Source organism: Cupressus sempervirens, chromosome 7 (genome assembly GCF_028749045.1).
Source record: "Cupressus sempervirens isolate cs-2001-9-10 chromosome 7, ASM2874904v1, whole genome shotgun sequence".
Taxonomy (NCBI): Eukaryota; Viridiplantae; Streptophyta; class Pinopsida; order Cupressales; family Cupressaceae; genus Cupressus; species Cupressus sempervirens.
The window spans coordinates 571,703,178-572,279,893 of NC_143124.1; the positions used below are offsets into that span (position 1 = coordinate 571,703,178).

The 576,716-nt window shown below is 35.3% G+C and overlaps 4 protein-coding genes across 7 annotated transcripts; 2 read left to right on the forward strand and 2 right to left on the reverse strand.

Annotated features, from left to right (window-relative positions):
- Window positions 1-13,148: 13,148 nt before the first annotated feature.
- On the reverse strand, window positions 13,149-14,105 carry LOC149548036 (uncharacterized). The gene is made up of 3 exons (XM_089792057.1): window positions 13,878-14,105; window positions 13,642-13,766; window positions 13,149-13,547 (listed from the first exon to the last, which is right to left on the reverse strand). Exons 1-3 carry the CDS (start codon window positions 14,097-14,099, stop codon window positions 13,259-13,261), a joined length of 636 nt encoding a protein of 211 aa, XP_089648183.1. The 5' UTR covers window positions 14,100-14,105; the 3' UTR covers window positions 13,149-13,258.
- A 40,620-nt stretch (window positions 14,106-54,725) lies between these two features.
- Window positions 54,726-339,635, forward strand: LOC149548037 (uncharacterized). 4 transcript variants are annotated; one of them, XM_089792058.1, is made up of 12 exons: window positions 54,726-55,245; window positions 55,331-55,459; window positions 78,867-79,061; window positions 102,836-102,883; window positions 102,965-103,093; window positions 148,174-148,301; window positions 210,811-210,921; window positions 238,641-238,749; window positions 286,473-286,591; window positions 286,836-286,989; window positions 339,000-339,138; window positions 339,239-339,635. In XM_089792058.1, the coding sequence occupies exons 1-12, from the start codon at window positions 55,138-55,140 to the stop codon at window positions 339,307-339,309; spliced, it is 1,440 nt and encodes a 479-aa protein (XP_089648184.1). In that variant the 5' UTR covers window positions 54,726-55,137; the 3' UTR covers window positions 339,310-339,635. The 4 variants fall into 4 exon arrangements, with proteins under 4 accessions (XP_089648184.1, XP_089648185.1, XP_089648187.1 ...); XM_089792059.1 differs by having other exon boundaries at window positions 54,810-55,245; window positions 78,867-79,037; XM_089792060.1 differs by lacking the exon at window positions 148,174-148,301 and adding an exon at window positions 119,243-119,289 and having other exon boundaries at window positions 54,821-55,245.
- Window positions 144,905-146,029, forward strand: LOC149548038 (uncharacterized). The gene is made up of 2 exons (XM_089792062.1): window positions 144,905-145,144; window positions 145,241-146,029. Exons 1-2 carry the CDS (start codon window positions 144,994-144,996, stop codon window positions 145,852-145,854), a joined length of 765 nt encoding a protein of 254 aa, XP_089648188.1. The 5' UTR covers window positions 144,905-144,993; the 3' UTR covers window positions 145,855-146,029.
- On the reverse strand, window positions 258,578-265,613 carry LOC149548039 (uncharacterized). The gene is made up of 8 exons (XM_089793652.1): window positions 264,958-265,613; window positions 264,625-264,819; window positions 264,300-264,451; window positions 263,761-264,161; window positions 263,331-263,606; window positions 262,654-262,774; window positions 259,830-260,028; window positions 258,578-258,773 (listed from the first exon to the last, which is right to left on the reverse strand). Exons 1-8 carry the CDS (start codon window positions 265,611-265,613, stop codon window positions 258,578-258,580), a joined length of 2,196 nt encoding a protein of 731 aa, XP_089649778.1.
- Window positions 339,636-576,716: the final 237,081 nt, after the last annotated feature.

Genomic DNA, 576,716 nt, shown 5'->3' on the forward strand with positions numbered 1-576,716 from the left:
CTCTTATAATCCCCTCTAAAGTCACCCTAAAATTAAAGTTCTAATTTAATCTAATTAAAGCCTCCATAAGACAATACTATGCAACTGAACTAAACTTAAACATTTCTAATTGGTTTAATTAAAGTTGGGTTTATTTTCCCAATATCTCAATTTGACTTGCCACTATACATATAACATCACAAGCGCTAAGTGACACTTATAAAATATACTTTACACTATGAGTGACAAATCAACTTTCACAAAAATAAATCTAGTCTAAAATACTCATTCACATTATATTCACAAAGTAAAATATTAAACAACAAGGCTAAGATCTCTTCATTAGATCTAGCTTTGGCATCCTCAATTGATACAAAGGTATACTCTTGGTTCTCCATTTTTACCATGGTTATTTCATACACACTTAAAACTCACATCAACAGTCCAAGATAAATAAATCATGTACATATTTATTTATTTACATACATACATATATATATTGTAATACCCCTAAATTGGCACATTGGTATTCTGAACCAATTTTGGTGCCTCAATCTTACAACATCCATTTGTTGATCAAACTTAAGTCCTATTGTACTAGACATTTCTAATTTTGATCATCTCTACTTGACCTAAGTGTCGAATGCAGAAAATCACTAATCTGCATGAATCACATACTTTATTTGATTCCTAACTATTGATTGAAGTTAGCTAGATTAATTCCTAATTTAATTAATTTAATTATAAGTCCTAAGTACTTTAATTAAATTAAATCCACCCTCTTTAGCTAATACACATTTTTTTAAAGGAATTAAAATATATTGATTTAATTAAATATGCATATCATAAGTGTTGAAACTAATTATTTAATTAATTAGAATATTCTATTATAATGTCATGCTTGAATGGATCAATATTCTTTCCTAATTCATCTCATATGAAAAAGGAATTAAATATATTGATTAAATAAAACATGCTCATCATAATTGTAGAAACTAATTATTTAATTAATTAGAAAATACTTATGAGCACATATTTGAATGGATCAATGTTATCTCCTATTTCATCTCATTCAACTGCATCAAAAATAGAGGACTTGATATCACATTCAATCTGGACCATACACTCAGTTTAATCTTGACCATTGATCAGGTCCAAGATTCTATAAAAAGAGACCCTAGCCTCTCATTTGAGAGGATGCACATGAAGAGTATCAAATCATTGTTGGATTAATCACTCAAGTGCTTTGCATTCGAATCTCTTTTTCTTTATATGCTCATCATTTAGACTAAAATGCATTCAATTATCTTAACTTATTATTCATTATTCTTAGATTAATTTGAAATTCATTTAGATTAATTTATAATCTTTACATTCAAAAACATCAAAAACATAGATTAGATTGCATTTGCATTCATTCAAATTCTTTGTACTTGTTTGGTCTAGTTTTTGAACTCTCAATTCTAAGAGCGAATAGTAAAATCCCATCTAGTTAGAAGACACCATATCACCTTGTGTAGACATACCAAATGAATAATCTCGTATTTATTTTAAGATGTTACTAACAAATAATGATCATGTTGAAGTGTGTGTGGAATTAGAGGCCCATATTTAACACTCACATTTATGGTACCCATTGTGGGGTAGAAAAATCAATTTTTTGGCCTCATTTTATTTATTTTTTGACATTCTGCATTATTTTGTCCATACAAAACAATAAATCCTTGCATGACAGGCAGCTTTCTTGTGCAAGAAAACTAAAATTTCATGCCAATTTTGTACTTCCTCACTCAGTAACTCATATGCTCGCGTGGTGAAAGTACTTTCTTGCATGACACAAAGAGAATCCTCGCATAGCAAGCTAAAAAGTCTTGCACAAGACTTGACATCAAAATAGGGAAAAATTTGAATTTTTAAGTTTGATTCTTTGGTCTAACCCCTGTTTCTGAAGCATCTGTCTTATGTTTTATGATTCTTGAAGTAGCTTGATAGTGGTTTGCAAGAGGATTTCCAAAGACACCTTGAAATAAATATACAAATAGTAATAATGGTTTGATTGCACGATGTTTTGTTAAAGATCCACTTGTCAAAGAACAAATTCAAACCTACTCAAACAATTTGCCTATTTTCATGCTTTTTCATTCACGTAGTTCAATAGGTCTTGTGAATTTCATAAAGCTCTGACAAAGGAATAGGGGAGTATGATCTTTGCTACTTGAAAGTGATGCTCAAGAGTAAAATAAAAAACCTAGGCACCTTTGGGAGATGGTACTTGAGGGAGGAAAGAAAGGTAGTGAGTCTTCCAAGGAAAGCTTTTTATGAAGAGATGATGCTCTTTTCCTTTTAGGAAAATCAAAATCTTGGAGAAAGACAAGTTAGGATTGATAAGATAGCTTCATGATACAAATGTTATGCATGTTTGGGTAAGGTGATGAAGTAGAGGAGTATGATCTTTTCTATTTGGGAAAACTAGAAAGTTGGACCCTTGAATCCAAGCTACGATCCGAGTCAACCTTTAGAGGGCCTACCAGAGTGATCCAACCTTCGAGAATGACCCAAGTGAGTACGCACCTAATGCCAGTGATTCAAACTCACTATAATAAAGAAGATTTGTAGAGAAAAAGACTCTAGAGCCATGTTAATTTTTTCTTCTTGATTTTGATATCACACATCAAGAAGAGGTTATCTATTGCATTGGGTGGCACCGCCCCCAGTCTTTCTAGTCAAGTGTGTGCACTTTCAGGTGTCAGTGTGGGTTGTTGGCCTTAACCTCATTTATGAGGCCACCATGGATTAATATGAGTGGAAGCCTATTAAAAAAAAAATTATTCAGTTGCTACTTGGTTCACCTTTGAAAGTGGGCATAATCTTTGTGCAAGGAGGGGGAAGAATCTCTCCTATAGATCCTCACTGTAGGTATGTACCTAGATGCTAGAAGGTGGTATATGCCCTTGACCCCTGCCACAAGGGTGCTCATTGAGTGTATATGTTATTGAGTCCTTGGAATACACCCAAAACATGGGTGCCCTCAAGTGGGGTGACACGGTTGTGTGAGATGAACGCATGCACATAAGTTGTGAGACAAAGATTTTGCTATCTCTACCATTTCTAGTTATAGTGATAAAAGAGTGTCTTTTTCAAGTCTACAAATTGTCCAAACTATCCAAACAAAAAGGTCAAGACTACCTTGTCCCTCTGAGTTACTTTGTCCTAGGTTGGATTGTTCATGACTACTATTTGTATCCCTTGTCTAAAAATCAACTGTCTACTTGCAATCCAAAATGATGTCCAAATTTGAAAATGGTGTCGACATCTATCTAAAAACTACAAAAACTATTGATACTCGATCCAAAAACTATCAAAACTTACCACTTGAAATATCTTCAAGTTTAGTCAAAGCCTGTTAGCCTATCCTTTAGTCACCTACACTTTTGCAAAATTTTGCGCAAGTAAAGACATATAGGTCTATCAATCTGTGTTTCATCATGCAGTACACTATACTTCCTTGCATGAGAGTTTGAATTTCCTTGCACAAGAATTTACCAAAACACTGTCAACTAGTCTCAAATTGGTCAAACTATCAATCTGTCATTTCCTCGCATAGTTCAACACAAAACTTTGTGCAAGAAAATGCTAGGAAAATTATTGTTTGGTTTCCTTAGATGGTCCTATATGCTTCCTTGTTTGGTTCTTCCAGAATCCTTGTACAAGGTTTGGTCATTAAACTAGCAAAATTTGTTCAAAATTGGTTTGTCAGAGGTGTTTCCTCGCTTGGTTTACAATAGTTTCTCACATCAAAGTCATTTCCTTACACAAGTGTGTCAAGAATCATCCAAAAATAGTGAGCTATTCTAAGATCCCTCATCAAAACTCGATTTAAATCTAGTTTTTGTCTAAAAATATTAAGTCATTCCTCTATCTACAACAGTCTAAAACTCAGACATCTTGCTTAGTTTATCACTTGTGATCTACACATGAACTAGTCTCATTACTTTGTTGTCCTATTTGCTCTCTTGTGTTTGTCATATCTTGTGTCACGATAGTCAAAAATCTCAGTTGTTCTAGCTACTTCTTTTACTATCCTACCTAGTTATACAATATGCTTACTAATCTTACTTTGAGATAATGTTCTAGTGTGATCTTTATTCGAACTTTTTCATAAGTCATTGTCTATGACTATTGCAACTAGGAGTGAAAACATGTTTCCTCCCCATAGGCTAAGATGAGGTAAAGATAGAGGTAGAAATTGTGGTAGAGGTCATTCCCAAGTTTACATACAGTCTGAGTATAGTGAAGGGTCCTCACTATCTCTTTCACCAATGGTCCACCTAGTACTCGAAGAGTCTTTTCCATAAACTTGAAACAAGTAAGGAATCCATTGTTCCAAGAACATCTAGACATTGAAAAGACACCTATGACTCTAAACAAAATAGTTAACCTTCTATTTGAAACACCTATACAACCTTAAAAAATTGAAAACTTCTATACCCTTAGTGGTGCAAGCTTACCTTAAGAACAAGAATGCAAGGAGGATAAGATATCTTATATGAGATATGTAAATCCATTTCAGTCATTTTTAATGTATTTGAGTCCATTTTGTCAAGGTGAACATGCTCGACAAGCCATTTGTAATATGTAATCAAAATTGTGCAAGGAGGTTTTAATGTGGTCAATAAGGTCAAAATGCGTTTGTAAACTCAAGGGAGGGTAAAATTATTGTAAATGGTGGTCAATATTCCATTATGACATGTTTGTAAGGTTGGCACAAAATTTTGAGATCAAAATGTAAAATTTTCTTAAAAGTTACAACTTTAAAACTTTGCAAGAAATGCAAAAAAGGGTTAAAAGCATGTAATATGTTAGTTCAAAAGTTGCTTGGGAGGTTGTAAACTACCAAAAACCACTATTAAAGCATTGTAATGATTGTTAAAAATCATTAATGAGAAGAAGGAGAAGAAGGAAACATTTTGAATCTATTTTGGAAATTTTCTATATTGTTGTTTTGATTGGTTTTTTAGTTTTTGTGTTATTTCTAGGACTTGTACAGCCATGTACAGCCTAGAATCCATGTATAAGCTATATATTTGGATATAAAGATAAATAATATTCCTTCTCTTTTTTGTTTGGAGTAATTCCATGATGTTTTGAAGAAGTTATGAGCATTTTGGTAAAAGTGGTTATTTGCAGATTTGAGAATCCTTGGAAATAGTCACATTGCAGGGTTTGGTATGGACAAATTTGGAATAATCAGGACCTCTAAATAGATTCATTGGAAATCTATGTGAATCATATTTCATTCCCATTCTTTTTTAGTTGTTTTCATTGATATTTTTGGAAGTTATACATCTTTTAGTGAAAACTGGTTTTTAAATACCTTCAATGGAGTTGCAGGAAATGATTTGTGCTCACTTAATGATTTATGCATTGAAAAAATTAATGAATTACATATTTAGAAACTATATTCATAGAGGGTTACTATGAAATTTTATTGGAGTTATTTGGATTTGTCTTGAGAAAGATATTGGATTCCCTAGGTAGGGTTACAAGTTTTGTTTCTAGTTTATGACAATGAAAATGTGTCTTGTTACAGAGACCATAACTTGTAATTAGTTTATTGTATTGGTCTTAGATTTAGATATGATATTTTAATACTAGTTTTCAACTAGCCATCCAAAGGGTGTGGAAAGAAACTTTCAGGAACAAAAGTTATGAATAATATACTTTCAAAATAGAAGTTAGACCATGTGAATGGTGAAGTATTGATTTACTTGGGTTGAAATATATTTTATTTTACCTCATGAGATGCCTATAATTTTATATAATGGAATTATTTAATGGATGTTAAAGGGATCAACATGTATCCAATTTATTGGTTGGTTACTATGATGCTCTACATCAGATTGGTGTAAAATGTCTGTAGTGCCTGCCCCTAAGTCGCATTTCAGTCTTCATTGCCAAACTCTTTTAGGCCAATTTTATACTTGATGTTTAGTAGCATTACTTTCAGATTATTAGATGTTGTTTTACACTCAATTTATCATATGATGAGATGACTTGGTACTCTATATTTCATGCATGTATGATGATTATTCAATGTTTTCAATTATCAATGATGATTAGTTATATGGTTTATTATCACATGTGCTTTCTTATGGATACTTACCCCATACTGCATGTGTATGGTGTGCGTGTTTGTTTTCTTTATGTATGGTGTTTCTGATGTGGTTAAGGAAGGGAGTCGTAGTCACCTGCTAGTCGGGATCTACACGATGCACCACTTCCTGCCATTGTCTATTTAGCTTAGAATATTGTGTCTGTACATGCGTGAATTTTATGCAGGTTGCAGGTACCGGGTATCGACTTCCCTGAATTGCCAGGATGAGCATACCCTATCGCATTATCTCAATGGTAAGAGAGGGGAGATAAACTCTTAAGTCCAAATCCTAAACCCTTTAGCCAATTGTCCTAATTGATAATTAGGAAAAGTATCTGAGTTAAGTACCCTCCGAATGCATCAAATGATGTTATTTCGTGATTATAACCCTTTTTGTTTGATTTAGTATGTGTTCTTCTATGATGGGTTTTCATATGTTGCTTTATGAGTCCTTGATGTATTTTCTATTAATTAAGTTTAATTAAAAGGATTCATTAATGATTTAATTTAATAGAAAATTATTATGATATTTTAATATTTAATTATATTTAATTAATTGAGAAATTAATTAAATAAAAAGTATTAAATTTGGAAATAAAAGTTTTAAGTATAATTTTAGAATGTGATAATATTTATTTAATTTAATAATAATATATATTTAGAGTTCATTTTTAAATAAATGCTAAATATTATTATTAATTGAATTAATAAATATTTTATCAATTAAAGTTTCTTAAATAAATTAAAAGTGGAAAAAGATATTAAATTATTAAAGGTTTATAGATCGCATGATCTAAGCATGAGTTTAAATATAAAAGAAATTAATTAAAACGATTAATTAATGATTTAATTTAATAGAAGATTATTATGACATTTTAATATTTAATTATTATTTTTATTTAAATTGAGAAATTAATTAAATGAAAGGAATTAAATTTGGAGATAAAAGCTTTAAGTCTAAATTTAGAACGTGATAATATTTAGTTAATTTAATAATAATATATTTAGAGTTCATTTTTAAATAAATGCTAAATATTATTATTATTTGAGTTAATAAATATTTTTATCAATTTAGTTTCTAAAATAATTTAAAAAGTGAAAATATAATTATTTAATAAAAGATTCTAGTTCGCATGACTTATGCATAAGATTAAATAAAAGAAATTTATTAAAAGATAAAAAAAAAAATAAGTGAAAATAATAATGTTACTTTAATTTCATAAAGTGCGCATGAGATTAAAAGTAATAAAGATTAAAAAATAGAAGTCAAGTGGAATATTAAATAAAGTTATTTAATAATTCAACTTAATGTGCATGAAAGATGAATGCAAAATAAAAGAAAGGATAATAAAGGTTAATTTGGAGTTAACTGAGTGGTGCAAAGAGTCTTCTCGGGTAAACGCACAATTAGTGCCCCAATTTGAGGAGAAATTGCTTATCACAACTTTGGAGGTTCATTTTTGAGGGAGACGTATTTTGGACTGGGAATTTAGGGGGAGACAAAGAATTTTGGAGAGACAACTTTTAGAAGCGAATTTCAGAGGAGCGGATTCTCGGAGTTTTCATTTTAGCATCAGAATCAGGTAGGGTCTTGTGCTTTGATCACTGGTTAAATTATGCAATTTGAGATTCCTGTTTTCTTCGTGAGTGTTTTAAAGAAAAATCAAGTCTCTGGGTTCCATTGCATGAATCTCTTGTTCTTTGGTTCTGTATCTACGTTAGGGTGTTGTTAAATTATGAATAGTAGAAAAATAAATTTACTTAGGAACCCTCATCTTCTAGCTTAAAGAAGACACGATTGGATTGGGAAGGGTTCAAATTTTTTTTATAGCCGGAGTAGTACTGGGATGGGTGACCTCCCAGGAAGTCCCGGTGTTGCACCCTTCTTTTAACGCAATTTTAAATTGATAATTTGGATAGTTGGCGATAGTTTCTCTATCAGAGTAATGTGGAGATCAAATTTTAAAAAAAAAAAAATAATAATAATAATAATAATAATAATAATAAACTTTAAACTTTAAAAAAAAATAATAATAAATAAATTTTTGGGAGGGGGTGGGAATACCCACACCCCCCCCCCCCCCGTATCACTCCGGCAGCTCTGCCGTCCCTGCCGCAGAGTACTGCGGCAGCGGCAGTACAGAGTACTGCCGGCGGCCGCAGTCCTCTGTGGCAGGCCGCAGGCGGCCTTTATGTATAAGCCGGCGGGCTTTAAAAAATTACGCAATTTTTTTTTTATATATTCGATTTTTAATTAAATTAATGTTATTCAAAAAGTTTTTTATTAATATTTAATTTTATTAATAAATTTTAATATGTTTTTTTTTAATTTAATAATGTTTTAATAATAATCTTTATTAATATTTAATAATTAAATATTAATGCATTCAATATAGTTTTTTTTTATGTAAGTATTAATTTATTAATTAATTTTTGGATAAATATTAATAAATTAGTAATTAATGTAGATATTAAAATAAGTAATTAAGAACAGTAATTATTGATTAAATTAATTGAAATTAGTTTAATTAAATTTAATTAATAATGAAAATTGTTAATAGAACTGTAGATTTATATAGGATTGATTTTTAGTTAAATTGAAATTTCTTATTTAAAATAATAGGTCATCATTTCAATAATTAAATAAATAAGTTTCTTCTAATTATATTGATTAATTGACTTAGAATCAAAAGTAAAGTAATTGTACAATTTTATTCGAATATCTATATGGGTTATATTTATATGTTAATTATGAGACAAATGGGTTAACGAGTAGGTCAAACTGTGAACTTATTTTCGTGAAAACATACATTAAACTAGAAACAAAAATATTACACTTAACCTGATTACATACGTTCAAATCAATCTAGCAGTGAGAATATGAACTATATTGTTTTGTTATATTGTCTATGTTTTGAGGTTTTGGGGTTTGTTCTAGTATTGACCAGTTTAGGTTGTTACCAGAGGCTCGGTGATTGTGAATGTGATGTTATGATTTGTTCTCGATCTTTTCAAACCAACCAAGGTAATGTGATAGTATGCTCTATGATGGATGTATTTACTGTTTGTTATTGCTTTCCAGTTTCCTTGTGTGAAGCTGAGGTGTATGTATTTGAGATACTTGACTTAACCATTTTTGAGTCTCGATCAGTTATACTTGGTTTGCTTTTCGGTCGCTTGAGAGGACTGAAGTGTTTGTTATGTTCTTGATGATGTCATGTTTTGACTTGACCATTTTGGAGTCTTCGATCAGTATTGTAATTTACTATTGGGTTACTTTCTGGTTGCTCATTGGAGAACCATTGGATTTTGTGATTTATCATTGATGCCTTCAATTGCTGATAGAGAACTGTCGTGATCATATGATTATTATTGGATGCTTATCTGTTGCTCATGAAGAACTGATGTAATTTTGTGGCTTATCTTTTATGATGTTTTTCAGTTGCTTGTATAGGACTGAGGTGATTTTATTATGATTCTTGATTTGTGATTTCATGAGCCTAGGGTAGGTTATCTATGTGTAGAGTCGGGAAGTGGCTTGCAATGGGGATCAGGGCCTTAAGAGGCTGCCTGGAGTAACCCATTGTAAGTTGTTTTAATAAGTGAAAACATTTACACTAAATAAGGGAAAATGAACCTAATAAGATAATTGTATGTTCTCTCCCATGCCTTGAGTGCTAGTATAGACTAGGATGGGGTAGAGAGAACGCTTGGTTACGACCTTGCATTCCATAGTATGCCTCGTTAATACGAGAGGATACTAATGGCCGCAGGGATCAGTAGGGACCCGGGATTCCTAAGGGATTGCTCGGGTAACTTCTACGTGACTTTTGCGATGACACTTTCCCGTTTGCATATTAGGTTTCCTACATGTCTTGTGGTACCTCTGGGTTTTAGATGTCGATCTTTATAGGAACCCTTGAGTTAGCATACTTATAGGATTTCCTAGACTTAGAGAGTATTTATGATTATAGGTTTGTTATCCTATTTGGGACTTGAGACTATCTCCTCAGCGCGGTGGGAGTGGACCATTTAGGTTCCACGCGGTCGGGTGGTAGTGCTTTTTACTCTTACCATTGAGATCCGTTCCATGGTCACCGTGGCTGGAGTGTTCATGATTGGCATTTACCTTCACTATGTTCTTGGATTATTATGATGGATGGTTAGATTTTATGATAGATGTTTTATCATTATGGATGTATGGATGTATCAAGTATGGTGAATAGTATTGTATATATCTTTACTGTACTTTGTATCATGGATTCGTGGATGTTGATGCATTTCTATTTTTACATATGTATATTCTTTTAAGCCTTTCATACCCTGTGACTTGTACAGTGGATGACTGAGCATTCCGAATTAATTTGCCAAGAGGCATTCGGAACAAATGTATATTATGGACATGGGACTTTCTGATTATTCTTTCATATGTATGTGATAGTTGTTAGACTTAGATTTAATTAAATTTAAACGTGACTCAACGTCTTGGGATCTTTAAGAAATGTAACTTACAATGTATGTTGTCAATGATTACATGTTATTGCTTCCACTACTATGTGTTTGATGTGTACGTTATACTTCTTGTTTTAAAATAAAAAAAAAATGTTTAGCAAACTTAGTAAAACTTTAGGTTAATTCTTTTGGATCCCTTGGCGGGGCGTTACAATGTCATGATTCTTTGTTGAAGCCTTTGAGTTGACCCTAATTCCTTGATGGAGTACCATATTTTTGTGAATCCCTTGAGTTGAATTAATGTTCCTTAAAGTTGTACCAAAGGGTTCTGCATCACCTAGAATGGCATATCAAGATCAAGAAATAAGAGAAAATAATAGGAGACAATATAAAGAAGACTCCCAAAGAAATGAAAGGATGAAGAATCCTTAAACCTATACAAATGATTATGGAGATACTAAAGAGATACCCCTAGAAGACATAGAGAAATGTCATAGTGATAAAAACTTCTAGAAAATGATGGAAATGTTACTCCATGATGAGAAAGAGAAATATTTCCTCAAACTTTCTCAAGAAGGAGCAAAACTACCTCATGTAATGTCCCACTAATAGGGTGAGCTAGGGACAAGTAATACCTGCAAAATAAATGTTAGAATCACAATAATAATAAAACTAAGTAGATTATTTTACCCTCTAAGCTAAGCCCAATCTTAAGGATGTCTCCAGATCGGGCTTCATTACTCATAGCTACTTCATCGTCATCCCGAGAGCACACCCCTTAAGATTCTTTTTGGACAGGCATCCTCTATCCAAGGCCAATGACATATACATATGTTTGACAACATCAAAATATTCTAGCAACATGGAGAATTCTTAGCTATGGTGGTCGGTTCAAGGTGTTAATACCCTGCTACCCCCATGCTTCAAATCTTATAATTCTCCTAATAGATCAATACATTATTAAATAATTTCCACTATTTTTCCATACAAAGAATTTCTTACCACTAATATATTATATACATAGAATTATTTATATTTTAATAGTGGAAATGCTTATAAAATATAATTGATTTCATTCAATAACAATAACCTTATAACATGCTAGAAATGCCTAGCATCTTAATAAACTCAACTAAATCTTAATTTGAATATATGTATATGATCTCTTTTATAAATCTTAATTAATTAATAACATTACTATTACTACATACTAGTAATAGTACTATTTCCACACACTAAATATAATTAAATGTTCTTTATATTATAATTATAACTAAACAATAATTCATATAACTAAAAGTTATTAGCATTAATGTTAATCCTAACCAAACATATGATATACATACTTACCTAATTCAATATTGGTATTGATGGAAATTTAGCGTGCCATCAACTCACCTTTGTGGGGTGAGGGACCCATGTCTTTTAATTGCCTCTCTATGCATTATGGCTGGTATGTTGCTCACATAAAAGTTTGATATCGTGAATGTTCTTTTAAACATAAACCATTCGTATACTATCCTTCTAAACTTGTCAATCTCGCAACCCTTGCCTATGATGTGGTTCGTACCTCCTTTCCTTCTTTGCCAAGTGTATCTTCCTAATGATGTGGATGGATGTGATTATGTATTTTCCCTGCATCTGTCCTCTTCATACCTCTGTGCCGAATGTAGAGTCATGTGGTGGGTACAACTCATAGGTGACATGGATATGTGCATAGGTGGCAAGGGTTATGTGTTCATTCCCATACAATGTATTATTAATGTATCAAGACACGTGACATGGTCCATTGACTTTATAGCTTAGTTGCCGATTCGTGACACGAATCCGATTCGGGCACGTGAATCGGATCCGTGGATTTGGGATTTTTTTTTTTCCCAATTATGATTCATGGAGGATTCGTGCATATATATATATATATATATATATATATATATATATATATATATACTAAAAAAAAGAGAAATATACATAATTCTAAAACTAAATCATTTCATAGTATGAATCTAGTATACTTGATCAATGACATTGATAATTAATCTATTTTCACGATTATAAAGAAAATCAACACATTCACATTGAATTACTGAAAGTGAAAGCTTGTAACATTCAAAATATAGATCATTAAACTTAAAGTTTATAACATGATTTACTCATAAAAGAGTCAAGAGTCAACACTAAAGTTTTTTATTTAATCATCAAATGGATTTTCAAGAAAATCCGCATCAGAGGGGTACTGGTGAGCTGCAAGTGCTGCATCTGTATTAGTAGAGGAACCCAAACCACTAGTAGTAGAGGGGATTGTTAACTCATAATCCTCCTCCTCATCATCCACATCAATCAAAGTGGATCTAGCAAGATCTCGGATGGTCATATCTAAATCAGGAGTCTCGGGTGCTACATCCCAAAGCTTTTCGGGCCCCTTCTTGTACTTAGGATCCTTCCGTGACAACAAGCGCAAATTGTTGTGAATGAACACAAGGTCTTCTGATTTTTTTGGAGCCAACCGGTTGCATTTGATTGAGTGGATAAAGGAGTAAGTACTCCAATTTCGCTCAGCGGCAGAAGAGCTGGCAACCTAAAGAGAAATTAAAAATTATCAATACAACAATCAAGATAAATAAATTAAATAATAAATTCAAGGAATTGAGAATGTTAACCTTAAGCTTAATTTTACAAACTTACTTGGGATAGGACCTTTATGGCAAGAGGTTGGAGGTACGTGAAGGCTTGCCCATGAAGGTACCACCATTTGATGGCACCCATCCTGCTTTGGTCTGCTATGGCAATAGGGTCGAAATCCTCACCTGAGTTGAAAGCAGCAAATTCACTCCTCACAATTGCCCCAATCTCTGGATCTTGGAATATCTTAGCTAGTGCCCTATTATACCCATCTGCAACCTCTGCATCTCTAAATGGTGGCACTCTACCTGGAAGGCGAAGTACATCTGCACTATAGTACCTGGGGATAACAAAAGACAATTGAACACTATCAAATATCAATAGCACAAACATTGGATAAAATAAGCACAAACATTTGATAAGAACTACAGTACCTCGGGGATAGAGCATATGCAAGGAGGTGCAAAGGTGTGGTCATCTTGTTCCATCGATGATGAACAATTTTTTCCACCTTCTTGTAAAGGGTGTCCTCAGGATCATTCTCCCTCCTCTGTATGACCTAAGATATGAAATATGAATAATAATTATAATTAGTGAATATGTCAATTTAAACTTTAGAATCTAGATATCTCTCAAATAAAAAATTGTTGTAAAAGAGCGTAAAACTTACCATTTTAATTTTTTCCAGCATACTATCCATGGAATCATAAATATCCCCAAGGCATGGCTCATCACTATCTGCGAAGCGAAGCATTGCCATTATTGGATCGGTGATTTCCAACACATAACTCACAAGACCCCACCAATCCTCATCTAGTATCATTCTTCTCACATTTAAAGCCCTTGCTGTATTGGAATTCTTCCAAATGCCCCATTGGGGGCTAATGACCATATGCTTCAATGCTTCTTTTACCTTCACAAGTCGTCTCAAGACGATTGTGTGAGAGGCAAAGCGGGTTTCAACAACCTAAGAACATGTTAAACTCAAGTTAGTAAAACATTTAAAAATTAAAACATGTTAATGTAAACAACAACAAAAATTAATAATTGTGGAATCCAATAATATTCAATTATATATTAAATATAAAAATTTACCTTCAATAACTCCAAGTCCGAGAAACTCCTAAAAATTGCTTGTGACATGTGGTGATTTGTCACAAACATTTGAATCTCTTCAGCTTCCTCATATATCATTTTCACCCAATCTATTTCGGTGCCAATTGCTTTCATCACTAAATTGAGAGAGTGGACGGTGCATGGTGTCCAAAAGATATGATCATATCTAGACTCTACAATTATCCCTGCAGCCCTGCAAACTTTTGCATTGTCCGTGACCACTTGAACAACATTATCAGGACCCACTGACTCTATGGCATCAATGAGAATGCGTGAAATAAATTTTGCATCTTTCACTTGCCCTTCACAATCAACTGCCTTCAAGAACATTGCCCCCTTAGGGCATACAACAATAACATTGATCAATGGACGGTTTCTACAATCTTTCCAACCATCCGAAATAATAGACACACCCGATTGAACCCAAAAATCTCTTATTGGTTGAAGTTGAGCCTCTACATTTTTCCTCTCATCATGTAATATGGTAGTGCGCAACTTCTCATAACCAGGCGGTTTGTAACCATGGGGTGCATCATTTATTGCTTCCACCATCTCCCTAAAATAAGGTGATCTAGCAAAATTAAATGAAACACCATTTGCAATTAAACAACGTCCAATTTTGTGATCAGCAATGTCTCTCTTTTCAATTTGGAATGCCCTATCTAGTGGGCCTCTCTTGCGGGTGAGTGGAGATGGGTCTTCATCTTCATCATTTGTAGTTGGCATAGGCAAAAAAGGATGTGTTCTTGTGTTTGTTTGATCAAATGATGGTGTTGGTATATTTTTTTTTTGGGAAGCACCACGTTTTGCTTTTGCAACTGCTATATCAGCATCATCTTGCTCTTTTGCTAATGCTGCTATTTGTGCAGCTGGTAATCCCTTCTTATCACTACCTTGACACATGTGAATTCCTTCACCCGCAGGGCCCAAAAAATGTAGTTTCACTCGGGAATAGGAGCTTCTATGTTGTATGTTGCAAAAATTACATTTCCATATGTATGCCCCACCCCCAGGACATTGTGCAACTCTTGTTGTGTGTCTCCATAAAGGAGACCCCTTATCAATTTTGAAGCTTGGTGATGCAGCCCCACCCCCACCCACTGAGCCTTGACTACTCATTGTTCTATTCTTGCAATCTAGAAAAAGTGAAAGAAAACCATATTTCACACTTGCACAAAAACTTGAAAATTTGGAAAACTAAAAATAAATCAATAATCTATGAAAGAATTCAAGAATATGGTTGAAATGCATACCTTAAACACTTCTTGCAAGGTATTTGAAGCTCCACAACCGATCTCCTTCGAATCCAAGCGCTTCACTTCAAACTAGCAAGTATGAGAGAGCAAAATGAGAGAGCAAAATAGAGAGCAAAATAGAGAGCAAATGAACTTGTATTGTGATTTAGAGGGTCGTTTTTAGGGTTTAGGGCCTTTAGGGCAAAAAAAAAACATTAAAAAATGATAATGGGCCCACGTTTTTGCATTCTCCTCCTTCATTGCCGCGGATTCACGCGGATCCGTGCGTGGATCCTCGAGGATCCAGGCAGGATTCGTTATCCTTCCTGTGGATCCGTAAGGATCCGCGGGCCGCGGATCCTTACGGATCCACAGGCAGGATTACGAATCCTGCCCGGATCCTCACGGATCCATACGTGGATCCGGATCCGAATCGGACCCGAGCCCGGATCCGGCCTTTTCCAGGCGAATCCGGTAACTAAGCTTTATAGTCTTCACACATTACTGTCCAAAGTACTTCAACGGTATTCCCATGGTCTTATATATGTGGTCACCTTTAATTGATAACAAGTTCATCGTTCATATGTATCGCCCATAGTGTTTTTTGTTATTATATAGTTCTTTAACACCTCTCAGTTAGTGTATTGATTAATAAAGTAAACATTAAATACTTGCCCCTTGGGATGTCAAGTGGAAGTGTATTCCACTATACTAGAACATATTGTTGGGTCAGATGAATTTGATTTGTTCTTCTTAATATATTCCCTTATTTTATCTCTTCACTTATTTTTTCCTTCAGATACTAACCAATTGTATTTTTTTTTAAATGTGGTTTATTGTATAAGATTTTCCCTTTCAAAGGATTTCATTCATGTCGCCTTTATGAGTCTACATGGAGTATATTTCGTAGGATGCAGGTTCATAGTATTAGACCATTTTTTGTGCCTTACTTATAGTATGAGATACTTGTTTGATTAGTCACGTCGTATGATAGGATGTATCATTAGTTGGGGTTATTTGGTATAGTTATTAATTATTTATTTTTGTTTTGTTTCATATATTAAGAGTTCATATATATAGGTGAATATCAAGAGTAGTACAAGATATTATAGTAGTGTATACAAAATAGATTTTTTTTTACTAATTTCTTGTAAGAAATTTTATTATTAGTTGTAAAATTAATTTATAATATAATGTCTTTAATATGATATATTATAAAATTTATTATTGAATAAACATTTAATTTAATTATTAAATATAAGATTTTATCTTCAGAGGGGGATATTACAGTCCTACCTTCTCAAAATTCCTTGTCCTCAAGCAATTCCAAATTTTATTAAATACATCAAGATCTTAGTTTTGTTCAAGTTCCAAGTTTGAATTTGAGGATATAATTGAGAGTTTAAGATTTAATATTTTGATTGATTCAATAGAATGAGGGAATATATGATGGGTCCCATTTTAAAATTTTGTGGTGTTGAGTTTCTTCAAATATAATTGGACTGATTATCTACAGATGAAGGTATGAATTATCATAATAAATAGTTTCAATGCACTAGTTATTGAATTCTTCCAATGTCCTTTTGTCTCTTTGTGGCAAGGTGCTAGATACTCATCTATGAATAGGCTCCCGCAAGGTATTGGGACTGCATGTTTGTACCCATCTTGGACTATTTCCTCAAGGCTTTCAAAACCATGTCTTCACCCATCTTGGAAATTTTTCCTTAGGGCATTGGAACCCATGTCCTTACCTATCTTGAAATGTACCTAACTCGTGTGGATTTACTCTGCTTCTCCCTTCTTGATAATAAAATACTTCATGAACTCATATAATTCATTTATGTAATTATGTCTCCAGACTAAATTATCACTTGTATTCAATAGTTTTATCTTCTATTGATTAAAATGCTTATGATCATTTTTACCCTATAGGATGGCAAGATCATGCTCTGATACTATTGTAATGTCTCCACTAATAGGGTTAGTTAGGGACAAGTAATAGACAAGTAATACCTGTAAAATAAATGTTAGAATCACAATAATAATAAAACTAACTATATTATTCTACCCTCTAAGTTAACCCCAATCTTAAGGATGTCTCCAAATCGGGCTTCATAACTCATAGCTACTTCTTCATCATCCCAGGAGCGCACCCCTTAAAATTCTTCTTGGATGGGCATCCTCTATCCAAGGCCAATGACATATGCATATGTTTGACAACATAAGAATATTATGAGAACACGGAGAATTCTTAGCCATGGTGGTCGGTTCAAGATGTTAATAACCTACTACCCCCAAGCTTAGAGTCTTATAATTCTCCTAATAAATTAATACATTGTTATTTAATTTCCACTGTTTTTTGATAAAAAGAATTTATTACCACTAATATATCTATATACATAGAATTATTTATATTTTAATAGTGAAAATGCTTATAAAATATAATTGATTTCATTCAATAACCATAACCTTATAACATCCTAGAAATGCCTAGCATCTTAATAAACTCAACTAAATCTCAATTTGAATATATGTATATGATCTCTTTTATAAATCTTAATTATGTTTCTTAAGACTTCTCACGTTATTGAACACATAACTAAAATAATAACATTACTATTACTACATACTAATAATACTACCATTTCCACACACTAAATATAATTAAATGTTCTTTATATTCTAATTATAACTAAACAATAATTCACATAACTAAAAATTCTTAGCATTACTATTAATCCTAACTAAACATATGATATACATACTTACCTTATTCAATATTGGTATTGATGGAAATTTAGCATACCACCAACTCACCTTTGTGGGGTTAGGGACCAATGTCTTTTAATTGTCTCTCTATGCATTATGGCTAGTATGTCGCTCACGTAAAATTTTGATATTGTGAATATTCTTTTAAACATAACAATTCGTATACTATCCTTCTAAACTTGTCAATATCGCGAGCCTTGCCTATGATGTGGTTTGTACCTCCTTTCCTTCTTTTCGAAGTGTATCTTCCCAATGACGTGGATGTGCTTATGTATGTTCCCTGCATCTATCCTCTTCGTACCTCTATGCAGAATGCAGAATGCAGAGTCACATGGTGGGTATAGTTCATACGTGACGTGGATTTGTGCGTAGGTGGTAAGGGATATGTGTCGATTCCCATACAATGTATTAGTAATGTATCAAGACATGTAACATGGTCCATTGACTTTATAGTCTTCACACGTTACTGTCCAAAGTACTTTAGCAGTATTCCCATAGTCTTATATATGTGGTCGCCTTTAATCGATAACAAGTTCATCATTCATATGTATTAGCAATAGTATTTTTTTTTAGTCCCTGCCTTATATAAGGCAGGGAATTAATGTTCCCACTGGACCCTTAGCATTAATTCATACACAAGAAATGAAATTTGAAAGCTAAAGTTTCATTGCAATTATTATTAAATTAAATTATGTGAGACAAATTTTTAATTTTTGATTGGTCAGAAGCCAATTTCCTAGGGATATATTGTTTTTTATAACTGAAAAAATTAGAAAAAAAGGGAAACGATCTAGAACCTGTGACAAGTGTTCTATGTTGGGAAGGAGAAGTAGAAATGGATGTTGTAGATTTATAAATGTTGTTTTCTTTATCAATTTTAATACTTTTTTTAACACCTGGCATACAAAAAAAGCAAGTCTACTTTGGATCTTTCCTACAATTTCTAGGACAAAGACTATTAAACTTTTTTTTCATTGCACCAAACAAATAATTAGTCACATTTATCATTTTATCATTAAGTCATAAATAAATTAAATTATTATTTATCTTATTAGAGACTATTAAACTAAAATCATATCATTCAATTTTAAAAAATTAATTGGAAAAATAATAATAACTATTTGTTAGATAAATATATGTTTAAAAAATAGTAGTAAAAATTCACTTTTCAAATTTTTTTTAAAAATATTTATATCTTTATATTTTTTCATTTTAAATATTTTTTCAAATCTATACCAATTGCCTTCTATCTTTCAAATCTATTTCTAAATCTACATTTTTTTCAAACTAAAAACTTAAATTAAAAATAATAATAATGATATTCTTTTATTTCTTTGTTATTAACTAAATAGTTTTTTTTTTAAATACCAATAAAAAGTTCGCTCTTTAAATTTAAATAATTAAAAAATGAAATCAACATTCATATCTTTAAAATCTTGTCATGTTTTTAATATTTTTTGAAATATAACTAGATATGCATATACTACAAACACTATGCCATAGTTGATATGGGACTACTTCAAGAAGCGTACATACCCTACCCCTAATGGAATTTGAACTTGTGACCTCTCTTTCAAGAGTACAAGTTCTCCATCACTACAACCCTGACATCAAAGTAGTCCTGATAAAGAAAGAACATGTTTTATCTTCTATAAAATGAAGCTCATATTATGTAATAATTATATTCTTTTATTTCTTTGTTATTAAATTATTATTATTTTTTCAACATTCATATCTTTAGAATCTTGTCATGTTTTTAATATTTTTCAAAATATAACTAAATATGCATATGCTACAAACACCATGCCATAGTTGACATGGGACTTCGAGAGGTGCACATACCCTACCCCCAATGGGATTTGAACTTGTGACCTCTCTTTCAAGAGTACAAGTTCTCCATCACTAGGTCAACTCATGTTGTATAGAAAATGACCCTAACATCAAAAATAGTATTGATAAACAAATTGAACATATGTTATCACCTATAAAATTAAATCCATATTATTTTCCCACAAAAGGCAGGGACTCTAGCTCCTCTAGAGCTCTTGTATAGTTCTTTAACACCCCTCAGTTAGTGTAATGACTAATAAAGTAAAAATTAAATACTTGCCCTTGGGACATCAAGGGGAAGTGTATTCCAGTATACTTGAACGTATTGTTGGGTTAGATCAATCTGATTTGTTCTTCTTAATATATTCCCTTATTATATCTCTTCATTTATCGTTTCCTTTAGAGACTGACCAATTGTATTGAAAAAAAATGGGGTTTACTATATAAGATTTTCCCTTTCAAAGGATTTCATTCATGTTGCCTTTATGAGTCTACATGGAGTTTATTTTGTAGGATGCAGGTGCATAGTATTAGACCATTTTTCGTGCCTTACTTATTGTATGAGATACTTGTTTGAATAGTTGTGTCGTATGATAGGATGTATCATTAGTTGGGGTTATTTAGTATAGTTATTTATTATTTCATATATTAAGAGTTCATATATATAGGTGAATATCAAGAGTAGTACAAGATATTATAGTAGCGTATACAAAATAGATTGTTTTTGTACTAATTTCTTGTAAGAAAATTTATTATTAGTTGTAATATTAATTTATAATATAATATCTTTAATCTGATATATATTATAAAATTTATTATTCAATAAATATTTAATTTAATTATTAAATATAAGATTTTATCGTCAAAGGGGGATATTACACCTCAACACTTCAATGTTGATACAATTGTCACACAAGAAGAGGAAACTAGAACCTCCAAGTTACAAAAATAACTCTAAGCCATGGAGGAGCAATTGGCCCAAATATTAAAAGACAAAGATAAATTGACTAAACAATACACGTTAGACATTATTTGTCCATTTTCTTTTGACAAGGATTTGTACATGCCTCCTTTTCCTAGAGGAGGTGAGTTACCCAAATATGACAAATACTTAGGAACATCTAATCCCCAAGATCATTTGAGGGATTTTGGTGCTTTGTCTATGGAATTCATGTACAATCAAACATATCTTATGCATTTGTTCCCACATAGTCTAGGCGATCAAGCCATGGAATGGTTTTCAAGATTACCTACTGAAGTTAAAATATTTGATGAGATTGCTAATATGTTCATTCAGCAGTACTCAGATAATATCCAACATCCAAGCAACACGTGAGATTTGTGTAACCTTAAAAAGGAATTAGAGATCCTTTCTAACATTTCTCTAAAGATGGTGACAATTGTATGCCAAATACCCACATAAAATCCCCAAAATTGAAAAACTTGATATCTTCATGGATAATCGTTTACCTGATTTTGGGTACAAAATACAACTTCAACGTCCACATACCTTTGAGGACATGATTACACAAGCTATCTAAATAGAAGAGTTCATGGTAAAGAAAAGAGAATTAACCCTTCAAAAGGACATCAAGCAAGGATCTACCTCTCGCAAAGAGAAATCCAAGTCTGTTGATAAAAATTGAGAGATGATACATGATGGAGTGGTGGATAAAATCACTCCTAGACCTTCTAAGGAAGCTTTTAATCTCACAAATAACATCAATGCATCTAAAACCACTGAAAAATCTACTTCGGATAACAAGACATTTGGAAACAAAGAAAAGAACTCATTGTGGGTTACTCAACCTAAACATGAATATACACCCCTAGGTTAACCTCTAGATGTGGTCTATAAAAAATTTCTTTAAAATTAGATTATTACTCCACTTGATAATTCTCATCCTTATGATCTACAACCACAACGCACATGGTGGAATGAGAATGCATTTTATGAATACCATTAGAACAAGGGTCATAAAATAAACAATTGCATAAATATACGTCATAAGGTTCAAGACTTCATTGATGATGGTGAAATAGTTGTGGGTGGACATAAAAAGAATTTAGATCACAAAGCTTTTAAGGAACCATTTCCACATTATGACAAGGGAGAAATCTCTAAATGGAAAAATAATAACAAGGCCAACTATACATATACCAATGATGATAACGTAATCAACATGGTTGAACCTTTGGATTTTGGATATTGTGATGAACCTTTAGAATTTGAACATTGTTATGTCATCACAATAAAAGGAAAACATGACAATATGAAATATAAGACTCCATTTGTCTTAAGAGGTGCTACATCTCTTACATCTGATCACAAACAGTCACAATCTTGTGCTAATATTGTTACACATTCTCGTGCCAAGATAGTACTCAAAGGCTTTGTGCCTTCTACTCCTGAGGTAGATCAACATAAAGACAAACCTATTGCTATTCCATCTGCCAAAAATACAAAAATCTCAACATCCTCCACAGTTGCAAACTATAGTACTCTTGAACAATTGCAATGAATGAATGCTCAAATAACAATATTTGAACAGCTCAAAATCTCACCTGCTCATAGGCAGATTCTTGAGAAAGCCCTTAATGAGGCAAGCCTACCTCAAGATATTGATCTTGATAGGTTTCAATCTATGGTAGGTCACTTGATCTCACCTCATTACTTTTCCTTTTTTGAAGAGGGTGATAATTCATTAAGTCATCCTCATAATCAACCATTGCATATTGAAGTCATGCTACATCAAAATCATTTTTGTCGTGTGCTTATAGACAATGGAGCTAATCTAAATATTTGTTCTACTACTTTACTCAAATAATTAGGTTATGCTGAAGAGTTTATTGATCCTTGTTAGAAACTAACCATCAAATCATATGATGAAGTAGAACACAAATCCTTAAGTCTTGTTGTGTTGCCTCTTTGAGTTGGTCCTATAGAAAGAGATGTTACTTGTCAAATCCTTGATATTCCTTTAGCATATAATATACTATTAGGGAGATCATGGAGTCATGAAATGCAAGCAATACCTTCAACATACCATCAATGTGTCAAGTTTCCATTCCAAGGATCAAAAGTTACTATACTTGCTAATACCAATTGCACATATAAAAAGCTCAAGTCAACTAATAGTTTTGTTCCTAATAATAGAGAGTTTATAGACAATCATGTAAACAAACTCAAAGAATTGGAGAATACTCTCAAGTTAACAAAAAAAAAAGGATGAATATCACATTGAACCATTTTTCTCTTTGACATCTCTTCCTAAATCTGCCTATCATTATGGGAGATCATCTGAAGAAAAGAGACCTTTTGTGGTATCACCAAAGACTAAATTCAATGGTTCCTTTGTAAAAGCCACTATACCTCTAGAAGACAAAGATGAAAACAAAGTCATCATTGCATGGTTATACAAAGAAGAAGTCCCAGTTGATCTCACAGACCAATCTCATGAGATAACTCCTAAAAAGTATGGACTAGGTCTTAAATTGATAAAATGCCTTGGCTACTAAGGTGATGGTCCTATTGGATGTAATAACAATGGGTTGATTGATCCAATCAAGGCAACATCTAGAAGGCCTTGTGACACAACATGCTTAGGCTTCAAGAAAGTCCCCTTTTATCTAGGGATTTTAAATTTCTACCAGGATCTAATAGTTCATCTGAACATGAGTCACAAACTGAGTCTGATAATCAATCAGAAAACTTTGATGATGAGGGTACTTTTCTTTATCCTATTCTGCTAGACCTTGCTACGTTCTTTGCAGAACTAGATGACTTTGTACCACACATTAGTATTGTTGATGTTGACAATGATTCCTCTTAAAATACTACTGATACTCCCCAAATCCAATAGTAATAGGGTGAGTCTAGTCATACTATAGTTGTTGAATGACTCTGTAAAATTCAAGATGATAATGAAAGTGGAGAATGGGTTCCCATAACTGTTGCAAAATTCTACAGCCTGCCTTCATGTAGCATAGACTCTCAAGAATATGAAATTGATTCTCTATCAAAGGAAACTTCAAACAAGGACATAGATCAAGTTTATACATATGAAAATTATCTCAAAATAGGAGAGAAATCTAGGGTTTGATTGGATGAGTCTCATCCTTCTAATATCGATAGGTCTTTGATTAATGTTGTTAGAACTCAAAGAAATTTGAAGATACCTTTGGAAGAAATTGCTTTAGGTCTTGAATTACGTGTACATGCATTTGATGACTATATTGTGAATGCCATTAACACTGACACTTCCCTTTTGCTCCCTTATCCTGAGTTAATAGACTGGAACTCTAATACTGCATCTAGTGAAGTCCCAATGCTCTAGAATGACTATTCTCTTGCCTACTATCTATACGTTGTTGAACTAGTAATGTCTTCCACCAGTGAACAAAGTGTTAATAAGACTAAAGAAGACCATCAAATATCTTAGTCATACATTTTTTTTTTTTAAAGAATATAGACATTTTGATGGTGAAAACCACATTATGGCAGTATCAGAACCAAAAATAGTAAAAACAAAAGATGTATCCAAAGGTGAAAACCTCTCTAAGGCATCTACGAATGAGATATTTGATGTTCTTCCAAGTCACTTTTAGGAGAGATCATTAGTGTTGATGAAACCGACACAAACTATCAACCTGGGAACTGAGGAACACCTTCATATAATACACCTTGCACAGTCTTTATCTGAAGAAGAAAAAGAGGAATTTGTTACTTTCTTTTGAGAAAAGAAAATTAATTTTGCATAGACTTACTTAGATATACTAGACTTAGATCTTGACATCATAATGCATCATTTTTCTATTACATTGGGGGTGAAACATGTCAAACAAAAACTAAGGAAAATGCATCCTCATGTGGCACTACTTGTAAAAGTTGAACTAGAAAAGCTCTTGAAAGATGGTTTCATCTGTGCTATTGATTATGTTGAATGGATCTCAAACATCATTCTAGTCTCAAGGAATGACAAGTCTATAAGAGTTTGTACTAATTTTCAAGATTTGAGCAAAGCATGTCCCAAGGATGACTTTCGACTACCCAACATTGATATGATAGTGGACATGACAATGGGATATGAAATATACTCACTCATGGATGATTTTTCTGGTTATAATGAAATTAAAATTACACTAGAAGACCAGGAGAAAATTACTTTCACTTGGACACAGGGTACTTTTTGCTGGAATGTAATGCCATTCGGTTTGAAAATTACTAGTGCCACATATCAATGAGCAGTTACAACAATCTTCCATGACATGATGCATAAAACCATGGATGATTATGTTGATCATACCTTGGTCAAAAGTATGCAACAAAAAGCTCATCTTCAAGATTTGGAATGTATCCTAGATCATATGGAGAATTTTAGTCTCAGGTTAAATCCTAAGAGATGTTCTTTTGTTGTTACATCAAGGAAGTTGGTTACATTGTGTCTACAAAAAGAATCAAGGTAGACCTACAAAAGGTTCAAGCTACAATGGAAATGCCTCCACCTTGTAACATTAGTCAATGAGGGGCCTACAAGGAAGACTTCAATCTATTCACTAATTCATATCTTAGTTAGTTGATAAGTCACAACCTTTTACTAAGACTTTGCATAAAGGTGTAAAATATGATTGGAATAAGGATTATGACCAAAGCTTAGTGTAGATTAAATAATATCTTGCTAATCCACCAATACTAATGCCTCCTATTTATGGAAAGCCTCTCATTTTATACATCTCTACAATAGACTCATCTTTAGGTATCTTGCTAGCTCAAGAGAACAACAACAACAAGGAACAAGCTATTTATTATCTCAGTCATACATTGATCTCCTATGAGATGAACTACAACATTATTGAGAAACTTGCTTGGCAGTTATTTTTGCTTCCCAAAAGTTGAGACGCTACATGCTTGTTCATATTACATGATTGAATACAAAGATTGGTCCATTGAAGTATCTCCTTAGTAATGCTACTCCAATAGGAAGGCTAGCTAAATGGGTCATGATCCTGAGTGAGTTTGACATTGAATATGTCAAAATAAAAGCTATAAAAGGATAGGCAATTGTTGATCAACTAGTAGATGTACCAATGCAAAGTCTTCTACCAATGAACATTGAATTCCCTAATGAATCTATTTTATTGCTAACACATCAAACATGGGTGATGTTCTTTGATGGCTCCTTCACACAACTAGGATCTAGTGCTAGACTTTTTTTTATAACACCACATAAATATTCTTTACTTAAGGCATACAAGATTATTTTTCCTTATATAAATAATATTGTAAAATATGAAGCCTTAATCAATGGCTTGAAAATGATAGCATTGGAAGTTTGGTGCGACTGTGATTGAAGGAGAATGGCGAGTGTTTCCTGACTTGCTAGGGCATGCGTGCCCTAGCCTGATCTGTGTCCATTCTTGGTCCCTGAGGTGTGTTTGTCTTCTATTTTGGGGGCCCTTGTTGTAGGTTGGGTGCACGCTACTCCATTGAGTGCTTGTCTTCTTTTTCTCATGGGTGAACGCTGGTAGCTTTTTTGGCCATAGTCGCATCTTTGGTGGGGGTCGATGGTGATGTGGGGTCGAGGGTCTTCTACCCCATCTTTCCCTCTTCTACTTGCCAAATTGAGGTTTGGGGTGAATGTGGGATCTTGGTGTCACCTCTCCCCTACCTTTTGGTGGAGATTTGGAGATGGGTGAGCTAGCTTCGGTAGTGCATGTCAGTAGTAAGGCTCTAAATGGTAAACCCCAATCAGGGGAAGGAGAATCCTCCTCAAATGGGAAGTTTCAATTACAAAAAATTAATGGATGTTTGCAAAAATTTGAGGTCCGAACAATCTTGGTTATTCAACCTAAATAGGTTTCAAAGTATGTCGAGTACTGGAGCAATCATGCTCTTATTTACAAATTTTTGAGCCTTCGCCTTTCATTGCCTATGTTGGATTCTTGGGCCTACCAGTTGTGGAACCTAGAAGGAGATATGGAGATTTTGTTAGCCACTAATAATTATTTTATAGTTATCTTCTCAAGCATTTTGGAGAGGAATAAGGTTTTTGAAAGCAACCCTTATTTCTTTAATTAGGTGGGGCTCTTCATCAAGCCTTGGCACATGCGCTTTACCTCTATTGAGGAAATCCCTTCTCGAGCTTTGGTGTGGGTTTGCTTGTTGGGACTTCCTTTGGAATTTTGGAGGGAACATTTCTCCACTCAATCTCAATGCTTTTGGGAAAACCTGTGGGATTGACTTCACAGACTCAAGATCATAAGGTAATCTCTTTTGCTCGTATTTGTGTAGAAGTTGATTTAAATAATCCATTTCCAGATTCTATGGAGATTTGTATTGGCTGAATTTCCTAGATTCAGTAGTTGGATTACAAGACCTTACCATTTAGATGCAAAATCTGCCATGAATATGGGCATCTACTTCACAGATGTCCCAAGTATAAGAACCCCCTCTTTGATGCTCAGGACCCCCTAGGGAGGACAAGGGAAAGGCTACAGTATCTAATGGACCTATTGACACTGAGGGATTTACTCAGGTCAAATCTCGTAATAAGGGCAAAGATAAGAAGAGAACCTGGATGGATAGGTAGACTGATGGCACCTTTAACAGGTTTGATGCTCTTGGAGACATGGTCTAAGAGGAAGGTATCCTAATTGAGTTCTCTTCTGAGGCCAAAAGTTAGCATCAGACTCAAGTAGGGGATATGCAAAGAGAGGATCAAATTCTATCTATAGGGGACCTATAGGTCGGGCAGTTAGATATTGACTTGCCCCCTCTTGCTCAAGATATCGGGGATATTTGTGGATCACAGGGTTCGAAAGACCCAATTTTGGTGGCTCTGGACCCCCTTATGCCTAAGGGGACCTTTGATTAAGAAAAGAGTAATAAGACTCCTATTGTTTTAGGCATACAATAGAAACCCTTCAAAAAGGGACCTTTAGATAAACCATCAAAAAGTGGTAGGAAGACTGATCAGGAGAAAGTGAAGATAATGGGTGAAAATTTGGTTGAGTTTGGGTCTATGAAACCCATTGATTCTCATTTCTCCCACCCCCATAAATGATTGTGTTGTCATGGAATGTAAGGGGGTTGAACAACATCCCCAAACAAAAGGTTGTTCATAGTTTAATTGAGTCTCAGTCTCCTAATATGGTCTTTATTTAGGAAACCAAACTTTCATTGGATGGATTGGCTAATTGTGTTGTGTATATCTAGCCCCAGGGCTCTTGGCATGGGGTGGGTGCCCTGAATTGTTCAGGAGGGGTGGCTTGCTTCTGGGACCCAAGGAAAGTCTCCCCCATATGGTGGATCTCCAGTTGATCCTCCATGTCTTTGATTGTCACTAGCTTTGAGAATGGAGAAAGGTGCTTTTTATCCAATATTTATGTTCCTACGAACTTTAAATCCTAGTTATGGGCTCATATTAGATTCATCCGGTCTCTGGACCCTTTTCTACCATGGATTATGGTGGGAGATTTTAATGTACAGTTACTAGCTTGGAGGAAAAAAGAAGTGGGCTAGCTAGGTTGGACCCATCTTCAACTCTGCTTAGAGATATGATTGGCTCATTGTTTCTCATTGATGTGAAGCCAACCAATGGTGTTTTTACATGGAATAATCGGAGATGTGATGGTGAGGCTATCTTGGAAAGGCTTGACAGATTTTTGGTGTCCTACTATTGGATGGCCAATAGGTGGATTACTAGTTCTGAAATTCTTGACTGGAGGGGATCGGACCACTAGCCCATTAACCTTTCCATCACTTCATACAGAGTCACCAAGAATCCCTCTTTTAAATTCCAGTTGATGTGGCTCAAAGACTTGTCTTTATCTGATCTTATGGTGGATCGATGGTATGAGGGGATGCCTGACCATGGTATGGCCATGTATACTTTCAATAAGAGGCTTCAACATGTGAAGTAGAAGCTTAAGAGATGGAATAAACAGTGTTTCAGGTATCTATAAGTTCAGAAGACTGCTGCTCAAACCAAGCTAGATAATATCACCAGCCAGATTTGTGATCATGGGTTGAACTCTGAGCTGAGTAAAATTGAGTCCTCAGCTCTTAAGGATCTAGAAGAATGGGAGCTTCAGCAGGAGATTTTTTGGAAGCATAAATCTCATATTGATTGGCTTCAGGAGGGGGATAGGAACACTACTTTTTTCCACAACTCTATTAAGGCACAAAGGCATGGGAACTCTCTATCCTCTCTTTTCTTAACTAATGGAACCCAGATCTTTTCTTGTGAAGATATTTCTAGGGAAGCAATCATTTACTTCTTTGACCTCTTTTCTAGGGAAGATCCTATTGCTGGGCCTGAGGAACGGGACATCCTAGATTGTATCCCTCACCTAGTCTCTGTAGAGATGAATGGTGCCCTCGTAAGCCCTATCTTGCTTCCAGAATTGGAGAAAGTTGTGTTTAATATGAAGAAAGGTAAGGCCCTTGGTCTAGATAGGTTTCTAGTTGAGTTTTTCCAAGAATTCTAGGAGATAATAAATTATGATCTCCTAGATGTGGTCCAAGAATCATATAGGAAAAAACAGATGCTGAAGTCTTTGAATTCTACGTTCTTGGCTCTCATACCTAATAAAGAAGGGGCTAATTGGTTGGATCAATTTAGGCCTATAATTTTATGTAATTCTGTCTACAAGATCATCACCAAATTGATTGTTGAGAGGCTCAAGCCACTTCTTGGTTCTTTGATCTCTATTGAATAGGGTGGCTTTGTTGATGGAAGACAATTTTTGGATGGGGTTGTGATAGCAATGGAGACAGTCCATTCTATGGCTACTTCTAAGGAGAAAGCTATGTTCATTAAATTGGATATGGCCAAAGCTTATGATCAGGTGAGTTGGCATTTCTTACAAAAAATTCTTTTGACTTTTGGATTTGCTGAGGAGTGGGTCGATTGGGTTCTTAGTTGTGTGACCTCAACCTCTTTCTCAGTTCTTATTAATGGAGAACCTTGATATTTGTTTGGGGCCTCTCGGGGACTTCAGTAAGTAGACCCTCTATCTCCCTACTTGTTCATTATAATGGTGGAGGGTCTTGGCAGGTTTTTGAAAGCTCAGGTGCAACAGGGTCTAATCCAAGGTTGGAGCTAGAAAAATGACCTTTCTCTGTATTCTCATCTTTAGTTTGTGGATGATACCGTACTGATGGGCATGGCTAGAATTAGTGAGGCAGTGAATATCAAGAAATCTCTGGATACCTATTTGAATGCCTCAGGTTAGAGAATTAATGATGATAAGTCTTCTATTTATTTCCATAACACTCCTCAACTTATTCAGAATAGGATTGCTAGAATTCTTAGATTCTAAATTGGTTCCCTTCCTCTGATGTACCTTGGGGTCACTTTGTTCTTGGGTGCTCAGCGAAGGGACTACTGGTAGGGGATTTTGGATAAATTCAAGAGTAGGGTTAGTCACTGGACTTATAGATGGTTATCTTCTACTAGGAGAGTGGTTCTGCTGAAGACTATGGTGCAGTCTCTCCCCATTTACAGGTGTTGTGTCCAGGTTCCCCCCTCTAATTTTGTGAGGGACTTTGATGTTTTATCCCAGAAATTCCTTTGGTTTGGTAGTCTTTTGTCCTCAAAATGGAGCTTGGTAAACTGGGAGTCTGTGTGTAGGCTAAAATAGGCAGGTGGTCTTGGGCTTTGCTCGATGGCTCTTGTTGCTACAACCTTGGCTGCCAAGTTGTACTGACGATGGTGTAACAATCAAGATCATGATTGGGTCAAGACTCTTTCCCATACGTAATTTCCTAGTGCAGATTTCTCTGAGGTGCCATGACTTCCTTTGGCAGGTAAAGGCTCGTGTATTTGGGATACACTTAAGAAGGGAGCCCAACTAGTTAGGGAGGGTCTCTTTTGGATTTGTAACAGAGGCTCAGATACTCTATTGTGGCAGGACTCTTGGGATGGCTATCCTCCCATTCTTTTACTAATGCAAGTTGGCTTAAGGTGGAGCATTTTAAGACCACCAAATGCCTAGGTCAAGTTGAGGTGACTTGCTGGAAGGATTCTCAGGAGTGGCCGGTTGGTAGCTCTAATGAGGACCATGCCCTTCTCTCTAGAGTTTTGGAGAATAGGTTATGTAGCTCTCTCAAGGGGAGGGACAACTTGGCTTGGATTCCTAGTCCAAAAGGTAAATTTACAGTGGCTCAAGGCTATGCTACTCTTGACAGGAACTTACACGGTCTAGTTGAAGTGCACTAGTGGAAGAAGGTTTGGAGCAGCTTTTCGTGGCCCAAATGTAACTTTTTCTTATGGTTGTTGGCTCATAAGAAATGCCTCACTTGGGAGAATCTTCGCAAACAAGGTTTTCAGGGACCTTCAGTTTGCTTTCTTTGTGTGCACAATGAGGAGTGTGCTTTTCACTTGTTTTTTCTCTACCCTTTTTTGAGAGAGATATGGCATAAATGGTGGGAGGCTTGGTGATGCAAGAGCATCTTGCAAAACTTTATTATTTAAAAGAGAGAGAGAGAGAGAGAGAGAGAGAGAGAGAGAGAGAGAGAGAGAGAGAGAGAGAGAGAGAGAGAGAGAGAGAGAGAAATTGTGGAGGAGAGAGAAAGTGATGAAAATAGAAAAATAAGAAAAATAGTTGTCATTCCATTAATCGAGGTGTGTAGGTGGAATTCTAGAAGATTTTGGATAAATCATGTATTTAATATTTGTTGGGTGCTTAGTTGTATTTGGGTGGGAATTTAATATTTATTTAAAGGTAGTTGTATTTACCTTTTATCCCACATTGGTTGTGTTTGTAATGTCTTGGGTTAGAAGTTCCTATTTAAGCAAGGCTTATTATCATTTGTAATCAAGCTCGAAAATAGAAGCTCTTCGAATGTAATCTCTTGTAAGAAAGCTTGACAAGTAGAAGTTTGAGAAGTAGAAGCTCTTAGTGAGGAATCTCTCTTATATTGTAAGAATTTGGAGTCCTTTCATTTGGAGAATATTGTAATGAATTTCAAGTATTAATGGAAACCTTATGAAGCATTTTGTCATCTCTTGTCTCCATCTTGTTGTGATCTTGGTTGTGAGTTTGTAAGGGTGGTGTTGGCCCTTCATCACTTGGTGTCATGGTTGTATCTTCATTCTCTAGAACCTCTCGTTGGAAAGGAATCGTTGAATTTTTTGTGATTCCAAATTAGGAAGCTTCCAACTATGGAAGAAGATTCTTAATAGGCTACAGGAGACGATTTATGCAAAGTGTGATATGTCTATTACTATAGATCCTGGGGATCAAGCTATTGTGAGGAATCTGAACCTAGGATATAACAGTCAAGGATGCACTCCTGGAAAAAGACCTAGCAATGTTAAGTAGCGGGTTTTTCGGGATGAGAGGTGGTCTCCTCCCCCAACTGGGTTCTTGAAGATCAATACAGATGGGTCTTCTCAGGGGAACCCTAGTCATGCTACTATTGGGGCTATTGGTAGAGGTAATGATGGTGATGCAATTTTTATCCTCTCTATTTACAAAGGTCAACATTCTAATAATCTAATGGAGGCCCTGGTTATTAAGGTTACTATTGAGTGTGATTGTTCTTTAGGGTGGTGGAAGATCATCTGTGAGTCTGACTCTTAGATTGTTGTGGATATGTTGAATAACCAAGGGTTGGAGGATGTTAGTTGGAAACTTGCCTCTTTGGCCAGACAAATTCTTAGCCTCTATAGTTCCTTGGACTCTATCTCCTTTCATCATATCCCTCGCGAATGGAATAGAGTGGAAGACTGTCTAGCAAAGTGGGCTTTAGAGAATGTGGATAGATGGGATATTAACAGTAGGGATGAGTTACCTTTTGAGTATTGTGAGATCATTGATCAGTTGTTATTGGAGGACATGAGTATATAGTGTGATTTTGGGCCTTTGGCCTTTGCTCTGTAACTTGGATTTGATTGAATAAATTTTTACCCTTCTTTTTTCAAAAAAAATCAATGGCATGAAAATTGCAATTGAATGGAGGGTAGATGAATTGAATATTTTTGGTGACTCGTAGTTAGTAATCAATCAAGTCAATGATGTTTATTAGGAAAAAGGATAAGAAGTTGACACCTTACAAAAGAATGGTTGATGATTTGAAAAATTACTTTCCACATGTCACTTTTCAACAAATTCCTCAGGAAAATAACAAGGCAACTGATGCAATGGTCACTCTCGCTTCCATGCTATAAATGCTAGAAAATGACTTTTGACACAAGTTCCTAATGGAGACATTATCCTACCTTGCTTATGATTCACCTGAATCCTAAATGATCTATTCCTTAACAGGGCATGAATCCTCTTGCTACCATCATATCTATTCTTACCTATGAGACCATATTGTTCTAGACAATCTAATCTGGAACAAAAAAATGTCACCTAATCCGCAATGCTTCACGGTATGTCATCATAGCTAATGACTTATTTAAGAGAGGTCTTGATAGTACACTCCTTAGGTGTCTAGAACCTAATGAGTTGAAATGTGCATTAATAGATGTACACGAAGGTATTTGTGGATCCCACTCAAATAGCTTGACACTAGCTCATAAACTTAATAGAGCTAGTTACTATTGCCAGATATAGAGAGAGAGGCGATTAAATACATAAAGTCCTGCAAATAGTGCCAACTCCATGGAAATATGATTCATGCTCTAGCCAAGGAGCTAATTCTTTTCATCACACTTTGGCCATATCAACAATGGGCCTTTGATCTAGTGGGTCAGATTCATCCATCTTCTTCGAATGGACACAAGTTCATTATCACAGCTACACACTACTTCACAAAATGGGTAGAAGTAGTTCCTCTTTTTTAGGCTAATGGAAGAAATGTAGCTCTATCCATTCTCTAATACATTATATGCAGGTATGGTGTACCATCCTCCATCATTACTTACAATGGGGGATAGCTTAAAAATAAGGATATTAAGGAATTGTGTTCAAAATTTAACATCACACAACATTGGTCTTTCATCTATTATCCCCAAGGTAATGGACAAGTGGAAGCATCCAATAAGGCTATTCTTAACATCTTGCATCACACAATCAACAAATTTGGAAGGGAGTGGCACCTTTAGATCAATCTAGCTTTATGGGCTTATAGAACAAGTATCAAAACTCATACGGGATCAACACCCTTTGCTTTGGTATATGGAGTGGACGTTGTGCTTCCTATTGAGGTTGAGATTCCTACTTTGTGAATCTCTTTAAAAGGCCTCATTACTGATAATGATTACATAATATCTCGGCTACAAGAGCTAGAACTACTAGATGAATGTCAACAAGTAGTGTTTGATTATCTGCGAGCTTATCAAATGTGAATGTCTAAAAGCTACAATAAGAAATTCAAACCATGTGACTTCCAAGTGGGTGACCTCATCCTAAGGGAAAACCCTAAGAATCAACCACAATAGATATAGAAAAGGAAGTCTGAACCTAATTGGCTTGGTCCATACATAGTCATTGTAGCGTTTGGATCCAATGCTTATCAACTTTCAACAATGAAGGGAATTGCTTAAAGAGTCAATCAACACCCTTCATCTAAAATGGTTCTACAACTGACATGTTTTTAAAGCTCTTTGTACATACTTAAATGTCTTGAAAATATTTATTATCTTGGTGAAAACCTAGCAATAGGTTCCTTGGCAATACAAAAAATAAAATGAAAATTTGAATTATACAAAAAAAAATTGAAAAAATAAGAAAAAGTGTCATTGATGAAAACTTGGAAAATAGGCATCGTGGTAGAAAAATAGAATCTCTTCCAAAAAGATGAAAACCTAGTAAATAGGTGCTTCTTGTTCCCAATGCTACATCCTGTAGTGTATCTTTTAGCTCCTATATAGTTTCTTTCTTGCTTTAGTTTTTTGCTTTCTCTCATGCATGCACTCTCAGTTACTTTTGAGACATTACTCAAAAATTACATGGATTGAAGTTGGTCATAGTATCAGGGGAAACACCCTATGGTCTCTCAGAACATCTTTTAAGTGTTTGTCACTAGTTGTTCTAGCTATTTTTGTCTAATATTGATTACTTTACTATTGAGATTCCTCTCAGAGAAAATCTTGTCAGCATCAGTCACTAGTTGTTCTAGTTGTGTCTATCTATTGTCACTTAGTCTCCTACTGAGATTCTTTTCAATGAAGATGTCTCTTTGACATTAGTCACTAGTTTTCCTAATCGAGTCTATCTATTGTCATCCTCCTACTAAAGATATTTCTTACACACATGTTATGAACATCAACACTTAACAACAATCCACTGAACTAAAACTGAAATAGACATATTGACATTGTTTGATCTATGTTGAGTTTTTTTTTGTCTTTTTTTCTTTTTCTTTATCATTCCCCTTTAAGAAACTCAAAGATGTCTATTTTGACTAGAGAAGCAAGGACTAGGGTCATGATCTTTTCTTTTTACTTGATGGTTTAGTTCCAATGATCTAAAGCAAACATATAAAAGGGGTCCACTATAAGAGCCTCTATCTCGTGTTGGATGGCCATGTGTACCTTGACCCATTTTATATGAACACTTTAGTGAGGTTGGTTCTTCTCCTTGACTATTTGAGTGAATTCTCTATGTTATAGTAAACTACTGATACTCATCCTGATAAGTGAATGTATGGGTCACTACGAGTATACTTAGCACACTTCTATCTCTAGTTACAAATGCAAGGGTAGTTGTGGATAGAATATTTACTGATTACTTACCATGAGAAGGATCTCTCTTGTGTCTAGTGTGTTTTCACACAAGAAACATTCTGGTCATCCTAGCGTTTATGTGTTGATGCTTATGTTCACTTGTTACATTAAAAGGGATAGATGTTCTAGTCATTCTAGCTTCTTGTTCCTTAATGCTTACATCTAATCCTGAAGAAACTAAGACACATATCATATTCATATTCTCATGATAGGAATGTCAGTGTGAATTGTTTGACATTCATGGGTTTAACTAAATGCTCTGTGATAATAACTATCTTATGGGTTTAGTAACCAGTCCTAGGGATTGCATCTAGCATAGGGTTGTATTTCATACTCAAATTACATTTAGGGCATAACTTTGGTCAATTATTTACTTGTATCTTTCTACTTGAGAGGTCACTAATCTCTTCAATGTATCACATTTCATTTTGACCGCACAAGCATTTGATTCCTTGTTTGATCTTTCTGAATTTGATGAAGCACCTATCCTGAGCAACAAATGAGAATCCTGCATGAGATGTTAGTACATATACATTTTACATTACCATATCATTCATCTACATATTATCATGTCATGTCATAAGCATACATCGTTCATCACATTTGCATAATAAACATCTATCTCATCTACGCTACATATCCATATATCATATCAATTTTTATTAATCATAATCATAAAAGGTACACATCTAATGTAAGAACAATCGTAAGAGAAAAAGTACGATACATGCCATGGTACTAAAAAAGAGCTCATATATATATATATATATATATATATATATATATATATATATATATATCCAATAGAGTCAGAATGTACATCAATACAAAAATGAGTGCTACTCGAGCACTATCAATCTAAAAAATGATACAAACTGATGTTGACACATCATACAGTAAATGATCAGAAGTAATATAGAAGAGGGTAGAGTAACTAAATCCTTTTCCTTCATCCCTAGGTGGAGGAGGAGGTGCATTTTCTCTAGTTGAAGGGTGTGCACCCTGTGATGATATGGGATACTCTATAAATTGAGGCACCTGCTCTGCTACCTCCATGACTACTCCAACATATGTCGCATAATAATATGCCACTCTCATTATCTATACACAGGCCTCATCCCACTACTTCTCTAGCTACTATTGAAGCTCGTGGATCTCTTAATCTTGCTCTACTAAGTGTGTGTCCCGAACAACTAGCTAGATCTATAGCTCTTCCAGTTGTTGTTGCATTATCCTAACTTGGTCCCTAGATCTCATAAGGGTGTCCTGGGTCTATGCCATGATATCTCTACTTTGTAGCTCAAGAGCACACTGATCATGAATCTCCTCATTGCTCACACCCTACTTTTCCTACTATGGAGGTTTCCCTCCACCCTTTGTCTCTGAGCATCACCTCCGATTGAACCCAAGGTTCTCATTTCTCCTCAAGATATCTTATACTTGGACCCACTACCACTAGCACCTAGATCCAATCTCATCTGTCGAGGTAGGGTAGGAACCTATCTAGTCCACTATCATAGTCCTTATTGTTGTGCCTACTGTGGTGCTTACACTAGCTAGACTGGTACTGTCATCCCTACTAGATCCATAAATCGACGGAATGGATGACACACAAAATGCTCTCTATACTCGGGAGTCACCCCTCCATTTGTTACTTCTAGCATGTAGTCCTAACGGGTCAGTGTGATACTACATACATCAATCATAGATCTACCTAGATCTAGTCTCATTGATCACCTCTTCTTCACGTCCTCGATGAAGCAGGCGTATGCAAAGTACTCTTGTGAAATGTCATGTGGATGGTTGTACTGGCTCTACACACATGTCAATGGAAATTGCTCAATAAAATGGATCAAGCGACCAATTGATGTCCAAGAGGTAAACATATAACTGAGATGCACTTGAGAATCATCCCATGCCTCTATCTCTCACCATGGTCGCCACACAACTAGTACCAAATCATCTAACTGAGCTCCCCACTACTTAGTCTTACCCAACATAGTCTAGGTCATCTATCCTTGATATTTGCAAGTATAGGGCTTGAGAGGTCGTCTCTCATCCTCACAAATCAATCTCATAATGGGTAGGTGCTACCATGCCCATATCTGCATAACATAAACTCCTGCGACCATACTCTTTGTCTCTCTATAGATGATCTTGTGCATCTCATGGAACATATGGGCCAGCATGCACTGAATCCACCCAAAATGTGTTGGCTAATCCAACATCCTCTGTAGCATACGTCCCCATCTGCACTCTAGCCCATGCTGACATCTATCAGGCATCAAGTAACATCCAAGGAAAGCTCTAAGCACCACTTCTAATATGTGGGTTAGACCGTATACCTGCACTAGCTCCTGCCACTAGATAGCTCTGCCCATGATAATATCATCTTGAAATATGGCCCTTAGTGCCAATTCCCCAGTCATGGTTATGTATCATAGTCTATCTGTGGCCCATGCATCTAGCTTTCTAATCAATGCCTCGATGGCTAGATAGTATGATTTGAACCCAACATCTAGAAAGTCAACCTGCAAACAACATAACCATGTTCACTATCTAACATGAGTATAAACATGGTTTCAATAATACTACAACATAAACATCTTGAAAATATGATTTGATGACCAATGATGACTCAAAAAGGATGACAAATAACTAATTTTCAATGTAAATAACCCAAAACAACTCAGAATCTCGTGCGAGCCTTCACATCTTCGTGTAAGATCTTTCACTCTCTCGTGCATGACCCATATCCTCGCACAAGGAAAATCTAAAACCCATGCAAAAAAACCCTCATGCGTGAGACAAGAACACTCCATAGCACAAAATGAACCAATTTTAGGGTCTCTCGCACAAGAGATGGGTATCTCCCACACATGCGCAGTGCAAAATGGGGGGGAGTCAAAGTTCTTGATTCCTCCTTGAGGCATGGAGATGCATATGTGCACATCTTCATGAGGCCTTTTTGAAGGTGTATTTTTGCATTTGTAGTATTTTCTTATGTAGGAAGGTGCACTCATACACACCTTATGGAGGTGTACATCTGTGCACCTTCATTAGCTTTAGGCTTTGAACTTTTTGTTTTTAGGTTTTGTATTTGTCTTTTAATGCACGGAGGTGTGTACATGTGCACCTTCATTAGGGGCTAATTGTGTTTTTTATGTGTTGTGTAGTAAGAGCATAAGTTAGTGGAGGACTGCACCATTGATAGGTGTGGAGGTGGGCACTTGGAAGTTGGTAAATGTAAAGTTTGAAGAGGAGAGGGGGTTGGGATCTTATATAGACCCAGGACCTAGTGCACACCCCCGATGGTGTCCACCTTCACAGGCGCACACCCTCTAGGGTTGCGCACATGCACAAGTGCATATGTGTTCATCCCTAGAGTGGGGGTATAGTGTGCACATGTGCATGTGCACAACTATGCTAGTGTGCACTTAAAGCACATGGGAATACAAATAACCTCATTTTTCTCTAGTCTTTGATTGTTAATACCTCCCCTGTTAGGCACTGGGGTTAATTCCAGACCCATAGGAGGTCCAAATTGACCAGGACTCCAGACTAGGAGCCTGGTAGAGAAAAATTTCGTTGGGGGGTCCCCATTTTTTCATAGAAATGGGGCATGTGTCGTGAGACCACAACATTAATAAGTTTGAATTTATACAAAATATTATTAGGGACTTTCTTCAGTTTGATGGGAAAGGAACAAGTAAGACTCATGCTATTAAGTGGGATTGGTGCCCTAAGAGTAAAGACAATGGAAAACTTGGGCTAAAGGATCTCAGAACTTGGGGCATTTCATTGCAGGAAATAAAATGGATTGCTAAAGTAGTATAGGGCAATGAACCATGGAAAATTCTTATAAGGAAAAACTTAAGCAGTAGACATCCTTATGGAGTTAAATTTTGGATTAATATGGACTTATTAGATTTCCTAGTACTGGAAGGTAGAACAATGGTAGGGGACTCTAATGTGTTCAGATCATTGTGGAAAAGTTGGGCAAGGGTGAGACCCCTGCTTGGCTCCATGTAAAGAGTGGAAGTGGGTAATATTTGGTGTGGTAAAAGCTCAATTAAATAGAATTTTAAGAGTAAATCTAAACCCATTGCCCTTGTGCAGAGATTCTCTGTAGAAATGGGCTAAGTCTGGTATAAGGAGTTTCAATGATATTCTTTTCAATGGAAATCTAGTTGATTGGATGGAGTTGAAGAGTAGATTATGTCTTCCTAAGTCCCAAAAAAAGACCTACTATGTTATTAAAAGTGCTCTTGAGGGCTCAAGTGTCAGACTAGAATGTTTCTCTCTTGATACTTGTTTATTTCAGCTTTGTTAGCTAGACTCTACTCATTTGTACCTAGTCAAAACATAATATGTGTATTCCATCCTATCTTCTAGTGTTACCATTCTTGATCACTTGAACTCTTTTTGGAACGTTTCCCTTGCACATGCTAAGTGGAAGAAGATCCTTATACATCTGTGGGCTAGGCCTATTGAACCCAATGTTAAATATTTTCAATGGAGAATTTTGATCCACAAACTACCTTTTAAAAAACATGGAGTGGATGTCAATATTTGTTATGTTTGCAATCAACTAGAATATGTCCTTCATGTTTTCTTTCATTGTTCATTTGCCCAGGGTATCTAGAACCTCTTTGGGTTCCAACAAAGAGGTTCCAACTTAACAGTAATGTTTCCATAGATAACATTATTTTTGACAAAATAAGTAATAGCAACAAATGTGTTAATGTATTCTTGTCTATTTTCACTTCTATTGTGCCCTATTCTCTATGGAATTTTAGGAATAATAACATTTTTTAAGGTAAAGTTAGATTCTTTACCGAGTCACTAAGGAGACTCATATTTGTTGATATTGCTCTGTAAGTTACAACTATCTTCAAGCTCAAGAAAGACTAGTTCGACTAGTTATTGTGGGAGGGAAAAGGTATGCTGGACATGAAAGACTTGTTCTATGAAAATACAATGTTCAAAATTGAATATGGTATTTGTTAGTTTGATGTCTTTTTTAAAAAATAATTTTGTATCAATAATTATGACTTTTTACAACAAAACTTTATATTTATATTAATAATAACTGGTTCAAAAATGACTCCTAAAGAAAAGAACCAGAAAAGAAACACTTTGGCCATTGCCCGGTACAAAAAGGATGCAAAAGAAGAAAGATTGCATCTAGAGAGAGTATCTATCAACATTAATAATTCTTGTCATTGTGAACCCCAAATCTAGAACATTGTGATTAAAAAAGAGCTCAAAGTCCATATGAAGACAATAACTTTTTAATTATTATTGTTGATATAGAATAATATTTTCCCTAGAGTTTTGTTCATATTGGCATAACTCAATACAAAGCATTATTATTTGATTATAATAAAATTAAATTTTATTATGAATAAATAATTATAAGGAAACATCAACTTCTTCAAAACTTAGAACTCTTTATGATAAATGTTGGTCAAGTTACTTGTGAAGTATCTTTACATAAGTTGACAAAAACAAATAGAAAGTACTGTTATTTTATAGAAAATTATATTTCATTATGAAAAAATGATTTTAAAGGAAACATCAACAACTTCAAAACTTAAAATTCTTTATGATAAATGTTGTTTATATTATTTCTAAAGTATCTTTACATAAAATGAGCAACCTCAACATAAATTATCAATAATAATCTATGCTTACATTACTATTTTAATGGAAATAAATAATAGTTAAAACATTTTTAAGATGAAGAATATTACCCTAATCTGCTAATATAATTAATGGGTTTTTAGACACCCAATCCATCTAAAATTACTTGCTAAATCACATTCATACATCATTTAATATAAATTCTTTATGAAAAAATCATCCATGACAAATGGTTTGTACTGTATTATGTTTGAGTCTACCATTGAAACAATAACCCCTTCTTCTACCTATACTCTATGCTCGTCGAGGATTCTCGTGTATCTTTTTGCATATGTCTATAGGTTGTAAACCATTCAAGGATCTTGATATCAAAAGTCGAAGGAATCTATGCAAAACAAGTGTCAATTATAAAATATTTGTAGTGACTATTACATGTAATTAAATTATTACAATGTACTTATATGGAGATAATTTGTTCAGGGTTTATTTATTCAAATCTTGAGATAAAAAATTGATTGTAAACTGCATGTATGCCTTATTTCATCAACCAACATGTTTCACATTTACTAAGAGTCACTCCACAGTTTAGGTGTGCGACCACGTTGAATGTAATCCTAATAAGCTAGTTGTACATTAGGAAAGGCTTTATGTAGGGGCCAATTCATCTTCAACATCATCATCTACACACTACCAGAAAATTGTATGGAAAAGGGGATTGAATTGTTTGAAGATATGTGAAAATTTGGTAGTGGAAATTTTGGTTTTTTCAGGTGGATGAAGTACCATTTGTATCCTAATCCCCTAAATTGTCAATCAAAATGATTTACAGTCTACTTGTTTGGCAAGATGTTGTATAAAATGTTGAGAAAATAGATCGCAAGCAACAACTAGCATTGTCTGCATCGGTCTACCTGCACTCTAAGCGCAGGAATGAATTTGCACATTACATTATTTTTGCCATGTAATAATCATGACCTACCCAAGGAAAATATTTTTCTTTCTATAGGGGCTCTAGGAAGGATTGAAGCCCTTTAAAAGAGTGATTATTTATAGCTTTGAGAATAGTACTATCTTAATGAATACACAAGGTAATAATCAGTAATGGGTGAGATTACAAGTGAATATGAAGCACTTGTTGTGGGAGCAAGAATAATGGGCAATTGCATTGCCTATGGAATTGCCAAGAGAGGCAAGTATATTCTTCTTCTAGAACAATATGATTCTCTACACCATACTTGCCTTCTTTGGGATTTTCTACACCATAGAGTGTCTTCGCATGGGGAATCTGAGACTATCAGTAACAGGGTTGAAGAGAAATGACCCATTTATGGTTTCTGTGTTTTTAGGCCCTCAATTTTGATGAGTCTTTTGGCACATTTTGTTTCTCCACAGCCAGATTACTCTCTCCAATATTGCTCTCTCTATAAACATAACCTTAGCCCTATAAATGATATTTATATATACAAGGGTGATGCAACATTTTGCAGTGCTAAATTCAGGAATGAGAAGATTGTTAGAGATGAGCGAATGGATAAATGTGATGTAGTGGTGAGGAAAAAAGAATTGGTTTCAACTAACTACTGGCATCACTAGGCCACAACTAAAGCCAATCAAAATAGTTATATTAGGGATATATGCTTCATAAATGGGATGGGTTTAAGGATTGCTAGAATGGTTGATCTAGGGAGATCAATAAATACTACTAATTTTGCACAAGGAGAAAACAGGTCATAATTCTCTAAAATCTGAGGGTTGCAATTTAAAGGGTTGTGCATAGGCACAACACGAAAATCGCTATGTTGCATCGATCATGACTTATTTTTGGTTTTCTTAGTCTTGTTTAAAGGCACTACGGTAAGGGCACATGCCTACAGTTGCAATTTACAATATACATGTTCTATTTCTTAGTGGCCAAAAAGTTTATTATTTTTCAGGCGAAAATCATTACATGACATCTAAAATGCTTGGAATATATAATACAAATTTGGTAAGTCTACAAATTTATCAGAGATTTTTAAAAAAATATTTGCAAAGTTCAAACATTTTTTTTACTATAATTAACTCATGTTGCAGGTAGTTTACCTTTTAACTAACATGATGTTTTGGACATGATAGAGAAAATCAAAAGAGAAATGTCTCTGATGAGAGTAGTGAGGCATCCTAGCTATTTGAAGTTATGACAAGCAAAACCAAATAGCTAAGGCCTTGTTTGGTTGCTGGAACTAGACAAGGATTGACATGCCCAATCACTGAAAAATTTTAATCTGTTGTTTGGGTGTCCAAAATCAGAATTGGGATTTGGAGAAATGTGGATTTGGTATTTGCATTTGATCCCCAAAACAAGATTCCATCTCCCTCAAAATGCTGGTTATTTGGAATCCATGTTTTAAATCCCATTTTTCCAAAAGTGAAATTTAATTTTGGTTTGTCTCAAGGCAACATGTTAATCATTATGAAAACTTGATTAATTTTCCACCAACTTTCCTCAATGCCATGGATTTCTCCTCTACAGTTTGTAATAGTTTTGAAGGGTACATCAAAATACCAAAGTTTAGAGCCTCACATGGTAGAAAATAATGCTCAATTGCCAAAAAACCCCGTTATGTTCGCCAAAAGGATGTGGTTAACTCAATATTGGAAGAACTCGACCTTCGAAGATCCCTCAAAATATTTAATAGCAATGCAAGGCATTTAGGATTTTACCACAACTATGTGACATTCAATGTTATTATGAACAAAATTGGTTGTGGGAAAAAATTCAAAGCGGTAAAAAAATTTCTACAACAAATGTCAATCAACCACTGCACGGTCTATGATAACCTTCTTCTCAATTTAATGAATCTTTATTGCATGGTTGCAATGCTAGAAAAAATCAATTGAAACACTCTATAGGATGAAGGATTTCAACCGCAAACCCTCGATGAAGGCTTTAGGTACCCTATTTAATTTGTTTGTTAAACGGGGGCATCTAGATTTGGCTGAGGAAGTCTTTGTGGATATGAAAAATATGAGGTTTGTTCCCAATGCTAGATTTGCTTTTATTTTCACTTTCTCCTCTGAGATATTCTTGTTTGTGTTTCGATCAACTGACCTACTCCTTGGCAAATGCCAGATTTCTGTTTGAACCAAACAAGTCTAGAATAACAAATTTGAAATATCAAATATTTTTGGGTTTGAACCAAACAATCCCAAACTAACTTCTAAAAGTTGTAATATGAATTTCATGTTCCAGAACTCCAAATTCATGTTTCCAAATTCTAATTCCTAAATCATATTTCAACAACCTTTTAACGAGCATGATGTTTTGGACATGGCACAGAAAATCAAAAGAGAATTGTCTTTGATGAGATTGGTGAGGCATCCCAGCTATTCGAAGTCATGACAAGCAAAACCAAATAGCTAAAGGAGGATGTGAAGGATTAGTGCAGTGGACTTTTGTGATAGTAAGGGAGTTTATTACAAAGATTTAAAACAAAAAATTTGTTTGTAATGACAACTACAATCTTAAAGTCTCTGGACAGAATGCTAAATTATGAGAAAAGGTTGTCAATGCCAACAAACAAACATTGTAATAGTTCGCTCCAAAGCTTCTAGAAATTTATGAAGCTCATTGTAATATTTGGCTAATTTTTGTTACTAAAATTGAATTTTCTCCTTACCATTTTTCCTGAGAGCCAATAACATAAAAGATAATTAGATTTTTAAGAATGTTTATATATATATTCATAAAATATAGATTAAACTTAAATGTTTCAAAAATAATTTGATATGATTGGTGGTTGGCAAAATTAATTGATTATATGGGAACTAATAAAAAAGGAAAATAATCAACTCTCTTAAAATACATAATAATAAATATAATAATAATAATAATAATAACAAATAATATTATAAACCAAATTCAATGAAAGAAATTTTGGTAGCCTTGAGGCATTCCAAATAAAGAACAAAAGTTTATCCCTTCAACATTGGGTGACTAAACAGTAGGAATTCAAGTTGATCTGGAGGCATGTAAAATCTCAGTCGAATTCCTTAAAAAGAGAGCATTTTTCTTAAAATGGGGGAAAGATTGGCATGTACTCCCTAAAATCCAAAAGTGGATAAATGATCATTGGGGGGAGAATATTGCTATTAAAACTCTATCAAAGTATGCCTTCTTCCTCATAAATACACAACACTATAGAGAAATCCCAGATTTTGGATAGAGACCCATATTTAATGGATGGAGTGGGTTTTTAATTATAAAAGACTGGATCCCTAATTTTGATCTAACCAAAGCAAAGGATGATGAAGTTCTGATCTGGATCTGTCTCTATAACCTGGCACATGTATACTCGAATGAAAATTCATTCCAAGCGATTGGTAATAAAATAAGAAAATTCATTAAGTTGATGAAGTCATTACAAAGGAGGATTACAGTATGTACCTGCACTTTTGTATTCTATGGTCACCCTATCTAGGTCTGTCCAAGTCCATTAAAATTTATTCCCCAGAAGGAATTTGGACACAAGAATTTAGGTAGAGGAATTAATAACTTAGAGTAAGTAGTGTAAGGTTTGGAGTCACAAGGATAACAAATGTATCTCAATGACCAAAAGAAAAGGGAAACACTTTTTTTTTTTTGGAGGAGCAACTCCTTGCAGAACTACAAAGAGATGAGGAGAGGATAGAAGTAAACCTTCCTTATATGTAGGTGCATTTTAAGGAGGGTTAGATGGTTTTGCAGGAGAGTCCTACAATTGAACAAAATAATGGATTGGATAGCCCCACAGAAAAATCTCCCTTGAAAATAACCTAGCTAGAATTAGAGGTCCTAGGTCATAACCATGGACCAAAACTACAATCAATCATTGTTTGTAACATTTTGATGCATGAATCAAAACCTCAAGTAGACCTTCAATCAGCTATGGATGAGGAGGTTAGTGCAAACAAGGAAGAAAATCCTTTTTTGACTCCATTTCACAAAACGACATCATTGGAAGAGGCATAAGATTATGGTGAGGAGGTGTGCAAAGAAGAAGACTATCTAGGATTATCAAAAGAAATAGGTATAGCAAAAGTTTGAATGATATCTCAAATGGAGGCTAAGACTACCAAAACCAAGAAAGGTAATCAGAAGCCGAAAGTTGGGAGGAAATCTTATCAAAGATTATTAGAAGATGCAAGTGATATGAAAGGGCAAACATAACTTAGATCTAGGAGGGACATGGTCTCTCCTAGGAAGCCATGAAGTTCTTTACATGGAATGTTAGGGGTTGCAATGCCCTTGACAAAAGATGTCTGATCAAAAAAGGCTTTGATTAGGCAGACATAGACATTATATGTTTCTAAGAAACAAAATTGAATGTAGAAAATACAACAAGCATCGTAAGTGTTCGTCAAGTTTGATCTATTTTTTTGTTGATTCAACTAAGGCTTCCTTAGGGCCTAGGGATAATATGGAACCCTAGAACAATCTCAATGAGCCAAATATCTAATGCACAATCATGGAAAGCAATGAAGTTTCCATCCAATACTATTAATTTTTTGGATTTCTCATCAACTTATATGGTCCTACTTTGATTGAGCTGAAAAACAAGCTTTGGGAGGAGGTCTCAACATTTATTAAAGGGTATCAGGAGGAAGCCATTATTGTGGTAGGTGATTTCAATGCAACTTTTTCTATTATAGAGAAACGTGGTGGCAGGGGTTTGGTGAGTCAAGTTCAAAGAGACTTTCAGGAATTTGTTCTAAATAATGGATTATGGGAAGTGGAAGCTAAGGCGGGTTGTTTTACCTAGACAAACCATAGAAAAGGTTTCACAAACATAGCAGAAAAATTAGATTATTTTTTCCTAATTGAAGCTTGGGAGTCTCATAAGCTTCTTTTTGAAGCTAACATATTGGGGATCTCTGGATCTAATCATTATCTAGTCTCAATGATTGTGCATAATGATAATATCCCAACTAGTTGTCCTTTCATTTAAACTAATGTTGTTCAGAGAACCTGGCTTCATGGAGTCGGTAGCCTCAAAGTGGCAAAATGCGTCAATCGATGAAGGTAACTATGCCTTCAAATTCTTTGAAATTTTGAAATTTATTAAGATGAATCTAAAAGATTGGAACAAGTCCCACTTTGGTGACATATTTAAAGAAAAAAGGGTGGTGGAAGGATTCCTAGCAGCACTTAATAATAAAATTATGGAAGAAGGTATGGACTTGGTGGACTTTGAGACAGAAAAGGATTTTTTGGCTCATTATGGTGAGATAACCCAAAGAGAAGAAATCTATTGGAAGTAGAAAACGAGGGAATTATGGCTTTGGGAAGGGGACAGGAACACAAAGTATTTTCATTCTTCAGTAAAATCAAGGCGAAACATTAATCAAATTCTCTCCACAACATGATCAAATGGATCTACAAAAAACATTATGAAGGATTTGATGAGAACAAATCCACAGATCCAATAGAACACTTGCATGCAAGAACATATTACAGAGAAGAAAAGACAACAAAAGGCAAGGGTTTGGCTCTAAAAATATGGAAGAATATATTATTAGACTGAAAGAATGAATTGAAATTTACAATTGATTAATCCTTATAAAAGGAGATCATAACAACTAAAAGGGAAACCCTAAGAGGTAAATGACTTTTAATAATTAATATTTAATTATTAAATGGGAATACATGTGCATATAGGGAGATCTTAAGGAGTAAAGGTAATTTAATAAAACTAATCCTTTACTCTAACACCCCCACCCCTCCTTAAGATGAGAAACAATGCAGCTATAAACAATGCATAAAAAAGAAAGCAAACTACAAGGCTGAAAGCAAACTTGGGTCCCGATGACAAGGCTCGATGAGGTACCCAATCAAAACCAAATCTCTATGAAACAAAGAAATAGAGAAAACCTAGTGGGAAAAAACCCTACTCCAAAAAGAGATAGAAAGAAAAATTACAAATGATATGTCTTAAGAGACTCTCCCAAAACCATAATTACAATGAAACCCCCCATAGTAGAGGATTGAGACTCCATAGCCCCCCCAAAGTGATAGAACTCCTGTGTCAATGAATAGACCAATGTGGCTCCAATTTGAAAGAAACAAAGGCATTGGACAAGGAGGATGAAACCCCTGAATGTAAGGTGAAGCTAGAAGTCCTAGCTGATGCTCAAAGGAGAATGCATGAGAATCCTAAAATAGAATCTCCAATGGAGGTGGGGCAATAGGTGTGTTGAATCTGTCATCAAAGATGAGATGTATGTCCTCTAATATATCATCAACAACTGCACTAGGTGGCTTGATAGCTAAAGTTCCAATGTTAGGCAATGTTGAAGAGTAATCATGTGCAATAGATCAAATCTAAATAGGAGGTGGAGGTGTAGAAGTCACATCATTGGTCTTAGCAACAACACATAAGTTCAAGTGACTTGACTTCATGTTGGTATTCTTTCATGAAGGAGAATGAGTCTCTAATAGTGGAGATGGTGGACCAAAATAAGAGAAAGAGTATAAACGTGAAGAATGATCAACAGTTCCTATAGCAACAATATTGCTTGTCTCACTATCTCTGATGTGCTTTGAATCTTGTGCAAACTCAACTATTTTCCCTGTCCCACTATGTGTAATTTGATAAATAGAGAGAAGGTTAGAGGACAAAGATGGAACACATAGTACATCATGAAATGTACCATCATCAATGTCAATAGAACCTTTACCACATACAATCATAACAATGTTGTTCTCTATCAAAATGTGTGAAGTAGGAGAAGCCTCAAAAGAAGAAAACAAATCCCGAGAAGATGCCATATGGTGTAAAGCACCTGAATCCAGTAACCATCTAGAAGAATGTGGAGTAGTAGTTGCACACAATGCATGACCCTTTCTTATGTCTTTACCATCTAACTGAAATGACGATGAAGAAGAAGATTTGTGAGAAGTAGAAGGAATCTCAATGCTACTCTTCTAAACAAGAGATGTCAAATTTGAAACCTGTTTGGCATATCCATCTAACTTCTTCTCATAGCAACATGACTCATCATGATTGAGCTTATTACAATAAGTACACTTTGGTCTATCTGGATTTGATTTATCCCCCTTGGGAGGAGATGAGATTGATGAGATGTGAGGGATAGAATCAATCTAAGACTCTATATGATGTGACATATGTTTCTTCTCCTTCTTTCTAGAAGATGTCTCAGCTACCAATACATAAGTCTGTGAGCCTATGAGAGAATCCAACTGAGAGAGCTTAGATTGCCATAGAGTCAAACAATCACAAAAACCTCAAAGGATGGCATGGTAAATCTAGTACCCAAAGCATCCATGGTGGAATGGAAGGTAGAAGCAAAAATTTGAAAGTTTCCATGAAGCTTAGAAAGAATTAGGTAAATGCACTTAGTGTCAGTCTTGATCTTCCCACAACCCTGCAATAAAGATATGTTGTTTGAACTTCATCAAGGAGTCCTCAATGGAAGGAAAATAATCTAGTACAAGAGAGGTAAGCTTTGCCTTGATCTGAAGTGCCCTGAACTCATTAATTGTACCAAACAAGCCATTAAAATTGTTCCACATAGCTAGAGGGGTATTGCACTCATTAAGATGAAACAATAAATTGTCAGATACCTGTAAAGAAATCAACCCCATTGCCTCATCCATCTTGTTCCTGTGTTGCATAACCTCAAAAGGCCTCTATAAAACTGGCTAAACTGCATCTAAAAAAGACCACGACCCTTTTGACTGGAGAAGTCATGTCATCAAGGACTACCATGTGTGATAGTTATGAGGGGTCAGAAGTTCTAGACAAGAAGAGGTCTCGACCATTGTTTTAGAAGGTGTTTTTATTTTGAATAGTTCTGATTTATTGATGTAAATGACATAAATAATAATATAAAACACCCCCCACAATGCAAAAAATTGAACCCCAAATCCCAAAAGAATGTGTATACAAGCAAAGAGAAAAAAGATTCAGTTTGAGAATCATGTGTACTTTCAAAAAATAATGATTAAAATAACAAAGAATCTAGAAAGTTCTTAAGAAGAGGTTTTTGACACTTATTTCAGATTGGAAAATGGAGCTAAAATGAGCGAGTTATGCCCCCCAAAATGTAGAAAGAATTACTGGACTTTGACTAAAAAAATAGGTATTGAACTAGAAAAAAACTCCAAAAAATACCTTCACCATCATGTTTGTCTTGGAATAAGATTTCTAATGATATCTCATTTGCCCAAAAACACCTATGTATGCTCAAGTTAGAGCCAAAAAACCACTAGGTACCCTGAATTTGTAAAAATAATAATTTGGGGCTTAAGCTTAAGCCCTTAGGCCCCCCACGTGACTACAAGAGGGCTGACGAAATGGGAGTGGCGCTTGGGCGGTGCAATACGTAGCGACAGAGCGGAGCAAGATCAGAGCTTTGATAGAGTGGTGACATGCAAGAGGAAGGCTAGCAAAGCGTGACTGAGGAGCGTTGCCATTGGCAGCACTGAGGTGGTTTTTTTACACAAGATGTGTAAAAAAATAAATTCAAGCGATTTTTTGCAAATTCACATCTTGGTTTGCATGCCAAGGATTATATGACCCTTGTAGGCAATTTTTTTTGCCTCTGAATGTAGTGTTGGCCAAAACAGGTGTATTTTATATGGAAATAGAGGTTTTGACACCCTCTGAATCCAACCGTGAGGTTTGTTTGGCCTCAAAGTGCTCTAAATTTAGAAACCGCCTATTTTCACAAAAAAAAAACTTAAAAACTGCCATATCTGTTCTGTCAAACCCTTGTTCCCATTTTTCTCCAAATAAGAACAAGCTACAATAGATCTGGCTCTGATACCATGAAGGATTTGATGAGAACAAATCTACAAATCCAGTAGAACGCCCACATGGAAGAATCTGTCATAGAGAAGAAAAAGACAAGAGGAGGCAAGGGCTTGGCTTTGAAAATATGGAAGAATATATTATTAGATTGAAAGAATGAATTGAAATTTTCAATTGATCAATCCTTATAGAAGGAGATCGGTATACATAAAAGGGAAACCCTAAGAGGTAAATGATATTTAATTATTAAATGGGAATGCATGTGCATAAAGGGAAATCTTAAGAAGGGAGTGAAGGTAATTTAATAAAATTAATCCCTTACTCTAACACATTCCTAAAGATATCAACAAAGAAGCAATCTCCTTCTTTTCCTCTTTGTGGAGCTTAGAGTCAGAGGATAGGCATCAAGCCCAAGATAATTTACTTTCTATCATCCCAAGCATAGTGACAACAAAAGATAATTTAGAACTAATGAAGCCTGTTTGAATAAAGGAACTAAAAGCTGCTATTTTTGGCTTGGGTGGGATAGATCGCTAGGTGTAGACAATTTTCATGCTATATTTTATCAAAAATTATGGGACGCAATAAAGAATGAACTCTTGGCAGTCGTGGAAGAATCAAGGAGGAAGGAATTTATCCATAAATATTTTAACAACACCATTGTTGCCTTAATTCCTAAGAAGAAAAATCCTAGCTCTTTTGAAGAATTTTGCCTAATATCTCTATGCCATAATGCGTATAAAATTATCTCAAAAGTAGCATCCAATATGTTGAAGACAATATTGGTGAAGCCGATTTCCCTTGAGCAGATTTGTTTTTTTCCAAACCAAAGCATAGATGATGGAATAATAATAGCTCACAAAGCTATTCACACAACTCAAGCACGCAAGGAAAGGAATATGATGCTCAAATTGGACACTCGTAAGGCCTATGACTAGGTTGATATAAACTTCTTAATTTCAGTGCTTAAGAAATTTGGTTTTAGTAAGGATTGGGTGAGATGGTTTGGGGGGATGATTTCCTCCTATTGTGCTTCAATTTTGGTTAATGGAAGCCCTCAGGGGTTTTATGAAACAATGTGAGGTGTTCAACAAGGGGATCCCATCTCCCCTTCTTTAGTTAATTTTTTAGCTAAAGCCTTAGGGAGGTCAATATCAAAATTCTAAACAAATGGTCAGTGTAAAGGAATCAAAGTATCAAGATCCTTGGAGGTAGAATGCCACTCTCAGTTTGCAAATGATACCCTCTTTTTTGGAAAAGCAACAATGGCGGAATCAAGTATTATGAAAAGAGTATTGCATGACTATAATCAAGCTTCAGGGTAGGCAGTGAATTCGAATAAACATGAGATATATTTCTACAATAGTGAAATTGAATCGCAAAAAATGATTGCGGACTAAGTTGGAGTTAAAATTGGGAAACTCCCAGCCAAATTCCTTGGTATGCTATTGTTTGGTGGTGCTTCAAAAAGTGGATTTTGGAAGGAGTTGGAGGAAGCCTATAATTCTAGAATAGCAGGTTGGAAAGGGCAGTTACTAACTCTTTCCGATCATCTCCTCCTATTAAGGTCTGTGATTTCTGCTCTTCCTATATATTCGATGTCTTGTTTCAAGCTCCCAAAGAAAGTAATTCGGTTGATTCAACAAAGTATGCATAAGTTCTTGTGCAATGGGAGCCAAGATCAAAATAAGTTCCCGCTTATGGCGTAGGAATAGATTGCAAGCCTAAGGGGTAGGGGGTGCAAGTCTTAGGAATTGCAATCTCCTCAATATTACTCTCGGGGCAAAACTTGTGTGGTAGTTGTACACATCGCCAACCAAAGATGTGTTAGGATTTTGAAATCCAAGTACTGGGACAACATGGAGAACGAAAGAATCTTAGCCATTGCCAACCCTCCTATGGATCAACCATATGGAACTTCTTGATTGAATCCAAAGATCTGATAAGTAGCCACTTAACCTGGCAAGTAGGTAATGGTGCCAAATCCAACTTTTGGCTTGACTCTTGGGAAGGGCATAAAGCTTTGATCGAAGACCAAAATCCTCCTAGTCTAATTGAGGCAACGACCAGACAATGGGACCTAAAGCTGCGTGATTTCATCAATCAAGACTGTAAATTCTTGAAAGAATCTTTAAAGAAAGAAGCCTTATTGGCTTAGTGGATCATGATTCTCTTATTTGGTGTGGTTCAAAGCCTTGGAAATATTCGGTTAAGGTGGGATATACTCTGCTAGAAAATAATCATGATCAATTGGATTGCGAATCAAAGTTGTGTTGGAACAAGGATTGCCTTCCTAAAGCCAGGGCCTTTACTTGGCTCGCTGGCAATGCCCACATGTTATCTGGTGACCGGCTCAAAAGGATTGGGTTTGTTGATCTGTTTCATTGTGCTCTCTGTGACCATGAAGAAGAGTCCTTAAATCACTCATTTATGGAGTGTGAGTTTGCGAAGGAGGTCTGAGATTTTGTCAGGTTAAGGCTGGGTTGGCAAGGGCCTATACCGAATAATTTAACAAATTGGTTGAAGGCATGGCCTATCGGGTCAAGAAGTCATGCTTGGCTTCAATCTGGACTACCATTCCCTCTACAACCTTGTGGGAACTTTGGAAAGAATGAAACATACACATCTTCAAATGAAAATTTGAGAACTTAGTTCGGTTCAAATCCAGATTGGAGGAATCCATTTCAGAAGTTGTATCAAATGTAAGTTCTTGCATAAATTAGTCTAAAATTCCTTTTATTGAGCCTAATGTAGCAATTTAGAGAGCATGACCTTTGATCAAATTTAGGCCTGTTAATGGGCTTGTGAGGGATAGCTCTCAAATCACCCATGCTTGCACAATGTGGTCTCCGCCAGAACCAGGATGGATAAAAATCAAATTTGATGGGGAGTCAAAAGGAAATCCTAAGGCTTTTGGCATTAGGGCTGTTGCTCGAGATGATCAAGGAAATATATTTGCACTTTGTGCAAATTGAATCTATAACAACACAAACAATCAAGCAAAATGCTTGGCCGCACTAGAAGTTGTTTTGATGGGGGTAAAGCTTGGTGTAAGGAAACTTCATCTAGAAGGGGATTCATTGATTGTGATAAATGGAATTGCTTAAGGCTCTCTAGAGTCATGGTACCTTGACAAACATATTATGCAGATCCAGTGTATTCTAGAAGAACTTGAAGAACTAAAGGTGACTCACATTCTTAGAGATGGAAACACAATTGTTGATAAGCTCTCGAATGTGAGCATTGGGGGTTCTCTTGAGGAAAATTTTGAAATACAAGAAGACTTCTCTCTACTCCAAGGATCAGACTCGGAGGTTTGTTTGAAACTCTAATATATATCTTATGCATTACCTATCAAAAAAATATTATAAACCAAATTCAAATAATAATATTTAAAAATATGACTTATCAACTTGCTACATTAAGAAATGAAATCTTTCCCCCGCCTTTTACACACAGATTTTGCACAATAAAATAAACAAAAATGACGCAAAGAATATGCACTAATAAAAAAGCATGGCGGTCGCAAATGTCGAAAAAGCGCGAGTATTGTGTTTAATTGCCGAAGGCTGTAAAATTGACAATGCAATGGCGTTTCTCCACTCGCGCAGTAACCTCCAAACATTTTACATAGCTGCTACATAATTTTGCCTCATGAAAGGAATGAATGGACGCGCTTGTCATCCTACGATTGATTGAGATAATGGGGTAAAATTGGGGAATAAATCTTGGGCAAAGTTGGAAGCGTCTTCAAGGACACATAACTACAAATATAATCTGCAAATTGAGTATCAATAAATCCATGTCTCTCCAGGACCAGGAGCAACAGCAGAGCACTTCACGGCATTCTGCTCAAAGTAGTAATGACAAAGCCGGAGGATTTACAGGAAACTTTGACTAGCAAGTTTAAACCATGGCAACGGACGGTGCATTTTTGGGCGCGAGCACTGAACGTGTACACGGGCTACAAGGTGGAGCGCAGTATTGGTATTAGTAGCAGCAGCATCAAACATTATATTTCTTTGATTGGGTTTTAAATTTGGGTTTGGCTGACAGGTTTGTCAGCTTCGGGTGAAATTCGTTCCAGACAGGGATATTCAAGAGAGGATATGGGAGGAACAGCATGAAATTGCAGCCACCAAGATTTATGCTCTTTGCGCAGACCTTGGCGGCTTTTTTCTCAAGGTGTGCGATACCCGACTTTGTTGCTTGTTTTTGATGGAGAAGAACACCCAGGCGGAGAAATGAAATTGTGCATTTACTTAGATGTCTGATTTTAATCACGACGATTAAAACTTTGTGGCTTGTTAAGCAGCCGTTTCCATTTTGGGCGGATGATACTTAGCTTTTCTCAGGCTTGGCTTAGCATTTTGACTCTGGGGCATTTCTTTAAGTTTTAGAATGCTCTGCACGTTAAGTGACATAATATTTCCAAAGCTTATGATAGTGATTGAGAGTGTTTCTGAATGTACCGGTGTGGTAATTTTTAGCAATAATGTTCTCGATGATATTTCGTAATTCAAAAACAGATATTCAATAGTTACATCGGAAACACTCAGTTTGTATACTGGTTACCTGGTAACATATAGAGCACTTCATAAAAAGGTTTAGGTTTAGTAAGCATAACCAGCCGTCCACTCCTTAATTGGCAACAATATTTTATTAGAAGTTGTAATAATTTAGCACCCTTCTTAATATCTAATTTGTATGTATTGTTAGTTGAAAAAAGTTCAGTCTGTTACTATACAATTTTTTCTGACACAATGAATTTGTGATCTATCCACTCAAGTTTATCCCAATTGGAAGTGAAATTCATCATTATTTCATGGATTGGCAACTCTATCTTTCATCAGGTGTCACTGAACCTTAATGCGTTTGAATTGCTTATAGTTATGGATAACAAGGTTCTTCACCATCTTTAAAACCCTCTATTTATTGTTGTGGATTCCGTGGAAGAGATACCTGTTGGAAGTAGATGCTGTTCTGAGATGGGGGGGTGAATCAAAACAGGAAGATATTTTAAACTTTAAACCTTTTAACCAGAATTGAAAAGCATGTATAACATTCATCCACAATTAAATGATCACAAAGAATGGAATGCAAGATATCCGAGCAAATGAATACAACTCAGAAAAGAGAGACACGAGTTTTGTTCTGAGTGGGAAACCCTCAAAAGCCCTTCGGTTTCATCAAGGTAGAAAAACCACTCTGTTGGAACTTGTAATTTTATTGAGTTTCAACTCTTCTTTACGTCTGCAGCTACAACTGCTCAGGGCTACAACCCTTTCTTCTCCTTATCAATGTTTATTCAACAAATTGAATACACACATAACGGTATCTTTTAAAATTACACGCACCTATACATGTAAACAATCTAAATGATCTTTTCTTTCAATGCCTTAAAGTATTCTTCACATACACAACAGTACGCTGTGTGTTTTTCAATGTATTCTTTTATATACCTTCATACTGTTTTATACATGAGGACACTACAAAAAATCGTTTACACTTAACAATATGGTTTTGACAGTTCTGAGAACTGTTTTTCAAAAGAAACCTCTCATTAGGAATTAAATGGCAAGTGAACAATCTGTCTGAAGTAAACCAATTCACAACTGTCAAACAAATCCATCCTCTATAAATTTGACTTAAGTCCTTATGAAGACCTGCAAGTACGTTCCTCCTCTCAAGAGAGTAGTTTTCTGTTAAAGAAAACCTTTGGAAACACAATTTCTCATAGTTTGCCGATGAATGCCTCAACCAAAAATTTGTTACACAAAACTTTAACTTTAACTGATTCTTCCTTTTAAAATCATCTTAAAAAACAATAAAATATACACAACAGTATTCAAAATAAATCCATAACCGTTAACAGAGAAACTGTTATAAAACTCCTTAACAATGAATTTCAAACCCTTGAAGTCCACTAAGCTGTTACGATAACAGATGAATGTTTCTCAAAGACTCTTCCTTGCTTGAAGATAGATGAAAGAAAGCATACAGTGAATATCTTCCATTTAGTATGAGGAAAACAAACAAATGTTCTTCTCTGTAGAACTTTCCTCATACTTCATATTTTTGAGTAGATAGAATAAATCAGATTTTGAGATGAACTTTCCAAACCTGAGAAAGCATACCTGATCATCCTATTTCATACAATGAAAAAGAACTTATACTCTTTAACTATACCCTTGTATTATTCTGAAAAATGAGGCCATGAGATTTTACGGCTTTTTTCCTTCAAGCTTTTGAAAGTCCTCCATTTAAAGTCCAGATATCGCAACATACAAAGGAAATAAGGGTTGTGTATTAGTATCACAACAAAAAATATTAAATATCTTTAAAATACCTTAACCATGGGGTCCAAAAAATGCTATCAAATGGATCGGCAGATCATGCTTTCCAACATGCTAAAAACCCAGAATGAGATATTGCAAGAACATCTGTCTTTGAAACTCAGAAAGACTCTCATGGCGGAAGCCTTAGGGCTTGAAAGAAATGAAGAACAATTTCGATAGGTTTCCTGGCTTTTGTTTTAATCCCTCCACCATATTACAAAAAGCTTTAGATCCGGCCATACAAAACTGACAAGTGTCACTGTTGTTTTGTGCTGTCCCCATTTTACATAGCCAGTATGAAAGTGGAACAAAATATATTCAAGACATTTAATAATGAAAACATTACTAGGTACCAAAGACTTTTCAAAACCATTATATTGCCACCTTTCAAATATTTGCATCAAGGACAAAACATTGTCAACAAACTCCCCCATTTGTCCTTGAGGCAAAATTTTGTTCAACTTCATACATCATAGATTGTATAAATGCAAATGAATCACAGTCATATATACAAATAAGTATATACATACAAGAAGATATATACATATTTGCCTATATAAAAACCATTCATGCACACCTAAAATTTATGTGATATATAAAGCAGAACAAAAATTATGCCATGAAGATCAGTCAAAACTGTATACTTGTACCTATCACAACCCTGTCATGTTGATCACTGTCAAAACTGTATACCTGTACCTGTCACAACCCTGTCATGCTGATCACTGTCAAAACTGTATACCTGTACGTCTTGTACTCACAAACTGATCAAACTGTGCAATTCAAACTGATCAAGCTATCTCACTGCGGAACAAACTTCTCCCCCAATTTTGCATCAAGGACTCACATAAAAGTACCGTTAAATACAAGATGCACTGTCAATACTGCTTTTATACAGTATAGAGGTCTTTGTATAGGAGCAGAAACCTATAACAGACTCCCCCAGTTTGAAAGAATTATTGCAAGAGAGATTGAGAGATAACTCCCAACTGTGCTCGGAATTGTTCAAACTGTCACGAGGCAAAGGTTTGGTAAAAATATTCACAACTTGCCATTGAGTAGGAACATATACAAACTGAAATTCATTATCAATGACTTTATATCGAAGAAAGTGAAGTTTCACAGCAACATGTTTAGTTCTAGAATGTAGGACTGGATTCTTGCTCAGCTGTATAGCACTCATATTATCACACAAAATTGTAATTGGTTTTGGAACTTGAATGCCTAAATCAGACAGTTGATAATCCATTCAGATTAGCTGTGTACCACATGCTGTAGCAGCAACAAACTTAGATTCACATGTAGATAGAGTAACACATTCATGTTTTTTACTATGCCATGCTACTAACCAATCACCTATAAAGAATGCAATACCACTAGTGCTCTTTTTATCCTCAGATTCACCCTAATTTGCATCTGTATAACCAAGTAGAGTAAAATCATCAGTATGTGGATACCACAGGTCAAAATCAAGAGTACCTTGAATATATTTAAATGTTTGATTAACTGCATTAAGGTGAGATTGTTTTGGAGCAGATTGAAATCTAGAGACCATACACACTGCTTGCATTATACCAGGTTTAGAAGCTGTGAGATATGGCAAACTGCCAATCACGGATCTGTATGATGTTTGATTGACTGAAGGTGAGTCATCTTGTTTAACCAGTTTGCAACTAGTTTCCATTGGTGTGCTGACTGGTTTGCAATCAGTCATTTTAAATTTCTTCAACATTTCCTTAGCATATTTTGTTTGAGACAAGAATAAACCATGTTCAAGCTGTGATACTTACAGTCCAAGGAAGAAGGTAAGTTCACTCAAAAGTGACATTTCAAATTCAGATTCTATAATAAAAGAGAACCGTTTTGACAAATTATCATTTGTGGATCCAAATATGATACATCCACATAAAGTTCCACTGCTAAAATATCATCATTGAAAACTTCAGTATATAAAGTGCTGTCTGCACTACCACGAGTGAAACAATTTGCAGTAAGATGTTTATACAGCCTGGAATACTAATATAGTGCCTTTTTAAAACGATACACATAATCTGGTTTATCAGAAGATTCAAAACCTTCTGGCTGTTCCATATAGACTTCCTCTTCAAGATAGCCATTCAAGAATGTTCTTTTGACATCCATTTGATAAACAGTAAACTTTTATAACTAGCATACGCAAAAAAGATTCTATTAGATTCCATTCTTGCAACTGGTGCAAAAGTTTTACAGAAATCAATACCTTCTTGTTGAGCATAACCCTTACATACAAATCTAGCTTTGTTCCTTACAACCTTGCCATTTTCATTCAATTTATTTCAAAACACCCATTTTCCACCTATGACATTCTTGTCATCAGGTTTGGGAACAAGTTCCCACGTTTTATTTTTCTCAAACTGATTAATTTCATCTTGCATACCATTCAACCAGCAAGAATCTGTAAGTGCTTCAGTTTCGATTTTTGGTTCAAAATCTGATATTAAGCAGAAATGCTCTGCAATATGAGCATGTTCATCATTTTTGGCTTTTCTTCTAGTCAAGATTCCTCCCTTTTTGTCTCCAATGAGTTGAGACTCAGGATGCCTTTTTGCAAGGATTCTGGAAGGAGTTTTAGTCATTTTCATATCAGTATTAGTTACTTTAGGAGTAGAACAATTTGAATTAGGTGTTTCTGAATCAACATCATCTAATTTTTGATTATTAAATATATTTTCTATCGGATTTTTTGAATCAACATCATCTAATTTTTGATTATCAGAGATTGAGACTGAGATCCATTTCATCTTTAGATGCCGCATCTATCATGAGATTAGAGGTAGGTTCCACTACTTATTCAGAGATTGCAGATCTTTTTCGGCCTTCTTTCATTACCCCGTCCAGCGCTGCTTATTCCTCTACCTCCGCGAGACTTCGTAGTTCGGTGACCATACTTACAACTCATGTTTCCTCAGAGTCAGGCCTTGGATCAGCTCATCACTGCCTTCTTTCCGCCCATGTCACCCTCCAGTGGCATAAAGCTGCCGCTAGATACACTTGCCTCGGGACATACCAAATCTGTTAGACCTCGTTGCAGATTCATCAAGCAGCGACATCCTACCCCCAGTGCTACCCGGAGTCGGGCTCGGATCCTTGGTCTTATCCTTTGGTGATGGATTTCTTTGTGCTGAGAAAGGATATTCAGTCCTTCTCTCGTTTGATGGTTCTTGTTTCCTTTCTTTTCTTTGTTGCTCGCTCTTTCTTAGACACCGTTTGGTGCTTCCGCTGGGTTTCTCTTCTTCCCTAATGTATCTTTCAGTCCCATGGACCCTTTGTTTGTTTGTCTTTTGTCAAACATTAATATCATTACCTTATCTTATCTATTCTTTGAAAAGAAACTTCTTCAATATCCTTTTCGTCATTGCTGATTAACATGGAGCTTTCATCAAAAACCACATTTATAGCTTCTATGATTTTATTCAGCCTTTTATTATAGCATTTGAAAGCTTTATTATGTGTAGAGTATCCTAGAAGGATACCTTCATTAGATCTTGAATTAAAGCTTTCTAAAGAATCATTATCCTTTTTAATAAAACATTTACTGCCAAAATTTTTAAAGTTCTTGACATTTGCTGTTTTACCATTCCATAATTCGTAAGGAGTATAAGCAGTCCTTACTCTTATTTGAGCCCTGTTTAAAATATATACAGTTGTATGAACAACTTCTTTCCAAAATTTATCAGGTAATTTTGCTTCATTCAACATTGTTCTAGCCATATCTGTAATAGTTCTATTTTTCCTTTCCACAATATCATTTTGTTGTGGTGTACGAGCAGTTGAATACTGCCTTTTGATACCACGTTTTTCACAATACTCAGTCAATAATTCTTGGGAGGTGAATTCTCCACCTCTATTTGACCTTAAGCATTTTAACTTTAGATCAGTTTCCCTTTCCACTATTATTCTAAATATTTTAAAGCGTTCAAAGGCTTCAGATTTGTGTTTCAAAAAAGCTACTCAAACCATTCTTGAATAATCATTTACAAATAGCATGAAGTGTTTTTCACCATTCAAGGATGGAATATTAGTTGGACCACATAGATCTTTATGCACAAGCTGTAGTGGTCTATTTGATAAGTATTCTTTGGTTTTGAGAGATGTTCTTGTTTGTTTTTCTTTTACACATTCTTCACAAACATTAACGGTATTACTGATTAGAGGTAATCCTCTAACTTTATTGTTCTTGCTGATCCTAGCAAGATTGTCAAAATTTAGATGTCCCAATCTTTTATGCCAAAACTAGTTTTCTTCAACTTGACTCATAAGACAAGTATTAATTAATGATTATTCTTGAACTGTAGAGTCAATCATATTATAAAGATTTCCTCCTATTCTCAAACCACTAGCAACGACTTTATTCTTTTCATTTTTGATCGATTATCCTTTAGCATAAAAAGAAATTGAATATCCATTGTCACAAATTTGACTTACACTTAGAAGATTATGTTTCAAACCTTCTACAAAATATACATCATGAATAGGTGTATCTTTGTTTAGAATTATTGAGCCACAACTTGTGATATATGTACTTGAATTATCACCAAATCAAACAAACCCTCCATTAAAGTCTTCTAGGGTTTTAAACTTGTTTTTACAACCAGTCATATCATGTGAGCAACTGCTGTCCAAAACTCAAGTTGCCGGTTTATGAGCAAATAAGGTTGTTTCAACAATTAGAGACTTTTCGATATTCTTGACAATAGGTTTCCATACCTGTCTAGACTTTAAATTCTATTTGCATTGATTAGCAAAGTGCCCATAATGAAAACACTTAAAACATCTGATTATTTTCTTAAGCCCATAATCTTTTCTGCCCATTTTACACTGATATGCCTTATGACCAAAAAAATTACAATTGAAACATAACCTTTAAAGGGTGTTTTAAAGACTTTACCTTTTCAACTGCTTTTACACTTGAATCAGATTGTTCAAGTTGCTTTTGTAATAAAACCAGTTCTTTTTCTTTTTCATCAAGTAATAATCTTTGATTTTGAATAAGCTGATTTGCTTTTTCTAGTTCAGCCTGCAATTTTATCTTCTGTTTCATGGCTTGAGATTAATTTCTTTAATCTCTTTAGTTCTTGTAAAGAGTGAAGAAGTTCTTCTTTAAGATCAACTTCTTCATCAGAATCAGATGAAGATTCTGATTTAGGAACATTTATTATTTCGGCCGTTAACAATCTTTCTCCTTCCTCATCTGGATCACTTGATTATTCATTCTAGTCTTCTTTTGACATGAGACTCTTCTTTTTAAAATTCTTGAATCTTTTATTTTGATTCCAAGGTTTCTTTTTGAAAAACTTTTAAGTTTTCTCATCATTATCATCTTGATCAGCATAGGGACACTTTGCAGCAAAATTTCCCAATTGACCACAACTGAAGCATTTTGGTTTTCCTTGATATTTCTTTTTCATTTTTCTAACCAATAAAGCTTCTAAAGCATCTGTTAAATCTGAATCACTCTCTTCTAATTTCTCAGCCTTAAAGGCTGTCTCTTTTGATGTAGAACCAACTTGATTGCTGATTCTAATTTTGTAGGCAGTTAAGGTTCCTTGCAACTGATGTAGAGTCATTTTAGAGAAGTTTTTCTTTTCTTCCAAGGTAGAGATTTTTGATTCAAATTTAGGTAAATTAGACCTTATCATTTTTGAAACTATGTCACGTTCTTCAACCTGTTCTCTTAAACCTCTTCTTGCATTAACTACCTCATCAATTCTCAAGAAATAGGCTGCTATGTTTTCATCGTCACTCATTTTTAGGTTATCAAACTGTGTTTTTAGAGTCAACAATTTTGACCCTTTGACCTTCTCATCTCCTTGATGGATAGTCTCTAATTTAAGCCAAATGTCATTCGCATACTAACAGTATACTACTTTAGTAAATACATCTTTAGTAAGACCACATGGAAGAGCATATATAGCCTTTTTATCTAGTTCATATGTGAGCTTATCATTTGGATGAGTGGGTATTGTTTTTGGAACAATATATTTGGAAATAACTACGTCCCACATTTTGACATCCAAATTGGGTATGAAGGCTTCCATCATAACCTTCCAAAAAACATAATCATTACCATCAAATAATGGAGCCCAGTTAAGAGAGGCACCTTTAGCTTGTGTCATTTGTGTTTCCAAATGTTTGGAAAAATTCTTATAGGCAGACCTAGGAAGGGACCCTAGCTCTTATACCACTTGTTGGAAGTAGATGTTGTTTTGAGGGGGGGTGAATCAGAACAGGAAGATTTTTTAAACTTTATATATCCTTTAAACCAGAATTGAAAAGCATATATAACATTCATCCACTATTAAATGATCACAAAGAATGGAATGCAAGATATAAAAGTAAATGAATACAACTCACAAAAGAGAGACACAAGTTTTGTGCTGAGTGGGAAGCCCTCAAAAGCCTTTCGGTTTCGTCATAGGGAGAAAAACCACTCCGTTGGAACCTATAATTTTATTGAGTTTCAACTCTTCTTTACATCTGCAGCTTTAATAGCTTATGGCTACAACCCTTTCTTCTCCTTATCAATGTTTATTCATCAAACTGAATACACATATAACTATATGTTGTACAATACACACACCTATACATGTAAACAATCTAAATGATCTTTTCTTTCAATGCCATCAAGTATTCTTCACATACACAACTGTGTGTTTTTCAATGCATTCATTTACACCTTCATACTGTTTTATACACGAGGATACTACAAAAAATTGTTTACACTTACAATATGGTTTTGACAGTTCTGAGAACTGTTTTTCAAAAGAAACCTCTCATTAGGTTTGTAATGGCAAGTAAACAATATGTCTGAAGTAAACCAATTATCAGCTGTCAAACAAATCCATCCTCTATAAGGGAGACTTATGTCCTTGTAAAGACCAGCAAGTACATTCTTCCTCTTAGGAGAGTAGTTTTCTGTTAAAGAAAACCTTCTAGAAACACAATTTCTCATAGTTTGCCGATGAATGCCTCAACCAAAAACTTGTTACACAAAACTTTAACTTTAACTGATTCTTCCTTTTAAAATCATCTTAAAAAACAATAAAATATACACAACAGTATTCAAAATAAATCCATAACCGTTAATGGAGAAACTGTTTTAAAACTCCTTAACCATGAATTTCAAACCCTTGAAGTTCACTAAGATGTTACGATAACAGATATGAATGTTTCTCAAAGACACTTCCTTGCTTGAAGATAGATGAAAGAAAGCATACAGTGAATAACTTCCAGTTAGCATGAGGAAAATAAACAAATGTTCTTCTTTGTAAAACTTTCTTCATACTTGATCTTTTTGAGTAGATAGAATAAATCAGAAAGCATACCTGATCATCCTGTTTCATACAATGAAAAAGAACTTTTACTCTTTAATAATACCCTTGCATTATTCTGAAAAATGAGGTCATGAGATTTTATGGCTTTTTTCTTTCAAGCTTTTGAAAGTCCTCCATTTAAACTCCAGATATCGCAACATACAAAGGAAATAAGGGTTGTGTATTAGCATCACCACAAAAATATTGCGTTAACCCAAAATCTGTTTCTGCAAGTAACATAAAAATATCTTTAAAATAACTTAACCATGGGGTCCAAAAAATGGTATCAAATGGATCAGCAGATCATGCTTTCCAACAGACTAAAAACCCATAATGAGATATTGCAAGTACATCTGTCATTGAAACTCAGAAAGACTCTCATGGCAGCAGCCTTAGGGCTTGAAAGAAATGAAGAACAATTTCGATTGGTTTCTTGGCTTTTGTTTTAATCCCTCAACCATATTACACAAAGCTTTAGATCCGGCCATACAAAACTGACAAGTGGTACTGTTGGTACGGTGCATCAAATGTGCTGTCCCCGTTTTACATAGCCAGTATGAAAGTGGAACAAAATATAGTCAAGACATTTAATAATGAAAATATTGATGAGTCGTTTCACGTGAATATTACAAGGTACCAAAGACTTTTCAAAACCATTACATTGCCACCTTTCAAAGATTTGCATCAAGGACAAAATATTGTCAACAATACCCCCAAGATTTATGAATTCGAATTGATATACAAATGTCTCCTTCTGCTTCTGCTGCCTTAGTGGAAGAAATGGTCACTGTCATTTGTTTCTTACTTGCCTTGGAACTTTCCCTTCTGCTCATGTTGAAACCATACCTTGTTCTCGACTTTCAATTAGCATGGGAGCTCTTGAGCCCATGTTGAAACCATAACTTGTCAACTTTCAACCCATACGAGATCTTGCCAAATCAGCATCCCAGTTGTGAGAATATTTTAGAACTGGTTAGTTATGTGTAAGATAAATGAGATTCCTTATGAATTGTGTAGAGAGATTTGTTTATTTTTTTGGAGTGTCATATCTGTTGAGGTCTCATGTTTGTTACAATTGTTTTGCAATTTGTCATCCTAAATTTTTCACTCAATGCCTTGATATATTTGTTTGAGAAAGAATAACACAATCTCTCATCTTCCCTACCCATAGATCAAGGCAGATGCAGTGGAAACAACACAAGGGACAGCAACACTTCAGCCTTACAATGGAAACACATTGAGGGATCCAAAAGCGTTGGATCATAAACAAGTTTAAAATAAAAAACACTCTTTCATATGATATTATGTTAAGTTGGGGTTGCACCTATCAAGGCAATTGCTATGGTTCGCCTCATTAGCTATCTAAAAAGAACTGAAAAAATGTGTGAAGGTAGATGGCCCAAAGTGGTCTTTAATGATATTTTGCGTGGTCTTTAATGATATTTTGCGCAAACGTCAAAAGACACGGATGCAACAAAACATCAAGTGGATGAGCGAATGGAATATTCGTTTCAGCATGTGTCCAGCAAACAATAAAGAAATAAAGAGCTTTGTTATAGAGAAATTCTATAAGAGAAATCGGGGAAACGGACTTGGAAAGAAAAAAAACCTATCAGCAAGTTCAACCCCAAATGTGATCAGCTCCAAAAGGCATACATTGGGGCCAACAGTTCTTGGAGAGGTAAAAGTCTTATTGTACAACTCAGAATCAATTCTCATCAACTGCGATGTTTAAATGGGCGATGGAAGAGGCCAAAAGAGTTTGCACGCTTTTAGAAACTGAGCAATACTTTGTGTTAGAATGTGAGGCATACAAGGATATCAGGTTCAAATTTGCAGATATTATATATGACAGCTCTTGGCACAACTTATTCAGCGAGGAGAACATTGAGAGGTTAGGTGGGCTCATCATCAACCTGCACACAGAAAAGAACAGAATTGTTAAAGTTGGTTTAGTTGGAAGACTGCACCATAGGCTATGTTTAGCCTCATGAATGTTAAAAATCATCTATCTATTTATCTTTGTTTGATGTAGATCACAAGAATCTTAACACCTCAAGAATCTTGTCAACACAATGGAGGTACACCGGATCTTTGTTTGATGTAGATCACAAGAATCTTAACACCTCAAGAGTCTTGTCAAGACAACACAATGAAGGAGGTACTTCAACTAATCGTTGATAGCATAGTTTTTAGATTCGGACTCATAGAGTACTCGGCAAGCCCAAAATTTTAAACTCCGCAAAAATTTGGGGAAAATTCGCCAACTTAGAAAGAAAAAAGTTCAAATTTCTTAAAGAAACTTTTTTTTTTTGTAAAATTCAATAACAAAATGTATTAAATTAAAAATTAATGTCTTGAAAGAGAAAATGCATGGTTTTATAGCAAAAAATAGTATGTGAAAAATATTTCAACCATTGTTTTACCTGCTTTGACATTTCTACCTGATGGAACCTTAAAATTTGCAGAATTTTAAATTTCTACATACAATACTAAAGGAGAATCTTTATGTATGTATGTGTAAATGCAAACTCATCACAAGTTGTGTAAATCTTGAAGAGCTAGCTGTTCATGTTCAAAACCTACAGGGAGCATGGTAGAAGATTGTTGTTCATATTGCTGTGGAATAAATCAAAGTCATCTCTTAAGTGCCCACTGTTTTATGGAGGTATGCAGATCCATACAGAATTAAGAAATTTGCAGATTTACACTTGTCTGGTACATTAGAAGCAAGAAATCCATTCCACTCAAAGTTGCTTGGGTGTTAGACATATTTGAAGGCTGAAGCCAATCTATCACCGGAAGAAAAAAGTTTGTTGTTGCTGTCTGAAGAATCATGCTTGCATTTTAATATAGAGGGAACAGTGACAGTAAAATGCATTGTAATTTGCTATTACGTGTAAAAAATATTTCCTATTTGCAAAGATATTGGATATGGGAAGATACAGAAGTCCAACCTGGAGACAATTACCAAGTGGTTGTGCGGAATATTTGAACCATAGCATATTCTCAGGATTTCTCTGTATATTAATATCTATGATCAGAGACCTAAATATCTCAAAAGTTCACGCATATAAAAGACGTCTGCAACAAACTTACGGTGATAATATATCCTCCTCCATATGATGACAAGTGCACTTGCGTGAGTAAAACAACAGTAATGAACACATATGCTTATGCAATGATTATTTGTATCCAGCTTGATACGTTTTGGAAGGACCTAACAATATAAAAGGAAAAGGCATTGTTGAAAAAAGATACTAGATAGGGCAATTATGCCATCAAGTGCATGTTACAGTTCACACACATGAGAATTTATGGAGTTTCATCTTGAAGAGACTGAGATGAAGATTGTCCAATAGCAAATAATGTACTGTCAGAGATTAGCAAATAATGTACTGTCAGAGATCATATACCTGGTACCGTATAGAGTTTTTACAACACTAAATGTCATTATTCCTGAGAAATTTGGAGGTTGAACTTCATGATAATGGAGAAGCTGTGAATTATGTGAAGCCCGATATGATATCAATACCAGATGTTAATCATGCAGGAACAACTATTGACATCCTATATGGACAGAAACTTTTCAAAGTTTGGAATATTATTTTCATGGTGATGTGATTTCAATAGTGCCTTCCATACACATGCGATACCTTCTGCACCCAATTTTCTTCGGAAGTTGCAAGTGCTAGAATTGCAGACTATACGACCAAAGGGAGAATCACACATATAACACAAGAAGCCAAAGTGATTAAGCGGCAGATTAATCTCCAGCTATAGTTTATCGAGATACCATAAATATTTAAAAGGGCTTGGGGTGCAATTATAAAGGGGTCCGATGCATTTTACAATATAATGAAGGTTAATAATCTTACAAATTAAAATTTGGTTATGTGCTTGCAATTTCAAAATAAATCTGAAGAGGTTGATTAAGTTTTTCCAAATAAAATGACTTTTCACTTGAAAAGTCACGTCTCCCTTATATCTAAAATATAAATAAGGGGTATGCTATTTGTAAAAGACAGATTCAAAAACACTCAGATTCATATTCAGGAGAAAGTATTTTATATTTATTATTGTATGGAGGGATAAGGAGCAACATTATGACTTTGTAATATAAATTCTATTATTTTATTTTTTATAATAAAATAAAATGTCTTTTGTTTATTAATAAAGGCATGGAGATTTAAACTGCAGATTAATCGTCCTTTGTAATTATTTTTGAAATTCTATATACAATTTAAATGTTAGATAAGTGGACATGGTCATTTAGCATTTAAATTCGATCATCATAGATAGTGTGAAATATTTAATTGTTTTTGCATCTGTGTCTAGTTTGTCTCCCTACCAGAGGAGTTAAAGTTCAATCTGGACTAATTTAAGATTGCATATATATTTGATTTGTTGCATCTTGATTATTTAATTGTTGACAGTTCAAGTGCTTAAGAACATTATAAAGTTGTACGTGAAAATTCATTGAAGTTGACTTTATTGGCCGGATGAGTAGAGGCACTGGTCGTTTTATTATTGAAATTAGAAAATCTATAACTTGCTTCCTACAAGCATCAAATCACTTATTTACAAATATCATACAATTCAAAACTAAATATTCAATCCTATTTTGATTGAGTTCAAGGACCTTGCTAGTTGAAGAACTCTAGAAGTTTAAATTCGCTATAGAAAAGCCTTGAACCAGATAGTCAGCATTTGAGGGGAAGGTTCACCCGCTTGGGTGTAGCGGAGCCTAAAGTATAGGGGAATCAAGAAGTAGTCCCGTTTGTTGGCCAGAACTGATTGCGGAATCCTATCGGAGAAGTAGCAGGCTCTTGGTTTTCCAATTTGCGGTTTTGGGAACCAACATATTAGCGACTCTATTGGGGAACTATACATTAGATATTTTGGAAGTTTACCTACTTTGATTTATAGAAGATTTTGAGAACTCTTACTCACCCCATCTGAGTCCACCAACAGATTGGTGACTCTACGAGGGAGAGTTGCTCGCAACAAGAGTTGTGCAGTTACCCAGAGTTTCAGATTTTGCAGACCAGAATCAAAAAGTTGTTGTATTAGTTTGATTGGAAGTGTACTTTGCTGGAAGTAAGACCTTGGAAGATCAATACATTCCTCGAAAGAGGTGGCGACTCTATTCAATAAAATTTCAGTTGGTAACTCTGCTGAGGGAGAAGACCTAGAAGGAAGTGATTTGATCGTGTACTATGGAGAATATGTACTATGATTAGGAAGCAGATCTATGTTACACCATGGTGGAAGTAGACATACACCCCTTAGATGCATTTTTTAATTTGAAAAGATATGAAGGTGAGACATCGACACACTTATTTATAAGGATGGTGGATATATTTTGGGAAGTACCTTCAGACATCATGCCTTCACACAAGGAATTGATAAGGAAGTTTCGTGAATTGGGAATCTCACTAGATGACTCGGATTTGAAGCTTCTCTTTCAAATAATGGATGAAAGTTCAAGTTATATATTTCCTTTGGATTCATTTTGGAACTTAGAAAAGAAAGAAAATGAATCTGCAACACAATTCTTTATAAGGATGTTTAACGCCTATCAAGAAATACCTTCAGAATATAGACCTCATCATCTGATCTTCTCCATAGGATGCAAAAATTAAGCCTCTTATATGATCATTAGTTTCTTATCTTTCTCAAACTTATGGATAATGAACTAGTTGCAGAGGAAAATGAATGCGAGATTGAAGTAACAAATGAGTCAAGTGAAGTTTCAGATTTAAATGGAGATGAAAATTTTGAAGATTCTGAAGGAGAATCAGCCCATGATGATACTTATATGCCTATAGATGACAGTGAATTTAAAAATGAGGAAGAGGATTCTCTTAGTGTGGAAGAGATTTCAGCCTTGTTAGATATGGAGTATCAAAAACATGTTGAAAGAAATGGTCCAAATTTTTTCTCAATTCACCATGGTGAGCAAGGTGATGGATCAATGCATTCTCAAGAGGTATTGGAATGAGGTAGTAATTCACAGGAATCATATAGTGAGGATGAAGTAGAACTGCATACAGTATATGAACATGGGGAAGTTTCAGGTGATTATGAAGATATTAGCCTTGTTGATGAAACATCTGATGATCCAGATGAAAGTTCCCATGAAGATATGCCTAAATCCTCTATGTACCTAAATCCCTTGTTTGATGATGAAGCAGATGAAGAATTGTTTGAGTTCACTATGTTCTCAAATCCATTGTTTGAAGAAGACTTCCAATGCAATCAAATCCATCAGCAAAATGATGAAGATAACAGGCTCAATTTTGAAGTTGATAAAACTTAGTTGTGCATTCAAAAGATGAGATATCTTTTAGGTCATCCCATGAGCAGCAATTGTATCAAACGTGAAGATGAAATAAAATTAGCCAAGCATGATAAGGAAGATAGAGTGAAGAATAGTTGTAAAAATTTTCCATGTTTCCTAGCTGATCAAAAAGAAGTTCCTAAATTTGAGTTATTTTCAAAACTTGTTTATAAGGAGAAACAATTTCTTGAGCATGGTGATGGGGCAGATTGTGTAGAGAAGGGCATTCTAGAAGATGTTTGTGCAATTGATCAAATACATGACTATGGGGGTCTTCTATTCAGCAAAGACTACATTGCACCTCATGGTCTCTCAAAGGCATGTAAGATGGATACCAAAGACTTCATTAATGAAATGGAGCCAATGACCATTCTTCATGAGGATGGTGCAGCTACTACAAGTTTGATGTTTGGGCAGCAAACTGAAATGATAAAAGCAAAGCATATCATAATTAGAAGAAAGAAGGTATTACATGATCAGAATCAGGTGTTTGCTAGAGGAAAGAAGCAATGTTCTTTTTTTTTTATTTTTAAGGGGGGGGGGGGTGACGGCCTGGGGCCACATAATTTCACCTTGCATTATGCTAAGCATGAATGCTCGGTCTGCTCTTCCAGAGATAGTTGGAATCTCATTTATGCCTGCAAGGAGCATACATCCCTAGATTGAGCCACTAATGGAACCTGAAAATTTGCAGAATTTTAAATTTCTAGATACAATACAAAAGGAGAATCTTAATGTATGTATGTGTAAATGCAAACTCATCACAAGTTGTGTAAATCTTGAAGAGGAAGTTGTTCATGTTCAAAACCTACAAGGAGCATGTTAGAAAATTGTTGTTCATATTGCTGTGGCATAAATCAAAATCATCTCTTAAATAGCCATTGTTTTATGGAGGTCTGCAGACCCATACAGAATTAAGAAATTTGCAGATTTACACTTGTCTGGTACATCAGAAGCAAGAAATCCATTCCAATCAAAGTTGCTTGGGTGTTAGACATATTTGAAGGCTGAAGCCAATCTATCACTGGAAGAAAAAAGTTTGTTGTTGTTGTCTGAAGAATCATGCTTGCATTTTAATATAGAGGGAACAATGACAGTAAAATGCATTATAATTTGTTATTACATGTAAAAAATATATCCTATTTGCAAAGATATTGGATATGGGAAGATATAGAAGTCCAACCTAGAGACAATTACCAAGTGGTTGTGTGGAAGATTTGAACCATAGCATATACTTAGGATTTCTCTGTATAGTAAAATCTATGATCAGAGACCTAAATATCTCAAAGTTGATGTAGATAAAAGACGTCTGCAACAAACTTACAGTGATAATATATCATCCTCCATCATATGATGACAAGTGCACTTGTGTGAGTAAAACAACAATAATCAACACATATGTTTATGCAATGATTATTAGTATCCAACTTGATACGTTTTGGAAGGACCTGACAATATAAAAGGAAAAGGCATTGTTGAAAAAAGATACTAGATAGGGCAATTATGCTATTAAGTGCGTGTTACAGTTCACACATATGAGAATTTATTGAGTTTCATCTTGAAGAGATTGAGATGAAGATTATCCAATAGCAAATAACATACTGTCAGAGATTATATACCCGATACCCTATAGAGTTTTTACAACATTGGATGTCATTATTCCCAAGAAATTTGGAGGTTAAACTTCATGATAATGGAGAAGCCGTGAATTATGTGAAGCCCGATATTGATATCAATACCAGATGTTAATCATGCAGGAACAACTATCGACATCTTGTATGGACAAAAACTTTTCAAAGTCTGGAACATTATTTTCATGGTGATGTGATTTCAATAGTGGCTTCCATACACATGCGATGCCTTCTGCACCCAATTTTCTTTGGAAGTTGCAAGTGCTAGAATTGCAGACTATACCACCAAAGGGAGAATCACACATATAACACAAGAAGCCAAAGTGATTAAGCGGTGGATTAATGTCCAGCTATAGTTTGTCAAGATACCATAACTTTTTAAAAGGGTTCGGGGTGCAATTATAAAGGGGTCTGATGCATTTTACAATATAATGAAGGTTAATAATCTTACAAATTAAAATTTGGTTATGTGTCGGCAATTTCAAAATAAATCTAAAGATGTGTGATTAAGTGTTTCCAAATAAAATGACTTTTCACTTGAAAAGTCACGTCTCCCTTATATCTAAAATATAAATAAGGGTTATGCTATTTGTAAAAGACAGATTCAAAAACATTCAGATTCATATTCAAGAGAAAGTATTTTATATTTATTATTGTGTGGAGGGATAAGGAGCAACATTATGACTTAGTAATATAAATTTTATTATTTTATTTTTTATAATAAAATAAAATGTCTTTTGTTTATTATTAAAGGCATGGAGATCTAAACTGCAGATGAATTGTCCTTTGTAATTATTTTTTGGAATTCTGTATACAATTTAAATGTCAGATAAGTGGACATGGTCATTTAGCATTTAAATTCAATCATCACAGATAGTGTGAAATACTTAATTGTTTCCGCATTTGTGTCCAGTTTGTCTCCCTACTAGAGGAGTTAAAGTTCAATCTGGACTAATTTAAGATTGCATATATATTTGATCTGTTGCATCTTGATTATTTAATTGTTGACAGTTCAAGTGCTTAAGAACATTATAATGTTGTACGTGAAAATTCACTGAACTTGACTCTATTGCTCGGATGAGCAGAGGCACTGGTCTTTTTATTATTGAAGTTAGAAAATCTATAACTTCCTTCCTACAAGCATCAAATCACTTTTTTATAAGTACTATACAATTCAAACATTCAATATTCAATCCTATTTTGATTGAGTTCAAGGACCTTGTGATATTGCTATCAGGATCTAATTGTGTGATTTTGAGTCAAATTCATTGACCCGTGTTTCATGAGTAGTGATTCAACATGAATCCATCTCTCATGGGAATAAATGGAACACTTAGCACTCATTGGATCTAGGTGATGCTCACAGGGGTGAAGCACCGGGACTTCCCAAGAGGTCAACCATCCCAGTACTACTCTAGCCTGAGCGTGCTTAACTACAGAGTTTCCTCCATGGTTAAACCCAAAGCTTGCAACCCCATTTGCAAAACCTTCACCAAGTGTTGTGTTCTTGGGGACATTAGGAGTCATCATTTCTCTAAAAGGGTTACCATACTATAAACATTTGTAGGAATCAGATGGAGTAATCTTATGTACTTCGCATGTTTCAACATTTCATGGTTATAATTAAGAAAGAACACAAAGAAGATGTTATTGCAACCATGAAGACTATTATGGTTATGTCATTGAGAGTGATGCTTTTTTCTTACCCCTTCCCTTTTATAACATTAGGAATCTGAAAGCTAAACTCATAAAATGCTAAATTTCACTTAATGAGAGTTTAAAGCAAATCGATAGTATGAGTCAATTTAATATTATAAAGTGGGTTAAAGGTGACAAAGAAGGGAAAATACGAAAGGGAAGGAGAATGAAATTGAAGGGTCACCGTTTTTGAGCATAAAGAAGGAAGAGAGTTCGTTTTGGGCATGCTTGATTTATGATTCAAATTTCAGTCTCTCTTTGAGAGCTGTTTGGAAGCTTCATCTTTCATCTAGCATGAGGACGAAAACCCGCATGCCATTAGACAATGGATGTAACCTCATTGTCCGTGAAGACATCACATCAAGTGTCTCATGTGTGCTTACAAGTGCTCTCTCAGTTTTCCAATCCGACTGCAAATCTGTATTTAAGATTGATTTTTGATAACTGGTTATTGTATTGCTGATATATGATGCAATTATGTGATTTGAGATATTTTAATGAACATTTACTGGTTCATTGCTGGTTATTTCTACTGGTTTATTTGCAAAAGATATATGTTTATATTCTGAAAATTATTTGTGAGTAAATTTGGGATAACATCCTTTCGGGATATTACAGTGGCATCAGAGCATCAAACCTTCCTTCCTATTGGGTATAGTCAAGGGTTCGATCTGAACATAGTTGTAGATAACATCTTGTTATCTCTGGAATAAATAATTGAAGATTTAAGCTCCAATATTTTCGTTGAAAACCTTGAGATTGGTAAATCCTTCAGGAGTCTTGTATTGGATTAATTTGTGCTGCAATAATTATTGGGATGACTACAACTAGGAAATATTAAATTTATAAAATCTGGGTGAGTTAAACCATTCTCCAAGTGGTAGGAAGACATTGCCAGAGGTCCTTTATGTGGAAATATTACAACAGTGGCTAGCCCATCTCAATAGCTTGCGACTTGGTCGATCATGAACACCAGATATTTGTAGCAGCAAAGAAATTAGTATGGAATAGGAATGAAAGAGGCAGATCTTAATGTAATATCTGCAGCAGAAAGTATGGTTGCTATGATTTGAGCTACGATGTGAATTTTTGCCAAAGCTTCATGTTTCTAGTGTTCTTGTCTTGGGTGGATGAAGACGCGGTTCAAATATGTTAATGTTTTCTAGCTTTAGTTAGAGAAACCTATGAATAATTATATATGAGATATAATGTGCTCATTATATATAAGGTTATTTTATATGTATATATATGTTATTATATTAATTATGTGATTAATGAATAGACATGTCCCTTCGAGGGACATGTCTGTCTCTTCATAACCTTATTCCCAATTAAATGTGAGAGATATTGCTGCATTTGAAATATACAGAGAAATCACAAGCAATATTATTTCATTTGCAGCAATCTCTGATTTTAACATGGTATCAGAGCACGTTATAATCTTGGAAGAGTAATACTAATTTTCATACAAGAATCGAAATTGATGGAGTTACCTATATTTGATCGTGGAATAATATACTTGCTAAGGGATGCATATTTTGTTTGTGGCAGTACTCTACCTGAAATGGAATTAAATCTTCAACGCCCAAATAGAACCTTCTGAAAACACCAGATCAAATACAAATGATAAGGAGTGACAGTGATCATCTACAAACAAGTTTTACAAGGGTTATATGATCGTTGGAGTATTGTGAGAAGTAATTGATGATAATATCTTGATTACATTCTCATTACAATCTCAGGGTCTGTAATGTTATCGGGGCATTACTTACAGATCGCCGAACACAACTTAATGTGAAATTAGTATCATATAAATATGAATGACTGTGAAAGGCTCAATGGTCTTACATAGTGTTATGATAAGGTACCTCAAAATGTAACTGTTTCTCAGGAAAAACAACTTACTTGGCAAGGTCAGGTTTACTTGTTGAAACCACAACAACATGAAGAAAAGATCATTGTCGCTATCAATCAATATCATTGTTTATTGTGTACCAAAAGGAGCTTTTATGGTTAAATTGTTGGTACATTTGCATGCTTGAATTACATCGATCTTAAATGGGAAGAACAATTTTTAATGCTGAAAGCTATAGCCAATTAGATTAAAGCAAGGATCTCAAAAATTGCGATGTTATTGCCAGATGTGCCAGATCAATGCCAAGGGAAGAATGACTTCAAATGTTACTGTATCTCATAGGGCCATCAATCCAAATTTGTTGGTGCTTCCAATGGGTCGGAGCTTGCGAAGTGTGGTAGTTGGAGTTTCTAGCGAGTCGGTGCTCATAAACAAAGAGGCTGGAGCCTCTGGTAGGTTGTAGCCTACAAAATATTGTAAAAGAACAATTTATATAAGAAAACATTTATTTGCTGTGGTTTTCTCCCATATTAAGAAAACATTTATTTGCTGTGGTTTTCTCCCATATTAAGTTTCCACATAAATTATTGTGTATTTATGTTCATGTGCATAATTGTTCATTTCAAAGCTAATTGTTTGGATTGAAGTTTTAAATTGACAAATTTCTTATTATACTGATTCACCCCCCTTCTTAGTATAATTGTGTGCTCTTCATACCAGCCCCATGCAAGGTTCATTTCATCAGATGAAGGTCAGATCTGGTTGTTTCAGTGTTATTATTCTTATAACTACTTTTCTTGTTTTGGTATTGCTAGTTGATTTGGTTAACTTGTGAACTTGTATTCAAGAACAAATTTGTATATTGAAATCAAAATCAAATAACAAACAGTGAAAGATAAACCTCTATACAAATCAGAATCTCCTTAAACATTTCAGTTTATTATTTGTCGAGGGTTGCATACAAATTGTTTTACAGAATTACCTCAGAGGTGAAGGGAAAAAAATTGTAGTGGCAAACTGGGGTAGGACATTAAAAAGAATAATTGAGAATGCATTTACAAATTTGTTTCTGTGACCTGTTAAGAAGCTTAGCATTTTTTCGTCCATCCCTGAAAGGTTTTTCACAAAATTCCAATGGTACATATGATGTCACTTATTTTGAAGCTGGTGTCTGTGTGTATGAAATGTAGTGTAGTACAGTTGGGGAAACTGAGTGACAACTGCGAATACAAGGCTGAAAACGATTGTGCTATTTATGGTGTTCGTGGGTATCTGAACGATGACATATAGTGTCTTTTTGACAACTTGATACTGCCCTTTGAATTCCACTCTTAGAATTTCTGCATTTCATATTTGAACTTTGATTTGTCTGTAGTCTGTAAGGTATCTATCATGGGTGAGACTCCACTGTGTTTTCCACTTCTGGATATTCTCTACCAATTTCTTTTGATTATGTGTTAGTGAAGTAGTATCACTTTGAGAGCTCTTGTTTCATTCATGAATTGACAGGAAAGTATGATTGATATTGTGATATAATCAAAGAGAAGCGATTTCCACAATCCATTATAATCATCAGTATAATTTTACTTCATTCCTCATGCTTTATTTTGCTCATCCTGATGATGAATCACAGAGTGTGATTCGAGATGCCAATCAAATTTTTTTCAACACAACTGAATCTGGAAAAAATATACTGATGATTGTGATGTGATTTTTAATGCATTGTGATTTCATGTGTCAGTATTTAAAATTGTCAGTATAACTCAGATGCCTGTCTTGTTTTACTCCTACATCTCATGACTTTAGCTAGACTTCATTTGCTTTCAAGCAAATCCACTACCTGCCATTTTCAACATACATTTCTAGATACCTACTTGATTTAATATAATGTGGTATGGTGTTTGGTGGCAAGATATTTTTTCCTTTGACCTATCTTATCTACTGTAATGATTTCATTACTGTAGAAGATTTTGGAATATGGTGTTTTGTTTTCCGTGACTTTTATTTATTTGGCTACACAATTCTCGTGTAAAAACCAGATTGCTTTGGGCAATTTTTTTGGTTGAATTTAAGCTTATTGCTAGAAGGATATTGGTTGGTCCGGCTGTTTTTCCTATGACTCATCCTACTTTTGTGTAGTGTTAGATTCTTTTTATAAACATATTCCGTTGTTCCAAAGCACCTTTACTCTAAATCACTTATTGTGTTAATCATGAATAGAAATTTCATATGCCTCATTACTTCACTTGAGTTAAGTGCTATTTTCACAAGTTTATAATATATTTGCATGCATTTTATCTGAGTTATTGCATTTTGATTAATGATAATGTCTGAAATAGTATATTATTGTTTACCAACAACCTGTCTTAATTCAGGCTGCTCAAATCCTTGGCAAACCAGATCTTGCCCCAGATGCATGGGTTAAAAAATTGGTTACACTTTGTGATAATGCACCCCCTACTCCTTTTGAGGCTATGCAACGTGTATTGGAGAAGGAACTTGGAAAGAAACCTAACGAAGTGTTTGAAATGTTTGAGACAATTCCTGTAGGTTCTGCATCGGTTGCCCAGGTTTGACATTGTTTTATGTGAATGAAATTATGCAAAATGCTTAAATGATTCTATGTATTCATCAGAAAATTCGTTATTTAATATATATTTTTTCTTATGTTCAAGTATTTTGTATAGTTTGTAATAAAAAAAATCTGATTCTTATGAGTAGGTGGTTCAAGTTTGGGTTGGAGAACCTGAACTCAGTTTGCGAGTATAGAAGAAATATGAAATGGGGTTTGGGTTCGGTAGTTGTTAATGTGTGTGTGTGTGTATATATATATATATATATTGAAGAGCACACAATTATACTGGGAGATGGGGGGGGGGTGAAATAATACAATAATGAATGTGCCAATTTTAAAACTTTAACACAATTTACACGATTATAATGAATGTGAACAATTATGCACATGAACACAATAACACAAGATTTACGTGGAAACCCAATGCGGGAGAAAAAAATGGCAAATAAATGCTTTCTTATATAAAGCGTTTTTTTACAAATTGGTTTGTAGGCTTCAACCTACTAAAGGCTACGACCTCTATGTTTATGAGCACTGACTCATTGGAAGCTCAGACTCCCACACTTCGTAGGCTCTGACCTACAGGAAGCTCCAATTCCCTCTATTATGTTCGTGAGCACCAACCCACTGCACACAAATTGTTCTTCCATCTTGATGATGTTGCTAACTCAATTGATGATTGACAATTAAACCATTCTTTATTTTTATATCTCCTCTACTATATATCTGCATAAATTTATTTGAACTCTTCAACTTCCTAAAGCTTGTCTTCAATAGCATATACTATTTATTTTGTTCACGTAGATATTTATATACACATATATCAGATTTTTAATCTGATTATATATTTAAATTCTCTCACTTATTCTTCATTTCATATCTATATTTTTCTCACTCTTTACACTCACTCTTTTACACTCACTCTTTTATTCTTGTATCTGCACAAAACACTTTCTTCTCTTTTCAAATATGTTGTTATGTTCTCTCTTTTTACTTATGTTATTTTTCTCATTCTACATAATATATATATATATATATATATATATATATATATATATATATATATATATATATATATATATATATATATATATATATATATATATATTTTAATCTCATTATATATTTGCTTTTTAATTCTCTCACTTATTCTTCATTTCATATCTATATTTTTCTCACTCTTTTACACTCGCTCGTTTATTCTTGTATCTGCACAATACTCTTTCTTCTCTTTTCAAATATGTTGTTATGTTCTCCCTATTTACTTACATTATTTTCTCGTTGTACACAATCTTTTTTTTTTTAATAATTCATTCTATACTTGTATCTTATGGACGGTAGGGTGTGACATTTCAAAATCAAATACACGTGACCACTCAAAACTAATTACACTTTTCCTTAATCACACCATTTTATAAACAAAGTTTATTTCAGATTATTATAACCTTGTCTTATAGTGTTTCTAAGTCCACGATATGACATGAATCGGTTTGGACTTTTTGATGCCACGGCATAAGGTGACTTGGTACAAATTTACTTGCTTCCTTACAACATTTACTCTAGTTCAATCTGAGTTGTCGATAAAATGATATCCCTTGAATATTATCGCTGTCAACAATACGCTTGTCTGAAGCCACGCCTCTTGTAAAATATATTGGGCCCCAACTTGCTATGAATTTCTGAAGTCTCCATACCAAAACTTTATGCACACAGAAGACTTGCTTAATATTCATTGTTTATCTTTATCGGCACCATGTCCTGAGTTTGCTCCATCATACCTTTGATGGTTCCATCTACCATGCCTATGGTCATAGGATCTCTCTTTTTATAGTCAGAACACTTTTAATGAAGTCACTGACTTTCATTTGAATATTTGCCATATCTTGCTGACTCTTGCTTGTGGCTTCGATCTTATGACGTTTTTGGCATTGTGTAGATTCAAGGCATCACATCTTGTATCATCACTGTATAAGGATCCCATGCAATTCATCTTTTGTCAACGTATTTAAATTTGTTCTTTCTTCGACTGTGGATACTTTAGAGTTAAACTTCATAGTCAACGATCTTAAAATCTTTTCTACTACAAGATTTTCTTTTACTTCCTCACCAAGAGCTTGCATAGAGTTAACAACATCATCTACTAGATCAAGAAAATAAGCTATACTTTCATCTTCCTTCATGGTGCAACTTTCAAATATTTTCCGATGCGTTTGTAGTTTGGATTTCTTTACATTAACAGGTCCTCCATAAACATTTTTCAATTTATCCCAAATATCCTTGGCCAATTTATAGTGTATAACTTTGAGAATATTGATTCGGAAAGATTGCATAAAATTGTATGTTTTGCTTTGGCATTATTTCACATTTTCTCTTTCCGATTGTATCCATTGGTGGGTTTTGTGGCGGTGTATAATCATCAACAACTGATTGCCAAACATCGAAACTAATAGCCGCTAGATAAGTTTCCATTTTTATACTCCAGAAGGCAGAGTTCGTCCCATCAAACATTTGTGTTTTATTTTGAAAGATTTCGCCTGTTGTGCTCTTCTAGATCTACCTTCAAGTGGTTAGGCTTTATTAAAGGAACCGCCTCTGATACCAATTGAAGAGCACACAATTATACTTGGGGGGGGGGGGCTGAATCAGTATAATAATGAATTTGCCAATTTAAAACTTTTATCCAAACAATTAACTTCAAATGTTGAAATGAATAATTATCCACATGCACACAATAACAAAAGATTTACATGGGAATCCAATGTAGGAGAAAACCACGACAAATAAATGCTTTCTTATATAAATTGTTCTTTTACAAATTGGTTTGTAGGCTCCAACCTACTAGAGGCTATGACCTCTATGTTTATGAACACCGACTCACTGGAAGCTCTGACTCCCACACTTCGCAGGCTTCGACCTACAGGAAGCTCCAAATCTCTTTGTTATCTTCGTGAGCACCGACCCACTACACACAAACTGTTCTTCCACCTTGATGATGTTGCTATTTCAACCGGTGATGGATGATTAAACCATTCTTTATTTTTATACTCCTCTACTATATATCTGTATAAATTTATTTGAACTCTTCAAATTCCTGAAGCTCGTCTTCAATAACATATACTATGTATTTTCTTCACATGGATATTTATACACACATATATCAAATTTTTAATTTGATTATATATTTGATCTCTCTATGATGTCATCTTGAGGGTAGACAACATGCATAGTTTATTTGAAGGGGATAAGATAAAGCAGACTGCTGGTTTTTTGGTTAAGATACATACCAAAAGATTAGAAATGGAAAGGATTTTGGAAATTATCTAGTGTGGTTGTTCTTTGGTCCCTTAGACTGCTTTGGTCTGGTGGACGTCATTAAAAAGCATTCATTCATTCATTCACCTTCTCCCTCGAGCAGTGTGTATTGTGTGCATGGCATGATATATGATCGGTAATAGCATCCTGGTGCAAGTAAGTTGCACCATAGCCGGTGCCCTATTGTCTGAAGCCACGCCTCTTGTAAAATATATTAGGCCCTCACCTTTTATGAATATCTGAAGTCTCCATACAAAAACTTTATGCCCACAGAAGACTCGCTTAAGATTCATTGTTTATCTTTATCGGCACCATGCCTTGAGTCTGCTCCATCCTACCTTTGATGGTTCCGTCCACCATGCCTATGGTCATAGGATCTTTTTATAGTCAGATTACTTTTAATGATGTCACTGACTTTCATTTGAATATTTGCCGTATTTTGCCATATATTTCCGAGTCTTGCTTGTGGCTTTGATCTTATTATGTTTTTGGCATTGTTTACATTTAGGGCATTGCGTTTGTATAATCATCACTGACTTCCATTGCCCGAATTTAAGTTGCTCCGAGTACACAAACTCTTAACATGGTCATATTTACATATGTTTTCATTCCCCTACGATAGTATTATCAGCTTCACTATTTATGGAAATGTTCTTTATACATGAAGAATATATATCATATGTTTTGACTCTTTGATGGCAACCCTTTTTAATTCCAACTCAATATCTCATGGTGACATGGCAGATATCTATCAAAACTTGCCTTAGTTGATTTGCCTTTGAATATAACATGGCGTCGTTTATCGGGCTTTCTATGCAGCAATATATCCAAGTATCGGTTCTTTTTACTTTCGCTAGAGTACTCTTAATTCTATGCTATGCTGAGAAATATTTGTATCTGATGTGAGTATTGTATTCCATATGATAAACTGTAAGCATTGACTGTAAGCATCATCAATGTCAAAGGTATGAAGAAGTCATCATTGAAGTCAAATTAAGGAGTAGATTAATATTATAGTGATAGACGACATTAACATCACTATATTCAAAGGTGTGACACTTAACATGGAAGAGACTATTCACCATAAACATTGAAAGTACTGTCATGAACATATCACAGAGAAGTGATGATTTTGAGCTATTTAAATAATGTGTAATACTGATGTGATTACTACCCAATTGATAAATCATTCAATGAAGAGTTTGTACAAGGTAATGAGATTGAGGAAGTTAGAGTCTCTCAGTCTCAAGAACTGTTAGAAGCAGAACGCGATGGTCCAGTGGTTTTTGAAATATTGAAATATTAATATATGGACAGACGGCATGTAATTGAATTCATCATCCATATGATGTGCAGCAGCAAGACAGAGCAGTATATACAAGAAATATAGAACAGTGTTTTCAGAGAAAGATGTCATCAAAGAATACGGAAAGCAATACATAGATCCAGTATCATCAAATGGGCAGAAGTGGATATCACTATATAATCACAAGTCTTTATAGTAGCCATCGATACTATACCAATACTCACAAGAGTCAACGTAGAATTTGAAGATCTTATGGAAGACATCTATATGTAGAGGAACAAATAAAGCAGCAGATAGACCAAATGAAGAAATAAAAGAAACGAAATAACGAATGATGAATTGAATATTTAGTATGAAGAATCAAACATGTTTGAACCTATTATGAAAGCAGTGGCAAGAGATAAGCTTCACTGTATTCAATATAGAAACATTGAAAGTAAAACTTGGCATGATATATTCAGAAGCAATATACTTAGCATAATAGAGGCATGATAATATGAATGAAACCAAACCGCAGACCATGGAGATTTAAGGCAATAACACATGTTGTCAATAAAGTTATCAACTAACGGTAATGAATGAAGCCCGATATATTTCGGAGAAGGCCCTAAGAAATGAGTTTTTTATATATTTGCATAAAAGATCAGACAGAAGTGCTAAAGAATAGTACCCGCCAGTGAACCTATGCTAAGAAATGATTACACATTGATAATAATGGACATCTTCAGGCAATTGCAGATATACATGGGCAATAATAATAGTTGCATCTGAAAATGCGATGATAGTAATTTATTCAATAGAAAAAGAATTTATCAAGACAAAAAATATCATCTGCAATTGGTCTTTGAAAAACTGTGATAAACGATTGGAGCGAGAATGAAGATTATAGTCAGCGATCACATATACGAGCAAAGTATTATATGATGATTACAGAGGCACCGTGGAAATTTAATGAGCAGGTCAGTGATAACAAAGACCTGAGTCAGCACATAAGGAAGATGGCGATTATTTCAGGAGGCATGGAATAAACGAGTGTCGGATTTAAATATCCATGATGGAAGCAAACATCTCAATTTCAAATAAAAAGGAGAAGCATTTAAGTGTGCCGCTGAGTATGCGGTGGGCGAATACATGAAAGTCTTCGATTTATAAAAGGAACAAAATGATCCCCGCTGAGTACATTGAGTTGATTAAAGAAGTCTATGCAAAGAAGATTTTTAACCGATATTTACCAATTGTTTTTTAGTTTTGAATAGGTGGCATTTATAGTAAAAGAGATACAACTCTTAATGTTGAATAGTCATATCTCTTATCAAATCAAATATAAATAAGGTGTGACATAGAGAAATAAGATAAAGTGAGAAGTGAAGGAGCAGTTTAGAAGATATGAGAAGTCAGTGGTAAAATAGAAGAGTGGAAGTGTAAAGGGAGAAGTTGAAGAGTGTGTAAAAAGGGTGAAATAAAGGAGCAAATAAGAAATGAATTAAAGAAATATATATAAAAACAGATTTATATATATGTCAGAAATAAAAGAAAAGGTATGTGGAGTTAGAAGAATAAGAAGAAAATATATTAGATCATTAAAGAAAAACAAAGGGGATTGCAGCTCATTCTTAAGGAAGATATCTTCAGATAAGATTGTATATTTAAAGTATATACATATAAATCAGATCTATTGAAGATGACTTGTGAAATAAAAGTATCCATCACTAGTTGAAGACAAGCAACATAGTGTCAAGGTGGAAGAACAATTTGTGTGCGGTGGGTTGGTGCTCTTGAAGACAAGCAGTGGGGAGTTGGTGCTTCCAATAGGTCAGAGCCTACGAAGTGTGGGAGTTGGAGCTTCTAGTGAGTCGGTGCTCATAAAACAATGAAGTCAGAGCCTCAAGTAGGTTGGAGCCTACAAATCTATTGTAAAAGAACAAGTTTATATAAAAACATTTATTTTTCCTGGTTTTTTCTCGCATTGGATTTCCACGTAAATCTTTGTGTCATTGTGTTCATGTGCATAATTGTTCATTTCAACATTTGAAGTTAATTGTTTGGGTATAAGTTTTAAATTGACAAAATTTGTTGTTATATTGATTCACCCCCCCTCTCAGTATAATTGTGTGCTCTTTAGTATCGCTGTTTCTCATCTTTCTATAATTGCCGCCTATGTTTTGGGGATTGAATTTACAACCATAGTTGCATATATCTTCTTCAATAAAAACATGGCCTCATCCTAATCAGATACTATTTCTGCTTTGCATATCCATGTTTTGTGACGTGGGCACACGTATCACCAGTGAACTCAATATATGTATCGCAGCTTTTTGTCTTATGTGTTGCATATGCTGACTGGAACTTCTGAAGGATTGCTGCAGCCATAACTAATTTATTTCTTTAATTGATGGGCTATTCGTTTAATAATTTTGTATGAGTTCCGTTGTTGCTTGTCTTCTTGTGGTCAACATTGTCACATCTGTAGCATGTAACTGCTTTATACATCACTGTCTTTGCTGGATGAATGTTTATGTCATCCATATCTTGTTTTGCTATTTTCAGTGCACTCCATGTGTGACTTCTGATTCGAGTAGTAATATTAATTAGCTGTTTGATTAATTTTATTAGATCTGTCTTTCCTGCTGCCTCTAATGAATAGTCATTGTTTTAACATACATTTATTTGATTCCAAAAACATCTCACTGTCTTCACTAAAGTCAACTGCTGAAGCAATCATTTTGAACCTGCTGTTATACTTTTTGTTGCAAAAAGGATGAATACTATGTGTATATATGGTTGACTATGTTTGCCCCTATACTATATTCATTGCATACTTTTTGGGATGTAACGTTGTATATCTATTGCTCCATCCATGTTACTATCCAATGTTTATACTTAGCCAATGTAGTAAGTGGTATGGTGATAGCTTCATATTTGCCTTACAGTTTAGACTTTTTCACGTCATATCTGATGATTCTTATAGTTCTGTTCATCCTTTGACATCAATGACAATATGTCCATCAATCTCCCCTTTGTCATTGATGGCAATATTTCCTGATTTCTTTTGACTCTCATCCTTTCTTTGTCTCTCCCCCTTTGACATCAATGGCAAAGGGCAAGTATCAAAACAAGGCATTAGTTGCTCTCCTTGTGAAGGTTCACTTGTACCCCCCCTTAAGAACGATTCATCAATGGTTTTTCATGTTCTAGCGCTACCATCACTGCATCTTCCTCTTGAAGGCTCCTCCTGTGAACTTTGACATCAAAACAATCTGCCTTTTGAACTCCTTAATGTAATCTTCAATACGACAACTTATCTTTATCATCTCTTTTACTTCTCTAAGGGGCTAATGCGTAATCTCATATGTATCTCCCCTTGAGTTCATGCATCACCTCTCAATTTAAGAGGTGTATGAATTGCAAGTTGCACTTGCACTAGTTTCTCCTTCCTTTTGAGTTATCTTCCTTCTCCAAACTTTTATAGTTCTTCCATTGTGATCATCTTTGTCATCCTGTTTCTTGATATCTTTTTGAGTTTCTCCACCATCAAGTCTACAATGTTTTTCTATGTGTCCATAGTTATTGCACTTATAACATAAAATAGAATATGGATTATAATTTATGCTTCTCCATCCATGAGAATATCGCATCTGATTTATGCTTTCTCTCGCTTTGTGACCAAAGTAGTTGCATGAGTAACAATATCCATAGAAGCTAGGTGTATATCCTTGCTTTCTAAAATTCTCTTTAAATTCAATTCCTTTAAATTTTGTGAATGGATATGTTGTATTACTTCCTTGTTTGACAAAGCCTTTAAATGTATGATCTTGATTGCTCGACTTTCCTTAATAACCTACTCCGTCTTGTATATTAGATAGAATTTCAGAGCTCTTTTCAAATTTAAGATTATTATTGAATTTGGTATTGCTTTTGTCTAGGTCCATTCTCAGCTTTTCAATTTCTTGTCTTAGTTTGCCACACTCCTCTTCATCGTTCTCAACTTCTTTGGATTCTTCTAGTTGAGTCTTTAATTCTTTGATTTGCATCTTGTATTTAGTGACTCTCTCTTTCAATTTTGTATTATGTTTGTATGCATAATGTAACTCTTCCATGACATCAACATCTTCTTCATCGCTAGATGACTCATCAACTTCTTCATCTTCACAACTTGCCTCATCAACAACTTCGTCCTCGCTGCATGCCTCATTAATATCTCCTTCTTATTGCTTGCTAGTCATGGCCAAAATAGTATCTCATCTTCTGTATCATCACTTTGGTATTCATCATTGCTCTCTTCAAATGAGCTACTTTCTTTCTTCGAGTATAGATTCTTTTTGTGTTTGTGAAACTTATTTTTCTTATGATTGTTCTTAGTTTGCTTTTTATCTTTTTTCTTTGAATATTTTTCTTCTTCGCCATTACTAGAGTCACTGCTGTTTAGAGGGCATTTTGATGCATAATGTCCTGGTCTTCTACAAGTGAAACATATGAAATTTTGTTTGTTCTTTCCATTCCAATTTTTCAACTTTCTTTTGAAGTGAGCATCTGATTCACTACTTGAGCTTTCACTTGGAAATTTCTTTTTCTTTTTACCCCTTTTAGACACCTTGAATGCTATTTTCTTCTTTGATTCATTTCCTCCAAGTCGCATTTCATAAGCAGTAAGGATCCCATGCAATTCATCTTTTGTCAACGTATTTAAATTTGTTCTTTCTTCGATTGTGTGGATACTTCAGAGTTAAACTTCATAGGCAACAATCTTAAAATCTTTTCTACTACAAGATTTTCTTTTACTTCCTCACCAAGAGCTTGTATATAGTTAACAACATCATCTACTCGATCAAGAAAAGAAGCCATACTTTCATCTTCCTTCATGTTGAAACTTTCAAATATTTTCCGATGCATTTGTAGTTTGGATTTCTTTACTTTATCAGATCCTCCATAAACATTTTTCAATTTATCCCAAATATCCTTGGCCGATTTATAGTGCATAACTTTTGAGAATATTGATTCGGAAAGATTGCATAAAATTGCATGTTTTGCTTTGGCATTATTTCACATTTTCTCTTTCTGACTGTATCCATTGGTGGGTTTTATGGTGGTGTATAACCATCTACAACTGATTGCCAGACATCGAAACTAATAGTTGTCAGATAAGTTTCCATTTTTATACTCTAGAAGGCATAGTTCGTCCCATCAAACATTTGCGTTTTATTTTGAAAGAGTTCACCCATTGTGCTCTTCTAGATCTACCTTCAAGTGGTTAGGCTTTATAAAAGGAACTGCCTCTGATACCAATTGAAGAGCACACAATTGTACTGGGTGGGGGGTGAATTAGTATAATAATGAATTTGCCAATTTAAAACTTTTATCTAAACAATTAACTTCAAATGTTGAAATGAACAATTATGCACATGCACACACAATAACAAAAGATTTACATGGAAATCCAACGCGGGGGAAAACCACGACAAATAAATGCTTTCTTATATAAATTGTTCTTTTACAAATTGGTTTGTAGGCTCCAACTTACTAGAGGCTACGACCTCTATGTTTATGAGCACCGACTCACTTGAAGCTCCGACTCCCACACTTCGCAGGCTTCGACCTACAGGAAGCTCCAAATCTCTTTGTTATCTTCGTGAGCACCGACCCACTACACACAATTCTTCCACCTTGATGATGTTGCTATTTCAACCGATGATGGATGATTAAGCCATTCTTTATTTTTATATCTCCTCTACTATATATCTGTATAAATTTATTTGAACTCTTCAAATTCCTGAAGCTTGTCTTCAATAACATATACCATGTATTTTCTTCACATAGATATTTATATACACATATATCAGATTTTCAATCTGATTATATGTTCGATCTCTCTATGATGTCATCTTGAGGGCAGACAAAATGCTTAGTTTATTTGAAGGGGATAAGATAAAGCAAACTGCTGGTTTTTTGGTTAAGATACATACCAAAAGATTAGAAATGGAAAGGAATTCGAAAATTATCTAGTGTGGTTGTTCTTTGGTCCCTTAGACTGGTTTGGTCTCGTGGACGTCATTAAAAAGCATTCATTCATTCATTCACCTTTTCCCTCGAGCAGTGTGTATTGTATGCACGGCATGATATATGATCAGGCATAGCATCCTGGTACAAGTAAGTTGCTGCCCTATTGTCTGAAGCCACGCCTCTTGTAAAATATATCAGGCCCTCACCTTTTATGAATTTCTGAAGTCTCCATACCAAAACTTTACACACAGAAGACTCGTTTAATATTCATTGTTTATCTTTATCGGCACCATGCCTTGAGTTTGCTCCATCATACCTCTGATGGTTCTGTTCACCATGCCTATGGTCATAGGGTCCTTTTATAGTTAGAATAATTTTAATGAACTTGTATTTGAATGTTTGCTGTATTTCTCTAACTCTTGCTCGTGGCTTTGATCTTATGATGTTTTTAGCACTGTTTACATTCAGGGCATCACGTTTGTATAATCATCATTGACTTCCATCGCCCGAATTGAAAATGCTCTAAGCACACAAATTCTTAACATGGTCATATTTACATATTTTTTCATTCCCCTGCGATAGTATTTTCAGCTTCACCATTTACGGAAATGTTCTTTATACATGACGATTATATATCATATGTTTTGATTCTCTGACGACAACCCTTTTTAATTCCAACTCAATATCTCATGGTGACATGGCAGATATCTATCAAAACTTGCCTTAGTTGAATTGTCTTTGAATATAACATGGCGTCGTTTATCAGGCTGTCTATGCAGCAAGATATCCAAGTATCGGTTCTTTTTACTTTCGCAAGAGTACTCTTAATTCTATGCTATGCTGAGAAATATTTTTATCGCTGTTTCTCTTCTTTCTGTAATTGCCACCTATGTTTTGGGGATTGAATTTACAACTATAGTCACATATATCTTCTTCAATAAAAACACAACATCATCTTAATCAGATTCTATTTCCACTCTGCATATCCATGTTTTGTGACGTGGGCACACATATCACCAGTGGACTCAATATAAATATCGCAGCTTTTTGTATTTCATATGCTGACTGGAATGTCTGAAGGATTGCTGAACCCATAACTAATTTCTTTCCTTAATCAATAGGCTATTTGTTTAATAAGTCTGCATGAGTCCCGTCGTTGCTTGTCTTCTTGCATTCAACATTGTCACATCGTTTGCATGTAAAAGCTTTGCACATCACCGTCTTTGCTGGAAAAATGTTTATGTCATCCATATCTTCTATTGCTATTTTCAGTGCACTCCATGTGACTTCTGATTCGAGTAGTAATATTAATTAGCTCTTTAATTAATATTATTATATCTGTCTTTCCTGCTGCCTCTAATGAATAGTCATTGTTTTAGCATACATGTATTAGATTCCAAAAACATCTTACTTTTTACACTGAAGTCAACTGCTGAAGCAATCATTGTCAACCTCCTATTATACTTTTTGTTGCAGAAAGGATGAATACTGTGTGTATATATGGTTGACTTTGTTTGCTTCTATATTATATTCATTGTTCTATGTTGTTGCATACTTTTTGGGATGTAACATTGTATATCTATTTCGACATTCATTATTTCCAATTGCTCCATTCATGTTACTGTCCAATGTAGTAAGTGGTATAGTGATAGCTTCATATTTGCCTTACGGTATGGTTTCCTGGTCGAGCAAAAAACAAACATCAGTTGCATTAAGTTCCACTGAAGCAGAATACATTGCATCTTCCTTGGGTGCTAGAGAGGTGGTATGGCTACGGAAGTTGTTAGCAGATTTGTTCAAGAGACCCTTGAAGCCCACTGTGATTCATTGTGACAATCAAAGTTGCATCAAGCTTTCAACAAATCCGGTTTTCCACAATCGCTGAAAACATATTGAAATTCCTTACCACTACATTCGAGATATGGTGAATCGAGGAATCATTCAACTGGAGTACATCTGTACTAATGAGCAAACAGCTTGTATCTTTACCAAGCCTCTTGCTAAAGTGAAGTCGAAATACTTTAGAGAAAAACTTGGTATGATTGATTTGTAATATTGAATATTGAATTAAAATTTTAAATTCATGTGAGTTTATGCTTCTATTGTTGTTTAGTCGCATTCTATATGTAATGAAAGGGGACGATCTTTCATGGACATATTTATTCAGAAGGTAATTATTTGCAATGTGACAACCTTGCAAATGATAGGCCTGTTATCATGGACATCTCTAGACATTGCTTCAAGCAATTAGAGATCATAGATAACGAACTCATGTTATTATCATGGACATCTTTAGGCATTGCTTCGAGCAATTAGAGATCATGAGTAACAAATTTTATGTTATTACTATGGACATCTCTAGATATTGCTTCGGGCAATTAGAGATCATAGTTAACATATTTACTCTAGATATTGTTTCGGACAATTAGATATTATAACATATGTTATGATAGTGTTCATAGCTTAGTTATTTTTTATCTAACTACTCACTGATTTAGAGTGTTAATATTAGATAAAGTAATTAGATATTCTATTTTGAAATCTAAGGTATATTACTTCTCCATTGCTAAGAGGGAGTGTTGATGTATAACGTCTGTAGAAGTAATTTGTCATATGCAAATTGTGTCATACTTATCTGAAAGTTTTCTCTGTGGTTCTCTCTCTCTCTCTCTCTCACATACACACACACATATATGAGAGTGAGTTATCTATGTTTTCATGAACATGCGATTAAATCCATTGACGGCAGAATATGAAAAGACTGACTACCATATTTTATTGTCGGCGACAGTAGTATATATATACATCACCGACTACATGTATTAAGTGTTGATTGTTTAATTGGTAACAAGTCATTAGTTGTGCCCCGTAGAGGCATGACTCGCCACGTAGAGTCATGAATCTATGGGTCATGACTCATAACCATTACTCAAATATATATACGTATTGTAGATCGATGGGGAAGACATCAATCCAAGGCATCTCTATCCCAGCGATCTGCACTGCAATAATTATTAAGTATTGTTCAGTACTTCTCTCTGTCATCATAGTTCCTAGGATCATTAACCAGTATACATTTCATTTGGATCTGCACATACACAAAGAAGATTCAGCAGATCAGCAATTCAAAGATAATCATTATTTAAAGGACTACTTCTGCACCACTGTGGAACAAGTAAGAGCACCTATTGTTATCATATTTATTGTAGTAGTTTTATCTATCAGAGTTTCATAAAACTAACACAAATATCCTACATATAATAATCACTATACCTTAGCAGTGATTACGAAGAACTCAGCTTCAAACCCTTACACTTCAACAAGGGTACATAAATCAATACCCTTAGATAATCTCACCAAATCAACAACAGAAAATTAGATAATTGGATGATTCATTTGCTTTATAAAACCACCTTTTATAATCCACTTGGCTTCATCAACACAACATTAATTAGAAGCTTTCATTAGATTCTTTTAATAAATAACTTCTAGCACATGGCTTCATAAAGATGCTTTTCACTTAAGAGGCATCAACTTTTAAATCTAATATTTCCTTGCACTTTTATATTTAATACTTGACATAGGCTTATAAATAATTAAATGAATGACCCCTTCCAATGATAACTCAACCCTCAACTTAAGTGAAATTGTAAAGTTAATTAATAACTTTATAATAAGCCATATAATGATTTAATAATAATGGCCACTAAAATCATAATAATTCCCAAAATACTTAACTTTAAGTATGTTGTGTGAAACAAGAGTTAGACCTATTATTTCCCCATGTGACCAAATGCACTTTCCTAGAACAAAGCAAGTCCCTTTGAATCATCACCCGACTTGCCATAAATAGTAGGTGCATGAAACTAAGCCCAAAGGAAGTCCAATTCGAGTCAAACAAAGACCCAACTATAACATACTGAATTGCATAGAAGACAAAAACCTCCCATAGCAAAGCCTCTGCCTCAAAGGACCCTCTATCCACAATAATTAGTCTATGAGGATCACAATAATCAAAGTAATGAGATTTAGAATCGGATTGGAATAGGCAAGGCCGAATCGAATCGTGAAACGACCATGAATTTGAATTGAATCAGCTATGAATCGGCAAATTAAAAAGATCCCTTTAAATTTAGAGATTTTAACAATTTAAAACTTATTTCATGCACCTTTTATTGAAAATAACTTAAACAAACTATAACATCATCAAATAGAAGTTAACATACATAAACATGGAACATAAATGATAAAACATCACATATTTAACTATGTACACGTAAAATGTAAATTGTAGGCTGTAGCTGAAGTAAATAGAAATCATATGATCATAATGATTCAAATCATAGAATGTATGTAAGATGAAGATCCATAAGACATCAAATCATAAATGTATGCAAGAATCTAAGATGAAGATCCATGAAACGTATGTCTATCAATATCTGTAAACAAAATGAAAAAACAAGGCTCCAACTCAAGCCTCATTATCATCTTCAAGCTCGGTCGCAGCCTCAGCCCCATACTCTGAGTATCCAGTCTGCCTTCTGTAAAGGCGTCTAAGGTAGGTTGTAGCAGACTGCTGAGCCATAGCCCCCACATGTTAGATAGGCTAATGAAAAACATCACTATGACTTTTGTTTGTGAGTGTGCGTGTGTGCCTACTAGTGCCTGAACATGTTCTAGCTGCCTCCTCTGCCATGGCCACAGCCTCAATCTCTCTATCCACCTGGTCAACTCACTCATGGTCTCCCTCAGTGAAAGAGGAAAGGCCAAAAAATAAATAAAAGAAATGTGTTTTAATTAAAAAATGAGTTCATTTTTTGCCTTGCCGCGTTGCCGATTCAGTCAATTTTTTGCATGAATCACATGAATCGGCGATTCATGGCAAAAAATTGGCCGAGTCGATACATGACTCCAAAAAAATCGTCATTCCTGAGGTGATTTTGGCGATTGTTGGAACTATGACAATAATAGGCTAATCTTTCAAGCTCTGATGTTGGCAAAAATGGGGACATTACATCCCTTTTGCATTAATAAGTGTGAGTGGATGGAACCATTGAACTCATGGGCAAAGAAGAATTTCAGTCAATCATGTAAAATTAATACCCATAACATGCATTTATTTTCACATCATTGTTGATTTAAACCCAAAACACTGTATACCTAGTGTCAGTTTATGGAGTCTAGTAGTGTTGCTAAGATGGTGGATAATATCAGGTGATGGCACAAAGTGACCACAATATACTTCAATCATTCATTGTTTCGGTCATTGCTGGAGAAGGTAGAAGAGCTGTTTGGATTCAAGCAGAGTATTCCAATTCTTATTTGTTGCAATCGTTTTACTGTTTTGACAAATCCTTGGTGTTTTGAGTGTAAATTCTACTAAAATTCTCAATGTTTGTCCCAGACAAACCGGCCTGCCCAGGAGCAGAGCCCGGCCGGACTGGACTAAGACTGGTACTTGTTGTGAACTGTACTGGTACTTGGGCCTAGAATTTTATGATGAACTACCCCCTAGATGGTGTTCTTGAATTCTGATTTTCTATGCCAACTCTGATTTCTGTGTTTCAATTTCAATTTTAACCAGTGTATGTGTAGTTCTGATTTTTTTTTCGGTTTTATGGGTTTTCAAAAATTTCTTGTGGTTTTTTGAGAAATGATATGCACTGCCAGAAAGTAGGAAACCGAAACGCAAACAGATAACATGGAAGGAAAAAATGTGAACAGCTAACTTGAAAGGTAAATGCTGAATGTAGTCACAGATCTGCTTTTTTAAAATTATTTTTTGCAAAGTTACACATAGTTGTACAAGGGGAACATGAACTGCTGCAGCAAATAACAGAAAACTGTACTGATCTTTTGAAATTTTACCAAATTGACCCCTTCCCCAAGTCTGCAAATTCAACCTCCAACTGAATTTTGAGACACAATTGTCTTGTACGACTGGAAATATGTTGCTACAGGCTGAATACGGCTGGGAATATGTAGCTAGAAACCACTGAAGATTTCTGATCTGTGTTTGCTGATTGGAAAACCACTGGTTTTCTGACCAGATCTGCTGAAACTCACTGAACAACTTGATTATTCCTATTACCTATTTCGTCCATATTGGGTGCTAAAATGAGTGTTTCCCTACGCTGTACGGTTGGACATATGATGTAAGAATTTGACTTTCAAAGCCCTTTAATTCTGATAGTAATCTACCGATATAATGCTGCCTCAACACAATCAGTTCAAATGAATTTCTTCTCCCAAATTTTATCTATGATGAATTCTGTAAAAGCACCCTTCTGTTGTATCTCACACCTGCAGGCAATCATCTCTTTGAGAGATTTCATTCTCAGAAAGCGTAGATCTGCTGAAAACCCCTCTCAAGGCTCTCACACAAATGATAAGTTTGTTTTTGAATCTGAATGCCCTAAGAATGGTTCCTTTCTTTTGTTCCCCTCCTTGAGCCAATTCGAATGGCTTCTAGGGTTTTCACTCCTTTTCAAACATTTATAAAATAATATTTTATTTCATTAATTTCCCTTCCTAGGGATCAAACCATGAAGAGGATCGTTTTATATTACTAAAAATTGGTCATCCAATAAGTTCACTTAATTAATCACCTTGGGAGTTGTGCACGAAACCCCCTTTGTTATACACTATTATCATTTTATAACGTAAATATAATAAACACTTTATTTATTATTTTATTAAGACAAACATAGGAAATAATTAAAATTATTACTGAATTATTTGTAGCTCGCTCATCTGGACCCCGATCTGAAATTTGTTTGATGGCTATCCACTGATGCTGTCTAACCACTGCGAGCTAACTGACAGTCTTCCCCTAAAATATAGGAACTCTCCTTAAAAAAAGGTCATGTGCTTGAAGTGTCTAGGCTGATTTCAGAGGTCTCCTGGTGTATCCCTTCCAATTTCCATTCTATCCCTAAAATTAAGGATTCCTCCTAAATTCTAGGAGACTACCCAAAACTGGTCAAACTGGCCCTCAGAGACCTGATATGTCTCCATAAGCTCTTGACTAGGTCCCCTACACTGTCTGCTGACCTGTGGGAATCAAATAATAGAATAATCCTGCTAGAAACAATAAAACTAAGGAAGGCACAAAATTTGAGACATTACAGTTCGCCCTCCCCAAAGATTGCTTGTCCTCAGACAATGCCAGTACAACTACCTATCAACAAGCTGATTCAAACTGACATTTAGATTGATCTTAGGGTCCCATATCATTCCCTGGAAGAAACCACCACGCAAACGCTGCACCACTCAGATAATAATTGAAGTATTATTGTGCCAAACCAACTTATCTCCATATCTAGTATATCTCACCTCATTCTGAAGCAATCATCCATGAAGAAAGACCAACATAGGGATGTGATGAACTCTCGTGTGCCAATAAGTCAATGACTCAACACATAAAGTCTCCAAATACTGTTGTTATGACCTCGGTTAACAAAACAGAAGGTACCAAAGTTGTCCTATCAATGCAAACCACAAAAATCCACCTCATACCTGTATAGCCTAAATACTCTGACCCTTACTTTATCCAAAACTGTTCTTCGATGCACAACAAGCTTTTGCTGCATCACTTTGCCAATTCTATCAACAAAACTCCACCCAACCTTGAACTGCACCATATGATCCTGACTGAATACTGCCATAGGTACAAAATTGATAACTTTGTGATACTGGTATGATAGTTACTGGCACCCAATAATCTGCAATTCATGCTGTATAGCCTAAGCCTGGCATTTGACTCAAACCAAAGTAGTGCTAATAGCATGTTGGGATGTGAAGATATGATGGGTGGTAAAGTGGAGTCACTGCCAACATTGTAAGTAGCTCAAGATAAGCTACAATATTATCATCCAGTGACCTTTGCAACCTACTAGGTACATCAAGTGAAAACAACACTATTCCAACATGTCTATCACGCTGGAATACAATACTCACAAACTACCTGCTTCTCTAGGAGATGTAGTGCTGCTCATGGATAAATAAAGTCCTTTGTACAATCTGACAAAGAATAAACATCATGCCTGACAATGATAGTGTCCTCATAAGTATACATCAACCGACTCCTGAATTCCTGTGGCCAATAGCCTCAATGACCCAAAACATCCATGCACCAAGGAGTATGTAGGTGATCGATTCCTCAATATCAAGCCAGAAGTCACAATCTGTCAGTAGCTGCTCCAATGGAGTCTCTAAGATTTAGCATGAATGTTTGGTATTGCAATGCTCAAAGTTGCCTCGGAAGTGGCCGGAAAAAATGTTCACAAAGTCTAAAACTGTGAACTTTCACTGCTTGGACTAAGAACTTGCCAACTTTCCAATATAAGGGCAAACCATGAAATGATATGACTGATCTGCAACCAATCAGTGAACTCAAAACCAAACGTTTGGGCCTTCTCTTGCCATAGAACACTATCAAATGTACCAATTTGATCAATGCTCCAGTCCTTATTAAAGAACTCGCCCAAATACACCTATAGATGAAACTGATTAAATAAATAGTGGCTGGTAAGAAGGTGAGGAGCACCTGCAAGTCTGAAAATTTCATCCTCATATCCCCAAGGGGCACCCCTATGACTCTGAACCACCACTATTGCTTCTCGTTGTGAATCTCCAAAATGGACATCAAACCCAAATTGATGCCCAAGTACCAATACACCACTTTAAAAAGCCACATTCCCAAGTGCCATAAATGCCTATTGCATTTCGGGTCTACCTGTTCATCTGCATATATCACTTCTAGTGGCCTCTCTGGTGAGTAATAAATCTTCTCATGATGTGAAGTAGGATCACCCGCATGTTGACAATCACATTCCAATCCATGGCCTGTGTCATCTAGCAAAGCTAATAATATATTATTGTTTCCATGTGCAATGCTAGAACTTAAGTGATATTCTACTCCCCATCCCATGAAATGGGTTGTCATATGGCTCCTCAACCTCCATCTCAAATAACAAATTATAGAAGGATTCCCAGCATTGAATTTGTCCATTGCTGTCCGAACTATGTTGTACGCCCTCATCATGAGTTCCAGTGTTGTGCTGTGGATCTAAGTTATCAAAGTTGCCATCCTTAGGCTTGTGGTCAGCTGCAACTGAAGATACATCCGGGTACACTCTCACGAATAGAAACAACTCTTTCTATGCTAACCCTTATGCATGTTACATGTGCATAAGTGAGCTCAACATTGTCAATAACTCCATAAGAAACATCAAGGAATTCATCAACGGCGGATGCATGCATGCCATCGTAATTAGCATCAACATTATCAAGCTACTCACATACTTTTTCAGGATCTCATAGTTTAAAAAATATGCGATATATCACTAAATCACAAGATATTGCTGGCAACACTGTCGGCCGATATAATCGCCAAATAAATCGCCGACGATATTTTGGAAAAATCGTACCGCATTTGGGATGAAAAAATTATGGTTTTTACGATTTTTGGGTCAAAAAACCATTGATTAAGTCAACTTGAAAAACAATATAGTTTTCTTAAAAATGTTCGGTGTTTTTTCATTTTCCTGCGGGTTGCAACAGCTAACAAAAGGGCTGCGATGGCTCCCGAGGAAAGGTGCGATTACTGAGGACTATTAAGGCACATAGATTTAGACTATTGAGAAAACGTAGAAGCACAGATTCAAACACATGAACTATTTTGATGATATGCCTGAAAGATGCTATCACATGGAGTGTTGATTGTAGGATACACACATAATAGTTTTGCTCTTCAATAGGTTAAAGATAACATTTTTGGAAATTTGATGTAAATTTGTCAAGTATGCCAAATTTCATCCCTAATGAATGACTTAAAAAGTCAACGCATATATTGAAAAAATCGTACCTCATTTGGAATGAAAAAATCATGGTTTTTATGATTTTTGGTTCAAAAAACCGCTGATTAAGTCAACTTGAAAAACAATATATTTTTCTTAGAAATATTTAGAGTTTTTTCATTTTCTTGCGGGTTGCAATGGCTAACAAAAGGGCTGCGATGGCTCTTGAGGAAAGGTGCGATTACTGAGGACTATTAAGGCACGCAGATTTAGGGTATTGAGAAAACGTAGAAGCACAGATTCAAACACATGAACTATTTTGATGATATGCCTCAAAGATGCTATCACATGGAGTGCTGATTGTAGGATACACACATAATAGTTTTGCTCTTCAACAGGTTAAAGAAAACATTTTTGGAAATTTGATGTAAATTTGTCAAGTATGCCAAATTTCATCCCCAGTGAATGACTTAAAAAGTCAACGCATAGTAGTCAAATCTCCTCAAATACACATCACTATTATGTTTCTGTATTCACATCAACATCTTCATATATAATTTTATAGAGCTATAAGTTGTAAATTTATATAAGTTATGAATTAATGATAGTGAGTTTATAGATAAGCTTATAATATACAAATTTTAATTTATTTGAACTGATTTTGTAAATTTATAATACAGATTTATAATACTATATCTTAATACTAAGTAGTATAATATTGTATATTAGTAAATTCATTATAGAGAGTTATAAATTAGTATAAATTAATAACTGTATATCTAATAAATTATAATATTGTATATTTATTCTTAATGCTAACATGCATATACTTTCTTTATTAACAGCATTTATAAGTTTATAGTGTTTATAAATTATGAATTCATTATATAGAACAAACATATTTATTTATAGTCATCATAATTATTTATTAATATATATCTATAAAAATTATATATTTTCAAATGTTCTATAAAAGTGCTGATTTAATGCCTAGTTTTTGGCGATTCTGAATTTTTCAAAGATTTTGAGCTAGCCGAGATATTGCCGAGACTGAGTTTTTCAACTATATGCTTTTTCTATACTCTTTCCAAGCCAATAGATCAAAAGCTATCATATAATACTCCCTCTCCGCAAATTCAGTCTTGTAGTGGTTTATGGAACTATTGAAAGGTAATTCAGATTCTTTATTGTTTGGTGAAGTGTGTCATATTCCTCAAAAATGCTAGAATTTCTTCCTCGTCTTCTGCTCGTATGAACCCATTATTAAATTCTGAGCTTTTTTACTGAAAGCACAGGATGGTAGGAATATCCATGCTCTGATGCCACTGTGATGAACTACCACCTAGATGGTGTTCTCCAATTCTGATTTTCTATGCCAATTTTGATTTCTACTCTGACTTTGACCAGTGTAGGTGTAGCTCTGATATTGTTTTTGGTTTTATGGCTTTTTCAAAATTTTTTGTGGTTTTTAGAGATGCAAAAATTATAACAGCTAACTTGGAAGGAAAAATGCAAATAACTAACTTGAAAACTAAAAGCTGAATCTAATCACAAATCTGATGTTTCAAATAATTTTGCAAAGTTACACATAGCTGTACCAGGGGAATATGAACCACTGAAGCATAACAGAAAACTGTATGGATTTTTTGAAATAATACCAAACTGACGCCTTCCCCAAATCTGCAAATTTGTCCTCCAGAAAATTCGTCCTCCAAATAATCTAAAAAATGGGATATTACAAAAATGTAGGCTGTGCAGACACAGACAAAAAATGCAAAAATAAATCATGTCAGTATGCAGGTTTAAAAATGCTTAGACATCACTCTGCAAAAACCAAAGGCTCTGGTCGTCACATGAGCCAAAACAAACACAGGTGCAAACTGTGCACGTCTGGGATTGGAGCAAATACCGTCTGCAAAAAACACCCGAAACCCTCAGAGAAAAATGGCACTGGCAGAAGAAAATAGATGCAAGCCTGCATTGGAGAAACACGATTTTATGAAAAGAACCTTGAGATTTACTGCCAACAACTACTGATGAAACACACAAAAAGAAACTTGCTATTTTCAGAAAATAGGATTATTTTAAAATCCAAGAATTTTCTTACTCAATAAAACCTTTAAAATTGCTGAAATAGGCCCTCCCCAAATCCTGAGCCCTCCCATGAGAGACCCAGACCCAGACCCAGACCCGCTTTGATACCCTGTTACAAAATTTTATTATTTGATAATTGAGCTATTACAAATGGAGATGCAGTCTCCTTGTAAATAGAAACAAACTGAGTGCGAAATAAAAACTTTGTAAAAGACTAATTAAGAAAATAGAAATTACCTACTAAACTAACTAATAAATTAAATATGCCTAAATGACCATTAATATAACATGAAATACTTTATTAGAAATCATGCATTGTTCATCTATTTAAACATTTTCTGTTGATGCAGATCTGTTGATCTCTATTTTAGCTGGTCGAGTGTTGCATGCATTTTCTGTTTAAATATCTATGTTTCAACCAAATACCGGTTTCTCTTCTAGCCAGTAGGATGTTGAATTGTATTTTCATGGTTGATACTGATAGTCTACCCTCCTTTATTTGAAATTATTTCTGTAGGGCTCGACCATTGGTAGTCTAGTGCTAGCATCAGGGACATAATATATAACTTTGTTGATATTCAATCGATTCAAAACCCCTTACAAAATCTTGTATGGTGTGCATACTTGTAAGTTCTATTTATTGTTTTAGTTTAGGTTTATTTAGGTCTCAGAGAGCTTCCCCATGTAACTTGAAGAATGAATATGCCATATGTATTGTTCTATTTGTGTTGTCACGAAAATGACAAATTAAACACTGAGCAGTTTGCAGCTTACTCTCAGTTTTGGTTGTGTTTGACAAGAGTCCACCCCAAAAGAAAACAGAATAGGAGCTCAGAATTCAAATTCCCAGAAAAATCAATTTTTATATTGTATATATTTAAAAAATTGCTTAGTTTTGCAGAGGTTATTTCACTAAGTCTGAAGTAAGAAACAACTTTGCAGAGTTTCTATCGAGTACAAGTTTTAACAATAAATTCTGTAGCAGATTATTTGTACATAACAACCATTGCATTCCCCAGTCCTCACGGATCATTTTCCAACATTCTTCTTCTGCCTTTTCTTTTATTATTTTTTCTACCCATGTAATCTGTGAAATGAATACATAAAGAAATCAAATAATAATCAATTTGAGTTATTTGAATTTCGAACCATCAAAGCACAAAAGCTATCAGTAATTATCACTTGTATGTAATTCATTTAATGATAGTTTCATCTTTTTTAGAGCATGTAATGAAGTTTGTGTTGTTAACTCATAACCAGGTTCACAGAGCAAGAATTAAGGGTGAAAAAAATGATATTGCTGTAAAGGTATGCAACAAAATATTGTAAGATTGATATTTGCTGCAAACCTTGCATTTTTTCTTATCTGGATTTTATGCATATAAACAGGTTCAACATCCTGGAGTACAGGAACTCATGATGATAGATATCCAGAACTTGAAAAGTTTTGCAGCTTACTTACAAAAAACAGAGCTCAAATTTGATCTTGTATCTGTTGTTCAGGAAATAGAAAAGCAGGTATTCTAAACAAAATGAGTGTATACTTAGTTAATCTGTTGTGGTATAAACATCATTTTGAATGTTTGTTGAAATTTTTCTCAAGTTTGCATGTTCATTTCCTCTTGGTTTTGTTATTTAAAAGTCCACTCTTTTCACATTCTTAAAAAACTGCACATTGTAAGTTGCTCTATCTTTTATGGCTTTAGCATCTCAAGACATTCTGATCTTGGAATAAAAGGGGGTAAAAACTTTATTGAAAATCAGAAAGCACTAATACAAAGAGATCAAGGACCTAAGGTCCCGAGTAAAAACAAACAAATAGACCCAAACAGAGGAAAGACAACCAAAACCATCATTTATCACCATTCTCCACCCTATCCTCATCAAGAATGCTCCTTAAGTCTAAACAGAGCTCTTGAGGAACCAACTCCCATTCCTCAATTCTCCATCCATCAGCATGCTCGGAAGCCCATTTCGCCAAGCAATCAGCCGCCCTATTCCACTCCCTTGGAATATGTGCAAAAATCACCATGTCCATCAAAGAACTAATATGCAAAATTTGTTGCACAATCCTAGCCAATTGCCAATTAACATCAGTCACTTTCTGTTCGTTAAGCAAGTTGATCAAAACCTGGGAGTTAGACTCACAAACTAATTTTCTCCATCCTAAAGCAAGAGCTTTCTCAAGAGCACAGAGAATAGCCAAACCCTCCACCAGGTTAATGGTCTAAATCCCATCATAAATTGAAAATATAAAAATCACTGATCCCATAGCATCTCTACCAATCCCGCCAATACCAGCTGGGCCCGGATTACCCCTTGAAGAGCCATCAATATTGATCTTCAAGATCCCCTGGGGGGGCAGCTGCCATCTACCAACCCTGTCAATTTTTGGCTTCTCACAACGTCGTCTCTTAGCCCTGGTTAAAACCAAAGAATATCCCAAAGTCCCCAATCTCTCTACCAACTTTGTATCTCGTTTCCCCAAAGGAAAGTCCACTTCACACTTAGCCTCCACTGTCTCATGAATCATGCCCAATAACCTCTGCCAAATTTGTTGTACCAACCTCTACTCTCCACGAAAAATCCTTCAATTGCGCTCCAGCCAAATCTGCCATAATAAGAAGATAGGCCCCACAAACCACACCTCCTGCAGAAAAGTAGCCATAGAAGGGGGTCGTCCCATCCTCTGCCAAAACTCAGTCAAGGAGGAAGCATGGACACAAGGAACTGCCCAAACTCCCCACCAGAAATGCCAAAGTTGCAGAGCAAAGGAGCAACGAATAAACAAATGAGAAGAGTCCTCCTCATTAGCCCCACACATGACACAAATAGACGGGCCGTGGAACCCTCTCTTCTGAATATTATCCCAAGTCAAACACTTATTCCAAGCCAACATCCAGATAAAATAGTTGCATTTTGGCCAAAATAGCTTGTTCCAGACCTTCTTCCACCACTGCACTTCAGGTACATCCATCTTATGAGACACCAATCTGCTATATCCAGAGGTAACCGTGTAGATCCCCTTAGAATTGGGAGACCAAGCAAGATCATTAGCCTCCCGGAGAGAACAACATCTTCTACTGGAGAGGATATTTTGCAGCATCACACACTCCTCCTGTAAATCAGCAACTGGCCATTCATCTGGGGGCTTCCATTTAGCCATTTCCATCTGCCCACAAGGGAAAAAAGACTTAAAATCACTCACCTGAGACCACCCAGCATCCCGAAACTGCTGACAAAGAAACTATAGGTTGGGGAACTGAGAAATAACTGGGGGATAGCCATCCCAAGAGTCGGACCAGAATTGGGCCTCCGCCCCATTGTTGCAAATCCAGAATAGTCCATCCTTAATAGGCTTGGCCTCTTTCTTTAAAGTATCCCAAATCACAAAACCCTTCCCTCCAAGTGGGTACCTGGAAATCTCAAGAGGAGGAATCCCCGGAAGATACATTTGAGAAAGAACCATTGCCTAGCTCTTATCTTGCTCATTACACCATCGCCAGTAAAGTTTAGCAGCCAACGCCTCTCCTGTCAAAGTCGACTGCCTCAAACCAAGTCCCTCGTAATGTTTCGGACTGCACACCACTTCCCATCTAACCAAACTCCATTTGGAGGCCTCCAAGCAGCCCGCCCATAAAAATTGACGCATCACAGAATCTAGGTCCTTAAGAAAGCCCATAGGAGCATGCATCTGTATATGGGCAAAGCTTGCACAACTGACTTAATCAACTAGACACAACCAGCAAAGGATAACCAGTGGTGGGTTCAATGATTAACTTTCACCCGAAATTTGTCCAAGATAACTTGCCAAGACTCCCTGGTGAGCCTACTCACCGAGATGGGGATGCCAAGATACTTCAATGGAAGATTCCCAATTTGAAACCTCAAATGTGGGCAATCCTCTGTTGAATAGAACCCGGAGTATTGAAGAAGTAGATGGAAGATTTTCCCTCATTAATCTGCTGACCTGAAGCAGCCAGGTACAGATCCAAGACCCTACGAAGATTAGATGCCTCCCTCATTGTAGCCAACCCCATCAAAGCAATATCATCCACAAATTGCAAGTGAGTTTGCGGGGGTAAAGCTCCTCCCCACCTCCAGCCTTGAATAAAACTAGACTCCACATTCTGCTTAATCCATCTAGCCGGGCCCTCTGCCAAAAGAATAAACAAATAAGGGGAGAGAGTGTCTCCCTGACGAAGCCCCCTTGAAGCCCCAAAAAGCTCAGAATGGCTCCCATTAATAAGCACCAAGAAAGAGACTGAAGTAACACAACTCCAAACCCATTGAATCCAATCTAAAGCAAAGCCAAAAGCACTAAGAGCCTGCCGCAGGAAGGACCACCTTACTCTGTCATATGCCTTCACCATATCCAATTTGATAAACATTGCTTTTTCTTTTGATTTGGCCATAGAGTGGATTACCTTAGTTGCAATAACAATCCCATCCAGAATTTGTCTACCAGCAACAAAGTCACTTTGCTCCTCGGAGATTATATCAGCCAGCCCCTTCTTTAACCTATTTGCAATAAGTTTGGAAATAATTTTGTAGATAACATTACATAAAGAGATGGGTCGGAACTGACTCAACCTATCAGCCCCCTCCTTCTTGGGAATAAGAGCAAGGAAAGTAGCATTTAGAGCCCTTAACATCTGCTTATTATGTTGAGACTCATGAACCACGGCCAAGAGATCAAATTTGATGATATCCCAGAACTCTTGAAAAAACTCTATAGGGAAGCCATCCGGCCCTGGTGCCTTACCTCTCTTCATGTTAAAAACAACCCCTTCAAGCTCCTCGAGCGAGATATCCCTCATGAGCTGCTGATTCATATCTTCGGTCACAAGAGAGGGGATGAATGAAAGAACTTGTGCTTCCTCAGGAGACCCCCCTTGTGAGTCCTCTCTAAAGAGGGATTCAAAGTACTGGACTGCCTCCCTAAACATTTCAGGAGAGGAAGAAAGAAGCTCTCCCCTATCATTCACCAATCCCGAGATAGAGTTACCATGTCTCCTGGCTTTCACAGAGTCGAAGAAAAAAGCTGTATTTTTGTCCCCTTCCTGGAGCCACTCAATTCGCGCCTTCTGTTTCCAGTACATTTCCTCTTGCAGTTCCCATTCTTCAAGCAGTTTCATAGCCCAAGCCTCGTCCTGAAGCAAATCATCAGTTACCGCTTCCTCTCTTATCCTTCTAGTGATACCATCCAAATCTGCCTGAGCCCTTGCCTTTTCATGAAATAGATTCCCATAGTGCAAACGATTCCATCGCTTGAGCTCAAATTTAACATGTTGGAGCAGCTTGGCAAAAATATACATTGAAGTGCCATAAGCTGGTCTACCTTTCTTCCACCAATCAGAGACCAAATCATGCAGAGACGAGTCCTGAAGCCACATAAGTTGGAACCTAAAGGAAGGCTTTTGTAGCACTCGAGTTGATTCTAAAGCAAGTTTGATAGGCCAATGGTCAGATCCCCTCCAATCCAAAATCTCAAAGAAAGATGACCACATCCCACCAATCTAGTAACAAGAAACCAGGAATTGATCTAACCTTTTTGCAATACAAAACTCGCCACTCCGACGATTGTTCCAGGTGAACTGCCCATTGTTTGGTTTAATATCCACAAGGTTCAAGGATTTGATATTGTCTTGAAGTAGTAGTGCGGAAGGCTCCAATCTACCAATACCACCCCGCTTCTTAGCCAAATCACAGATAGCATTGAAATCTCTAGCCAAAATCCAAGGATGAAAGGGCAGCATGCTACGAATCAGCCTGATGTGGGACCACAAAGCATGTTTACCTTGAAGATCGGTAGGCGCATAAATATTGGAAAATAATATGACCTCTCCTGTCTCAAGGCAAGAAGCAATCATGGATAGAGAGGATTTGGAGGAAATCCACCACAGAGGCTGGATTTTTCTAGGATTCCATAAGCAAGCCAAACCCTTAGAAGCACCATGGGCTCCAATGCATTGACATTCCCCACTTCTCCACAACCTAGACTTCAGACCTTGCATACTCTCCACAGATAACTTAGTTTCCTGCAGGAATAGAACATCAGGACATTGTCTTCTGACTAACTCAAGAACAACTTTTTGTTTGGGGCCGCTATTCAAGCCCCTCACATTCCATGACAAAACAATCATTTCAAGGGGCATGAAAAAATAGAATCCAGGGGCTTAACTGCCTCCGACTCCACCAAATTTTCACCAGCTAATTTAATCTTTTCCACATCCTTTTTTTTGCCAGGTTTACCAAATTTTTCTGCCCCACCCTTCTTAATATCTTTCTACAAAATATCAAGCTTGGGAGGAGGATTATTCTTCGCCGCTAAACTTGAACCAATGAGTTGTCCAAGAGCCGGAGAATCCATACCTGCAGTTGAAACAATGGCCAAGGGTTCCTGCACCTCAGAAGTCCCCTTTTGCTGATCAGCATCCAATTCTTGACATTCCCCCCCAAGGGGTTCCATAATAGACTCAATAATAGGATCATCTTGAGCTAAGTCCACAAGCCCATGTTCCAAATTGATCAAACTCGGGTTCACCTCTTGTTGGCTAAGCTCATCCAAAACCTCAAACTTGTTAAAGGTATCATCCTGCCTATCTTTAAAAGACCTCTTAAAACCCCTGTTCCTATTCCGAGCCCTGACCGGAATAAAACCATCAGAAGCCTCTACCTCAACAGGCGCAATGTGCTTCCCTTTATCTACCTCAGGAGGCTTGATCTCAGGCTGTGACGAATGGGATTCCCGAGGTTGATTCCTTGGGCATCTTCACTGCAAATGACCATATTCTCGATAAAGGCGACAACAAAATAGAAGAGTTTCATAATCCAATTGCTGCACCCAAGAATAAGAACCCACACACATCTCTATTGCATCTGGTAAGAGTCTACTAAGATCAATTTCAACACAAATATGAGCAAAAGTCATTACCTTTTTACCCAAGGTCTGCAATGAAGTCCCTATAGGTTTTCCAAGCAAAGAGGCCAAAAGATGTAGCACATCCTCTCAACAGCATTCAATCGGAAACCTTGGTAAGCGAACCCAAACTGGGACATGATTAGGTAGCTCCTCTGCAAGGTTGAAGCCTGCATGCCACGGCTTGATAAACAACCCGACCTTATTGTGGAAATAAGGACTTCCCTCAAACACCCTATTACGATCAGCAGTGCAGTTGAAGGTAACCATGAAATAATTGTTAGTCAACAACATTATCTCCATTTCCCCTTCCGGCTCCCAGGTCCTCCGAGCCCAAACCTCGAAAAATTGCAAGGAAACCCTCATTCCTAGAAACTTGCAGTATAGGGAATGGTGCGAATAATATTCAACATCATCTGCGATCATTTCTGCCGGGACAATCAGTTTTGGCCTCTCCTTGCACCTCTCGAGACATCCATTGGTCTTTGTAATCATTGAGCCTTTTGATAGCCCCAAATCAACAATCTCAGAATTCGGAGCGAACAGGTTATTGTCAAAGATCTTCATCCCTTGGCTAGGAAATTTAGGGCCTAAAGCCGCCCGAAAATCCATGCAGGGGCTCTTCATTGCTGACTCCCCCTTGGCATCAGCCATTACCACGAACCACCCAACGAAAGAGGGTTACCTTCCCCTTCCTTTATCCAAACCCGTCCAAGTTTGGCTAGAGCCACCACACCTCGTCCGCCACGACACAGACCAGACCAGGGCTGCGGGAAATCTCAAACCCACCTACAACGTCCACTGCCCACAAACGACGCAGGATAGCAGACAAACGCAGAGCTTTCTCCGCGCGCAGCAAAATCTCCACCGCCAGATCGCAACCCCGTCCGCAACCTGTTAGGGAGATCCACCCAAGAGCCGCCCCTTAATCCACTAAGCACCCACTGTCGCAGCACATAGAAAGCATGAGAACAGAGCTAGGGCACGGGTGCCCTAGCTTGAGATGCAGACACAGGCAAAAAGCTTGGCCTTCATTGAGTTTTTCTCTTCGTAGGACATTTTGATCTTAGTGTATTGACATTTTGTCAAATATTGGCATGTTTCCTTAGATACAATGATTTACTTTGCTAACTTTGTATATTCAGAATTGTGTATGTTTCATGCCACAAATTAGATAATGGATAAATCCAAGAACAGCAAAATACCAATATCTTCCACTAATGACATAAAGGAAGTATATGTATTTCTGAACTTTATATTAATTTGCAGAAAATCGCATAACAGCAGTAACTCAGATTTTCTCAGTGATTTTCCAAATGTGATACAATATTTTAAGCCTGTGTAACTAGGCATCAACCATATTAGAATTACTCATGAACATATATAATTCCTAAAGAACCTGCTGGAGAACTTTCTAGGAGACTGCAGACTGGGCTTAGACTGACTGCATATGTGAGCAGATTTCTGGGACTTGTTTCTATGAACAGGTACAGACTTCTATTGTTACATTCTGCAATACACAAGCCCATATGACTTAGGAAGTCCTGCTTTCTCAGGGCTTCGATAGGATTATAGATGCATTCATGGCAACCTTTATGTAAAGTTGTAAACTAAGTTGCCGGTTTGGATTTGGGTTCGAGATTTGTTCAATTTTTTTTTTGGTTGGGTGCGGGTTCATTTTGGTTTCGTCTGTACAAGATTATATAGATAGATAGATAGATAGATAGATAGATACATACATACATACATACATGAAGCAGCCAATAAGTTCATACACCATTGTGCTAATACTAAAACAACATAGCAAAATACACCACCATATCAATGTTTCAGTTCAAAAATAATAATGTCTAACATTAATAATCAGACAATGATCACATATCATCAAAAACTACCCAGAAAATCATCATCGATCTGCTTTTGCAAATTAGAATTACAAAAAGTAATGCTATAGGGCCATTTAAGGCCGAGGGTGTGATTGTTGCCATAATCTAAGCTTCACACATGAATTATCATACTGAATGACTCAAAGAAAGCAGCTTTGGATCAGAATGGATGAAGCCAAGAAAGCAGGCTTTGGATCCAGATTTAACCACAGCAAAGATCTCTTTAGATTTTGTTTAATCCATAATTTTCCATACATGTTAGCCTATATGCACGAATTATGGTGCGTTGCATACATTCATAGTAGATATGTCGCACTTTTATACATCCTGATTCTTCTCAAGTAGTGTACAGTTTAATTCAAATTAAATATGATTAGTAATTTGAGTTTAATAATGTGCTTGAGTCTAATTCTGATTCTAATCTGGCATTAAAAACTTTTTGGAAAAGTAAACTAAAGGATACTTTTCGACCAAATTCTCCGAAATTCTGTCCAAAAGTAACCCAAAAGCCGTTTGGATTCTGCCGAGGTTCCTTTGAGAGAATTCCCAGCAAAATTCGGTCTTTGTGGCCGACTTTTGATGAATTTTGACAAGGACCAGACCTTTTAGAGGATTGAACCAAGAATTCCCAAGTCCAAGAGAGAATCTAGTAACTCAGGTTGTAAACAATCACTGCCAGGGACGTCTAAAAGACCTCCCAATAATGTTAGTTGTCTGTCTAAAACCTTGTGTGCATGCCTTAAACCATTATTCATGGCAACATACTATGTATTATTGCACCCAGATGATGTTTGCTGTCCTCTATCTAGAAGCCCATATTCAACACAGTCCGAATGTTTGCTGGAATAATCGTTCACAACAAATTATTTTGATATGTTTTCTCTAGCACAAAAAAGGCAACAAATACTATACAGATTCTACAAAAGGAATTGGTAGAGGAGGAACCTCTGGACACAAACAAACGCCACACACCTAGTAACCCTAAAAATCAATGCCCCTCCTAGTGAATAAGGACAAGAGGCATCAGAATGACACACATCCAAAGGAAAATGTGGTTGCACTAAGGCGATCCTTACGAATACAACAACAGATACAAAGATGACGAAAGTTGCAAAACCTTGTTGAAGGGTACCATAGTCCTCACAAACCCAGTGAAAACCAGAAGGAGAGGTCACCACTTGATAGTACTGTTGAGGTAGAATTAAGACTTGGTACGACACAAAATGAAAGAGACAAATAGTTTGGGAAGCGAGTTGGGCGAAATAGGACCATCTGTGCATTTCAAATGGGCGTAGAAGAAAAAAGCTTGGAAGGAGAGGTAGTCGATTTATTCTAAAGTATGGTACACTAGATAAGGGCGCTGGCCATATCCAACAAAGTAAGAATAGGGTAGAGCTAGAGACCCCAAGAAGGAGGGAGTCCCAGTACCACCAAGGTATACCCGAAGAGGGTGGCAGAAGGGAGGTCTCACAACCTAACAATATGAGAGAAGTACTGAGAGGGTATAGAGAAACAAATTTCGAGAACACAGGTGGTCAAAGAAGAAAAATGTTAAATACCCTTGACAAATAGAAACTTCCCAAGTTTAATGGCGAAGGGTCGGAAGACCTAGCACGACATTGTAAGACTTGCGTGACCATTTGGGAGGCAGCTAGGTAGGAAGATGAAGATTATTGGGTAAAGGCTTTTCCCACCATCCTATGAGGTATAGGCATTGACTACTATGCCGACCTTCCAACCACCCAGAAGGCAACTTGGAGTAATTTGAAGAAAGTCTTTGAGATAGAATTTAAGTTTTTGTGGATGATGATGAAGTAGTGATAGAAATATACAACACACGCCAAGGTAAGAATGAGAATGTTTGGGTATGCCATCGTAGGTTGAAGGAGATTTAGGTAAGTTGGAGAATAAAACATCAGATGAATTGAAAAAGAGGTGGTTCATAGAGGGTTTAACTCCCTCCATTCGGAAGAAAATGATGGTGGTAGCCCCCTCCACATATAGGGAGACGTGTTCGGGCAACAGATATTGAAAGTGAGAGCAAAACATCAAGGAACAAAAAGAAAGTGTCATGACAACACTAACGAAGACAACGATTAAGAATCTTGAACAATCTAGGCACTATGCAAAGATGTGATGCAGATGATGAATGAAATGAAGTGGGAAAAATGAGCCAAGGAAAACAAAGAATTATGGTGCACAAAATATAGAAATGAAGAGCATGCAAGAGCCAATCGTTCGAAAAAATAGTTCTGCAATCTATCAAGTCATGGGACACGTCTTGAAATAGTACTAGTACAATCTGAAGGTAAGGAGTACACAATGTACTAAACATCAAAGAAGCAACCCCATCCACTGCATTGCCAAGAACCATGATTTCCAATGCCTCCCCAGGAGGCTATTGGAACAATAGACATGAGAGCTATAATAACATGTCATAGAGCTGTATTCACTATGACTCGAAGGGCCGCCCAATGATACAATGCAAAAGATTCAACGAGTGAGGGTGCTTCACCTAGGAATGTAAAAACTAGCAAAGTGGTGGAAGCATGTTGTGTTGGTGGTGTGGGTTGCGGAACCATGAAGACGCTGATTGCCCGAAATGGAAAGTAGTGAACATGTTGGAAATCGCAAAACCAAAAGAGGAAGTAATGACGATTACTTGACTTCAAGCAAAGAAAGGCTCATACCAAGATCACCGGACCGAAAAGTAAAGCTTGAAGGAAGCGCAACTCACAGTGGAAGAGGAACAAAGACAAACTTAGGAGGTAACAAACATTCCCGTACAATCAGCATTGGAAGCTAACATCATAAAACAAATATTGCAGGCCACCGTACCAGTAAGGGTAGTAGGCCTACTAGAAATGTTACCACAAATAAGGGTAGCAATCTCTAGCATGGAAGAAAGCAACACAAACACAAGAAAAGACAAGGGCATGGAAGAAGCCAGAAGGAGTACTCTATGAAAAAAACCCCCACCCCCAAATCCGATGCTATTTACAGTCGAGATAGGAAGGATCCCTGCTATAGTGGAAATGGTGATCATGGCCCATAAACTCATAAAAACTATTGTGGATGGAGGGTTGGGAGTAAACATACTTCCCAAAGTGACATGGAAGGCTGTGGGTGAATCAACGCTATGGCCACCAACCTTCCATTTGGTAGGAGCATACCAACATGGCATAAAACCACATGGCACACTTGTGGCCCAAAAAGTAACAGTTGGAACAAAACAGTTCTTAGATTTTGTAGTCATCACCCTAGAAAACAAGGGATGTGATTCTCTACTTGGCAAAGAATGGTTGATCACAACAAAGACCAACCATAACTGTAAAAGAACACATTATCCATTGAAAGCAAAGGGAAAAGATATGACATTGATCTGTGGAGTCAGACAATAAGCTAGGGATTGACATCAGACTCAGAGTTTGAAGGAGAGTATGGTGAAGAATGAAGGATGGAACCAGACGAGGAAGCTGTATTAAGGCTGGTTGCTGCTTGGAGGACAAAACGTGCTCCCTTAATGGATAATTCCACTGGTAGATGGAGTATTATGAGATATTCTAGTTGAGTTGCTGCATGTTGGAAGTTATAGAGATAGAGGAGGATGAAGACATGTACCTAGCAAAGTACAAGGAATATAAGGAAGGGATGGTGAGATGGGATGACACTCCTCCCCATTGATTTGAGAAAGATGAGGAGATTAAGTACAAAGAACCAAATATAGCAAAAATAAACATGGGAGAAGAAAAAGACCCAAAAAATGATATTAGTGGGGGACTAGGACCTTGTACTAAAAGCAACTGCATTTAGTATCTTCCTTGAATGCAAGGATGAATTTTCCTAGACATACAAAGACTTAAAAGGGGTGTTGCTGGAATTGTATGTACATAGAATACCCCTAGTACCAGGTGCAATGCTAAGACAAAAAATCAGTGTTGTATGAGCAAAAACTATGTGGCAAAGGTACAAGAGGAAATTTCCAAGATGCTAGAGGCTGGAATTATTTTCAACATATAGACCAACGAGTGAGTGTCACCGATTGTCATCTCACTAAAGAAGGAAGCAAACTAGATCTAAACCTATGTAGATTTCTGATGCCTAAAGTTAGTGACAATCAAAGATTCGTTCCTCATTCCCTTCACAAATAACATATTGGAGGAGGTGGTAGGACATGAAATATACTCATTCATGGACGAATTCTCGGGCTACATGCAGATTAATATTATCAAGATAAGTTAAAAACTTTTGTAGTAGAAGATTGAGTGTATGCATATAACCAGATGCCATTCAACCTCTGCAATGATCCGACCACCTTGCAAAGAATCATACTCCACATTTTTGACAGAATTTTGGCGGGAAATTTGAAGGCATTTTTGGATGATTGGGCAGGATTCAGTGGGAAAAAATACACCTCACAACCTTATGGGAGTGCAGGGAGCGGTGCCGGAGGGCATGTCTAGCACAAAATCCAAAGAAATGTTGGTTCATGATACCTTAGGGTAAGTTGCTTGGCCACATTGTCTGTAAAGAAGGGTTGAAGACCGATCCAAATAAAATCAAAGTAATTATCGAAATAGACAATTCAAAGGATGTAACATGGGTTAAGTCTTTTTGGGGTTGTGTAGGATATCGTTGGTGGTGTATTAAGGGGTTTGTAGAAATATCCTTACCCTTGGAGAAACTCTCAAGGAAGGGGGGAATTGTTCATATGGGGATGGAATATGCCACTACATTCAAGGAACTAAAGTCAAGGTTAGTAGGGGCACCAATCCTTATTTGCCCAGATTGGAGCAAGGAATTTCACGTACGCATCTAATTACACCATTGTGTCTACCTTACCTCAAGTAGGTACAAGAGGACTAGATCACCAATATATTTTGTCAGCCAACTAGTGTCAAAAGTGGAGAGAAATTACAACATGACAAAAAGGGAAGCGCTAGGCATGGTGTACGTAGTACAAAAGTTCTGACATTATCTCCTAGCCACACCCTTCACTTTTTATGTAGATCATCAAACTTTACCATACCTTGTGAAAAAGCCAATCATAGAAGGGACGATTAGTAGATGGCTACGCCTACTCCACGTGTTCATAATTAATATTACTATATGACCTTGCAAGAGCCACATTATGGCAGATCATATATCAAGGATAAAATCTGGTGAACCAGTAGAAGGGGTGAATGAAGACTTTCCAGAGAACAGTCTCTTCTAGATTTCCATTCTTCCCTCATGGTGTGAGCGTATTGGGAGATACCTTTCTACCGCCTCATTTCCTTCGGAATTTCCACTAAATGAAAGAAGAAATCTGGCGTTAAAAAGTGAGACATTTCAACTCATCTAGGGGTTGCTCTACAAAATGGGGCTAGACCATGTACTCCTTTGGTGCGTCATGGAGGAGGAAATTCCTAGCATACTATTAGTCACATGAAGGCTTGGTAGGGGGCCACATGAGCTGGATGCTACAACGTGGAAGTTGCTACTAGCTGGATTATGGTGGCCAACACTACATACGGATGCAAGAAGTGTGTGTTGGGTTGTGACACTTGCCAAAGGATGGGAAACCATCGTAATAGAAACTTTATGATCTTGTTTCCTTCACATCTGCAATAGTTGTTTGAAAGATGAGGGATAGATTTTGTGGGGCTCTTAAAAATGAGTATTGCCAGACGGTATAGGTACATTGTGGTAGTGACAAAATATCTAACTAAATGGACAGAGGCTAGAGCATTTCCAAATAACACTTTAGTAAGCATTGCCCGATTCTTGTACGAATAGATTGTCACCAGGTTTGGGATTCGTATCTCAATCACCGGCGATAGGGGGTACACTTTGTTAATCAGTTAGTATGGGAGATAACCACAAAATTTCACATATTCCACAATTTGTTAAGCTTGTACTATCCACGAGCTAATAGGCAAGTTGAGGCCACAAATAAATACAAGTATTAATTCTATATAAAACATGTAGGGTAGAAGAAGGCAATTGGGAGGAACGATTACCAGCATTATTCTCCGCGTATTGGACAACCTATAAAGAAACAACAAGACATTCAAATTTGCAACTGATGTACGGTCAGGAGACAGTTGTACTAGTAGAATACACAATACCAAGTCTTAGAGTGACAATAAAGAATAGGTGGGGAAACAGTGATAGCCTTAAGGAACAATTAAACAAAAGTAGAAAGAAAGACAAATGACAACACATTGGGCAACTGAAGTAGTACAACGCTGGAGAAAATTCTGGCACGATAAAAACTGTAAGAGCCCTGCTGGCTCACTTTGTAGCTATTCTGAAGAACATGACTGTTTTTTGTTTTTTGAATGTTTGCAATGTATTTTTTTGTATTTTTTTGTTGGGTTTTCAAAGATATATGAAATGCTGAAATGAACAATTAAACAAACAACTACTAACAATGTCAATATAACCAATGACTTGCAATTTGGACACTTGTAATTTTAGTACAGATAAAACTCACGTTGTTTGCAATTTAGAATAAGAGCCTGATTTATTGTTGGCGTCCAAGAATGTTGCAGCAGATCCAATGAAATGCAACGCCAAACATAGGTATGTGGTGATCAAGGGTGGTGACTTTATTTGCAGCATTGTTTAGCCACCTGTACTTGTCATTCAATGCCTGCAGATTTCAAGCACAGCCCTCCTATTATCAAACTCTGCTATACAACAGGTAATCACAGCCCTTCTCAAATGCCTCCTAGTGGCGTCTAAACAATTGCAGGCTGTAAATGCCTACTTGCAGCAGTATATCAATGCCTTCAAGAAACAACAAACCACAAAAATGAAGGCAAATACTAGGCGTCCAAACCCCAGATTGAACAGTAGCAAAATAGGAGACAATTCGGTATATATCAACACAAATTTCCAATCAGAATAACCAGAATTGATCTCAGTATTTCAAAGCACAATTCACCACATTTCTCCTCACAAACCCTTGATGAAAACTTTCAGCAAAACACACAAGCAATTAAAAATCAATGGCCAAGAATGAATCCCTTTCCTTCATGTAGTCTCTTTTATAATACAAAATGCAACTTGGCTTCTTCCTCACACTTTTCATTAATGATGCTTCATCAATACACTTTTCAATTAGAAGCTTTCATTTAATTATTTTGAATAAATAACTCCCAAGCCAAAAGCTTAATGAAGACACTTTTCACTTAAAAGGCTTCTTCAACACACCATCAAATTATAATAATAAAATGATAAAGTTATTCATTAAGATAGCCTTAATAAATAACTTATAATATGAAGCTCCATTAAAAGATCCAATCAATCCCTAAAGATGCCGAGTATCAGGTGCCTCCACTGCATTGCTAAAAATAGTAATTGCCTAGAATTGACTTACCATAATTAGCAAGTCAATAAATAGAGACCCTCAAAACTGTCATCTCATGAGGTTCGAAATGATGAACTGATCTCTCCTAGCTACAGGAACTTGCTAAAGTGTGGACACTACAATCCTCCCTCCCCAAGATTACTTGTCTTCAGGAAGTTACAATCCAGTAACATGTGGAACCCCAACCTCCACAAGTTTCCATGAAAAAATGTGTGTGATGTCCTTGTCATCACCGAATAATCCTTGTAAATACCACACTATCAATGTAAACAAGATAGTTTGTAAAACTATATTCAACACCGATATTGATGATGTAGAAACCAAAATATCACAAGTAAGCAAGTCAATAGGAAGTCTAGATTTGCCCCCTTTCTTTGCACCAATTAAGCTAACATACCAAACATCAAACTTAGGCACAAACTCACTTTGCACCTGGTAAATATCCTAGACATGGGGGTCAATGTGAAATTGTATGTGTAACATCCGGTTTTCTCGGGTCTAAATTAACATTTAACATACTCAAAGAATATAGTTACTACTTTGTTTCATAGGAAGACAATTATATCATTCATGTTCATGTGAATAAGATTTACTGTTAAAAAAAATTCAGTTAGACAAAATTTCTTAACTAAAAACTTGAAATACCATAAAATGAATTTACTACAAAAATTGAAAACCACATACCTTGGAAGACTGAGATCAAAATCAAATTAGGGATGCTTCTGCAACCACCTAGTTTAGTCCACAAATACCAATATGACAATATCACAGGACGACTATCATCTAAAAACCGCTATCTCAAAATCAAATGATGATTACAATTAAAAACCACTGTATTTAAAATTAAGGCATCATATACCATTGTATCGATTAGGTCATCGTTTACCATCAGTTCATTTAGGGCTTCTGATACCGCTGTATCACCTAGGGCTTCTGATACCATTGAATTCAATTAGGGCTTCCGATACCGCTGGATTCAATTAGGGCTTCAGATTCCTTTCCTTCTGATTACTTAACTTTGACAGTAACTTCAAGATTAGAAATATACTTATATTCGATACTCATATAAATGAAAAGCAATCCATGAATCTATCTCTTGCATCTAGGTGTAAAATAACGGTAACAATGAAATAACTCAATTTAATCTTACCTCATAAATAAAAGTGATATTACTTGTTTTCGACAACCAATTGAATGTAAGACTTATCTTTGTCTAATGCGCGTCTGGTAACTTGTAGAGAGATGAAACATTGTCAGGGGCTTAACCACCCAACCTCAGACCAAATCTTATCCCCACACGATTTCTAACGAGAAAGACCTTCCCTATCCGGAATAGACAGGGGTCATCTTGCCATCCACTGGGCATCCTGATATTTAACACACCATACGTTTTGACAGCAAGATATTACAATAACACGGTCAAGCATGAGCTATTAATTAATTCATATTAAAATGATAAACATTGATATGTCATAACTGATTACTGTTTCATGTTATTGCAGATTCCTTTCTCTCACCTCATCACCCATTTCCTCGGTTACACAACCAGGTGAGTCCTAGGTGTTCGGAATTCTTAGAACAACCAATTCTGTTAATTATACAAGAGAATTAAATGCATCCGGCATTTCACAATTTGTGATTACATGATTATGTTCTTTAAGAGTTCATAATTTGATTGTTTAATTCTAATATCCATTGGCATAATGATTATGGATCCATATTATGCTTTTCTTGGCTTTCACTTGCCATGCACAGGGCTAAGTTAAAGAAGTACAATTTGTAATTTCAGCAAGATATCATCTAGATATCATCATGATGATTACTGAACTTGCTGCAAACCCCACTGTACATAGAATTGCTGATTAGTATGCTTATCACAACTGTGACCAGAAATATTACGTTTTTGATGCTACTTGAAAAATAACATTGGATAGTATCTAATTAATTATGAAAGTCTAAAAGGAGGACTGATAATCAAAGGACATGAAATATACATCAAATTCATGTTGTAACTTGGAATAAATTTGAAAAGAAGAATCTTTTGAGCCTAACCGGCTGTTATAAAATGATATTGAAATAGCATGACCTTATGTGTATATGGTTTTGATCTGATAATCCCGAACTCTGATTTGTCCTTTCCAGTTATGCTGAGATGTTACTAGTAGACATATCACTGGCATATGACTTTCTTCTCGATGGCTGAAATACATGGCAAAGCTGCAACTTGCTTTGGACGTTTGAATCTGATAATTAGAGGGAACTCTCAACTCACGGATCGAAGTAATAAAGACAGAAGTATCTATAAGGGAGTAAATCGCTGCCACAGGAAACTTGGATGTTATAGAATAATGGTTCTTTCTCTCCTCATGGCTTTCATCAACTACTAGTGATTTCTTGGCTCCTCCGGATAAGACTGCCGAGTTTAATAAGAGAAAGTCGAGATTCTAAGAAGAACGTATATCATCTACTCCTATTACGATTCCTTACAAAAAGTGGCAGAGATAGTAAGAATCATAGCCAAGTGGGAAAAAGAATGAATCCAACTCCTTCCTAGGTTCACTTAAAAAGAATGAGTCGCGACTTCTCGGCTTCCATCGGTTTCAAAGAAAGAATCCATTCAAATTCCAAGAGGACCATTCGAATTCAAATATTAATTCAATTTGAAAGGAAGAGAGATAAAGAGGAGAAGAAATAAGGAGTTTGAAGAGTTATAAACTTTATTTTATTATTATAATATGCTCTTATATACATTCATATAAGTATATCGATGAGATGACATCATTAAATTATATAATTATAATTTATTGGTGCCATTTCATTTTTTATATTTATGTGATTGTATTTGAGTGTTTATTATAATCATAGTTACACTGCCCTGGGAGACGGGGGGACAAGTTTCCGAGACGGGGGGACAGAGGGGCCTTGATTTAGGGACGGCGGCGGGGGGACGGGGGGTGGCGGAACGAGTACGGGTGTATATATTATACATATGGTATAGCATATACCATATCAACTGGAATATCATGATTCATGATCAAATGACAAACAAACAATGAACATTAAACATTGAACATCAGCAAATAATAAATATTAGTCTAAACTCTATATATCAGCCTTCAAATCAATAGTATGAGTATCTAGATTCTACTATCTAATAGTAATCAATGATCATATGAGTCATGACATAAAGATGATTACAATAAGTATCATGTGCCATGAATCATGATATCAAAATAAGTATATAATGAAAACAAAAACTACAAGTCTCCAAGAGTCCAAATCAAAATGTCAAATCAATGGAGACTCCTTGGCGTCCCCCACAATGAAGGAGACTTCTTGGTGTCCCCCGTCAATGAAGGAGACTCCTTGGCATCCCCTCGCACCCCCACACTCGGAGACCTCTAGCCGTCTTGGAGATGTCTCCCCCGTCTCGGAGACCTCTAGCCGTCTTCGGCGACGGTGGCGCTGTAAGTGGCGCCGCTCAAAACACCAAGACGCCGTGCCCCCGTCCTGGGGATGTCCCCGTCTCCGAAACGGCCCAGTTTTTTTGGGGGGGGGGGACGTGTCTCCGTGTTACACTGATTATAATGATAAAATAAGGAAATTCAATAATAAATCTCTAAAGGCATGCATTATATTTTAATTTAAATTATTTTATGTTTTAATTATATTGTCTCCTTAATAGCTCATGCGGGTCCCACAGATGTATCCTGTTTCAAGTCGCCAGGTCCTCAATCCATTTGCTTAGTGATGGTGATGCTCCTGCCTAATTCTTTTCTACAATGCTTCCACCCCTTCGACATGCTTCCTGCAAGGAATTTCTCCATAATTAAATTATAAATTATTTAATCATAAATAATCATAACAGTTAACCTTCATCTTAATTCCATGAATTCGTGATTAACAATCAACTAACATGTCATCTTCATTTGAAATCATAACGACTAAACATCTTACCATTTCGCTAGATTATAACAAATTAAACTGCCAACTGACTTAATGCGAACCTCAATGGCTATATTTCAAGTTAGGTCAAAAATTGAGATGTAACAGTATGCACTCCTCATTATATATACTGTAGTGAACTCCTGACCATCATTTTCTAAGCCAATAGACTGCTTTGAAGATTCGGTCTCAACCTCATCATAGTGCATCCACATAGAATGGTTTGCCCCTCCTTTAGGCCTCAATGAACATGTTTGTCCTCTATCATAAGGTCCTTTGCGCCAATAGCAAAGTTGTCTCCTTCTCAAATCTCCACGTGATGCCTCATAATTCTTCCCCAATTGAGTTTCTTTTTTCATGAGTAATCAGTGGGTGTTCCTGTTACATCCCAATTTTTGACCTAGCTTGAAATATAGACGTTGAGGTTCACATGAAGTCACTTGGCAGTTTAATTTGATATAATCTGGTGAAATGGTAAGATAGTTGGTCTTTATGATTTCACGTGAAGATGACATGTTAGTTGATCGTTAATTGCGAATTCATGGAATTAAGATGAAAGGTTAATTGATATAATTATTTATAATTTATAATTTAATTACAGAGAGATTCCTTGCAGGGAGCATGTTGAAGGGGTGGAAGCATTGTCAGAAAAGAATTAGGCAGGGCATCACCATCACTGGCAGACGGATAAAGGACCTAGTGATTTGAAAACAAGACACACTTGTGGAATTGCATGAGTTATTTAAACAAATAATTTAAATAAAATAATTAAGTTAAAATATAAAACATCCCTCAAAGGATTGTAAATTATCTTTCATCATTATTATTTTGATAAAAATTTATATTCATGCATTTAAACATAAAAATGATATAACAACACTATAATTTATCGATTACAATAATATTCAAAACTATAATAATGATTGGGATTATAATGTTCGAATTTTAACAACATTTGAATTATTATTTTGAGTTATAATCTTTCAACCCTCTTTCATTTCTTTTATGCCTTCCTTGTTTTTAATCGATTAAGTAATTGGAATTCGTATGGTTGCTTGTAACCGGTGGAAGCCAAATTAAACTCTTGTTTCTTGTGAAATGTCTTTAAGCGAACCAAAATTAGGCGTGAGTGGGGGGAATACAAATAAAATCAAGCGCAAGTTGTGATAGGGGATAGATGGCGCACTCTTGGTGTGTAACAGTTTTAACCCAGCTTTCCTTTCTTTAATCTGCTACGGTGCCATAGCCTGAGGACATTACGTCTTTGTTTCGGTTCGTATTAGCAATCAGAAATTCATACGCCATTTTTCATTTGTCTCCATACGTAATAGAGTTCATATATCATTGCATCCAAAACACATGGGAGGGGAATATACAGAGTTATTCATTTGAAAGATTAGAGTGATACGTCTTTGTTTCTTCAAGCAATTGTTTCCATGGAACCTGCGAGAGGTGTTAGAGCCTAGTGTTAGGCAATCAACCGCGGGGCAGTCAGCCATGTAAGGAAGTCATGCTCAAATCAAATTGTATTTATTTTCCTTCTTTCTTAATTCGATATGACTGAGTCGGAAATTCTTTTCTTAAGTTCAAATTCATGATAACCGATCAATATGAAATAGGTTATCTTTCCCTTGCTATAACATCATAAGATTTCCCACTCTCTCATAAATTCTGCAACAAGAATAAAGTCAAATATCAATGTGGATTCAGTAATATTTTCCTAACAGTTTAGTGTCAAGAGAGAGAGCAGAATAAAAACATAATCTTTTGAATAGACATCTGAAGTCTTTCTTTTGTAACTTTACTTTATCCTTCTTGAAAATATGTCATAGCATCTGATAACAGGAAGGGAGCACCAAGGATATCACCAAGTTAAAGTCAGAATGAGGTGATGAAGGTGCGATAAAGATAAATGTTAATAGAGTTAATACTGTCATGGGATTAGAATTTCTGGACGAAATGTATTAAGACATAGATCCTTAACCATAGCTTTACAAGAATTCGTTATCATACTACTTGTATATTTTCCAAAAATCATAAGAATGTCTTTGTTATTCAGAGAATGTAAAACTGTATTTAAATTCGGAAAACCACAGATCCTATCCGTCATATTATATTGCTTCCCTTATTCTGATTTAAGAATGCCGTAGTTTCTTTTTATAGAAAAGTTAAATATCTCTGTTTTCTTTTAAGGATTCAAGACAAATGAGTAACAATCCATTAATAAACCTTTACAGTTAGATTGGCATATATAAATATTTCAAAAAGGTGAACACCAAGGAATTCGCCAGGTGAATTGCCAGAGTATGGTGAAGAGGTGTGTGAATTATCACAATATATATAATTTGTTGGCATTAGAGAATCGCCGGCTCGAAGGCTTGATATAGGTGAAGAGGTGCAAAAAATCGACAATAATAAAAATGTTATAATAACAAGACAATTAAATAAAGCATTAGCTCAAGCATGAAGAATGTTGTCAAGAATGATAACATTTTGAGATCTCTTAATAACATAATCATAGAATATGTAATGATGGTTGTATGTAATCTTCTTGAATAAAAGGAGCCGTCTGCTCTGAGAATTCCGAATACCTGGGACTCACCCAGTTGTGAAAGATGGGTGATGTGGTGTGAGGAAGGACTCATCAATAATATGAAGCAATATCATTTGTGGCATTTCAATACTTACCATTTAAAATTAATCAATAGCTCATGCATATTCTTGTTACTGTGATCTCCTGTTGCCAAGTCATATGGCGTGTTTATATCTTGAAGCCCAGTGATTGGTAGGATGTTCCCTGACAATTTTAGGTAGGGAGGGCCTTTCTCATTAGAGATCGTGTGGAGATATATCATGGTCCGAGGTTGGGTGGTAAAGCCCCTGACAATGTTCCATTTCTCTTAAGATGTTGGATAGGCGACAGATAGAGATAAGCCATATATTCAAATTGTTTATCGAAAACAGGTAATATCATTTTTGTATATGAGAAGGTAAGATTAAATTGATGTATTTCATTGTTATCATCATTTTACTTTCATACAAATGAATTTTGAATATAAGTATTTATCTAATTTTGAGAAAACTGTCATAGATTAGCAATCAGAAGGAAAAGAAAATCGAAGCCCTAATTCATTGTGTGACAGCTGGAACCTTAAATGATACAGTGGTATTGGAAGCCCTAATTGAATCCGTGGTCGCGGAAGCCCTAAGTGGTAAAGTGGTATCAGAAGCCCTAAATGAACCGATGGTAATTGATGCCCTAATTGGTAAAATGATATGTGATGCCCCAATTTAAATTATAGTGGTATTTAGTTGTAATCATCAAATGATTTTGAGATAGCAGTTTTTAGATGATAGTCGATTTGTGAAACTGTTATAGTGTATTTGTGGACTAATCCGGGTAGTTGCAGAAGCATCCTTTGTTGAATTTCAATCTCAGTCCTTCCGAGGTATGTGATTTTCAATTACAAAAGTAATTTCATTTAATGGTATCTCAAGTATTTAGATAAGAAATTTTGTTTAACTGATTTTTAATGGTAATTCTTCTTCACATGAACATGAATGATATAACTATCTTCCTATGAAATGAAGTAGCAACTGTATTTCCTTGAGTATGGTATTTGTTAAATTAGACCCTAGAAAACCGGATGTTACAGTTCCTCATCTAAAGGTTGAGACATAGTTTTAGGTTGTGCTTGCTTCATAGGAGCTGAAAGCTCCATGTTCCCAGCCTTCTTGATGGCCCCGTGTAGAAAAGGTTGATCAAATGCCTTAAGCCACCGTCAGAGTGGCTCCTGTAACCCCTCTGCAAATAGCGTAACAAAGCGTTTCTTGGTCACATTGGAAACCATTACATAGAGTCTCATAATGTCACTAACAAAAGACTCTAGGTTGCATGTCTGTTTGAGTTGAGCAAGATCTCGAAAGTAAGTCTGGATTGTTTTGATCAAATCTCTACCAGTCTATCAACAAACTCCCGGTAGGATGTAATTTGGTCATGATGCAAAGTGGCCAATCCATGATACTATCAATTACTAACTACTTCGTCCAAATGCAACAAAGCAAAGTGGATGGCATCCTCCTCAATCATGGGACACAATGCTAAATAGATATCGAACTTATGAACCCAAGCTAGTGTTGTAACTTTGCCACTGCCATCAAAGTGGGCCAAGGTCATCTTGTTGGCTGCCTCTCTCAAATCAGTCTGTTTTGGCCTGTCTCTCAGGTGCAGGCCTACCTGTAGCATGCTACTTCTATGTAAGAATTCTGTCAAAGTTCAATTTTTGCTTGATGGCTTGGTGAAGAGCATCCCATTCTATATAGTGAGCAACAATATCATCAACAAATGGCTGACCTTAGTCTCAGTATTAACTGCATCAACCTCAGGTCTCAGAAAGGTAAGTCGTTGTAGCCTATCATAAACACTAGCATATCTTGTCTTGTCAATCTTGTCATCAAATCTGATTCGGTCCTCAATTCTAATCCTGTCCCCAACTCTAGACCTGTCATCAGCCTTGGACCTGTGTGAACTGACATAATCACTCCTAGTACCTCTCTCCGTACTCTGTCCTTTGAGGAGTGCAATGCACTATAATGTATTAGATAGCTGCTGTAACACATCGACAACATGGTGCTGACCCTGTACAAGGTCTCTAAATGTCTCCTTGGCCTCCTTGTCAATATCAGAACCAGTGCCAACATCCCTGTAACCTGCACTACTTGAACCTCCATTACCACCAATACCCTTGTCACCTATGCTGCCAAATTGTATCTCAGGGTCTCCATCAGCGTGTGGAGAATTATGATCTCTGTGGGTGTAGTGCATACTAGGTACAAATCTTTGTGCCATGTTGAACCTGAATTCCCTACAGGTTGTTAAGAAACCGGTCATATACTAATATAATGAACCCCAATCAGTTCCAACTTCAGTTCTAGTGGTTTGACATTTTATCAAACACTTATCATACAAGCTTTAATACCACTGTGAGAGCCCTGCTGGCTCACTCTGTAGCTATGCTTAAGAATATGATTGTTTTGTTTTTTTGAAACTATGCATTTTTTTTTGGTTGCAATATATAGTTTGTTTTTATTTTTCCAAAGATATATGAAATGCTGAAATAAACAATTAAACAAACAACTACTAACAATGCCAATATAGAACCACTGACTTGCAATTTGGATACTGCAACTTTATTACAGATAAGTCTCATGTAGTTTGCAATTTGGAATAAGAACCTGATTTGTAGTTGGCATCGAAGAATGTTGTAGCAGATTCAATGAAATGCAATGCCAAACTTAGTATATGGTGATCAAGGGTGGTGACATTATTTGCAGCATTATTTGGCCACCCGTACTTGTCATTCAATGCCTGCAGATTTCAAATACAGCCCTCCTATATTCAAATGCTGCTATAAAACAGGTAATCACAGCCCTTCTTAGATGCCTCCCAGTGGCATGTAAACAATTGCAAGCTGTGAACACCTACTTGCAGCAGTATATCGATGCCTTCAAGCAACATCAAACCACACAAATGAAGGCAAATACCAGGCGTCCAAACCCCATATCAAACATTAGCAAAATAGTAGACAATTCAGTATGTAGCAACAAATTTTCAATCATAATAACCATAATTGATCTCAGTAATTCATAGAACAATTAACCACGTCTTTTAGTGATTCAAAGTGCAAAAAAGAGGAGGAATTGGTTCTCACAAACCCTTAATGAAAAGCTTCAACAAAACTTACAAGCAATTGAAAATCAGTAGCCAAGAATAAATCCCTTTCCTTCATGAAGTCTCTTTTATAATACAAAATGCAACTTGGCTTCTTCCTCACAGTTTTCATCAAAGATGCTTCATCAATACACTATTCAATTAGAAGCTTTCATTTAATAAGTTTGAATAAATAACTCGCAACTTAAAAGCTTCATGAAGACACTTTTCACTTAAAAGGCTTCTTCAACACACCATCAAATTATTGTTACAAGATTCAAGAAGAGTTGGTAGATTAACGGATTTTCGGATGATTGATTGATTAACAGAGGAACAAATGTGTTCCTTATAAAGAATTACAAGGACGTTGTTTCTAAAAGAAACAACGTAGACTGAAGACAGAATTAGAAACAAAACTAGAGACAGGATAGGAAACATTCCTATCTCGGCTGAAAGACGGACTACAGACAAGTAGTTGACTATTATAGAAAGTATAAGATATTATCTTAATACCCTCCCTTAATGGTCAACGTATGGATGACGGAACATTCTGTGATAACTGAGACCCTCCCTGGATCTACAGAATGCTGAAACCAAGAAGCTTTGCCAGAAGAGTGCTATGACTCAAAATAAGTTGCAATTACAAAACTTTGTTTTTGTGGAAAAAACGGTAAAACCCAAAATCTCACACAACCTTGCGTATTACAGACAACTTGAAATGATTTTTGAGGAGAAAATCAACAAACCCAGAATCTCGCACAACCTTGCATATTATAGACAACTTGAAATGATTTTTGAGGAGAAAATCAACAAACCCAGAATCTCACACAACCTTGCGTATTACAGACAACTTGAAATGATTTTTGAGGAGAAAATCAACAAACCTAGAATTTCACACAACCTTGCGTATTACAGACAACTTGAAATGATTTTTGAGGAGAAAATCAACAAACCCAAAAAAACAGAAACAAATTCAGAAGGCGAAAAATGCAGCTTCGCCTTGATCAGGAAGCTCGACAACTTGTGTTGTTGGCTGGGAAGCATTTTGCCTCTCGATTGTTCAGATCCCATGTATCTTGATCAGGACCCGGAGAAGTCGGACGCTGCGTAACACCCAGAACAAGTTGATCGGTGTTTCGATATTCGAAGATTGCGATGATGCGCTGCTTCCAGGTTCCATAATTGCGACCATTGAATTTGGAATTATGCTCGAGCAGAATATTTGTCAGAGATGCCATGGCACGTTTTTCAATGAAAAATTGTGAAAAGGTACGTTCTTCGAGGCAAAAATACGAAAGACCCAGAAGAATCAGAGAATGACCCAGAAGAGAGCTCGAAAAACTCAAAAGGAATTTGCTGTCGTTTTTTGGATCCGCTGGCTCGAAAATCGAGGCACAAAAATTGAGGCACCCAGAAAAAATGGACGACAACCCAGTTGAGTTCTCGAAAAACCCATCAAGAATCTGCAAACAAAATAACTTTTCGACCCCAAAAATTAGGGTTTCGAAAAAAAACGGCCCTAGCTGAAAAAAGCTTGAAAAAACTTTAGATTTCTTGATAAAAAATGGCAGATTTTTCTTCAAGGATCGATGTGCATGGACGAATGGGGCTAGAGTGTGCTGAACAAACACAGGCAGACCCGAGTTCGAGAATTTCTCTAGGCCGAAAACCCTAAGCGGGTTTTAGAGAAATTCAACAGAAATAATTTTGAAAAAATTTAAACAAATAATTTAACGAAGAAATTATAAATTTTTTCGAAAAAATTTAAGTAATAGCTCTGATACCATGTTACAAGATTCAAGAAGAGTTGGCAGATTAACGGATTTCCGGATGATTGATTGATTAACAGAGGAACAAATGTGTTCCTTATAAAGAATTACAAGGACGTTGTTTCTAAATGAAACAACGTAGACTGAAGACGGAATTAGAAACAAAACTAGAGACAGGATAGGAAACATTCCTATCTAGCCTGAAAGACGGACTACAGACAAGTAGTTGACTATTATAGAAAGTATAAGATATTATCTTAATAATTATAATAATATAATGATAAAGTTATTCATTTAGATATCCTTAATAAATAACTTTTAATATGAAGCTCCATTAAACGATCCAATCAATCACTGAAGATGCCAAGCACCAGGTGCCTCCACTACACTGCTAAAAATAGTAATTGCCCAGAGTTAACGTACTATAAATGGCAAGTCAATCAACATAAACAATCAAAACTAATTGTTAGCTTATGAGGGTTGCGATGATGAACTGACCTCACCCAGCTATAGGAAGCTACTAAAAATGGGGACATTAAAAACATCTCCGCAGAACGACCATTTGGCCAGGCCAGTTAGTTCTACATTATAATGGTCATAATGAAATCAGGCTCGGTAAATTTAAAGTCTGTTGATTAGGACCCCATTAAATCGGAGAAGTGGGAAGCAATAGGGCTGTAAAATTATCAACACTGGACAACAAGCCTGCCAAAGAACCATTAAACGGGTCGAAAATTAATGCTTCCCAGTAAAGGAGAACTCATACTATTAGGATCAACATGTTGGTGTATACCAGCAAGGATGACTCGATGATTAGTCACGAAGGAGTGATAGGAGACCCAGTAATTAGTTAGGAACCCTATAGGCTGGACAAAGGCTAGAAAAAACCAATGATGGATCTTGAAGAACAACTAGTAAGGAAACATGTGGAAGGAATAGCAGTCCCAATAGCCCACAAATGCCTTACCAATGCTTTGTTTGACCCTCTAATACTTTGGGTAAGGATTAACGACTATGGGAAATTAAAGCACTCTACAAGCGGTTTAGAGAAGGTAGGATTTGTGGCATATGCCATCGACAAAGTAGCAGAGAGAGAAGAAACAAACAGCAACCACTAATGGACTCGAGAAGGATACAAAGGAAGAAGTTGACTTGGAAGAATATGGTGCAACATTGTGACCACCCATAGAGGTAGTACTAAAGGTAGATTATCTATTCATTTGTGAAGGAGATGGATACATGTTGATGTTTGGTAGCTTCTGTCGATAAGAGGTCACTGCCATTTGGAGAACACATACAAAATACGATGGCAGTACTTAGTACATTTGCAGCAATCCTCCGAAAACTAACATGGTATTAGAGCACCAGTCTGCAATTGTAGAAAATACAAAAAGATGCAGAACAATTACTAATATAGTTGGAGGCAATCGAATGGTACTTGCAGTTTATCTATTGTGATCACACACTGTACATGAAAAGGGGTGCATCACATATGGGATTCACATGCTAAATCTGCTATCAAAAATGCCAAGCTTGTGGGACATTTTTCTTCTCATGTATCAACAACTTTACTTGGTATGGAAGAGCCACCATCTTTGTCCCTTGAGCTTACTTCAACACAAAATCCGCAACAACACTTGATTTGCGGTCTAAAGTGCTTAACTATGGAAAGCACGAAATGCTTGCAGGAGAAAATCCATTGAAAAGTCTAAAATCTAAAATGTAGTATCCAGTATGTTTTTCATACATGGTTTGAAAAAATATTTCAAAGTCTAAAGTCCTCCACATGCGAATATCCGCTCCTTGGCGCAAATACCATCATGTGAAGGAAATTTGGAAAAAAAGAGGTCTTCACACCATTGAATAAGATTATATGATGGACATCACAATATGTCAGGACATTATTCAGTTATCGCTGAAGATCACAGTCAACACCTATTGATAATACAATAGTTGCCGATAACTATGAATATGGTTAAGATCAGAAAGGAGACATTGATGCAAATATATTGAAGTAGTGGTGTTTGTTATAGAATAATTAAGTTATGGATACTTTTGTATTTAGAGTTTGCTTTTCACATGAAGAAAGTTCTTTCATTATTCTTGGCACCATGGCTGCTACTGAATAAAGTTCCACAATTCTCATCGACTACATGTTGGGGCAGGCTTAAAACATCACCAACACAATGGTTGCTATGACTGGAACTGTCACTCCATGTCGTTGCAGAATATTTATAGAATTGTATTTTGTTTATGCCACGTATGTGAGTGGCTGTCCAACATAGGGAACTGCATGGAGGCCTTTCTCATAACTTGAAGAATGGAGTTGGTATTGGTTTGAGAAAAAATCTCATGTGTTGGGAACGATGGAGCAATTTCGTGTTGGCGTGGACTTTTGAAACTTACTGTTTGAGAGATTCCTTGTAGACATGAGCAACATGCTGAAACTAGAATACCTTGCACAACTAGTCAGGTTTTGTGTTCCTCTTCTCCAAAAGAAACAATACTGCCAATATAAGTAAGCAATTGGGAAAGAGGACCGAACAAATCCAAAAGGAGGAAAATCATTGCGTTTTTATAAAGAGGCATAATTTTTCAGAGACTCTCAACACATAGCAAAGGTAAATTGGACCCCACTCACAGGTATGATATATAGTACATTGCTAATGTCTATATTATATGAAATATTATAAATGAAACATAAGTTGTGTTAAATAGATGATTGAATATTTAAGAATAGGGAGGTTATATGAATATTCATTATCATGTTTTATATGTATATACATGTGAGAATGTATAAAATATTGTTATATAAACAATGTCTATTTAAGAAATGATTGATATTTTTGTTTGAGATCAATATATAAGAATGTTACTTGGACATTAAAGATTAGAAAAATTATATTGTTTCGAGGCAAGAATCAATATTACACTATTTTGATGAATATCTAATTAATTTTAATATCCTTTAGTATTAGAATTGTCTCTCTTATTTTTGTATTCCATTATGTCCTCTAAGAGCTATCTGCATTGATCTTCTCCGAGAATGTCATTGCAAGAAAAGGGAGACTGATTTCAGACTCGGAGGGAGTTTGACACTTCTTCAAAGGTAAAGAAGCTCATAAGATCAATATTTAGAGGGATTGTGCAACATTTGTCTGAAGGAGCAAATAAAGGATATGATTCAGTCAACTTTTAGTGATCTTGGTCATATCTCGGTCATATTGATTTAGAGGGAGTAAACCATGTTGAGATGGATTTTGTAGTGATCAATAAATTGTAGCAGTCAAGAGGAATGTTATTCATGAATATACCTCTTGACTATGTGATTTTAATGGGCCTACCCCCTGTCTACCCCCTGGCTCCTTCCTACTTCTCTCCCCAACCATAATGTCCTCTGGTTCGAAAAACCTGCACCTGCTTCCTGTTCTCTCACAAACTGCTGCTTCCTTCTGTTTTTGAACCCCAAAAAATGTTTTACATATGGTGAAAAAAATGGTAGAAGGCAAATTGATCCAAAAAGTGTGCCACACGTACTTGATATGATGGAAAAATAATAACTTTGCATGATTCTCATTACTCCTTGTCCGATGTGCAATCTTACAAATCTTTCCATAATTATAATTGGATTGCCTTCGTACTTCCCTGGATACGTTACAATAATACTAATTCTTTCACAGCCCCCGGAAAGCTTTCGCCATTATGCCACGTCATCGCCGTTTTTTTTATTACCGCTTCATTTGCAAACTAGTCCGCAGCTGAGTTGGCCTCCCTCTACACATGGCTTATATGGACATTTTTAAATTTGCCCAGGTAAGTTTTGGTCTCCACCACATTCGCAATAGTCCAAGATGGCAATGATTGGCCAGTTAAACAATTAATAATATTTAAAGAATCCCCCTCTAACCAAAGGTTGTCGATCCTAGAAGCCAGGGCCAGTTTAACAATGTGACATGTTGCATTGGCCTCAGCAAAATGGTTTGACTGAGTCCCAAGAGGATAGGAAAAAGTCACAACGCCGTCCCCATGATTGTTTCTGATGATTCCTCCACAGCCTGTAGGACCAAGATTCCCTCTGGTTGCCCCATCGAAGTTTGCTTTATGCCAGCCCTTAGGGTGAAGAAGCCACCTAGCCTCCTGTCTTTCCTATCCTTGTCCTTTTTCTTTTCTATGCTGTTTCCTCCTATATTTCCTCCCTTTTTTTGGTTGCAAAATTCTTCTTCATTAATCCTTCTAATTTTTTGCAATAATAAAAGTAGGGAATTCCCTGTGTCTGAAGATACGATTATTTCGCTCTTCCATATTCCCCAACAAAAATGCGGAAGAGACCAGGAGCATAACATCTGAGTCTTCATTCCGATGTGCACACTATTCCATTCTCCAAAGAACTCTTGGATGTTAGCCGGGATGCACCAACTGATCCCATAGTCCCAGGTCAAAAGATTCCAGACCTCGGAAGAGAAGGGACAGTGAATAAAGAGGTGGTTAAACGTTTCTGAATCTTGCTTACAAAGGCTACACCTATTAGGGATAATCTGACCTCTCTTTGCCAAGTTATCCAAGGTAAGCACTTTGTCTTGGAGAAGTAGCCAAAAAAATATGTTGATTTTTGGAGTAAGACCAAGAATCCAGGCGTTAGCCCAGATGGGTTTCTCCAATCTGTCCCACATCGAGAAGTAACCTAAAGCAACAGAGTATTGCCCATTTGAGTTATCTCCCCAAATGACTTCATCCCTCTTCTTATTAAGGATCATTGCATTCAGGGTAATCATCAAAGGTTTAAGGTCCTGGGAGACTAAGGACAGGTCTTGCCATCCTTGACCAGCTCTGTAGTAGCTAACTTTCAGACCAAATCTTCTTATACATATTTCTGCCCATCTCCCATAATTGGGATGGTCAATAAGAGGTCCTTGGCATAGCCAATTATCCTGCCAGAAAAAAATGTTTTCACCATTGCCTACTTTCCATTTTGCCTTAGACTTGGCCAAAAATTTTGCCTTTAAAATCCCATTCCATATGTAAGATCCTTGAGGTATCTCAGCCTCACTAAGCAAAAAACTGAGGGATTGCCTTCTCAGATATTTCTCCACTATTATGTCTCTCCATTCTCTCGAGTTTTGAAAAATGCGCCATATCTGCTTGGCCAATAGGGCATTATTGAGATGTCTGATTTTTCTAATGCCAAGACCACCATAGCATTTAGGGAGACAGACATGATCCCTAGCAACAAGATGATATCTCTTATTATCTTCAACACCTGTCCATAAGAAGTCTCTCTGAATCTTCTCCATTCTGTCAGCATGCTTGACCGGGATCCCAAAGAGGCTGAGGGCATAAGTAGGAAGATTTTGAAGAGTAGATTTCACCAAAGTACATTTGCCTGCTTGACTGAGGGTGGCTTCTTTCCAAGCAGCTAACTTCTTGTTGAATCTGTTAATGATACTATTCCAAAAGGATTCCAGAGGTTTGGACCCTAGTGGCATTCCAAGATAGTTTGCTAGAAGAGATCCAACACCACATCCCAGAATATGAGCAATTTTCCTCTGTCTCTCCAAATGTGTGTTGATAAAGTAGACCGAGCTTTTCTCCCAGTTAACAGCTTGGCCTGAACCACTCGTGTAGGAATTGAGCAAGCCTTTAAGCACTCTAGCCTCTTGAATTGAGGCATCTCCACCCAGGATTGTATCATCCACAAATTGCTGATGGGTGAAAGAGGTTTGCTCGGAAGAATGCTTGAGGCCATCCAGGCTCCCTTCCTGTCTTTTCCTTAGAATTAACCTCCCCAAGCACTCCGCCAATATATGAAGAGAACAAGGGATAAAGGGTCGCCCTATCTCAATCCTCTTGAGGGAAAAAAGAAATTCGAGGGGGAGCCGTTGACCAAAATAGACAAAGAGAGGGTTGAGACAAGCTGAAGGATAAGTTTACAAACTTGGGCATCAAAGCCAAAAGCCTGAAGGACAGCCAACAAGAAATTCTAGTCCACCCTGTCATAAGCTTTAGACAAGTCCAATTTTAAGCAAAAATCCTTCTCTCTTCCCAGCTTCCAAAGAGTGAATCACCTTGTGGACCGTAATAGTAGAGTCAAGAATCTGTCTCCCTAGGACAAAACTAGTTTTTTGCGGGGAGATGATCAGATGAAGGACGCTAAGAAGCCTAGTAGTCAAAACTTTTGAGATGATTTTATAGAAAGAGTTGCAAAGGCTATGGGTGTGAACTTATCCATCGAGTCGGCCCCTTGGATTTTCGAAATAAGCACTAGAAAAGTAGCATTGAGTTCTTTCAAGGGGTTCCTAGCTCCAAAATATTCTTGCACTACCTTCACAACATCCCTTTTGACCACCTCCCAATATATTTGGAAAAGAAAGTTAGAAAACCATCCGGCCCAAGAGCTTTATCACTAGGAAGAGAAGAAAGGGCTTGATAAATTTCTTGTGGAGAAGGAATAGCCTTCAACATGGAATTATGGTGATCCTGCAACAAGGGAATAACGTTTAAGATATCCTCTTGATTTGTCAAGGAGAGAGACTGATCCTTAGAAAGAAGAGAGGAGAAGAAATTCACAGCTTCATACGCTATCTCATTGTCCTTAGTAAACAAGGTCTCCCCCTTTTGATGCTTGAAATCCTGTTATGAGCCTGATGCTTTAGGGTGGATAAATGGAAAAACTAGGTATTTGGTCCCCCTCTTTGAGCCAATTAACTCTAGATCTTTGCTTCCAAAAGTGTTCCTCCCTGCTAATGATATTATGTAGATCAGTTAGGATAGACCTTTCTTCAAACCTAAATAGGTCATTATATCCCTCCAACCGAGTTTCTTCCTGGACAGTGCGGAGCTGGTCTAACCTCTCATCCTTCTCCTGGAATATATGCCCAAAGTCCGACTTATTCCAAACTTTAATGTTCCTTTTCATGTTCTTCAATTTTTGGGCAATCCTGAACATTGCAGTACCTTCCACCTCAATGTTCCACCAAGAAGAAATCTTGGCTTCCAGCTCCGGATGGGAAATCCACATCTTCTCAAAACGAAAAGGAAAATTTTGTTTGACCATTAGGGAACTAAAGGAAAGCGAAATGGGGGAGTGATTCGAGCCAACTCTAGGGAGAAGGGAAAGTCTGCAAGAGTGGGTTTGCAACCAATCAGGGGAGATTAGGGCTCTGTCGAGACGGACCTGGAGGCAGTCCCCACCCACTCTCTTGTTAGACCAAGTGAAACTACCCCCCGAAAGATCAACATCCATGAAAGCCAGATTGTTAATAAAATTTGAGAGGTCTAATTTACTTTCCTAATCCAGGGCCAGCCCTCCAGCTTTTTCATCATCAGTAAGGGGAGAGTTGAAATCCCCTATAATAACCCCTTTTTTTATGTTGCAATTTTGAATAACATCAATGATCTTAGCCCAAAAAATCCTTCTCTTTCTTTTTGGTATTGGAAGCGTACAGATTTAAAATAAACCAAGAATCACCACTATGAACATGGGAGACCTTACAAAGGAGGGCATTACCTTCATTATAAACAAAAGAAATCTAAAAAGCCTTGTTGTTGTAGATCATCAACACCCCCCCTGCAGCTCCCTCCGAATTTGTAGGCTCACTACTCATGTTTCTGCTAAAAGACAACTTACCAACCACATCTTTTTGCATTTTAGTTTCTTGGATCAGTACAAAATCGGGTCTTGGTCTTTGATCATATTCCTAACTATCTCTTGCTTGTGGGTGCCATTTAGGCCCCTAATGTTCCAAGATATGATCTTCATTTCTTTTTTCCAGAGTATTCCTTGATGGTTCTCTGGCTCCCATCTGCCAAGTTCTTTTTGGTCTCGTCCGGCAATGTTTGATTCAGGCTTCTCCTACTTGGAGTCTTGAACTTTACCCCAACATCAGCCTTCACTCTGCTTTTGGTTGTCGCTAGAGACAGAGGGGGATGGTCTCGATTTTGGTTCTTCTTCTTTTTAACCACACTCCAGTTACCTTTACTATCTTGAGAGCAACTATTAATCCATTCCTCCCATTTTGAAATCTGTTCTGGGGAAGAATTGTTGATAAGTTCTAAAAGCTTAATCCCCACATCTTTGGAGACAGACGGATTCGCTATGGGAACAATAGGTGGAGCCTGTTTATTACTGGCCAGACTAATCCTCTCATCGATGAATCCATCGCTTAGGTTGAGTTCTTCCATCCTTGGGGGGCCACCAACAGTTAGGATTCCCGAAATAGTATTCGGCGAAATCTCCATACGGGGGGCCTCCGACCTACTAACATCCTGCTCTTCCTCAGTCCGCAAGGAGTTTTCTATCCCAACTATGGCTTCAGCGGCTTGGCCCTCAACATCGATCATCTTAGATCCTATATCTCTATCCTTTCTCTAGTCTCCTTCCTAGCTGGAGTCATTCCTTTTTTCCTTATCAGAGACTATAGGTCCTTTATCGCCTTCAATGACTTGCTCTACTTCCTGTCGAAGTACTTTTTTCGTATCCACGATGTCATCCTGGTTCTCAGAAAGCTTCGAAGCTTTCTGTTTCTAGATTATTTTCTTCCCCTTGATAGTAGTACGAGTTGGCTTACTTTTTTTCTTTTCTTCCCTAGGGCATTGATTTGCCTTGTGCCCTGATTTTAAACAAAGGAAACATGCAAATGGCATGATCTCATAAATCAGTTTTTGAACATGCACTCCCAATTTGGAATGAAATGCCACAATTTCTGGCATATTAGTGCCTTCCCTTACCCCAATGCAGATACGGGCATAAGTGAGGTATCTTTTAGAGGCAGTGATCGGATCTATGGAGAGAAGCTCCCCAAAAGAGCTGGCTATCCCCACAAAGACATCCTCATTCCAGAACACTTTGATGCCTGGAAATTCAAAATCATAATGATTCTTGAAGAGAATGATGTAAAACAATTTGTTGATAGAGCATCCAAACAACCTCCAGTTAAACCTCATAAATCTATCTGGAGTAGAGGAAATAGAAAGGCCATTCAAATCATATTAGATGTAGTAAAAAATAATATCGTACTCATACTTACAAAACATCAAACTACATTTGATATGATGAAAGCATTATGAAATGCATATGAGGTCAACAATGCAACTAGGTTTTTCGCACTGAAAAGGCAACTAAATCACACATTCAGATAAAGAAAGGAGAATCAATGAATTCTTACTTCCTAAGGGTTGCCGGCATTAGAGATGAACTATCAAGTATAAGAACCATTATTAGTGACACATAATTAACACTAATGGCTATAGATGGGTTACCAGATTTGTGGGAGACTTTTGCACAAGGCTAGATATAATCTTCCTAACTTCAACAGACTTAAGAACGACTGTCTTTCAAAAGAATCCAGAAAACTAAGGAAAGGAGGGAAACTGAAAACAGAATATGAAGAACTTCATGTTCTTAATACAAACTCCTATAAGGGCAAGAAGAAGCATTTCAAGAAGAAAAAGGGAAATCAAAAGAATAGAAAACCCAAGAAAGATCTATCCAAAATAAAGTGTTACAAATGTGAAAAGTTTGGACACTACGGATCTAATTGTCCTGAGAATTCTAAACAACAAGCAAACTGTACAAATGTTACTAGGGAAGAAGATATCGATGACCCTGAGAATCGTGTATTGTACTCATCACTATCAAATGGAATTTCAAGTAAAGCATGGGTAATTGATAGTGGATATTATAGACATACAACAAGATACAAAGAAGCACTAGACTCTATTTTAGAAAAGGTCAGTGGCGAAGTTACCATTGGTGATAATTTAACACATCTCATCAAAGGAATTGGAAATTGTACCTTGAAACTAAAATTTGGAAATTCTCTTCTTCTCAAAGGTGTACTCTACGTACCAGGAATTAAAATAAATCTAATCTCAATTACAACACTTGAAGATGATGGGCATAATGTTGCATTTGTGGACGACAAAGTAATAACTTGGGCAAAGAACTCCTCCATCAAGAAAGCAAAGTTGATTGGTCCGAGAAAAGGATATTTGTATGAATTGAATTCAAAATCTAGTCGACCTATTCAAGCCTTAATTCATGAAGCTAAAGACATAAATGAAATTTGGCATAGAAGATTAGGGCATCTAAACTTCAAAACCTTATCAACTATGGAAAAGATGGTTACTGGGTTACCTAAATTAAATAAAGACCACTCAAGCATATGCAAAGGGTGCGTTCTAGATAAGAACACCGAAAGTCCATTTCATGATAGCACTAGAAAAACAAATAATGAGTTTGGAATTAATTCATTCAGATCTATGTGGACCTATGTCTGTTCCTTCTCTTAGAGGATTCTGGTATTATATTTTGTGCATAGATGACTTCTGTAGGAAAACATGGATTTACTTCTTAAAATGTAAAGATTCAGAAGAAATCCTAAAGAGATTTAAAGAATTCAAAACATTAATTGAGAACTTATCAAGACATGAAATTAAAATTCTTAGAACTGATAACAGACGAGAATATACCTCAGATTTGTTTAAAAGGTTTTGTAAAGAATCAAGAATTAAGAGGGAGTACACCGTTAATCCATAACCAAATGGGGTACCAAAAAGAAAGAATAGAACAATTATAGAAGTTGCTAGAGCTATGATATTTGATCAAAATCTAGAATATTATCTTTGGGCAGAAGCCTCTTGTACTGCCGTCTATATTCAAAACAGAAGCCGCATTCTTACCTTAGAGATAAAACTCCTAAAGAAGTATTTACTAAGGTCAAACCTAATATAAGTCATTTTAGGATTTTTGGATGTCCTGTATATATCCATGTTCCAAAAGAAAAGAGCACTAAACTAGAACCCTCTGGGAAGAAAGGTACTTTTGTAGGGTATAGTGAAACATCTAAGGCATATAAGATTATGATACCAGGACAAAAAAGTATTGAACTTAGTAGTGATGTAATTTTTGAAGAAAATATAGCATTCAAAAGAGTCTTAAGTTCTGAAAAACCTTCTCCTTTATCTAGCTCTGAAAGAAATAGTGAATCTGGGTCTTAGAGGGAGAACTTAGAAGCAAATTGAAGATGGAATGCAAAATTTAAATCTTGATGAAACTCAAAATTCAAAGAAAAGACCACTTTGGGCCATTAAAACAGTCGAGGCAGCTCAAGATTTTGTTGCACCTTCTGGAACAATCAGAGAAAGCAAAAGACCTAAAAGATTCTCTAGTTATACAACACACATGAGTGATTTATCCAAAAAAGAACTAACCAATCCTTCTGATGCTATTAAACATATAGCTTGGAAGGAAGCTATGACAGAAGAATATCAATCTATTATGAAGAATAATGTTTGGGAAATTGTTCCAAGACCTACAGGAAAATCTGTTGTTTCTTCCAAGTGGATATTTAAAATAAAGCATGTTGCTGACGGTAGCTTTAAAAAGTATAAAGCTAGATTTGTAGCTAGAGAATTTTCTCAGAATGAAGGGATTGATTATGAAGAAACCTTTGCTCCTATTGCCAGATATACCTTTGTAAGAGAAGTATTAGCAATTGCAGCATTGAAGGGATGGAAAGTACATCAGATGGATGTAAAAACAACATTCCTAAATGGAAAGATCACAGAAGAAGTATATTTGGAGCAACTGAAGGATTTGAAACTCATGATCCAAAGGTTTTTGTTTGTAGGCTCAAGAAAACTCTCTATGGGCTTAAGCAAGCTCTCTATGAGCCTGTTATGGAAGGATTGATAAGTATCTCACCGGCTTAGGATTCTCCAAAAATGAAGCTGATCCAAATTTATATTATAAAAGAGATAAAGATGATATGGTAATTTTGATATTGTATATTGATGACTTACTAATAATAGGTGATGATCATCATATAGATCAATGCAAGAAAGATCTAACTAGAGAATTCGAGATGAGAGACTTGGGACTCCTTCATTACTTACTAGGACCGGAAGTACGACATAATTCTGACAGTATCATACTTAATCAAGGGAAGTATACATCAGACATTTTGAACAGATTTGGAATGTGGACTTACAAGTCTATGTCTTCTCCAATGGAGACTAATCTACATAAATTTAAAGAATAAGCAGTAGAATCACCTTCCATAGATTCTACTCTCTACAGACAGATGATTGGGTCCCTTATGTACTTAGTAAATACAAGACCTGATATTTGCTATGCTGTTAATGCCTTAAGCTAATTTATGTGTGAGCCAAAGGAGATTCACCTAGTTGCAGTTATGCACAGTATTAGATACTTACAAGGCACTCTTAAGTTTTGACTCAAATATGAGAAAGTTTATCTAGATATTCATGGATTCACTGACTTAGATTGAGGTGGAAATGTTAAAGATAAAAAAAGTGCTTCAGGATGCTATTTCATTTTAGAATCAGCAATTATATCTTGGATATGCAGAAAGCAGTCTTTAGTAGCTTAGAGCTCCACAGAAGCCGAATACATTGCAACAACGATGGCCTCTCGAGAAGCAGTTTGGCTTAGGATACTTGTGGGATTATTATTCATTGTGATGATCAGAGTTCCATCAAGCTCTCAATGAATCCAATGTTTCATGACAGGTCCAAGCATATTGAAATTCCTTACCATTATGTAAGAGATATGGTAGACAGGAATTCTGTAAAATTAGAATACATTTGCACTACAGATCAGACAGCAGACATACTCACCAAACTTCTATCTAGAGTGAAGATAGACCACTTCAGGAGAAGACTTGGTATGGTTGAATTGTAATCTATTTGTATTATTTAAATTATTAATAAAATAATTTTATTTGTCAGGCTATTGGCTGTTATGGGCTCTACCATTTGTATTCATTATTAAAGATGTGACAATCTCTTAGATAATGTGCTAAACAATAGAGTTCTACTGTAAGATCTAGATGAGTTCAAGATCATATTATGATAAGTCACAATTTAGATAAAGGAAGAATTTTATTATTCTCTGGGTTTATCCTATATTCTAGTAGGTATTAAACTCAGAATCATGTTGTGATATAGAAATACTAATATCTATGAGTCACAACTTGGATAAATGAAGAAATTAAATTACTCTTCAGATTTATCTTGTACATTGTATTCTTTGCAATACTGTTATCACAAGCATAGATGGAAGACTCGCCGGTTACTCGGCGAGTTTTTAAAACTCGCCGAGTATTTTGGGACGGGGAGTAAATCGCCCAAAAACTCGTCTGCCAAAAAACTCGGCGTGAGTCCAAAAACTCGCCGATTACTCGGCGAGTTTTAGTCAAAAACTCGGCGAGTTATGTAAAAAAACTCACGGTTCAGGGAACCCGCGGCCAATGACGCCTAAATAGGTCAAAATGCATTGTTTCTTTCATTTGTGTGGAGCAAAGAAGGTTTTAGCTGATTGCAAGTGATTAAAGGCAGATTGGAGTGGATTTTGGAGGATTCTAACCGAATTTAGAAGAGAAATTTCTTTCCAGGTATGTTCATCTTATCATTGTTTGAAAACTTTTTATAGTTTTAAGCAAAGCTTTTATTGTTTTTGTTGTTGTTTGTAAATGATTTCAAATCATTTGAAAGTTGAAACCCTAGTTGTTCTAAACTTCTAGCTTCTAAGTTCTAACTCTAAGTTCTAACTTTTTTTATTCGTTTTTCTATAAATTTAATTATTTATGTGTAGGGCAGCGGACAAGCATTAAGAAAACATGACAAACTCGCAAGAAGAGTGGCCACAAACACCATGCCCATCTGGATATATAGGCACTCGGCCTAAAAATGCAAGAGATAAGGCATGGCGGTATGCCTATGAAGCTCCAAGTCCAAATGATATTGGGAAGGTGATATGCATTCCCTGTGAGAGAATTATTTCTGGAGGCATAAACCGCCTCAAATACCACCTTGCAGACATAAAGAAACATGACTCAAACCCTTGTCTCAAGGTAACTGATGAAGAAAAAAGATTCATCCATGCCCTACTTGCAGCTGCTGAAGAGAAAAAATTGAATAGGGAGAGGGCAAAATTATCTATGAGGGCAGCCATAGCTGAATCTGAAGGAGCTCTTTTTGATATGCAAGAGGAAGAAGAAGCACTTGAGAACATACCAGGATCTCTTCGTGGCCCACGGATCCGCAAACAAAATTTCTCTTTTACCGGTTCCACTTCTTCTACATCTCCTACTTCTTCATCATCACCATCCGGATCCCCATCAGGGATAGGTGGTTATTTTGTGCCCAGGAACACACCTGGAGCACAACCATCATTAGAGGGCACTGCATGGTTTAAGGAGGTGCATGAGCAAACTGATATTGCAGCAGCTGATTTTTGGTTTTTCAACAATATCTCAATGAATGCTGCTGATAGTCCCTATTGGGTCAATATGGTGAATCCAATGACAATATCAGGCAAAGGGTACAAGCCGCCTAATCGCAAGGATATGAGTGGAAGGTTAGTATTTTACTATTTAGTAATTGTAAATAATTGAGATTCACTTTAGTTCATTGTTATATTTTAAATCTTAATTGTTATAACTTATTTCCTAATATTTTACTAACACTTACACTTTATTTAATATTACACTTAAATTTTGTAGGTTGCTTGACAAAGCGGTTGGTAGGGCAAGATTGTTGATAGAAGACCGAAAGAAAGAGTGGAAGAAGTATGGCTGCACCATTTTATCTGATGGGTGGACAGATGGAAGAAGTAGAACCATTATTAACTTCTTGATTGCTTGCAAAGATGATGTGGTGTTTTGGAAATCTGTCGATGCCTCCAACAAAGTGAAAAATGCAGCCACATTGGCTTTAATGTTGGAGAATGTTGTCATGGAGGTGGGAATAGAGAATGTGGTGCAAATAATCACAGATAATGCAGCAGCATATGTGGCAGCAGGTAGATTTAATTTTTTATATTTGAATCAATATGAATCATGAATGTAATGCTATGGTATTATTCAATTTAGATTTGATGTAATTTGTAAATACTAAATATGGAAAGTTTGTTACTGATTATTGATTTTTTGCTAATCTTTTAGGTAGAATCCTCCAAGAGAGGCATCCCACACTTTTTTGGTCACCTTGTGCAGCAGAGGTCCTTGACCTTCTTTTGGAGGACATAGGAAAACTTGATTGGGTGAGTCCAGTTGTGGAAGATGCTAGGCAAGTCACGAAATATATCTATAATCACCCATGGGTTCTCAGTTTGATGAGAAAAGCCACTAAAGGCAAAGATTTGATGAGACCTGCTATGACAAGGTTTGCAACGGTCTTCTTGACGTTGCAAAGTATTCTTGACCACATATTGGCTTTGAAGCAAATGTTTGTGTGTGCTGATTGGGTTGCTTCACCTTACTCAAAGAAGCCCGAAGGAGAAGCTGTGGCACGAATACTCTTTGATGATAGCTTTTTTGCAAAGGCTAAGGAGATTGTGGAGGTAACTTCATTATATTTTTAGTTTATTCAAGTTTCATTTTCAATTCATAACTTACTATGTTATTAACTAATTTGTATTTTTCGAATTTCAAATGTAGATGTCTCTGCCCCTGGTTCTAGTCTTGCGCACATGTGATGGGCAGCAATCCCCAATTGGAGGTCTTTATGAGGCCATGGATAGGGCGAAAGAGGCTGTTAGAAGTTACTATCACGGGGACAGTCTCAGATTTGACCCCATTTGGGAAATAATTGATAGGAGGTGGAACAATATGCTCCACCAACCTATTCATGCAGCAGGCTACATCCTCAATCCCAAATTCAGGTACTATGATAATTGATTGTCCTTGAAGTTGGGATTTTAATAAGTCTTTATTTTACTTTACTTTTTAAGGTTGTGTAGTAAGACTTGATATCATTTTCTATTTGTTTTAGGGCTGATGATTCCTACTCAGATCCTAATGGAGAGGTCATGGAAGGTCTCTCTAAATGCATTGAGAGAATGATATCAAGTGAAGAGGAGAGAGACCTTATTGTGACCGAACAACAAATCTATGTGGAATCAAGGGGTCCTTTGTTCTCTTCTATGCTAGCAAAGAGAGCAAGATCTACTCAAGCACTAGGTAAAGCGTCAAACTTTAAAACTTTTGCTAATTGATAAGTTGTGCTTCTGATTTTGTTTTTTATTGCTTTATAACTTTTTAAATTTTGTTTTGCAGATGCTTGGTGGGCAAGTTGGGGTGGCAATACCCCCAATTTAAGGAAATTTGCTCTCAGAGTCCTATCCCAACCTTGTAGCTCATCCCATTGTGAGCGCAATTGGAGCTTATTTGAGTCCATCCATACAAAGAAAAGAAACAGAATGACTCAAAAACGGCTTAATGACCTTGTTTATGTGCACTTTAATCTTAAGTTGCGCATAAAAAAGTCACAGCTCTTAGAACTACCTGGTCCGCTTGATCTAGATGAGATAGATCCTTCTTTTGATTGGACAACACAGGAGCCAAGTCCATTTTTTACACAAGATGAGATCGCTGATTTGGAGAGGCAGGCCATGGAGGGGGAGGTTGACACTGATTTTCAGTTCACTATGGATGACATTGAGGATGAGGACGAGGATGATGATGATTCAGGCGAGGATCAGACATTACCATTAGGTGGAGATGCATCCTCTTATAGGACGCCGAGCCAGTCAGTAGGGACGTCGAGCGAGGGGGCACAGCCACAGAGTTCACAGTCATGCAGCTCACGCCCTATCCCAGTGCGGGGCACTTCTTCTAGGACTAGACCTCCTCGCTTTCCTGCTAGTGCAAGTGGAAAGAGGAAGATGTGATTGGCATTGTCACATTGTATTGATGTATTTAGACTTTTAGTATTTACTTCTAGTTTGGCAGATTGAAACTATTTAGTAATTTACTATTTTGCTTCCTACCATGAGCATTCTGCATGAGAATGCAATTTTGTACGCATTATGCATTTATATATATCTAAACTTTGTTTCTTTCTTTTGTATTGTCTTTAATTAACTTATTAGATGCATCTTCTCATTAAATTTTGCAAAATAAATGTATTTTTAATTAAATTTCAGCGGTTTTTTAGGTTCCCGAGTTTTTCCCGAGTTTTTTTTTTAAATCGCCAAGTTTTTCCCGATTAAACTTTTGGGGGGCTTGGCGAGTTTTTGCATTTGGTGAGTTTTCCAACTATGATCACTAGTAGCAGTGATTTGTCACACTACAGGTTTAGTAATATGACATTGTATCATGTGTTCTATGATACCACATGCTAAGGAGATTCAAATAGATTTAGAGTATCAATTCTTGCTTGTTCATCTTTATTGATATTGCTAGATATGGTATATCTCAGTATGATTATCAAGTTAAGAGGGAGTGTTAATTCTGTAACTTGTTATAATACTGATCTGAACTATCCGATCTGATATGGCATGATAAGCTAAAGTCTTTGCTGTGTTTTCCTTTATAAGATTGGCGTTTTAGGATTTTGTTTTAATACTAAACTAAACATAATTTTTTATGTTTGTAATTAAACTTAAATCATTCCTAGAAAGTTGCTGACTGCTAGAGGTTGGGCAAATAACTTTGGAAGAGACATGTCCTTTCTAAGGACATGTCGCTTGACTCCTATACTTATAGAGGGTAAGGATGAAGTCTAAGAGCACACAAGAACAAAGATAAGTCTGCTCCATAGTCATTGCTGCCCTCAAACAAAATTGCAGAAGTAAAAGACGGAATTCTGAATTACATTTCTAATTCAATCAAAGGCAATACTTTGAAGTTATTCTGAGCAAATCACAAGGAGAAGAAGATAAAATCTAGTCTATATTCAGTCATAGAAATTGCAGAAACTCTACAAATACTAATTAGTTGTTTTGAGTTCGGTTAAAATATGATTAGCTATGAGGTGATTCAGTTATATGTTTCAGAATCATTATAAGAGGTGCGATAACATTTGTTATGCAGATAGATTTTCTGGGATTGATTGTGTAAAGAAATATTTACAGAATCAATCCCAGAAAATTTATATGCATCAATATGGATTGTGGAAATCTGATAGACTTAACATTTGTTATGTTAACAAATAGAGACCATTAAAAGACAAGACATGATTCTTCATTGAAATGATTACCAAGAGGCATGAGTCATGTCAATCCCTCATGACATTTCGTGCCAAAGGGAGGATATTAAAGAACAATCATCATCAAATAACAGGGTTACACATTCCCATAGAGCATTTGATCTCACACACAGCAAAGTAAATAAGACATTTAGCATTCCATTAGCATATAGCATTCATAAAATGAACGATAAATAAACATATATCCTCAAAACATTCGATTTTGCAGCCAGCAGAGGGGACAGGAAAATCTGCATTCCATTAATGTATAGCAGTCAAAAGGGAGAAGTAGTGATTACCAGATCAACAGCATGAAATAAGATCGCCACAAATAGATCCTTACTTCAGCATTCAATCTATCATAGAAGATTTATGATACCAGAGATGCAAGATAGATTCTTCTAAAGTAGAGGATCCATTTATTTGAGCAAGAGAAAGAATTGAAGGGATTCAATCCCTTTCCACACTTTGATATTAACAACAAATGTGATATATCAGTGCAAGACAAACTTAGATTTTGGCAACCAATAGAAGCTTATTCATTAAGGAACAAGGCAATGTTTGACATTGGAAGAGGGGTCATTACATACCTAGGGTGTTTGGATATTATTACTGTTGATATTGTTGCTGCAGTCCATTATTTTTCATTACTTGAAAACTGGTATGTTGTATTCATGTTTGTAGTCAGATTTATCCATTTGGGCATCTTCAGTTTTATCTTTGCAAAGCACTTTTGGATTAGGACTGATTTTAAGTATTCAAAATTGCAAGCAATTCATAGGTATTGCTGCTATGGTATTGTATCTATTGTGATTTAAATCTCCTCTTTCCATTCTTCTATTATCTCGATCAAACATTCTCAAAACACACTCAAAATTCAAAAGAAAAACTAAGGAGAACAGGGCTGCATATTACACATTTTTGTAGTTTCCATTGTGACTTGGGTTAGAAAAATGACTTGTTTCTGATATATATATATATGGTTCCATATCACAACTAAATTCTTGTGGTCTTATTCCAGGTTGGTTATGAATTTGATTTTTTGAGGGAAGCAAAATCCATGGAGATGATTGGTAAATTCTTAAATACATATAATAAGGGTAAACCACCAGTGATTGTACCACGACCTATTTCGGGCATGGTCACTAGGTACTACTCTTAGATAAAAGGTTTTCTTCTTTCATTCAGACCATATTAATATATTAAATATTTTTATAGTATATTTTTTAGAGTTTAGTAGTTAAATCTTGTATATTTATTTATATAACCTTTTTTTGTATTGCAGTGATTCCTATAACAAATTTGCTAGTTTATTATGGTTTCCCAGCCGAAATGGCCTGGTTTGAGTACTAACCCAAGGATGTAGGAGAAGCATAAAAAAGGGCTAACCCTCCCTAGTATAAACTGTCAACACCAGTTTTGATATATTGATTAAGTAATAAAATGAGTTTAATGGCATGTAATAGTTTTGCACGCTGAAGGTGATATCATGTAGGCATCTTGTTACACTCGAGGTATTTAGAGTAATTTGGTGTATTATATGTTTGATCAAGTTGTATGGGTGTTTCATGTTTGATTAGCTATTTTTAGTTAGTCTTTATCGGTACAAGTTCTAAAATTTTAGTCCAAATTATATATATCTATATCTATATATATATAATGCAAGACTTTCTGTGGGAAATTGTCTGGTAATCTTCTATGGATATTAAATTTGTCTATATTCTGCAGAATCTAGATTATACATGCCATGTATATGACTTAAATGTTGAGCTTGATAAGTACCTAGGCATTTGATATTATGGACAATGGAGATGCCAACTTGTATACACATTTCCCAATCAGGTATCTACTTTCTTTTTGCCACACAAGGGAATCTATTGGGACCCTTTCTGATAAAACAGGAACACATCAAAAGAACTAAGGATCAAAAGTCCCAAAAGACTAAAACTTAAATACCCTAAGATTCCAAAGAAGCCCAGCAAACTGAAAATTGAGAAGACACCTTGAAACTTCAATTACCAGGCTGTGGATACCTCAACAGCTTACCTGAAATAAAGAACTGTTCAAATCTGAAGGATTGTCAAGAATCAAGCATGTTTGAGATCAGTTTTCTTCCTCTTTGAGAAAGAATAGCCTCGGTCTATGTGAGCCTCTCAACATAGACTTTAAGCTTCCAATTTCCTCTCCCTATGCTTTTTCATAGAGCTATAGTTGTGTATTCTTTTTCTACATTCTGATTTTGAGATGATGAGAATGTCAATAAAAGGGAACTGGTCTTCCTTTTCTTCTGCTACATTCAAAACTCTTTCTTTTAGCTACTCTTAGCCATCAGCCTACACAGAGAACTCATCTTCTTCAAGTAGAGGCAGAGCAAACATCTCCTTCAACTGAAACAGATGCCGAGTCAGTGTAAAATTCTTATCAAGCTGCCTATGCTGTTTCATGCTACAATTTGGAGAAGAATAGGTATGATGCTTAGGAAGGTCCTTGGTTTATACAAGAAAAAAACTGAGGGGCTTCCTTACAAATGTTTTCACTCAAACTTTCTGGGAAATTAAGGTGGTGGATTGCCCTAAGATTTCTCTGGGCTCTTACTCCATGCACTACCAGAACCTTGGGATGGTAAGATCTTAATTGAATGGAAAATTGGCTTAGATGTAACAACTGCCTTAATTTTTATAATTTTTTTGCAAATGAACCACAGCATTAACGAAGTAACTGGACATTCAAATAGAGCGTTTCAGCTATCACAGATTTAGATGTAATTTGCAATATGATTTCTTCTGCTGTTATGAGTTTAATATGATTTACCATATGCTTTTCTTTCATCTTTTACAAATTTGAAGTGTTAATAGAGGTTTCCCTTTAGTGCTTTGCCTAAATCAACATTCAACTGAAGAACACCAATATATACCTTGAAACAGAAAAGTGGATGCAGGTCTTATGTAGCAGAAAGAAGGGTATAGCAGCGATCAGCAATTCACAAAATCCATTATTACATCAACCATGAGACATCCCCAGCTGCAACAGTAGATGTACAAGCGTTCCTTTTCAACAAGCATTCACAAAGGAGATGAACATGTCTGTTGCAGGTCAAGTATGACTGAACAAAGCATCTGTAGCTGACTGAGACAAGGTGATTAGCTCACAGCAAGCTCCTTGAGGCCTGAACCATGCGTCCAGTGGTTAAAACTGACAAAACCCTCAAGATATACCTCCAATCACTTATTTGTCTGCAGTTCTAGAGGTGAACAGACCTGGAACCTTTTTCTGAGTGCATAAACTGATCTGAAATGACAGTACAGGTACTGCAAGTCTGTAAGGCCTCGTTAATGGCTTCCAGCACACTCCAAATAACTGCAAAGCACAGCTATGTCAAACAGCCACAAAGGACAGATGGAGAATGCCCAGAAATTAGAATGTACCTAGCAATACAAAGGAGGTCATAGAAGCCTGTCATACCCATCAAATACAACTCCGAACTACCAGTTGGCATCAAAGACTGGCTCGTTATGGTTGTTTGCCTTCAAAAATGATGAGGAATAAAAGTTTTTAGCTCTGCAAATGACATCCAAACATGTCAAGCATTAACAAGAACCCAAATCAGCTGCTACAGGACATAGAACATGAATTACTTGGCTAACACTCCTCAAAACACCTGACCAGCAATCTCTAAGAAGCCAATCTGATGAATCACGTCCATAAATACCATGGTTACCAGGAGACCCGTCTCCCCCCTAAAAGTGGCGTCTCGGAGACCGAGACGCGTCTCGGAGACTTTTCGCGTCTCCGGAGACCTCAAAAAAGGCTGGAGACTTCATGACGAAGTCTCCTGAAGTCTCCCCGTCTCCTAATCCAAAAAGTGAAGTCTCCCCGAAGTCTCCTAATAAAATATAAATGTAAAATATAATATTAAATAATTTTATATATTTTAGCCCTCATTTAAATGTTTTTAATGCAAAAATCTAAGGTACTATATGAATTCCGTAACAACTGCTTGGTGATGTACGTCACCTACAGGAACACGATAGAAGTCTAAGACAACATATTGGAAGCTGTACAGGATTGCAGTAAAGATCCCAAATCACATAAATTTATGTGGCTGAGGAATTAGGGTGCAAAAACTGTTGTTAGTGCATTAGAAGATAGTATTACGTATGTTACAGAAATCTGATATGCAAATGCTTGATAATAGTATTATTCCTCATGAAAACCAAGCATCTATTTGCTGATAAAGACTCAGCGATAACAGTGATAGACTAGAGGTTTTATGTATGTTAACATGAATGTATTTGGTCCCATATTTCTGTTTTTTCAAGAGGATATCATGTTTCAGTTTGATGTATAAGTCGTATTTGTTATTCGTACCTGTTTATCTGCTGTTGGCAATATCCTAGTACCAATATAGGAATCTTTGTTAGTTGAATCTGTGTAACTGGAAAAAAAACACTATTACAAAATGATTTACTCCCTTTTAAACTAAGCAATCCTAACTCTTAGTTAGAAAATAGAAATCCTAAGTGTGTCTCTATGCATGCATCAATGTTGAATAATTCAATAATTTTCACAAATTTTTTGTAGCAATGCCAATTTGTCAGGTTTTAAAATCTATTTCAGTAATATACTTCTGTATTTGACCGCTTATTATTATTATAATCTTTGACAGTTTGACTCTATGAATCTATTTTAATTTTTAATGTGACAACACTAGTATTATTAATTTATTATTTACTTTAGTCTTTTAGTCTTACGGTATTACTATTTTGAAATTTTCTATTTACTTTTAGTATTAGACTCTATAAGTTTAAACTATTAAAAATTTATTTAAAAATTAAAAAAAAAAAAAAAAAAAATTGCCGTCTCCAAGTACCCCCGTCTCCTATTTGAAAAATTTCCGTACCGGTACCAGTACCAGTACCGGAGACCTCAAAGTCTCCCCGTCTCCCGGTGACCTTGATAAATACCTTCAGTGCCTAACCAATTAGCTACAACGATAATAAACTGAACTGATTTGTGAGCTTGCAATAGGTCTGTAACATCATTAGCAGCTGCCTTTGTGATCTGTGCAATACCCTAAATCACATCCTAAAACTCCCAAAGAAACCTCAAATCTGCTCTTGTTCCTTTCATAGATGAGCTCAATACTCTCATTAGATGTCAAGAAACTGGAAAACTGGCCAAACACTCATAGAACAAGATTGTGAAAAAATGGTGAAATAATATTATCTACCATAGAACACTAATAGATATATCCACCATTTCAAAAATTCTGATGAATATGTTTTGATGCTAATCTAATTCCTTTTCAACACCCAATCAACAGTAACATGCTATACCTTAAAAAAAAGATGGAAAGTTCGTAGCAGTCTGGCAATCATAACACATGCTTCTGTATGAGATATAACAGGTTTGAAAAGACTGATAACAAGACTGCAGGTCTAAAATACCTTTGTTGAAGGTATGACAGCAATGGGAAGCCCTCATGAACACCCCACAAAGCCGCTTAGAGTTCTTGGGAATGAATCAGCTTCTCACACACCCAATCATCACTGAAAAACCTTCAAATAGAAAAAATGGACTATCCATCGGTTTTAAAGTATATTCCAGTCACACACATCTGAATGTGGCACTGAAAAAACAGGGATAACTAGCTAAAAATAGTTACACAACACAATAAACATCACTTGCTGAACGTAGAGAAGGTTGAATATGTTATCCAAGATTAAGATGCCACCAAGAAATGATAAGTTGTATGACCCTATAGAATTTCAGGCTCTTGGAAACAAATTCTAAACACCACAAAAGAGGTTGGTCAACTATTCAAATCTCTTCATATAGTCTCAAGTGGTTTTGAACCCTTTCAAGTTTCAACAACCTTTCCCAGCAATCATGGATGGTAGGACCTACTCAAGGAGAATTGTACAACCAGCATAGAAACCTGTTTTGAAACTCTTTAAAACACATAGAAAACACTGAAAGACAAAGCTAAGCACAACTCACAATTGGTACTTAAATACATAAAAAACCTTCATTTTTAAAACCCAAACTGGGGCTTTGTATACACACAATGATGATTTCTAAGTAGGACCACTCCAATCTAGCTATGGTTTGTATTTCAAGTCCGAAACTAGAAATCTAATAAGGGATTTTGTCCTCAAAAGATGAGGGAAGAGCATGCAAGTTCAATCCAGTAGCATAACAATATGAGAAATCTTTAGCATATGAGCAAATGAGACCCTAGATCTCCTTTAATGGCTTTTGGAGGGAAAAAAGCAATTTGAAATTATAAAAATCATTCCCTCAAAAAGCCCTTTTGAAATATTAAATTGATTTTTTGCTATGTTCCCCCGAGTTTCCGGGACGACAACTGGAGGGGATAGTGGGATGGCAATTTTTTTTCCTAATAACAATAGGGAAAATTAAATTAAATATAGAGAAATTTAAAATATTTATATAAAAACTTGGATAATGCATGTACTTATAGATAATAGAACCTTACAATATAAGAATCAGCAGAATTCATATGCCGAATTTGTGTTACTTTGAGAGTCAAATTCTAGTTTGTTCTAGAAGTCAAAGTCAAAGTCCCCTAGGTGTCCCTAAGTCTCCAAGACGTTTCCAGGACTGGGATGGCTGAAAATATACCATGGACGCGTTCCGGGGTGTAAAATTCCTTATTTCTAGTTTTTGTTCCTGAACGAGATCTTAGAAATAATAATTCATAATATAGTTCAATCTATTTGCAGAACATAATTGCATGGCAGATAAATTTGTTTAAAATAAATTGTTTATCAACTGTAATTGTGCAGTGATTACATTTTAAAATTTGAACTTGAATCTCGTCCAAGAATATTACTGTAGCAGCTTTAACACCTATAGGAGCCCCTTGAACATTATTGCCGATTAAGAAGAGATTCTTGCAATCATGTTCTCCCAATAACTTGTAATACTTTCAGATTTTGGGTCAGTGATATAATTGATTTGATTCACCACATTCCAGTCAAATTGACTTGATTCACCACGTTCCAATTGATTAAAACACAGACGATCTTCCTTGCATATTGCTTACTTAGAAATCACTCGATATACTATCCCGTAGCAACACGGTGAATCTTGAACCGCTTAATCATTCTAATACCATTCTATGGGCCACCACCAATATGCTGACAGATTTATAATTCTTGCAACATGGCATGCGACCACTCAAGGTGAGTGCGGCACAATTTGATACTTGACAAAATGGGTGGAAGTGAGGGCACTCCCTAATAACACCACAATGAGCATTACCTAATTTCTAAATGAGCAAATAGTCACTCGATTTGGTATACCTATATCCATTACTAGTGATCAAGGTACACGCTTTGCCAACCAGGTGACCAGAAACATGACATTGTAATTCTACATATTCCATAACCAATCAAGCCCATACTACCCTTGAGAAAATGGACTGTTTACTGTACGAGGTAAACAGTTTAGTGCATACAGACAATAGACAAAAACATGCAACATAGTAGTACTCCTTTTATTATTCACATATATGCCGAAGAGATTACATAGTGCTTCCAATGATGAGTATAATCATGATCCAAAGTTGTAGATATACCATTTCGAAGAACCTTCTCGAAGGGGCCCGTCGGCTACATAACAACGAAGAACCTTCCCGAAGGGGCTCGTCGGCTACATAACAATTACTGACTACATGCTAATCTACCTGTCAGCTGTTTTATAATTTTATTGACAACATCATCCCCCCCAAAAAGAAAATTCGTCTCCGGACGACAATTACAAAATATCCACCTGTGCCGCTTTCTTTGCTTCCAACTCCTAGGTACACTGAGCCAAGTGTCACTGAACTGCCTTCAACTAGATGATCAGCTCCTCTTGAGCTCTCTATGCATCCACCAAAACAATCTCACGTCCAACACCTACTCCTAGTGCCTCAAGTGTATCACCCCTCTCGAAAGGCTTGCTCTGTCGTTCCCTCCACCTCTGGTACACAGACACTCCATGCCTGTAGTAGCTCCAGGTCTCATCAATTGGTCATACTTCCCACGACAGATAACTGAAGTGACTAGAGGTCTAAGTGGGGTCGAGGGGCAGCGCCCCTGTGGGGTCCTAAGGCAGCACCCCAGGGCGCTCCCTGTCGTGATATAGGGTGGGGTCTAGGGGCAGCTCCTCTGCTGCCAAGACCAAATTAGCACTCTCAAAGTCACACAAAACTCCATGGGACACACCATTTTTGTAATTTTCTTCCGATTCCACACTCTTTCTAGCAATTGCTTATGTTTTACTACCTGTTTATGTCTTTCCCTTCCCTTTGGCATCATGCGTTATTCATTCTGAACATTTTTGATTTGTTGTTTTTTTTTCATTTTTTTTTTGTAAGCTATAGATTCTTCCTCTTCTTGCAGACTCCATTTGTTTTTCTGCTTAGTTAGGTCAGCTATCCCTCGACACATAAATTCTTCTCCTTCTATGGCGTCCGTACGATCCTCCTTCAAGACTTCATGAACGGCTTCTGGGTTCTGTTATCCTCTTGTATTCATCTAATACTGAAACGTACATGCTGTACGAACCATGTGAAACATTAAAAAAAAAAAATATAGTGCATACACATGCAAGGAAGTGGCGTATAGAATAGGTGTAGAGAATGCCGTACGAACTCCTGTCTTGCTACCGTACGGGGTACAATAAAGGTGTTATTTCTCTGCTTCTAATTTCGTACAATGTCTTGCCGTACGGCGATTATATCCTCTGTCTCTGCTTTACTCACTGTACTGTGTCTTCCTCTTGATGTCCGTATGATCTTTGGCTTTTCCGTACGGTTTTTATAAATTATTGGCTTGGTCAAGAAGGCCATACAGTGAAATCCACTGTCCACACACTGTATGAGATCTTTCGTTAACTCTTGTGATGTGTTCATCGTACGGTCATCGTGAGGTACATAAAAGGCTGTATGGCCCTTGGATTTTTGAATATTAATACTTTTTTTGCTTTGCCGTACGATGACTATGGTCTTGTGGCCGTACGGTGACTAATGTCTTGCTACCGTGCAGTGAAATAAAAGGATGACCGTACGGTGTTAATATGCTTACCGTGTTGTCCTGCATTTTGTCACCACAAAATGTAGGTAACAGTACGAAACTTTTTCAAATTAATTTCGCATTTCCTTGAGTTTATTTCATTATTTAATTGGTTAGTATTGATCAACCAATCGGTACCAATTGATACAATGAATCTTTTTATTGAAGGCCTTCGTCAATTTTTTTTGTTTTGCTTTTTGTCGAGCCTTTGTTTGATTTTTGAAGCCTTCACAGTCCGTTCTTTGCTTTTGAGTTTGTGTTTGCTTGTTTTTGGTCCTTTGAATTTGCTCATGTTATGCCTTTCGATTTCCCCTTTGATTCGGTCTAACCTAGAGGTTAATCGAAGTTGTCAGTCAAGAGATATGGTCATTTTAGTGCCTCAAAAGTGGACATTTTAGGTGCAACAACACGAATTAAAAATATGATGTTATATTTTCATTTTGACATTCACTTTTTGAAAATATAACATTTTACTCACTTTTTGTTATGTTTTGAAGTTACTTTTCATTTAAATTTATAACTTAAAGTGACTATAGTGCACTTTATGTTATAATTTTAAGTTGAGTTACTTTTTAATTTTTCACTTAAAGTGACTATAAAACTATATAGTTACTTTTTAAATTTTTGATTTTTAAATCAAATACTTATATAAATGTCACTTTAATATAATATTTATGTATTATATTGATTAATATGATGCATAAATGTTATTTTTGACCCATATTGATGACATTTTTATAAAAATAAGTGAAATGCATAGCTTAAAAGTCTAAAAGTGGACATTTTATGTGCATATGCATGTAAAAAACCATGAAAAGTGGAAACTTTTCATGCTAATGCATATGAAAACTCATTTTGAGGACCTTTTTCAAGTCATTACATCAAAAGCTTGTAAAAGTGGACCTTTTTGATGAAATGACATGAAAAGTTGAGTTTTCATGCTTGTGCATGAAAAATGTGAGATATTATTATAAAATATGTAAGTGACTCCAAAAAGTAAAATTTTGGAGACTTGCACATTTTAAAATATGTAATGGGCTTCAAAAAGTGAGATTATATCTCAAGACATATTTTAAAACATGCATTGGACTAAAAAAGGTCCTCTTTTGCCTTCCAACATGTTTTAAAATATGTAATGAACATAAAAATGTCCTATTATGTAAAGAAAACATGTTTTTGCTTCAAAAACCTCCTATTTTGATCATAACTTTTTATTTTCTCCATGGATTTGAATGAAATCAGTTGCATTCATGATGTTTCGAAGAGGTGATCATTTTGCCCTCATCAAAAATCAAGTTATTGCACCCAAAAATGTGTTTGAAACTCCCAAGCTAGGGCACGTTTTTTGCATAAAACTCCATAAATCTGCCAAGTTTGATCACGTTTTTGCTTGAGATCAAGTCGTTTTTACCTCATCAGTTGATTACATTGGTTGAGGATCATTATTTTGGTGTTAAATCATCAAAACGCTTTACTTTGAAGATCATGTTTTTTGCTTGTTTTGGCAAAAACGGATCAAGAACATGCAATCTTTAAAACATTGCAAGGAGGAGCTAATCTAGGGCACGTTTTGGCACTTTGTTAAATAATCTCCTTGTTTGCTGCCCTTCATCATTCGGATTTTGGAGATTTGAAAAGTTTTCATCATTTTTGAAGAAAATTTCACACAAAGAGCATCGTTTCCTTCATTTTTGGCACATATTCATCATGTAAGTGGACCTCTTCTTTCTTACATTTTAATTCATGCTTATCCTTGCTGATTTTATGCATGAAATCTTTGAATGGTAGCCATTTGTATAAATCTTTGCCTTAGAATATGCATTTTTCCTTTAAATATGAATTTCTTTTTCATTTTGATGTCTTTGGTTCTTCCCCAAGTTCCAAATTCGAATTTCATCTTTGGAGTGCATTGCATCTTGACATGTTTTGAGTTGTTTTCAAAGGTACGTTTTTCTTTTGTTTTGGTTTTGTGTGCTTGTTGCCGATTTTTCTCCATTTGGAGAAGTTGCAAGTTTTTTTCTCAAAAACTTGTTTTTCCTTCATTACATGTGAAAGCGTTATCATTTTTCACATTCCATTTCTATGTCATTACACCTCACATCTCATCCAACAAATGTGATTACATGTTTTTCACCATCATTCGCCATTCACACATGCATGTAATCCCATTTTTCGTTTCCATTTTCATCCATCTCATTTTCCGCTTTCATGCGCACGACACGATTACACGAAATGTCTTACGTGTAATTCTATGTTCCCAGGGGACGCGTCCCCCCTAGAAAAAAACCAGCGTTTCGGGGACGTCCTGGAAACTTCATTGGGGACTTGCATCCCTCCCCAATTTTTTAACACACAGAAAATCAAAAAACTAAAAAAAAGTCACTTTTGCCATCCCCATTTGCCGTCCCCCGCCGTCCCCAAAATTGGCAAAAAAAAATGCCGTCCCGAAAACCTGTCCCGCTATCCCCTGCCGTCCCTGTCTCAGAAACTCGGGGGAACATAGGTGTAATTGCATCTAAAAGGTCCAATTTTGACTAAAAGTCACTTTTTGAAAATTCAAAAAGATGTCATTTTCTCCTCTCCATATGCATTCACACCTCTATGAGCAAATACATGTTTCCATATCTTTTCATGTTTTCCATCTTAGCCTTCATCCGCATATGCATGTAAAGTGTATCTTTCACTCACACTTGCATCTCATTTCACCCTCCACCTTCCGTTACATGTAATCCATTTTCCGTGCAATGACATCTTGAAAGCCCAAGTCACTTTTTGAAAATCAACAATTTTCATTTACACGCATTACCATGCACCAAGCACTTTACTTTCAAAAAAAAAAAGGAGTTAAAAGTGCTGATGGAAAGTAGTTTTGAGTGTACATCCGAACATTGTAAAGAAGGTTTTTAAAGTGTCAAAGACTCCATTTTGTGCTGATCTACAAAGGAGAATTCACGACAACTTGAGCGAGAAAAGATGGATCACATCAAGTTTCCACATGATAATGGACAATTCATCAAAGAGAGCTAGAGGTTGTCAAAAGACACAACACTATGGTTATCAACGTGAATGCAGCAGTACAAGGTACATGAACTCCTAATCCTGTTATCATCTAGGATTGCATCATCAAGTACAAGGCCTTTCAGAATTGTTCTTTTCTCTTCCGTCTTCTTTCTTCTTCTTTCATGTTTGTAGTTGGAGAAGATGCATTACATGAAAAAGTGTAATTACATGTAATGCGAGTTACATGTGTATGTAAAAGATGTAATGTGAGTTGCACGTGCAGTTGCATGTAACCCTATATTTTCTCTTCTAGTTAGACTAGGTCAAAGTTGGTTGAGTTACTCCCACTTTTTCCTCCACCTTTTTCTCAACTCCTGTGCCTCTATAAAGGAGTGCCCCCCCATTGTAAAAATTATCTTTTGTTGTATGCAAGAAAGCTCTGCCACATTTGTGCAAGCATAACTTTGATTGTGTAGTACGAATTTGGGAGAAAAGTGAATAAAAGAAGCAATTGGATTCGAAGCTTTGACTGGAAGCAATTGTGATAGAACAAATTAGAAGCTTTGACTATAATTTGTGCCTATTGTCTTGATTCATGTTATTATTGTGTGTTCAATAAAAGAGCATAGAGAGTTAAGAAACAATTGAAGCCCAAGCTTTGACCAGGAACAATTGTGAAAATCCATAGCTAGAAGCTTTGTCTGTGGCTTGTATTTTCATCGTAATTCGCAAAATAGTTAGATTTTCTTACTTTTAGGAGTCTGTGTCCTAATTGTAAAACTTTTACCATATAGAAGTACAACAGGACTTAAAGCCAAACTGGTACGTTTTGGCTAGCCTTTGAGTTAGTTAAAATTTATCGGTATCATTGTTTCCAGCTCGTGATAGAAGTGTAATTAGAGATTCACCTTGCCCATTATTCGCCTTACGAATAAGTGGATCCTTTCTTGAAAGTTAATAAAAAAGGATAATAGTAACACCCTCTTTATAAATCTCTCAATTTCTTGCTTACCTTGAGTTGATCCAAGGAATAGTGAGAAGGGAAAGCCTTCCCTTTAAGGTAGGAGAGACTCTGTCTCACATGCTGTGGCTGATCATCCTATTTTGCGACTGAATTTTTACCCAAAACTATCGGTTGCAAAATATTCACCCAACATACCGTACGACCATAAGTAGCACTTTAGAAGATCGTACGGTGACTTGCAATAACCTTGTTTTCACTGAATTTTACTGCTCCTCGATATTTGTCGACGATGGAACAGGTCGTGCATGATATATTTTCAATTTGGAACCTTTCACCATTTCTGGAATTTCCTGCATGTCCAATGTCCATAATTTTATTGCTCCGTTATCACCTACTTCTCGAATTTGGTATGGCCCGACCCATTTGACTTTAAAATTGCTTGGTTTGATTTTGTTTTATCCGTCATACTTCAACATCAGCTGCTCCGATTGGAACTTGTTTAGTTTCAGGCCTCTATCGTGCCATGCTTTGCGCCTGTTCTGTGTCATCTTCGTGGCCCATTGTGCTTGCAATCGTCGCTCATCAAGTTTATTTAAGTTACACAATCTCTCCCTCAGGTTTTCCATATCGCCTAGTTTGTTCTCGAAACGGTACCATGAATTCCGTCAGCTGCCACTCCTTGCTGTCAATAACTGTATTCTTGATTTTAGAACCTTCACTCCGTACTGCTAAGGCTTTAATTAAACCCTTTCTCTTTGTTTCCTGTGTAGACCGTATGATGTGTTTTCCTTGTTGCCAACACCTTTCTACTATATCCGTGGTTCGACATAACATTTTCTTTTTGCAGAGTCCGTTTATTGTGTACCGTACGGTGGAATCTTTCCTTTTTTTGGGTTCATACTGTATGTTCTTCTCTTTAGCTTTTGTCATAACTGCCTTTCCTTCTTTAGCTTTTCTGTATTCCTTCGGACATTCATTTCCCTCTTCTTCTCACCTTCGTTGACCCTTAACATATTACAACTCAGAAAGAGCTCGTAATCCTCCATCTGCCAGTGGAAAAGGTTGTTCACTAACTCCAAATCATTGTCTATCGATCCACCTTCCAACCATAGGACTCCTTCCTCATTGGGTTTCAATCATTGCTTTTCTTCATCCTCTTCTTTGGAATTAGATGATACGGCTTCTTCGCCCACCATTTGTGTGTGTAAATCAATAATGAATCGTCGTCCCCTGCTTTCCATTGATAGTGTATTCCATAGTTGTGGGACTCAGACTCGCCTTTGACTCGGAAAGGTCAAATTCCGACTCGGACTCGGACTCAGCAAGGACTCGAAAAATTGAAAACCCATGAAATTCAAAGATTTTTAAGGATTTTAAGATTGTTTCATATATCTTTTAGTCAATTAACATCAAATACATAGTAATTGAGATAAATAGAAGTTACTTAATACACATACACAATTTTGCATAGATCACATAAGTATAAAAGCGAATTTTTGAAGAAAAAAAACTAAATAACACAATATAAAGTTATAAACAATAAAGTAATAAACATAGTGTCACTCTAGTGTCAGATTCAAATGTCTACAATATTCATGGATTACAAATTCCATGGTATCAAATTTATAAGTTCAAAACATATATCATAATCAAAATAACAACTAGAAGACTAAGGCTCATAGTAGTCTATGTCCTCTTACAAGTGTGCCTAAGATAAGTCATGGAAGACTTTAGAGCCATCCTCTCTCCCTGTGTCTGTGGCTGAGTTTGAACTTCATCCTCATCCTCATCCTCATCATCATCCTCATCCTTACCCACATAATCCTCATCATTAGACTGGGATCCATCACTCCTAGCCTCAGGGTCTTGCACTCTGTCTCCTTGCGCTCTAGCCTCCTCAACTGCCATTGCTACTGCCTCAACCTCCTGATCCACCTGATCTACCCACTCCACATCTTCATCACTGAAGACAGGATCAACCATTTCTATGTTCCACTTTGTATGAGGATCGACATTCTCTAATACAATCGGTGATGTATCGGTGCCAAGGATTTGTCTATGGTGAAGACGAAGGTTGTAGTAAACAAAGATAAGATCATTTAATTTTTTCACTACCAACCTATTGCGCTTCTTTGAGTGTATGTGCTCAAATAGGCTCCAATTACGTTCGCATCTTGATGCACTAGATGGCTGGCTCAAGATGCGAATCGCAATCCTCTGTAAATTTGACACCTTTGTGCCAAAAATCTCCCACCATGCATCTGAAACAAGAAAATTTTGAATCATATCAATAACTTTGAATTTATCAAATTAAAATGGTAATACCGTAATAGAATTACTATTAAAAATTAGGATGTAGAATCAAAGATTTTTAGTATTTACCAGGCATCAATTCTGTCCTACTTTTCTTGCACAACTCCCGTGCAAATAAGTCCCCTTGAGCTTTCTTAAACAACTCAATCTCACGGACTATATCTGTTCCAATTGCTGAATCAGGTGACATTCTCTCTATAACATTGTAGAGGTCGTTCCACACCTCATCATCAGCCTTGAAATGTGGGTTGAATTGGTATGCTGGATTAAGGAAGTAGGCCGCTGTATGTATAGGCCTGTGAAGTAGATTGTGCCAATGTCTATCAATGACATCCCATATAGGCTACACCTATCTCGATTCCCTGCAAAAAAAGAGCGAATGATCTCCTTAACCCTATCCATGCCCTCATAAATGTAGCCCATTGAGGGCTTCTCTTCATCAGCAGTTCGTAGGAGAACAACAAGCGGCTTTACACATTGCAATTATTATGAAAGTTGGAAAAGAAATAATCAGCTTTAAGTTTTTCTCTAAAAAATGAACAATAATTTATAACATAATTTTGTAAACAAAATAATGTTGAAATGAGGACAAAAAGGAAAATTACCGTCACAATATCAGCAATCGGTGTCCAAAAAGAAGCCTCAGCAAAAACATAATCAACTGCAGCAATCCCCGCAGTGGTCTTTGCATATGATGATGCAATCCACTCCTTACTAACAAACATGCCTCTCAAACCTCCCTTTGAATCAAGCAAAGATTTCAATATGAGAAAATTGGTTGCAAATCTAGTGACCCCTGGACGAGACAACTTTTGCCCATTGTGTTTCCTCATGAGGTTGAGGACCCATGTATGATTATATATGAATTTGCATACACTCCTTCCTTGCTCTATAACTGTTTTTATCCAAGGGATTTTAGCAAGATCCTCTAACATGAGGTCAATGTAGCGAGCAACGCAAGAGGTCCAAAATAAGTGAGGGTGTCTCTCCATAAGAAGTTTTCCTACAGCAACATAATTTGTTGCATTATTTGTAACTATCTGCACCACATTCTCCTCACCCACGTCCTTTATCACTTCATTCATTACCCCACAAAGATATTCAACATTCTTTGTTTTTTTGAGGCATCAATTGATTTCAAAAAAACCGTGGCACCTGAAAATAAAATAAAATTTGTTTAATGGTTAATGATGAATCATAATTTATAAATTCATATTTTATAAACTTAATCACTTAAGTACAAGTTCTATTTCTAAATTTTTAATGTCTAAGACTCTAAGTACAATTACGATTTACTTGATGAGGAGACAAGAAAGTTGAGGAGCATTCTACTCTTTCTATCAGTCCAATCATCAGTCATGATGGTTTAACCTTTCCTCTTCCACACCTCACGTTGCTCCTTGATTTCAACTTCTACATCAGCCACCCTTTGGTTCAAAATAGGGCCTCTTAGTGCTTCAGCAATAGGGGCTTTGAACCCCGGACCACAAACAGCAACAACATCGATTCCAATTTGCCAATAAGGGGACCTAAAATAAATAGAATAAAATTTAAAGTTAAACAAATTGGTATATTATAAATAAATTTGAAAACAAAATACAAATTAAAATAAACAAAATAAGCAAATTATTGTTTCTTGAAAGTTGAAACTTTGAAAGCAAGAGAAGACATAAATTTAATTTTAAATAAATAAGTACCTTGCTGCATTGAATGAAATGTTGTTGTAGATGAAGAAGTCTCCAAGTGCCAATTTTGCATAATCATGTTTATCCTTGTTCAAACCCATGCCCTCAAGCAATGGTTGTGCACCTGGAGCCATGCGTAGAGCAAACATGGAATCAATTGTCGATCTTTGCTTACGAATGCGAGGCCCAATGATCCCACTCGTAGAAGCAGTGGCATCCGTAGGTGGAGTAGGGGATAATGGAGAGCGAAAACTAGAAGATCCCTGTTGGGCTCCGGCTAGTTGTGCCATTTCTTCATGTTGCTTATTTTTCAATTCTCTTTTCTCCATTTTTTCCTCTAGAAGAGCTTGCATGTCTCACATAACATCTTGGGGTACATCTTTGCATTTTTTAGCATCATGTCTAGGTATATGTGCTAGGTTGTACTTCAATCTATTTATTCCTCCCCCATTATACACTACACCGCAATGCCAACATGTAACAACTCCTTTTTTGTGCCCCGGCATGGCATGTTTCCAAGCCCTATCCCTTGCTATTGCACTTGGGTCTACATTAGGGTTAAATGGAGGCCTAGTTCCACTTCCTCAGCCTGAGACATAATGTCAAAATTCAATGTGTTTGCTGCTAGCTTGCTGCAATATGAATGTAAACAAATTTAGAAGTAAAAAATAGTAGATAGTAGTAGACTAGTAGTAGAGAGTAGAGACCAAACAAATTTAAACAAAATGAGAAGTAAAAATACTAAAAAATACGAATGTAAAAGTTTAAAACATAGTACAAAACAAGTCAAACAACACAAAGAAATGCAACTTGTAGGTTACCTCTTCAAATTTGCACAAACAATGAAAATGCAAGTTTGTAAAAACCTCCTCCAAATGCTCCCTTAAGCTCCTTTCAATGCTTTATTGCAAGTTACAAAGATGCACAAACCATTAGCAATCAATACGGGAGAGCCAACCAGTTTTGCTGATTTCTCTCTCAAAACCCCAATATTCTTCTCTAACTCTTTCCTCTTTTTTGTGAGCACAAGCAAATGGTGGAGTGACCTTTTTAGGTCAATAACATGTTATAAGAACCAAAAAAGTCCACATTAAACAAAGCATTTTTTATTTTTTTCACTTTTTCCTACTTGGCCGCCGGCAAGAGTTCATGCCTCGGGACTCAGTGAGTCTGGTGAGACCATGGACTCGGCGAGTCCGAGTGAACTCTGCCAGGACTCAGCCGAGTCCGAGTCAAGAGGCAGATTGCCTCGGAAACCATGACTCTGCCTCTGACTCGGCAAGTCCCATTACAGTAGTGTATTCTTCTTCCAGTCATACTTAACCCTTGCTTGTACAAGCCATCCCCGGCCCAAAATGCGTCATATCCTCTCCTCTTTAGCGGGATGACGATGAAATCGAGTAGGAACAGCTGTGTTCCAATAGTCATTGGTTGTGCCATTAGGATTCTGAGAGGTTTAATGTTGTGTTGGTCTGCAGTTAGTAATTGGAACGTAGGTGACTACAATGTCGGCTGTCCCAACTTCTTCCTGGTTTTTTCTGGTAGGACGTTTACAACTGAACCTCTATCCACAATTGTGTTTGAAAGGACCATTCCTAATATACCCATCTCTATGACTGCCGGATGCCATCCGGATGTGAGCGCTAGCAACATTGGGTCCGTTGTACTTGCTCCACTTTCCTTCTCCCTTCCATGTTCTCCTAATAATTTAGCAGTTGGAGCGGTGTTTGTGAGTGCCGATCGAAGTTGAGGTATTATGAGGATCATATCATTTAACTTGACTGGTATTTCAATTTGTAATATCTGCCATATGATGTTTTATTCTGCACAATTCCTCGTTAAGGTACCGGTAGTGTCCTTCAATTCTGATTTCTTTGCCTGTGTTGCTTTCTCAATTTCCGCCCACGCTTCTTCGAATCTCTTCTTTTCTTTCGTCGGGTCGGGGTACAGTTTTGCTTGTTTCCGTGTGATTGCTAGAACCTCCTCTTCGTCCGTCCCGATGGTGATCAAATTCACTCTTGATTTCGGGCACTTGGCATCTTCATGATCTCCAGGACCGCACCATTTGCATAACAACTTTGGTGTGTTTGCTAATGTACAGTTCCGTGCAAAGTGGCCCCACAAATTGCATGCTCGGCATTGAACCATCGGGCGGCCGTTTGCATTGTATTGAATTCGGCTGCAGCTCTCATTATTATTGTTGGTATTTTTGTTTTGCCCACTTCTATTATTTTTGTACCCACCTGAAGTAGCACCATCATTGCTTGCGTTTCCACTCCCTCCTGACGCGGAAGCTTCCTGTGTCAGGAGCACTTGTTGATGCCCTCTTGTTTTCTATTGAAGGGGCATTCTTTTGTCGAATGTCCCATAATTTGGCAGATGTCACAGAACTGGTTTTTCAGGCAGGATCCCTTCGTGTGACCTTTTGTGCACCATAACTCGTTTCCTTTCATCTCTTTTTGCATATTCTTAAATTCCTTCATCATTCTGATCATATCCTTTTGGAGAGCTCGGACCTTCTTGATGCCCTTTTTGTCACCACTGCTATCTTCTTCCGAAGATGCGTCATCTAAGTTGGATGAGCTACTTTTTTTCTTTTTCATTTTCTGTTCACTCTCTAAGTCCATTGCCTGATTGTATGCTTCAGTGTATGATGATGGCAACACAATCTTCACTTTCTTCCTTAACTCCGGGTGTAATCCTTCAATGAACTATCACTTTTTCAGCCCATCTGCTAGTTTACTTTCCATTTTATTTATTAATTCTTTTAGTTTCTTGAAATATACACGGACTATTTCATTTTTCCCTTGCTTTGTGGTGTAAATTTCTGCTACGATCTCGTTGTCGTCTCGCGGAAATTGAAACTGAGTGATAAACTCCTTTTTAATTCCCACCCATGTAGTTAATTTTTGGGGATCAACATCCGCAAACCAATCAATTGCCACACCCCTTAGGGTTGCTGGAAATTGTCGAACCCATTCATCTGTGTCGGTTACGCCATTCGCCATCCAAATTGTTTCGCATGTCTTACAGTGTCTGATTGGATCAGTTGTTCCATCACCATCAAACTTTGGCAATTTTTCCTTTGGTCTGGCCATTACCATTCGAGTTGGAGGTACTTTATGTGTACCCGCTTTGCTTTGCACACCTGCGCTGTTCTGCACACCCTCGCTATTCTGAACACCCACGCTGTTCTGCACACCTGAGTTGTTCTAAACACCCGCGCTATTTCAGATAATCCTCTTATTTCCAGCAACCGTGTTACTTGGTGAAAAAAGGGTTTTACTCAAGCGAAGTTGTTCATTCTGGAAGTGTATCGGGACGAAGAGTTCACTCCATGCTTGTGCTCCCTCGGCACTCTGAGCCGTGCGAGCTAATTCCCTTCCATCTGGATTCTCTTCCCTCGGCATATACAAGTTCATAAATTCCTCCCTTGTTTCTTCCACCAAATTCAACTGCTGTCGAGTCTCTTCCAACAATTTCTCGATGCTTCGATGTCCGTCGGCAATTTTTTGAAACCTCCATTTGTGTTTGGCCTGTTGTGCCAAAATTAAAAGTTTTTGTGTGGTACGTATTCCATCTTTTCCCTTTATCTTATTTCTATCCTTGTTAAGCTAATTCGACATTAGTCTTCATTCCTCTGCCTTCGTTCCAGGTCCATTGGGCAACGACGCTAAATGTTTACCATACGGGGTAAACGGTTTAATGCATATAGATAATAGACAAAAACATGTAACACAGTAGTACTCCTTTTATTATTTGCATATATGCCGAAGAGATTACATAGTGCTTCCAATGATGAGTACAATCATGATCCAAAGTTGTAAATATACCATTTCGAAGAACCTTCTCGAAGGGGCCCATCAGCTACATAACAACGAAGAACCTTCCCGAAGGGGTCCGTCGGCTACATAACAATTACCAACTACATGCTAATCTACTCGTCGGCTGTTTTATAATTTTACCGACAACATGGACAAGCTTAATCTATGAATATAGTGTTGGTTATAGTATTGTACAAGACATTTGGAGGAGGAGATTTGGAAGAACGACTTTCGTTTATGCTCTAGGCATACCAAACTACCTACAAGACAACAAAATAGGACACACCATTTCAGCCAATGTATGACCAAGTGGCAGCCATACCGACAGAATATAAGTGCTAAGCCTCATGGTAGTAGTAGAAAATAGACGGGGAGATACAAAGAGTGTCAAAGAACAATTGTTCAATCTGATGAAGTTGGATGAATGGTGAATGACTGCACAATGAGTGACAAAGGTCCCGCAACAAAGAAGCAAAATTTGGCATGATAAACATCTTGGGCAAATGAATCTCTAACCAAGCTAGCTAGTTCTCAAGTATAACGACCGTAACAACATTAAACTCGAGTTCAAAGTTCATTTGCTAGGCCATATGAAGCAAAGTAACAAGAATCGGAATCGGCAAGGTCGAATCAAATCGTGAATCGGCCATGAATCGGAATCGAATCGGCCATGAATCGGAAAATTTAAAAAACCCTTGAAATTTAGTGAGTAACTTATTTCATAAACCCTTTATCGCTGATTCGATTCACCGATTCACAAAAAATCGTTTGGCTTGAATCGAATCGCCGAATCGCGTGAATTGCATGAATCGCCGTGATTCTTGGAACTATGATATGAAGTAAGAGAAGTGGGAAATAATGGGGTTGTTATGCTTGCAATGCTAGAATTAGGCCTATCAAGGAACCAATGAACAAATCCAAATTGAAGTCGTATAAGGAGAGGGAGCTATGTGTTGCAAAGATTAGTATGCTAGGATACGTAATGAAGGGAGTCTGGACTATTGACCAAGAAAAAGAGTTTGAATAGGATCCTGTAATAACTGAAGAACCATATAGATTGGACTTAGTGTGGGATAAACCCATGATGATCTTGAAGGAGTGGTTAACCATAAAGCATGTAGATGGAATTGTAGTCCCGAGGATACACAAACACCTCACTCACGCATTATTTCCCCTTGACCCTCTAGATGAGAATGAATGGATATTGGTGATGGTGAGCACCATATGAAGGAATGAGGGAAGGATTCATTGCCTATGACATTAATGAAGAAGTGTAAGAGCGACAAATGAGGTAGCAAGCATATAGAAGATATATTCCTATGAAAAACATAGAAGAGATTTTTGTAAACGAGTATGTTGTCACCTTGGGACCATGCTTGAAAGTGGTAGTAATAAGAGAAGACATATTTATCTCCAAAGGAGACGACTATGTAGATCAATTAATTAAGAAGTGTACTAAGGAGGGGAGAAAAGCACCCTATAAAAGCAATCCAAATGCTATGTGGTGAGTGATTCCAAATAGATAGTACGACACCAAAAGTGCGAAGGGTGATATGTAGACAAAAGCTTTAAGGGGGTAGGGTCCGCACCCCTAGTAGACAAGATCTTCGACTTAGAATAGTTGAGAACACAGTGAAAATGAGTGCTATAAGACACCCCTAGGTACTTGCTTGTGGCAGTATGCATGAGAGGTAAGTGTTCGAGGGGATGAGAAAAAAAGATTAAAGAGGAAGCAAAATGAAGATGCTGAGGGATCCACAAAGAAGCTCAAATCTGGAAAAAAAGGTAAGAAGGCGAAGCAAATGAAGAAAATGCACTTAAAAGGGAAGGGTGTAAAAGCCAAAGAAGAGTGTAAAAAAAATTTAAATGTTCAACACCATTGATTTTTTTAAATTTGAGCAGAATTGAAATAATCGAAGTTAAAATAATACTAAGTAAATGGCTTGGAGAGGTAGAGACGAAAAAGATCCTAATTGAACAACAAATGAAGGAAGGAATAATAAAGGAAGTGAGAAAATAAAACTTAATATTTTTTTATTAAAGTTGTGGGCAAGCCGACCCTAATGAAAGCCTATAAAGGATCCCCATTGCAAGAATAGGAACATTATTGCACAAAGCCTAGGTAAAACCTTGAGGCAACACAAAGGTGGAATACATTGGTAGGAGGCTGTATTGTCGTAACATAGGATCACCATACACCTTGTGCAAGAGGTATATCCTGTATAGGTGAAACATGTCAAAATTAGACAAAAGGCAAGAAGGAATTAAGGAAGCTTACAAACAACCATTCCTAGTCCTGTACGAAGCTCAAACAATTATTCCGTACAAACAGTACTATTGGTACAATAAGCACAACCCTCGTAATCCTCCCTAATCACAATATGGCTTGCACAACACACCCTACAACTTGTTGTGCAGCTGGAAGTGAGCGTACGAGAGCTGAAAATAAGCACACGAGGAAAGTGGTGAAGCTGAGTACGCAGGGGAGGTGAGGAGAGTTGTATGATGTATGAAAGGCTTCGCATTGTCTGTACGAGTTGAATGGATGGTTGCAACTTCGTTTCTCTAGTTTGTATGACCGTCGAGGAGAGAGTCTGCTAGTTGGAATTAAGAATTCACCAATTGGTAAGGAAGTTATGAGGCTTGCAAAACATGGTAAGAGGGAGCTTTGGGAACCCTAAAAGGGGCATACATGACATTTGCTATAAAATCAAGAAGAAAAACACATCATTGCAATGACTAGCAAAAAGAAGAGCAAGGGTAAGGACAAAGGTGAAGTAATTACAATAGAGAATGTCATAGTCGAAAGCTTCACTGGAAGTGAATGCAGAGCGCGATGGGAGGCCACAAACGAGAATCATCCATTGAGGCTTGCATTACACAAGGATGAAGTAGATAAAATCATTTTCATGCCTAATTTTAATTTGAAAGAGTTTTAACCAGTCTTGTGTGCCATGGTTCATGGCTATGACAAAAGCACATACAAGTCTATAGTGAAGTATTTCCATCAGATTGTCATGGTCTTATAGTTCACAAAAGAATTTAGTAAAGTTTTTAAGGTACCAAATAAAGGACATTCTGCAACCAAACCTTCTAAAATGTTTCTAGGGGACAAGAAACAATTGTTTGAACTCATGTGTAGGAAAGATTTAATAGAGAAACAATGGTTTGAAAAAAAAGCTTCATAGCCAACCCATAGTGGTGATGCATAATGGAGATATGAAGAAAAAACTCATAGGCACAAGTAGGACATGAGACATTTCCATATGGATGTTGTGTCAAATAAATGGACTGGGTAATGGTAGGATATATAACTGGGCATAGTTATCGTCAAATAGGATTAAGGTGTTCTTGCAACTCAAATATAAAACATTTTACATGCCTCAATGCAATATGGTTGTGTTTTTGGATGCACTTCGCACACAGGTGGCACTTAAGTATTGGGGTGCCTTTATACCTGCTAGCCGAGTGGAGTCGTACAAGTCGACAATAAGCTATTGGTTACATTTAGACACATTTTCAGCAAGGAGCTTTGAATTGCTTAGGAAGAAAGCAAGGTAAGAAATCACAATGAGCACACTTAACATAGAAGAAGGGGAAGAGGAAGATGACAACTCTTAGGACGAAGAGACAGGTAGATATGACACCTCTTTGAGTTCAGAGGAAGAGGAATTTTGGATGGCACCTTGTGCACTATAAAGGAAGGAGTGGTATAGGAAGGTGTTGTATTAGAGGACACAAGGGAAATGTAAGAGGAGATCGAGTTTTTTCCTATTCAAGAAGGAGCACCATCAAGATTTGTACTTGAAAAATGCACTAGAGGTACCAGAAGGTAATACCTCCTGAAGCACATAAACATGTGGAAGGAACTTGATGCTCAGATGGAGGCGATATGATAGAAGGTTGGCAGCAGAGTTGTCAGTGGAGTTGTAGAGATGGCAATGGAGTTGGCAACGTAGTTGACAGTTGAGTTGGTGATTGCATGGGCAGTGGACTCGACATGGGCATTAGGCTTAGTAGTGGAGTTGGCAGTACCATAGCTGTTGGTAGTAGCAACATACTCAAAAGAATGCAAGTTGCTAGTGGGATGGCAGTTGGCAGTGAAGAGATGATAGTTGGCAGGACATGTAAATTGCTAGCCTTCCAAGATTGGGGGTGAAGAGGATATCTTTGACACCATGCCAATTGTCAGTAGTAGCACACTTGGACCCATCGAAACAAATACCACAAGCGAAGATAATGGCTCTCCCATTTAGAAAGCAAGGAGCCCATGCCATTAGGATCACTACCTCATAGGGGATTGAGATAGTATAGTTGGTTGGACTCGTGATCACTCCCAAACCAGTAGTGATGCCTTCCAACTCGATAGCCACTCCATCCATAGTAGTTACTACCATAGTGGCACTAACTGTGCCTACTTTACTTCCTGGAAGGGAGTAGGAATAGGGTGGAATGAATAAAAAAGTAGACAACCTCCTAGCAAATGTTTAGATGGAGGTACAGGATATCCCACCTCCCTCCTCCACTCTCATGATGGGGCAACTCGAGGAGGAAGCCACCCGAACCAACAAGAAGTAGGAAGACAAAGCAACCGAAGAGAGTCCTACCCCTTGTTTTGGGGACTATGCCCAACAGTTCCTGATGGAGTTGGAGACTATGAATTTGGCCACACGAGACATGGTCGAGAAAGCTAAAGAGTTGGACATGGGATCTTTGACTCTAGCAGCGCTGGCATTGCTGAAATTTATAATAGAAGGCTGCCAGGCAAAATTCATGGAACACTTCTCAAGGCAAGGATGACTTGACATAGAGATGAAAGACAAGGAGTGAGATTGGAGTATTCCTCAAGTTATGATTGGACTTAAAGGGCAGATTGGCATGGTAGACATTCGCATCAGGATGGAGCAGACCATTAGAAATACATTCCTTCAGTTGTAGAGAGTCACATGGCAAGATTGCAAAGCACTAGGTGAGCAAGACATGCTACAAAAAAGATTATAGGAACTTGAGATTGAGTTGAGCCAAGAAAAGACTACAGTACTAGAAAAGGACTATAATTTGGCGATAAGAGTGAAGGATTGCATGGATGCGGTAAGGTTGCTAAAGGAAAAATGGGAGAAGCAACTTATTACGGAAAGAGACCCGAGGTTTTCCTGACAACAACCATGGGCCACGACCTCGACTACTTCTAGGATGTCATCTCACCCATCCTAGTAGTATAGTTTCTTTGACTTTTCATTTCTCATGTCTGGAAGGTGACAAGTTTTGCAGGGGGATGATGCAGGCGGCTATTATGCCATAATAATATTTGTTAGTTAAGGGTTAGAATAATAAAATATTTGTTTCCAAAAGGTGCCAGTTTGGATGGTTAGCGGACTCAACCAACTGTCGGGTCTATTTGTATTCTCAATGGAAGGAAGCAAACTATCATTATTTTTGGGCTGTAGTGGAGATTATTATGCTGTGAAAGTGATGTCATTCTGCCATATCTCACTAGATGTTTTCTGTGTTCTATGGTTGACCGTGTGATGTTATTTGTGATCCATATCTGATATTCCTTTTGAATAGTTATAAGTACATTGTGTTGGTAATACATCTTTGCTTAGGCATCTAGCATGCATGCTTTTCTCTTAAGAGATTATATTAAAAAAATGTTTGACCGACTTATATATTTTCCTTATGTTAAATGCTAAGTAAATGCCATGAATGAAAATGATGAAGATATAAGTTATTGATTAAGAACGAAAAATTGACAAAGAAAGAGAAAGGTAAACTAACACAAAGCTCGTAAATGGTTGAATACATCTTTACTTGAAGAAGCTTGTAGCTGTAAAGAAATTTTGTAATTAGGTATCTAGACCTTTGGAGTCCTAGTGTTTAATTGGGTAATTATTTATTCAATTAATGCCATGTTTATTTTCCTTTGTTAATCAATTTTATGTGCTTCCGATGATATCATTTGTAGGGGATTGTCTTCATGGGTGAAATGGCTCCCATTTTTCAGGAGATAGGTGCCCCAACTTGTATGAGTTGACTGAAGTCATTGGAGATAGGTAACTGACGTTGGATTGACTTATTGACTCTATTTCCAAGGACTCTATAATGTATCCATTCTGATAGGTTTGAGAAATAAATTTATTTAATTCCTTAAGTCTAGAAAAAGGAATTTAGTTTAGTTATTTAATATTTTTTACCAAATGAGAAATAAAAATGGTTAATATTAAATTATTATTTGAGTGACTTTATAAAGTTAATTAAAGTTACTTTAATAATATTGACAATTGTATAGGAATCAAAAATAATATTAGAAAAAGGACTTTGAGACTTGAGGAGTATAGGAAATGTGCTTGAGTTTCTGGATCCACCTAAGTGTATTTTAGAATCGACATTTCAGATTGCTCTGTGCAATCCATCATTAGAAAGAGGAAAAGTGAAGCACTCTTGATCACTCATCATCTTCTTTCTTTGCTTGTCATTAATGACTTTCTACCTTTCATTTTGTGTTCAACATTCCTTTGTTTCTTCTCTTCCCCTTGCCCGACTTTTATCTTTTTGGGTTTATTTCTCAGCTATTTTTATCCCCTTTTCTTCCCCCACCCCCCTTTCTGTCACCTTGTTTTTCCCTATATTGTATATATGTATGTATTTTTGTATGTTTGTAGGTTAATTTACATGTGATATGCATGGTTTTCAGACTTAGACTCGAAGAGTACTTAGCAAGCCCAAAATTTTCAACTTGGTAAAAACTAGGAGAAAGCTCTATGAAAACTCAGCACAAACTTCTTATAGGAATGCATTTTTTTTGTAAAATTCAATTACAAAATTTATTAAATTAGAAATTGACATCTTGAAAGAGAAAATGCATGGTCTTATAGCACAAACAGCATATGAAAAACACACTTTAACGAGCATTTTACTTGTATCAACATTTTTACCCATGGTTTATGTGTCTATATAACCGTGAGAGTTGAACTTGTGAGTACTTGCCCAACAGAAAAAATAGGGTACTCAACAAGTTGGGGAGTGCTTAGAGAGTTTGCAAACCATGGTATTATGTATATAGATACATGTATTATGTATATAAATACATGTTTGTATATACTAGTGTTATTTTTTTAATTTTGTGTACTTCTGTAATGTCCCTTACTACGGACTATCAATTTACTCAATAATTCCCAATTAGATTGGATTGCACTGCTTCATGTTCCCCGAGTTCCTTTTTTTGTATGTTTATAGATCTTACATTTCATTTCTTGCTCCATATGTGATATTTCTTTTTCTATCTTTATCCTTGGGAGAATTCAAGAATTCTATAATTATACTCTATTCATGGATGTTTGCCAACAATTTATGATTCATTCCCTTCCTCGTCTCTTCCTTATGAAGAGCACCCAATATAGTTTATATTCTCCGATTCTTCCATATAATTGGTACTCACTTTAATTTATATAATCTCCTATTAGTCTTTATTAATAAGAACTTTCAATCATGTATGCTTGATCTGTATGATCAGTATGAAATATACCTTTATGAATCTTTTTTTCCATTCTTTAAGAATCTCTAATTACTATTCTTCACAAGAGGGAAGACTTGTGTTGCTTGAAATTCAAGAGTTGTGTACAAGAGCACACTATTCTTCTATATTTGAAAATGTTTTAACAATCTTTACAAATTTAGCTGTACACATATTTGATTGCTTTATGACAATTGATGTGTTAAGTGTATTACTAAACAAGTTATACATTAATTGTTGTCATGATAGTCTTCACATACCAACTTCTATCATGCTATCATTTTCTCTTACATTTTTGTGCTCTTCCTATAAATATCAATCTTGGCTGGATGTACTTTTCACGTCTCATGTCTTCATATTAATTGAATTTAATCTAACTTTAGTGATGATTTTCTTTGCCAATATTCTCAGTGTCTTACCTCTATTCTTTAAGATGGCAACGAATGTCATAAGAACCATATATCTGGCTCATAGAATGCTCGAGACCTTGTAGACATATGCTTCTTATATTAATGTATGGATGTGAGTCACTTTAGATTGTAGTGTTTTATCAGACTAATTAATAGCTGACCAGTCCTCTTCGTAGGCCATCATCCTTTCATCCTATTCTATTTCTGATCATTTTCTATATTCCTTACTGATATAAGCAAGTGCTTGATATGGATACTTGAAGAGACAGTCATTGTTGGAAATTTGTTCATCGCTTCCCCCCAGGATTCGTGACAAGGGCTTAACCACCTCCTATGAACTATAAGTTAAGTGGTTGTATCTGGCATTGACAAATCGGTCTTTTGGTGCAATGGCAACCCCACTCTAACAAGTGGTATCAAAGCTTGGTCACAAATTCAAATCCTTAGATCCTCAAGTAATGCTATGGGGGAGTTGTTAGAAATTTGTTCAGTGCTCCTCTCAGGATTCGTGACAAGGGCTTAATTGCCTCCTGTTTACTATAAGTTAAGTGGTTGTATTGGGCATTGGCAGATCAGTCTTTTGGTGCAACAACAAACCCACTCTAACAGTCGTTTCTTTCTTCCCCGATCAGCGATGCTAAGGGTGTGTATGGTCCATTGATTGGATGTTCCGCCCTCTGTCCCCTTTGTTGATGTTTATATCAATGTCGAGGAATTCATAGTTCATATTGTTTGGTAATATATTCCCAACTCTCCATTCATTCAGCTTTATGTTGTTGATTCAATCATTACCAGTTTTTTCCTATGTGCTAAGACTTCTACTTAATGTTCCGTTATATATATATTATATATATATTTGCTATTGGTGCTATTCTGATAATTGCCAAGAAGCCATCCTTATGTTATCTCATTCCTCATTTTTGTACCAGTGTAGGTTAACGGTGGCGACTCTCCATAAGTCACTTGATTTATTATTAATATATTTGGTATGATTTTGTTAAATATTTTATTTCAAGTATGTTTAGTGAAATTGTAAATTATTAGATAATCATTTCATTATTGATTAAATATTTTAATGTTGTTTATTTTCATAAATTAATATTATTATCATTCTATGGCATTCTAAGATGATTGAAATATTATCTTATAATATACTATTATTTATATTTTAATAATGTCTAAGTGTATATATAGTATTTATGCTATAATTAATTATTTAATCTTATATTTAATTCTCTTATTATTATTATCTTCTCTGAAAAGGGGAGATTACATTTTCCTTTTTCCTCTTTCTTCCACCTTATACCCACTCTTCGTGGTCAATATCCACCTTCACTAGTTCTTTGTCTATAATCCATTTCTTCTCTTTTCCTCTTCTTCATGATCGATTGTGCTATACAATCCAAAACATCAATTCTAATAGTACATGCATTTGGTTCCAGAAACTCAAGCATATTCCAATGGACTATCAAAAGCTCATGACTACTAGTATAGCAATGGTTTTATACATAGTTGAAAAACTTGAAATCACCTTGGACTCGACATGCCAAACAATTGGACTCGGACTCGGACTCGGCAAAAGAAAAAAACTGTAATTTTACTAAAAAAAATAACAAAAATAAATTAGTATCCCTACAGACCTGTTTTGAACAATAAAAGTGATGAAAAGTAAATTTTTTTAATGTTTTAACCTCAGCTGGCATTCTCAGCAAATGTTTAGTCCGATTAAAGGACTCCAAAGACCAATGCACTGACTCTCCCGTAGTCAACTAGGGAGTCCATGACTCGGCTGGCTCATGCACTTGTGAGTCTCTCTAAGTCCGTGGGTTTTTCGAACTATGCTTTTATATTTGCTCCATCTATATTTTTGAGGAATTCCTAAGATTTAGATGCTCGAGATGAAAACCTAGGACATCACTTTCAATAGTTTGAGTGATTTCCTCTATGTGATCTTGGAGGAATCATTGAGATTTCTTGGCAGTTAATGAAAGTTTTACAGAAATTCGTGAACTCTTCATTGAGACAAATTTCAGAGATTAATGGTTCAATATCCAGAAGAAGCTTCTTGATTGAAAGTGATTTGCTTCATACCAGGGGCTGCTTGTGGTGATTCAATTCATACATGGCTTCAACATGGGGTCTCAATGCATGGAAAGACAAAGCACAGGATTCTTGGATTCTTGTCTTGCAAGATGGGGGAGTTTCTAATAATATTGTAGTGGCATATCTGGTCTCTAAACTGTTGAAGTTTTGAGGAAGCCATGCATTTGGCATTGTTTGCACCTTGTAGTACTTCCTACAAACTTCAGCATTATTTCTTCATTTCATCCAGCTCGATCAGGGATCCCAGCTGTAGCCTCTTTAAATGGGTCCATTCATCTTGCCTGGACCAGAAGTGAGACTTGGAGGAGTTGTGAAGTTCAGATATTGAAGTTTTCCTGCTTATCCTGTAGTGTTGGTGAATACAAAAATTCATACTGATTGCTGCCAATTTACATTAAATTATGGAAGACATGCATATGGGCATAGAAGTGTTCTGAAAGTAAAACTACGACAAATAGAAATCTGCTGGTGTGATTCATTATTATTATTGGTGGGCTTTAATTTGGAAGACACTGAACCTTCCTCCATAATTTGTCAGGAGTCTAGGGAAGGCACTTACCTGAGCATTATCTACAGGTTGTGTGCTACCTATGAATCTTGACAGTCATGGAACAATTTACAGGTGTTATACCATTCTTGGGCACAAAATTGAAGGAAGTTGATAGTTATATCTCATGAATTACTAATGAATGGATAAGTCATTTACATTTGATTACTGTTGTCAAACTTTAAGATTGGCATATTAGTTGCTTCTGTTTGAAAACTATTATTTATATTCTCTAGCATTAACAATGTCATTCTCATATCAAATCTTGCACCTAATGTTAGGCATTTTGTATTACTGTTCCTTATTTATTGAAGATAATATCATTTCTATATGTGTAAATTGGTTTCTTCATTATTCAGTCAATGTTTATGGACCTTCAATTTCTGAGCAGAAAACAGCCAAAAGAATAGCAATTAAATGCAAACTTAAATCATACCTGCAATAATGTAATGCCCCCTAAACAATTTTTCCACAGAGATATTTAATAAATAATGTTAATTATTAATATTAGTTCATATATCATAAGCTAATATTAAATAATTTTTTATAAGGTTTTGCTATGTTTTAGTTTGAAGGAACTTGATTTATAGGAATTTCTTCCCTTTAAAGAAGCATTATCGAGGACAAGGAAGGCAGGTTGAATATGATTAATGTTGTCTTTTTCTTGGGTTTGGAATCCGAGTGATCATTTGATCAGCATACCTCCTGATCTAGTGATTGATGTAGAAAGATGGTTAAGCAAGTTGGAGTGGGTGATGGCAATGCAAGGAAATAAAATAGATGAATCTACATGTATTGTCTATGTTAGACTGAATGCTATTGAATAAATGATATTGAAATCACTTAAACGAGGAGAGGGCAAGGCTAGCACCTTGGCATTGTTCTATTTCAAGTAACAAAGCTGGTGAATGAGAAACAAGACACGAGCTCTCCAAACCTCTCCAACATATTTTACAGAATGAGTGACTGACAGAGTCTCATGTAACAAGATTATAATTGGTTGTTGGGAGAAGTCATCTGTATGAAAGCCAACAAATAATAGAGTGAGGGAAATTAGAAATATGTCTCAGTCAACCTGGAAGGCAATGGAAGGAGTGACATGCATTCCCATTGGAGGTTGAAATAGAATGTTGTCTATATGCCAATACACCCAATAGGCCAATAGTTACGTGGACTAGTACCTGGACAGATAGCGGTGGGCATCAGAACTGTAGTTTGCTAACAGGTGCACAAACCTCTATATCATAATCTCTGGCAAATACATATATGTAAATCACTCTGAAATATTTACCGTGAAATAAATTTGATTTTTTTGGAAAATGAAGCTGTAGAAATTGTATTCTCTTTTTGGAACAAAAAATATACTAGGGATTTTACATTGGTATCAGAGTTGTGCTTCCTGCTAGCTCAAGGGGTTCAAAATACTATGAGCAAGAAGCCTGCCCATACATATTATCTCAGGAAAAATAAATTGAACCCTGAATTAAACATAGTAGAACCAAACTTAAGTAATATTGGGGAACATCCAGAAACCAATACTAGGGACATGATTACAGAATTAGCCAGAGGCCGACAGGAGTTACAGGAAAATCTTAATAGAATGAGTGCAATGGTGAATCATTTTATAGCTTTCACCTTGAATCAAGACCAAAATAATGGGGCCAACATGGTAAAGGAAGACAATTTAGTAATTAACAATCAGCAGGACAGAACATAAACATTTTACACCAGACCATTCATGCCTAACTTCACTCCTATGGATAGACAATCAGAACATGAACCTTCCAAGATCACATTTACAATTATTGGAGAATGTCTGGAGAAGACTTCCAGTCTGAAATGACATTAGAGAATACCATGATATCAAAATGAAACATAGATCAACTAGGGGCAAAAATTATAACAATGAATCGTAAAGGAAAATGAGAAAGGTGTCCATAACTTATTCTGACAGATCTGGAAAAACTTCTGCCAGGGCTTGGGTTTACGAATTAGACACATTTTCAGTTGAATCCTATGTTGGAGGATGAAGCCATTAAGTGTTCTGCATTACACTTAGATGGCATAGCTCATGAATGGTGACATCACAGACAAATAACTTTAAGCCATTACTGTGTGGACACTTATGTAGAATTTACTGAGCAACTTATTAACATATTTGATAAAAAAGATCCTGAACTATACATTAAGTAATTGACGCGAATCAAGCAATGGGGAACAATTGACCAATATATAGCTGAAATTGAGAGACTGTCAGTGTTAGTAACTGAAATTTCAGAAAGGCATAAAGTAGTACTAGTTTATAATATCCCAGTCGGATATTCTCTCCAATTTTTCCTCAATTAATTTTCAGAATCATAAACAAAAGGTTCATGCAATACACTTTCAGATTAAACAACAAATGCTCATATAGGAGACCTCCACAATATCATAACCAACAAATCCATACATATTCCTCAGAAATATGGTATTGGATTATACATCAGCAACACAGTAACAAACATCAAGTCCAATCTTAAATACAGACATACGACTAGATTGGAAATAAACAATAAAGTGCATCTGTAGGCTCAAATGTGAATTCTGATTTGAATCCTCCATAGATGATGAATCAGGGCTATGTCCAATCAACCAAAGGTGGCCTTAAGGTTTGCATCCTCAGGTCTGAAGAAGATGTAAACTCTCCCAATGTTTCTCCAAGAGAAACTCAAATTCTCCAAACAAACAATAATCCAAGCATATCCGAAATGAATGAGGCCTTCTCCTTTTAATCCTAAAAGCTGCGACTCTTCGACTCCTTTCTTGTCTTTTCGTCTTATCCCCTCCTTGTCACTTTTAGCCCACTCTATAATATTAAATTGACCTTTTATAAACTCAAATTATGCTCCCCATAGTCAGTTCTAATATTATATGAATATGTCTTTGAATTATCTAATGTTACCAAAAAGGGGACATTATAGTCCTCCCTCCTCGAGATTGCTTGTCCTCAAACAATTGATACCAGGATCCAAAACAATCTCTGAAACTTTGATATGTTTGTAGGCTGCATGACTCTGATTATAAAACTTTAACTGTGTAACATCGCAACATAATCCTCAAGATGTATAATAGATATCCTAGTAACACCTGGATCCCAAACCAACCTATCAGTATGAACCTGGATGTAGGAATAAATGGTCAATGAATCACCAGCCTCCTGAATCAGCCAGCTGAATAAATGGATGCCAAACACATTGCCCATATGCAAGGAACCCAACTCCTCCTGTTGTTGGATGTTGCTGCCATAACTCGGACCAATATTAAGAATGTCAACAAAGTCACCACTGTGTTGTTGAACTAGGAAGATAAACGTTTCATGTGGAATATATCGCAACATGTGTGGTGCCCACTCATCTGCAAGCAAATCACTAATCCCTTTAGGCCAAGCCAAATTTGGAAATCTACTAATAGTCCAAGCTGGGCAGCCATTGATAATTGGAGTATGGAGAAAGATAAAATCACCAATCAATAAGTATGCAGCCGCCATATCATAAGAACTTGGCAATAAATTTATAGGTAAGCTATAAAAACCCTTAGGGCACACTAAGGACAACTTTGAATTGTCTGCTTCACCATAAGTATCATCACTGAAATCAACATCTTCATCATTGAAATGATCACCTCCACACATAGTTTTCGAAGTAAAGTTACATGATTCATCTTCTACCTCATGACATGGTGAGATCATGTTACCACTGTTGTAAAAATCAGAACTTATGTATTTGACTGATTGCGGGTACTTATGGTCTTCATCAACAAAATGTGCCTCATTAGCATGGAGAATGGTGGAAGTATTGTTATGGTTTTCATGCCCACAAATGGTATTGATTTCTTCAACAATTTGTGCCATGTCCATAGTTCTATATTTTCGTTCATCTTTCTTTTGAATGGCTGCAGTAGCATTTTGATTTTCAGCTTGATGTAAAGAGTAATGTGTCATGCTTATCTGAAGACAAAGTTCATCCACCTCCTCTTTATCTTGTGCATGTCTAGTGGTTCTATCCCTGTCCTTGAGCAACTTCAAGTAATCTGATTTCATTCTTTCCAATGCCCTCTTATGAGTGTAAATATTTGCACTATTGATTCCCTTCATTATTTGCTTCTCCTTTTCAAAACTATTAACTTCCTACAAGGTTTCTTCAATGTTTTGATGGGTGTATTCAAAAAGCACTAAGGCTGTAATAACCATATCAGTTGATACTTTCAGCTTATCCTTCAAATTATATGCTCCAAAATCATCATCCTGAATTGGAATTTTTGATTGGTCCTTCAAATCAGCCCCTATAGAAACATCATCTTGCTCTAGATTTTGAATACTAGGTTCAATTTCGGCTGTACCATTTTCAGAGTTTCCTTCTATCTTCATTTGGATTGTTTCATAAACTTTTACATCATTTTCTTCACATAATTCGTTCTCATTCAGAGACTTATTTCAGCCTTAGATTCACCATAATATTTATCAATATAAATCTCCAATTCACCAAAGAAGATGCTAGAACAATCCTTACCATCATCCATAGCAGATTCCCTCTCACTGTCCTTATTATGTTGAAGTTGGACTAACGAATCCTCAACTTCCTCAATGCTGATCTGCACTTCTTGAACTCACTCTTCCTGCTTGTTACCTTCACAAGTGTGACCAAGTGACAAAAAATGTTTGCAAGTGAAACAAATCTTCTCTTTCCTCATTTAGTTCTTGCTCATTTTATGAGATTCTACAACCTATAATTCCCTTTCCCTTAATTCTTCTTTATTCCGCTGCTGTTTATACTTCTCAATTTTTGGCTCACATTGCTTGAGCACCTTGTTGGCCAACTTACAAGCAGCCCTTTGTTTTCTGTTTGAAATCGCTAACATTTTAGAAGTGGTTGGAAATGAGCATCGCTTTCATTAATTGTTACAACCATAATGTCTTCCATGGCTGCGATGATAACATCTGCATTATGTTCTTTGTTGATTGTGCCTAATAGATTTTGAAACATGATATGTATTAAATCATACATTCTCACGTTAAGCATAAGATTGCATAGTCTGATATCCGCAAATGATTTTAGTATAGCAACCCTTCTATGGAAATGACGACTATTGCTATCTCCAAGATTTTGAAAACTAGCAACAATGAGTTATACTACCTCCTTCATGATGTCTTCTTCATAAGGTTCTTGGGGTGTGAAAATTCTTACAATCTCCATTAGGCAAGTGTTTACCGTATTGGTAAAGAAATCAACGCATACAGACAATGAACATGAACAGCAGAATTTCTTAGATTGTTCGCATATGCCAACAATCTAAGAAATAAATACTACTGCCAAACCTTCTCGAAGGAGTCCGTAGGCCACAACATTACATCCACTACAAACTATTTACCCGTCGGCTACAAAATACAAAACACCGATAGCCAATCCGTCGGCTACAGAAACACCGCCGAAACCATCTAGTCGGCTGACACCATCCCCCCCAAAAAAAACAGTCGTCTCCTGACGACTAACAAAATTAGGAGACAACTTACAGACAACAGAAGAAATACTAGAGAGAAGGGGGCGTCCCAGAAGGGTGTTGCTAGCGACGTAACTCATACACCTGCTCTGTCCTGATGCAGAGATCTGTCTAAATCTGAGAATTAACTTCGACGGCCTCCTTTAGAAGAAGCGCCGCATCCATAGCCTGCCTCCTAGCTAACTACATCTCGTGCTCAGCCGCATCCTTATCTTTGACTGCCGCCTCTGTACCTTGCCTAGCCATGTCCCTCGCCTGCACCACTGCTGCCATATCTGCCAATAGTGCTGCCCGCTTGGCAGCCCATGTTGCCTGTTGGTTGGCCAAGTCGGCGGCGAGCTTCTGTCTAGCCTCACTCTCAGCTGCCAATGATCTCTTTGCTGCAACCCTGTCCGCTTCCGCACGTCGACGACCATAGTAAACATCCTTGTATAATCCCACAATCTCATGTGCCAGCTTCATCATAGGGGTGTCACTGGGTCCCAACTCCGGCTCAGTAGCCCAATTTGCCAATATCTCAGCTGTCTCCACTGCCGACCAGCTCTTGTCTACAAAACAAGTATGAAATCGTTGAAGACAGATCCCGCGGATATATGCTCTGATCAAATGCCACTCCCTCTGCCGAGTCAGGGCTTGAATTGCCACATCGTGTCCCTTCTTCAACGCAGACTTCATAGTCCTGAGGTAATCCCTGCACCTGTCCTCATCCGACCCATAATCCTCCTTGGCGAAGTCCTCCAATGACCATTCCGCATCACTGTTCTCCTCCTCATTAGCGGGAGCCATGCCCACATCCGGTGCCGCCTTCTCTGCTGCTGGCGCAACCACGGCATGTGGCATTCCCTCCTCTTGAAGCTAAGGCTCTGGTACTGCTAGTGATGTTCCTGAAGGCCTAGGAGACTGAATGGACGGACCTCGCTTAGCAGGAGTGAGTCAGAACTGCTGCCTCAGAAACTCACTAGCTCTATCCATCACCTCCGGTTGGTCTGACTGCGCGAGCTCCATGTTCTCCGGTACTGGCTAAGCTGACTCGGCCTCTGCTAAAAAAGATGACGAAACAGTGACAATTGCATCACAATCAATGACCTCCAACCGAACCTGCGGCTCAAGCTCCGGCGGTGGCAACTGTGCTCTCTGTGAGACTGCGACGGCGACATCTGCTGGTACAATTGGAATCACCTCCGCTACAGCCGTCGGCAATATCTCGGCGGCTGTCCGTGGGACAACATCTGTCGCTGTCTGTGGGACCATCTCCGTCATTGTCCGTGGGACATCTGCCTCCGTTGGAGGAGTCATAAGGACCGGGGCATGGCGCTGACCAAACGCTAGAATGACTGTCGGAAATGTAGTCAAGTGTGTCGAAGTTGACAGCTGAGGAGGGGTAAAGAATGTGGGCCCACTACCCGCTGCCTCACCGTCAACTTCCGCCAATGTGCTCACCTCTTCTTCCACGGACTCAGCCCCGTCACTCGTCGAAGTGCCTTCCCGTCCGCTATTTGTCTCTCCGGAAGTAGCCAGTCTGCAGAGTACTTTCTTGTGACCTGCTGCTGATCCTCCTGTATCCAAGTGTCGCTAGTAGAATATAGGAGGCTCCCCGTCTGCCAACTTGCCCCTTGGAGGAGCCTCAAAACCATCTAGTGGAATCTGGCTAGCTGCAGCCTCCAAAAACAGCCCGATGGCATGGTGCGGCATAAAAAATGTTCGGTGCTGAAGCGTCATGAATTCCTCCATCCTGTCGGCAAGCACTGAGGCCCAATCATATACCACTCCTTGCATGATACCATTCATAAACACAATTTGCGGCAATGCTATATCCAAAGCTTGAGTGGTGCCTGTCAACCTGCTCTTGATGACGTCCATGATACACCGCCAATGACCCTCCCGAATAAAGTCCTTGCGAAGCCCTCTGCTCTTTGTCCCTTGAACTGCTGCCTCCCTCTCGATGGGTGTAAGATCCCGGCACACTAGATCTATCCAATGCTCCTTCCGTTCCCGTGAGAGTTTATGGTTTTTGATTTCCACTTTCCTCCCATCGGGGCCAGGGATGCCGAAAACCCTAGTGAAATTCCTAAGTTTAAAGGACACCGTCATCTGCTGCTGCTTGTACAGGAATGTACTTGTTCTGCTCCGGGTGCTATATGTCTTTATCATGGTGCGCAATACTGATTCGAACAACCGGATGGAAAATATGGGGTGTGAAAATTCTTACAATCTCCGTTAGGCAAGAAGTAACTATGAGTCTTATTTCTCCCCTTGAATGCTTCAACCACTTGTGATGACTTAAAATTTGTCACTATAGGAGCAAGAGCAATCTGCAATAAATGAAGAGGTCATTGCTCTACCAGTGTCAAACATCCTTCCAATCTAATCAAGATGAGAGTATGTTCAGTCGTGTGGAATACCAAGCCCAACTTGCTCCCCATTAGATAAAGTAATCTGGCCAAATTGTTCGTTGATTTCATTTTTGAGATTTGGTAATTTGATACAACAAAAATTCCGCTCTTTTGGCTTCTACTGAAAATTCCTGAGTTTCACTGTGCTGTTTTCAGATACTTCGAAGTTTAAATGTGAGGGGTGGTTATAGTGCATTGCTAGGAAGAACTGTTGTATCAGACGAATCACAGTATTCCTTCACACTCCCAAGTGAATAATCAGATGTCTCACAGGCAGCATGCAACATACGTAATGCTTCTTAGAACCTCACTCAGGAATGAAATAATACACCAAGCTCTGTCCAAGATGAACAACAAATAGTGATTTCTAGATTAGAGAAAGAAACAAGCACACACTTCAAGAATATCAGTTTGAACCTTCTTACTGAACTGAATCAATATCCAACAGTATTTAAGGAAATGGTGATGAGATCTGTTATCCAATGGAATTTCAGCAGCTTGAATTTTCTTCTCCACACTCGAGCACCTCCTAATCACTCACAACTTCAACTTCTAACCAGTATGTATTGCAATGGCAAGAGTCTATGACCCACGATACGCAACACCTCTTCCAGCTATGTATACAACAACAATAATGCTTCGATTTTTACTGAGTGAGATTTAAGACAGCAACAATGTTTGCTAAGTATGTCTTCTAAATACCAATAACACGTTTGGAAGCAGAGACACTTGTCATCGTTCCTAGTTGCAATCCATCCGTTCAATCTCTAGATTTCTGCTCTGTACCAACTCGAGCTAGGAATTCTTGCAAGGATGGGGTCCATAAATATTAGAACAAAAAATTAATAATTGACTTCTCTATTTAATATTGCTTGCAAACAAATATTACCAAAGCTGCAATTTTTCATGGAAAATTAAAAATTGACTGATCTAATACCACTATAATATCCCAGTTGGATATTCTCTGTAATTTTTCCTCATTTAATTTTCAGAATCATAAACAAAAGGGTTCATGCAATAAACTTTCAGATTAAACAACAAATGCTCATATAGAAGACCTCCACAATATCATAACCAACAAATCCATACATATTCCTCAGAAATATGCTATTGCATTATACATCAGCAACATAGTAACAAAAATCAAGTCCAATCTTAAATATAGACATATAGTCAGATTGGAAATAAACAATATAGTGCACCTATAGGCTCAAATGTGAATTCTGATTTGAATCCACTACATATGATGAATCGGGGATACGTCCAATCCACTAGAGATGGTCTAAAGGTTTGTGTCCTCAGGTCTGAAAATGGATTATGTAAACTCTCCCAATATTTCTCCAAGAGAAACCCAAATTCTCTAAACAAACAATAATCCATGCATATCCGAAATGAATGAGGCCTTCTCCTTTTAATTATAAAATCCGTGACTCTTCGACTCCCTCCCTATCTTTTCGTCTTATCCCCTCCTTGCCACTTTTAACCCATTTTATAATATTAAATTGACCTTTTATAAGCTCAAATTATGCTCTCCATAGTCAATTTCAATATTATATGAATGTCTTTGAATTTCCTAATGTCCCCAAAAAGGGGACATTACATATTTTTTGATGGTTTAATGGATTCTTTAAAGGGATGGGCCAAATCATTAATCCCATATTCTTTACAAAATGCATTAAAGCTAGACAATTAGAGCCAATATCAAAAGGAAAAACTCAATATAAAGGTCCCCCACCAGAAGAGGACAAGAATAAGCAACATTTGTTAAAAGTATGCCTCCCAAGAGAAAGCTAGACAATGATGAACGCAATAAGCTATGAAGGAGAAAATTAGGCTTTCGCTGTAAGGAGTGATGAGAACTGGGTCACAGATGCACGGGAATAGGGACAATACATAATATTGAGGTAATCTCTGATAGCGAGGAAGAGGAAAATACAAAGTTGGTAAAAGTAATGTTCAAAATGACGCAAACAAAGAACAGGGATAGGATATGAACCATGGAGGAGGGATAATAGCCTCTATGTATGCTACTCCACATTATAATGTTTTTTGTGTATGCGGCGCTTTACAGGGACAATGAGTCATTGTTATAGTGGCTCAACTCTTAATTTCATACATGTGGCATTGGTTGCTTAACTGTGGTTTACAAACAATAAAACATGAAGGGTTTGACGATAGAGTAATAAGTGACACTAATTTATGTTGATGTTTGGTAGCTTTAGTACAATAAAACTATGTGATTAATTAATATAATAATAATGATTCATATAGATATATACAATTATAATTAAGATAATGATTATATTAATTATATTAATGAATAGACATGTCCCATGTAGGGACATGCCTCCTCTTGGTTTATTGCTCATACAAATACAAAGAGATTGCTACCATTTGAAAAACATATACCTAACATGGCAGTGCAAATACATTTGCCGCGATCTTGAAAATTAACATGGTATCAGAGCCAGGTTAAGTCAAGTATTTGTGAGCAAGGGCGTAGGTTGGAACCTACAAAAGTGAAGTGAAATGGTTGAAACTCCGGCATAAAAGGCTAATGAAACCTTTGTGGATGAGTACTTCAAAAAGGTTGTGGACCTTTATCTGCAGATGCTGTGGCTGATGCAAACCGGGTACTAGATTTGGATGCAAACATCAATTTTTATGCAGCAATATAGACATAGCGTTGGTGTAATATATTTCAGAATAAAACATTATGATATAGTGCAATGTCTGTATGGTGTATTAAATAGCAGCATTAGCAAGTTTTGAAGGATGTACTGAATATGGAGCTATGGAAGACGTAAACATCTGCACTTTAATAAATGAGAGAAGGCTGTGAATTATGAAGTGTATTGGCAGCAGTGTTATACATTATAAATCAGTTTTATTAGTTATGACAACATTCATATGATGGAGTGCATGATAAAAGAAGTAGCGATAAGTCGTGATTAGCATACAAGGCGTAGTCATCTCAAAGTCTTCGTAAAATCTCAACTTCAAGGACTATCATAGTACCTGAATTTGGCGTTGAGGAAGTAGCATGTTGCATGAATGGGTTGGTGGAGTATATTGTTCCACCTATCAATTATTTCCCAAATGGGGTCAAATTTGAGTTTGTCTGCATAATAGTAATTTCAAACAGCCTCTTTGGCCTTATCCGTGGCCTAATAAAGACCTCCCATTGGGGAGTGTTGCCTATCACATATGTGCAAGACTAACCAGGGGCATAGACATCTACATTTAAAAATTGAAAAATACAAATTAGTTAATAACACAGTAAGATATGAATTAATAATAAAACTTGAATCAACTAAAAATATAATGTTCTGAATCTTGATTCTTGATGAAGCAACCCAATCAGCACACAAACCATTTGTTTTAGAGCCAATATGTGGTTGAGAATACTTTGCAACGTCAAGAACACTGTTGCAAACCTTGTCATAGCGGGTCTCACCAAATGTTTGCCTTTAGTGGTCTTTCTCATCAAACTGAGAACCCATGGGTGATTATAGATATATTTGGTGACTCGCCTAGCATCTTCCACAACCGGACTCACCCAATCAAGTTTTCCTATGTCCTCCAAAAGAAGGTCAAGGACATGTGCTGCACAAGGTGACCAAAAAAGTGTGTGATGCCTCTCTTGGAGGATTCTACCTAAAAGATTAGTAAAAAGTCAATAATTAGTTACAAACTTTCCATATTTACATCAAATCTAAATTGAATAATACCATAGCATTACATTCATGATTCATATTGAACATAAAAAATTAAATTTACCTGCTGCCACACATGCTGTTGTATTATGTGTGATGATTTGCACCACATTCTCCACTCCCACCTCCATGACAACATTCTCCAACATTAAAGCCAATGTGTTCGTATTTTTTACTTTGTTGGAGGCGTCAACAAATTTCCAAAACACCACATCATCTTTGCAAGCAACCAAGAAATTAATAATGTTTCTTCTTCTTCTTCCATTTGCCCACCCATTAGATAAAATGGTGCAGCCATATTTCTTCCACTCTTTCTTTTGGTCTTCTATCAATACTCTTGCCTTACCAACCACATGGTTAAGCAAACTAAAAAATTTAGGTGTAATAAAGTGTTAATAAAAAATAGGAAATAAAAATAAGATTTAAGATATAACAATGAACTGAAATGAATCACAATTATTTACAATTACTAAATAGTAAAATACTACCTTCCATTCAAATCTTTGCGAGAAGGCGGCTTCTATCCTTTGACTGATATTGAAATTGCATTCACCAAATTCAACCAATAGGGACTATCAGTGACATGCATTGAGATATTGTTGAAAAACCAAAAATCAGCTGCTGCAATATCAGTTTGCTCATGCACCTCCTTGTACCATCCAGTGCCCTTTAATGATGGTTGTGATCGAGCTGTGTTCTTGGAAACAAAATAACTCCCTATCCCTGATGGGGATGGTGACGAGGAACTAGGAAATGTAGAAGAAATGGAACCAACAAAAGAGGCATTTTGTTTGTGGATCCATGGGCCAAGAAGAGATCCCGGTATGTTCTCAAGTGCTTCTTCTTCTTCTTGCATATCAAAAGGAGCTCCTTGAGATTCAGCTATAGCTGCCCTCATAGCTAATTTCGCCCTCTACCTATTCAATTTTTTCTCTTCAGCGGCTGCAAGTAGGGCATTGATGAATCTTTTTTCTTTTTCAATTACCTTAAGACAAGGATTTGAATCATGTTTCTTTATGCCTACAAGGTGGTATCTGAAGTGGTTTATACCTTCAGAAATAAGTTTTTCACACGGAATGCATAAACCTTCCCAACATCATTTGGAGTTTCATAGGCATACCGCCATGCTTTATCTCTTGAATTTCTAGGCCGAGTGCCTATATATCCAGATGGGCATGGTGTTTGTGGCCACTCTTCCTGTGGATTTGTCATATTTTTTTAATGCTTAACTGCTGCCCTACACATAAATTTATAGAAAAATGAATAAACAAAGTTAGAACAAATAGGGTTTGGTTTTAGAAAATCTTACATATTCTTAAGTTTTTTTTTTCAAACATAGAGCTGAATGTGTTTCAAATGATTCAACCATAGAGTTAAAATGCTTTAAAATGATTTGAATTCATTTACAAGCAACAACAAAAATAATAGAACATTTTTAAAAACTATAAAAAGTTTTCCAACTATGATTAAAAGAACATACCTAGAAAGAGTGTCTTCTAAAAGTGGTTAGAATCCTCTTCAAATCCACTCAAAATTACCTTGAATCACTTGCAATCACCTAAGAATGCCTCCAAACCTTTTTCTCTCCACTCCTCAAGTCTCTAGATTGCACAAATGCAACTGACATTGCAAAAAAATGGAATTTTCGCCCTATATTGCCGTCACAGCGCGCAGGTTTTTTAACTGTGATTGTCACCGGGAGTTTTTCACAAAAACTCGCCAATTTTTTCGCCTTGGCCGATTACTTATATCCTGTGAGTTTTCTAAGAAACATGGTGAGTTTTCCAACTATGGTTCCAACACAATTGAAGAGAATGAGGGTTCAAGCATTTGAATGACAACGAAAAAATAATTCTCCAAAATGCCATTGAAATGACAATGTGCTAGAAAGCTAAAAAAAGAAGTTTGCAACATTTGAAGTTACAATGTTGGGGCTAAATTGTACCAAATGGTAGCAAGTCATAGTTAAAGCATGACAAAGACATGGCATAAACATAATGAAATTTTGTGAATTTCAAGAAATAGTAAACAAGTAAAAATTTACACTCTTTTGGTGGCTGTGCCATTATAAAGCTGCAACAATGAGGTGGCAAAAAGATGTGTAAAGTGTGGAAATTGAGGAAGAGAAGTCAAACAAAATGGTGCACTTTTTACATGGGGTTTGCATCAGAAAAAGCACACCAAAGAGGTGGTCTATGACTATACAAAACGTAATTAGAATATAAAGTGAAAGGAAACAACATTATAAGTGGTAAAACTGCAAAAAAAGTTAGACAAGGGCTAGCAATGACATAGGAAAAGAACACCAAGAAGAAAAACACACAATTGAGGTGGCTAGAGAATTAAGAATCACTGCTTAGGGTGTACTAGAGTGTTAAAGTAATTAGTGTCCAATATGGACAATTAAAGGGAGTTAAAAGAACAAAGGTTGCAATTTTTGAGTGATGCAACTTCTAAGAAATTGCCTAAAGGATAGTTTTCCAACTTCAAAATATGATGTTAAAACAAGTGTTTTAAAATATAAAAAAATTCTTAGTTGGGCGAAGGGGGAAAAAGTAGGGTAAAAAATTTATATACAAAGGCAGCTCAGTCACAATGCAATTTAGTGCCAATATTGACAAGGTTGTTATAGGTTTGAAGTGTGATTTCAAGCACTCTAGTAAAAGATTTTTCAAGCAGTGGAAAAGTCAGATTTTATGAAATATCCCAAATAGATATTTTCCCGATTTCCTTCGTCAAAATAATATTTAGAACTTAAAACACATGAAGATGCATTACAAACCAATGATATATAAACCGGTAGATTCTCATAAAATATCTTACAACATGTTACTGCATTATACAACGACAATTCAATAACTATTATTCAAAGTCCAATCTTAAACATAGTTTTACAATCGGATTGGAATACTAAGAAAAGAACCTGTAAGCTCATGCAAGACACTTGAAGTGACGCCTCCACGGATAATGGGTTCGCGTCCACTCTCTCCTAGCACGAGGGTTTTTGTCCTCCTATTGGATGAAAGCTAACGCTTTCCAAATAAATTTCGCAAGAGAGAAATGGTAAACTGAATCATAAACCAAGCATACTCGAACGAATGAGCTTCTCTCCTTTTTAATCCCCAAGGGTCAAAGCTGTGAGTCTTCGATTCCCTTCTTGTCTTTTCGTCTTATCCATCCTTGTCACCTTTAGCCCACCTAATAATATTATATTGACCCTTTTAAATTTCAATTCATGCTCTCAAAATCAATTTTAATATTATACGAATATGTCTTTAATTCTTCTAATGTCCCAAAAAGGGGACATTACAAATCTTCCCTCCTCGAGATTGCTTGCCCTAAGCAATCGATACTAGGATCCAATATGAATTTGCAGGTAGCTCTGTAGCCCAATCTGAAAACAAACCTTGCCATACTACAAAGCAAGGTGTCAAACTGCAACCCATCCATCAACCAGATCCCTCGATCCCATGGTAATCTATGAAGTATTGCTGCATCAGTAGGTTGTACAATTCTGATCATAATCGTATCCAGTCCCAAAGTGTGTAGAACTCATAGTAACACGGGGACGCGTCCCCCCCCTTTTTGCCCAATGTCTCGGAGACTTCAACGCACCGGAGACTTGGGGACTCCGTCTCCCCGTCCCCAGTGGTGCCACTAGATTCCACCACCTCCACCGAGGATGGGGGACATCTTGCTATTCACTATTTGCAAATTCAACTATTTATGTTTAATGTTCGATGTTCCAATTCAATGCAATGTTTCAAGTATTCACTCTTTTACATCTTTACATCCTATATTGCAATACATATTTTCATAACTAACATTTTTAAATACCATATGCATAGATATATACACCCCTCTTGTCCCCTGCCGCCGTCCCCCCACCGTCCCCCCACCGTCCCCAAATTAAGGCCCCTCTGTCCCCCCGTCCCGGAAACTTGTCCCCCCGTTTCGCCGTCCCCCCGTCCCTCAGGGTGGTGTAACTATGGTAGAACTACAACAAAATCCTCAAAATGCCATAGATTCATATGGTCCACACCTAGATCCCAAACCCTATTGGCATGACCAGCTGATATGATGAGGTAGAAATGTATCAAAGAGCTATGTATAACCCAATAGATGGTGACGACCCAACCTAAATAGTTGATGCAAGAAATGAGCTGCTCAAAAGATGAAAACAACAACTAGGGCACATCAAAAACCATATTGATATCATCAATCTGGAGAACCCCTAAGTACATAGGTACTATGAGTGAGAATGAAGCTGGAAAACCATTCCCTATGATTAAAACATAACTCTCATTAATACTCTACCAAGATCTATTCAACGACTGATGTATGAAATCCATGCAATTCCTATATGGGTTGAAATCTAGAACCGTATATGGGCTGCTCAAAGGACGAGCGATCGTAGTCAATTAACTTTACCAATCCTATGGCCAAGATTCACCGCTAGGAACTGTATCTGGGTCCAATATTCTTAATCAAGATCATCCTCTTCATGACAATCAAAAGGAGTTCCCTTATGTATCTCAAAAAGGGGATTATCAGAAGTCCAATTAGCATCCACTTCAAACATGGGGTTGTCTACAAGCTGAATGTGATCTGAAATTTTGGTACTTGATCTTTTGGGACAACTATCCAAGTCATAAGTTTGCTGAATGCTATCAAGCTCATGAATTACTTCTTGAAAATCCTCCTACCTCTCTTTACCCTCATGCTCCCGAAAATGATTTCTGATCCTAACCTGATTTTCTGCTTCCTAAAGAGAAATCTAAGTATCATCCAATGCCTTGTGAGCATATTTAAGCTCCCTATTGAGCTCCATAATCTCATTCCTTCTTTTATTCAACTGATCAACATATATCTCAGCAACCTTAAGACTATAATCCCTGTCGGAAAGCAAACATAAATAATCTGATTTCATAGATTCAAGGGCTGTTTTGACTACCCGCATGATGGAGCCCATTTTTGGGCAATTCATTATCAAGAATTTTTGCCAAACATGCTAAATACTGGACATCTCAATATTCAATTTGGTCTTGATCTTCAACATATGATTGCGTTTGCTGAGAAGCTGAACTTTTTCTGTTTTCTTTTACATTTCTGATTTGTTCACAGAGGAACATACTTTGCACAAATATGAAGCGCAAGCTGTTTTCAAGGTCATGTGGCTTTCCATGTCCTTGGCACAAATCAGATAGACTTCTTGATGGACTTCCAAACCATTGGAAAAATCGTATAGAATCACAACAGATACTGATGATTCAGAACTAAAATACAAAGATTATATAAAATGTGGAAATCGATCATTAATGTCTTGACAGGGTATGATATGACTTCTACGATGCCAAGACCAAAACATGGTGATTCTAAGTGTTCTCCTTGATGATTGGATTATGTGATATCTTATTTTGATAGCAATTTAATGGGTTGCTAAACACCTGCAGAATTTCTGAAGATATGTGATAGTTGATATTCTTCATTGAATCAAACTACTAGTGGTGTTATAGTTTAATTCAGGAATCTTATGAATAAATGGTTTTAAATCCAACAATTATGGTGGATTCTCAACAGCCTTTGTATTCCACTTCCTGCAATGTGCTTATATTGAACCACATGTTTTGGTATTCTGAATTGGCTTCAAGATTTCTGAGCACACTTTTAGTAAAATAGATGCAAATGCATTTATTGGAATTTATGTTAGTGTTAAATACTATGGGGCTGTTCCATTTCCATTAGTCTAAAGCAAAGAGATTTTTTCTGCTATTGGCCATGAATACACAAGACTGTATGAACATATGACTAGCATCAGCCAATGAGAAATTTACACACATACAGGAGCAGCAAACAGTTATATGTGGTGATAACTAGCAATGGATATGACACCTACAGACTCTAATTTCTTCCGATTCCAGTATTTGTATAGAGAGGAAATCAACAAGTGCACAAAATAACAAAGCAAATACACCCATGAAGGAATCGTAATGGAGAAGCCCCTGTAGAATGAATGAATAATCAGATTTTGAGAGCATATAGGAGGTAGCCGGCAAAGTCAAGAAAGGATATGGAGAAAATTTGTTGACTTTCGTTCATGTTAATAAAGACAATCAAACAAGTATGTACAATGATAACATATTGGTCCAGTCTAACATAGGGAAGTATCCAAGTGGAGTACGAGCGAAATCTGGGAGATCCTGATATAGTATTTTTGATCATGGAGACTTCAACAACCATCTTTCACTAAGCCGTTAGTAATTCTTTGATGATATATATCTAATGATGCTTCATGTGTTTTGCTTGTCTGGACTAAGTACATGGAAGATGAAGACTTTCCTAGATACTCCATTATGTGCGGCAAGGATATTCACCCGGATGATGCTTAACCTGTAAAAAATAAAAGCCAGTGGATGTGATGGAAAAGCAATAGAGAAAATAGATCTTGGATGCCGATCCGGAAGAAATATGTGAGAGAATGGAGTTTTAATTTGTATAGAGAATCGCATTCGATTCTACAAAGCACCATGGAATAACCAAACACACGTCATGGATTGATAAATAAGTATTTAAACAGTGGACACAAAGGATGTAAGCACTTGCTGATGAGGATATATATTGAAGGAATATTTAAACTGCCGGTTATGATTTGATATAATAAAAGCCATATTAAAATTGATTAGTTTTAATGAAGAGGTGCAAGGTTTGGAAAGGTAACCAATATCTTTTGATCCTCTATAAATATGTAATGAAAAAATCAAACAAGCCACTGTTCATCATCTTTTAAAAAACTCTGCATTCCTGAAGCATATATGTTATTAAAATTCCTTCCTTGAAAGAAGATTGAATTTTGAACCAAACTCCTAGATATTGAATTATTGGGCATACATTTCAATATTTTGTGAGATAAAATTGTGTTGAGTGGAGCATAAGCATCTGAGTGTCTTCAATACAATTTTTCCTATAATATAATCAGTAAGATTTTTATTTGCTTTAGAGTTAAATTACTATATAGTTCGTCCTTTGTGATCATCTTTATTTTCTATTAATAATCTATTATAAGGATAAGTGGATCAAATTGTTCGTTGCTATTTAAACTCGACAAATACAAATATTGTGAAATATTGTCATTATTTTCTTTATTTGTATCTATTTTGTCCATATAAGGGTTAAAACATCATAGACTGGTTTAAATACGCAAAAAAAAGAAATAATTTGACGCATCCTGATAATTGAATTGTTTATAGATTTAATATATATAATATCATAGAGTTGCATGTGAAAACATATAGTTTTGACTCTATCACCCTTTTAAATTTCAGCATTGATCATTAACTCACTCATCTTTCTCAATCTATATGCTAGCAATATTCTAATCTTTTTCTTTTAAGTGTTTGATATCTATTTGTTTTAGTAATTCACTTTTAATCTTATTTCAGCATTCACATGTTTATTAAAGTAATCATATTTTGAAGATTAATACTCACTATTATCAATCTAGAAGTTTCTTTAAACTCTTGCCATTTCGGGAAACTATCTTTGCATTGAATTTATTTGCTATAAACATCTTGGATCCAAGTTTGTTGTCTAGGATCAGGTGTACCGGCCTTGGTTTTGCAGAGCCAGAAGCACAAGGGATTTGGATCGCATCGATTCAATCCTGTCAAGTTGGCTTTAATTAGTTGGATATCCCAGCATCAAGCAGGCAAGGCTTGTAGGATTCCAATCTGCGATTTTAAGAACCAACAAATTGGTGATTCTACTGGGAACAGTTGCAAAACAAACCCTAGGAGTTTCAGATTGTAGACTAGTAAGAGTTAGATTCTATTTAATTTCTTAAAACATTTTGGTATATTTAAAATTCTAAAATTGATAAGTTTTTTATAGTACATTTAATTTCCTTGAAGATTTTAAACTCTCGAAATCATTTTACAAATTTTGAATTGCTTCATGAAGATTTGATCTTGTAGAAGCATTGTATGTTTTTCTTTAAGCTTTTTCGCAGATTTGATCATTGGTGAGGTACACTTTGTCAGAAGGAAGAACTTAGATTCTTGAAGATTATTTATTTCCTCCATTTGGAGGTGGTGACTCTATTGTGTATTGATTGGTACTTCAACAAAAGAAGCGCTCGAATCATTAGTGACTCTACTGAGGGAGAAGACTCGATAGGAAGTGCTATACAGTTTTTTCAAATGCATCATTCATTTGAGAGAAAGCCTTGTTCCAGATGGCATTAGGCCATTGGATTTCAACAATTTTGATTATGAACCTAGCAAGTTATCTCCAATTCTTTCACAACTGGTACCAAATTTCCATGGAGAATGGGATGAATCGGCAATTCGACATTTGGATGCATTCTATACAATTGTAGAAGATTATGAGATTTGTGCAGAATATCAAGTAATGAAATTGTTTGCCAGGACTTTGAAGGACAATGCAAGACAGGCATATGAATCATTACCTACACGATGCATCTCATCCTAGAAACAATTTGAACAATGGTTCCTATATGAATTTCATGATACAAGCGAGGAAGATGACATGTATTATGAACAATATGAAGACCAAAGTCGCAACATGGAAGAGGACCCTGACATGTCTCTACTTGATGCCATTTTCAATATACAAAGATATGAAGGCGAGACTTCAGCACATTTGTTTTTGAGGATGCTAAACGCTTACCATGAGATTCCATTAAACCTCAAACCTCCCTACATGGAATTTCTAAACAAAATTGTCAAGTTGAGAATCTCACCAAAGGACCCTGATGTAAAGCTTCTTCTTTAGATATGGGATGAAGCTATTAAAGATGAAGAAAAGGATGCCAAAGTAAAGCAAGGACATAATGATGTTTCAGATTTAAATGTAAAAGAAATCGAAGAAGAATCCAATCATGATGAGATCGGTAAGGAATTAGACTGTGAAGAATTTTGGAAATAAGGAAGAGGATTCTCTAAGTATGGATGAGATTTCGATCTTGTTAGACATGGAATATCAAAAGTATGTTGAAAGGTGTGGTCGAATTTTTCTTCCTGTACACAAAGAAAATCAGATTATTGAAACAATAGATGTGTCGTATGAGACATTCAGTGAACAAGAAAATTCAGTCATCTTGTCAAATCCATATCACTTTCATGAGGAGGAAAACAATGAACCAAAAGGGGCATACATTTCTTAGAAGGATGACATGTTGGTTGAAGATGTGCTTTATGGTCTAAGTATAGAAAGAGATCTATTTGGATACAATTTCAAAGAATTTTCAGATTCCATATATGATAAACTAGTAGAAGAAAATGAAGAATATAGCTCTTATATATTTCTTGAGGACAATACGAACATACATGAAGAAGAAAATTCATCTAGTAAGGATTACAGAATCACTATAGATCTTTTATTCAATGAAACAATAGGGAATCCGGACATAATATTTTGCAAAAGTGAAGTAGAACAGCATGAGAAAATGTCAGATGAAGGATCTCATGGAAATGTTCCCGAGCACTCTATATCCTCAAGTCCATTGTTTGAAGAAGATTTTTTATATCAACTATATCAGCACTGTTACTACATATATTTTTCCCCTGCCTTAGCACGTTTCGGTCCCAAGTTTTCCTTAATTTTGAAGTTGAACTTGAAGTTTTGGTTTGCTTCAACTTCAAGTTCGAGCCCGCGTCAGTCTTTCATATGTCAAGTCCGTCTTCTTTTCCCAAGTCGGTGTTAGTGAAGTCGTAGTCGAAGTTGAAGTCCTATCAACCAAAACTTCAACTTCAGCTTCAGTGTTGATTTTACATACTGATGTTAGGTTGCATGCAGATTTCAAATCTTCGAGCCAAGGCAACGTGGGTCTCAGTTTAGTGATTTTCAAAACATGTGAGATTACAAATGAAGGATCTAAGGCGACATGTGTTTAGTTATGGCAAAAGTTGGCGAAAGGCTAAGTTTGTCACTTACACTACATGTCAGTAAGCATGCGGATTTGATGGGCATTTAAAGCAAAAAACTCTCGGGGCCTTTTCCAATGCATGTTGCACGAATAAGTAATTATTGCATTAACTTGCCCAATCTATCCTGTGATTTCTTGTGTAAACCGTTCGTTAAATGCATTCATTCTAGCTTTTCCTACTCATTTTGCCATTTGCAAAGAAATTCCAGCGCTTTTGGGTAGGGAGAGCGAATCACAGGCTGTGTCTCTGTCGAACTGTAAATGCATTATCATAACCCTTACAATTTCAATTCTGTTTGCTTTGTTTTGGGGTAATTCAAGCTGTATCTTTCAAACCTGTCTTTCTTAGCAATCATGAGGCGATTTCGTCCAAAAATGCCCAAGTTTGAAAAGCCATTTTTGCTCAGTTCATTGTTTGAAATCCGTGATATGTTTCTGGTAAATAAGAAGTTATTTGATATTATTGAAAGAACCAAAAACTCCCAGTCAGGCCCCATTTACCAGAAGTTAGCGGATAGTGGGTTATTAGAAGCCGCTGCTTTTCCCACTGCAATCACATGCCCAAAACTTGTTATCGAATGTGCAAACCATTATGACCCTGTTTCCAGGTGCATTAAGAAAGTCTCAAGAGAGTTGACTGTTAAAATCAGCAGAACCAGTGTTAATTCAGCTTTTAGAATTCCCCATAAAGAACCCTACAAGCCGTGGACGTTTGAAGAAGCTGGGCGCCTATATGCTGAAATGAAAAGCAGCTATGATAGTAAGGTAGCTCAGTCCTAGCTCCTAAAACCCGCAGAAGGGGGTTCTAGATTGCCTAAGCCATTAACTATTGAGCATTTTATAAAGGAAATCATGGATATTGTCCTCCTGTTGAATAGGGTTAAGGGGAATAAGCATGCTTTCCATTGGGAGTCTTGGATGTACTTTTTCATACAAAAAATTGTTGAAGGGAGTAAATTCATTGATTGGGCTGACCTGATAGCAGTTAACAACTTTGGCTCATTTTTCTTGTCTTCTTATCTGATTTACATCCTAGCGGCATCTAAGGAATGGGAACATCTTCCACATGCACCTTGGGTTGAAGAAATGCCCATTTACCAGTATTACAATGATCTTCAGGAAACCACTCTGTGTAAGGAGTTTAGAAAGGTAAATGATGTCTTTCTAGGGAAATTGGTATTCGAACTCCAAGGTCATGAGAATGATAGGATGTCAGAAGAAGCTATGCAAGTTGTGCAAATCTATGGCTGCTTTTTAATTCAATTTCCCAGATTCACATATATTAGAATGGGTGGCTTTTCTGGTGAACCCTTGAAGTTACCACGTTATTGTTTAGACTTTATAATGTTATCTGAGATATGCAGGCAATTTGCTTTTGTGGTAGAGTCTTTTCAAGTTTCAAAAAGGTCTTCTTCAATATTCTTCCCTATTGAGATTGGACATTATAGATGCCCCAGTCTAAAAGAAACTATGCTGGCAAAAGGATCATTAGCTCGCTTGTGCTTTAAACCCTTCATTCCTCGATTAGATTTTGATTATACTGGCTTTGTCAGAAACAATGTTAAGAATGCAACATCCCTGGTTCACACCCCACAATTAGAAGGTTACTGGGCGAATTGCCCCAATGAATTTGAGGTGAGGAGGCTGTGGTCGTGCCTAACAATTAAATAGATTACTATGTTTAATGTGGAGTTGGATACATGTGGACTGAAGGATGAAGATTTCGAAGAGGTGCTCGATGCATTTTGCATTGATCAAATTGAGTACATGCCCATCCTCGAAATTGATTGGGGAAAGAGGGAAGAAGATGATATCTACTCTCGTACTAAGGATGTATTAGCTAGGACTTCAAAATGGATAAAATCAAAGACAGTTGCCACTCCTGATCTTTCTGGAAAGTTTTCAAATAACAAAGGTAAAAGGACTCCCAAAAAGCGAACTAATCAAGATGTTCCTGATCCTGTTGCAGGTCTGGTTGAAGTTGAACTTGAAGCAGTTCTTGAGCCACTTCATCTTCAAGTTCAAGAGGCAACTCGAAAGACCAAGAGGGTGATCCGTTCAAGCACGAGAAAAACATTAGCCATCAAGAGCAAGGGAGCCATAACCATTGATCTGGAGGTTACAGAAGATCCACCTATGGCGGATAATGTACCTGAATCTTAGAGCCTGCCAGCGACTACCGAGGGCCAGGAAAGTACCCTCGCCTTAGCCAAATTCTCCCCTACCACAGGAAAGGACTAGGCTACGCCTAAATGGTTAGAGACATCGATGGAAAAGAAGAGGAGCATCCTCCCAATATCCATGCCCATTGATGACTTAGTCAGCAAGTGCCCTGGCAAAACACCTAAAATAAAGAAGTCGAGGACTGAGGCAAGGATTAATCTTGATAAGAATTCAGGACGTGGGTCAGCAGAGATAGCTACACCACCAGATGGAAGCTCGCAGGATTCCTTAGCCCCTCAAGACTACTAGATAACAAAGGTTGATCTGGGAAAAGGGAATCGCGAAGTGGACATGGAATTCTTCGAAGCATCCAATAAAAAGATTGCGCATAGGGTATGGAAAGATGGACAAGACAAGCAGGAAATGAAGGAAACAATCAAAAACATGGCGCAATACATTAACACTATCCTTCACCCTAAAGCGAAGCCAATCAATGAAATGTCAGCAATCATTGATGTGTCCTCTGTGACTAATCAGCAATCACTAGAGAACCTGCACAAGTGTAAAGTGGTAGCGAAAACAACAGGCAAATGGCTTCAAGATGTTCTGGATGACATTGTAAAACACATAGGCCACTTGGACCATGTTTCGAAAGAAATATCAAACATTACTAAGAAGGTGGAGACAAGCAACGAAGGATATGAAAAGGATAAGAACAACTGGGCAAAGGTGGTGATGTGGTTAGAAGACGTGCAAGAATTCGGTTTGCAAAAGTTCTAGGCCAAATGCCCTATGGCTTGTCTAGATGAAAAGGCCCTGTATGTCATCAAAGACTGCATCGAATGGTGGAATGAAGCACTGACACAGGGGGTAACTGAAATTAAAGAGACATTGCAAGAAGTTAAGGTTATACACCAGATTATCCAAGGTGACCTTAAGTGGTTTATCAAAAAATTCACAGGGAAGGAAGACAACTCCGTTGCCCAATCGGATGAGATAATCAAAGAAGTTTAGAAGAAGTTTCAAGAACTACAGGACAAGAAGGCACCAGCTAAGCAAGATTTTTCTAACGTGGCGCACGTTGAAGCTATGTTAATCATCAATCAAAAGCACTTGGAAATGCACGAAGAAAAGGTGGTTGAACTGAAGAAGATGAAAGAGATCTGGAAGCAACGGTTCGCCTATATTGGCTTGCCACATCAGTCCGTTATTTCAGCCTTTTCGACTGCCTATGAAATGTGGAAGACAGCGAGAGGCGTGGCCAGTGGAGACAACGCTACTTGATCAAGAGAAGTAGTTACACTTAGTTGCTTAGTTGTAGTTTCTTTTGTCATTTTGCTTTTCTTGCATTTTCGGTTAACAATTATGTTAACCAAAAGACTATTAACTCTTGGCGGGGTAATTTTGGCAGTGGTCCAGCCCCATGCCTATATATATGTAATAAGTAGTATGGTGTAGGGGTTAGAAATTCTCCGACAGATCGATAGATAGAACTATTTCTGTTTGTGGTTTTATTTCAAGTTTTAAGAATAGCATATCAGAACTTTGCTAATACGAAGAAAAACTCTGTAGTTTGATTTTGGTTAATGGCTTTGTAAGTAGATACTACTGTTTGCTTGGTTAAATTAGTATTTCTGAAAATACTGTTTATGCGAAACTCTTGATCGTGTGTTGTGGATTCTGAGATTGTGATTTAAAACTTGGAATGCTGTGAGAAGTTAGTTTATCAATTTGCCTACTTGGTTACTTAATTTTCAATTATGTTGATAATTTTGATAATTAAAATTGAGTGGTTTCTCAGCATAAAAGTTTGTTTTATATTGATGAGATGAAATAAGTTGGTTTAACACTTTCAGCAGATTGTATTCTGAGAAGGTCTTTCTGTTGAGTTTTTAGATCAGAAAATTCTCATTGCATTAAAGGTAGCTGTGCCTGTTTTCATTGAGGAAACTTTAAGCAAAGAATTCCTTAGTCTTTTTTTGTAGGAATTCATTTGTTGGTATACACTTTTTCTCTGTTCTTGCATATGAACCCATATGAGAAAAACTGTTTACTAACAAGCACTATGATAACATGCCTAAGGATGATTCTGAAAATAATGAAAATAATAGTATGTGTGGAGAAATATATTCAGATGTTGCTTTCAGTTATTTCCCTTCATTGCTATGTTAGATGGTTAGATGCAATTTCTATCTTTTAGTTATTTTGTTCGAGTGTCATCGCCTCGATTGTGGATCTGATACTCCCTGGTGTGGAGGAAATTTATTTCCTATCTTTTTACCTTTATCTTTTCTGGCTTATTGATTTGTATCCTTACACGAAATTGTACTTTCTTGCGCGGGAATGAAAATGTTCGCTTGGTGTGCTGGGTTTCCTCACACGGCTTGGGGTGAATCCTCGCGCGAAACCCCACACCAATTTTGGGTGTTTTGGCTGTTGGGCCAAGCATGTCCTCATGTGAGATGGTGTTTCCTTGCGTGGATCAGTGTACTTTCTCGTGCGAGACTATCAGTTGTTATTCTCTCGTGCAAAAATCAGGGGGCCTCTTCGTTGTTTTTCGGAGAATGCAATTTGGACTTTTGAGTCCCTTTTAGGATTGCTTGTAGTTCCATGATTTGACATATTGGAGATTTTGTGTTCTGATTTCGTCTTTGGCTTTTGTTCTTCTGTGTGGCTGTGTCAATTAGGTTGTGGCGTTTGGAGATTGTCAGTGAAGTCTTCTGTTGCGATCTTTGTGATCCCTGTATGATGTTATCATGTGCATTCATACTTGTAAAAAAAAAAAAATATTGGCTTGTATTGAATTGTTACATCCCAATTTTTGTCCTAAAATTTTTAAGTTGTTTATAGCCGTTGAACCAAATTATTTTTATGTTCATGTGAAAACCAGTTAATTTATTATAGCCGTTGTTATAACATGTTAGTTATAGTCGTTATTTATTCTTCATGTTCACGTGAAATTGAATTAGTTTATTATAGCTGTTGCATCGATTTGATTATCAGTTAAATCCAGTCGTTGTCTTCATGTGAAATGGAATTAGTTAATTTTAGCCCTTGTACAGTGAAATTTCCTAACAATCACTTGAAGGTTTTGCTTAACAAATTATGAATCTTGAACTGATGTTTTGACAAGAATGTTGTATAAAAATGTTTACAAGATGAAGACCGGAGAGAGAGGGGAAACATAATGAAACGAGGTCATCGGAATGGGATGATCATATGATTCAGTCATCATGAATGACATGTAAAAGTCGCCATGGCAAGGTTATTAGGGCTTGACAATAAATTTCTTAGTGGAAATCGCATGAGCTAAAATTAAAAATTAAAAGCAACATAATTGTAAAATAAACAAAGTTCTTACCTTTATTGAATTTATTAAATAATAATATCACTTAATATTATTTTACTCTCTCGAATTAAAGTCATAAATAATTAAATAAAAAGTGGCACCATTACATTAGAATTATTAATCCAATAATACCACTTTGCCAATACGTATTTATAACTTAACCAAGACGATAAAATAATATTAAATAATAAACTTTTCATCTTCATTTTCGTTTCAATTTTTCCCTCTTTTCATATTTCATCTTTTCAAACTGAATGATAAAAGAATTCGAATGAATTCTTGTAACGGCAAGGAAACCGTAAGGTTGGCTTGTAATATATTTATGAGAGCTTTGTCGTGTTCTAAGGTACCATTCTTCCCGTCATCCGACTTCATTTCTTTGCAAGTTTTTCATCGAGTTTCCTTGCTTGATACGGTGCCTACAACACTTAGAAATTATCGTTTTGCATTCCAAATTCAATGACACAGCCGTGGAAGTCTAGGAAGGAGGCGTTGGGTCAGTAAGAGCAAAAAAAATTGCAGAACAAGTGTGTGTCACGTAAGATGATGTTTCTCAAATTCTTCTTTTTCCTTATACCTTGCATAGCTGAGTCTATTTTTAAATCTTTCCATTCAAAGTGCAGAGTCGGCTTTTTACTCTTTCATGCTATGTAATGAATTGACTTTATTAAAATCTTTCCATGCAAAGTGCTGAGTCAATTTCTATTCTTTCCATGTTTTGTAATGAATCGACTTTGATAAAATCTTTTCCAAGCTATGAGCTGAAATCAGATCTTAATTTAACCTTTTCCATGCTATGTGATAATCATGCCGTTCTCAATGGAAGGTCTGTAAGCATCTTTAAAAAGTCTGAATTTACAGTTACATGAAATGAAAACGAGCAAGTACTTTAATTAAGTTTAGTCATCTGTCAAAGCAATTCCATTCAGTCGAATATCTTGTAGGAGCAGAATACAATTGAATTTACCAATCTTTATGAGTAATGCCTGAAGATTCTTCATTTGAAAACTATACTATTAATCTCTGACAGATATGATTCAATAGCTGATAATCCATAATGAGAACACCAAGGATATCACCTGGCTAATGCTAGAATGAGGTGATGAAGGTGTAGGATATGCAAATAAACACAAATGTTTAGGCACCAAAGAGTCACCAGCCTGATGGCCTGATTATGGTGAGTTGTAGATGAACCTGTAAAAGAAACACATGAATGAAATCAGTAACCATTTTTATATAAATAAAATCTAATGAAATTAGCTCATGCAAAATCTACTTTCGAAATTAGTTGTCAAGCTTGAGTGGTGGAGATCGGTTTATAAACCCACATCTTGAAATCCTTGGCTAGGGTGGTAAAAGGGCATACTTGCCACAGCAAATTGATTGCGTTGTTGTCCTGATTCTTCAATTATTCTTCCAAATAACTGTTGGGACCTCAACCCACTTGAATACTCCGATGGCTGGATCAATGAACGTCCCGTGCCCGACCTCGGGGTAGGGAGGGCCATTCTATTAATTTAGAACTTGTGGTGATAAGTAAAAAGGTTCGCGGTTGGGAGGTTAAGCCTATGAGAATGCTTCTCCTCTCACCAAAGTCAGAGTTTGGACAACCAATTAGAAAGATTCTCAACTAAAAGCAGTATGTTCTTTCTTACCTGAAAGTTTAGTAATTTTCTTTTCAAGTTGTAAGTTTCTTTTACTGAAAGGTTAGATATTATCTGAAAATCTAGTTAGTTGTTCATGGGGTTATTAATTGAATTTTCATTTTTAGTAATCTATAATTAGTTTAGATTTATTTTCAGCTGATTATATCAATTAATAGTTAATGTTAAACTTAGCAATGTAAACTTAAATTTAATTTTTAAATCGTTTTTGAAGTCTATGTCATGTGAATATGAAGTATAAATGAGTTAGTTTAATGATGAAATTGGTTAGTAGAAAACCAGCTGTTACATGAATCCTTCTTCCAAGGATCTCTGGGCAGGACATTACAAAAGAAGTATTTATTGAACAACCTGAAGGTTTTTCTATAAAAGATGAGAATAAATATGTATATAAACTCAAGAAAGCTCTCTATGGACTCAAACATGCACCTCGAGCTTGGTATGAAAGGATAGACAACTACCTCACCAAACTAGGATATTCAAAGAATGAAGTCGATCCTAACATCTATTTCAAAATTTCTAACAATGACATGTTAATACTTCTTTTATATGTTGACGATCTATTGATAACAGGAAATGATCACTTGATTGAAAAATGCAAACAAGATCTTATAGCTGAATTTGAAATGAAAGATCTAGGCCTACTACACTATTTTTTGGGCCTAGAAGTTTGTCAAAAGAAAGATCATGCTTTTTAAATCAAGGGAAGTACACTCAGGACATTTTGACTAGATTTGGGATGATGGACAGTCAACCTCTAACAACTCCGATGGAAACAAATCTACACAAACTAAAAGAAGCTGCAAATTTAGAGGCTATTAATCCCACTCTTTACAGATAGATCATTGGATCACTTATGTATCTTGTAAAAACTAGATGTGATATCTGCTATGCTACAAATGTTTTAAGTCATTTCATGTGTGAACCAAAGAAGATTCATTTGATGGCTGCCAAGCATATTTTGAGATACCTATGTGGCACTATTGGTCTTGGTTTGAAGTACAAAAATGTAGAGATCAAACTTGAATGCTATACTAATTCTGATTGGGCTGGTTGTTCCATAAATCACAAGAGTACTATGGGGTGTTGCTTTAGCCTTGGATCAGCAATGATATCCTAGTTTAGTCGAAAACACCCAACAGTTGCTTTGAGTTCCACCGAAGTTGAGTACTTGGCAGCATCCATGAGAGCACGTGAAGCAGTATGGCTTAGAAATTTATTATTTGGACTCTTTGGAAAACAACTAAGTCCTGCAATAATTCATTGTGATAACAAAAGCTGCATCAAGTGTTCTGCACATCCTATTTTCCACAATCGGTCAAAGCACATGAAGACTCCTTATCATTATATCAGAGACATGGTTGATAGAAATGTCATCAAGCTGATTTATATCAGCACCAATGAGCAAAATGCTGACATATTCACCAAACCTCTTGCAAAGTTGAATATTGTGTACTTCAGAGGTAAACTTGGTATGACAAATTTGTAATTACATTTGTAAATTAATATATTCATGACTAATTGAAAATTAGACTGTTTGCAAACTTGTATTGTGAAAGATGACAGTTTTTCTTGTGTTAGATCACTATTATAAGGTGACAGCCTTATTTATAGTTGATCTATCTTCTAACACCAAAAGGCTTGAAGTAAGTGTTATCCTTGTTCTCCGGGCCGGATTTTGCCAAACACCATGAAAATCTATTATGGTTCTTCGGGCCAGATTTTCCAGACACCATAAATTGACCACATCTTAAGTGGCGTGTTATCTTGTGCTATATTTCTTCAATTGCCTTCTTGTTAAAGAGGGAGTGTTAGGTATATCATCTTCATTGAAATTGAAGCAATATATTTGGTTTATATTAAATCTGATTATTCATATATATATACACAACTGAATCACTCAACTATTTTTTATCTAACTCTCACATGTTCTCTCATATATATATATATATATATATGTATATATATATATATAATATCATAACCTTTCATTGTTAACCGATTAACTTAACATAATTGAATGAGACATTATATTAATGAAGAGAATATGCATCGAATAGGTGTGATATTGGTTGATAAGAATAGCCGAAGGAATGCATCATCCCCAGTCATCATTAAAGGCTGCTGTTATTATTAAGCATATTGTTTTATTGATCGGTGCCTCCAAAAGGTATGGGACATGGATACATAGGGTCATAACCCTATGTACACATGCCTCAATACATACTTATATATATTGCATGCGTTCTGAATTTGATAGCAATCAATAACAAAGGAAATTGTATATCAGTTTGTTCAGACCTGCATATTATAACAGTATGAGTAAAAGTCAAAAGGAAATCATACTTGTATGTATAAAGACATTTATTCAGATCTGAAATGCATTCATAAGAAACTAAACTGAAGATTGTCCAAGATACTTATAATTTCAGATTATAAGGATTAGTAAGTCTACACCAATAAACGATCTATAAACTTTACAAAAGTGAACTATTAAGGCATCAATATTTGCAAAGGAGTACGTCCCTGGTAATGAGATGTACTCTCATTCTTTTTCTTTGCAAAAAGTGGATAGAACCAAGATAGTACTAATTTCTTAAAATTCTTACATTGAGTTCGGTATATAAATTCTTTAAAACCAAGGAATGAATATAACTTTCGCACAAAATGAGAAAATGAGGTAGAAGAAATTTGTTGTTCTTCACTTGATGAATTAAAAAATATACCTCCCAAGCTACAGAGATGAATTGTTAAGCTTGTCAGCTTCTATTTCCTTGATATTCAATAGTTTCTGTTAGAGTTTCCACTTTCAAGTTCAGTTGAGATGAGACATTGCGTGATCTTCCATGGGGCAACCCCGTTTCTTTTTGTTTGTGCAAGCTTACCCTTGTCTTGTCATGTAGAGTTAGAGTTTCAGAAGGGGTTCCAAGCTTCCTGAGTAGAGTCTCCATCCACAACTTTGGGCTAAATACCCTTCTTTACTATAATAAAGCATTTTGCATCTCCAAAGGCATCATTTTTGTTATAATATTTTGGAGGGAGTTCTTTATCCTTTCCACTACATTGCATATGCATCCATTTCCATCAGTAGGGGAAATAATACTTCCCATACCTAGTAAAGTACTCTTCCATATCAATCTCTGTTATTATTATTTAATTCTGTGTTCTGCATAACATTTGTTATTAAATAAGCTTTGAATTTTCTTTTGTATGCATGCTCACTATTTAGAACACTTTGTATGCAAACATGTACAATAAATGGTTAAAATTACTTTCCTTATTAACATCAATGAGTTACAACAGAATGAAATATGGATGTGATGTCCATATTTTGGCAGTAATTTTTCTATATCACTCTCATCCTTTTATAGCTGCACTTTGCATCAATGAAATATATTTTACTTGTTAGCACCAAATATTTTAATGCTGATTCTGGTGTTCATGATGTATCAGGAGAGTTCTGGTAATGGAATTTTTGGAAGGGACTCCTATTATGTGTCTAGGAGATGAGATGTCAAAAAGGGGGATAAGTCCAAGCAGTAAAATGGCCATTAATGTTAAGAGGTAAAACTTTCTAATTTTCTTGCTTTCATATTCTGGATTCTGAACAAAATAGATATATGTGCCCTCAAGGAAATATATCAATCCTTTTCTTCCCAAGTAAACCTTAATGTTAAAGAACCTTAGATGGACAAAAAAGACAGCTGATAGGATTGTCCAGAGTCGCTCTTATTTACTCATTTCCTAAAAGGATGATGCCAAAGTAATAGGACATATCACAGCAGTGTTCTTTTGACATGTCATTGACATGGCATGGCATGAATGTAAATGGAATTCAAATATCTGATTTGAAAATGGGGAAACTATCTAAAATTTCAGAAACCTTAAAAACAGTGTAGCATCATAAAATTAGAAAACAGTTTCTTTTGTTATTTTATTCCAAATAGATTACACGGAGATAAGAATATGCACTGTCAATTAAAACTGAATTTGTTTGTTGTTGCCAATCACATTTTTTTTTATATTGAGTCAAGTACAATTTATAATAGAATACTAAACATGAGAAACTGAATCTCAAAAATGTAAAGTTGACAGTTTGAATTCGATGTCTTAGTTTTCATCCGTTTAATCGTGTTTACCTAATGTGTTATCCAAGATGGCCAAATCTCCCTCAAAGAGCTTTGGCTTATCATTAGCAGCTGCCCTTTCTTATTGTTGATCAGCATCATCAAGATTAAGTGGTTGATATTCTTTGATACTACTAGAAATTTTTATTGTGAGTTCGTATGAGAGAATTTCCTGAGAAGAATACAATATACATAGGGATATATAACTAGTTACTTAAGATGGAGAAAGAGTTGGAAACAAAAGAGATCACCTGCTCTGCAAAAGCAGTTACATTTTAATGGATTTTCAGCGAACAATGTCGAATTAAACACAAAAGATATCATGATCAACGTATCTGAAGACTTGGAGGAAGATCAAGGTTTATGGGAAGATCAGGCCCTTATAGGCATGGAGTGGTCAGCACAAAAATGGCAAGAATCCACATAGAAAAATGGATTGTACAAACTGATTGTCAAGTTTCTTCCCAAAAGTTTTTTCAGTGTTGATTTTGCGGAGGGTGAAGATTGGGACAGAGTGATGCACAACAAAAACTGGCTCCTAGATGGGCACCTGATATACATCCAACCATGGGAGCTTAATTTCAACCACATGCCTCTCACTGTTTATGACAGTCCAATCTGGGTTAAATTATACAACATTCCAATTGAATATTGGGGCGACAAGGGTTTAGAAAAAATTGGAAGAACCCTAGGCATGCTTTTGGATATCGATCATTATATTATAGACAAAAGTCTGTACTCCTATGCCAGAATCGAAATTGCCGCAGTCAAATCCATTCCGAATCATATCCAAATCGCATTGCCAAATGGTTATTGGCACCTACAAATTGAAATTGGAATTCCTCGCTTCAAATGTGGTAGTGGTCTTCAATCTTTAAATAATTGCAAAATGTTCATTAGGAGAGCAAGAAAGAAATCCCCCAAGGAGCCACACAAAATTTGTGTTGAGAAAAACAAAGTGGTACACCCTAACACTCCAACCACTGTTTTGGATCCTCTCATATCTTCCAGTTGAATGTAGAACCCATGGGGAATGCTGCACCCATTCCTCCTCCTGCCACCAAGTCTTCATCTCCTCAAACAGGAACATCCACAGAAGCAAACTCCTTCGCAAATAGGGAATATGATTATAGTATGGACTCCTACTCTAATTCTGAAAAAGCCTAGAGAGATGAATTTGACAATTTGAACCCTAGAACCATTAGCCAATATTCGAGCATTCTTCTTGGCTACTCGAAAGGTTTCAGAGGGAGAAGTAACAAACAGGTTAGAGAATCACAGGCCAAAGAGAAAGGTATTGTTAGCGAGGTAGACTATTTCAAAAAGTCCAAGGAAGGGAAGGACTGCCTTGGTAAACAATGAAAATCATAACCTGGAATGTCAAGGGACTTGCATCCCCTAACAAAAAACGTTTGGTCAAGCAAGCCATTAGCAAAATTCTTCTGGATGTCATTCTTCGTAAAACCAAACTTTTAGGTAACAAAGCACTTGAACTTCTCAACAAATGCCTCAACTAGGTTAGATACTTTCAAGACACCAAAGGCACTTCAAGAGGACTCAACCTTATATGGAATCCAGGCCCAATCAGTGTATCTCCTTTGGCTTCACATGAGCATTGGATGACATGTAATATTACTCGTGTACATTCCAATACAAGCTTCCCACTTTTCAACATTTACAGGCCCATTAAAATGGAAGGAAAATGCTAGGTATGGAATGTTATAACCATTTTGGTCAACTCTCTTAAAGAGGTAGAGAATACTAGGTCGTGACTTCAATGCTTTACTAGATGTTGATGTGTCGCCAGACTTTCAGTCCACCCCTTTAAACTCCTAGCGTGGTGTATATTGGATGCAAAATTGGTCTAAGTCCATGTCTAGGTAGCCCCTAGGTGGCTTTCTTCTCATCAAACACCCTAAGGCTTGCCTTATGCGGATTTCCAGGAATACACTGCTCTGTTACCTAGCTAAGCCTCTATAAGGGATTTTTGCAAATCACATGCGTCACGGTCTTAGGTGACGTAGGAATGGGTGGGTTTCTGTCTGAGTGTCTTCCCAATGAGAAGAAAGTCTAAAATTGGTTTTGTAACATCATTTTAGCTCCAAGCATGTGTTTCACTCGAAATCCTACCATTTTCTTGCTCTCCCATTTAAGGGGAAGTTCGTCAAAGAAGATGTTGAGTATCAAAGCCAAGAGGGCATTTGCTAGTACATTTTCAGGTGAAACCAAGGCAAAAAGATCAATAGAGCATGAATTCAAAGCAATGGAACTCTCAAATTGCAGAGGCGAAGAGAAATATTTAGTCTATGCTTGAGACGAAGCTTCTCTTGTTCGCCTACTCTTCTCGTTGGAAGCGAAAGCCTTTAAAAGTGTTTTCAGCTCATAAAGATGAAGAGGTTAAAGATCGATTTGATATAATGGTCCTCGCTTTCCCGCTAATAAAAGATGTGCACCAAATACAGATCACGGGAGCACGGGAACCATTTATCTAATTGTAAAGGAAAAAGGTAGGGCGTGGGCCCTATTTAATACGATGGTTAATTAGAGCCATTGATCTACTGATTAAAGGAAGGAAAATCAACATTCAATGCTTCATCTTAGAGATCGAAGGGAAAGTCAGTAAAACGAAGGAAATTTTTACTAAGTGTTGGATGTTTTGAAAGACCTCTCTTCCCATATTGCTTTTTTGACTAAGGGTAACCCACATAGCTTGCTTTTCGTAGTAAGGAGAAAATGAAATATTTTGAAGTTGCGTTGCCTCAAATGGAGGATTGTTTTGTGAAAATGCTTCTTTGATGCCAATTGATGGAGAAATATGCTAAGTTGAGCCAGATACAAAGAAAAAGCATTATTCATATTAGTAAGGCAGAGAACTTAGGTCGCGGCTTTCCCAAGTTCATTAATAAAATGAAGATAAAAGCCTTGTTCGGGAAAAGAAGTAAGGAAGTCTTCTAGGTGCCAAAGGAGAAACCCATGCATTGTGACCTCGACAAAGAGAAATCTATTAAGTGATAAGGCAAATGGGATAGAAAGGTAAAGGCTACTCCCCGAGACTTAATGAATTAAAGTTCTTACTTTATAAGCTCGGATTCTAGAATGAAGTGCTTCTCTTCCTAAAGCTTAAGTATAATGGGAGCCGGGAAAGAAATGATCTTGCTAGTCCAGGAGATTAACGTAAATCTTATATGCTCAAATTTAGAAGCTACGAATGGGGTAGGCATGATGTCATTTTGAACCATTAACCTACCAGATTAAATGCAAATCCGAGCGTTATGCCATTAAAGATGATATATTTCGTTGGTGTGGTGCCAACGTTCAAATTCTTGAGTGTAATGATCGGATATCTGGCGAATAGAGTTCTTCATTTGTCAACGGTCATTTTCTGCAAAATTGTTAAGTGTGTGCTTTTTCTGTGTGTGAATATATGTTAATGGCAATAAGAACGGCTGGTTATGATCATCTAATTGGACTGGAGAGTGAACTGAAGAACTATATGGATATGTCTCTCAGGTTCTTCGATCTTGGTGATCTACGAAGAAGATTAAACACCCAGCCGATACATCCAATCACACAGAAGTTGAAGGAGAATAGATTGGTTGAAACTATAGTATTTCCCATGGTTGTTCAGGCACCGAAATTAGTAAAGGAGTGCATAGAAAGGTATTATATGAAGACAAAGCAAATCATGTTGCCTGATAGCTCTATCTTGCTTTCAGTGAACAAAGAATTGATGCAATCTGCTTTTGGAATTCCTATAAAAGAAGAATACTGTGACCTAGACTTTGGGTCTTCAGTGTCAATGTTCAATGAGAAGAAGGCTCAAAGAAGAGGAGATATCCAAAATGCATGATTCTAGACTCAAGGTAAAAAGAGTGAAATGCCGAAGACTATCTTGGGACCAACTTGAAGAGAGAAATTGTGGACATCCTGGCTCTATTGCTGAGATTAAAGGAGCAGAGGAGGTCCTAAATTCCGTAGAGCACCATTTCTTTTCGATGCAAGCCGTTTGTGTAGATGGACAACATATTGATTGGACTCAAATAATTTGTGATAAGCTTGCTTCATGGCTAAGTTCTACAAAGACATTCAAGTAGTTCTATATGTCTTCTTATCTCATATATGCCTTAGCCACCTATCATCTATGGCTTGGTTTGCCTTGCATTGAAAACTTTGATGAGAATACAAAGGTGTATGAATTCTACCCATACCTACAAATGGAGAAGAGCTTTGAAGAGTATGTGAGGGTGAACGATGCATTCACCATGAGGTTATGCTGGGAATTGTAGGGGTGCCTTAAGCGGAGGTTTTCCCTAGAAGCAATATCAACAGTGAGTCAGTTCGGATATTGTTTTATTCAGTTCCTGTCATTCTTATACATCAAGATTGGAGCATTCGATGGTTTTCCAAAGAGATTGCCCAGGTGTACCCAAAGGATAAAGTAGTACTTGTTGAGTTATTTAGACAAATACTAGAAGTTAATACTTTTGCTCTAATTTGAAGAAGATAATTGGAATTCCTTTTCCAATTGTAGTTGGATCATACTCCTATGCTTCTAGCTCTGATGCTAGGAAATTAGTCAAGGGCTTTGAGAGTAGGATCAAATTGATAGACTATGAAGTAGTTAGGCCTCTATATGACCCCATAGCCTATGTGAAAGATCATCTCAAGCTTGGCTACAGTCATAGGCATGTTTTGGATATTGAAGATTATTGGGCCGACTGTTATAATGAATATCAAACCAAAGAAAAGTTTTGGTCCAGATTAACAATAGGTGAAATAATGTTGTATAATGGTAGTGTTGATGTTAGTGATATAGTGGATGATGGTTCCTATGTGAGGCCTTCTACTTATGATAAGATCAAGGACACTCCCATAGTGTCAATCCCGTTTGAAGGTCCTATTGTTGATAGAATAAAAGTTCTGATGGATGGCATCATTAAGAGGACGGATAAATGGGTATAATGGACCAGAGCAAGAAGAGAGAGGACAGGAGCATCGAGTTCTACTAGATTAGCATTTGGAACTGCTCAAACATCATCAACAACTACATCCGCTACAACAACAACATCAACATCTACATCAACTGGACCAGCACAATCTGTTGGTGGTGGAGGAGATTAACCTCCTGAGAAGAACATTGAAGTCCCTGCAACTTGTGGAGGTGGTTCTCTGACAGATACCGAGAAAGTAAGTGACATTGATGCGGAGAAAAATAAAGATAAAGAAAAGGAGGAAAAGAAAGAGTAATCCATAGCTAAGGATTCCTCCACTGTGCCTGTCATCGACCTTGATGGCGACAGTAATCAATCTGAAGACAACCCTCTGGATGGAGATGGTCAAGTTCAAGCTACATCTCAGCAACCACGAGCATCTGAGCAAGGTAATACTTTAGCTCTTTCTGTTGCTAAAGCGATTACCTTTCCATTTTCTAGCAAGAGTAAGGAGATGCCCACAATGGCAAGAAAGCTATCTAATGCATCAGCCCTGCAATCAGCACTGAATGCCCTCTCAACCAAATCATGGTTAGAGGAAACAATTGATAGGTAGAAGGGAAGATGTGAAGAAATTTCTCCATCTAAGGATCTCATTATGCAAACTATGCAACCACAACCATTGGCTAAGAAAGAAAAGAAACAAAAGACTTTAGCGGCCTTGACAATAGATGCAAATATTAGGCATATGCCAGTGGAGATTACAGAGCCACAGAAGGAAGTTTCAAGAATTAACTCCCAATGATTTCCAAATTAGGACTGTGGATATGGGTTTCCTAGTTCATTATTCTAAGGTCAACATGTGGAAATCATCAAACATTAGAATTGAGGATAGGCTGGAGGAGTTAAAGTCAGCAAAAGAGGTACTGAAGGCCTCCAACAAATAATTAACGGGTTACATTAGAGCAACACTTGGTAGTACTTTTGCAAGCACTTTTGATCCAAGTGTAGAGGAGAATAAGAATTTATTGATGAAGCTACAATAGGAGAGGCACTTTGGTCAAGTTGGCCGTGTCTGGATAGAAGATTTGGAGGCCCAATGTCCCCCTCTCATTGAGAACCTTGGAAACTTGTGGTTAGACACAGACAAATTGAGAGACACAGTGTTTAATGGTACAAGCTAATCTCCCACAAAAAAACACTAAAGACAAAACAAAGTCAAACTTTTTTTTTCTAGATTCACGAAAACATAGTGATTTTTTTCCAAATTTTTTGTTGTTTTCGATTACAAACTATGCAAATCATGAAGATCAAATGCTGATTCAAAAAAATCCATGATGTTTTCGTTCTTTTGAATATTAGTCAACTGTACAATTTTGTGGGAGGATAGCAATGTCTGTGTTTAATCATCAGACCTCAATGAAGGAGGAGTTAGTGAGCTTAACAGAGAAACTGGCTCTATTACAAGAGATTATAACTATGAAAACTGATGTTGTTGTGACTCATGGAGTTTTGAGGACAGACCAAGAACCATTGCTTCATTGGAAGCAATCTGTGGAATTTAAAATAGAAAGCCTAAGGAAGTCTAAGCATGAATTGAAAAATGTCTATGATCAGTAAAGAAAGTAATGGACAAAGTATTTGAATATCTAAAGATTTTGCACATTGAATCATATGTCACTAATAATAGCTAGCCGGTGGACATTGAGAGTATGAAATCTAATATTCTAGAGTTCTTTGAAGAAACTATCTATCCAACTAGCTTCCAAGTGGCAAAGATCTTTGAGCTAACAGCAATGGATAGTAATCTGAAACATGCATTTGAAAAGCTCTAACCAAAGGTTGCCAGAATTGAAGAATTGATAGAGAGGCATGACCATTGGGTAATCAAAGTTGACAATATTCTTGTCCTTGGTGTCAAAGAGATGAGGATTATAATGGATGCCATGAAAGCACATAAAGCCAAGGCTATAATGCCGAAGAAGAACTGGTGAGGACTCAAAAGCGTTACATTCCCTCCATGATGAAGCCATTGCAAGTTGTGACAAGTGTCACCCTCTCTCTCTCCCTCTCCCTCTCCCTCTCCCTCTCCCTCTCTCTCTCTCTCTCTCTCTCTCTCTCTCTTTCTCTCTCTCTCTGATTTTGTAGCCAAATTTGGCATTCTCCTCGCATGCATAAGTTTTGCAACAGATGACTATCCAAGTTAGTCCTAATTTTGGTTATGCCCATTCAAAATGCTCTATAATGTAATCATGCAATGTAACTGGCCAAACCTTAATGGCCTATAAATGTATTTTTCAAAGTTGAATAAAGGATCAGCAAAATTTAGTGTGGACAAACCCCTGTAGCCTTGACTACTGTGTGTGACTCTGTATTTGCATTGAGATTTTACTATTCATGTTAGTGTTAGTTTAGTTGTGTAGTGTTGGGGAGTGAATTTTACTGTTGATGAAAACGGTGAGATTGAAAATAAATGTTCTGTTATTACTGTCATTTACAGTGTGATTTCATTTCCTTTGTTCTATGCAAGTTAGTTTCATTTGCATCTCCATTGATGTGTGAGAAATTGGGAATGTGGTTGATGTAAGCTGTTGAGTCAAAAGTAATCTGACTATTGCTGAAATCTCAATAAGTTGGGCAATCTGTGTGTTGTTTAGTGGTTAGTCTAGGTAGATTTCTCTTTCTGTTGTGTGCGTTAGTTTAGTCTGTTTCCTGCTTTCCTAGCTTACTTGCTTTCCTATTTTCTTAGTATAGGTTTTCTTTCTGTCATGTGTGTTCGGTGGATATTTTGCAACCGATAGTTTTGGGTAAAAATTCAGTTGCAAAAGAGGGTGACTAGCCACAGCGTGTGAGATAGAGTCTCTCCTACCTTAAAGGGAAGGCTCCCTCTTTCTCATCGTTCCTTGGATCAATTCAAGGTAAGCAAGAAATTGAGAGATTTATAACAGGGTGTTACTATTATCTTTTCTTTTGAACTTTCAAGAAAGGATCCACTTATTCGTGAGGTGAATAATGAGCAAGGTGAATCTCTAATTACACTTCTATCACGAGCTGGAAACAGTGATACTGATAAATTTTAACTAACTCAAAGGCTAGCCAAAACGTACCAGTTTGGCTCTAAGTCCTATTGTATTTCTATATGATAAAATCTCTACAATTAGGGCACAAAGACTCCTAAAAGTAAGAACAATCTAACTATTTTGCGAATCAAGATGAAAATACAAGCTACAAACAAAGCTTCTAGCTATGGATTTTCACAATTGCTCCTGGTCAAAGCTCGGGCTTCAATTGTTTCTTAACTCTTTTCTATCAATCACAAGATACAATATCAATAACAAAAGATAGTACGAATCAAAGACAACTTGAATGAATTATAGACAAAGCTTACAATCCATACAAGCAACAATTTCACTTAATCAAAGTGATGTCTCAAATGCTCCTTTGTATTCACTCTCTCAAAATAGTGCTACAAAAACAAAGTTCTATTGGCACAATTTCTCCAGAGCTCTCTTGCATAAAGAGAATGATGATTTTACAATGAGGGGGGCAATCCTTTATATAGGCAAAGAAGTTGAGAAAAAAGGGGAGGAAAAAGTGGGAGCAACTCAACCAACTTTGACCAAGTCTAACTACAAAAACTAAAGGGTTACATGCAACTACACATGCAACTCGTATTACATCTTTTGCATACATGCAATTCACATTATGTCTTTTGCATACATGCAATTCACATTACATGTAATTACACTTTTTCATGTAATGGATTCTAAACAACTATGAAATAGAAATTACACAACAATCTTAAAGATTGCTTCTTAATGCCTTGAATTTCACAATGACGTCATGCACTGTAGGAAGATCAGCAATCTCCATAGTCTTTGATATGGCTTTGATTCTCATTGGATTTTCATATGCTGATTGCACAACTTTGGAATTCGCTGTTGTATTATCTAACAAGTGTTTTGTCAAGGATTTGTACAAAACGAACTTGTTCATTGTGTGCGAACCAAAATCTTCGGAATCTACATCTACATTGATCCTGATTGTATATTCTGAATTCACTCTTTTTGTTGCCAAAAGATTACTAAGATTATCAGTAACACGGCATCCCAATTGCTCCAAATCACAAGTAAGGCGTGTTTCAACTGCTTGACAATCTTCAAGAGCCACTTGCAATTTTGTGATCAACTTTTTTAAGGTCTCTTCCTTATAACCAATGATTCCTTGAAATTTGAAAAATATTTCACATGACGGAAGAACGTCACATGAGACCATAGCATTCAGATCAAACTTTTTCATCCCAATCCTCAAGGATTTCCTTTAGGTTATCTACCTCTTGAGTTAGAGAAGAAATTAAGCTTAGTTCCATTCTGTTCATCTCTTTAACACGCCTTAGAACTGCAAGTGTTTCTGTGATGGCTTGAACACCTTTAGCAATGATTTCCTCTATCCAGGACTTAGCAGCTTCAATCAACCTTCTCTCTTTAGATGTTTGTGATGCAACAACAACATTTTGAGAAGATTGCTTCTGGATGACCTCATTCAAATGAGCTATTTCTTGTTTCAACTGATTCTTCTTTTCCCGAAGCTCATGATTGCTTTTTGATACATTTGCCAATGCATCATGAGCATCTTGTAAAGAACTCAAACGAGATTGCTTTCCAACTTCAATCTTAGTAAATTTATAATCAGAGCTAGTGAGTTCTTCAACAGGTTCATCTACTAAGGGCTCAACAACCTCAACATACTTGGTTTTGTCAGAATCAACCAAAATTCTAGAAACAATCTTGTCCTTCAGAGATTTGGATTTAGCCTTCTTCATAGGAAGGTTGTCAGGAGGAACAACCACCTTCCTTCTCTTCGTTGTTGTACTCAACTACGCAGGTAGGCTGAAACTTTCATCTATAGAAGTAGGCACAGTGGAGACCATTGGCATTGATCCAAATTGTATATTTGTAGTGATTGAACAGGATTCAGTTTGCACTGCTGTAGGCATAGGAACATGTTGTGAAGATTTTGTCATGAAAGGTTCAAATCCTGTCAAAGATGTATCAAGTTGGGAAACTTGACCACTAGTAAGAGTTAGAAAATCTTCAAACACATTTGCTAAGTGTTCAAACTGATCATGTGCAGGAACACGAGGAGCAACAGATGAAATCAAAAGAGCCATGGTGTTAACCTTGAGACTGGAATGGAGTGAGTGAAAACAGTAGAAAATGAATCTACATCATCATCAACCTCATGCAAAAAGGGCTCTTCATGTGGAGAAGACGTGCAAGCTCGTGTAGGCTTGGGAGAAGATGTGATTCTAATTTCTCCTTCTTCATCTGAATCTTCTTTCTTGGATTTTGTTTCCAATTCTTCTTCTAATTCTGTCACTGATTCTTGAATTGGTTCAGGAACTTGGGATGATTTATTTCATTTTCCGCCCTTTAATTTGAATTTGAGAGTACTCTTGAGATTTGAAGAATGAAGCACCATCTTTCTCTGTAATTTCTAGTTGTGACTTCTTGCCAGGAGGACCAAAAGTTCCACAATCCAGACCCATCTTAGGATTTACTCTTTTTAGGCCTTTAATTTTCAACCACTTGTTAGTGTTTGCTAAGATGGATTGAAACCTGCCCATAATAGATGTACCTTCTTTTTGTTGCCATTGAATAGGAAAAGAGCACATTTTATCAAAACCGGCTTGATGGAATTATGGATCAAGAATGTCACCATCATCTTCAACTTGGAAATCTGGAGGAATTTCCAACATATTAAGATCAATTATTTGTTGCAAGATTAACTTGCAATAATCCATCTTTATAATATCAAGCTCTGTTTTCATGTCAATCCAAATATCTTCAATGCGACGAACATGAGTATAGGCCCTCTTTATCTGAGAGTTCATCTCTCGGTAATCAAAATCAAATCTAGCCTTGAACCTCTTCAATGTAATCAATTGCAACTCTTCTTCCATATTCTTTGCTTTAGGCATAGCAACAATTGAATAATTGCCAATAGTTAAAGGTCTAGCTGAGGTGATGCCAAATTTGGGCCTATGTGACGCATGCTGATAATTTTGTACGTCCATGAGTTGTTTGGCTAACTCCATTAGAATGATTCAATTTGTAGCATACCTAGGTAAGGTATACGACTCTCCTTTGAAATATCCAACTATCAAGTATGTGAAAGTAGAAAATTGAAGAAAAATGCAGCCGTATTGGTTTACCTTTTCCCATGCTGCATTGGATACTCTTTTGATACATAACTGTTTGTCGAACAGACACCTGTAATGTCCAAAGAAGGCATCTTGGACTCTTCAGTAATGATATTTACTGTTACCCAAAGTGATTTGGTCATAGTATTCCCAAATAGGTACTTGAAGATGGTCACCTTTGGTGGAAATACTTGAAAAAGACCCCATGGCAGCAACAATGTAAACTAGATATGGATTCATGTAAAAAGGTACTAATGTTCCTACATTGCATATCTGCTGACAGATCGCAGTACTGATATGTTGTCCCTAAAAGATGTGTTCTTTGTTTTCTATGATTTGAAACATAAATTTGTACATCCATGGCTCAAAATCGGATGAATCCTTAAGACCACAGATTCTGTTGAGAAGGATGATGAGATCCTTGTATTCTTGTTTAAAATTTGACCGATGAAGAGTCTTTGGCCATCTAGAAAAATTGCTTCTTTTGTTGTCTAACCAATAAAGGTTGACATACTTCTGATAGTTTCTTTTTTGTTCATTCTAGCAAGCTAATGACGATTCTTTGGTTAAGTCAGCACATTTTGATTTTCGAGGAACTTTGAAGATTTGTTCAATCACTTTAGGATCAAGGCTAATGATAACCTTGCTGTCAGCATCTTTAATATTTGTTATCTTTGGAGTGAAGCGCTGAGCACATCTGTAGACAAAATCAGGTTCTATGGCTGCCATGGGAAATGTAGAAACCAAATGGATGTTGCTTCTTTTAATACGTTTCATCTCATGTGTAGCAGGAGCTTCAATCCTTTGTAGAAAATCAGCTACATCTACATGACCAATCTTGGTGTCTAGCACATTATCAAGAACAGACGTAACTAAAGAAGGAACTGCATGTGCCAATTCTTTGTCATATTGGTATTTCATCTTGCCTTTGGATTTGGAAGGCGAAGACATTTCTTGTGCTTGTACTGCAACACAAAAATCCCAAAACACAAATACATCATCAGAATGAATCTCCATGCAAGTGAAATTCGGAGCAGCAGTGAAGATTCGAAAAGGAGTGACTTTCGAAGAGAAAGCATATGCATATGCAATGGAATGAAAAGTGAAATGGAATGAATGGAATGTGGAATGAAATGAAATGAAAGTGTGGATATGGAAAAAGAAAAGAAATGAAATGGAATGAAAATGTGCGAAGGTGAAATGCATGGTAATGCGTGCAAAGTGAAAGTTGCTGATTTCAAAAGTGACTTAAAGTTTTCAAGGCTTTATTGAATGAAACATGCATATATGTAAATGCAATATGTAATGGAAAGTGGAAAGTGAAATGAGATGTAAGTGCAAATGAAAGGTACACTTTACGTGTATATGCGAATGTGAATGAAGGGTAACATGTAAAATATGTTATGAGGTGGAAACATGTATAGAAACATGTATTTATTCATGTAAATGCGAATGTGTATATGAAGATGGAAATGAAACAATGGAGGTGAGATAATGAATTATATAGTCACTTTTGGAGGAAGGAAGAAGTCAAAGTACACGGAAAGTGAAAATGACATCTTTTTGTCTTTTCAAAATATGACTTTTAATCAAAGTCAGACCTTTTGGATGCAATTACACGTAAGGCATTTCGTTTAATTGTGTTGTGCAAATGGAAGTGAAAAATGAGATGGATGAAAATGGAAACGAAAAATGGGATTACATGTGTGTGCAGATGGCAAATGAAGTGAAAAACATGTGATCGCATTTGTCGGATGGAATGTGAGATGTAATGACATGGAAACGAAATGTGAAAAATGATAATGCTTTTGCATGTAATGAAGGATAAATAAGTTTTTGGAAAAAAACTTGCAATTTCTCCAAATGGAGAAAAATCGACAAACAAACACACAAAACCAAAACAAAAGAAAAAATGTACCTTTGAAGACAACTCAAAACATGCCAAGATGCAATGGATTCCAAAGATGAAATTCGAATTTGGAACTTGGGGAAGAACCAAAGACATCAAAATGAAGAAGAAAATCATATTTAAAGGAAAAATGCACATTCTAAGGCAAAGATTTTTACAAATGGCATACATTCAATGATTTCATTCATAAAATCAGCAAGAATAAGCAAGAATTAAAATGCAAGAAAGAAGAGGTCCACTTACATGAAAAATATGTGCCAAAAATGAAGGAAAAGATGCTCTTTGTTTGAAATCTTCTTCTAAAATGGTGAGAACTTTTCAAATCTTCAAAATTTGAATTATGAAGGGCAGCAAACAAGGAGATTAGTTAGCAAAATGCCAAAACGTGCCCTAGATTGGCTCCAACTTCCAACGTTTTAAAGATTGCATGTTCTTGAGACATTTTTGCCAAAACAAGCAAAAAACGTGATCTTCCAAGTAAAGCGTTTTGATGATTTAACACCAAAATAATGATCTTCAAGCAATGTAATCACCTAATGAGGTAAAAACGACTTGATTCCATACAAAAACGTGATCAAACTTGGCAGATTTATGGAGTTTTATGCAAAGTCGTGCCCTAGATTGGGAGTTTCAAACACGTTTTTGGGTACAATAAATTGATTTTTGATGAAGGCAAAATGATCACCTCTCCAACACTTTTTGAATGCAACTGATCTCATCCAAATCCATGGAGAAAATCTCTAGTTATGATCAAAATCGGAGGTTTTTGGAGCAAGAACATGTTTTCTTCACACAATAGGACATTTTTATGTTCATTACATATTTTAATACATGTTTGAAGACAAAATAGGACCTTTTAGAGTCCATTGCATGTTTTAAAATATGTCTTGAGATATAATCTCAGTTTTTGAGACTCATTGCATATTTTAAAATGTGTAAGACTCTAAAATCTCACTTTTTGGAGTCACTTACATATTTTAAAATGTTTCACCTTTTTGATGCGCAAGCATAAAAATTCAACTTTTCATGTCATTGCATCAAAAAGGTCCACTTTTACAAGCGTTTGATGTAATGACATGAAAAAGGTCCTCAAAATGAGTTTTTATATGCATTAGTATGACTTTTCATAATTTTTTACATGCATATGCACATAAAATGTCCACTTTAAGGTTTTTAAGTTATGCATTTCACTTATTTTCATAAAAATGTCAACAATATGGGTCAAAAATAACATTTATGCATTATATTAATCAATATGAGTCATAAACATTAAGTTAAAGTGACATTTATATAAGTATTTGATTTAAAAATCAAAATTTTTAAAAGTAACTATATAGTTCTATAGTCACTTTAAGTGAAAAATTAAAAAGTAACTCAATTTAAAATTATAACATAAAGTGCACTATAGTCACTTTAAGTTATAAATTTAAATGAAAAGTAACTTCAAAACATAACAAAAGTGAGTAAATGTTATATTTTTAAAAAAGTGAATGTCAAAATGAAAATATAACATTATTTTTTAAATTCGTGCTATTGCACCTAAAATGTCCACTTTTGAGGCACTAAAATGACCATATCTCTTGACTGACAACTCTGATCGACCTCTAGGTTAGAGTGAATCAAAGGGGAAAACGAAAGACAGGACATGAGCAAATCCAAAGGACCAAAAACAAGCAAAAATGCAAACTCAAAAGCAAAGAACGGACTGTGAAGGCTTTAAAAATCAAGCAAAGGCTCGACAGAAAGAAAAACAAACACGACTTGACGAAGGCCTTCAAAAAAAAAAATTTGATATTCGAATTGAAATGAATGGATTGATCAACACTAAGAAATTGAATATCAAATTCAAGCTTAGAGAAACACGAAACTAGCTTGAAAAAGTTTTGTGCTATTATCTGCATTTTGTGGTGACAAAATGCAGGACAACAGTGTGCTTAGTTTAGTCATTTGTTCTGAGGTTGTTGTTCCGACTATGCGAAACCAGAGATGCTAGGTCCTTGCTTAGGCATTTGCTCGCCTAAGTCTCCAGTCAGAGCTAGCTGTTGCAAGACTTCCACTCCAACCCTTTTAAGGTCCTAGCTTCGTTTATGTTTGATGTAAAATTGGTCTAAGTCCATGTCTAGGTAGCCCTTAGGTGTCTCTCTTCTCATACATCACTAGACTTGGGTATGAAGTTCAAAGACAACAGATTCACAATCCTGCTTGGTCCAATCAACTCTGTTGGAATAAAAATATTCTCGCTAAAGCAGGAACATTGCCTAGTATTGCACTTCATGAAAGAATCGTAACAGGAAATAGGTTGAAGTCCATCGGTGTAATAGAACCCAATTTGTGTATCATGTGCAAACAAAATGAGAAGACCCCAAGTGAGCTATTGCTGCATTGTCTGTTTGCATGCATATGTTGGGATTGGTTATGAAAGACTTTTGGAATTTCTTTTGGCCTAGCTTGATTAAATTTAAAAGTAAATGGGGACTTCTTTGACTAGTAGAACCCTCAACAGTCACTTGGCACGTATGGAAAGAAAGGAATAGAAGAATCTTTAAAGAAGAATACCTAATGACATATGACCTCATCACCAAGATCAAATTGGCAATAGAAGAAGAAATGAATAGGTTAACAAATTCAACGATCAAATATCATAATGAATGGGACAAGAAAATGGAAATAAGATGTACATTCAATAATCAAGCTACTTCCTTCCTCAAAGCAAAAGCAAAAAAAGAGAAAATTTTCTTTGCCACTCCCCCCCTCTTTGGTTAAACTAGACTTCGATGGAGAAGGCAAAGGAAACCCAGGGAAAGTAGGATTCAAAGCCATCATAAGAAATGACAGAGGTGAATTCATCTTAGGGGCATTTGGAGGTATAGGTTACATCACAAATAATGGAGCTGAAATACGTGTGCTAGAAGAGGGTCTATCGCATTTCATAGAAAACAAACATATGAATGTAATCATAGAAGGGGAGTCACAAATTGTCATCCAAGGCATTACACATTCAAAATTCCATAACTGAAATCACCCTTGATGGATCCCTAGGATCAATTATCTACTAAGCCAATCGCATCAATTCAAGTGACAACATACTCTAAGTGAAGGCAATCGAGTGATTGATGCACTAGCGAATCTAGGGGTCATATTAGATAAAGATAAAACTATCATCTCCAATCAATCTTCAAACATTATTGATATTCTACAGATAATTGCCAAAGATTCTTCACATATTTCTAGAATTGGCACTGACTAATCTTTTTACTGCCATTGCAAACTCATAGACTTGGGCGAGACTAAGTTGGTATGAGTGAGTTTGAGTTGGCGATATTTCTTCGGATGACAAACACATGATTGACAAAATACCATGATTTCTTTGCAGATGAATTGACAGTAAATCTAACATATTCAACTCCATGATACACAGATATTTTTGGTCTCAATAGATCTTTGTAGAACATCGCCCTTTATTTATTCAGACTTGACATTTCTACAATAAGCAAACATGGCTCCTTTCATTGGCCTTAGCTGTATGAAATGTGATGAAGCATTTGTCCATCAGATCATGGATCTCTTTACCACAACTAAAGAAATATATGAAGCAAGATAGAGGCCTTGCTCACTCTCAACTATCATTGGTGCGATGGAAAATTCTATTAACCCGACTGGTGGACATACTTGGTTCTAGGGAAGAGTGTGTAGAACTGATGAATGGATTTGTGAAATTGGTTATTAGATATGTTGTTGCAGACGTGCTTGAGCTTGCGCCTGGCACAATCAACAAATTGCTAAGGCTATATTTTGATCCGGATACTTACTATCCACTCACAGATGAACAAACCTTCAAAGATGAGGAATCCTCAAAAGAAACAGAAGAGGACAAGGAGGTCGAAGAGGACAATGAAAACAACAATGCGTACTTGCATCACAAGAGGCTTTTATCAAGAAAGCTTGGAAAAAGTTAAAAAATGGCATAAAACTCGTCTCAAAATTTATCCTCTTGGGGTAAATTCCTCTCTCAAAATTTTCATTGCCTGTGCGACATTTTAAGATTTCTAGCTCCTTGTAGTCTACACTTTTAGTTTTGAAAATTGTGTCACATGTATTAGCTAGCCTTGTAATGTTTCTTTAGATTTTTAACTTCTATCTTTTTCATTATGAATGTAAGAGGAAGACATTAAGGATAATATGTTGTTCATTTTGTCTAGGCCTCTATTTAGATCATATATCTTCATTTTTTATTGTAAGAAGAAGATATCATGGATGAGATGTTGTAGCTCTGCTCCATTTCATCACCTTACATGTAGCTCCTCACATTTTATTAATATTAAATTTTAATAAAGGCCTGCTGTCCCCATAATGATAGCACTTACATCAAAAAAAAATAAAAAATCACTAGTTACTTACAACCTTGGTTTTGTAAGGTGAGCCAAGGGCGTAATGTAGAAACACTCAACTAACTATCCCTCTTTTGTTCAATCAAAGTATGTGTTTAAAATCTGCATTATATCTGTATGAATTGAACTAGCTTGCTAACCAAGGAAATTACATCATTACCCTCACAATTTTTTCTTCAAATTGTATTAAAAACTTATTGTGTTCACATTTTAAAAAATGATTTCATGCAAAGAAATATCATTAAACTAAAAAGTCCAATTGTTGTTGCAAATCATTAAATCAATACTTGGCCTCAAGATGGAAAAGTTTGGTAGGTTTGTAATGTTGGTAATTAGTACAAAGACTAGTATTATGCATTGGCAGTTACATCAAAATACCAAGTGAAGTAATTTATGTTCCTCAACAAACCCATTCCCCCAAAAAAATACCCGAAAAAATAATACGGAGGTCAACTTTTTTTGTTGGCCATAATTTTTTAATAGCTCTATGCAAAATCTTTTTGCCACAACATTGTTATTGCCATAGTTCAAAGTCTTGTTCTCTGCTACTCATTGACAAGGCCAAAAAAAATCTCAACAAATATCGGAGATAAATCGGTAGCTTCTTGGGAAAATATTGGGAGTGTTAAATATAATTTAAATTGACTTGGAAATGCATTTATTTGCAAAATTCAGTAAGGAGATACATTTAATGAGTCAATAAATGAGTAAACAAACCAAACAAGCTGATCTAGATATATATAAATGCAATATGTAACAAAATTGCATCCTCATGTGGAATGCCGATGACTATGGCTTTGCATCCTCATGTGGAATGCCGATGGCTGGTAGCCATAGTCAAAGACTATGAACTTTGAAGCAAACTAAAAATAGCAAAAATTCTTTGTACAAAGATAAGAAAATACAAATGTCAAGCACAATATGAAACTAAACTACATCTTGCTCTTCCCCTTCCCACTAGCTCTAGTAAAAACTATGGGAGTGGAAAGGGTTCTAGCCCGAACAATGCACTGTGGTTGTGGCTGTGACTCGATATCCACCTTGGATGTAGGTGGTGTTGGCATTGGCAATGACGACTCATCATCCGTATCCTCACTCACAATGTCCTCACTTTCATTGCTTTCTTCCTGAATGTCATCCAATCCGGGTGCAAAACCTCCCTCCTTTGAATCCGAATTCGCTTAAAAAATCTCTTGGAATCCACTTCAATTCCACTTGCAAGCAATCTATAAGGTTGCCAATGGCTATTTCTCTCCCCCAAAACCCTTCGCCTCTCCTCCAAAGGCTGCAATTTGTAAAATTGACCACTAAATGGTAACTCGCTAGGGGTCCCAATTTTATTAATGCAATCCGTGAGATTTTTCCAAGTTATAGGGAGATGTATACAACTTTTTGGAAGAAATATGCAAGTTCTCGCCGAGAATTTGAGACTTCTTTACATCAACGTCTCACGGGAAAGCTACAAGTTTTTCTTGTTCTCCAAAACTTCTCGTGAGAAGTAGAGTTATCTTCTCAACAAAATTTTGATGTATGGTTATAGGTAATTGTAGAACCATAGGCTTTATCACAAGAAATATCAGAGTTCACTGGTTGGCCTGTTAATGGGACTTAAAGGGTTAATCCTCGACAAAGGAGGGAAAGATGTTTTAGGCAACCATCAGAGAAAGGCTGGATCAAAATTAATTTTGATGGGTTTGCCCGAGGTAACCCGGGCATATCTGGATGCGGATGTATTGCACGAGATCATGAAGGCAACTCTGTGGTCTTTGTTGCAAAAAGACTAAGGGATAGGACTAATAACATGGCAAAATGTGAAGCAGCAAAAGAAGCAATTTTGTTAGGAGTTAAGCTGGGTATCAGGCGATTGCACTTGGAAGGAGAATCAAAGATTATCATCAATGGGATCAAAAAAGGCAAATTGGAGTCTTGACATTTGGACAAGCACATTAACTAGATTAAGAGCCTTTTGGTAGAGTTTGAGGATTACAGAGTTTTCCATGTTATAAAGAAGTAAATGTGGTGGCTAACAAATTGGCCAACCTAGGAGCGAATGCCCCCTTTGGGAAACAAAATGAATTTTTTTAAGACATTGGTCTTCTCAATTTTGAGTGAAGATGGTGTAACTTAGTGGTGTCTTATCTACCTGCCTCCTTTTGTAGGGGTGATTTATAATTATTAGCCCCCTGATCAAGGACACTTATGAACAAGCGCTCCCATATGCATGACAGGGATCCACAAGTAGGAGGATTTTGGAATGTGTGCTTCTAGATCCTTTATGGGAGATTTTTTAAGTAGGAGAAGGGCCTCATTTTCGCATGCATTTGAACAAAGTTTCTGAAATGGAGGCCAATTTCACCTTGGAGTCAAATAATCAAACACAGGCTTATGAAGGCAAAATTACGGTGCGACGCTTGAAGAACATCTTCCTCATTGAGGATCAAGATTTCATAAGCTGTGTTATGGAGATTTTCGGCCTGGAGTACTTGGATTCATACTGGCGAAGGAGGATCAATTTGGACAAAATCTCTCTCTTCGTCGCTCTAGCTTTGCTTGTTGGTGAGTCAAAAGTGGAGATTCGATGGGTCATAGCTGGGTGCATCAACACAGAGTGGCTTTTGGGAATTGATGATATCATTGATAGGGCCGAGCTGGTGAAAGGGTTGGATATGGGGTAGGATTCTAGGAGACAGATTGGAGGAGACTCTTCGTTACAGCCTCTGGTGGTGTGGTCGTTTGCAAATCCTTGCGAGGTGCACGTGCCAAAAGCGACTGAAGGATGGCAGAAACTATTTGATTTTTGGTAGGCAAAGATTTGGGTTTTGGAGGAAGGGAAGTAGGGTTCCATGAAAACAACTCCACGCAAGAGTGTGAAGCCACCTGGTGAACCGCTGCGTTACCAGTTGGGTAAAGCAAGACAAAGGTAGCTAGGGTGTCGAAAAGAGCTGGGATGTGGGTTGATGTGTCACTCATGGGGGAGGTGGAATAGAGTGGCTCTAGCAGACAATGATGCTCAGTGGAGGACGATCGCTCCATCCCAAACTTCACCAAGGAGGAAGTTGCAAACTAGTTTAAGGGTTTAATGGAATCGACAGGGTAGTTTACAACATGTACAGTGACTCTTCCAGTTTTTTGTTGTTCAATGCAATGGGTCAAGTGTGGTTTGAAGGTGTTAATGCCTTTTTTAATTATGATGCATTAACTTTTTGTTGTTAATGGGGGTTAATTTGAGGGCTGTTATAGTGTCGTCTTTATACTTTGACAAACTATTGTAAGAATCATTGTTTTAACTCAATACTATATAAAATGTTTACCTATCAAAAAAAATATCAGAGTTCGCTGGCAAAATGTTTGACGAAGTGTCAAACAATTGAATAGTTAGGAAAATTGGAGTAAGACAAGGACATAACCAATTGGGGTTATTACAAGGAAGGGTTTCAGGCATAACTCTTCAAGCTAGGCATTTCGGTCTTTGGTTCATTTTTCACTCTGCTCTTTAATAGAGTGGTGTACATGGGTTTCCCCCTTCTAACTCATGACACATTATCCATTCGATACACAAAACTAGGCCGGCTTTTGATCCCAGTAACTATGGTCGGACATACCTTTGCCAAGCTCTATGCTAACGTCTTGCATGCTATCCTTTCCAGAGAGCTTGGCAGATGACATTGTCGTGCGAGAGGTTAGATAGGTTTGACGAGAAACTTCTAGACTGTGGACCACATTCTCACTCTCCATGCTATTAGTGAGGAGGCTAGGAACCATTCGGTGAAGGTTTACTGAGATGCCCCCATCTATTAGAGTTAATTTGGGACAAGTAATGCCTGCAAAATAAATGTCAAAATTCAACAATAACAAGTCTAAACATACTATTCTACCTCTAACTTAACCCCAGCTTTAAAGATGTCTCTAGATCGGGTTTCCTAACCCTTAGTTTTTCTATCGTCATCTTTGGAGTGCACCCATTAATGTTCTTGGACAAGACATCCTCTATCCAAGGCTAATCACATATGCATACGTTGATTCATTAGAATATTCCGGCCATTATCTAATTCTGATCTAGCCATTCATATAGGGTTTATTGATCTCTCCCACTAGCACGATAGTCATTCATACAAGGATCTAACCTCCTGCATTGGCAATATCAGAATACCATTTATTAATCATCTAGCCATTCTTATAGGGTTGTACTAATCTCTCACACTAGCACAATAGCCATTCATACAAGGATTGCACTCACCTCTTGCACTAGCGCTATGAGGTTCCATCTAACCATTCATATAGAGGCTACCTTGCTCTCTACACTGGCACATAGCCATTCATATAGAGATGATTGTGGACTCTACATTGGCACCATGGAAGTTTTAATCAACTACTTAAATCCATATAGAACTATATTGATATCTTGCAATACATCAATTCATTCTTCATATTTGATATAATTTCAAGTTATTAAATATCATTCTTTGAATTAAAATATTCTTCTTACGAATTTCCATATATGTGTGCGTGCATGCATGTGTTCATAATATCTTGTGTCTATTAAGCTATAAAAAATATAAGACAACTTAAATAATATATCTCATACCTTATGTTGGTACCCAATACCTTTAATTCTCATCATAAATATGTCAGCCCACTCACATTCTTCCTTGAATGGTAGCTCGCTGACTTTACACTATAAAGATCTATTTCCCTCTTGTTCATACCTGGCAGATTCCTTGTCGTACAGGGCAGATTCTCTTACTTTCCTTTCTATTTCTTGTTTTATGGTTTTAGACGGGGATTCAGTTCCTCGTACTCTCTTGTATTATTTATCCTCCCATATTATTTCTTCTGCTCTGTGCTGAATCAATTCGCCATACTGTAAATGGTGATAACATCTTCCTTTTTATATATAATCACCCTTAATAATGGAAGAACATTATGTAATAAGAGTTGCTGTAAATGATAGGGTGTGGCCCATTGTCATGAGGAGTCTAGTCAGATTTGATACAGATCCTTGGAGGGATTTATTTATTTATTATTTAGAATGTTGACTAGTATTTATTGGTTGCATAATAATTGATTCCATTGTTTGTTTATTTATTTATGCTGAAGTCTTAAAAAGATTGACTAATGTATTAAGTGGATGTTACTAAATGGCTATGCCATAATTAAATCCTATTAATTTGTAAAGACATGGTTACTTATTTTAATATTTATTGTTTACAAGTAATGATATTTGTGGGATGGACTAATATTACTATTGACTATATATTGACTGATTGATATTGTGTGGTGGGTAGGTTTGAGATTCCTTAGGGTCTTTCTAACCCCATCCACAGTATCATTGGGGTGAAGCAGGGTTGTCCGCTCTCTCCTACCCTTTTCGGTATCTACATTGATGAGGTTGAGACTTTCCTCTAGGACTTTTTACTACCTGTGGATGATTGCTACTTATACTAGGTTTTGATCTCAATCCTTTATGTTGATGATTTGGTTCTCCTAGCCTCCTCTTTGAGGGCCTTCAGTGCCTCCTTGATGGTGGCTTCCTTCTACGACTCGAGACAACTCACTGTTAACTTGGATAAAACCTATCATGGTCTTCAACTGTTTAAGGAGTTCTCATTTGCACTTCTTTGAGGGGTTTGAGATCAAGATCTCATCTACTTAAACCTATTTGGGCATTAGATTCTCTTACCCTATTTCGCTATCAGACCAGCCATGCTGCCACGAGTGAACAAGGGCCTTCATTCTCTCGCTCTACTTGAGAGATAGTTATTCCGATATCACTTCTAGGACACCATGTTCAAGTTGTCTCTTATGGATTCTTTGATTAGGCTTATGGTCCTTTATGGCTTTGTGGTTTGGCGTCCCTCCCTCTTGGCCTCTGATTGGGCTTATGTTGAGCAAGTTCAGACGCTTCTCCTTTAGTGTATTATCGGATGCCACCAATCTACAACTACTAGTATCATTTTGGTTGAGTTCGGGGCTCACCCTCTCAAACTCTGTACCATCTTTAACTTGACTCTTCATTGTCTTCAAGGCTTTGCTGAATTTGCCAGGGACTGCCACAGATATTCCTCCTTGGTCTACTGCTCCTCAGAGGCGATTGTTGCAACTGACCCCGTTGGTCAAGCCCGCTGTTGGTATGCGCAGGCCTCAACTATTCTTGGTATGGTGGACATCGATATTGATCGTTTATATCCCCTCTAGTACTTGCTAGATGCCCCTAATCATCTCCTCCTTACCTAGTCAGAGTTGAACGTGCATGTGAGGATGGAGATCTACATGAGGTACATTTACATGAATTGGACTGACCTTGCAGTGGGGGCTCTTTCCTAAAATGGCCTTTTGTGTTGAGCACTACATTGATATTCAAGTCAAGATCATCGTTTTCTCCTCTTATGTTAGGCAATGCTGGACTCATGCCTTGCCTATACCTTTGGGCTCCTTTAGAGTGGGCTCCAATTGTCTTTGCATCTAGACCGACCACTAGATAGATAAAGGGGTTATGGAGACTGACTGACACTTCCTATTCCACTAACCCGCTTACTATGAGATCCATGGGGGGTTCTATTGTTTGTTTACAGATTGTCGGTCCCTTGCTTCCCTTTTCAAATACACGAACCATCAGTATTTGACACTCTACCTCCTCGAGGTCAATAATCTTTGGATCACTCATTACAGCTTTAGTCTCCCCTGAGACCTGGGCATGTTCGGCTTATCACATCCTCCTTCACATCAGTCATTTCTCCCAGAGACACTAAGCTTTCACTAGATCCTTTGACTTCGATTCATACAAGGATCGTGAGATCTCATAGTTACTATACTCCTTGGTGACAACCCTCTTTTACTTCTTGTTCTCAGAGATAGCCCCGAACCACTCCCCCTCGTCCTAGTAGGTACCCTTCTGTGCATGGGCACTTCCCTGTGGCTAGGGGGTCTTAGTTGGTGGCCCCTACCTTCCTTGATGTTCGACTACCCGATGGTGTTCGTAGTTGTTTTTCCTTTTTGTTTCTTGTTTGATTTCTTTTCCTTGGGCATCATTTGGTGTTCCCTTTGGTTTGTTGTCTCTTGGTTGTAACTCTCAGTCCCTTACACCCTTTGTTTTTCTTTAGTTGGATATAAATAAATTATCTTATCTACTTCCTCATCTTTCACATCCCTAAATTTCACTGCCATATGCTTCCAATGGTCCTAATTTGTATAAGTTACTCATTTGGATGCCCTTATATTTCCTACTAGCTATGCACTCAGAGGAATTCCTTCCTATATGTACCCTCTCATGGCATTTGTAACATCTGAATGATAAGTTTTTGTAATCTTGGTGTTGAAATCATGTCCATATTGAGGTCTTGGTTCTAATTTCTTTACACATGTCTTGACAGGTCCATCTTACACACAAGTTTGTATTCTTATTCGAGGTATCTTTTGAAGTAGGTTTAGTTGTACTAGTTACTTCACCCATCATTTCTATTTTCTTGGGCCTTCTTTTTTTCGCTTATAGTAATCCCTACATTCTTACTCATACCAGGAGTAGAGCAATTAACTAATTCACGGATTATATAAGAAATGCATGGTTTAGAATAACCTTGAATTTTTAAGGAACAAATGTGTATTGTTCAAATCTTGCCATTTTTAGGATATTTGAAATTTATTAGAAAGATGCCTTTGTTTATAACTCTTAAATGCTAGTTTTTGTCGAACCCTCCATTCATGATATTCTTCTTAAAATTGTTTCCATTGACCAATCCATCGTGAATTTACACCGAATAGCATGACTTTGATAATTTTTAGCTTGGGGTACGATATTAGTGTCTTCTAAACAAACGTGAAGATTCTTTCATCTCTGCAATCTGAAGATCATAAATGCCCAATGGGTAAATTGCCATCAACTTCTAATAGTTTTAAAAAAAACCTTTCTGATTGATCTACCCTAATTCCCTGGTGTTTACCATCCATGTTTGCCCCATTCTTCTGATTTGCTCCTTTGCTTCCATTCATAGTATCCTCATGCATGCCTCATATTATTAGTATTTTCTAATCTTGTTTCAAAATTGTGGTAAATAATTTTAGAGCATATTGTCAAAACCATAGATGGCAAACTTGCAGAGTTGCAAAAACTTGCCAAGTTTTTGGGTCTCGCAAGTTTTTGTGACTTTTACTTGCACAAAAAATTTGCCAAATTTTATATTAAAACTTGGCCACAATCCAGATTAGTGTTTTAAGGCAAAAAATGGCCCTAGTCAATTTTATTTTTGATTTCTTCACTCTTGTTTTTCTGAGAAAGGGAAAAATAACTCTCTACGCCCTTAGGTCCCGCACGGGGTGTTTCCAATTGACCCCATCTTGGGGGTGCTGCCCCCAATAAAAGTGGGGAAAAATTAACCTCCGAGTCGTGTTAGGCTTCACAAAAAACCCGATCATGATTTCCACAAAAACATGGTCATGATTGGTGTAGGCATCTAGGACTAGACCCTTAAGTTGTACCTCTCCCTTAGTTTTTAGTACAGCCAGAAAGATGTAAATGTTTATGATGTATTTAATTTTAGTTTTACAGAAACAATTTGCTATTTTGCTTCCAACCATCAGCATTCCTTGTGAGAATGAGATTTTGTACCCATTTTGCATTTAAATATATCTTGACTCAGCATCTTTCTATTTGTGTTCTCATTTATTGAGTTATTGGATGAATCTTCTCATTGAATTTTGCAAAAAAATGCATTTTTAATTAAATTTAAGCAATATTTTAAGTTCCTAAGTTTTTTGCTGAATTTTTCCCAAAATTTTTCCAGTCCTTGATGGGTTTTGGTTTTGGCGAGTTTTTCAGCCATGGTTAAAACATTAAACCTTATGGGTTTTAATTCCTATGTTGTTTTGAATTCACATAAATTTGCACAAAGGCATACAATTTTTTTTGTTTGGTTGTGTTTCTCTTTGAGGAATGCTGAAATTCTTAAGTGTTATTTTGTTGTGACTTTTTCCCTTTATACAAGCAACTACAGTCCCCATTAGCAGCTTTGCATGTATTTGTCTACAGTATTCCTTTTTGCTTTGTGCACATGTTCATATTATGTTAAACTGAGATTTACTTCTGAATATAAATCTTTCCCACTTGCTTAATTTGAAATTTGATAATTTTAATGGTCTTCAATTTGGCTGATATTTCTTCAATCATAAGATTTTTGATGCCTATCAGAATATCTTGTACTGAATGTTGTAATCTTCTAGAATAGCAATTGTGAGAGATGCTGGCTATACATGTCCTTGAAAAGCTATGTATAAAACGGATTTTATATAAATTTTAATTTGGGCTGTATCCTTATTTTAATATCAGATAGTGCTTTGTCAAAGGAAAGTACAGCCTTTTAGATGGCTTTCATTCATTCTAACATGGTCTTAGGATAATTACTTCAGACTATTACGACTAAATATAACAACATTAATCAGCATATTTATTTTGATTTTGATGTTATCTTGCGTAGCTGTTAGAATTTCTTATTTGATCACTCAGAATCAGAATCGACACAAGATTCGCTCTAGTTATTTGTATGATATCCTCTAAATTCTAATCAATATCCTTAAAGATAATATATCTCGAGCTGCCTAACAGTTATCACAAATCCTAAGCAGGTAATATTTTCCTGAGCACTTAAGACATTAGGTGAAAATCAATGATATAGATATATATATTTTCCTCAGTGAATCCTTTCTCTAAAATCAATTGAAGTTTTGTGCATGCAGGAGTATTTTGAAAGACATAACTACTGCTTATGGGCAAATGATATTGAAGAGTGGATTCTTCCATGCAGATCCGCATCCTGGCAATATTTTGATAAACAAAGACACTAAGGCAAGTTTTACTTCTATATGCAAAATTATTATATAGTGGACATTCCCGAAGATGCCCACTTTTTTTTTCTTAAGTTTTTTTTGGGAGGTTTCTATTAGAGTTTTAGATCATATTGAAGGTATAAGTAATACTGTTTCTGGGAATGGATTATACAAATTCAGCTGCATACGGAATATAAGAGATACGGGTAGGGAGTCAAGACATAATGTGCTGCAAGAATTGAATACAAATAATGTTGTGTTCCTCTCCATTCATTCAGTAAGTTTTACATATATATAGGATTTAGTAATCCTATTTTATAGAGAACAACCTCCGTATTTAGTCGTAATTGTTACCCTTGTAACAACTCACAAGTCAAACCATAGAAAATATTAAAATAAGTCAAACCATGTCTTTTATCTTCAGTTCAATTGTGTTTATTTCTTTTTAATGTCAACGTTTCGGATCATACTGCATGATCCATCATCAAGATGCATGAGAGTCAGAGAAATAAAATGCAGATTGCAGACCAATGATTTAATAAAAGGAGAGGTGGGATGGAGGGGATAGGACCGCAAACCAAGGTTGATAGCAAATATAAAAAAGGCAGTGAACAAAAGAAAAATATGGGAAAACAACAAAGAAAAATAAGGAAAAAGCCTTGAATAAGAGAAATTAAGAATGTAAAGGTAAACAAAACCAATGAAAATAATTAAAATAATGAGAAAGTATATATATATATATATATATATATATATATATATATATATTCTGAAGCCTCAAGAGAATGAATGAATAAAAATTAATATAAATACACAAAAAATCCGCTGCCTGCAAAGTGTGACTGCAATACTAGAAATCGATCCCCCGCCTTGATCAAATTGTATTCATAAGAACCTTTGAATTTGATCTTGTTGAGGGCTACGTCCCAACAAATTTGCTCTCAGCACTAAGGTTTGTGTGCTAGGTGATGAATGCTCTTCTAGAGCAATGGCGTCCAAAATAGGTTGACAAAATGATAAAAGATACTCACCATTAGGTTATCATCTCCTTCTATCCCCTCTCCAAGGCAAATCGAACCGTAAAGGAACCCTAAAGTGGATTTCATTTGAACTTTATAATATAACATTACTTCCCCAATAAAGGCGTCCAAATAGAAAGAATTCATTATTTTATTAATGACAAATAGCTCCAAGCATCAAATAAGTCCCGACAAGTGATAATCAAATAGTAGATATTGAGCTTTTTCCAATGAGCTATCACACATAGGAAAATCAAGCCAAATGGAGCCAAAAACTCCTTATTACTCCAAAATGGCTAAACACTTAGCCTTATTTAAATTATTAAAATGGTAACCTAGGAGAACATTTAAATATATTAAAATATTTCCCAAGTAGCCAAGGAACAACCCAAAGACCTCCAAAACATGAAACTGAGTTTGCTCTCAGCACTAGGGTTTGTGTCCTAGGTGAGGAATGCTCTTGTAGAGCAATGGCATCCAAAATACATTGACAAAATAATAAAAGATACTCACCATTAGGTTACCATCTCCTTATATCCCCTATCCAAGGCAAATTGAACCCTAAAAGAACCCTAAAGTGGATTTCATTTGAACTTTATAATATAACATTATTTCCCTAATAAAGGCATCCGAATAGAAATAAATCATTATTTCATTAATTACAAATAGCTCCAAGCATCAAATAAGTCCTGACAAATGATAATCAAATAGTAGAGATTGAGCTCTTTCCAACGAGCTATCACACATAGGCAAATTGATCCAAATGGAACCAAAAACTCCTTATTACCCCGAAATGGCTAAACACTTAGCGTTATTTAAATTATTAAAATGCTAGCTTAGGAGAATATTTAAATATATTAAAATATTTTCCAAGTAGCCAAGGAACAACCCAAACACCTCCAAAACATGAAACTGAGTTTGTCACCTACCTGTGACTGATGCCGGACAACTTGGGCCAACTGGCAGTCTCACCCTCAAATCTAGGGATACTTCTAAAAAATAGGGAACATGCCCAAATCTCCTGAAATTGAGATCAGGGGTGATCTCGTAGAATTTCAACTGTGGAAAATGCCACAACCTCCTAAAAGGTAGGAATCTCCTCCTAAAATCAAGGAACTGCTTCTTAAAATCAAGGAACTACTCTTAATTGATCTACTGCTGCCTGAAATACCAAGTCCAGACATTGAAAATCTTGACTAAGTCCTTGATCACCACTACCAGCCTACAAGACTCCATAATAGGCTAACTCTCATGTCACTGCTAGACAGAGCTAAAGAGGGGACATGACAGTTCTCCCCTCTTGGAGATGCTTCCACAAGCAATTGCAAAGTTGGATGCTGTAAAATAGCCTCGCCCTCCCAAGTGGTGTCCTCTATAGGGAGACCTCTCCAGTGAATCAGATACTCTCCAATCACCCTACTTCTCAGTTGGCATTCCCTCTCTTCAAAGGTCTCCTCAGGAACCAATGTCAGCTTACCTTCCTCATCCAATGGAGGTAGATTTGGAAACGATATAATATGTTGTCCCAGTGCCTTTTTCAGACACGACACATGGAACACATTATGAATCCTACTGTCAAATTGTACCTCAATCTCATACGCAACCTCTCCAACATGCCTGATAATTCTGTATGGTTCATAAAAATGAGGCTTGAGGTTCTTAGCTCCATCCCTTTTAAGGGTGCTCTGCTGGTGAGGTTGCAGTTGTAGATAAACCATATCCCCCACCTCAAATATCCTCTCAATCCTGTGTTGATCAGCATAGACCTTTTTCTGATTTTGTGCTTGCTAAAGATTCTTTCTGAGAGATCTCATGATGTCTTGGTTCTCTTGCACCCAACCCTGTGCCAAAGGAACACTGCTGGCACTAACTGCTAGATCAACAAAAGATAGAGCATCGTAATCGTAGAGGGCTCTAAATGGAGTCATGGTAATCGACATATGGTACGTAATATTATAACAATACTTGCCCAAGTGCAACCAACGCACCCATGTCCTTTGCTGCCCTGACACATGACTACTTAAATACTTTTCAACCCATTTATTAACAATCTCAATCTGCCCATTTGTCTGTGGGTGGTAGCTGGTACTAGGTGTCAATTCCGTACCTGTGAGCCTGAAGAGTTCTTGCCAAAAAGAACTCATGAACATGCTATCCCTATCACTCACCATGGTCTTGGGAAGACCATGTAGCCTAAAGACCTCTTTGAAAAATAACTTTGTTACTTGAGATGCAGTGAAGTCAACTGCAATAAACTAGTAGGGTGAGTATGCTCAAACTTATTTTGCTGGCAGGTCATACTCTCCGAAACATGATGTAGAATGTCATCCTTGAGACAATTCCAAGAGAATCTCTCCTGAACTACCCTGTAAGTCTTACTATACCTTGCGTGCCCTGCTGAAGCAGTATCATGGTAGGCCTGCCAAATCTATTCCTTCAACTGAGAACTAGGAACAAGGAAGACTCTGCCTTTGTAATAGATGACATCATCTACTACACTGTACCTATCATCTGAAACTAATCCATCCATGACCTCACATGCATGCTGATCTTTGGAGTACTCAACGAAAAGTTGAACCTTCTAATCTGTTGAAATCTCACTTAATGAACATAGGTTGGTGACTAAGGGTTTCCTAGAAAGTGCATCAACAACGGTATTGTTTTTGCCCTTAATGAACTCAAAGTCAAAGTCATAAGCCTAGATCTTGCTCACTCGTTTTTGTTGTCTATCATTGAGTTCTATTTGATTAAGGAAGTATTTCAGACTATTGTGGTCCGTTCTTACCACAAATTTACTACCAACAATTACTGTTTGAACTTGGCTAATGCATGTTTGATAGCCAACATTTCGTTGTCATATGTGGAATACAACCTCTCATTATCTTGCAACTTCATACTCTCATAGGCAATGGGGTGCTTGTTCTGCATGAAAACTGCTGCTATGCCCACGCCTGAAGCGTCATACTCCAACACAAATGGCTGCAAGAAATTGGGAAGTGCGAAAACTGGACAAGTACTCATAACCTCCTTGAGTCTGTCAAAGACCCCCTGTGCCTGGTTTGTCCATCTGAAAGGTCGTTTCTTTGTGACGTTCATGAGTGGTGCTGCCAACTAAGAGAAACCCCTCACAAATCTCCTGTAATAAGCACACAAACCATGGAATCCACACAACTCAGTAATGTTTTGAGGGTAGGGCCAATCACGAACCACTTGAATTTTCTCCTCATGCACCTTCACTCCATCAACACTGATCACATGTCCCAAAAATAAAACTTCTCTAAGTCCAAACCCACATTTGGATAACTTAGCAAATAGAGACTAACTCTCCATGATGCTATCTCCTCCACATGTCTAAGATGGTCCTCCCAAGTACGACTACAAATCAAAATATCATCAAAGAATACCGACATTGATTTCCTTAACTGCTTGTTGAAGATGTGGTTCATGCATAATTAGAAGGTGGCCGGTGCATTAGTAAGGCCAAAAGGCATCACCAAGAACTCATAATCTCCGTAGTGGCAGCGGAAAGCAGTCTTGTGTACATCCTCTGATCGTACACGAATCTGATGATAACCTGAACGAAGATCAATCTTAGAAAAGTAGATAGCCCCATGAAGCTCATCTAACAACTCATCAATGTGTGGGATTGGATATATGTTCTTGATTGTCTTTTTGTTCAGTGTTTTGTAATCTATACACATCCGCAAGGTCCCATCCTTCTTCTTGACAAGTACCACAGAAGAAAGGGGCTAGAGCTAGGGCGTATGAAACCCATGTTCAAACTCATGAATGGTCTTCTCAATCTCATCCTTGTATGCCCTAGGTTGACGATATGGGGTGGTGATCACTGGTTTAGCTCCATCCTCCATTTCTATCCCATGCTCAAACCCTCTATTCGAAGGTACACTAGGAGGTATGTCACCAAAAACTCTACCATGTTGGTCCATTATTGACTGAATATCAACATGAAATGCTCTGCCATCCTGAGGAGTAGGTATTTTGGACTTCACAAAACGTGTAGCCCAAATCATATCATCATGTCTAATAATAGACTCCATCCTGCAAGAAGTCGCCTCCTTAGGTCCACAGTTTGAAGCTGCTCTCAAGATCACCTTCCCCACCAGACAGAAACTCTAACTACATGCGGTGGTGATCAATAATATATCTTTCGATACCTTGTAGCCACTGCATACCCAAAATAACATCATAATCCTCCAAGGGTAGAATATAGAAGTCATCTGTTAAAGTAAAATCCCCTATTTGAATACTAAGTTGTGAGATCCTCCTAGTGCAGCCCAAAAGTGCACCATTTGCGACCTTTACACCAAAACCCTCACTAGATACCCAAAATAACATCATAATCCTCCAAGGGTAGAATATAGAAGTCATTTGTTAAAGTAAAATCCCCTATTTGAATACTAAGCTGTGAGTTCCTCCTAGTGCAGCCCAAAACTGCACCATTTGCAACCTTTACTCCAAAACCCTCAAATATCTCAGATTGTAGCCCTCATTTCTCAACCAATTTCTGATCAATAAAGTTATGTGTAGCTCTTGAAGCGACCAAGCTCATGATTCGTTGGCCCTTTAATGTACCTTTCAGCCAAAAGGCATGGAATCTAGGATAACTAGATAAGGTAGCCATAGTCACTTTGGCTGTCGCCAATGACTCCGGAATGTCCAACTCCAACCGTGGTTGTTCTTGATGAGTCTCCTCGGGACTGTCCTCAGTGTCAGTGTCAATGTCAGGTATCTCCTTATCAGCATACTTAGATGTCACCTCAATCAAATGAACCTTGCCCTTCCCCTACAATGGTGCCCGGGCTCCCAAGGTTCTTTGCATGAGAAGCATAGTTTCTTCCTCAAATCATTCTGTGTCTCTGAGTCCATCCTAGGAGGTCTAGTTGACTGACCATCTCTAAGCTGTGAGGTGTTGGCCTTCTGTGAAGGCCGTGAATCTCTGAATGGCCTTTTATTTGATGGATAAGTAGGAGTGGTGTCCAGTCTCAATGTTACATTAGTAGCATCCTTAAGAGTGGCCAGTTGGAAAGCACGAACCAATCCCTTAAGCCTGTCCTGCAATCCCTCAATGAATAGCATCACACTACGCTTCTGGGGCATATTAGGTGCCATAATTGCAATGCGTTGGAACTCATTAACATACGCCTTTGCATGTCCAGTCTGTCTAAGATGCGCCAACTCCCTATAGTAGAGTTCAGTGTCTTTTTGGTCAAATTGGGTAATTAGCCGCTTAGTGAACCCAACATAGGAATGAATCAAGGCATGATCCTGGGTAACGAAACCATAGTGCCACCAGCCATAGGCAACCCCATCTAAATGTAATATGGCAAATTGTATAGCCTCCCTCTTTGGCGTGGTTCATAAGGATAAATAAATGTCCAGCTTGTGTACCCAAGCTCGTGCACTCGAATCACTAGTGCAATCATAAGTAGCCAATGAAATCTTCCCAGTAGCTCTACTAAGATCATTTTTTTTCTGTGGCCTATAGCCTTTGCCTCTTTTGAACCTGGTAGTTTCCCTACACAGTGAACAATATTGGGGAAGAGGGAAAACATCCCTAACCTCTGGGGGCAGAGTTTTGCACTCAATTGTAGCTGCCATGACGGATTTTTGGAATCCCATCTTGAGTGAATCGTCCTATGCAAGGGTCTATCCGTAGTAGGTATATGAGATCCTTCTTGTCTTTGAGAATGAAGGGAGCTCCTAACCAATGCATGGGATCTATGACTTCCAGCAATTGACATAGATTTGCTGCGTCCCTGCTTGCCTCTTCGCCTACCCAACTCCATCCGCTCCAAATCTCCTTGTAACCTCTCAAGCGTTTGGACTATTATAGGCTGAGTATTAATGAGCGTCCTCCTCAATTCTCTTTCATCCTCATTAGTGATGTTCTATCTTTTTCCTCTCTGTTCATCTGCCATAGTATTTCTTTGTTTAATTCCAAAACCTTGCTCAAGTTGAGCTCTCCTGCGTGTGTAAAATCTGTGTATCTCAACTCTTGGATGCATAGATTTGTAATCAAATCCATAGGCTAGCAAGATCCGATTGTGATACCATTGAAATATCCCAAATGGATATTTGCTCTGCTTTTGCTATAATGTTTAATTATATAAATTATATTTTCGTATAGATTTTTCTTTGATCTTATAGAGCTAGACAAAAGTTGTAGAAGAATGTTGTTTCTTTTTGTATTTTTCAGGAATTACAATCAATAAATAATAGTAATTGATAAAATAGAAGTGATAGAAATCATATGCAGCAATACATACTAATCTAGAAATGATTCTAAAACCGTACCAACAGAGTCTGATTTATTTCAAAATAGTACCAATACAGATGTACTTCAAACAAGGTTGACGCTAGTTGAAGATGGGAACTAGCTACAACCAAACAAGTTCAAATGCTAAAGCCCAAGCTGCTGCAGTAAAACAACCCAAAATTCCTCACCTGAGCTGCTATAAAGAAACACTAGGCTGAACCAAAGTGGTTGCCTTGCCCAAAAATCCACTGCTTGCAAAGTGTGACTGCAATACTAGAAATCAATCCCTTGCCTTGATCAAACTGTATGCATAGGAACTTTCGAATATGATCTTGTTGAGGGCTACGTCCCAACAAATCTGCTCTCAGCACTAGGGTTTGCATCTTAGGTGAGGAATGCTCTTCGAGAGCAATGGCATCTAAAATAAGTTGACAAAATGATAAAAGATACTCACCATTAGGTTACCATCTCCTTATATCCCCTCTCCAAGGCAAATTGACCTCTAAAAGAACCCTAAAGTGGATTTCATTTGAACTTTATAATATAACATTATTTCCCCAATAAAGGCGTCCAAATAGAAAGAAATCATTACTTTATTAATGACAAATAGCTCCAAGCATCAAATAAGTCCCAGTAAGTGATAATCAAATAGTAAAGATTGAGCTCTTTCCTACGAGCTATCACACATAGGCAAATCAATCCGAATGGAGCCAAAAAATTCCTTATTACTCCAAAATGGCTAAACACTTAGCCTTATTTAAATTGTTAAAACGTTAACATAGGAGAATATTTAAATATATTAAAATATTTCCCAAGTAGCCAAGGGACAACCCAAAGACCTCCAAAATATGAAACTGATTTTGTCACATACCTGTGACTGATGCCAAACAACTTGGGCCAACTGACAGTCTCACCCTCAAATCTAGGGATACTCCTAAAAAATAAGGAACACACCCAAATCTCCTGAAATTGAGATCAGGGGTGATCTCATAGAACCTCAACTTTGGAAAATGCCATAACCTCCTAAAAGGTAGGAATCTCCTCCTAAAATCAAGTAACTGCTTCCTAAAATCAAGGAACTGCTCTCAACTAATCTATTGCTGCTTGAAATATGAAATCCAGACACTGAAAACCCTAATTGAGTCCTTGATCACCACTGCCAGCCTATGAGACTCCTTAATAGGCTAACTCTCATGTCACTGTTGGACAGAGCTAAAGAGGGGACATGACAAAAAACATATATACTTAGTATATATACACTATATAAATATTTTTATTTATATACGAGAAAGCTATGTAAATAGATATATAAATATATATACTACAATAATATACAAAAAAGTACAAATAAAATATAATAAAAAGGAAAGAAAAAAATGAAATTAGGAAGTGGGCAAAAATAAATGTAATAAGAGACAAATAAAACAAAATAAACTAAGAAAGATAAAAACAAGAAAGAAAAGGACATGAAATAAGCAAACCAAGAGAAAAGAAGAGCGGAATATAAAGCTAGGAAGAGAGATAGGGGGTAGGGGGGGGAGAGAGAGAGAGAGAGGGAGAGAGAGAGAGAGAGAGATGGGGGTCAGCAAAGAGCAAAATAGGAGGGAATCTACAATAAAGGAAGAGTGGGGAGGGGAGTTTGATTGGGGGCAGGGAGGGGGGTGGTGCGACACACCAAGAGAGGCACTGAGTGGGACGCAGGGGGGCGGGGGGGGGGAGGAATGCTAATCAATCAGAAAGGAACCCCAAAAATGAAAAACAAGGAAAAGATAAGGCACGAGAACAAGGAAGAGGAGGAACAAGACACACCAGAACTATGAAGGACCATGACGAGGGAGATTCCTTAGGGAAGATAAAAAAGGATGCTGGGAGTTACTCAAGTTTCTACCATCATCCCGATTGAGGTTTGACGGCTTATTATTGATTTCAATGACCTCCTTGAGTTTCCTTTTGAAGAAGTTGCCTTCCTTGAACACAATTTGAGCATGCTCTAAGTGGATGTGGTGCTTAGTGGATGAGGAATATTCAGCAAGGGCGGATTTAAGAACGTGCTCATGCTTGATATATGCCACATGCTCTTTGATTCTAGTGTTGAATGAGCGCCCAGTTTCACCTATATAAGGGGTGCCACAAGAGCGCAACACCTTATATACCCCAGATTCTAAAAAGACCCTGTACTGGTTATGGCTTAATCAAACATCAATTTCCTTCACTATACAATAGTTTGATATTTCATCAAACATTTCGTGTGCAATTTCATAATTACTGTATATATGATGAATGGAGAGTTTGATTTTTGCTTTGTTTCCCTTTTTAAATTTTAAATACAAATGAAGTGCAATGCTAATGAAATAACTCATAAACAAACAACAGCTTCTATTAATGCAATTCTGATTTTTACACAGCAAGTGATAACTGAGAAATTGAAATTGCATCAACTAAATATATATGTATTGGAATCTGGTTGTAGTAAGAAAATTGGTGAGCTTAGTGATTTAACAAATTATTCCAACAACCTTTCCATAACACACTTCCCTTCAGCCTTTCTGATAACCAGCTGTAGCAACCACGATAAACTCAATTTGGTGTATAATTGTCCCCTCAAACAGATTGTAGCCCTTAGTGTATGAAATGTAGGGCATGTGATTCAATTGCAGACCTGTAGTAATGCAAAATGGGCCCTCAAAATGTAACTTAGATCCTTTTAATGTGATCGCAGGTATGATAAATGTCCAAAAACACTGCTACATGTTTTGTTCACAGCTCCTCCAACATGCACGATAATTCCTCAAAGCAACTGTTGGTATAAATGATAAATTGCAGCAACCAGTTCTCTCTCATCAGTCGCTTTCCTTCAGCATCGAACCCTCAACGAGTACAAGATAATAGACGATTCAATTGATTTCAATTCTTCTAGCAATAATGATGTTTCCCAGCCATGGGTAAATACAGTAAGGAGATTCAACCAAAAACAAACAAATTTCTATAGTTCAGGGGTGATTTAATACAATTCTCGAAAACTAATTCATAATACCTCAGCTGTGAATTACAAAGAAGTACTTGGCTCCAAACTCTTATACTTCAACAAGGGCACAAAAACCAACTACTTCAGGAAATTCACAAGACCACAAAAGTAGATACATAATCGGGTGCTCAAATGGGCTCATATTAATGATCTCCAAATGGCACAGGTTTCGCAAATGTAACTCAACTTAAGAGACTTCCTCAACATAACATCATTTTATAACATTAAATTAAAGTGTCATAATATAATTTATTAATTTATTTTGGCTCCCAAAAATGACCTTTTCAACCATATCATAATATTCTGACACAAAAGGCCAGCATTTCTTGAGCCCAAGACTTCAAACTTTCCAACCCGGTTCCAACGAGCTATGACACTAAGGTAGCCAAAGTACAATACTAGCAAAAATAGCTACCTTAGCATATTTGGTTGAGTAATAATAATATACCCGTCTTATGAAAATGACTGAAGAAGCGTCAAGATTGAAATCTGACAACACTTGAGCGATCCTGATGAAGAAAAACAATGAATGAACCTGATGGGGTGACTTACTAAATATAGACACTCTCTCCAAGATTCTTGGAGTCCAAACCAAAAGCCTTAAATCAAAGCCGAGAGCATCACCCAACTCCTCTAATTGAACAAATCTCATTGGAACCAACTGTTGACTTACTATAAATAGTAAGTCACTCAAAACGGAGCCAAAACTTGCCTTGGCCCATTGGAAAGCCAAATAACTTTACAACTGAGACCCTCAAACCCCACTGTTAGCTCACGAGGGTCACTATGATGGACTGAATCAATCAATGGCAGAGAACAGCTATAAATGGGGACATTGCATACAATAGGGATATACTGTATAGTTTTGATACATGTTCACGATGTGAATGCTCATCGCTGGTCATACTTATCGGCACCATCCTATATGGCGTTACTATACTCTTTGATGATGCTTGAAGCTTTCAAAATTATTATTGTTGTATCTTGGAATCAATTATTAATATTAGTTTCTTTCATCCTTAAAAAAATCTATTTGTTTATCCTAAATGATATTATTATTGGCATGGTTTATCTTTGCCTTTCCCTTAATTCGATTAATGATGGTAGTCATTTTGGGAGATTACTATATGCGCAATATAAATAAATTTCAATCTTTAATTCAAATAGATTTTAATCGTTTTTTCTTTTAATGTTTTAAATTTGAAGATATGTATACAATGACACATTTCATTGATACTTCATTATCGTGTATTTGGAACTACTAGTGATACATACTATTCGTTGTAATTACATTTGTACGTCATTACTGTAGCTTTTGGAACTACCAGTCATATGCACTTTAATATTTCATTGTATTTGTGATCATATCCCACTATTGCTGCATTCAGAATTACAAGTGTTTTAGTTGTTTGAAGACTAGTCACGTAAGTAGAAATTGTCCAAACAAGGTCAAAAGCACCCAACAGTAGGTTCAATAAAGGCAAAGGAAAGGTTGATGTTGAAGAAGTCAAAGTGCAGATGAACAAGACATGGAAAAAGATAGTTTTGTTAAACACCTGCATCATTTGATCCTTGATTTAATTCTATAGAATAGAGTCTTCCTTGTCAGGCTACTCTGTTTTCCTTCTTTGGCATCTTTGTTCAAAATTTTCAATGTTCACTCTCGATGCAAATCGATAGAAGGATCTCGATTTGATAAAACTATCATCTGAGAAAAATTTATGGCTAGCTTGTTCAATCATAGGATTTAGCTCTTTTCCTTTGAGGTTGGCTATAGTCAACTCCAAACTGGGCACAAGGGGTTCTTTCAAAGTTCCTTCCTCTAGCTCTATTGTGGTAATAAAAACTCCAACCTAGCTTTGAAGTTTCTCTATTTGCTCAATTGTGAGTTGTTCTTCTCCCACCAGGTCTTGGTTTGTTGCACTATTTCCTTGGGCTTGAGGTATGGCAAAGATCAAATGAAATATTATTAAGTCAAGGTAAATATGTAATCGACATTTTGAAAAGATTTGGCATGTTAAGACTGTAAATCTATCGTGACTTCTATGGAAGCAAATCTGAAAAAATTGCATGATGATGCAGCTACTTCAGATTTAGTTGATTGTACTCTCTATTGGCAGTTAATTGACTCTTTGATGTATTTAGTAAATACAAGGCCTGACATATGTTGTGCAATTAACACCTTGAGTCAACTCATGTGTGAACTAAGGCAGATCCATCTTGTTACAGCCAAACACATATTAAGATATGTCTGTGACAGTGGAAATGGTTTCAGATATTCTTCATATGTAGCGATGTACTTGTAGGGGTTCTTTGACTTAGATTGGGTAGGGTGTGTGCCTAAAAGGAAGAGTATTTTGGGATGTTGTTTCAGCCTAGGATCAGCAATGATTTCATGGTGCAGCAAGAAACAATCTTGTGTTTCTCAAAATATAGCTGAAACAAAATATGTTGCAACATGTGTGGCAGAAAGAGAAGTTGTGTGGCCTCAAAAATTGATTACGAGTTTGTTTGGGAAGCGCTCGGAACCTACAGGATTATGTGTGATAAGAAAAGTGTGAATCTTTTGGTTAATCCATTTTTTCATGACAGAACCAAACATGTGGAAATTATATACCACTACTTGAGAGATACGGTTCAAAGGATAACAGTTAATTCTCAAGCACATTTCTACAGAGGAGCAGACTCCGAACATTCAATGGTCACTTTTAGAACAGTTGACTACTACAAAAAGAGCCCTCCCTGAATGTATGGCCCATTTCAACTATAGATTTCAAAAGACATGGGATAGAATACCTACTTCAGTGAAGCCTACCCCTGGTAATGCCTTCTTGCATTACCTCAGAGCTTTTAAAAGTGACATTGCCACCACAATCCAAACCGTGGGAGGGGACACTTCACCTAATGCTTATGACATAGCAATAAAAGCAGAAAATATCCGAATACACGGAGGTATGTTAGCTCCAAGGCCTCCTATGCCTTTCTTCCCCGATGTCCCAAGTCACCAACCAGCAATGGTCCCTATTCCTACAACTTCCACACCACAACCCCTTTCTCTAGCTTCTCAAGCTTCCACATCTTTCAGTGAGTTTGGAGAATTAATTCATCTATCTGCATTTTCTTTGCATTTTCATTTCATGAAGTAAACATTTGAAGGATGAATTTTGTAATTCACACAGTGTTCCATATAATCCAGAAGAGAGACATTAAACAATATTAAATGCCTTGAGGATATATAAGAAATCGTATTTGGTCTCTTATACTGCCTTGCTCACTCAGGTAGAACACCTACAATGCAAGCATAAAGACAAGGGTTTTGCTTTACACACTTCAAAGTAGACTAGAACTATGCAACTAAAATGCTACCAATAAAGGGATTTTAGTCTCACGTTTCTTTACTAGTCCCTCATTGCCTGCTTTGATAAATAATACCAATCTAAAATGAATCTCTTGCAAATTGCATCCGTAGAGCAAGCACTCAAACATGGGTCAAGTAGAAATCTGTCACAGGTTTTATTGATAGAGTAGGCTGATCTAATGAAGAAAGGCACAAGCAAAGTAAGATTTCTTCTAGTAAACCCCATCAAGTATGGAGTGTTGATGTCGATGCCAATGCGACACTAGAGACAATTCACTGATCAATGTAGTGTATCCACATGCCAAAATTGTAATGTCCCTCCAGATGTTTCCCTAGGTGTGTCCTTTTAAAAGACAATAAAAATAATCATAAAAATAATAATAGTAATTATTTAATATGTTTGTGAACCTATATTAATTAATTACTTAGGAAAATTGAAAATAAATAAATAATTTAATTATAAGTAATTAGTTCCCTTGCAGGAATTTAAGTTGCATAAGGGAATGAGTGAGGTCTTTTAATCTCAATGGATGTTCGTATGAAAGCAGGCTTGAAATATGAGTATTGTGAATACCTTTGTGTAGAGCTTAGTATTTGGAATTTGAAGTTGAAGATTGGGAAATATTATTAAATCCTTTCGTCAGTCTTTTACAGCTGGCCTAGGGGAGGAACAGAGTCAGACGAAGAATGTCAGGAGTTTGTCTCATACAAAACCAATATTAATCACTGCGGAAGGCAAAGAGTTTATCAAGAAGGATTGACACATATGATTAAGGAAGATGCTAGCCGATTCTATTGGACCAAAGACAAATATCTGGTTGGAGAGAAGTCAAGCCAATTCCAGTGTGGAGGATTTGGGTTATGTGACTGGAGAAATACATACACAATGTACATAGGGAGTGGGAAAATAGTAGTATCATTGCGTGAACGTACAAGAGAAGTAGAGGATTGTCAACATACGCAGTCAAAGAATCTTGCAGCATCCTATTTGGGTCAAGTGACTTGTGACATCATTTTTGGTTCGAGCAAGCCTAATTTCGATAGGGAATACATACTACTTGGTTGAAGCGACTGTAATGTCTACAATATTGTAGTTCCAAATTAATTTGCACCGGTGCACCATTATTACAAAATTAAATTGTTGCATAACTGTAACTATTTATGTGAAGGAAATTAAGTCAATATTTTTCTTGTCAGAAGGTTTGTGTTTTTGTCATAAACTCAAAGCATTTAAGCAGAATTGAATTATTATTATCTATTATATGTCAATTATATTTTCACAAAATCAAACATACCCCTTGGGATTTTACATTGGTATCAAAGCCTTACATTCTGCCAGCCTAGGGAATCTCATAGAGCAAAAATGAATAACTAAGTATGCAACAGGGGCCCTATACCTTTCAGAATACCCAGGCTAGACAAAACAGAAATGCAAACAATCAAATAGAATCATGTGGTTCATCTATACGTGTTGACATTTGATGGAATATTGTCATTGATGGATAAATAATGTGTAGAGAAATCATCAGAACTATACAAACAAAACTACACAAGTAATTACATTAGTGATTCATAGTAAGGGTGAAACGTGACAATTTGTATTCAGATATACATGAAAGGCCTCTTTTATCACACAGAATGCTTAAAACATAGAGAAGTCAAACATCAATAACCAGTAAAAATGTAACCTGTAGATATGGATAAGACAAGTACCATTCTTCAGTAATTAGCATGTTCCAAGGCTGCAGAGTATCATCGATATTTTGCATTAAAAAATATGTATGAAATTAAAGTAGTAATTGACCAGTCACAAAAGAAATTGAAGACAAGTCAGAAATAAATTAACAGTAGGAATATAAATATTGGCAACTTCCATATTGGTTGCTAACAATATGTGCCTGGTTGTATTGAAGTTGGCTGTAATAATGTGCAGTAATACATGTCTGCAACAAAATTCATGAAATCTGATACGATGGAAGCAGTGTGAGGTTTGTTCTGGTGAAACATACGTTAAAAGAGAATAGACAAATCAGTTTGAAAATTCAAAATGAAGGACTCTAGCGGTACACTGTTTTTTTGTTAGAAGAATCTCCCACCACCGAGAGAGTATGGTCTTCATTAGAGTTTGAACGATTATAAAAAGGATGCTACCGAGAGTTGAATGGTGAAGACAATAATCATTCTAGATGAAGTCGGCAGTTTTTCATATGATGAATTGATAAATTAGCAGCAAGAGAGAAGCAATATAAAATATTCATAACTAAAACAGATGAGGTGATGGTGAAAAGTGACCATGTCAAATAGAAGAAACACATTGATAAGATAGTAGAGAGTGCAAGGCCGTGTATATCTCAGAAAAAACAATATAAGACAGATACGATTGAGACAACAATCAAGATAGAAAACAGAAATCCAGCATGGAAAGGTCATCATGAGTCACGATAAATAAATCATCAGATTGTGAAGAAATTATTCTGAAAGTGATGAAGTTAAACACTTACCACATCACCGTTCAAAAACAGCAGTCAGCTATCATTATAATAAGAAGGAAAAGACAAGAGTATGAGGATAAATCGGAGCAGCGATTCACAAATCTGATGTTGTCCCTGGAGAATAGCACAAACAAACAATCACCAAAGCAGCGATTATAACAAAGGCAAGGTAGAGCACCGTGTATGATGGAAGTCACGGCAACAAGAAAATACAGTCAACAATGATCAATTTGATAGAATGAACTTTGACAGAGAACAATAACTATGAACAAATATATCACCCGTAATCAAGAAAAGTATGCGGAGAAAGAACAAAAGGATATCTTTGATGCACTAAGGGAAGTTACTTAGAAGACTAAAAGATCCCCGTTAAACATTATAAACTAATTTTTAGTTATTACGTTTTAAGTTTTGAAGTGGTGCTATAAAGAGTTGCAACTCTTTATATCAGCAGCTTAAGGAGTTTGAGTAGAGGCATAGCAGATATAAAAGAAATATATATATTCAGATTGTTTTATCTGATATATGTATATATTAATCAAAATATTAAGGAAGTAAGAAGGATATCAAGAAGACATATTTTTGTAGAGTTGAAGGCTGACATAAAAAGGAAAGTATATACTAAGAGTTGAGAAAAGTATATCCATCACTAGGTTGAGCAAGCAACCATATAAAAGGTGGAAGTTCAGATTTAATATCAGAAGTGGGAGTGGGTGCTTCCAATGGGTTGGAGCCTGCGAATTGTAGATGTAGCTTCTAGCGGGTAGGTGCTCGCATAACGAGGTTGGAGCCTCTTGTAGCTCGGAGCCTAAAAATATTTTGTAAAAGATTCAAAGTTATATAAAAGTATTTAAATTACTGTGGTTTTCTCCCGCATTAGGTTTACACGTAAAATTTTGTTATTGTGTTCAAGTGCATTTTAGTATCTAAAATAATTATATTGGATAAAGGTTTTTAAAATTGGCAAGAATTGTTAATATACAGATTCAACCCCCCCCCCCCTGCTGCCCCCATCTCAGTATATTCTTGTGCTCTTCAATTGGTATCAAAGCCAGTGCCTTCTGTAAAGCCTAATTGCTTGAAGGTAGATCTAAAAGAGCACAATGGGCGAAATCTTTCAAAACAAAATGCCAATGTTTGATGGAACAAACTACACTTAATAGAGCATAAAAATGGAAACCTATCTAGCAAACAATTGGATTTGATGTTTGGCAGTCAGTGGTAGATGGTTACATACCGCCGCAAAACCCACCAACGGATACACCTAGAAAGAGGAAATGTGAAAACAATGCCAAGAAAAGCATGCAATTTTATGTAACCTTGGTGGATCAATATACTCAAAAGTTATGCACTATAGATCGGCCAAGGACATTTGGGACAAGCTAAAATTTTTTTATGAAGGAATGGATAGTGTAAAGAAATCCAAACTACAAACTCATCCGAAAGTATTTGAAAGTCTCATCATGAAGGAAGATTAGAATATAGCGACTTTTCTTTATCGTGTAGGATGATGTTGTCAATTCTATGCAAGCTCTTGGTGAGGAAGTAAAAGAAAGTCTTGTAGTTGAAAAGATTTTAAGATCGTTACCTATGAAGTTTAATTCTAAAATATCTACAATTGAAAAAAGAAAAGATTTAGATAAATTGACAAAAGATGAATTGCATGGAATTCTTACTGCTTATAAAATGAGAATCTGAAGCAATGAATCAAAGAAAGAAATAGCATTTAAAGCATCTAAGAAATATAAAAGAAAAAAATAAATTTCAAGTGAGAGCTCGGATAGTGAATCAGGCAAAGAAGAAGCTTACTTCATGAGAAAGCAAAAAGGAAAAAACAAAGGAAAGTTCAAATGCTTCAATTGCAGAAAGCTAGGCCACTACGCATCTAAATGTCCTTTGAACAATAATGACTCCAACGAAGATGAAAAGGAAACTTTCAAAAAGAAGAAATGGAAAAAGAACAAATTTAATAAAAAGAAACAATTTCAAAAGAAGAGTAAAAAGAGTTTTTACTCCAAAAAGGAAAGCAGCTCTTCGGATGAAGAGAGTGAGGATTGGCCAAATGATGAGGAGGATGAAGTTCACTTTATGGTTGAAGCTGACCTAAATGATGTCCACGAGGATGAAGAAGACGAATCTTGTGATGAAGAAAATGATGTTGATCTTTAAGAAGAACTCAACTATGTGTATAATGAAAATTTAAAATTAAAGAAGAAAATAACCAAATATAAAGCTGAAAAGAAAATAACCAAATATAAAGCTGAATCCGAGGGAACACTAGAAGCATTAAAAACTCTTGAAGAGGAAAAGAAACAAATAGAAGACAGGTTGAAGTCCAAAACAGAAGTGTATGCCAAATTGGAATTAGAATTTGAAAATTTGAAAAAGGAATTGGAGGAAAGCACTATCAAATTGAAGGACAGTATTAAGTTTGGGAAAAGTTCAGAAATTCTAACTACTATTATAGACAGCCAAAAGCCCTCTTCCAGTAAATCAAGAATTGGCTTTGAAAGAAATTCAAACAATAATTTAAGTCTTTCAAAGGATCTATCAATAAGGTGATAACATAGCTGAAATGATATATCAAAAGAGGTAAACAAACTCAGTGATGTGCACAAACCTCATTATAAGTTCCATGGTTCATTGTTATTCATGCAGTCATTTTAGGCACAAAGCAATAGAATGTAGAATAGCAAAACAACATATGGATGATTGGAAAAGGCCTCATCATAAACAATATTTCTCCTACACCTTAAATGGATATTGTTACTCTTGCAACAAGTTTGGCCATAAAGCACTAAATTGTAGATTCAAAGGAAAGAACACTTCAAAATTTCAGGAGTTAAAATTCTTTTGCTCCGTTGGTTGATCTTGATATTTAATGTACAAATTGCAATAATTTTGGACATGTTCACCAATGTAGAACAACTTTTCCTACTGATCTAACTAAGAAAGAAACTCATCCTAACAAAAAGGTTTGGAAAAGGGAAGAAAAGTCATTATTTGATCAAATAGCTTTACATGCTCAAAATAAGAAAGACGGATGGTATGTTGACAGTGGATGTTCAAGACACATGATAGGGGACAAGAACAAACTGATTTCATTTGAATCAATCAATGATGGATCTGTAAAATTTGGTGATAGCACAAAACAAAAAATAAAAGGAAAAGGAGCTCTTGGTGTAGAGCATGGAAAATCCAAAACAAAGGATGTCCTATATGTAAACAGATTTAAAGAAAACTTACTAAGTGTAAGTCATCTTTGTGATCAAGGTTATAATGTAATATTTCATCATAAAGGTTGTGAACTTAAGGATGGAAAATTGATAGGTAATGCAAAAAGAACAACAAATAACTTATACATTCTACAAGTGATGAAAAATGAGACTTGTTTCTTGGCACCACATGATGAAAATTGGCTGTGGCACAAAAGATTGGGGCATTTAAACTTTGATAGCTTGGTCAAAATCAGCCATAAAGGATCTGTAAAAGACATGAAAATTATCAAAACCTTCAAATAACATTTGGAAACAATGTCAACTAGGAAAGCAAACAAGTAGCACATTCAAACCTAAGAAGCACTAATATGATATGATATGATAGATTTTAATGACGTCCATGAGACTAAAGTAGCCTATGGGACCCACGCAATCACCCTCCCAAGGCAAGAGCGGAATTAATCAGTTGCAAAGTTTTGGTTAACTTGTCTCTCCTTCTGCGAAGTTTGATAATCAGATCCGCTGTTCTGTTCACTTGATCTTTCTCGAATAAATAGTTGAAATCCTTGTTCTGCAATATCTCTGTATAACCAAATCTGATGTCGTTGTATGCCAGGCACTCCTTGACAAAGTGCTGCTCTATCTCTATTGTTCCTATATTACAGAACAAACACGTTCTGTCTGCCCATTCTTCCTTTGGAACTTGCCATCTACCAGTTTCACATTGCAGCCGATGTGAACTAGTTCTGAGTTGTGCCATCAACATTTTTGCTTTCCAATTAATAGGTGCTCTAATATAGGCCTTTTCATCATGACTAGAAGTGGGGTTAAATTCATTAATGTAATAAGATTTTTTCCACCCTACTATGTCTTGTCGATAGAATATTGCGAAATTTTTCCATGACAAACTTCTTTATTTCTTTAATGTTATCCGGACAAGTTTGGATATTGATATCCCATTTTCGCATCCATTTGTCATTTTGTTCATCCATGTGCTTTTCCGTCTAACAAGTTTTTCCTCTACGACTAGCTTGGGCCAGCAATGCGCTTCTAGACCTTGGGTTTTCTTTAAATAGCTTAGCAACCGGACCAATGCGATGGCTTCTAACGGAAAGGAACCTACCTCCGCCAATAGGATCTCATACGGCACCGTGGTCTTGACTTTAAGATTGCATGTGATGAAGTGTTTTTGAATTCTTTCTACTTGCCGCCATTTCTGTTCGGACATACTACCGCCCCACACTTCACATCCGTATAAAATAACCGGAGTGACCAGCAAGCCAAAAAGAGTTTTCATGGTCGTCCAATCCCATAATTCTGCGTTCCTGCACTTGTTTTGTAAAGAGTATAATGCCTTCCAGCCCCCTTGGATCCTTTTTGATCTATATGTATCCCAATTGAGTTTGCTATGAAAGTCTATGCCAAAGTATTTGTACTCCTCCACAATCTCAAGAGGGTTATCTTTAAACAAAAACTTGTCTTGTATGCCCCTATTCTTCTTCAGCGAGAAGATCATAACTTTGGTTTTGCTAGTGTTCACTTGCATTCCCACTTCATGAAAAAAAACTTTCTATTGCTTTCAAGTGTTCCTTCAAGCCTTTAGCCGTTCTAACAAGTATTATGAGATCATTTGCATATAAGAGCAATCTTATCATAAAGTGGGCCAGTTGTACCCTCTCACCATTGGTCTTGTTTATCCATTTTTCGAACTTGTCAATATAGAGCCCGAATAATGTCGGAGACAACGGACACCCTTGCTTAACCCTGGTGTTGCTGTCAAAATCCTCTGATAGCCCTTCTGCCATTCTGATTTTAGCTTTGACCTGCTCATATAATCTGTGAATAGCTAACCTAAGTTCGTTAGGAACTTCCAACTCTTCCATTTTGTCCCATAGTTTGTTACGTGGCACTGTGTCAAATGCTTTTTTAAAGTCCACAAAACAACAGAAAGCCTCGACCCCCTGAGTGTCCCAAACTTTCTCCATCAAGTATCTGAGAGTGATGTCGTGATCTATAGTAGAGTGTTTCGGTCTAAAGCCCTCTTGCCCTATTGCTCGTTTGCCTTCTGTTTCAGCCTAGTTACTGATTTTTTGTTCTACCATGCTGCCAAATAACTTGCCGAATAGTGGATTGATCATGTTGGTTCGGTAATTAGAAGGATTGTTTATATCTCCGCTTTTGTGGAGTGGGATCACCACACTTGTCCATTTTACAGGGAAATCTTCTTTATTGACACTGTTGAAAATCTTAGTGATGTGTGGTGTCAGGGTTTCTGCACCCCATTTTAAGTATTCAACTTCCAGCCCATCTATATCTTGTGCTTTACTGGCAGCCAACCTCCTTATACCTTGAATAATATCCTTTTGGCTGAATAACTCACCTGTAGTCTCGGTAACCATGGTTCTATGTTCTCCTAGATCACACTTGTAGAGGGTCTTGGCATATTCCAGCCATTTGGCTCCTGTGATGTTGTTCTCTATCTCTGTTTTTCTTTGCTGAAGCTCTTTCTAGAACTTTTTGGGGCTGCTTTTACCAAGATTAATCAACTCAATTGTTCTAATGTTCACATATTCTTCTTTCTTCTTTTTAATCAGCTGATCATATTCCTTTCTACTTTCTCTATTCATGTTTTTTTTTCCAATTCCTTTTTGCCATTTTGCACTCCTCATCAAACCATAGATTGGCTGGAAAAGTGTTTTTGGCTTCTCTTGTGGCCCTAGATCCTTTACACTCCTCCAGTGCTTTAATGATAGTAAGAACAAGATTATCCTTGTCCATGAAATGATGTTTATCAAACTTGAGATGCTTTCCTTGAACCCTAGACAGTTGCAAAAGAGAGTCTTGGAAAATATTATGGTTTTCTTGTGTCATTAAAACTTTGCCGATCGTGTTCATCTTCCTCTTCTATAAAGGTTTTGGGACAATATGTTGATCTTTAAAGTGAGTGACTACCCTTATCAAGATGGGGTTATGGTCAGATTTTAGCTCCATGGGGCAATCTTCTATCTCAAAGTTAGTTATCTTTACGACACAGTCTTGCGAGCATATGACATAATCTACAATGCTTTGCCCACTGTACCTTTTGCATGTGTTTCCTCCTGATATAGGCCACTTTTCCATACCATTGCATATGACCATGTTATATAGGTAGCATAAGCCTAGCAATTCAGCCCCAAAGTGATTAATCTTTCCCATGCTGTCCTGTGAAGATCTTTCCCATTTTTGTGTCCCTTCTTCGAGCCAGACTGGGTCTCTGCTTTCATTGTAACTCTCCTTAAGATTGGGAGTTTGGTTGTTTGCTGTTCTAGCATTGAAATCACCTATTATCATTATTTCCCCTAGAGAGCTAAAGGCTGCTATGTCTCTTTTGAGTGCAGCGAATGGGTCTTCCCGATCCAATCTATGTTTTTTATACATTTTTGAGCCTTTTGGGGCAAAGTAGCAGACAACCACCATTGTAGAAATCTGATTCTCGGTTATTTTTATCCACATATACTGTTTGTTTACATCTTTTTTCTCCAAGTTTACAAATCTGCTCCAAGTTTCTTTAATTAAAATGGTGATGCCTCCATGTTCCTTACCATTTTCTATCTTCTCATTCCACAACGAAACCTTCTTATACCCCTCAAAATCTGGAACCCTACATCCATCATGTTCATGAGTCTCGGTAAGCATAATGATGTCATTATCTTTAGCTATTGACCCTAACCCTGGTCCTCTTCTCCAAGGATAACCTCTACAGTTCCAGCTGACTATAGTTATATGTAGTGTAACGAGACTCGGACTCGGCTCGGACTCGGCAAGGGTAACTTGACTCATGATCCGGCTCTGACTCGTGACCCGGCTCGGCGGTGACTCGGCAAATTGAAAAAATCTCGAAATTTTGAGATATTTTAGGATTTAAAGAACATTCCATGCACCCATTATTGAATAAAGCATAAAGACAATAAGATCATTAAATAGAAGATAATTTGATCATAATGCACATGCCACATACTTAAAGTTAAAAACTTAAAACTTAAAAGTCAAACATCGATTACATATGTAGTATGTACAATACTACAAACTACAAAGTTACAAACTTACAAAGGTAAATTGCTAAAAGTAAATACTATATTACTAGTAATTAAAGTCAAACTAAGATAAATCCATGCAAACCATCAAAATGTATATGTATTATCATTTATGCATTATGAAATCCAACACATCAAGATTCAATAGTCATCATCAAATTCAAATGTTCCAAATGCTGATCATATATTAAGTTACTGTTAAATTGTTAAACAAAAAGTTAAAACAAGACTATAAGTCTACAGCTATGGCTCCTAGTCGGAGTCCTCATCATCATCCTCATCCTCATCGTCATCCTCATCATCATCGTCATCCTCATCCTCATCCCCAACCTCAGCCTCAACCTCAGGCTCAGGCTCAGTATAATCTACAAAATGCTTCTTAGTAAGGCGTCTAAGGTAGGTCCTGGATGTCTCAGTAGCCATAGCATCAGCTCGTGAGGTGCCTCTAGGATCAACTGTACGCTTTGCCTCTGGCTCTGCCAATGTCTGTGAGCTGCCACTAGGAACAACTGGAGCTCTTTGGTCCTCTGCTGCCGTAGCCACAGCCTCAGCTTGGCCCCCTCTATCTACTTGGTCAAGCCACTGTAGGTTCTCATCATCAAAGACAGGATCAGTAGCCTCAGTGATCCAATCAGACTTTGGATCAACCTCCTTTAGAGTAATCGAAGAGGTGTCACTATCCAAAATCTCCCTGATCCTAATGCATAGGTTGTAGTGCACAAAGACTAGACTATTCATTTTCTGCACAGACAACCTGTTACGCCTCTTCGAGTGGATGTGCTCGAACATGCTCCAGTTGCGCTCACATCCAGAAGCATTACTTGGCTGGCTCAAAATGCGGATGGCGACTTGCTGAAGGTTTTTGGTTGAAGGCCCAAACATTTGCCACCATCTATCTGAATTTTGAAAAAAGGAAAACAAAAAAATATTAGTCTCATTTCAAAATTTGAACTTTAAGTTTAAAGCTAGAAATTTATAAACTAGATTGTATAAGGCTTAAGCTGCAATCTTTACCTGGCTGCAATTTTGTACGACCTTCTTTGCAAATTTGACTTGAAAAAATGGGCCCTGATGCATTATTATAGGCATCCATCTCAAGGAATATATTTGTGGGATTAGGAGACATCTTCGATATCACTGTGTATAGGCCACTAGGAACCTCCTCATCTGCCTTGAAATCATCAAGGAAATGGTATGCCGGATTGAGGTAATAGGCTGCTGCATGGATGGGCTTATGAAGCTGATTTTGCCATCTCCTATCAATTATGTCCCAAATAGGGCCATAGTTTTCCTCAACTCCAACATATTTGGCCTTAATAGTTTCCTTGACCCTATCCATGCCCTCATAAATGTAGCCCATAGAGGGCTTCTCGCCATTAGCAACTCGTAGGAGGGCTACAAGGGGCTCGGTGATCTACAAAACAATTAAACAAAAAAACAATTTAGTGAATGATGAAACTTTGCAAAGTTGCACAATGAATATAAATAAAAAATATGTATGAGACAAATTAATTTATAAAATTTTAAGACTTAGGCTTTGAAAATTTAAAATTTAAATTTTAAATTACCTCCACAATCTTCGAACATGGCTCCCAAAAATTATCATCATCATAAATGCATTTTGTTGCATCTATCCCTGTAGGGCTGCTCGCAAAGGAGGAGGAACTCCATTCTGGACCAACAAACATGCACCTCAACTCTAACCTTGAACTCAGCAAGGATTTTAGTGTGATAAAGTTAGAGGTAAATCTTGTGATACCAGGACGAGCCAACTCCTTTCCCTTCGTGTATTTCCTCATAGTGCTGAGGACCAAGGCATGATTATAGATGAACTTACAAAGATTTTTGGCCTTGGTAACACATGATTTCACCCATACAAGCTTGTCAATATCCTCTAACATGAGGTCGATGCAATGGGCCGCACATGGAGTCCAAAAGATTTTTGGGTGTCTCTCCATCAATAGTTTTCCTGCAGCAATTTTAAATTAGTTAGTAAACAATGAAAATTTTTGATGTATTAAAAAACTTTTAATTTTCAAAATTTAATGAAAAACTAAAACAAATTTTTTAGAAGTAGAACTTAAAAAGTTAGAAGTTCAAATTTTACCTGCAGCAACATAATTAGCTGTATTATCTGTCACCACTTGGACAACATTGTCTTCCCCCACCTCTCTTATGACCTCCTCAATAGTCTCACATAAGAATTTTGCATTTTTCACACATGAGGGAGCATCTATGGACCTCAAAAGCATGGTGGATCTTGAAAGTGAAAATTAAACAAAATAATTATCATTCAAGAATCAAGAATCAATACTCAATAAAACAAAATTTTCGTTATTCAATACTAGTATACATTAAATTTTAGACTTCAAGAAGTAGAGCATGATGAATTACCTCCGCTAGAAACAAGAAAATTTAGGAGGGTTCTGGACCTCCTATCTGTCCATTCGTCTGTCATGATGGTACACCCCTTTTGGCTCCAAATCTTTTTGTGGTCCTCCAACTCAAGTTTCATCTCCTCAACCATATCTAGCAAGAGGGGGCCACTCAACTCATCTTCAGTGGGGGCTTTGAACCCCGCACCACAGATGGAAACTGCATCAATCATCCCTTGCCAATAAGGAGTCCTATTACATTTATAAAAACATTTTAATTAGCATATTTCAAATTTTCAATATCAAGTTAAAAGTATAAAATTGAATATAAATTTTAAAACTTAAAACGTGAAACAATCAATTATAAATGAAGTTGAAAACTTGAAGTACCTGGCTGCTATAAATGGAATGTCGCAGAAAAACCAAAACTTGCAAATTGCTCTTACTCCAGCTTCATGTATCTCCCTATTCCAGCCCATGCTCTCAAGTGAGGGTTGTGCACCAGGAGTGGTACGCGGTACAAAAAAGTTGTCCAACTTACTAGATTTTCTGACTCTAGGACGAAGAAGAGCAACACTACTAGAAGGGGCAGCAGCAGTAGCATCACTAGAAGTGCAAGGAATAGATGTAGAAGAAGCACGAACAACAAAAGCACTAGGACGATAGGGGGGACGGGAAGAACCTTCTCCAACACAGCCTACTGACTCAGAAACATTTGCAGATGAGTGTGGAAGGGAACTAGAACCAATCAAAGCTAACTCTTCTAATTGTTTTTTTTTTAATTCTTTTTCTTGTTCATATTTTTCCAAGGCTACATAACAAAAACGTTGAGCCTCAACAGATGCAGCTCCACAAGGCTCAATATCATGACCACGTAAGCCAGCAATATGGTATTTTAATCTATTTATCCCCCCACTATTAATGGTTTTGCAAAATAGGCATTTTGTTTGAGTTCTCTTTCTACCCGGAAATTCTATGGTGAACTTCCAACACTCATCTTTTTTGTTGTCTTTAGAGAGCTTGGGTTTTTTACCTCTAGAAGCCATTATGACTTAATTAAGGAACAATGTAAAGGTTGCTGGAATAAGACATTTTAGACCAAATATTACCATTTCAGCATTGCATTTTATGAAGATCTAAAGTAAAAAAAAAACTCATAAACAAACAAAAAAAATTCATGCAAAAAACCCATAAGCATAGACAAAAAAATCATCAAAATCTAAACAATCAAGTCTTACCTCTTTCAAATGCTTTGGCAAGTGTTGAGAAGAGCTCCTATAAACTCCTTGATGATCTAAATGCAAGCTCCAATGTCACAAATGCAAGCTTTTCTCCTCCTCCTTTCAGTTGGTTGCAAAACAAGAAACCTTTATTTCTCTTCTACCTCTCTCTCTCTTTCTTCTTTTCACTATAGACTGTTATGGGAGCCCTTTTAGGGTTATATGAGTGAGATATGTAAAAAAAAAATATAAAAAAAACATGTAAAAAATTATATTTTCATGGCCTGGTTTCGTGCCTGTCGTGGCCGAGTCAAGCAGGTCGGGTCACACGAGTTACTCGGTGACTCGCGAGTCACGCGAGTCACTCATTGTGACTCGGCGAGGTCAGCGCGGCTCGCTGACTCGCCTGACTCACGTGACTCGCCGCGAGTCACGTTACCCTGGTTATATGTTCGTGGGTTGGCTCGAGTTCCAATTTATTGTGTATGATTTTATTGCTTATTTTGGCTTTGCCATTTTGTAGCCACACCCATTTGCCATTTTCTCTTGCTGTTTTCACTTTTTCCTATTCCTTCCTTCTTTCTTCCTGCTGAGTTAAGGTGAGGTCATCATCAAGATATATGTGTGTGCCTCTAAGAAACTTCCTCTTGCTGAAATTTTTTTTTTGTCTCCTGTATTCCTCCTTGTCACTCTAACATGTCTGTCCTTGCCTCCTCTAATCCATTTTCCAATTCTCTGTGCTTGTAAGGTTGTTCCATGCTAGTCTAATTGGTCTTCAAAGAAGTCTTTAACTGGATCTGTTGTGTTTTCCGGTTCTCCATAGTCTTGTAGCCCTTTGATAACGATATTTGCTACTTTCTCATTTCTTTCTTTTTCCTCTCTAATCTGCCTTCAAACTTGTTTTTCTATCTTGTCAATAGAAGTGTTTGCTGGTCCCTTTACTATGTTAGCTCATGATCTAACTTCTTCGATTTGTTCTCTGAGTTGATTCTCTTTTATTTCCATATTGGCCATGGCATCTTGTATATTTTTCATTTGTGGGTTTTTGTCACCTTCCTTAACCCCTCCTCCGCAATGCTTGTTATTGTCCTCTTTTCCCCTACTTCTTTCTTTAACAATATTAATTCAGACTCTCCTTTTTCCACATTAAATTGCAAATTTTGAATTCGTTCTCTAAGTGACTTGACCTCCATTGCTAGTGTGCAGTTATCTTCAGTAACTCTTTTCATTGTGATACTTTCTATTTGGTTCCTCTCTTCAAGTTCCCACACCCTCTCCTTCAATACTACCAAGTCGTTCACAAAGATGTCTGGGTACCACGTCATAGGTGTCCTCGTGGGGCTGTAATTATTTGGCGGCCCATCCTCCACTGTGTCTATTGCCTGAGAATTATCTGTCTTCCCTTTACCTTTGATGTCTCTGATATCATCAAATTGCTTAACTATTTTAGAGATTTCTGTCAGCCTCAAACTCTGTTCCCTCGCCTTTGCATTGTCTAGGGTTTGTGGTATCGGTTTCGGAAGTAGAGCTGCGAGCTTCCCTCTTTTTGTATTTTTAAACTTTCGTACTCCGCATAATTATTCTTTTATACTGTTTTGAATTCAAGTTGTAACAACTGGATTTTTTACCATTTAATTCCATCATTAAACTAACTGATTTGTATATCATATTCACATGACATAGAAAAATGTCTTAAAACTGAATATTAAGTCTACAATGCTTTTCTATTCGAACAAGTTTATCATTAACTAATAATTGACAAAATCAGCTGAATTTAAATCTAAACTAACTACTGAAATGAAAATTCAATTAATATGCTTACGAATAACTAACTAAATTTTTAAGATAACATCTAACTTTTTCCGTAAAAGAAACTTTCAGCTGGAAAGGAAAAATACTAACTAAAAATTAACTAGAACATACTGATTTAGTTGAGAGTCTTTTTAAATTGGTTGTCCAAGCTCTGACTTGGGTGAGAGGAGAAGCATTATCATAGGCTTAACCTTCCAACCGCGGTCCTTTTTACTTATCCCCACAAGTTCTAAATTAATATAACGACCCTCCCTACCTCAAGGTCAGGCATGTGATGTTCATTGATCCAGTCATCGGAGTATTTGGGTGGGTTGAGGTCCCAATAGCTATTCGGAAGAATAACTGAAGCATCAGGACAACAACGTGATCAATTTGTTGTGGCAAGTCTGCCTAATACCACCTTGGCCAAGGATTTTGAATGTGGGTTTATAACCCGATCTCCACCACTCAGCTTGACAACTAATTTCAAAAGTGGAATTGGCATAAGCTAAATGTATTTGGTTTTATTTGAAAGTAATGATTATTGATTCTTGTATTTCTTTTTATAGGTTCATCTACACCTCATCACCATTTTATGGGCCATTAGGCCGGTGATTCTTTGGTGCCTGAACATTTATCTTTACAGTTTAACTTGCACCTCCATCACCTTATTCTGACATTAATCGGGTGATATCCCGGGTGCCTTCATTACTGTTAATCAGATCTATTACCATATTCCAAGGAGTAAAAGAAATAATAGAAGTTATATGAAAAATCTTCAGAGATTAGTTGTGAGATTTTTGTCCTCTCATGACACTATATTATTTTGAAATATTGATTGGATACCAAATATGTCAATCTGAGATCAAGCTACACTGCAGAATTACATGGACGAAATCACAGACTTATTGATGATTTTCATATTTACAACTATTTCAGAACATATGATAGACGACTAAGGTTATACTAAACTGCAGTATTACATGAATTAAATCATAGACTTAATGATGGTTATCATATTTACATCTAAATCTGATTATATGATAGACGACTTTAGCACTGACTAGAAAGAAAAATATGAAACTAGTCTCAGAGCCGACTCAACTTAGCAGGTTTAATAAGAAAGAAAATATAATAAGCATCCTTACAATGGTTCACAGTTATGCAATTAACTTGGCTAAATCTTAGACTCAAACGTCTCCTTCAGGTCTCCACGAGATGCAGTTGAATGAGACAAAACAAATGTGTAAAACCCTGGTGTTCAGAACTTTGTAGCAGAGCATGGGAATTCAAGGAGAATTACAAAACATTAAGGAAGTTGGTAATTCTGGGTAAGCCGAGACACAACAAGGCCAACATATAAAGCTTTGAGAAGACTATACGGCTTCCTGCCGTTACAAGATTCATAATCGACTTCTTAATCAATTGGGTTGAAAAAGAGAATAACAGAAGAGGGAAATATTGAACGGAAGAAAGAAAGATGAAAAGTTTATTTAATAATATTATTTTATATTCTTGGTTAAGCTTATAAATACGTATTTGCAAAGTGACATCATTGGATTATTAGTTCTAATGTAATGGTGCCACTTTATATTTATTTATTTATGAACTTAATCAAAAGAGTAAAAATAATATTAAGTGATATTATTAATTGATAAATTTAATAAAGGTAATAACTTTTTTTTTTTTTAATATTATTTTTTTAATTTTTAGCTCATGCGGTTCCACCACGAAATTTATTGTCAAGTCCCGATGACTTGGCCAAGGCGATTTTTAGGTCAAATTTGTTATTCTTGATGACTGAATCTTATGATCATCCCATTCTGATGACCTCGTTTTGTAATGCTTCTCCTCTTTCTCTGGTCTTCATCCTGCAACCTTTAAAATAACATTTTCGCCAAAACATCAAATCATGATTCATAATTTGTTAGATAAAATCGTTAGGAAATTTCATCATAAATACTAACTGATTCATTATAAATGTACAACGGCTAAATTTAACTGTCTTCATTTCACATGAACATAACGGCTAGATTTAACTGACTCAATTTCATATGATATTTAGATCGATGCAATAGCTACAGATAGCTGCTTCAATTTCACATGAACATGAATAAATAAAACTACCATGATAAAACAACGGCTATTATGAACTAATTTCACTTGAACATGAAAAATTATTTTGGTTCAACGGCTATATTTAGCTTAAAAATTTTAGGGCAAAAATTGGGATGTAACACACGTAGATGTAATTTCCTCATGTAGGTGGTCTGCTGGTTTGTGGGAAGCTCAAAATGTTTGTGGGTAAATTGCCATTTGTTCCTCCAAGACTAAACGAACACACGTGTTCGGTTGGGGGTCTTGGTAGAATGAGGAAGCTTCCTTGATTCCACTTGATGATGTTGTTTTGTATTAAACTATCCCTGTGTGTTAGGACCATGCCTCTGTTACCAGAGATGTCATTGTGTTTAGTAGCCTCTCCCAAACTTGTTTTCTGTTTTGCTGTTATAGGTGCATTGACTATCTAATTCTCTGCCACCTTGTTACTGTCAGATCCTGTGTTTTGCAAGGTGAACCCATCTCGTTCTGACTGTGCCTCCTTTACCTTTGGTTGATCAATCGATGAGACTTGTGCAAGTATCTTCTCATCATTTTGAAACCCTCTAGGTGTTTCTATGATTCCCTCGTTTATTCCTTCCATGAGGACCATATCGTTCTCACTGTTGCCTTATTATATATTCTTTATGGTTTTTGCATTTTGTTTAGTTAGTGACACACATTTTAGTGTAGAAGTTTTGTGCATGCTTACATGATATGGAATCGACAAAGCAATTTTGAAGAAAGCATTGTGTAAGAGAATGATTGTTGAGTGGGGTACTTAGACTTACTGGTTGATATCTCGATGCCAATAAGATAAAAGGGTTTTGTTACCTGTGATGGCCTTGGTTGGCTTGCTTTTCCAGATGCCCTATTGCTGTCTGTGGGTCCGACTGTCTGCACTGTCTTTTGCTGTCTCTTTCCTGTCTCCCGCACCTGCATGCGGCTTCCTGTTCCTGATTATATCTTGGTTACCCGTGACCTGATTCTTGATTCCCGCGTCTGTTACTGTACATGGTTCTTGTTTCGAGTTGATATGTTGTTGAGAATAGTAGGAAGATTCACTGGACATTGTAGAAGCAACAACGTCAAACATAATGAGGCCATATGCGAATAGGGTTCAGGATAGGAGCATTCAAAATAGACTGCGTGAGTCATGCCAAATTATTGAAGGGATGGTAGTAAACGAGCCCCATTCTCACGCCGCATAGATCACTGATGAGTAATTGAAACGGGCTTTCAGTTGTCCAGCCGTAGAAGATAGAAGTAAGGAAGGAGGGTATTTGGAATAAGATTGATTGGGCAAGAATGTTAGGAATGACATGGAAGGAGTAGCATATGTTTCCAAGGAAGATTTGAGTGGTTTCATTCTACATCAAAGTCACTTGAACTTGTGCATTCAGATTTATGTGGACCAACCAGGACAAAAGGTCTTCAACGAGAAAGATATTTCATCTTATTTATTGATGACTACTCTAGAATGACTTGGGTAGCCTTCATAAAAGAAAAATTAGAAGCACTTGACAAGTTCAAAGCCTTCAAAGAACTAGTTGAAAATGAAATGGATACAAAAATAAAATGTATTAGAATGGATAGAGGAGGAGAATTTACATCACATGAAATTGATATGTATTATGAAAAGAATGGAATAAAAAGACAACTTTCAGCACCTAGAACTCAACAAAATGGAGTGGTTGAAAGAAAGAGTAGAATGGTTCAAGAAATGTCAAGGGCAATGCTTAATGAATCTAATATGGCTGATACCTTTTGGAAAGAAGCAGTACATACAATAGTCTACATTTTGAATCGTGCAAAAATAAGAGTAAATTATGGTGAGACACCTTACGAATTATGAAAAGGAAGATCAGCCTCAATCAAATATTTTAGAATCTTTGGAAGTACATGCTATATAAGAAGGGATGAAGATGACTTTGGTAAGTTTGAAGCTAGAGCAGATGAATGAATCTTTCTTGGATATTCATCTAAAAGTAATGCATATAGATGTTACAATAAAAGACTTCACAAGATTGTTGAAAGTGCAAATGGAAAAATTGATGAAGGATTTGAGAAGTTTAAAGGAAATATAGAAATACCAAGTACATTTCAAGAAGAAGATCCAAAAGATGAAGAAGATGAAGAAGAAATTGAGCAAACACCTTTGACGACACCAACAAAAACTCCTTTAAACACACCAGAAAAAACACCATCAAAATTTGTCCAGAGAAATCATCCAAAAGACTTGGTAATAGGAGATCTAGAAAAAGAAGTTCAAACATGAAGAAGATTTGTAGATAATGATGAGTATGAATACCTTTGTCTTTTATCAAAGATAGAACCAAAGAACTTCAAAGAAGCCAATGAAGACCATCATTGGGGAAAAGCTATGGAGGAAGAGTTGAACCAAATTGAAAAGAACAACACTTGGGAAATTCTTGCAAGGCCAAAATACAAAAATGTCATAGGAACCAAGTGGTTATTTCGAAATAAAAATGAATGAAAATGGAGAAGTCACTTGGAACAAAGCAACGCTTGACTGTAAAGGTTATGCTGAAATTGAAGGAGTGGATTTTGAAGGGACTTTTGCTCCAGTTGCAAGATTGGAAGCAATCTAGATGTTCCTAGCATTTGCAAGATATAAACCATTTAAAGTTTACCAAATGTAAAATCCCTTTCCAAATATTAACTAAAAACCTTTGTTATAAAACTTGCAGATTTAAAAACCGAACAGTAAACCATTGTTGGATATAAATTCCAGAACTTAATAGATTTATTACTAGCAGATATGCATACGAGAAAACCTAGAAAAGTGTGTTTATTTCCTCCAATATTCAAAAGTACATATTTGAAACCAGCAATTAACACAAATGGTTGCCAAATAACATTACTGTATTATACATCAGCAATACAATAACATGCAACAATCTAGAAAATCCTTTCTTATAAACATAAATACAGTCAAATTAGCAATATAGATAAAACCTATAAGAAGGCTAGGTTTGCGTCCAACCTTCAAATGCTTCTTCAAGGGTTTGCGTCCTCGAAAAGAAAACCAACAACTGTTTCCAACTCCTAGATTAATTTTTGTTTTAAATATTATATTCTTCATAACCTCCCATGTGGAGCCTATTGTACCTTTATCACTTTTCCCAATGTGAGGAACGCTTTTTTAAGCAATGTGGGATAAAACACCTTTTTTGTCCTTTAGTCACTTAAGTTAACATAGTACCTTTAAAATAAAGTGACAAGTTAAATGAACTTTAATAGTCACTTAGTAAACCATATAATCATTAGGCATTAAAATAGCTTACTAAATGAACTCAGATAATCACATGCAATAGCTTGTTGGAAAGCTCTCGGTGAGATGCTTCTAATCCAACATTGAGGTACCGAAAATATTGTGCTCTGTTTACTTACTAAAAATAGTAAGCATCTAAACAACCTACCAAAACTGCTCTAATGGGTCTAAAACTGGAAATGTCTAGGCCAAACCTCGAACTAAACCCCATAAAGAACCTTTTCGCCCTGGTAACCTAGGCGAAGTGAGCTAGCAACACAAAATTATGATGTCCCAAAAAATAGGGAGATTACAAAGCCTCCCTTCTCAAAGATTGCTTGCCCTTAAGCAATCTGCTCATACCTGTAGAAATCAAATGCCAGCAAAAATCAAATGCCAGGATCCCATTCTCTTCTTGAGAAATGAGATTCTACTCCTCAGCCAATGTAATCCGGCATGCATCATCCCAAATCCAAAATGGTGAAACAGTACAATAGGAGTCGATGTGCCAAATAACTAAATGCCAGGATCCCAAGTGTCACCATAAAGGGACACCAACTGCCATGTGCTGCTGCCCTGTATGCCACTACCCTCAGTCAGCATGAATGCCTCAGTCCATGAGTGACTCTGCGAGTCTCTACTGTCAGGTGAAGATGGGAGCTCAACAATATACCAATATCCACCCCAAGATGATAGCAACCAAACTCTCCAACAAGTTCCCTGAATAAAAGCAATACATAGGGATGCTCCACTTGGATCCCAAGTGAGAACTCATGTGCTGTCTAAGATACCCCGGACCAGCTCCTGTAATATCTATACCAGTGTACCACTGTACCACTCCTGTAATATCTATATCAATGACAATGATAGATCCGACCAATCTGACTCCACCATCATATCACCCTAGTGAAAACAGAGTAATCCTAATCTCTGGAACTCTGATGTGTCAGAAGGTTGAAACACACAGATCATAATCATGTGACTATGTAACAACACAACATAGTCCTCCAGATGTAAGATACCATTAACACCTGGATCCTCGATTACCCAATCAACATGATCCTGGATAAAGGAAAGAGTGGTTGGTGAATCACCAACATCATGAGTGCTAACACTGTCTTCAATATCCCACTGAATAAAAAATGTAGACACCTCATGTGGAATGTAGGTTAATGTGTGTTCTCCCCACTCATCTACAAATAACTCATTGACCCTTGAAGGCCAACTAGAATCAACGAATATATTACCAACATACACAGGAAAATCACTGATAGCAAGAATATACCAACAATAAAAATCACCAATCAACAAGTAGGCCATGGCCATCTCGTAAGAGGTAGGTGATAAATCTTTGGGTAAGATGAAAAATCCCTTAGAGCATGCTAAGGATAAATGTGCACTTCCTACTCCACCATAAGTACCCTTGCCTATGTCAAAGTCTTTGAAAAAGGATGGTTCACCATTAATTGAAATCTCTGAATTATCCTCACTTGTTGTATCACTAACCACATGCTCGTGTGATGATGTACAACTGTAGTGATAAAAATCAAAATTTCTAGACTCATCAACTTGCTGATCCATAGAATTTTTCTCGTCATAGAAAGTCTCAGATAGGGAACATATGATTGAATTACATTGTTTGCCTTCACATCTACCCACTTTATGAATTTTTTCAATGATTTGTGTGATTTCTTGTGCCCTTGACCACAGTTATCTTCTTCATAAGTGGCTGCCCCACTCGTTTGATTTTTAGCTTTGTGGATGGAGTAATGTGTTAAACTCAATTGAGGGCATAGCTCATCTACCTTACACTCTTTGTCCCTTCCAAATTTTATTGCTAGATCTCTATCCATTAATAGTTGCAAGTCCTCGTATTTTATCATTTTTAACGTTTCAAAAATAGTATGTAAAAGAGGACTTGTGACACCACATACATTCCCATGCCTCTCTTCTATCACAATCTTTCACATGAGATCCTCAATCAGATTTGAAGAATCATCCATCCTCATCAACACTTGGACAATCTTGTCCTCTTTGACGAAAAACATATCCAATAAGTCAAGGAGTGATAATGGTTTTTGACCATCTCCTTCAAACACAAGTGGGCTGTTCTCGATAGAATTTTCTAATTTTTCATCACTTAGGGGAACAACATTTTCAGATATATCCTCTAACTCAACGTGTGCTAGATCATCTATCCTGCCAACATTGTGGTCCATTTGCTCCTCAAAATTTGACATAATTTTCAGCCTAGTATCACCATAAAATTCATCCAAGTTAGTTTCCATGTCATCAAATAAGATGTTCGAGTTTTCCATGTCTAAATAAGATAGGAAGTTGCCAACGTTGGTAGTTTGGTCAACTCTTGTACATGGGACATTAACTTGCTCATCAGAAGGACTAGTGTAAATAGCTCCATAAGATACTTCTGTCTCCCAATTACCTATTAGTATACTTGTGCCATTATTAGTACTTTGCATATTATCATCCGAAGGTTGCTCTTCCTTTTTTAGCACTATTATCAATTTGATTGATATCTTCCCTGTGCAAATTTCTGTAATTGTCGTCCGCATGGAGATCTCAAGCCAATTCATAGTATTTGTTTCTTATCATATCCGTCTGGTTTTGCAGCTCTAGCTGAAAGTCCACATAATTAATGAAAGGAAATTCTTTTTGAAGGTTTGAAATATTGTTATAATCATCGTACAGTCTCCTTACTTAGGTTTTAATATCGAGTTGGAAATCTCATCCCACTTCCTCTACCATGTAGCTTTTCAAGTGCTTGAGATGGACCCAATCCTGTTTCATAAGTGGTACTTGTAGGCTCACTTTTGCAAACTGCACCTTGAAATTGAATACAAACTTCAGAATGTTATATTACCACTGTAATAAACTTGACTAATTCTAACCATGGAGCTCTGATTTAAACTGGGGTATTTTGTCAAACAGTTATCATGAAAACCAAGTCTTGAACACATTGTACTGATATGTTATTGTATTTTTTGGAATGTGCAATGTTTTTGATTAATATTGTAATATTCTTAGGCGAAGCACATAGTTGATAAAAACAATGATAGTTCCTCTCAAGATCCGTTATCTGCACTACTCAAGATCTTTCCAGAAGGTATGTTCTAATAGTAGCTTTAGAAATCTTACCATACCTATCCAACTGTATTTCCACAAATTTTCTAAAATGTTGAAGACTAAGATATATCAGAGCCACTGCAATATTCTCTATTCAAAATTATTGGATCAAAATGCTGATTGTATATTAATAGGAATTTTTGTCAAATAGTTCTTAGGCAACTGGATTCATTCTTATACTACTGTAATGGACTTATTTGGTTATCAAGAATACACATATGATGTTTCTGACTATTTTTAACAACTTGGAACTTTGTGTTGCATTCAGAAATATGGAGAGGTAAGACCCTTTTGTCGCAGTCCCTTGCTGAATGTGAATACTCATAGCTGACTATTCTTGAGATGCTACGTGGGCCTGCTCTGTATCAATCACAGTCCGCCCACCCTTCAGTGATTTTAATGACTTCTAGAATCTAGGGAGTGAGTGCGGCTACTGTTTCGACGATATCCAACAAGTCTGCAAGTATTTGAAATGCCTCCAACCCATACGTCATCCAATGAACATCACGGGACCCTAACTATGTTCACATTGATAATACAGGCGGCTCCATATCACTCGAAAATCTACTATGTCACCCTAGCAATGGAATATGCAAGTGTAACTCAAAGGAAAGAGCTCTCGTTTATGATCTTGCCTTTTGTTTGAAACTTTGCAGGTATCTTCAATTCACCTTGCGGTTTATGTGAGGAATATAACGACGTGACCCTCAGATACTGGTCTCAATACTGTGTGAGGTTGTATTGCGGGTAAGCCTGTGTCTGAGAATACGTCACTATGCTGCTATTGCTGTGCTTCCCTTTGGACTGTATGATATGACACAGAGAATGTCGTCCGACTAATGAGTAACCCTGCTCAATCCCGTGAATGGAGAGAGTCTCCCAAGCGTGATTAAGGCTTGAAGATCTACGGGAATACCGTGTTTCTTGACCTACGTTTACTCTAGCAATTCCTTTCGCATGTTACCACTATATAAACATTGCTGACTTACTCCCAAACCCTTGAACTTCTGTGAACCATGGCATTCACTTTCCTTGAATCTTGTGCTCTTTGTTGTAGGTAGAACAAGGTCTACATGGTGTGGGGAAGATATGGTGTTTCTCTCTCAACTAGCCTGCCGACTACACCCAGTTCTTCAATGCATGGAAGTCTTGCTGTAATCACTGTGATGGGAACTAAGACCTCAATGAGTTCCCATGACCTTGCTGCCGTGAGTTTAACTTATGGTCGGTTCTGCAAATGAAGATGTGATACATCTTCCTCCAGATGCTCAACTGGCTGTCGCTACCCTTGGTGCCTTTATCTTGCAAATCTCTGTACTATGCGTACTCTCAAAACTCTCTAGACGTTCTGAGATTGCTGCTACCCTATTGTCATAGTCTGGGAATGTTTGGAATGCTAAATGAGCTTGTGTACCTCTATTCTCACTTGGCAGGTGGAAGCATACTGTTGGATATCTCCAGTAACTTGTGGGACCAAATAAACCTCCCTCCAATCACAGCTATAAATAACGTCCTCCAACATGTCGTGAACCTAACTGTAGGCTGGTGGGAGCAAAAGATAATGTCTCGGCCGAGTCTCCTTCAATTGCTATCACGTCCTACTTGCTACTGAATAATGGCTCACGCAAGAGGAAGAAATACATCCGAGTCTTTCACCAAATACTCCAACTGACTCAGCTATGATACCTTACCGATTTCTACCTATAAAAGGTCTGTAACTTCAAAGGATGTTTTTCTCTGAATAAACTTCCATAGGATGGCAAGATCTTTGGCTCTGATACCACTGTAATATCCCTTTCCAGATAGTAACTAAAAACCCTTGATATAAAACTTGTAGATTTAAAAGCTGAATAGTAAACCATTGTTGGATATAAATTCCAGAGCTTAATCGATTTATAACCAGCAGATATGCATACAAGAAAACCTAGAAAAGTGTGTTCATTTCCTCCAATATTTAGAAGTACATATTTGAAGCTAGCAATTAACACAAATGGTTGCCAACTAATGCTACTGTTTTATAGATCAGCAATACAATAACATGCAACAATCCAGAAAATCCAATCTTATAAACAAAAATAACAGTCAGATTGGCAATATAGATAAAATTTGTAAGAAGGCTAGGTTTGCATCCAACCTTCAAGGGTTTGCATCCTCAAAGAGATAACCAACAATTGTTTCCAGCTCCTAGATTAATATTTGTTTTAAATATTATATTCTTCATAACCTCCCATGTGGAGCTTGTTGTACCTTTATCACTTTTTTCAATGTGATGCACGCTGTTTTAAGAAATGTGGGATAAAGCACCTTTTTTGCCCTTTAGTCACTTAAGTGAACATAGTACCTTTTAAAATAAAGTGAAAAGTTAAATGAACTTTAATAGTCACTTATTTAGTAAACCATATAATCATCAGCCATTAAAATAGCTGACCAAATGAACTCAAATAATTACATGCAATAGCTCGTTGGAAAGCTTTCGGCGAGACGCTTCCAATCCAACATTGAGGTACCGAAAATACTGTGCTCTGTTTACCTACTAAAAATAGAAAGCATCTGGACAACTTGCCAAAACTGCTCTGATGGGTCTGAAACTGGAAATGTCTAGGCCAAACCTCAAATTGAACCCTGTAAAGAACCTTTTCGCCCCCGTAACCTAAGTGAAGTGAGCCGGCAACACAAAATTATAATGTCCCAAAAAATGGGGACATTACACCAAATGGATGTAAAACCAACTTTCCTTAAAGGAGACATAGAAGAGGAAGTATATTTTGAACTTCTTGAAGGATTTTGCATTTTCATAAAAAGAGGATCAAAGTATGCAAATTGAGAAAATCACTTTACGGACTAAACAAGCTCCAAGAGCTTGGTATTCTAGATTGGATTAGTATCTTCAAGATCAATGTTTCAAAAGAGGTATGCCTAATAGTAATCTATATATCAAATCTGAAAATGACAAACTTTTGATAGTAGTTGTATATGTAGATGACATAATATTTGGAGGAGGAAGTGATAAATGTGTGAAGAATTTTCCATGAACATGCTACAAGAATTTGAGATGTCCGTGCTTGGACAATTATCCTTTTTTCTTGGATTGTAAATAGAGCAAACAAATAAAGAAATATTTGCTTCCCAAGGTAAATATATCAAAGAAATGTTGAAGAAATTTGGAATGGAAGATTGTACTCTTGTTGGCGGGCAAGAAGATGAATCCTCAAATGTAATTAATCCCAATATAGATCCATGATTGGAAGTTTGTTATACCTAACAGCTACAAGGCCTAATTTCTTGCAAGTTGTTGCAATGGTGGCCTGATTTCAAGAAATGCCAAAAGAGACTCTTGTTCTAGCAATTAAAATAATATTTAAGTACCTAAAAGGTCCTATGAACCTTGGTTTATGGTATTGAAGAGGAAATATTTTTTGCTCAGCTTATATAAATGCAGATTTGGGAAGCAATATTGATGACAGGAGAAGTACAAGCAAAGGTGCATTCTTCCTTGGCAACAATTTAGAATCATGGTTAAGCAAGAAGCAAGGATCAGTAACTTTATCTACCACAGAAGTTGACTGCATTGCAGGAGTAGTACGTTGTACACAAGCACTTTGGATGAAGCATACTTTAAGAGATGTAAAGGTTGAATTTGAGCATCCTATTCCCATCTTTTGTGACAACACAAGTGCAATCAGCATATCAAAGAATCTAGTCATGCATTCCAAAACAAATCATATTTCAATCAAATACCACTTTCTAAGGGAACAAATACTTGAGAAACAAGTCAAGTTGAAATACATCAACACAAAGGAGCAAATTGTGGATATCTTCACAAAACCCCTTCCAAAGGAAACCTTTGAGTACCTAAGGGAGATATTGGGAGTGCTATCACTCTCATCCATTCACTAAAAATTTAATAAGGAGCTTGTCTTCAGGAGGAGCTAGTCTCTAGCCCTGGGGATCCTTTGCCATTGATGCCAAAGGGGGAGAGATTAGAGAAAGTGAGAGATTGAACTAATGGGGAGTTTTGCATCATAATGACCGTATCTTTGAGAGGTTGCCATCAATGACAAAGGGGAAGATTGATGGAATATTGTCATTGATGGATAAATAATGTGTAAAGAAATCATCAAAACTACACAAGTAATTATAGTAGTGATTCATTATAAGGGTGAAACATGACAATTTGTATTCAGATATATATGAAAAGCCTCTTTTATCACACAAAATGCTTAAAACATGGAGAAGTCATACATCAAAAACCAGTAAATATGTAATCTGTAAATATAAGACAAATACCATTCTTCAATAATTAGCATGTTCAAAGGCTGCAGAGTATCATTGATATTCTGTATTAAAAAATATGTATGAAATTAAAGTAGTAAATGGCCCTGACACAAAAGAAATTGAAGACAAGCCAGAAATAAATTAATGACAGGAATATAAATGTTGGCAACTTCCATATTGGTTGCTAACAATATGTGCCTGGTTGTATTGAAATTGGCCATTATACCGTGTAGTAAATACATTTCTGTAACAAAATCCATTAAATCTTATACGATGGAATCAATGCAAGGTTTGTCATGGTGAAACATACATCAAAAGAGAATACACAAATCAGTTTGAAAATACAAAATGAAGGACTCCAATGATACACTGTTTTTCTGTCAGAAGAATCTCCCATCACCGAGAGAGAATGGTCTTCATTAGAGTTTGAAAGATTATAGAAAGGATGCTATCGAAAGTTGAATGGTGAAGACAATAATCATTCCAGATGAAGTCAGCAGTTTTTCATATGATGAATTAATTAACTAGCAACAATGGAGAAGCAATATAAAATATTCAAAACTAAAACATATGCAGTGATGGTTTAAAGTGACCATGTCAAATAGAAGAAAGGCAACAATAAGATAATAGAGATTGCAAAGCCGTGTGGGTCTCAGAACAAAACAATATAAGACAAACATGATTGAGACAACCATCAAGATGGAAGTCACGGCAACAAGCAAATACACTCAACAATGATCAATTTGATAGAATGAACTTTGATGAAGAACGATATTTGTGAACAAATATATCACCGATAATCAAGAAAATTATAGAGAGAAATAACTCAAGGATATCTTCGATGCACTAAGGGAAGTTATTTAAAAGACTAAAAGGTCCCTGTTAAACATTATAAACTAATTTTTAGCTATTATGTTTTAATTTTTAAAGTGGTGCTATAAAGAGGTGCAATTCTTTATATTGAAAAGTCATGTACCTTATTAAATAAGATATAAATATGTAAAGGTTCAAAAATGTGGAAGTATGGAATAGAACAAAAAGGATATATCAGCAGCTTAAGGAGTTTGAGCAGGGGAAGAGCGAATATATATATATATATATATATATATATATATATATATATTCAGATTGTTTTATTTGATATATATGTATATATATATTTTAATCTGAATATTAAGGAAGTAAGAATGATATAAAGAAGACATATTTTTGCAGAGTTAAAGGCTGACATTAAAAAGAAAGTATATACTCAGAATTAAGAGAAAATTACATCCATCACCAACTTGAGCAAGCAACCATAAAAGGTGGAAGTTCAGATTTAATATCAGAAGTGGGAGTAGGTGCTTCCAGTGGGTTGGAGCCTAGGAATTGTGGGAGTTGTAGCTAAGTATGCAACAGGGGCCCTATAGCTTTCGAAATACGCGGGGTAAGACAACATAAATCCAAACAATCAAATAGAATCATCTAGTTCATCTATGCAGGCTGACATTGAGGATAGCCATTCTGAGTCAGATGAAGAGGTAATTTTTGAACAGAGTAATAACATGTGGGAAAAAAACAATACTAGGGATTTTATAGAAGCATTAATCAACAATCAACAAGATATGCAGGATAATGTAAACCATATGACTGGTTTGATGACTCAGTTTATGGCTCACAACTCAATCCAAAATCAGAATCATGCTGGGGAAATGGTGGTGGGAGGATCATTTAGTGAATTACCACCTTGAGGGATCCACATCAACAAGACCTTTTATGCCAACTTTCACTCCTAGGAACCCCCAACCAAAAAGAAAGCCTCCTATTAGAGAATTATAGGAAGAAATATACCAGGATTGGTTATTAGCAGGGATGAATTTAGATCGTCAATGACATTTAGAGAACACTTGGATGTGAGGATGAAGCATAGATCTAAAGGACGGCAGGGTCAAAATGGAGCCAAAATAGTAAGTCCCTCAAAACGGAGCTAAAATTTTTCATAGGCCATTGGGAAGACAAATAACCTCACAGTTGAGACCCTCAAAATTCATTGTCAGCTCACGAGGGTCACTATAATGAACTGACTCAATCAACAGTAGAGAACAGCTAAAAATTGGGACATTACATACAATAGGGATAGATTGTATAGTTTTGATACCCGTTCACTATGTTAAATTTCATCATTGGTTGTACTTATTGACACCTTCCTGTATGACGTTACTATACCTCTTTGATGATGTTGGATCTTCCAAAATTATTATCATTGTGTCTTGGAATCGATTATTAATGTTAGTTGCTTCCATCGTTAAACAATATTTCTATGGTATTATTATTGGCATGGTTTATCTCCGTTTTTCCCGTAATTCGATTAATGATGGTAGTCATTTTGGGAGATTACTATGTGCATGATATAAATAAATTTTAATCTTTAATTAAAATAAATTTTAATTTTTTTTTTCTTTTAATGTTATAAATTTGGGGATGACATATATATGTATACACTGAAAGATTTCATTCATACTTCATTATTGTGGATTTGTATCTACCAGTCATACATACTATTCGTTGTAATTGCATTTGTACATCATAATTCTAGCATGGGAACTACCAATCATATGTTCTTTAATATCTCATTGTATTTGTCTTCATATCCCACTGTTACTACATTCAGAATTACAAATAATTCATATATCTGCATTTCCTTTGCATTTTCATTTCGTAAAATAAACATTTGAAGGATGAATTTTGTAATTCACATAGTGTTCCATATAATCCAGAAGAGAGACATTAAACAATATTAGATGCCTTGAGGATATATAAGAAGTTGCGTTTGATCTCTTATACCGCCTTTCTCACTCAGGCAGAGCACCTACAATGCAACCACAGAGACAAGGGTTCTGCTTTACACACTTCAAAGTAGACTATACCTATGTGAATATAATGCTGCCAATAAGGGGACTTTAATCTCAGTTTTCTTTACTATTCCCTCATTGCCTGCTTTGATAAATAATACCAATCTAAAATGAATCTCTTGCAAATGGCATCCGGAGAGCAAGCACTCAAACATGGGTCAAGTAGAAATTTGAAACAGGTTTTGTTGATAAAGTGGACTGATCCAATGAAGAAAGACACAAGCAAAGTAAGATGTCTTCCAATAAACCCCACCAAGTATGTAGTGTTGATGTCAATGCCAATGTGGCCCTAGAGACAATTCAATGATCAATGTAAAGTTTCCGCTGGCCAAAATAGACAGATTCACGGATGGAAAACTCTCATTCGGCAAAAACTTGGGAAAAAGGTGGCCAATTCTTTTGGAAAAAACTTGGGAAAAACTCAAGATCCTAAAAAAAAGCTTAAATTTAATTAAAATACATTTTTTTTTGTAAAATTCAATGAGAAGATGCATCCAATGAGTTAGTTAATGAGCACACAAAAGAAAAAAGTAGAGTTTAGATATATCTTAAGTGTTAAGTGGGTACAAAATTGCATTCTTAAGCAGAATGTTGATGGGGGAAAGCCAAATAGTAAATAGTTTATGTAAAACTAGAAGTAAATACAACATTGCAGTTAGTTTCTATAAAACTAAAAGTAAATATATCATAGTAAATAGTTTTTCTAAAACTAGAAGTAAATACCTCATAGAAAAATAGTCCAAGAGTGAGTTTGAGCAATTTTTGCCAGTTGGAAAGTAATGCTTGTCTTGGCTGTGAGCAAGTGGTTAAGCTAAGTCTATCAGGTTTAGGAATATAGAATTGAGACCAAGTGATTTTTGAGAAAATGAGTTAGAATCATTAGAAATTCCTTGTTCCAACTTAAATTTGACCTCAAACAGCCAGGATAGGTCGGAGAGATAACATTGTTGAAGGCATGCTGGATCCTGAAATTTGGCTAAGCCTTGAATTTTTTGAAAACCCCCAAAATCTAGAATCTACATTTTTAACTCCTATGTAGCTGAAACCTATCTCAAACATCCTGACAGTATTTTTTACAAATATGACTTAAAGCATAAGAAATTCTTTTATTTAATGATATATTTGTATAAATCCTCCTGACCCTGACTTGAAAAGATGATAAATCCTCCTCCAAATAATAAATAAGTTTAAAAAATGACATTTTTTTGTTTCTTTTAGATGCTGAAGCAATGCTGCAAATGCAAACTGGTATTAAAAAATGACGTTTTAGGGCATTTAACCTCTAAATTCAAAAACTCGCAGAGTTTTTGCTAAAAAACTCACCGATTTAGCAAAAACTCAGCAATTGTTTACCACAATTTTTTCTTAGAAAACCTTGCCAAGCTGAAAAACTTTTCAATCTTGGCAATTGGTCAGCAACTTTTCCATCTATGGACAGATCTACCAGTGTTATCACCCACAGTCATGATCTTTCCTAATCTAATGGCACAAGGTATGGCCATTTACATCATTATCACCAAAGAATAGGTACAGAATCACCCTGCTCTGATACAATAAATGAAATATGAGTGGAGACATAGGAGCTGCAATAATTAAACACTGAAATTGTCACACTCCTTTCCATTCATTCAATAAATATTTTCATATATATAGCATTCACTAATCCTATTTTATAGGTTAACAACCTACCTATTTAGTTGTAATTGTTACTCATTTAACAGTTCACAACTCAAAACATAATATAAATTAATTTTAATACAACAATAATATTACTATTTACTAACATTTACATGATAATAATTATTTATATAATTATCATTTACCCACATACATGGAGCACTGACTTAGCTTTCCTAACACAGAAGCTACATTTTCTAGAGTAGAAACATACTTTCAGTCAAAAATAATAATATTTAAAACATGTAATGAATTATCTTTTTATGTTTACTTGGCATTTCATGTAGTGTATGTTGTGCAGATTTGTAGTTCTGTTGTTCACCTTCCACAATCTGTAATATCGCTGTTATTAAAAAAAATGAAATAACAATATTTTGTATTTGGGGTCTCAATAGATATATGTATATCTCGGGCCCATTTTTAATTTTTCCATAGGCATAGATGTTTTTCTATGATGTGTTGGCACTTGTTCGCTCTTGGGAGTTTTTCCCTCTGACAGGGTATATATGCCCGTCGGGTTGGATGTTTTAGGTGTGCACATGTGGATTTATTATTTTGTATTGTGAATTCTGATCGATATTCTTCTTGTGCACCATTTCAAAAGTAAAAGACCTTCCCTACTTGGCTTATTTCAGTTTCAGTAGGTTTCAGTCCTGCCCTATTTTTCTTATGATATACTTTGCTCAGATGTGGAAAGTATGAGCACCAAAATTGTTCGCAAATATAATATCTCTTGTTGTGACAATTGCATATCTCTCTCTTTGTGATCATTTTGTGCATTTGGTTTAAATCGAATATTTTGTATGGTGATATCTAAGGCATTCAAACCTCTAAGGCCCAACGCAAAACTGCAATCCATACACATAGCATTGCACTCGAGCATCCTAATAAACCTTTGCAGATTGGGATTGGGATCGGATGACTACCTAAGGCACAACTCTCCTCATCATTTAGCTTCTCAAATCTCACTGCACAAACTGTCTTACCCATGGACATTGTGTGCCCATCTCCCTAACACCGTACGCCCTTGTCCTCCTCACGGCATCCCCCTCTGCATACTGTACAGTCTACTTAGGCCCTCTCTCCATCCACATTATCCCACTATACAAACTCACCCCCTGCCCCATCCACCAGTTCTCTCAGACTGTATGGCCTTTATAACCTTCGTACGGGCATTCCAAGCCTCTCACTGCTGGCCAACAAACACCATATGGTGCTCCTTTTGCACCGTACACCCATTACAGATCTGCCTCAGTAAAAATCAGAAATTGGTATAGTAAACTCAAAGATCAATTTGCCATCATCCAAGTATGGGGACATTATAAAATCTTAGTTTTGATATAGAAAACTCAAAATCTTTTACTATCAATTTTTTTGTGTCTACATGTTATGGATTTTATATTTACTTCTTACTATGTTGGTATTCAGTTTTGGTGTGGAGAAAAATAAATCTATAGAGATCTTTTGAGTACAATAATTTTATGATTAAAGCTCTAAGCCCTTCTTAAAGTTCTGAATGGTCTGTTGTTTATGCAGGTTGCATTATTAGATTATGGACAAGTGAAGGTGCTACCAGATCATCTTAGGATTCAATTTGCAAGACTAATAGTGGCACTTGTGTCTGGGGATTCCCTGAAAGTAGGGAAAAGTTTTGAGTACTCCACTTAACTCTCAATAGCTTCCAACTTTTAATCCCAATTCTTTATATTTCTGAATGTTCTATTCTAGATTCTACAGAAGGAAATAGTTCTAGAAGTAAAAATTTGAAGTGAATTTCATATGCTCTATAATTTTCTTTGCTTGCAATTCCACCAAGCTTTTTATTTTTCATAACTTTAAGTAATAAGCAACTACTATGTGTACATCTATTTTAGATCATTTGGATTATAAATTATGTAGGGCTCTTGGGATCCGATCCTCAACCAGAGCTATGGATAATCCAGATGCCATCACAAAATTGGCTCGAATGATGTTTGATACTAAACTTCCACCAGGTGTCAAAGTTGCAAATCCTTTTGCAGAGGATTCCTCACTAAAAGAGGTTGCTGTGCAGGTATGCTATACAGAATAGTTTTCCAATGGCAAAGAAAGCTCCTCTTAATTCATTTATAGAATGTATTGAAGAAGAAATTTTGTTGTCAGATGCTGGATTGATATCCATAAAAATAGCTATTTCTTGATCTTTCCAACTGTATTGTGTTGCCTCATGCAAGTGCGCAATTCTTACTAGTTTTGAGATATCGTGGGACTGTTAATTATTTTTAGTCCATCCCATTAACTCATGACATAGTAATCATTTAGTGGTTTCGGGTTCGAGGGTCTGAGATAGATGTGAAGTAAACTGCTACCATTAGGTGACATTGAAGATTATTTTTTTGGTGAATACTTCTTGGAATCTCTGTAACTTCCATGTTTTATGTCTAGTCATGGTGTCAATGTAGGGAGTTAGCAATAAAATATATCTTCTTCAAATTCCCGAGTTCTGAAATAATAGTCGATCAAATTTGTGCTTAGAATTTAATGCCAGATTTAGGTTCAGATCGTATTTCCTTGGTATTTTGAATGCTCTTGAAGTTGGCAATATTTAAACCCGCAAAATCAGAATTCAAACCTGCATTAAGACAAACGGACCTAGCATACAAACATTAACCATCATACAGAGAAGACAAGTAAAACTTTTTGATATAATATTGGTAAACTGAATCAAGGAGAAAGGTGCAAAACATTTGGATACAACAGGAGCAGCATACTACAGTCATAGCTTAAGTGCCAATTTTTTATTGATCATTGCATTCAAAGAATAATCATATTGATCAATTGTGAACTCGTTATGGGCATAACAAGGGCACTGCTCAAGATCATTAAAAGTTTGAATAGATCAGATAACATCCTTTGTACAGTTGTGGTTTATTCTTTAGGAGTTTTCTTTATTTAAAAGCCCATAATGTTTTCCTGTAATTTATAAACGAGCATATTTTTTTACACGTGAAAGTACAAAATTTGTTGATCATAAAGATCTTGATACAAATACATTTTAGCAAATAGCCTGAGTGCCAGGTTTTCATTCATCATATATGCAAAGAAAGAATAATTATATTGACCAATTTTGGACTTCATTATGGGCATAATAAGGGTATCACTAAAGATCATCAAAGTGTGAATAGATCAGATTACTGTTGTGGTTTATTCTTTTGGATTTTGCTTTGTGCAAAAGGCCATAATATTATCCTGATATTCATAATTGTAATGAGAAGTCAATTAAATAATTAAGTTTTAAGTTGTCAAGTTATATCAAATTAAAAGACACCTTAGTTTAATTATTTAAATGACTTTTATGGACCCTAGTTAAAAATTAGTCATTTTAATTTAAAGAGGAAAAATGAAGAGACAGAAAAGGAATATGAGGAGAAGGCCAGAAGGAAAAAGAAGTGATAGAGATGTGCTATAAAAGAACATTGAGAGGCTCATTCTCATTATGCTTGGTTATTGTTTATCGAGGACAATTCTAGTAAGCTGTGGCTTTCAATTTTGATAAACTAAGGATGGTAACCTTCAAGATTTCTTGGTGGATTGGATGGAATTCATTACTTTGGTGAATCTGCAACGGAGTTCACAGCTGAGCTAATTTGTGAAGTATTCATGTGAAGACAAAATTGCAGTAGCAGAGGTATTTCAATTCTGCTAAGAAAATAAGGTTGTAATGGTTTATATATTTTAATGGCAGTATTCATATCTCTATTTCAGTTTGAAATTACATTGTTTTTAAATAATCTGTTAGATGAATAGAAAACAATTTCATTTAAATTGTTGTTTAAATTCTTCTGGAAAATTTTGAAAAATCTGGAGCAAACATCCTAGGGGAATATTTCAATAATCAAGCATTGTTTTCTTCCATGTGAAAATATAAATTTTCTTGATCTTAAAGATTTTGACACTCTTACATTCAACAAATTGTTTAGTTGCCAATTGAAAATGGGATTGATAATGAACCCAAATATGAGCAGGAATGAATCCTCTATATATTTAGGGAAGTGGAAAGGGGAATCTCCTCAATAATACCCAATTTTTTTTGTATTAACATAGAGCAAAAAAAGCTGAATAACAACAGTAGACACTTCTGTGTTACAATATTACAACTTTCAGAAAACTAATGCCTCAGAAAAGTTCAAAATCATAGCTAGCCTTAAGTTTCAAAGAGGAATTACTATTACTATAGACACTTGCACATATGCAGCAGCTAGTAATCATTGCATTCATACATTCGGAATATTGAGCATTCATGTATAGTCTAGTTAATACAAAAAAGTGATCCTGACACCAAGAGAATGATCTAAAAGAGATGTCCAGCAGTGTCCTATTTGTCTCCATGTCTTGGTAGTGCTTGCTCATGATGCACCTTAGGTTCACCACTAGATCTGTCTTCAATGCTAAGCCTTTCAATGAACTGGTTTAGGTTGTCCATTTCTCTTTGGTTGAGCATATCCTTGTGGATGGAAAAATACTGACACGAAACAATGTCTTTTTTCTGGATCATGATTTGTCCTTCTCTCATCAGCACCATGAATTTGTCCCTGGTAATCTCCAAGGCAGCAGCAACCTGTGACATAATATACAAATGTATGAGTTTACATCCAAACTCAGTAAGTTGCCTCTTTTGAAAAATCTCTCCATTTCTCTCCTTCCAAAGAAACTACGAAATCTCACAAGAACAGACCAAAAAGTGTTGGCCTTGAGATCAAAAGACTCTACAAACCCAGTTAAGACTTCACTCCATGACAGACCAGGCTTGGCATTCCACATAATGGGAGATCCAAAGAAGATAGCCCACACACCTTAGGCAAAAGGACAGTAAAAAAAAAGGTGTTCAAAAGATTCAGGAACAGAGCAAAGACCACAAACAATAGGACGGCCTAACTCATGAGGTAAAGTATTGCCAACAGCAAGTTTCCTCAAAAAAAGCAACCACCTAAAGCAAGACATTTTAGGTTCACCCGGAGAGTGCTAGACATGATTAATGATAAACTTCCATCTAGAGATCGAAAGCTTCCATCTAGAGATCGAAAGCTTCAGCCCCCAGCGAAGATTCACCCTTTCAAAGATAGAACAATCATCTTTAAGCATATTATAGATCTGCTTAGTAGAAATAGAATTGAATCTAGAACCATCTTTCCACTCGATCCATCTCAAATACAATTCACTTTTCGTGGTGTAACCAGGAAAAAAATTCCCCACGACTTTTCTAATGATAGGAAAAGTTTTTTTCTAAGTAATAGGAATGTGATAGTTACCAGAAATCCCCTCCCATTTCCCTAACCAATTGCCGACCAAAATGTAATGTCCCTGTTTTTGGCCAGTCTGTGCAATTTATTGAGTTAGCTCATCATAGCGACCCTCGTGAGCTGACAGGGTGTTTTGGGGGTCTCAGTTGATTACTTACTATTTTTAGTAAGTCTATTATGGGCAGTTGCTATTTTTAGCAGCGCAATGAATGGCTTGGTAGTTGGTTGTCACCTGTGGTTGATTAGGTTAATAATTATATGAGCTCTTATTTATTTATTCATTGAGTTGCATTATTATAATAATGTTTATATTATTATAGTAACGACTTAAAGAGATATTTCTAAAAAGCAAGTTGGAAATTTTCTAGTGTTGAGTTCTTTTGGGAAACTTCTACGTATTTTGAAGTGGAATTTTATGAAAACTTTTGCCAACGAAAAGCTTATAAATGAGAGCTCTTTTCATTGGGAAAAAGCATGTTTGATTATATATTTTGAATTTGTGCCATTGTGGCTTTTTCTTGGGCTTTGAACTGTATGCCCTTGCTGATGTATAAGGATTTGGAAATTCCTTTTGCAATTTAGCTACTGAGGTATAGCTAAGTTTGTCTTGCTTCTCTACTGCTCATCATTGTATTTGAGAAGTGTTTTCATTCCATTGCTGAAGTATAGTGGATTTGATATTTTGTTGGATTCTCCTATTGTGTTCACTGTGGCTAAGGAGACAAACATTCTGAAGAATGTTGACTGAGTTTTTGTTACAAACTTAGCAATTGAATTAAGATTTGGTTGGGCATATATGTGACTGTCGTTTACAATACAGGTGTTGTGTGTGGGTTTGATATCAGTCTGGATGCCATTGTTGTCGGTACAATGTATAGTGTAGCCGACAGGTAGAGTACTATCCGAACAGGCGTGTGACACTTGAGTCACCCCTTTGGAAAGGTATATGTAAACGTCCGAGATGGACTTTGGAATCATCATTGATCATTGTAGTCTTTGTAATTGGATTGTAATCAGCAAGTGCATACATGAATAAAGTACCGGTTCTGCATTGAGTCGTGTTATACATGTGTTAAACTTCTTACCCTGTACGGTAAACATTTGGCGTCGTTGCCAAACGTACCTGGAACGAAGGAATGATATGAAGATTAATGCTGAATTTGCCAAACAAGGATTGGAACAAGGTAAAAGATAAAAATGAACTAAGTACATCAAAAGAAATTTTAATTTTAACACAACAGGCAGAGCGCAGACAGAGACTTCAGCAGATTGCCGAGGGGCACTGAAGGGGTGAAGAGGCACAGACGGAGGGAGTGCACTCACCTAGTAGGCTGAGGAGTGCCAAGGAATTGCTGGAAAAAACTTGACAACGCTTGAATTTGGTGGAGGAAACAAGGGAAGAGTTCCTTAACCTGTATACATTGAGGGGAGAGTGTTCGAACGGAAGGGAAACAACTCGCACGACTCAGAGTGCCAAGGGAGCACGAGCGTGCAGTGATCTCTTCGTTCTCGATACACTAGATGAACGGATACAGGTAGAGAATAGAACAACATCACTTCAAGACTTTTCACCAGACAACACAGTTGTTGGGAACAAGACTGTTATCCAGAACAATTCGGAAGTCCAGAACAGCGCGGGAAGCAATTTCGGAGAACCCATTACAGAAGATTGTGTAGGAACAGAGTGAGGGAGTACCGCATAGTGCTGTTGAGCGTATGGCGGATGCAGTGGAGAAGGCTATGGGTACACAGCAGGAACACCCACTAGCGTAGGAGACAGCGATGACAGAGGCAGTTTTTCTTGATGATGTTGCAACTCTAGCATCTCGGGCTCGCCAGGTTTTAGATTCGGCAAGGATGTAGGCGTTGGAGTTAGTGGGGAAGGAGCTGGAGGGAGTCATATCCTTCATGCGAATGGGATGTCCAGCTGCCTTTACAATTTGTTTTGAGGAGAGGGGATGGCCCGATGTGGAGACCACGGAGATGCGGCAAGACTGGTCCATGACGAGGGAACCTGAGATGGAGAGTCGGATTGAGATATTGATTCAGGAGATAGCAAAGTTACACAGGGAGATGTACTACACTCTTCGGAGGAGTTAGGTGGATCAGGCAGCCTGGGAATCTGAGAGGGCGGCCTGGCAATCCGAGAGGACAGCCCTGTTAACGGAAAAAGAACAGTTAGCAGTAGCAAAAGAACAGTTGGCAGCAGAAAAAGAAAAGATGGTGGCGGAGAAGGAGAAGGAATTGGGAGAGGTCGGAGAGATGATGCAGTCAGCCCTAGAGCTCCAGTTGGAAGCAAAAGCAGAGCTGAAGATCAAAAAAGAACAGGTCTACAAGCTAAGGGCAGAGGTGAACGAGTTGCGGACGCAGACGGCCACTACGCCAGGGACGCATCCCTCTGTCTAGTACTTATGCATTGATGTATTTTGTTAGTGAATTTTGTTGTATTGTCGTCCGAAGACGACTTTTCTTTTGGGGGGATGATGTTGTCGGTACAATGTATAGTGTAGCCGACGGGTAGAGTAGTATCCGAACGGGTGCATGACGCTTGAGTCACCCCTTCGGAAAGGTATATGTACACCGTCTGAGATGGACTTTGGAATCATCATTGATCATTGTAGTCTTTGTAATCGGATTGTAATCAGCAAGTGCATACATGAATAAAGTACCGGTTCTGCATTGAGTTGTGTTATACATGTGTTAAACTTCTTACCCTGTACGGTAAACAGCCATATCTGCAAGTTGGCGGATTGCTAAAAATGAAACTGGGCTAGGCAATTATCTACAACAGATCTGGAGGCAATTATCTACAACAGATCTGGCACTTTGGATTTAACTTGTGGCCAGCTTGTGTAGTTTGCGATCTCCATTTAGGCTGGACATTATTAATATTCTCCTTGCGACTTGCATTAGGAGCAATACAAATTGTTACCAGACTAGTGTGGAGGTGTCTTTGGCTTGGGTTGAAGGTGGGAATGAACAATGCTGTGTTAAGAAGCAACCTCTAGTATATTTTTGGGTTCTCCTTTCAGCCGACAACGCGAAGGATTATGTTATGGAAGAAATCAGGTTTCATTATTGAATAAATATTGGAATTTGGTTCATGTTAAATGTCTTTCCTTTCTCCTTTAAAATTATAAGTAATTCTGGAGTTGTGTTGTTAGTATTTCCTTTGCACTCTTTATATCTTTTGAAAATTACATTAAAACAAAATAACTTAAAAACATTGTTTATTAGCACCAATAATTCTCTCAGAGTATACATATAGTATTAACTTTAAAAATAAAAGACACAAACGATATCGGTTTGCCAGTTACGAACCAGTTGAGGTTTTTACACAAAATGTCTGTAACAAGAGAAATGCCATGTTTAAACCAATTCTTGGTAGAGCAACTTTGAGTAAGAGCCAAAGGCTTACCATTAGTCTCCACCCCCCATCATATAGATCTATCCATAACTAAGTATGTAGGATGATCCCCACAAGCACCCCTGCTTAAGATAAGAATTATAACCTGAGTCCATGCCTTCCAGATAGATTGAATTTTTTTGGAACCAAACACTTTGTCACATAGAGGAACATCAATCCAACTCTTTCCTTTTTTGATTCCTGACCCATCTATATTATTTCTAACCAGAACTTTCCATGGTTCATCTCTTGACAGAGCATTTACAATCCATTCGGAGACCATTACCAAACCATGTGCCATGAGGTCTCTGATACCCAGACCCCCTTTATTCTTGGGAAGGCAACACCATTCCCACATTACACAGTGTCTTTTTTTGTTCCCCACACCATCTGACCACAAGAAATCCCTCATAATCTTTTCCAGGTTAGCACTCTAGTAGTTAGAAAAAAGCCAAGTAGATGAAAAATAGGTGTGATGTGTAGAAATAATATTTTGAACCACCAGAACTCTACTAGCTAGAGAGAGCATATGAGTTTGCCATCTTAGATATTTTTTATCAATTTTGGAAAAGATCCAATTCCATGTCTTTAAGAGAGGGATCAATAGAAAAAGGTATACCCAGATATCTGACAATATCATTTGGTCCTAATTATTGCCATTCTTTTATTAACTATCTAGTCCGGGGAAAAGGGGGACTATCCTATGGTGGATGACTTATGAGGAGCAATTTTGGCCCCAGAGACCTCATAAAAGTATAAAATTTTGTTAACCATGTTATCAAAGTTTCCTTACTCTAACTTTATGAATAATGTTGTATCATCTGCAAACTGGGCATTAAGCAAAATGTCTTAATTAGGAAGGGTGATACCTTTAACCAGGGGCCCTAGGTGAGTAGCCTTGAGAATGTAATGTAAAGCATCAATAGCTACCACAAATCGAGAAGGTGCAATTGGACACCCTCAAGTCTAATGGACCTTTGTAGAGTAATACTATCAGTGGTATCACCATTAACAATAATGACAGTATAAGAATATTTTAGTAGAATACCAGTCCATTTACAAAAATAAGAAGGAAAGCCAAAGGCTTGAAGCATACCTTTCACAAATGGACATTCAATTCAGTCATATGCTTTTAAAAAATCAAGTAATACCATAATTGCATTACGGTCATCATTTCTGGCCCAGTGCATAGCTTCCCAACTTCTAATCAAGTTCTCAAGAATAAACCTTCCCTTAATAAACCTTGTTTGAGTTGGGATAGGAATTCGTTTAAAAGATCCCCAATTGTTTTAGCCAAAGCTTTAGCAACAATCTTATAAGAAAGATTTAATAATGTAATTAGTCTCCAATTCTTGACTTGGGACTATCTCCCCCTTTAGGTAGCAGTTTGATAACCCTTCTATCGATATCGGTACCTAGAGACCCAACCTAGAAAGCATCTTCATAGATTTCAAGAAGTTCAGAGGCAATCCACTCCACATTATGTTTATAAAATTCAGCAGGAAGGCCATCAGGGTCGGGAGACTTGTCATTGGCAAGAGAAAGAATAGCAACTTTAATTTCTTCGAGAGATAAGGGCATATCTAGCCTTCTAGCTCGAGTATTAGAAATCTTCTTAGGAATCAACTTGAGGTACTGTTCAAGCCTAGAATAGTTCTCTTTAGTAAATTTTGTAGTAAAAAGTTCATTATAAAATGTAAAGAAGGCATCTTTAATGCTTTTAGGATCAATAGTGACATCACCATTAACCCAAATTTCCTCAATCATCTCCCTTTTGTGCTTGGCTCTAATGATGTTAAAGAAGTATTTAGTCCTACTGCCTCCTTCCTTCAACCAATTCATTCTGGCTCTAATCTTTTGCCTTTTAATTTTTTGTTGTTGGTGTTTTCTCAGAGAGCATTTGGTTTTGGCTAATCTCTCTTCTAACTGAGGACCACACCTTTTCAATTAGAGTTCCTTTTCAACAAGGTTCAAAGTACTTTGAAGTCACTGCTCCTCTCTATTCCTATCTATAGCTTGTTTCTTGCTTGTGACCTGATAAAGTTTCCTCCAAGACTCCACAAGAACAATCCACCTATCTTTAGGTTGCAGCTTTGGGTTACATAATTTACAAAGACTAGTTAGCATGCTGATGGCATCATCATTATCCTTATTCTCAAGTAAGGAAGTATTAAGCTTGAACTTAGCACTCCTTTTTCTACCATCAATAGGGATGCTCTCAACACACACTCTAGCATATATTGGATGATGATCTGACATTGAAGAGGGGGAGACAATCATAAGAGCATGACCATCCTGCTTTTCTACTGAGAATATGTTCTCTTCAATGTACATCCTATCCAATCTACAATACACTCTTTGGGACCTAGCTTGATTATTGCGCCATGTAAACCATATATCAGAGGACTTCTTTTTGAGAGCTAGAGGCTTAGCAATTCTAAATCTCCTCTTGAAATTGGCCCAAAAATATTGCTCATTGCCTTTCCAATAATGGATAACTCCACACTTATCTTCCTTGTTCTCTATCATATTAAAATCACCAATGAAAATCCAGTGAGCTTTGGGCAAATTATTGACCAACCATTTCCACAAAACAGCCCGGTCCCAATAATCATTAGGGGCATAAATATTGTAGACCCTGATACAGATCGAGTTATGTTGAAAGATAACCCAGAAGGTTCTATGACAAGGGGAGGAGCCATTAGAGGATATCTTGCTAGCCCATTATGGTCCTACCAAAATTGCAGTGCCCCTTTACCTTTAAGATGACTAGAGTAGAATCCAGTAGATTGATCCCACATGAATTTCAACATAGTATAGGCCTGAAACCCAACAACCTTAATCTCTTGCAGATATATGATGTTGCTATCCATAAGATTATTGCACCATTTTCTAACCATGTATTTTCTGTCAGACATCTCTAGCCCTCTTACATTCCAGCTATGTATACGCATCATTTAAATTGTAAAGATTTGTTATACTTATAAAGTCTGTTAAAACAATCTGGAAGATCTTTCCCATTTTTCCAATTCTCATTCGAAATAGACTTTCTTTCAATCATTTTCCTCTTTTTTTTGCTTTCTTATTGGTAACTTCAATGATTGGTTCTTCATAAGTACTGTCCACAACATTATCAATGCTATTCTGGCAGACTATTGATTTTAAAGTCCCGGCTAGAATCTTATCTTTAGTCAAGGATATATCAGGGGCTCTTCTAAGTTTCTCAACTCTTTCATTAATGGTGTTAAGAGCTAGCTGCTGCACATTTAGCTTGGTTGGGGGTAGAGCTGCAGCAATATCCTCGGCCTTCTCCTTATCAAGGTTAGAGAGTGGTTGGCAATCTGTTAGAGAATTATGCAAACCAGATCCTGAGGGAACTAGTACAAAATCTTCTTCAAACAAAGGATTATTGAGGCTGATAAATTTATCATTGTCAATTGTTCCCTTGAAAATCTTAGCAAGGAAATCATTATCCAAGCTCTTGTGAGATCTTTGGCTATCATTTGAGCCTTTGTTGGTAGGAGGATTGGTTGAGATAGAAGTATCAACCCTAGAATTATGCACAAACTCTCCTTCCTTGCCACCACCACCCACCTTCAACCCCTTACTAGGTTTAGATTTAACATTGCTATCAAAGCTAGGCTTCTGCATATTGCAAAGCACTAGACAGTCTTTTTTGATGTGTCCATTCTTTTTACAATGGAAGCAAGACCCTAAATTACACAGTAGGGACACTCCTCACACAAATTTCTCTTCTTCTAGGTCTATCAAAATGCAATTTGGGAATTCAATATCGGGTGCTAGGGCTATTAGAATCCTAGCATTAAGATGTGGTAGGGTATACCAAGCATCTTCCACTTGTAAGACAGAGCCAAGAGGCTGAACAATTTGGGCTAAATGGGTCAAAATTCAGGCTGTAGATTTTTAATTTCTATCTAGTGAGGAGTGGCTCAAGGCACTACCTGCTCAACCTGTCCTTTAGCAGAACATTGAAAGGCCCGAAATATTGACCTACCCACATTCCAATAACTTTTTTAAAGCACTCTTTCCTACATTCCATGGGTTTTGAAGAAGACTACATAGATTTCTTTTTGGATCATTGTGCAGAAACTTATTTGGATTCCTAGCTTCCTTCCGCAAATGTTAGCAATCATGACATCAAAAAAATTTCGAGAAGGTAAGGATATTTTATCAAGACAAACAAAAAAAAATAGCAATATCCTTCAATCTAATTTGTTCTTTTCTAATAGCCAAGATCATATCTTCATTAAGAGAGAGGGAGAGAGTTTTAAAATCATTAGGTGTAGACTTACCATCTCGCATGTCTTTGCTGGCTGCTCTTTTGGATTCGCTCCCATCTAATCCACTTCCATCGGCTGGGGGTCCTCTCAAAATTCCTTCTTGCAAAAAAACCCCATTGAAAGAAGCTGAGGGTGGGCATTCTAGTCTAGACTGCTCGACTAAAACCACCTTATACAATGGCTTATTTCCTCCATTATGAATACTTAGTAGGGTTTTGAGAGGGGCGTCTCTGCAATCATTATCTAGTGTCTTTTGATCAACTTCCATTCCGGACTCAGAACCATCATGACTATTCACTCCTTTGGGCACAGGTGAACCAGGCTGGTCCGACATGTTTAACTTAGCCCTATCCAACATTCGAACACAAAACATGAAGGGAACTAGAGAAAAGACTTGCAAGCATAAACAAAAATTATTACAGACACAAAAAGGACACAGATACCAAGAAAAGACACCCACAAGCCACTTAAGGAAAGGAAAGAAAGCCGCAAGGGTCTGCAGCAGGTATGACTGCCAATGATGAAACCATCGAGAGCCGCCTAGTTGTAGACGTCCAATTCTATTTTATGTGATATTTAAAAGCCTTAATACCCAATTTTCCATGAATTCCTAATCCAAAATAGCATTGAATTATCAATTATCTATAGCAAAAAGTATTTATCAACTATCAATAAATGTATAAATATACATTGCCTCTCCCTCCCTGCACAACCATGACCAACACTTCCTTCGCGTGCCTATTACTCTTCCCCCATGGTTGCGATGGCTTCATTCGCAGGTGATTGATGGTGTATGTGGTCATCTTTCTTGGCGTTGTGTGTTCTTGTGTCTACTCTTGTGCGTTGGTTTCGTTTTGGTTTTGATCGCTCAACGCCTCTACCTGTGTGGTATCCTGTGACCATGATCGTGTTTCCTCTTCTCATTACAGACCGACAATGTTTCTCTAGTTGTTTCGGGCAAGTGTGCTTGGAACTCGAGTGCTTTTCTAATTGCTTTGGGTGGGTGTGTTTGGATGGATGCCCTTTTGTGTTGTTGCCATGAACTCTAGTTGTCATGTGACATTTTCTCCTTGTTTCATTTGTTCTATGACCAGTGTGGAGATGGATCCTATTTGCTTCATTCCTACTAGTGTCTACCACTATCGTCAGCTTTCTTGTTTTGTTGAGTCTATTGCTTCTTGGTCTATTTTGGTTTCCCTTTGCCAACTATTGGATTCCAGAATTGGGTGGGTGTTTAGTTGATCTTCATTCTGGGTGCTTCCTTTCAATGGACATTCTCCGAGCTACTTCGACCAGCAGTCTTCTCCATGTGAGTGTTTATCGTGCTTCCTCAATCATCCACAGGCTCTTTCTCCCTATTGTTATTGGCCAGTTGTGGTGAATTGTGATTCTTGTTTCCTACTGGTGATGTGCATTGTGTTTTCTCTATTGCACCATGGCTGTTGGTGATGATTTACGACCGACCCACCTTCTGTCTCTCAGCTACCAGATGCTCTTTGATCGACTGATCAAGATTGAGGCTAAGAATATGCAACTTAGAAACACAGTCTATTCTCTCACATAGTCAATTGCTGAACTCAAACAGCTGACAAATTCTTATACTACAATCCTTGGTAGCTTTTCAACAACTTTTACTATAGAAGCAATAGACATCAAACCTAATCTAGACTCTATTATTGGATAGCTTGATGAGCTCTATCAAAGAGAGACAAACCGAAAATGTGGCTAGGCATTCCTCTCTGATTATTGAAACTGAGCACAAGGTGAATTTATGGGCCTCCTTATGTAACACTACTACTACCACACCTTTGTCAGGGGTAGAAAAATTGGTCCAAGGTAAGTTGGATGACGTGTGTGTGAGGTGGGCTTGTGAGCTAAACCTTGGGTCCGTAGTCTAACGACTCTAACCCCTCTTTTGTTGGGCACTCCTTCCTTATGGATCAGCTTGGTATCTCAAAAATTACAGTGGACAAATGTTGGTTAGACTCGGATGGTACCCGCTTGCCCCAATTTCTGTCCCTATTTGATAGGTTGTGGGCTCTTAAGTTGAAGAGGAAGTTGTCACAACTTCCCACTAGGATTTTTTTGGACAAGGATCTCACAAAATCATTGGTGGCTGAGTTAAAACATTCAAGTAGCCTCGTTCTTAAGGCTAGGTGCAACGGGAAGTGGGTGGTTATTCAGAACCTCGAAGTAGTTATTTGTTAGGCTACCAAGGCCAAATGATGTCGTCATCAGCAGTTGGGCAAGTGGGGTCCCTCTTCTGGCTCTGCTTGTCGATTGCTAGAGCGGTAATGGCTTGCTGTGGTCCCTAGTTGATCTTTTTCATGATGCAATTGGTGTGGTGGATAACTTGGTCGTAATTGAGACACACGAGTGTCGTACACCCTCCTTCGGGATATGTTGGTTATCAGTGGTTGTCTATTTGTAGAGAGTTTCATACTTCTGAGGGTATTGCTTGATTAGAGATGGTCTTTTCAATGCTATCTCTGTGGTCCATTCTAACTTCTATGCCAAATTTCCTGCGGATCCGCATCAGTCATAGTAGTCATCTTCAGAGAGATATCTTCATTGTTGTTTGCTACTTTCTACCTACTTCTCCGCATGCCATACACAATGCTGAGGATGTGGACCCTTTTATGGACTTGCACGAGGGCATCTCCAAGTTCGTTACCTTTGGTGGTGATGGAACTCTTAAATTTTGGAGTCAGTTTGTACACATGGGTTGTATGAACAAATGTTAACAAAGTAGTACAATGAAGATTGCAAAAAACTTTTGAGGTTGATGGGGATTCCTGTGATTGATGCTCCTTCTGAAGCCGAGGCAGAGTGTGCATCATTATGTAAATGTGGCAGCTTCTGGGACAAAAGGAGGTTCTAATGGATCACGAGTAATTGATTGTCAGGGACAGACCATTGCATTAAATGCTGGAAGCAAATCATCAAGTTCGTCTGCATTTTTCTTCCATTGGAAAGAGTGATAAAATACTGGATCAACATCCAAGCCATAAGGGTATCAGTATTTGGCATTGAAGTACTTCTCAATGTAGCATACACATCATGATAAGCGTCCTTTATGGAGAAAACATTTTAAAGCTTAAGGGCATTGTCAAGATACCAAGCTACATGTGGCTTAGCTGTTCAACTATAAAAGATAATTAGCATTTTCCATACTCAGTATCTTTTAGCTAATACATCTTGGTCTCTTCATATATGATCTTGCAATTTTGTTTAGACTCCACAAAATTGATGTGGAAAGGATGGAAATATCACAATTCAGGTTTCAAGTGTGGACATGAAAATCAAGTTGGAAATTAAGTTAAACAGATTCAGCATTTAAGAAAGCATCCCCTTCAGCAATTTGAAGATGTTCAGATGTCTTTTATATGCTGAGAGAGTTATGTTAATAGTTTGAGAGTAAGCAACAAACCACTGTTAAAAAAAAAGTGGGAATCAATCAAGGAACTGGACTTGGCTTTATACCAGTTGAAATAATACCAGGGCCAAATGATCGTGTAGTCTTTTCTCTGCCACAGTACTTGCTGAAAGTCTGTCACATTCTGTCTCATAATCTTCAGTTTTAAAAGATGGAATCATGGATTGTCCAAGCAAGAGAAATTATCAGCCTTGGGGCTTCTTTATGTCCATTCAGGAGCTAACCCAGTTGTTCTAAAAGGGGAATAGATAAGACATTGCGAGGGCTTCTTGAAGACCTGAAGAGGGAAGTCACTTGAGAGCATGAACCTTTTTTGAATCATGTTGCAGCAAGCCAGATTTTCATTCATTTAGTTTCTACACCTGTAAGCCAAAGGAGAAACCCAGATCCAAAGGATTCAGAATGCTGAGATGTAGTTGATACATGGGATTCTATGATTGTTTGACCAAGGGCATGAAGGAATGCAAAGCAAAAGGTGCAGGATTGAGCGGGCTGAATGAACATATTCATCGCGCAATGCAAAAAAGTAAATGTAATGCAAATCAGATGAATGCTCCTAAGGATACTTTTGGACTGAAGAAGAAACTATGATTTACTACATAATATAGACTCAGAGCATGAGAGTAATCTGCATAGGCGTATGAACAATACAAAGTAGAAGCAAAATGGCACTCTTGTTCGCAATTCCAGAATACTGAATGATCATCGTTTCTGACATTGATTCGTAACTAGATTCTTGTCGAAACTTTTTGAGTATAAGTGATGAAATGTAGATGCCACTGCACGACGGAGTCTTTGGTGCCCAGATCGCTTAGGAAGGAGTTATTATTTGTAATTGGTATCTCATGATTTGTGTGTTTGATTGCAGGTACGGGATGTGTATCGAGCATGATGAGAGGGCACCAATGTTCAAAGCGTGAGCCTAAGAGGAGGGCACGATAGTTTTTGACGCTGGTTCGAATTGCTTGCTCCAGGTCATGACCACGGCGGTTTGTGTTCAGAAATCTATGCTCAAAATGGAGATTGCGATTGGAAGAAGTAGGCCATTCGGCGTATGAAGGATTGCGCAAGAGGCATTCACGGGATTGAAAGGAAATCATATCAAATGTTATAAGCCCGGAGAGAGATGCAAATGACGGCTAAAGTTCAACTCATGTTCCAAATTAATTAAACGTTGGAATGTTACAACCACCGGTTACAATTATAGGAATTAAGCATTGGTTAGTTTTATTTATGAAGAGGCGCAATGCTTGGAAGGCAACCGATGCCCTTCAGATATTTATAAATATATGTAAAGTAGAACCAAAAAGGCGACAATATTCATATTCATTCTTATTTTTAAAACAAAAATTCTATCCTATGTTTTATGATATGTTATATCTTCTCATCGGCAACGGAGTGACCTGTTGAACCAAGCCTGTGGATGGTGGATTTTTGAGTCAATTTCATTTGGTCCTGATAAATTTGCTGTGGATAGATCATCCTTAAGGAGTGTCTCTACTTATAATTTTTTCGGCATAATCTGTAAGCGCATTTATTTCTATTTGCATTAGAGTTTAACTTATTATTAAATTGTGTCCTTTGTAAATGTCTTTCATTTATTTTTTATAAATATTTTAATATTTGGATAAGTGGATTGGATCATTATAGCATTTTAAATTCGATAAACGTAAATATTGTGAAATATTTTATTGTTTCCATATTTATGTCTAATTTGTCTTTGTAAGAGTTAAAGTGCATTTTAGAGTTATTTAAAATTGCATTTAAATAATTGATCCATCGCGTCTGATAATTAAATTTGTTTATAGTTTGAATATATTAGACTTTATAAAGTTTACATTTCAACTGATAATTTTGACTCTATTGCCCATCTAATTAAGCACTGGTCTTTTGCTCTTAATCCATAATCCATATGCTGGCAAATGTCTTGCTTCTTGCCTTTGAGAAATAAATATATTCATCTGTTGCATTAATCTATACTTATACTTTATTTAAAACGTTATTTTAATCATTTTCTTTTGTTCTAAGTTCACAAATTGCAAGTTTAAAGTTTTCCTATATTTCTTGCCATTTGGAAAACTTTTATCGCGTTCGCGTTCTAATTGATCTATTTTAAGTGTCTTGGATCTAAGTGTTTCGTCTAGGATCAGGTACACCCGCCTCGATCTTGCAGAGCCGGAAGTGCAGGGGATTTAGATCGCATCGATCAATCCTGTCAAGTTGGCTTTAACCAGTTGGATATCCTAGCATTGAGCAGGCAAGGCTCGTAGGATTCCAACCTGCAGTTTTGACAACCAACAGGTGGCATCATCATTTTAGGGGATTTTAATGCACAAACAAAAGAGTTGTAGACTCCTATGCATGACCGTAGCTTTGACTTGACTTGTACTTCAAAGGCAGATCCAACCAGGCTAGGGCTTCAGTGCGTCTCCGAGGATGGTTTTGGTCCCTTCTCTATTTACGGTCACCACCTTGTCTAGCTTTGAAGTCTTTTCATCTAGCAATTTTGAATGACCTCTCTCGCTTCGTAGGTTCTAAGCTTTTCACTTGTTGGCCCTACCGTGGTTGTGGGAGTGTTGTGAATTATGCCCTCACTTATGCTTCCTTCATCCCATTCGTCTGTGGCTTCATCTCCCACCTTCCCTTGGCCGATCACACTCTCCTTAGCTGTGTGCTTTGCTTCTCCCCTCATGCTCTGCCTCCCCTCTGCCACCCTCCCCTACCTGCTTTCATTTCCCTGAGAGTGACTATGACTTCTTCACCTTCCATTTTAGAAGGCTCCTTCCCCTTGATGGCTTCTTCGTTTGTAGCTAGACTTCCTCCATGTTTGACTTATTGGCCGCTCCAATATGGGAGTCATCTCTCCTTTTCATCTCCCAATGCCTTGTCTCCATTCTAAATGTTGTAACACTTTCCCTATGAATTGTTGGTTTTGTTGGTTTCCAAAATCGCATATTGAAATCCTACGAGCCTTGCCTGCTCGATGCTGGGATATCCAACTGGTTAAGGCCAACTTGATAGGATTGATTGATGCGATCCAAATCCTCTGCGCTTCTGGCATTGCAAAACCATGGTGGGTGTACCTGATCTTGGATGAAACACTTAATTCCAAGACACTTATAGTAGATTGATTAGAACATGAATGTCTTGAAAGCTTCCAAAATGGCAAGAATTATCGAAAACTTCAAACTTGCGATTTATGAATTAAAATAAAATTAAGTGATTGTATGAATGTGATAATGTTTTAAATAAAGAATAATTATAGATTAATGCAACAAATGAATACACTAATTCTTCAAAGACAAGATATTAAATAATTGCTAGCGTGTGGATTGCGAACTACTGAAAACACAAAGATCAGTGCCAAAGGGCAATAGAGTTAGTATTATAAGTTTAAAATGTACAACTTTATAAAATTCTACGCACATCAATTATAAACAATTTAGTAATCAAGATGCGACAGATCAAATATATGGACACAATTTTAAAATAGTGTGGAATGTATTTTAATTCCTGTGGTTTGGAGACAAACTAGATATAGATTTGGAAACAATAAAATATTTCTCAATATCTATGATGTTCAATTTTAAAATGCTATAACTGATTCTATCCACTTATTTATCATATAAATCATTTATAAAATTAAAATAATAATTATAAAGGATGAAACTATATAATATTTTAACTCTAAAACGTCATGCAAATAAAATAAATATTGCTTATCGATCATGCCGGAAGTAAAATTGCATTGGAGACACTCCTTACGGATGATCCATCCAATATAGTCTGACTCCACAATCACATAAATATATTTACTCAATAATCGAGAACCCAAGAGCTTAGTTCAAAATTTCATCCCTTTTACCAATGAAGGAATATAATATATCAAAGTGCATAAATATACAATGTGGGTATGCAATTTTTTTTCAGAATATGTATCGTTGTTTGATTTTACATCTATATTTATAGGAGGCCAAAGGGTATCGGTTGCCTCTATAGGCATCGCCTCTCTTCATAACAAAAAAAAAAAAAATTAACCATAATAAACATGAGGCTTTAATATAATTTTGACGATAACCTCATAATTTTGTATTTTATGTTTCTTGAGCTGTAGTGAAGTTCACTCAACATAGGCACATGTCCTTCATGAGCATCTCAAAACTTGGAAGCATACGTACACATCCTCTGCATCCATGGACACTTTTGTCTGCTAGGCACCATCTTTATCGGATGTGTCAATCAATTAATTTAACTCCCTAGGACATTCCTTTTAATGGACAATCGAATCCTCTTGGTGAAACTTGTCCTCCTCCCGCATATGTTCTCCAAACCTGTAACAAATACGAGAAGACATTAGACTTTTCTGGCAATTGATATAAAATTCATTTCTCAAGGATTTTATGAAGCTTGGAAACCCTTTGAGATGATCATGCTTTGACCCCCGCAATGACCAATGCACAATGATAACTACTTGGCAGATTGCGAAGGCATGACTTCCAGATTTAATTGATTGGGTATGAGGACATCACACACTCCATTTCTACACATGCTCCTTCTCATAAAGTTTTTTCTCTGAATCATATGCAAATGATGCATATCATACCTCTCACATATCTTTGTTCAAACCCTATTATTACTGACATAAAATTCAAAAGCATACGCATAGGTATTGTAGTTGCTTTGTGCATGATATCTTCTGCTCGTGACTTGGATGCGGATGCTCCACCTTGGAATTTAACACAAATTTGTCTCCTTTTTTTTTGAACGCGCATAAAACCACTACTAGTCTTCCATTGCTAATGACATGCATCAAACTTTGAAGATTTTTTTTGCAGAGCCTTTACCATACATAAAATATTATTCGAATCTCTGATACTATGCAACTCTGATAATACTGCAAATCCCATTTTGCGAAGACCATTAACTCCACAATCAACAACATACCTGGCGTAGTCGACCAAATTTTGGGCATAATTGTGGAACACAACAGATGGAGGCAAATATATTTCCTTGAACGACAAGACACCTTCATCGTATTGGGACTATTCTTGAAATATGTATCTGTTTGAAGGAGCTATATTTCTCGATGATGTTTGTCATCCAAACGGACCTACAACAAGTGTATGAAGTGCCAAAATAATTTCTGCTTTTGTCTCCAAGTTTGGCTTCAAAAAACATTCTCTTCCATACCTTATTGATACTTCCTGAGTGATAATGGATTCCATTCTTGACATTCATGTGGTGATTAGCAGTGCTTTGTTCTATTCCAACATATATTCTAATGTGTTCAATTGTGACGTGGACCTTGATTCAAGGATGTTGTTACTCGCTATGCACTTTTGTTTTATCAGGCTTTAATTGATGATGGAGTCTAAAGATGTGAAATAATTTGATTGTTGTTGGGGACTAGCTTCAAGAATATATGTTGAATCAATTTAGTACAAGAGCATGATCGAGACCTTTGAGTGGCTTTAGGTACTCTATAATGGATTCAGGCCTAGACTTTTGTGCACTTGTAGGAGGTAAAAGAAGAGAATCTAAACCACCAACTGGCTGACTTAGAAGCTTAAGAATTTCTCTATGCCTTTCATTATACTTATACAATTCTATTAATTCCAAGTAATGACCCTTGCAGCAATTCTTTAAGATTTCATATGTTTTTGATCAGCAACAACATTAATTCCAGAGTTTATCCAAACTTATTTAAGCTTCTTCCCACTAAGAGAATATCAGTCTCTATAGAGAGTTGATGTGTCTCTGAATCTTTGTTGGCCAGAATGCTTATGAGGTCATTTGACATCAGTGGTTATCTTTTCAAACTTCCAACATCATAAATGGAGTCCTTGAATTTTGCAAAAATGTAGGGCTCCATCATGTTCGATGATGACTGTAAGTCTTTTCACGGCCACTTGCGCTTGACGTTTATGACTTGCTCTACTGCTTTCACCAACCTGCATTCCTCTTACCATTGCTTTCTTCGCTCCGAGAAATGGTCGTTCATTGCACCACAGTGTAGATCCCTTTGTACCATGCTTTTTCACAACCCCAAGCTCTTCTGGCACACCTTGTTCCTCGTCTGCCCCCCGCCCCCACCCCGTCCTCCACCCTCAATCTCAACTCCCTCACTACCCATACCTCCACTTTCTATAACATCCCTGGCCAACCCCCTCTTCACCTCACCCCGCCTCCGCGCTACCACCTTTTCACTCCTTCCAGCATTTATGAGGTTGTCATATCCATGAGTTATAGTAGAACGATAGACGAGGAGGGTTTTTATTACATCCCAGTTTTTGACCTAACTTAAAATATAGCTGTTGAGGTTCACATGAAGTCAGTTGGCAGTTTAATTTGTTATAATTTGGCGAAATGGTATGATGGTTAGTCGTTATATTTTCAAGTGAAGATAACAAACTAGTTGATCATTTATCAAGAATTCATGGAATTGAAAAGATGGTTAACCGTTATGATTAATTATGATTAAATAATTTATTATGATAATATAATTTAACTACGGAGAATTACCTTGCAGGAAACACGTCGAAGGGGTGGAAGCATTGTCAAAAAAGAATTAGGCATAGGAGCATCACTGTCACTTGGCAAATGGGTTGAGGACCTAGCAACTCGAAACATGATACATTTGTGGGACCCACATGAGCTAATTAAATAAATAATTTGAGGAAACATAAATAATTGAGTTAAAATATAAAACGTACCTCAAAGGATTTAACATGATTTTTTACCATATTATTATAATAGATATATCTATATACGTACATATAGATATAAAAATGAAATGACACCATTATATTATGATAATTTAATAAAGTGATGTCACCCCATTAATATTTACATGTACATATATAAATATAAGATTATAATAATATTCGAATTATAATCTTCCAACTCTATTCTTTTCTTTTTAATATTCTTTGTTTTAACTAATTAACACTTGGCATGATAAATTGATTTAATATTTGGCAATTTCAAATTGTCTTTAATACTTCGAATCTGAATGGTTTTAATATCTTCTAACCAGTGGTAGCAAAGAAGTCACAGCTAGACCTTTTAATATGGATGCCGTGAGGGAGAAACGACAGGACCCTTTTCCTCAGTACCGGATTTCTTCCTACCGTGCTACGTTTTTCAGAATCCCTTGTCTCAATAACCACATCGACCCTTCATTGTTATGTTAGCATCTTGCATTTGACACACCTGCAATCTGCCATTAAAACTTCTGCAAATTGCCATTGATACAACCCAATCTGCCATTGGAACGTGCTCAATCTGCCATTGATTCATCTATAATTTACCTTTGATAAAAACCTTGTTCTGTTTGTATGATTTTCAGCATATACATGCAAGTAATTCTAGCTGAGAATCAAAGGCTGTGAGCACCGAAGGTGACGTCTCAAGCAACTAAAGAGAATTGAATAGAGTTCAAGATCATCCAAGCATTACTGAATTCTTATTAGGTCATGAGTTACCATTCCAATATGTTTATTTTTTTTCTATAGCAATTGGCTAGGCATGAAAATCTCTTATCTTTTGCCTGTGATCATGCTATTTCCTTTACTAGCTGAGTAACCCCTATAAATTATGATGAACTTTCTTCTTAACTCTTACAGTTTCTAGAATCATAATAAAGAGTGTTGAATAGTTTCTTTTATAGAAGGATTTCCTAAGTGTAATAAAACCTGAGTGAAATGTTCTATTTGGAAATCAGAATTCGTTAATAGTTTCAACTAGTTTCAAGAACATAATCTTTTGATCACAGTTGTGATAAGCATACTAAGCAACGAATCTATGCAGCAAGTTTTGATATTTATAATGATGATATCTTGTTTGAATTTATAGATTGGACTTCTTTAAATTAGCCTTGTTCATGGCAGGTGATAACCAAGTAACCATAGTATGGATCCTTATGCCAATGGATATTAAAATTAAACAATCAATTCTGAAATCTTTAAAGAATATAATTTCTCAAATCACAGATTGTGATAAGCTAGAATATATGTTAATTATGAAACAGTTGAGAATCAACAGAAAGAACTAGTTGTTCTGAGAATTTCCAAACACTTGGGATTCATTGGCTTTATAGCCATGGAAATGGTGAAGAAGTGAGATGGAATTTGCAATGATTTAGAAAATAAAAGTCAGATATGATACATTAAATTTAGAATAATATCATTTAATAGCTCATGCATGATCTTGTTATTGTAACTCTTGCTATCAAGTCTAGTGGTGTGGTTAGATACCAAGATGCTCAGTAGATTACAAATGTTCCAAGTCCAATTCCGGGTAGGGAGGGCCTTTCTTGTTAGAGATTGTGTGGGGATTAAGTTAAGGTCCAAGGTTGTGTGGTTAACCCCCTGACAATGTTTCACCTCTCCCCAAATTGTCGGATGTACAACAAACAAAGATAAGCTATGCATTCAATTGGCTACCGGAAACAGGTATTTTTAATGTTATGATGTAAAAGCAAGACTAAGGTAAGATTAACTAAGTTTTATCTTTGATACAGTTACTTTATGTTTAGTTACAAGTGAAAAAGATTTATCTGATGGATCACTATACCAATCATTCATTTATAATAAATATGAGCATATCTTCTAATCTTGAGTTATTGCTACAGTTAAGCAATCATAAGTAAAAGAATGAATACAATGGTATTAGAAGCCCTAATTTAATCAGTGGCATCTGAAGCCCTAATTGAATCAGTGGTATCTGATGCCTTAATTGATATAGTGGTATTTGATGCCCTAGATGATCCAGTGGTAATTGAAGCCCCAAGTAATACAGTTGTATTTGAAGCCCTAAATGATCCAGTGATAATCGATGCCCTAACTGATACAGTGGTTTGTGATGCCCTAATTTTATATAGTGGTAATTAATAGTAACCGTCATTTGTTTTTGATATAGTGGTATTGAATGATTATCGTTATATGATTTTGTTATAATGGTATTTGTGGACTAATTTGGGTGATTGCAAAAGCATCCTTACAATGATTTCTCGATTCCAACTTCATGGTATGTGGATTTTAATTTCTATAGTAATTCAGTGATGATGTTTTAATTTCTTAGTTAAGAAATTTTTGACTAACTAATTTTAACCATCAATCTTTTTCATATAAATGAAACTAATTTAACTGTCTTCCTATTACATTGAAGTATAACTATATTCCTTTATGTATGTTAGTTGTTAATTAAGAACTGGGAAAATTGGTTGTTACAGTTTTCAGGATGAGCTCTTCAAGCTTAGCATCTTAGTTTTGGGCTTCTTTCTTCCCACACATTTTAATAGTGATCTGAACTAGCTTTCTCGATTCTTGGTTGAGGCACATGATTTGCCCAATTCACAAGACTGGGTTGACTTTTGACGCCGACAACTACAAGAATATTATGATTGGGCACACCTTTGCCAAACTCTATGCCACAATATTGAACACTATTCTATCTAGAGATCTTGACAAGAGAGCTTGGAGGGTTGGAGTTCAGGCCAATTTTACGATTGATTACTAAACCATGGACGATATCTTGACATTGCAGGCTATTATTGAGGAAGCTTGGTGGCACTCGGCGAAAGTCTACTGTTGTTTTGTAGACTTTCATAAGGCTTTTGATATTGTCCCACGGGTGGCCCTTTTCTAGAGGTTTAGAGACATCGGGATTTCAGAGTTCTTGTTGACAGCTATTATGAGGTTGTATGAGAGCATGGTGGGTAGATTCAGGACTCCTAAGGGTTTCTCAGCTCCTATCCAAAGCACTATTGGGGTGAAGCGAGGCTTCCCTCTTTCTCCCACCATGTTTGACATCTATATTCATGAGCTTGGGGCCTTTTTCGGAGACTCTTCGCTCCTTGATGATGGTTGTTATTTACATCAAGTCTCTATCTCTATTCTCCTTTTTGCAAATGATGTAGTCCTTTTGGCCTTCTTCACAGGGAGTCTTCAAAGGCTTCTTGATGGTCTGGCTTCCTTTTGTGACCTATGGCAGCTTATAGTGAACTTGGGCAAGACTCGGATTATAGCCTTCAATTGTTTAAAGACCTCGCATCTCCGCTTTTACTTTCAGTGTTAGGAGATTGAGATTACCACTTCTTACACATACCTCAAGTTCAAGTTCTTTGGACCTTGCTTCAGTTTGAATCTTGTCATCCAGATGTCATTGGTTCACCCCTCACAACATTAATTTAACCAAGTTCAAGGCGCATCCTTCAGGTTAGGCGCCATTCTTGCCCTGATTTGGTTTTTTCACCATCTCCATGGCTTATGGACTTTGCGGATGACTAAAACAAATATTCTTACTTGGCTTACTGTTCCTCTATCGCCGTTATGGACTTTGACCCTTCCTCTAGAGCCCATTGTTGGTATGCTCAGGCTACTCCTTGCTGAGCTTGATCAAGATTGATATTGACCACCTTCCTCCCTTTCAGTTCTCGTTGGACATGTCCACTCACCTCCTTCCTTGACAACAGGAGCTAAATGGACATGTCGGACTTGATATTTACTGACAGTACATCACCCTGACTTGGAGCAACCCGGTTGGGGAATTAAGCCCGAAGATGACCTTCTATGTTGAGCACTTCCTGGATATTCAAAATTGGATTATTGTACACCCTAGCTACTTGTCTCAGCATTGGTGTCATGCCTTACGCATCTCTCTAGGGTCCTTCAAAATTGGCTCCCACCAACTTTGAATCCAAAGTGATCACCACATGGATAGAGAGGACTAGGTTTGTCATCCGTGTACCTTGACTGGGGCTGAGACTGAGACTTGAGACCCATTTCATTTTCCATTGCCCCACCTACTACGAGATCAGAGGTAGATTTTGTTGTTTATTAAGAGAGTACAGACCTCTCACGACTTTCTTTGGCTACATGGATCAAAGGTGCCTTGCGCTTTATCTTCGAGAGACTATACAATTCGGTGACCACACTCTACAACTCTTATTATTGTAGAGACAGGCCCCGGATTAGCTCATCACTGCCTTCTTCTCTCCCTTGTCTTTGATGCGGGGGGTGAAGCAGCCATACAATACCTCCACCACTGGTTACTCTAAACATGTGAGACCCTGCAGCAGAACTACTTGCCATTGACACTCCTCCAATAGCTCTCAACAATGGTGCTGGACCCCTAATCCTTGCCTCGTTGGCTCCTTTGTTTCTTTTGTTTCTTGCTTGCTCTTTCTTGGACATCATTTGGTTTTCTTGTAGCCCGTTGTTTTCTTTGGTTGTATGCTCTCAGTCCCTTAGAGCCTTTGGTGGTCTCTTGTTGGACATTAATAAACTTATCTTATACACAATTTTCATTTTTTGTGGATAGGGCGGTCATCAATATTTCAATGTATAAATTATATAAAATTAAAATCAGTTCACATCAATGAGAGTGACAGGCTAGGGAAAATCATCAAAGATCACAACACTCAGTTGAGAGTATCTGGTATTACTAGCATGAGAAGTCCAAGCAACAATGCAGTCCACTAGCTCTGTTGTCTGCCCATTGGGTGCAAGTCTTTTAATATTCATCATCATCATCAAGTAATGAATGAGTAGCAATGATGGTTTCAGAAACATCCAAGTTAGGATATGTTATTTGATAGGAGACTTTTCAATTTTCTCGAGAGAAGCAAATGCAAATGAATTCTCTACATTTTGCTACAAAAAGCAATTTCTAGACAATTTCCCTTTAGCCTGGATGGTTGCTTACTGTTTTAGGTTTGAACGGAGAAACTAGGTAACAAACTCAGTCGAAACTTGCAGAAGAATGCAAATTCCTAACAAATTTTCCTTTTTCTTGGAGCAGTAATTCACTTCTCTTGGAGCAGAAATTTACTTTTTCAGTTGTGGAGGAAAAGGTTAGGTTAATCCCATTTTTATCTTTGATTCTTCTATAGAGTTAATTTGAACATGTGTTCATTGTTAGGGGAGTGAGTTGGGTTAAATAAGCGAGGAAGTTAGACATCGGATGAATTAGCTTGGTAAGATCTCTTATTTGTTTACTTTTTAAATAAATTGAGATATCTTCTATAAACTATGGCCTCTAGAAGAGTCATGGAAATTTCTTGATTATCTTGGGTTTTTTACAATTTTGTTTTTGAAATACCAAAATGCTGACATTCAACACTAGGTGGCAATTCTTGACCACAAAAAGTGCATGCCAAAATTAATATTCATTCTTCAACACAAAAAAATAATATTCATTCTTGAAAGACTCCAAATTCCAAATATTGCTCCTAGGGTTTGATTGTGACTGCCTCTCTTTGCCACAATTGAGGAGAATAGTTTGCCTGTTACATTTTTGTACACTTCCATCTCGACCCAATGAGGTCTCTCACCATAATATCAGGTACCATCCTCTGCATGCATTAACTAAAGCCCTTCATGACCACTCCATTGGGATTCGTGTACAATGAAGAGAAGCGGTAACAAGGGTTGAGGAAGTACCCCACTGCATGAATGGGTTGGTGGAGCTGATTGCTCCACCTCCTATTAATAATATCCCATATGGGCTGAAACTTTGCGCTCTTCCCTTGTATTTATTTCTTACAGCCTCTTTGGCCTTATCCATGGCCTCATAAAGGGACCCCAATGGGATTGCTCCCCATACACCAAGTGGAGAACTCTAACCAAGGGCTTCACCACCTACAACTGAAACATAGAAAATAATTATTAATCAGAGAGTAGAGTTATAAATTAATAATGAAAGGCTTGACTAATAAGTACAAAAAAATTAAATATTCAACTTTTGAAGTTTCCAAGTTAGCTCCACAATTTTTGTAGCTTGATAAAAAAAGTGGGTGTCGAAAACAATGCATGCAACACTGTATCCATCGGGGTTCTTTGATTAACTTGACTCTAGTCATTTTGGACACAAACATCTACCTCAAAGGATTCATATGAAGAACACTTTTGCAACGTTAAAAATATCGTAGCAAATCTTGTGACTGCGGGTTTAATCAACTCCTTGTCTTTCATGAAGTCTCTCATAAAGCTTAGGACCCAAGGGTGATTGTATATATATTTTTTTATCTTTCTTGCATCCTCTGCAACTGGTTTCACCCAATCTAATTTCCCAAGATCCTCCAAAAGGTCTATAGCATGTGTTGCATAAGGAGATCAAAAGAGTGTGCTATGCTTTACATGTAAGATCCTACCCACTGCCACATATGCCGCTGCATTGTCGGTTATTATTTGCACCACATTTTCAGGCCTAACCTTCATCACAACACTCTCTAGCATTAGAGCCAAAGTCTCAACCGTCTTTACCTTGTTGAGGCATCCAAGGATTTAAGAAAGACTACTTGATCCTTGCAAGAAACCGAAAAGTTAATGGTACAGTTTCTTCCATCCATCCATCCATTTCAAAGTATGGTGTACTATTTCCATTGTAATTTTTGCTCTTCAACTGCAGCATCAGCCCTAGCAACAACATCTTTTAACAATCTACAAGCACAAAATGGAAAATGACATTAAGTACACAACTCTGATTAAAAAAATTACATTCAACAAAAATAAGTAAATTGTAGTATTGTAAAAGTATTAAAGTTTGAAACCAATAAACTAACCTCCCACACAAGTCTGCAGGAGTAGGTGGTTTGTAGCCCTTTCTCACTACCACATAACCAATCACAAATTTCAAAAAAATGTGTTGTCCTACATTTTGTCACTACAAAATGTAGGTAATAGTACAAAACTTTTTCAAATTAGTTTTGCATTTCTCTAAGTCGAATTCATTATTTAATTGATTAGTATTGATAAACCAATTGATGTGATGGATTCTTTTGTTGAAGGCTTTCGGCAAGTCTTTTTTCGTTTTTCTATTTGTCGGGCCTAAATTAGATTTTTGAAACCTCCAACGTCCTTTTTTCCATTTTTGAGTGTGTTTATTGGTTTTTGGTCCTTTGGTTTTGCTCAAGTCATTGCTTTTAGTTTTCCATTCGATTCGGTATATCTTAGGGCATAATCAGAGTTGGCAATCAAAAGATATGACTTTTCTAGTGCCCAAAAAGTGGACTCTCCAAGTGCAACTGCACGAATTAAAAATATTATGTTATATTTTTAAGTTGACATTCACTTTTGAAAAATATAACATAAATTCACTTTATGTTATATTTTTAAGTTGAGTTGCTTTTTAATTTTTCACTTAAAGCAACTATAGTGCACCTCATGTTATATTTTTAAGTTGAGTTACTTTTTGATTTTTCACTTAAGTGACTATATTAACCATAGTTAAACATAGCGCTAATAAGTGGCCGATAAATCAACTTCTCACGAGAAGTTTAGAGTGGTGAGAAAATACAAGTTTTCCGCGACAAAATCTCGGTCGAGAAGTTGACAATATATCATCTAGAAGTGGCATACTTCTCTCGAGAAGTTGAACAAGTCTCACAAGCAACCCAATGAGGTACCATGTAGTGATTGATCCCCGTAGTGAAGACATGGATCCTCTATATATTGAATTTTGTCCTAGTTAGAGGGCATCAAAGTGGAGGCAATGTATAGCTTGAAGGGAGAGTGTCTAAGCCGTACGGTGAATGCTAAAGAGGTCATACAATTGAAGCTGGGAGGTCGTACGATTGATCTGGGAAGACCGTATGGTTGGAACAAGGAAGCCATATGGTTGGAACTGAGGGTCATACGGTGATGTCTGGGGAGGTTGTACGGGGTGTTTGGAAGACCATACGATGGTGTCTGGAGGTTGTATAGTTTGGAGAAGATGGTGTTGGGAAAGTGGTGAACAATAAAAAGCCGTACAATGACAAAGGGATGCAGTGCGGAGTTGTTCTTCGAATTCGCTACACTAAGTCCTCCAAAATGGAATTGACAACTTCAAAGAATTAGTAATAAAAGACACTAGAGTATTTTGAGATAATAACCGATAGATACAGATATATATTCTAGACAAAATTGGTGTTCCAAATTTGCCAGATTCGTAGCAAAGTAGTACAATGGATGGAATAGGGTGAGGGTTAATTCTCATTGAAACTAGAAAGCCACGTAGGGAAGATCTTGCACTTCTGAAATGGCGAACAACATTGAACTCCAATAGGAATTCGCAATACAAATAAATAATCCAAATTGCATACCTACTACTACCACATCTCGTGCTCAAATACCCTTCAGAGAAACCTCCTGACGGTTTACAAAGATAGCCCACAACCATACCTATGGAAACAATTAAATAAAAGTGTGTCTGAGATATACTAAATCAACTGGCCCATTAACAAAGGTTTGATTAAATATTTATGTTATGATGGGAACATTACAGTACTTATGTCCCAAAATTTGCTTGTCCTCAAGCAAATGCAAATCCGATTCTTGGAAACATTCTATAATCAACTTCTTCAGTTTCGAGTCAAGTACCAAGTAGATCTTATCGCCGTAGTAAATGATATCATCAATAACTTAGTATCTTTCATCATGTATACAGCCATCCATCAACTGACATGCAAAAGTTTTCTTGGAGTACTTGACCAATAGATGGGCCAGCCAATTTTCCAAGGAATGGGGTAAATTTTTGACTGTCATGTTTTTATTCACAGCGTCTGGGATCATATCATGTTTAAAAATAGCCTCCATCTTCTTGATTGTGACTTCCCTTGATTCTTTATTTGACATTCCTCTTAGCAACGCCTTCTTGCCATTCGTCTCAAATGAAAAGTCTATCCTCTTGAAACTTTAGGTGTACTGATCAAGGGTCTCCATCCATTGGATGCCCAATATGATATCAATATCAACCAAATCTATAACAAAGAAATCATCTGTCAAGGTATATTTCCCCATGGAAATTTTTAGTCGTGGGATCACATGAGTGCAGGGTAATAAGTTTCCTCTAGCAACCTTAACCTCAAATCCTCCATGCTCTACTGCATGCAAGCCCTCAATAGTGACTAACAATGAATTGTTGATGAGTGTAGTGCCACTCTCAATCATGACTGTGACTCGTTTCCCTTGAAGTGTGCCACGAACCTTGAAGATACTACTTCCAACCATTTTAGTGAGGGTAGCAATAGAACCCCCTTTTTTGTATCAGGGCATTTATTCTCTCCCACTGGTTAGTTTCTTCACCAGTCGTTGTAGGTACTTGTCCTTCATCGTCATCGGGAAACACCTCAATGTAATGAATCTTTCCCTTCCCAAGGCAGTGATGATTTGGTCCCTATAGTTCCCTGTATGTAAAACATAACTTTTTTTTTTGGAGCTCTTGTTCAGAGTCTGCATCCAACAAAGGTTTTTTCTGAATTGGCTTCTTGCCTTTGTCTTCTTGTGGGGACGGTGTTGGCGTATCTACTTGAGTTTTGGAGGAAGATGCGGCCATGTCACACACCTTCTTAATAGCTTCGTTGAGTGCACATGGGTTGAACCCTTTGATCCAACCTCTCAAAGGCTCTTTCAGCCCATCCATAAATAACACGATTCAACTTCTTTCAGAGATGTCTGTGACTAGCATTGACAACCCTTGGAACTCGATGATGTAATTGTCTACCGTGCCTGTTTGCTTTAGTTGAGCTAGATCTTTGAAGTTTAGTTCAGGATTCTTCCCATTGAAACGGTCAATGAGTCTCTCAGTGAACTCAACATAAGAGGTTACTTGGTTGTCGCTGAGAGTGACCAATTTGTGGTGCCACCACTCTTGCGCCACTCCTTCCAGATGGAGTGCTGCGAATTTGATTGTTTCCTCTTCGAGCATCAGGTTGAGTCGGAAATAGGTGTCTACCTTCAAAACCCATGCCTGTGCAGTAATGGCTCCTGATTCATCAAATGGTGATAAGTTTACTTTTCTGATCTTTCTCTTGAGATCATCATAAAAAAACCACAATTTCCCCCACCTGAATATCTCATTCTTAGATCAACATAGTCTCTGTAAGATATTTCACCTTCCATATTCACATTCCTCCAATCTTTCTGAAGTTTTTTTTGCATTTCCTTAAAAGGTGGCTCTCTTTCTTTGCGTAGTGCTTCCATCCTTGGAAGGAAGATGGATATCGAGGGTCGAGAGCAAGAGGGTTGAGAGTTTGTCCTTCTCGTAACAAAGTCGTCTCTATGCCCATTTTGTTCTTTTGTTATTTTTCCCTTGGCCAATTTTTGTAGGGTTTCTTGCATAAGCCTTTGGGTTTCATTGATTTGCATTTGGTTTCCGCTGAGCTTTCTTAAAAGATTCATGAGTTTTGTCATAGGATCATGAGGATCTGCCATTCTACCAACAAGGTTATTTCGCCTTCTTGTTTAGTTATAAACTTGCATTCACTTCCACAGGCTGGCAGAATCATTGGCTTTGATGCCACTGTAATGTTCCAATCCTCATAGTGAAGACGTGGACCCTCTGTATACCAAATTTCATCTCAGTTAGAGGGCATCAAATTGGAGGCAATGTACGGCCTAGAGAGTGAGTGTTTGAGCTGTATGGTAGAGCTGAGGGTTGGACAACTGATCTAGGAAGACCATACGGTTGGTACTGAGGGTTGTACGATGAGGATTGGGAAGGCTGTATGGGGTGTTTTGAAGACCGTATAGTGGCGTCTGGAGGCCATACGGTTTGGAGAAGATGGTGTTGGAAAAGTGGTGAACGATAAGAAGCTATGCAATGACAGAGGTGATGCAGTGCGGAGTTGTTCTTCCGATTTGCTACGCTAAGTCCTCCAAAGTGGAATTGAAAACTTAAAGGAATTAGTAATAAAAGACACTAGAGTATATTGAGATAATAACCGATAGATACAGATATATATTCTAGACAAAATTGGTTTTTTGGATTTGCCAGATCTGAAGCAAAGTAGTACAATGGATGGAATAGGGTGAGGGTTGATTCCTACTGAAACCAGAAAGCTAAGTAGGGAAGATCTTTCACATCCGAAATGGTGAACAATATTGAACTCCAACACGAATTTGCAATACAAATAAATAATCCAAATCGTATACCTACTACTACCTACATGTCATGCTTAAATACCCTTTGGACAAACTTCTCGATGGTTTACAAGGATAGCCGACAACCATACCTAAGAAAACAATTAAATAAAAATGGGTCCAAGATATACTAAATCAATCGGCCCATTAACAAAGGTTTGATTAAATATTTATTTTATGATGGGAACATTACTATGGCCCATTTTAAAATTTGCAGCCTTTGGAGGAGAGAAGAGTTTGGTGGAAAGAAAGTCATTGGAAGCCTTGTAGATTTATTGCAAGTGGATTTGAAGTGGATTACAAAGAGATTTTTGAAGAAAAATACCGATTCAAAAGAGGGTGGCTTTGCACTGAGATTGGATGACATTCAGGAGGAGGGCAGTGAGAGTGAGGACACCTAGGGTATTGAGAGGGAGAATATAGAAGATGAGGAGTCATTGCTAGCACCAACACTAGCTACATCTAGGATGGATATTGAGACACAACTACAACTGCAGCCACAGTGGATTGCTAGGGCAAGACCCCTTCCCACTCCCATAGTTTTTACTTGAGCTACTAGGACGGGGAAGAGGAAAATGTAGACTAATTTTATATTGTACTTGACATTTGTATTCGTTTATCTTTTTACAATGACAATTTGCTATTTTTAGTTTTTTCAGACTTCAGTCTTTAACTATGGCTGTCAGCCACTGACATTCCACCTCCGCCATTGACATCTCACATGAGGATGAGATTTTGTTATGTATTGCATTTATATAATATCTAGATCAACCTGTTGGGTTTGTTTACTCATTTACTGACTCATTAGATGCATCTCCTTATTGAATTTTGCAAAAGTCATTTTTTTAATTCTCGATATTTTCTTGAGAAGCTACCGATTTATCTCAGATATTTGCCAAGAAAAGTTTTTTTTTGCCTCACCGATAAGTGGTCGAGAACGAGATTTTGAACTATGGTATTAATTATATAGTTTGATTTAGTTTTTTTATTTTTAAATCAAATGCTCTAGAAAATATTACTTTAAAAATAATATTTGCACATTATATTTTTAACATGATAGTGTGAATGTTATTTATGACCCATTTAAGTAATATTTCATCAAAAATTAAATTGACATGTGCTTATTTAAATCACTTAAGTTGCACAACTCATTCTTTAGACCCATTTGCATAGCATCTAGAGAGTGAGCTTTTGAATTAAAGGCATGTAAATGCCTTTGATTCAAAATATGTAATGACCTCCCAAGAATGAGCCAAGCATATTGCATATTTTCAAAACATGCATATGCACTGTAAGAGTGCGTTCAACAAAGGCCAACACTTAGACATATTTTAAAACGTGCACATGCATCTTGAGAACCCGTTTTTGACCAAGATGCATGTTCTTAAAACATGTTAATGCATTCTAAGAATGTGTTTGGGTAAAAAGAAGCTCAAAACGTGTTTAAAACATGTAGATGAATCTCTAAAGTGTGTTTTGCTTATAATGCATGCATTTGCATCCCAAAAACCCATTTTTGAAGAAAGAAGGGCAAAAACTTTGATGTTTTCCTCCAAGAACATGTTTTTCATCAAAAATTTCTTAGATCTGCCCCTATAATGGCTTGAAAAGCATCACAAGAGGGGCGTTTTTGAGTTTTAATGCATATGTATGCATTTGGGGGTCATAATTTTGCATATTCAAGACAAAAATGACTCAAATACATGCATTTTTGAGCCACGCTTTTGTGAAAAACGCCCAGATTTGAGGCAGTTTTGATCACTTTTTGGCTTAAATATAAGTTGTTTTGAGGTTTATATATATATATGCTATTGAAGAACATGTTTTTGCCTTTAGATGTCAAAAAAAACTTCATTTCATGCCTTTTATGAATCACGTTTTTTGCTAAAAACGCCCAAAAGACTGAGGTTTTTATCCACTTTTTTGCATTTTGAAGCCACATTTTTGCATTTGATCTATGTATTAGAATTTGGGGAAGTCATTTTTGCATTCACAAGTCAAAAACCATCAATTTACATGCATTTTTGAACCACGTTTTTCCAAAAACGGCCCAGATTTTTGCATAAAGGAAGTCACATTTTTGTTGAAAGAACTCAAAAAATGGCATCAGCCCATACATTTGGATCAAGAGGAGTTGTTTTTGAGTTTTCATGCATGCTATTGTCTTTGGAGACTTCATTTTTGGCATTCTCATGTCAAATTCGACCATTGAATGCCCATTACATGCAAGTACGAAAGAAGTCAAATATTTGTTTGTAAATCCGGATTTGGAGAAGAATCAGACTTCAAGTCCATAATTCTTGCTATTTTGGCTCTTAATCTCCAAGTAAGTGGACATTTTCAAACTTGCTCATCAATTCATGCTTATCTTGCTATTTTCGTGCATATTATGGCTTGTTATTGCACATTTGTCCAAAGATATGTCATGAAAAGTGCATTGTTACTTTAAATATGATGGAAACTCTCATTTTCATACTTTTGGATTTTCCCCAAACTCCAAATTTGAATTTTTCCACAAAAGCAACTTGCTTTTTGACATGTTTGAGTCTAAAACCAAAGGCATGTGTTTCTTTTGTGCTTGTTTTCGTTGTTTGTTTGCTTTGTTTTTGTTTGGAAGAAATTGCAAGGTCTTTCCCAAGAATTTGAGCACGTTTTAGTTCACTCCACATTCCACCTCTTCGTGTAAGTGCATTGTTTCATTCCATATTCATCATTACATGCCAAGACACATTGCATCCATTCCTTTCATATGCAATTACACTTCTACTTGCGATTACATGTAATCTCATCCTTCATATGTGTTTATACGTAATCTCATTCTTCAAACCTCATTGCATGTTTGCATCAAATCACAATTGCATGTAAAGTTATTTACATGTGATTGCATCTTGAGAGCCTAGTTTTGTTAAAGGTCACTCTTTTAAACACCAAGGTCGTCATTTGTACACCTCCATAAGCATCCTAACTTGCATGCTTGGCTGTACTCACAAAACCCATCATTGCTCACATGCCATCCATTGTCCTAAGTCCCATTTTAGCCCTCCACATGTACTTCTCGTATCATCTCCAATTCATTACATATGTTTGATGAGTATTTGATCAATGCTCTGAATATGTTGTTCCTTAGAGATCCATTTTGCCAATATTGTCATGGAGTCAGAATCCATATGTTCCAATGATAGATTTAATCCCATTGAAACTTTCATATTGCAGCATGTCAAGATATGTCAAGATTTCTATAAAGAATGAAGACATCCAGCAAAGAAGGCGTGTTTCAAATCAAAGAAATGGTAATTCATTTGGTCTCCATTTTCCCAATGGTTGTCTGAGAACCTAATTTCGTGTTGGAATGCACCAAGCACTTCATTTTAAAGAAAAAAGAAGTTGCAGATGCTTGTTGAAAAGTTGTTCCAAGTTTACCTCCGGACATCATTGAGAAGGTCTTCAAAGTGTCGAAAAATCCAAAATGTGCAAGTCAAACAAGATATTTCACAACTTGAAATTGTTGTCGGTAAATTCTATAGTGTAGCCAACGGGTAGAATAGTATTCGAACGAGTGCGTGACGCTTGAGTCACCCCTTCGAGAAAGTATATGTACACCGTCCGAAAGGGACTTTGGAATCATCAATCATTGTAATCATTGTATTCGGATTGTAAGCATTGAGTGCATATTGTATATATGAATAAAATATCTGTTCTGTGTTGTATCGTGCTGTACTACATGCGTTAAAGTATCTTTACCCTATATGGTAAACATTTGGCGCCATTGCTAGACGAATCTAGAATGAAGGAATGTTATGAAGATTAATGCCGAATTTTCTTAACAAGGATAGGAACAAGGTAAAACACAAGGATGAAATACGTACAATGCAAGAAGTTTTAATTTTAGCACAATAGGCAGAGTGCAGACAAAAGCTTCAGCAGATTCTTGACGGACACCGAGGGGGTGAAGGGGCACAGGCAGAGGGAGTGCACTCACCTAATAGGCCGAGGAGTACTGAGGAATTGCTGGAGGAGATTTGACAGCAATTGAATTTGGTGGAAGAAACAAAGGAGGAGTTCATTAACCTGTATACGTTGAGGGTAAAGCAGCCGAATGGAAGGAAAGCAACTCGCACGGCTCAAAGTGTCGAGGGAGCACAGTGTGGAGTGAACTCTTCGTTCTCAATACACCCGATGAAAGGATACAGGAAGAGAATCGAACAACTTTGCTTGAGGAAGATCTTTTCTCACCAAGTGATGCGGTTGTTGGAAGTAGGATGGTTGTCCGAAGTAACGCGGTTATGTAGAACAGCGCGGGTGTTGTGTAGAACATCACGAGCGTGAAGAACAGCAAGAGTGTTGTGCGGAACAACGCGGGTGTTGTGCAAAACAGCACAGGTGCTCAGAACAACGTGGGTACTTGGAATAGCGCAGGTACTTAGAATAGCATGGGTGCTCAGCAAGTACCTAAGAATAAAAAGAAAGTAGCAATGGCAGGTCACAAAGAAAAATTACTGAAGTTTAATGGTGATGGAACGACATATCCAATCAGACATTGCAAGATGTGTGAAACCATATGGATAGCAAATGGTGTGACGGACGAGGACGATTGGGTCAGACGGTTCCCAGCAACCCTATGGGGTGTGGCAGTTGATTGGTTTTTAGATGCAGGCCCTCAGAAACTAACTACATGGGCAGATGTTAGAAAAGAGTTCATAGTAGAGTTTTGATTGCTATGGGACGATAATGAAATAGTAGCGGAGATATATAGCACCAAGCAAGAAAAGAACGAAACAATCCGGGCCTATGCCAGACGGTTGAAAGAGCTGGTTGGGAAGATGGAAAGTCAACTAGTGGATGGATTGAAGAAACGATGGTTTGTGGAGGGGCTATGGTCGGCTCTAAAAAAGAAGATGAAGATTGTACCACCTGCGTCGTACGCCAATGCGTATAATCGTGCGATGGATCTAGAAAACGAGCAGAAGACAAGTAAGAAGAAAAAGCATAAGTCATCGGATTCAGACGATTCATCCTTTGAAAGTAGCAGTAGTGACGAGGAATCGAACAAGAAGGTTCAAGTATTACAGAAAGATATGCTTCGAATGATGAAAGAATTTAAGAATTTGAAAAAGAATCCGAACATAGTGAAGGGAGAACTGTGGTGCACAAACTGTAAAGAGGATGGCCATACAAATGGCTCTTGCTCGAAGAAACAGTTTTGTGACATCTGGCAGGTTGTGGGGCATTCCCTAAAGAAGTGTTTGTTTAACATGAAATCAAAAGGACACCAGCAAGTGTTACTAACGTAGGAAGTGTCCACCGAAAACAACACAAGCAATGATACAACTTCGGGCGGATATCGCAACAATAATAAACGCGGAAGGGGTGGTAATAACAACAACAATAGCAATGGAGGCCGTAGTCGAATATAGTATGACGCGAGTGGACGATCGATGATTCAATGTTGTGCGTGCAATCTTTGGGGCCACTTTGTTAGAGACTATACTACAAAGGAGACGCTGCAACTACTATGTAGATGGTGTGATTCGGGGGACCACGAAGATTCAGAATGCCCAAAGCAAGGCGTAAATCTATTAAGCATTGAAACATGTGATGAGAAGGTCCTAGTGGTCACACGGGAGTAGGCGAAGAAAGAAAAATACACTGATGCAGAAGAAGAGAAGGAGAGGCTACAAACAACACCAATAGAGCTAGAGAGGTAGATGAAAATAGAAAAATCACAAGTAAAAGACACTGCTGAGACTTTGAAAAGGAACTTAGCAGAACAAAACATGATAAGGTAGATAATGCAAACATAAGTTCTTATTAAATTAAATGACTTTCTTACGATGCCATAGTTGCGAACGGCTATTATGAATATGACGCCACCCCCGAGAGTGATGGAGGAAATAGGAAGGGAAAGTAATGGAACAATCGTAGCAGACTCGATGCTACTGGTACTTATGACAGGAAGGCATCCGACAGTAGTAGAGATGGGCATTTTGGGCACTGTGTTGACAGATACAATTGTAGACGGAGGATCGAGTGTGAACGTGCTACCGGAAGATATTTGGAAAAAGCTAGGACAACCCATGCTGTGGCCACCTACTTCCACTTACTCATGGCAGATTAGCATGGGATAAAACCGTTGGGAACTTTGATGGCATAGCCGGTAACGATCAAGATTCAACCATTTCTACTAGATTTTGTGGTCATCCCGTTGAAGAGAAGAGGGTACGACGCCATACTTGGACGTGGGTGGTTGGTGCAAGCAAAGGTAAAACATGATTGGAAATGAAACACCCTATCCATGGAATGTGGAGGTAGAAGATTCATAATTGACTTGCATACACAAATGGTGGGGGAGGAGGCAGCGTCGTTAGACTCAGAAGGCAAGAGTGATGATTAAGGAAAAAAGAGAATGAAACTAGATGAAGAAGGGGTGTTGAGATTAGGAGGGTCGACTGATGACGACCTAGATTCGGTGAACGGATTGCTACACTAGCAGATGGAGGATTACGAGCTCTTTCCGAGCTGTAATATGTTAAGGGTCAACGAAGGTGAGAAAGGAGAGGAAAATGAATGTTCGAAGGAATATAGAGAACCAGAAGAAGGAAAGGCAGTTATGACTGAAGCTAAAGAGAAGAACATACTATACGAACCTAGCAAAAGGAAAGATTCCATCGTACGGTACACGGTGAATGGACTGTGGAGAAAGAAAATGTTACACTGCACCACGGATATAGTAGAAAGGTGCCAATAGCAAGTAAAACACATTGTACAGTCTACATAGGAAACAAAGAGGAAGAGCTTAATAAAAATTGTAGTTGTATGGAGTGAAGGGTCTAGAATCAAGAATACAATTATTGACGACAAGGAGTGGCAGCCGATGGAATTCATGGTATGGGCCACGAAAGTCGCACAAAATAGACGCAAGGCATGGCATTATAAGCATTTAAAATTAAATAAGTTTCAACCAGGTTAGTTAGTGTTGAAATACAATGGGCGGAATGAAAGCAAACCCCGAAAGTTCAAAGTTAAATGGGTCGGACCCTACAAGATCTGGGAAGTTGGCAATAATGGGTCAATAAAGTTATGGATGTCGAAGCTGACAGTCAATCATGAAAAAAATGACGCACCTTCGTGGACAAGCAACCGAGAGACAATCTAAAAATAATAAATATTAATGTATATATGTAAAAATAAGTGTAAAATAGAATATAATTTTTTTTTTGAGTAAGCTGAAGAAAAGAGATAGATACTAATATGGTAGTAGGAGAAGCATTTCCATATGGTATGGTAAGCACAGAAAAGGTCACCATCGTACGGTCGATACCGTGTGACCATCAAGAAGGAGATTATGAAAGGTGTCGTTGAATAGAGAATGAGAAGAATAACAGTCAAGGAAGCAATCACCACACAAGGGAATTGAACCGTATAGACAAACGAAACATATGCAAAGGGGTCGTATGGATATATGGAATTAAGAGTATGAAAGGGAGGATATAATGGACTGTATGACCTTATACAAGTTAGCAGGTGATTTTAGTCGATCCACCGTACGGCCAGGAGAAGAATAGAAATTGTGCATAAGTGCACTAACACACTGTATGACAAGGCAATTAGGAGGCTGGAGGCATCATCGTATGGACCGTACGGACAAGGAAAGAACAACATATGCGCCATACGTCAAGGAATATAGAACGCCGTATGTTGGCAATAGAGGACAGCAACAAGCACCATATGGAAAAATAGTGGCACAGTACGACATAGGCAAGAACTAGCATAGAGTAACATGCAACATATTGACCGTACAAAAAATACAAGAAAATAATAATGTATGCCAAGGAAGCGAAGTGTAGTTTCGTACAGACATAGAACACTGTGTTGGTTCCCAAAACCGCAAATTGGAATCCTATGAGCCTTGTCTACTCGATGCTGGGATATCCAACGGGTTAAGGCAAACTTGACGAGATCGATCGATGTGATCTAAATCTCTTGCGCTTTTGGCTTTGCAAAACCGAGGCGAGTGGACCTGATCCTGGACGAAACACTTAGATCCAAGACACTTAAAACAAATCAATTAAAAAGCGAATGCAATGAAAGCTTTTAAAACGGCAAGAATTATAGAAAGCTTTAAGATTGCAAATTGTAAATTAAAAATAAAAGTAAATAATCGTATGAATGTTTTTTAAATAAAAGTGATTATTACAGATGATTGCAATGAATGAATATATTAATTCTTCAAAAGCAAGAAATGAAACAGTTGCCAGCATATGGATTATAAATTAGGAGTAAAAGACTAGTGCCTAATTAAACGGGCAATCACAGTCAACATTATAAGTTGAGATTTACAACTTTATAAAGTTTAGTATATTTAACTATAAACAATTTTAATAATTCTGATGCAACGGATCAATTATATAAACGCAATTTAAATTAGTCTAAAATGCACTTTAACTCCTACGGAGACAAATTAGACATAAATACGGAAACAATAAAGTATTTCACAATATTTAAGTTTATCTAATTTAAAATGCAATAATGACCCAATCCACTTATCCAAATATTAAAATATTTATAGAAAATAATAAAAAATGTTTATAAAGGACACAACTTAATAAAAAATTAAAACTCTAAGGCAAATAAATTAAAATAAATACTTCTTACAGATTGTGCCAAAAATAAAAATTATATGTAGAGACACTCCTCATCGATGATCAATCTACTGCAAATTTTAATCTTGGACTCGCATATAAATTTGCTCGATAATCCAAAACCCAGAAGCTTTGTTCAATTGCTTATTTTTCTGCCAAATAAATAATATAATATATCATCGTGCATAGGATAGATAAAATTTTTTAAAAATAAGAATGAATATATATCTGTCTATTGTTTTACATCTATATTTATAGACGTGAAAAGATATGAGATCTTTCCAAAACATCACACCATTTCCAAACTATGAACTAGTTCGTATGTTTCGCTAAAACAAATGAAAAGTTAATGCCTTCCGAACATTAACTTATACCAAATTTGATTAACGTTTAAAAATAATAAAAACTTGGTAAGATTATTCCCAGGTTCTTTCGCACATGCCTTTCTCCATTTGATAGACTTTTCAATCACGTTCTTACTGGGAGAAAATTCTCAAATATATGAGATGCCCTGATTCGGATTCTTAGATTTGTTAGCCTGTGCCCACCATGTCTATGCTCGATCAAGCTCAATGTAAGTACTCCTACTTTTCTCCCACACGCAATCTCCAAGTTTGAAATGGGAATATCGCTCCTTGTTCAGCTATTAATCATGACCAATGAAGGTAAACAGTTCTGTGTGCAAATTCGATGAGTATCATCAATTTTTAGCGTGAAGGCCCTTCGTTCTTTGTTGCCTAGAGTGCTTCATATTCACATTGGGTGGTGCCAGGAGACCCTCACTTTTACACAGTAATATGCGATAATTTTGCACATGCATTAGGAACGCTCCCAAATTACCCTCTATCATGAGTATTTGTTCATAGCGCTGTTGATAATATTCACGCTTTAGTGCCTGCAAACAAAAAGAAAAGAAGAGTTAGATGTTGATGAACACAGTTAAATGATTTGAACTCTTTGTGTAAGACCTCCAACTGCACATAGGAATACTTCAGGTGTCTTCTGAATTTGGTTATGGATGGAACAAGAACTCTGCCATGATAATCATCTTTAGATTTTAATCACATCTCTTCCTCCAGTGCTTGACTGAAAACTCGCAAAGACTGGATGCATAGATTGTATTGATTGATTGCTGGATATAGCCCTTTCTAGGTGGCAATTCATATACATATAAAGTTTATAGTTGTTATTCCCTTTGCTACAAATGTATATACAGGAATCATAAAACCTAGAATCTGCATGTGCAAAATTCATTGCCAATTGTCACAGTATACGACTGCTGCTGCTCCATTGAAGGCACGCACTGGGTGTCTAACTCTTGTTTAAATTTGTGATTGTATGACCTCTGACAACTTCATTGTAAACATCCAGCATTATATACATATTTTTCTCCATCCGATCAATATCTTGGAACAGCTAACCAATCCTGATATAATATAATCAATATGCAATTCTTCAAACTGAAGGTGATGGTTGGAAAGAATCAATACTGTTTAATAATTTCTAGAACACTAAAGGAATACTGAAACAGAGTACAATAATTTCTGGTATATACTGTGAGACACCCATTGAAATGACTTTCTAAGGCATCCTCTGGTTCTAGACTGTTAATTCTGTCCTCATGAATACATTCTAAATCTAATCCTTATTATGAATGCAACGATGTCTGATAGAACAGCCCTCAAGTTTGGCAGACGGGAGGCCAAATGTAATGTAGGTCCACTTCCAATGGACTGGCCATACAACATCAAGCCTTCATGTCTTATTCCACAGTCTCTCTTCAATCAGTGGTATATTGCTTCTAGGTCAGCATATGTATTAAATTCAGTTGCCTTTCCAGAAGAAGCTCCATATCCTAAGCATAATTCATTACATTGGGTCGTAAATGAGCTCACAGCTTCTTGTTGTATTCTGTCAACTTATGGCCAAGGTTATTATATTTTAAAATGCAACCCTGCAAAGTCTTATAGAACAAAAGCTTTTTCATATAGAAGGTCACATGAATTCTGCCACAGGCTTATCAACTGATTTTCCATTTGGCACTACCCATCATTTCATAGAAACATAATAATGTGGTCTGTATTTCATTCAATAAACTGACATCATATGTTTTAGCCACATTATCTATCATTCTTTTTTGATTATATGGCACACTGGATCTGCAGTGGACATGCCTCCGAAGTTTATAGTCCCATGCAACTCCATATTTGTGTATCTTATCAATTCTAAGAAAATCTGCTGTAAACCTTTCAACTCATTCCACTTCAAATTGAAGGCCTTTGGAATTCAGAATGGTGGGATCATGTTTAACAATGAAGATTTACACATCACACACAAAAATCCTCCCTTTGTCATGGTATTTTGAGCTTTAAATTTTGCCAAAATTAAGAGTCCCAACACACTGTGTGAAGGGGAAAACACCGTACGACCCTATCCAAGCAAAAAGTAGCGATAGAAATATAGACCGTACGGCCATACGGACAAAGGAATACACTACAGAAGCATTGCATCATGTAGTCGTACGCCGTATGGAGTGAAGCTGCGAAATAATAATAGAGATCACCATACCTGAAGGGAAGCAAATTGCAGTACACCGGTAAACATAGAAGGGTGATAGGAGGTTCTTGAAAAAAAAGACAAAAAATCAAAACAAGGAGCATGCTTGGGGCTCTGCCCCAATACCCTGCGGGGGCGCTGCTCCTCGATCCCACTGGGGGCGATGCCCCCTAGACCCCCAGTCAGTGCTGTTATTAGTCGTGGTAAGCGTGACCAGTTGATGAGACCTGGAGCTACTACAGGCATAGAATGTCTGTGTGCTACAGGTGGAGAGAGCACTGGAGCAAGCCTTTCGAGAAGGGTGCTACACTTTGAGGCACTCGGAGTAGGTGTTGGACTAGAGGCTGTTTTGGGGATGCATAGAGAGCTCAGGAGGAGCTGATCATCCAGTTGGGGGCAGCAGAGTGACACTTGGCTCAGTGTACCCAGGCATTGGAAGCATAGAAGGCAACACAAGTGGCTATCAAGGTTAGATTGGCTAAGGTGACAGTATTGTGTTAGTAGAGGCTACAAATGCAACGTGTTTTGAAGACCAGTTTGGTGCAGGCATGGGAAAAATGTGAATGTGATGTGACGGAAAAAAATCTATCCTATTATAGTTAGTCACAGTTAGTGTATCATATTTTGTTAATCTGTCTCGGATATTTTGTAATTGTCGTCTGGAGATGACTTTTCTTTTAGGGGGGATGATGTCGGTAAATTCTATAGTGTAGCCGATGGGTACAATAGTATCCAAACGGGCGCGTGATGCCGAAGTCACCCCTTCGGGAAAGTATATGTACACCGTTCAGAAGGGACTTTGGAATCATCAATCATTATCATCATTATAATCATTGTATTCGAAATGTAAGCATTGAGAGCATATTGCATATATGAATAAAATATTTGTTCTATGTTGTATTGTGTTGTACTACATGCGTTAAAGTATCTTTACCCTGTACAGTAAACAAGAATGAGGAAAAGCTTGATCACATCAAGTTTTCAAATCACAATTGGAAACTCATCATGGTGAATGCAGTGGCGTAAAATACAGGAATCCCTGATCTCGTGATCATCATCAAGTACAAGGCCTTTGCCGACAATCCACAAGATTGATTCATTCAGAATCAACAGCCTCAACACTTTCTTATTCTTTTTCTTCTTTCCTGTTTGTAATTGAAGAGGATGTATGACATGAAAATGTGTAATTATATTTAATACGACTTACATGTGTAATGACATGTAATCTAATACTTTCTCTTGTTAGTTAGACCAGGTCAAAGTTGGTTGAGTTGCTCCCACTTTTTGCTCCTCCTTTTTCTCAACTCCTTTACCTCTATAAAGGAGTGCTCTCTCATTGTAAAAATGATATTTTGTTCTATGCATGAAAGCTCTGTCACACTCGTGCAAGCATAACTTTGATTGTGTAGTACGAATTTGGGAGAAAAGTGAATAAAAGAAGCAATTGGATTCGAAGCTTTGACGGGAAGCAATTGTGATAGAGCAAATTAGAAGCTTTGACTATAATTTGTGCCTATTGTTTTTGATTCATGTTATTATTGTGTGTTCAATAATAGAGCATAGTGATTAAAGAAGCAATCAGAGCCGAAGTTTTGCTTGGGACAATTGTGGCAAATTCATAGGCTAGGAGCTTTGATTGTAGCTTGTATTACCATCTCAAATTCATGAAAAATAGTTAGAATTCCCTGCTTTTGGAAGTCTTGGTGCCCCAATGGTAGAGGTTATTCTAATAGAATAGGTTAAAATAGGACTTAGAGCCAAACTGGTACGCTTTCGGCTAGCCTTTGAGTTAGTGTTAGTTTATGGGTATCACCGTTTACAACTTTAGATAGAAGTGTAGTTTGAAGTTTCATCTAGCCCATTACTCGCTCTGTGGGTAAGTGGATTCTTTTTTGAAAGATAAGAGGCAAGAGTATTGGTAATGCCCCTTAACAAAATTTCTCAACTTCTTTCTTACCTTGAGTTGATTCAAGGAATGGTAAGAAGGGGGAACCTTCCCTTTAAGGTAGGAGAGGCTCTGTCTCACACATTGTGGCTAATCATCCTACTCTGCGACTAGATTTTACCCAAAACTGCCAGTTGCAAAATATCCACCCAACAATATGGACTTGTTGCAACATGGAAGGAGAGGTTGTTAAAAATAAAAAATCAACACATTGAATCTCAAGTTGGCGATGCACATCACGGTTCCATCTAGTACCCTCTAGTGATGGTTGTGGCTCAGGTGTGTTTCTATGCACAAAATACCATCAGTTGAAAAGTTATGTGGTCTACTAGAACAAACGGATGTGGAAGCTAAGCTTGAGGGTGTGCCACAGGTAGGTGTGTGGATTTGTGGGCCATTAAGAGAGCCCACTATCCCCTCAAGTGCTTCTTCTTCTTCATCAAGGGTGATTGGGATACCTGATCACAACCCACATTATTTCATTATGAATCGTGATAATTGTTTTAGCACAATCAAACTAATAATGGTGTTTAGAAAATAATAAATGATTATTATAAAAAAAAACATACTTTGCGATTCGGAAATGGATGCCCTCATGGCCAATTTTGCCCTTCCCTTTTCAACTTCTTTTCTTGGGCACCGAGCAAAGCAATCATCTCTCGTTTTATTTCCTCTGTAGTGCTATCACAAACCCTTGTGTCACACTTTTGTATACCGGCAAGGTGGTACTTCAAACGAGATATGCCTTTGTGAATTTATTTTTTGCATTTTATGCATATCACACTCTTATACTTTGTTCCTTCAAAGCCATTTTTCCATGCAAAGTCTCTAGCCCCTTTAGGGCCCATGCCTATGACTCCAGATGCTGCAGCTGACCCAGTTGTAGTAGAATCCATATTTTCCATTTAATGTAAAATCAACCTGTTGGACTGTTTTTGCATAATCAAACTAATAATGATGTTTAGAAAATGATAAATGATTCTTATAAATAAAACATACCTTGCGATTCAGAAATGGATGCCCTCATGGTCAATTTTCCCTTTTCCCTTTTCAACTTCTCTTCTTGGGCACCGAACAAAGCAATCATCTTTTGTTTTATTTCCTCTGTAGTGCTATCGCAAACCCTTGTGTCACACTTTTGTATACCAACAAGGTGGCATTTCAAACGAGATATGCTTCTGTGAATTTATTTTTTGCATTTTATGCATATCACACTATTATACTTCATTCCTTCAAAGCCATATCTCCATGCAAAGTCTCTAGCCCCTTTAGGGCCTATGCCTATGACTCTAGATGGACATGCATCTACGGGGCCACTGCCAAATGCTGCAATTGACCCAGTTGTAGTAGAATCCATATTTGCCATTTAATGTAAAATCAACCTATTGGTTCACAAAACCACAGATTGGAAATCCAAGAGTTTGCCACTTTTCCAATAGGATTTATCAATCAGTTCTCGCCAATGAACGAGAATGACTTCAATAACCCTGCATTTTAGGCTTTGCTACACCTAGGCAGGTAAACCTTCACCTCAAACACTAACTACTTGGTTCAAGGATTATCTATAGCAAATATAAGCTTTGGTGAGTTCTTCGGTTGGCAAAGTCCTTGAACTCAATCAATTACAAGTTGAATGTTAAATGTTGAATGTTTGACTTGAATGTTTTGTATATAGTTCTTAACAATGGGTTTGATTCTTGTAAGAAGGAAGATATAGATTTTTTGACTTCAAATATAAATCCAATAATACTTCAATGATTCAAAGCACCAGCGTGTTTGCTTATTTGGGCAATAGAGTCAACTACAATGAAGATTGTCACGTACAACTTAATAAAATTCTACGCACATATACTGTCAACAATTTAATAATCAAGACGTGGCAGATCAAGTATATATACACAATTCTAAGTTTGTCCAGATTGCACTTTAACTCCTAAGGTAGGGAGACAAACTGGACATAGATACGGAAACAATCCAATATTTCACTATATTTGTGATGATCGAGTTTAAAATGCCATAAATGACCCAATCCACTTATCGGACATTTAAATTGCTTATGGAATTTAAAGATGATTATAAAGGATGAATCAACTGCAGTTTAAATCGCCATTTCTTTAATAAAAATAACAAAGGGCCTTTTATTTTATTATTAAATAAAATATTTGAATTCATATTACAAAGCCATGCTTTAAGCTCCTTATTCCTCACAAATATTCTTCTTTTTCTTTTTCTACTATTCGAATGTGTTTTGTTGTTTTTTCTTATTAAATGATATATCCCTCTTTATATTTAATGAGAAGGGATTGTGTCTTTTTAATTTCAAAAGTTACATCTCTAAAAAATAAATATAACTTCTAATATTTATTTTAATTTAATAGAGCTAATCATCAGTCCTTGGGATCATACTGAATAACATTATTTTAATGTTACCATTTTATGTAACATTTCCTGGCCCTTATTTGCTTTGTCTTCATTCTAACATGATGTTCAACATTTTACACTCATCATTCGATACCTTATTATTAAAAGACAAAACATCAAGTGGATGTGCAAATGGAATATTCATTTTAATATGTGTCCCACTAGTAATAAAGAAATAAAGCTCTTTGTTATGGATAAATTCTATAAGAAGATTTGGGGTAATGGACTAGGAAGGAAAAAAGCCTATTATATCAGCGAGTTCAACCCCACATGTGATCAACTCCAAAAGGCATACATAGGGACCAACATTTCTTGGAGAGCTAAAAGTCTCATTGCACAGCTCAGAACCAACTCTCATCAACTCTGATGTGAGATTGGTCGGTGGAAGAGGCCAAAAGAGTCTTGGAAAGAGAGAATTTGCATGTTTTGCAATGCTGCGAAGGTGGAAACGGAACAACACTTAATGTTAGAATGTGATGCATACAAGGACATCAAATTCAAATTTGCGGAGATTATATCTGGAAGCTCTTGGCACAATTTATTCAATGAGGAGTACAATGAGAAGTTAGGGGGGCTCATCATCAGCTTGCACAAAAAAAGATCTGAATTACTATAGCTGGCCTAGTTGGTAGACTGTCCCATAGGCTATTCTTAGCCTCGTGGACATTAAAATCTATCTATCTATCTATCTTCAGGTGGGCTCTTTTGATATTATTCGCCTGAATTTAGATGTGGTTATTTATTTTATATCAAACTCTTCTATATAGTTGACATCTCAAAGGTCCGATGTTCAAAGAGTTCCACAATTTCCTTTGATGTTATTGCTCACCTATGTTAGTAAATCACGTCTATTTTTCCTCATCCTAACATGACTTTCAGCATTTTACATTCATCATTCAATACCTCATTAATAGCGTGGGCTCTTCTGATATTATTTGCTGGAATTTAGATGTGGTTATTTATTTTATATCAAACTCTTCTAAATAGTTAACATCTCAAAGGTCCGATGTCCAAAGCGTTCCACCATTTCCTTCAATATTATTGCTCAGCTATGTCAGTAAATCGCGTCTATTTTTCCTTCCATTAATTTGCGTAGAAACTTTGGTTGGGCTGACTTTTTCAAATGAAGTCTTTGATGGGCCACAGCAGAATCATATTGAAGTCAAATCCTGTATACTTATCCATGATGCCAGAAGTCATCTGCAGCCTGATTTTTTTCTTCATCTCCAAGTGGTGAATCCATTCTGTGCAGAAAAGTGAGCTGGAAAGATCTGAAGGTTGAACCTTTACAAATTGCTAGTGCTTGTCATGAAGGCTGGTTTGGTGTTAATCTTAGATTTGTGGTATCACTATTCAAAAGATTTCAGGCATCCTCCAGCAACTATCTTTGCCTCTGATATGAGATGGATCAAATGATTCCTTCAGTCAGAACGTAGAGTCTCTATCACTGAATTAACCCCAATCCTTCACCATTGGCTGTTGGATATCCATTCGTTCAATATTGCATGGTTTGGGTTCACCATTTTAGCCATTATGTATTCCTTGACCTTCAGTTAATGTGGCTAAATTGATGCCTATATGTTCATTGTTATTTTAGTGAGATAATTCATCTATCCTATTGCTTCAGAAGAAACTGTTCATGGACCTGATACCTTTAGAATTCAATGACTAGTGCTCAATGTTCTATGCAGTAAGAATGTAATCGTATATCTCCTGTTCTGCATCTACTGGGTATGAGTTTTCCAACAATGAATCTCCTGTCCAAACTCTGCATACACTGCATATCTTCTTTCTTAAGTTAGTGCCAATTCTGGTGGAGAATGAACTCAAGTTCACAGTCACAAAGGCATGGAGCCTAGTTTGATAGTAACAACCATACATACAACTAGTTCCAAGGTAACTGAATATGTGAAATACCTGTAACATTGTTTCGTACAAGAAAAAGCATGCATGAGACATCCTCAGACACAAGGTTCACAATTCCTTCCTCGACATCCATATGGTGATTTGCAATGTTCTGTTCTATCACAGCATTTACATTTATAGCATCAACGAATTGCATTTGTTTCTGGTCACTTGGTCTAAGTCCTCTACGTGATGAAGATGCTTGTCTATCACTGCTCATGATAACTCTGAATATTCTTTTGCATCCTGAATTATGATTTAGAACATTTCCATGTGATGTTTGATATTAGATACTTCTGTATAATTATAATTTGGAAATGCATGCATATATATGAACCAACTTCCTTTTCCACATTATTCGGATCATGACTTATAGTGTATATTGTTTGAATATAAGTAGTGGGTAAGATCTGAAGATTATCCCTTTGGCATGGTGTTCGAGACTCTAAATTTTGCAAAATTTAGAGTTCCATTCCAACCTACACATACAAAATAAGCCACAAATTTAGATATTTAATAAACATATTTAGGAACAAACTATGTTAGATTAAAACTTCAAATGAGTTTAAACACAAGCTGAAACTTGAAAGAATAAAACAAAAAATGTATTGGGTTATGAAACTATTGTGAAAAATAAGATTTTTTTTTGCAAAAATTGCAAAAACATAGTGTTAGATCTTAGTATTACACTCTATAACATGTTAAAGAACATTGCAAATGGTATTCTAGAGTTTTAATAAAGTTGGATGGAAGTTATGCAAGAATGGCAAGAAAAAACGATTTTTAACTCAAAAGAACAAAAAATTAAGAAACTTACTTGTGAATCCAGATTTTCTTTAAAAGATCTTTAAATCCACTTACAATCGCTCTAGATCGCTGCCAAACACTTATTTTCTCCTCCTAAACCCTTCTCCACCACCCAAGAAGCTCAATGCTGGAAAATGTTATGTTCTGCCATTTTGACTGGGCATGACTTATTTACTAGCAACCGCCCAAGAGAAATTCAGCACTTCTTGCCGAGAAATGCTGATATAGCACTGAGAAAATGGTGTTTTCACACTGAGAAGATTGGAACTTCTCGGTCCTGAAATCTCACGATAAAACCTTGTGTTTTCACGCCAAGTCTGGAATCTCGCAAGGAAATGATATAATGCCAATAATTGACGCTATTTTGAACTATGGTAGGACATCACATCCTTTTTCATATTATGGCTTGTCGATCCTGGCTCAATTTTATAACTTCATAAAGTGGTGCACAGCAACCTACATGTCTACTCAAATGGAACAGAGACTTTTTATGTACTGCTGAAAAGATCTCTGGATGAATTTTACCATGTTTTAAAGTTATAAACTTGTCATTATGATGCCTAGGTTAAAGTTTTTGATCATTTTGGTTTTCACAATGATTGCAATTATTGTAGATATTTCATTCCCATGAGTTTGTTATATATAATATATATAAAGAAGGCTTCAGTAGTTGCCCTTCTCCTTATTTCTTCATTAGAGGCACAGAATCAAGTCCATCAGGTGTATGAAGTTGCGCCCTGTGTCATAAAAGCTTCCCTATTTTCTATGTGGTATGCTGTGTCTTTCCCTATAGGTAGTAAGTCAGCTATATTAGTTTTTTCAATTGATGACTCCTTAGCATACAATGCTGAAGCTTATGGTTCCTTTCTTATTTCGGCACACAGGAAATTGTTTATCACTACTCTTTTCTCTAGGTGATCATCCAACAGTATGCCACAGATGCTTAGCTTATATTCCTTTGATAAAATCCCTTCTTCATTGTGCATCTCTATAAATCTAGCCTCGTGCCAAGCTTCCTATTCGTTCTAGTCATTCCAAACACTGATATACCAAGTTGGAGGAAGACCTATTAATCCAAATGATTCTTGCAATTTTTTTCTGTAACTGAATTTGGGGGTGTTTGGTGGTTGTTTGAGCTTGCTTGAGGAAATTAATTGTGTTTAATGGAGTTACTGATGTGTTTTAACATTTTCTAGGAAATAAATTCCTTCCAACAGTGGGATTTCATTTCTGTAAATTTATTTCAGTTATTTAGCTTCAGATCAGTTAGAATATCTGCTTATCTAGTAAGTACTAATAATGGACATAGTAGTGAACTGTTTCTGTAACTAAATATAAGAAATTCCTGGAAACTTTCTGAACAAAGACTATAATATACCTGTCTTGCAAGCTGTATATTCTTTTAGCAGAGAATGTTATTCATCAAGAAATGCACAACTGAAAAATACAATCAATGTCCTTACAGAGTTTTCCTGAGGAGCTATTTTTTGTGCTCCGCACAGTACAACTTCTACGAGGCATTAGTGCAGGTATGGGTATAAATTACTCTTGTGCGGAAGCATGGAAACAAATGGCAGAGGAAGCAGTTGCTTCTGGAGGAGCAGGTTACTATGCACTCCAATGTTGCTTTCATTGATCCTTATCTAATACAACTCTTGACTTTTCATAAATATAAATCATTCTAATATGACTGTGTGTCTTCAGGTACAGACTTGCAAACAGAAAATGCCAAGAATATTGGCTCAAGGAAAATACTTTTTTGGAAGAAAAGATAGCACATGAGAAGATTTATATGATTTGCTACGTTGATTGTAGTTTTGAAGTTTCCCCTGTAATTTCTTTAAACCTAAAAAATGCACTTGATTGCTCTAGCTTGAAAAATCACACTTCATTAAATTTTGTCTATTAGTACCTATAGAAACTTTTAGTGAGATTGCTTCAGTTAACTATGACTATTCTTTCATGTAAGATTTTAGGCGTCTCTAGAAAAATAGGGACACAATGAGTTGTATTTCTGCAGGTTGCTAACATACAGCTACAGGCTCCCTATTCTTACTGCTAAATAGTAACCACCACTTTTAAAGAGGGATTTCTTCTTGCATATGGAGTGTACCTTGAGGAGTAATTTCAAGAATATGCCTAATAGCTCCAATGCAAAACCAACTTTGCTTTATGGATAATATGCTTGATAGCTACCATACAAAACCAACTGCCCTTTATGGCATTCACTAATTATGAATTAGAATGACTTCTCAAGTTATGTTCTATAGAGTTTTGAAATGGGAAAGGCGGGATAAATGGATGAGTTTTGGAGATGAAAGAATGAAACAAAATTTAGGGATGGCAATTGGTGGTATGTGCTGTAAAATAGACTTGCCTTGAGCTTATCTAGGTTAATTTAATAAGAAGCTCATATATATAAGCATAAAATAAATCATGTTTAATTGACCTTGATGAAGATTTCAGACCTAAAAATCATACTGATTGCTTTGTAGGATGAGAGAGATTATCAAGAGATATCAAAGGATGTGAAATGAATTGCTTTGAATACCAAGACATAACAATAAATTGCTCAAATGTGTTTAGTTAGGCCACAAATTTTGAATGGGTGGGAATTGCCTAGATTTGAATTTGAACTTTTTAGAAAATCATGGGTCATACCGATGGAATTGAGATTTGATCTACATTTGCAGAAATAACCCAAGATGATGAAAAGTGTAAAAGTCTATGTTGGGAATGATGCTTGATCAGGATGGGTGTAATAAATATGGAATGGTTAAAAAAGTGTGCAGAGATCATTTCATTTGTCAACATGTAAATATTTTAAGATACTCCCAAAATGAGTGAGAAAATAAATGAGAATTCGCATGGTGTCTATAATAATATTAAATATTATATTGTTATAAGTCTATCCTCTATGTTATTCCTATGTTTTATTTGACACAAATTCCCATTGTTTGTACAAAATCTTCATTTTAGAGATCCAAGGTGAAGTTTGCTAGTTTGAATGATAGAAGATAGTTTACTTAAGATTAAAATATTATCATTCTCAAAAGTTTTTATTTCATTTTTACTTAGTCCTAAGGCAATGCTCAAAATAGAAGCTCACAAATTTATGAAAACTTGGTAACATCATACATCTCCCCAACCTTGCCTCCACTCTCTAGCTAGTCCAAGTTGCTTGTTGCATCAAATGAAGGATTATCTGATCACCACTTTTCACAAGTTAAGAATGCATTCACCACTTTCCACAAATTAACAAAGCATTCACTTTCCTTAAGAGAGCATGCATCAAAATAAACAAGAAAAAATAGTTATATTATAGTTTATTTTGTCAGTAACCATGTAAATATCACATCTTTCTTCCAAGCTCAATTGTTTAGGCATGTTATCATTTTTTCAAATTAACTAAACTTTAATGTAGTTTTTTTTTTTTTTTTGGGAAGCGGGGGGGGGGGGGGTGTGGGTAAACAAATGACATATCTTAAAGATAAACAATAATGCAAGATTGACAACACATAACACAATAACACTGGATTTTCTTCGAGGAAACCCATTAGGGAAAACCCAAGTGGGAATCTAACCTGCAACATGAATGTGCTCTACTAAAAGTACTACCTAATTAAGAGAAACATAGAGAATAAAAGAAATGTACTTACATCCACAGGCTTACTGCTCAAAGCATAGTGCATCAATAAAATTACAAGTCTATCCCTAAGTTGGGTTTACCGAACTAATCTTTGATTTCAACATGGTAGATATATTGTCTATTACAACAAAATTGATTAGTAGCATTTCCAATGCCAATATAGGTTCAATGAATTAAAATTTTGTCCTTATTCATAGAACATATACAATTTCTCTCTTCGCCATAGCACATCCATCACACACTCAATTACAACAATGATTCCTCATTTATACACATTAAAAAGATAAAACATCAACTAGGTTGTCCAAGACCTATTATAATAAAAGATATAAACAATCTACTAAATCTCCAATGTGATTCAGATCAAGTTAGTCAAGACATAGATGGGGCCCAAATCAATAACCATGAACATGTAATAGCATCACCAAAGTAGCACTGAGCATCACATGTTACTCCATCAAGTTTGCTAAGACCTAAATGAAGAAATGATAGCATGTGGCCAAATCAGAAAATGTAATATCTTCAATGAATGCAAACCAACAACATAGACATCACATGATCCAAAAACACCAAGAAGCAGCTTGAAAACCATTTAGAACCTTTACATCTTCTCTGACTCAAAATTTGAACTCATCTTCAATACTAATCAACAAGAACACTGAAATACTGAACTTAGTCATAGAAAAAGATAGTTTCTCATACTTTTAATGATTAAAAATACTACTCGAGGACAAAATGATAAGTTCCAATACAAATATCATCTTTGCAACCTCTTATACATCAAACTCGATTGATATCAAAGAAAATACTCAACCACTAAACACGAGAACATTGTAACACCAATAACTAGTGAATTAATCATATCTTACTCAAATAGTCATTACAACCTCTATAAGCTCACTAGAATCAATTATAGATGTATTGGAAACTACAAAAGGAATACAAACATGAGATTTTTATCATATCATATTAACATCACAAGTCATCTGAATTGAACAAATGTAGTACATTGTGTACTACAACAATAGAATGTGGATATCAATGATAAAATACCAATGTCAGCACACATCAACAATATCTACCATGCTTAACCAAATCTCAAACAATCTTCCCCTTTGACACTTATGGCTACATATAAAGTGAAAATCAATCAATGCATAGTCTCAATAGATTCATTTGATCACTTTCAATATCTCTCCCTTGTATCTCTTTGCATGCATCATTTTTCACATATAGCTCTCCCCTTTTAATATAAACAAAAAAGGACCAAAGACACAAAAAAAAAAAAAAAATGAACTCACCTCAAAAGGATGACAAAAATTTGTAGTATTGAACAAGAATTCTCCCTCTATAAAGAAGCTCCATACACATCAATCCAAAGAAATTGTATTTTGATAATGTATTGGATTGATGTTATCCCAAGCATCTCAGTTCTAATTAAGAGGGATTATAACTCCAAGATGATCTCTCACATACTGAAATGCATCCTTCAATAAAGGCTTAGAAAAGGTATCTACAATATTGTAATAACCCCAACCAATTATAACTTCGACAAATACCAAATTTTTAAATAATTATGTTGTTTGACATTTTGTCAAACACTTGTGCAATCAAGCTCTGATATGACTGTAATAACCCCAATCGGTTATAACTTCGTCAAACACCAAATTCTTCTCTAATTCAATTGTTTGACATTTTGTCAAACACTTTGCAATCATGCTTTGCTACCACTGTAGTAACCCCGACTGGTTATAACTTCAACAAACACCAAATTCTTCTCTAATTTAGTTGTTTGACATTTCATCAAAAACTTTGCACACAAGGGATAAATATAAATGTCAAACCTTAATTGATATGCTTGCAAAACTTCAAACAACCAACAACAAATGTTTTTGTATTTTTTTTGAAATAGAGCATTAATTATAAATGAGAAAATATGCATCTACATCAATAAGAGATTAGGGCAACAAATTCTGATATAAATCAGATTACAAATGATTTCTAAATTCTTACACATGCCCTAAAATATTCAAATCTATCCTCCATGCAATAAAAATGAAATAGATAGGAACTTGAAAAACTACTCAAAGAAATATGGATTTTACCTGTAGTGAGTTCCTGTAGCAGCAACGATACTATAGCGAATTACTGTAGCTAATCACTGTAGTGACGACACGGTAGCAACCTCATTGTAGCAAGTTACTATAGTAGTGTTATTATAGGAGCGTTACTATAACAACATTACTGTAGCAACACTATTGTAGTAGCAATACTGTGGCAATATCCAACTTATTTTTTCAATCTTACCCCATGACTCTAGCCCTAGGTCACAAATTTGACACAATGAAAGGATTGATTTGTCTTCTCCAACAACTACAACCCCTTGAAGGATCTTTCACCAATATGCTTGAATAGAACACCTGTACGATGTCCTCCCAATACCAAATTCACTGTGTATTTCACCAGCTCAAATGGAGGCACACAAAAGGACTTCGTTCTTTAGTAGCAAATGTTGAAACCTTTGGCTCCACATAACTGATCAAATGTAAATGAGAGTAATCAGATGATAAGAAAAGAGCCTCTCATGTCCCCATTATTCTTTCCTTGTGGGAGCTCGCTTACTTTTCTCCCTAATGTAGGATAAAAAATATTCTTATATTTTCACTTTATTATAATATTATAATATGAAATTATGCCCCATCATAAATTGCCAATCCCTAATAAAACCCTCTAACCACCATATTGGCCTACGAGGATCACAATTATAGGCTAATCCCTGAAATTCTGATGCTAGAAAAAATGGGGACATTACACATGTTCCTTGATACCCCAATCTTACTTCCTTTTCATCGATTATATCTCTCAAGAAATGATGCTTACTAGAAATACACTTTGTCCTTGAATGTTGTTGGGGATTATTTAAAATATTTATAGCACTAAAGTTATCACAATGAATAGTAATAGGTTCATCAATGTTTATCCTTGAATCCTTCAACAGTTACTTCATCCAAAAAGATTGAGTGTAATTGTTGGTAGCAACACCATACTCGACTTTGGTAGCAGATTAAGAAAGACAATCTTGTTCCTTAATTTTTTGAGAGATAAAATCTCTTTCCCAAAAAGTATATACTGCCACTAGTACTCTTTTAATTGTCCACATTACTTGCCTAATCAACATTTGTATATGCAAAAAGTGTGAAATCATTATTCTTACCAAACCATAATCTATAATCATCAATTCACTTCAAATATTTGAATATTATTTTAATAGAAACAACATTTGATTCCTTCATATTAGCTCACAATCTTGCTACAATACAAATAACACTAATAATATCAGGTCTAGTCTATGTTAAGTATAGAAATCCACCAATCATTAATTTATATTGAGTTTGGTTTTCACAAGGGGATTCAATATTTGTAGTCAATTTGCAACCAGTAACCATAGGAGTAACAATCCGTTTTGAATCTTCAATACAAAATTTCCTCAACAATTCTCTGACATACTTGGACTGTGTAATGAAATTCCTTTATCCAACTATAAAATTTGCAATCCAAGAAATAAATTCATCTCCACCATCATAAACATCTCAAATTCTTTTTGCATCTCATAAAAAAACTTAAATCATCATCACCACCAAATACAATATCATCAACAAAATTTTTAGCAATCACGATATTGTTATCTGCCACTTTCAAATATAAATTATTGTTAGTGGTTTCTTTAGAAAATCCAATCTTTATCAAATACTTGTCCAATATTTCATACCAAGATCAAAGAGCTTTCTTCAATCCATACAATACTCTATGTAACTTATCTCCTTCTTTGATTAGGAAAAATCCATCAAGTTGTTCAATGTAAACATCTTCCACTAGAGCTTGTTGTAATCCATACAATACTTCCTATAATTTACTGTTAATGTTTGGTAGCTTCTGTCGGATAACTTTATCGTTATTCATATAATTATATATGAGATATAATTTGATGTGAGGTATAAACTTATTATACGAGAGAAAATAAATAAATAAATAAATAAAAATATATATAAAACAATAGTTAAGTTTTTATATATTAATTATTTGATCATTGAATAGTCATGTCTATTCAATAATCTATCCTCAATATAAATGAGAGAAAGTTGCATTTGGAAAACATATACCTCAAGGGGCAACGCCATTACATTTGCAGTAGATCCGAAAATCTTAACATGGTATCAGAGCAGGTTGCAAATGTGCATATAAATCAGAAAATAAAAAAATAAAAAATTTAGAGAGAACAATTAAGGAAGACGTAAGATATAATGTTCATTCAAAACATTATTAAGATGTCTCTGAAGTCACACCTTCCCTAATTTCTTAAGCATTCATGAATTTATTCAAGAGATCGTTAATAATCTGGAAGAAACCACAAGGAGTTTGTACATCTCTGAAAATATACTTGAAGAAGAGAGATTGTTGAACTTCATGGGTGTTAACTTGTTCAATAAATACTCACAAAATTGGAGATACATATATTATTCAAACAAGTCAGATTTGCTATATCGTTTGGTTGAGAAAAATGTTTCCAAAACATTATATTAGGCATGCAATCGAGCATAACAATACAAAATGTTTGCAGTTCAAATTAGTTCCTTGGCTTTGAATCATGTGTTGAGTGCATTGAAAATGTGTCAGCGCATCAATTATAAAAGGTTATAAGAGGTTTTATGATGATCACAACTGTTGACGTCAAGTGCAAGTGAAGTGTTGGTAGAGTTAGAAGCAACTATACAATATGATGCAAAAAGTGTGGATTTGTCCGAAGAGGTTGATATTGATTATGAAGGATTGTGCATTTATGAATAAGTAGCTTTCAAAATAAAGTCAACAAAATGGATATCAACTCCTCTGTCAAGTCAGTCCACGTAAACATCAGAACAAGCAATGGAGATTATTGATGCCAACGAACAAAGAGACCATTTGTTTAGTTATTTGATTGATGAGATGAAGATTCAGTTGTGAATGTGAAGGTTTTATAACAATAGCATGCTTTGAGAATTGATAATTTGAGTTTTCTGTTTGGAGAAGAACTCCATTCACTCGACTTCCGATTCATGGTTCACCAGCATTCGCATTGTTTGTCGGATATCTAAGAAAGTTTCATCGAGTTGGTACAATTGGAAAGTTTGTGTACGATCAAATATTCTATCATAGTGAAATTATCATATTGTGACTTGTCACAAGGATCGTGGTATCCTTTCTAACACCTATGAAACAAGCTCGCCCTTGAAGGTAAACAGGGTAAGGTGAATGTAATATAATATACATTGGTAGTAATGAAATATAATTCTAAATAAATTATATATATATGTATGTATGTATGTATGTATGTATGTATGTATGTATTATGAAAATTTCAAAGATGAAAGATATTGCATAATAATTGATATCAATCAATTATTGTTTTAAGTAATAGATTAACTACATTGATTATTGAAATATAATCAAATTATTTGAATTATCTATAGAATCAAATTTCCAATGTTCTTACAATAATAATATTATTGTTGAGAAAATTTATTAAATGTGATTTTTATTATTATAAGAGCAATATACCTTGATCTTTTCCTCTGAGAATGTTCTTGTAGGAAAAAGAGGGAGATTAAGATTTAGAGGGAGAAGACTGAGGAGCTATTTGGTTAACCTTCAGTGAACCTGATCTTATTGATTAAGAGGGAGTAAACCTTGCTGAGATGGTTTCTCTAATGATCTATAAGTTGTCACAATCAAGAGGACTATGACCATGTGACATTTTATATGGGCCTATCCCCTGTGTATATCATGAGGAAGTGACAACTTCCAAATGATCATCACTTGTATTTGGGAGAAGTTGTTGTAAGGTGACGATCTTGCAGTCAACTTGTATAATGAGATAAAATAAATTGAGTAAACAATGAATATCTTACATCTCAACATTCTGGGAGGTCATTACTCTTAGAGTACTTGGTGAATATCATTGATATTCTGGGAGGCCAATACTCTTGATATCAAATGTGGTATCTAAAAAATGTTTTGAGTAAGTGGTGAATGTCATTGATATTCTGGGAGGCCAATACTCTTGATATCAAATGTGATATCTAAAACATTTTGAGTAAGTGGTGAATATCATTAATATTCTAGGAGGCCAATACTCTTGATATCAAATGTGATATCAAATCTTATTTGAGTACTTGGTGAATATCGAATGTCGATATTTTGGGAGACCAATGCTCTTGATATCAAATGTGATATGAACCTTGTTTTTGAGTACTTGATGAATATTGGATGTCAATATTTTGAGAGATCAAGACTCTTGATATCAAATGTGATATCATATCATAAGTTTGAGTAATTAATGAATATCATATGTTGATACTCTAGAGATCAATACTCTTGATATCGTATGCAATATTAATGGTGGAAAACTTCTGAGATATTACCAATGGTGTAATATTTGTCTTGTGTTTATCCTCCTTTTGCTAAGAGGTAGTGTTAATGTTTGGTAGCTTTTGTCGGATAACTTTATGGTTATTCATATAATTATATATGAGATATAATTTGATGTGAGATATAAACTTATTATATGAGAGAAATATATATATATATATATATATATAGTTAAGTTTTTATATATTAATTATTTGATCATTGAATAGTCATGTCTATTCAATAATCTATCCTCAATATAAATGAGAGGAAGTTGCATTTGGAAAACATATACCTCAAGGGGCAATGCCATTACATTTGCGGTAGATTCGGAAATCTTAACATTTACAAACCATATCTCCTCCTTTGATTAGGAAAAATCCATCAGGTTGTTCAATGTAAACATCTTCCACTAGAGCTTGCTACAATCCATACAATACTTTCTATAATTTACAAACCATATCTCCTTTGATTAGGAAAAATCCATCAAGTTGTTCAATGTAAACATCTTCCACTATCTCACCATTCAAGAATGTAGACTTGACATTCATATGTTATACCTTTAAATTTAGGTAAGATGCATAAACAAGAAGTAATCTAACATCCTCAATCCTAGAAATAGGGAAAAGTTCTCATTAATCAATACCTTCCATTCATGAATATCCTTTGCAACTTTGTGTGAATTACCTTACCATCTTCATTCAACTTGTTTTTGAATACTCATTTAGTTTTGATCATATTCTTGTTCATAAGTCTTGGAACAAGAATCTAGGTCTTGTTCTTGTCAATTTGATCAAGTTCTTTCATTTCTTTCATCCAACTTTCATTATTACATGCTTCTTCTACATCTTTAGGCTCAAACTCATATAATATGCATGTTTCATCTCTAGCAACTCTTCCTCTAATTCGAACATCTCTATTCTTATCACCAATAATAACTTCTTCAAAATGAATAATCTATACATATTATGGAGTATTCAAAGTAGGATATGTAGAAAATTCTTTGATATCAACTTCTTTCTCATAAGCCACAAGTTCAAATTTCTCTTCTAGACCATTATATTCTTGAGTTTGATTCTACACTTTGACAAACTGATTATCCTCTTTAGCTATGTTATAAGTTCTTTTTTATCTCTACACATTGTTATCTACTTTAGCATTTTCAATTTGGACGATCTTCTTCAATTTATAGTTGTAACATTTATATGTTTTTCTCTATGTAGAGTATGCTAGGAATATACCTTCATTAATTCTTGGATCAAACTTTCATATCGATTCATCTCTCTTAATATAGCATTTTCTTCTTAAAATTCTAAAATATGTCACTATAGGAATATGACCATACCAAAGTTTACAAGGAGTCTTATCGGTTCCCTACTCTATCAGTACCTAGGTCAAAGTATATATTGCAATGCTTACTACCTCTTTTTAGTGGATTTGTGGAATATTTCCTTTAATCATCATGGTTCTACCTATGTTTAGAATAGATCTATTCTTTTGCTTATGGAGCATAAGTTTTTCTTTGTATTCCATGTTCTTCAAAAAGAGCATAAAATTCATCAGATGCAAATCCTCCTTCATTTGATCCTAAACATTTTAATCTTTCTCCAAAATCTATCTCAACCATACCTTGAATATCTGAAACTTAGGAAAGACATTTAATTTCTTCCTAAAAATTGTAACCCGTCCTTGAATAGTCTTCAATGGATAACATAAACTATCTATCTCTGTTTAATAACTTTTTGTTCTATTAGGACCACAAAAATCAATATGCACCAAATTTAGCAACCCATTTTAAGTAGAGGCCTTTTTCTTGAAAGTGGATCTAGTCAACTTTGTCAATTGACATTTTTAGCACAAATTGTTAAGCTTCATAAGTTTAGGAAAATCTCTTCCAACATTAGTATAAATAACCTTCACCATGTTAAATCAAAACTTATTGAAAAATTCCTTAGTATCATAGCTAACTATATTTAATCTTAGAAATCAACTATTTATTTTCAATAGTTTTCAAGTGAAATAGATTAATTGGAGTCTATTTATTGGACACAACCAGTTCTCCACTACTTCCAATGATTTTTTACATTTCTTCCATGAACTCCAATCTAGAACCTTTACCCGATAGTTGTTCAACACTCAACAAGTTATGTTTCAAACCCTCAACATGTAGAACATCATTAGTACTATTTTTCCATCAAGAGTAGTAGATATTTTTTCCTTAATCAAATAAGGACTATTGTTATTGAATCCAACAACAATGCTATAATAATCTTCAAGATTCAAAAACTTATTTTTATCACCAATCATGTTATGATGTGAAAATCCACTGTCAATGGCCCATTCATTCCTCTTATCAAAATGTGAAAATGTGAAACCAAGGCTTTCTCTTCATTGGAATGATTTTTTGTTACAGCAATTAATATACTCTTAACACCTCTAACTCAAAAAACTTAATCAATTGAACCATTTTAAGTGGCATACTAACTTATATGTCTGTTAGGGTGGAATTTCCTAGATTTAAATGTAGGTTCCTTATAAACTCTATTAGGACATCTAGATGTAATATGACCAATCTCATTATAGTTAAAGAACTTTTAAGGTAACATTCCTTCATACTTACAGGAGCCCTCACATAGTTTTCTTGCAATCAAGGCTTCAAGCTCATTAATATTCCTTTTCTCCTCAATGATCTCTTCCTAGTTCTTAGAATATCTACTATTTTTTAATAATCTGGAAGCACTTTCTTTCTTATTATGCTCAGACACATTGGATTTGAATGTGGTTTTAACCTTTGGTGCTTCCTTACGAAGAGTAGTCATCTCACAGGCACAAATCTTCCAGCTAAAGCATCTCTTGAAATGTCTCTTATAGTTCTTAATTCCTCAATCATTGCAACTTTCTCAATGTAACACATAGGCCAAGATCTTATAATTTTTCTTACAACTTGATTATTACTTAAGGTAACCACAAAGGTAGGATTGGGCCTATAGGGGATGTACAATTCTCTTCTAACCAACACACTTAGCTAACTAGGAGTATGAGGAGGATGTGCTTAGAGTTGTGAGTTTGAGAAAAATAATCACAAACAACAAGTCAAAAGGAAATGAATTGAGAATCTAATGAACAAGATAAACTAAAACTGTGTAACATTGTTTATACCTAGACTATGCTATAACTCAAATATAAAATAGCTACAAATATTTTGAATTTAGAAGCAATAAGAAAATACAATGGAGAACAATACCTAAGAGGCTCAAAGCCTTGGTCGTGGATGACAGTGCCCCGCGTGGACCTCTACATGTTGCACTAGAGTCCCATATGACAAAGACCAAAAAAGTTGCTAAGAGAAGCTAAATCAAGTCAAAGACTAGAAAAGTCACAAAGAGTGAAGCCAAATCATGTCAAAGCCAAATGTAGCTCTCGAAAACTATTTTTCACCTACAAATTGATAGAGAAAAAGTGTTGTGGTTATTTTTTAAGAGGCTTCCCACACTCAAACCCCTGCTTTAGTGTTTCCACCTCTACGAAAAGCCAAATAGATAGAAATGGATAAAAACTAATAGATTAAGACATTAAATATCTTTTTATTTAAGTATTGTAGGTACATTAGTATTTTCCTACATACTTTGATTGGAATAATTGAAGTGAAGATCAAAAAAGTCATTTTTGTGAAGATCGTTTCCCAATTGTTTTGTATCCAACTCCTCACTCTTGCCAAAGAGATGCAAGAATTTTTGTTGTCATTGGGGTTGCAAGATTGTATTTTGTTCAAGTGGACTTGCACATTGAATTCTTTAGTATATACATTTCTTTCAACTGACCATGCTCATTTGTACATTACATGTCCTTGTTCTTAATCTATTTAAAACTCAAATATATGAAGAGGTTTAAATCCAGAGTGTAGGCATGGTCAACATTAATCACATGTTTTTAGAAATGCAGTGCACATCACAAGAAGGGGGAAATCACACTCCCTTGAAAAGAAGGTACCAAAAGGAGGGAAGACATCCAACAGAGGTAAGGGAAACTCCTTGTATTTTCAAATCTTTGAGAGCCATACCTCCAATATTTTTTGGTGAGCAATACCATTCACATTTAAGACAATGCTTCTTACCACCCATACCATTAAACTAAGAAATTCTTTCATAATTTTCTCCTACTTGATCCAGTGCTTCACCTCTATGAGCATCACCTAGATCCAATGAGTAATAAGTGTTCCATTTATTCCCATGAGAGATAGATTCATGTGTGAATCACTACTCATGATACATGGGTCAATGAGTTTTACTAAAAAACTACACAATTAAATCTTGATAGCAATATACAACTTCTCCTACTTCTTGGTCTTGTAATTGGATAAAATACTAGTAGAGGAATAGTAGACAAGAAATTGTGTATTATTTGTGGTCTACCAATAATGAACAACATACGAGTTTTCCACTTGAGGTTTTTCTTTTCAATCTTTTCATTTTGTCATAACTCATAATATATGACCAAGTAAATATGAATGATTCATCACATATCAATTAGTTTACCCTTTAGCCTTTAGGTCAATACAAATAAATATTATCTTAAAAAATACCAATAAAAAAATGAATAGAAACTATCACAACATGAGCTAACAAGAAGGGCATAATAATCTTTGTAGGTTTTGCAAAATAGAGGTATTAGATAAGATATAATTTTTTTCATTACTAAATTTGGAAGAAATCATGCAATCAGATAGTATTAGTGAAGAACAAAAAAAAGAGAAATTTGTTAGATTGTGGTTTGCATTGAATATAATAGGTGATGGGAAATGTTATTGTCCTTGCAAAATTTTCCAAGGTAGACTAGAAGAATTTTAGTCACAACAACTAAGAGACATTATAGGAAACATGGCCACAATGAAGAGGGAAAAGGTTAGCATCTATTGGTAAGTTATTTTCTATATGTGTTTATATTGATTGCATATTACTTATGTTTATATCATGACTGTGGTTTATTTTTATTAGGTGGAGCGCCCTAGGGCATATGATATGGACTATTGTGGTCTCAAGAATGTGGTTTCTCATGAAGGGGAGGGACTTGGAGGTGTGAATATTTAAGATGAAGCTAATGATGCTATGGAAGAAGATGATTGCACATCAAAAAAAAACAAATGAAGTTGATGGTAGAAATATATTGATTGATGATAGATTTAGTACTAGTGATGTTGATCATGATGTTGGTGTTGACTTTGATATTGTTCATGATTTACTTGTACTTGAGAAGGCATACAAGCCCATTTATGAAGGCTCCCAAAAAACTATCCTCTTTGTTGTATTGTTGTTATTGAACTTGAAGGTTCTGAATGGTTTATCCAACTTAGCAATCTCACATATGTTAAGGTATGCCATATATATATGCCATCCCTTTTCAACTATTTTTTTGTCATTGCATCACTGCTAAACGAAAGTGTGAAATATGTAGCATTAATACTCTTTATATTAATAAATGGTTCTTTTCTTTTCTTTTTTACCACCATTGAATATTCTACCTTGCTCATACTGAGAATTAGTTTCCATTACGAAAGATATTGGAAAAGAGTATCAAGAAATAGATACATGTCTCAATGACCATATTATATATCATAAACAACATGAATTGGCAATAGAAAGCCTCAAGTGCCATATTAGTAGATATCGAACATATCAAGTACTAACCAAAAAAGTGTCTCGAAAGGTTCTTTGTTATATTCCCATTATTCCACATTTGAAATGCTTATTTAGGTGTGAAGTGTAGCACAATTTATGGGTTATCATGCCCGAAATAGAAGTGGAGATGACATTATTCGAATGCTTAAAGATGGTTATGCATTTAGGGACATAGAGAAAAAATGACCGCACTTTAAATAACTTCATAATCTCAGGCTTTCATTGGCAACGGGCAACATTAATCCATTCCGAGAGATGGTATCTATTTACTTGGTGTGGCATCTTTTTGTTATCAATAATAACATTCCTCCGTGGGTGTCAATAAAGAGGGAGCACATAATGTTGGAAATGATTTTTCCAAGTATTTTTCATTTAGTAGTCATGTACATAAAATTATACATACTAAAATGTAATGGTTATAATAATTAAGGAATGTTTATAATCATTCAGCTAGGTAAGTACCAAGTTAAAGATATCAATGTATACATTAAACCTCTTATTAACAAATTACTAGAGTTGTGCAACAACATCACTATGTATGACATCTCTAGGCCAATAGGACATAGATAATTTCAGTTCCATGGAATGTTTGTACAGACAATTCATGATGTCCCAAGGTTATCACATTTTTTGTGGTATGTTATAAAGTTCAGGTTGCACACTTTAACAATTTAGGATTTTATAAAGCATATGTCATGCTTTTTTATATTATACATGCTCTTGCAGGTCTTCAAACAAAGAGAAAATTTTCATGTCCAGTTTGTGGTCCAAAGATGAAATCTCAATATTCAACAAGTTTAGGAAAGGAGGTGTTTGATGAGTATAGGTGCTTCCTCCATAGCCATAAGTATCATACTATTGAAAAATATTTTTTCAATGGGAAAGAAGAGAACACATCAAAACTATGAAGAATGACACCTCGCCTATGGAAATTGGCATATAATAGTGTTAATTGTTAAGGTAATTTACTCATTCAATCAAATTGTTTATCTATCATATATTAGAGTTAATTGTTGAGGTAATTTACATATTGTACTTTTTTTACTAATGTTGTAACCCACAATGATTGATACTCTTAATTTTTTTTCATGTATATGCTTCATGAGGGTGTCAAGGCATTAATGTCCACCTTCCAAAGGGAATAAAAAGTTATCCTAGATAGTTTTGTAGGTTTCCCTACTATGAAAAGCTACAAATTGTGCATTTATTTGATACTATGCATATCAAGAAGAACATAACGGAGACATTATGGAATTTTTTTGATGGAAGGCATCACAAAGAAAAACTACTAAAATTTGTAGTGAATTTTGAGAATCTAATCATAGTTTGAAGATTTTCATTCAATTAAATAATACTAATGTAGACCAGATCAATATAACCAACCTTCCTTGGTTATTAGCAAAGAAGCAAAGTAATTTTATAAAAGAAGTCATACAAAAAATTCAATTCCCCATAGGATTTTCTATGAACATAAACAATGTCATAAGATAGATGAATTTGGGTTAGAAATAAAAATACACGATTGCCATACCTTCATTAAGGTAATTCATTTACCATTTATTTTTATACTTCATGTACTTTAATTGTATTATGTTTATTGTTTTTGGAAAAGAAATGAAAATATCATTTAATAAATGTAATTGCAATATGTTCTACTATCTATCCCAAACCAATTCGACAACAATGTCGAAGAATTTATATATGATCTTGAAAAATACATGAGGTAAGTAGTCATTATTGTAAATATATTATATATTATTGTTTTAAAATCTCATTATTATACTTGGTTACTTGTACTCATGTAATATATTGTATGTTATTTATTAAATCTCATTAATATATGTGCATCTTCAATCACTTGTAGATGGTTTTCATCTAAAGAAATACATAAAGAAGATCTAAATTATTATTTTTAAATAATTCCTCATCTAATGTGTCAAATGCAAAAGTGTCTACCTATGACATTTCTCAATGCACATGAACACTACCTCATACACCAAGTTGAGGATATTGAATTGTGTAGACTTGTGTAGACAAGGTCAATGTGGATGGTTGAGAGACACTTGAAATGCTTGAAGGATTTAGTTCAAAACATAGCACACCCTGAGAATTCTATGGTGGAGGGATATATGGTATATCAGGGTATGGTGTACATTTCTAAATATCTTTCTAAGTTTGCAACAACAATCTCACATTTAGGCTCCATTTGGGATCTCAACTCCACTAATAAATTTGAAGGGGAGTACCTATTTAGGAAATGTAGATTGAGGAAAGTGAGAGGTAATTATAAGATGTTCATGGAGATTTATTTGAATACAATTTAAAAAATTTCCTTTTATATATCATTGTAGTTAGTTAATTATTAATTGTTAAAATGCGTCAATTATAAATTAAGGTTGTATATCATGGAAATTAAAAATTTGGTAATACATTATTTGTAAATTTCTATTTACTTTTAATAAAAGTTATTGAGAGGGATGTTGTACATTTGTATGTTGCAAACAATGTTGATTGGATGATGGTATGGATTGAATAGTGTCAAGATCTAGATGTGGATTAATATGGGAAGGCATGGCTTCATTGGTTAAAGAAGCTCATTATATTGGAGATTGCAATATTACACCAAGGAAAATTGATTTAGTATATGGTTTAAGAGATTAAAAAAAAGTACATATAAATATATTAATTAGCCATACTGTTAATGTGTGTGTGTGTGTAGAAGATTAGATATGAGATGCTATTATTTTTACATGTTTGACATATTGTAGGTGAAACAATACAAGACTACATGGTGCAATGGTCAAAATTTTGAATCAAAAGTTGTATGACACCAAGAAAACTTGTGATCTAGGATAAATGCAATCTTTTAGGTGACTAATGTTTCATCTATAAGTGACATACATCTTCAAGTTTAAGAAAATTGATACTATGAGATTTTGGATGATATACTTGAGTGTGACTTTAAGCCCTTCAAATTAGTTATGTTCTTTGCCCAATGGTACATGCTACGATTGAGTTAAAATTATTTAGATAGAACTATTATAGAACATGATAATGGGTTTACAATGGTTAATACAATTTTTTTTGAGCCATTTTCAAATTATGAGCCATATGTTCTTCTAGGCCAATATAAGCAGGTATTTTGCTTAGATGTTCCACATAAACTGAGTTGGTCATTTGTTGCTAGACATGATCATAGAGGTAGGCCAATAAAGTATGATGTGATGGAGGAAGAAGATACTAAATAAGTAGAAGATAATGCAAATTATGAACAAGACCAACATTTAATTGATGATGATGACATCACCAAAATAGATATCCATGATAATGATGATGATGATGACGACCATGATGACGACAATGACTAATTCGAATTACAATCTAGAATCTGAATCAGATGATACAAAGATAGAGTTGGATGGAGAAGAAGATCAATGACATGATTGGAATGTATGACTATAAAGATAAAGAAATAAATTAATGATTTTATATTTATTATATATTCTATATTAACATGTGCACATTATGTTATTTGACTTATATGTTTTAATTTATCACCTAGAAAAGTCACAATAGTTTGAAGCTTGTTTGATTCCCTTATTTTTCTATAAAAGGGAAACCAAGACTGTGTGTTCAGATGGTAGATACCATATTAAAATGAAGACCATTGGATCAACCGAATACAAACTAATTTACTATTCTTTTCCAACCATGCATTTGTATAAATTGTGTAAGCATTGTTTTGAATTTATGAATTAATTTAAGAGAATATAATGAAGATCATTGATCGTGGCCAAAAATTAACACATCCATTTTAAAAAGAATGTAATGAATTAAGTGTATCATTAACTCAGTAAACCCGAAATTCTAAACATGAATCAAAGGAGAGAATCAAACTTGAGTTTTATTTTCATTGATATTTGAAACCATGGTTCTCATGTACAGATTCTTTAAGTGCAAAATGATAACACAATATGACTCAAATCTAAACTTCTAATTTCTTTGTAACTTGGTACATTAATATATGCATAACATAACCCCTAGACTAGACTGAGACTATCTTGACAACAATTGAATTCAAAATTTTCATAGCCCCTCTTAAATGATCTTGAAAATCCTTTTTATAAGACAATGATTGCCACAAGAAAGGATCACTTAGAAAATTTTTTAAATTCATAATTGGTTACAACCATTATAGATGCTATAAGCTAATACAGAGGAGAATAATCAGTATTAGATGACACATGACAATAGTCTTTATGTCTTGTAGGAACAACTCTCAATTTTAGAATGTGGGTCACTCATATCCTTCAATAGAAAATTTAAAGTGGTCATGTGGATGATGTCCTTCAAAACTCTGCATTGTCACCACAAAAAGACAAAAATCACCAACAAAATTCTTAGGTGAACCTTTGATTCATTTCTACCTACCACAAAACCACATCTATGTATATTGGCCAAATGAATGATTTAACATATTCAAACTATTGAATATAATTATTCCAATGGGAATCCACCATATCTCTTATGTCTGCAATAAAATTTGTCATACCTACTTCTTTCTTGAACAAACTATCTTGATTTTCATTAAATTTTACCATCATATCAATTTCCACCATTTTTCCCAAAATTGTTTCAACATTATTGACAATATTTCTAACCTCTTCCTCTCACTTTGTAGCTTCCTTCAATTTATCATCACTCTCAAAAATAGTTGGAAAGAATGGACTATAAGAATCCATAAAGAATTGTAATTGTTTTTAATTATTTGGCCCTTTCTCTTAATGAAAGAAACCAATATGGTAACATTGTCTACCATCACCTTTGCCTCAATAATTTTTCTTGGTAAATTGGGTCTATATGGTAGAACTATTGTAAATTTTCCACTGAGTTGTCCTTTCTAGACCCTAATTTAATATTAGGATCTAAAATTGTGCTAGCATCAACACATTTAACCATGACCTTTTGCAATGTCTTATATGATTCATAAACATTATGTACCTTTCTCTTCAAAAGTTCAACTCTATGTTGTACAATTTCCAACAATATTTTAATCGCCACAATTTTTCTTATCTTTTTCTAACTATTCATTTTTATCAACATATCACTTTACTTTTACACTATCAATTACGGGAACATAAATAAAATTATCAATGGAACTGGTATCACCTTTAGTCTAAACTTCAACACTTATCCATTCCTTAACAATAGGCCTATGAGAACTTTCTAATTTCTCATTCACTTCTTTGAATTTTTCTTGCAACTTGTAATTCTCAATGACATGAGTGTCATATTCTCTGGATAACCCATTTAGTTGAAGTTAGCTATCTACAATTTGTTTCTCTAGGTCTTTAGCTTTGGCTTTATTTAGAAATGAAAAATGTATAAGGAAATTAGCCATCTCAACACCACCAACCATGTTGACATTCTAGACCAACTTGTCCCCTTGTCTTCTACCTTGTACATTTATTAGATGTGGATTTTGTGTAGTAGGGGTAAGTACTATACTACAATTGTTTTACTTCTTGGATCAAAGCGTGAACCCCAAAAAAATCACCACACTCTATCTTTGATCTAAAAATTGGGTCTAGTTGCCTTATGGTTTGATCAATAATAAATGAAGAATGTGGATCCTAGCATGGAAACAACAACATCCCACTCTTGGTGACAAGGTCCCTAGCTTGCTCCACTATTAATGCATGATAATTTGGATCATATTATTGGAGAAAGTCAACAAGATATTCCTTTTTCTTATCAGTTTCACCATTTTTCTCCAATCTTCTTCTCAATTTACTTTTTTTCAAATTGAACAAAAAACTTTTAAAGTCATTTGTATTTAAAAAAATCATCATCATTGAGAAATTGGTTACACACAAGTGGCCTCTCATTGATTGTATTACAATAATTAAATCATTCTCTCCATCCTTCTCATCTTTTGGTGGCTTATCCATTTATCTCATTCTTTTCCTCAGTCGGCCAAAATATTGGATTTTCTCTACTACTATGATCTTAGCTATATTTTTCACTATTTATTTTTCAATTTTATGCCTTTTGGAGGTAGGCCTTTGAGAGGGCTCGACCTCATCACCCTCTTCCAATTTTTCAGCTTAATCTTTGTCTAGTGGCTAATCACCTTGAGAAGATTCCACATCTTTGGGGTTTACCCTTGCCCCTGCCCCACTTGGAACATTTGGTAACTTCTCTATAACCTCACTATAATTTTTCATAATGGAATTAATTCTTGGACAATAAGGAAGCTCGTGATAAAAATTCTCTAAATTGGGGTTTACCTGTTTGCACACAAATTCCACTCTTTTAATATCATTCAATTTTCTTCTTCTTTCATTCCAATTAGATTCAAAAAATTATTCCTAAGAACATCACCATCAATTAATTTTTCATGTTCTTGTATGGTACTATTGGTCATATGAAGAATTGTTTCTTTATAAAATTCTTAGGGTCACAAAATCACAATTGGGAACTATCAAATTTATAAGGAAGGCATTCATCTATTTTACAACCCATCTTCCAATTGAAAACTCACCAACCACCCATAATCTAGGCAAAAATATGCCACTCTTTCTAGAGGGAACCAAATATTCCTTGTCCACAATGGTTAATTGCTAGATAAATTCAATGATGCCTACCCTAACAAGGACAAATTTAGGAAGTACGTGGGGTGGATGGGGACATCCAAAAGCTCTAAAAATAGTAAAGTTTTCAAAATAAAAAGCATCAACCCAATTGTGCTTAACAAGTCCTTTATCAATTAATATGGTAAGGCCTTATCATTTCTCTAAGGATAAATGGAATCCTCTCATCATTAACTCCTAACATTTTCCTTATTGGAAAAAAATCCACTTTTGAAAAGCCATATAATCTTAATGATAGTGATGGAGCCCCGGATCTAGGTCCATAATTGGATAAGATAGGTCTCAAAGTGAATAGAATAGAATTAAATGCATCAATAGTGAGTAGTGCAAAAATTCTATCTAGTCAAGTTTCTGTTGAATTCCACGAGATCATTGTGTACTATTTTTATGATGTAGCCCACATAATAATAGTCCTTGTTAACATGAGGATGTTGAATATCCATGGCCATCATAAGAAAATCCTATGTAACATAATTAGTACAATCACCAACCAATACCTTACAAAGACCATGCACAATATACTTCAAATAATTGTTAAACCTAGTCAAATCATAAGAAGGGTTGACATTATTTGGAATAGGAAAATGTTTATTATTAACCCTAGGCATGTGCTTTAGAATTGTCTCTCTTTTTTAGTGCTTTGTTCATTTTATATACATGTGTCCTCCTCTAAGTCAGTTTCTTGGTTCTGGGAATCAGTGAGACCAAAATCTTGGATCAAACTGGCCCTATCCAATATGACCAATACTATTCTATCTTTTCTTCTAATACATTTAATAGTTGGGTCATAATTTTAAGCCAAGGATTGAATTAAATCAAGGGTCGTATAAACATATGGGAAAATGAGTTTTTTCCAATTCAATTTCCTAGGGTTACAAATTGGCTCTAGTTTCACTCTATTATTGAAGAAATACAAAAATAATTGATTCCCAGTAGAATCTAGTATTTGTGGATTCCTACACTGTGCATATTTTTTCTTCCATGTTTGATCATTAACACCCAAAGAATTTGATGTTCCTAGAAGGAATTCTACCCTTTCTTCAAAAAATTATCCTATTTAGTCCTTTCTTTACTTCCAAATTGCATAGATGACCTTGGATCTACGATTTTTGTATTGAGTTTTTATACAATTATACTAAGAAAATCTCCTTGGTGCACTCACAACTCTATAAATTTCGGAAATGTTGCAAGCACCTTTTATCACCATTAGACTCAAGGGCTCTAAACAATTTGATGAAGAAATTATATGAATTTATAGTTCTTGCATGAGAAATAACTCACTACAAAAAACAAAAAAGGAACAAACATACCACCCTTATACAATGTTCCTTTTTTAAATTTTTGAATCCAACATATCATTTTCTCCACAAAAAATGTAAACTGCAAGATCACAACCCTTATAAACCTTGTGTTTTACCTTTTTGCAATCATGCACTCAAACTACTACAAATTTCTTCACAAGATTGCAAATTTAATGTAACTATTATAAAGACACATATGATCATGTGTTGATGGTCACCTTAAATGTTTTTGCATCATCACAAACAAAAAAATTTAAGCTATCTTAAACTCGTGAGCCCATGATAGCCATGAAATGATCTTCAACGCAGTTTTGCAAAGCATTTAAAGCTTATGACTTTAATAATTGTGATTGTGTGCTTGGAATGCATGAATTTTAAAGTGTCTAAATTGAAAGGGTAACTAAGGAGGTGACAGGTATCTAGCATTGAACAAAATGGTTTTAAGTTGTTTGAAGTAACATAGACAAGTTAGTGTGACTTATAGCATCAAGTAAGGTTTCATTTTAAATAAGTTAAATTTCCAACTACTAACTCAAGACTCAACCTAAATTATTAAGTCCATGAATATTTAAAATATTGTACACGTGTCTTTAAGATGCATGCCCATAGCACCTTAACTCAAGTCAACTGAACCCTTTGTGAGAATGTGACCTTAACGCAACTCAACCAAATGACCCTTTGTGTCTAATGGTTATATCATCATGGTTGGATCCATTTATACATTTTCCTATCCAAACAGTGGGCCCCACCTTCAAATTATACACATGCAGGTGCTCTTTTCTTATAACATAGATACTTTTAATTTAATTTATTTCTTTATTAAAGATTGGAAAGCTCCCATGTTGTCAAAGATTGGAAATATTAATAGGTATGAGCTTTTCTCTAATAAGTTATTGAACTTGATGCCATTACAAAGATTTTCTAGAACAAATAATTTACCAAAAAAAACCAAAACTAGAATTCAAAAAACATTTATGTTTGTTATCATGATGTGATCTTCCAGGATTTCTATAATTTGATTAATGTAATGTTTCCAATGCAATGGAAAGGTTGGGAACACAAAGGTCTTTATTTATTTGCGATATGTCATTATAATATGATTTATTATCTTTGTTTGTTTAGGGTCCACCTTGTCTATATGGTGGAAACTGGTAATTGATCAATTACAAAGTCAAGGTGATGATTTTTCTCATGGATCACCACGTATAAGTCTAGACATATCTATAGAAACCCTTCATTACTTTCTTTCTTTCTCTTTACACCCATTTTGGAGTGATATAATAATAGGTCAAGTTTTAGCAACTATTTTCTATTAAATCTTTTCATTGTTTTTTATCCCCTAAACCACCTTGAAATATGATCATTCCACTTTCACAAACTTCATAAATGTAGTAGAGTCATTTTGTGTATTCATTACTAAGATCATTATTGAATTCTTTATTCAAACTTGGTGTCAAGAAGAACAAAACCACCTTTAAATAAAAATATCTATGTGAACATCAAACTTGACTATGCAATCTATATTACCATCATTTTTCTCACAATAACAAACCAACCCTTTACCAACTATCTATGTCATTTGATGTAGTGTAGGTTCCACAAAATAGGTATTTGTCAAATTTGACTTCATCAAGTGAGGGAAATGAAGAGGAAAGAAAGACATGTAGTAGGTCTAAAAGGGGCAAATCAACTATAGGTCAAAAGATCAACTAGGGGCAGATCAACTAGAGGTCAATAAGATTAGGGGAAGAGATGTTAATCAAATACAATTTAAATCACATAGATAATAACAATGTTAGTATGAGGGTGGTATGCACTATATATATCATTTTAACCAACCTCTAATGAATGTGTCTAATATACCATTGTATTATTGTGTTTTTATTCCATGAGACTATTAATTTTATTAGGTAATGTTATTTTTGTCACAATGTGATGTTGATCATATGGTCGAGTCTTAGACCCATAACACAAATCAAGATACACTGATAAGTGCTTCTACCATGCATGTAACCTCATTGAAATTGTACAAATTAGATATGAGAAAAATCTTATATTATTATTTTCTTTTTGTTAGGGTTTTGGATTACTTTTTATAATGTTACTACTATTCTTGTCAAAGGTCAATATTCACAAAAAGGCTCCTGTAGTAGATGATAATATCATTACATATTTGGAATGACTATTATGCGATGATGACATTGCATATTCCACAAATGCTTTTGATATGATGAGGAAAATAAAGAACTTGTTAGTTTGGTATTAACAAAATGTCAAATTGATGTGATAAAAGAGAGGGTGCAAATATTGATGAGAGATTACAAATGTTGGAAGTAAGATATGATGAAATACTTTTTCATAAAACAATCTCATTCATGGTTTATATTTTGTACTCTCTTTTGTCATGAACTAAAAAATGTGTGTGTGTGGTATTTTTGTAGTAATTTTTGCATCCTCATCATGATCTACCTGGTCAAAATGAAGTTAGTCCAAGTATAGACACTCAAAGATGGTTGGCATCTATGGTTTAATCACTTTTTGTCGTGAACTAAAAATATGTGTGTGTGGTATTTTTGCAATAATTTTTGCATCCTTATCATGCTCTACCTGGCCAAAATGAAGTCAGTCCAAGTGTCGATGCTCAAACATGGTTCACGTCTATGGTTTAATCACTTTTTCATACTAACTTTCCCATTTTCTCATTTCACTAATTCTGATCTTTTGGCCAAATTGATTATCATTCAAGCATATTTTGACAATATCCCTTACCATTCATATCTCCTTTCACATCAATTGCAGATCATTTTAGAATCAATTCCCGTTTTATCCAAACTTTACGAAATTGACCCCAAATCATTTTGACATCATCAAAATCACATCTAATCAACCCAAAACCATTTTAATACCATCAAAATCATTTTTAATCAACTTGGAATCATCTCAAATCAACCCTAATAAACTCAAAATGTGTCAAATATCTTAAATTAAACCCTAGGCATTGTCGTGTCTCTCGGTGCCTTGGCAACCTCTCAAATCTTATCAAACCTATCAAATTTGACCTTAGAACTATCATGTCCCTAAGCACTAGGTCAAAATTTTCATGTTTATCATCCAATCATTGATATTATCGAGTCCCTCAATATCAGATCATGACATTATCAAACCAATTTAATAACATTGACAATGTTTGTCAATGTTATAATGACCAACCTTATCAATCAAGTTCAATCTTGTGGCCTTTACAATATCCATTAAATGCAACATGTCCTAATCCATGTCATGTGTCCTTGGCATGTTATCAATCCCAATCACTTGATAAATTTGATCATGGATTTGATCTACCCACCATCATTCTAGTCAATTTGCATAATCATCACATTTCATCAAAGGATAATCTCACATTTATTTTATCAAATTGGCCAATCATTTCCTAATTTTTTTCTATAGGAGTAGTTAACCCATAATCTATTCCTATGTCATTTCAATCATTGTCATCACATGTCACTAATTATTTTCACTAACCAAACATTCTCAATTAATTAATATTTATTAATTAATTGATTCATCTTTAAAAACTATGAGAATTCTCAATTTTCTAAGTCATATTTTCAACTCCTAATTTCCATTTTAATAATTCCCATTTGTGTGGAATTGTGAATTTTTAATTCAAATATCCTACATAATCTTGACACATGGACATCACACATCATAGATTCTCTCCCTGCACTTGGATAATATTTGTCATATTTGACATATGTTATTCCTTATGTAGGACTATAATAAGCTACCTTCATCATAGATTATTGTCTACAAGTGGGTTTGAGGTGTTATGCACATCATATATTCTCCTCCACTTTTAGCCATGTTGACTTTGATGCATCATAGAATCCTACATTTGGCATCTTGTGCCATATTTGTCATAGATATTCTAAGGAATATCATGCCAAGTTGCACATTTGAGTTGACAAGTGTCCATCCTCTCATTCATGTCTCGCCTCTTGCATGTTGGCTATAAATTGAGTCATCTTGCTCTCATTTTAGATCCTTAGAACCCATTAGACTTGAACCACACTTCTAGTACTCTCAATGACATCATTCCATCATATTTTTTTTCTTTCAATTGTGTGTACTATAGGAAATTGTAGCTACATTAAAATGGAGAAAAAAGAAGGACATGCAAACTACAATTGAATAGGGGTTTTTTCTTATTTTTTTGATTAGATAAATAGGTTTTACAAGGATCATGAAATCTTAGAGTTAAAACAAAATAGGTTGAAAATAAGTGTTAGAAGCCCAGCCACAAAAGTAACAAGTCTAAAGGCTGAAAATAAGCACTAGGCCCAGCCAAACAAAACAAAGGCCAAAGAAAAGGCTAAACAAAAAAGACAAGACAAATGAAATAGTAAAAATCCAGAACAAAAAGCCAGCCAAAAAGGAAAAAGACAAGAACTAATCCTCTATCTTTCTTTCCAGCTCTTGCATGACCTAAGCAACCTCCTCAGCCATCTGGTTCTCCTCGGCCTCCTACTAGTGAGTCCTGTGTTCTTCCTGGTCTAGAGTAGAAAAAGTGATACCAGTGGTATTATCTTCATTAGATCTAGCTTTACCCCTATGTTTTCCATCCACATCCCCCTACATGCCTCTATCTTTAAGCCAATCAGTTAAAGATAGAATGTTATTATTGATCAATTTGAGCAGTGAGATCGTCTAACTCGACAGATTATGATTGTAATTTTCTAGATTATGGATCCTCCTTTATGAAAAGCTATGCCTATCATCATAATGTGTCCCTTTCTCTAGGCCCTTAAGATTCTTGCCTCCTTCTATTTGAACCACCTTCTCCTTAACCTCCTCTACCTCATGAAAAAGCCACTTGATTGACCTGTAATTATCTATCATGTTGTTGCGGGCATTGTTCAAGAGGGTCATCCCAGATTCCTTGGAATTATTAGAGATAGCCACAATCGCAGGGTTAATGAGCCCTTCAAGATGTGATTCCTCCTGATTGTCCACCAAGATCTAGGGGTTCATCACTTCCCTGAAAATACCCATTTTCAAAGTCCTCACATTAAAATTTCTCTAGGCTTTCCTCCTATATTTGGCTAGCACCTCCCCCCCAACTCCAAAACTATCCTTTATCTACTCCTCTGGGTGGCCTTGGGGATGGACAGGGGAGAGAGGAAGCAGAGAAGAGTCCAAGTCCTACTACAACCTCTCATCCTCTGTGCCCACCTTGGGTTTCCTTTTTTTCCTCCTACCTCTCCTTTTCCTCATCTTTAGACTCCATAGCCTCCTCTTCATCACAGGCATCCTGCTCCTCCTTCTCAAGCTTCTTCTGACCATGATCTCTAGGGATTTTTCTCTTAGGGGAGTAATGGGGGAGAGTGACATCTTTACAATAGGTGTAGCTTTTTTACTAGAGAAAGTAAGCCCCCTTCTTCAAAACTAATGCTTTGTATATCATCCGAGTCAGAGGAGTAGCTAGAGCTTTCAATTTCCTCATTCCCAGCCTACAAAGGGATGTTACTCATTGTCTGAGCCTTGAAGTGCTCATAGATGAGCAGTAACAACCCCTCATGCAAAGCAGGGTTAACAAAGGGTTTCTTTTTGAAGCTTGAAATTGCCTTGCTCATAGAGTTCAACAAATAGAAAGGGAAAGAAACTTTTCTATCATGCCAAAAATGATTCAAAAGAATGAAATGGTGGGTGTGAACATGATCAAACCTAGGGTCAAGAGTAATGTACTCAATGAAAGCACACATAACATACCTCCAAATCTTCAATATAGAATTTGGATAATAAACGTATCACTCTTTTTTAGGGCATTCAACTCCTTAGGGTTGTCGACAAAGTCCTTCACTACATTGGTCGAAAGGTTTTTGTCCCTAAAGAACTTAAAGCCTACCATCGAAATCTCAGTAACAACCAAAATCACCTCCTCCGTTATCAGAAAAACTATCCCATTCACCTTGACTCTACCATCCTTCCACGAATTGACCATGCTATCAGTCACATTTTGTTCATAACCAAGAAATTTCATGATATACCTTGAAATCCCACCCTAAACCAACTTCTCCCACACTTTCTCCTTGCTTCTCCATTTCTCCATTTTTCCCACCAGTTCTTTTCTACACCTTTCACCCACCATATTAGCACTTTGCTCTCCCACAATTCTCATAAGCACAATGCTCTAAAATCTCACCACCTGATAGGGTTCTCTGTGTTTTAGAGAGAGACTGAAGAAATAAGCCTTGACATTGCTCAGGTTACAAATGCAAAAAAAGACCCATAAAGCATACCGAATAAACTGTAATAAAACCCACTTCTTGCATTTACCAATACAACCTTTAAGAGTCGTACCCTTTCCCCATAAGCCTTTCCTATTCATAATTATAGATTGATCTTGTTCGTACTCCCTTGGATCTTATCCAGCTCGATCAAGCTCTTAACATCCACCAAAAAACTCTTTCCCAATTGCCAGGTCATTTTTTGGTCAGATTGGACACCTTTATTTGCGAATCAATTTGCCACTAGGTTTGCTTCCCAAAAAATGTGAGTGACATGGACTCTATCAAATTTAGCAAGAGTCTCATGTGTCTCATCTATAAGATTTGCAATTGACCATGAATAATGAGATTTTCCATTTAAACATTTAATAATGTTATTCGAGTCCCCTTCAAGCCATAGATTAGTAACTCCAACTTCAAAAGCCAGTTTTATGACATGGTAGGCCACACTTGCTTCCACAAAGTGATTAGTTTGGAATCCCACCAGGAGAGAGAAGGCTACTAATCTATCCCCAAATTCATTCCTAATTATGCTTCCACATCTCGAGGAGCCAGGATTTCCCTTAGAGGAAGATTTGCAATTGACCATGAATAATGAGATTTTCCATTTAAACATTTAATAATGTTATTCGAGTCCCTTTCAAGCCATAGATTAGTAACTCCAACTTCAAAAGCCAGTTTTATGACATGGTAGGCCCCACTTGCTTTCGCAAAGTGATTAGTTTGGAATCCCACCAAGAGAGAGAAGGCTACTACTCTATCCCCGAATTCATTCCTAATTATTCTTCCACATCTCGAGGAGCCAGGATTTCCCTTAGAGGCCCCATCAAAATTGGCTTTATGCCATCCTTCTGGGGGGAGAAGCTACTTGGCTTCCTGTCTTTTTAACATTCTTTCTTTTCCCTTCTCCATTTTCCTACCGCCCACTTCGATATCTCCCCCCTTCCTTACTAGGTAGTTTTCCTTTATATTTTTGTGAATCTTCTTTCCAAGAACAATGGTTGGCTCCTCTCTAACTCTACAGATTCTATTATTTCTCTCCTTCCATATGCTCTAGCAATAGTGGGGTAAGATCCAAGTTCCTAATTCCTACAAAATAGGGGATTTGAACAAGGATTTCCATTGGCAGAAAAAATCTAGGAGAATATCTGGCATGCACCAGCTAATCCCTAAGTCTTGGGTTAGGAAGTCCCAAACCTCCCTAGAGAAGGAACAATGAATGAACAAGTGGTTGCCTATTTCCAACTGGTTCTTAAATAAATTACATCTGCTTGGTAGAATCTATCCTCTTTTTATAAGGTTATCCTAAGTGAGAATTTTGTTCTGTACGGCCAACTAATAAAATATATTGATTTTAAGAATGGGGCCTGGGATCCAAGCTTTCAACCAAGGAGGCTTCTCTTTTAAGCTTCAAAGAGCCATATACCCAGAAGCAACAGAGTAGTTTCCACTGGAGTTGTCCCCCCAAATCATTTCATCCCTCTTGTTGCTAAGAGCCATTGAATATAATATTAACATGATTGGATTTAGATCATTAGAGATTATAGATAGATCTATCAAACCCTGGTCATTCCTATAGTTGCAAACTTTCAGCACAAAAAGTTGAATACAATGGTTTGCCCAAACATCATAGACAAGATTGTTCATTAGGGGGCCTTGAATAAGCCAACTATCAAACCAAAATTGGATATCCTCCCCATCCCCCAATTTCCAAGATACTTTAGCCTTTGCTAGGTCCCTAGCTTTCAGAAAACCATTCCAAATAGCTGATCCTCTAGGAATTTCCTCACTAAAAAGGGTGAATTAAATAGAAGGCCTCTTAATGTACTTGTTGACCAATGTGTCTCTCCATTCCCCAGTGCTATTGAAGATGCGCCATAATTGCTTTGCCAAAAGAGCCTTATTAAGATGAGTAAGCTTCCCTATGCCAAGACCTCCATAATTCTTAGGTAGACAGACTTTGTCCCAGGCAACTAGTGGGTATCTTTTTTTCCCTTCAACACCTGTCCATAAGAAATCCCTCTAAATTTTCTAAATCCTCTCCATGAATTTAACTAGAATCACAAAGAGGCTTATAGTGTACAATGACAAATTCTAAAGGGTAAATTTAACCAGCTAACATTTGCCAACTTGACTGAGAATAGCTCCTTTCTAGCCAACAAGCTTTTTGCTGAACCTATCCATAATACCATTCGAAAAGGAGTCAAGAGGAATCAAACCCAAAGGAAGCCCAAGGTAGGTAGAGGGAAACTTTCCCACATTACAAACCAAAATCCTAGAAATTTTCCTTTGTCTATCCTCTGGGGTATTGATAAAATATAAAGAGCTCTTTTCCCAGTTAATTAGTCGGCCTGACCCTCTAGAGTAGATATCTAGGACATCCTTCATGGCTTTTTCCTCCTTCATAGAAGCCTCCTCCCCATGGTAGTATCATCAACAAAATGTGGATGCGAGAAAGGATCACTTTTAGAGGACAGTTTTATCCCTTTGATTTTTCCTTCTTTCTTCTTTCTCTCAATAAGCCTTCCCATAAATTTAGATAGGATAATGAAGAGTATTGGCGAGAGAGGATCCCCCTACCGATGTCCTCTTGAGGGTTTGAAAAAATCTAAAGGAGCTCCATTAACCAACACAATAAGAGCAGAAGTAGAGACAAACTGAGATATTAGTTTGCAAACTTTTAAATGAAACCCAAAAGCCTTGAGCACCATATCAAGAAAAGTCCAATCAACTAGGTCATAGGCTTTAGATAGGTCTAGTTTAAGTAGCATCCCTTCTCGTTTGCCAACTTCCAAAGAGCGGATCACTTAGTGCACCATCATGACCGAGTCTAAAATCTGTCTACCTGGAAAACCCGTTTGTTGCTGTGATATAATCAAAGGGAGGAGCTTGAGAAACCTAGAGGTAAGAACCTTTGAGAAAAGAGTTAGCCATGGGAACCTTAGGGATGAGGACTACAAAAATAGAGTTAATCTCCTTAAGAATGCTCTCGGTTCCAAATAATTCTTGAACTGCCTTCACCACATCATCCATCACCACCTACCAATACATCTAAAAAAAGAAGGTAGGGAACCCATTAGGACTAGGAGATTTATCTATAGGCAAGGAAAATAGAGCTTCACAAACTTCAACAATAGAACGAATGGCTCGAAGCATTAAGTTATGATGAGGTTGGATTATTTGAGGAATAGAAACAACCAAGTCTTCTTGGTCCACCTTTGACAGAAGAGGATCCCAAGACAAGAGAGAGGAGAAGAAGGAGATAGCTTCAGCTGATATTTCCTTTTCCTTAGTCATTAGATCCTGCCCTTTCGTGATGCCAACAATTCTGTTACTAGCTCTATACTTGAGGGTGGTTAGATGAAAGAACTTTGAATTCTGATCACCATCTTTAAGCCAGTTGACCCTAGATCTTTGCCTCAAGAACTTCTCCTCTTTGCTGATGACATTATGTAAGTCTATAAGAATAGACAACTTAGCCTCCCTACTAAGCTCATCATACTAGTTCTATTGAATAGAGGCTTGAAAAAAAATAAGTTTGTCAGACAAGACATCTTTCTCATGAAAGATATGACCAAAATTAGTCTTATTCCAAACTTTAACCATTCTCTTAACATTACTTAGTTTCTTGGCAACTCTAAACATAGTAGTGCCTTCCACTTCTAAACTCCACCAAAATTTGACTTTATCCAAAAGATCAGGATGAGAAGTCCACATTTTTTCAAATCTGAAGGGGGTGTTCCTTCTAGGTTCTATAGGAGCAACCAAGAGGGAGATAAGAGAATGATTAGATCCCACTCTAGGCAGGAGAGCTAACCTACAAGAGAAAGACTTCATCTAATCAGGGGAGATTAAAGCTCTATCCAATCTAACCTGGATGCAGTCCTTTCCCAAGCATTTGTTTGACCAAGTAAAGGCTCCTCCCATAAGATCCAGATCCATAAAAGCCAAACCATTGATGAAGCTAGAGAAGTCTTATTTACTTTCCCAGTCCAGGATCAGACCACCCATCTTCTCCCCATCCACAAGAGGAGTATTGAAATCTCCCATAATGATGCCTTTCTTTAAATTACTATGCACTAGGTTTCCTACTTTAGTCTAGTGATTTTTCTATCTCTTTTATTGTTAGGAGCATATAAATTCAGCACAAACCAATTTTCATTAGATTGAATATGATGAACATGACAAAGAAGAATATTACTCTCATTAAACACTACTTCAACTCTGAAATTCTTGATATTAAATAGGGTCAGTAGACCACCAGAGGTACCCTCTGCATCCAAAGCCTCTCCACTCATCATGCTACTAAACTTAATTTTCCTTAGAGATTCCTTTTTCATCTTAGTTTCTTGGATCATCAAAATATCAGGTCTTTGATCTCTGATCAAATTCCTAATAATTTTCTATTTGTGGGCTCTGTTTAATCCCCTTATATTCCATGATATGATCTTCATTTTCCATTCTTGGAACACTCCTGAAGAGTTCTTTGGCGCCCATTTGCCAAGCATCTTCTGGTCTCCTCCTCTTTGGTTTGCTTCTCTATTTTTCTACCTTTTCTAGCCACTATTCCCACATCCAGTTCGCAACTGCTTCTACTCTCCACCAGAGAGGCCAAAGAGGGTTATCTAATTTTTTTTTTCCTAGGCTTAGGGGAAAGAAAAGCTTATCTTTCCAAAACAGATTCTAAAGACCTAGATACTATTTGAGCTTTCTTTGGAGTTCTAGGAGGATCCTCCCAATCATTGAGCACCCTCACCAAAACTTCTTTCTTGTTCTCCATAACATTTTCAGCTCCTGCTCTAGAGGAAATAGAATTATCCTCTGGGCCTTGATAGATAATTATATCCTTATTGACTATATCCTTTTCATCATCCTTGGTATCCAAAACACTTCTCCCTTTAGACTCGGGGAACCCTTCTAGATCTGCTTCCTTCATAATTTGTTGAGGAGCTCCCTTGCAATCTTTAACCATAGGCTTTACCTGTTGCAAATCTACTACCCCTTCCAAAATCTCAAAGTCTTTTGACTCATCAAAGTCAACTTCGTTTCCTTCTAGGGCATTTGTCTCTAGCTTTTCCTTTAGATCTGCAAATACTACACCATTTGAAGTTTTTTGGGCATGCTCTTTAGAATGGGGAAAGTCCTTCTTATCTTTGGTCTGAGCTATTGTGGCAGAAGGTGCTAGCTTATGTGTAATGTCCTTATTAACTTCTCCAACCTTCTGACCAACCATAATAGGATCAGCCTTGTGACCTGTGCTGGCTGTCTTCCTCTTCCAAATTTTCTTCCCTATTGAGATAAGAGGAAGGGAGAGACTTCTTCTTCTTGTCCATCTTCACTTTTGGACATTGAAAATCTTTATGTCCAGTCTCAAAACAATGATAGCAACCAAAAGGTACACTCTTATATTCCAACTACTATATGTGAGTGCCGAGCTTAGACTTGAAGCGCACCACTTCCGACATATCATCCCCTTCCCTTACTCCTATACATATCCTCACATAGGTAAGTCTGCTCTTAGAAGCAATAATAGGATCAATTGATAATAGTTCTCCAAAGGAACTAGCCACACCCATAAAAACATCCTCGTTCCAGAATTCCAAGGGTAGCTTAGGGAGTCTAATCCATACTGGAGCTTGCTGAAAAAAAAATCATTTAAGTCTAATTTTGAAGACCATTTCTGCAACACTAGAGTTTTTCGTCCTATAATCTAGGGCCCTTCACAAAGAATATTAGCCATGTCCTCATTATAGGTAAAGTCAAAAGAGAGAAACCCCTTAGCCATTGCAATAACACTGACTTGACCTTTAAGATGTCATTTCTTCAAGGTGAAGGATCGCACCACATCAATGTTTGGTCTCTGACCGATAAACTTTCCAACCAACGTTGATGCCATCGAAGCTATGCTATGATCAACTAATTTATCTAGAATAGCAATCATACATAATCCCTTTTCTAAGCTTGATACAATCTTAACTGGAGGGGAAGATGACTTACCAGATGGTTTGACACTAAAGAGCAAGGCCCATTTTGCTGGAAGATTCCCTAGCCTGACCACATTGGGTTGCATTTTTGGCTTGATCTAGACTTCACCATCAGCATGTGGGTCCCCATCCCCATTTTCTAGCTCTCCACACTCTACGTGAAAACTCTCCTTTGTACCTAGTTTCTGAGATCCTCCTCCATGAGGACTCCTGCCTGAAACTAGATTTGAATTTTGAACAGATGCTTCCCATCCGCTCCCCCGACCTCTCCCTCTCCCTCTCTCCATATCAAAATGCGGTTTTGCTTATGTTTCCTTCTATTTTTTGAATTGATTTTTATGGTAGATTAGAAGGGTCTAGTGTATAATGATTGAGTTTTTGTGGTTTCTCATAGTATGCTAGGTTCTAACCCATTTTCTATTCTTATAATTGGTGAACCTGATGTGAAGATCATGCTTACTAACTTGGATTTCTTTATTTTATTCTTGTAGGTGCAAGGAAGGAGTTCAATAGAAGGATTATAATTCTTGTCTGATCATTTTTATCACACCTAGTCTAATTAGGAGGCCTAGTAACAAGTTTGTGTCTTTTATTTATGTATTTTCTATAACTCTCTATCCTAGGTGTGCACTTAGCTCTATCAGGACACACTTCAAGGTCTTAGGAAGTTGTTTTAGGGGCCTAGGACTCAGTTTAACCTCTATATATTGTTATCACTTAACCAACTGCACTCCAAAACTACCAAATGTGCTCATTTTGGCCCTAAGTGTATTGGGAGCATACCTGACACTATTAGAGTGCACTTGGGAGTCTGGTTTTCAATTTTGCAAGTTGTGGGTGTCATTATGACCCCATTTTACCGAAGTTTTCTCCTTGCTTCCTAATTGTGCTATGAAACTACCAACTACACTCTAAGTAGCCCCAACTACACCATGAGTGTAGTTGGCACTATCTAAGTGCACTTGGGAATCTCCTAAGTGTTTTTGGCCTTCTGGGGCACAATTTACATTGTCAAGGTGGAGTTGGTTCATAGAAAGGCCATATTTCAATCATAATCTACATCTAGTGTTTCAATTTCATTCTAGGATTAGGGTTTTTTGTGTTATTGATGATCTTTTTGTAGCATGTGACATTCATTGGGAGAAAAATTATACATTGAAAACTACTAATTGTTTGATGCAAGTCATTAATGAAGACCCATGTGCTTTTTCAAACTATGTGTGTAGTTTTCTTAGATTAGTTAACACTTAGTTTGGTGCTATAAAATGAACTTTCTTTTCTATTTGGTATCTCTTCATTTTTTAGAACCCTAGGAGTTGCATGGATGTATCCTCTTCCCTCACCTTTTGTGGATCTTGGGTAAAAGAGAAATCTATGCAATTTCTTTAGAGAGGCCTGCCTTGGAACTAAGACTCGAGGGTCAACCTCGAAGTGGTAATAGGCTAAAGATAGGTCTACACTCTAGTTATAATAACATAATCAATAGGGTTAATGTCCTATCAGTGATATTGTTGCATGATAGCTCTCCTCTAGTACCCTTTTGGTTCATCAAACCCTAGTTCTCAGGGCTGGAAGACCTTCTGAGGAGTTTTATCATTCATTTTATGAACAAAGTTCCCAAACTAAACACCTTGTCTTAGTGGCCAAAATCCTTTCTATCCACTAGCTTAGGGGGTCACCCATGCCTATGAAGATATCCCACATTCTAGCAGTCCTTAGTAGAGGAAACAATCCCTTAGGAAGTGATCACCGATTGGGAAGTGAATCTTAGTAGCCCCAAGAAGTGAGTGCACTATAATGGGGAGCCTGTGGTGCCAATATCCTAGGTTATCTTCTCTAGATAAGCATGACTAAACTTTAGTTGAAGTGGGAATTCGATGGATATAGTCTTAAATCCTAGGTTGTGATGTGTCTTTTAAGTTTAACAATAACTATTCTTGTCTACTATGTCTTGTGTGTATGAATAACATTAATCAAGATAATCCCAAATTTACTTAAATACATTTGAACCTTGGTCACTTGAAAACATTGTCAAATCATTACAACTCTTGTCAACACACTACAAACCTTTTGTCAAACACTTGAGACTTTGAAAACATGGAGACTTATAACCTTAGGAGTCTTTGGCATGATGTATGCTTCATCCTTGCATAACATAACCTTGCATTTTTCATCTTTTGAACCTCATACTTTCATTCTCTAAGCCTCATTTCACATTACTTAACTTTTAAAGTGCATTCCTTAGGCTTCATTTTGCATCTCCTAGTCTTCAACTTTTAGCCCTTAATCTTCATCTTGCATCCCCCAACTTGCATTATTGAATTCCCTAACCCTCATTTTTCATGTCTTAGTTCTTATTTCTCATGTCCTAACCCCAATTTTTCATCCACATTCTGATCATAGCATTATCCCCTGCCAACTAGCTCTCCATAACAACAGTATAGAAGTCATCAAGCCCAAAATCACTCAAGTTTTAGCCCACTTTATCAAATGCACTCTGAAACTACCAACTATGCTCTAACTAGCCCAAAATACACCCTATGTGTAGTTAGCTCTATCGGAGGGAACTTGGTTTCTAGAACAACCAATTTTGACTTCCAAATAGCATTTTGGGACCTTAGGATTGCCACTAGATGCATGTGTAGGTCCTTATCTCATCATGTCCCGAGCATCATTCCTGCAATTCCTAACCCTCATTTTGAAAATCCTAGGATTCATTTCTCATTTTCTAACCCTCATTCTACATCTCCATCCTAATCATAACATTATCCCCAATCAACTAACTCTCTAGCTTAACAATTTGAAAGGCACCAAGTCTAGAATCAACAAACTTCCAGCCTAGCTTCCCAACTGGTGCAGAGCACCAAGGCACTTGGTTTATATTTTTGTTTTCATGTTTTTTTTCACCTACTTAGGCTAGAATAAAAAAACCTTCAATAAAAAGTCCACAGTTGTCAAAGAAAGACACTATTTTGTATGCTTAAGGCACTTTATGCAATTTATAAGCAAAAGTTGCTCATTAGGAAAATTCAAGATTTTTAATGTTTTTGGTCAAGAAAGCCTATTATTAGCTATTTTTAGTTGGTTTTAGGTATGTTGGAACCTTTTCCAAGTCCTAGAAGTGGAATCAAGTGAAAAATGTAAAAATTGCACTTTTTGTGCAAAGTTGCATTGTTGAAAGGTGTAAAAGTTGCTCAAATTTGCAACTTAGTGGGAAAAGGGTTATATCTATTAAAATATTGGTTATAATCATTAAAATAGACATATTATATATATATACCTCATTTTGTGAGGTTTGGAGGGCATTGATGTACGGATTGGAAGAAGTTGCAAGGATGAAAATTAAGTTTTAGAGTCATTTTTATTGTTGTTTGCATGTTGCATGAACTATATAGAATGTTACACTAGATTTTATGGATTTTTGAGATATATCTTTGAATCAAAATTTTTTTTCTTCTAGTCTCATTTTTCTGTGTGTTTTCTAACTCGAGTTATTGCATTTTTAGTGAAACTAGGTTTTTAGGACAACATTTTGGTGCACACAGCAAAAATGGGCCTCTAACTATGATTTCCTTGGTTGGAATTTTATGGCCACTTTTTAAATGGTATTTAGTAGGGTATTTTTGAAGATTCTATGGTTTCAAAGCTAGAGGACGTGTTTTGTGATTTTTCTAATCAAGCCCTAGGTCAAGTACCATGAAGGATTTGACCTCTTGTAGCGTGTTGATTTGTGAATGGAAAAAGTTTGGGACTTGGTGAAGGGTTGAGCATTTGGAAATAATTTATTTTAGTGTTGCCAATCATTCTTGAGTATTGAATTTATTTCCATGACTCCATTTCCTACTGGTTGCTTTGTAAACCAGGCCTAACTTGATCACTTAGGTCTATGTTGCTTTGTGAAGGAAAGGGAATGTTGGAGTGGGGCTAGAACTTGTAAATTTGAAAAGGGTATTCAAAAACCTAATTTTTTTGGGTCTTTTTTGAAACTTTGTGAAGTTAGATCCAAAAAGCCATTTCAGGAGGGCTAAAAGGGGCTCATAGGGCTACTAGGCCAAATTAAGATTTGAGGCTTTGTGCAAGTGTATGATTCAAAATAGTGGTTTATTCTATGTTAAATAGGTTCCCTAAGACCATTTAATATCTTTGAACCCTTGGGACAAACTTCTATGGTGTTTTCCTAGTATTGACCTAGTTGTGGGCATTGGTGCAAAACCCATAAAGTGGGCAATCTTGGTTCTTTGTCCTCACATTCTTGGTGAAGTTGGAGAGCATATTTATTTGATCCATTTGAGGGTTATATTATGCTGAAACCTTGTAATAAGGTTAAATATTTGATAACCAGTTGGTTGATTTCAAGAGTGAGAAGCTCATTTGAAGCTTCTTAGTTGTGCTCTCTACATCACCAACTTCACTATGAAACTACCAACTTCACTCAAATGGGCCCTAAATGCACCCTAGGAACATTTGGTACTATTAGAGCACACTTGATTCTTTCTAAGCACAATTGGTTGCCAGAATAGCTAATTTGGACTTCTAGACTGCACTTTGGGACCCTAGAATTACCTCCAGATGCCTATATAGGTCCACACTCTGATCATAACCTTGAACATCATCCTAAACATCATTTTTCATCTTAGGATACTTTCATATTTCATATCCAATCCACATAGCCCTCATTTTTATCCTCTCTAAGCCTTGTTTTGAACCTAAAACCCCTTTGAACTTAGTAAAAAATTAGAACAAAGTATGAGTCCTAGGGTATCCCTTTATGTTAATGGATGATGGATCTTGAACTTAGTTCCTTTTTAATCTTTTTTGTGATTTTATTGGTTCAAACTCTATCTATTTCTTGATGGATTTTACCTTGTAATTTTTATCAACTTGATATTTTCAATTTTTGTCTCATTTGGTCAAGATCTAAAGTCCATCTTCATAAGGTTAAACTCTTAGATTAATACTTTCCAAAGATTTCTCCTAAGTTAAAAACCTTGCATACACCTTTTTTCATAACATTATCATACCCTTACTCTCCCTAAACATCATTTTTATTAACCCTAGTTGCATAATCAATTCACCTTGCATTATCCAAAACCCTAACATCTCTTCCAAGTATCAAAATACCATCATCTCTAACAATTGACTTGTCCAAACCACTTGTCAAACCCAACACATTTCTTGATGTCACCTCCCTATCTTGGATATCCTAAATGTCATTATCAACCTTAGTATAACTCCCTTGCATAATCCAATCCATGTGGCATACATCAACCTTTAACATCATTTCCAAGTCTAAGGTCCAACATAATTTGCATTTTGCATAGCTTAGAATCATATTCATATCCCTTGGTAAAAATCCAAAATTTTACTTGCATTTTCATTAGTGCATCACCCCCTTAGGTCATTTACATCTCAAATATCATAAACCTAGGTCATTTTTCACTTCCTTAGGTTGCATGACACATCTAAACCCTTAAAAATTCATATCTTGCATACCCACTTCCAAATTATCAAGTTTTGGCTTATTTTACCAATTGCATCCCTATTTTACCAACTGCACACCTTGGGTGCACATTTGGTAGGTTCAGTGTGCAATTGGTAGTTTTAGAGTGGTTTTGTAACTAGGAAGTTCATCTTAGGTTCTAGAACACTAAATTACATTCTTACACCTTGCATTGCATCCCTAAATCTTAGAAAACACCTAAAAACACTTAGATCATTCATACCCTACATTGTTGTCACCCATACATCTCTTTTTCCAACTCCACCCTTCTAGATACCAAGTGCACACTCCTAGGGAACACTTGGTACTATCAAGTCATAGTTGGTAGTTTAGGTGCACACTTGGGAGGCAGAGAGTTCATTTCAAGATTTCCCCATTACATCTACATCATTAGGTATCATGCCAACACTTGCAAGGACATAATCATCTCACAGACCAAAAGACTTGTATCAACCCTTGGTTTTTGAAGTACAAACACAATCTAAAGTTCATCCAAGACAAAATAAGACCAAGAGATCTCAATAAAAACTTGACATAGATCAAAAAAAAGTTTCACAACCCTTACTCATAGACCCACTAAGCATGGATCCACCAAACACTAACCCTCAAGACACAAGACAACCACAAGATAAACATTTCATTTTCTTCACTACTATCAGAATCTTTAGCAATGTAACAAGATTTCTTACCTTTGTTCTTGTAATCCTTATAGATTTTGAAGTCCTTCTGGCCCTTGTATTTTTCATGCTTATTTTCTTCTTTGCCTTCTCTATTTGGACATCTTGCAACAATGTGACCAACTTCTTCACAAGAAAAGTAGATCAAAGAAATTTCACATTTGTACTTTCCTTTTACCTTGGGAAATCTTCTTGCAAGTAATGCTTCAATTAATTCAAGATCTTCATCATTAGAACTATCTTCATCTTCATTGTTAGATTCTCTTTTAGATTTTGTAGCTTTCTTCTTGAGTGATAGCTTGGCTTGAAATGTAGGCTCAAGGTTTCTACAGTTAGGAATATAGTTATCATAGTTATCTAACTCAAATGTTTTCAAACTTCCCACTAGTGCATCCAATGATATATCATCCTTTGAATTGCATCTAATCTCTTGAATTGATAAACTCTAATTGCATAGATAGGAAGAAGTGTTCTCAAAACCTTTCTTACCACTATCTCATCATCTGTCTTTCCTCTTGAGGCTCTAATTGCACACACACTGGCTTTGATCCTTTCATTGTATTTTGAAATATCCTTATTTGATCAAATTGACCTCTGAGACTTTCTACCTTAGCTCTTCTTACATTGTCATCTCATTCATAGATAGCTTTGAGCTTGATCCACATCTCATAAGCAGTACCATAGTCTTTGATTTCATCAAATTCAACATAGTTGAGAGTTGAAGTAATAACAATCATCATAATGTTATGATTCTTCTTTTATGTAATTTCCTCAACAATCATAGTTCTAGTAGGTTCACATACTTTGTGTCTAGGTACTTTAGGCCTGAGTCTCCAATGGTTGCCAAATGCAATAGCATGAGTTCTTGTCATACCTTGAAGTTATCTCTATTCAACTTAGGGATCTCCCTTCTATAAGACATCTTGATCTTTATCTTAGGTCCTTGAAACCTTCTCTTTAAGCACCAATATTGCTAATACTAATTGTTGGAAATATAGGAGTAATTGAGAGGGGAATGGTGAATCAATTACCACAAAAAAAATCCCAGATCCCTTAGATGTCAATACAAATCAAAACCAAACTCTATTGAGAGTAAAATATTGTTGTAACTTAGTTAGTATTGAATCACTCAACAAACACTAAAAATTATTGTCACTCAACAATAACTGAAATAAATGCTTCTTAAGATGTTTAATGTGATTAACCTTAATTAACTTAGTTGCAGAATCATAAAGTAAATAACATGAACACACATGACACTAGGATTTAACGTGGGAACCCAATTTGGCAAAAACTACCAATTTCAACTAGTTACTATTTTTCACTCTTTTGAAGTGAGCCCTGTTAGGAGCCAACCCTGTTAAAGGTTACAAAACACACTATTAGGTGTGACCCTATTAAAGGATATTAAATCATCCTATTAGGAGTGTCCTTGTTAGAGTTCTTTTGACACTTCAATCTAGAAATGTCACCTTGTTAGATAATTTGGAAAATACATGTTAAGCTAAATCTATTAAGAGACTTGATACATTTCTACAATTATTAGAGAGTAACAATGATACAACTAGATTGTTGATGAAACTATATTGCTGATTTCATATATTTTTTCTAGCTTGAATACTTGATCCTCGTTCATTGAATAAATTTTTTGAGCTTGGTCAACTTAGGATACTCTAATATCCTTCAAATTTTCTTCCTTGATTTATCTTTTCAACTCCATGCTTCTCTTTCAATTGCACAAATTGACCTTATATCAATTACCTTCAGCTCTCTCATCCTAATGATGGATCACAGAGTGTGATCCAAAACGTTGATGCAAAAATTGTAACACAATCTACCCAAAAAACACAGCTAAGAATTCTAATGGATTGTGGAAAACTACTATCTACAATCAATTACCTTGTCAAATAAGCTTGAATACACTTTCAAAATTCAATATTCATCCTTTAAATCAGCTAGACTTAATGAATTAATTCATCAAACTAAATATGCTGACTCAAGAAAATCCTTCCTTAGCCAACCCAACTCAGTCAACACTAACTCAAAAAATACTTTCTTCAAACTTCCTTTCTTATCTGTATAAAATTGGTTAACACTACATCCTAAACTAAATTCCCTTTGGTAACTGTGTAGTGCCTCTCCCATTTGACTTTTGTTAGTCATCCTGATTGATGCAACCTTTTTGTTGTGTTGGATCATGATTGTGACCTTGAGTGCTTTACACCATTGAGGTGATTGGATTTATGTTCCTGTATTGATTGTTTTCTTTATGCTTTTGTCTAATTATGAGATTATGATGTGATTTATGGTTCACTGAGGTTTGTGCTAGTGGTTACTAGGATCGATGTGGTATGATGAGGTTGTTTCGTGATTACCCTGAGATGTGTGCAGAGATTGCACTGTGTATTATTACCATGCTACATTGGACTAGGCTCCTGTAGCAGTGGGTAGTCATGTTTATGACTGTGTTTGCTTATATCTTTTAAGTGCCTTTAAGTGTTGTTTAAACAATCATTAATAAATCCTTAAGTAATTAGAAATGGATTGTTCATGTTGGATTATTTGGTTATGTGTTGTGAACATTTACCTTGTTATATTTTGATTTGAGAGATATTTTATTATTTATTTTATGTTTTACATTTGAGATGACCTGAGAGTCAAATGTTATACCTTGATGTTAGTATCATAGATTTTAGACTATTATGCTATTCAATTGATCATATTGCACGATGATGCCATTTTGAGATGACAGTGTGTTTTATGATGATATTTGGTTATCCAACATTTGGACATATCTCTGATTATGTTATTTGATGGATTTAATGCTATGGTTATTTACTTCATTCCTGCATTGTTATTCTTTATGCGAACGAGAGTGATGTACATAGATTATTTTAATATAATTAAATAAATGGTTAAATTAGGTGATTTAATGCATTTATTGCTTCGGCTATTTTATTATATGCAATTGCACTTGATCGTGTTGTTTAGTGTGCAGGATTTATATCCCTGGTAGTGGCACATGGAGTTAATGATTCAGCTATTCATATTTTACCAATGTCATCCCAGTTTGGTTGACGTATCCTTATTTTAATTGTTTAATTAAGCCTTTCAGTGATTATTAAATCTGAACTCATTTGCAATATGTGATTTGACCAGTGAGCATGTCTGTGCATTTAGAGGTTCACATTGTCGCAAAAGTTGTTAAGGAAATTTATGTGTTTTTGGGTTTTTGAGCCTTTTAATTGAATTAATTTAATTTCTAACAGCTTTTCCATAGATGAATTCCTATTTCTAGGAATAGCTTGTTTTCGTTTGGGGTTTAACTAGGTTGGTTAGTTATTTTCCCTAATTGATTATTCACTTGAAAAGTGAATAATTATCCTAAAAGGAATTTAATTCCTCACTTCTCACTTTTGAATTAGAAAGTTGGAGAGTAAAACCCAAAATCCTCTTCATGAGGATTTACTATTTTGTTCCTTGTGGGAGCTATGGGCGTGGGATCGTCGTGAGGTTGATCTTGTTGGATCCATCTCAAGGAAACTTTGGTTGCCGCAATTTTCAGCTACTTCTATAGGCTATTTATTTTATGGTTCAGATTCTTATTTTTCTCTTTTGGTTGTGAGGTATGCTTTCCTATTTTATTGTTTCAGCTCCATTTCTACTTTTGTTTTTGGTAGCCATTTGTTTAGAGGCTGAGAAACTAGTGTTCCCCTTCATTTCTGTATGCTAGTTCTACCCGATTGGTCAGGTACGAATATTTTCCTATTTTTTAAGATGAGGGTTTGGAGCTTTGTGCCATTATGCTAGCCATTTTTGCATACGATGTTTGAACTTTTTTATTTTTCAATTTTTGGGGTTTTTATACCCAAAGACCAAATGGGTTTTAATTTCAAAGTTTTCCAAAATTTTGGTGTTTTTACCTCATTTTGCATGCCGCCCTATTTTCTCAAGTTTTCTTGGCACGAGTTGGGTTGTGGACCTGGATTATCCATTTGGATATCAATCAAACCTTTTTTGCACTTTTGTGTTCGCATTGGGATACATGTTGCACCTGTACTCTAAACTTTGTGTTCGATTGAGTGATTTTATACTTGTTGTTATGGTTTCTTTTGGACCTTTATTCTTGTTTCGTGGACACCAAGATTTGTGTAGAATCCATACTCATGGATTGAGGCCAATTGAGTGAGTTCATGATGTTTTGTCTTGTTGCATCATTGGGATTTGAGTAGAATCCATACTCCCAGATTGAGGCCGATTGAGTGATTTCATGATGTGTGGTTTTATTGTCTTTGGGATTTGTGGAGAATCCATCCTCCTGAGTTGTTTTCAGTTGAGTGATCTTTTGCATTGTTTTCTCATCTAGTCCTTATGTTATGATCTTCAAGATAGTGGTGCACCACACACAAGTACATATGCGTACATTTTTTAGGTGACTTGCAAGGTGTGATCTTCTGCGGTACTTTCAAAAGTTATGATCATTGGGGTTGGGTTGGGAATTTGCATGCCTATGGGCACTCATTGTTGGATGAGCATGGGTAGGGTAGGGTAGCATATGGAGGGGGCTTATATCTCACAGCGTAGTGATCATGGAGCCATGCGTTGGTAGAGGAAGTTTTATATAAGTGATAATTAAATAAAATGTGTGAATGGTAATAAAACTTAAGATAATAAAATGTGTGAGCACCCGATTAAGTTCGAGGACACAATGTGTGAGCACTTGTTTAAGTTTGAGGACACACAATTCAAGCTTGGGATTTTCGATGCCAAGTGACTCTCCATGATGTCAAATGCTACTTAGTAGCCTTTTGAGTGTCTAACCAGGACTTGCACTCCTTGCATTGTCTTAGGTTCTTGGCTACAACCATCATACTGTCTAGCGTTAGTGTTAGCCATGGATGTTGTTTTTGTGTGTTTGTGGTTGGATCATTATCTCCATCAGCATAGCATGTGTGTACCTATGGGTGCCATGTGGTTGGGAGGCATACCTACCTTCACTACTATCAGGGACTTGTGTACTGAGATGGTCTTTTCCCTAGTGCAACTGTTGCTGGATGTTTTCACTTGTTACTTCTAGTTTTAGAGTATGTTTTTTTGTGATTTATGATTTTATTAGAATTCTTGGATATCATGTTTAGATGATGTTAGTTTCTTTGATGCATTCCCATATTATAATGTTTAGCATATGACTAGATGATGTGAATTTCTATATTGGATTATCTATTTCTTATTGGTTTAGCATGTTATATTTCTATATTATGATGATTAGCATGTGATAGGAGATGTTATCTACTGGTAGGATTATCTTATGTTTTACCACTAGCATGTTAGATTTCTTTATGCTTATATTTTTAGCATGTTTTAGTAGTGACGTTCCTATTACAATAGTATCGATGATTTGATTGGTGGCTTGGGATGTTATGCGCAAGGGATGGCTAGGATCCATGATGGTCTTATGATGCCATTGATCTATGTACTTAGTTGTGTTGTTCCATTATTGTGATGTTATTTCTATACATTACAATGTTGCTTATGTTTACTATGATCTTGGTTTTAGTATGTTCTTTACTACTTGGTATAGATGGATAGATGTTCCTCTTTCTTGTTCCTTGGCATATTGTTGATTATGCACTTGAGTGTTCGCTCCTTGATCTATGTGGATTCGGTACTCCCTAGTGTGGAGGTTTTCTTTCCCATTTCATTCCTCATTTTGACCCTTAAAGTATTTCTCTTGCTTTCTTGGGTGACCATGTGTCAGCATGGTGCAATACAATAAGGTGTCACACACCCATTGGAGTTCTGTCATGCATCCCTTGAATCTATCACACACCTCTTGGAGAAATATTGTGCGATACTTTCCAGTATCACACCACCTTATAAGAATTGTTGTAAGATACCCCTAAAGTATCATACACCTTTGAGAGAAGTATCACCCAGTCCCTAAAAGTGTCACCCTCCTTCTTTAAGAATGTTGCGCGATACTTTCTAGTGTTGTATTAAAGTATTGCCTAGATTTTTGCAAAGACCTATGCAGGCGGTCAGCGGGAACTTTTTGATTTGATCCAAACTTTTTGGGAGTTGTTTGGGGTACCCTCTTATGCATTCTTTTGTCCTTTGGTGTTGCATTTTGAATTCAAAATGTGTTCAATTCAAATTCAATTATGCATTCTTCGTCTTCGATAGTTTTGTTTGGTAGTGGCATTTGGAGGTTCGTTGGTTGCTTGGATTGTTGGTGAAGTCTTTCATTGTGATCTGTGTGATCCCTATATGATGTTGGCATGTGTATTCATACTTGTAATTTTTTTTTAAATATTGGCTTGAATTGAATCCTTGTTCCAAGGATCTCTAGGTAGGGCATTACATCTGATATCAGAGCCCATGTTCAAACATTGGGATCTCTGTATATATGTTGACCATATGGTTGTTGTTGCATTGATTGAGTGTGAGTGTCTTGGTGAGAACTCGTGATCTTTGTTTCTTTGGTATCTACTTGTGATGGACTTTCTTTTCTAGTAGATGCAACTAGATTAGTGTGTGGAGAAGGAATCGAGCCTTCCTAGTTTTGTTAATGGAATCGATGTGCCTTTGTTTGGTTGGTTGTGTGTGTGACCTTTTTGGATGGAACCACTGATTGGTCTCCATGTGTTGGCTTTGAGTGCCTCTTTTGTTTCTCCTTATGGAGAAAGGTGCATTGTTTCCCTATTTTCTCCTAATTGTAAGTAAATAAATGAATCTTATTTGTGATTCCATGTTATATCATTATAGTAATGAAATGGTTCCTTTCATTGACAAATGAGTGTTATCGTGAATCATTGCAAAGAAGTAGGTTTTGCATTTTATCCTTGGGTTAATGACTTAAGTCCCCAATTTGATTACTTCTTAAGCTTATGTAAATTGTATTAATTTTATGGATATCTAATTTTTTCATTGCATGGAAAATAATTAAGGAAATTATTGATGTCTGCATATGTATGAGATTACTGATGGTTTACTACTTGATGTGTGTGAGTGTGTTCTCTAATGTCGCTAGGATGATGTATTCCTTAACATTGTGTGGTGATTTAGCCCTCTTGTGTGACTATCCTTAGTCACTACATGTAATGTGATTTGATTGATGTCTTATTTTATTTGGCTGGAGGTACTTTCCTCATGTTGTTGGGCTAGCATTGGTTTTTAGTATTTTTCTCTCTTGGAATAGTCATCAAGTTTTCTCTATTGCTCTCTTTGTGACAGTTGTCACACTTGGATTATTTTTGAAATGAACTCTTTTTGATATTTACTATTGGAATTGAAAATTCCCCCATTTGGGCTTTTTGATTATGTTTCATGATGACTATTCTGGATGTGTTTTACTATTGCCCTATTGTGTGTTGTGACTCTACCATGTTCATCTCAAACATCTGGTAGTATGTATAAGGGATAATATCATGGAGAACATGCTAGTGTGTCTTTGATATATTTAAAGTTTTTAATGTAATTGGATGGTTTAAAAGATGAGTAAATGTAATGTTATTTTTGAAAGAAATTAAAAGATATGTAATTGTTTTATGGTAAGTGACTCTTGAACCCTTGCTTTGAAAACCTTTCAGTTTCATTGTGCATTAGTGATTATGTTATGTTTAATTAATGAAATTATAAAAGAGAAGTAATAATGGTTTTAGTGTGTGAATTACCTTTCATTCCATGTCTTATGTTGTTCTGGGCATGTGTGTTCTTGAGTGGTTTTGGATGTTTTGTCCATTGCTTGTCTTGGTTATCGAGTCTGTTGATTTTACTTATGTGTTTTTGTCTTGAGTGGTGACTCAAAATCTTAGGTCTTAGGACTCTCTTAGCTCCATTGTATTGTAGTCCTCATCGATATCTTTCTGACGCTTTTCAAATGGAGTTAATCTAAGTCCAGACATGGAAGTTTTGGTCCCTGGAGTGAAGGTAATTTTTGTGCTGATTTGAAATTTCATGCAAGAAACTAGTGGTCATGCACTTTCTCACTTGATTCATTGCACTTTCTTGCCTGGTTTGTTGAGAAACTTTGTGCGATAATGTGCTAATGTAAAATTTCTTCTAAGGAACAACAAGCATATCATTCACACTTTTGGAGTTGTTGGTCAATGTTCTGAGTACCCTTTTATCGAGTAGAGGCTAATTCAATCATGACATATCATATTTATGGCCATTGGAGAAGTTTAACTCTTCATATTATTCATAATGGAAGAGTTATCTAGTCTTCATAATCTACTAGGTATTTGTTGGAGTTTGTGCTTGGGTTTGTGTGTTTCCTTCTGCACATAACCACCCTTGTGAGGTGAAGTGTGGTTTGGGAGTGTTCCTTGGTTGAGGTTGATGTTGCCTTGTCATTTGGGAGTGACTCAGTTCTTTGATGAGTCTAGATTCTCCTTTTTGGATGTTGACTTAGGCACATCTTTGTATCCTTTTCTCTCTTGAGAGAGTAGGCTAGCGTGGTTATGACACTAGCTCGGTTAGTGTTTTCAGTTGAGTATGTTGATGGTTGGTGGAATTGTGTGTTCCCTAATGTGTCTTGAACTGATTTAGTGTAGAGGTTGAGTGAGACTCCCTCTTAGTCCTATACTTTATAGTTTATTTCTCCTTATGTTTGTTTCTTCAAAAGGATTGTCTTAGTCAAGTTTTCTCATTGACCATTGACTTGAGGTAGGAGGTTGATTTTATTGGTAGGTTAGGTGTGGTATTCCTAGCATGGTGTTGGAGGGGCATGGTATCGTTGGACACATGCGACCATCTTATGTGTTGGTATGAGGATTTTGCATGGTTGTGTCTACTGATGAAAGTCTTCAAACCTTGTGGAAAGGTGATATCTTGTCTATTTGGGTTATGTAACCCTAGTTCCCAGTGGTAGTTGAGCTTTTGTACCTTAGAGAGGTGTTGTGCTCCTATGCTTGGTGGTGAGTATTCTTTTGGAGTGTATAAATGTGTTAGTAAATTGTCATCCTCTTTGTTCAAGGGTGAGTTTACGTGGATTCCAAAATGATCATTTGTAAATGATAGTATTCTTGGGAACTTTGGGATGGTTACTCCCCATGATTCCAACTCTTGTTGGAAGTGTTTTGTGTTTTGACTTGGTTTTGCGGTCATGTGGTAGGTGCATGTTTAGTCTGGGCACCTATTGACGAGGTAGAGTGGCTTGTTCCTTACCTTGTATTGTTGAGTTTTTGGCTAGATGGGTTTTTCCTAGCACCTAGAAGGTTCCTTGTTGGAGAACCTTGTGTTAGTGTGACACCTTTCTCTTATGGTTGACCGATTTGGGGGTTGACAAGATGGTTTGAGAATGTTAGAGTGATCTAGTTTGACTTGTGGAGAGTTTGTTGAGTCATTCCTATTACTCAGTTTTGATTTTTGGTTTCTATTCTTGGATTGTAGGCTTCCAGAAGTAATCCTAATCTTTAGGGGGGATGATGTAGTGCCTCTCCCATTTGAATTCTATAAGTCATCTTGACGGATGCAACCTTGTTGATCTTTTTTTTTGATGGATCATGATTGTAACCTTGAGTGGTTTACACTATTGAGGTGATTGGATTTATGTTCCTGTATTAGTTGCTTTCTTTATGCTTTTGTTTGATTATGAGATAATGATGTGATTTATGATTCACTGAGGTTTGTGCCAGTGGTTACCAGGATCGATGTGGTATCATGAGGTTGTTCTATGATTACCTGAGATGTGTGCAAAGATTGCACTATGTACTATTCCCATGCTACACTGGACTAGGTTCCTATAGCAGTGGATAGTCACATTTATGACTATGTTCACTTATATATTTTAAGTGCCTTTAAGTGTTGTTTAAAAAATCATTAATAAATTATTAAGTAATTAGAAATGGATTTTTCATGTTGGATTATTTGGTTATGTGTTGCAGACATTTACCTTATTATATTTTGATCCGAGAGATATTTTATTACTTATGTTATGTTTTACATTTGAGATGACCTAAGGGTCAAATGTTATACCTTGATTTTAGTATCATAGATTTTAGACTATTATGTTGTTCAGTTGATCATATTGCATGATGATGCCATTTTGAGATGATAGTGTGTTTTATGATGATATTTGGCTATCTGGTATTTGGACATATCTCTGCTTATGTTATGTGATGGATTTAATGCTATGGTTATTTACTTCATTCCTGCATTGTTATGCTTTATGTGAACATGAGTGATGTAAATAGATTATTTTAATATAATTAAATAAATGGTTAAATTAGGTGATTTAATGCATTTATTTCTTCGGCTATGTTATTATTTGCAATTGCACTTGATCGTGTTGTTTAGTGTGCAGGATTTATATCCCTGGTAGTGGCACATGGAGTTAATGATTCAGCTATTCATATTTTACCAATGTCATCCCAATTTGGTCAACTTATCCTTATTTTAATTGTTTAATTAAGCCTTTTGGTGATTATTAAATTTGAACTCATTTGCATTATGTGATTTGACCAATGAGCATGTCTATGCATTTAGAGTTTCACATTGTCGTGAAAGTTGTTAAGGCAATTTATGTATTTTTGGGCCTTTTATTCGATTTAATTCAATTTTTGGCAACTTTTCCATACATGAATTCCTATTTCTAGGAATAGCCTATTTTTATTTGGGTTGATTCAGTGTTTAACTAAGTTGGCTAGTTATTTTCCCTAATCAATTATTCACTTGAAAAGTGAATAATTATCCTAAAAGGAATTTAATTCCTCACTTCTCACTTTTGAATTAGAAAGTTGGAGAGTAAAACCCAAAATCCTCTTCATGAAGATTTACTATTTTGTTCATTGTGGGAGCTATGGGCGTGAGATCATCGCGAGGTTAAGCTCATTGGATCCAACTCGGGGAAACCTTAGATTGCCGCTATTTTTAGCTACTTCTGCAGGCTATTTATTTTATGGTTCAAATTCTCATTTTGCCCTTTTGGCTATGAGGTAGGGCTTTCCTATTTTATTGTTTCATCTCTGTTTCTACTTCTATTTTTGGTAGCCATTTGTTTGGAGGTTGAGAACTAGTGTTCCCCTCCATATCTGTATGCTAGGCGGGTACAAACATTTCCATATTTTTTGAGATGAGGATTTGGGGTTTTGCACTATTTTGCTAGCCATTTTTGCATATGGTTTCCGAATTTGTTTATTTTTGGATTTTTAGAATTTCTATACCCTAAGGCCAAATGGGTTCTAATTTTGAAGTTTTTCAAAATTTTGGAGTTTTTACCTCGTTTTGCATGTTGCCCTATTTTTTCAAGTTTTCTTGGCATGACTTAGATATCAGTCAAACCTTTGTTGCACTTTTATGTTTGCATTGGGATCCATGTTGCACCCATACTGTCAACTTTGTGTTTGATTGAGTGATTTTATACCTATTGTTATAGTTTCTTTTGGACCTTTTTTCTTGTTTCGTGGACACCAAATTTGTGTAGAATTGATACTCCTGGATTGAGGCTAGTTGAGTGAGTTCATTATGTTTGGTCTTGTTGCATCATTGGGATTCATGTAGAATCCATACTTCCAGATTGAGGCTGGTTGAGTGATTTCATGATGTGTGGTTTTATTGTCTTTGGAATTTGTGGAGAATCCATCCTCCTAAGTTTTTTTTGGTTAAGTGATCTTTTGTATTATGTTCTCATCCAGTCTTTATGTTATAATCTTTGTGATGGTGGTGTGCCACACACAAGTACATACATGTACATTTTTTGGGTGACTTGTGAGGCTCAATCTTTCGTGGTAGTTCTAGAAGTTATGATCATTGGGGTTGGGTTGGGAATTTGCATGCCTAAGGGAACTCATCGTTGGATGAGCGTGGGTAGGGTAGGGTAGCATATGCAGGGGGCTTCTATCTCATAGCTTGGTAGTCATGGCACCATGGTTTGGTCAAGGAAGTTTTATATAAGTGATAACTAAATAAAATGTGTGAATGGTAATAAAACTTAAGATAATAAAATGTGTGAGCACCCGATTAAGTTTGAGGACACAATGTGTGAGCACCCATTTAAGTTTGAGGAAACATGATTCAAACTTGGGCTTTTTGATGCCAAGAAACTCTCCATGATGTCTACCCCTACTTAGTAGCCTTTTGAGTATCTTACCAGGACCTGTACTCCTTGCATTGTCTTAGGTTCTTTGTTACAACCATCATACTATCTGGCGTGAGTGTTAGCCATGGATGTTGTTTTTATGTGTTTGTAGTTGGATCATTATCTCCATTAGCATGATAGGTGTGGACCTATGGGTTCCACGTGGTTGGGAGGTGTACTTACCTTCACCACTACTAGGGATCGGTATATAGAGATGATCTTTTCCCTAGTGCAACCATTGCTAGATGTTTTTACTTATTACTTTCAATTTTGGAGTATGCTTTCTTGTGATTTATGCTTTCATTGGAATGCCTGGATATCATGTTTAGATGATGTTAGTTTATTTGATGCATTCCCATATTATAATGTTTAGCATATGACTAGATGATGTGAATCACTGTATTGGATTATCTATTGCTTATTGGTTTAGCATGTTAGATTTCTGTATTATGATGATTAGCATGTGATAGGAGATGTTATCTACTAGTAGGATTATCTTATGCTTTACCACTAGCATGTTAGATTTCCTTATGCTTATATTGTAGCATTTTTTAGTAGTGTCATCCCTACTACAATAGTACCAATGATTTGATCGATGGCTTGGGATGTTACATGCAAGGGATGACTAGGATCTATTATGCTCTTATGATGTCATTGATGATTGGGAGGAACTGCGTACTTAGTTTGGTTGTTCTGTTATTGTGATGTTATTTTTGTACATGGTGATGTTGCTTATGTTCACAACAATGTTGCTTTCAGTAAATTCTTTACTACTTGGTTTAGATGGATAGATGTTCCTCTTTCTTGTTCCTTGGCATATTGTTGATTATGCACTGGAATGTTTGCTCCTCGATCTATGTGGATCTAGTACTCCCCAAAGTGGAGGTTTGGTTTCCCATTTCATTCCTCATTTTGTCTCTTAAATTAGTTTTCATGCTTTCTTGGGTGACCATGTGTCAGCATGATGCGATACAATAAAGTGTCACATGCCCATTAGAGTTCTGTCATGTGTCCCCTAATTTTGTTGCATGCCTCTTGGAGAAATATCATGTGATAATTTCTAGTATCACACCACCTTATAAGAACTATTGTACGATACCCTTAAAGTATTGCACGCCTTTGAGAGAAGTATCACCCAGTCCCTAAAAGTATCATCCTCCTTCTTTAGGAGTGTCACACGATACTTTCTAGTGTTGTATTAAAGTATCGCTTGGATTCTTTCAAAGACTTATGCAAGCGGGCAATGGGCACTTTTTGGTTTGATCCAATTTTTTTTGGAGTTGTTTGGGGTACCCTCTTAGGCATTCTTTAGTCCTTTGGTGTTGCATTTTGAATTCAGAATGTGTTTAATTAAAATTCAATTATGTGTTCTTTGTCTTTTGTAGTTTTGTTCGGTAGTGGCATTTGGAGATTCGTTGGTTGCTCAGATTGTTGGTGAAGTCTTCTATTATGATCTGTGTGATCCCTGTATGATGTTAGAATGTGCATTCATGCTTGCAATTTTTTTAAAATTTTTTTATCTTGGCTTGAATTGAATCCTTGTTCTAAGGATCTTCAGGCGAAGCATTACAAACTGAGTGAGCTTGGTTAACACTTGTTACTTGCCAACTTCTTTTTGGTGCTTGAGTAAACTCAATAGAATTTTTCTTCCTACAAACTTCCTTTGGTGCCCTAGTGAACTTGATAGACACTGACTCTAACTTGATTATCTCTAGAAATTTCAATAGACACTTGAAATTGTCTTCATCACCTGAGTGAGCTTGACAAACACTGACTGGTAAAGACTTAACATTTTGCATAACATCAAAGAAAATATACAATTAAACAATTTTTTTCAACAAAGATACACCTTAAGGCATTCTAAGCATTCAAAATTTTGATTTCTCCTTGAGAATAACTTACAATCTCAACAGCATCAATTAAGAAAATCTGCATAAGTAAGATAAATTAGTTTTCATAATGTATACCTGCCTAGGTTTGAAGAGCCTAAAGAGAATAGGGTTTTATTATTAAGCATCAATCCTAGTCATTGGCCAAATTGTGTTGAATTACTCATCATTGAGTAGGCAAGGCTCATGGTTTTCTCAACCAACAATTTAAGGAACTATAGGGAGAAAATGAGCTTTCACCTTCACATGGTTGGTCCTATTAAGTACAGAATATATAATTATTCTTGAAATGAAGGGAAGCTTAATAAGGTAACACACTTATTTTTCTCATGTGTGGTCAACATATTATATTTTTTTATTACATGTTTAATGGTTTTTATAATAGTTTCTTTCATTTTTCTTCCATACTTATTCTATATTGTAAAGCCCTGATGTTGAAATTCTCATTTTCAACTCTATTGTTATTTTCTCATCCATATAAATAAGACTCTTTCAATTTTTTTGAACATGATTTCCTCTATTCTTAGCAATCTAACTCTAGATATGCACCAGTGTTAATTTTACAAGGTGTATGGGAACTATATTAGAAACTTTATAAGGTATGCATATGTATTTTTGTGAAGGTAATGGTTATCTTTTTTATACTAAATATTTTTTTCTCTAATTACTCATTTTTTCATTTATTGTATTTTTGTGGCAAGTCATAGCCTACATGATTTCATTTTCATTTAGTACAACAATAAATACTGGAAAAGATTGCTCAACATTCACATTTTTCATAAAATAAAAGTTAAAGAAAACATTAAAGCATAGATTAAATAAATGGAAATTATCTTAACAAATACAAATTAACATTTGACAAATGAGTCTCATACTCTTTATTTTTTAGAACATCCATTGCTCCACTGAGAGCTTCATAGAAAACTCATGTCAACACATTTTGTTAGTCACAATTTATACATGACTAGAAAGGTCTTCCCTCATCTTCAACTCTAGCAACCCAACTAATAAACATTCTATAAATAGATACTTCTTTTTTAGGGGTGTTATGCCCTTTATACATGTCCCTATGTTTTGTGAGAAAAAAAGTTGTCCCCTCTTTTCACTTTTTGCCTTGCCTCACTTGGGGCAAGGCCTTTGTTTGTTTTAGTTTTCGGTGTTTGGATCCCTAAATCTTTGTCTAGGATGTTGGACCCTCTTGTGTGGAAGAAGAAGGTAAGGATCCTTGGCCTTACACTAAGGGGGTTAGTGTTCTTTGAGAAAAAAACTTCCAAATCTAGTAGAAGCTTGTTCTTGCATGTATTAGGTGGAGGGAAAAGGTCTTTTGGTCTTGGGTTGGACACATGGAAAAGTTATTAATGGAGGACAAGTACAATTAATGCACCCATTTAATTACCATGATCAATGTGTTATTTGAGGTGCCTAAAGGGATTAATTATCACTTTTTTTGATAATCACAATTGTGATTTACAACTAAAAGTTTTCATTTGGGTCACCACCTTGTCTGCAACTACTTATTCCTCAGTGTTGAAAATTATTTTTGGGTTAATATAATTTTGGTTCATTCTTGAATGAGGGTAGGTATTGGCATTGTATCATCTCTACATTCTACTATTCTAGGTTGGTGTTTTTCCTTTTGCTTCTTCTTTTTGTTTGCAATTAGTGTTTTCTTTGATTTTCACGAGGTTTGTCTTTTCCTCTTGGGTTTTTTTTTTTTTTTTTTTTCATTTCCCCTTCCCCCCCCCCCCCCTCTCTTTGGGAATTTGTTCTAGTATTTTTTGATTAACATTTTATTTGTTCATTTTTCATTGGGTGGAGATTTTTTGGCTCCACCCCCTTCATGTGCAAAGTGGGCCAACATTCTTCTGAAAGAACACACTTGATAGTGTGAGTCTTGACCACTAGTTGGTCATTCAAAAATATCATAATGAAAAGTATATTATACCATGGGGAAGGTGGGTCTATCTATATTATTTTCTTTTGGGTCATTTGGCTTGGTAGTGCATATTCACTTATTTTTGGTTTTCTTGAATGTTCTCCCTGCCAAAGGAGTGGTTTTGTCATTTGGGTGCCCTCTAGCATTCTCTTTTGTACTAGTTTGTGTGAGGAAGGATCTCACAAGTCAAGTTGATCTATTTTGGCTCAGCCCAAAGGTTGTAGGCATGCCCTCATGGGTGTTTGGTTGGTGGTTTTAGTTCTAAAAGATAGAGAGTATGGGATATGTTATCACTATTATGTGCACACATGAAACCTCAAACTTGGTGGGTTCATAAAAGCTTGTTGGCTCTTCACTAGTAGTTCTATCATTTTCTTGGGTGATTATAAATGGTGGTTTTTCACTACCAAGATGCAATGTTCCTCCTTGAGATGAGTGCCTTGCATCATTAACAACAAGTTGGCTGGTATTTTGAATTTAAATGGTTGTCATATCTAAAAGGTACTCAACATTTATTGATCCCATGTTTCATGTGAGAAAATATTAAATAGTGGTCTTTTTAATCATCTTAAGGACAACTTAGCATTATAAGAAATGTTACCAAAATTTTTGGTCCAATGAATTTTTTTTGGTTTCTAGTGAAGAATGAATGATTGATATTTTGTTAGCTTAAAACTATCCATTTTTTATTATCACAAGTTCAAGAATTATAGGTTCTCAAGATTGAGAGATTATTTCCCCTACAACTGGTGAGAGGTAGTTTTTGTGCTTCCAATGTATGGCTCTTGGATGCCATTCTTTTAGTCTTTTACTAGAAGTTACTAATCTCATTTTGATTTTCACATTTCTGGTGTTCCCTCCCATATGGAAGGATCATACTCTATAGGGATGGGAGGAAATAAGGTCTTGAGAACCCTAGATCTCAAGCTTGGTAAGAGTAGTGTTTTGAGAAAGGATCATGAAATTAATGTATGTCCACTCTTCGTAGGTGCTAATGGGTACTAGGTTTCGAGGGCTGAAAAAATTGCTTGGATATCATGGTGGGACAAGAACTAGTGTAAATTCAAAAATATGGTTGTTTCCTTGTAAACAAGTATCTCCAAGAAAAGATGGGAACATGATTTCCAAATGGTTCTAGGCTAGCCAAGTCTTGAGATTAGAGCCTTGGAAAGACTAGTTGCTAATACATGACTCAAGGATTCCAAGAGAGGAAAGCCTTGGAAGCAATGAGTTAGTAAAAGGAAGGATGCTTGCATGATTGATACTTTGCTATAGTGAGGCCAAGATATTTATCTTCTTGGGTCAATGAGACCTCCCATTTTATGTTTGGTCTACCTTGTATCATGACATAGAAGGATATGCAACATGGACCCTCCTACAAGTAGTATTTTTAGCATTGAGGGATCCTTTGGTTTAATTCAATACCTAATCAAAAAGAGGTTCACTTGCTTTCAAAGGCACCACAACTCTACAAAATACAATTAAGGGTTGGGATTCCTTCTTCCCTATGACTTGGTTGAGTAAGCTTGTATTATGTGGTAGCTAGCACTTAGTGTTTCACATCCAAAAGTCTTGGAACTCAAGTCCTTTTGACGTGTGGGTGTATGCACTAGGATTCCTTCTAAACCCAATTGTTTGTTGCTATTGTTCAATGATAAACTTATTAGTGACATGGTAGGAAGTTAATGATGATAGATAATGAAATTCCTTTTTATCAACTATGTGTTTCCCCACATACCCAATGCATTTAAGGTTGTTAGAGAAGTGGATTTCTCTTATCAATCAATGGGCACCTCAAGGAGATAATTGATAGAGATGTGATAGAAAGAGTGCATAAATATCACCATTTATGGATCATATTTTTTTCAATAAATCTCCTCTCCATATTACCCTCTTCTTTTTTCCCCTTTTCATGGATTTTTGAGTGTGATTTCTCTTTTTTGCAGCTATTTTTGTGTGAGGATAGTAGTACATTTTATCAATAAATATGGTAGGTGACTTAGTTAGGGAAAACAATTGGTTTCCCATCCAAATTGTAGATACTTTCCTATGAATAAGAGAAAGGCCAACTATTCTAGGGTTAGTAAAGTTGATTATTTTATTGTCCATACTATTGTGACATCATTTTCCATAAATGCAAGTAGTATTATCTTTTCTAGAATACTTGATGTTTCACCTAGTGCATGTTGGCATTCATAAATTGTGTTTTGAGTAGAAAAACCTTTGAGTGCTTGCTATTGGATTCATTTACCTTCCAAAATAGTGAGATCATTCTATTTTATTTCTACAATCTTCCTTGTCTTGGATAAAACTAAATGAATTTTTTAACTTTGGTACTAGTTTCATTTGCAACACTTGTGTATGTTAGATTGATTGATCCATCATCTATTTAAGTTATCCTACCATTCAAGCATGCATTTTTGATAATAATAGTGCACAAGTAAGCTATAGTTAGATTATATTTCTAACTTTTTAGTATCTTTTGTGGTTTTTTTATTTTCTTTCCTTGTACAAGGGTGGTTATGCCTTAAGATATTTGCCTAGCCTTGAAGGAGCTTGGGACTAGAGAGTATTTTCTTCCTAATCTTTCAAGTCATATTGGCTAAATATTCTAGTCTTGTAACAATTGTTACTCTATTGGTAGTACATGAAATAATGTCTGATCAACAAGTTTTTAGCATGAATGTTGATGATAATACTTTGAAAAAGTATCCTAAGCATTGAAAAGTAATGACATGTTGTACTCATGACTGTGTTTGTCATTGATGTCAACATAGTATGGTTTCTATAAAGACTGGTTGAGTAATAGACAAAGATCTTAGCCATATAGACAATAGTTTGATTGTCTGGTAATGTATGGTCATGGACATGTTCAACATAGTGCGCTAATGATGTGGTTCAATGTGTAGAGTCTAATTCATAGACATACAAAGTTGTATGTGATTTATAGAGAACAACTAAGAGACAAAGCATTTGGAAAGTAGTTCCTAATGTTTGTTCACTATCTTTCATCTGAGATGTAATGAGAAGATACATAGTCAAGTAGTGATAGAGGATAGTCTTTTGGTGACATCAGAAAGTGCGCAAGCACTAGTATTACACATGTGAAGTTTTGTATAGACTGTGAGCTGAAAGTACTATTGTAATTGTAATTGTAATTAATTAATTATCTTATTAGTGTTCAAATTATTTAGAATAACTGAGAGGAGGGGTGAATTAGTTATTCAAGGTATTGTAATGTCCAATTCAAACTTTCTAATAAAATAGAGGTGAATCAGAAGTACTATCCTTTTTATTTTCTTATCATTCATGCAATTAATCATTAAACAATCATGAAAAGTAATCATGCATCACCACATAACACAAAGGATTTTGATGACCTAAAAACCCTCCAAGAATAAGAAGGTAAAACTAGGGTGGGGATGACACCCACAAAATAACTGCGCAATTGGTTTCAACCACTTCTAATGGTCTGCCCTGATAAAGGCTACAACACATTGTTAAGTGCGACCCTGTTAAATGATTTCTACACCCTGTTAGGAGTGTGCCCTATTAGAGGACTTAAGAACATTCAACTTGAAACGTCACCCTATTAAAGGATTTACATAGAGCTATTAGGCTCACCCAAGTCCATGGGATTTACAATCACCTTCTCAAAAGAATCTTTTATCCCTCTCTAAGGATCTCCTATTCTCCTCCTAAGGATCTCTTTATCCTTCTCCTAAGGATCTCTCTATCCTTCTCCTAGGGATCTTCTATCCTTCTCTTGAGGCTTATCCACCTAGTTGTTAAGCTAACCTAGCAATGTAGGATTTCAATATCTAATACAATGGTAAGAGAGTATTAGAAAGGTTTTGACTTGATAAAGATTGCAACCTTAACCTTGCAGATTTCAGATCACTCTTTAGTTCCTTTCTTTTCTTGGCTTGCCTCGCTTATAGTGTTGATAGCTTGTTCACCCTTCAAGATCTGTCTCCTTGAGTTCTTCCACTCGTTATGCCAATGCACTCTATGATCATTTGATAATCTCAAAGTTTGATGCTCTATACTAACTCCTCTTGGATTTCTTCACATGATCACACTTATGACCAACTCCCTCTATCTCTTTGATCTCTAACCTATAACTCCTTACAAAGAAGTTCTATTCTTCATTTCCTGCTCAAATCTTGATTTGATCTTGAGAAAATGGTATTGTTTTCCCTTCGAATTTCTTCTTCTAGAAACTTCATCTTAAATCCATTAGCATTCACCTTGAATTGGTTTGCATGGTTTACCTAGAATTCTGTGACATCTACTCATCATCCTTATCATCCAACTAATTCACAAAATTCAATGTAACAAACTTATTGCTACTAATTTGGTGAATCTTTGACTTAACAAATAATGCATCAACTCGGCATCATTGGTTTATTGATGCTCGGCTCCTTCTGTGTTACTCAACTCCTATTGTATTTACTAATTCTCGGCTCCTAAAGTCTTTTCTTGAGTTACTCAACTCCTGCTATTGTTTTACTAGCACTTAGTACCTATAGCATTTCTACTTTGCTCAGCACTTGAAGACTTACTCGATATCCATTACCACTTACTACTCAGCACTTGAAGGATTATGAGTTACTCAACATTTGAATAATCACTCAGCTTACACTAAAGTTGAACTTGCTCAGCTTCAACTAAGAATCTACTCGGCTCTAAGTAGCTTGCTCGGCTCTCTCCAATGAACTTAGTTAGGCTTTTACAAATGACTTAGTTAATTCTTACATCTTTGTTGTGTCTCAGTGTGTCCATCCTCTATGTCTTAGAGTATGTCATCAATACACTATTTCATCAATGGCTTTAGCTGATCTTTATACTTCTTTACAACAACATAACTTCAACCTTTCTCTAGGTGCTCTAGTTACATCTTATTGATTACCTCCTCCTTGTCAATCAACCAATTGATAGTATTTGGATCACTAAAGAAATTGTCATTCTTGCAAGTAGCAAGTTTGACATCAATGACAAAACAATGATTGAAAACATTCTTTACCAATTCCATTATTCTTCATTCATGATCCTTTCAATCATTTCCAACAGTCTCCCTCTTTGGCATTGATGGCAAACCAAACTGATCAATTGATTAAGCTGATCAACTTATTTACCACCAAAATTATATATGTTTTTTGCTTCTCCCTCTTGACTACTATATCCTTACTACCAATCTCATACATCTCCATATCTTTACCATTTATTGATCTATTTCTCATAAATCTCCCTCTTTGATAGAAATGCCAAAGATATAGCATCTTCAATATGCTGAATATAAGCTTTGCATCTCAGGTTTTCTCCCTCTGTCACCATGCTTGTGATTGATCTAAACTTTTTGTTTCTGTTATCATCCTCTGCATCATTCTTCTGATATTTCAATGATCTACTCCTATTGATGCAGGGTAGTTTCTTTGTTCCTTTAGACTGCTTGAGTTAGGGGCATTACCCCCAACTTGCCTCTAAGATATTCATAAGCATCCTTGGGCAATGGTTTGGTGAAGATATCTGCAATTTGTTCCTTTGTGTGAATGTACTCCATCTTCACTTGTTTGTCTTCCACCAATTCTCTGACATAGTGATACTTGATTGCAATATGCTTGGTTTTTGCATGCATTATTGAATTTTTGGATATGTTTATAGCACTTGTATTATCACAATACAGTATCACAGATTTGGTTACCTCTTATTTCATTCCTTTCAATAGATGTTTGAGCCACACAATGTTTGTGCAATTGACTGTTGCTGCCACATACTCTACTTCTGTAGTGGACTAAGATGTGCATGTTTTTTTCTTGCTAGTCCAAGTAATTAGCCTTCTTCCTAAGAATAATGCTCCTCCACTTGTGCTTTTCTTGTCATTAATGTTGCCTCCCCAATCTGCATTGTGTATGCATTGAGCTCAAACTTCTCATTCTTTTTATAATATAGGCCAAAATCATTACTTCCTTTGAGATACCTCATTATCCTTTTTACTACCATTAGATGATTTTCTCTAGGATTAGTAGAGAATCTATCCACTATTCCAACTACTAGTGCTATGTCTCGTTTTTTATGTACAACATATTGTAGTTTGCCAATCATGGATCTATACATTATTTGATTGATTTCAGCTGATTCATCAATTTTGGATAGCTTATATCCTATTGCCATTGGTGTGCTAACTAGTTTGGAGTCTTCCAATCCAAATGTCTTGAGTATCTCTTTGATGTACTTTGATTGTGTCATGAATATACCATGTTATAATTGATGTACTTGCAATCCAACAAAGAACTTGTTTTCTCCAAACATAGAGATTTCGTTAGCAAAATTTTTGCAAAGTACTTCCTTTCCTCCAAAAACTATGTCATCCATAAAGATTTTAGATACAAGAATATCCTTACCTTCTTCTAATTTGATGTACATGTTGCTGTTATCATCAGTTTTTTCAAATCCTATTTGCACTAGATACTTCTGAAGTCTCTCATACCAAGCTCTACGGGCTTGCTTTAATTCATATAGAGCCTTATGCAATTTACATACCTTGTTTTTGTTATCTTCATCAGCAAATCCTTTTGGTTGCTCTATGAAGACTTCCTCTTCAAGTACACCATTCAAAAATGCAGACTTAACATCCATTTGATAGACTTTAAATCCTTTGAAGGCTGCATATGCTAGTAAGGTCCTTACTCCTTCCATTTTGGCAACTGGAGTAAATGTTTCTCCATAGTCTAGTCCTTCTTCTTGTGCATACCCTTTACAGACTATTCTTTCCTTGTTCCTTGTGATTTCACCATTCTCATCTAAGTTGTTTCTAAACACCCACTTGGTTCCAATTACATTCTTGTCAACTGTTCTTGAGACTAAGGTCCATGTCTTGTTCTTTTCAATTTGTTCTATTTCTTCTTTCATAGCATTGTACCAGTCACCATCTTTTATGGCTTCACTTACTATTTTTGGTTCCATTTTGCTGAGCAGACATGTCTCACTTCTAAGTCTATTCCTTGTCATTGGTCCTACCTCTTTATTTCCAATAATTTAATCTTCAGGATGATTTCTTCTTACATATTTTGCCAATACTGGTTCTTTCTTTGTTTGCATGTTGTTTCTTCAGAATCTGAATCCTCATGCATATTTTCATCAAGTATTTGTTCATTTTCTTCTTGTTGGCTATCTTTAGAATCTGAATGAACATTCTCTATATTCTGTAGCTCAGCTTCTGAATGTGTCTGCTATTCGGCATTCACTGTTTGTGACTCGATAGATACTAGATTTTTTTGCTGATTGTCATTTTGAGTTGCAACTTCACCATTATTAGGTAAACCTTCATAAAATATACAAAGGTCTTGTATTCTTCCGCTTTCTTGGTGTTCTCAACACTTTGAACTTTTGCAAGCTCATCAAATTTCACATTTGTGCTTTCTACTACTTTGTTAGTATTAACATTCAAGCACTTATAAGCTTTGCTTCTAGTAGAATAACCAAGAAATGTACCTTTCTCACTTTTTGCATCAAACTTTCCATTTCTAGACTCTTTATATATATAGAATTTGCATCCAAATATTTTGAAATGTTTTAAATTAGGAGAATGCCCATACCATAATTTAAAAGGTGTTGCATTTGTACCTTTCTTGACTTGAACTCTATTGAGTGTGTAGACTGTAGTACTTACAGCTTCTCTCCAATACTTGAGTGCAATGTTTTTCTCCATCATTAAGGTCCTGGCATAGTCAATAATTGATCTATTCCTTCTTTTTGCTATACCATTCTAAGGTGGAGTCCTTGGTGCTGATGTCTATCTTTTGATTCCTCTTTCATTATAGAATTCTTCAAATTCTCTTGATGTGAATTTGCCTCTTCTATCATATCTAAGACATTTTAGATTCTTTCTAGTCTCTTGCTCAACTCTGGCCAAGTACCATTTGAACATTTGGAATGCATCTATTTTTTTTTTTAGGAACATGACTGTCATCATCCTTGAATAGTCATCTACAAATAGCATTATGTATCTATCACCTTTGTAGCTTTGTACTTAAATAGGACCACACAAGTCAGTATGAACTAGCTCTAATACTTCATTAGAAGTGTAAGCCTTGCTTTTGAAAGTTGACTTAGTCATCTTCCCTAGTTGGCATTGTTTGCACATGGTGTTATCAGGCTTTTTCAACTTTGGTAGACCTCTGACTTTCTTCATCTTGCTGATGCTTATCAAATTTTCAAAATTTACATGACATAGCCTCTTATGCCATAACCATGCATCATCAGTTTGAATAATGAGACAAGAAGCATCTTCCATGTCTAGGTAAAACAAATTACTTCTACTCTGGTCACCTTTTCCTAATAAACTTCCTTGAGAATCATAGATCTTGGCAACTCTATTTTCAAAGTCAACCTTATATCCTATGTTGCCTAATTGTGAGACACTTAACAAGTTATAATTTAGGCCTTCAACATAGTATGCATTATCACATGATATCTTTTCAGTAAGCTTGATACTACCTTTCCCTTTAATCTGACATGGTGCATTGTTACCAAATCTAACACTATTTCCTTTATATTGAGTAAATGAACTTACTTTTATCTCCAATCATGTGATGAGAGCATCCACTTTCTATGATCCATCTATCATTGTTGTTCATGTAGGTTACAAGGGCAGTTGCTTCATCTTCATCTGATTAATCTTTCATAGCCACACAGACTACTTCATCATCATTCTCATCAGAGTCTTCTTCAACAATGTAGCATCTTTTGCCTTTACCTCTGTAGTCCTTTTTGTCCTCCTTTTTGTTATTGAAGTTGCCTCCATCCTTGTAATTTTTCTTTTGTGTGCATCTAGCTACAATGTGACCAACTTCATTACAATTGAAACAAATGATTGGCAGCTTACCTTTGAATTTGCCTCTTTCTCTATGAAATCTTCTTGCTAGTAATGCCTCCAATTGGTCTACATTGTCTTCATCAGTGCTGCTGTCACTAGATACATACTTTCCTTTTCCACTCTTTTTCTTTGTCTACACCTCATCATTGTCTTTTATTGTCATCTTGGCTTTGAATGCAGATTCAAAATTTTTTGGCTTGTAGTTGTCAAAGTTGGATAGCTCAAAGGCAGTGAGTCTTCCAATTATTCCTTCAAATGACAATGTGTTGCCTGGTACACACCTTAGCTCTTGGATGGTTGATACTCTTATAGCATAGATAGGAAGCAAAGTTCTCAAGTATTTGCTACATACTATTTTTTTTGCTAACTGTCCTCCTAGGCTTCTTATGGAACTTACTACTTCCTTCATCCTTGCACCATATTGAGCAACATTCTCTCCTTCCTCCATTTTCATGTCATCAAATTTTCCTCTTAGGCTCTCTCTTTTGGCTCTCTTGACATTATCATATCCTTCATAGATTCTTGATAATGTTTTCCACATTTGACGTACAGTACCACATTCTTTGATGTCAACATACTCGACATAGCTTAGTGTTGAAAAAATATCTAACATCGCTTGATTGTGCTCCTTCTTCTTGCTCATATCATCTGTAGTAAGGGGTCTTGTAGGGTCTACATGATCAACTATGATTGAGGTCTATCCATAGTCACCTATTGATCCAAGGTGTAGCTTCATCAGACTTTGCCATGCAACAAAGTTATCTTTGTTTAGCTTGGGAACTTCTCTCTTGGACATCTTGATCTTCCTACTGCTAGTATCTTGAAACAAATCAGCAGTGGGCTCTGATACCAATTGTTAGAATTCTTTAGAATAACTAAGAGGTGGGGTGAATTAGTTATTCAAGGTCTTGTAATGTCCAATTCAAACTTTCTAATAAAACAAAGGTGAATCAGAAGTACTATCATTTTTATTTTCTTATCATGCATGCAATTAATCATTAAACACTCATGAAAAGTAATCATGCATCACCACATAACACAAAGGATTTTGATGACCTAGAAACCCTCCAGGAATAAGAAGGTAAAACTGGGGTAGGGATGAAACCCACAAAATAACTACGCAATTGATTTCAACCACTTCTGATGGTCTACTCTGTTAAAGGCTACAACACACTGTTAAGTGTGACCCTGTTAAAAGATTTCTACACCCTGTTAGGAGTGTGCCTTGTTAGAGGACTTAAGAAAATTCAACTTGGAATGTCACCCTATTAAAGGATTTACATAGAGCTGTTAGGCTCACCCAAGTCCATAGGATTTACAATCACCTTCTCAAAAGAATCTTTTATCCCTCTCTAAAGATCTCCTATCTGTAATCACCTAAAAATGGTCATCTAGACTATTAGCCCCCTTTTCAACATTTTGGCTAAATTAATTTAATCATTTACCTAGACCAAATTTCTAATAATTAATTTATTTGATTATAACCTATAGTTTCACTATGCTATCCCAAGTTCATTATTTGATTAAAAGAACATGTCCCCTTTTAATTAAATAAAAGACCCCATTCTTCTAACCCACTTAAAATGCACACATAAAGTCCTTTTTTAATTTTTTAATTAAAAGAAAAAACTTTGTGACTTTTGTCTTATATGAGAAGTCAACTTATATTCTATTGGTTGACTTGTGTGTGAACATGTATAACTCCTCTTTTCAAATTCCACTATTGATCATCCACCATCTTCATCTTGATCGCTATCGTCCGTAGGACTTTAAAAGGGAGAGAGCTTTCCCCTTCAAATCCAACCCTCATTTGAATATTGTTATGCTATAGGTTTTCTAATAGGTTTCTTTGGAGCTTTGTGGAGAACTTCTATTTCTTGTCTGCATTCTCTCATACCATAGCATTTTAGCTTAGATTCATGTTGCATGTTAGTTTAGCTTCTATTTTGCAATAATCTATCTCACATAGCTTAATATTTGGATTGTAACACTCTCATCCATGCTTAGGATAGCTGCACTTTTTATATTCATTCTAGGTTAATCTTTATTTGCATTGCATCCTTGAGGAACTCCTTGGGACATTTGCATTCTTGCATCTTGTCTTTGGAACCTCCCATTACATGGTTTACTAGAAAGAAGAGTATCTCTAAGGCTCATCTAAGAGCCTTCTTATTTTTGAAATATACTCTCTTGCACCGTGGATAGGGAGCTCTAAGCCAGCATTCAAACATTCCAAACTCATGGAATCATTTGGATAGAAAGGTTTAGAGTGGGACACTTTTGAGTGTACATTTTTGGCGCCCACCGTGGGACTTGAATCAAGTTTCTAGCTCCATTTGATTTCATTTCTTATCTCTGATTTTTTATAGAAGCATATTGGATCTAATCAAGTGCTTTTGTAGAATTATCACTTTGGTTTTAAGGCCAACCCATAAGTAGATTGGTTTGAAGGCCAAAAAAAAAATTTAGTTGGTTTAAAGATTTGATCATATCTTTTAAACCACTTGGATTTTGGTTCTAAATTTTTTCTTACAAGTTTAGCATGTCTCCAACATGTCTCAATCTGATTTTTAGAGCATTTTTACATGATTTGCAGGAGTTATGATTTTTTCTTTTTTTTCATAAAAGCCATTTTTGATCACAAATCAGTGCATTTTTTGGAAAAACTTACATTTTCAGAATTTTTTTTGAATTTTAAGAGGGGTACTTTCTTTTTATTTTGACTTTTGAGGTCGTATTAAGGATCAAAAACCTAATTTGATAAATCTAGCCTATTTTGACAAAATGGATCGAATTTCTATTTTTGGATCCAAAATCATAGCAAACAAGTCCAATCTTGTTGACTAGGTTAAAAGCAAAGAGTAAAAATTAGAGCATTTTTGATTAGTTTGCACTTTCTTTGCATACACTTGATTGGAAGATAACCTAGATATTTGAGAAAACTAACCACTTTTTATTGCATTATTTTATGTTATTTCACACTAACTTTTGGTGCTAACAAGTTGTGATTGCAGGTTGCCATCCTTGTGAAAAAAATTGAAACATTACATAAAAAGAACACATGTCAAAGCTTCAAATGCACAAGGGCTACTAACGATTGTTTGCAGGGCTACCCAATGCATAAAAACCCAATTTTTCTTGTTCTTTACTTTTACATGTGTGGCATTGAATAATTTTTCATTTTTTATAGGCACATAAAACTTGTGATTGGAGTCTTTTGGTAATAGGAGAGTATGCTCTTCACCCTTGTGGTGAATCAGAAATCTTGACTTGCCATTTGGTTTCAAAAGAAAGGGGTAACTAAATCTTCTTAGTGTGTTTGGGAGAAAATGATTAGAATAGGAGAGTATGCTCTTCACCCTTATGGTGAATCAAAAATCTTGACTTCTGAAAGTTGATCCACTCTTTGTATAGTTAGAATCCTTTAGAGGGCTTTCTCTCGAACAACTTGAGAGAAAGGATCCAAGTGGGGACAAGCAGATTACCCGACTCTTCCAACCCACTATAAACTCAAGGCTATCAAGGACACAAAACCTTGGTAGACATAGTTTTTGTCTTTGCCTAGTGTGATCGCTTATGGGATTTTGATCATAGGGAGATCACTAGGCAAGAATGCTTAAGGTACTCTTGTGGTCACGAGATCGATTACTCATCGCAAGGTGAGGTGTCCCGTAATTGAGAGCAAGAGAAACACTATGAATGGAAGCCCTATCTAAACACTCTAAGTTAGTAACTACCCTTTTTAGCTGCTCAACTTCTTGGTGCAAGGATCGATCCTAGTGCACTACCCGGATCACCCCAAGATTTTACACTCACCATATGTGTTCCCTTGGTTGTGCTTATGCCACTTCCATGAAAAAGTCAATATCTCTTGTGGGAAACCACTTGGTGTAAGGTGAAGGAACATCAAGCATGGGCCAAGTTGTTGAGTAATGAACCATGACTTCTAGGTAGATATTGCTTGATGTGTTCTCGAATGTGCTAGACCTGTGGAAATCTTTTGAACATATACATGATGATAGTTTTAGGGATTTCTTTTGAGACCTCACATATTCTTGTATCATGCAAATTTGTTTTTATCCATTTCTTTATTGTTTGAAAATTACTCCATGTGTCACTATCTTGCTTGGAAAGAAATTGCTTTTGAACATCAAACTTGCTATGCTATCAACTATTGTCAAAGTTTGTCAACCAAGTCAAAACATCAAATGCAAACATTTTCTTGTGTTTCTTGCTAAGGAGAGTCTCATCATTTGATTTTAATTTTCTATGTCTCTAGTTCTTGAACATGCTTAAAGTGACTCTTTGGTCTTAGTGCTCATGGTGTTCCTATCTCCATGGTCTATGTTTGCTTGCTAGTTATCTTTTTGCTGAAATGGTTAACTTGATTTATTGACAACACTCTTGGGTTGGGAAAGTTGTTCACTTGTCACCCCACTTGCTCTATCTACTTGGCTATTGGCTTCTTGCCTAGCTCTTGACTTGAGTCACTAGTGTCATAAGTAACTTGGACACTTTCTTGACAAGTCACTTTACTTTATCTTTACTATATTGGCAAGTGAATAATCTACCTCTCTAGTTTGGACATCAAGTTATCTTGTGTCACCTTATTAGCTTCCTCTAGTCTCCTTCATGCTTGATTATCTACCAGTATGGAATTCAAAGTTTGTACTACCAAACCTCAACCAAATATAGATGATCATGATATCCTCCATGTTGTTAAAGAGTTTCAAGATCTATATTCGCAATACAAAGAACTAGAAGAGACAAATGATATTTCTTACCTTCATCTCTCTAAGCGCATGACAGAAATGAAGTCTAAACTTGAGAAAAGGTTAGAAGAGAAGATTACATCATTACATGAATCTTTCTTAAGGTCTTTACATGCATGTGAGTCACCTTATTTGAGGTCATCCTCTTCTTCTAGGTCTACATGCTCTACTTCAAGACATCAAATGTCTTCATCTTCTAGATCTAAAGACCTCTTTAGAGAACAAGCAAGTGATACCTCCTTTGAGCCTATGCTAAAATTTCATGATGGACCTATCTTTGATGAAGCTAATGATGAAGACATGGATGCATACCATTCACTTTAGAAACAACAAAAGAACTCTAGACATACTTCTAATAGAACTTTTGCTCCCTTGGAAGATTCTTATGATGACACTTTGCAAACACTTCTTAGCACCAAGCTCATTAGGTTACCTAAGTCTAGCTCATATGGAAACCCATTCTTGGATATCTATTGTGGTTATTATCTACATAATGAGCATAGTACTTCAGATTGCATTGAGATAAAACATAAAATCCAAGATCTTATTGATAATGGAATTATTGATACCTCTAATGACTCATGTGATGAGGATACTTTTCTTGAGAAAGATCATATTAATGAACCTATGTCTATTGATGGTTTCCTTGATACCTCCACTTCTTCCAACACTCATGCATCTCCCAACACTTCAAAGCTTTCCAACATGCCTTTATCAAATAAAGAACCTAATGCTTTCCATATTGACTATGTGTATCCTCAAGGGCTACCTCTAAAAGAAACTCAAGCTAACCTTCACTTGGCTGCAAACCTTTTCCATGCTACTAATCCTAAACATCCTCAACCTTCATGCACTACTATGCCTAATCCAAGCACTCCTCCATTCACTCTTCATTCTCCCTTGTCCTTAGAAGTGGCTCCATGTCAAGAGGACTCTCAAAAAGAAAAAGCTATAAATGTCAAGAAAGATCAAGATCAAGCACCCTTTCATCTCTTTCAAGATTTTACCCCTCCATATCCTACATCTTTTCCACCTCCTAAGTATGATGAAGATACCACTTCCATTATCTCCCTTGAGCTTACTGAAAATTATGAGAAAAGTTCTCTTCATATGCTATCCAAAGCTACTTATCAAGATCAAAGCATCACCTTATGTTCTACTTCTCCATATCCACTTCAAAATTGTTCTCAAGCTTCAAGTGCTCCTATTAAAAATGTTTCTCCTATCAAAGCTACTCATGAGTCTATTGATTGCTTTGACCATTTTGCTCACTCTAAAGATGTTGATATCCCTTTTTACTATCCATTTGCATCTCCTAAGTCTATCCTTGGTCCTCATCCATTAGAGCTAAATCCTTCAAACCTTCCATCTATATTTGGACCTTATGTTCCTTCATCTCCTACACTTTCCACTCCTAGCTCTCCCATCATACCTCAAGATCAACAAAGATGCTCATCCTCGATGAATTATCACCCATCTATCCATCTAAACTAGTCATATCATCCTTATAAATGCACAAATCCCAAGTCCTTTGGAAGTGAGAATAAACATAAGAATCCACTGAAAAAGAAAATTCACTATGTCCCATCTAATCGACATGTGAATGCTAAGAAGGAGAATGCACAAAAGAGACTACAAAGGTCCACTATTAAAAAAGCTAAATCAAAGAAAATATGGGTTCCTAAACCCATTATTGAAGAAATGTGTTTTGAAATATCCAAAGGAAAATCTAAAGCTATATGGATTCCCAAGTCTCTTTTAGAAGACTTGAATATTGAAAATACTTCAAATTTGACATTCAAGCTTCCAAAGGCTTCCATTCCATCTTCTTCCAAAAATCTTCCTAAAAATATTCCAAAGCCTTACACTCCACTTTTTTCCAAATCTCTTTTACCACCTCATATATCTAAATCTCAAGCTATTTCATCAATGATTCCTCCATCATTCCAATACCCTTAAAGGTGTGCGTCAATGTTGATCTTGTCCAATATTTTAGCTACCCTCATGAAATCCTCTAAAGCTTAAACTTACTTTCTATACATGAACTCTTATCCTCCATATACTCTTCCTACTACCATTTCTTTTTCATAACCCTATCAACATCTTTGAGCATACCTTTCTATGGTCTTGGCTTATCATGACTTATCTTTCCAATAGGAGCACTATCTACATTCAAAAAGATTGAGTTCTTTCTAAAAATGAAAAAAAAAAAAAAATGAAAAAAATGAAAATGTGCCTTGGTGAAAACCACTTCTTGTGGCACCTTGGTAGCAAAAGTAAAGAGAAATAAATTTATCCTATGGTGAAAACTACATCTTGTGGTACCTTGGATAAGTACCATGATGAAAACCTAGTAAATAGGCATCATGCATAATTTTTCCATCATCCATCTATCCCTTCTTTTCTCTTTGATCTTGACAATGTTGAGCTATCTTTGCATATTGGCTATCTTATCCACAATATTCTCTGTTGTGCTTTCTCATTCACTCATAGCCTCCATCTTTAGTTTTATTCTTATTGCTCTATCCCATCACTATCCTATCTAGTTGACCCCATGAGTCTTGATCACAATATATAAAACATGGTTCTCATAGGCCTCTTGACATGTCTACTCTCTTGGGTTACATGCTTTCATGATATCTTACTTATTGGCTTCCATCGCTTATCTTATATGCTATCGCACTTGTTGGCTTCAACACTTATCCTACATGCTATCTTTCTCATTACTTCCATTTCTTATCCAAAACATGCTTCATATGACTATTTCACCTCTTTCCCTAGCTTGGGTACTCTTGAGGAGTCAGTCCTTGAGGATCACTTTTACTTGCTTCATACTCCTTTCTTATCCATCTATGCTTATCCACTAGCTTGTTTCTCCATCATGTCCTATACCTTGCTAGACATTAGGAGAAAATGATGTGATCTCACTCAAGAACTAGTAATCTCTTAAAACCTTCTAAAAAATCCAAAAAATCATATATGATGCCGAAAAAATCCTAAAAATTAGAAAATGTCCTGAAAAAATGATCATCTCAATGAAAACCTAGCAATAGGTGCTTTGATGTATCACCAAAAAAATCAAAAATAAAATACAAAAATACAAAAAAATTGAAAAAAAGTCTTGAAAAAATTTTTCAAGTGGAGAAAACCTGGAAACAGGCGCTACTTGAAACCCTCGCACCTATGTCTATCAGTATTAATCACCTACTTCGCTACACATTTCCTAGCTTGGAATTGTTTCTTGTCCTCATCTTGGGGGCACAACTGCTTAGCCTATTGAGGTATTCTAGTGCATTAGGGTTTCTTTGACAACTCACAAAATAGTGTTTCTCAACACTTCTCCCACCTTGACATCAAGTGTTTTTCAACACTTTTCAGATAGTTTACCTACGGTCTTCAATGTCGCGATATTTCTCACTATCAGAATCAAATCTTGAAGAAATGGCCAAGTGACTTACACACACGCACTTTAATACTTAAAAAAATAAGCTATGCTAATCTTTATCTACTTTGTGTGTTGTCTATGATGATTTCTTTACTATATGTTCCATCTCTAATAGTCTTTCAAGGATGTCATTGACTAGAAGACTGGGGGCATGGGACATATTTTCTTAATTTCTGCTTGTGGGTATACTTTGTTTGTCTATAGTGTTGTAAGCATTTATGCTTGTCCTATTCAACATTTTGACTTACAAATGTATCATCTTTGATTTTTTTGCAAGACCACACTCAGGGTTTATCCTGGCACTTATGCCTTGATACAAGTGTAATCTTGCTAAATTAAACTTAGGGAATCTAATCGCGTAGTTATCTTGACTTACATGTCTCTGATGCTTAGATTGGATTTACACATCCCTATCTAATATCCATCATATTTATATCCTCATAGTTATACTAGTGATGGTTGTATGATCTCATGATGTCCCTAATAAATTCTCAATGATGAAATTAAGAGTCTAAATGTTATGCACTTCTTGTTGGTAAACCACTTTTCATATTAGGTTGCATTTTAGGTTCATTTTCTAGCTTAGTCTTGCATTCTTGCATATAGGGAAAGCTCTCTCTTCATCTTTTCACAGACATATCGGCTAACTCCTTTCATATATTTCTTTACTTTCTTCTTGTTCATGTCTTTTCACCTTCTTAAATTTTCGCTTCATCTCTTTTCTATCTTATCATCACATTATATAAATTTTTGACCTCTTAAATAATTTCGACATCCTGGATTCATTTTTAGGATCAAAATCTAAATTTGAGTTCATCTTGATGGTCAAAATTGTCTTTTAAAATTCTACTTTCTTCTGAGCAGTTAGCTGACCTTTTGAGGTCTAATCTTTGAATCATCACTGGGGCATCTTCATTTCTTCATGTCTTCATTATTTCCATACTTCATATCTACTTCAATTCACTATTTCATGTCTAAAATCACATTTCTACTCATTTTGACCTATTTTTTATGTTATATCCTTCAAGGTCAACTCTAGTCAAACTGGGGCATTTTATCAATTTCTTATAGTCATTCTTGGGTTCTAATAATCTATTTGTCATATTGGGCATTGCTATATTCTAATTTTCTCATGTCTAGCCAATTTTTGTATCCCCTTACCTCATTTCAATTTTGATCCCGAGGGGGCAGAAATAGTCTATCAATACTTGCTACAGCTATCTACTTCTTTGGAGCATTTGTTTGATCTTTTCACTTGCTCTTGATCTATCTACTTTGCTAGGTGTTAGTTTTCTTCTTGAATTATAACATCATCTCTATCCAAGTGTTTAGTACTATTTCTATCAGACTATACATTCAGGATTTGCTATCTCTTTCTGTATTTCATTTTTTGAAATCAAATATCTATTTCTATTGCTGCCTACTTGGCTTCTATTTTCTTTGACGTAATGTGTTCCCAGATCAATCACACATTAGTCAAAGAGGGGAAAATGTAATCACCTAAAAATGGTCATCTAGACTATTAGCCCCCTTTTCAACATTTTGGCTAAATTAATTTAATCATTTACCTAGACCAAATTGCTAATAATTAATTTATTTGATTATAACCTATAGTTTGACTATGCTATCCTAAGTTCATTATTTGATTAAAAGAACATGTCCCCTTTTAATTAAATAAAAGACCCCATTCTTCTAACCCACTTAAAGTGCACACATAAAGTCCTTTTTTAATTTTGTAATTAAAAGAAAAGAATTTGTGACCTTTTTCTTATATGACAAGTCAACTTATATTCTATTGGTTGACTTGTGTGTGCACATAGATAACTCCTCTTTTCAAATTCTACCATTGATCATCCACCATCTTCATCTTGATCTCTACTGTCCGTATGACTTTAAAAGGGAGAGAGCTTTGCCCCTCAAATCCAACCCTCATTTGAATATTGTTATGTTGTAGGTTTTCTAATAGGTTTCTTTGGAGCTTTGTGGAGAACTTCTATTTCTTATCTACATTCTCTCATACCATAACATTTTAGCTTAGATTCATGTTTCATGTTAGTTTAGCTTCTATTTTGCAATAATCTATCTCACATAGCTTAATATTTGGATTGTAACACTCTCATCCATGCTTAGGATAGCTGCACTTTTCATATTCATTCTAGCTTAATCTTTATTTGCATTGCATCCTTGAGGAACTCCTTGGGACATTTTCATTCTTGCATCTTGTCTTTGGAACCTCCCATTGCATGGCTTACTAGCAAGAAGAGTATCTCTAAGGCTCATCTGAGAGCCTTCTTATTCTTGAAATATACTCTCTTGCACTTCATGGATAGGGAGCTCTAAGTTAGCATTCGAACATTCCAAACTCATGGGATCATTTGGATAGAAGGGCTTAGAGTGGGACACTTTTGAGTGTACACTATCCTCCTCCTAAGGATCTCTTTATCCTTCTCCTGAGGATCTCTCTATCCTTCTCCTAGGGATCTTCTCTCCTTTTCTTGAGGCCTATCCACCTAGCTGTTAAGCTAACCTAGCAATATAGGATTTCAATATCTAATACAATGGTAAGAGAGTATTAGAAAGGTTTTGACCTGATAATGATTGTAACCTTAACCTTGTAGATTTTAGATCACTCTTCAGTTCCTTTCTTTTCTTGGCTTTCCTCCCTTGCAGTACTGACAGCTTGTTCACCCTTCAAGATCTGTCTCCTTGAGTTCTTCCACTAGTTATGCCAATTCACTCTATGATCATTTGATCAACTCAAAGTCTTGATGCTCTGTACTAACTCCTCTTGGCTTTCTTTGCATGACCACACTTATGACCAACTCCCTCTATCTCTTTGATCTCTGACCTGTAACTCCTTATAAAAAAGTTATGTTCTTCATTTCCCGCTCAAATCTTGATTTGATCTTGAGAAAATGGTATTATTTTCTCTCTAAATTTCTTATTCTAGAAACTTCATGTTAAATCCATTAGCATTCGCCTTGAATTGGTTTGCATGGTTTACCTAGAATTCTGTGACATCTACTCATCATCCTTATCATCCAACTAATTCACAAAATTTGATGTAACAAACTTATCGCTACTGATCTGGTGAATCTTTAACTTAACAAATAATGTAGAAACTCGGCATCATTGGTTTATTGATAGTCGAATCCTTCTGTGTTACTTGGCTCCTACTATATTTACTGATGCTCAGCACCTAAAGTCTTTTCTTGAGTTACTCGGCTCCTTCTGTTATTTTATTGGCACTTAGTACCTATAGTATTTCTACTTTTCTTAGCACTTGAACACTTACTTGGCATCCATTACCACTTGCTACTCAGCACCTGAAGGATTCTGAGTTACTTGGCATTTGAATAATCACTTGGCTTAGACTAAAGTTGAACTTGCTCGACTTCAACTAAGAATTTGCTCGGCTCTCTCCAATGAACTTAGTTAGGCTTTTACAAATGACTTAGTTAATCCTTACATCTTTGATGTGTCTCAGTGTGTCCATCATTTGTGTCTTAGAGTATGTCATCAATACACTGTTTCATCAATGGCTTTAGCTGATCCTTATACTTCTTTACAACAACATGACTTCAACCTTTCTCTAGGTGCTCTAGTTACATCTTATTGATTACCTCCTCCTTGTCAATCAACCAATTGATAGTATTTAGATCACTAAAGTAATTGTCATTTCTGCAAGTAGCAAGTTTGACATCAATGACAAAACAGTGATTGAAAACATTCTTTACCGGTTCCATTATTTTGCATTTATGATCCTTTCAATCATTTCCAACAATTATAATTAATTGGAAAATTTTCAAGTCTGACTCAAGGAATTATTTAAAGATATGGTATAAAGGAAATATTTTTACCTTGATTGTAAAGTTTCATAATCATTTTATGAAGTATGAAGTGTGAAAAGGAGAAGAGTGTTTGAGGAATGTGTGTAAGTGATCCACGAGATTATTAGATGCAATATTTGTGATCTGGTTACAAGATCTGAAGGAGTAGAAGTTCTATTGATAGGACAGAGATAGAGGAAGAAAATAAATTAATTTTTATTATTCTACAAGCAATAATACATAGATCATTTTGACAGTGGGTTTATTGGTCTTAGCCTTGAAGTTCTTTGGCAAGTAGGTCTAATTATCTTCCACAACTCCTAACAAGGTTGGCACAACTCCTAACAAGGTCAGAATCTCCTAATAGGGATTCAAAATCTCCTAACAGGGACTCATATGTACTAAATGTATTCATAGACTCCTATAGGGTCCATCTCCTAACAAGGAATATTTATATTAGTACTACATCATCTTATGGGTACCATCCCCACTGGGGTTTTCCCTTTGATCAAGGGTTTCCCTAGTTAACATATCTAGTGTTGTGTATTGTTTGGCGATCATTATGCATGAGGTCAACTGTAGGAATCCATTGTGCAATTCCTCTCTTGAAAAGTTAATCTTTTTGAGATCAACTCCAAGGTTTAGTATTTGTCTTGCAACGTACTAAAATTCGCTCAGTTGAAGATAAATGTGATTGTTCATGAGGAGGTCTTTGCTAGTTCTATTTTGATTTTAGAATGAAGTAAATCTATTTGCTATCTCAAAATAATACACAAAAGAACAATATTTTTGTATTTTTTGGTTTTTCAATGAATGCAATTCAAACAATGCAACTAAACTGAGTTCCTATTGTAACAAGGGGTTATCAAAGCAAATAATGAAACTGAAAGCAAATAACATGAAATTGAAATCTTAAATGGACATAAGCTACAGAGCACAACATGCTGTGAGTTAAATTTTTGAAGAAATTGGTAGGAAACCAATGAAAATAGGAGCAACACTTCCTAGAATCCACTTATGCAATCATCTGTGAGAAATTTTACCAATCATATGATATTTCACCTTTCATCAAGTCGCAAGGCCACGAAAAGTGTGCTCATGTGAGACAAAAGGCTATGCAAACACAATTTGATTATTTCTTCTCAAGCTCATTACATGAACAGAATTTGCAAATATGTATCAAACACCAAAACTAAAAGATTGCACAACTAGAAACAACACAATATACCTTTGGCCCAATGACAATTTCATGAACAAAAAATTCACAAAAATATGACACATTTAGGCAAGAATCGGTACACTCCAAATGTTATTACCAAAAGCATAATTTTATTGCATAATAATGGTGACCCTTTTTACATTTTACAATGGGGTATTGATAAGAAATTGTTTCCTCAATTTGTGTTGAGAGTGAGAGATATCTTCATGTAATAAAATTCTTTTAAAACATTAAAACAAACTAAATATATACAAACTAACCATTAATTTGGTGCTTAGAAGGACTCCATCCATATTTTATTTATTAATTGGATGCATGAGCCCTTTACATGTCAAAAATAGAGAAAGCATGAGAGAGAAAGCAGGAGGAAGCCTTCAGTCAAAGTAGGGGTGTCTAGAGGTGCCAAAAATAGAAGCTGGTCCTTCACTAGGTGTGTGTTGAAGTTAAATTGCTGTTAGAATGCATTCCTAATGCATGGAAAGCGTTATTTTTGGAACAAATAGTTAATTATAGGCGCACCTTTAAATTACAGAGCTGTGGACCTGTGTACGTGCAGACTTTTGCACTTGCGGACCTTGATAGTGTCAAAATCTCAAAATTTTACTAAGTGTCAAAATTGAAATTCTAACATCTAGGTTTTTTTCTTCTTCATCCCAAATCTATGTTTGGATGTTTGCCCTTAAATTTTTCTATCATCTCAGTTATGTTAGCTACATTAGGAAGATCTAAAGCTTCATATTTATCCTTGACATTTTGTCTATAGTTGTCCACCTCAATTAGTCTCTACAAAATCTCTGAGTTTGGAATCCAACTCTAACAAGGCTTCTTCTATCCTGAAGGCTTGTTGGATGTCCTCATCATCTGCAACCTCCACAAAAATCTTCCTAAAATTTTCCACTATTGTCTATACAAGTAATAACCTTTCTCATTCCTCATCTTCAAAAATATCCAAGGATGCATCACTGTAGTGTCTTTCTGCTTCCAAAATTCACTCTTGGGCTTGGTCCTTGAGCTGATGGATCTCCTCATGTAATGTCTCCATTACCTTATTGCTATCCGCTATTTTCTCTATCCAATCATCAATCAAATCCAATTCTTCTCTAGTATATACATCAATCAAAACTTGATATCTTTGGCCCTTTATGGCTTGTAGAGTCTGCAAATCCTTACTTCAAGCTTGTACCTCATCCATGATACTAAAGTCTTGCTTCAAAATTTCCATGATCTTGTTTATGTTCTCTTATGTAGCATGTAGTAACTTCAAATTCCTTGTGATGATCATAACACCTTTCTCCTCAAAAATTTCTCACCTTTCCTAACAAGCCTTCAAAAATGGATTAAGTTGTACACTTTGCCCTTCTCTAAGTACAATGTTCAAAGTATGCTCTAGGTGTTCAGGATCAAGAGGACCAACAACTTTGGCTAGATATCCTTTTAAGATCTCAAATTGCCTTTGAAGTGCTTGAAGTTCAATCTCCTCTTGTTCCATGTACTTGAGGACCTCTTTGATTCTCATAGTCATCATTTGTCTAGCTGAATCCCATGTAGGGCTTCCCAACATAAGATCCTTTAACTCATAATCTTTGAGACTAAGGCCTTCTGCATCTGTGCCTTCAAGAGGGAGAGCCACTTGTGCAAATAAATCCTGGTTCCATATGGTGGTAACAAATGCCAGTGGTGCTGCCTCATGTGATGGAGAATAAGGTTTTTTCAAGAGCTTTGCAATGTCACAAATGTTTTCTTTTGAAGCACAAAATTGAGGCTTAGTACTCCTCATTATCTCCTTTCAAATCCATCTAGGGATACATCCTATTAAGGACCCGGCTCTTGATGATGAAGGGGTGTGTTCTACTACTTCCTTCCCTTTGTCACTCCTACTGGGATTTGTCTCTTGTTGGAAGGGTTCTTCTTCTATAGCCTTAGTCTTAGTAGACCCTGTAGCCTAGACCTCAGTGTCTTGGGAAAGTGGTTGAGAATATTCCACCATTTTTCCTTCTGACACTTCACTAGTCACCATTTTTTCTAGTTTCTCCTCTGATAATGGTTCCTTCTAAACATTCTCTTCCTTTGAACTCTGAGGTGGGGGAGTCATCGAGCCCTATTCTACTATCATAACTCATGGTGGAGATGGAGGAGTAAGATCAAGACCTTGTGTATCTGGTGGCATCTACATCCAATCTTCCTATTGAGGTTCACTTGTAGGGGTGTCCCTGATCTTATCTCTGATCAACTCTATTCCTACAGGCATGAAGTCAAAATCTGACAGAAAACATCATCGCTCTCTTCACTCTGCTCATCCACCCACTGCTATACTTCATCTTTCAAGGAAGAGAGCTCTAAAGGTTCTGCTAGAGTGGATGGCAGAGTAACCATGGCACTCTTTCTCCTTTGCAACTCTATGGCTCTTACTAGCTGAATTCTTCCCTATAGGGGCACTTGTTCTTCCTCTTCCTCCTTTGATTCTATTTCTTCTTCTTCTTCATCTCCCTCAAGAATGGTTTCGAGGATAGATGGATTAGGCACTAATCTTCTACTAATCCTTTGCCTTTTCTTCATCTAAATCTTAATCCTTTTCTTTTGTTTCTTGGAGGCAGAAGGAGAAGCTGGCTCATCTTGCATAGGAGGAATGGAGACTTGTGGAATCTCTCCCTCTTCTAGTTGGCTAGACACAATAGGAGGCAACTGTGGTTCATCCTGGACTTGGGTAGCTCTAGTATCTTGGGACCCTTGTGGACTCTATTCCTATTGCTAGGGAAGTGCCTATTTAGTTTGAATCCTCTGAGGAGAGTTCCTCCTTTTATTCTTTCCTTTCCTTTTAGAAGGGTGATAATATCTAATTGGGCCATCAAGCTGGTACACTATTTCTAGCTTGATAGGAGACTAAGTCGTGAAGGTAGGAATTGTTACTTTCCTTCCTCTACCTCTTTCTAGGTGAACATGGGCATAAAAGATCACAGTATTAGGAATTGGATCAAGTGGAAAAGGTTTCTTGATCCAATCCTTTATCATTCTAATGATATGCCTCACTTGATGATTAATATCATCCCCTTCTTCCCTATCAACCTTTGTATTCAAAATAAGCCTTTCGCTAATTTTGTCAGCATTAAATAGGGGGTCCAGTAAATCCTTAGAATCCTATTTCTTTATCTCCTCTGGGATATTCAACTAGAGAGCCTTTTTTGCTAGATACAAATTCATCCTACAATAGTCCCTAATATAGACATCATAGTCATTTGTGGCATTCAACCAGTGATTTGAAGTCTTTCTTGCCATTGTACTTGTGACCTTTCTTCTCATCCTTATTCTGCTTATTTGGGCACCTAGCAATAATATGTCCAATTTCTTCACAAGAAAAATAGATTAGAGGAACCTTACCTTTGTATTTTTCTTTGCCTCTTGAATATTTTCTTGCTAGTAGAGCTTCAACCACCTCAAGATCACTATTTGAACTTTGTTCTGATTCTTCATCACTATCTGATTGTGGATCCTTCATCTTCTTCCCTTTTTCTTTGAGTGAAATCTTGGCTTCAAATGTTGATTCAATGTTCTTGGTAGTTGGAACATAATTATCATAGTTGTCTAGCTTGAATGCAGTCAATCTTCCAACTGTGGCCTCTAAATTTATCTTATGATTTGCTTCACATCTTCTTTCTTGAATCGTAGAGACTCTGATTACATAGATAGGAAGTAGAGTTCTAAGAACTTTACTTATAACTATCTCCTCCATGATATCTCCTCCAGATGCTTTTATTTTGCTAACACATGCTTTAACTCTTTCAACATACTTTAAAATGTTTTCATCTTCTCTCATCCTCATTTGATCAAATTGTCCTCTCAAACTTTTTGCTTTGTCTCTTCTCACATTATCATCTCCTCCATAGATCTCTTTCAGCTTGTTCCACATTTCAAAGGTAGTTTTGCAATCTTGGATATCATCAAATTCTTCATAACTCAGAGCAGATGCTATATCTGTCATCATGTTGTTGTGAGTCTTCATTTTAGCAATATCATTGGTAGATAATGTACTAGAAGGTTCTTCATATTTTTTATCAAGGTACTTTAGCCTTGTATCACCAATAGAAGCCAGATGAAGCCTCATCAATCCTTGCCATGCAAAGAAGTTGTCCCTATTAAATCTTGGAATTTCCCTTTTGTAAGACATCTTGATCTTTAGCTTAGATCTTTGAAATCTTTTCCTATAAGCACTAAAAGCTCTGATACCAATTATTGGGATTAAAGATAGAGTAACTAGGGGGGGGGGGGGCGGGGGGGGTGAATCAGTTACTAACAAAAATTAATCCATAGATCCCTTAGATGTCTTAAAGATCTAGTTACTGTTGATACTCGGTAAACATAACTAAAATTTTGTAACTCAATAAATTAAACTATTACTTATCTTCAAGCAATCATGCATGCAATTGAAAACAAAATGAACACAAGAGACACTAGATTTAATGTGAAAACCCAATATGGGAGAAACCACCAAGTAACTAGCTACCATTTTTTCACTCTTCTAAAGTGAGCCTTGTTAGGAGCCAACCCTGTTAAAGGTTACAATACACACTGTTAGGTGTGACCCTATTAGAGGATTTAATCACCCTATTAGGAGTGGCCTTATTAGAGGTCTTTAGAACAATTCAAGTGAAATATCACCTTGTTAGAGGATTTACAAAATGATTGTTAAACCAACTCTGTTGAGAGATTTGAAATCACTGCTACAATTGTTAGAAAGCAACAATGAATTGACTTGAACAAGATGCAACTGAATTTGCTGATTACAGGTCTATGTTTTGCATCATTAGATCCTCCTTGATCAAATATGGCTTTGTTGCTCCTAAATGATCTCTGATCATCCTTTACATTTTCTTCCACAATAATTAGTCCTCATATCACATCAATTCCTCTTTCAGACTTAGAACTCACAACTTGACCTCTTATTTATACCATTCAGATTATCAAGTCGACTCATTCTTATGTTACATTTACCAATAATCCATACATCAATCGGCTACAAATATTACTTTAAACAAATAAATGTTATTTCAAAAAATAATGAAATCCTTCACTGGACAACCTTGCTCATTAAATACTACTTCTAGAAATTTCTTGAGTTAATCACCTTAACTTGGTTAACATTGCAACTTTTGCAAAATCCTTTGGATACCGAGTTGACTCAGTAAGAACTAAATTCCTTCTTTGTACATGAGAGCTCGGTAAGAACTGCTTCTACCATAATTTCCTTTGATGACCGAGTGAGCTCAGTAATAGCTAAATTTTCTTGATTAACCTTGAAAGCTTGATAACATATGTCTACTCGGTAGACACTACAAATTTTCTTTACTAACCTTCTAAGCTTAGTAGACTCTATCTTTTTTCTTGTTGACCATCTGAGCTCGGTAGACTCTATTCTTTGCCTTGTTGACCATCTGAGCTCGATAGACTCTGTCTTTTGCTTTGCTAACCATCTGAGTTCAGTAGACTCTATCTGATGACTGTTATGACATTTGTGTAACATCAAAGACAACACACAATTAAACAATTGTATCCAACAATTCTACATTTGCTACCATATACAGCCTCAAAGGGGGCCATTTTAATGGTGAATTGATAGGAATTGTTATAAGAAAATTCTACCAAGGGTAGATACATTTCCCACTAGAACTATCAATCCATATAGTAAACTCTTAAAAGATCCTCCAAAACCTAGTTTACTCTTTCTATTTGACCATCAATCTCAAGATGATAAGCTGAAATAATAATTAGCTTTGTTCCTAATGCAAAAAATAATGTTTTCCAAAATTTGGAGGTTATCCTAGCATCCCTATCTGAGATAATTTTCTCTCATATTCTATGTAGTCTAAAAATCTCCTTTATGAATTTATGATCAATTTTTGGTGATCCATCGGTTAAGTTTGTTGGTATGAAATGAAAAACCTTAGTCAATCTATCCACTACTACCAGAATGGTGTTGTGTCTATTATATGTCATAGGTAACCCTTGTACAAAATCCATGGAAATTATCTGTCATTTGTACTCTAGTACTTTGTTTGGGTGCAAAAGGTTAGATGGGTAATGATGTTTTGATTTAACTCTTTGGAATTTCGAGCAACCTACCACAAAATTTTTTATTTCCCTTTTCATTCCTTTCCAAAAATGCAATGGTTTTATATCTACTAACATTTTAGTTACTCCAGGATGTCTTGAATATGGAGCTAAATGAGATTCCTCAAGAATCATTCTTTGAAGTTCAGTTTTGTTGGGTATATAAATCCTCTCATGATATCTTAACAATCCATGCTTTTCTATCCTAAATTTTTAATACCTAGGATCCTATGGGTCTCTAATGAGAGCTTGATTGATCTCCACATAAATTTCATCATGCTCTAGATGTTGTAGTACTTGATCTTATACTCTAAAATTTATGGCATCCATTGCATAAATGTGTCTCCTTCTTCTTAAGGCATCTGCCACCTTGTTTTCCTTACCCTCGATGTAATTAATATCAAATTTATAATCTTCTAGAAATTCCAGCCATCTCCTCTATCTAGCATTAAGGTTAGGTTGAGTAAAAATATACTTTAAACCATGGTGATTAGATTGAAGATCGAAAGGTTTCCCAATCAAGTAATGTATCCATATTTGGAGGGCATGTGCTATAGCTGCCAATTCCAGATCATGGGGGGCATAATTCTACTCATAATTCTTCAATTTCCTTGACCCATATGCAATCACTTGTTCATTCTCCATTAACACACCTCCTACTCCTTCCCCTGATGCATCAGTTATAACTAAAAATTTCTTTTGTGGGTTAAGTACTCTTAGCATGGGTGCAGTAGTTAACTTTTCTTTCAAATACTAAAAATTTGATTGACATTTTTCAGTCCATATGGATTTCTTTCCCTTTTTCTGAAGTGATGTGATTGGGTAAGCTATCTTGGATAAATTCTTGACAAATTTCCTATAGAATCCTCCCAATCCCATTAAACTCTTGACTTCTATCACATTCCTAGGTATAGGTCATTCCCTAATTGCTTTAATTTTTTAATGAACTAAGGTTATTCCTTGTACTAATATAATATATCTTAAATATTGAATTTCCTTTTGATAAAATATGCATTTAGACAATTTTTTTGTATAATTTATCTTCTTTTAGCCTTTGCAAGACTTTTTCTAGATGCTCTTGATGTTATTTGTCATTCTTCAAATAGATTGAGACGTCATCTTTGAAGACTAGTACAAATTTATCTAAACAATCTTGGAATATGCTATTCATCAAATTCATGAAAGTTGTTTGAGCATTGGTTAACTTGGAGGGTAATACTATGAAATCATAGTGCCTATATCTAGTTTTGAATGTGGTTTTATGAATGTCTTCATCCTTGATGTGGAGCTAGTGATATCCCAACCTTAAGTTGAAATTTGAAAATATTGTAGCACCCTTCATTTGATCAAAAAGGTCATCTATTCTAGGAAGTGGGTATTCGTTCTTGATGGTGACCATATTAAGCATTCTATAATGTATGCATAATCTCATATTTCCATCCTTCTTTCTAAAAAAATAATACTGGGGCTCCCTATGGTGAAACACTAGGCTAAATAAGCTTCTTATTTAACATATTTTGTAATTGTATTTGCAACTCCATTAATTTTGTGGTGGTCATCCAATAAGGAGCTCGAGAAATTGGTTCTGCTCCCAGTACTAAATCTATGGTAAAGTCAAAAACTTAGGATGGAGGTAATCCAAGGAGTTCTTTGAAAACACATCTTGATATATCTTTAGGTAGGTATACTTCTCTTTGAAAGATTCCTTTAAGTTTTCCCTAATTTCTCCACCTTCAAAAATGTAATCATCTCCATAAGTGGTGTTTATAGGATCTCTTGCATCCTCAATTCTTACTGCAAAAATCTCACAGCCTTTTCTTTCATATTTCTTGAGTTGCATGTCAAATATTTATTTTGATTTAATTTCATGTATAACCCCTTTAATACTTATAGGTTTTCCTTGGTCATCCAAACAATCTACAATTTTAGCAAGAGAATCAACCTTGGCCTTATGCTCACTGAGCTAATTAATGCCTATAATAATATCATAAGACCCAAGAAGTGCTACATACAAGTTCAATTCAGTGGAGAAATTTGGAAAATCAACCCAAGCCTCAAATAGATACTACTCTACCTTAGCCCTTGATTGGTTTGCATATTTGACTGTCCATGATTTTTCCATAAAACTAGATCTCTTTGGAAATCTATGTAATATTTTAGGTGATATAAAGCATTTAGAAGCTCTAGTATCAATTAATATAGAAATAGAGTTCTCGTAGATCTTATGCAAAGTTTCGATCAGGCATATTTGTTGTTCTACTTATTTATTGTCAAGTGTTGCATGAATCCTTTGTTAATAAATATGTTGTTGAGGTGGAAGGGGTGGTCAGGGTGGCTGATTGGTACTAGTCTTGATAGTGCATTTATTAGCATAATGATCTCGTCCATAAATGAAGCATCCTGAAGATGTCCCCTTCTTTTTATCACCCTTATTATTCTTATTTGTATTGAAATTACTTTTAAAATCTTTGATTTCATTCCCTTTTGATTCTGGCTTGCTAAATTTATAATCCTTAAACTATTTCTTCTGAGATCTAGTATCTATACTTTCTGTATTCTAGCTTGTTTTTCTTTTATTATCCCATATGGAATCATCTATCTTGATTTTATATTCTGTTAGATAGCCTTTTCTAGAGCTTCTTCCATGATTCAAGGAGTAAGAACATCAAATGCCTAGGGTGTTTTTTAGTGGTGAACATTCTAAATTTTGTGAATTTTAGAATTCTTTTGCTAGTAATTTGGCTAGTAACTTAAGATTTAATGCAACCTAAATCACCACATTTTTATTAAATTTAGTTATGAAATATTTCAAATCACTCAATAATTTATTTTATTAAAAAATTTAAACTAAAAAATTCACCATAATATTTGATACATGATTAGATTTGATTCACCTAAATATTATGTATTATCAAAGAAATTAGAATTAATTCACCAATAATTATCATAATTATTAGTTACTTTAGGGATATATTACTAATATTTAGTTTTTACTATTTATATAAAATATAATATAATTATCCTTTTAATTTCCATGAGATGAAACATGTTCAATTTTAATTTGTAATATTCCATGATGATAAGAAAATTTCCTATTATTATTAAGATTCACTAATATTTTCTACTTAAAAATTATGATTTCAAAATAATCACCAATGTAAACAATATTTAAAATAAAAAAATTGAGAGATTCACCAATAAAAATAATTTGCTTTTTCAAAATAATGAAAGATTCACCGATAATTTATATCTTTTTCTAGAGGGGGTTTCTTAAAGTTTACCCTGCAACTACCCCTCTAATCCTATTATTCAATCCCATGATAAATTTCCTTACTTTTAGGTTCCTAACCTATTGGTGTGGTGGTACATACTTCAGTAGTCAGGTAAACTTCCCCCAATACTTATGTATGGTCATATCTCCTTGCTTGAGGTTTTGAAAATCCAACAACTTTTGGTCATAGAAGGTTTGGGTAACCAATAGTTCCTAAAAATGGTTGCAAACTTCTCCTAGGTAATCTTAGTAGTTTTAATATTTAGCTCAACCTTGGTGTTTCCCCACCATGTAACTACTTCTCTAGTAAAGTAGCATATTCCCCAAACTACTTTTGAGTTTTTTGAAAATTTCTTAATTTTAAAGTATTGTTCCATTTTAGTTAACCAGGCCTTTGCATCCTCTTTGGATTCATAACTAGAGAACTTGGGTGGTTTGATCTTCTTAATATATGTGAATAGATCACTTACTATTTCAAGTTTCTTTTGCTTTTTATTTTGGGAAGGTCAATTTTGAGGGGTTTTCTTGCTATGTTTAAAGACTTCTATTTCTGTTCTAGGAGGGGTGAGGATTGCATTTCCTCTTGGTTATGCCCCTTCTGGGATGCCATTTCATTCATTCTTTTTTTCATATTATCCAACTTCAATTGCATTTCTTGCAAAATATGAAGTAATAAATCACTAGAAGATCATGGATTATTTTCATGGACCATGTCATAGCTTGCAACATTCTCATCACTGCTCATTTCTTTTACTGGTTGACCTAGAAATTATTAAGATTGTTATGTCAATTTGTTGTGCTATATCACTTTTTTAAACTTAATTTCTACAAGATAAAGAGATTGTGAGTAGATAAAATACATAAATAAACCAATTCATTTAATCAATTTTAATAATTCTATGGTGTATTTACAATAGTCTTTATTTACAAAAAAATTTCTCCTTAGAGGATGTTTAAATTATAGATTCAGTCATTCTTAATTTTCTTTATTTTCAACATTCAATTCAGTTTCAAACGTGTACATATCCTACACCATCCAAGATCTATGGAAGTGCATAAGAGGATTGGCTTGACAAGGTCCAATTTTGAATCAGTTTATTTCTATAAACTGCTTTATTGGCAGGAGTCCACCTGACTCTTTCCTTCCTCATTCATTGCAAAGTCTACTTTAGGGTTTCATTGTCCCAAGGCATGGAACAACAAGTGTAGTCATAGTTCAATATGTTTCTAATTAAGTATAAATAGATGGGATGTCATGCTTTCTTGTGAGGTGTTTTGTATACTTGCATCCTACACATTTAATCTAAATTTTTCAGATTTACTAGTCTTTATTTAAGTAGTGTTCCCTAGGTTCAGTGTCAAACCCAGTGCTCTAATACCATATGTAACAAATGGAATTTCATAACAAAATTAATAAGAACTAGTATTTGGTTTCACATAGAAATGAAATAGAATTCTTCAACTAACTTTCGAAAAAAACATCTTAAATGTTTTTCATGAGACTTTAAATGATTTAACTAGTAATGATTAACTTAGATAACCATTCAACTGAAATAATTGAAATAATGATTAACTTGAAGTAACTAAAATAATAATTAACTAAAGTAACTAAAATAATGATTAACCAATGTAACTGAAATAATGATTAACTATCTTTCCTTGCATATAGTAAAGTAAATACATGATCAGTTACAAGAGGAATATAAATGTATGTAAAGAAGAAACATACAAGAAGTAACTGATGAGTCTTAACTAGTTATTGTTGGAAATATAAGAGTAACTGAGAGGAGAGGGGTGAATTAGTTACCACAAAATAAATCTTAGATCCCTTATATGTCAATACATATCAAACTCTATGTAAACTAAACTCTATTATAACTCAAAAAATACACAGGCACTCAGTTTACACTAACAAATGTTGTAACTCAATAAACACTAAAATAACTTGACAAATGCTTAACATGAATGCCTTAAGATATTATCTATGATTGATCTTACTTTAACTTAGTTGAAAACACATAAAAGAAGTAGCATGAACATAATTGACACCAAGATTTAACATGGAAACCCAATTTGGGAAAAATCATCAATTACAACTAGTTACTAATTTTCACTCTTTTGAAGTAAGCCTTGTTAGAAGCCAACCCTGTTAAAGGTTACAAAACACATTGTTAGGTATGACTCTGTTAGAGGATTCAATCACCCTATTAGGAGTGGCCTTGTTAGAGGTCTTTAGATATTTCAATACAAAATTTACAAATAGTTGTTAAGCCAACTTTGTTAAGAGATTTAGATCACTACTAAAATGGTTAGAGAGTAACAATGAGATGACTTGATTTTTTTGATGCAACTGAATTTCTGATTATAGATCTCAATTCCATCTTGTAAACTTGATCCTTCCTATTTGAATGTACCTTTGCATCTCAACAAGGATATTATGCTTATCATTCTAATTCACTTCCTCTAAGCATCATCAAATATTCAATTATATTCCACTTATACTTCCTCTTCTAATCCTCAACTTGACCTTATATTTTTATCTTACACATTATCAAGTCAGCTTGAATACAACTCAAAATAATTAATATTAATCTTCTTAGTCAGCTAGAACTAGCAAATAAATTAATTAAACTCAATATGCCAAAATAAGAAAATCCTTTATTAGTTGACCTTACTCGGTAGATACTAGCTTGAAGTGATTTTCTTGTGTTATCCAAGTGAACTTGGTTAAAACTACACATTCACAAAATTTCTTTGGTAACCAAGTGAACTTAGTTAACACTAGTTCCATCCAACATTTCTTTCATTAACCGAGTGAGCTTGGTTAACACTCAACTTTTGCAAGCTTTAATTTGCCGCCCAAGTGAACTTGGTAGACACTGTCTTCTAAACTAGGTAAACTCTAGAGTGCTCAGTAGACATAGGAAACTGTCTTCAATGCCCGAGTGAGCCTAACATACACTAACTAGCAATGATATGATATTTTGTGTAACATAAAAAACAATAAACAATTAATAAATTGTTTCCAATAATCTCCCTCTTTGGCATCAATGGCAACACAATATGTCATAATGCAATGAAATTTTAGAGCAAGAATAAAGTAATGAACCTATCCTTAGTTTCATTTTGATTCTCATCCATGAGAACTCAACTCCCTCTATCAGTGTGAGATCCCTTATCTTTAGTATCACTTTCTAATAGCAAACCTTTTCCTTTGATATCAAACCAAGTTCATTTTCTATCTTTGACATTTCTTTATCTTTATAAAATTTCTATGAGATATGATAGTAAACTTCTCTCTTTGACATCTCATGCCAAAGGCAATATTAGTGAACATCAATGTACCTCATGTACTAATTTAGTTGAAATATGCCTTTGTCAATATTGTATCAATTGACTAATCTTCAACATGCTCTAGTTGATTCATCACTAAACTTCACTTAGTGAGCTTTGGATAGGGGAATGACCCCTAACTTACCTCTTAGATACATAAATACATCCTTAGGTAATAACTTAGTGAATATGTCTACAATTTGTTCTTTGGTATTCACATATTCCAATCTTACCTCTTTATATTGTACCGATTCTCCCAAAAAATGATATTTTATAGCAATGTATTTTGTTTTGGTATACATCACTAGATTCTTTGATATATTAATTGCATTGGTCTTATAATAGTATATAACCATTGGATCCTTGATCTCTAGCTTCATACCTACCAACAGTTGTTTGAACCAAATAATAGTAGAACAATTAACTATTGCTGCCACATATTCTACCTCTGTTGTAGACTAAAAAATACAATTTTGTTTCTTGCTTGTCCAAGACACTAGTCTTTTACCAAGAAAGAATGCTCCACCATTGGTTCTCTTTCTGTCATTAACACTTCCTACCCAATCAGCATCTGTGAATGCTTTCAAATCATAATTGCCTCCTTTTTTGTACCATAAACCATAGTGTTCAATACCTTTTAGATATCTCATGATTCTTTTGATTGCCATCATGTGATTTTCTTTGGGATTTGTTGAGAATCTTGCCACCATACCAATTATTAATGCAATATCATGCCTTGTATGCACTACATACTACAATTTTCTAATCATTGATTTGTAAATGGTCTGATCTACCTCCTTGGAATCATCATTTTTGGAAAGCTTATGTCCAACATGCATAGGAGTTCCAATTGGTCTTGAATCTGACATTCCAAACTTCTTTAGTATCTCCTTGGTATATTTAGATTGAGTTATATAGATACCATCTTTATTCTATTGGATCTATAATACAACAAAGAATTTTATCTCTCCAAACATAGGCATCTCAAATTCTTTATTCATTTCTTTTGAAAATGCTTTGCACAAGTCATTATTTCCTATGAATAAAGTGTCATCCACAAATATTTCTACCAACACAATCTTCTTGTTTGGTCCATCTTTGTTATACAAACTACTATTATCATTTGTTCTTTAAAACCCAATCTTTATCAAGTAGTTATGAAGTCTTTCATATCAAGCTCTGGGAGCTTACTTGAGACCATATTGTTGGTCATTTTTTTACTTCATGCTTTTTTTTAATATGTCTCATAGTGAATTTTCCTAGTTCTTTATGTGGTCCCTTTTTAATTTGTTAACCCTAAGAAAACCCTCATTAATATTTTGAAAAAATGTTGCCCTAATAATTTTTTTTAGGTTGTATGCCTTTTCGTTATAATTGAGTGGGAAAATAACTTTAAATTATTCCTTTCTTAGAACCTTTAAAATATTATTCATTTTTTTCCCTAAAGTTCTTGAGATAGTCTTTACCATTAGATATTTTTAAAATCTACGCTGGTCACATTGTCGCTATGAGAAATTGCAAGGTTTTTACCCTTGGCAACATAGCAACCATTGCAAAAAAGTAAATATGATGGGACAAAACCTAAAGAAGGGCATTGTGATTTTACTTGCATTGAATAAGCCTCCTCAACATGTTGGAATGTTAGAAGTGTCAGACACAATTAAGGATATACTCTAACAAGAAAGTATTATTGATCCACATCATCAGATCTCCTTGAAATCAATGGTGGTCACATTGTTGCTACTAGAAGTTTTAGAAAATTTATTGATCATGAAATAGTGACCTCCCATGAAAAGAGAATATGACAAGACCTAATTTTAAAAGTGTGCTATAAAGACTACCTATCATAAATGGTCATGTCAGGATTGTAAAGGTGGTATGATGTCATATGCCACTATGGATCCACACTCAGGGAAATGTAGTTGTTGATTTGTGCTATTAGATCTCTTCAAGATCAATGGTGGTCACTATGTCATTATAAGAACTTGCTTGATTTTTACTATTTGTGATATGGTGACCAAAGTAAAGTTAGGTAGACCCACCACATTTGTAATGGAATGATCATGGAGTGTTCATCGTCCTATCAAGGTAGCATCAATGATGGTTGCTATGGCGTTATGAGAAGTTTCTCAATGTTTATGCTTAGTGACATGGCAAGAGCATGACACATGACCAAAAGTGTCAATGGGTCCAGTGTAACTTGCTAGAAATGAAAGGAAAGGCCTATGTGGAAAGTTTTAATTGGATTAACCACCAACCTGGAAGATTGAAAATGAGTCATTAATGATTTTATTCTTCAATTGTCAATTTTTTTGAAATCAATGGCTTGTTTTTTAAATTAGAAGGTGATGCCACCATGTTTTCCTTACTATCCATTTATGAAAATTAAGGCTCCCCATGTGAAGTAAAACCAGAGATATATTGTAGTACTTCACAAATTCTTCTCCACACAAATGAATTTCAAATTTTTAGAGAGACAAGAACCTATTGAAGAATTATTCGTGCCTAGTTGAATTGCAAAAGATTTTTCTGTATCTTCTATTTGTTTCAAAATTTTGAAAAAGATAACAAAGGGCTAAGTAAGTATCTTAATCTATTAAATAGTTCAAAGAATTATGGTATTTTGCACAATTATCAAAATATGCCTCCAAAGAAGGGTTTCTCCAAAAAACTAGAATATGTCAGTAGAAACATACATTATGATTTTTTGGAACAGCTATCTGAGTCCACAAATGAGTCAACCTAGATAAAAAAAGATATTTCCTATGAACCCTAGGTTTAAGATTGCAGATGATTTATGTGAAAAAGGAAATTGGGTTAGGATGCTACCACCTTAAAAATAGGGCTTCATCTTTTTAAGAAATGGTTTTTTAGAAAGGAAGTTGTTTGCCCCCCATGGAAATATTTGGAATTTTGATTTGGGTAAACTAGTAGTCCTTGGGGTTTTCATGGACTCAAACCTTCTTATAGCCATAGCCAAAAATTATTACCCCATAGCTAGGATAGTAAGAAGAGTAGATGGGGAATGCCTAATAAGAATTAATTCTAAAGAAATTTGAGAGGTTGTTGGTTTGGAGCCACTCATAAACTACCATGAGATTATTGAGTTGCTAGGGTTGGAGAAGGAATACTTGTCTAAGAAGGATTAGGTCAAGAAAGGTGCACTAAGAGCACACTTGGCCACTTATTTCTGGAAAATTCTCCATCTTTATTTATCTTATTTTTAAATACCCACTTTGTGCCAATTACAATTTTATCCTTAGGTTTTGGAAAAAGATTCCAAGTTTGTTCTTCTCAATCTGTTCTATTTCCTCAATCATTGCTTCAATCCAAAATTCATTATCCAAATCATCTTTAACATTTCTAGGTTCAAATTTAGTAAGAAAACATGTACCTTTCAATTTTTTTCTTTTCATTGTTCCATCTAACTTGTCCAACAATGATCTGATCAGGTGCATGATGCCTTTTGACATGTCTTTCTAACATAAGTACTTTAGATTTGGAGTTTGTTTCACTAAATTCTTCATGATCTTCTATATTAAGCTTGCATCCCACTATCTATGACTTGGGTCCATTAGACTCAGTTTTTTCTAGCAACAACTCAATAGCTTCTGACTGTGACTTGGGTCCTTTCGACTATGACTCTAGTTGCACTGATTGTAACTCAATAGCTTTTGGAGATTTTGGGGACTCGAGAGGTGAAGCCTCCTAACTTTCAAATAGATTTGGCACTATATCAGGTTCAAAGTGTAATACCTCAAAATTGGCTCATTTCCATGACAACCAATTCTGGTCTATTCTGGTCAATTCCAAAGTTCTATGTCAATAGACAATTCTAGTTTTGATTTTCTCTACTTGACTTAATTGTCAAATGTAGAAAATATTAAATCTAAATTAATTAGGACATCTATTTAATTCCTAAGTATTGACTCATATTAGTCACATTAAACCTATTTGATTGAGATTTAATTTAATTCGAAGTGTCTATACTTTAATTAAAATAAATTATATCCTAAGACTGATGTACTAAGGGATTAAAATATTTAATTCAATAACTATGCCCACTTTAATTAATTGAATGTGATTATTTAATTAAATAGAAAAGGCATTAATGAGGTCATGTCTCACTTATTAAATTAAATAATATCTTCAAAATCCTCTCTTCAGTTCTAAAATGGAAACTCTAAGTGAACTACCTCTTGAAATTGGAATCAATCCAATTAACTTGCTCTCAGACTTATGACAAATTTAATTAACTACTTATCATACTTAGATCAAAAATAGTTAGCTTCACCTACATAAGGAAGTTTCCACTCTAATCGTTCATCAGGGTTGATCCTAACCATTGATCCTTTCTTGGATTCTATTTAAGAGACTCCTAATTCTTCATTAAAAATGGTTGAATTTTTATGCTATTGAATTGCTATCGGATTGAATACTCACTTTCACAGCTTTTTATGTGCTTTTTCTTAAATATCTTAGTATCATTTAGATTAAACAATGCATACATTTAATTTGGTTTTCTTTTATTGTTCAATAGAATAGGTTGCATTTCATATAGATTACTTTCACATTCATGTTTTGCACAAACCCTTCATTCTAGAAAGGTTTGGTTGCCTACATCTCATTTTGAGAGCTCATAGGAAAAATCCTTCTAGATAGAAGGCAATGGGTCACACTGTCAGACCTCTTGGATGAACTATCCCATGTTCATTCCAGGATGAATCCATAAGTAAGGACCAAGTTGAAGTGTGTGTGAAGTTTAGAGGCCCACAAATTCACACATGCATTTCTGGCACCCACTGTGGGGCTGAGAAAAATAATTTTTCCAGCCTCATCTCTCTAATTTTCTAATATTTTCATCATTGTGTCGTACCTATCCATACAATCTTCCATATTTTCGTGTAGAAAATCTAATTTTTGTGCAAAGATTTGAGGGTTTTCCCATGCTACTCTCCACTTTCTCATGCAAAAAAGTGCCCTATTGGGTGGATTATTGTGTGGCACCTCATTTTCTCATGCATGATAGTGAAAGACTTCACATAGGTCTGTGCATGATTTCATGCAACCATTTCTTTGTGCAGGTCTATGCACAATTTTGCATGGTTTTGTGCATGATTTTGAGTAGGTCTATACATGATTTTGCACAAGTCTGTACAAAAAAAGTTAAATTTAATTTTCCCATAGTTAAGTTGCCATTTGACTAACGATGTTTTCTGACCTCTAGTTTTCAAACAACTTGATAGTTGTCTGCTAAATGTTTGACGAAGACTCCTTCACACAAACTTTCCCAAACATGAACTAACAGTGTGTTTGCAAGATGTTGTCAAAGATACGTTTGTCGAAGATCAACATTAAAACCCACTAAACAATGTGTCTTCTTTACTAATTTCTAAACATAGTCTAATTAGTGCTTGTGAACTTCTTAGGGTGCAAGATAGGGGAATAGGGGAGTATACTCTTTGCCACTTGGAGGTCATGACCAAGGGTAAATCAAAAACTAAAAAGCCTCTGAAAGATGACATTTTGAGGGAGGCAAGTAGATTAGTGGTTCTCTAGTATGAGTCATTTTCTATGAAGGGATGATGATTTTCCTTTTAGGAAATTAAAATCTTGAGGAAGGATAAGTCTAGATTGACTAAGCTAAGTTGGTGATTAACGTGTTTTGTGTGTTTGGGTGAGAAAGTAAGGTAGAGGATTATGCTCTTTCTCCTTGAGGGAAATCAAAAACTTTGACCCTTACATTTGAACCACTAGTCTGAGTCAATCCTTTAGGGGGCTTGCTGGAGTGATCCAACTTCTAGGAATGACCCAAGTGAGCACACTCCTTTCACTAGAGATTCCAACTCACTATAATCAAGATGCTTTGTAGAGCAAAAGACTCCAAAGCTAGATTAATTTCTTTCCCTTGATTCTTGATATCACTTATCAAGGGGAAGCTCTATTTTTTGCACTGGTCAACACTAGCCCCAGTCTTGCTAAGCAAGTGTGTGCACTCTCAAATGTTGTTGTGGGCTACTGGTCTCAACTCCACTTCTGGAGCCATCGGGAATCAATATAAATGAAAGCCAAGTAAAAACCTTTCAGTTAGAAGCTACCTAGTTCACCTCTAAAAGTAGGCATAATCTTTGTGGAAGGAGGGGGAAGAATCTCTCCTATAGAACTCACCATAGTAATGCTACTGGGCATTGGAAGGTGGTATACATGCTTGACCCCTACCACAAGGGTGTTCACTTAGCGTATATGTTATTGAGCCCTTTGAATACACCAAAAACATGGGTGCCCTCTAGGGGGTGACACGACTATGTGAGGTGCATGCATATGCATAAGTTGTGGGAAAAAGGTTTTTCCTTCTCTACCATTTTCTAGTTTTAGGGATATAGCATGTTTGTTATCGAGTCTTAAACATGTCCAAACCTATCTAAACAAACTAAAGGTCAAGACTTCCCCATCCCTATGAGTTTCTTTGTCCTTAGTTGGATTGTATTCGACTATTGCTTGTTTCATATGTCTTGTTGAAAACACTTTCCTTGTTCAAAACCAAATCTTGTTTAAACATTTGAAAATCAACCTTAGTATCTATCTAAAATTTGCCAAACAAATCAACAATCTGAAATCTTCAAAGTCTCTTCAAAATCCAGTTCAGTTGTCAGTTTGGTCTCCATTTTCGCGTACACTTTTCAAAAATTCATGTGAGTAGATTTTGTCCTATCATTTCTTCATGCAGCTCTATCCAGGTTTTCACATGAGCTTATGAAAATATCCACGTGAGATCTTGCAATCTTGTCCTACTATCTAGATTCTATTTCACTTGCAAGTCCTAGCATGTTTTCATGCAATTTTGTACAACTCTTCGTACAAGTTTAAATTGTTGTTTTGAGTCTTTGCCTATGCCTATGTACTTTCTCATGCGGCTCCCAGAGTATCTTCATGCAAGATCTTGAGTCAAAACTATCAAACTAGTCTGTCAGAGCTATCTACACTCTAAGTCTAGTCTGTTTCTTACAATAGTTTACCTCTTTTCTATTTACAAATAGTCCAAAATAGTGGCATCCTGCTTAGCTGATAACTTGTGATCCATACTTTAACTAGTCTCATTTTCAGTTATCTTGATATTGTCCTTCTGTGTTAATCATAATTCTAGCCATTACTCAAAAAACTCGTACCTAAGTATACAACACTCTTATCTTTCTTTTTTGAGACTACATTCTAGTGTGGTCCTTGTCTAAGCTTTTTCTTTTTGTCATTGTCTATGATTGTGGCAACATGACTTATGTTCTAAAACTTGGTTGTCACTACTTGAAACATAGTACATCAAAATGGCTAATAGTAAATGTGCTAAATCCAATTTTCCTAATGAGGAAGAAGAGCTACTTATTGCAAACATGAAGAAACAAATCCAATTAATGAGCACTCAACTTCAAAGACTGAAGGAGGAAGATGAAACATCATCAAAAATATTCTCCTTGAGAGAAAACTTCCCTTTCTCCTATGACAACCAAAAATCAGATTCTTGTGCTTGAGTCCAAGATATTTGAGAACACATCACAAACACCCAAGAAATCTAGAAATATCTTTGAAGAAAAACCTTGTGAACCTAAACCAAAGCATGATTTCACCCCTTTGGGAAGATCTTATGAATCAACTTTGGAAGAACTTCTTCAAAAGAAAATCATTGTGTTACCTAAGGTCACTTTGGCAAAATTTTCCTTTATGAGTAACTATTGTGCTTATCATAGACATAATTTACATAAAACTTCACATTGTAAGGAGCTGAAAAAAAAGATCCAAGATCTCTTTGAGAATGACCTAATTCAAAAATCTAAGCTCTCATCTACTATAGATTATACTCTCAAGAAGGATCAACATCATGAAACCAAGTTTAGTAATGGTTTGAATGTGACACTTATCTCTTCCAACATACAACCACCTTATAAAGTGTCCAATCTTTCCAACACACATTCACCAAACAAAGAACTCGCTACTCCCTTGTTGACTATGTGTATCCTTAAGGACTACTTTTGAAAGAAACTCAAGCCAATAGATATTGGACTACAAATCTTTTCACTACCTTCACAGATCATACTTCTTTATGCCTTTCTATGCCTATGATGTCCACTCCAAGTAATTTTCCTTCTGAACTTCAATAACCTATTATACAAACTCTAGAAATAGATTCAAATACAAATTCAAATACTTCATCATCCTTGGAATTGGTTTCATGTCAAGAGGACTTCTTAAACGATGAAGAAAAAAGTATTGATCAAGAACAAGATTCCTTCATCCCCTTTCAAATCTTCCAAGATCTCATCCCTCCATCTCAAGATTCACATAGTCCTCCATCTCCCATATCATGCACCTCTACTAAGAAAGATCAAGATATTCCTTCCACCATCCCTAAGGAGATTATTAAAGACCAAGAGAAGGATACATTTCCTATGATACCTAAAATTCCTTTTAAAGAGAACAGTGTTCCCTCACCCTCTTTTTCTACCTTGCTACATTCACTTCAAAACTATGGTCAAGCTTTAAATACTCATGTCAAAGGTATTGCTCCTATAACACTTACTCATAAATCTATTGATGGGGTTGGTTATGTTGCTCACTCTAAAGATGATGATATACCTACTCATGGTCCATGCACATTTTCTAAATCTATCCTTTGTCGCTATCCACCTAAGCTAAAACCTTAAAACCTTCCATCCATATTGGGACCTTATGTTCCTCTATCTCCTACTTCCACTCTTAACTCATTACATGTTCCTCCTATCCTACCCCAAGATCAACAAAGATAGACATACTTGAACTCTTTACATCCACCTTTCCATCTAAACTAGTCATATTGGCCTCATTCATCCACAACTCCCAAGTCCTTTGGAAGAAATTTGGATGATCAACTCAAACACAAGTGCATGAATCCATCCTCAAAAGTTCACTATGTCTCCTCTAATCAAAATGTGAATGTCAAGAAGGAAAATATGAAAAAGAGACCACAAAGGTCCACTAATAAAAAAGCTCAACCAAGGAAAGTGTGGGTTCTTAAATCTGTTATTGAAGAAATGTGTTCCAAAGCACCTAATGAAAAATCAAAAGCTATATGGATTCCCAAGTCTCTTTTGAAGGACTTGAATATTGAAAACAAATCAAATTTGACATTCAAGATTCTAAAGGCTTCCACTCCATCTTCTTCCCAACATCTTCCTAAAAAGGTTTCAAAACCTTCTACTCCACCCCTCTTCAAAATGGCTTTGCCACCTCATATGTAATGCCCTACCAAGGGATCCAAAATAATTAACCTAATTTTTTTTACTATGTTTGCCAAACAATTTTTTTAATTTTTTTAAACAAGAAAGATAAACCATTCATAACAAACACATATTAGAAGAAGTAATAACATACAATCAACAATAAGCATACATAACATGTTACATTTCTTAAGGATCCCAAGATGTTGAGTCACATTTGATCTAACTAGTACTAAGTCTAACAACTACCACATCCACACAAAAGAATAATTTAAGAAGTCCAATGTCCATAATATACATTCATTTTCAAATTCCTATTCAGAATGCTCAATCATCCACTATACATGTCATAGGGTATGAAAGGCTTAAAATAATATACATGTGTGAAAATGAAGTACATCATCCTATTCTAATCCATGATGCAAGTGCTATAAATTAAATGAAACCAAATTCCATACATGATACATCATCATAGAAGATATAATCATCCATCACAAAAGATAGCCATAAATCATAAACACAACACATAATTATCTAAATGCACGGTTCCTCCCAACCGTAAAAAGAATCATTAGACCATCATGGACCCTAGCCATCCCTCCATGCGTAACATCCCAAGTCACCGAAGAGATCATCAGTGTTATCATAGTAGGAATGTCACTCCTAAAACATATTACAACATATGCAGAAGGAAATCTAACATGCTACAACATATGCATAAAGAAATCTAACATGCAGGAATAAAGCATAAGATGATCTACAAAGCAGATAACATCATCTATCACATGCTAATCACCAATTTAAAGAAACATACTAGTAAATAACATCCATCATAAGATCAATGAATATAATGAAGATAAATGTCAACAAGAATGCTCCAACCACGATGTCTACGGACAGATCTCAAATGGTAAGAGTGAAAAAGCACTACCACTCGACCGTGTGGAACCTAAATGGCCCACTCCCACCACACTAAGGAGATAATCTCAAGTCCCAAACAGGTTATCAAATCACATAGCACAAATGCTTTCTAAGTCAAGGAATCCTAAAAGTATACTAACTTAAAGGGTTTCAATCACAAACCGACATCCAATCCCAGAGGCACACAAGATACGTAGGAAACCTACTATGTAAGTGGGAAAGTGTCATCGTACAGATCATGCTAGAGTTACCTTAGTAGTCTCTCAATAGACCTTGGCCCTCTAGTGATCCATATGCAGCCACTAGTATCCTCTCATACTGATGAGGCATACTATGGAATGCAAGGTCACAACCAAGCATTGTCTCTACTCCCATCTTAGTCTATAGTAGCACTCGAGGCATAGGCAAGAATAAAAAATTATCATATTAGGTTCATTTTAATCCCCATTTAGCGTAAATGTTTTCACTTATTATTACAACTTACAATGAGTTACCCTGGTAGCCACTTAGGGCCCAAACCCCCATTGCAAGCCACTTCCTGACACTACAAGTAGATAACCTACCCCAGGCTCATGGAATCATAAATCATAAAATCACCTTAGTCTTATACAAGTGATTGGAAAAATACCAAAAGATAATCCACAATAAGGGCATCAAATCTCCATGAGCAACTGAAAAGCATCCATTGATAATCATGACCACAACAGCTCTCTATTGGAAATTGAAGGTATCACTGATAATCAAAATATCCATTAGTTCTCAAAAAACAACCAAATAGTATCTCAAAGTGATATTGATCAAAGAATCAAAAAATGGTTGAGTCAAAACATGTCACAACATGACAACATCAAGAAATAAATCAACACTTCAGTCCCATCATGGTGACTGAAAAGTAATCCAAGGATAACTGATTGATGACTCAAAAATGGTTAAGTCAAGTGTCTCAAATACATACACCTCAACTTCATACAAGAAGACTGGAAAGCAATAATAATTAGTAAATACAAACATCTCATAGAGCATACCATCACATTACCATGGTTGGGTTTTAAAAGAATCGAGACCAAATAACATCAACATGCCATCACATTCACATCACTCCCAAGCTTCTGGTAGACATCCTAACTGGTCAACACTCTAGGACCACCCAAACCCCAAACATGGATAGCATAAAGTAAATAAGATACAAACACATGTTTTGGTTTGCCTTCAAAATCACATGGTTAAGCCAAATATGAGGTTTTAGATTTTGTATCAAGTATATTTCAAAAGTATAAGATTCTTTATTTAATCTCCAAGTCAACCCATTTATCTTTTTGAATAAAACATAGAATTATCCCTCCATTATTTTAAAATAATTTTCTAAAATAATTAGAAGATAATTATTTATTTATTAAAAATATTAAACTAACTCCCATTGACTTTTAGATAAAACCATTCACATTATTTTACTAAAATCCATGTTACTAATAATTAAATGAAACTCCCTTAATTCCAGAAGCATCTTCCATTATTCAAATCATAAGAATAATACTTATCAACTTCCAAATAATTAGTTTACAATTTCCTTAAAACATTTCAAGGACAATCATCTATTCAAAATAATCTTCATTGATTTTAAGTAAAATCAATCTCATTAATAATTCAATTATTTTATTCCACTAAACACTTATTAATATCTCTTTTCTTTTAATTCGCCCTCATTTAAAAATCCATTTACTTAAATTGACTAATTATTAATTACACATCTTCTACTATGAACTAATCTTAATTAAATTAAATTAAATTAGATTAGTTAATAAATCATATAAAACTAATGCATAATAATAAGATTCTATGTTAATTCGAACCCAAACCTGAATCAATTTCCAAATTTTGATTCTAGTAAGGGAAGATTTTTAATAATATTTTTTATTCCCATAATCGGATGAAACAATATGCATGCCCGAATTACAAAATTGAAGATTCATTCATAGAGAATTATTTAGACACACATAACAGACACGATGAAGACAGGAAAAGAAAGAGCATAATAGAATATGCGAAATAATCACAAGTACCTACCTGGACATTGATGCTAATTTTCTACGCCTCAAGAAATTGTAGAGAAGCTCCTCCTCTTAAAACCTTCTCCTTTCTAAAAATTCTTTCCTTCTCCAACATTCGTAATTTCTCCAAGAACCGAAACCCCCAAATGACTAGAAGTGCTTGTAGAAGCATATGAGGATGTCCATACACACTAGGAGAGCCTGTATATAAAGGCCTCTAAGATGCATCTAGAATGTGTCTAGAAGAACTAGGAGATAATCATGACAACTAAGCACATAACTTCCATGATAAGAAGATAGACATGATGAGGTGTCTAGAATGTTGTAGACGCCATGTGCTCCAATAATATGCTAACTCCTAAGTGTAGACAACACGTGCATAATTAGAGTGCAAACTCTTCTGTTGTCAACGTGACAACTCCCAAGAGCTCACATACTCATATAAATATTAAAATAATGCACATTAATTTATTAAATTAAATTTTTTTATTTAATATTCACTTGACTACTTTTAAAATTAATTTATTAATTTTAAATCTAATGCACTCACTTTATTAAATCCATTGTTTTATCTTAATATATTTTAATCACATGCACGCATCATGTGATCTAAAATCTTTTAATAATTTTAATATCTTTTCCACTTTCACATTTATTTTTAAAACTTTAATTGATAAAATATTCATTAACTTAAATAATAATATTATTTAGCACTTATTTAAAAATGAACTCTAAATATATTATTATTAAATTAAATAAATATTATCACATTCCAAATCTAAACTTATAAATTTTATCTCCAAATTTAATTCTTTTTATTTAATTAATTTTTCAATTAATTAAATAAAATTAAATATTAAAATATCATAATAATTTTTCATTAAATTAAATCATTAATTAAATATTTTAATTAGACTTAATTAATAAAAAAAATACCAAAGACACATAAAATAAAATATGAAAACCCATCATAGCAAAACACATACAAAATAAGACCAAGGGTTAATATCACAAATTATGTCATCTGACGCATTCAGAGGGTAATCGACTTAGATACTTGTCCTAATTTTAAATTAAGACAAATGGCTTAAAGGGTTGGGATTTGGACTTGAGAATTTATCTCCCTCTCTTACCATTGAGATAATGCGATAGGGTACGCTCATCTTGGCAATTCAGGGAAGTCGATACCTGATACTTGCAACCTTCATAAAATCCACGCATGTACAACCACAATATATACTAAGCTAAACAGGCAATGGCATGAAGTGGTGCATCGTGTAGATCTCAACTAGCAGGTGACTATGACTCCCTTCCTTAACCACATCAAAAATGCCATACAAAAAGAAAAAAAACACGCACACCATACACATGCAAGTATGGGGTAAGTATCCATAAGAAAACACATATGATAATAAATCAACTAACTAATCATCATTAATAACTGTAAACACTACAATAATCATCATGCATACATGAAATATAGAATACCAAATGATCTCATCATATAATAACTGAATCTAAGACAATATCAGATAATCTCAAAATAATGTTACTAATAATCATCAACATAAAATTAGCCCTAAAAGAGTTTGGAAATAATAGCAAAATGCAAACTAGGCCAAGCACTACATCCACCCCCCCTAGAATTAGGCTTACTCCTGGAAGCTTGCATGAATGATAATACTGAAGAACTCACTGTGCGGGTCCTATTGAACCCTTTTCCTCTTGTATGGAAATATGATTCCATTGAGGACACCACAATACACTTAGAGCAATATAATTTTGGTTTAATGATAAACTGAAAACCATATTGATCCAACATTCATTCTTTTAACAACTAGAATAAGTTTCAATTTTTAGTTTTGCCTATGTTTAAGTTTCAGTATAGTTTTAGGTTTGAATCCTAAGTGTTGAAGTATGAAAAATATGTAACAGTTTAAGTTCTATTTTTAATTCACCTAGTTTCAAGTTTTAGTTTGAAAGAGATACACATGATAGTTCAAAGTTTTTATTTTGTTCAACTAGTTAACAACTAGTGGCATTCCAATATACCCAGAGCTCCCAATGTTGAAACTTGTGCTCTGATACCAAATGTAACGCCCTGCCAAGGGATCCAAAAGAGTTAACCTAAATTTTTTTACTATGTTTGCCAAACAATTTTAATTTTTTTTTAAACAAGAAAGATAAACCATTCATATCAAACACATAGTAGCGAAAGTAATAAGATACAATCAACTATAAGCATACATAACAGGTTACATTCCTTAAGGATCCCAAGATGTTGAGTCACATTTAATCTAACTAGTACTAAGTCTAACAACTCCCACATCCATACGAAAGAATAATTTAAGAAGTCCAATGTCCATAATATACATTCATTTTCAAATGCCTATTCAAAATGCTCAATCATCCACTATACATGTCACAGGGTATGAAAGGCTTAAAATAATATACATGTGTGAAAATGAAGTATATCATCCTATTCTAATCCATGATGCAAGTGCTATAAAGTAAATGAAACCAAATTCCATACATGATACATCATCATAGAAGATATAATCATCCATCGCAAAAGATAGCCATGAATCATAAACACAACACATAATTATCTAAGTGCACGATTCTTTCCAACTGTAAATAGCATCATTAGACCATTGTGGGCCCTAGCCATCCCTCCGTGCGTAACATCCCAAGTCACCGAAGAGATCATCAGTATTATCATAGTAGGAATGTCACTCCTAAAACATACTACAACATATGCAGAAGGAAATCTAACATGCTACAACATATGCATAAAGAAATCTAACATGCAAGAATAAAGCGTAAGATGATCTACAAAGCAGATAATATCATCTATCACATGCTAATCACCAATATAACGAAACATACTAGTAAATAACATCCATCATAAGATCCATGAATATAATGAAGATAAATGCCAACAAGAATACTCCAACCATGGTGTCGACAGATAGATCTCAAATGGTAAGAGTGAAAAAGAACTACCACCCGACTGCATGGAACCTAAATGGCCCACTCCCACCACACTGAGGAGATAATCTCAAGTCCCAAATAGGTTATCAAATCACATAGTAAAAATGTTTTCTAAGTCCAAGAATCCTAAAAGTATACTAACTCAAAGGGTTCCAATCACAAACTGACATCTAATCCCAGAGGGACACAAGACATGTAGGAAACCTACAATGTAAGCAGGAAAGTGTCATCACACGTAGCACACTAGAGTTACCCTAATAGTCTCTCAATAGACCCCGACCCCCTAGTGATCCCTATGCAGACACTAGTATCCTCTCATACTGACGAGGCATACTATGGAATGCAAGGTCATAACCAAGCGTTCTCTCTACTCCCATCCTAGTCTATACTAGCACTCGAGGCATGGGCAAGAACAAAAAATTATCTTACTAGGTTCATTTAATCTCCATTTAGTGTAAATATTTTCACTTATTAATACAACTTACAATGAGTTACCCTAGCAGCCACTTAGGGGCCTGACCCTCATTGCAAGCCACTTCCCAAAACTACAAGTAGATAACCTACCCTAAGCACATGGAATCATAAATCACAAAATCACCTCAATCCTATACAAGTGACTGGAAAAATACCAAAAGATAATCCACAATAAGGGTATCAAATCTCCATGAGCAACTAAAAAGTATCCATTGATAATCATGACCACAACAGCTCTCTATTGGCAACTGAAGGTATCCCTGATAATCACAATATCCATTAGTTCTCAACAAGCAACCAAAAAGTATCTTAAAGTAATACTAATCGAAGACTCCAAAAATGGTCGAGTCAAAACATGTCACAACATGACAACATCAAGAAATCAATCAACACTAAAGTCCCATCATGGTGACTGGAAAGTAATTCAAGTATAACTAATCGATGACTCAAAAATGGTTAAGTCAAGTGTCTCAAATGCATACACCTCAACTTCATACAAGAAGACTGGAAAGCAATAACAATCATTAAATACAAACATCTCATAGAGCATACCAGCACATTACCATGGTTGGGTTTTAAAAGAATCAAGACCAAATAACATCAAAATGCCATCACATTCGCATCACTCCCAAGCCTCTGGTAGACATCCTAACTGGTCAACACTCTAGGACCACCCAAACCCCAAACATGGATAGCATAAAGAAAACAAGATACAAACACATGTTTTGGTTTGCCTTGAAAATCACATGGTTAAGCCAAATATGAGGTTTTAGATTTTGTATCAAGTATATTTCAAAAGTATAAGATTCTTTATTTAATCTCCTAGTCAACCCATTTATCTTTTTGAATAAAACATAGAATTATCCCTCCATTATTTTAAAATAATTTTCTAAAATAATCAGAAGGTAATTATTTATTTATTAAAAACAATAAACTAACTCCCATTGACTTTTAGATAAAACCATTCACATTATTTTACTAAAATCCATGTTACTAATAATTAAATGAAACTCCCTTAATTCCAAGAGCATCTCCCATTATTCAAATCATAAGAATAATACTTATCAACTTCCAAATAATTAGTTTACAATTTCCTTAGAACACTTCAAGGACGATCATCTATTCAAAATAATCTTCATTGATTTTAAGTAAAATCAATCTCATTAATAATTCAATTATTTAATTCCGCTAAACACTTATTAATATCTCTTTTCTTGTAATTTGCCCTTATTTAAAATTCTATTTACTTAAATTGACTAATAATTAATTACACTTCTTCTACTATTAACTAATCTTAATTAAATTAAATTAAATTAGATTAGTTAATAAATCATATAAAACTAATTCATAATAATAAGATACTATGTTAATTCGAACCCAAACCTGAACTAATTTCCAAATCTTGATTCTACTAAGGGAAGATTGCAATAATATTTTTTATTCCCATAACCGGATGAAACAATATGCATGCACAAATTACAAAATTGAAGATTCAGTCATAGAGAATTATTTAGACACACATAACAGACATGATGAAGATAGGAAGAGAAAGAGCGTAATAGAATATGCAAAATAATCATGAGTGCCTACCTGGACACTGATGCTAATTCGCTACACCTCAAGAAATTGTAGAGAAGCTCCTCCTCTTAGAACCTTCTCCTTTCTAAAAATTCCTTCCTTCTCCAACATTCACAATTCTTCCAAGAACCGAAACCCCCAAATGACTAGAAGTTCTTGTAGAAGCATATGAGGATGTCTATACACACTAGGAGAGCCTATATATAAAGGCCTCTAAGATGCATGTAGAATGTATCTAGAATAACTAGGAGATAATCATGACAACTAAGAACATAACTTCCACGATAAGAAGATAGACATGATGAGGTGTCTAGAATGTTGTAGACACCATGTGCTCCAATAATATGCTAACTCCTAAGTGTAGACAACACGTGCATAATTAGAGTGCAAACTCTTGTGTTGTCAATGTGAGAACTCCCAAGAGCTCACATACTCCTATAAATATTAAAATAATGCACATTAATTTATTAAATTAAATTTTTTTATTTAATATTCACTTGACTCCTTTTAAAATTAATTTATTAATTTTAAATCTCATGCACTCACTTTATTAAATCCACTTGTTTTATCTTAATATATTTTAATCACATGCACGCATCATGTGATCTAAAATCTTTTAATAATTTTAATATCTTTTCCACTTTTACATTTATTTTCAAAATTTTAATTGATAAAATATTAATTAACTTAAATAATAATATTATTTAGCACTTATTTAAAAATGAACTCTAAATATATTATTATTAAATTAAATAAATATTATCACATTCCAAATCTAAACTTATAACTTTTATCTCCAAATTTAATTCTTTTTATTTAATTAATTTCCCAATTGATTAAATTAAATTAAATATTAAAATATCATAATAATTTTCTATTAAATTAAATTATTAATTAAATATTTTAATTAGACTTAATTAATATAAAAATACACCAAAGACACATAAAATAAAATAAAAAAACTCATCATAGCAAAACACATACAAAATAAGACCAAGGGTTAATATCACGAATTACATCATCTGATGCATTCAGAGGGTACTCCATTTAGATACTTGTCCCAATTTTAAATTAGGACAAATGGCTTAAAGGGTTGGGATTTGGAATTGAGAATTTATCTCCCCTCTCTTACCATTGAGATAATGCGATAGGGTACGCTCATCCTGGCAATTTAGGGAAGTTGATACCCAGTACCTGCAACCTTCATAAAATTCACGCATGTACAAGCACAATATATATTAAGCTAAATAGGCAATGGCAGGAAGTGGTGTATTATGTAGATCCTGATTAGCGGGTGACTACGACTCCCTTTCTTAACCACATTACAAATGCCATACAGAAAGAAAACAAACATGCACACCATACACATGCAAGTATGAGGTAAGTATCCATAAGAAAACACATATGATAATAAATCAACTAACTAATCATCATTAATAACTACAAACACTGCAATAATCATCATGCATACATAAAATATAGAATACCAAATGATCTCATCATATAGTAACTGAATCTAAGACAATATCTAATTATCTCAAAATAATGTTACTAATAATCATCAACATAAAACTAGCCCTAAAAGAGTTCAGAAATAATAGTAAAATGTAAACTAGGGTAGGCACTACATCATACATCTAAACCTCATACTATTTCATCCATATTTCCTCCATCATTCCACTACCCTTCAAGGTGTGTGTCAATGTTGATCTTTCCCACTTTTTCTTCTACCCTTGCACATCCCTTTCAATACCCTATCCTCTCTACCCTCTATCTTACCACCTTTTATCCTTCCATCCCATTTATCTCATCCATAGCCTAAAACCTTATCCTCCATATATCTTTTCTATTATCTCCCTTCCATTACCTTATCAACATCTTTGAGTGTACCTTGCTATGGCTTTGGCTTATCATAATTTATGTAATGCCCTGCCAAGGGATCCAAAGAATTTCACTAAGTTTGCCAAACAATTTTTTTTTAAACATGAAAGATAAACCATACATAACATTTTTAGAAGCAATAGAAACAATTCAAATAAAAGTACACATAACATAACATAACAGATTACATTATTTAAGGATCCCTTAACATTGTATCACATCTAAATTAACTATTCATCTAACATCACATCTTTAGCAATGTTACATCCAATGTTCTTAAACCATATACAAGTGTTCTTTTATAATTACATTTTAGTTTAGCTCAATCATCCTCTATACATGTTACAAGGTATGAAAAGCTTTAAAGAATAAACATCCATGTAAATAAAGAACATCATCATCCAATATTAATCCATGATGTAATGACATAAATGAAACCACATATCATACATGATACATCATCATCATAAAGATATAAACATCCATTATAAGAGATAACCATATATCACAAACATAAATAACTAAGTGCATAGTTCCTCCCAACCGTTAATAGCATCATTGGACCATCGTGGATTCTAGCCATCCCTCCGTGCGTAACATTCCAAAGCATCGAAGAGATCATCAGTATTAACATAGTAGGAATGTCACTCCTAAAACATCCTACTAACATGCAAAGTAAAGCATAGGATACCATCATCTAACATATGCAAATCATCAATATAAGAAACATACCAATAAATACATCCATCATAAATTATATCATCTACCATAATGCTCCAAGATCATAATGAAGATAAATACCAACCAAGAATGCTCCAACCACGGTGTCTCGGACGGATCTCAAATGATAAGAGTGGAAAATACACTACCACCCGACCGCGTGGAACCTAAGTGATCCACTCCCACCATGCTGAGGAGATAATCTCAAGTCCCAAATAGGCTATCAATCCACAAAGCACAAATCTCATAAGTCCAAGAATCCTAAAAGTATAATAACTCAAAGGTTCCATCACACACAAAATCGATATCTAATTCCCAGAGGCACACAATGTCATGTAGGAAACCTACTCTGCAAGTGGGAAAGTGTCATCGTATTTATCATGTACAAGTTACCCTGGTAGTTAGCTAAACTCCACGGGTCCATACTGATCTCATACGGCCACTAGCATCCTCTCATACTGACGAGGCATACTACAGAATGTACAGTCACAACCATGCGTTCTCTCTACTCCCATCCTAGTCTATACAAGCACTTGAGGCATGGGCAAGAACATCAACAATTATCTTTTTAGGTTCATTTAATCCCCATTTAGTGTGTAAATGTTATCACTTATTAACCAAACTTACAATGAGTTACCCTGGCAGCCACTTAGGGCCCCGGCCCCCATTGCAAGCCACTTCCCGATACTATAAGTAGATTACCTACCCTAAGCTCATGGAATCATAAATCTCAAAATCACAAAAGATAATCCATAATAAAATCATCAAATATGCATAAAAGCATCAAATATCCATAATAAGAATCATCAAATCACCAAGATAAGAATCATCAAATCTCCATGAGCATCTGAAAAAACATCCATAGAAAATCATGACCACAACAGTTCTCTATTGGCAACTGAAGGCATCACTGATAATCATAAGTATCCATTGGTTCTCAATAACTAAAATACATCTCAAAATAAATCACAATATCCATTGGTTCTTCAACAAGCAACCAAGAATATTTCAAAATCACACTGATCAAAGATTCCAAAATGGTTGAGTCAAACATGTCACAACATGACATCATCAAGAAATAAATCCACATTTCAGTCCCATCATGGCGACTAGAAAACAAACCAAGGATAACTAATCGATGAATAAAAAATGATTAGCTCAAGTGTCTCAGATACATATACATCTCAGCTTCACATATGAAGATTGATGAACAATAACAATCAGTAAATACAAACATTTCATAGAGCACACGATCACATAACCATGGTTGGGCTTATAAAGATCGAGACCAAATAAGATCAACATGCCATCACATCTCATAACCCCCGAGCCTCTGGTAACAACCTAGGACTGGTCAACACTAGTTAACCAAAAATCCAAAACAAGAAGCATATAGAATACACGATGCAAACACATGTTTTGGTTTACTAAATTCACATAGTTGAATCAAATGTAGAGGTTTCCTATTTTCTGTTTGCAAGTATACTTTCAAGTGTCTTAAGTCTCATCATTTACCCTACAAGTCAACCCATTTTCCCCGATAGCATTATCCTTCCATTATTAAGAATTACATTCTAAGAATAACTTAAAGATAAATATTCACTAAACTGATCATTATTGACCTTTAATTAAATTGTCCTCTATATTTAACCATGATCTATATTCTAATTGATTAACCTTTCAACTTTTCTAGGATCATTATTCGTTAAAATATAAGAAAGCCAATTATCAATCTTCGAATAAGAAGATTATAACTTTATTAGAATGATCAATTAACATCGGTTCACAATCTTAGACCTTTTATCATTCTAATAATTCTCAATTATATATTACTAAGTCTCACCATTAAAACATCTAAGGTCATAAGAATAAGACCTATCAACTTCGATGTAAATACTTCACAACTTTGCTAGAGAAATCAATATTAGTGATTAAAACACTATTACATAACTTGATTATTAATTAAATCTAATTAACTCTAATTAATTTAATTAATAATTACATATCTAAGGCAATGTTTCAATTAATATTAGTTGACTAATAACTAACTACAATTCTGTAAGATAAAAGTCAACTATAATTCAATACTCAAATGATCATATTAATAATTTAATAATAACAACAATTTATTTTGAAAATCTTATCCATACTGACCACATTCGTCATACTAATATTTTCTTAACAATTTCATATTAATGATAATCATTTCCAGTTAAATCTCTATCGCATTTAATTATATTGACAACTCAATGAACATCAATTGATTAAAATCAATTATACTTCAAATCCAAAAACTAATGTCTTTACAAAACTTCAATCGTTAAATAATCTCTTCTAGATTAATTCTAATTGAATTAGTCATTTATACTATGATTTATTAATAGTTTGTAGACCCAACAAACATTAATAAATAATAACTCGGATCATAGCGATGCTATAACAATGACTCCTTGACAATTTAAATCTCAATCCACTTTCATCAAAATCTCATAGTATAAATTAACATTTCTAAATTAAAAGTCAACTATATTATTATCTCAATAAATTATTTAATATAGCTCCATGAATATTCATTGACTAATGACTAATGCTAATTGTAAAGAATTAACTATATTCTAATTCATTATTAGTAAGTTAATGATAACTTGTTATTAAACAAGTTATATTAAAATTCTCATTAGCAGTTCTACAACACCAGATCCTTCATCATTTTCTACTCAGTTTAATAATAGTCGACAATTTGAGTATTCATACAAGTATGATATATTAACATTTATAACATATCGTATTTATAAAATAGCAAACATTATTGCTAATTCTTGATTTTATATATATATTTAAATAATGTTTATTATCATATTTCATTATTAACAAATATATATATTATAACATTTATAATGTTAAATCTTTATAACATTATAACATTAAAACCAAACTATAATTAATAGCAAATATTAACATTGATTAATGAATATATATTTTAAATCGTATTTAATAATATTATAACATAATATATAATATTTTTTTATATCATACAAAATATTAATCATTGAACATTCCATAAAACAAAGGCAGGTTATATTGATAACCGCCGACCACAATGCATGCGGCCTGCAGATCGCAGGTACACTACGATCATGCAGGTACCCTACGATCTCGCAGGTCTGCAGTACATCGGCGCAAGAGATAATGAGGGTGGGGGTGTGGTCGGGGTAAACCCCACCCACCCCAATATTATATATATTTAATCAGATGGTTTTTAAATAATGGTCAAAAACAATTTGTATAACATTTTTCATTAAAACGTTTCCATGTGAATTCAAATTTCTATTATATATATTTTCTTTTTTTACCGTCGCGTTTTAACAAATGTATACATATATATATATGTGTGTGTGTGTGTGTGTGTGTGTGTGTGTGTGTGTGTGTGTGTGTGTGTATATGTATATGTATATATATATACAGATTATAAATCAGTATCACAGCGATGGAAATATATAAATATATATATGTACTTATATATATATATTTATATATAAAAGTATGCAGATTATATATATATATTAGAAAGAGAACACACACATATATATATATATATATAACTTTAAATAAGAAGAGCTTTCAAATTCTTTAAGAATTTTCTCTTTAGAATGGTAGTTCTCTAAATTTAACCATAGATTTCTCTAATAGGTTGACTATAGATTTAAAAACCCTTTTCAAATTTATTTATCAATTTGATTCTAATTCGAACCCAAACCCGATTTAGGTCTAATTTCTTTCCTAGATTGAAACTAGGGTTTTCTAATATTTTCTTTGCAACCATACATATCTAGATTCCAATATCAAATTATAGATTCAATCATAGAGAAGATTCAGACACATATAATGGACATGATGAAGACAGGAAGAGAAAGAGTGCAAAGGGAATATGAGAATATCGCGAGTGCACCTAGACACTGATGCTAATTCGCCATGCCTCATAAGTCCATAGAAAATCCCTTCCTTCACCATCATTCGCATTTTCTCTAAGATCCAAGCCAACCGAATCCTCCAAGTGACTAGAAGTGCTAGATGAAGCATAGAAGCATGTAGAAAATATATGAGCATATGAACTTCTCCAATGCATGTAAGCTTTGAAGCTTCCATTTTAGCTTGAAGCTTGTAACTTGTAGCTTGTAACTTCCATTCAGCTTTCATTTAAGCTTGCCAAAACACACTAGGAGAGCCTCTATTTAAAGGCCTCTAAGATGCATCTAAAGTGTCTCTAGAAACAACTAGAAAATAAGCATGACAACCAAGCATGGGTCTTCTCCAACCTTCTAGATATGTCTTAAGGTTATAGACACCATGTGCTCAAATAAATGCTAACTTCTAAGTGTAGACAACTAGTGCAAACTCCAGTGTTGTCTACATGACAACTCTCGAGAATTTGCCAACTCCTATGTGAGCAAATATTAAAATAATGCACAATAATTAATATAATATTTACTTTACTCTTTCCAATTTAATTTATTTATTTATTAAATTTTATGCACTAACTTTAATAATTCAACTTTCCAATCTTAATATATTTATATTTTAATCACATGAAATCTAGAATCTTTTAATAATTTTAATATATTTTCCACTTTTAAATTTCATTTTCCAAAACTTAATTGCTAAAATATTTATTAGCTTTAATAATAATATTATTTAGTCATTTATTTAAAAATGAACTCCAAATATATTATTATTAAAATAAATATTGTCACATTCCCACTTTTAAACTTTAAACTTTTTATTTTCCAATTTAATTATTTTATTGAATTAATTTTCCAATTAATTAAATAAAATAAATATTAAAATACCATATTAATTTTTCATATAATTAAACCATTAATTAAATCTTTTAATTAGGGTTAATTAATAGAAAATACATCAAAGACTCACAAGGTAAAAATATGAAAATCCATCATAGCTAAAATACATACAAAATCAAACCAAGGGTTTAAATCACGAATTACGTTATCCAACATATTTGGAGGGTACTCAACTCAGATACTTGTCCTAATTTTCTAATTAGAACAAATGGCTTAAAGGGTTGGGATTTGGACTTGAGAATTTATCTCCCCTCTCTTATCATTGAGATAATATGATAGGGTACGCTCATCCTAGCGATTCAGGGAAGTCGATACCCGGTACCTGCAACCTGCATAAAAACCACGCATGTACAAGAACAATATACTAAACTAAACAGGCAATGGTAGGAAGTGGTTCATCATGTAGATCCCGACTAGCAGGTGACTATGACTCCCTTCCTTAACCACATCAGACACACCATACAAAAGAAAATACGCAAAGCAAACACGCACACCATACACATGCAAGTATGGGGTAAGTATCCATAATAAAACACATATGATAATAAATCATCTTATTAATCATCATTAATAACTACAAACACTAAAAATAATCATACATACATGAAATGTATAGTCTAAGTAATCTCATCACATAATAAACTAAATCCATAGCACAATATCTGATAATCTCAAAAGAATGCTGCTAACCAACAACATAAAACTAGCTCTAAAAGAGTTCAGCAATGATAACAAAATGCGAACTAGGGGTAGGCACTACAATTTATCTTTCTTATAGGCATGCTATATAAATTGAGAAAGGTTTGAATTATTTCCAAAAAACTCTAAAAATCCAAAAAAAAGAAAAAAGAAAAAAAGTGCCTTGGTGAAAACTTGGAAACAAGCAGCTTGGCAATAAAAGTAAAGAAAAATAAATCCATCCTATGGTGAAAACCACTTGTTGGGGCACCTTGGATAATACCATGATGAAAACTTGGTAAATAGGTTTCATGCATAATTCTTCCATCCATGACATCCTATCATGATCTTGCTTATCCTTGAGATGTCCTCATTCCCAAAGTCATTCACTCATAACCTTCATAACAAACTTTGCTATCATATTCAGTAAACCCTTTGGTCTTGATCGATGAAAGAAAGAAGAAAAATTAGTTCTTATAAATCTCTTGACATGGTCATTTTCTTGGATTAGTTACGTGACACCCTTCATTATACCATGAGCTTATATTGTTATATCTTTTTCCCTAGCTTGGGTAATCTTGTGAAGAATTTCCTTGAGGGTAACATTCACCACTTCATACTCCTTGCCTATCCATCCCCACTTATCCACCAGCTTGATACTACATCTCATCCTACACCTTGCTAGACACTAGAACAAAATCAAAGTAATCCCTCCTTAGAGCTAGTAATCTTTTAAAAAGTTCTAAAATTGTGAAAATATCCTAAAAAAATCTAAAAATTGCAAAAAGTCCTAAAAAAAATTACCCTAGTGAAAACCTATCAATAGGTACCTTGGTAATACCAAAAAAATAAAAAATACAAAAATACAAAAAAAATTGAAAAACAAGAAAAGTGCCATTAGTGAAAACCTAGAAACAGGCATCATGGTAGCAAAAAAAGAGAAGCTCTGCCAAGAAGGTAAAAACCTGGTAAACAGGCACCTCTCGTTCCCAATGCCCCATCTTGTAGCGCATCTTCTAGCTATCTATATAGTTGTTTTACTACTTTTCCTACATTTTGCTCATGTATCCATGGATTGAGTCTTGTCATAACTCAGGGGCATTCCCCTTCAGTGTCATAGAATCTCTTTCGTGATAGTCACCAGTCATTCTAGCTGTGTCTACCCACTATCACCAGTGTCACTCTTTTCAAGATTCTCCTCATAGAATCTCTTTAACAAAAATCACCAGTTGTTCTAGTTATGTTTGCCTACTGTCGCTAGTGTCACTCCTCTCGAGATTCTCCTCATAGAATCTCTCTCACAATAGTCACTAGTCGTTTCAGCTGTGTCTACCTACTATTGCTTGGTTCATGTTTCAAGATTCCTTTATGAAAGATCTCTCTTGCATCAGTCACCAGTTGTTTTGGTTATGTCTATCTACTGTCACTTGCTCCTCTTAGGTTCTTCACCTCAAAGATTCCTCCTTGACCTTAGTCACAGTCATTTTGACTATGTCTACCTACTATTGAGCCCCTATTGAAGAGACTTCTTTCAAACATGTCATGACAAACATTGAACTCAAAATGACATACTTGTCTAGATATGCTAAGCATTTTCCTTATTTCTTTTTCTTTTTCTTTCATCATGTCTACTTCAGCAACTCAATGATGTCATTTCTAACTAGAGAAGTGATGACTAGGGGCATGGTCTTTTCTTTCTTTTCTATTTGTAGTTTAGTTCCAATAAGTTGACATATTCCTATAAGAGGGGTGTCCACTATAAGAGCCTCCATCTCATATTGGATTGTCGAGTGTACCTCGACTCCTTTTATACGAATATGTCAATAATGTTGGTTTTTCTCCTTGTCTATTGGAGTGAAATCTTCATGCTATAGTGAATACTAATATTCATCCTATTAAGAAAATGTATGGGTCACTGCGAGTATATCTAGCACACTTTTGTCTTAGGTTATGAAGTAAGGGTAATTGCAAACAAAATACTTACTGAATACTTAGCATGAGACGAATTTTTTATGTGTTTGGTGTGTCTATTATGCAAGCAAAATTCTAATCATCCTAACATTTATGTTTTGATGCTTATGTTAACTTGCTACATTAAAAGGGACAAATGTTCTAGTCATTCTGGCTCCTTGTGCCTCGAATGCTTACATTTCACCCCCAAAAAACTAGAATAGATGTCCTATTCATATTTTCATGATTGCAATGTTAGTGAGAATTGTATGACATCTACAATTTTTGGCTATATGCTCAGTGATGATAATTGTCGAGACTTGGTAACCAGTCCTAGGGTTGCATCTAGAAAAGGGTTGCATATCGCATAGGATTGCATTACTTGGTTTGCCATATGATTCAATTGCAAATCTACTTTCGTCTTCTGTAATGAGGGGTTGTTGGCTTGTTCAAAGCATCATGTTCTTCATGATTGCACAAATGATTGATTAATTACCCTCTTGGCTACTTTGGCTGCTCTGAACCCATTTTTTGAGATTGAATTCAAAATCTGACACACTTAAGTGGCTCAAAAATGCATTTTATAATTTTGAGATCGGCATGATTGAACACTTGTACAATCCAAATTTTTGCTGATACTTGGTGAATCTTGGAATCTTTTCACCTCAAATTTCTTCACATTTCATCTCAAATTTGAAAAAGGTCAACTCTAGTCAACTATGGTCAAACTTGGTCAACTTTTGGTCAAACTTGATCTTCTAGACCTTGAAATCATGCTAAATTGACTCTAAATTTTTTTTTGATCATTCTAATCTCTTCTATATCCTACTGACTCTTCATGTTCTTTTGTATCTCTCTCTATACTACTTTACATCATATTTTTGGTGTGTCATCTTTCAATTTTGCTCCCGAGGGGGTAAGATGATTACATCATTGCATCTAAATTTCAAAATCAATCTAAATCTTCATTGCTCAGGGCATCTCATCACTAGGGGCATTTTTTTCCCCTCTATCTGACATCTTTGTCATCTATTTCATCTTGTCATTAGCTGATCACATCTTATAACAATCTGTATCAGACTTTGATGGATAGGTATTGAGACAGTCTAAACCTTGATTCCTAAGGATCAAGCCTCATTTTGGGGATGGTTCTACAACTCATGATTGAGTCATGTTATCTTTCAAACTTAGGTATCTAGGTGTTCTACTTGGATTCCTTAAGAGTAAGCTCTATTCTGGAGATAATCTTTAAAAGCTTGTCAATTGGTCTCTATATCATCAATTTCGGAACCAATCTTATCATCTTAGGTATCTAGGTGTTCTATTTGGATCCTTAAAGGTTAAGCTTCATTCTAGAGAAAACCTTTAAAATGCTTATCATTTCAAGTATCTAGATGTTCTATCTGGATCCTTAAAAGTTAAAGTCCATTCTGGAGATAATCTTTTAAATGCTATCAATTTTAGGTATCTAGATGTTCTATATGGATCCTTAAAGGTTAAAATCTATTTTGGAAATAATCTTTTAAATGCTATCAATTTTAAGTATCTAGATGTTCTATCTGGATCCTTAAAGGTCAAGCTCTATTTTGGAGAAAACCTTTTAGATGCTTATCAATTTAGGTATCTAGGTGCTCTACTTGGATTCCTTAGGATTAAGCTCCATTCTAGAGAGGGTTCTTAAAAGCTTATCAATTGGTCTCTGTGACATCAACTTCAGAACCAATCTTATTTCCTAATCTATCCATCACACTTCTTAATTTTCTTTAAATCAAATGTGTTGCTTGCACATTCATTCAAAGAGGGGAAAAATGTAATACCCCAAAATTGGCTCATTGCTATGATAACCAATTTTGGTCTATTATGGTCAATTCCAAAGTCCTATGTCAATAGGAAATTCTAGTTCTGATTTTCTCTATTTGACTTAATTGTCAAATGCAGAAAACCCTAAATCTACATTATTTAGGACATCTATTTAATTCCTAAGTATTGACTCATATTAGTCACATTAAACCTATTTGATTGAGATTTAATTTAATTTGAAGTGTCTATACTTTAATTAAAATAAATAATATCGTAAGACTAATGTACTAAGGGATTAAAATATTTAATTCAATAATTATGCCCACTTTAATTAATTGAATGTGATTATTCAATTAAATAGAAAAGGCATTTATGAGGTCATATCTCACTTATTAAATTAAATAATATCTTCAAAATCCTCTCTTTAGTTCTAAAATGGAAACTCTAAGTGAACTACCTCTCAAAATTGGAATCAATCCAGTTAACTTGCTCTCACACTTATGAAAAGTTTAGTTAACTACTTATCACACTTAGATCAGAAATAGTTAGCTTCACCTACACAAGGAAGTTTCCACTTTAACTGAATCTTCTATCTAATCCTAACTATTCATCAAGGTCGATCCTGACTGTTGATCTATTCTTGGATTTTATTTAAGGGACTCCTAATTCCTCATTAAAAAAGGTTGAATTTTTATGCTATTGAATTGTCGTCGGATTGAATTCTCACTTTCATAGCTTTTTATGTTCTTTTTCTTACATATCTTAGTATCATTTAGATTAAACAAATGCATACATTTAATTTAGTTTTCTTTTATTGTTCAATAGAATATGTTGCATTTCCTACAGATTACTTGAATATTCATCTTTTTCATAAAACCCTCATTCTAGAAAGGTCTAGTTGCCTACATCTCATTCTGAGAGCTCATAGGCAAAATCCTTCTAGATAGAAGGCAACGGGTCGCACTGTCAGACCTCTTGGATGAACTATCCCATGTTCATTCTAGGATGAATCTATAGGTAAGGACCATGTTGAAGTGTGTGTGAGGTGTAGAGGCCCACAAATTCATGCATACACAAAGTAAACAAATCTTTTGTAATCCTCAAGTTCTTTGTTGCTCTCTTCTTCAATCTTTTCTGCAAACTCATCAATTCTCACATGTGCACTTTCTATGATTTTATGGGTAGAAAAAATCAAACATTTGTATTCTTTACTTCTATAGGAATATCCTAAGAATATTCTTTCATTAACTTTGATGTCAAATTTACCTTTCCTAGATTCTTTCAAGATATAACATTTGCTACCAAATACTTTTATGTAACTTACATTAGGTTTGTAGCCATACCATAGTTCATAAGGATTTTGATTTGAGTCTTTCTTCAACTATACTCTTTTCAAGGTATGCACTATAGTACTGATTACTTTCTTCTCGTATTTGATTGCAACATTCTTTTCTATCATCAATGTTCTTGTACAATCCATGATAGATCTATTCCTTCTTTCAGCTATACCATTCTACTAAGGTGTACTAGGGGTTAATACCTATCTCTTAATTCTTTTTTCAATGCAGAATTCATTGAACTCATTGGAAATGAATTCACCACCTCTGTCTAATCTCAAAAATTTCAGCTTTTTTCTAGTTTCTTTCTCTACTCTTGCTAGATACCACCTAAATTTTTGAAAAGTTTCAAATTTTTCTTTCAAGTACATTACAATCCTCATTCTAGACTAATCATCAATAAAAATAATGAAAAACTTATCTCCATTGTAGCTCTCCATTGCAATAGTTCCACATAAGTCTGTATGTATGAGCTCTAAGATTTCTTCAGAATGATAGTTCTTGCTTTTGAAACTAGTGTTTCCCATCTTACAATTTGACAATTTTTGCATAGACCCATATCAGGTTTCCTCAAACTAGGAATAGCTCTTACTTTTCTATTTTTTCTTATCTTAACCATATTATGAAAGATTACATGATATAATCTTTTGTGCCATAACTAGCTTTCTTCTACTTGAGTAATAAAACACAAACTTTCACTAAAATCAAGATAGAATAGATTACTTTTTGTTTGTTTTCCAGATCCAACTAGATTTCCTTTACCATCTAGAAGTTTGGCATTCCCATTCATAAATTCTACCTTGAATCCAATGTTATTCAACTATGCCACACTCAATAGATTATGCTTTAGTCCTTTAACCCAATAAGCATTGTCACATCTAAGTTCATTAGTTAATGAGATACACCATTTTCACTTTATGTTTTCACTTTATGCAACAAGGTTCATTGTTTCCAAATCTCACACTAACACCATCATAATGTTCCATGTTTTCAAATTTTGCTTTATCACCTATCATATGATGTGAGAAACCACTATCAATAATCCATGTATCATTTTCTTTAACATGAGAGATAAGTGCAATTTCATCTCCTTCATCGTTAGATTCATCTTTTACAACAATATATACCATTTCATCTTCACTATTACAAAATCTTTAGCCATAAAACAAGATTTCTTACATTTGTCCTTGTAGTCCTTGTAGGTTTTGAATTCCTTCTTTCTGGCTATACTCAATACCTTTGGAACTAGAGACATAATTATCATAGTTATCCAACTCAAAAGCTGTCAATCTTCCGACTAGAGCATCCAAAGTTATTTTGCTATTTGGATCACATCCCATTTCTTGAATAGTAGACACTTTAATTGCATAGATAGGAAGAAGGGTTCTGAGTACCTTGCTTACAATTTTTTTTCAACAATGTCTCCTCCAAATGCTTTGATTGTGCTCACACTTGCTTTGATTCACTCAACATATTTTGTAATGATTTCATCTTCTCTCATCTTCATCTGATAAAACTATCCTCTAAGACTTTCATCTTTAGCTCTTCTTACATTATCATATCCTCCATAGATGGATTTTATTTTGATCCACATATCATAAACTATAGTAAAACTTTTGACTTCATCAAATTCAAAATAATTAAGAGAAGAAGCAAAGTCAATCATGATGATGTTATGATTTTTCTTTTCAACAATATCTTCAATCGATAGTATTCTAGTAGGAGCCTTGTATTAACTATCAAGATATTTACAACCTTGATTATTGATAGTTTCCAAATGTAACCTCATAAGTCCTTTCCATGCTACAAAGTTGTCTCAGATCAATTTGGGAATCTCTCTTTTGTAAGACATTTTGACCTTTAGCTTTGGTCCTTGAAACCTTCTCTACAAGCACCAAAAGCTCTGATACCAATTGTTGGAATTATAAGAGGAGAAACTTAGAGGGGAGGGGTGAATTATTTACCACAAATTAATTTCTAGATCCCTTAGATGTCAATACAAATCAAACTCTATGTAAACTAAACTCTATTGTAACTCGGCAAATACACAGGCACTCGCTTTACACTAACAAATGTTGTAACTTGGTAAACACTAAAATAAATCAGAAAATAAATAAATTGAATTTCTTAAGATATTATCTATGATTTATCTCACTTTAACTTAGTTGCAAATACATAAAAATAATGGCATGAACACAATTGACACCAAGATTTAATGTGAAAACCCAATTTGGGAAAAATCACCAATTGCATCTAGTTACTAATTTTCACTCTCCTAAAATGAGTCTTGTTAGGAGCCAACCCTATTCAAGATTACAAAACAAACTATTAGGTGTGACCCTATTAGAGGATTTAATCACCTTGTTAGGAGTGGCCTTGTTAGAGGTCTTTAGAAAATTTAATAGAAATGCCACTTTTTTAGAAGATTTACAAATAGCTATTAAGCCAAATTTGTTAAGAGATCTAGATCAGTTCTACAATGGTTAGAGAGTAACAATGAGATGATCTAATTTTTGATGCAACTAAATTTTTGATTAATGATCTCAATTATGGCTTGTATACTTGATCCTTCCTAATTGAATGTATCTTGTGATATTGCTATCAAAATTTAATTGTGTAATTTTTGAGTCAAACCCATTGACCCATGTTTCATGAGTAGTGATTCAATATGAATCCATCTCTCATGAGAATAAATGGAACACTTAACACTCATTGGATTGAGGTGATTCTCATAGAGGTGAAGCACTGAGACTTCCTAGGAGGTCACCCTTCCCAATACTACTCTAGCCTGAGCACACTTAACCACATAGTTTTCTCTATGGTTAAACCTAAAGTTTGTAGTCTTGGGATGGGTGACCTCTTGGGAATTCTTGGTGCTTCACCCCTATGAGAATCAAAAATCACCCAATTAAATCTTGATAGAAATATCACAATTTGATTTGTCATAGAAATTATCTTCTACTTATCAAATGTATTTTTTCATCTCAACAAGGATATTCTTCTTACCCTTCTAATTCACTTCCTCTAAGCATCATCAAATCTTCAATTCTATTCCACTTATGCTTCCTCTTCTAATCCTCACTTGACCTTATATATATCTTACATATTGTCAAGTCAGCATAAATACAACTTAGAATAATTAATATTCATCTTCTCAGTCAACTAGAACCAACAAACAAATCAATTGAACTCAATATGCCAAAATAAGAAAATCCTTTTCTAGCTAACCTTGCTTAGTAGATACTAGCTTAAAGAAATTTTCCTATGTTAACCAAGTGAACTTTGTTAACACTACATATTCACAAAATTCCTTTGGTAACCAAGTGAGCTCAGTTAACACTAGTTCTATCCAACATTTCCTTCATTGACTGAGTGAGCTTGGTTTACACTCACTTTTGCATGCTTTACTTTGTCATCCAAGTGAACTCAGTAGACACTATCTTCTAAACTAGAAAAAATCTAGAATGCTCGGTAGACATAGGAAACTATCTTCAAAGCCTAAATGAACTTGACATACACTGACTAGAAATGATATGACATTTTATGTAACATCAAAGATAATATAAAATTAATCAATTATTTCCAACAGTGCAAGCCTTGGCTTTTGGTAAAAGGAGAAGCATTGACTTTGTCTTAACCTCCTAACCTCGAACCATATACATTCCCACACAAACTTTTGAAAAGAAAGGCCCTCCCAACCTTGGGATTGGGCTTGGGGTACTACTAGTCCAACCACCTGAGCATTTTGGTGTTTAGAATGTTCATGCAATTATGGATGAACATGTCTGAATAACTAGCACTACTTACATCAAGTGATCTTATGAAGGCAAACATTCCCTTTAACAACCTTGGCCAAAGTTTTTGGATGGGTTCTATTACCTGATCACCAGTGCTTGACTTAACAATAGGAGATCAATAAACATGAACATGCATAAGCTATTAATGATCTTCCTTTTAAAAATAATTTATAATTGTTATGTCATTTCTGATCTTGTTTTTATTTTATTGTAGATCTATTTATCACCTCTTCACATCTTCCTTGGCCATATAGATGAGTGAGTCCCAAGTGTTTAAATCTCGGAGTAAACCAACTCATTCTATCGATCCTTAGCTAGTGTATGAATATTACGTGTTTCAATATATCACAACTTTTATGGATTGAGAAAATAATCTTAAGACTTGCAAGAGTAAAATTTGATTATGACTTACAACAGTAAATAAAGATGTTTGGTCTTAACATGACAATTTTTCTTTACTGAATATGGAAAGATTAGTCTACTTGATAACATGTGTAGATTTCTCATGGATGTACTTACTTTTTCTATAATTTCTAATGCATGAATAAAACAATGAAGATATATCACTCAAAAAAGGGAAATGACCACCTATCCTGGTCCAAATTAATGGAAATGTGAGCCTTGGCTAGATGTAAAATAGCTAGCTCCCTCATGGAAGTAACTTGTATGCAATATCTAGAAAATATATTATTCCTGACCTTCAGCAAGGGGGTAGAACAAGGAGTAAAAATGTGGAAAAATATGCAGAGGTAAATCGCATGGAGGCAATATTCATATCCATCTTCCCTTGGCTTCCAAATATACGTAGAGGCATTTGATTTATCAAAGGCTTCCACGAAGCCATAACTCTTTAAAGAAATGACTTTCTTTCTTAAACACTGATATAATATGCCAAGTGTACATTTTAGTTTCTAGAGAAGAATTGAATGAATATGGAAAAGAACTTGAAGGTTATAAATCAAGGATAATTTATATCATATTTATCTACTTGCATGTAGATGTATTTTATAAGATGGCATCTTATTATATGTTTCATCCAAAGTCGTATCTTTTATTATGTATATCTAAATACATGTTTTATTTGGAATATTATTTTATCTTCTTGCACATGTATTTAAATGTATGTATTAATTAGATAAAATCTTGTATAAAATAATATTATGGTGTCACCTTTATTTCTATATCTATGTGTACATACATAAATATGTATTATAATGAAATGATGGAAATGTCAACCATAAGCCATTATAGGTATGTACTTTAATTAAGTTAAAATCATTAATATTTTTAATGTTTTAAAGATATTTAGAGGTCATACCTATTAACTAGATAAATGGACTAAGATAGTACCCTATTCTGTTGATCCCATTCATCAATGCTTCTCCCCTTTGTCTTCTCCTGCAATCACCCGTGCAACATTTTCTATAATAATAACAAGTTCCATGATAAATCCATAATAACATTTAATGTAGATATTAGCAAGGAATTTAATTATTAACCATAATTCTAAAATCAAGCAAATGTTAACTACTATCATCATCATATGATAAATAATGGATAATGACCATCATCATTAAACAATTAGACAAATAATTGACAAAAAAAAAATTCATAGAATACAAAAGTTCTATTTAACTACCCTTTTCACATGATTATGAAATAAAAATCATTCAATTCAAGAGCTATAATAAATTTAAATTAGGTCAAAAATTGTGATGTAATAGTGGTCAAACCATAGGTTATAATCGAATAAATAGATTTTTGAGGATTTGATCAAAGATAATCAATGATTAAAATATGTAAAATTTCTAGAAAGGGGGCTTATAGTCTAGATGACCATTTTTGGGTGATTTAATATTGTATCTTTCCTTGATGAGAAATTATCTTTGTTCGATATGGGTACCTCTCTCTGATCTTTGGTTCAAGTTCCTTTAAGCTTATTACTCCAAACATTGTGTTTTTATACCAATTGTTAGATAATTGAGATGGGTGGGGGGGGAGGGGGGGATTAGTTATCCTATATCCCCTTCAAATAATTTTAGTACCAAACAACATTCATAAACATCATAAATAATCACTCGGTGTACTCATTCAAATTCTTAATTAACTCACTCATTCACTTTTCTCCAAACTTGTATCTCACTATTCTATTATAATCAACTAATAGTAATATAACTCAGTTATTACCAACCATTAACTTAGTTATTATCAAGTCACAATAAAATGAAAATAACACGAAAATAATCTTGCATTGTAATAATATTCACACAATTAACACCAAGATTTTTAACATGGAAACCCTATAAAGGGAAAAACGACCTAGGATTGGCAACCCAAAGCTTTCATTCTTCTAAAGTGAGCTCAACTAAGAGCCAACCTTGTTATAGGTTATATACACATTGTTAATGTGACCTTGTTAGAGGATTTTAATCAAAAGATCATCTAGATCTTATCACTCCTTGATTATTTCTAAAGGGCAACCTTCTCTGAAGGACTTACAAACATCACTAATAAATGCTACCATATAGAATTTCAAAAACTTGTTAGCTCCACTTAGTTTATAATGATTAGAAATTAATAGTATAAATGATCTGTTAGGTATAGCACTACCTTTCTTGTTCAAATATCCTTTCTGCTTGGTCTCTTTTTGATCTCTCACTCTAATCTCTTTACTTTATTCTATTGATTGGTTGACTCACTCCTCTTTCTTCTTTTAACTCTACTAAATTCACCTAGTTGTAATATTCTTCTCAAACTCATTAAATAATTTCCATCCCCAATAACCTTATTACCATTCAATCAGCCTCTAACCAACAATCAAAAGCTATCTTGAACATCTCCTTAAATAGTCATATTTGTGCTTCTAGATTTTTCCAAATTATGTCTCTTAATCATAATTGTCGATCTCAGATACATCAAATATAGGCACATATAAAATAAAAATTTCATTGAACTTTGTGCTCATCCTTATCCTTCTTAAATATCTATCACTAGATCTTCCTTGAATTTTCTCACTCATTGATCTTGTAATAAACTTTGACTCATGCCTTTTAACATCTCAAACATTCCATTTTTCCAATAATAGTCAACCTCAAAATCCATCTTTACAATCATATTCTTTTCGCTCTTACTTGGTAAACATAAAATTTCACTCAGGTAATATAGTACTTGCTCAATACTAGACTTTCTCAATCATTGTTGAACTTCCAACTTAAATTTTCCAACTGCTTAGTGGATACTATAGTCACTTGGACAAAAATGTCTTCCTTCTTTAACCTTGTAACACAAATAATCTTTTATAGCTCAATACATTACAATGGTTTGTGATTATAAAATATTCAAACCAACATTATATTATCACTATCCAACTCATTCAAGTGCACATTGAATAACATACTTATTAACTTTGGCTTCAACATACTTTCTTCAAATCCTCTTCATCAATCAAATGATATGGAGCTCTACTGAATTAGCATAATTTCTAGCCAACTAAGACTTGACATCAATAAAAACATAACAATTGATATTACTCTTTTACATATGATAATAACTTTATGTATTATATTATCAATTGGGGCTAACATTAAATACCTTCATTTTCATTGTTGATGAGTTGCAAAAGTGTCACTAGTTTTTGTGAGATTCCAAGAAATTGTTTTAATCTCTTGGGCCTTGAAAAATCCAATAGATATTTCATCAAAAATTCAATGCAACTAGATAAAACTTCTGATGCCAAATTCTGAATTCCAACAAAAGGCATCATCGGTAACATGTGCCTTTTGTTGAAGACAAATTTGGATGTCATTAGGATTGCAATGGAAAATTTGAATCTATATGTCAAATAGAATGTTGCCTATCTAATGAAAATTTCATTGCATTTTACAAATGTTTGTTACACTTCCAATTCAATAATTTCAAATAGGTGATCCAAAAGAAGGTAAGAGAAACATTCACTTTTCAACAAAGTTTGGTCAGACGTACAACACCTTGTTTTCATTGTCATTCCTAATGAATTTTTTTTTATGAACTAATGTTCCTAAGATTTATCATTTTTTATGTATTTTCATCATAAAAGAGGTAAACTTTTATCAAGATAATGGCTCAAATGTACCAATGGATCTTCATGTTGTCTCTTGATTTGGCTTCACCATAAATTTTTTTCAAAATTGTTAGTTTGGAAATTAAAGGAAACTACCACAATGAGAAAAAATCTTAAGGAGTGTTAGTCAAGTCAAAATAGAACAAATAGTTATAGAAGATAATATGTCCCTTCTGATTTTTCCCATAACATGTGGGAAAACCCAAGATGGATAATATAAATTTATAAGCCTACAAAAAATAGTGTTGGACCCATTTTTGGGTCTTGTGGGCCCTTAGAAGGGTCATTATCATTATTTTCTAAGAGGGTTTTTTTTAGGTTTTCTATATTCTGAGTGAAAATTCCTTGTAGATGATATTTTTGAGCCTCTAAATTGAGGAGTTAAGGTTAGCAATTGAGTAGGGTGAGGAGCTAGATGAGGTAGGCTATTATCTAGCCCCATTTTATTTGTTTTTATTATAATTTCTTCTCTCTAAGTAATAATAGTGCATGAGTCCTTGGGATGCACATGGGTCTCAAACATAATAAGCACTTGTTGTGCAAGAATTTGTAAAGTGCATTGACATCTTTGATGTCCAATGTTGTGCTTCATCTTAGTGCTAGCATCCTTTGTTCATTAGCATTATTTGGGATGATTGTGTATGTGTCTAGCTTCCAAATTGGCATCCTACAAGAACTTAGTGAGAATTTTTCTCATAATTAAAAAATTTAGCATGCATAATGATGTGTTAGCTTTTTATTTTTGTATATTATCCACGAGATCAAAGAGAACACAATGAGGCATTCCCTTACTTGGAACTGAGAGTAATCAAATGATCTTACTTGAGAATGGAAGGACCATTATAGAGAGTAGGATTGTGGTAGGTATATAACCTACTTGAGATCAAATCTTATGGGCCAATGTTGACAGCCTTAATAAACAGGTAGGATGTGAACACAATGCCCTTACATCTCCCTACTAGTAAGATGACCATCACTCTAGAGGATTTGTATTACATCCTTTTTATGTCCATATTAGGGACTTTTGTGGTCATATATGATATTCTTATAGTGTGCGATCTTTATGAGTACCAACAGTGGGTTGTCAATTATTTTTTTGGAGACTAGGCCATGTCTATTTGAGGTGGTTGTAGTAGGACATCATTGTGTTTCACTTTTTCCATCAAGTAATGATAATCATTATGGAACTAATAGTTTCTACTAATGGTTAAGGATTACATCTACTAGGTAGGTGGTTTCTTCTCCTAATTCAATCTATGGAGGAGTGAAGGACCTGATACAAATGGGGTAGAGCATGCTCACACACTTATATTATAATCTAGACTAATTTTTGCATTAAAAGTATTACAACATCACTATGTATTCCCTTACGCATATTAATCTTTGAGCACATTATATGTACATAAATAGAGGTATTCCCTTTGGTGATTGATTAGAACATCCCTCATGCATGCACATATCCTTTAAGGAAAGAGGAGGGAAGAGTTGGAGATCCATGACATTAGTGGCTCACCATTGATAACCTCAAGATGGAAGACATACTCTATTGGCTATATTTAGGGAGAGCAACATGGAGGGTTAGTGAGATCCTCAATATGCATAAAGTTAAGTGATTGATTGGGAAGCATGCTTGCATTATTGTGAATTACTAATGGAGATATTGTACAAGAGTTATGGAAGGTACATATGATTCCATTAGTAGTGCTTACCTATTGAGGTCCTCCTATAGAACTATATAACCTCAAGATATTTTGAAAATTAGCATAATATATGTTCCATAAAGTCCCAAGAGAGGGGACACTGACATGTCCCTAGTGTTATACATTGATAGTGTTGGGGTTACACTTGGATTTGAATGATGGTGGGCCAAGAGAGGACTTAAAAAAATCTTCCAACCTAATGCAAAACCTGAGGACCTAGGGACACTTTTAGATGATAGTGTAGTCTCTCAGGGGCCTCCAATCAAGCTTGATGGAGGAGAGGGATATGGGTCTCCAATAGGTATTCTATTTAGGAGTGAGGGAGAGGAGGAGTGGCCAAGATAGAGAGATCAACTGGATTCACTACATCCTAATGTACTAGGTCAATTACTAGTGGTAGGATCCCCACCAATGGAATTATCATTGAGTTTTTTTATAGTTAATGACGTGAGGTCAAATGACCTTTTGTGGATTGAAATCAATCTAATACTAAGTCCCTAGGCACATTTATTTGATGAGATCTTTGTCCAAGATTTCCCTATGATGATATGAGATTTTTAATAGCTCAAAGATTGTGATATGTGTGTTGGTGTATTGTAGTTGTTCAAGTAGGTTGTAACTTGTGGTATTGGATGAAGATGTTTATTTTGAGGTATTGTTGGTAGTCTCAATAGTTTTTTATTCATTGAATATATTTTTTATCTGAAGATGATGCTCTAACTCCCTTAAGAGTGGTATTATCTTGTGATCACATTATAACATTCATAGATTCATGGTTCATATATGTCTTGTTAATATTAATCACATTACACTATTCTATACAAATTGTTTTTATCATGGTGGTCACATTATCATCATTGGAGTAAGTGAAATTCACCTTAGCATTTCTCTTGGATTTTGATGATGAATGTTCTTCATTCTCATATTTAGAAAATGGTTCTTTAATTTATTTTTTATTGGCATTTGAGTTGTACCTTCTTACTAAATCACCAAAATCTATAATATTTTTGATAACGTGTTTGAGTCTTAGGTATTTGTTTATTTTGTGACATTTTTTTGGGTGATAATCATACTACTCATTTTTTTTCCACCATTTTTGTTTGACTTCTAGTTCATATGACCTTGAGTTGTCAAGAAAGGTGATGATGCTATTTTTTAGGTGATTCTTAAAAGCTAATTTAAGAGACTCTCCCAAGGGTGTAAAATGACATTTAAGTCTTGTAACCTAGGGTATTTCTTTGAAGATATATCTAGGTGTTTTGGATGTGGACATAAATATTTTAAAAACTTTTTTTTCATGCATATTAGTGGTTAGATTAAAAATAGTCTTGTTCATTTATTTGCAGTATCTACAACATCTTAGCTCTTATTCTAATACTTGTTCTTATCTTTATTTGAATTGGATCCTTGTTTGGTTTCTTTGCATAGATATCTCTCTTTTCTTTATAATTACATCCTTTATCTTTATAACACTCTTTACCATTTCATCAAATCAGTGTGGCCCTTGTAGCTGAATATGATGTTGGAAACTTACAACTGGAACAATTGTAAATATCATATCTATTTGATTAATGAATAGGATTTGAGAAATTTCTCATAACAATAGCACCTAGAGGAAAGGTTGTGTTGACATTTTTGTCACCATTTATTCCATCACAAATAATTGATCTAAGATATCTTTCATGGAATAAGTTCTACATTTTTTTGCCACAATTTCAAAAATCCTCAGGTACACAAAAATGAGGTGCAGTTTCAAGTGCACAAAACTAAAAAATGTATTTTTGTGCATTGTAGGAGCTATATTGAATGAGTCTGCTATTTAATGAACACATTTATGATCATTCAAAATTCACAAGTCAAAATTGTGGTGTAGTTTTATTCCCATATAGGCTCACTAGGCAGTTTTGCAAAATGAGAAAGAAGTTTCCCTATTGCTATAGCTACAACAATCTTGGTTATTGCTATGCACAAAAGGCAAAAAATGATATAGTGATGGGTGATGCCAAGGTTTATCACTTTAGGGTATAGCAATCATTGGTATATGACAATCACAAAAAGTGATATAACAATGGGTGTGTTAGGGCTTATAACCATAGGGTATAGAAATTATCAACACATGAAAAACACAAAAAATGGATACAATGATAAGAAATGAGCTTATTGCAAATAAAAAAAGAGGCAGTATAGTTTTGGGTGTTAGATGACTTTCATTAAGTGAGGAAACATCGAATGAGAAGTCTTTCGATCATTTGACGCCTTGATTTTGGGTCTATTTAGTAGTCTATATTCATGTTGTGATGGTACATTAGGCTAAAACTATGGTGCATTTTCATGCTTTGCACTATTTTTTCCTACAAGCTATTTTATGACTTGAGAGCTCAATATTTATTGTTGAACTATTTTTTTGGGTTTTTTTATGTGACATAAAGGCTCATCCTTCCTATGTAGCCACTTTTAGGGGGTATGGGCATGATTTTATTGATTATATGAGCACTCATCAACCCATTTTATATCATTTCATGAGCAAAATTGTGTGTAAAATTAGATTTTATTTGATTTCTTGCTTGTTTTTCACTTTGTAACATTACCTCCAATTGGTGGGAGATTGGACTATTTTGTTGTAACTAAGTTATGCTTGAAATCTATAAAATGAAATTTTGTACATATTGTAAGGGTTCTTCTCTATTTTTATTTTCTAGCAATTAATGAAATAGCTTGTTTCTTACCTCTTCTTTCCATTCATGATTCTATGCATGTATCTTGCCTCTCTTTGAATGTTTCTTTTCTATTTCTTTAGATTTATATGTTGTATTTAATTTGTTGATGATTTTTGTATTGTGAAAATTTCTTTTTTTTAAACCATTTAATCAATCCCAAACCTGCATATAGTTTCTTAGAAGGTAGAATATAGTCAAGACTTGTGTATTTAGGTCTTTCATTAATGTATTATGCATCCCTGAGCAGATTTGTAACCATTTCAATTAGGTGCATCACCCCCTTTCTCTTTTAGCAATTTACTTTCCTACATTTCCTTCTCCCTTTCCCCCTCAAGTAGTAGTTAGGTGCATCCTGATTGTAAGAAAGTTGACCTTCTCTAGAGACTCAATCTCACAATTCACATCCCATAGCTTGGAGATTGTTTCCATCTTTCACAAGATTTCCTTTAGGTCAAACTTCAGGCAAGATGCAAACTTTTGCGACAATAGGTTGAGTTATGAAAATGAAGCTACAATGGAAATTTGATTATTTAGACTTTAATGAGACAAAGTTATTGCTTATATCAAGAAATTTAAGCTAAGTAGAGTAATAGAGTAAATGGTTATGGAATGTTGAGTGATGCTAGTGTAAATTGAGCCATAGTAAGTGCTAAGAAAATCTAGTGTTGATCGAAAATCAATATCAACCAAGCAAGATAGTTGATACAGAGCTAGAAAGATTTATAATGACTAAGTGTTAAGTGATGACCAAGAGTCAAAACTTAGTAATTTTCTAGTAACACTATTGATGATGAATTTGAGGAAATCGTGATTCTCAATTAACTCAATTGATCCCTTAGGAGATGTAAACCATGTTGAAGATAAAATTGATGAGATGGATCATTAAATTCATGGAAAGGATTAAGTAAAGACCTAATAGACAAATTCTAGAGAAGTTTCTAGAGGAAGATCAAGAAGATGGAAAGATACAATGAAACATGTTGATCCTAATAGTAAACCCTAAGATCTACATTGATCATGGAAAATAGTAAAGCAAGAATTTCCTATTTATAGATGTACAAAACCAAACCAAAATACTATGGTGTGTATGAGAGAGAGTCATATAGAGAAAGGTGGATTAAAGACACACAATGGTGAGAGTGAATGTGAAGCTAAAAGAGATTTCTTATACAAATGATATTGATATTGATAAGTAAAATATATGCAAGAAGGTTTAAGTGTTTTTCAAGGGGGGAGATTGATTGCTTGAAGGGTTGCTAAGTGAATCAAGAATAGAGATGATATTGGAGAGCTTATGAATGAATCAACACCTGAACTGAATAGAGATATAAAGTTCCAAAGTGAGTTTTACTTATACAGATCAAAACCTTCTTTCTTTCTTTCTAATCATTGTAAACATTTTTTTATTGAAATCCTTTTAACAAAGGTTGACCTAACAGTCATTTGAAGGACTTAACAGTCTATGTAAATCCTCTAACAAGGTGACATTATAAATGGAATGATCAAAGTCCTTTGACAAGGTCACTAACTAGGTCACATTTAACAATTTGTATTCTAACATTTAAAAGGGTTGGTTCCTAATAGAGATCACTTTGAAAGAGTGAAAAACATGATGACATGTTATTGGTGATTTTTCCAAATTGGTTTCCTATGTAAAATCCTAATGTCAAACTTGTGTTGAATGCTTTATATGTTTTACATTTTATATTCACCAAAGTAATGTTATATTTGGAATAGTAATTTTTGTTTATCAATACAGTAGAGACTGAGCAATAGTAGGATAAGAATAATAGTGAGATTTTTATGTTTAATTATTTAAATGGTACTTATGGACCTTGAATAACTGATTCACTTCCCCCCTCTAAGTTACACTAAACATTTCTAACAATTGGTATTAGAGCTCAGTCCTTACAAAGAAATGTTTGAAGGTAATTAAAGCCACAGATCATGAATCACAAGAGAGATGTACCTAAGCTAAAAAGGGAGAAATTTCTTGCATGGAAAACCTTGATGAGGTTGCATATATCTAGTATCAGTGATGCTTCTATCAAATTTTTGGACAATGAGTATGTTAAGGTAACAACTACTCCTTTGACACCTGATCGACTAAAGAAAAAGCAAGAACACAATCAAGAAATGTTGGAGATTACCTTATCCCTTAGTTATGTCAAGTTTGATGACTTAAAATATTATGATAGTGCAAGGAAAATGTGGGAAAAATTGAAAACCATACATGGAGGTGATGATATTGTCTTGAGAACCAAATTAAAGAGCCTAAGAGGTAAGTTTTATGACATGAGAATGGTGGAAGGTGAGAATATAATACAATACTACATAAGATTTAAAGAAGTTGTTAATTCTATTTGTGGTGCAAATAGAGAAATTAAAGATGAAACTCTGATAAGCAAGGTATTGAGGACTCTAATTCCTATTTATGTCATTAGAGTGCTTGCAATTCAAGAAATGAGATACACACCAGGTAACACTTTGACTTTGGGAGGTGTAATTGGTGACTTGTTGCTTTTGAAATGTTTAACTTTGATAACTACACACCTGCTACTATTGAATATGCCTTTAAGTCACAATTGGTTCTTAGCAAAAGAAAAGGAAACCATGTGAAGAGTGAGAGTGATAGTTTCAATGATGGGATTGATGAACTTGAAGCCTTCATTGGAAAATGATTTAGAAGAGGAAAAGATAAATACAAAGGTAAACTACCTATTATCCATTTTTCACACAAAAAGTAGGTCATATTGTTGCTAGGTGTCCTAACTGAGAGGATAAGGATGAAGGGAAGGAAAGCAAGTACAAAGGAAGAAGAGATGACTGAGACTTCAAGATAAACAAGGATGAAAAAGGTAATAAATCATGTTATATAGCTAAAGAAGAAACTAATAATGAGTTTGAAAGTAATGATGATGAAGTTGTCTATGCTACTATGAAAGATGATTCTAATGAACATGAGAAAAGTGCATTGATTTCATATGTAAAAAAAAAGTGGTAGATGGATAATTGATAGTGGATGTTCAAATCGCATGACTGGTGATCAACATAAATTTGAGGAAATTGGTCCATACAAAGGTGATGTGTTAAATTTGGTAATGATACTCAATATGTTGTAAAAGGTACAAGAACTATTCAACTAACTAACAAGATAAAATGTGACAATATTTACTAGGTTGAAGGACTTAATTATAATTTTTTGAGTGTTTGATAGTTGACCAAATTAGGTTACAGAGCTTAATTTCAAATAGGTAGGTCAAGATACATGATGTTGATGGAAATCTAGTTGGAAGTGGTGATCAGACAAGAGATAACTTGTTCTATCTACATTTAATTAAAGAGACATGTTTATTTGCACAACAAGAAGATGTTTGGTTATGACACAATAGGTTATGTCATATAAATTTTGATAATTTGGTGGATATCAATAAAATGAAGAAAGTAAGAGGATTGCCTAAACTGAAGAAGTCTAACAATGCTATGTATAAAGAATGTCAATTCAAAAAAATGACCAAGTCTAGTTTTAAGGGAAAAATATACACTTCTAATGATATTTTGGAACCAGTTCATACTAACCTATATGGACCCATTAATGTTCAAAGCTACTATTGAGATAAGTGTTTCATTCTATTTCTTGATGATTATTCTAGCATGATGACTATGATCTTGTCATGTCCCCTATTTTCCTACAGTAACAGTTATTAAATATATAATGATAGTAAAAATAAAATTAATTATAATGTTGAATTAATACATTATAATTAATATATTTTAAAAAAAATATTAAATATTTTATTATTAAAATATAATATAGCATTAATGTAATGAAAATTAAATATAATAATACAAATATTTTATATATGATAAATTTTAAAATATAGATATATATTAATCAAAGCTTTTTATTATAATCAAACCAACAAAATGAAAGGTCACAACCTTTTAGCCATGTTCATATATAAGAAGAATATGGAATGAAATACGGGGGGGAGATAAGCAATGATGAGAGATTAAATACATGAGGAATAGGGTAAACAACATCAACTCCAGTAAGTCAAAGTCAATGGAAATTTGGTTCATGCCATATGGTGGACATAGATGAGTGGAGGAGGAGTAATTACTATGTGGTCTCAGGCCAATGAAGAATCAATTACATCAGGAGTCTTAATATCAAATATAGAAACATTTGATTAGATACATTACTTTAGTCTCAGTAAACCATGAACTAATAAGTAGGGAAAAATGAGGAAGACTTGGGAATCAACACATAAAATATATGTGTGACAACTACAAGACAAATTGAATAATCAATGGGCAAGTAAGGATTGGCAACAAAGGAATAGGAGGGAAGAGAAAGAAAACAAGAATGTTTTCATAGGTCACAATTAAATCATTTGAAATAGATCACTCCAGTTTGAATATATTGCTAAAGGCAATAAGAATCGGGTGGTGCAAAGTATTGTTGAGCTATTGTTTTACATGATGCTAAACGGTAGGAATTCTTGCAAACTCCTCTCTTGAAAAGCTGATTTTGTGAATAGACTCCAAGGTTTCAAGTGATCTTGTGACCTACCAGAATCTGCTAATTGAAGATAATGTGAATGTTCATGAGGAGACCTTTGCTGGTTCATTTTGATTTTAGATGGAATGAAGAATCTGCATGCTGTTTCAAAAAATAACACTAAAAAGAACTATGTTTTTGTATTTTTTATGTTTTTTATGAATGCAATTTAACAATGCAACTAATATGAAATCCTATTCTAACAAGGGGGTTAATAAAGAAAATAAAAATAAATTTAAAGCAAATAACATGAAATTCAAAGCAAATAATGTGAAATTGAAATCCTAATAGACATAAGGTATAGAAAACAACACATCTGTGAGTTAAGCTTTCAAAGAGATTGGTAAGTAACCAATGAAAGTAGAAGTAGCACTTCCTCAATTCCACTTATTCAATCATTGGTGAGAAAATTTAATGATCATATGATATTTCATTCTTCATAAAATTCCAAGGCCACGAAAAGTGAGCTCATGCAAGACATAGAGTTATGCAGGCACAATTCAACGATTTCTTCTCAAGCTCATTACGTCAGCAAAATTCGTCAAACTATAGCAAACACCAAAACTAAAAGATTTTACAACTAGAAACAAAGCAATAAACCTTTGGCTCAATCACAATTCCATGAACAAAATTCACAAAAATATGACACATTCAGGCAAGAATCACTACACTCTAAATGTGAGCACCAAAAGCATAATTTTATTGCAAAATAATGGGAGCCCTACTTACATATTACAATGGGGTATTTATAAGAAATCATCTAATCAATTTTTGTTGAGAGTGAGAGATATCTTCATGCAATAAATTTCTTTTAATTTAATAAAATAAAATAATTATATACAAACTAACTACCTAACTGGTGCTAGACAAGACTCCATCCATATTTTATATTCATTAATTGGATGTATGAGCCTTTTACATGTTTAAAACAAAGAAATATGAGAGAGGAGAGAAAGAGAAAGCTCTGAGTCAAAGTGGAAGTATTTGGGAGTACCAAAAATGGAAGTTGATCCTTCATAGGGCGTTTGTAGGAGTTAAATTATCATCAAAATGTGTTCTTGATGCATGGAAAGCTCTATTTTTGGAACTAGCAGTTGACTGTCATTAGAAATTTCTTGAAAATGTGCACCTATAGAGCTATAGACCTACATACCTATGGACTTGCAGAGTTGAGCACCCTAAAATGGTCCAAAATCTCAAAATTTTTATTGAGTGTCAAAATTGAAATTCCGACATCTGGGTTTTGTTCTTCTTCATCCCAAAGCTATGTTTGGATGTTTGCCCTTGAATTTCTCTATAATCTTAGTAATTTTGGCTACATATAGTAAATCCAAAGCCTTGTATTTTTCCTTGACCTTTTGTCTGTAATTGTCTACTGCAATTTGAGTGTCAGAAAAATCCTTGAGTTTGGTATCCAATTCTAATAATGCTTCTTCAATCCTGAAGGCTTGTCAGATGTCCTCATCATCAATAGCTTCCAAAAAAATCTTCTTGAAATCCTCTACCACTTTCTCTATAGGTAACAACTTTTCTCATCTCTTATCTTCAAAAATATCCAAGCTTGCATCACTATAATGTCTCTCTACTTCCAAAATTTGTTCTTGGGCTTGGTCCTTGAGCTGATGAATCTCCCCATGTAATATTTCCATTTCTTTATTTCTATCCACTATTTTCTCTATCCAATAATTAATCATATCTAATTCTTTTGTATATACATCAATCAAAATCTAGTACCTTTTCCCCTTTCTGGCTTGCAAAGTTTGTAAATCCTTACTCCAAGCCCATACTTCATCCATAATACTAAAGCCTTGCTTCAAAATTGCTATGATTGTATGCATGTTCTCTTGCGTAGCATGCAGTAACTTCAAATTTCCTATGATAATCAAAATACCTTTCTCCTCAAAAATTTCCCACCACTACTGATAAGCTTTAAAAAATAGATCCATGTGCACTGCTCCCCCTTCTCTAACAATAGTATTCAAAGTGTCCTTGAGGTACTTAGGATCAAGAGGACTAACCACCTCGGCCAAATATCACTTTGGGATCTTGATCTACATTTGAAGTGTTTGGAGTTTGACCTCATCCTATCCCATGCTCTTTAAGACTTCTATTTCCCCATGGTCAGCATTAATCGAGTTGTATCCCATGTAAGTCTCCCAAGCATGGTCTCTTTGAGCTAATAATCCTTGGGACCAAGGCTTTCTACATCTGTGTCTTTAGGAGGAATGACCACTTGTGCAAACAACTCCTGGTTCTATGTACTAGTGACAAATGCCAATGGTATTGCCTCATGTGTTGGGGACTTGGGTTTATTCAAAATCTTTGCAATCTCAAAAATGTCTTCCTTTGAAGCACAAAATTTAGGTCTAATACTCCTTATTACTTCCTTTTGGAGCCACCTTGGGATGTGCTCATCTGAAGACCTTCTTATTGAGGATGAAGGGGTGTGTTCTACTACCTCCTTCCCCTTATCACTCCTCCTCAGAGTTATTTCCCTCTACAAGGGTTCTTCTTTTGCAACCTCAATTTGAGCAGAGCCTATGTCTTGCTCCTTAGTGTCTTGGGAAGGTGGTTGAGAATATTCCACCATTTGTCCCTCCTTTGACACTTCATTAGTGGCCCTTTGTTTTAGTTCCTCTCCTTGTGATGGTTCATCTTGAACCTATTCCTCTTTTGAACTTTGGGATGGAGGAGTAACTAAACCCTTTTCTACCATCATGACCTATGGTGGAGTAAGATTAGGACCTTGTGAATCTGGTGGCATCTGCATCTAGTCTTCTTGTTGAGGTTCACCTGTAGGGGTATCCTTGATCTTATCCCTAATTAACTATGTATTGACGAGCATAAAATCAAAATCTAACATTTTTAAAATGTCATCACCCTCTTTAGTTTTCTCATCCACACACTATTGTACTTCATCTTCCAAAGAAGAGACTTCTAGGGGTTCTACTTAGGTGGATGGCGATGTACTTGTGGCACTTCTTCTCCTTTCGTGCTCAGTGGCTCTAGCTAGCCAAGTTCTCTTTTTCAAGGGTAGTTGCTCTTCTTAATATGTCTCCTCTTCTTCCTCATCTTCCCCTTCTAGAATGGTCTTAGGAACAGATGAAAAAGGTACCATTCTCCTACTCACCCTTTTCCTTTTCTTCATTTGGATCTCGATCCTCTTTGGTTTTGTGGAGGCAGAAGGGGATGCTAGCTCTTCTTGTGAAGGAGGAAATGAACTTTTTGACTCTCTCCCTCGTTTGATTGATTAGGCACAAAGGGAGGCAATTGAGGGTCATCTTAGACTTGACTAGCTCCAGTATCCTTAGACCCTTTTACATCTTCCTATTGCTAGGAAGGTACTTGTGTTTCGCCCTTTTTTTTTTGAATCCTTTAAGGGGAGGTCATCTTCCTCTTGTTCTTTCCTTTCCTCTTCGAAGGATGGTAGTATCCAATTGGGAGGTCAAGTTGGTATACTGTCTCTAGCTTGATGGGAGACTGGGTTGCAAAGGTAGGAATTGTGACTTTCCCCCCTCTACCTTTCTCAAGGCGGGCTTGAGCATGGAAGATAACCATGTCAAGTATTGGAAAAAGTTGAAAAGGCTTCTTGATCCAATCCTTGGTCATTTTGACTACATGCCTTGCTTGATGATTAATATCATCACCCTCTTCCCTGTCAACCTTGGCATTCATAATGGGCCACTCTCCTATCTTGTCTAAGTTGAACAGGGGGTGTAGCAACTCTCATGAATCTTGTTGCCTTATTTCCTCTAGGATGTCTAGCTTGAGAGCCTTCTTTGCTAGATACAAAGTCATCCTACAATAGTCCCTTATGTGGACATCGTAATCATTTGTGGCATTCATCCAATGATCTTCTATGGCATCCTCATGATGGAGCTCCTTGCTAGCAAAACTCTCCACTCTCCCACTATTATCAAAATAAAGCCTAGGGGAGTTGTATTCTTTGAGGGGATAATTCTCCCATTCCCAGTTGAAAGGTGGAATATCTTGCTTCTTTTTTACCTAATATGGTCCAATAACTAGAGGCCATGCCCAATAGGGTCTCCTTTATCTCTTCACCCTTTCATATGTAGATTCAATCTATTGAGAAATCTCCAATAGTAGCAGTTTGTCACTAGGATATTTGGGAAGCTTCTTGGGGTTAATAGTGGCACCAGCTACCTACAAATATGTGAATGTCTTGAATTGGATGAAGTAGGCATCGAGAGCTATTATCTATGCTTTTTCCTCTTTAGATAACCTCTTTGCATAATCACCTTCAATGAATTGAATCACCATGAAGATGAATGCATCATTCATGATTCTATATTCCTTTCTCTATGCTTAGAGCTTCTTCCTCACTAGCTGGGGGTAAACAATATAGGGCCAAGTGTTAGGATCCTGCATACTGCCTCTCTTGTACAAACTAGAGTAGTTTTTTGCCTTTGCTACAAGTAGATATATCATGTAAGAAGTCATATAGAACTTCTTATTCTTCTTAACTACACCCAATTATTCACACAAGTTCTCACTTAGTGTGGTAGCCCAGTCTAGAGGCATCCTTATTGTCTTGATTGTCTCAATAAAATTGACCATGAAGGTACTAAGGTGACCAGCTACTGGTAAACCCATTACTCTACTCAAAAGGATGATGGAATATCCAATTTCATCCTTCATGTATCCCCTAATTATGTCCACTTTTCTTGTGGCCCAGCCCAAAGGAGTCTTCTCAATGAGGTAGGAGGATTGAATGATTTCCATCACCTCTTTTTGATGTTCTCTGTACCACCTCACTACTGCTTCATAGGAAAATCTAATGAATTGGTCTGCCCTTGGGAAGTGGAAGACCCTCTCAATATTGTTGGGTCATAGGTCTAATACAACTTCTCCAATTATTCTTTTTTGACCACTCTCTCTTTAGAAACAAAGTGTTGCACCAATGTCATAATCAATTCTGCTAATTGCACTAATATGGGATGTGAAGCTGTGCTCACCAACCCAAAATGAATCAATGCAGATACTATGGTTAATCTCTTTGTGAGTTTGTTGTAGATTTTGAGGAATTCTCCCAAATCAGTGTGCCCCAAGTCGATGTCCCTGATTTCTACATAATTGTCATGAAATCTCAACTTTGATGGTATGCCTTGGAATTTGAATACAACGGGCTTGGGTGCCATTTTCTCTCTAGATGTGGATGCCATTTCAATCTTCAATTTGCATGATGTGAGAAAAAATGTTTATTAGTTCAAAATAATAAAGACTTGGAAATAAAATGAAAAATCCTTAAATTTAATGAAAAATAAACATAAAGAACAAAAATGAAATGCCCAATTTGGGCGCTTTTATTTATTTTCTAAATCTATTTTTCACTCTATTCTTATTTATTTTTAATTTTTTTAATTTTATTTATTTTTTATTATTGTTTTTTAAATTTATTTATTTTTTAGGTCTTTTTGGGTCTTAGGGTTCTTGGAGGTGGTATGCGTGACATAGCGCATCACACAAGCATGTGGGCATAAGAAATGGGCCCAAGGCACTGAATGATGTGTGCATGGTGCTGAACATGTGCCTGACAGTGCAAATGAAAGGTGGGTGTGTGAATTTGGGTGCACAACACCAAAAGTGTGCATGTGGGGAAAATGAAAGGTGGATACACAAATTTGGGTGTGTGGCACTAAAATCGTACATGTAGAGTTGGGCACGTGGCACCAAAAGCACACACGTGGAGGTTCTGGTCTCACCTTGTTGGAAGCACTACTCTTGTGAACTTGAACAATGAAATGAGGTTTTGGAGGGGGAGGTGAGGCTTTTATAACCCCACCCACCCATGGGGTGTGTAGAACTCCCCTATGTGGGTGCGTAGGCACATGCCGTGGACCTTATGGGTGGTGCACACATGCCTTATGTGAAGCGTAGTTCACTTTTTTTTTTGAATTTTTGATTTTTTTGGTTTTTTTGATCTTTTATGATTTTATGATTTTTTTTATCTTCTATGATTTTCTTGACTCTAACATTTTCTCAAATCTCAAACTTGTGAGTTTGAGAGTTCAAAAAAAGTAGGGGGTCCCCATTCTGAGGGAATGGGGTGTGTGTTGTGGAACCAAAGCAAATAGTGCCAAAAAAAGGAAGAGATAACATAGACATTTCTTCATTAGCAAATATCTTTAGAATGTGTGTCAAACACCAACCAAACTTTGAACACCTCAAGTGTATTTTGGAGGACTTTTATAATCAAAATTCCAAAATTCAAAACTTTAAAGCTCAGTGTGTGATTTGTGTATTCATTCCCTTCGACATTTGGAGATGCAATCTATCAAAGTTTTTGGACAATTTGGAAACAATCTTTGACTCCTCCTATTTCATCCATTTAGAATCTTCACAAAGGCTGTATATTAATCACTGCTTGACCAGATAAGAGAATTAGTTTGAGGGATCTTGGCTAGCTGCCACATTCTTTTAACTTTCTAGAAAATTTGAATAAGTTCTCCATGTATTTTATAATGTTACTCTTTGATGAGTCAACATTTTGGATACAAGATACTTTTTTTTGAAAACATATATTTTGCCATTTTAGATCTTTAGAATCCTCCAGTCTTAACACTGTCCTTTTCATTTCTTTTCTTTCTCTTTTTTTTAAAAAATCTTTTGTATCCTGACTATGCTTAGACTATGTAGCTAGGACATTAGTGTTGCTTCTTTGATTTGATCTTTTGTGAACATCCCTTGTGTTCCTCTTTTAAAACTTTTAGAAACTCCCATGCCAAACAATGATCTTAGCAACCCTTCGAGAAGACCCCTTCTATTTGAACCAATTGGAGTTTGAATCGTTCCTTGCTACCTTCGACCCTAATTTGACAACACCTAAGATGGTTGATTCTTAAGTTTGCAAAGTGTTGAGAGCTCGTTGGTTTAGAACCCTGAACTTAGGATTGAAAATCTCCCTATTTCTACAGGGAACATCCATTGTTCATTTGGTATAAAACGCATAGTTGTCTAGATATTTTGACAAAGAAATACCTCTTCCTAAAATTGGAACCAAAGAGTGGTTAATGAAATATCTCAAGATAAAATCTCAAGTACACTTTACCCCTTGGGACTGACACAACTTTAAAAAGTAACATGCAACTAAAAGCAAAACACACTTGCAAAAACAAACACACTTGCAGGAATAAAAAATCTAAGGTAAATGCAGAAATAAAATCTAACTAATTTTTTTTGTTTCTTTTTAGGCTTCAAATAATGCTTCAAAATTTTCTCATTTACGGGCAAGGGAATAAATTCACCCTATAAGGAACTAAGCCTAAAAGTGTTCTCTCCAAGGATTTCCACAATCTCTTCATGACAGCTTGATGTTTGTCCATGTGCTCTAATGCAGCTATCTATTTTTTGTCCATGTCAAAAAGATTCATCAATCTAATTTATACTTTGTCAGCATCTTTAGCATACCCACTCATGAATTTTAGAATAGGAATCCTAAGGTTAAGGAGGAACACTAGTTCTTATCCATAAATGAGAAAGTATGGAGAAGTCCCCAACGTGTTTTTGACTCTTACTTGATCTGTCCATAGGGCATATTTGAGTTGTGTATGCCAATCCCTAGGATTTTCCTTGAACAATTATCTTATTACTATGATCAAGTTCTTGTTCATAGATTCTACTACCCCATTTCCTTGCGGGTAGTAATTTGAAGAAAACTTGATAATGACTTGATTTTCAAATGCCCATTGGGTTAGGAATGCTAATGCAAAAGAAAACCCATTATCACACACAAGGACAAATGGAATTCTGAATTTGGTAACAATGTGTTCTTCCAAAAAGTCTGTTACCACCTTAGTAGTGCAATTTTTGAATGTTTTAGCTTTTGTCCATTGTGTACAGTAATCCATAGCTGTGAGAATAAATGCATGTCTAGTTGATGATGGTGGATTAAATAGACCAATAGAATCAAATCCCCATTTTTTGAAGAGGCACACCTCGTATACTAGTTGTAATGGCATCGCCAAATTCCTTTCTCTATTGGCACTAGTTTGATAGATATGGCAAGAGTGTATGTGCTCAAAAGTGTCTTTGAATATCGAGGGCCAAAAATAACCCGATCTTAGAATCATGTGAGTCGTTGCTTTTGTTGAACCATGTCCTATACCATACTTGTCATAAAAATTTTCTAAGACTTCCTTTGCTTCTTCACATCCCAAGCATTTCAAATAAACCCCTTCATAGTTCCTTTTATGTAACTTGTTGTTTTGCAGCATATAGGACTCTCATTTCATTTTAAGTCCTCTACATTGTGAGTTATTCATCCAATTTGGGCATCAATTTTGTAGGAGGTAATACACAATATTTTAGTGCCAGACATTTGTCACCACACCTTGATCAATATAAACTTGTGATACAACCATTTTATTTTGATCATCCTTAACTGTTTCAACATCAAACTTAAATTTATTTTCATTTTTGTCCTAGTTATCAACTTTCATTCTTGACAACCCTTATCCTCTGACTGATTTCATAGGTTGAAATTCTAGATCAAATTCTTGAAGTATGGCCATCCATTTACCTCTCCTTTCATCAAGTTCATTCTGCATCAAAAGTGTCTTTATTGTTGGATTAGGTACAATTGCATACACCTTGCTTCTTAGTATGTAATGACAAAACTTCTTCGCTGCCTTAATTAATGCAAATGATTGTTTATCAAGTTTTGATTAATTCAACTTGACATTCTTTAGAGGGCAACTCATGAAAGAAATTGGTCTTTCATCTTCCTTTTCCTTCTTCTGTGTCAAGATCCTGGCATAAGAGTATTCTAAAACGAAGGAATATATCTTAAAAGGTAACTCATAATTAGGAATTACTAAGACTAGAGCTATAGAAATGGCCACTTTGATATCCTCAAATGATTTCTTAATCTCTGGAACCCATTCTGTCTTAGCCCCTTTTTTGAGTAAATCATTGAGGGGATGAACTATCTCTGCAAATATGCTAAATGAATTTCCGCACAAAATTTATCTTTCTAAAGAAAGACTTGAGTTCTTTTCGATTATGGGGAGGTGACAACTTTAGAATAGCTTTGATTCTATCAAGATCAATGGAGATCCCAACTTTAGAAATGATATGACCTAGGAGCTTTCCTTTAGTGACCCCAAATGAACATTTCTTGGGATTGAGAGATATGATGTACCTATGACAACTATTGAATACCCACCTTAAATCAACAATGTGAGTGCTTCAATCTTTTGAAAATATGGTTAAATCATCCATGTAGATGACTATACATTTTTTTACCAATCCCTTAAAAGCTTCATCCATGGCTCGCTGGAATGTAGCCCCTGTCTTAATTAGTCCAAAAGGCATTCTCTTATCGGCAAAAGTCCCCCATTTAGTTGTGAAAGTTGTCTTTAATCAATCTCCTTCATCAACCATCACCTAATTATATCTTGAATATCCATCTAGGAAAGATATCATTTTTGAACCATTTACAATTTGTAAAACCTCATCAAGTGAGGGTAGATGATAATTGTCCTTTTGAGATGATAGGTTCAAGTTATGAAAATCAACACAAAGGTGAATCTCTCTAGTCTTCTTCTACACGGGAACCAAATTAGCCACCCATGTAGAATGGTGAATGGGAAATATGATCTTTGCATCTAGCAATTTCTTAACTTCTTTCATTATCAGTGGTTGAATGATAGGATTAACAAGTCTTTGCCTTTGTCAAAAAGGATTGGCATCTAGTTTCAATGGGATATCATGCATTATAATCTCAGGGTCATATGTCTTTAGCTCCTCATAGCTCCAAGAAATAACATCTCTATACTTAGTAAGAAACTTGAGCATTTCTTCCCTTTCTTGTACATTGCATGCTTTCACTATTTGGACCATCCTTGAATCTTCTTTAGTTCCTAGGTTGTATTCATCACACTCCTCGATACCCTTTTCTTGTATCATTCTTCTATTAAGTGTTGATTCATCATAGTCAAAAATGCATTCTAACTCAACCATCCCCTTGGGGATAGTGTTAGTCTTTAAATTTTGGATCCCATTTTTGTCTTCAAGTTCATTGTCCTTAGGTTTGTCATCCAGATTGTCATCAATTTCTTTCCCTTTGAAGTGACCATTTCACATGATAAATTCAAGTTTGTGTTGATCATCTTGAAAGACTTGAAAGTTTATAATATTGTTTGGAATAGATGGGGTAGCAACCAACTCTACTAAAAATCTTTTCAACTTTGTTCTTTTGACTGGTTGTAATGTGCTTTCTGAAATAGCGAGAGCATCTACCACCATGTTCTTCTTCCTTGGAATGGACCTTATGTTTAAAGCTTTAAAATCATCTAGTAAATCCCATACTCTCTTTCTATAAAAAGTAACCTTTTGTCATTGCAAGAGTATAATGATTTGACTTACCTAATAACCAACTAAGAGTCTCCTTTGATTATGAGAGTCATGACTTCTTTCTCAATTACAAAGAGAAGTCCTCAGATCAACACTTTGTATTCTGCAACATTATTAGTACATCTAAATTGTAATTGATATGTTGCATAAAAGGACTTACATTTTGGATTAGCCAATTCTATACCTGCTCTAGCCCCTAATTTGCATCTGGAGCCATTGAAGTGAAGTGTCTAAATTAGATCTTTCTTGGGCCTTTTAACCTTGTGTTTGTTTTTTCTTAACTTCTCTTTCACCTAAGAGTTCAAATATTTTTTCTTGGGAACCCATTGCAACTTCTTGCAGGGTGGAATTGTTGATTCCTGATTCGAACAAGTTGATAGAGGAACTATATATTTTTCTTGTTTTTCTTGAATTTACTCTATTAATTCTTTAATGTCATCTATTTTGGGTTTAGGACGAATGACGACTGAAGTGCACCCTTGGCCTTTCATGTATCATCTTCTTCTTTGAATCTTGATCATTCTTGGGGGAGGAGAAGACAAAACTCCACCATCTAAAGAGGTATCACTATATCATAAATTTAAATCTTCAATTTCCTCTTTGATATTTGTTGACTCAATTGTGTTTATATGACTTTGATCTCCCATGAGTCTCTTTTCTAAAATGTGATTATCCTTGCCTTGTATCATATGTGTTAACACCTTGGCAACTGCTTCTTAGCATGATGTGCATTGAAATTTAGAATGACTAAATTTTTGTAACCAGCAAAACCCTGGTAGGAGTAAGACACTAGGATCAACTTCTTCTCCCAAACAGTACAAATTAGTCACCATATTATCCATGAATTGTGTCATGATCTCATCCTTTTGGATTGATAGGTTGAGTTCTTTATCCTAATCACTTGATGTTTTGATTAGAACAGTGTTGAATTCCATCACCTTGTATGAACCGAAATTCGATTGTAAGAATGCTATCTCATTTGGGGCATTATAGTCTGTGATCATCATTTTCAAATTTGGTTCTACATCTATCTTGGTTTGATTGTTCAATCCTTTCCATGGTAACCATAACTGAGTGATATCCATACAAAACCATCCTCCTAGGCATTTCATCCATTCTCTACTCAAGAGCAACCCATATGTCTATGGAATGTCCACTACATGTATATCAATGACATCTTGAATTTGGGGATCGAATGTTAATTGTATTCAAATTTCTTTCAACATGTCGATGACTTTCACCTTGGTCTTGTCCAACTATATCACTATCTGATTGGAAGGTTGAGGACTTACCCCTAACCTTTGTGCTATTGATAGTGGCATCACATTACATGATGCCTCCAAATCAATCAAGCAATTATGGATATTATTTTCTTATATCCTAATGCTAAGCAAGAATGGAGGTGCTTCAACCTTGTCTTTAAACATAGTAGGCATCACTTCTACATCATTGACTTGTTGAGATACTATCTTTTGAGGGACCGTATTCATGTTATGGGGTACCTTTGTATGATCTAGAGTCTTCATGAGCACTTCTCGCTGTTGTGGACAATTTTGTAACATGTCAAACATGGACATATTTACTTTGGTTCATTTTCAAGTCTTTGATGACATTATACTTTTCAATAGACCAAGCAGGATTTTTCAATATTATTGGTACGTTCACTTGATTCTAATTCTATTGTTCTCCATATGGTGGCCTAACTAGTGTCAGATTGTTACTCACTCTTGGATTAGGAGGACTTGGTTGTAAAGTTGGAGGAATTCCATCTATCAAATGTTCCTTTCTATTTCTCAGATTATATGTATTTTGATTGTCATTGTGAAAAGCAAACATCTCATCATGTTGAAGATCAAGTTCCTGACTAAATGGAAAAGAGAACTCTTCACTAGCTGGTTGTTCTACCTGCACATTTTGTGTAGAATCATAGGATTCTAGCAACATAGCATTAAACTACATAGGAGGAGCATTATCATTCACTGGTGAACTTTGAGCCATCTCTTGATTCCCATTGTAATATGAACCATCATTGGTGGGTGCATTCTGACTATCATCATACTAATTTATTTCTGCATACTGAACATTGTTATTGTTGTTGTTAGCAAGAATACTTCCATTATTCGACTAGGTGTTCCACTGTTAGTTCTATCTTTGGAAACTATTATTATGATCCATAGGATTGAAGTTGTTCCCCCCAATTTTGTTTCTTGCAATATTTTTGTTGTTTCCACTAAAGTTCCTATTATAATTATGGCCATAATTGTTATTGTAGGGACTGACATTGTTCCTTTGAAAGTTGTTGTTATGTCCGTGTGATAACCTTAGATGAGTCAGTTCATTATTCATTTGGGACTAGTCTTTTTCATCTAGCCAAATTCAAAGAAAAAACCATTGTCTACTTTAGCGGGTGTTGCTATCTTTTTCTCAAAGAAGGCAACCTTTGGAGGTTCAAACCCTAGATATGTTAGAGCGGGGTTTTGCAGAGCAAGTGCCTATTGCAATGGAACTAGGTTCATAGGTATGAACTAACTAGGCATCATGGGTACTTTGGCTAGGTATGTTGGCATCATTGTGATAGTTAGAGCTAGAAGCATTAATCCTCCTCTGTTAGGATTAGCTTGCTTAGTGAAGGTTATTGCCTCTGCGAAGACTTTATCCAATGTGTCGATATTTTTTGAAGGAAGTCTTCTCAGAAAATTTGTAGTAAGATGGTCCATAGAATTTAGATAAATCTAAATAGTGGCTTCAACTGGTATAGTGTATGGTGTCTCTAGCTTGTGATATGCCATATAAAAGCAATGGTTGAAGTGGGAAACTATCTCAGCTAGGTCCCTTTTGATTGATATAAATTATTGATGTATCACAGCTAGGTTGATGAATGTTTTGAATTGTTCCAAGAATAATTTTTTGAAAGTGTCCCAATTTCCAATGCATCCAGGTGGAAAAATAACATACCAGTTGAAGGTAATTTCCCTTAAAGATTAGGGGAATAAATGAAGAACCACATCCTCATTAGCAACCTATTTGCGATTGCAAATTTTTTTGAATTCCTTGATGTGATCTTTGGCAGTTCATGTCTCACCATAGATGAATCTTGGGAAAAACTTCTCAAGATTATTAGGGAGGTCATGGAGTGCACCTCTCAAGTTTATTGGTGAGTCCACAACATTTTTAAAGAAGGCCATCAGAGGGTTTGGAAAACCTAATGGTGGTTTTTGAGGTGTAACTATTGGAATATGTGGTGGTCCACTAGGTGGTTGGAGTGGAGGTGGAGTTGAAGAAGATGATGAAAATTTGAATGGAAGTGGTTGAATTTGGGGTATTCCCTTGTCACTACATGGTTTGTGGAAGTGGGTAAGCTCAAGAAACTCATGTGCACTTGGTGTAGACCTCAATGCTCATTAAAATGGGGATTTTGGATTAGAATCCTCTAGTTTGCATCAATTCTAGAAAAAGTACACCTCTATAGAAGTACACTTTCTCACACCACTAGATTTTGTGGACCATAGAGTTTTATGCACTTGTGCACATGTGTAGCTACAAATCTACGTACTTGCAAACCTATGAAGCTGGGCACCTATGCATTTGTGCACCTGAATTTCTCAAAAACTCAAAAAAAAATTCTGAACTTGTGTGAAGTGCAGATTTTCATAAAAAGGTGCAAAATTTCAAAAATTTGGCAAATTTTCCACTTTTCTCCAAGATCTAATAAGTGTGGTCCTCCTTCTAGTGACACTTTTTTTGAGTTTTCATTTTACATGATGCTAAATAGCACAAAATCTTATGAACTCTTCTCTTGAAAAGCTGATTTTGTGAATCAACTCCAAGGTTGTAGGCAATCTTGTGACCTACTAGAATCTACTCAGTTGAAGATAAATTTGAATTTTCATGAGGAGACCTTTGCTGGTTTGCTTTGATTTTGGATGGAATGAATAATTTGCACGTTGTTTCAAAAAATAACACTAAAAAGAACTATGTTTTTGTATTTTTATGTTTTTTATGAATGCAATTCAACAGTGCAGCTAATATGAAATCCTATTCTAACAAGGGGGTTAATAAAGAAAATAACAATAAATTTAAAGAAAATAACATGAAATTCAAAAAAAATAATGTGAAATTGAAATCCTAATAGACATAAGCTACAGAAAACAACACGTCTGTGAGTTAAGCTTTCAAAGAGATCAGTAGGTAACCAATGAAAGTAGGAGCAGTGCTTCCTCAATTCCACTAATGCAATCATTGGTGAGAAACTTTAATGATCATATGATATTTCACTCTTCATCAAATTGTAAGGCCACAAAAAGTGTGCTCATGCAAGACATAGAGTTATGCAGGCACAATTCGATGATTTTTTCTCAAGCTCGTTATGTTAGCAGAATTTGTCAAACTGTTGCAAACACCAGAACTAAAAGATTGCACAAATAGAAAAAAAGCAATAAACCTTTGGCTCAATCACAATTCCATAAAAAAAATTCACAAAAATATGACACATTCAGGTAAGAATTACTACACTCCAATTGTGAGCACCAAAAGCATAATTTTATTACAAAATAATGATAGCCCTGATTGCATATTACAATGGGGTATTTATAAGAAATTGTCTCCTTAATTTGTGTTCAGAGTGAGAGATATCTTCATGCAATAAAATGCTTTTAATTTAATAAAACAAAATAATTATATACAAACTAACTACCTAACTGGTGCTAGACAAGACTCCATCCATATTTTATATTTATTAATTGGATGCATGAGCCTTTTACATGTTTAAAACAAAGAAATAAGAGAGAAGAGAGAAAGAGAAAGCTTCGAGTCAAAGTTGAAGTATCTGGAAGTGCCAAAAATGGAAGTTGATCCTTCACAAGGCATTTGTAGGAGTTAAACTACTATCAAAATGTGTTCTCGATGCATAGAAAGGTCTATTTTTTGAACTAGCAGTTGAATGTTGGTGGAACTTACCCGAAAATGCACACCTATGGAGTTGTGTACTTATGGACCTGTGCACCTTAAAATTGTCCAAAATCTCAAAGTTTTACTAAGTGTCAAAATTGAAATTATGGCATCTGGGTTTTGTTCTTCTTCATTCCAAAGCTATGTTTGGATGTTTGCCCTTGAATTTCTCTATAATCTCAGTAATTTTGGCTACATTTGGTAAATCCAAAGCATTGTATTTGTCCTTAACCTTTTGTCTATAATTATCTACCTTAATTCAAGTATCAAAAAAATTCCCGAGTTTGGTATCCAAATCCAACAATGCTTCTTCAGTCCCAAAGGCTTGTCAGATGTCCTCATCATCAATAGCTTCCAAAAAAATCTTCCTAAAATTCTCTACCACTGTCTCTATAGGTAACAACTTTTCTCATTCCTCATCTTCAAAAATATCCAAGCATGCATCAGTATAATGTCTCTCTGCTTCCAAAATTCACTCTTGGGCTTGGTCCTTGAGTTGATGAATCTCCTCATGTAATGTTTCCATTACTTTATTACTATTCATATTTTCTCTATCTAGTCATCAATCATATCTAATTCTTCTCCCATATATATATCAATCAAAATTTGGTACCTTTGCCCCTTTATGGCTTGCAAAGTTTGTAAATCCTTACTCCAGGCCTGTACTTCATCCATAATACTGAAGTCTTGCTTCAAAATTTCTATGATTTTATTCACGTTCTCTTGCATAGAATGCAGTAACTTCAAATTTCCTGTGATAATCAAAATACCTTTCTTCTCAAAAATTTCCCACCACTACTGATAGGCTTTCAAAAATAGATCCATGTGCACCACTCTCCCTTCTCTAAGAAAAGTATTCAAAGTGTTCTCGAGGTGCTAAGGATCAAGAGGACAACCACCTCAGCCAAATATCCCTTTAGGATCTTGATCTACCTTCAAAGTGTTTGGAGTTTGACCTCATCGTATCCCATGCTCTTTAAGACTTATTTTATCCCCATGGTTAGCATTAATCAGGTTGTATCCTGTGTAGGTCTCCCAAGCATGGTCTCTTTGAGCTGATAATCCTTGGGACCAAGGCTTTCTACATTCGTGTCTTCAGGAGGAATAGCCACTTGTGCAAACAACTCCTAGTTCCATGTACTAGTGACAAATGCCAATGGTATTGCCTCATGTGTTAGGGACTCGGGTTTATTCAAAATCTCTACAATCTCAAAAATGTCTTCCTCTGAAGAACAAAATTTAGGTCTGGTACTCCTTATTACTTCTTCTAGAGCCACCTTGGGATGTGCTCATCTGAAGACCTTCTTCTTGAGGATGAAGGAGTGTATTATACTACCTCCTTCCCCTGATCACTCCTCCTCAAAGTTGTTTCCATCTGTGAGGGTTCTTCTTATGCAACCTCCATTTGAGCAGCCCCTGTATCTTTCTCCTTAATATCTTAGGAAGGTGGTTGAGAATATTCCACCATTTGTCCCTCCTTTGACACTTCATTAGTGGCCCTTTGTTCTGATTTCTCTCCTTATGATGGTTCCTCCTAAACCTATTCCTCTTTTAAACTTTGGGTCAGAGGAGTAACTGAACCCTTTTCTACCACCATGGCCTATGGTGGAGATGGGGGAGTAAGATCAAGACCATGTGAATCTAGCAGCATCTGCATTCAATATTTTTGTTGAGGTTAACCTATAGGGGTATCCCTAATCTTATCCCCAACTAACTCTATACCAATGGGCATAAAATCAAAATCTAACATCTTGAAAATGTCATCACCCTCTTTAGTTTGTTCATCCACCCACTGTTGTACTTCATCTTCCAAAGAAGAGACTTTCAGTGGTTCCACTAGGGTGGATGAAAATGTACCTTTGGAACTTTTTCTCCTTTCTTTCTAGGTGGCTCTAGCTAGTTGGGTTCTATTTTGCAAGGGTAGATACTCTTCTTCATCTATCCCCTCTTCTTCCTCCTCTTCCCCTTCTAGAATGGTCTCAAGAACAAATGAAAAAGGCACCATTCTCCTAGTCACCCTTTGTCTTTTCTTCATTTGAATCTTGATCCTCTTTGGCTTTGTGGAGGCAAAAGGGGATGCTAGCTCTTCTTTTGAAGGAGGAATATGAACTTGTTGACTCTCTCCCTCTTATGATTGACTAGGCACAAAGGGAGACAATTGAGGGTCATCCTGGACTTGAGTAGCTCCAATATCCTCTAACTCTTGTACATCTTCCTATTTCTAAGAAGGTACCTATGTTTCACCCTATTCTATCTAAATCCTTTGAGGGGAGGTCCTCTTCCTCTTGTTCTTTCCTTTCCACTCTAGAGGATGATAGTATCCAATTGGGTGGTCAAGTTGGTATACTGTCTCTGGCCTAATGGGAGACTGGGCTGCAAAGGTAGGAATTGTGACTTTCCTCCCTCTACCTTTCTTAGGGTGGGCTTGAGCATGGAAGATAACTGTGTTAGGTATTGGATCAATTTGAAAAGGTTTCTTGATCCAATCCTTGGTCATTCTAACTACATGCCTTGCTGGATGATTAATATCATTGCCCTCTTCCCTATCAACCTTGACATTCATAATGGGATTCTCTCATATCTTCTCTGAGTTGAATAGGGGTTGTAGTAGCTCTCATGAATCCTATTGGATGTCCAACTTGAGAGCATTCTCCACTAGATACAAAGTCATCCTACAATAGTCCCTTATGCAGACATCGTAGTCATTTGTGTCATTCGTCCAATGATCTTTTATGGCATCCTCATGATGGAACTCCTTGCTGGCCAAACTCTCCACTCTCTTGATATTATCAAAATAAAGCCTAGGGGAGTTGTATTCTTCGAGGAGATAATTCTCCCATTCCCACTTGAAAGATAGAATATCTTGCTTCTGTTTGACCTGATATGGTCCAATAACTAGGGGCCATGCCCAAAAAAGTCTCCTTTGTCTCTTCACCCTTTCATATGTAGATTCAATTTGTTTTGAAATCTCCAATAGCACTAGTTTGTCACTAGGATAACTAGGGAGCTTCTTGGGGTTGATAGTGGCACTAGCTACCCACAGATATGTGAATGTGTTGAATTGGATGAAGTAGGCACTGGGAGCTATTATCTATGCTTTTGCCTCTTTGGATAGCCTCTTTGCATAATCACCTTCAATGAATCAAATGACCATGAATATGAATGCATCATTCACAATTCCATATTCCTTGCTCTATGTCAAGAGCTTCTTCCTCACCTACTAGGGGTAAACAATATAGGGCTAGGCATTAGGATCCTACATACTGTCTCTCCTATACAAATTGGGGTAGTTTTTCACCCTTGCTATAAGTAGATATATCAAGTAAGAAGTCATATAAAACTTCTTCTTCTCCTTAACTATACCCAATTGCTCACACAAATTCTCACTTAGTGTGGTAGCCCATTCTAGAAGCATCCTTGTCACCTTGATTGTCTCAATGAAATTGACCATGAAGGCACTGAGGTGGCTAGCTGCTGGTAAACCCATGACTCTGCTCAAAAGGATTATGGAATATCCAATATCATCCTTCATGTATCCCCTAGTCATGTTCACCTTTTATGTGGCCTGGCCCAAAGGAGTCTTTTCAATGAGGTAGGATGATTGAATGATTTCCATTACCTCTTTATGATGTTCCCTGTACCACCTCTCTATTACTTCATAGGAAAGCCTAATGAATTGGTCTACCTTTGGGAGGTGGAAGACCCTTTCAATATTTTTGGGTCACAAGTCTAATACAACTTCTCTAGTTACACTTTTGACCACTCTCTCTTCAGAAACAAAGTGTTGCATCAATGTCATAATCAATTCTACTAATTGCATTGATATGGGATGCGAAGCTATGCTCACCAACTTGGAACGAGTCAATGCAAATACTAGGGCTGATCTCTCTATGGTTTTTTTGCAAATTCTTCCAAATTAGTGTGCCCTAAGTTAGTGTCCCTAATTTTTGCATAATCATCATGAAATCTTGACTTTGACAGTATGCCTTGGAATTTGAATACAATGGGCTTGGGTGCCATTTTTCTTTCTAGATGTGGATGCCATTTCAATCTTTGATCTACATGACATGAGAAAAAACATTTATTAGTTCAAAATAATAAATACTTGGAAATAAAATGCAAAAGCCTTAAATTTAACGGAAAATAAACATAAAGAACAAAAATGAAACACCCATTTTGGGTGCTTTTATTTATTTTTAAAATCTATTCTTGACTCTATTTTTATTTATTTTTTATTTTTTATTTTTTAATATTTTATTTATTTATTTTTAGGTCTTTTTTGGTCTTAGGGTTCTTGAAGGCGGTGCGCGAGCCTGCGACATAGCACATCACACAGGTGTGCGGGTCTAAGAAATGGTTGCGAAGCATCGAATGATGGGTGTGCAGTGTTTAACATGCACACAATAGCCCAAATCAAAGGTGGATGTATGAAGTTGGGCATGCGACACTAAAAGTACATGCACAGTGCAAATGAAAGGTGGGCTCACAAAGTTGGGCACATGGTACCAAAAGCATGCATCTGGTGCAAATGAAAGGTGGGTGTGTGAAGTTGGGCATGTGGTGCCAAAAGTGCATGCATGGTGCAAATGAAAGGTGGGTGTCCAAAGTTGGGCACATGGTGCTGAAAGGACGCACATGAAGGTTTTGGTCTCACCTTGTTGGAAGTGTTTCTCTTGTAAACTTGAACAACAAAATGAGGTTTTGGAAGGGTAGGCGGGGGTTTTATAACCCTACCCACCCACAGGGTGCATAGTGCACCCCTGCATGGGTGTGTAAGCACATGCCATGGACCTCATAGGTGGCGCACAGGCCTCGTACGCACACCTTATGTGGTGCACAATTCACTTTTTTTTTTTTTTTTTTTTGGGGGGTTTTTTTAACTTTCAATTTTTTTGATCTTTTATGATTTTTTGATTTTTTTTATCTTGTATGATTTTCTTGACTCTAACATTTTCTCAAATCTCAAACTTGTGAGTTCAAGAGTCTAAAAAAAGTAGGGGGCCCCCATTCCAAGGGAATGAGGCATGTGTTGTGGAACTACAACATGTACTAGTCATGATTATCATAGGAAGCTAAACAAACATTCCACACAACCAATTATGAACATATAGTTATTAAACAACATGGGAAATACTTTCTAGTATCATATGACTTTTATCAAGAGGTTGTGTGATACTTTTAGGGACCAAACAATAAAGTTTCTAAGGTCATGCAATACTCTTCAAATATTGTATGGTGTTTCTCTAATGGGCATGCGATACTTTCCAGTATCACAGGACATTTCTACCTTGGGTGTGTGATACTTTAAAGGTATCACCTAGTGTTGGAACGTTGTCACCTAGAACAAGCTAGAAATGAACCAAGAACATTAAGAGGGGTACAATGAGAGTTAGAAATTCTACACTGGGAGGGTACTAGATTCACAAGTCAAGGCTTGGACACTCAAATACAAGATAGCAAGATGAAAGTACAACTAACCATTTAAAACATAGTAGTGCAAGGAACATACTAAAAGAAACATCACAATGTACAAAAACAAATAAACACTTGCATGGTTCCTCCCAACCATAATGGCATCATGAGACCTTGAAGGTCCTAACCATCCCTCACATGTAACATCCCAAACTACCAACTTGATAGTCAAAGTTTTCTTAAGAGGACATCGCTATTGAAACATAATATCATCATAAGAACAAGGAAATATGACATGCTAACTAGTAAAGCAATAGAAATTCCAACTAATCATATGCTAATAATCATAATAAAGGAATGCATCAAATAACTAACATCATTGAAACATGATATCCAAGAATTCCAATGAAAGCATAAATCACAAGGAAGCATACTTTGGAATCTGGAATATACCAAGTGAAACATCAAGCACTGGTTGCACTAGAATAATAGAACATCTCTCTACACTAGTCCCCAGTAGTGGTATAGGTAGTTATGCCTCCCAACCATGTGAAACACATAGGTCCACTCCCATCATGTTGATGGAGGTAAAGACCCAACCACAAACACACATAAAGAAAATGTTCATGGCTAACACTCATGCCAAATAGTAAGATGATTGAAACCAAGATCATGAGACAATGCAAGTACTATAGGTCCGAACCAGACACTCAATGGGTAACTATGTAGGGACTTGCTGCATGGAGAGTCACTTGGCATTGAAAAGCCCAAGACAGATATCATGAGGTTCAATTTTCCAACAAAATGCTCTCACACTATTCCCTTTTATTATCTTAATTTTATTACAACCCAATATTTTATTTAATTATCTTTTTATTAAAACTTCCTCTACCAACCCTTTGGGCACAATGATCACCAAGCTATGAGATAGAAGCCATCTTCATGGCACTACCCTAACCTACCCATACTCATCCAATGACAAGTTCCTATAGGCATGCATATTCCCAACGTAACCCTAAATGAACATAACTCCTAGAAATACCACAAGAGATTGAGCCTTGAAAGTCACCTAACAAATACATTTGCACATGCTTGTGTGTTGTACACCACCATCACAAAGATCATAACACAAGGACTAGATGAGAAAAAAAAGAAAAAATAACACCCAATCAAATACAAGATCATGAGGATGGATGTGAAATGTATTCCAATGCAACATAAAAGTCCAACGATGGTCTAACTAACATCCTACAAATAATCCAAGTTCATGACCAACATCATGCCAAGAAAACTTGAGAAAACTGGGCAACATGTAAATTGAGGTAAAAACCTCAAAACTAAAAAACTTTGAAATTAAAACCCATTTGGTCTTAGGGCACAAAAGCCACAAAAACCTTTAAAAATTCAAGTTTAGACATCATATGCAAAAATGACCAGCATAACAGTGTGAAACTCCAAACCCTCATCCTAAAAAATTAGGAAAATATTCATACCTGACCAACTAGGCAGAACTAACAAACAAAAATGAATGGGAACACTAGTTCTCAGCCACCTAACACACAACTACTAGAAATGAAAGTAGAAATGGAGTTGAAACACAAAAATGAGAGAGCCTTACCTAACAGCCAAAAGGGCTAAAACAAGAATTAGCCAGATAAAATAAATATCCCACAAAAGTTGTTGAAATTCATGGCAAAGCAAGGTCTCCTTAAGCTAGATCTAACAAGATTGATCTCATGAAGATGCCATGCATGTAGCTCTCACAATGAACAAAAAAAAAATCCTCCAAAAGTGGACTTGAAAAAGCTCTCAAATTTGTGATTTCCAAAAGTGAGAAGTGAGGAATTAATTTCCTCTTTGAATACATATTCACTCTTTGAGTAAATAATTGATTAGGGTAAATAACTAGTAACCTAGTTAAACCTTGAATCCACCCAAACAAAAATAGACTATTCTAAGTAATTTGAATTCATCCATGGAAAAGCTGTCAGAAATTAAAATTAATAACAATAAAGCCCAAAAACCCAAAATCACAAAAATTCCTTAACAACTTTTGTGATAATGTGAACCTCTAAATGCATAGGCATGTTCATAGGTCTAATCACATAATAAAAATGAGTCTAGATTTGTCTAATCACTGGAAGGTTTGATTTAAACAATTAATTAAGATACATTAACCATACAAGGATGACATTGGTAACATATGAACAACTAAAATCACTAACTCCCTATGCCACTACTAGGGATATAATTCCTACACACTAAAACACATGATCAAGTGCAATTTCATATAATAACATAGCTGAAGCAATAAATTCATTAAATAACCCAATTTAACCATATGTTCAATTATACCAAAATAATCCATTTACATCACTCACTTTCACATAAAGCATCACAAAAAAAGAATGAAGTAAATTACCATAGCATTTAATCCAACATATAACATAATCAGAGATATGTCCAAGTACCACGTAACCAAATATCATCATAAACATATTGTCATCTCAAAATGGCATCATCATGCAAATATGATCCACTAAACAACATAGTAATCTAACATCTATGATACTGAAATCAAAGTATAACATCTGACCCTCAAGTCATCTCAAATGTAAAAATAACATGAGTAACAAGTATCTCTTAGATCAAAATAACAAGATACAAACTACAAACATGAGAGGCACTAAAAGTTGGATGCAAATCAAATCAAAAATTAGAATGTCACAAAGAACAACCTTCTCAAGTCATACAAACACAAATTTTGGGATCTAAGTGAAGGATTCCAAGCATTCAACATTTAGAGTATCCCTAGAAATGCAAACAAGCATGTTGATAGGCTTTCATAAATTGGTGCTCATTATGATATACCATAACATGTTGCTGATGTAAAAGAATAATAGATTAGACTTGTTGTAAGGCTTATTGTCCCAAATAATTGCATAAATTGGAAAGTATTTGATTCTGATTTATAAATTATTAATTTTTTACAAAATGAAGCTAAATTCTTTGCTAAAAATCAATCCAAGCTACAAACTAAGTACATGGATAATATTTTGAATCTTAATTCCAATAAATTGTAGAAAGGTCTAGTCACTTTTGAAGGCATATTCAACTTTGATGATCAAGCAAGAAGCAAGGGTTCAAACCTAACTACAAGGAGGGATGACTATATGCCCATCACCATTGCTGATGGAAGGACTCTTAACTTGGGAAAGGTATGTATTGAGACTGAACAAGAAGTTTTCATTAATTTATGTCAAGAATTTAGTGATGTTATTGCTTGGATATATGAAGACATAAAGGGTTTTAACCCCAGCCTATTTCAGCATACTATAGATTTAAACCATTATGCAAATTTTGTTAGACAAAAGCAAAGGCCAATCAACCATAAGATTGAACCATTAACAAGAAAATAATTGTCTAAGCTCATAGAGGCTAATATCATTTTCCCTATTAAGCACTCTTTATGTGTAGCTAATTTTTTTCTTGTTAGGAAGAAGAATGGAGAAATTAGACTATGTGTAGATTTTAAGAACCTAATAAGGATTCTCTTAAAGATCACCGTCCCCTTCCTTCTATTGAACAAATTTTGTCCAAATTTAGTGGCTCAAATAGGTTCTCTTTCTTAGATGATTTTTTAGGCTATAATCAGGTGTTAATCTAAGATTCAAATTGATATAACACAACCTTCACTACAAAATGGGGTACCTATGCCTATCATAAAAAAAAATCCGTTTGGACTAACCAATATGGGTGCTACTTTTCAAAAGGCAATGGAGAGGGCCTTGAAGGGCATGCTAGAGAATTTTTTGCAGGTATATCTTGGCAATATAATTGTCTTTTCAAAAAATGCAATAGATCAGTTTGATCATTTGAGGTAGTCATTCATCAAATGCAAAGAGTATGATGTGTCTCTAAACCCAAAAAGTGTGTGTTTTCCATTGATCAAGGAAAGCTCTTGGGACATATTGTGTCAAGAGATGGACTAGCAATAGATTCAAAAAGGGTAGAGCCAATTCTCTCTCTCCCACTTCCTAGCCACAAGAAAGGATTACAAAGTTTTCTTAGTAGGATCAAATTTGTGAGAAGGTTCATCCCTGATATTCCTTCCAAGGTGAAACCTCTCACAACCATGTTGAAGAAAAATATGATGTTCACTTGGACCAAAGAAGGGAAGGCTAGTTTTGAGAAGATCAAAAAATCAATTGTGTTAGCTCCCACTCTTTTCAATCCCAATTTTGATAGAGATTTCATCCTTTACTCTTTGGAGGAGAGTCAAGTATATCAGTTTTTCTAACACAATTGAATGAAGAGAATTTGGAGCAGCCCATATCTTTCTTTAGTAAAGGGCTTAAATATTATGAGAGAAGATATGGCTATGTAGAGAAGCAAGTCCTTGCTATTATAAGGACTCTAAAAAAAGTTTAGACATCTTTTTTCTCATAAAAAGATCTAGCTCTTGGTCCCACATGCAAGTGTGAAGGAGTTCCTACTGAACAAGGATATCAATGAAAAGAGAGTTGGATGGATTACCAAAGTCATGGAGTATGAAATTGATATTAAGATCACTAAGCTTATGAGAGGCAAGGGACTGTGTGAGAAAATTGCCTCATCTTTTGAGACACGTAAAGAGTTTGTCCTCTTAATACAAGGTGATCAACTAGTGGAGAATGAAAATTAGAATGACTGGTTATATGACATGACTACCTTCTTGATAGAAGGAAGATATCCCCAAGGCCTATATAGATCCAAGAGAAGAAAATTCATATTACACTCTATCCCTTACGTCTTGGTGGATGGAATATTATTTAGAAAGGATTCTAATGGAGTCCTATTAAGGTGTATTTAAACTAATTAGATTGGTAGGTTATCAACAGAGTTCCATGATGGCCTTGTTGATGGTCATTTCTCAGCTAGGATTACAAAAATGAAGATAATGAGGGTTGGTTGTTATTGTCCAACCCTATTCAATGATTCTCATAAGTGTTGAGGAAATGTGAGAAATGTGCATCCTTATCAATAAAGAAAATATTGGTTGCCCTTTCTCTCTATCCTATTCAAGTAGACCAACCTTTTTCTCAATGGGGCTTGGATTTTATTAGTTCAATAAACTCACCCTCTAGTGCTGGTCACAAATGGATATTAGAAGCCACAAATTATTTCACAAGGTGGATAGAAGTAGTATCTTTAAGAGATGCAACAGAGACTTTAGTGGTTGAGTTCCTTGATGGAATAGTGACCAGATTTGGTGTTTCTTCAACTATCATATCAAATAATGTCAAATCTTTTGTTGGAACTCATATATGCTCTTGGGCTCTAGAATATGGAATATATTTGAGTGCTTCCTCAAATAATTATACCCAAGGTAATGGCTTGGTCAAATCCTCTAACAGGAACCTCATCACAATAATTAAAAGAAAAAATAAAGATAATCAAAGGTGTTGGCATGCCAAGTTGAGGATTTCCCTTTGGGCTAATAGAATTACACCCAAGAGAGCAATTGGGAACTTACCTTTCATGTTAGTATATGAAAGAGAAGAAAGGCTTCCTATTTCACTTGAGTTCCCCTCTCTTGAATTAGCTCATCAATTGGAATTGATTAAAGATTATTCCATGATAGTTAGGATGGTAGAATTGATGGAATTAGAAGACAAAATATTATAGGTTATGCAAACACTTGAGACACATTAGCAACAAGTCAAAAGAAGTTTTGACAAGAAGGCTATAACTAGAGTTTTCAAAGAAGGAGACCTTGTTCTTAAGTGGGATGTAGATAGAGCTAAATTAGGAAGGAACTCCAAGTTTGATGCTATGTGGATTGGCCCAATATATGTTATCACTAGTTGTAAGGTTGCCAATGCTTTTCAATTATCCAGGCCTGATGGTGATATTTTTCCAATTCTAGTTAATAGAATTCACCTTAAACCTTGCTTATGGAGAAGATGGAGGTTTCTATATATAATAGAATAGTTTCTTATTTTTAATAAGTGCACGTGCATGGGCTATTTCTTTGTGAGATAGTAGAATTTTGAAATTTTGCAGTTACAGAGGTTGCAGGGTTTCTTTTTTTTTTTTTAGAATAGAGTTTATGTTATGATTCCAACCCAATGGATTGCTTAAGACCACTAGTCCATTTTTAGCAAGTAAGCACCGCCTCTAAGTTGCCAGAAATGTTAACCATTTCTACCCCACTTCCTAAAATTTGAATATCCAGGGTGATAGCCATGTCTACATTCATTGATTTATTCATTAATTATCATACAAGCCTAATAAGGTTATGCAAAAACCTTATTTCTTTTATATCCCTAAGCCTTATGAAAAAATTCATATCATAGGAGGCAATTAAATTACTTTGATGTGATTACTTCTTTTCTCTCTATCACTTTGGTTTAAGGCTTAAATGGCATAGGGGGCACAAAGGTGTGATACAGTCAATTCCATAATCAACACAGCTTCGCAGTTGTTAGCACTAGCATCGAGTTTTAGGTCATGAGAGAAAAAAATTAGTTAGGTACAATATCATAGGGTCTGGCTTGTAGTTATGAATCTTGGTTGCAAAGTTGCAAATTCAATGTATTAGAAGTTAATATTTCCTATTGTTAGATCCACCAGATCCTTCATTGCATCATTGCAAGTAGTGTCAGGCTTAAATGATTTTAAGTTAAAATATTGTGATTCAAGGATGTGGTCAAGTTTGAGGGGCTTTTCATATTTTCACATGGTTAAGGTTAACCCAAGAACAACATGGCAAGGTTGTTGAATGCATTGTTCACACTATCATAGAAGGTTTAGAGAAAACCAGGGTTAAAGTGGTGAAGAAGATAGGCCATTGAGCACACCATCACAGGGTTAACATTGAGGGTATAAAGTTAAGTCATGATGGTGTGAAAGGTAATACTAGCAATTAAGTTTCATTGTTTACACCATCATATGAGGTCAAAGATAACTTGGAGTTAACCATGCGACATTGTGAAATGCTTTATTTTCTCATTCATGGGGTTAAGATTGTTGTTAGGAGGATAAGTCGCAAAGATGAAAAATGGTGATGATGGTCAACCTAGTCATGTTCATGACATCACAAGGTTAAAATATGCTTGATGTTTAGTGGTCATGAAGTGGCAAAAAATGGTAAAATGGATGGCTTTGCATCATCACAATGATCAGAGGGCTAAGCAGTTAGACATGAAATGAAGACATCATAATTTTGTAGAGCCAAAGTTAATGGAACATATAAGTTGTGAAGTTGTGAATAGGTATAAGCATAGGTCAACAAGATAGTTAGAATGTTGGGTGATGTGGTGAAATTTTTCAAGGTCATGAGGCCATCTAGAAAAAGGAAAGGTTGAATTTAGTTGACTTGTTGATGTCGTTGATATGGCACAATGTAAATGTAATCCATGCAGTAGTTGGAAATATTATGGAGAAACAATTTTTTCATCTACAACCATTTTCTAATGTCCTTAATGTTATTGCACTCCATGCAACTTAAATGCATATCATGATCAATTCTACTTTGATTTGATCTCATGTAGTTGAGTGCACTCTTTTCCTTGTTCTTTCTATCATTTCTTGTGGGCAGTTGCATCTCATGATTAGATTTTCTTTTGATTCTTAGTTATTTCCCTCATTTATAATCCAATCTCATGGTCATTTGAGTTTAAACTCAAGGTTCTATTTGGGTTATGCCTACACCCTATAAAGGCAATTTTTTTTGTGTTCAAAGGATCTCTCTTTTTTCTTGTCTTCTGTAGATATTCTCTATAAATGCTCTTGCCTCTTATTCAATAGAAATCATCATTGTTATATCCATTCTTAGCTAATTAAATTTGTGTCATCTAGTTATACCTCATTTTTCTGGATTTATTTTGACAATTCCAATACCATATAATTATGTTAATTTTGGTTAACTAGTTTGTTAAGTGAATCTGTTGTATTTCTTCTATGGTTATGTTATCTTCTTGACTTTCCTATAGTAATAAGATTGAAGGAATATATATATATTGGTATATCTTGTGAGGCCTATTGGATCTTAGTGTAGTTATCAAAAGAAGTAGATCAATAGACTATTTGGTGTATCACCCCCTCTATATTATAATAGGCAGTGTGATTTTCATGCATTTCCCTCTCCCTTTTTCTCTCAAGAATTAGTTAGATGCACCTTGATAGTAAGGAAGTCGACCTTCTCGGGAGATTCAATCTTTGATTGCAAAGTCCCACACTTTTTATATTGTTTCCATGTTACATGAGGTTGCTTGAGGGTCATACCTTAAGCAAGGGTGCAAAATTTTGTGTCAACAAGTGCCAATTTTAGGTGATTACAAGAGACGGTTCATGAGAGAGCTAAAAACTACTCTCAAGGAGAAGAGGGTGTCAAATTTGAGTTTGAACTATGAGAAGGGAGAGGAAGTAGATGGAGGTGTAGGCATAGGGTTTAGAGATGTTCATAGAGTGTGATGTCCCCATTTCATAATAGGTTTCAATAAATTAATTAATTAATTAGGTAAAGTTTTAATAATATTATATTATGATAATGATGTACCTAGCTCTTATGCTACTTGTAATGTCCCCAATCAAAGTTTACTTTTTTCAATTTAAAATAACTAATTGACATTTTGATTGTGCTTGAATATTAAAAATTTTGACTTGCTCTCAATTTTTTCATTGCCTATTTGTTTTATCTCTCATGTTTGTCCTTGAGAAAGGAATTGACATATTATATATCTCTAAATGGTAAAATATTTAGACATCTTTTTACAATACGTTTTCATATATTAAAAGGGTTTAGTATATATTCACATTTTAATGATAATACATGTGTAAGATATTTATATTATTTATTAAATATATAACTTTCCATACATTTATAATATATTTGAAAGGTACATTATTATATATATATATATATATATATATACATATATACATATATATATATACATACATACATATATATATATATGTATGTATGTATATATATATATATGTATATATGTATATATATATATATATGTATATATATATATATATATATATATATATGTATATATATATGTATATGTATATGTATATGTTAACATAAATTGATATATTTAATTTCTTAATATAATATTATTTCTTGTTATTTATATTGTGTATTTATTTTTTATAAATAAATAATATTTCAATATTTATTTATTTATTATACTTTCATATTATGATTTAAATTATTACATCTTGAATTTATATAATATTTACATTATACATTATTATAAAAAATGATAATATTAATATTATCAATTTTGTAATTTAATATTATTAAAAATATAGCAATTTAATTAAATTACCTATTAAAAACTATGTTTAAATAGGGATATAACATAGGGGTCTCCATGGATAGGTGGATGAACTCTAGAGAGTAGTCGATGCTGTACAATTTTGGCATAGAGAGAGACCTTGACCATCCTTGAGTTTGTTATCTTATGCAAGAGGTTGTGGTTGCCAGTGAGCAAGAAATGGATTATAGAGTACAAGTAGTTGAGATGAGAGGAGAGATTAGAGGGCTATAGGAATCTAGTAGGTAAGCTTAGACTCTCTCAACATCTATTAGACTATTGGAATAATTGATTAATTGTGTATTGTCTTTGATGTTACACAAAATGTCATATCATTATCAGTCAGTATATGTCGAGCTCACTCTAGCATTGAAGATAGTTTTCTAAAGCTACCAATCATTCAAGAGTTTTCCTAGTTCAAAAGATAGTGTTTATTGAGTTCACTCAAGCACCAAAGAAAACTTTGTGGAAGATGCTTGTTAACCAAGATCACTTGATTAATGAAGGAATGTTGGATGGAACTAGTGTTAACCAAGCTCACTTGGTTACCAAAGAAACTTAGTGAGTATGCAATTTTAACTGAGTTCACTTGGTTAACATGAGAAAATCATTTTTGAGTTAGTGTCTATCGAGCAGGGTTGAATAATGAAGGATTTTCTTATTTTGGCATATTGAGTTTAATTGATTTATCTATTGGTTCTAGCTGACTAAGAAGATGAATATTAATTATTCTAAATTGTATTTGAGACAACATGACAATATGAAAGATATAAATAGAAGGCAAAGTTGAGGGTTGAAAAGTGTGTGTAGTATGTGAATGCATGGAAAGACAGTTGAAGATTTGAAGATGCTAAAAGGAAGCGAATCAAAAGGATAAGTAAAATATCCTTGAGAAGCTAAAAAGATATATTCGATCAGGAAGGATCAACTATACAAACCAGAATTGAGATCTCTAATCAGAAATTTAGTTGTATCCAAATTAGTTCATGTCATTATTTCTCTCTAGCCATTGTATCAGTGATCTAAATCTCTTAATAGAGTTGGCTTAACAACTATTTGTAAATCCTCTAATAAGATGGTAGTTCTATTGAATTGTCTAAAGACCTCTAATGAGGCCACTCCTAATAGGGTGATTAAATCCTCTAATAGGATCACACCTAAAAGTGTTTTTTGTAACCTTTAACAAGGTTGGCTCCTAATAGGGCTCACTTTAGAAGAGTGAAAATTAGTAACTAGTTGCAATTGGTGGTTTTTTCCAAATTGAGTTTCCATGTTAAATCTTGGTGTCAAATGTGTTCATACTATTTCTTTTATGTGTTTACAAATAAGTTAAAGTAATAAGTAATTATAGATAACATCTTAATATTTACATGTTAAATGTTTTCTAAGCGTATTCAGTATTTATCGAGTTACAACATTTTCACTATATTTGTTGAGCATCAATAGAGTTTAGTTTTAGAGAATATTATGTCCTAACATCTAAGGGATCCAGGATTTATTTTTATAGTAATTGATTCACTTATCTCCTCTTAATTACTCCTCTTATATTTCCAAAAATTGGTATCAGAGCAATTGGTTCTTGCAGAGAAGGTTTCAAGGACCTAAGCTAAAGATCAAGTTGTCTTATAGAAGAGAGATTCCCAAGTTGAACATGGATAATTTTGCAGCATGGCAAGGACTAATGAGATTATATTTGGCAACTATCAATGATTTAGGTTGTAAATATCTAGATGTTGAATACAAGAATCTGACTAGAACATTATCAGTTGAATACATTATTGAAAAGAAGAATCATAACATCATCATTATTGATATTGCATTTTCTCTTAGTTATGCTAAATTTGATGAAGTAAACGATTGCAAATTAGCTCATGTAAAGTGCACCAAACTGAGAGACATCTGTGGAGGAGATGATAATATAAGAAGATCCAAAGCAGAAAGTCTCAGAGGTTAATTTGATTATATAACAATTAGAGAAGATGAAAACATTGCAAAATATGTGGAAAGAATCAAAGCAAGTGTGAGTGCAATCAAACAATCTAGAGGAGACATTGATGACAAAATAGTTATAAGCAAGGTACTTGGAACTCCTCTTCCTATTTACACAATTAGAGTGTCAACTATTCAAGAAATGAGGTGCGATCCAAATAACAAAAGAACTTTAGATGCTCAAGTTGGAAGATTGACAAATTTTGAGTTGAAAAACTATGATAACTATGTTCCTAGTTCCAAAAGTATTGAGTCTATAGTTGAAGCCAAACTCTTACTCAAGAAAAAGAAGAAATCAAAGTCCAATCAATTAGGAAGTGAAGAAGAAATAGAGGAAAGTTTTGATACTGATCTTGATGTTGTTGAAGCACTACTTGCAAGGAAATATTCCAAAGGTAGAGGAAAGTACAAAGGTAAGATTCCTCTAATCTACTTTTCTCGTGAAGAAGTTGGTCACATTACTACTAGGTTCCCAAACAAAGAAAACATGGATGAAAAGAAAATTAATAAGCACAAAGGAAAGAAGGAATTCAAGAACTACAAGGACTACAAGGACAAAGATAATAAATCTTGTTTTATAGCTAAAGATTCTAATAACAATGAAGATGAAATGGTATTTATTGTTGTAAAAGATGAATCTGATGATGAAGGAGATAAAGGTGTCACTTATCTCTCATGTTAGAAAAAATAATACATGGATTATTGATAATAGCTACTCACATCATATGACTGGAGACAAAACAAAGTTTGAACACATGGAATATTATGATGGTGGCAGTGTGAGATTTGGAAATAATGAATTTTGTTGTATAAAAGGAAAAGGTTGTATCTCATTAACTAATGAACTTATATGTGATAATGCTTATTGGGTTGAAGGACTAAAGAATAATCTATTGAGTGTGGCATAGTTGAATAACATTTGATTCAAGGTAGAATTTATGGACGAAAAGGCCATACTAGTAGATGAAAAATGAAATCTAGTTGGATCTGGCAAGCAAACAAAAGTTAATCTATTTTATCTTGATCTCAATAAAAGTTCATGTTTTACTACTCAAGTAGAAGAAAGCTAGTTATGGCAAAAAAGATTATGTCATGTAAACTTTGATAATTTGTTCACAATAAGAAAACATAAATGAGTAAGAAGTAATCCTAGCTTGAGGAAAGCTGATATGGGTCCATGCAAAAATTGTCAAATTGGTAAGATGGGAAAGACTAGTTTTAAAAGTAAGAACTATCATTCAGAAAAAGTCTTAGAGCTTGTGCACATAGAATTATGTGGACCTATTGGAATATAGAGTTATAGTGGAGAAATTTTTTTCATTCTTTTTATTGATGACTATTCTAGAATGATGATTGTAATGTATCTAAAAGAAAAATTAGAAGCTTTTCAAAAATTCAAGTGGTATTTGGAAAGAGAAGAAAAAGAAATTGGAAAGAAGTTAAAGTTTTTGAGATTAGATAGAGGTGGTGAATTCATCTTCAATGAATTCAATTAATTTTTCATAGAAAATGAAATCAAAATATAAATATCAACTCCTAGTACACCTCAACAGAATGGTATAGTTGAAAGAGAGAATAGATCCATCATGGATTGTGCAAGAACAATGATGATAGAAATGAATGTTGCAATCAAATACTGGAAAGAAGTCATCAACACTATATTAGAAAGACTAAAATCAAACTCCTTATGAACAATGGTATGGCTAAAACCCTAATGTAAGTTACTTGAAAATATTTGGTAGAAAATGTTATATCTTGAAAGAATCTGGAAAAGGAAAATTTGATGTCAAAGGTGATGAAGGCATATTCTGAGGATACTCATGTAGAAGTAAAGCATACAAATGTTTGAATTTGTCTACTCACAAAATTATAGAAAGTGCACATGTGAGAATTGATGAGTTTGTAGAAAAGAGCAAAGAAGAAAGCAACAAAGAGCCAGAGGATTACAAAAGATTTGTTTACTATAAACTTGATACCCTACCAAATCTATCTAAGAGGAAAGAGGCTTCACCTCCCTATTCCCCAAAATCTCCAACAATTATCGAATTACATATAGTGCAGCCTGAGTCACGATTTGATGGACCTGAGTCATGGATAGTGGGACCTAAGATTAATATTGAAGTTCATGATGAAATCAATCATACTCATTCCAAATCCAAAGAACCAATGTTACCAAGATATGTCAAAAGGAATCATGCACTTAATCAGATCATGCAATGAATGAAGAAATAGAACAAATAGAGAAGAACAAAACTTGGACTCTTGTTCCTAGCCCTAAGGATAAAAATGTAACTGGCACAAAGTGGGTATTCAGAAACAAGCTAAATGAAGATGGAAAATTTTATAGAAAAAAAGTGAGGTTGGTATGCAAAGGCTATTCTCAGGAAGAAAGTTTTGACTGTGGTGAAACTCTTCCTCCTATTGCAAGATTAGAAAGTGTTAGAACTTTACTAGCTTATGCAGCTCACAGATGATTTAAAGTTTATCAAATGGATGTAAAATCTACATTCTTGAATGGAATTCTAGATTAGGAAGTCTACATTAAATAGCTTGAAGGTATTTTAGATCCTAGCAAAAAGGACATAGTTTACAAACTACACAAGGCATTATATGGACTCAAGCAAGCTCCTGGAGATTGGTATGAAAGACTTCATAACTACTTGATGTAGATTGGTTTTCAAAAAACAAATGATAAAATTTGTATGTACATCAAAGAATGACCAGATAACAAGATTGTGTTGGTAGAAATATTTGTTGATGATACTTTATTCATAGGAAATGATGACTTGTGCAAAGCATTTTTAGAAGAAATGAATAAAGAATTTGAGATGTCTATGTTTGGTGAGATAAAAAAAATTTGTTGGATTGTAGGTTTAGTAGAAGAAAGATGGTATCTACATTACTCAATCTAAATATATCAAGGAGATAGTAAAGAAATTTGAAATGGAAGATTCAAGACTAGTTGGAACCCCTATGTCTATTGGCCATAAGCTTTCCAAAAATGATGATTCCAAAAAGGTAGATCACACCACATATAGATTAATGATTGAAAAATTGTAGTATGTAGTGCATACAAGGCCTGATATTGCATTAGTAGTCGGTATGGTGGCAAGATTCTCAACAAATCTCAAAGAAAATCACATGATGGCAGTCAAAATAATCATGAGATATTTGAAAGTTACTAAAGAATATGGTTAATGGTACAAAATAGGAGGCAATTTGGACTTCAAAGTATTTACAGATGTTGATTTGGCAGGAAGTATTGATGATAGAAAGAGCACTAATGGTTGAGCATTCTTTCTTGGTAAAAGACTAGTGTCTTGGACAAGCAAGAAACAAAATTGTATCTCTCAATCCATAGTAGAGGTAGAATATGTGGCAGCAATAGTTAATTGTTCTAACATTGTTTGGTTCAAACAATTGATGACAGGTATGAAGATAGAGATCAAGGATCTAGTAGTCATATACTATGATAACACCAGTGCAATCAATATATCAAAGAATCTAGTGATGCATACCAAAACAAAGCACATTTTTATAAAATATCATTTCTTAAGAGAGTTGGTGTAAGATAAAAAAGTTAGATTGGAATGTATAAATACAAAAGAACAAATTGTAGACATATTCACCAAGACATTACCTATGGATGCATTTATGTATCTAAGAGGTAAGCTAGGGGTCATTCCCCTATATGAAGCTCACTAAATGAAGTTTAGTGATACATCAACCAAAGCATTATTAAAAATTATTTAGTTGGTGCAATATTGACAAGGGCACATTGCAAATAAATATATACTTGAGGTACATTGATATTCACTGATTATTGTTATTGGCATGAGATGTCAAAGGGGGAGAAGTTTACTATCATATCTCATAGAAAAAAAAAAATTGAAAAGAGAAAGAATTTTGTTGTCATAGAAAGAATTGTCAATGAGGTGGAATGAACGTGGCAGAAGTTCTAGTAGAAAAAAGCTTTCTGATAGAGGGATAAATTAGAGATAGAGTTCAAACTAATAGAGGGAGTTCTCATGGATGAGAATCAGAAAAAAACTAAGGATATGTTCTTTACTTTATTCTTGCTCCAAAATTTCATTTTATTATGACATGTTGTGTTGCCATCAATGCCAAAGAAGGAGATTGTTGGAACAATTGGTTAATTGTGTATTGTCTTTGATGTTACACAAAATGTCATATCATTATCATTCAATGCATGTTGAGATCACTCAAGCATTAAAGAGAGTTTTCTAAAGTTACCGAGCATTCTAGAGTTTTTCTAATTTAGAAGATAGTGTCTACCGAGTTCATTTAGGCGCTAAAGAAAGGTCTACAAAAGATGAGTGTTAACCAAGATCACTCGATTAATGATGGAATGTTGGATGGAACTAGTGTTAACTGAGATCACTTGGTCATCAAAGGAACTTAGTGAGTATGTAGTGTTAACTAATTTCACTTGTTTACACAAGATAATCATTTCTTAGTTAGTGTCTACCGAGCAAGGTCAGCTAACAAAGGATTTTCTTGTTTTGGCTTATTGAGTTTAATTGATTTATTTGTTGGTTCTTGCCAACTGAGAAGATGAATATTAATTATTCTAAGTTGTATTTGACCTGACTTGACAATATGAAAGATATAAATAAAAGGTCAAGTTGAGGGTTAAAAAGTGTGTGTAGTATGTGAATGCATGGAAACACAATTGAAGATTTGAAGATGCTAAGAGGAAGCAAATCATAAGGATATTATTGGAAATATAAGAAGAGTAACTGAGAGGAGAGGGGTGAATCAATTACTACAAAAATAAATTTCTAATCCCTTAGATGTCAATATAAAATAATCTCTAAAACTAAACTTTGTTGATGCTCAACAAGTACACTAAAAATGTTGTAACTTAGTAAATATTGAATATCCTGGAAAAATATTTAACATGTAAATCTTAATATATTATCTATAATTACTTATTACTTTAACTTAGTTACATACACATAAAATAAATAGCATGAATACATTTGACACCAAAATTTAACATGGAAATTCAATTTGGGAAAAACCACCAACTGCAACTAGTTACTACTCTTTTGAAGTGAGCCTTGTTAGGAGCTAACCCTATTAAAGGTTACAAAATATACTATTAGATGTGACACTATTAGGAGTGGCATTTTTAGAGGACTTTAGAAAATTAAATAGAACTGCTACCTTGTTAGAGGATTTATAAATAGTTGTTAAACCAACTTAGTTCAGAGATTTAGATCACTACTACAATAGTTAGAGAGTAACAATGACATGACCTAATTTGTATGAACTGAATTGCTAATTATAGATCTTAATTCTAGCTTGTATGCTTGATCCTTTTTAATTGAATATATATTTTGAGCTTCTCAAGGATATTCTTCTTATCCTTCTAATTTACTTCCTCTTTGCATCATTAGATCTTCAAAATCTTCCATGCATTCACATACTTCTCACACTTTTTGATTCTCAACTTGAAATTTTATTTATATCTTTCATATTTTCAAGTTGTCTCCAATACAACTTAGAATAATTAATATTCATCTTCTTAGTTAGCTAGAACCATTAGATCAATCAATTGAACCTAATATGCCAAAACAAGAAAATTCTTTGTTAGCCGACCCTACTCGGTAGACACTTACTCAAAAATATTTTCCTATGTTAACCAAGTGAACTCAGTTAATACTACATATTTGAATAGTTCCTTTGGTAACAAGATGAGCTCAATTAACACTGGCTCCATCCAACATTTACTTCATTAACCAAGTGAGCTCATTTAACACTTAGACTTTCCTTTGGTGCTCTAGTGAACTCGATAGATACTGTCTTCTAAACTTGGTAAACTCAAGAATGTTCGATAGACACTAAAAAATTGTCATCAATTCTCAAGTGAGTTTGGCATCCACTAATTTGTAATGGTATGATATTTTGTGTAACATAAAATACAATACACAATTAATCAATTGTTTCAACAATCTCCCTCTTTGGCATTGATGGCAACACAATGTGTCATAATACAATAAAATTTTAGAGCAAGAATAAAGTAAGGAAAATATCCGTAGTTTTATTTTGATTCTCATTTAGGAGAACTCCCTCTATCAGTGTGAAATTTTTATGTCTACAATTTTCTCCCTCTATTAGAAAACTTGTTCCAAGTTCATTCTACATCTTGACAACTATTTCTATGAAAACAAACTTATCCAAAAAAAAATCTAATAAATATGATAGAAAACTTCTCCCTCTTTGACATCTTATGCCAAAGAAAATAATTTTTTAATATCAATATACCTTAGGTATTGATTCATTTGCAATATTCCCTTGCCAATTTTTCATCAACTAATTGATCTTCAACATGCTCTAATTGAAGCATCACTAAACTTTATTTAGTGAGCTTCAGATAGGGAAATAACCCCTAGCTTACCTCTTAGATATAGAAATGCATCCTTAGGTAATGGCTTGGTGAATATGTCTACAATTTTTTCTTTTATATTTAAATATTCCAATATGACTTGTTTATCTTGCAGTAAATATCTTAAGAAATGATATTTTATAGCAATGTGCTTTGTTTTGGTATAAATCACTGAATTCTTTGATATAATTATTGCACTAATGTTATCATAGTATATGACTACTGGATCCTTGATCTCTATATCCATACATATCATCAATTGTTTGAACCAAAAAATATTGGAACAATTAGCTGCTATTGCCACATATTCTACCTTTGATGTGGATTGAGAGATGCAATTTTGTTTCTTGCTTGTCCAAAACACTAGTTTTTTACCAAGAAAGAATGCTCCACTACTAGTGTTTTTCTGTCATCAATACTTCCTACCCAATTAGCATCTATAAATACATTTAAGTCTAAATTTCCTCCTATTTCATACCATTCACTATATCCTTTAGTACCTTTCAGATATATCATGATTCTTTTAACTACCATCATGTGATTTTCTTTGAGATTTACTGAGAATCTTTCCACCATACCGACTGCTAATGCAATATTAGCCTCTTTGGAATCATCATTTTTGGAAAGCTTATGTCCAGTAGACATAGGGGTTCCAAGTGGTCTTGAATCCTCCATTCTAAATTTCTTCAGTATTTCCTTGATACATTTAGATTGAGTACATTTGTAGATACCATTTTTCTTCTATTGAATTTGCAATCCAACAAAGAATTTTATCTCTCCAAACATAGAAATTTCAAATTCATTACTTATTTCTTCTTAAATTGCCTTGCACAAGTCATCATTTCTTGTGAATAAAGTATCATCAACAAATATTTTTGCCAACACAATCTTCTTGTCTAGTAATTCTTTGATGTACAAACTATTGTTATCATTTGTTCTTTGAAAACCAAATCTACATCAAATACTTATGAAGTCTTTCATACTAAGCTCTAGGAGCTTGCTTGAGTCCATATAATTCCTTGTGTAGTTTTCAAACCATGTCCTTTTTGCTAGGATCTACAAGACCTTCAGGCTATTCAATGTAGACTTCCTCATCTAGAATTCCACTCAAGAATGCAGATTTTACATCCATTTGATAAATTTTAAATCCTTTATGAGCTACATAAGCTAGTAAAGTTCCAACACCTTCTAATCTTGCAAAATGAGAAAAAGTTTCACCATATTCAATAGCTTCTTTGAGAATAGCCTTTACATACCAAGATCACTTTGTTTCTAGAAACTTTTCCATCTTCATTCAGCTTGTTTTTGAAAACCCACTTTGTGCCAATTACATTTTTATCCTTGGGTCTAGGAAAAAGAGTCCAAGTTTTGTTCTTCTGTATCTATTCTATTTCTTCATTCATTTCTTCAATCCAACTTTCATTATCCAAAGCATCTTTAACATTTTTAGGTTCAAACTCAACAAGTAAACATGTACCTTTCAGTTTGCTTCTTGTCATTGTTCTATTTTATTTTTCTTCAATGATCTAATCAGGTTCATGATGCCTTCTAATATATCTTCCTAACACAAGTTCTTTAGATTTGGAATGAGTATCATTGATTTTATCATAAACTTCAATATCAAGCTCAGGTCCCACTATTCATGGCTTGGGTCCATCAGACTATCACTCAGGTTACATTATCTGCAACTTGGTAGCTATTGGAGATTTTGGGGACTGAGGGGGTGAAGTCTCCTTTCTTTTAGATAGATTTTCCAAGGTATCAAGTTCATAGTAAACAAATATTGTGTAATCCTCTAGCTCTTTGTTGCTTTCTTCTTCACTCTTTTCTGCAAACTTATCAATTCTCACATGTGCACTTTCTATGATTTTGTGAGTATACAAATTCCAACATTTGTATGCTTTACTTCTGCATGAGTATCTTAGGAATATGCCTTCATCACCTTTGACACCAAATTCTCCTTTTCTATATTCTTTCAAGATATAACATTTTCTACCAAATGCTTTCAAGTAACTTACCTTAGGTTTGTATCCATACCATTGTTCATAAGGAGATTGATTTGAGTCTTTCTTAAGCTATACTATGTTCAAGGCATGAATTGCAATGGTGATAGCTTCTTTCCAATATCTGATTATGTTATTCTTCTCTATTATCAATGTTCTTGCATAATCCATCATGGATTTGATCCTTCTTTGAGCTATACCATTCTATTGTGTTGTATTAGGAACTAATACTTGTCTTTTAATTCTCTTTTCTATGTAGAATTCATTGAATTCATTGGAGATGAATTCACCATCTCCGTCTAATCTCAAACATTTTAAATTCTTTCCAATTTTTTTTCTACTCTTGCTAGATACCAATTGAATTTTTTAAAAGCTTCTAATTTTTCTTTTAGATACATTACAATCATCATTCTAGAATAATCATCAACAAAGAGAATGAAAAACTTTTCTCCACTATAACTTTCTATTATAATAGGTTCACATAAATCTGTATGCACAACCTCTAAGACTTCTTTAGAATGATAGTTTTTTCTTTTGAAACTAGTATTTCCCATCTTACCAATTTGGTAATTTTTGCATATACACATATCAGGTTTCCTCAAGCTAGAAATACCTCTTAATCATTTAAGTTTTCTTATCTTAACTATATTATCAAAGTTTACATGACATAATCTTTTGTGCGATAACAAGATTTCTTCTACTTGAGCAATAAAACATGAACTTTCATTGAGATCAAGATAAAATAGATTACCTTTTGTTTGTTTGCCAAATCCAATCAGATTTCATTTCCCATCTAGTAGTTTGGTCTTATTATTCATAAATTTTTCCCTGAATCGAACATTATTCAACTGTGCCACACTCAGTAGATTATGCTTTAGTCATTCTACCCAATAAGCATTATTACATACAAGTTCATTGGTCAAATAAATGCATCATTTCCCTTTTCTACAACAAGGTTCATTATTTCTAAATCTCACACTACCACCTTCATAATATTCCATATGTTCAAACTTTGTTTTGTCTCTAGTTATATAATGTGAGAAACCACTATCAATAATCCATGTATCATTTTTTCTAACATGAGAGATAAGTGCCATCTTATCTCTTTCATCATCAGATTCATCTTTTACAACAATATATACCATTTCATATTCACTGTTATCAAAATCTTTAGCCATATAACAAGATTTCTTACCTTTATCCTTGTAGTTCTTGAATTCCTTCTTTCCTTTATACTTATTGATTTTCTTCTCATCCTTTTTTTCTCTATTTGGACACCTAGTAGCAATATGACCAACTTCTTCACAAGAATAATAGATTAGAGTAATCTTAGAGTAATCTTACCTTTTTACTTTCCTTTGCCTTTGGAATATTTCTTTGCAAGTAGGGCTTCAACAATTTCAAAATCACTATCAAAATTTTCTTCTATTTCTTCTTCATTTCCTAATTGTTTGGTCTCTTATTTATTTCTCTTGTCCTTGAGTGAGAGGTTGGCTTCAAATGAATACTCAATATTTTTGGAACTAGGAACATAGTTATCATAGTTATCCAACTCAAAAGTTGTCAATCTTTCAACTAGAGCATTCAAAGTTATTTTTTTATTTGGATCACATATCATTTCTTGAATAGTTAACAATCTAATTGTATAAATAGGAAGAAGAGTTCTAAGTACCTTGCTTACAACTATTTTTCCATCAATGTCTCCTCCAAATGCTTTGATTGTGCTCACACTTGATTTGATTCTTTCTACATATTTTGCAATGTTTTCATATTCTCTCATTTTTATCTGATCAAATTGACCTCTGAGACTTTCTACTTTGGCTCTTCTTACATTTTCATCTCCTCCATATATGTCTTTTACCTTGGTGCACATTGCATGAGTTGTTTTGCATTCTTTTACTTCATCAAATTCAACATAACTAAGAGAAGATGCAATATTAATCATCATGATGTTATGATTTTTATTTTTAGCAATGTCTTCAATTGATAATGTTCCAGTAGAAGTCTTGTATTCATCATCAAGATACTTACAACTTGAATCACTGATGGTTTCTAGATGTAACCTCATAAGTCCTTGCCATGCTACAAAATTGTCTATGTTCAACTCAGGAATCTCTCTTCTGTAAGACATCTTGATCTTTAGCTTAGATCCTTAAAACCTTCTCTGCAAGAATCAAAATCTCTAATAAAAATTGTTGGAAATATAAGAGGAGTACCTAAGAGGGGAGGGGTGAATGAGTTACTACAAAAATAAATCCCAGATCCCTTTGATGTCAGTACAAAATAATCTCTAAAACTGAACTCTGTTGATGCTTGGAAAATACACTGAAAATGTTGTAACTCAGTAAATATTGAATATGCTCAGCAAACATTTAACATGTAAATCTTAAGATATTATCTTTTATTACTTATTACTTTAACTTAGTTGAAAACACATAAAATATAGCATGAAAACATTTGATACCAAGATTTAACATGGAAACCCAATTTGGAAAAACCTATCAATTTCAACTAGTTATTATTTTCACTCTTCTGAAGTGAGCCCTATTAGGAGCCAACCCTATTAAAGGTTACAAAACACACTATTAGGTGTGACCATGTTAGAGGATTTAATCACCCTATTAGGAGCAGCCTTGTTAGAGTTGTTTAGACAATTCAATAGAACTACCACTTTGTTAGAGGATTTACAAATAGCTATTAAGCCAACTTTATTAAGAGATTTAGATCATTGCTGCAATAGTTAGAGAGTAGTAATAAAATGACCTGATTTATATGAAACTAAATTGCTAATTACATATCTCTATTTTTGGCTTGTATGCTTAATCCTTTATGATCAAATATATATTTTCAGCTTCTCAAGGATATTCTGCTTATCCTCCTAATTTGCTTCCTCTTTGCATCATTAGATCTTCAAAATCTTCCATGCATTCACATACTTCTCACACTTTCTAATCCTAAACTTCACCTTTTATTTATATCTTTCATATTGTCAAGTCATCTCAAATACAACTTACAATAATTAATATTCATCTTCTCAGTCAGCTAGAACCATTAGATAAATTAATTGAACTCAATATGCCAAAATAAGAAAATCCTTCATTAGTTGACCCTACTCAATAGACATTAACTTAGAAATGATTTTCTTATGTTAACCAAGTGAACTCAGTTAATACTACATATTCACATACTTCCTTTGGTAACCAAGTGATCTTGGTTAACACTAATTCCATCCAACATTTCTTTCATTAACCGAGTGAGCTTAGTTAACACTCATCTTCTGTATACTTTCCTTTGGTGCCTGAGTGGACTTGGTAGATACTATCTTCTAAACTTGGTAAACTCAAGAATGCTTAGTAGACATAAAAAACTATCATCAATGCCTAAGTGATCTTGGCATCCACTAACTGGTAGTGATATAACATTTTGTGTAACATCAAAGACAATACACAATTAATCAATTATTTCAACAATGTTGTGTTCACATCAATGCCAAAGAGGGAGATTGTTGGAATAATTGATTAATTTTGTATTGTCTTTGATGTTACACAAAATTTTATATCATTATTAGCCAATGTATGTTGAGCTCACTTGAGCATTGAAGATACTTTTTAAAGCTACTACAAAGACAATACACAATTAATTAATTGTTTCAACAATGTTGTGTTCCCATCAATGCCAAAGAGGGAGATTGTTGAAATAATTGATTAATTGTGTATTGTCTTTAATGTTACACAAAATGTTATATCATTATCAGCCAATTTATGTTGAGCTCACTTGAGCATTGAAGATACTTTTTAAAGCTACCTAGTGTTCCATAGTTTTCCTAGTTCAGAAGATAGTGTCTACCGAGTTCACTTGGGTGCCAAAGAAAAGTCTGTGGAAGATGAGTGTTAACTAAGCTCACTCAGTTTAATGAAAGAATGTTGGATGGAACCAATGTTAATTGAGATCACTTGGTTACCAAAGGAACTTAGCGAGTATGAAGTGTTAACCAAGTTCACTTGGTTAACAGATGAAAATCATTTCTAAGTTAGTGCCTACTGAGCAGGGTTGGCTAACAAAGGATTTTCTTGTTTTGGCATATTGAGTTTAATTAATTTATCTATTGGTTCTAGCCGACTGAGAAGACAAATATTAATTATTCTAAGTTGCATTTGAGCTTATTTGACAATATGAAAGATATAAATAAAAGGTCAAGTTGAGGGTTAAAAAGTGTGTGTAGTATGTGAATGCATGGAATGATAATTGAATATTTAAAGATGCTAAGACGAATCAAATCAGAAGGATAAATAGAATATCCCTGAGAATATGAAAAGATATATTTGATTAGGAAGGATGAAGTATACAAGCCAAAATTGAGATTTATAATCAGCAAATTAATTGCATCCAAATTAGGTCATGTCATTGTTACTCTCTAACCATTGTAGTAGTGATTTAAATCTCTTAAGAGAGTTGGCTTAATAGCTATTTGTAAATCATCTAAGAAGGTGGTAGTTCTATTGAATTTTTTAAAGACTTCTAACAAGGCCACTCCTAACAGGGTGATTAAATCCTTTAATAGGGTCACACCTAATAGTATTTTTTGTAACCTTTAATAGGGTTGGCTCCTAACAGGGCTCACTTCAAAAGAGTGAAAATTAGTAATTATTTGTAATTGGTGGTTTTTCTCAATTTGGGTTCCCATGTTAAATCTTGGTGTCAAATGTGTTCATGCTATTTCTTTTATGTGTTTGCAACTAAGCTAAAGTAATAAGTAATCACAGATGACATTCTAAGATTTACATGTTAAATGTTTGCCAAGCATATTCAGTATTTATTGAGTTACAACATTTTTAGTGTATTTTCCAAGCATTAGTAGAGTTCAATTATAGAGATTATTTTGTATTAGCATCTAAAGGATTTGGGATTTATTTTTGTAGTAACTGATTCACCCCTCCCCTCTTAGTTACTCCTCTTATATTTCTAACATATAGACATGCTCTAGCTTTGGCACACATGTGCCACCATAGAATGTCCCCACTTTGGATCCTTAGGATTCACTAGTTCATTCTTGTCATGGGACCCATGCTCCTAGGTCATTATATTTTTGATGTAGAGATTCAATTTTGGATGTTCAATATTTGTGTATTTTTTTTAATTTCTTAGGATTGCTTGCAAATGTAATTGCATTACTATTTTAGTATATATATATATATATGGAGAGACATATCTCCTTGTGAGACATGTCTATCCATTGTTATTAATAAAATAATATCTCATTTATTAAATACATATAATTAATACATGTACACACACACACATTATCTCACACTTATATATGTAATATATATGTATATTTAACTATAGTCTTGTAGGTTTAACAAACTAAATCTACCAAACATCAACACTCCCTCTTAGCTAGGGAGAATAAACAAGAATATGAACATATTACCTCAATGTAAAAAATGGTTTCTGGAATACCAACTCATTAACTTTTTATATCAACTCATTTGATATTTAGATGCCAACTAATTTGGAAAATTTTAATTTTTTTTACTTTGAATATCAACTCATTTGATATCTGAATGCCAACTCTTTTGACATTCATGAATGTCAACTCTTTTGACATTCACTAGGTGCTTAAATTTTCAAAAGGTATGTGCACTCACATTCTCATAATGCATACCATATAAGCATCCACTATGAAAATTATATTCTATCATAATCTATATAGACATTGTAAGATATCCATCATAATATAAAATTATGTTGTTGTTAGATCATCACCTTTCAATAACTTTTGCAAATGCAAGTGACATCATTTGGAAGTCCTCGCTTCCTCATGATGTACAAAAGGGGTAGGCCCATTAAATTCATATAGTCACACATTAATGCTTTTGAACTCCCTCTAAAAATCAATCATCTGAGCTCCTCAACTAAAGTTACCTTTAATGAAGTGTGATACTCCCTCTAAATCTGATATGATCAAGATTTTCAAAGATCAATTGAAACATATCCTTTATCCACTCTGATGTGCCAGACTCCATCCTTTCAAGTTTTTTGGCTATTTTTTCCTTATATAGTCCATCATTGATGTCTAATCAGAGAAGTCTTCTATGGGTTGGATTCCTTGCATACAAGATCCAATAGCTCTTATGTTTTCATGAGTTGTTTGCCCATCTTCTAGAAAATGCAAGATGTTGTTGCATTTCACAATTCTAGTGCTCCTTCATGTTGCAAAATCTCCACAAGGCTCCTAGTCCTAGAATTTTTCCACATGGTAGAGGGCCACATCCCTAGTGCTTTAAGTTGGCCCATCATGTGTGTGCAGATCGATGAAAGAAATTCAATGGAGGATTAAATAATCATCATCTATTATGTCAAATTGGATAATTGGAGATGTTTCCATGAGTCTTTATTTTGGATTTTCTTCATGCTACAATGCTTCTTTGATATTTTAGAATATAGAATTATGCCATGTGGTAGAGAAGACCTTCATCAATGGTCAATGTTCAATATCAGGAAAACTAATTTCCTTCCCTACAATTTTTGGCATGCCATCAAGGGCTAGTTCTTCAATGTCCAACTACTTTCTAGGCCTCAATTGGCATGGCATCATTGTACTCCATGCCTCTCTAATGCATATAATGTTCAATTTTTTGGTAACTTGATCTCTTGTGGTAGGGTGCACTTAATTTGATCTCATCTTCTCACTTTCAGCAATAATTGTATTTCATGATTAGATTTCCCTTCTAATTCTTAGTTAATGCTTTCATCTACAATCCAACTTCATGATAGTTGAAGTTAATTTAACTCAAGGTTACATCTGGGTTATGCATGCACCCTATAAAGACAAGTTTTGTATCTTTTCTTGGATGGATCTCTCTTTCTCTGATTCTTTGATAGTAACATTCTATGCTCTAGAATTGTAATTTCCCTTGTCTTTCAAAATATATGATCTCTTGGTTATCTTCTTCCACCATTAATATGTGCATGCTTCCTTATCTTTTGTTAGTGTTATCTTCTTAATCCTTTAAGTTATATGTTGTATGTACTTTTCTTTTGTTAATGCTATCTTGTGAAGCTCCTTCCTCATAGTGTTTCATCTAGTTTGTGACCTACATATAAGTTGTAAGGAAAATTAGGGTTAGGGAGTTGTATATATTGGAGCCATATTAAATGCATAATGTGTTGGAATACTTTAGAATAACTAGCAGATGAATCAGTTATCCAAGGTCTAGATGTATAAATAAAACTTTTCACAGCTTAGTGAACCCATAAAACATTATTCATCATGCATGCATCCATTAGATTATGAAATCACTTAAAACTTGTAGGTTACTATAAAATCAAATTTTTAGAAATGTAAGTCATGAAACATAATAGATTCATCAACACACTTGACACAATGATTTATGTGAAAACCCAATTTGGAAAAAAAAATACTACTAACATGCTACTCTTTTCACTCTTCTAAAGTGATGCACTATGAAAGGACAACCCTATTAAAGGTTGCAATACACACTATTAAATGTGACCTTGTTAAAGGATTTCAATCACCCTTTTAGAAGTGAACCTTGTTAGAGGACTTTAGACCATTCACTTGTCACCCAATTAAAGGATTTACAAATGACTTCTAGGTCAACCTTAATCCAAAGGATGTACCCTAGATTGATATAATTGTTAGAGAGTAAAAATAAGGCTTGATCTGATACAATTACAACTTCATTTTCATATTACAAATCTCTATTTAGTCCTCAATTCTACTTGGCCTTCATACTTTGCAACTCTAATAGCTTGTTCACCCTTCAAGCATTCATCTCCTTAAGCCTTCTTGCTTAACATTCCATTGTAGACTCTTCTCTTAGGTCACCTAATGGAGAAAAACCCTTGACTTCTTGTCTCCCTTAGGTTCTTGCACATGAAAACCTTGCTTCATGACCAACCATTCTCATAAATAGGAAATTAAGACATTTTTTTGCTCATTCTCCATCATCCAATTTAGGGTTAATATGGATTAGGTATCAACCCCACATTCCATATCTCTTCTAGAAACTTCTTCTAGAATCCTCTTTGAATTCACCTAAAAATGGTTTACCTTGAATTTTGTGCCACTAGCTCATCAATTTTTATCTTCCATCTAATTTACATAATCCAAGAAAACAAACTTGTTAGCTCAAATACATCAAATTCATGATCTTTTGAATAATGCAATAGCTCAGCATTATCTAGCTTCTGATGCTCAACACATACTATGTTTCTCAGCATCCACTGTGAAATCACTCAACACAAACTAAAGTTTATTGGTGCTTGGCACCAACTATACTTTACTTGGCATCCACTGTTCTGCTTGGCATACACTAGAATGAACTTTTACTTAGTTCCAACTAATTTTCTACTTAGCTTGCTCTGTCTTTGCTTGGCACCTACTATCTGCCCAATCAAGGTTAGTAGACAAATTTTGTGTAACTTGTTCTTCTAAACTTTCTTAGTGTAACCAGCATTTGTAACCTTAAGTAGATTATCAATACATCATGTTATCACTATCTTAATTGATTCTTATACTTCATTACATAATCATAACTCAACCTTTCCTCTAGTTGCTATTGTTACATCTTTTGATCAAATCCTCTTCATCAATCAAAAAAGTGATAGTACTTAAATCTTATAAGCAATTGTCTTACTAGAAAATAGCAAGTTTGACATTAGTGAAAAAATAATGATTGAAACACATAGTCTTCTTCAACAGATTTAATCTAGTTTCACCAATCTCCCTCAACAATGATCTTTTCAATCTAATCTCAACGTAGTGTAGTCTTGGGCAAAGATAAGATCAAACACTATTTGGCACATCACCTCCTTTTATTCTAGCTTTATGTCAAACCATCCTTCTCCCCTTTTTCTCAAAAGTAGTTTAGTACACCTTGATAGTAAGGAAGTTAGCCTTTTCTATAGATTCAACCTTAGAGAACAAGTCCCAAACTTGGAGATCATTTCCATGTTACACAAGGTTGCTTGAGGGTCATACCTTAAACAAGGGTGTAGAATTTTGTGTCAATAGTTACCTCTAATGAGATATTAGGCTCCCTCTGAATCTAAAACTCCCTCTTCTTGTAGTAAAATTCTTTGTGGAAAATATTAAGGCACACAATTCTTATAGTGTAAATATAAATAAAAATAAGAGAATGAGAATAATGAGAAAATAATTGTAATACTTAAGAAATAAATACTTATATACACTCCTCCATCATTGATATCACTAGCGTGATAATTATTTATAATACTAAATTTATTTTACCTTTTAAGATATTATATTGATCCCATAAAATATCAATCATTTCTTAAATAAACATTATTTATATAACTTATTTTTAAAAATTCATGTTGTTCTACACACACACATATATATAGTTATCAACTATACTTTTAATTATAAGAACTATATCATATTAAATATATAAATGAATATTTATGAAATTTTCATTATCATTAAAGGTATATTGATAACTTAACTATATATTTAAAAATAACAATCTACTTTTTTACCTTTTAAAAATAGAATGGCATAGTTAGTTAATATCAAAATTTAAAAATATTATATCATACCTCAATTTTACCTCATTATCCCCATGACTTTGTTACATTACAATCTATTTTGTTGATGGAGGGTCCCTTTGTGCCCATACCACATGTGAGATCAATGATGTGGGCTCCTCCTATATTTTTTCCACATGCATGTTCATTGTCTTCATTCCTTTTGATCACATCCATGGGTTTGGGTCACGTCTTATAATAGTTAATGTGTCCCCTTTGACTGATTATGATTCTACTTCCCTCTATTTCCTCTACATTGGTGATGCAACTTGTATGAGCTTCTTCAGTCACTACTTATCTCTATGTATTATTTGCAATATATATAAGAGGAGATTGATGCATTTGAAAAGCATATCCCAAAATGACAATCAATTACATCTACAAGCGGTCATTTAGGTATATGTTTTTCAACTTGTATGAGCTTTTTTAAATGCATCAATCACCTCTTATATATATATTGCAAATGACAAATGACACATATGATTTTAGTGGTGGTGGACCTTAAGGAGGCCTTCTCTACAAAATTTTTGAATTAATTTGTGGATTTGATAATAAATACATGACCTTTTGATCATGGAGGGAGTATTTTCATAGTTATATCTAAACCTTATGTCTGAAATGACCATGGATAAGTTTGTGCTCAAAGATCATGTACAAGAGCTTGAATTAAATTTCTTTGTTGTTGATTTTATGGTATCTTTTAACAAAGGAAAATGAGTCTTTCTCCATCATTTTCCAATAGTATCTCATATGAGTCATCTTTTGACCTAGAGCTTTACCACCTATATGTCCTCTAGTAGAGCCCAAATAAATTTATAATAGAACAAGTGATCATTTTCTCTTTGTTGAGCATCACAATAGGAGGTCACTATAGGATCTCTGATATAGGATGTTTGAGAAGATAAGGCACAAAGATTTAAAAAAAAATCTAAATATAGCTGTTCTTGCTAAGATTATTAGGGAAATTTCCACTCTTTAAGTATGCATAAATATCAAGAAACCATTATTCTAGGCCCACATGTGCACAAATGAGATTACCTAGGCTTGGTAAAGATGAAACTATAGGAGATCTTAACACTTGCACTAAAAATTGGTATGTTTTAGTTTTAAGTCCAAATCATACCAATGAGGTAGCACTAGTCATTGTGTCTACATGCCAATTTTATCTCCTTGAAATATTACCTATGGTGTAGTAAGAGAATTGATTTAGTCGGCTCAATACAAAATCTCTATATTGAGATAATCTAGGTTGTTATGATTTGTATTTTCCTATGATTTGATTCACTGTCAAATTAGAAGCTTTGTATATGCAATTATTCTTGATTTTTGTAGAAATTGTGGTATGCAACCCAATGATTAGGGATTCATACTCAACGATATTATTTTTGTAATGAAACTCAAAGTGAAAGGAAAGAGGATTTTTTTTTCCTTTGGGGAATATCAAGATAACTCCCACTTGAGAACTTGTTTAACATCTTAATGCATATTCTGGGAGCTGACTCTTTGGACAAATTTAGGCCCATTAGCCTCTTCAATTCAATCTACAAGATCATTTCCAAGGTTCTCACTTCCAGACTCCTCAACATTCTTCCCCTGATCATCTCACCCTAGCAAACTGGCTTTGTCCCTAGCAGGTAGATCCTAGATTCCATCGTATCAATTCATGAAGTCATCCAGTCTCTTGAGGCAGGCAACAAGGAAGGTTTCCTTCTCAAACTGGACTTGTCTAAAGCTTACGACAGGGTTGACTAAAATTTTCTCTTTGTTGTCCTTTGGGCCTTTGGTCTCGATGCTCAGGTATGCAAGCTCATCTCTCAGCTCGTGTCTTCTCCCTCTTTGTATGTTCTGGTTAATGGTCTCCCCACTCCTTTCTTCTCCCCCTAAAGGGGTTTAAGGTAAGGTGACCCCATATCTCCTATCCTTTTTGTCATCTTGGCGGAATGCTTGGGCAAAATCATCCAGAAGAAGATCCAAGATAGGAGTTTGAAAGGTCTAAGGCCTTCTTCGGGACCCTCTACTTTCACCCACCAATAATTTGTGGATGACACTATCTTGGGGGGTGAAGCCTCTATCTAGGAGGTCAGGACTTTCAAAAGAATTCTAAACTCCTACACCAGGGGCTTAGGAAAAGCTATCAATTTGGATAAGAGTTTGGTTTTCTTCCTCAATACCCCTTTGGAGATGCAAAGGAAAATTGCTCGCATCTTGGGATGTGGCATCGGGTCCCTGCCAGTGAATTATCTTGGGCTACCTCTTGGAACAAAACCTCTGGATTCCTTTTGGATCAACATTATAGACAATTTCAACAAGAAACTTGCAGGTTGGAAAGGGGCCACCCTTAGTCAAGCTGGCAAATGCTCTCTGGTTAACTCTATTCTCCAGAACCTCCCTACCTATGCCCTCAGTCTTTTTAGGATTCCGGTTAAGTTTTTGGAAAGAATGGAGAGGATTTAGAGGGATTTTCTCTAGACAGGGATTGATGACCACAAGAGATACCACCTAGTTGCCTGGGACCTAGTCTGCCAGCCCAAAAGCCAGGGAGGTCTTGGTATTAGAAAAATTCCTCACTTGAATCAATCCTTTTTAGCTAAACATCCTTGGCACATCTTCCAAAGCACAGATGTTTGGAGGGATATTCTGACTGAGAAATATCTAGGTAGACTGTCTCTTAACTCCATATTTCAAGGGGCTGAGCTACCAATGGGATCCCATATTTGGAATGGGATCTTGAAGGTCCTCCCCCTTGCTAAATCCAAGGCTAAATAGAAAGTTGGAATGGGAAACAAAATCCTTTTTTGGCAAGATAGCTGGCTGTGTTAGGAACCCCTCATTAATCACCCCATATTTGGTAGGTGGGATGATCAGTGTATTGGTAGATACAATTTGATGGTAAGGAACTACAGAAATGGTAATGAATGGCACAATCTAGCTAAACTTTTGTAGGACCACAAGCCTTTAATGTCCTCTCTAAATGACATCTTCATCAACCAAAATGGTGACTCTTTAGTTTGGGGAGATTCTTTAGGGGGGCTTTACTCTATGGCCACTAGCTATCTATCCCTTGTGAGCAAAGAGGAGAAACCTATCTGGTCCAAAGCCTGGATCCCTGGGCTTATGCCTAAGATAAACATTTTCTTCTGGCTCCTCCTACAAGATAAAATGTTCACCCAAGATAATTTAGCCAAGAGAGGCCAAATCTTACCTAATAGATGTTGCCTCTGTAAGAAAGATTTGGAAATAGTTAATCATATGTTCATCCATTGCCCCCTCTCCTCCACGGTGTGGAGCCATCTGACTACTAACCTAGACTTCAATTGGTGCCCTCCAGCTTGAATCTAGGATTTCTTTAGTCAGTAGAGAAGCCACCACCAAGGTTTGAATTCTTAGTTATTGAGCTCTTGGATCCTCCCACAGTTCTACTAGGGAATTTGGAAGGAGCGCAACAACATATTTAGAGACAAAGAATCCCTTGAGGTTATAATATCTGAGAAAACTGAAAGCCTTATGATACATAACTATGCCATAACTAGAGAAGGAGACATAAAGGTTGGAGGGAATAGTAAAGCCAGGAAAGAAGATAGGATCAAAGAAGGTAGGAGGCTATTTGGTCTTTTCCCCTTGAGAACTGGCATAAAGCCAATTTTGATGGGGTGGCCAAGGGGAATCTAGGTCTAGCTGGATGCGGAGGTATCATAAGAAATAGTTTGGGAGGTTGCATTTCTGCTATCTCTTCCCCTATTGGCCACCAAACCAATCATCTAGCTGAAGCCAATGCTGCTAGGTTCACTATTAAGTTGGCCCTGGCCTCAAGGATTAAGCAGCTATGGCTTGAAGGTAACTCCTTAAATATAATAAATTGCATTTTAGGAGTCACTAAACCCTCTTGGACCATCAAAAGCATTATTGAGGACCTAAAATTGGACATAAGGAAATTTAAAAACTACCACGTCAGCCACATTTATCGTGAAGCAAACACAGTCGCTACTGGTTTTCCAATGAAGCGGTTGCTAGCAAATCAGTGATGACATGGGGAAGCAACAATGATTTTTTGATGGCAGTGATTGAGCTAATCTGAAAGGAGAAAATCCATGGCACCAACATAACGTCTTTTTAATGATGATAGGATTTGCAAAATTGTACTTCAAAAAGGGAATTATTTGGAGTTATGTTGAACCCCCTCCACTCCATAATCATGTGTATGGAAGACACGTGCTGAAGGAAGCCAAAAATAAACCCATAAACACATGCAAAATTATTTTCACTCTCACTGCCTTTTGCTACTCTGAACTCGGCAATACTACTAGTGGTTTAGGGTTAGTTGAGTCAAAAACTAAAATGGTGGGAGAAAGGATCAGAAGAGAGCCATGGGGTAAAGTGGAGAGATGAAAAGAGAAGAGGAAGGTTTGGAGAAAGCTCCAAAAGGGAGGTATAACCAAATTCATAGCTTCATGGATTTCATGAGGGGGTTACTAAAGCTATGGTTGATTCCTGGCAAAATTGTAGGGTCAAAATTGATGGTGTTTCCCACCAAATCACTAAGGGTCTTATTGCAGAGGTGACTAGCTTCTCTCAGGATGGCTTGAACTTCTATAGGGACAAGAAGATGTTTGCCAATGCTGTCAACAAATTTGTCAAGGATGATAAGGAGAAAAGCAAATTGGTCAAGATTGACACCTACTACTACATTGATTCCATCAAATAGTTTTGGAGGTATGTTCTTAGGATTATCATTGAATATGTCACTATTGACCCCAGGTTTGATAGAATCAGGACTCATCATTTTGTTCTGTTAAATCATTTTAGACACAAAGTGAAAATTTCTTTTCCTTTTTACATTTTCACCTCCATGGCCAAGAATATAGAGGGGTTCAAGAAATGCCCTGTCAAAAATCTTTCCCTCCATGAGGGTCTCCTGCTTCTGATTTATGAGTTCTTCAAAACCCAAACTAGAGGTAAAACCATTAGGGATTTGGGTAGTGCCTTGGAGGACACTACCAGTTCTAATTCTGGGGATGAGCTTATAGTGAAAACAGAGAAAATTGACACCCCAAGAAAAGCTATCCCTATTACCCATGATCCCCACATCCCTAGCAAGAAGAGCCTCAAATGTCTTCCCCCTATCCCCCCCTCTCCTCATCTTAAGGAGGTGAAAGAGGCCAGTGATGATGATGTGGATTCTGATAAGGAGTTTGAGGAGAAGGAATCAGAGAGGGGGAAGGAAAGTGAGATGGAAGAAGATAAGGGGAGAGAAAATGACAAGGAGGTGGTGACCCCTATGGACCCCAAGGTTAACCCCAAGAAAAGAAAAGTGAACCAAGCCCTACCCCAGGAACATCCCAGAAACCCTATTGATGTGCCCCCCAGCCCCACCCCACCCAATTCACCTCAAGATGTTCCCATTTTTCCCTCGGAGGAGATGATTGAAATCATGGTTGAAAAAGGGGGGGAGGTAATCAGAAAGAATAAGAGGAGGGCCTGGAGCAACTTCTATGGGGACAAGGTTAGTTTGGGTATTGTAGAGAACCTACTAAAATCCAAGTGCTGGAGGACCTTGACAGAAGTACCCACTACGATGAGCTCATTGACCTGGCTCTTTTGGTTATCTCTGACAATGTGCGAGAAATTGGCTTCAACTTCCTGAACAATGCAAAGAATGGTCTTATTGACAACTTTCATTCCATCAAGTGGCTTTTTTAGGAAATTGAGGCTCTAAAGGATAGGAGCAACCAGCCCAACAACCAGGATACTGACAAGGACCAGGAAGCAAAAGGAAGCAAGGACTAGGTGGGTAGCTAGGAGAAAGATAAAGGCTAGGTCTCTAGAGACTATCAGGATGACAGAATCACCTAGCTTGAGCAAAAGGTCCAAAGGTTGGATTCTATCCACCAAATAATCACCAAACAGATAGTGGACACCCTTCACACCTTGAATGAGAATATTGTCAATTTGGGGGACTATCTGACTACAACTGGCCTTGAAAGGGATGCAGAGTAGAACACAAAGCAAGGATTCAAATGAGATGAATTTTAGAAAGAGGCTAGTGACCAGGTGAATTAGGGCAACCAGATGAACACTCCTACTAGGATTCAGTAGGATGTGGCTAGTTAGAAGGACAATGATGCTGCAAAAACCCTGCAGGCCATGGACATGGATGGCCACTAGCCTGTTTGCCTGGCTTTTCTTTTATGTCTCTAGCCTTTGTACTTTGGCTTTGGGCCTTCTTTTGTCTCCAGCCTTTTTTGGTAGTTTTTTGTTTGTTTAGTCTGTTTCATCTCACTCTTTTTGCTATAAAACTTTGGGTTTCAAGATCCCTGTAAAACCTATTTTACCTAATCAAAAACATCTTAACCCATAAATGTACTTGTCCCAAATGGGGTTATCATTAATGGTATAAAGATTCTCATTATGAAATTGGTCTAAAATGAGAAAAGATGTGGGGGATGCTGTTTATTCTAACTAATATGCAAGCATCAATCTCTTAATTGAATTATACATTATGAACATAAGGTCAAACCTAGAAAGCAACATAACCCATTTAACTAATCTTCCTAAGAGATTTTATTTAGAAAGGTGTCTAAGGGTGTCATTCTTAGTTAATACATTCATCTTTGCATGTATCTAGTAATTTCTCATATTTTTTGTTGCAAACACTAGATCAAGGCATTTCCTTTCAATCACAGAGTAGCAGATCTCATAATCTAATAGGATATGATTGATATAATACACTATCCTTCTCTTACCATTATCATTGTACTAGGATACTACAAATGTGAGAGAATTTGGTGATGCTCATATATATATATATATATATATATATATATATATAGGAGGAAACAATACTTTTTCCTAGTCAATATTAAGATAGGAGAGTTGGATAAGTAATCCTTAATGGTGTTCACTTGACCTCACTCCATTTTAATTATGCATCTTTCTTCAACAACTAAGTAAAGGGAAATTTCATATCAGCCAATTATGACATAAATATCCTTACGACTTGGTTCTTACCTTCTAGGATTGAAAGTTTAGAGATATTTTAGGTGGAGGCATGTTTAGTATGGATTATATTTATTAGTTTAACCTCTATTCCTCTTTGAGAGACAATGAACCTTAAGAATTTTCTATCATCCACATCAAAAAAACACTTTAGGGGTTGAGTCTCATCTTATAGGCATAAATCCTTTCAAATATTAGTCAAAGACTATCAACATGGTTAGAATAAAGAATTAATTTTGCTAGAATATCATCAACATAGCCCTCTATGATCTTATGAAATAAATCATGAAATATTGAGGTCATCACTCATTTGTATGTAGCATCTTTATTCTTTAATCAGAAGGAGATGACTACATAATAGAACATACCCCCAAGAGTATTGAAAGTGGTTTTGTGTTAATTGTCTAGGTTTATTTGAATTTGATTATATCCCAAGAAACCATCCATAAAAGATATGAGTTCATGATTTGTCATGGAATTAATGATCATATTGATGTTAGTTAGGGGAGAATAATCTTTGAGAGATTCCTTGTTGAGATTATGGAAATCAATACATATGTAAAAAAATTCCCATCAAGTTTACTAATAGGAACAATATTTGGTATGCATGTTGAATATTTAATAGGATAGATAAATATAGCATTTAATAACTTCTCTATCTCTATCTTGACCATCAATTTTATTCTAGTATTAATCTTTGTTTCACCAACTTGTCATTTAGTGTCAAAATTATATTGTGAACAATGATTCATTAATCACTACTTGGCATATCCTCATATGTACATGTGAAATCATCAAGATATTATTTTAAGAGGTTGGTGTGTTCTTGAACTTATTTGGAAGAGAGACATTTGACAACCTTGATGACCCTTTTTCCATAACTAGGGTCTACCAAGACATTTGTAGCATTTCCTTTTATAAATATACTTTGATCCTTGGGATGTTGAGTTGGAGGATGATCATTAACCCAAGGAAGAGAGGTTTCTTCCCCTAAATCTTCTATACATTCCTTGAAGTAAGATTTTGTTTCCAAGAAATAAGGAGATGTTTTATTTTGATGATAAGAGGGTAAACCATTGTATAGACCAAAGAAATATTTTAGTGCTTTGTCTAAAAAAAATCACATCCAGGAGTACCCTAGATGAGTTTTTTTAGAGTTAATAAGCTCTAGATGAATGATTTCTAGTGAGTTTGCAAGGATCATTTGATATTTAACTAAGGCTTTTCTTTGTGATTCAAAGGGTGATATTGTTGACAATTAGCTAATGAAGATATGTAATTGTTGTCATTAATGGCAACATGTGATGTAAATTCTTGTAGAAAAATTTAGAAATAAAGATACTTAGCTTTTGGTACCTATAAAATTGTCTAAGTATGAAATTAGTTTACACACTAGTAAATTTGGACCCAATTTTCAACCAATTTTAGTCAAAATTTTGACCCAAGTTCGTCTCTATTTTTCACATCAAAATTTTGACCAAATTGTTGGTTGGTCAAAATTTTGACAAATACATTCATTGAAATTATTTTTCCAACCAAAACAAAGACATTTCAATGAATGTATTCGTTAAAATTTTGACCAACCTTCAATTTGGTTGAAATTTTGATAAGAAAAATAGCAATTTGGTTAAAATTTTGACCAAAATTGGTTAAAATTTGGATCCAAATTTACTAGTGACAATAGTATATTGTTTTATATGTAAAATGTTTTTGACATCATATTATGACTAGCAAAGTTAGATGGAGACAATATACATGTTGATGATGATGTGTATAACCTTGGACATTATTACAGATAGTATGAAAAACAGATATCCATGTTTTACCAATGAAATAGAACAATAGAATTAAAGGTAAAGGAATTTTTTTTAACAAAATAATTACTTAACCAATTAGGGCCAACATCCTAGATGTTCACTCTAAGTTGGAAAAATTTTATTGTGGTCTTACCCGACCTAGCAACAATTTGTGAATAGGCATGATATTTATACAACAAATATCTTACAAGAAGTTGTATGCAATTGTATTATGATAAGTGATATGCAAAAATTTTCTAAAGTGATATATGTGAAGTTTTTGAGAACCTAATTTATTGATCTGAGATCAAGCTGAGGTTAGATATTAGTCAAGAAAGAGGATATAACATCTATATACCTAAGAACTAATTACTTTTTTGGGCAATGAGCTCTTCTTGCATCTACTATACTACAACTCCCAACAGGGTTGGAATCTCCTAACAAGGATTTAAAGTCTCCTAACAGAGACTCTCTATACTGAATTTTCTCATTGACTCCTAAAAAGGTCCATCCTCTAACAAGGAACATATATTTCAGTATATTATCTAGTGGGTATCATCCCCACCAAGGTTTTCCCTTGGCTAGGGTTTCCCTAGTTAACAAAATATGGTGTTACGAGTTCTCTTTATGCATGGTTATTATTTTTGTTCAACATTACTTTCTTATGCATGGTACAAAGTAATTAATAATATCTAGTTGGTGACAGAAATTTGTAGAATACTAATTCACCCCCCTCCCCCCCCCCACCCCTCTCAGTATTCCCTATTTCTAACAATTGGTATTAGAGCACAATCACTCAAAAGAGGCTTAACATCTTGAGTAAGATCCTTATGGATATGAAACAGTTGATGAAGAACCTTGAAGAGGCACTTGAAAAAATTGATCTCCTTAATAAAGAAAGAGATAAGTTGAAAGATAGATATGAATACTCCAAAGTATACATTAGACAATTGAAGGACAAGATTGAACATCTCAAGCCCAAGCCTGAATCCACTACTAATGATTATATTCAAAACTAAAGATAGAGCATAGACTCTTGAACATGAATTGAAGATTACCAATCTAAAGTTGACTTTGAAGAACAATCCTAGAAAAATTGAATCTAATTTGAAGACTAAAAATTTAGATCTTAGAGCCAATCTAGAAAAGATGGCATCTAAGTTTGAAGCATTAAAAGAAGATCATGAAGAACTCTAAAAGTAAAATACTATTGTGAAAGGTGAACTGACTCAAAGTAAAGTACAACTTGAAAAGCTTTATTCTAGCAAAGAAAATCTTGATGACTCAATGTCAATACAAAGACCTACTTATGATAAGACTGCTCTTGGTTATCTATTTAACATGTCTGCAAAGAAACCTGAAAATAGATCAGATCTAAAAGGAAAAGATAAATTTGATGATAAGATTGAATTAAGTCAACCTTCTAATAAACTTGAAGAAGTTGGACAAGACAAGGAAGCTAAGATATTGGATGAACCAAAGCAAGTTGAATCTCTTAAGGAAACTAGGTTTGAATTTAGAGGTAAGTTTTTTTCATGTAATGAAATAGGTCATATGAAAAGAGATTGTACAAATAAGTCATTTAATCATGTTATGAATTTTTATTGTAATGGTATTGGTCATAAAGCAATTGATTGTAGGAAACCTAAATATGATAATGATAGAAGGAATGGTAGAATGTTTGGAAATACTAACCCTGCAGATAGGAGAATATCTAATGAGAGGACATCAAGAGAAGGAAGACCTTATAAAGAAAGAATACAGATTGTGTATTATAAGTGTAACAACTTTGGACACATAGCCTAAAATTTTTATACACCTATTGAGTAGCAGAATCCTGGAAGTAGAACCCCATTGTGTCAACTATGCAACAACTTTGTACATATAGAAAAGTATTATAGAATGTAAAGAAACTTTAGAGATAGAAGGAACAATGGAAGAAACTTTGGAAATAGAAGGAAGGATGGAAAAAATGTCAAAAATGAAAGAAGGAACCATGAAAGGAACTCAGGAACTAGCAAAGATAATGAAGATCAAAGAAATATAGTCAATGAACTTTGAGAAGAACTTAATGAGGCATTTGTAAAGGGATTGAATATTTCTAAAGAAAAGTTAGATGATATAAAGATAGGAAAATTGAAGTTAGTAATGGAGTTTGATTCAACCAAGTTGAATTAAGCTTGTTCATAGCACCAAAATTTGAAACTTCATTTAGAGATAGAACTATAAGTATAAAAGTTGGGAAAAGGTGTATCAAGATAAGTTTAGACTGTAGCTAAGATCACTTGCAATTTGGACCTTATCATAGCTTGTTACAAAGGAATTAAGAGTTATTGTTATAATAGAGAAAGTTGATTCTATAGAAAAAGATGAAAACTATGTTTTTACACAAAATTTTATGGAGTGAAGTTCGATGGAGAATTGTCATCATGCAAGGAAGTTATGGTAAACCTCAGGTAGCATTTAAAGATTGAACAAATATTTCAAGTAGATATTTGGTTTCAGAATGTAATTGATAGCTTTTTAATATTTGCAAAGTATGCAATTAATGCAAGTTAAAATTGAATGAATAAAATGGAGTACAAACTTTATTACCACTTCATTGTGATCACATTAGAAGCATCCAAAACAAGGTGAATGAGAAAATGTCTAGTGATATAGCACTAACATAAGTTGCATTGGAAACTAAGGTTGAGCATGTGAAGAGGGTACTTGAGAAAATATTCTCATTATACACTAAAATGTGCAATCCCTCACTCTTCACCCCAGAGACCATAAGTCACATTTTGAGTTTGGAAAGCCAAATCACTACATCAGGTGTAAAACTACCAATGAATCTAGCTCAGAGTGAGAAGCATTTTAGGAAATTGTTTCAAATACAAAGTCAATTAGTTGTATTTATAGCAGATAAGGCTAACATAAGAGCCAAACTAACTAGCATCCAACCAACTCTCACCCTACATATGGAAATTTTGCACAAGGAGTTAGGCTACATTGAAAAACTATTGAAGAAAGATCCTAATCTTTCTACTTTAGATGGTCTAGTGTACCTTGCTACCAAGCTTGCCATCCAAATCAAGTCATTGGATGTCACATGTGATAACTGGGATGAAACCCTCAAGATAATATTGGATGTCCATAAATATTGTATGGACAAACACAAAATAAGTGTATAGCTCATTTACATAAGTGTCAAAAAGTGGGAGATATAATATTATAAAAAAAGGGGGAGACTAAAAGGGATAAGTTAAGCAAAATAAAGAAAAGGGGGAGTTATCAAAGAGATATCAGATGAAAGAGTATCAGTAAAATAGATCATGAAGTCAAAGTATATTAGTGGAGACAAATTTACTCAAAAGAAGTACAAAATTTTGGTTCCAGAATAGACTTATCAATTCATGGGGAGTTATCAAATTTTGAGGTATACAAGTTATTACAAAATTTTGATGTTTTGAAGTTTTGTTAGACGGAAATGCAAAAGAGTTTGTTTGTTTTTGTGTTTTTGATGATTATTCCACATAGAAATGAGAAGTAGCAAATGGCAAGAAAAGAGTCTGAAAATGAATAACAATATGCAGTAAAGTCAGAGTTGATACAAATCGTACCAAGCAGATCTCTGAATTATAGAGCCAAATAAAAGATCCAGTACATTTCCTCTAATAATGATGCCACAACTGGCTGATGAAAATGGGCTGATAAGATGCAAGATTCTACTGCTGAGTAATCAATTTTTCTATGTATCCAAGTGCTGCAAATGACAAAGTATGACTACAAGTACGGTTGCAAGAAATGGCAATATACGACTGCTAGAATTCACCTCCCATACGCCAAAGAACATGCCCAACAAAACAAACTGTAGGCCCAAGCTAAAGTGGCGTCTACCTTCTTCCTGAATACTGTTGAAACTACTGACAAACCAATACCCAATGCAAGAAATGGTAGTGTACATCTGCTAGAATTCACCTCACATATGCCAAAGAACATGCCCAACAAAACAAACTATAGGCCCAAGCTAAAGTGGCGTCTACCTTCCTCCTAAATACTGCTGAAACTACTGAAAAACCAATACCCAATGCTGCTGAGGGTTACCTCCCAGCCAGCAATTACCCTGGGGTTTGTGTCCCAGAATGCAAATTGGTCAAGCAGAGCAAATATGAAAAGAAGTGTTTGAAAAATATGCATAATCATGAGAAATGGTGCCCATCTCCTTATAACCCCTTGCAAAGAAATTCAAATATATATACATGTTTCTACAAGCATATCTACTACACCTTACGCCATCATAATTTCTCATACATTTGCAAAATAAGTTTTCCATTTCTTTTTTTTTTTTTATGTAAATGTTATCTTTAATAAGTTACCTTTACTTTATTTACTCTTGTTTCTAATCCATATATAAAAACATGAATGAGTAGTTATCATTTGGTGGTTGGTGAGTTGTATCTCTATCTTTTTAAGAAATACTTCACTTGTATGAAATTGTATGAGTGGCTTGTTTAGGGGTTTATAACTAATTGTATTTTTATCTATATATATGAAGGTAGAGACAGGAAATTTGGGTGCGTCTTGACAAGGAGATTTCAAACTAAACCCTATTTTAAAAAGAGATGTTTTGTCATTTCCTCCTAGAATTTATTTGATAAAGTTTATATTTTATAAAATCATGGATATGTCAGTAGTTCATAATGTTGAGAATGAGGAGAGACCAAAATTGAAGGTTGTTTCTATGAAACCCATAGAAGGAAAACCCTCATTCAACATTATATATTACTTTGAACAATATAGCGTATTTGGAAGATGTAGGAAGTTATCTTAATATCAAGTTTGAAACTATTGGGAGTGAGTATATGAACAAAGATAAATTTTCTTTAACCGTGATATGTTAATAAAGCCCAGATTTGAACATTTGAAAGAACTAGACCTACTCAAATATCACTTCTATCTAGAATTGGACAACAAAGAATGGACATAGATCATACTACGAAGAATTCATGATGGAAAATTATGGATGGAAGATAATGTAGTTGGCATTTTAGTTGATCTTATTCATGAGGTAACTAGTCTTAACAAACAAGGCAGTGTAGCTATAAGTGAAAAACTAGTTAAGAAGAAGGTTGAGAGCTACACTAAGGCAGTTTATAATGGGAAGGCCATGGTGATTAGTAATATTAAACAAGATGATGTAAGATTCCTAAGAAGAATCATTACCTATTCTATTTGTGCAAGTTTTGAGATTGATGAATTATTAGTAGGATTCATCTATGCATCTTATAAGATTTGCGTTGAGAAAGAACAAGTTAACCTAAGTGAAATTTTGAGAGTTCAACTCCTTGAAAACTTAGAGAAAATCAAAAGGACCAAGTATGGTGTGTTTAGATTCCATTCATTGATCAATCGTATATTCTTTCATGTAAGTAAGAGATTTCCATACTTTTTAGATATAGAGATTATGATTAGTGAGAGATTTACCATGGAAAACATTACATATGTATGTAGAAGACATCCAATAGAAAAAATCTTGGACAATGAAAATTTGATCATGAAAACATTTCAGAATGTGATGAAATAAAGATTCAAAATTGTACCTACAATTTTAGAAAGATTCAAAAATGATATATATGTTATGGTTGATACAGATTTAACTCATATTCAAGTAGTAGAACCTTGGGAAACATTCCTTGATCCCTAAGGTTATGATTTAAGTGATGATGTAGCAATTGGATATATTGATCTATTTTTAAACTATGTAAAGGACCAAACTGAGTGCAGATTTGGGATATATAAAGAGATTACCCAGTCATCTTGTCAAGCATCCTTAGAGAAAGAATCTCACAAAAAGATTGGGACAATAATGAAGAAAGCTCTAACTAAGGCCAGTATGACAAAAAGTGAGTCACAAATAGTCAGGTAGATAATGAAACAAGGAATAATTTATGTGCAATCATTATCAATTGGGAAACCATCTGGTGTGTTAATTACAGAAACAAATTCAGAATAGAGCATTCAATATTCAATATGTTGCAGTATTAGTTGAACAACCATGTGAGCTAAAGAGAAAATCTAGAAGATTAGTAGAAGCTATGACTACCAAGACTAAAAGATTTAAGCAACAAGCTATTGGACTAGGAAAAGGGTAGAAGTCATTATTGATAGTTGTGGAATCCAGAAAAGAAGAAGAAGAAGAAGAAGAAGAAGAAGAAGAGGAAGTAAAATGGGCAAAAAAAAGTTACTATTTCTAAATAGATAGTAGGAAAAGCAAGGTAACCTTGGAAGTCAAAGATTGAGAAGATCAACTCAACCATTGCAAATGAAGGGAACTTTATTTAGATGAATAAATTCTATGATTTATATAATGATATTGAGAAAGCTCAAATTGATATCTCTACTATGAGATAAATGATTTCTAACAATCTGAAACTTGAGGATATTGAAGGTACAAAAAACCAAAAATTCTATGATAGACTTATTGAGAAGAAAGAACCAACTAGAGAAGAGGATATGGAACTATGGAAGTTTATGTTAAGGACTATATGCATAAGAGATAATGAGGAAGAAGTCAAGAAATTATTGAACAAGCTAACACCCTACTTGAGGAACAGGATGAGACCATTTCTACTTATGGTTGGTGTGAAGAATACAATAAGGAGTGAAACAACTATAGCTATTAGTCAGATGATGGTAGAGTCAAAAGTACCACCTACACCTACACCTAAAAGTTCAGAAGTGTCAGTAAGTGGTGACACTATGTAGATTGACTAGACCAATGTTACTATCAACATTGATGATACTAACCATTTTGAAAGTTTCAATCAGCCTAAATCTTAGGCCAAGGTCATTCAAGATCAGTTGAAACAAATTGAAGAAGAAAAAAGGAAATTAGAGGCAGAAGAGAGAAATATAAAAGAAGCCAAGTAGAAATTTCTTGAAGAAGAAATGAAAAGGAGAGTAGTGGAGGAAAAGAAGAAAAGAGTAGAGGGGGAAGAAAAGAAAGAGAAGGAGAGAAAAGAAAAGGAGGAGAAAGAGAAAAAAGAGAGAAGAGCTAAGGAGGTAGCAAAGAAGAAGTAAAAGGAAGATGAAACTAAACCATCTAGTTCATCTACTCCACTTTCTTCCTAACCTAAGAAGTGATGATGATGATCAAACTAACTTGATCTCATCTCTAACAAAATTGATTGACAAGAACATAAAAGTAAAGAGCTTAAAAAGAACCTTAATGGAGATGACTGATAGATTACATAGTACTCTAGTAGATAATCATACAAAAGAAGACCCTAAATAGAGGGCACAAGCATTGTTAAAGTCTTTTGATGAGGAATTTACAAATTTTTTGAATGTTGCAGAATCCAAAGCCTAGATTCCATATGATGCTAATCTATTTAGTATCATTTATCGAAATATCAAGAATCATTTGCTAAGTCTTGATACTTGTATCAACGAACTTTAGAGATGTCAAAAAGATGGAAAGGTATTGTACATTAAGTGTACTTTATTTCATAAATTGACCAAGGATTTTGATAGCAAGATTGAAGGAAAGTTGAGTGAGCTAGAAGCTCTAACAAGCTAGATACAACAACCTTCCAAAAAATTTGATGAATTTGATGAAAAGTAGCCAGTGTTCATAGTGATATCAGGAAACTAGAACTTGAGAAAGAAATTTTTTTGAAGAGATTATTAGAATTCAAAGATTCTATTGCTCTGAAGATATCAACTATTGAGAGACAGTTGGAGGAATGTGTCAAAGCCAAGGATACCTATTCAAATTTCTTATACTCCAATCTCAATGTAGTTGAGATTGCATCATATGCCCTATGTACAATTCTCACTTTTTCTAAAATAGCCAAGAACACATGGGTAAAAGGTTTGAACAGTCTCAAGGCAAGTTTTGATGATTGCAAGAAGATGTTATCAACTTAAGGTAGATGAACAGTTTTGACATTTTTTTGACATTTCAACCTTTGTCATTGGTGCCAAAGGGGGAGAAGATGCATAATAAAATTGTAAGTATGGGAAGGTATGAAATCATATTGAAAAGGGGAGCATTTGTATGATGGATCAGTTGTAAAAGATAATTAATCTATTGATACTATAATGTTTTGGACAAGTTTTTTTATACTTAGCCAATTTTCCCTATTTTGTTGCCATCAATGCAAAATAGGGAGATTTTTGACAATTGGATTATGAAGATATGTAATTATTGTCATTTATGGCAACACATGGTGTACATGCTTGTCGAAAACCTCATAAATAAAGATACTTAGCTTTTGGCACCTAGAAAATTGTCTAAGTATGAAATTAGTTTATAGTAGTGTATTGTTTTGTATGTAAAATGTTTCTAACATCAAATTATGACTGGTGAAGTTAGATGGAGATAGTATAAATATCGATGATGCTATGGATAACCTCATACATTAGTACAGATAGTACAAAAAAGAGATATTCATGTTTTACCAATGAAACAAAATAACAGAATTAAAGGTAAAGGAATTATTTTATTTACAAAATAATTACTTAACCAATTAGGACTGACATCCTAGATGTTTACTCTAAGTTGGAAAAGTATATTGAGGAAATTTGTGAAATGACATGATATTAATAAAAAGGATATCTTGTGAGAAGTTTTGTGTAATTGTATTGTGATAAGTGATATTTTTGAGAACCTGATTTTGTGATCTAAGATTGAGCTGAGGTCAGAGATTAGTCAAGAAAGAGGATACAACATCTATATACCTAAGAACTAATTACTTGTTTGAGAAGTGAGATCTTCTTGTAATTGGAAGTGCATGTCTAGGTAGTGAGCTCTTCTTGCATCTATTGTACTACAACTCCTAACAGGGTTGGAATCTCCTCCTGGGGATTCAAAGTCTCCTAACAAGGACTCTCTATGCTGAATTTTCTCATTGACTCCTAATAGGGTTCATCCTCTAACAAGGAACATATGTATCATTATATTATCTAGTGGTTATCATCCCCACTAGGATTTTACCTTGGCCAAGGTTTCCCTAGTTAACAAAGTATGGTGTTATTAGTTCTCTTTATGAATGGTTATCATTTTTGTTCAGCATTGCTTGTTTAATTTCTTATGCATGGTACAAAGTAATTAATAATATCCAATTTGCAACCAAATTTTGTAGAATATTGATTCACCCCCCCCCCCCCCCCCCATCTTAGTATTCCCTATTTCTAACAAATATTTTATCCTTGTGGTATGATATCCAAATTTAGATTTGATAGGAACTCTAATGCCTTCATGGCTAGGTCCACAACCCCTACCATCATACCCACATCTATTGATTATGTTATATCCATTTTCATAAATCAACTAAAGATCTTTGCACTAGGACATTTGGTATAGAAGAGCTGATCAATGCAGTATTCATCATTTAGCTTAGCAGATGCATAGTCATGCTTTTTGGCCATGGTGAATGGTATCCTTGGGAATTTTAGGTTGACTATTTTGACATTATATTCTCCAACATAAGTGTTGGTGAAATCTAAAATTCCCTAATTATCCCATAAGTGTTCATTTACTTCAAGAGTTGGAGGGACTTAAGTAGATCCTATAGAATAAGATACTTGTCACTAGTTTATTTGATCAATCCTTCCATAATGGGATCAATATCAAGAGGATTTGGGATCTATTTAGGCTTCTATTTGAGTATGTCTTCATTTCAAGTGTCTCCCAAAGGAGAGATCAATAAAGAAGGGATACATACCATATAATACATTAAGGGAATTTAAATCTTGAATGGGGGAGTATTTTAGGTTTGACAAAAATACATTATTTGGCATAGATCATGGCATTAGGGTAAGCCTTGAAAGTGAATACTTGTTCATCTACTACAAACTTGATAGATTCATGAAACATAGATGATATAGTGCATAAAGTGTTCAACCAAAGTCTTCCTAAAAACTTTGTATGAAGGGGAACCTAGCATAACATACACTATACTAGGGATGATCACTATTCCAACATTTAGCAATAAGATTAAGATAGTTATTATAGTTTTTACCATGTTATCAAAGCAAAAAATAAATAGTGAATAAGCAACCAAATAATTATTATCAACCTCTATTTTTGGAAGAAATCCCAAACCACAATGAGGGTTTTTCTAACTCCTACCCCATTCACAAACACTATGATCATTAACAAGATTCATATTTTCTAACGGTAGATTCTCATGTGAGTAAAAGATGATAGTCATCATATTTGCATGAATATTATCCATAAATGCATTTATGCATGTTTTTTATAACATAAGAGAAGAGCATAATTATTTGTAAATCTTATTGAAATGTCCCTTTATATATTGGAGTTATTTGAAGCAAATACCAAAGGGAGATCTTAGTGGGAGTGATACAAAGGTTCTCTATGAGATCATAATTACTAAACTTCTTAGAAATTATTTTTGGAGCTAGACACACTATTTGATAAGGTGTTAATGTATAAATAATTTTATTAAGTACTTGATTCACCTTTTGTAATTTCAAAGTATGAATCTTACTAGACTGCCTTCCAACTCAAGAAAACATAGTAAAGAGGTTTGTGATACCATTATGTCATTATTTCTCATGTGTATACTTCATCTTCTTTGGTGAAGGACTATAAATGGTTATCAAAATTATTTTCTCTCATTAAATTTAAAGGATCCATAAAGACTATAATAATAGTTGCTAATTCCTTTTGATCCATAAGGAAACATCCTTACTCAATTTTTTTTTCTATTTAGAAATTTTATGAGATGTACCCAATAAATCATCTAAAGCATCATCAATAATGTCAAACTCATCTTGAGAGAAATAATTATCAAAATTAATTAAATATTTGGAGGAAGATATCTAATATATTAGATCACTTTAGGTTCACCAAAATTTGGAGGAGAAAATAATACACCAACTGCAAAGTTAGGATTGGAACTTTAGTGGGTGTCAGATGCATGTACAATTTTCCTCTAATAAAACAACTAAATAAGAGTTTCAAGATGGTGTGTACATGATTTTTTATTTTGATAAAACTGATCTATTGAATGTGAATAACAACTTAAAAAGAAATAAACTAAGAATGTAATGAACACAATAAACTAAAATTGAGTAATGTTATCTATGCCTAAATAGTGCTATAATTCAAATTGTAAAATAGATATATATTTTTTGACTTTAGGAGAAATAGGAAAATATAATGGAGAACAATACATGAGAGCTCAAAGCCTTATCTATGAACAACATCTCACCATGTGGACATGTTTGCATCATACTTGAGTCCCACACAAAAAAGAGCTAGATCAAGTCAAAGATAAACATATCTCTCAAAATATATTTTTTTCCTATATGCATACAAAAAAAAAGTGTAATGGGTGGTTTTAAGAGTCTTTCCATAGTCAAACCCTTGATTTGGTGTTTCCACCTTCACAAATAGCCAAATAGATATATATATATATATATATATATATATATGGATAAATATAAGTAATAGAAATACATCCATTCTTGATGGAGAACCCATATTACACTACTGAGTACAATATAAACAAGTCTTTATTGATGGAGGAAATCCCTTGTTGAAAAATTATCATATAAGTAGTAATAATGAGCCTCACTTGAGGGAGGAAATCCCCTACTACCTAGAAGTGATTTTATAACCAATAATATAAGATAATATGATAGTAAAATAATGATCATTATAGATGCATGATATATCTACAAAGGACAGAGGGAGCTAAAAAAATCATGAGCACCAATTGTGAATATCCCATGTAGTGATATTGACAAAGCTTAACTATATGAGAAGACACCAAGAAAAGAGAGAAAGAGAGAGATGTGAGCTATATGAGAGAGAGATATAGAGAGAGTTTAAAGCCATAAGTTCTAAGAGTACAAGGGATAAAAATGAAGTCAAAATTGGTCATTTAAGGATGAAGAGGGTGGATTTATCTTCTAAATGAAAAAATGTGAGAGGGGACATGTGTGGAAAGTTGCATTAAAGTTTTGTTGAATCTAGCTTGCCACACTTGCATTTGGGCATAATAGGTCCAAAGTCAATAGAAATATTGCAATTAAAGTTCTCTAAAAGATGATGATGTCAAAATGTATTTGATCATGCATTCCTAGTAGTTTCTCATGAAATGGGATGCTGAAGTGTAATAAATCCCTTTGTAGGAGCCAATTTATTGTTTTCTTTATAGGGGCTAATTTTTCATTTCTTTCATAGGGGCCAATCTTTCAATTCCTTTACATGGATCAATTTTTCATTTTCTTCATAGGAGCTAATATATCATTCCCTTTATAGGGGCCAATATATCATGTTCTTTGTGAGGTTAAATATATCATTAATTTCCCTTTTTGGGGCCTAATCCACTCATTAGTACTTATAAAATCACCCTATCTTATGAATCATCATTAAAAAAATTGTCAACCATATCAATGCACCTATCAAAGATCTTCATCATAGGTAACAACATCATCTATCATGCCCCTACATGTTAGATTCAACTCAACATCACTACAAGGACTCCTAATTAGGGGAAACTCTGCAGAATAGAACTCACCATAGGTAAGTTAGGTAATATATTCCTTACTTTATGTTTACATCTCTTGACATTTAGTATGCTCGCTAAAGTGGAAAAAATATTATAGCTTAAAATTACACCCCCTAAGGTTGGGCCATATATACATTATGTCACCCTTTAGCCTATAAATGAACCTAAAATATTTTACCCATTAAATTGTGTGTTGGAAAAAATCATAGCCAAATTCTACATGAGTAGGACCTAACAACCTTTAACAAATGATTACACAATGCACATGCATTCATGAATCTAGATGTGTAGAGACTCTTTTGAGAATTATTAACTTACAACTAGGTGGGTTTGTAATACCTAAATGATGGCCTCCTTTAAGGATTCCATATGGGTTTTGATAAAAATCATTAATGGAGGGAATCTTGACTCTCCTACACTATCTAATATCCATTATCAACTCTCCCACAACCTTTTAAAATATCTAAAATATGTATTCATGTTTCCTCACATCACTCATGTGTCCATCTCTCTATGCTTCACATCCATTTTGGAACATCATTTTATCGCAGGTTTCTAGGATTGAATATCATTCTTGGATCATCTACTTGGTGTCTTCACTCATATCCACACTCCTCTTTGTTTGGGGAGTTTCTTTCCTATTTCATTTACTTCCTCTTTTTTTCTTGAACATATCATATGATATCTCTATCATTTTTCACATATTGTTATCATTATAATAAAATTACTTTGATTTTATAGTATGGTTATTTACTACTAGTATCATTATTATGTCCACATTATTTTTATGGGTCATTTGTGGAGCTGGAAACAAAAAATTTGATTGAGGAAAGATTCTCGAATGACCCACACATTTTTCTCTTTTTTCTTGTGTATAGGTTTGGACTCTACTCTTCTTAATTGTGACACATTATCAGCTTCTATTTTAGGTCCTTTCTCCCTTCCCTATGAATTGTCCATTTTGATTATATATATATATATATCTTGGTTTTGAATCATTTCATTTACTTATTACTTTTCTTATTTAGAATCCTTTTATTATTTAATTGTTTTTATTATGTTCAGTAGATCTCATGTTTATCACTTAAATAATCTTTTAGTACTTTTTAGATTCAAAATCTCATTCTCAAAATTATTTATGTTTGGGATTTTAATATACCACAAGAAGATCCTTGACTCAAAATAAATACATAAGTACATATGATACAATGAAGTACATTCAATATACAACTTCCACTACACATGTCATAGGGTATGTACCGATAAACCAAATGCAAAACATCATTCATAAGGAACTCGAGATAAAAATACATGATACATGATTACATATGTATGACATATAAATAGAAAATCTCTAAGAGATAAGAATAAGAATGGTACAACTACATCAATTGAATATTTAACATCAATGCAAATATGCAAGGAACTCCAATAATAAGAGAGTCACTAACTCATGACCTTGTGGTAACCTAATCACTCCCACTATGATGGAAAGATAATGTACAATCCACACATGGATATAAAGTTACAAAAATAATTCCCAGGTAAAGGATCCTTAGAGCTCTCTCTACCTCAAGGATACCATAACTACTAATAAAGAAAAGATAAGAAATGTTGAAACATTAATTAAAAAATACCAAAGCCACATACCAAATTTGAAACCATATACCAACTCCAAATCAAGCACCAAAACTAATGAAGAAAACCCACTGTCAGAAAATAAACTACCAAATCTAATACCAATCAGCAAAAGAATAATACCTAATGAACAAATGACAACCAACAATATATACCAACCACCAATAATAAATAACATCCACCAAAGGTAAATACAAAATATATGGAGGAGACTTGTGCTATATAATAAAGAGTGTCATCACATGGCCAAACTAATTGAGTTATCCTAGAGTGATCTCTCACTTGACCCTGGACTCTCAAGCATTGAGTTACCCTAGATTGGTCACTCTAGACCCCAAACTCTCAATGTAACCCATGTAGAACTAGAATACCCTCTCATAAAGATGAGGAAAGCTAATCAAACCTTTTACTAGGTATCATCCCATTATCATCCTTAGCCTATACAAGCACTTAAGACATGGGTAAGGTAACATCTCTATTTTTTAAATATTTTAATTACTGTACTATCAATTATTACACAACTTATGATAGTTTATCTTAGTACTGGCCACTTTAGGCCCCAAATCCCTATTATAAGACACTCCTTAGGATATTTTTGTGGATTCACAACACACACACCACTTTTGATTCAAAAAATGGGACCCCCCTTTTTTCTTTTGTGTAATAGGGATCCACTCTCAAAAATAGGGAATCTTTTGACACACATCAAGGAACAAGGATACTACAACTCGAGTCTAGGAGTCTGGTAAGTTTGTGTCATTAAACCATAGGTGGTTGAGTAGGACCTTTTTTTAACTAAAACACATATTGTGAACCTAGCATACTAGTGCACATGTGTTAGGTGTGCTTCCCTAATAAAGAAGTTGACATAATGTCTTGGTGCACACTTGCACACCTTGTGTGTGTATGAACCTTGAGCATGTATTCATGGTGTGTCCCTTCACATGTCATGGCTATAAATAAGGGTCCCCCCACTTTTTTGCTCATAATGATCATCAACAAGCTCCAATAAATGCACCATCACACCTTGTGACCTTCGTGTTAGTTTGTGGTGATTGATCAAGAAATTACTGTACATACTTCATAAATTCTTTAGGGCTTGGGGCATCGCCCCAAAAAAAAAAATTTTGGTACTATTCATAGATTCTTCACTAAAGTAATGTTTAATATTTGCCAATTTTTGGTTGACATGTAGTAACCCTAAAGCGGTTTAATACCTGTATAAAAGGGCTTAGGGTTAGGGTTTTTTTAGTGTGGTGATTCAAAATTGGTTCTTGCAGCAGTATTGAGCTATAAGGGTTTATGGATTATAATTAGGTTATAATCACTGGATCATAATAATATCAAACTTGTTGTTTAGTGGACATAGCCCAGGGATTGGGTGAACCACTTTAAATCTTGGTGTCTTGTGTTCTTTTCTGTGTGATCTATTATTTTTTTAGTTATTGGTTATATTTGCATGTAATTGTTATTTTCTATTTGTGGTTTAATCCTAACAAGTGGTATTAGAGTGAGTTTTTTTTAGTTATCCTCTATAGGAAAGACTCATGATTGAGTGGAAACGATGGCAAATGAGGGTAAGCTAAGGGTTGATAGGTTTAATAAGAAGAACTTCCAGTTATGGAAGATGCAAATGGAAGACTATCTTTATCAGAAGGATTTATGGAAGCCATTGGAAGGAAAATCCAAGAATCAAGGATCTATGCCAAATGATGAATGGGATCTTTTGGATAGGAAGGCACTTGGAAGCATTCGATTATGCCTGGCACTATCGGTAGCATTTAATATTACAAAAGCAAGGATGACAGAAGAATTGATGCAAAACCTAGCGAAATTATATGAAAAGCCCTCCACTTCAAACAAGGTATTTCTTATGAAGCATTTATTTAATATAAAAATGGTAGAAGGTGGATCTATTACAGATCATTTAAATGAGTTTAATACTATTACTAGTCAATTATCTTCTATGGGTGTCAATTTTGATGAAGAAATTAGGGCTCTCTTGATTTTGTGTTCTTTGCCTGAAAGTTCGAATGGCTGTGAGTAATTATGTTCCTAGATCTAGTACCCTAAAATATGATGATTTGATCAGTGTTGTTTTGAGTGAGGAAACTCGTAGGAAAACCTCAGATGGATCTACATCAAGAAGTTCTTTGAATGCACAAAGCAAGGGTAGAACGACTCAGAGAGGAAGTAACTTTGGAAATTATGGAAAATCAAGAGGAAAGTCAAAGGGGAGGAGGTCTCAATCGAGAGGATCGAATGACTGTTGGTACTATGGGAAACTAGGGCACAAAAAGAAAGATTGTTGGAATTGAAAGAAAAATGAAGGAGATAAACTAGATGGAGACAAGGAGGCAAATGTGGTAAGTAACAAATTCAAAGAGGATGTTTTACTTCTATCTTTAGAAAGTGTTTATGATTCATGGATTTTAGATTCTGGTGCTTCATTTCATGCTACACCTCATAGAGGTTATTTCATTGCTTATGTCCAAGGGGATTTTAGACTTGTTTATTTGGGGGATAATGAACCCTATCAGATTGTTGGAAAGGGAAAATTTAAGATTAAGTTGTAGAATGGGAATAATTGGCTACTACATGAGGTAAGACATGTTCCAAGGCTGAGTAGGAATTTAATTTTAGCAAGGCAACTTGGTGATGAGGGTTGTGTAGTTACTTTTAATAATAAAATTTCGAAGTTTTCTAAAGGTTCCCTTGTAGTAGCAAAAGGTGTAAAAATAGGCACCTTATATCTTTTTATAGGTCATAATGTTCCTTCTACTTGAATTATTTCAGAGAAAAGTGAATGTTCAAGAACAATTGCTACAGTTGAGTAGGGAGAACAAATAGCTGCTATAAATTATGACACAACATTGTGGCACAACAGGCTTGGGCACATGAGTGAGAAAGGTATGAAAGTACTTCATTCAAAGAAAGTCTTACCAAGTCTAAAATGTGTTAATATGGATTTTTGTGAAAGTTATGTGTATGGAAAATAAAAGAGATTGAGTTTTGTAAAGATTGGGAAGGGGAAAAAAAAGGAGAAATTAGAGCTTGTGCATACCGATGTACGGGGACTGGCTCAGGTATCTTCCATTGGAGGCTCTCATTATTATGTTAAATTTATTGATGGTGCAACTAGAAAAGTATGGGTTTATTTCCTTAGACATAAATCTAATGTATTTCAATTTTTTTTTTAAATGGAAATGCTTGGTTGAAATGGAGACTGGTAAGAAATTAAAATGTCTCAGCTCTAATAATGGTGGTGAGTATTGCAATCATGAATTTGAATATTATTGCTCCACTAATGGTATTCATAGATAGAAAAGTGTTCCAAGGACTCCACAGGAAAATGGAGCGGCTAAATGAATGAATAGGACTATAATGAAATGTGCAAGGAACATGTCATTGCATGTTGGGTTGCCCTTACACATGTGGGTGAAGGCTATCAATACTACTATATATTTGATTAATAGAGTTCCCTTACTCCTTTGGATTGTGGTATTCCAAAGGAAGCATGGACTAGTAAGAAGGTGAGTTATTCTTTTCTCAAAACCTTCGATTGTGAAGCATTTGTTCACATAGATTTTGAAAATAGAACCAAGCTAGAACCTAAGTTAAAGAAATGTGTATTTTTTGGATATGACATTAATGAATTTGGTTATAGGCTTTGGGATTTTGAAAATCAAAAAATTGTAAGAAGCAGGGATGTCATATTCAATGAGAAAGTGTTATACAAAGATCTATTGCAGCAACATGAGAAGAAAGAAGATAATTATGTAATGTTGGATGATACTCCAAAAGCTGATGTTCCATCCATTCCTCATGATGTGCAACAAATGCAACAACAAATACCACACACACTAGTGAACATAGATGGTCAACAAGAAAAATTAGACCTCCACAAATATTTTCTCCCTCTTTGTAATTGTATTTTACTTATTCATGCCAGTGAACCTAAAAGTTATGATGAAGTTGTGCAAGTGGATGCTAAGATTCAGTGAGAGTCTACAATGAAAGATGAAATGAACTTTTTGCTAAAGAACAAGACATGAGATTTGTGTAAGTTGCCTACAGGTAAAAGAGCTTTACAAAATAAGTGGGTTTATAGGTTGAAAGAAGAGGAAGGAGGTAAGAAGAAATTTAAAGCCAGGTTAGTTGTAAAAGGATTTGCGCAGAAAAAAGAAGTTGATTTTGATGAGATATTTTCTCCTAGTATTAAGATGACTTCTATCTGTACTATTTTAAGTCTTGTGGCTAGTGAAGATTTGGATTTAGAGTAGCTTGATGTTAAAACAACCTTCCTTCATGGTGATTTGGATGAAGAGATATATATGGCTCAGCCATAGGGATTTTTAGTCAAAGGTAAGGAGAACTTAGTGTGCAAATTGAAGAAAAGTTCATGTGGCTTGAAGCAAGCACCTCGACAATGATATCTAAAATTTGACAATTTTATACATGAGCATGGTTACAATAGGTGTCATTCAGATCACTATGTTTACTTTAAGAGGTTGGATGATGATAACTAAATTATTTTATGTTTATATGTTGATGATATGCTTGTAGCTGGGTCTAACATGGATCACATCAAGGGGCTAAAATGCCAATTAGCACATGCATTTGCTATGAAGGATTTGGGGGCACCAAAAAAAATCCTCGGTATGAAGATTCATAGAGATAGGAAGAACATAACATTGATGCTATCTTAGGCAGATTATGTGGAGAAGGTGTTGCAACATTTCTCTATGGAGAATGCTAAAGCTGTCAACACACCATTACCTAGTCATTTAAAGTTGACTAAGGATATGTGTCCTAAGACACAAGAAGAAGAGGATATGATGTCCAAGGTACCTTACGCTTCAGCTGTAGGAAGTTTGATGTATGCTATGGTATGTTCCAGGCCAGATATTGCACATGCAATAAGAGTTGTTAGCAGGTATATGAGTCTTCTAGGAATTGAGCATTGGAATGTAGTCAAATGGATTCTTAGATATTTGAGAGGAACATCCAATAAGTGTTTACACTTTAGGGGATCTACTACTTATTTACAGGGCTATGTTGACTCAAATTTTGTAGGGGATATTGATACTAGGTGGAGTACTATAGGTTATGTCTTTACTATCGGTGGGGTAGTCGTAAGCTAGGTTTCTAGGTTACAAAAGATTAATGCTCTATCCACTATAGAGGCAATGTATGTTGCTGCTATAGAGGAAACCAAGGAGATGATATGGCTTTAGTTCTTCTTGGAAGAATTGGGACATCCTCAGAAGGATAATTATTTGTTCATAGATAGTCAAAGTTCCATTCATCTTGTAAAGAATTCAGCTCTGCATTCAAATACCAAATGCATCCAGTTGCAGTACCATTTCATTCGGTTAGTTTTGTAGGATGGACAGTTAAAGCTGGAGAAGATACATACAAATGACAATCTAGTAGATATGTTGACAAAGGTAGTAACAAGGGAGAAGTTAAACTCCTCTTTAGCTTCAATTGGTCTTCTAGACTAAACTTGAATAAAAGAATAATAGAGTCTGAGGTGGTTTGATCCAGTGCGAGCACCATGGAGTAGTGACATTGCTATAGAATCAGTCTCCAAGTGGTAGATTGTTGTTTAGTGTGAAGCCTAATCAGTCCCCAAGTGGGAGATTGTTAGTTTGTGATAACTGACCAAGAAAGTATTGTACATACTTCATAAATTATTTGGGGCTCGAGACATCACCCAAAAAAGAAAATTGGTACTATTCGTAGATTTGCCACTAAAGTAATGGCTAATATTCACCAATTTATGGTTGACATGTAGTAACCCTAAAGTGATTTAATACTTGTATAAAAGGGCTTAAGGTTAGGGTTATTTTAGTGTGGTGATTTGAAATTGGTTCTTGCAGCGATATTGAGTTATAAGGGATTACGGATTATAATCAAGTTATAATCATTGGATCGTAATAATATAAGACTTGCTATTTGGTGGACATAGCCCAAGGATTGGGTGAACCACATTAAATCTTGGTGTCATGTGTTCTTTTCTATGTGATCTATTATTTTTTCAATTATTAGTTATATTTGCATGTAAATTATTTTTTGTTTGTGATTTAATCCTAACACTCTGCATCCCCATTGTGGATTTGGCTTAAGGTATGGTCTTCTACACACTAGGCACACCCTCAGAGGTGTGCAAGTGCACTACCTACACACTTTCTACCATGAAGGCACAACCATTTACAACTCCAACACATTAACAAGTGTTGCGTAGTTGTGCACCTAGCACACCTACATAGGTGTAGAACTATGAAACATGTACAAAACTCAATGCACAAGCTCCCCAAGCTAGTTACCTATGCATTAGTGCACTTGACACACTTGCATAGGTACACTAGGTGGACTAGTGCACACCTTGCATTTTTATCTTTTTTTACTTAGTTCATTGATGTTTAACCAATTTTATTAGGTTATCAAGTATCATTTAGGCATTCCAGGTACAGTATTTTGATGTTTGACTTTCTATGCAAGTTGCAATTACATCTTCATCTTTCATAGCCACAAAGATTATGCTCAAACTAGTGATATTTAGGGTGTACCAAAGAAATAAAGATTCTTAGACTTATATTCTGATATCAGAGACACAAAGCTTAGACATATAGAATGGAAATTTTTCTTAGAGTTGTGCAAAAAAACACATCAGAGATCATAGATGATCTTTTTACTCATTTTGAATAGTTTGGTGAATATAGCATCACATATCCAAGGAGAAGGTCTGCCACCTACCTTTCATGAATCAATACCAAAAGATCACATATGACACAATGGATAGATGGTATAGAGAGAATGAATGAGCAAAAAAAGACCTTATATAATAAGAACCCCAAGAAACCCCATGTAATAAGAAATTAAGCAAGGTAATCATGACCCAAGGGTACATGATTGATGATATAAGTTATAGCATCTTTATTTTGAGTAGAGTAATTGGGCTTCCTATAGAAATTCATTTGGAGACTTGGATGGTACACTTCATAAGGACCATCAGGAAGAGGGACCTCAAAAGTGACTAGGACACTATTATCAATTGTTCTTTGGATGAGAAACTCAATTTAGTCTAGTCTAGAAAAGCATATTAGCTGATCAAGTTCAACTATATAACAATTAAAATAGAAATATTTGAAATGAAGGCTCCTCCTCACATGCCTACTTCTACTTAAGCTCTTGTGCTTGTTTCCAACCTAGTTTCTTTCACTAGGTCTCATCCAGTTGCCTCTCCTACCCTTTGTCCTTTGGTTACTATTAGGGATTCTTCTCCTATTGCATCTATGATTTTTGTGGGGAGATCTTCTATTTCCTATGTAGATGTGGTTGTGTCATGCCCAAAATTTATAGGTCAAAACACAACTATAATTAATTTTTGACATTGTTGGGTCTAACTCCCAACTCTTAATTTCATTATACATGTCATTAGTTAGGTTAGAGAGAGTAATATTACTACAAGGTTATTCAAGTAACAATTATTCTCATTAGGGTGATATATTCTCCAACCATTAAATTTGAAAGAGATCCTTAAGTTGGTTGATTTGGCATAGAGTAATATAGTTAACAATTTTTGGACTGCATTAACATTTACAACTAGGTCTTAGGTAACATGGGGTAAATAAACATGCTTTGTGTACCTATAATTTGGTTGAATATCAAATTCTAGTTTGATGAAACTATCATATGATTTGTTTCATTTGATACTCTAGTAGCACAACATAAATAATTTGACGGAGATCAGATTACATTTATTAGGGCTCACGTTATAACACAGAGCTAGATAATAGTGGATTTCTAAAGGGAACATATGTCTACAAGACCTTGTCCTACAAATGTCATATTTGTATTCTCATAATGTATACATACATATAATAGTTACTATAGTTTGAATTGTTGAATGATATAAGTGATAATAATATAAGGTATAGGAATGGGATATAAATCAATTTAAACTTTAAACTCAACATTTGTACAATTGTAATAAAATCCACATTTATATTCTTTTTCTCAATTATGAGTCACAAATTTTACTCCACAGTTACCTGCCTTTCTTATTTCATGCCCATACTGTACCCAAGAAATCTTTGTGAAACACTCTTCCATTTATATATATAACATATAGAATACCAAATAGCTAATTACTAAATATTTATATTTAAAGACCTATAATCTATCATTTAATTTATTAACTATCATGCATCTTACCTATCATTTTATAACTAATCAATATTGCTACATGTTAAAATACACACTATATTAACATGTAAAATATATTACCTATTCACTAACAAAATACATTTTTTTATGGTAAACCCTTTTATTTTGCCCATTTAATTCAATTTCTAACAACTGATTAGAATCATTTGAATGCTACTTCTATACAACTAAATGTCATTACTATATCAATGTTATAAGCTACACCAACAAAATAACAATAATAATTATTACTTTATTTGTTAAACAATAACTTGTACTAACTACAACAAAAGCAACTTACATACTAAATTAACCTCTCCATCCTAACAACTTCCTAACTAATTCCCAAATCACCCATGTGACCTCTTCTAATCACAAATATATCTCTCATTCTCCTAGGCCATATTCCTTTCTCATGATTCCCTACAATCCCAAAACATCTACACACTAAGAACTTTCCTCTAACTCTTATGACCTTGGAAGGGGAGGTGTTAAATCAAACATGGCAACAACTAGGACAGTGAATAACACAGAGCTTGCAGGTGCACAAACAAAAAAATGCTCAAACATTCAACACTTTCCCAACACTATTCAACATGCACCTTAAATGCACTTGTTAAGAAGGGCATGTGGGAGAGATGTGGTGGGACTAGCACAGGTATTTGGGCAATCTAGCTATGACACCTAGGTAGGAGAGCTAGACTGAAAGAGTGAGGATCACATGATTCCCTCTCCCTACATTCAACCATCCTAGGGCCCCATGTATGTCCACCTTGATGTGAAGTTGATGGCCCATCGACTATGGGTAAGTGGGTTTTACATAATATATAATAGTGTTTAATCTTTAGATTTATTTTTTCTCCTAATTTTATCTTCTTCTTCTTCTTCTTTTTTGGGATTGGGATTATATGTTATTATTATTTGATAAGATATTAATAAGTATGCTTCAAGTACATATATTCTGATTTGGAAGTCAGGGATCCCAAGGAATATTCCATAGAAATATTTTATTGCTCTATAATTAGGGAGTGGATTATTTCTCACTCCCCATATAAAATTTAAAGAGATAAAAATGTGCCTCTACAACTTGTTTTCTTGTGAAACTTATACTATAATTTCTTTTTGAACTATCTTCCATTTTCACATTAATGTTTGAATCTTCTGATGCTATTTATAACACTTTGATGTAATCATCTAGATTAGTAAATGATGCAAGAGCATCCTAGGTGTAAGGACAATCTTGCATCACCCAAAAATATTTCATTTTAGCCTTTTCGATTTTAATAAGGACTAGTAGACAGGGTGGTTACTATTTATGGGAACTTGCTATTTTTAGTAATTTTATCATACGAGCTCAAAATGTTCCCATTTTCTACAAGAAGGTTCATTTTAGAGATATAATCCTACCATAAAAATCTCATTTCTTTGGTTTAAGTATCAGAGAAGTTATTGTAGATTTTCAGTGGAAAAAATTGCAAAAAAAATCTTCAGGATCACTGTTGGAGGCCTTAGAGTGCCTGGATGAGATCTAAAAACTGGACAAAAGGGCACTAGTGTGGTTCCAAGCCTATAGATCAGGAGTTAGTGTTTCCAAAAAGTAGTTATAATAACCAATTAGAGCAACGGTTCATGAGTTATGGCCTTCGGAAGTTAGGCTACTAAAATTTCTAAAATAATTTGTCAAAGATGTATTTGTCCAACTCTATGTGTATTGTTAGGGTCTTTCAGCCTTAGGTATTAAGTTTGAGCATCTAGAACCTTCCCGGGTGGCATAAAATTGCCTATTTAAGAAAGGCCCAAACATTGTCTAGGAGAGCTCTGGGTGATAGTTCATAGCACTATCTTGTAGATTACTGTAATGAAGGTGCCCATTTGAGTTAGCATATTGTAATTGAGAATTTTTTAATTCCACATTTGTGGCAATAATAAGAAGTTCATAATTTTTTCTTGCATTTGTTGTTGTTTCTTTGTTTCTGTTATGAATTTATGATATTTAGGGGAGTCCCTTGCATCAAGTGGTATCAAAGCTAGAGTTCTTGAGTGTGTTGATAGATCATCGACTGTGAGGTAATTCACATCAAGATCGTGGTTTAGGTTGAGTGTGTAGATAGATTGTGAGGCATTTGCACTAGGGTTTCAGCAGAAGTGCAAAAATGCCTCCACAAAGAGAATATGGTGGAAGAGCATCAAGTATTACACCTAAGAGTTTTTGAGCCCTCCAAAGAAAAATGCAAGCATTGGAAGAAAAAATGCATAGAGAAATGAATCTTCTCATAAGAGATGAAAACAAGGATGAGGATGAAGTAGAAGAAAATGCCAAAGCAGACACAATTCTAAACCTAGAGGAAGATACACTTTTTAGGGCCATCTCCAAGATTGGAAAAAGACCTAAGTTTGAGGTTCCCACATTTTTAGGAAATCTTAACCCAGAAGAGTTGATTGATTAGATCAATGAACTAGAGGAGTACTTTAAGTATGAAGATATTGAGGATCCAAATAGGTCAAGTTTGCAAAAGTAAAACTGAAGGGACATGCAAAGATCTAGTGGCAAGAGGTTCAGTTGGAACAAAATAGAAAGGAAAAGGAAAAAATCACTAGATGGGATCGGATGATAGCTTAAATGAAGCGATAATTCATTCCTATGGATTATGAGCTTGATATGTTGAAGAAGATGCAAGGAATGAAGCAAGCCAAAAAAATTGTTCAAGAGTATACTGAGGAGTTCTACTGAGTTCTCATTAGAACTAGCCATGTAGAAGCTAATAAGGGGAAAGTCACCTATTATATTAATGGGTTAAGGCCCAACATTCATGATGAGCTGACTCTAGTTTGAATGAATAGTATTGAGGAGGCATACCAATTTTCCCTAAGAGTTGAGGAGAAACTAAGTGAGAAGTTTGACAATAAGAATACTGGAAGAGGTCATGGTGGAAGATTTGGCAGATGATCTTATGGAGTCTATAATGATGATCAAAAGAACAAGGATGGGGCTAGAAGTAGCAATCAAAACAAAAGGGGAAACAATTTCAATCATTTCCATGATCAAAACAATAGAGATCAGAGAGGAAGAGGTAGAGGACAAGGATCTAGAAGAGGAGGCTTCCGTGCAAAATGTTTTCACTATAGGGAAGAAGGACATAGAGCATTTGAATGTATCCAGCACCAAAGAAGGATAGATTGAAGAACAAAAGGTTAGGTGAGAGTTGCACATGTTGATGAAGATGCTAGATCCTCAGATTCTGAAGATGCCAAAAGAGGAGAAGTCCTAGTTAATAGAAGAATCCTACTAAGTGGTGAAAGTGAACCTGATCAAAGAAGGAGTTTGTTTCAAACAAGGTGTAGATGTGAAGATAAGTGTTGTGATGTGATCATTGATGGTGGAAGTACTAAAAATTTGATGTCAAAAATGATGGTCACCAAGTTGAATCTGAAGAGACAAAAATGCCTACATCCCTATTGTATTGCTTGGGTGCAAGATGACTGCAAGGTTATGGTCAATGAGTAGTGCTTAATGAAGTTTAAGATTGGGAGCTACCAAAATGAGGTATTATGTAATATCATACCTATGGAAATATGCCATATGTTGTTGGGTAAGCTATGTCAGTTTGATAGGCATGTTGTACATGATGGGTGAGAAAATACCTACACTCTAACTAAGGATGGAGTGAAACATAAGTTGAAGCCATTGAAGGATAAATAAGTAAAGGTATGTAGTGCTACTAGAATATGTTTTATTGATAGAAAAGAGTTTCTTAAAGGTATGAAACATGAGCATATGTATTTTTCTATAACTCCTAAAGATAGTAAAGAAGAAGTAGAGGAGGTGCCTACAAAAGTTGTAGATATGTTGGAAGAGTTTTCTAATATTGTATCAGATAATGTACCTGATGGATTGCCCCCAATGAGGAAGATCAGTCACCAGATGGATTTGGTTTTAGGATCCAATTTACCAAACAAAGCAACACATAGAATGACACCAGCAAAAAGTGAAGAGTTGAACAAGCAAGTTCATGAGTTTTTATAGAAGGGGTTGATCTGAGAAAGTCTAAGTCTGTCTATTGTACCAATAGTGTTAGCACCAAATAAGAATAGAGAATGGAGGATGTGTAAAGATTCTCATGCTATCAACAAGATCACCATCAACTATAGATTTCCTTTGTCGAGGATGGATGATATTATGGTTTGTTTGAGTGGAGTTCATTATTTCACAAAGATAAATTTGAAGAGTGGGTACCATTAGATTTGTATTAGAGAAGGTGATGAGTGGAAGATTTCTTTCAAGATAAGGGAAGGACTATATGAGTGGTTAGTCATGCCTTTTGGGCTAACCAATGCACTGAGCATTTTCATAAGGCTCATGAATGAGGTACTAAAGAAGTTTCTAGGTAAGTTTGTCATTGTTTACCTAGATGATATATTAATCTTTAGTAAGATGTTTGAGGAGTATTTAATTCATATTCATAAGGTGTTTGAAAAGTTGAGGGAAGAAAAGTTGTTGATAAACCTGAAGAAGTGCAGTTTTGTAAAGAAAGAGTTGGTGTATCTAGGATTTGTAGTCTCGGGAGGTCTAAAAATGGACCCAGAGAAAGTGAAGGCTATCCTCGAATGGCCTACTCCAAGGAATGTGGTAGAGGTAAGATCTTTTCAAGGACTCGCTACATTTTATAGAAGTTCATAAGAATTTTTAGCAGTATTTGTGGACCCTTGACTAAAACAATGAGAGGAGATAGGAAAGAGTTTAAGTGGATTGTAGAAGCAGATAAGAGTTTCAATCTATTGAAACAGAAAGTTACTGAGCAACCTATTTTAGCACTTCCTAATTTTAACAAGGTGTTTCAAGTAGACTGTGATGCTAGTGGTACTACAATAGGAACTATCACTAGTACATTTCAGACCATTTTTCAAAATTTTGACCCAAGTTTTTACCAAACTTTGACCAAATTTGACCAACCCATTGGTCAAAAAAATTTTGGTCAAAATTTCAACCAATACGTTGGTCGAAAAACCTCCATAGCCATGGTGCAAGTTCTGCCAAGAATTGGTCGAAATTTTGACCAATGAAGGTAGAAAATTTTGACCAATGAAGGTAGAAATTTTGACCAATGAAGGAAGAAATTTTTGACCAATAAAGGTAGAAATTTTGACCAATAAAGGTAGAAATTTTGACCAATGAAGGTGAAAATTTTCAATCAATAAAGGTAGAAATTTTGACCAATGAAGGTAGAAATTTCTACCAACGCCTGGGTGTAAATTTTTTTTAGGCATTCTATAAAACAGCTCACATGCCTTGCGTATGATATGATATTTTGCATGCATCCTGCACTCTCTCATCTGACTGATGATGGATTACGGAGAGTGATCTGAAACCATGATGCTAAAAGACACACACAATCAAATCCAAAATGAACTTGCATTACAAATGGATTGTGGAAATATGATATTGTTGATTTTGCATGCATGTCTACTAGGACAAACACAACTTAAACATATAAATGTTAAAGTTACAACTTAAACATATAAATGGAAATATGATATATGTTTAAGTTGTGTTTGTCTTGGTAGACATGCATGCAAAATCAACAATATCATATTTCCACAATCCATTTATAATGCAAGTTCATTTTGGATTTGATTGTGTGTGTTTTTTAGCATCATGGTTTCAAATCACTCTCCATAATCCATCATTAGGAAGATGAGAGAGTGCAGGATGCATGAAAAATATCATATCATACACAAAGCATGTGAACTGTTTCATAGAATGCCTGAAAAAATTTGATAGTAACTAATCAAACTGTCATAAACACCAATAGTAACTAATATGCTTCTTCATTAATATGCCTGATAAAATAAGAGAACTTATCAATAAGAGAACTTAAATCCTGATATTCACATCACAATTTGACTAGTTGTGGAAATCATCTCCTACTTATCAATAAGAGAACTTGGAAACTATGCACAAAAAGTTATATGCTAAAAGGAAATCATTTAGGAGATATAGAATTTGAACAACCATATGTTAAGATTTTACAATTTGTATCACTTGCCTAAGTCTGACTGTTGAGAATAAGTTTGTCATCCTCCCTACAGTATGCTCTGATGGATTGTACATCCACAAAATTTACAGTGTCTCAAATTTGTAGAATATGAATTTTTTGGTAGCAAATGGACATGATTGATGATAAATCATCATATAAAAAGACTCCAATGTTGTGACCCAGATGAATAAAGTTATTGCGAAGGGCAAGCCAAATGGCAAGGGATGCTAACTACAACATCTATGTTTACTAGAAATTCTTTTTTATGCAACATCTATGTTCGCTAGAAATGCTTGTCCTGCAAATGCTTGTCTATGCACTAGATACCTCTCCCATGGAAAGTATTTCAAGAGCCTCTTTATATTGTGACTTTTCAATTAAATGTCGACCTTTTTCATGAAGCATTAGTTTTATCATAATAGCCCTATTCAAGGAAAAGCATCCTTTAATTCAATATGGTTCACAAGAAAAGACTTATACAAGTTTATACAATTAGGATAAAAAATATTAGTAAGGGACATTGATTGTGAGCACAACAAATATATTGTTGATGGAAATAGCAATGAAACTAACATTTGTATTTTTGCCAAGTACAATTAATTATGTTATGTATCACCACATGGGTACCATATGCAAAAGAAACATTAAAAGTCATCATAGAATACTACCTTTGATTAGTCTCTGAAATAGATGACATCTTTTTCCCATGTTGATTCTCAAGTTCAATGCAAGGCCAGTGATTCAATGCTCTTCTATCCATCTGACACTTCAAGCCAAACATATACAGTTGTTCCCTTGACACTATAATAAAACTTAACTTGCACATAGAGATATATCCTTGGGTAATCATGAAAAGAGAAATATTGATTGGAAGAAATCAGAGAAAAGGAAAATACCATCAATAATGAAAAAGAACTAACCAAAGAAACACCTATCGTATCACAGGCTTTATATCACAAACTCAAAAATCATAACAAACAAAGGACAAAGTCCAACTTTACAGGCAAACAAGAGATGCACATAACTAAAGATGGGGATTGAGAAATATGCTAAAAATCTATATCAAAAATAGTATTTTAATTGCTACAAGTGATTATAAATCAAATGATGCATTTGTGAAGTGGAATCGAGAATTGTTTAGTCATATTTCGATTCTCCGAAATTATAATCTGACCTAGGTAGTGTTATGGTAGGCAAGCTTTCTAATATTTACCTTGTCGAAGAAAAATAATAAGAGTTTCTATTACACATGTTGGTATTTAAATAAATCTAGAAGTGCACTACATCCATTTACAAGTGGCTTAGCTATAAATATATTGTGTGGCATTGCCTATATTGAGAAAACCACAACAATCAAAGTACACCAGCAAACCATAAGTAAATAAGAAAATTGAGTATTTATATCACAAATAAATTGTTTGGAGAATAGATCATAAATAATTTTGGAAATAGGAGAGAGACATTACAATTTATAAGAATTACTAGTCAAGACTTTATCATTGACAAAATTTGTTTATTACTCAGAGAAGTATTTAACAGTGAAACACTACAGAAGACTAGACACATTTCAATAACTTCACATGTATAACTACAACTCCCCCAAATAGTTTAGCAATCCTTTCATTCAATTTTTCTTTCTCGTAATCTTGTTCAAAAACCTAGAAATAAAGAAAATATTCAATTTTCAAATACATTCTACAAGCTAGGTTGACAATAGCACAATTCTCTAATGAGTTATTCTTTGCCAATATATTGATACGATCAAAAAAAGATAGAGTGTTAACCATGATGACATACTAGGTGCAGACAAAGGAGAAATAACATAAAGAATAAAACTAAAGTGCTCTAATTTCAAAGCATAAGACTAATAGTCCATGTTAAGGCCCGAAGAATACACACACAGAGACAAGAAGGCATACCTCAATCATGCTCCTAATTTGATTAACTCTTCTCTCAATAGCCTCCTGAGTCGTTCCATCACTAACTATTGTTGTTGAATCTTTTGTCAGCACGATCTTGGTAGCAGTTCCCAAAACCTCATTCCCAACAGTGTTAAGGGCCAGCCCCACTTCATCTCTAATGACAGTGCATGCATTAAAATACATGGTTTAGATTATAGTTGTCTATATTACTGAATAACATACTTATTTTAAATGTTTTAAAACTGGAAGAGTATACATATGTGTGTGTGTGTGTAATAACACGTGTTATATTCAATCTTCAACCCACTAGACAGTCATTAAATAACATCTAATGAATACGCTCCAAGTTCATAGCCTCTATAAGTAACATAAATCATATATAATTTATTCCTATACAAAAATCTAAGCTTTGGCAGCATAGTATATGTCACATATTTTATTTTTAGCCAAAAATGCAATTTAGATAACAACATAGGTTATTGTTTCATATCCTCTAGGTTGCTGCAAAATAGTAACAATATCTAGGTCTCAATAGGGTGAAAGCTTGATTGTCATTTGTATTATAGCACATATGGCTATAGTGTACCACCTTAATCTGGCCACAGCTCCTTGCATATCTGAGTAGATAATTAGGTTGCATTATAGGGACTCTAAAATGGCAGCCAAAATCATTAAAATTAAGGCACGATCTTAAACTATACTTGGTTGTAATCCCCTGTCCTATGAAAAAACCCACTAATAAGCCTTCTTTTTAAGACCCAACACATTACTATTTAATGTTGAGCTGGAGAGATTGAAGGATTTAAGCTCTAATATGTTTTCATGCAGTCACGATTTTGCCATGATCAAAGCATAGTTTTTATGTTTCTTGTCAATTTTTTAATATAAATGCTTCAGGTCTTCTAAATCTTATTGAACTTTTCATGCACATGTAACTAAGCCTTAAGATGCATCTCTAGTTCTTGGATCTCTTTTCCCATTAAGAGCCTTTATACAAACTCAAGCTGCTACTTTTAGACTCCCATACAAAAACTTAGAGAATCTTCATCGAGCAAATCCTTGATGTTCAAATTATAAACATTCAAGTAGAGGGAGGAGGGAGACCTCTAATCTCATTTATAGCAAGGAAATAATGAATTGGGAAGACTGTGGAATGATATAGTATTAGAAATAAACACGAGGATTGAAACTCAAATTTGGCATTGACAATCAAGCAAGTGATTTGCATATACCCAATTTATAAGGAAAAACTATTGTGAAGACAATAAACCATGTTACCATCCTTAACATTGATAGTACCGTACAAATATTTTGGTAAGGTACATCAATAGATCTAATTAGTTTATATGATTAAGCTTCACATTTCCAAAATTTGCAATAGCTAGCATTTCACATTGATTTAAATATTTTGCAAGGGTTACCTCATGAAGACATCAACGATTCCAAAATTGGACAACATAGAATGCAAGATCATAAAAAAAATTGAGCACCAAATTTGAGAGAATCATTAAAAAACTAAAAAAGGATAGACTTAATGGTGCTTGGGCCGATTACTTAGAATCATAATCTTTAGATGTGTTTTGATAATACAAATCTGGCTAGACCTAGACTAGATGACAAATTTTAGGTATTGAATATAAAAGCTCATAGATCCATCCCAATAAAGGGTAGAACCATGGTGTTGGCTAACTAACAAATTCAATATGCAACTTCAACTGCTTGGGTTTCTTTTTCATGATGATGTATTTTGTTACTCAAGGCCATTATACTTTCTCTGTGTAATGGATCTACTCGGTTATAGAAAGGGTTGCTATGCATGTAATAGAAATAATAAGCCTTTTGCATTAAGTCTTTACCAAAAGTGAGTACAGAAATGTATTCTGAGCACAAAAAAAATAATGATAGAAATAAAAATAACTCTGCTCACATACTGCAAAACCTTTCAATCAAAAAGAGTTTTTCAATAAGTATCCTACCAAAACTAAATATAACCACAACTCTCTTGAGAAGAGAAAGGAAAACAAAGGGAGAAAACTATGAAATTGCCCTACATAAAATTAAATTGTAAATTCATTGTACAAAAGCAAAAAAACCATGAAATTTTCCTAAATCAAATTAAGTTGGAAAGTTGTTGTACAATTAACCTTATTGGGAAATTCAAAAAGATAAAGGTATATTTTAATGCAGTATGAAAGAAGGTAGCATGCCAAATCAAAGCTTACAGATACCTAAAACACTATGATTTATAGTCTCTTGCCAATTACAAGTGGCATTCATAAATGCACATGAACCACTAGATGTTCTCTGCCTCCGCAATCTACAATCTAAATCTATTAGCAATGCTCTGCTCAAAATATTTTCATGAAATTTTAAAAACCTTAACTAGATAGGCATCATGGTTATATAAAAACAATGCTGCCAAATAATTCGGAAGTACGTATCATTTTGAGGTTGCACAATCAACAAAATATTTGCTTTAGATCTTATAATGTGTATACAGACTGAAAATATACAAAAGATTTTTCATTCGAAGTCAACAGCTCTAATTCAATGATGGTTCACTGTATTAAAGATTAAGAGTCAACCAAGCACACCACAAAAGATCAAAAAATCTAGGTGTACAAAATCATATAACTATTATAGTTGGCACAGGTTTGAGTCATAGTCTGGCACCCAAAAATGGCTATTTATTCCATGTACTTCAAACAAATTGCTGGGAAAAAAAAATATTAAGAGAAAAACCAATAGTCAAAAATTTTAGTGAATCAATAAAATGAGTACATGTATACAGAGTATGTGGTTTTTGTTAACAAAAATAAGTTAAAACAAAACGTGAGAATTTTAATTTCAAGACTACACTGGAAAATTCAAAGAAAACATTTAAATTAATTGAATCCTGAAAAATAAGATCCTTTGTTTTAGCATTAGCAAATAATAAAAATAGAAGAAAGATGAAGATACAAGAAATGAAATAACGAACATCATTGTAAGGCAGAAATTGAAAAGAGAAAATGGGTACAAAATGTATCTTATAGATGCAAGAAACAACTTATATTAAAAAACCTTCACGCCTAGCAAAAATTTTATACCGAACCATCAAAAGGCAAAAATGTGGACTTAATACTAACAAAATTATCAAATACACTAATATATAAAGTATTTGTTGGGTTATTTCTATAAATCATCTGTAGAGGGAAATGACTACAATTTTTAGAACAAGAAAGACGAATGGTTGGGATTCAGATATGACAAACATTTAACAAAACAGTAAAAAATCAATAACCTAATAAACTGTAGAGAAGATCTAGTATCATAGCAAGGAGAGATTCGTTATATTATGGCTGGATTCAAAAGATGAGTGATAAGCTCTATCATATAGTTATGAAGGAGCTGAAAAAACATTAGACATCACCTTACAAGTAAGGACATTCATGCACAAATTCAATTTTCATATAAACAAGAATGCACAACCATATTTATGGCTTTCATCAAAGAAGAGAGAGAGATAAGTTTTCCATAGAAGCAATAGTCAAGAAAAGTTCTAATTTAGGCTGAGACAATTGTAAAGAATGCAGAAAACATTAAATTATCAATGTTTGGATATATGAAAAAAGATTAAAATTAAAATAAGTCATCCTTATTGAAGTTAGTACAATATTGAATTGAAACCTTGGAAGTGTGATAATAAAAACAAAGAAGAAAAAAGCACAAAAAGAAACTAATAGTACCCAAAAGAAATATAAAAAATAAAAGAAAATAATTGTTTGTCTTGAGGCCTTGGTTGTGCTGGCGCTAGGTACATTGCTCACTAGACCCCACTAGGGGCATTGCCCAAAGACTCCCACTACAAGAACATTCCCATAGACTCACACTATCCCTCAACCTTGTTGGGGGCATTGCTCCTAAACCCTCATGAAGGATGCTACCCCTAAACCTCATCAAGTCTCCACTCCTAGACCTCCTCTAGTTATTAAGGTCTCTTGTCATGTAAGAAACTTGATAACAATGAGGAAGTGATAAGGAATCAGGATCTAACTCTTGCATGTGTTGACTTAAGCATTATTGTTCCAAAACTTGCTAAATAATATCTCTGTTTGAGGTAAGATTGTACAAAACATGGTTAGTGGGATTGGCATTGTAACTCATAGTGGATCAAGTGAAATTGAACCAAATGTTGACTTTGATACTTTTGATGAATCGCAACAATGTTGTCCATTATTATTTGTTTCAAAGTATTTACTAGTTTCTTTGCATGAAAAGTTTGGTGTTTTGTAAGATTTTAACATTGATACAAGGCTATCAATCATTTATTAAAAGTCTCTTTAGCATTGGAGTCAAATATATTGTAAAAGTCTTATTGAAACAGTGTTGAACAATTACTATTTGTCATAAACACATGACAGCAACATTGCAGTTTTGTAAACAAATGAAGTGAGGCCTCTTCCACTGTCTATTTAGTAATGTAACTTATGGGAGAGGAGTCCAATGTTTTAATATGTATTTATACTATGGAATAAGTGCACATTTATAAGAATACAAAGAGAAGAATAGACTCACAGAGCAGTGTGACTAATGAACAAACAGTGAAGGTGCATTTGCAAGGCACCACATGGTGGATAAGATAAACTAAGGGTTGGAGTAGATGAATATTGATTGGAAACATTTGAGTGAGCAAATTGTAAGGTGTTTTAACCATTAGAAAGGTCTTGTAAGTCTGGGAAGGGTCTTTTCTAGGAAGCCCTAGGCTAGAAACCCTTAAAATGAGGGTTTGATGAAAAAGTGTCTAGAAATCCATGGAGGGTCAGACAAATTGAGGAATCCTACTATGTAAGAGATGCCCTAAGACTATGTCAAGGTTTGGAGTGTTGGGTATGAGTGAAAAGAGTAGTTTCTTTGGCTACTAATCTATAAAATCTGAGGTGCACATACTTGGTATAGTTCAGAGGAAGTATAAAGTATTGTTGATTCGAGATTTTTGTTGGGTTGTTTAAAAAGAACATTGTGATTTTTGAGGATTTAGAATCTAGAGTACGACATTGTAGGCAGAGGTAGAATAGGTGCATTTGATGTTTTTCTAAAGCATGTATAATGGAGTACTTAATGGTGCATCCATAAATCAAGTATATGTTAAAAATATCAAGTTTAAAAACTCTTATTTTGCAATGAACATTCTCTCAAGTATAACTATGGATCAATTCATATTAAGAGACTTCATACTAATTTATAGCATAAAGGATAGAAAATGATTTGATGTATTAATATTCTCTAATCTGTTTTATCATGGCATTCTAATACAACTAGGATTTAAAAAGAAAAAAGTGTATGCTAACCTCATCATCTTCATCTCTTCATTTTCTTTCTTTGATCTCTTCTTTTAGTTTCTTCAGTATTCCATTCCATCAGGGTTGTGCTTGTATTTCCAATGAATAATTTTCAACATCATTCACTCAAAAATTCACACATGTGACTCACAATGTCAAGTTACAAAACTAAAAGTGTAATTAAATGGGAGGAGCAGAGAATGGAAATCTCTCTAAATGAAGAATCCATAAGTGGGATGGAGGTATTACATCTCTTTCCAATTTAATTATGCAAACCTTTTAGTGTCGTAAAGACCCATTAATAATATGCCAAGATTTTATGTCAAAGTAGGGTATGGGATGGAATAGGGTGACCCTATTTTGATAGGCTTATTTAACACAGTATTAAAAATATAAAGCAAATGTGTAAACACAAGATTATACAAAGGAGAAAGAACTATTTCAACTTATAAAGCACAAAACAATAATAGGTCAGACACAATACGTGGCTTAGATAATAGAAGAAAGAGCTACTTAAACTTTTAGAGGACAAAATGATAATAGTTCATACACAATGCCTAAATTATAAAAATAACTTGTCTAGAGTCATGAGATATACTTGATTGGTCACTATAAGTTTTCACTATGAAACACTTTAACCATGAACCAAGGATATTGAATATCATGTAGAGTATCAATATCAGGGCATTTTTAGTCAAAGTGTTTTTTTAAAAATCTTGTAGTTGCAAATTCAGGGTGATAGTGATGTAGAGGATGAAGGATCTACCCACAAAATTGAAAATTCAAGCACAATATGGACCCAAACGCCTATGTTTCAATGGTGTTCCCAAATGCACACAATGCCACCAAAGACTCCAAACTTGGATTTACCTTCACCAAGTGTTTCCTCCACCTCTACACACTTTAAACAACTTCAAGAAACATGTTTCTAAGGTTTCCAAACCCACAAATCTTCAGTAGATACAAAAAAGACCAGTTTTGCCCTTTACTAGGCTATTCTCTTCTTTGGATCAGCAGACCCTATTTTCTTGATTTTTCTCTGAAACTTTCCAAAACAAAAAGAAAATAAATAGGCTTTTTAGATACCCTTTTCAGATTTTTATAACATATCCAAAAATCAGATATCACTCCTTTGGAAAGATTGTACGAAACAGGGCAGTTTGTCTCAAAATTAGGCCTAATTAGGCCACTTTTACAAAGCAAGTACCCTTCAAACTTGAAATCTGACTTAATCATTTTTCATAGTCTCTATTAATGATCTAAATCAAATTATTTTCAAGATTATGGGTCTTGGTCACACTCCTAAACACCCAAACTTCAAAACCCTCCTTAAAATGGCTTAAAAACTAGGGCCTGCTTGTTCAAACCCCAAAACTCAATTCCAGAACTTCTCCTTCAGCATTCACCTTGTCTTCAAATATTATCAAATAAAAAATATACTTCTTTAAGCCAGATGTACGGCTGCATAACACCTAGCACTCATTTGGGTACCCAAATTAATCCTTCCAGCACTCAACTTTGCATTCCTTTCACAGTAACCTACAAATCTTCACTTTTCTTTCATTTTCATGATTATTTAGACATTTTAGGGAATTTAGGGTTCATCCCATGGGTTAGATGTACAAAACTAGGATGGTACCCTCATTTTCTATTGAAAAATCAATTCAAAACTCACAGTTTCAGCGTGACAGCGGCAATAATAACTGTAATTTGATATAAAAAAAAGGTCTCAAGATGGATGCAAAACCTCTTAATAACACCTTGCCAACCTAAATAATAGATTTCTATATTCAAAGAACCTCTAAATTGCAAGAAAACTTCAAATTTTCATTTATTCACAAGGTTGTCCGTACAAATTCTGTGTGTTTTCTATACAAACACTGTCTCTCCTCTTCCATATGGCTGAGACATCTTAAATAAACCTTAGAATACCTGCCCAACTGACCAAGTTGGTTGGAAATGTTCATTTAATCAAACAAATAACAAGTTACTATTTTCCCTCCAAAACTAATTTCAAATTTCAAACTTTGATTTCTATGCATATTTCAGCATTCTAACCTATGCAACTGATATAAGAATGATCCAATGACCTTATTGAATTCAAAAAAAACATGAAACTACTTCCTATTCTACCCTTAATGGCTCATATGCCATTTTTACATCATGTTTCCCATAGGTCTTTATTAGGACTTTTGACCTTCAATGTACTTTGTCCATTACAAAATGCCATTATTGGTCTTAGAATGTTCCAATTGATCTTCAAAGAGGTCCTTGCTCCATTGTCTTCATCCGATACCAAGGTGTTCTTCATTGTCTTGATAGGTGCTCCTGCATTAGATAGCTACCTTATTTCCTATGTAGAAATTACCAATTGATTACATTGATGTCTGTATGTAGGAAAGAACACTAGTGCCCACTTAAAAATCCACTTGTACACATGGAATAATAGGGGAAGAAACTATAGTCTTGGTTTTTATCTGAGCCTAGATCACTCCAATTCCTTGGGCATTGTAGACACTAAGTGTTGTAGTAGTGCTTGGCTTTTGTGTTCTAGTTTGGAAGCATAGAACAAATTTACCTTTTGCTAAAGTAGCATTAAGAGAGTCTATTTTACAAGTCCTCCAAATTTATTACTTCCTATGAGAACCATTACTTCATTCAAGGTGAAAGTTAGCAATAAATGTTAGATGTCATACCTAGCTTGTGAGGCAGCAACATCCCTAGAAGCAATGTCTTCTACATAAATAAGGCTATATGACTTCCCGATATGCTTTTTGGTATACAATGCTTGACCCTGTTGGACAAAATATGCCTTATAGTAATGCCATCAACCTTTAACTTACTAAATTAGTAGGGAAAGAAAAATGGTTTAAAATTAAATTGTGTACAAGTTTTTTATATCAATCTTTCAGATCAGATTTCATGATTCATCATCAGGATATTATGAATCATAGAGTGGGGTACAAAAATTGTGTACACAATTTAATCCAGAGACAACTTTATCTATACAATCTAGATTGTGGAAATCTCTTATTATTGATACTAAGTAGGAATGATCCAACTATATTAAACATCTTACACAATTTTCTAAATAGAGAAGAATGGGTTTTTAACCTTGAAGATTTGATTGTTTCCAAGAGTTAATGCAGTAAGGAAACTTCTGTCAATTGTGCTTGCTGCTACTCTAACTAACTAGGGAGTTGTATTTGTAACTGTATCCAAGTAAGGTCCAGACATGCTAACAATAGTGAACACTATTTTGAGCTATGACATTTCTCAATTATGGTAGAAAAAATAAACCTTTGTCTATTCACAAACAAATTTGATTGTCTTCTCTTCCACACAAACCTATGGATGCATCAATGACTTTTCATTATCAGACACTGATGACACGCAACTCTGTTAAACAAAATCAGATTGTACATAGTTGTTAAATATTAAGAACTTTCAGTGATGCAAAAATATTTGAAGAAAGTCGAAAGAAAATTCAATATTTCAAAGAATAGATAATCTAATATGAAATTGGATATTATAGTAGAAAGAAAACAAAATCTCCATAATATTTACTAGTATTTAAAGTTTAAATAGAGCCACAACTACCATGAGCTGGTAACAAAAAATTTGCGTACAATTTTTACTGGCATTACTACTTTAGATACATACATTAGATATTTTAGGAGATTCTATGGATCTCAGAGAATAGAAAATTGAATGCCCCACTTTTGATGAGAAAAATGACTTTGTATGTTGTACAAGAATTATGTGTTGGATGTTTCTATGGATGGTAAAGTAAATGTTCCATTTCAAATTTCCTTGTAGAAAAAGTTAACTTAAAAAGCTTTTATTTTCTTACTATGTAGAGCAATTGATATCAAGGACTTACAGAATAGTCATCCAAGGATTGTGAACCACTTTGTTAATTTGAGCATCTCTGTATCCCCTACTGTAGGTGGACTTGATCTCTGGCAAGCTTATTTTGACTGTATCTTTTATTTTCAACAATACCAATATTTTTAACTTGGCCTAGCCCCATCCTATTAGATGCTTGATCCATGTCACTCTGCCAGTAATGAATAATAGCATATGTATTAAAGATAAATCACTTGAGCTAGAAAATGTATCCATCTTTATGAATCTAAAATATGACATAGCAAAAAGTGGAATAGTTCTGATGGAGAAATATTATGAATGAGCCAACTTTAGCATCAAATGCCTGAATAAAAATCAAAGTATGCCTCAAATTCATAATATTTGCAACAATATAGAGACCTTCCTCTTCGTTCACTATCTACATTAGCCATTTGATTAGATGTATTTTGAGAATTAACGAAACAGTTCCAAGACATTGAACATCCTCTCCTCTACCCACATATAGCCCTAGATTGATAGTTATTGACATCATTAGGTCTAATATGAGACA

Excerpts from the sequence above, each read along its gene's own strand:
- LOC149548036 (XM_089792057.1), bottom strand. The coding sequence starts at position 14,099 with ATGGTCATTAGCCCCCAATGGGGCATTTGGAAGAATTCCAATACAGCA. Across the intron at positions 13,767-13,877 it reads TGCTGGAAAAAATTAAAATG|GTCATACAGAGGAGGGAGAA; the intron begins GTAAGTTTTACG and ends TTCATATCTTAG. Across the intron at positions 13,548-13,641 it reads GCATATGCTCTATCCCCGAG|GTACTATAGTGCAGATGTAC; the intron begins GTACTGTAGTTC and ends TGTTATCCCCAG.
- LOC149548038 (XM_089792062.1), top strand. The coding sequence starts at position 144,994 with ATGGAAGGTCTCTCTAAATGCATTGAGAGAATGATATCAAGTGAAGAG. Across the intron at positions 145,145-145,240 it reads AAGATCTACTCAAGCACTAG|ATGCTTGGTGGGCAAGTTGG; the intron begins GTAAAGCGTCAA and ends TTTGTTTTGCAG.
- LOC149548037 (XM_089792058.1), top strand. The coding sequence starts at position 55,138 with ATGACAAAGCCGGAGGATTTACAGGAAACTTTGACTAGCAAGTTTAAA. Across the intron at positions 55,460-78,866 it reads TTGGCGGCTTTTTTCTCAAG|GCTGCTCAAATCCTTGGCAA; the intron begins GTGTGCGATACC and ends GTCTTAATTCAG. Across the intron at positions 339,139-339,238 it reads AGTTGCTTCTGGAGGAGCAG|GTACAGACTTGCAAACAGAA; the intron begins GTTACTATGCAC and ends GTGTGTCTTCAG.
- LOC149548039 (XM_089793652.1), bottom strand. The coding sequence starts at position 265,613 with ATGGCTTCTAGAGGTAAAAAACCCAAGCTCTCTAAAGACAACAAAAAA. Across the intron at positions 264,820-264,957 it reads ATTCCATTTATAGCAGCCAG|GACTCCTTATTGGCAAGGGA; the intron begins GTACTTCAAGTT and ends TAAATGTAATAG. Across the intron at positions 263,607-263,760 it reads CATGTTCGAAGATTGTGGAG|ATCACCGAGCCCCTTGTAGC; the intron begins GTAATTTAAAAT and ends ATTGTTTTGTAG.